General features: G+C 38.5%; 1 protein-coding gene and 1 pseudogene across 2 annotated transcripts; one reads left to right on the forward strand and one right to left on the reverse strand.

Moving 5' to 3' along the window:
* Positions 1-164,551: 164,551 nt before the first annotated feature.
* On the reverse strand, positions 164,552-471,076 carry GUCY1A2 (guanylate cyclase 1 soluble subunit alpha 2; the record flags this gene model as incomplete). The annotated part of the gene is made up of 8 exons (XM_080643198.1): positions 164,552-165,821; positions 184,673-184,827; positions 236,471-236,614; positions 259,662-260,147; positions 383,521-384,233; positions 430,189-430,310; positions 440,657-440,718; positions 470,777-471,076. 8 exons carry the CDS (start codon positions 471,074-471,076, stop codon positions 165,614-165,616), a joined length of 2,190 nt encoding a protein of 729 aa, XP_080499324.1. The 3' UTR covers positions 164,552-165,613.
* Positions 320,067-320,921, forward strand: LOC308257738 (heterogeneous nuclear ribonucleoprotein A1-like; annotated as a pseudogene). Its single transcript has one exon. The product of its transcript is annotated as a heterogeneous nuclear ribonucleoprotein A1-like (transcript).
* Positions 471,077-569,733: the final 98,657 nt, after the last annotated feature.

Here is a 569,733-nt window from a genome sequence, read left to right on the forward strand (position 1 = left end):
CGGTCGCTGAGGGAGGGATCCCAGCAGCAGTGGAATCTGCCTGGTCAGGGGAACCCTGTCCGGCAATCCCCCACAGTCCCCTGAAGTATAGCTGTCCCTCAACTCACAAGCAAACACTCCCCATCTGACCACACACTCTCCCTTCATTCTCTCACTCACGCACTATCTTGCAGTCTGCCTTCCTGTTGGCAGCCATCTTCCTTCCTCTCTTTTCCTTATGATTTTCTCAGTACCATTTTCTCTAGCTTATTTCATTGTAAGAATGCAGTATATAATACATATACAAAATGTGTGTCCATTGACTGCATGTTAATAGTAACAGTAGGTTTTTAGTACAGTTGGCCCTCTGCATCTACTGTTTTCGATCTGCAGGTGCAAACCTCAGAGATACAAAGGGCCCATGTTAGTTAAGTTGTGGGGAAGTAAAAAAAGTTATACTTGGACTTTTCAACTGTGCATTGTGCCAATGACCCTAACTTCTATGTTGTTCCAGGGTCAACTGTATATTATGTTTTTTGAGAGGTAAGGGTTAACTTGAGTGATTGCTTTCATCCTGGATTCAAAAAAGGAGTTGGCTTCTCACAGACCTCCATGGAAACCCATTATGGCCTAGTGCTTAAAGCAATTAACCCTAGTCAAGAACAAGGCTTGGATCCAGCCCTGATCACCCTAGGAAAGTGGCTGGTGGGTTCTAATCATCGCCACTTGTAAAAACATCACTAGCTGCTAAATTGACATATTATCTGACTTCAACAAAAAGGCATAGACCCTCCCATTCTGTGGTCACACCAGAGGAGAGGCCAATGCTTATCCCAATATGGATATTGAGCTGGCAGGATAAAAAATTACAGTCAAGGACTCTAGTCCCTTCCTTCCAGTTTGTCTGTTGAGTTTACTCTGTATTTCTGCACTGACCTAGAAGGTTATAGGCAACAGGGAACTGACTCAGTGGTTGCTGCTTCTGTGCCCAAGAGCTTCCCCAGTGAAACCTGTTACATGAAGCTTGATTAATTCTTATCTACGAATTTGCCCTTGCTTTTTACAACTATCTTTATAATACATCCCCATCAATTTGTTTAAGATACCCTATGGTTTCTATTATTATCTGCCAAAAATTTAAAGAGAACAGAACATAAATAATAGTGTCCATCCTTACATTCCATATTTAGTAAAGGTAACTCCTGTGGATGGCTCTGGCTGTAACCTAAGCCAAGTGAAAAACCTGTTAATTCTTGATTGTCATGAAAGCAGATACAACAGGTGCCCTAACTGTGTTCTCTATAGTACTTTCTTGCATCGCTCTTTGACGGATAACCTGAAACCAGGATTCAGTAGATGTGAAGTTGTCTGAAGGGATTTGCACTTCCACCAAAACTATGTAAAGTATCAGGATAGGGTTATTGCTATAGTGTTAAAAGTCCTAGTTGACTTTTTAATGGGCTCTGATCCAGGGATTACTCAGTACCCCCCAGGATCCTGTGAACATTTTACTTCACCAATTATTAATCCTTACTCTGTAACATCCCAGAATATAAAAAATCCCAGGGCATTTTCTTACATATTTACTCCAAGTGTCTCAAGGGTATTCTCAATCCAAGTATTTTTACCTTTTACTGTAGAGCTACCTCTATCCTTTGATATTAGAATAACTTCTCTGGAGTCTTAGCGATCTTATTATTTTCATGTCAACTATCTTTAAATTTATCCACATGACAAATTTGATTTTATCCCCTAAATGGCTCCAGTGGTTCTGAATCAACACATCTCAGAGAACAAATAGAATATCCAAGGTGTTGGGTCTGTGGCATGAGACTGAAAATTAACAGTGATAAACTCTCAAGTTTTATAAAGGAATTTTTACTATTTTCCTTATTATAAAACAGTATATCTTCAGAATAAAAATTGTAAGATATATAGAATAAAAATTTAAAAAATACTTTATATCTCACTTTAAAGAGATAAATTAATGACATTTTAAGAGAAAACTATATGTCCTTAAAGTATCTTATTAATTGTTCTTGAAATCCACTTTTCTTTGAGTTCACTTTTTCTTAATGAAGCACTTTCTTGAGGAGTTCTTGTGATGGTTGGTCAACCATAAAAGCTTTCATTTTTATTTACTTGGAAAACATCTTTGTTGTCCTCTTTACATCCACTTATCAATAATTTAGTTGGGTATAGAATTACAATTTTGTGGACATTTTGAAAATATTACTATATCATTTTCTGCATCTTATTATTTTGCATGAGAAATATGCCATATTTCTTACAGTCATTCCCTTGTCTTTTTTACTCTGGCATTTTAAAAAAGATTTTTTGGGGGTTTTGGTTTGTTTATTTGTTTTGTTCTGCTCTTTTTAGTTAGGGAATTATTGCATATGACTTTGCGTTCATTTCTTTTTTCGCTTACATCTTCTTCCAATGATTCAATCTTTCTTTAAATTTGTCCATGGTTAATCTTTTGAATATTGACTTTTCTTCTGAAACATTACTAGGCATAGCTTGGCTATTCTCATTCTATTCTCCATACCTCATAATGACTCTTTCATATTTTCAACAAAACAATACAAAAAAATCTCTCTATGCTGCTTTCTGGGGACGTACTCAGATCTATTGTATTTTTCAATCAATAGTTCTCTCTTCAGTTGTATTCATGTTACATTTTGCATTTCTAGTCTTCCATTTCGTTGTGCTTCAAATCTGCCATTTTTGCTTCATTCATTCTATTATTGTCTTATCTTTTTGAACAGTCTGAAATACTTAGCTCAAAGTCTCTTTTGAATGGCTCTATTATCATGTAGTTCCATGGGTTTTGTGTTAATTTCTTTGCTTTAGGTTTCAGCATTTCTCACATTTTAACGAAGATGTTTGGTTCCAAAATTGTGTTCTGAGTAAACTGCCCTTTCTGTTGCCACCAGAGCCAAAGTCAAGCCGCTCAGCTTTCTGCCATGTCCTCGGACTGGAGAGCTGAGGTTTCCAAGTCTTTATTCGTGGATGGGACAACTATTCCCACACTTCTGTACTGGTATTTCCAGACCATATTTTGGTCATAAGCCCTTGAAATTTATCCACATGACAATTTTTCCCTGTGGTCATCAGAACTACTAATTCAAAGTCTATCTGGTTTGGTTAATCTTTTCACTCTTAAGAGTGACTTCTTAAATTCTTGCACTTAGTTTTAATTATGCTTATGTATTTTATAAAATAAAATTTATTTTTGTACCATTTTATATATATGAAGAGGACAAGGGGCATTTACTCTTTAACCCAGTTCATAGTGATAAAAGTCTCCATAATAGGCTCTGTAAATTTCCTTTCCACAGACATCTCTAATTCCCTAGAGAAAGGTACAAATTAACCAAACTATTGCTTAACTTTTATTGAATAAAGCCAACATTGCTCAGTGCTACTAGTCAATTGTGTTACTAGTCATTGCCAGTCATTATGAGCTGAGATAAATAACAGAGGACTACATTTATGGAATATTTGGTGTTTCTTGCTAAGGCAATCTGTTTAGACAGGAGGACATAACTTTGACTATCATCAGATATATACAAATTTATACAGACTAGAGGCCCGGTGCATGAAATTTGTGCACTGGGGGGTGAGAGGAGTCCCCTCAGCCCAGCCTGTGCCTTCTTGCAGTCTGGGACCCCCTGGGAGATGTTCACCTTACAGCTTAAGCCCGCTCCCAGATCGGGCCTCAGCCGGCAGTCAGACATCCCTCTCTCAGGCCAGGACCCCTCACTCCTTACCAGCCGCCTGCTTGCTGCTCCTTACCACTCGGCTAACCTCTCCTTAGCACTGTCATGGAGGGGAGGCTCCTGCCACCACCGCTGCGCTCACTAGTGCTTCTGGCTGAGTGGCACTCCCACTGTGAGAGCACACTGACCACCAGGGGGCAGCTCCTGCATTGAGTGTCTGCCCCCTGGTGGTCAATGCACATCATAGCTACCGGTTGTTCTGCCATAATGGTTGCTATTTTTTTTTTTTTTATTGATTTTTTACAGAGAGGAAGGGAGAGGGATAGAGAGTTAGAAACATCGATGAGAGAGAAACATCGATCAGCTGCCTCCTGCACACTCCCCACTGGGGATGTGCCCACAACCAAGGTACATGCCCCTGACCAGAATCGAACCCGGGACCCTTCAGTCCGCAGGCCGACGCTCTATCCACTGAGCCAAACCGGTTTCGGCCATAATGGTTGCTATTATCAGTTATACCAGTTGATTGCTGACAACAAGTTGATTTCACAATGGTCAAATTAATCCATTAATATTAGCAACTAAATGCATAAGACTGTTGCATTTGTTAAAATAGTTTAACTGGTATTTTAATGGTATCTTTTTTACCTCATGCTCAATATTAATTAGAGGTGAACAATCATCTGAATAGATGCTAGGTAAAAAAAAAACCTGGTGACATGAAACAAACATGATTTATGAATAATAGGTTAAAAATAATGATGATAATCATTAAGGTGAGAATATTTGTTTCTAATATTTTCAGTGGGCTTTCTATGTATTTTAACAAGTTCAGTATATTGGTTGATCCATTTTTATGGAAATAATTTTTGTAGCATAACAAAATAGTTGCCATTAAATATCTTATAGATCTCACAAATACTAAATATGTACATTCACAGTGCTTTACTGACAATGTTGCCTAAGTACTTTACAATCAAATACACTATTAGCCTTGTTTTTGCATGGGAGCAGTTAAGGTTTAAGATACTAAATATAATATTAAAGTTTACATAGTAAATCGGTAGCCAAGGGGGAAAATGAGCCCTCTTGGGCCTCATCTTGTGCTCCAGCCTGAACACAGCATATCATCAGCATAAATCTACTCAGAACATTCAGGGCATTCATTAAGTAGGTCATGTGGATGTGCTTGGAATGTACAGTGATGCTACTGAGCCCTGTGGACTCACAAACAGCAACACTGAATTAAATAGACCATGAAATTTCAGATCTCCAAACTGATAAATATATTTGCAAAGGGGAAAGGAGATAAAGTGGAGAATGGCATTTTCTCATTCTACTAAATCCTAAAGTTTATAAATTCCTTACTTTGATTATTTTAATATCAGTTTGATCAGAATTGAAGGGAGCAAAAATATTGAAGTAATGATATAGAATAAAGATATCAATAAGCAGATATTTTTATTATGTTGAAACAATGGGGAAAGGTTCTGATAATGAGGTGCCTTTGTTTGCAAATAGACTTGATCATTTTGATCCCAGGTTATTATTGATTGTTCTCTTATTAAGCTACCAAATAACCTGGAAGAGCATGAAGTTGGTATTTGAGTTCTTATGCTTGATTCTTGCCTCTGCTTCTCACCAGCTATATGTATTTTCTGAGCGAGCCATTGAACTGGCAATATTATATATTTTCATTTGGTCAGGTATATGCATTTGTGCACATATCTGTATATATGGTGTATGTTTGTACGTGTGTGTGTGTATAAAATATTGACAAAAATTACCTTGGTTTATTTTTTAAAATATATTTTTCTAAATTCTGAGTTCATCATTCTTTTTTTTTTAGTATATTTTAAAAATTAACTTTATTGATGTATATATTACATACCACATAATCACATCCTTTAAATGATTTTTGATAACTGCATATAATCACGTATAACCATCTTCTTAATCTACATAATTATGGACTATTTACATCTCCTCAGAAAGTTCCATTATTCTCTTGTGATGACACGCTGCCCCATCTCTGCTATAACTGATCTAATTTATACTATAACGAATTAGACATGTATACCTCAAACGTCAAAAAATGACTTCTTTCTCTCATTATAATGTCTGAGATTTATTTATATTGTATATAGCAGTTTTGCTCATTTTCATTGCCATATAGTAGTTTTAATATAAATATACATTTGAATATGTACAATATATTATATGAATATATTATTGGAACTTTTCCCCCAGCTTGAGGCTATTATTATTAAAACTGCTCTGAATGGTCATGTATCAGTATTTTTATGGATGAATGTTTTCATTTCTCTTGTATAAATTTCAAGAAGTAGATTGCTGGGCTGCATACTAAGTGTAATTTTTATTTTTGTAAAGAACTGCTAAACAATTTTCCCAAGTTGCCGTACCATTTACACTCTCTCCAGCAACGTATGAGAATTCCTGTGGTTCTAAATCCCTGCCAACTTCTGGAATTGTCAGTCTTTCATTTTAATCATTTCTGTGCGTTAAAAAGGTACCTCAATGCAATGCTGATGTTCACTTCCATGTTGAGCATTTCTTTTCTTTTTTTGATATTAATTTTTTTAATTGTTTGAAGTATTACAAATAGTAGTACATATGTCTCCTTTTTTTTCCCCATTGACCTTCCCCCGGCCTCCCCTTCCCCCAGTACATGCCTTTACATGCTCCCCTCCCCCAGTGTTTTTTATCCATTGGTTATGCTTATATGCATGCGTACAAGTCCTTCGGTTGATCTCTTACAGCCCCCCCTCCATAACCTCCTCTGCCTTCCCACTATAGTTTGACAGTCTGTTCAATGCTTCTTTGCCTCTGTATCTATTTTTTTCCCCATTTCATTCCTTTAAAAAATCTTGCCTCTGCAGACTAGAAGTAAACATATAATAACAAAAAATGTTTGAGTCCCAATTTCAATGTCCAACAGTTCTGAGTCCCCGTTTCAATGTCAAACAGTTCCTTAAGTGTACATGTCAGCAATGATATCTGGATGGTGGGCACATGGTGGCAATGCAGGTCCGACCCTCTCTGGTTTGGTCCTAGGCAACCTGCTGCGTCGCACAGCTGCTGACTGCTAGCGTGGCAAGGCGTCGTCAGCGTCTTCCATCTCTGGACTGTTTCTCCTCTTGTCTTCGTGGTTGGAGCAGACCTGTCAATTCCTCTGAGTTGTTTTCTGAAATTATACAAACATATTCTCAACCAAAAGTTAATAAAGGAATCTTTTCTATATAATTGATTTGGGATCCTTTTTATTTTTGCCCAAACGATTTTCCTTTGTCTTATTTAGACACCATGTGTGTTTTTCATGGGTGTCTTGCTGTTAGCCTTACAAATGAAAACTAATTTTGTAAAGTAAAAGTTTTCTAGATGTAATTTACTTATAGGATATTTTTCCTTACATGATATTACCCTACTATCTCCCCTTTTTTGATTAATGGAGGCTTTTGTAAATTTTATGATGCAGTCTTGATGACTTTAAATTTTAATTTTTTGACAAAAATATGACTGCTTTAGTTTCATTGCATGTTCAGGAATTTTACCATGAGATGAACTACCAATAAAAATTTTAGTTACCACATTAGGAACAGCTTTCTTTTGTGTGTGCTTATTGACCATTTGTATAATTTTACTCTTGAAATGTCTGCCCAAATCTTGCATCCTTTATATTGGATTGTTAGTATTTTAACTGACTTGTGAGAACTCTCTCTATATTCTAGGTAAATCTTCTATGTCAGATACATGGGTTTCTACTATTTTATTGATAATTAGTATTATTTATTTCTTAAATATCTGCTAGAATTGACCAGGGAAGCCATCTCAACCCAAAGTTTTCTCTGTGGGAAGGTTTTACCTACAATTTCAATTTCTTTAATAGATACAGAATCATTCAGGTTATTTCTTCTTTATTTTGAAAATATATTTTTATTGATTTCAGAGAGGAAAGGAGAGAGAGAGAGAGAGAAAGAAAGAGAGAGAAAGAGAGAGAGAGATCAATGAAGGGAGAGAATCATTGATCAGCTGCCTCCTGCACACCCTATACTGGAGATTGAGCCAGCAACCTGGGCATATGCCCTGACTGGGAATGGAATCGTGACCTCCTGGTTCATAGGTTGATTCTCAACTACTGAGCCATGCTGGCTGGGCAAGGTTATTTCTTTTTGAAAGATCTCTGGTAGTTTGTTTTTTTGCAGGAATTTATCCATTTCACTTAAATTTGTTGAAATTATTGACATGAAGTTATTCACAATATTCTTTATATCCCTTCTACATTTGTAATGTCACATTCTCTTCCTGATATTGTTAACATATCCTTTCTCCTTTTTCCTCATCTGTATAGCCAGTTTATCAACTTTATTAATATTCTCAAGAAACAGTTTTTGTTTTCCTTGATTTTTCTCCTTTGTTTTTCTGTTTCATTGATCTCTACTTTGATCTTTATTGTTTTCTTTCTCTTACTTTAAGTTTCATTTGACTTTTCTTTTCTGGTTTCTTGAGGAGGAAAATTGAGGTTATTGATTTAGACTAAGCATGTCAAACTCACAGCTCATGGGCAGCATGTGGCCCACAACAAATATTTTTGTGGCCCAGCCAATATAACGGTATGTAAGAAATGTTTTAATAAAAATTTCGTAACTTAATTTTTATAATATCCTGTTATACATAATTATTAATAACAAAATACAATGTTCGCTAATGACTGATTACTATAATCGTGTTACATTCATTTCCCTTACGTGCCTTATGTGCAGGTGCACCATTTCTCTCCACTAATACTGGCAGCGAATATTTTAGCAGCCGATTGCCATGTCATTAGTCTTGGACTGACTTGTTTGGTGTGCGCAACAGGAAATATTTTGCTTTCAGAGAAGAAAAAAATAGGTTTATTTGCATTAGGTTTATTAATTAATTAGTAAATTTTATTAATTAATAAAATTAGGTTTATTAATTTGTGCAGTTACTCAGTGTCTGGTTAAGTTAATGTTCAAGAAAAAAATATTAATATTTATTAAAATGTTCTATTAATTTATGTTAACAATTACTCATTTATTTCAGCTCTTCGTATTCAGCATGTCTCTACTGAAATAAACCTACTTTTCTATGAAAATTGAAGCTTTTGTTTTTTTGCGGCCCACATAAACCTTGTTTACTTGGCCCATGTTAACCTTTGAGTTTGACATGCTTAATTTAGACCTTTCTTCTTTCCTAATATGTATAGGTATTTCCATCTTCATTCAATTCAAACTACTTATTATTTTGCCTGCCTGTGGATTCTTATGTTTGGTTTAGGGTTTTTTGTGTTTTATTTTTTAGGGGGCAAGGGAGATTCTATTACTTACTTTCTAATTATCTTAAAATTTTCCGAAGATCTTTCATCTTTTTGTTATACATATTCTTACTGAATTCTATTGTAGTCAGAGAACATACTTTCTTTTATTCTAATCCTTTTTTAAAAATATATATATTTTGTATTGATTTCAGAGAGGAAGGGAGAGGGAGAGAGAGATAGAAACACCAATGATGACAGAGGATCATTGATAGGCTGCCTACTGCACGCCCCCCACCAGGCAAGTGCCCTGACCAGGAACCAAACCATGACCTCCTGGTTCATTGGTCAAAGCTCAACCACCGAGCCACACCAACTGGGCATCTTCTAATTCATTTTAAACCCAGAATATGACTTACCTTGGTGGATGTTCTGAGTTTGTTGAATGAAGTGCCCTATAAATGTCATTTAAGTCAACACGGGGATTGTGTTTTTCAAGTCCCTGTATGCTTATATTCTCTTTCTCTGTGAAGTTTTGAGAGAAGAATATTGAAATTCTTGACTCTTATTGTTGATTTACCTGTTTTTTCTATCAGTTTTTTTCATGTCTTTTGGAGTTGTGTTATTAGGTACATGAATGTATAAGATTGTTATGTCCTCCTGATGAATCGACCCCTTTATTTTTATGAAATATACTCTTTTAGCTCTAATCATATTCTTTGCTCTAAAATCTACTTTGGCTTATAATATGTAACCACACCAACTTTTTCTTGATTTGTACAAATGTAACAATTTAGTTTGCTAGGGATTCTGTAACAAATTACCACAAACTGCATGCCCTAAAACAATAGAAATTTACTCGTTAAGGGTTCTGGGCTCATAAATCCAAAATCAAGTTGTCAGCAGAATTGGTTCTGTCTCTAGTCTCTGAGGGAGAATCCATTCCATGTCTCTCTACTAGCTAATGGTGGCTGCTGACAATTTTTAGTATTTCTTGACTTGTGAGCTCATAACTCCAATCTCTAACTCCATTTTCACATGACTTTTCTTTCTGTGTGTCTCTGTGTCCTCTTCTCCTCTCTTATAATGACATATTGGATTTAGGTATCACTCTAACCTTGGATGATCTTATCTCAATATCTTTAATTATATCCGCAAAGACCTTTATTCCAAATAAGGTCACATTTTAAAGTAACAGATGGGCATATCTTTTTGGGTGCCACAATTCAACCTCCTACATTTGATATATCTTTTCCTTTCCTTTTACTTGTAACCTATTTGTGTCTTTATATTTTCAGGTCTTTTGTAAGCATGAGTTGAGCCTTTAGAAAATATGTTAGACAATATCTGTTTTTTATTGGGGGTTTTAGATCATTTGTATTTTATGTGATTATTAATATTGTTAGGTTTAAATCTATCTTCTTGATATTTGTTTTCTATTTTCCAATCTGTTCTTTCTTCCTTTTTTTCATTTTCTTTCTTCTTTTGGATTAGTTATAATAATTATTTTCTGGTTTTGTTTTGCAATTTTATTCTTGCTTTTTTCTGTGAGGATTCTAAATGAATTGATTTTAAGTTTTTATTGTTATATTTAAAAAACAAACAAACACACACACACTAAATAACACACCAGAGTGGATCTCCTCAAAAATCAAATAACAATACACTAACATTTATATAGCACCTACTATGAGCAAGGCACTATTTTAAGTATTTTACTCGTGCAAACTCATTTAATGTTCATAGCAACTCTATTGAGAAGATACTATTTTATATCTATTTTACAGATTAGAAAACTAAGGTACAAGAAGGCTAACTAATTTTCTTAAGTTTACACATGAATAGCATATCTAGGGTTCAAAGCTAATTGTTCTGTACCAAGATTATGTTCATAGTCAGAAGTCTAGTAAAACTTTCAATTGTTGACTATTGTTGATTTTCTTTGTGGGCCTTGAGTGAAAGATATTGGTGTTTTGGGTTTTGGGGTTTTGTTTTTGTGTTAGCAAAGTTGGTGGAGATTCAGAGATGGCACCTACCTGTGCCTGCATACAGTCACTCTGCCAAACTGGGAAGTGTAGCAGTCTACCTAATGCTGAGTGGTGGGAGGGCTCCACAAAGGAACAATGGCTTCTGCCAGCACTTCTGTCTGGGAGAAAGTGGCTCAGATAGCTTTTGCCCTGAAGCCCAGACAATTCATTTTCTCCTGGTATATCCCTGGTGCTTTTCAAGGTGCTGCCCCAGCATGGGAGCGCAGAGTGAGTGAGTAGGTTTGTGTGTGGGTCCTTTACAAGGAACATCCGGGACTCCAGAAGACCTCTCTCTCACTCAGCCACAATCCCTGCTGGGTTCCATAGACAGAAGTTATGGGGACTTCTCTTCCCTGCACTGGAACCCTGGGCTGGGGGGCATGTTGTAGGCTGGGACTCTCTCGCCCCTCAGCCAAGATATCTCTCCCAATTGTTTTGTTTGTTTGTTTGTTTGTTTTTTAGTTAATCTTCATCTGAGGATATTTTTTCCATTGATTTTTCAGAGAGTAGAAGGGAGGGGGAGAGACAGAGAGAGAGAAACATCAATGTGAGAGAGACACATTGAGCAGTTGCCTCCCTCACCAGCCCTGCTGGGACCTGGGATTGAGCCTGCAACTGAGGTGCATGCCCTTGACTGGAATCGAACCCAGGACTTTTCAGTCTACAGGCCGATGCTCTATCCACTGAGGCAAAGAGTTATTTTTAAGCACAGGGTGTGGAACCAGCCTGTTTCTCCATGTGGCTTCTTCTGTATATCCTTAATTATAAAAATTTTATTCAGCTCGACTTCAGGTGGTTCTCAATGATGGTTGTTTCACAGATTAGTTGTAATTTTGATGTGATTGTGAGATGAGGTGAGCACAACATTTACCTACTCTGCCATCCTATTAGTGCCATTCCTTAATTATTGTCATGGCTTAACTGTTTTGTCTTCTAATTTATCTTCCATTGTACTGCCAAGGTAAACTTTTAAAAATGGAAATCTGATCAGATTTCAGTCCTTCTGGAAAACATTTAATGGTTCTCATTTTCTTTGGTATAAAATTTAAACCTTGTAATGTAGAGTTCAAGGCACTACATTGATTGGTTGGTCCCTGCCAAACTCTTTAATGTCATCTCTTGCCTCTGTCACTGAACTTGACACTTTGACAGTTGAAGTTCCCAGATTTTTTCATATCCTTAGAGAGGCACAGAGCACAGCTTTTCCTTGTCACTGTGCACAATTTTATTTTAAAGTAAAGGGCCTGGTTTACTTTTGTGTATATGTTTTTTTCTGTAATTCAAAGTATCTTCCAAAATGTAATTTATATCAATTCTCAGAAATTCTCTGTTTCTCAATAGTTCTGGAAAGATAGTATTATAAAACAATACTACATTATTCTAATATTGGACAATATCAACAGGCACTTAATACTAGTAGATAGTATACTACTTCACATATAATTTGAGATCCTTAAAGCAACAGTTTTTCAATATCCTCTCTTAGATTTTGTAGTGTTGTCATACTTCTTCATAATTATACTTCTATATAATTATAAACATCTAATATTCTATTACTGTTATTACTTTATTTTAAAAATTGATTTTCTTTTAAAAATTTAAATAATTAAAAATAGACTATGTATTTACCCAGAAATTATCATTACTAATGGTCTATGTTTCTTTGTATAAAACTGATTTCTTTCTAGTATTATTTCTTTTCTTGGAAGACTTTCTTTAACATTCCTTGAAATTCAGATTTGCTGGTGATGAATTCTTTTAACTACTTGATGTCTGAAAAGGTTTTATTTCACCTTCATTTTTAATTTTCAGTTGATAGTTTTTGCGTGTTTTTTTTTTTTTTAATTTCAGAACTTTAATGGCATTGCCCCACTCGCTATTAGGGTGCATTCTTTCTCACCAGAAATCTGTTATCCTCATCTTGGTTTCTCTAAGTATAAAATCTTCTTTTTATCTGACTACTTTTAAGATTCTTTATCACTGATTTTCATTAGTTTTTATTTTGTCTGTCATTGGGTTTTGTTGAGCTTCTTAGATCTGTACATTTATTGTTTTAAACAAATTTAGAATATTTTCAGACATTCTTTTTTCAAAGTATTTTTTTCTGACACTCCCTCCTTAAATATTGTGTGTTTCCATCTGAAAAATTTCTATTGCTACATATTCTTCTGCAATGCCTAATGTGATATTAATATCATTCAATGTATTTTTCATCTATTTCTAATTTCCATGCCAATACTATCATGTTAAATCATTCCTCTAGCTTCTTGAACATTGAAATATAATCATAAAAACTTTTAATGTTCTTTCATACTATCAACTGAGTCATTTCTGAGTAGATTTTAATTGATTATTTTTTTTCTCATATAGGCTGCATTTTCCTGCTTCTTTGCACGCCTGTTATTTTTTTATCCAATGTCAAACATTGTGAATTTGACCTTTGTTCAGTGCTAGATATTTTTTTTATATTTCTATAAATATTCTTGAGCTTTAATCTGAGACATGGTCAAATAAATTGGAAACCATTTGATCCTCTTAAGCCTTGCTTTTGTCCTTTGTTAGATGGGACCAGACCTGTGCTTACAGAAGATTAATTTTTCCTCAATATTAGTACAATCTTTCTTTGTCTTTTAATTCACGCACTTTGAATTATGAAGTATTCTAATCTGGTTTTTCAGAACATGCACTATTTCCGGCCTTGTGCACTTGTGCAGGCATCAAGGAACTATTCCTTAGCATTCTTTCTAGTGGTTCCTTCCTTGCATTGAGTGATTTTCTCATATGTATGCAATGAATGGCACTCAACTGAATACTCAAAGGGAACTATCTCCAGACCTCCAGGATTATTTTATTATTTTTCTCTGTAGCACTCTCCTCTTTGGGATGTTGCACCATGAATTCTAGCAGTCTTAGCTCTCCTGGACACTCAGAACTTCAATTCATGGAAAGTGGCTTCTGCCTTTGCTTCCCTCTCTGCTCTGTGGCCTGGAAATTTTCACCAAGAAGTAAGCCCAGGCAATTGTAGGGCTCACTGCTTTTGTTCTCATGTCACAGGTTTCATAATCCTCTGCTACCTGAAGTCCAGTGTCTTGAGTGCCATTATTTTATATATCTTGCCCAGTTTTTAAGTAGCTTTATGCTGAAAGGTAAGTCTGTTCCTTTTCACTCCATCTTGATGAGAACCAGAGCCCTCTGCTATTTTAATCAAATGAGCTTCATGGTGACATAGAGGGCTGTTATCACCTGTGTAGGTGGTGAACTCTAAAAGTTAACTAATGGGAGAGTCAGTATCAAAACTTTCAGATGAACCAAAATGAGTAAAAAAAAGTGCAATAAAAATGTAAGGCTTCTATATATATAAAAAACCAGTGTCTGTGATGACCAGGATGACCAAATGACTGGTCACCATGAGGTGCATTGAGCACCTCTCGGTCCCTTCCCCCCCCCCCCCACCCCCCTGGCCTGCAGTCTCCGATCACAGCATAGCTAATGGGGAACCATAGCAAATGGAGCAGCAGGACAGGACTGGCAAGTGGGCAGAACAGCGACCTTTTGGTCCTTCCCCCTGGCCGCAGGTCCAGGAAACTGGAGCTATGCTGCAATCAGGGAACCACGGTAAACTGAGGTGAGTGGCAGAGGGGTAGGACTGGTGAGCCAGGCAGAACAGTTGACCTCTTGGTCCCTCCCCTGGACCTCAGGCTCTGATCGCAGCTTGGCAAACGGGGAACCATGGCAAAGTGAGGTGAGTGGCAGCGGGGCAGGGAGATAGAGGAACGGCGACCTCTTGGTCCCTCCCCCAGCCCACAGGCTCCAGGGAACTGGAACCATGCTGTGATCGGCTCCAGGGGGTAGCAGTGGGGAATAGTGAGTGGGAAGAAGATGGCCTAGGAACCCTAACCACATATGATTTCGTGTGCATTGGGCCTCTAGTATGCATATAAATTCCTTGGTTAATCTCTTCTCACCCTCTCCCCCGCTTCCCTCTGAGATTCATCAGTCTGTTCCATGTATTCCTAAAGGAGTAATCCAACCCTGAACACAATTTATAGAGAAACAGCACTCACAAGGAAAGTAATGTCCTAATGTCCTAGTGTATTTTACCCTGGTCAGATCATATCTGAGCTTCATGTCTATTCTAGGAAGTCTAGTTCCAAAAATATCATAGACAGCAGAAACAATTCTGGGGAAGAATTGCTACGATGGAGAATTGTTTATAAAAGTAAACATCTTTTTGGAATGACTGAAACAACTAGTGACATTTGCTTTTTATAAAGGATTACTTAAGAAAAGCATATTATCAAGAAGACCTGTGAAAAAAAATAGACTTAGTGTGTGACATAAGATAGAGCTAGCAGCTTCTGTTCAGTATAAGCAAATATAGACCAGCAGATTTGGACACAAATGTAAAGAGTTAGGTGGAAACTGTTATGGAAATATTTGAACAGACATTTAGTTGACCACATATCAAGGAAGTTATAGAGAGTATTGTAAATCTGTGAAGAAGCTGCCCGGAATGCCCTATGGATTCCTTTCTATCTTACTTTCTGAGGTCGAGAATTTTGTAAGTTGTGCTCTTTGACAGCTAGGATCTCTGCTGAGTTCTCTCAGAGACCATGGCATTGGCTAGAGGACTCTCAAGAGGATTCTTCCACTTTCATCTCCCACATCCGCTTCATTCAGGGGAGCACATCTTTTCATGGCTTTATATATTGACTTTCTCAGGAACTGAAGAAAGCATTTGAAGAAAGAGTTGCATGGATAACAAGACATAGAAACCCAGAGATGAAGTTACCTTTAGATTCTTCAGTTATAAATAATTCTGAGAACTTGTATATTAATGATAAAATGCTGCAAAGTCAAAAAGCTCATTTATTTTGTGGCCACTTCTGGATTGGCGTGAAATAAAATGTCACATCATTTAAAAGCTTAAAAGGTACAATTCATATAGTACAATGCACTCAATTCTATATTGGCATTTCTGAGAATAATTCTTTGTCCTCATTTCAGACTAGGAAGTGACAGATACTTTTTTAATTTCACATCCATTTCAAAATTTGTTTTCTAAAACCACAAACACAAAAAATGATGTCTATGATAAAAAGAAATATGATTATGCAGGAGAATTCAGAACTTATGTATGGAAGATCTGAAAGGAAGTAGTGAAGTTTAAAACCAATGTTCTCTTCCTAAAGACTAGTAAGCAAGCAGCCAGTTCCCATCAGATATTCTGCTTTTCTGCAAGTTATTTGTGCTGCGAGGAAAGATAGCTTTAGCACAAAAGCTTTTCTCTAGTTAGTGAGGTGTTCTTTCTTTTTACATAATTTTCATCACAGTCCAAGATTCTTTGAAACTACAGAGGCAAAAATACAGCAAATTAACATAAGGTTCAACCTGTGGGTGACATAGTCCTTGTCTCAACATTGCTGAATCAGAATTGGTCATGTACTGATTCAGCATGTACAGTTCAACACACTACTGGCAACTTTTTTCTTGGCTTCAGATTCTCACTTTTGTGTGTCCTGTTCTTTTCTACAGAGGTTTTATAACATTCATCAAGAGATGATTAATTCATTTATCTTGCCTGGCTGGTGTGGCTCAGTGGTTGAGCATCAGCCCATGAACCAGGAGGTCATAGTTCAATTCCCAGTCAGGGCACATTCTCTGGTTGCAGGCTTGATCTCCAGTAGGGGGCGTGCAGGAGGCAGCTGATTGATGTTTCTCTCTCATTGATGTTTCTATCTCTCTCTCTCCCTTCCTTTTTCTAAAATCAATAAAAATACATTTAAAAAGAAAAATAGTAATTAATTTATTTCCTAAGTGGTGCATTGGCTGGTCAGGGAAATCATAGATTTGCCACTGTTAGCTATTTGGATCTTTGGAATATAGTTTTGCTCATCTGAAGTTCAGTTTCCTAATCTAGAAATGTTCTGAGACTGAAATTTATGTAAATACTTAGGATATAAGTGCTCCATAATTTCCATTATTTAATAATAAATTTAAATTATTTTATTATTCTAATTTGCCTAAAGTTTAAGAAATTATTTTTTAAAAGCATCTTAATCTGTGCAGACTATGCTTACTTCTTTGACCTATTGAATGTACTTTGTATTTATTTTTGGCTGTCAATAACCAATGAGGATGCTCTTGAATATAAACATGCTGTTAAGTTCAAAATTACTTTATTATAAATAAAATGTGTGCTTCTACTTCATTTTCAGATGGTTCCCTTCTCCATTTCAGGACGTTCCCTCATGACTCCAAACACATTCAAACAAGGCTTGTCCACAGGCATGACATAATTTTCCAAATACTTCATTTCATCTCCTTTTTAAAAAATTGGATGCTGCTTCTGCTGCTGAAGAATACATTTTGTAATTTTATATAAATGAAGTATGACAATGTTGTTACTGTTACATATACTAGGTGTGCCGGTTAATAATGCGGATTTTTTTTCAATAGATGGAGTTACACATATGTTGATATATATGCAATTTGATATGTATGCTATTTTGTTGTATTGACAACAAGCTTCAAAACTTCATGGCAAATTTTCTGAAGGTGTTAACATCTTAGATATTTTTACGCTTAAAAATGTCGAATTTTGCGCCAAAAAAAGAGCATTTGTGGGAAGTTTTAATTCATTACTTTATTTTGAAGAAAAAGTTATCGTATATTTTGGGAAGCTTATGGTGAACATGCTCCATCTCACAATACTTGTGAATGCTGGTTTAAACACTTTAAAAGTGATGATTTCGATGTGAAAGACAAAGAACGTCCAGGTCAACTGAAAAAGTTTGAAGACCAACGATTACAAACATTATTGGATGAAGATGCATGTCAAACTCAAAAACAACTTGCAGAAAGATTAAAAGTTGCTCAGCAAACAATTTCCGATCTTTTACTAGTAAGCTAAGCTAAAGATATGTACTTTAATCTTAAAACAACCACTATAATTACACACAGTGAATCAGATACAGTAACAAAGGACATAAAAGGAAATTATCATAATTGGTCAATCAAAAGAATGTAGAAAAAAGAAAAAATGAATAAATACAAATAGAAAACATATAGCAGTGTATTAGTCAGGGTATGTGGTGTGTGTGTGTGTGTGTGTGTGTGTGTGTGTGTGTGTGTGTGTGAGATTGGCTCATGTAATTATGGAAGCTGGGAAATCCAGACCCAGGAGAACAGGTGGTATAGTCCCAGTCCGAGCCCAAAGGTCTGGGAACCAGGAGAGCCATTGGTGTAAGTTCCAATCCAAGTTGTATCCGCAAAATTCAAGGTTCGTTTAACATTTGCAAACCAATTTAATTCACTGCAATAACAGAATAAAAAAGAAAAATTATGCTCATCACAATAGATTCAGAGAAAGTATTTGACAACATTTGATATTTGCCATCTATTTATGAAGACAAAATATTTATGATAAAATATGTTAGTGTGAAAGGAACAAAAGAGAATATTTATTTATTTATTAAAATGTGTTTGTTTGTTTTTAAATTTAAGAGAGAGAGAAAAACACCCATGTAAGAGAGAAACATCAATCTGCTGCCTCCCAACAGGGGATCAAGCATGTGCCATCACCTGGAATCCAACCTCAGTTCACAGGGTGATGCTCAACCAACTGGGACCCACCAGCCAGGAAAAGATAATTTTTATGACAAACCTAAGTTAACATAATATTTAATCTTGTAGGACTAACTTTCCCTTCAACCTAAAATCAGGAATGAATACCTTGTCTCATGAATGCATTTCAATATTTGTTCTGGAAGCTCTAACAAATGCAGTAAGGTAAGAAAAAATAATATAATGCATCTAGATTTAAAAATAAGATGTAAAATTGTGTGTATTTACCAATGACTTGATTATTTATATAGAAAATTCCATGGAATCTACAGCAAAAGCTTTTGGAACTAATAAGTGAGTTTACCAACAAAGTCAATCTAAAAAGTCAGTTGTATATCTATGAACTAACAACTTAACAATCTCACATCAAGATAAAAAATTCTTTCACCTATATCTGACAAAAGATGCACAAGACCTGAAAACTGTAAAATATTGCTGATAGAAATTAAGGAAAATGGTGGTCATGGATTGGAAAAATGTAATCTTAAATGTCAATTCTACCAAATTTATCTATAGATCTAATGCAATTCTAATAAAAACTACAGCAGAACTGTTAGGGGAAGAAATATAATATTGGAAACTGTAATTATAAGAAAATATTAATCATGCTCTGTTAACCGTGATGGTTCTGTTCTGATAGAGAAAGCATATTCTCACCTGGCTGAGAGTTGTATGCCCTGCCCTGGGACATGGGAGCTAATGTCGGAATGCAGTCCATCCTTCTTTCCCGAGAACTCCCTATCATTATGGAAAGATTTACACAACCTCATGGCTGAAACAATCTAGTCCTGAAGGCACCCACTCTTTACAATCCCCAGCCCCTATTGCCTGTAATCGGGTCCCAGGGTTCTCAGAGGCACCACACTCTGTGATGCGCCCCCACCCTCACCCCCCAGCCAGCATGAGTTGTAACCTGTAATGATTATCCTGTGCCTACTTTCCCATGCCTGTAATTCCACCTTCCCATGTAATCTTTGTCCTTCTACCCAATACAAGTGTTAGGGTTGCCAAAGGAAGAACGCACGAGGCCAAAAGGCGTAAAGAATTATGAATTTATTAGGTCATCTGGAAAACCAGATGAGCTGATCCCCAAAATGGCGCCAGCCCCCAAAGATGGGGAGTCAGAGGTTTTCAAAGGACTCTAGGTGGGCTTTCTCTGGGTGGATAATTCTCTGTGCAGGTCCGGATTCTGGGAAAGTTTGGAGGGGAGAGATAATGGTCTTAGCAAGTGGAATGTGGTCTAAGAAGTGGAATGTCCCTTGTGAAGTGGCCTAAAGGTCAGTTCCCAGAGGAGGAGGTATTGATTCAATTATTTGATCAGAACTAACAATAATCAGCTGGCTTATGGGGAGAGGGAGAGCAGATTTTTGTGGATGACCTGTTGTTCTCCCATACTGCCAGCATTATTGGAATAAATGCTCATATATGATTCAACCCTGTCTCTGCTTAATTGGCTCAAGTAGTGACAGGCAGCCAGACCTCTTGCTTTTCTGGTTACAGAATTTTTGTAGAAACTTAGAAACTGATTCATAACAAAATGCAAACAATTTTGGAAAAAAGAGAACAAAGTTGGAAAACTTACACTAACCAGGTTGAAACCTTAGTATAAAGCTACTATAATCAAGACAGTGTTGACATCAAATTAGAAAGTAGATCAATAAAATAGAATAGAAAGGCAGGAAATATGTATTAAAACATATATTATGGACTGAATGTAACACTCCCCCCCCCCCAATTTATATATTGAAGCCTTAACCCTTATATGTCTGGAGGATAGGGCCTATATAAAGGTAATTAAGGTTAAATTAGGTCATAAGGATATAAGAGGCATCAGAGAGCTCAAAGGCAGCTGCCTGCAAGCCAGGAGGGGAGCTCTCACCAGAAACGGACCAGCTGGAAACTTGATCTTGGTCTTCTAGCTTCCAGAACTGTGAGAAAAACAATTTCTGTTATTTAAGTCACCAGTTTAAGATATTTTGTAGGGCAGACTATATAACATATATGATGAACTAATTAATCTCAATCTATACCTTATATTATATCTAAAAATTAACTCAGTGGATTATAGACTTAAATGTGAAATCTGAAATTATAAAACTTCTAGAAGAAAACTTGAGAGAAAATACTATAACTGAGTTAGGAAAAGATTCTTTAGATACAACACAAAAGGACAATCAATGTAGAAAAGAATTGATAAATTGAACTTCATCAAGATAAAGAACTCCTGCTCTTACAAAAGAACAGTCAAGAGCCCTAACTGGTTTGGCTCAGTGGATAGAGCACCAGCCTGCAGACTGAAGGGTCCCAGGTTCGGTTCCAGTCAAGGGCATGTACCTTGGTTGCGGGCACATCCCCAGTAGGGGGTGTGCAGGAGGCAGCTGATCAATATTTCTCTCTCATCTATGTTTCTAACTCTTTATTCCTCTCTCTTCCTCTCTGTAAAAAAATCAATAAAATACATTTAAAAAAAAAAAAGAACAGTCAAGAGAATGAAATACAAGCCACAGATTGAGAGAAAATACTTGCAAATTATACATCTGATAAAGGATTTGTATTCTGGTTTGTGATAGGCTTTTTATTACCATAATAAAAGTTGGGGGGATAATTTAAATGAATTACATTTAAATAAATTCATCTTTGATCCTATTATTTTAGGTAATTACTTTTAAAACTGCATATGCATTGATCAACATCAAATTCATTGGCGAAAAATAATCAATTCCAGTCTCTGACTCCTATGTCCCCTTTGGTGATAGTTCAAAAATTACTGAAAGGGTTCTGCAATCACAATTACCAAAGCATTTAAGTGCCCTGGTGAAGAGTGACATAAGGAAATGAGAACTCAGAGGGCAGGCTCAGCAAGTTTCATCATCACCCACAACATTGGTCTTTTAATTTATAAGATTTTGAAACAGATAATCTCTAGATGCCTTGCTAATTTCAGATACTATATTTTTGGAATATAAAAAAGAGTGCTCATCTATTGTGGTTACATTTAATTATCTTTGCTTCTAGACACTGTTAGATCCATGTTTAACTCCCCTGAAGAGAAGAAGGCCATGTGGGCATAGTGGGTAAAATCAGCCAAAGGGATGTATAACTAACCACTTTTGCTGGGGTCTCTTCATTGACCCCATGATCTCATTTATGGCAACTGTTGACTGGCTGCAATTTTCAATCCGTGTTCCATCCCCTCTTCCTTATTCCTTAAATCTTACTCTTCTGATCTTTGCTTTGATAAGCAACATCTCACTTCATCTGCACTGCTAGTACCAAAGTTATTCTTTTCAGTACATCCATCCTTATGCATGTACATGAAGTCTGACAGTATTTATTTGCATGCAGAACTCATGGTCAGATGCATATGTATGAGCCTATTTGTTATAACTGTCCCAGTTTGATCATCCTGTGTATAAAACCCAGCCTCCTCTGTCCTTTATCACAAGCCCCTTACGGAGTGAGCAAACTGGAAATTCAGTTTTCCTTAACAGACCACCTTGAACACAATGTTCACTCAAAGAGCATTTGCTGTTCCTTAGCTGATAATGAAAATAGAAACTAGGCTCAACCCACACCTTAGCCATTGCTTTCAATTTGCCAACACATGCAGGCTCTGCAAGAGCAGTTAACAAGTGACAGGATTGAATTAGGTGTCCTCTCCTTGATAGAAATTTTAATGAAGTGGGTAATGAACCAAAGGTAGAGAGAATCAGGCAGAAAAAGAACTAGATGCATGAATAGTTTGGAAAACATATATCCCATCAGAACAATAACGCATTGACTAAATCAGTGAATGTTTGATATATTTCTAAGCAATGATTACTTTTAATGGGGTCATTGCTGCTCTCTTAAAAAAGAACAAAGCCAGAGAAATAGGCCCTCACGATTTTAGAAAACTGGTAATTATTTAGGTCCACTTCCCTGTGAATAACTAATTTCCTGGAATGTTAGAATTTGGTATTTTCTAAATGCTAGAACCTCAGAGCCTACTAGAGAAAGCGGGACCTTGAAAATTTCAAGGATACCTTTTTTAGCTACATTTAGGTCCACCCGCCATTCATCTGGACTGTTAACACAAATAGCGAGGTATCAAATTGGCTGATATACTCGTGTGTCTGTGTAGTAATAGTTAAACTGTGGGTGACTAAAATGCAGAGGAAATATATAGAGAATCCACTTATTTTTAGAAGTTTGTTTTATTAATAGCCTTTATTTGCATGCTGCTTTTTTCAAAGTCTGCTTCTATTTAGCTAGAAGATTCTAATGAATCACAGAAGTTTTACAGTATGTATATACATAATAAAATTCCCATAATTTATACACATAAATATACATATATATATAAACTTTGATGTACATTTAAAATAAAACAATTCATCTTGGAAGCAAAAGAGGGAATTAAAATATAATTTTATTTAACTTGTTTTAGCTTATAGGCAATGTGGCATGGTGGGAAGATCATGGTCTTTTGGAATAACAAAGGCCTCAATTTAAACCAGTTTTGCTACTTATAAATTGTACAACACTGAACAAGTAACAATCTCTGAGAGACTCAGTGTCCTCATGTACAAATTGGAGTTAATTCCCTTTTACATCATTATATACAGTGCCTCCCCCCCCAAAAATGTATGGACACTTTGAGATTATAGTCAGTGTTTATTAACATACAGTTCATTTTCAAATTTTAAAAGAATCTACATAAATGAATGTGTATACATTTTGGGGGGATCGCCTATATTTTTTAAAGATTAAATTAGTTAATACTGTTGATGAGGAAAATAAGACATTTGGGGGGCGGGGTGCTAGCAGCCTGACTCTGTATCCCTAATGCACATTCCTGTTAGCCTATGGCCTAGTCACTGCCCCTTCCTTAATTATTTGGTCTTTTAAGACCTGTTTACCTAAATACTCCCATTTTACAGAGGCCATAAACCATGAACAATACACAACCCCTGGAGGGGGTTATCAGTGCTGGCACCAGGCCAGGCCTTTGGGTGTGGTCTCACGGCCCCCATCCCAACACACAGGGCTTTTTGCAAAGCCAGTGAAAGGTCCGGAAGTCTGATCCTTATTTGGGGAAAAAGAAATGAAAGGGTATAAAGAGAAAGCTTCCTCCATATTGGTTTGCTCGGGATTTGGAGAGAAACAGTCTCCCCTGAGTCACTGTACTAGTACATGCGAAACATCTGAAAATAAATGGTTTTTCCTGTATCTCCAAGTACTGTGTATTTTTCAGTGCCTGGTAAATTCTGTAACACTGTAAAAGACCTGGGATTTTTTTTTTTAAACCCATAAACCAGAGAGTAGAAACAGTAGAAATAAAAGGATCCAGAAAGCACTCTGGCCTGTATTTTTCAGTGGGCATTTTCCATGCACCAAAGGGTCTCAGGTTTGATTCCCATCAAGGGTACCTACCAGGCTTGCAGGTTCGATCTCACTTGAGGGAGGCAATGAATCAATGTGAGTACATCAATGTCTCTCTCTGTCTCGCTTTCTCCTCGCTCCCTCCCTTCCCCTCTCTCCTAAAAATCAATATCCTCAGGGGAGCATTAACGAAACAAACAAAACAAAACAAAACAAAACAAAACAAAACAAAACAAAACAAAAAGAGATCCAGAAAGGTTGTTCCATTGCCTGATTGGAGAGACAATAAGAGTAATGCTTTTCTAAAAGCATCTCAAAGAAGCTGGATAGAACAATGGTGAAAGCATTACTCATCAATATGTATTTACTAGAAATACTATTCTGTTGAGAGTAGAGTCTATTTTTTGTTGTTGTTGGCCTTGATTTATTGATAAGTTCCGTTTCCTGAGGTTTGTGGGATAAATACAGAAACATGCTGTTCTAGTCTCCTCTTGGATAAGCAAAGAACCAGTTAGTAATATATAAAGGCAATGGGGAGGGGGGCCATGTCATTCTTTAATTTTAATAGTCAAGAAAAAGAAAACTGAGGCAGACTGTTAAAATACTTGTTGCACAAGAATCTTTCCAGGAAACATTTTCTTTACTTAAATATAATATTATTTCATTAATTTGAGAGAGAAACATCCATCAGAGAGAAACAGCAATGGGCTGCCTCCTGCATGCCCCCTACTGGGGATCAAGTCAGCAACCCTAGCAAGTGCCCTGACTGGGAATCAACTGATGACCTTTCAGAGCACAGGACATGGCCAATCAACTGAGCCACACAGGCCAGGGCAGGAGACATTCTCAAAACAGATCTTTCATCCCATTCCCAGAATGCCAAAGCAGATGGCTGGCCCAAGTGTCTAAACTTGAACACTCTTCCGGGTTAATCTTGTGTTAGGATTTCAAATATATATCCAAAACAACAGGAACAAATTTTAGAAGGTTCATAGAAGAGCACAAACCTATAAAGGGAAGATAGATCCAGACAGTGATTTTTAACCTTTTTCATCTCATGGCACACATAAACCAATTACTAAAATTCTAATGCACACCAAAATATATATTTTTTGCTTATCTGACCAAAACTAAGTATAATTTTGATTCACTCACACCAGATGGCTATTGTGTCGGCTGTTGTCTTATTTATTTATTTATTTAGAGTATGTGGCAAAAGAGGTTAGGTATTGCATGTTTTAAAAATTTTTGCCACACTCCAGTTGAAAATCACTGATCTAGAGGAATCGGAGATTTTCAAACTATATTCGGATGAGGAAGAAAAGTGGGAGGTCTAGAAAGAGACTAAGCCTCTCTGAAATGGATGGGAACGCCCATCAGTTATTTTTAAGCCTCTCTGAGATAAAATTAAAGTTTCTCTTCAGGCACTCCAAGAGCTCCCAGCCCAGGGCAGGAACCTGGAAAGCAAGAGCACCACTCATTGAATATATAGACTAGTGACATTGATTTTTTTTTTATTTTTTTAAAATATATTTCTTTATTGATTTCAGAGAGGAAGGAAAAGAGAGAGAGAGTAGAAACATCAATGATGAGAGAGAATCATTGATTGGCTGCCTCCTGCACGCCCCCTACTGGGAATCGAGCCCACAACCCAGGCATGTGCCCTTGGCCAGAATTGAACCTGGGACCCTTCAGTCCGCAGGTCGATGCTCTATCCACTGGGCCAAACTGGCTAGGGCATGACATTGATTTTTAAATGAAAGTCATATAAACATTTTTAAATATTTTATCAGATTTTGTTTTATTATGAAACAGGAATGTTAGGGGTAAAATAGGACAGGTTTAGGAAATTTTAGAAATTTTGGAAATTAAGGGGACCATGGAGGAAGCACAGGGCTGCAGAGCAGCAAAAGGCATATTTCCATAGAACAGGGAGCTGAAAAGCTGCAACAGGTACATTTCCATAGACTCAGGGAGCTGGGAACAGCAAAAAGTCTATATTTACAAAATAAAGGGAAGGAAGCCCTTCATCCAGAAGAAGAAGAAGAAAGCCCAAAGGGAATAGAAAAACAGTAAGGAAGGAGGGGGTAGAACCTCATATGTCCCATGTGAGGTTCAACCTTTGATCCCAGGAGTTACTATCGTAACCAGTCCAAGGGAATAGTGACCAATCAGAGGGGATATCAAGGCACCAGGATCAGCCTTTAAAAGCCATAGGGAAAAGGAACTAAGTGGGACCCTTTCCCCCACCCTACTTGGGAGTCCATTCTGTGAGACTCTTTCTCCCTCCCCAGGTGGGAGTCTGTACTTGTTCTTTAATAAATCTCCACCTTTGCTATACCATCTTCTGTCCGTGGATTCATTCTTCTACTCCAGTGGACAAAGAATCCGATTCCATTCCAAAAATTCCGTATCAACTATTTTCCATGAAAAATAGAAATTCATAAAGACACAGTAAATGTGCACTTAATAAGGTAAAGATTTCTGAGTGAGCCCTAATGAGGGGTTCTATGGTACAATGGAGAGGAGATGTTGGATTAAAATAGGAAGATGTGATGAATGGTTTTGTACTTTCAGTCCCACCCCTGGCCTCCAGGGAAGGGAGAGTGGCCTGAGGTTGAATCATTCCCCAATGGCCAGTGAGTTAATCAGTCATAACTACCTAATGAAGCCTCCATAAGAACCCTAAAGGGCAGGTTTCAGAGAGCTTCGGGTTGGTGAGCACGTGGAGACTTAGGGAGAGTGGTGTGCTCAGAGAGGACATGTAAACTCCCCCGCTTCCGCATGCCTTGCCTGGATCTGTTCCATCTGGCTGTTCCTGAGTTACAGCCTATCTAATAAAAGAGTAATATGCAAATTAACCATCACTCTGCTACACCCACAAGCCACGCCCACCAGCCAATCAGGAGTGAATATGCAAATAAACCCAACCAAGATGGCTACGGCCACAGAGAGCAGGAGGGAGGCTTGGGTTTCCCTGGCAATGGAGGAAGCCAAGCTTTCCGACTGCCCTTGCGGGCCTAGGCCTCCACTCAAGGCTACAAAGTTTCAATGATAGAAGATACATAAACCCAAACAGAAATGGTGGCAGCCATGGAGCTGGAAAGAGCAGGAGGCTAGGGTTGCCCCCAGCAATGGATGAAGCCAAGCTTTCTGCACACCCTGGCCAGCCTAGGCCTCCACTTAAGGCTACAAAGTTTCAATTATAGAAGATACATAAATCCCAAAAGAAAAGGCTGCCGCCAGGGAGCAAGCAGAAGGCTTGGCTCCACTCCAGGCTACAAAGTTTCAATGATAGAAGATAAATAAACCCCAGATACCAGGGCCTCTGCTTGGGTCACCAGGGGGCGTGGCCAGCCTGCAAATCACCACAGGCCCCTGGCCCAGGCCACCCCACGCCCTTAGCCCAGGCCACCCCATGCCCCAAGGGAACCCCCACCCTGATCCGGGACACCCTTCAGGGCAAACCAGCTGGCCCCCACCTGTGCACCAGGCCTCTATCCTATCTAATAAAAGAGTAATAGGCAGATTGACCATCACTCCAACACACAAGATGGTTGCCCCCATGTGGTCAAAGATGGCCACCACAAGATGGCCAGCAAGGGAGGGCAGTTGGGAGGGACCAGGTCTGCAAGGGAGGGCAGTTGGGGGCTATCAAGCCTGCAGGGGAGGGCAGTTAGGGGTGACCAAGCCGGCAGAGGAGGGAAGTTGGGGGCAACCGGGCCTGCAGGGAAAGGCAGGTAGGGGTGACCAGGCCTGCAGGGGAGGGCAGTTGGGGGTGACCAGGCCTGCAGGGGAGGGCAGTTGGGGGGGGGACCCAGGCCTGCAGGGGAGGGCAGTTGGGGGGGGACCCAGGCCTGCAGGGAAGGGCAGTTGGGGGGGGACCCAGGCCTGCAGGGAAGGGCAGTTGGGGGGGACCAGGCCTGCAGGGGAGGGCAGTTAGGGGTGACCAGGCCTGCAGGGGAGGGCAGTTAGGGGCAAACAGGCTGGCAGGGGAGCAGTTAGGCATCAATCAGGCTGGCATGGGAGTGTTTAGGGGGTGATCAGGCTGGCAGGCAGAAGCGGTTAGGGGCAATCAGGAAGGCAGGCAGGTGAGCAGTTGGGAGCCTGCAGTCCTGGATTGTGAGAGGGATGTCCGACTGCCCGTTTAAGGGCAATCGGACATCCCTCAAGGGGTTCCAGATTGGAGAGGGTGCAGGCTGGGCTGAGAGACACCTCCCCCCCATGCACGAATTTCGTGCACTGGGCCTCTAGTTCTTTTAAAAATAAATTATAGACATTCAAAATCAGAATCTGCCCCTCACTAGGTGTGATGACTTTGAAAAAGTGTTTTAATTCCTCCCTTCTTCTGTTTGCACATTAGTACAATTTGGATAATAGTATCTATTCTTTCTACCTCAAATAAGTGTTACCTACTAAATCCATGGAAACTGTAAAGTGCTTTAAAATTGAGACACCATTAAAAAGTGATTGAAAAGTATCAAAAACACAAAATAATAGTTGAACTTGCTGGCATAAACTTAACCTAGAACTTTTTCTGTAACTCAGTGTTACTTCCCCAAGCTCCAAAGTTAGAACTGTTTCAAAGGACTTTTAAACTGCTATGACTCTCCTTCTCTAAATAATTACAAAAAGAAAAAAACGGTATTTTCTATAGACCACTAGAGCTTGAATTTGTTGGCATTCTGCAGAAGGCTGATTGAATATCGAACACTGACATATGCTCCTGTGTAAGCATCCCATATGGAGAAAAACAGCTAACCGCACTGCTCTTTTTTATCATCTCTCACTCTGGTGAAACTAGACTTTTTCCACTCCTTTGAAAGCTGACTGAAGTTTCTTAAAAAAAGGGTCCATTAATACTTATGGATGAGTTTTAATTGGGAATTAGCATTTCATTCAGGGCAAGAGCTCACCTTCTTGGACTTCCGTGTGCTGCTGGCAAAAACCTCTGAAATTAGAGAAACAAGCATGCCCCAAGATCTTTCCCACTTTTCTCTGGTACCATTGTGGGCGGCTCAGTTCCATGAGCATGTTTTTATTTTTATTCGCTGCTTAGTTTTTCATCTTTCTGGTCCAAAGTGACGTCCACATAAAGCACCACTCCCTAGATCTTATCTTTGGCATGGCATCCCCAAACAATATAACAGCTCTAAACTCCTGACTTCTCTGAACACTAGTCTCTGAAGGACTACCAGTCCTTCCAGCATTTATTCACTCTCTGGAGACTTTTTCCTTTTTTTACTTGTTTTTTTAAATGAACTTTTAAATTTTAGAATAGTTTAGGTTTATAGAAAAATGGTAAAGAGAGTACAGAGAGTTCTCAAATACCTCACATCTACTCTCCCCTATTGTTCATATGGTATATTTTTTCAATTAATGAGCTAATACTTATACATTATACATGTAGTACTTTGGGCTCCATTCTCTCACCTTATCCTACTTCCTCACCCCAGTCTGCACCTCATCCCCAAACACTTAGTTTTTACTTTGTTTGCCAAAATGAGTTACTATTCATAAATATGCTTTCCATACTCCAAAGCTTTTTATCTGTTATTTTCTCCTTGGTCTGTAGACTTTGTAATTTTTATATTAGTTTACTACCATTATAATGAGATTTGGGGGAAAAGGACAAAATAAACAAGCATGCTCAATCTGCCATGCTTTATCAAAAATGTCAGTGAGATTTAGAAAATCCTGCCTTCTCAGATCAATCCTTTTATTTAATCACCTATTTCTTTCCAAACTTCCAAAGTCCACCATCATTGCTAGAGTGAAGGACCAACATCTAGAGTGAAAAGAACTTTTATCTTTGGAGCCAAAAAGATCTCAATTTGAATCTTAGTCCTTCTGTCTACAGTTATATAATATCAAAATTGGAAATTTAAGCTTAAAACAATATAAATTATTTCACTTATAGTTCTGTAGGTAAGAAATCCAATATAAACATTGTGGTAGGGTCACACTCCCTCAGAAACTCCAAGGGGGATTCCATTCTTGATCTCCTTTAGCTTCTCCATTCCTTGTCTTATGGCTGCATCATTCCAAATTTTGTCTTCATCTTCACATCGCCATCTCCCCTGTGTGTAACTTTTTCTGCCTCTCTATTATAAAGATACTTGTGAACTCTCATCTCAAGATGCCTAACTTATCTGCAAAGACCCCCTCCCCCCTTCTTTTTGCCAATCTACTGCAGTAGGTGTGTTTTTTTGGCTTACAAATAAAAAAAAACAAAAAAAATAAAAAAAAAACAAGAATTGATGCCAGTTGTCTTAGAAGAGCAGGATCTATTGCAGGGTGACACTGAAAGTTCATATTATTGGAGACCAGAAAGTTAGTTTTGAAAATGGTGAACAAAAGGGTGGGTGCCCAGAAGCCAAGCAGTAGGGACATTCTGCTCCAGGACAATGTCCCTGTGAATAAATTGTAATGAAATCTTTGCCTTTGAGTTCTTTGACCAAGATACAGAGTCATTTTCAAGGACAATTGTTGGTTAGCTAAGCCCAGGTCACTATCAAGTCTCCGTTCTCAAAGGCAGGGAGATTGAGGCACTTCCTAGGGTTAGACGTTCGTATACATAAGTAAAAAAACAAAGAAACAAATAAATGGAAATGTCCACTATAAAAAATAACTGTATTCCTCAATTTTAAAAAATGAAGAAATGGGTAATAAATTAGTAAGCATAGGAAATAGTATCAAATCACAGGGCTTTGACTTCATACCTCATATTCTTTTAACTTACCTATACCAAAAATCCTGATATTTATAGGAGAATTTTACATTAATAATTAATTATATATATATATATATATATATATGTATATCCTAATTCACAGGAGAAATAAATGTCAAAAACTTAAGGAACTGGTTTGAATGAGATATATGTAATATAAAAACATTCAAACTTAATCCTACCAGTAAATATTAAAAAGTACCCTTTCAAATCTCATTCTGAAAATTCTATTTTTAAAAATAATGTTGTCATTTCTCATATCACCACCAGAGTCCCCATAGTGCAAGTTTGTGTCTTAAGGCCAATCATGCATGCTTAAATTAGATTATCATGTGTAGTGAAATATTTATTTTAAATGACATTCTGAGAAAAATAATAATGCTTTCAAGAAACATTTTTTAGCATTAATTTTAATCTGAAAGCAACTGGTCAAAAAATACTGGTTGCTACAGAAACCACTAAACCCAGATTTCTAGTTCTATAAAAAGGTAAAAGAAGGGGGAGGCACCAACCTTTATGAAGATATTTATGACTTGCCAGCTCCATAGTGAAACAGAATTTTTGGACTGGAACCCTGATTCTTTGTTCACTGGAGTCGAAGAATGAATCCACAGACAGAAAGTGGTATAGCAAAGGTGGGGATTTATTGAAGAACAAGTACAGACTCCCACGTGGGGAGAGGGAAACAGTCCCACAGAATGGATTCCCATGGGGGGAGGGGGAAAGGGTCCCACTGAGTTCCTTTTCCCTGTGGCTTATAAAGGCTGCAGATCCTGGTGCCTTGATATCCCCTCTGGTCAATATGCCCCTCGACTGGTTACTATAGTAACTCCTGGGCTCAAAGGTCAAACCTCACATGGGACATGTGCGGTTCCCGCCCCCCTCCTCCCCCCACCCCCACACCTCATTGTTTCCCTATTTTCTTTGGGCTTTCTTCTTTTCCTTCTGGATGAAGGGCTTCCTTCTCTTTATTTTATAAATATGACCTTTCTTGGCTACTTCCAGTTCCCTTGTCTTATGGAAATGTAACTGCACCTGGCTTCCTTGTCTTATGGAAATGTACCTTCTCCCAGTCTGCAGCCCCATGCTTTTCCCATGGACCCCAATTCTAAAAAATCACTAAGCCTACCTATGTTCCCCCAAAATTCCTGCTTCACTGCTGCCTAAATGTTTAGCCCCCTTTTATCTGGTGGCTTCTACTTATCCTTTGCAGCCAGCTCTATGAAGCCTTCCTCACCTTTCCTAAGCAGAACACTACCATGATACTTTACAATATTGATGCTATGTGAATTATGCTGTAATTTAAAATATATATATATATTTATTCTAGTTTACATTCAGTATTATATTAGTTTCATGTGTACAGCATAGTGGTCAAACATTTATATGACTTAGGAAGCCTAGTACCCACCTGGCACTGTTACAGAGAACCGGAATAAATCAAGCAATGCTCTGAGAGTTTGGAGTCACACTTTATTCACTGGTGGGCTTAGAGAAAATGAATTCAAATTCTAAGCAAGGCTACAAACAGAACTTCCCTTTTTATTAAAGAGCCAGCCCTATTGCGCTTAGTGGTTATCTTGCTGCTGGCCTTGAAAACAACACAGTTCTATCCAATTAAAAAATGCACCTGGCATGGCATTGAGAGTATGGGCATATCTAGTCTCTGGCCTACAAGGTCAGACAGCTAAGTTTATCCTCCTCATTATTCAAGCAGGCTAAAGCAGGCTAGAAAGCAAAGTTATTTTTTTATATAAGAGGCCATCTAAAAAAACAGCAGAAAATTCCAAACAGTAGTTTTACAAAATAGGGGTTAGCCTTCTCAGCACCACACTTAGTTATTATAATATCATTGACTATATTTTCTTACTATACTTACATCCTGGTGACTGTTTTGTCACTGCCAATTTGTACTTCTTAATCCCTGCACCTTTTTTATCTAGCCCTCCTACCCTTTTCCCACCTGGCAACAATCAGTTTGTTCTCTATATCTATGAGTCTGTTTCTGTTTGTTTGTTTGTCTATTTTGTTCTTTAGATTCCACATGTAAGTGTAATTATATTATATTTGTTTTTATCTGCCTGAGTTATTTCACTTAACATAATACACTTAGGTCCATCAATATGTTTGCAAATGACCAAGTGATATTCCATTTATCTACTTAACACATCTTTCTTATCCAATCATCTATTGATGGCCACTCAGGTTGCTTTTATATCTTGGCTATTGTAATAATGTTGCCCTGAACATAGGAATACATATATTTTTTAATTGGTGTTTTTTATTTCTTTGGATAAATACCCAAAAGTGGAAATGCTTGGCCATAAGGCAGTTCTATTTTTAATCTTTTACCACTTTTATTCAATATAGTATTGGAAGTCTTAGCCATAGCAATCATATAAGAAGAAGAAATAAAAGGCATACAAATTGAAAAGAAAGAAGTAAAACTGTCATTATTTGCTGATGACATGATACATTTTATAGAGAACACCAAAGATTCCCCCCAAAAGCTATTAGAACTAATAAATGAATTCAGTAAAGGAGCAGGATACAAAATTAATATTCAGATATTGGTTGCATTTTTATACACCAATAACAATCTATCAGAAAGAGAAATTAAGAAAACAATCCCATTCAAAATTATATCAAAGAAAATACCTAGCAATAAAGTTAACCAGGCACCTAAAATACTGTACTCAAAAATTTAAAAAACATTAAAGAAAGATATTAAGAAGATAGAAATAAATGGAAGCATATAATGTGCTCATTGATAGAAAGAATTAATAGTTAAAATGTCCATACTATACAAAGCAATCTATAGATTCAATGCAATCTCAATCAAAATACCAATGGTATTTTTCACAGAACCAGAACAAATAATCTTAAATTTTATATGAAACCACAAAAGACCCTGAATAGCCACAACAATCTTAAAAAGGAAGAACCAAGTTGGGGTAGTACACTACCTGATAGCAAACTACACTACAAGGCTATAGTACTCAAAACATCATGGTACAGGCATAAAAACAGACACATAGGTAAATAGAACATAATAGAGAGCCCAGAAATAAATCCACACCTATATGGTCAATTAATATTTGACAAAGAAGACAAGATCATACAATGGGGTAAAATAGTCTATTCAATAAATAGTCTTGGGAAAATTGGACAGATACATGAAATAAAAATGAAACTAGACCATCTGTTTATACAAAATACAAAAATATACAGAAAATGGATTAAAGATTTAAATGTAAGCCCTGAAATCATAAAACTCCTAAAACTGTTTTACATTGCTCTTAGGAATATTTTTGAATATATCTCCTCAGGCAAGGGAAACAAAGAAAAAATAAGCAAATGGGACCACATCAAACAAAAGTTTTTGCACAGCAAAGAAAATTATCAACAAAATTAAAAGACAACCCATCGATAAGGGGGTTAATATCCAAAATATATAAAGAACTCATAAAATTTAACACTAAAACAAGGCAATCTAATTTAAAAATGGGCAGAGGACCTGAATGGACACTTCTCCGAAGAGGACATATAGATGGCCAATAGACATATGAAAAGATGTTCAATGTCATTAATCATCAGAGGAGTTCAAATTAAAACCACAGAGAGTTATCACCTCATCCCTGTCAGAATGGCTATCATCAATAAATAAACAAACAAGTGTAGAAGGGTGCAAGAAGAGGGAATCCTTGTGCATTGTTGGTGAGATTGTAAATTGATGCAGCCACTATGGAAAGCAATATGGAGGTTCCTTAAAAATTAAAAATAGAACTACATTATGCTGTACTTATTTATAAGCCTGTTCCACACATATCTATGAGTACTTCAAGGTTTTCTATTCTGAATGACAATTATACCACCTGGTGCAAGTTACTAAAGTTATAAATATTTTTAATTGGATATAGGATATCTGAGTGAGTGGGTGATTGAGAGAAAAAACTTGAATGAATGGTATTTTCTCTGAGTTGGGATGGACAGCTGAATATACTGAGTCATGAAATCAATCATGTTTTTTTATTATAAACTCTAGTTTTTATTTTTTAATGACTTGAATTAGTTATTTTGTTCATGATGCTGAGAAGATGGTAAGAAGAACAACAAAGAATGAGTATAAAACAATTTGGACCTTTAGACTGTTAATAATCTCTGCCAGTGATTCAAATCCTCCTATGCCAGTTCCTAGAGCCATCTAAATATCTGTTAGTGAACACGTCATGCCTGACCTGAGGAATCCAGGATTCATAATCTGACATCCAAGTGCCAAACAGAGAGTATGTTTTAACTCTGAACAAGCTGACCCCATTCCTTATTACTGAAGAGATTTTTCCCACCATAATACAAAGGCCTTAGAATCTGTAAAACTGTAGATAATTAGTACTGAAGCTTTACAAGAGAAAGAACTATTTCCTTGTTTTTCTAAATGTTAAAAAGCAATAATTTTTGAAATTTTTTATCTGAGGTTTTGGACTCACTCTCAAACAGAAAACTGTGGTGGGTAAAGTTCTTGTCATTGTAATGTTTTTGAGATCATCAAAGTCAGTTGTGTGTTTTTCCAAGTAAACTAAGACCTCTGGCATCAATATGAACTGGTAGCTTCTTTGTAAATATTTGTAAACATTACAAAATTCACAAGGAAGGGAAATGACTATACACATTTTCTCATCTCATCAAAGCAAAGACTTAATCCCCTATTAAGTTATTCAGCCAGGGAAACATCAAAACCATATTTTAGGGGAAAGTTATTATTAAGTCAATTAGAGAATCAAAACATTGGTGCATGCTATTTGTATCCAATTGAATTAAGCAGAAATTTTCTAAGCTAGCAATGCTGGAGAGCTTTGGGCTATTTTCTGTTAATATTTTGGGAAAATTAGGGGAGAAGTTGCCTGAAGCTCTCTTCTAAATTACCACTTAATCACTGTTCCTATGAAATACTTGATTTCAGATCTACCAGAAAAAATATAGCAGATAATCCTGGAACACTGTGCACCAGAAAATAAGAAACCCATGAAAGGGAAATGGGGTACTGTCAAAATGAAACATGAGCCTACTTGAATGAACTTTCACTGTCCAAAGATGGACAATTTGAACATCAAAAAGAATAATAACTGTGATTGATTAAAACACATTTAATATAAAAAAACACACCCACGCATTCATAATGATATTTTAAAGAGAGAAACAAACCAAAACTCATTGGACACTGGACTTCTATTAGGGATTACTTGGGCACCAATTCAATATTCTGTAAATTGAAAGCTGAAGGGAAAAAATTAAGCATTTACCTTGTCATTCTGAAGTAAATTGTATTTCAGGGTATCCTATAGGTTCTATGGGTGTGGGAAAGAGTTTAATATAGAAGTATTCCAGTTAATAAATGCAGGAAAAGTGATTAAGTTAGAAAATCATTATGCCACCCTAATGAAATAAGTGTCTTAGTAATTGTCATCGATAGTTGATAAAATTATTAAGTGTGAGATTCATGGGTAATGCATTGTCTAAACAGAGATACTTTGTGAGGGAAAGTTACACTGTTAATCAGATGCCAGGAGAACAGGCATAAGCTGGTGCAATTCCAGGCAAGGGTATGTCAGATCACTGTCTGTGGGGGAAACTGACAAGGAAGAGAACAGGCTGTGACTGACTTCACTGATCAATCTTAGCAAACCAATAGTTAGGATCAACATGATGTGCCTCATGACGGGAGGGAGTATGGAGAATTCAGCACTGTTGGTGATGTATTTTTTTCTATATATACATACTCTAAACTTTAAATCTTATCTCCATCACACAGACAATATAAAGTGTGGAAAACAAGTCCAATGATACCATGGGAAGTACTGATCCAAATCCAGAACAGGAGACTGGCTGCAGGTCCTTTAACAACATATTAGTGTTGAGGTTAATGGAGGGGAAGAGGGGACATAGTAATAGTTTCAACAATAAAGATTTTAAATAAAATAAAATAAATGACTAAAATAGTTTTAAAAGAGATTTGAGAGAGACTTTAAAAAGTGTAATTCAAATAAATTACCTGAAAAAGGCATTTGGGGGAATAGTTGGGTAAAAAGTAATATAAATTGAGCGTTAGATGATATTAAAGGATTGTTGATAAGTGGAGAGGTGAGACAATGATGTGGGATAATAGAAGAAATCCCTCCTACCCTATTTTGGAAATGTGCTGAGGTATTTAGGAGTGAAAAGGGAATGTCTGAAAATTGTTTTACATGACTCCAGCCAAACCAGAGGGATGTAGATGGGACAACTTCGGCAAAACATTGATGATTGTTGAAACCAGGCATGCGAGCAAGGGTTCAGTGTACTCTTGACTATGTTTCTTCATGTTTCCCAATCCTGTGCACTATGCCAGGGCCACCCCTGTCCCTTTGCTGCGGGCTGTGGACCAGCGGTTAATATAAGCAATCCCAGAATCTTCTTTCAACTCACCCATCACTTTTCCAACCTACTACCACCCAAAATAAGTTACATCAAACTTATTGAACAGGTGAAGGGAGGAGAAACTAAAGGATATGACAGGAAAGAATGCAATGACTCACTAACTTTCACTCTAACATCTATTTTGTAAAATTCCACCAATCTTTCAGGAAGTTGATGGTAAAGTACACCGGTATAGCAGTACATTTCTCCAAGTGTGAAGAAAATTGTTGGATCTCACACAAATGGCTAATGTACACAACATACACACCACTTCCCAAGGATGATCATGAAGATTCCACCATTTCATAACTTACAGAGGAAAGGAAACATGTCTCTGTTTCATAACCACAACTCAGCTTCCACACTTTGTAAATTGTTCCTTTATATTATTATGCAAAGTGGTGGTAGTTCCTTTTCTTCAGTAGCATCTTGGTCCAAAATATGAATTGTTAGACATACTAGAAACAATAAAAAAGCTTACCCATGAGCCACATGCCCTTTAAAGATATAGCCCTTAGGTATAAATAGTTCTTGTCATGGGTTTAGCATTGCCATTTGTAAAAACCAAATTATGTCCCCAGACCAGGTACTGTCCTTTTCCCCAGTCTGATGTGGGAGATGGATTCCAGTCATATCAATTTTAATCAAATTGAGTTGAACTAAACTGAAATCTGTAAGTCACCCTTCAGGCAAAGTTTGAGATTATTCCAGGGAAAGTAACACCAAAATTATCAAAACTAGGACAAGTATGACTCCAGTTACCTGAGGGAAGGAGGCAGACATTCTAGAGAGTGCTACTTCCATTTCAACAGAAGCATCGGAAGCCACGGAAACAAATTCAAGCCTTTTGCTAAGGACTGCCTACAAGCAAAATGACAGCTGCCACTGAACCAAGTCCCACAGGACCACAGATTTAGGCACATTTTCTGTAACCTAAGAACTTTAAGAAATATATTTTTATTGATTTCAGCGAGGAAGAGAGAGAGATAGAAACATCAAGGATGAGAGAGAATCATTGATCGACTGCCTCCTGCACACTCCACACTGGGTATTGAGCCTGCAACCCAGGCATGTGCCCTGACCAGGAATCAAACCATAACCTCCTGGATTATAGGTCGACGCTCAACCACTGAGCCACACCAGCCAGGCCCTGAGACTTTTTTTAGTGGGCTGGAAAACACGTGAAAAAAAGGATGGAAAGCAGTAGCTTCTGAATCAACTCTAGTAACCTGATAATAGGCATTGGGCTAGGTCCTTTGTTTAAGACATAATGGCATGAAGGAAGTTTAACATATGTTATATAGGTTTAACAAGCTTGGCTTTATGAAAAAAATCAAAAATGAAAAGTCAATGCACCAGCTACTTGTAAAACCAATAAAATAAACAATGCTTTGAATATTAATGCAAATTTTAAGACATAGGTAGGAACAGTAAGTGGAAAACTCTATTTAATCCCAATGGACCAGAAAGGCATTATAAAAGAGATGGGCATTGAGCTTGGCTTTGAGTGGGGGGAAACAAAACAAAACAAAAAAGGTCCAATATAATAGAAAGAGAAAGGAGAGAGAATTCCAGTTAGTGAGAAGGAGATGTGAAAAGGACTAAGCAGCCTATGACATTTGACAGTTCACAAGCAAGCTCCCTGGAGTAGACAATGAATGGGAAATGAGAATGGAAAGATAGGTTGGTAATAACTTCTCAGGTTCCCTTGAATAGTGCCTCCCAAGTGTTCAGATCTCGTTCTTCCTTGGTACATATTAAACCACATAACTCAGTAGCTTACCACAAAATGGTGACTCAACCCTGTTGCTGGACACTTATAGGACCTGGTTCTCAGGGATTTTTGTTCTGCCCTCATTGTCCAGTAATATTTTAGCTAGACCTTGCCCAACTGTTTGTCTCTTGGTGTTTCAGAAACAGACAAATCATTCATGAAATATCCAAAACAAGTTCATTCTGACAGTCATGGTTATAGTTACAAGTCTATAACTATCATATAAAGTATTCAAGACTATAGTTGAGTTCACTTTTTATTTATTTATTTATTTTATTGTCTAAAGTTTTACATATGTCTCCTTTTCCCCCAATTGACCCCTTCCCCCCTCCCTTCCCAGCCTGGGCAAACCCCCACCACCCCAATGTCTGTGTCAATTGGTTATGCTAATATGCATGCATATAAGTCCTTTGGTTGCTCTCTAACTCCCCCTCCCCTACCATTTGTCTCTAGATCAATCTATTCTTGTTCATCAAATTATGTTGATCATTATATCCCATATATGAGTGAGATCATGTGATATTTATCTTTCTCCGACTGGCTTATTTCACTTAGCATAATGGTCTCCAGTACCATCCATGCTGTTGCAAATGGTAAAAGTTCCTTCCTTTTAATAGCAGCATAGTATTCCATTGTGTAGATGTACCACAGTTTTTAATCCACTCATCTGCTGAGGGGCACTTAGCTATTGTAAATTGTGCTGCTATGAACATTGGGGTGCATATTCACCTTTTTATTTACACAAACCCAGAATTCAGATTTCTAATTTTAGTGTGACTTCTTCATTCCCAAAATAAAATACTGATTAATCTTATTTATTGACTGCTCATTTTCTATCCATGTATAGTGTTCCTCACTGTTAATTTTTTTTTGTTTTGTTTTGTTAGCTTACTCTGTCTAGTGATATCAAGTTTTCTTGGTTCAGGGGTTTACTTCATTGACATTTTCCCTGAGATCAGCTGATTTAAGAATATGGGCTCCGAGAGAGAGAAACCAAGATGGCGGCATAGGTAAGCACCTAAACTGCTGCCACGCACAACAATTTCAAAACTACAACTAAAAGACAGAATGGACACCATCCAGAACCACAGGAAAGCTGGCTGAGTGGAAATTCTACAACTAGAAGGAAAGAGAAAAGCTCACAGAGAATTGGAGGTACGGCAAAGGGTCTTTGTGCGCACAGAGAGGAAGGGTGGCTGAGAGCCTGGCTGACTTTCTCTGGCGGAAGGGGGAAGGAAACCCCTGACAGCACTGAACCCCAGTTCTGACTGCACTGAACCCTAGTCCCGGGCGAAACCCCGTGGACCCAGGCTCATACAGGGGGAGTCTGGAATGTCAGATAGAGAGAAAGGCACCCGGAGACTCGGAGACCCGGGGGAGACCGGGGGAGCCCCGGCAGGCAGGGTTCCAGAGGCGCACCGCCAGTGTGCATAAAGGCTGCGGAGGTTGCCACAGGCTTTCCCTAGCAGAAGGGAGTCCGAAGCTCCTGACTGCACTGAACCCCAATTCTGACTGCACTGAACCCCAGTTCCAGGCGAGCCCCTGGGGACCCGCGCTCTTACGGGGGGGAATCTGGACTCTCGGGCGGAGACTCGGGAGTCGGGGAAGGCAGAGGTCTGCAGGCGCGCATGAGCGCAAGGGCAAAGCTGACTGGAAGCCAAGACTGTCTGCTCCGCCCTGAGACTCCACTCCATCCAAGCTGAGCACAGAGGCTATTGCAATTTGGCAAGTCTAATCCTATAAGGCTGTCTCCAGCACTGAACTTCTCCCAGCATAGACACAGCTGATCCTCACAGCCAACTGGCCTGGAGGTCAATTCCTCCCAGTGATACCAACAACAATCAAGACTTAACTACAACAAGGCTGTACACACAGTCCACAAAGGGGTGCACCAAGAGTGTCCACCTCAGGTTAACTGGGGAGGCTGACCCACTGGGCCATATAGGAAACCTAGCACACAAATCTACCCTACCAACTCAGGGAATCAGTGAAAATGCGGCGTCAAAGAAACAGATCACAAACGAAAGAAATGGAGGAAAACAAACGACTGGATATAGAATTCAAAACCATGGTTATAAGGCTTTTCAAGAATATCCTAGAAAAGGCCTATAAATATAACGAGACCCTCAAAGATATAAAAAAGGACCAACTAGAAATTAAACATACACTGACTGAAATAAAAAATATTATACAGAGACCCAACAACAGACTAGAGGAACACAAAAATCAAGTCAAAGATTTGAAATTCAAAGAAGCAAAAAACACTCAACCGAAAAAGCAAAAAGAAAAAAAAAATCCAAAAAGTTGAAGATAGTGTAAGAAGACTCTGGGACAACTTCAAGCGTACCAACATCAGAATTATGGGGGTGCCATAAGAAGAGAGAGAGCAAGATACTGAAAACCTATTTGAAGAAATAATGACCGAAAACTTCCCCCACCTGGTGAAAGAAATAGACTTACAAGTCCAGGAAGTGCAGAGAACCCCAAACAAAAGGAATCCAAAGAGGACCACACCAAGACACATCATAATTAAAATGCCCACAGCAAAAGACAAAGAGAGAATATTAAAAGCAGCAAGAGAAAAACAGTTAATTACCTACAAGGGAGCACCCATACGATTGTCAGCTGATTTCTCAACAGAAACTATGCAGGCCAGACGGGAGTGGCAAGAAATATTCAAAGTGATGAATAGCAAGAACCTACAACCAAGATTACTCTACCCAGCAAAGTTATCATTCAGAATTGAAGGGCAGATAAAGAGCTTCACAGATAAGAAAAAGCTAAAGGAGTTCATCACCACCAAACCAGTATTATATGAAATGCTGAAAGGTATTCTTAAAGAAGAGGAAGAAGAAAAAAGTAAAGATAAAAATTATGAACAACAAATACATATCTATCAACAAGTGAACCTAAAAATCAAGTGAATTAAAAACCTGAGGAACAGAATAATTTGGTGAATATAATAGAATCAGGGGCATAGAAAGGGAGTGGACTGATAATTCTCAGGGGGAAAGGGGTATGGGTGGTTCAGGAAGAGACTGGACAAAAATCATACACCCATGGATGAGGACAGTGTGGGGGAGGTAAGGGCAGAAGGTGGGGTGGGAACCGGGTGGAGGGGAGCTATGGGGGGAAAAAAGAGAAACAATTGTAATAATCTGAATAAAGATTTATTTAAAAAAAAAAAAGAATATGGGCTCCATTTTAGCTAATTGCTTTTAACAGTTTATTGTGATGCAAAATTTTAACTTTTCCATTGAATGCACCCTTAACTCCAAACAAGCAAAACATTCATCATCCCTGACCACTGTAATTGCCCATTGCATGAATATAAGCAAAGAAATGTAGGGAACATTAAAACCTAATAATAGCCCTGGCCAGGTAGCTCGGTTGGAGCTCCATCCCAATACACCAAGGTTGCAAGTTCAATATCTGGTCAGAGCAGATACAGGAAGGATGCAAAAATAAGTGATAAGTAGAACAACAAACCTCTCTCTCTCTCTCTCTCTCTCTCTCTCTCTCTCTCTCTCTCTCTCTCAACAAAACAAACAAAAACCAGCCACACACACACACACATACACACCTACCTAATAACAAGATCTTTGGGTGCTTAAATTTTTTGACTGGCTACTTAGTTTCTCTCAGTTATCACAGGGCATCCTCTTCTAGCATCCTGCTCTCCTCTGTGAACATGCTCTAGGCACCTCATTATATCAATCAGGGACTTTTACACTTCCAAAAATTCTGATTATTCTAAACTTCAACTTTGCCTTGCCATGACCATTCCAGCCTCGACTCCTCCTCATGTGACCCCTCTATGCAGATTTTGCCTTCTCTTTCGGATAGACTCAATCCAAGAATTCTTAGAAAGGAAACATTGCCTCAGAATATCTTTTCACACCAGGCTATGCAGTTAAAATTATAGACCATACAGTAATTTATCAGTTTTTCACTTGACTGGTTATACTAGTTTTCAACCTTTATCTGACTAAGGGGCTGGGTATCTTGGCACACAATTTGGTCAGTGTCCCTCAGCAGTGCCCTAGGTGGAGCTACTTCTCTTTGAAGAGGAAGTAGACATGAAAAACCACAAAACTTTTCCAGTAGAGATGTACCACAGTTCCTGAAAAACGGACCGCTGAGAAGAGAGTGAGGGGACTGGACTTTGTATGTGTCTTGAGAAGACATGCTTACATCAGAGTCAACCTTAGGAAAGATGGAAACAGTCATTGTGTTGTATGAATTTAGGGGCACTGGTGAGGCTCTGGATCTCGGTCAGAGTTTATTCATTCAGATCCTGAATGATGCCTGAGGACACTGAAAAAATTTCCTTCTGAATAACTACTCTCCAGCATTCCTGACAAATGGTCATCTTGTTTCAACTTGGAGACCACCAGTGAGAGGGAGCTTATTTTAAAGAGGCTAGTAGCCTTCTAAGGAGCTATCAGCCCTGAAAGGAATAGCATTGGCACTTGTATTCAATATTTAGGTTTTATTAGAACCACATTTCATTACTGCTCTCGATTGCCTACACACTAGCTATGATGCAAATGGCAAAGACAGACTCTGAGAGCTAGAGCACAAAGTGAAATGTATTTACTGAGTATTTCTTTATGGATAAGCTTGAGGAAATCCAGAACAAGCTTGGGGAAAACAGATATTACAGCATCTCTGAGAATATAATGAGTGGTAAATTGTAGATCTTTCCTCTAAATACTGCAAGTAACTTTATTCAGTTACCAATAATTCCTACCCCTGTGTTTATGAATTTAAAATTCTCAACTCCTAAGATGGACTCAAGCTGCTACAATGTACTGAAAATGGGTCAGCTGTCCACCCTCCAAGAGTCAGCTATGGCTACAGGGTCCATTGGCAGAATCATGGCTTCTTAGAGTCTTCTCCTGAAATGAGGGGGGAAGTTTTGAGATAAAGGCTGCACTACACACAGTAAGGGATCACCACCGGCAATAATTAAGGTCTAAATTCTTCCATATAGTATTTACTAGTAAATGTCTCAGTAATCTGGTCTCCACATCTATTTTCAGCCTCATGTTTTACTACTTTAATTTTTTAAAAAATATATTTTATTAATTTTTTACAGAGAGGAAGAGAGAGGAGAGGGATAGAGAGCTAGAAACATCAATCAGCTGCCTCCTGCACAACCCCTACTGGGGATGTGCCCGCAACAAGGTACATGGCCCTGACTGGAATCGAACCTGGGACCCTTCAGTCCGCAGCCCGACGCTCTATCCACTGAGCCAAACCGGTTTCAGCATGTTTTACTACTTATTTTCCCTCTCTAGTCCTTTATTTAGGTCACACTGTGTGACATGATAGTGACTAATGATACCATTTACCATCATATTTTTTTTTTTGTCTGGGCTCATACTGTCCCCTCTGCAGGGAAGCTGCATTCCATTATGGAACCATCTCATCAACACCTCATTTTAAAATTATAATTTCTCTCAGTTAATTTAAAACACAAACTATCCCTTACTTCTCCTCAATTTCATTTATGCTTCCCAGAGGCAACAATTTTCAACTCTTTTGGTTGCTTTCTAATATATACATCCACATTGCCAAATAAAACATTTATGCTTCCATTTTGCTCTTTATAGTCTTCAGTTTCACACATTCTTATTGAACTCCCACTATGGGAGCTTCTTTTTAGCACATACACTTTCCCTCTTTCCCCCATGCTTCCAACATAGTCTATAAATTTGGGTTTGATATCACCTCAGTATGCACATGATTATAAAAGTGTAAATATTAGTTACAATTAAACCACATAATGTGCATTTACTTGCTTGTCTAATCTTTAATTTTCCCTGTAGTTAATAATTGATTAGTTCTTGCTTGCCATGTTTTCCATGTATGTATTACTGACTTCCCCATGATTTCTCTACCATAAGCATAAATCTCCCTGATGTGCTTAAAATATTGACTAGAATATCCATTTCATCTTTTTCTTTAGAGTAGTCTTCCTGGAGTCTTCCTTTCTCCTGGTACAATCTGGAGAGGCTGTTTCCTAGAACTCTGGCAATCCTGTTACCCTGGAACATCTTTCATCATTTTCTTGGAGATTTTCTTTCACTCTCTCAAGTATTAAATCCATTATCTTCCTCTCTTCATTTATTTCAGTAGCTACTGAAGAAAACATGGATGCTAAAATGTAAGGAGTTTTAATGGTAGAAAATATCTTTAGCCAACACTCGCCTTTTATTATTTGGGGTATATATAGAATCTGTATTGAAAATAACATTCTTCGGAAATTTTAAAGCATTGCACCATATTATTTTAGCTTCCACTTCCACTATTATAAATTTGATGATGTTCTAATTCGAGATATTTTGAACATTCTTCTCTTCTCTTGTTCCTTTTTTCACTCTTGTATTTGTAGTTGTCCAGATGACTTCATTTGTCCATTGCCTTCTAGTTTGAATTATTTCTTATAAGAAATCTGCTAACATCTTTATACTATATTTTTCCCTCTCTTCTTTTCTTGGGTACCGTGTTTCCCCGAAAATAAAACATCCTCCGAAAATAAGACCTACATACAGGTTTCCTTCTGAGTGAAATATAAGGCATCCTCCGAAAATAAGGCCCAGGCTCTGTCTCAGAATGAAAATTAATTTACCGTAAACTGGTCGCTAGGGCCGCCCCGACTGGCGTCTAGCAACCAGTGACGTTACGCGGAGTCCTGATGTCACTGCTGTGTGGAGGCAGAGCGGAGGTCGGAGTGAGCGGTGAGCGCCGGGCAGCAGAGAGGAGGAGACTTTCGCAGATGCATGTAGAATAACAGGAGGATTAGAGCAGACGGGACGCGGCAAAGGTGGTGAGTGCTGGTCTGTCTCTGGTGACACTACCTGATGCTCACGGCCACCTTCATGATGACTGAAGGTTCTCAGTCAGTGGCAGACCCTGCTCCAGCCCAGATCCAGGCCCCAGCAAGCCAAGTGACAGTCCCCAGGCAGGCCCCAGGGGGTAAATGTCTGATAAAGGGGTAGGTGGGATGTCTGGTGAAGGTGTTCAGTGGCACAGGGGTGGGAGGAGGGAGATCACTTAAAATGACACAGGAGGATCAGAGGGGGCAATCAAAATGACACAGGAGGATCAGAGGGGACAATCAAAATGACACAGGAGGATCAGAGGGGACAATCAAAATGACACAGGAAGATCAAAAGGGGTTACTAAAATGGTAATCCCCCCTCTGATTCTCCTGTGCCATTTTGATTTCCCCCTCTGATCCCCCCTGTGTCATTTTGAGTGATCCCCCTCCCCCCACCTTGATACCCCAATTCCTTTTTTTTTTTACCCCTAGAAATGAGCGCAAAAAGAAAAAGCTACTCCGTGGAGTACAAGAAAGACTCTTGGGGCCAAAATCTTACTGCTTTCTTCAAAGAGAAGATGTTGAGTATCCGATTGGTCCAGAAATGGCGAGCAGAGTATGGTAACCTCATTGAACAAGTGGACAAGGGAAATGCTAAAAAGCACAAGTGTGGATCAGGTCGGCAACCATTATTTTCCTAGCTGGAAGACCTGATTTGTGAATGGGTTGTTGACAGGAGAGCAAAGGCTTTGGTTGTGAATAGGGCTCAGATTCAAGAATTTGCCCTTGCAATGACACCACAGTTTGACATAGCCCCCGAAGACTTCAAAGCATCACAACACTGGCTGGATAATTTCCTTCAGCGAAGTGAACAGTCTTTAAGAAGATCTACAACATTGTTTAGGTTGGAAGATACTCAAGTTATTAAGCGAGCACTTGCATTCAAGTCCTTTATTGATGATGCTGACTTCTCTAAATACAATCTTTCCAACATGATTGCTATGGATGAAACTGCAGTGTTCATGGGCCAATCATCTCAAACAACAATTGAACAGCGGGGTGCCTCCTTGGCGTACATTCCCTCCACTGCTTACGAAAGTGCACGTGTTTCCTGTATTTTGGCAATTCGTCTGGATGGCACTAAAATCCCACCTTTAATCATTTCTAAGGGCAAGAAGGAAAAGATTGAACGTGTTTTGGGCGTTTTTATTCTTGAAACTGAAAAAGCCTGGGCCACACAAGCAGTTATAAGGAAGTGGGTCGATTTAATGCTGCCGCTTGTTATGCGAGGGAGCCAAAGAGGTCTGCTAGTCTGGGATGCAGCCAGCACTCACCGCGCTAAAGACATGAAGACATTTCTTTACGAAAGAAAAATAGATCAGATAATGATTCCTGCAGGAATGACGCCCTATCTCCAGACTCTTGATATTGCAATAAACAAGCCATTCAAAGACAATTTGCGCATGGAAATTAATGACTACATTGAAAATAGAATGGAGAGAAATCAGCGTGGAAACTTTGTGAAACCTAAACTGCAAGAAGTTGTGACTTGGGTGAAGAATTCATGGGAGAAAATCACTGACAGTTGCATTGCAAATGCACTGCGAGCAGGCTACCTTGACAAGAAGTACTCATTTAAAGACAGTGCTATTGCTAAACATGAGAGATTTGGTCCACTGATTCTGAAAGAAATGGAGTCACAAGAAATTCACCAGGAAATTCAGGAATTGGATTGTTATGATGATGTTCCAGAAGATGATGACATGATTGTCATTGAATAAATGAGTAAATTCTTGATACTGTAGGATTCACAGTTTGTCTGGTTTGTGTTGACAACTACCGTACTACCATACCGTATACAGGTAATAAATTTCCTTTATTTTCATTTAACAATAAATGTGTACTGTATTCTTCTTCATGGAAAAATAAGACATCCCCTGAAAATAAGACCTAGCGTGTCTTTGGGGGCAAAAATTAATATAAGACACTGTCTTATTTTCGGGGAAACACAGTAGCATTTAAGATTTCCTCTTTCTGCCTAGTGTTAAGCAATTTGATTTTGAAATGTCTTGATGTGCTTTTCTTTATATTTCTTGAGCTTGGGGCATGTGCTTCATGGAGGATCTATGGGTTTCAAATTTTCTTCAAATTCGGAAAAACTTCAGCCTTATTTAAATACTTAGAAATTTTACATTTCTACATTCACCGTTTGAGAATTCCAATTACATATGTAGTAGGCTTCTTGAACTTGCCCTATACTCACTAATTCATTTTCATTTATCTTCAGTCTTTATTCTCTGTGTGTTTCCTTTTGGATATATTCTATTGCTCTTTGTTCAAGTCCACTGCTTAGCTCTCCTACAAAATCCAACCAATTAATATCCTCCATTATATTTTAATTTTTCTTAATCCTCACAAGAGGATATTTTTCCATTAATTTTTAGAGAGAGTGGAAGGAAAAGAGGGAGGGAGCAGAGAAAGAGAAATCAGTGTCAGAGAGACACATCGATTGGTTGCCTCCCGCACATACTTGACAAGGGCCAGGGATTGAAACTGCAACCCAGGAATATGCCCTTGACTAGGAATGGAACCCGTGACCCTTTGGTACATGGACCAACACTCTAACCACTGAGAAACACTGACCAGGGCTCCAGTGTGTTTTTATCTTTGACATTATAGTTTTTATCTCTAAAAGTTTGATTTGCATCCTTTTACAATATAGTATATTTCCCTATACAGCATAGTCAACCTTTCCTCTAGCTTCTTGAACATATAGAACACTTAAATATCCTTTTCTATTAATTTCACCACATAGTTCTTTCCCTGGCCTTATAGTTTCCTCACACGGTTGTACTTACATGTTCTCAACTGAGCTCATTAGGAGGAACCTGTGTGTATCTCTGGAGTGATCTTTCTGCATAGCTTCATCATGCCCCGCAGTCTGCCCTGTGCACCAGCTCTGTTCTGACTCTGGCATTCTGCCCCAAATACCTTGGTCCTCCTTCCAGCACTCCCTGCATTCAGGCATAAAATGCTTTCAAAACATTAAGCTGAGGCAATTGTGGGATTCATCTCATTTGTTTCTCCTCTCTAGAGGATAATTGCCTTTGTTGCCTGATGTTCAATGTGTTGAAAGCCATTATTTCACATAGCTTGTTTAGTTCATTTACTCATTTCAGATGGAAAGGTAAATCAGTCCTAGTTACTCTATCTTGGTCAGAAGCAAAGTCATTGCTTTTGAAATTTGACTAGCACATCCCCTTAGATTTAGTTCTATTTTAGGTCAGCTAGCTGAGTAGTTTAGTTTGTCTCCTCTGCCATCTCTTTAAGTAACAGTCTTTTACAGAGCAATGTTTGATGATCCCTACCCAAAGATAGGGCCCCCATTTTCTATATATCAGAGATTTAGAAGATGTGATTATATTTCTTATATTTTGTAATGGAATCACACATTCAGTGTATTGCAAAATATTACATTCTGTGTTTTAAGTTCTATGATCCTAGTAATTATATATAGAGAGAGAGAAAAAAAGGAATTCATTAAAGAAGGTTCCCATGTGCAAGGAACTTACATATTAATATGGAAAATACAAAGTCACATATAAATGCCCATAAATATGACAGGATGCATCATCTAAAGTTATAGAACTCTTGTTTTTAAAGATAAGACAAGTTATATGTTTTTGGAGGGAAATCAAGAACACAATTAAGAAAACTTCTATAAATTCCTCTCATTACATCTACTAACCTATTTCTATCTAAACTCTCCTGTTTGTGCAATAGATCATATCTTTTCTATTTATGAATATTGCCCCAGATATTTTCCTTTTAACTTCCTGCATCAATAATTTTTCATTCCTATTTTACCAGATTACAAACCTGCTTTTAATATTCCTATAAAAAACTGATAACTCCTTTTCTTCTACAACTTCATTTCTCTCCTTCTTCACATATTCAGACTTCTTACTTTTCCCAATATCTCTCTTTGATAAACTCTTGAGTTCTACTCTATTTTGGCTTTTAACCTTTACAGCTTTTTCAAAATCAAAATCACAAAAATGTCATTTTGCTAAATCTAAGTTCTCAGCTCTCATCTTCCATGTACTAACAACAATATTTCCACACAGTTAATAACTAATCTCATCAATAAAAAGCAAATAAAAAAGCATTTATTGAAAGTGAAAACACTAATTCAAAGAGATATATGCAGCCCTATGTTCATTGCAGCATTATTTACAATAGCCAAGATATGGAAGCAACTTAGGTGCCCATCAATAGATGAATTAATAAGAAATGTAATATTATACAGAAATTGAAAAGAATAAAATCTTGTAATTTGTGACAACATGGATGAATCTAGAAGATATTATGCTGGATGAAATAAGTCAGACAGAGAAAGACAAATATATGGTTTCACTTATATGTAGAATACAAAAACAAAACAAACAAAACAAAAACAGACTCATAGAAACAGAGACCAAAGGGATAGTCACCAGAAGAGAAGGAGTGATGAAATGGGTGAAAAAGGGAAAGGGAATATAGGCAATAATATAGTCATAAGTTTACACAATGACAGATCATTACTAGAACTAGTGGGGTGATCATATTGTAAGGAATAGAAATGTCAAATCACTATTCCTGAAACTAATATAACCAATATAAGATTATATACCAACTATACTTAAATATAAATTTAACTAACAGCCTTCTTTGGCTGCCAAAACACAACTCTACAGGCCTCTTCTTATCATTCTGGTTTATCTTCTCCAATTACATTACCAGTTTCTACTCAGTCCCCAACTTTTTAGGCTCAATTCTAAGGGTCAGAAGGCTTAGTCTCTAAATCACTATTCTTTCTACACTACTCATTTTCTTCTTCTCCTTCTCCTTCTCCTTCTCCTTCTTCTCCTTCTCCTTCTCCTTCTCCTTCTTCTTATTTTTATTATTTTCTGACCTCTTCTACTATCTATCTTCTGATAGCTAGAGTATATTTTATAATATGAAGCATAAGAAGATATATTTAAAGCATTACAATATCACATTTTTAGTTTTTTTATATTAGTTAAAGAGGATTATAAGTATACATTTTATATATTTATGTATATAAAGAGAGTCTACTGCTGAATTGGTAATTCTTCCCATTAGTTGTTTGTGCCCAGCTATCATTTATTTTCTATTCCTATTAAATAATTAAGGCAATGATTAATGGCCTTAATGATATTGTCTCTACAGTTTCAAGGCCATATTGTCTCTATAGTTTTTAAAAATCTACAACTGGTTTTATTTTTACAAGGCTTACATAAAGCATATCTCCCCTCTTTTTTGTTTATTTCTATTACTTTGCTTTATTTAAAACTTCAGTTGAATAATATCTTTTGTAATTAGTGTACATTTCCAAACTTCTCTTTCTTTATGATTTCTTCCTGCATTTAACTTTTCTATACTTGTAGGAAAATGGCAGCATAAATCGCTTATGAAAGAATCCTCCTGCAAATGATGACATGCAGAATGGTATTTTAGGTAGAATTGGTAACTAATCATTGACAAGAGCAGTGGTGCTTTTTTAAAATTATTATTATTTTTTCCAGCAATCCTAGGTTTCTCTTTTGAGCCACTTTTTATTACTGATGAAAATATTAAACCTAAATAAAATGTGCATTAAAGATATGTATTAGCCCTAACCAGTTTGGGTCAGTGGATAGAGCATTGGCCCAAGGACTGAAGGGTCCCGGGTTCAATTCTGGTCAAGGACATGTACCTTGGTTATGGGCTCAATCCCCAATAGGGGGCGTACAGGAGGCAGCTGATCAGTGTTTCTCTCTCATTGATGTTTCTCTCTATTCATCTCCCGTCCTCTCTGTAAAAATCAATAAAACACATTTTTTAAAAAGACATGTATTCTTCATTTAGAGTTCTAGAAGGGAAAACAAGTAATTAAATTAGTCAAATGAATTTATAGAATGTTACATTATGATAAGTGATAATGAAAAATTAAATCAGGAACAAAAACAAGGATTGTTTTTAGGTGGGGATAATTTGAGTTAGTGTGGTCAGAGATAGTCTTGGGTGATTTTAACAGCTAAAAGAAGATGAGGGAATTCAGTCGCATAGCTTTCTGGGGAAATGATGAACCTTCAGAGGGAACAGTAAGTTCATAGTTGCTTGCTTAGCATGTTTGAAAGACAGCAGGGCACCTGTGTAGTTGGAGATGGGTACCTTAGAGAATAGTAGGGGATGAGAATAAAGAAGTAAGTGAGTTAAGGGAGGAAGCAGATTGTATAAGACTTTCAGGCCATAGCAAAAATTTAGGCTTTTGCTTATAGTCAGTTTGAAATCTGTTGCAGGGAGGGGAAGTTCAGCAGAGAAGTGACATGATCTGATGTAGATTTTGCTATGGACTGAATGTTTGTGTTCCCCCCAAATTCATACGTTGAAACTTTCATCCCCATTGAGTTGGTATTTGGAGATGGGGCCTTTGGGAGATAATCAGGCCATGAGGGTAGAGCCCTCATGATGGGATTATTGCCCTTATAAGAACAGACATGAGGGCATTTTTTTCTTTCTTTCTACTCTTAGCCATGAGAAGACACAACTAGGAGGCAGCCATCTATAAACCAGGAAGTGATTTCTCACCCAATACCAGATCTTCGATTTCTTCAGAACTGTGAGAAATAATTGTTGTTGTTTAGGCCACCCAGTCTGTGGAAATTTTATTATAGTAGCCTGAACTGACCAAGATTGGTTTGAACAGGATCACTGGATGTTATATTGAGAATAAACTACAGGGATTTGATAATAAAATAAATGAGACCAAGTCAGAGATTATAATGGTCTGTATTAAAATGTTAGTGGTGGTGATGGTGAGAAATTGGTAGGATTCTGGATATGCTGATGATAGACATGAAAGAAAGGGAGGATTAAAGGATGACTCCTGCATGATTGGAAAAATAAAGTTGTCATTTGCTGAGATAAAAAAACAAATCAATAAATCAATTTTGATCATGTTTGATTTGAGACATCAGTGGTTGATGTTGAGTAGACAGATGGGTACATGAGTCTAGAGTTGAGGGGAGTAATACAGACTATAGATGTAAATTTGAAGATCATCAGCATATAGGTTGTATTTCAGGTAACGATTCTGAGTGAGGTCACCAAGGAAATGGGTACACATAGAAAAGAGGGAAAGTCCAAATATTAAGCCCTTGCACATGCTGACATTAACAAGTTGATGAATTAGAAAGAACCAGTAAAAGAGACTAATAAGAAGGAATAGCTTAAAAGGTAGAAAGAAAACCAGCAGAGGGTTCTGGCAGACCATTGAAACAAGTGTTTTAGAAATAGAAAATAATTAACCATGTCAAATGCTACAGTCAAGCCAAGTACAATGAGCAATGAGAATACACTCAGGTTTATCACTTTAGAGGTCTTAGTTACTTTCTTAAGAAAAGAAAGTTTTAGTGGTGTGTTATAAGAGAAAACCAGATTAGAATGAATTTAACATAAAATGAGAATAGAAAAATTAGAAACAGCAAGTGTAGAAAAAGTTTTCCAAGGATTTTTGCTATAGCGAGACTGTAAGAACTGGAGTAACTGAATGGAGAACTGAAGTAAAAAAGGAGTTTGTTTTTTAAGATACGAGTGGTTAGAGCATGTCTGACTGCTAAGAAATATCCACTAGAGATGAGAAAAAAAATAATGATACATAAAAGAATTGCTGTAGCATATCCTTGAGTGGAGAAAAGTGGTTGAGATCTAGAGTTTAACTGTAGGGTGTGGTGTTTATTAGGGTCACTGAAATTATTTTCATACAGAGAAAAGAGGAAACAGATACAAGCAGGGGAGGATGGATGGTGAGAATGTGTGGAGATTTCTCCTGATTATTTCTACTATTTTCACAGTGAAATTGAAAGGAAGCCCATCAGCTGAGCCTGACAATGGGGAAGAGACATTGAAATTTGAGAGACAAGAATATGAAATAGTCATCTAAAAAAGTGGGAGGATAAATGGATAAGAGAAATATAGTATACAGCAATCAAATAAGTTATTATTTGAATTCAACTTCTGTTTTTGTTTACAAAAGTGGATGCAACAAAATGAAAAAAAGGGCAAAGAAATAGAGGCTATAACAAAGAGTGATTATATTGACCAACAATGGCATTTTAGCAAAATAGGGGGAAGAGGTGGGCTTGATGGTGTAAGAAACAATGCAAAGTGATAGGACAAGTGGATTTTAGCTTCTTTGTTGTGTTGAAGAATTGTTTGAATTTGGAAAATTGGAGAGTGTAAGCTACAAAGGAAGGGGTGGTTAAAGAGTCTGGTGCTTGAAATTGAGCCTATAGAAAGGTTTCAAATTCTGGTAATGACATAGCAAGAGGATTGCCCATGGAAGGAAGTACCTGAGGTGTGTGGAGAGCAATGTTATTGGTCAAGGGAATGAAATTAATGTGGATGACATCCCAAAACTACCTCTTCCCTAGCCCCATGCTTCTTTTATCAGTTATAGTTAAAAGAGATCCCCAGAACTTAGTGTGCTTCTGGCCAGACCCTTATATCTACTTGCCTTGTGACCATCAGGACTTACCATATCTTTTGTTCCCATTTACATATATGGTCACAAGAAGGCCAAGATTTCCCAATCAGCCACCATTCTCCAGACTTAATTCCCATATGGCTCTGAACATTCTTTTGTGACACCATCTTCCACATTTATTGATCCTCTGAATGCCTTTCACTGTACTCCCTGGATCTCAGAATAAGTCATCAGAAAAATTTCTCATGTTCTCCACACCTTCTTCATTATCATTCTATAACTGAAACCTGCCTCTTCTCTGAGGACAGATATTTTCTCTCCTATACCCCTCTTACCTCCAGACCTGGAAGTGGGAGCTCCTTACTGCCTCATCCACATCATTATTCTGCCCTTTTTCTTACAACATTCAAGCTTTAAAGCTCATGTCATGAAACACTTCCATCCATAAACCTTACTTGCTTTAGTGATCTACTGGCCCTGTGTAACTTCCTCTTATTCCTTTTAAGTTTTAACTACATGCTCCCTCCCCATCACATTCTCACATATTACTTCTATCAAAATCCTTAATGACTTAAATATCTTGCCAGTATTATATTAAATTACTATTGATCTGAATAGGTGGAGGTACAATCTCCCTGGGAAATGATGAATAACTAGAGGCCATCTCAAGACTTTTTTGGTACACAAAAAGCTATGACTTGGCAGACTGAGAAAAAGATTAAGTGTTCTAAATAATTGTCTGTCAAATGTTTAATGCAGTGACTGGCTTTTAACTGAAGGAATTTTGCCTTCCAGAAGACACTTGGCAATGTCTGGAGGTATTTTTGGCTGTAACAACTCATGGCAGGGAATGCTACTACTGAATAGGGCATTTAGTGAGTAGAGGGCATGGATGCTACTAAATATCCCACAATAATTATCAAAATGCCGATAGTTCTAGTTGAGAAACCCTGGTGTAGGGTAATGAGTGTTCTTCACTTTAAGATATCCAGCCATGAAAATTCATTGATTTATTTCACTTTAGCCTGAAGTAGGACACTAGCAGATTTAAATAGAATAGAAATATAACAAATACCAAAAAGATCCCACTAAAACCTCTAGAGGATTAAAAGATTTTTAAGATATAAAAAATTTGTTCATACTTTTAAAGCCTCTAGGTTTTAAAAATTTCCTTCCTCATGAATGTAGAAAGTCTAACTATGTGTTTTATCTAAAGTTGAAATGGGGCTTAGTTCATGACTCCGAATTTCCATTTTATTCTCCATGGCCTAAGGAGTTTTCTTCCAGTCTGTTCTCCTGGGTTTTCATTTGGGAAAAAAAATATTTTAAAAAGAAAGAGGTGCCATTGGTACACAGAAACTGTTCTGTAGTGAAGCAGGCTAGGACTCTGGCCTGCTCCTCCAAGTGGCTCTATTTAAGAGAGGGTTGAAGAGAATTGTTAACTTCATTTGTGACCATTGGCATTACTTTACAGAGTGACTGGCTCCCTCCTACCATCACTCATTTATTCCTTCATTTTCATCCATTCATCCATTTATTTCTTTAAAATGTATTGAATTTCTGCTATATGCTAAGCAATGTGATAGCAGTGCAAATACAAGAATAAGTAGGAAAAGTTCTCTGACCACAAGTGGCTTTCACTATGGGTGGGGAGAAATTATAATGATTTAATGAATTTATATTTAATAAATTAATTCAATGCATTAAGATAAATAATAAAAAGTGTTATAATAGCACAACAAATGGAGCAACTTACAATTCTATATGGTATTGGGAAAGAGTCCCAGCAGATTTATAAAAGGAAATGACATTTATGTGGAAATTTATAAAAACAAGGAAAGAGGTATTTAATATTTAGGGGTGTCCAGCATGAACCAGTCCCTATGCAAGGCGCTTATGATCTTTATGTTATTCAGTCCTCACAATAACCCTGCATGGTACATTATCCACATTTTATATATGAGGAAGCAGAAGCTCAGATAAATTCGTCAAAGTTACCATGGAAATAAGTAGCAGAACTGACATCTGAATCTAAATCAGATTCCTTCCAATAATCCAGAAAAGAGGAGACAGGTTTGAGCACGGAGGATGCAGTGTATCACATTTTGCCAAGTATGCCAGACTTTTCTTTTACATTTAACCTGCCCTGCTATAGCTCCTGCAACATCTGATTCCCTCTCTCATGCCAGCTATAGCTGACTTGATCCATAGTGAACCTGTCAACAGACAGAACTGAATCAGTGAGGTAACAGACTATACTCATGAGGGTGTACATGTGTGATGTGAACAAAAAGACTATACTCATGATGGGTTCATGTGTGATTTCTGCTGCTCTGATAGGCCACTTTATGCTGAGATTAAAGTATACTAGAGAGAAGAAAGTGAGCCAATGTCATATGTGAGCCAACATGCTATATACAGGGTCTGAAACCACAAGCAGCAGAGGAAACTGTCAGAAGAAGAGAAGAAAACAGAAAAAAAGCTTGTGGAGAAAAAAAAAGACACTGAGACAGTAGCAGCTATAGTTCTTGAGATCCTTCCCACCCCCTATGTCTCAGGGGTGTATTAATTCACCTTAATTCACAATAAAATCTTACCATCACATTTAAACTTCTCCATGCATGAGCAGTTAGAATTCTTTCCTCACCTGAAGGCCTGGGGGAGGGGGGAGTGAAAGGGGGGAAAGGAGGGACATCTATAAAACTTTCAACAATAAAGATAAATTTAAAAAAAAAGAAAGAAAGCTTTTTGTTTCCTGTTAAGCTTAGCTGTACTTCTTAACATCTTACACTATTACATTTCTCCCCACCACCTTTAATTAAAGCTTTAACTGAAGCTAAATTTTACAAACCTTTAACTGAAGTTAAATTTTATTAGATTTCTCTTAATAAAAATATATTTGAACTAGACCTGCACCAGTTAAAAATACAGGGCTGTAGACCAAATATTATGGTCTCATAAGCGAAGGGTAGTTTAGCATCACTGGGGCAGAGTGTGCACCTGGTCTACATAATGAGCTTAAACAGGAAGGAGGCCAGGCTGAGACTATGAAGTACTTTTTGTTTGGGCCAAGGATTTGGACCTTATTCTAAAGACTTTGGGAGCCTTTGAATGCTATAGAGCAGCTCCTTGAACTTGGTTTATTTATTCCTGTATCAACAGCACCTGGCTGAGACACTTGTGCATTTTATGTTTAATAAATATTTGTTGTCATCAATGAAAATCAATAAATGAGAAAAATAAAAATAACCAGAATAATTTTGGTTCTAAGTAGTAGCAATTACAATAAGGAAATATATTAGGTCATAGAATGGTATCTGAAAATAAGAAATTTATAACAGATTAGATATTGCAAAAGAAAAGATCTGTGAACTTTAACATATACCAGTAACTACCAAAATAAACCACAAAAAGGAGAGGAAAATTTTGAACAAAAATTAACAGATCAGCATTGATTTTTGCCATCTTTATATGAGTATTTTGTGTCTTTGAAAGGTGAAAGAACAGAAAAAATTGCAAAATAAACAACTTCTTCTTCTAAATTCAATGAAAACTATAAATCCAAGAACTTCAGAAAATCTCTAGCATCATATTGAAACCACACCAAGGAGCATCATAATTAAATTGCTGAAAACCAGTGGTAAAGAGAAAAGTATAAAGGAGCTTAGAAAAAAAGAGGCAGAATACACATAAAAGAACAAAGTTAAAAAAAACTGTAGACTTGATGTGAGAACCCAGGCAAACCAGAAGTTTTACAAGGCAAAAATACCTTTTATAAACAAATGGGAAAGACTTTTTAAAACAAACAAGCCCTGAGAAGAGTCATCGCTAGTAGACTGTAACTACAAGAAAGATTAAAGGGAGTTATTCAGGCTGAAGAAAAATTCTGCCAGATAGAAATTTTTATCTACACGAATGAAGATATAGTAAATATGTTGATAAAAAAAATCATATATCTCCCAAATTTCAATTATTTATCCATCTCACATTCCCTTCATTGTTATCACTCCGCTAGCCTCCTACATCAACCCAACATCATCTATCAATCTTTTATCTGGATTTCTGCACTAGCCTCCTAATTGGTCTCCCTGGTTCTGCCCTTATTCCAATCCAGTCTATTCCCAGCACAGCATCCAGACTTTTAAATATATCTTGCAGATTATATCACTTCTTTGCTTAGAATCATCCAATAGTTTCTCAGCTCATTTACAGAAAAAGCCAGTCTTCACTATACTCTCAAGGCCTATAACATTGCCTCTCCACTACCCTTCTTCTTAGCTCTGAAATCTTATTTTAGAAAATTTTCTCCTTCAGTTATGCTATTCAGCAACACTGACCTGTTTGCTAATTCTGTAGGACACCAGACATGGCCCTGTCTCGGAGCTTTTACCCTCATGATCCTCACTACCAGAGCACGCTTCTGTAACATGTCGTCTAAGTTCATTTCCTCGCCTCCTTTGCTTTTTGCACAGTGATACCTCAGGAAAGCCTTCGTTTTTCATATTTAAAATCACACATCCAGCCTTAACATTCCATCTCCCCCTCCCATGTTTTTTATTTTTTAACTTTATTTTTTGGAGCAATTTTTTATTTATTGCAAAGCTAAGAGATTTTCTGTACACCCCCAATCTCCACACATGCATAGCCTCCCCCATTATCAATATCCCCCACAAGAGTGGTACATTTGGTACAATTCTTCCATACTTTTTAAATATAGCTTTTATTACCATTTGACCCACTCTCTATAATTTTCTTATTTTTTTTTATTATCTATCTCTTCTACTAAAATGTAAGCTCCAAGATGACTCAAATGAATTTTCTATTAAATTTTCTTTGACTCTTCCCAGGACAATTACACTTTCCTCAGCTTCCTATTCAGACCACACTGTCTGAGACTTCCCTCTGATTGCATCCTCACTAACATTTGGTATTGTCAGTTTTTTTCTCTTTGGCCATTCTGGTGGGTGGGAAGGATTGGCTCCCTAAAAAATGGGAAGTATTGTTTCTGGAAGAAGAAATGTGTGCTATGGGACAAAGGCACCAAATGCACACACAAACACAGGGAAAACATTACCATATGCTATATATATACTGAACTCATGAAAAATTTTTTTAAATGTAGTATGAGCTCAATCCAATTCAGTCATCTCTAGGTTAAGACTTTAACTGAATGACAAAGGAATACAAAGCTGGAAAATTTTAATGAATTGATGACATATGCCAAATTATTTCTTTTGTGTTTCTGGGTAGAAAATCCTTGTCAGCCTTTGGAGTGTGTTGTTAATTTCATCTTTTGAAAAGTTTGAGAGATTTTAGTTTAATTTTTAAAATTGTCATTTAATTGACTACAGCAAATTTTAACCAGAAAACTATGTGGAGAACTCCTCATCTGTTTTTTTAAAAATATCATTGAAGTAAAATTCAAATATAAGAAATGTCACATATTATAAATGTACAGCTCAATTGTCACAAATGGAATACACTGATATAAACATTGTCCAGACCCAAAAGCAAAACATTTCAAGCATTAAGGAGTCTCTTTGTGTTCTCTTCCACTCTATCCGTTGTCTAGAATAACTATTCAAACTTCCTCCTGATTACTTTTGCCTATTTTTTTTTTTTACTTCATATAATGGAATCAAATCATATTCACTAGTTCAGTGTCAGACATTTCTTATTTAACATTATATTTATGAGATGCTTCCATGTTGTTGATGGTAGCTATAGACTGTATATTCTCATTGCTATACAGTACTTAACAATTCATTTATCCATTCTATTATTAGTGGGCAATTGTGTATTTCCAGTTTGGGGCTATTGTACTGATTTGACATTCTAGTCCATGTTTTTTGGTGAACATGCACACACACACAATTCTATTGTATATATGCCAAAGTGGAATTGCTATCTTATGGGCTACATGTGTTTAACTTTTAAAGATGCTACCAATGTTCCCATTTTACTTCTTATAATAAATAGTGTTTTTAGAAAACAAATTATAAAAAACAAATTATTTTACTATCTAACTGTTGCAAGAATGTAAGTAAGCAGCTTGATATGTGCATAATTTATTTTGGAACTATACAACATAACAAATTCTCTTATTAGTTTCATTTCTCTCAAGGATCAAAATCCTGCACTGCCTGGTGCCCAATATTTGTTTTATATATTGTTTTTCAATTTTTCTTTTCCTCCAACTTTATTAAGGAATAATTGACAGATATAATTTTATATATTTAAATTATACAATATAATAATTTTATACCTATAATATATATGTAACTATATATATAGTAAAATTTATACATATTTATCCTAATATATAAAAACCCTGGGTCATAACGACCAAGGCTCGACCAACCGGAAGTCAGTCCTGCAGTCAGCGCTGGGTTGACGGGCAACCCAGCACTGACAGTGCCCCAGCACTAACTGCTGAGGGGGCTGCGAATCAGGGCCAGAGAGAGGCCTGAAGAGAGAAACAGGGACTGATCTGTTGCCTCTGTGGCAGCTTTTGATCAGCACTTGCTCCTCTCTTTCTCTCCCAGTCTGGCCAGCAACCAGGCCTCCATTTCTCTCCAGGCCTACACCAGGCCTTCTGATAAGCCCTGCCTTTCTTATCAGGCCCCATTGATAAGCCCAGAGACGCTGACTGTCATAGAAACCAACAAATCAGAACCAAATCTGGGTGAAGTGTGAGGAACCAATGGTTGCCTAGGAGGCAGAGCTTTTGACACTGACTGGCATAGAAACTGACCAGTCAGAACCAAATCTGGGTCAACTGTGAGGAGCCAATGGCTTCCTAGGAGGTGGAGCTTTTGATGCTGACTGACATAGAAACTGACAAATCAGAACCAAATTGGCCAGCAGAGGAGGGCAGTTGGGGGCGAGATCAGGCAGGCAGAGACAGTTGGGGGTGAGATCAGACCAGCAGGGGAGAGCAGTTAGGGGCGATCAGGTAGGCAGGTAGAGGCAGTTAGGGGCGATCAGGCAGGCAGGCAGGTGAGCGGTTAGGAGCCAGCAGTCCTAGATTGCAAGAGGGATGTCCAACTGCCGGTTTAGGCCCGATCCCACAGGGATCGGGCCTAAACCGGCAGTCGGATATCCCCCAAGGGGTCCCCGATTGGAGAAGGTGCAGGCTGGGCTGAGGGAACCCCCCCTCCATGCACAAATTTCGTGCACTGGGCCACTAGTACATAAATAAATGATTTCCAAAACCAAGATTATGAACATCAATAACCTCACATAGTTAACTACTTTTTTGTGAGTGTGGTGAGAATATTTATGACAAACTCTCAGAACTTTCAAATATACAAAACTGGATTATTAGCTACAGTCTTCATGCTGTGTGTGAGATCTTCAGAACTTATTCTTTTTATAACTGAATTTCATACCCTTGACCTACATCTTCTAATTTCTCCCCCTGCCAGACTCACCCCATGATAGTCACCATTCTATTCTATTTCTATAAAATAATTTTTTTATTCCACATATATTCTTTCAACTTTTCTAGCTCTTTTCAGTAGGAGAGAAAATCAGTTAATCTACACAGCTGGGAAGGTAGTTTCTTTTGTCCTTATTTTCTCTCACCCTCTTTTGAAGGTTCCTATGTAGAGATCTTGCATGGAATTTATTTATTCTTAGACTAGAGGCCCAGTGCACCAAATCATGTGCAAGTAGGGTCCCTAGTCCTAGCCTGGCCTCCGGCGCATGGCCTCTGCCACATGGCCTCTGCCGCCCTGTGACACTACATGAAGCTCCCCACCCTGGGACGCTCCGTGATGCTCGTGGCCGCTGTCCCCCAACTGCTCTGCGAGGCTCCTCTGGCCCTTGACTGCTCCGTGAGGCTCCCCCCACCCCGTGACTGCTCCGCAAAACTTCTCCTGTCCCACAACTGCTCTGTGAGGCTCCCCCCACCCTTGGACTGCTCCGCAAAACTCTCCCTGCCCCATGACTGCTCCACGAAACTCCCCCTGGCCACCGCCGATCAACAGTCCCCAGCCCCGCCCTGCCAACACTCCCTTCCTCATGGCGAGCAGCTCGGGGGCCCTGGGGGAGGGACCGAGAGGTGCTCCATGCACCTCTTGGTGACTGGTTGTTTGGCTGTTATGGCATTATGACCACTGGGTTTTTATTATATAGATATTTGATATTATAAATGGCATCTTTTAACATTTTCCATTCTATTTATTTTTGCTAGTATTTCTTTTAATTGGTTTTAAAAACATTAACCTGATATCCAGTAACCTTGCTAAAATGAACAGTTAATTCTAATAATAAATCTGTATATTATTTTTATTGTCTTACTAGACAGTTAGTCCAGCTCTGACTATAAATCAAAGAGTAGATTAGAGAAAGGCTTTGCATTTAAGCTTGAGTGGGGAGCAGGAGTGCACCAGTTAGAAATAAGGGAAAAGATATTTAGGGAGAGGGAACAGAGAATTTACTAGAATGATGAATCCTGAGACTGTTAAAAGACACCCAGAGAGGAAACTGATGGTAGGAAACTGAAACTAGAGGAGTGAGAACCAAATGGTAAAAGTCCCTCTATGTCAAATCAAGGAGTTTGAAGGTTTTCCCACTCAGACTTGAAAGTCATTAACATATCTTTAAGCACAAGAGTAAAGTACTGAGTTTGAAACTTCACTTCTGTGGTGGGTGCTGCCGTGCTGATATACTTGAACATATCCAGGATACGCTATTTACCTCTCCTGACAGGATGTGAGCCATCTGTTTCTACAGTGTATCTACACTGTGTAAGCTACCCACCATTTAGTCACTTAGTAGCTGTCTTGGTTACCAGATCAACTGTCATGGTATCACAGTGCTTGTGCTCAAGTCACCCTTATGTTACTTAATAATAACCTCAAAGTACAAAAGTAGTGATACTGCATTGGCCAGTGTGATCCATGCACCAAAAAGTTGCAGGTTCGATTCCAGTCAGGGCACATGCCCAGGATGAGGGCTTGATCACTGGTGGGGTATGTGCAAGAAGCAGCTGATCCATGTTTCACTCTCACATCAATGTTTTTCTATCTCTAAAAATCAATAAAAAAACCTTTTTTTAAAAAAAGAGTAGAACAGTGATACTGCCTATTCAGATATGCCACAGAGAAGTTATAAGGTGTTTTATTTTATTTTTTAAATATATATATATATATATATATATATATATATATATATATATATATATATTTGTATTGATTTCAGAGAGAGGAAGGGATAGGGAGAGATAGAAACATCAATGATGAGACAGAATCATTAATCAGCTGCCTCCTGCACACACCCCTCCAGGGATCAAGCCCACTACCTTGGCATGTGCCCTGCCTGGGAATTGAACCTGGTACCTCTTGGTTCCTGGGTCAATGCTCAACCACTAAGCCACACCCAGTCAGGCTAAAGGGCTTTTTTATAGATGAAAAGGTGAGTACAATAAGATATTTTGAGAAAGAGAGACTACATTCACATAAAATTTATTACATTTTTCTATTTTATTATTTACTAGAGGCCCAGTGCACAAATTTGTGTAAGGGTGGGGTCCCTCGGCCTGGCTGGCAATTGGGGCCAATCGGGCCAATGGGGGGCCAGCCAGCCGGGAGGGACCATGAGAGTTTGGCTGGCCGGAGGGCTCCAGGTCATGTCTGGCCCTCTCACCCAGTCCCAACAGCAAGCTAACCTACCGGTCAGAGCATCGTCCCCCTGGTGGTCGGTGTGCATCATAGAGACTGGTCCAGTGGTCGACCGAACAGTTGACTAATCGGTCGGACACTTAGCATATTTTGCTTTTATTATATAGGATTGTTAATTTCTTACTGTGCTATTTATAAATTAAACTTTATCACAGACATAGAATGTATAGGAAAAAACATAGAATATAGAGGGTTCAGTACTATGCAAGGTTTCAGGAATCCACAGGGGGTCTTGGAACATATCTCCCACAGATTACTTCCAGTAATCACATTTAATTATGCCTCCAATTGAGACAATTAGTAAATAATAACAAATTTCTTTTCTCATAATATTTTGGTGCTATTTAAATTCTGAGATGCTGTGTTAATTTTGGCAGCTTATAATAATTTCTCTCTTTTCCTCCCTTAAAAAAAGTTTTAGTGTTCTCAAAAGCTTGCTTACTAGTCATTGCATATTAATGAATTGCATGCAATAAGCCAGACTAATTTTGTAAAAGAAAAACTAAATTACCTCACTGAAACCACTGAGACCATAGGGTTAGCTCTGAACAAAGAAAGGACCTTGAAACATTTCATAAATATTTATTTACTTTAATAATTATTGAATACATTAGTTTGACATAGTTATGTTTAACTATCTACTCATACATCTTTTGGTATATTTCTTGAAGAAAAAAAATTTACAAGAAAAAAACGAAAAATACTTATTTGCTGAAATGTTTTGCCTTCAGTTACTGCTACATGTTCTTGGAGTCCTAGGTACTCTTATATGTAAATTTTAAATAGCAGTTCATTCTGTAGTAACAATAGTCAAAGTCACTTCCCACCAAATCAAACCAATAAAATGATGCATATTTAATTTAGACTCTTGCTCTCAAAGTGTGAAACAGTAGCTTTATCACCCAGAAGCTTTTTAGATATTTAGAATCTTGGGTCTATCACAGAACGCCTAAATCAGAATTAAGATCCTTGGGTAAGGCAAATGCAGGTAAAGTCTGTGAAGCTCTGCTCATGCTCAAATATGTACATCTCAACTACTTGGAAAAAATGCATGTGTCAAGCTCCCAGGCCAGATTGCTGAAAGCAACTCTCTCAAAGTAAGATCCAAGAACTGCTAAAAAGTGTAACTGGTGATTTTGATTAAATGTTAGGACTGGGAGTTAGTGATCTATGGGGCTCTTTAATGACACATGATTGACCTCTGACCCTAATTTGTTAAACCACTTATCTCACTTTACATAAGCAAACTTAAAAAAAGATATTAGATTCTATGTGCAAAGATTCAAATATGGAAAGTATCTCAGTAGATGAACATTGTCTAAAAACAATATTTGTATAAACAGCTTCATATTGATAATCTTTTTGAAAAGAAGAAATAAATGAAAGAATTCTTGCTTGTTGAGTAGTAAGCAGCTAATGTGCTCAAATTTTAACAGACCATCTGCAGAAGATTGGGTTAGAGTTGGCTAAGTGCAGTGAAGTGACACAAACTTGTAAGAACATAATAGGAGTACTAACACCTGAAATCCATCCATTTATTTATTCTTTTTTTTCTCATTCTGACAAATATTTTATTTTATCGAATGCCTCCTAAGTGTGGACCTCTGCACCAGACACTGAAATAAGCTGACATGTAAAAATGTGAATGCAAGATTCACACTCATTGTCACAGCTCCATTCAGATCAATGAAACATGAATACAGGGTAGAGCCATTGCTTGAAAAAAGCTAAAATTTTAACAAATGACAGAGTAAGCAGAGTGGTATAACCTTTGTTTTACTTCTCTTTTCTCTGCCATTAAAAGCAACATACTAACAGGAAAAGGTAGATCAAACATTGTATAAGAGAAATTAAAACCCAAAAAGGAAATAGCTATTAAGAGAACACATAGCCCAGCTGGTGTGGCTCAACGGTTGAGCATCGACCTATGAACCAGGAGGTCATGGTTGGATTCCTGGTCAGGGCACATGCCTGGGTTGCTGGAGAATCCCCAGTGGGGGGCGTGCAGGAGTCAGTCAATCACTGATTCTCTGTTATCATTAATGTTTCTATCTCTCTCTCGCTCTCCCTTCCTCTCTGAAATCAATAATGACTAAAAGAGAGAGAGAAAGAATGAGAGAGAGAGAGAAGAGAACACATAATTATTGTAAATTGTCACGCTGGCAAAATTACCTGCCAAGGCATGGCAAAATCTTTCAGGTGTGTCCCCAGAAATACTGCAAGCACAGTGAATGTTACCATCACAGGTGACACTTGCCTTAGGGTTTTAACTCCAAGTACTTGCCTTTTTCACTGCCCCATGCAATCACTATATACTCTCAATATTCTTTAACTGAATTTCATCAATAAACCCTCTTGTTATGAACAGCATAAAAAGATATTTAACCTAGTTGCGCTGAAATCACTGTTAATCCAAATTTAAGGGATAACACTTGTGAGTTTTTCAATCTGGGATCAAACCAGCAACCTCTCAGTGCCCAGAGACTACACTCAACCAACTGAGCCACTCTGGCCAGGCAAGGTCTTTTTTTTTTGAAAGAGCTGTTTATCATCGAATATTTGAACAATTGTTGATGAATTAAGAACTGCAGAGAAAAAATTAAAGCAAACCTAAAAATTGTTTACTTTTCATGAAGGTTTTGCCTGTCTTAAGTACTAGCCCTCTTTCTTTTGCAGTTGCTCTCACTCTAAAAAGAGACCATTATAGTTTTTCTGGCTAAGATACTGCAATAGCATCCTTAATTATTGTCTCCATAGATTACTTACTTCTTGCAACTTCATGTATTAATATGGGATAAAATGTTTCTGAATATTTTATAAATGGATTAATTCACTATACAGTATATTCTTTTATGTCTGGTATCTTTTGTTCAATATTATGATATGAAGAACTATCCACATTGTTGTGTTAAACTAGAGTTTATTCATTATCACTGTTGTATAATATACCCTATAATAGACCACAATTTCATTTTTCATGTACTGTTCATAGACTTTTGAATTTATCTTGTTCAGGGCCATTACAAGTGCATATCCTATCTAATAAAGAGAGAATATGCTAATTGACCCTCAGGCCGTTGCAAAGATGGTGGTGTCCACAGCCAATAAGGAGGGAATATGCTAATTGACTGCCACTCCCTCAAAGATGGCAGTGCCCACGGCTACAAGATGGTGGCGCCCAGTCCCCTCAGCTCTGCCGGGCGGCAGGCACACAGCAAGCCTCGGATGGTGGCTGCCCAGCCACCGAGGGCCACCCGAGGCTCAGGTAACCAAGGCCGGCTGAGGCTTGCGCTGCCAGCAGTGGCAGCAGCAGAGATGTGATGGGGTGTCGCATTCCCCTGATTGCCAGGTCGCCTCCTGCCCCTGAGGGCTCCCAGACTATGAGAGGGAACAGGCTGGGCTGAGGAACCCCAGTGCATGAATTTTTATGCACCGGGCCTCTAGTTTATAATATGCATTTTCATTGGATATGTTTAGGACTGAAATATTTGTGTCAAAGAACAGGTGTATATCAACTTTAGCAAACACAGCTAAAGAATTTTTCAAAATGCTGTAGCAATTTAATTCTTATCAGCAATGCATAAGAATTGATTTACTCCACATTCTCATAAACATTTGACATTGCCAATCTTTTTTATTTTCACCATTCTGGTGAATGGATTCTCATTATGGTTCTAATTTCTCTCTCTGATGAACAAGGAGATTAAGCATCTTTTCAAAGCCTGTTGGTTATTGGAATGTTATCCTTTTTGAAGCTCCTCATCAAGAATTTGTTATTGTTGTTGGTTTAAGTTTTTGCCAATCTTTCTACTGATTTGACTGTGCTTTTCTATTGACTTATACACGTTCTTTATGAATTTTGGAAATGAGCCTGAGTCAGATGTAAGTATTGAGAGTGTGTTCTAATTAGTGAATTTTCCTTTTCATTCTCTTAATGGAATCTTTTTATTAATGGTAATATTTCCTCTTTGACACAGTGAAATTAATGCTTTTTTGTGTCAAGCTTAAAAATAAGAAATATAAAGTTATATTTTCTTTTTTACTATCCAATTTTTCTATCCATGTTTAGATCTAACTTCATCTGGAATATATGAGCTAGAAGTCAGGTTTCCACACATACCCACATCATAGATAACTAATTATTCCAGTACTATTTTATTAAACAATCTTCTCCTATAACCTTAAAGTATTTAAAGTATTTACTTTTTCATAATTCAAATATCCATATATGTATGGTCCTGTTTCTAAACTCTCTATTCTAAGTCATTAGTCTATCTGTGTATCCTTAAAAAATGGCATATGGCAATGTAGTTCATAATGTCTTTATAATATAACATAGTGTGTCTTATGTTTGTGTTCATTTTCATTTCAAAATTGTCTTAGTTGTTATTGAAATTTTAGTTTACATATAGGTACATTTTATAAATAGCTTGCAAATTCATACACACACACACATACATGCCTGCTATTTTGAAAGAGATCATATTGACTCTATTATATTATTCATTTTTGTAATGTATTCATTAGGTTTTGATAGCAAGATTACAAGAATCTTATAAAATGTCTTGGTAAGTATTCCATTCCTATTATTCTCTAGGAAAAAAGTTTTGTAAGATTGTTGTCATCGTTTATTTTACTTTTTGTTAGAGATCTTAAACATTCAGCAGAAAACACCTGGGCATGTGTTCTTTTGTGGGAAATTTTAAATACTGAATATAATTTATTTCATAGATAAAGACTAGTTTGAATCTGATTGTCTTTTTCTTTTGAGGACAGATTTGGTTTCATTTTTGTAGGATTTATGTCCTTTAATTCAAGTATAGTCATAACATTTTCCACTTTATCTTTATAATATTATTTTTAATTCCTACATTATATTCTGTATTATTTTTCTCCAATTTTCTTTGAGTTAACTTTAAGTTCCTGTCCTAACTTCTTGATATGTATGCTTAGATAATTGATTGTAATTTATAATATACATATTTAAGTCTATAAATTTCTCTCTAGCCATGTATTTGGCTATATAAGATGCATTTTCAGACATGTAATTTTCATTATAACTTAGCTCCAAATATTTTTTTAATCTTCATTGTGATTTCCTCATTGAACTATGTGTTATTTAAAGGTACATTTGTTAATTTTCAGTCAAACCCTCCCTGTGACATGCCAATAGGAATCAAGGCTCAACTACAACAGGAGGGCGCACACAAACCACACAGGGAGTGCATCTAAAGCTGGGGTGACCAGAGACTGTGCCACTAGGCCAGCCTTGGACAAACTATGGCCCGCGGGCCGGATCTGGCTGTTCTATCCGGTTCTCTTGCTCTCCCCTCCGCTCCTTTACTTTGAATTTATATTAGTTCACACAAACACTCCATCCATGCTTTTGTTCCGGCCCTCCGGTCCAGTTTAAGAACCCATTGTGGCCCTCGAGTCAAAAAGTTTGCCCACCCCTGCACTAGGCCCTACATGACTCTTACTACCAGGACCAGGAAATATAGCAGCTCTACATAATACATAGAAACAAACACAGGGAATCAACCAAAATGAGGAAACTAATAGGTCCCAAATGAAAGAAGGATAAAAGTCCAGAAAAAGAACTAAATGAAATGGAAGCAAACAAACTACCAGGTACAGAGTTAAAACAATGATTACAAGGATGTTCAAGGAACTTAGTGAGACCTTCAACAACATAAAAAAGGACATGGGAACCATAAAAAAGAACCAGTCAGAAATGGAGGATATAATAACTGAAATAAAGAATGAATTACAGGAAATCAATAGTAGAGTAAATGAAGCAAATAATCAAATCAGCAATTTGGAAGACAAGAAAGCAGAAAACACCCAATCAGAAGAGCAGACAGAAAAAAAAAATTTAAATGAGGATAGTGTAAGGAGCCTCTGGAACAACTTCAAGCAAACCAACATTTACATCATGGGGAGAAGAGAGAGAGAAAGAAATTAAAAACCTATTTGAAAAAATAATGATGGAAAACTTGCCTATCCTGGTGAAGGAAATTGACATACAAGTCCAAGAAGTGCAGAGTCCCAAACAAGATAATCCAAATCAGCCCACACCATCATAATTAAAATGGCAAAGTTTACAGACAAAGAGGAATCCTTTTTAAATCCTCACTTGCAGGTATGTTTATTGATTTTAGAGAGAGGAAGAGAGAGAGAGAGAGAAAGAGAGAAAGAGTGATGCAAGAGAAACATCTATTGGTTGCCTCCCATATGTGCCTCAGCCAGGAATTGAACCTGCAATCTAGGTATGTGCCCTAACCGGGAATGGAACCCACAACCTTTTGGTGTATGGGATGATGCTCCAAACAACTGAGCCACGTGCCCAGGATCTAAGAGAGAATCTTAAAAGCAGCAAGAGAAAAGCAGTTAGTTATATACAAGGAAGCTCTTATAAGACTGTCAGCTGATTTCTCAACAGAAACTCCGCAGGCCAGAAGGGATTGGCATAAAATATTCAAAGTGATGAAAAGCAATAACCTACAACCATATTTACTCTATCTAGCAAAGCTATCCTTTATAATCAAAGGACAGATAAAGAGCTTCCCAGACAAGAAAAAACTAAAGGAGGTCAACACCACCAATTCAATATTACAAGAAATGTTGAAAGGTCTTCTTTAAGAAGAAAAAGAAATAAAGAATGTGGATAAGAAAATGGCAATAAATACATACCTATCAATAATTACTAGTACTTTAAATGTAAATGGATGAAAGGCTCCAATCAAAAGATGTGAGGTGACTGATTGGATCACAAAACAAGACCATTACATATGCTGCCTAATATAGACTCACTTCAGATTGTATATTAAAGGGATGGAAAGAGATATTTCATGAGAATGGAGACAAAACAAAGCAAAAGCTGGGGTAGCAATATGTATACCAAACAAAATAGATTTTAAAACAAAGACTATAACAGGAGACAAAGAAGGACCCAGCAACTTCACCTCTGGGTATGTCTTCAAAGAAACCCAAAACATTAAATTGAAATAGCATATACATCCATATGTTTATTGCAGCATTATTTACAGTAGTCAAGCTTATATGTGGAATCAAAAAAAAAAAAAAAAAGCAGAACTGAAACATACTTACAGATACAGAGAACATTTTGAAGGCTATCAGATGCAAGAGGGGTTGGGGGGATGTGTGAAAAAGGTGAAGGTATTCAGAAGTACAAATGTAGTTACAGAATAGTCATGGGGATGTAAAGTACAGCATTGGGACTATAATCAGTAATATTGTAATAACTATATACACTGTCAGATGGGTACTAGATTCATCAGGGTGATCACTGTGTAAGTCAAAATGTCTAATTATAGGGCTATACACCTGAAACTAATATAATATTGCACATCACTTATAATTTAAAAATAAAAAGTGAAAATTAAATTAAAATAAGGCACGTTGTTAGGTTCATATTATCTCAACAAACTGAGTGATAGAGATCTCAGTGGCATAGTTCCTTCAGAAAGGCATGAAATCTCAGGAAGTCTGCTTTCACTCAGACAATGCCTTAAGATCACATAGGGGTCCAAAAGAATAATCCATGTCTAGCCCCAATATTTATTGCAAATTATTATTTTCATACATACATTTCTCATTCATTTAACTCAACCAGAATATCTTTCTTCAATCCCTGGATCCATAGGGTGATTGAGTCTTAGACTACTGATTTCATAAAATGGAAACAATTATTTTATGGGGTTGTAGTGAAGTTTTAAGAAGAAAAATGGATGCTAAGTAGTGCATAGTAGATACTCTGAAATGGGAGTATTATTTTTATACTGTAATTCTTGAGCCTTAAAGTAATCTCTTCTCCCTCTGATCTGCCATAATATTTGTATTATTGCTTCTTTTTCTTTTTTTAGTATATTTTTATTGATTTCAGAGAGGAAGTGAGAGAAAGATAGAAACATCAATGATGAGGAGAATCATTGATCTGCTGCCTCCTGCACGCTCCATGTGTAGGGATCAAGCCCCCAACTCGGGCATGTGCCCTTGACTGGAATCGAATCTGGGACCCTTCAGTCCCTAAGCCGACGCTCTATCCACTGAGCCAAACTGGCTAGAGCATTGCCTCTCTTTCTGACCTTCTTTCTTGAGTATTATCAAAATAATTTCAAAAAGAAGCAGTCTATTTGTACAGTGAGGCCCTAGAGTTTGAGGAGAGTAAATATTCTCAATGCTCCTCTGTATTCTTTGGAACTTCTGGGGAGACAAGTGAAGAAATCATTTACAGCTTTGAAGGCATAGACTAAGTCATTTTTAATTTATACACCAATTACTGAAAGAGAACTTTTCTCAGCTTTTAAACAGTTGGGGCTTTATCAAACAATGCAGCATCCCTAATGCACACAAGGGAATTTTTTTGTATCCTATCAGAGTCTAGAGGTATAAAGACCCAATATGGAGGCTGGCATACTGACATCGTAAATTTGGTAATATCTCTCAGCAGCAATGATGGCCTGGAGATAATAGCCTTGGCAGGTAAGTAAACCAGGTTGCCAAAATACTTTCATGGACCAGGACAGATAGCAGTTGTCCTACCTTTCCAAGTGGCTTCTTATAATTGTTTACTTCTGTTTTTAAGTCACTAGAAGAAGCAATTTAAGGGGTAGGAATTGCCATGTGCTTTCCTCAAAAATCACTTTTCAGGGAAACACCAACTGCTTCCTGTGGTTTATAGTTGTCTCATCTGTGTTTGGAAGCTGGCCACTGCTACAGCTAGAAGAACTGCTTCTGAGTGAGCTGTATCCCAGCCAACATATGGTCTTGAATCTGGGCACTGAATGCTCACAGCTTTGGACAAAAGTCTAAGTCCCACCAAACTGAGATGTGAGATCTGGCTTACTTATATTAAGGCAACGACTACACGGAAAGACTTGCTGGGTTGAAGCTGACTGATTAATATTCATGTCCCTCTTGCCTCACTGAATTATTGAACCAATAAAAACCAGTAGTGCTCTGGGACTTCACTATTCTCAAGATTTTCTGGGGTGAATCATCAACCTTGCCTTCTGTCACACAAATCCATTGCATTAACAAGTCCTGTCAAATTACCTTCCAAATGCATATTGAATGCACCTATTTCTCTCTCTCCACTGTATCTTTCCCAACTACCATCTTTTCCCTTTTGGTATACTTTCATGTCACTTAACTGACCACCTACTGTCCACTCCTAACTCCTTAAAGTCATTTCCCACACATAATAGCAAGAGTAATCTGTTAATGTATAAATAGTATATCATGGTTGAGCCTAACATCTTTTAATGATGTATTTTATTTAACTGCAAACTTATTATCATGTTCCACTTCTCCTTTATTGGAATGTAATTTCCATGAGGGCAGAAACTGTTTCTATCTTGCTCACCACTGAATTATAGAATCTGTAATTAAAGGGATCAACCTAACTGCAATCCAGCCTTTTTTATAGCATACTGACCAGAATATCAGGAAACTTTTTCAGGTAAGACCTTAAGGCTTGGGGTCTGGAAGCCTAAGTGCCAAACTATGGTGGCATTGTCCCTGCCCCATTTTTGCAGCATGGCAAGCAATGGGGGAATTACTGAAAGCAGTTTCCAGAGGAAGTTCCTCCAGGCCGGGCACAAACTGGAAATGAATCAGCAAAACAAACAGAGATAGACAAGAATAGAAAGGTAAAGAGGCAATTAAAATAAATAACAAAGAAAAGATTAAGAAATGACTTTTTGAATCAGGTGTTAGAAACAGGAAGTTGAGAATTCCCAATCCTAAGGGTAGGTAAAGAGTCATAGACCTTAATATTCATGGCATGACCCTGTTGGGAGTGGGTGATGTTGGGAGCAGAATGCACACAAGTTTCTAACCTCACCATCATGTAAAATCCACACAATTCATTTCAGAATGAACTTATTGTTCATTAATTTACTCTCCCATATACTCATTCATTCATCCATTCATCCATTCATTTATAGTGCAGTATTTATTGAGAATCTGTAAATATCTTTAGAAACATTAAAGTACCCTGAAATGCAGTTTCTTTCAATATTCCATTTGTAACAAGCAGACTGATTTTCCCATTTCTAATAATCTTCCTTCTTCTTTCATTCATCATTCAAGCAAGATTTGTCCAAAGTTCTTCTGTCATGTAGGGTTTTCTAAAGTTCCATCTTGTTTTCTCTTATTTAAGTTCCTTTTGCATGTGTAATAGCATCAAAATCTTTTAAACTTTGAAGGAGTGGCACATTTTATTATATCTGTTTTGTTTTTCCTATTGAACTTAGCTCAGATATGGGCACTTAGTAATTAAGTGGATGGTAAATATTTCAAATGTATTGACTGGTTAGTAGGTCCCAGAGCTCTACTGGTTTGTATTGGTTCAATAATTCAGTGAGGCAAGAGGGACATGAATATTAATATTATAATCAGTCCGCATTAACCCAGCAAGCTTTTTGGTGTAGACATTGCCCTAATATAAGTAAGCCAGATCAGATCTCTAATTGAGTTATTCTCATATTTGGATATATGAGAAAACCTTTCTCAATAGTTTTAGACTTTCTGCATCTGTCAACCAGAACCCATTCTCCTGACTCCCAACTGGATCCTATAGTATCCTTTTGGGATCACTGAGCCACCGTGTGTTTCTATTTATACCATTTGGTTACTGGCTGCCTTGGATCCTTTTATGTAACCAATCTAGGAATTTGCAAACTTCAAAGGCAAATACATTTTAAGTACACACACATTCATTTAGAGACATTGATAAAATGGTATTTTTCAAGTTTATTTGGCTTTTCTTTTTAATTTTAAAAGTAACAAAAGGACATTAGAAATTTTTCACAGAGAAGAAAATCCTTATAATCCCAGCTTTGCAATAAACTGCATTTCACAGAAGTTTGCATTTTTATACGTCTCTATCTACTTTCTCATCTATTCATTTTGGAGCCTGCCTTTATATTTTCCACTTTACATTGAAATCTATTATGACAAACTTCCAGTTGCCTCATATTCTTTGGTATCGTCTTTGTTTCAAATCTGTCAACTTCCTTTGAGAAAATTAAATAAAATAAAAGGGAATGGCAATGTACTGAATATTATATCATAAACATTTTCTGTGTTGTTGTACATTATTCCAACAATTATTTTTAATATCTCTTTGGTATTCTATGAACCACATGCATACTTTAACTGTTAATAATATTATAAGCAGTAATTCATGTGCAGAAGCAGCAATGCAAACAACTCATCTTATTTTGGCATGGTGACTGGCCTCCTGCCCCCAGATGTCTTGTCATCAGGTCACTCAGGCCCACAAACATCTGCAGGATGTGGCTCTGTGGGGGGTGGTCAGAGAGGGCATATCAATCTTGGAGGGAAAAGGAGGGAGGACAGACAAGGGGGGATGAAAGGAACCCTCAAGCGGAGTCCTCTTCGGATTCAATTGCTTTTGCAGCTTTTCTCTCGCTCTTTGTACAGAGTTGGAAGTGTGACATTTTAAAGTTAGTTTTTATAGAAACAAATGTCAGGAGAGAGGTGAGTCATCCCAATATCTCTAAAAATAAACCCAGGCTGTCAAAGAAATCAAAACTTTGCCCTCAAGCTTAGCCGGCGAGAGAGCAAGTCTTCCTACCCGTGAGCTGTGCAGCTGCTTGAGGTAGTCCCGGGATCTGAGGGCAGTGTGGGGCTGGCGAGGCTGAAAATAAAAAGCAAGAGAATTTGGGATTTGGGCTTTATTTAACTGGAAAGTGGCCCTCAGGAAATACACTATTTTGAGGAGAGAAATGATTGACTATTTCAAGTGGGGGCCAAAATAGGCCTCCTAAGGGAATACCCTCCCTGTTCAGATTTGAAATGTAGCTTCATCACCAACCTAGACAGTTAGCATGTGATAGATAATGAGTATCCATGGTGATCTGAGCTAAGAGGGAGAGCTCAGATCCCTCAGTAGGATATTCAGGATCCCAGGCTGTGCCCAATAGGTGCCCTAATGTAGACACATCAATGTCAAAAGGAAATAAAAACTGAGTTCCAGCTTTAGAAACAGGAAAGCCACCTGTTTCCTGTCTCCCCTCACATTCCTCCTCCCTAGCTCTCTGTCCTGTTTCAGCACTCATCCATATGGCCAGACCCTAGAGCGCCCCTGCCCAGCCTGGCCACTGGGAACTGAATTCTCCCCTCTGCCTGCTCTCTGCAGACTCTCTTGAGTGGCCAGGTTTTTGTGGTTTTGTTTGTTTGCTTGTTTGTTTTAATTGAGAACCCCCCTGCCCTGTGCTAGGGATCGATGACAAAGTGGTGAGCAAGACAAAGTCCCTGCTATCATGAAGCTTACATTTTATTGTGAAAACTGGACAAATAAATATACAGCATAATTTCATGTATTATAAAAGTAAAGTAGGGTAAACTAATAGTGATTTATTTATTTGTGTTTTTATTTTTATTTTGTTAATCCTGACCTGACGATATTTTTTCCATTTATTTTTAAGGAGAGAGGCAGGAAAGGAGGGAGAGGGAGGGAGGGAGGAAGAGAGAAAAAAAGAGAAAGAGAGAGAAACATGGATGTGAGAGAATCACATCGATTGATTGCCTCCCCGACTTGCCTGGGCATTGAACCTGCAACCTAGGTACATGCTCTTGATCAGGAATCAAACCCATGGAACTCAGGATGGTTTAATTTAACAACTGAGATTGAGAATCACTCTCTCAGTGCTAATGTCCATGTCATACCTCATTCAAATTAGATTAGACTACCTGGAGGAAGGGAGCTAGGCATTGGTGGGTTTGTTTGTTTGTATAAAGTTCCAGAATAATTCCACTGTGCAGTGAAGTTTAGGAACTACAGCTCTTGAGTTTATATCAGAAGAGCAGAGGATTAGTCAGAACAGAAATTTCTGGGCCCCACCCTCAGTTTCTGACTCAGCTGGTCTACAAAGGGGCCTGAGAATTTGTATATCTAACAAGTTCCTAGGTGGTGCTTATAATACAAGTGTGGGGAAGTACTGGATGGAATCACTTTGGAAAACTGTTTAGTATTAACTGCTAAAGGTAAAGTTATGTATACACTATCTAACTATTTCCTCAGTATGGTTTTTACCAAAATTTCGTAGTTTTATGTATTAGGATATATGTATAAGAATGTCTCTTGGCTATATTATTTTTAATGACCAAAATCTAAACACAACCCAATATCTATCAACAATAGAATGGAAAATCAATTTGTGGCATGTTCAGACAATGATATAACACACTACAATAACAATGAACAAGTACAGCTACACACAACAATATGGATAATTCTTTAAAATGTAATATGGAACAGAAGAAACCAGATTAATATAAACAAAAACACATGGAATATGACTTCATTTATATAAGTTTCAAATAATATTGACAAGACTAAAATACTATGGTTTAGGAATTCATAGTTCAGGATTCAAACTTTAAAAAAATTGAATAAGTGGTTTTCTTACTGATTTGCTTTGGGGGTGACAAAGCATTTTTATTGGGAAATGCTTGTGGGGGTTTTAGGATAATGACAGTGATTCATGTCTTTACCAGGAAGATTGTTATATCTGTTTTTTCTTCATAATAATTTCAATAAATGTTTCTTTTATGTACATTTCTATTTTCTATCATATCTTACGATAAAAAATAATTAAATACCACAATAATAAGGAAGGCTGGGTAACTTGTAGAAAAAATGAAACAATCAAAACTAATTTCAAAGATGGAAAACGTTGACTTTCAATTTATTTATATGAAGGGATATTTTATTAAACTCAGTTGTGTGAATTAAAATAGAGAATATTTCTATTATTTTGTTTAGGAAACTATTTTCAAAGTTTTGAACTTTTAGGAGAAAATGGTGCCATCTGGGACCTCATTTGTGACACTTACTGGTTGAGACCTGTTGGCCCAGTGTAATTTTAAATAGTACCCTTTCATTTCCAGAGTGTCCTAATTTGGACAATAAATTATGAGTATGTCTATTTTTAGCATTCTTTCTAATGTTAAACACCTGAACCATTAGAAAAAAATATGTCTTTCCAATGATGAACTTTAGTCTCTGCAAAAAGAATTTCCAAATGAGTAAATGAAGAATGGCCTATTGATATGTATATGGTTTGTAAAAACATTATGCATTTCCTAAGTCATAGCATTTGCTTTTTGCTTTTTTCCACAACTAAAAGGTTTTGCCTAATTTAATGGTTCTACTGAAATTAATCACTTTGAGTGCCTACACCCACCCTGCCAAAAACATGCTGAATTCTTAAGAGAAACAATGAAAAAAGTCCAAATACAGCAAGACCCCCAGACTTAATGATTCAATATTTAACATCTGCAATGCCATCTGCTCTTAAATCAAAATGTCATTTTCAGAAGTTTTTCTGATAATCAGTGAAAACTGAAATCATTCAGGAGAAGTGCAAGAATTCTAGAAAGGGCTTAGAAAGAGAGATGAGAGTCAGAGCATACAGAGGAATAAAAACCTATGTTAAGTTTCTTCTAACTTGAACTTCCTAAATAAAATTTCCAAGTAAAACACTGGGAACATCAAAGTGTTCTCACATAGTCACATCCTCCTCTTTTCCAGCCCACACTGGAGAAGGAAAAAGCTAAAGTTTCCAGATCACATTGAAATAACTCAGCAACATTTATTAATACTCACCTAATTCTTAGGCCCTCAGGATAAGCTCCCATTGACGTCAGCAGGAGATTTTTTGTGCAGACTGTTGTGAATTCATCTCAATGTGTTTTAACTGTGTTATTTAGAGCATTTTAGGATGGAGCTTCAAAGGCCCTACCTACACAGCTAAAAAATTGGCATTCAGAACCCGAAGGTCCCAGATACAATGACTCCCTCCTGGCTGTTTCTGGAGGATGCTGCTAGAACTTTGTATCTGCAATGGAGAAACAGGACAAGAGTATGCTTAACCCTGGAAACTTCTATTTGATGGTCATTGTCAATTTAAAAGTGTAAGGACTGGCTAGTAGAAGGGTTTCTCCTGACTAAGGAGCCAAGAGTCCATTTATATATTTTCAAGTTGTGTGTGTACATACAGACAGACTTGAGGAGGGGAAAGGTAGTTAACTTCAGCCATAGAACATTTTATAAAATAACTAGAGGTCTGGTGCATGAAATTTGTGCACTGGTGGGGAGGGGAGAGCGTCCCTCAGCCCAGATTACAAAAGGATGCAGGCCAGACTGAGGGACCCCACTGGTGCACGATCTGGGCCAGGGAGGGACACAGGAGGTTGGCCAGCTAGAGAGGGACCACAGGATGGCTCCAGCGCGTGTCTGGCCCATCTCGCTCAATCCCAATGGGCCAGACCCCAGCAGCAAGCTAACATACCGGTCAGAGCATCTGCCCCCTGGTGGTCAATGCACATCATAGTGACCGATCGATAGGTCAACTATCTTCCCCCTGGTGGTCAGTTCAAGTCATAGCAAGCAGTTGAGAGGCCTTAGCATATTATTAGCATACTAGAGGCCCGGTGCATGAAATTCGTGTACGGGGGTGTGTGTCCCTCAGCCCAGCCTGCACCCTCTCTAATCTGGGACCCTTCAAGGGATGTCCGACTGCCCGTTTAGGCCCGATCCTGGTAGGATTGGGCCTAAACGGGCAGTCAGACATTCCTCTCACAATCCAGGACTGCTGGCTCCCAACTGCTCTCATGCCTGCCTTCCTGCCTTCCTGATTGCCCCTAACTGCTTCTGCCTGTCAGCCTGATCATCCCCTAACCACTCCCCTGCCAGCCTGATTGATGCCTAACTGCTCCCCTGCCAGCCTGTTTGCCCCTAACTGCCCTCCCCTGCCGGCCTGGTCACCCCTAACTGCCTTTCCCTGCAGGTCCGGTTGCCCCCAACTTCCCTCCTCTGCTGGCCTGGTCACCCCTAACTGCCCTCCCCTGCTGGCCTGATCGCCCACAACTGCCCTCCCTTGCAGGCCTGGTCCCTCCCAACTGCCCTTCCCTGCTGGCCATCTTGTGGTGGCCATTTTGTGTCCACATGGGGGCAGCCATCTTTGACCACATGGGGGCAGCCATCTTGTGTGTTGGAGTGATGGTCAATTTGCATATTACTCTTTTATTAGATAGGATTATACTTTGATTGGTTGAATGGCCGACTGGATGACTGGACACTTAGCATATTAGGCTTTTATTATATAGGATATATTGGCCTAGGAACTGGTTATGAGGAACAAAAGCCCATTTATACCCACTTGAGTTAAGGGGAAGTTAGTTTTAAGCTAAGGTAGGCAACCTCATAGACATTTAAGGATTAGAAATGAGAGTCAAGCCACAATGGGACAGACAATAGAGCAAAAAAGTCTGTTGTGCCCTGGCCAGTTTTCTCAGTGGTTAGAGCTACAGCCTGTGGATCAAAGGGTCACAGGTTCCATTCCCAGTCAAGAGCATGTACCTCTGTTGCAGTATTCCCAACCCCAGTGGGGCGGCGGGGAGGCATGTGGAAGTCAACCAATTTATGTGTCTCTCTCATGTATATGTTTCTCTCTGTCTCACTCTTCCTCCACCCTCTCTTCTCTCTCTAGAAATCAATGGAAAAATTATCCTCTGGTGAGGATTAAAAAAAAAAAGTCTGCTGTTACACAAACATGCTCTGTGTTTCTAAAGCAGATTTTTCCTCATCTCTGCTTCTTACTTGTTTTCTCTTATTTAGCTTCACATTTGTCTACTTACGCTGATATTTCAATTCAGTTGTCCACTGTTATCTAAACAATAACTCCAGTGTCTCTAAGTGCAACTTCTCTTGAGAGAAAGCTATTAGGTCAACCCAGTCTATGTACTGGTTCTTGTGTTTGCATTCAACCCTAGCCAAGACAGCTAGTGGTGAGGATCACTTCCTACAATAGGGGCTATGATTGGGGTACATTCTAGAAAAAGCAGTGACCTGAGTGGGTGCTTCTAAAATAAAGAGTATATGCAAATTAATTAAAATTATTACATCTGATGGATGGGTGTACTAAATGCCCAAAGTGCTAGCTCTTCTCCCCTTACCTCCCAGGTCAATAGGAAATAAACAATCGATATATATAGAAGGCTAAGTGTCCGTCTGTCCATCAGACCAGTAGCTATGATGTGCACTGACCACCAAGGGGCAGACGCTCAACGCAGGAGTTGCCATGATGCTTACTGGCCATTTAAAAATAAATGGTATCACGGACCTGGCACCGACAGACCAACACTTGGTTTCCCCCAAGTGGGACACAGGCTCTGCCACCACTCCAGGGTGACACCCCACCAAATCACAGACAACACCGCCAAGACCCCATGACACAAAATGCAGCCCACAGCCCAGCCCAGCCCAGCCCAGAAACAGTCACTGTGGGTGCTGGGCGATGACATCATATAGCAACACCCAGCTTCCTCTCCCTAGTGACTAGCCTCCTTGGAGTTTCTCCAGCCCAGGAACCTGACTTGCTTTATAGCCAGGTGCAAACATTTTACAGTTTAACCAAATGTTTGTTAAGCGTTTTCACATGCCTCATCTCATTTGATGCTCACAGAAGTCCTGGAGTAGGTAGATAGGAGACTCGGTAGAATCATATTTTCTTTTCATTAGCCAGAAAATGGAGATTTAGAAAGTTTAGAAACTTGACCTGACTAAAAAGAAGTAAGAAATGGTGGACCTTGAAAATGACTTCAGGTTTTCTCACTGCGCAGAATATAGTCAAACACTGCTATAGTTATTATCTACAATAATAATCTGCTTTGTGTTGATATTTACTGCTGTGTTGCTGACAATTACCTGAAAGAGAAGTTGGGGTGCTTTACTGAGCTGAAAAAAGTTTAGCTAAGTCAGAAAGCAGTTCTAATTAAGCAAGTTTATTCTATATATACTAGAGAACCGGTGCACAAATTTGTGCATGGGTGGGGTCCCTCGCCTGGCCAGCAATCAGGGCTGATCAGGGCTGTTTCAGCCAGTCCCAATTGGGGCCAACTGGGGCCGGCCGGGCTGAGGAGGGAATGAGGGAGGGTGGTCAGCCACAGGAGATTGGCTGTAGGAGTGCATTGACCATCAGGGGGCAGCTTCTGCATTGAGTGTCTGCCCTCTGGTGGTTAGTGAACATCATAGCAACTGGTGAACCAGTCATTCGGTTGACTGGTCATAACGGTAGCCTAGGCTTTTATAGCCTATCTAATAAAAGAGAAACATGCAAATTGACCTTACCTCCGCTACGCCCACAAGCCACGCCCACCAGCCAATCGGGAGCGATTATGCAAATTAACCCAACAAAGATGGCAGCAGCCACAGAGCTGGAGCAAGCAGGAGGCTTGGGTCACCCCTGGCGATGGAGGAAGCCAAGCTTCCTGCCCGCCCTGGCTGGCCCTGGCCTTCGCTCAAGGCTACAAAGTTTTAATTATAGAAGATAAATAAATCCCAACAAAAATGGGGGCAGCCATGGAGCTGGAGAGAGCAGTAGGCTTGGGTTGCCCCTGGCAGTGGAGGAAGCCAAGCTTCCTGCCCGCAATGGCCTTTCCTGGACTCTGCTCAAGGCTACAAAGTTTCCATTATAGAAGATAAATAAATCCCAGATACTAGGGTCTCTGCTTGGGTCGCTGGGGGACATGTCTGGCCTGCAAACCACCACATGCCCCTTGCGCAGGTCGCCTCATGCCCCAAGGGAACCCCCACCCTGATCCAGGACACCCTTCAGGGCAAACCAGCCGGCCCCCACCCATGCACCAGGCCTCTATCCTATCTAATAAAAGAGTAATATGCAAATTGACCATCACTCCAACACACAAGATGGCTGCCCCCATGTAGCCAAAGATGGCTGCCCCCATGTGGACACAAGATGGCCACCACAAGATGGCCAGCAGGGGAGGGCAATTGGGAGGGACCAGGCCTGCAAGGGAAGGCAGTTGTGCTTGATCAGGCCAGCAGGGGAGGGCAGTTGGGGGCAATCAAGCCTGCAGGGGAGGTCAGTTAGGGGTACCAGGCCGGCAGAGGAAGGAAGTTGGGGGTGACCGGGCCTGCAGGGAAGGCAGTTGGGGGGGACCCAGGCCTAGAGAGGAGAGCAGTTGGGAGCCAACAGTCCTGGATTGTGAGAGGAATGTTGGGCAGTCGGACATCCCTCAAGGGGTCCCAGATTGGAGAGGGTGCACGCTGGGCTGAGGGACACATCCCCGCCCCCCAGTGCACAATTTTTGTGCATCGGGCCTCTAGTATATAGATAAAAGGCTAAGTTGACTCATGAATGCACAATACATACAAAGCTCTCACTGGCGCCAACTGCACACATATTTCTATCTGTCACTGTCGATCGTGAATTTGGTTGATACTTCTATTATAGAGAAAGGGCGAATAGTGATTAATTTCTTCTAGTTAATTTCCTTTCAAAGTGTAGGAATCTGTGCACCAGGACAGTTTAGGTGTTTACCTATGCCGCCATCTTGGTTTCTCCCCAGGACACTAGTTTTTAAATAGCAATATTGCAGCCACAGTAGGAGTTTTCAGTCACCTGCAATGGAAATGTATTTTTAAAAACTGGATGATGTATCTTTACTCAAAAAGACTGTGAGGTTGAATTATTTTCATTTCCATCATAAAGTTGTATGCTTTTAATATGTCTCTGTTTGACACTCTTCCCCCCAAGTCTAAAATGGAGTTGCTTACATATTGCATTAATAACAACAAGAATGCATTTGGATTTTGCCAGAAAATTCCAAGATTTCCAAAGTATGATACCTTTAGGTCCTATTAAACTTCTCAGAATATATTTTAAGAGTCAATGAAGTAATGGAAATCTAAATCAATGTTTGGGTGTCCTGTTTTTTGATACTATTGATATCTTTCAGTTTGTGTGTTTTTTAAATCAAACTTAAAATATTGGGTTAATTTTCTCTTATTGAAATAAGAAAATGTTTTTTTTATCACTTTAAAGTTAGTTTTTGCAAACATTATATTTTCTGACCTGTTGCTTGCAACTAGAGATTTACAAAAGGCATATTTGATCAACTTCCAGGAAGTCAAGCCACTTTTCCTAATGAATTCAAGGGAGAGGAAGTCAATCAACAATGTAATTAAAAAATTAGATTAGCCCTAACTGGTTTGGCTCAGTGGATAGAGCGTTGGCCTGTGGACTCAAGGGTCCCAGGTTTGATTCTGGTCAAGGGCATGTACCTTGGTTACGGGTACATACCCAGTAGGGAGTGTGCAGGAGGCAGCTGACTGATGTTTCTCTCTCATTGATGTTTCTAACTCTCTATCCCTCTCCCTTCCTTTCTGTAAAAACATCAATAAAATATATTTTAAAAATTAGATTAACCTTTTCTTATATGACATATTTTCTTGGCTTTAATATGCAGAAGCTGAAAGTTTGAGGTGCATAATAACCTAGGCTCAAACTCCAAGTTAACAATTTGGAGCTTGATTCTAACTAAGTACAATGGAAAACAATTCATGTATTCTGAGCCAGGAATAAAGACCTCATTTATGTTAAAAATAATGATGGAATGGACTAAGTAAGATCAAGAGTGAAAGTGCAGTAAAGTGGTTTAAATAGCAGTGAAGGCAATGGAAATAAGGGAAGTGGATTGATTCAGTGCATCTCAAGAAAATGTATACAATCTTTCATCAAGCTCTATTGTTTATGAGTCTAACAGGAGAAACACCAGAACTTGGGTTTAAGCAGTTGGGTGCATTGTAATGTCATTTGTTGAGAGGGGAAAGATTGAAGGGATAGGGTGCTATGAGCTAAACTGTGTTTCCCAAATTCATATGTTGAAGCCCTAAACCTCAATGACTGTATTTGGAGATAAGGCCTTGTGAGGATGTGATAAAAGTTAAATGAGGCTATAAGGGAGGACTCTAATATGACAGGACTAGATCCCTTATAAGAAGAGGAAGAGAGACCAAAATTCTCTTTCTCTTTGCTATGTGAGGACACAATAAGTAGGTGGCATCTGCAACCCAGGAAGAGACTTCATTAGAAATCAAATTGTCTGAACCTTAATCTTAGACTTCTAGCCTCCCAAAGTCTGAGAAATAAATTTCTGTGTATTTTGTTATAGCAGCCCAAGCTAAGACAAAAGGGCTTTGAAGGATGTCTGTAGATTGAGATGCATGTGAGCTAATTGGTATAATGGGTCTAGAGGTCTAAGCCACAGGACAAAATATAGACATCATTAGCATTTAATTTTTTAAAATATATTTTTATTGATTTCAGAGAGGAAGAGAGAGGGAAAGAAAGAGAGAAACATCAATGATGAGAATCATTGATCCGTTGCTTCCTGCATACCCCTTACTGGAGAACAAGCCTAAAACGTGGGCATGTGTCCTGACCAGAAATCAAACCGTGACCTTCTGATTCATAGGTCGACAATCAACAATTGAGCCACACTAGCCAGACATCATTACCATTTAAAAGTTATTTGAAGTCAAAGGTATAAATAAGATAATCTAAAACAAATGTACAGCTAAATAAAAGGGCAAAAATCAAATAGTGATTTTGGTGCAGGAGGAGTAGCTAGCCAAATAAATTACAAAGAGTGGCCAGAAAACTAACAGATTTGTTATCAGAATTTTGTGGTGTCAGGGAAGCAAAGAGAAGAAAGTATTAAAGAAAAAGAGTACTAGGTAATTATGTTGACTATTGTTACAAGGTTAAATAAGAGGAAGATAATGAAGAAGCCTCCATTATATTTGTCAATAGGAAAGTCATTGGCAACTATTGGGAGAACAGTTTTGGTATAATGATATGTTAACAATCATATTGAGTGAATCAAAGGTAAAGAAGTAGAGGTATCTTTTATAGACTCAGTGTGTGTGTGTGTGTGTGTGTGTGTGTGTGTGTGTGTGTGTTTGTGTGTGTGTGTGTGCGCGCGCGCGTGCTGATTTAACTGTGACAGGACGCAAACTATAGGAAGGTAATTGAATCTAATGTGTGCTAATGACTCCCTGGGTTGGATCAGGACTAGAATGAGTCACATTAGTTGCTCCTTTAGCAATAAACATGCATAGTACCCTAGAAATTATATCACAAAGTCTTTCACTATCATCTCTTATGGCAAAATTGTTTTTGACATTTATTTTGGGGTTAGGTTTTCAAAAACGCACCTCATTGTTTTGGAAGGGTTGTCTACTGAAAATGGAGTTCTTTTATATCCTCTTGACAGTCCTTCCAGGATGTAGCTTTTGTGTCCCTGAATCCTGAATGCTTTGGTTGGGTCTTTGTTACTTACTTCCAGACCCCTGAAGTAGGCTACCTGACTCTCTAGTGCTCTGCTTACCTCTTGCTTCCAGAGTTTTTTTTTTTTAAATCCTCACCTGAGTATATGTTTCTGTAGATTCCAGAGAGAGAAAAAGGGGGAGAGAGAGAAACCTCAATTGGAAGCTTCCTGTATGTGCCCTCACTGGGATGGAGCCTGCAGCCTAGGTATGTGCCCTGACCCAGAATCGAACCCACAATCTTTTGGCGCATGGGGACGACACTCCAACCTACTGAGCCACCCAGCCAGGGCCCATCTGATCTTGGCCCATTTACAGTGAGTTCTTTTGAATTCTCCCTGCATACTTGACCTCCAAGATGACAATTTGATTTCCTGGATCATATTCCATTACCGGGTATTTGGAGCTCGTTTGGCCACCTGTTTTTCCTTTATGGCATTTAGGACACCTATGGCCTACACCAGGGGTGGGCAAACTTTTTGACTCGAGGGCCACAATGGGTTCTTAAACTGGACCGGAGGGCCGGAACAAAAGCATGGATGGAGTGTTTGTGTGAACTAATATAAATTCAAAGTAAACATCATTACATAAAAGGGTATGGTCTTTTTTTTTTATTTCAATAGTTTTATTCATTTCAAACATTTTAACAAGAAGAATGTAAACACTAATTATTATAATTTGAAACTTCAAAAAATGGAGGAATCATAGCACAATAACATACCTTATATTGAAGATGGCAAAAGCAAAATAAAATTGCCTAACAAAGGAAAGGTACAAAAGCCTTTCAAATTAAACTTAAATAGAATAAAATAATTTAAAACTAAAGCAAATGAAAAGAACAAAATGTGTAAACAGTAAATTAAACATTTTCTTTAGTGCAACTTCCAAATTATGCCCGGGACGTAGATGTAGATGGCAATGTAGACTGGGTTGAAAGGTTTTTGGTCTTTAAAACATCAACTTCAGTGGGAACAGTGTTGTTGGTCTCCTTTTTTAGCTAATGCATCAAAGTCTGGAGTTAGTTTTGTTGTGGCTATTCTCAGGATAGATCTGAGGTGTTCGTCAGTTAAGCTGGATCTGTGAGGGGCTTTGTTGATGTTCATGACGCTAAATGTCTGCTCACAAACATAGGTTGACCCAAATAGCACCAGTATCTTCTGTGCCATCCTCCGGATGTTTGGAAAAGTGGCTTCATTAAGTGAAGCATAAAAGTCTCTTAGTTCAAGAGAGCTGAATTTCTCCTTTAGGACAAAGTCAGACTGAAGATCGATGAGTTCCAGTTGCACCTCTTCTGGTGCTGTTTCAGTGTTTTGTGACAAAAGGACAGGCCACCAGTTGAAGTGACTGGTCAATTTTTTCAACATCAGAAAACCGACGACAGAATTCTGCATGCAGGTCATCCAGTGATTTGCTGTATTTCTTCACGTTTTGGATGGTCTCCTTCTGTGTGGCTAGTGTGGCAAAATGAGTGAAGACTTTGTTGGAAATTTGTCTGGAAAAGAAAATCAGCTTCGATTTAAAGGCTTTCACATTAGTGTACATGTCATGTACATACTGATCTTTTCCCTGCAGCTTCACATTTAGCTCATTCAAATGTGAAAATATATCTATAGCAAATGCAAAGTCACACAGCCAATTCTTGTCACTCAGCTCAGTAAATTCGTCAGACTTCCCCTTTAATTTCAAAAATGCACCAATCTTTTCTTTGAGCTCCCACACTCGTTGGAAAACTTTGCCCAAACTCAACCAGCAGACATAAGAGTGGTAAAGTAAGTCGTGGTGATCTGCATCAGTTTCCTCCAGAAACTTAATAAACTGACGGTGCTGAAGTCCCTTTGCTCGAATGAAATTAACAAGCTTTACGACTGGATTAACAACATGATTAAGTTGTAATATAGACTTGCACAATGATTCCTGGTGAATAATACAGTGAAGAAAAATAACATCTTGGTTAGGGTTCTCTTCTTTCACTTTATCCTGAATTCTTTTTAGCAGTTCAACATTTTTTCCAGTTAAATTTGGAGATCCATCTGTCGTGACATTAGCAAGTTTACTCCATGGTAGCTTCATTTTCTCGATGACAGTAGACACCCGGTCGCACAAGTCCTCTCCCCGTGTTTTTCCTTTCAGTGGCTCCATGGCTAAAAACTCCTCCATAATTTCAAAATTGTCACTAATCCCTCGGATAAAAAATAAGAGCTGAGCAGTGTCCTTTACGTCATTACTTTTATCCAATGCTAGTGAATAAAACTTAAAGAACTTTGCCTTACTATTTAACTTGCTGGCCAAGTCTTCATCAATCAGTTCCACTTGATGAGTCACTGTCCTGCACGATAAGCTGAGTTTTTCAAACTTGCCTTTGCTCTCTGGACACAAGAGACCTGCTGTCTCTATCATACATTCTTTTAAAAACTCACTTTCAGAGAGAGGTTTGCTAGCTTTTGCTAATTTGAATGATAGCATAAAACTTGCTTTGGTAGTTGTCTCTTGAATTGCAGTTTGTCTGTGAAAGACATTTTGCTGAGCCTGTAATTTAGCCATCAACCTCTGTGCAGTAGCCTCCCGTTCTTGAGGTGACTGCTTGCTAGCATAGTTGCCATGCTTTGTGGCAAAGTGACGGCTGAGATTGTACTCTTTGAAGACTGCAAGTGTTTCCTGGCATATCAGACATACCGGCATTGATCGGACTTCGGTGAAAAAATATTTTGTTGTCCACTCCCTCTTAAACACTCGGCATTCACTGTCCACTTTCCTTTTCTTTGGTCCACTCATGTTTAATATTGGGCTAAAACCAACAGTACCGTTCTCTTATTAAATTCTTTACTAAAATAAGACAATAAAGTATAAAAACAAGTGATTAAATTTGCTCTACTATAACATTTTTGGTCTTCTAAAAAATATATATATATAACAAAATCATCTGAAAAAGTTCAGACATGGGACAGAGGCACACCCTGACCATAGAGAACAACCCCTTTCCTCCATAGCAAACCTGTGTATCTTTCACACAGGCCCTTTGTTTATGGTAACACACATAGCTGCACATTGCTGTGTCTTCCAGACACACTTGTATGGGAGGTGCTAGGGCAGTGCAAAACATGGGTAACCAGTAGTTACCACTAGCACTTCCGTTACTGGCAAAAAAACAGCCGCAGTGCACATAGTGTGAAAGAGCCCATTATCAATGTCAGATTGCATCCACTGGACTCTATAAAAACAACCAAGTGCCACTTTTAAATGCCCATTGCAACAGTTTTTCTTATTGAAAGCTGGAAATGGCAGGATATTTATATATATACCCCTACTGTGACAGCCTGGCAGAGCATTACAAAGGAGAAAACCCAGCATCTGGTGATGTCCATAAGTACAAGACTTCAGGCTGTCATTACCAGGAAAGGGTTTCATCCAAGTATTAGATATGAACATTTGATTTTCAGTTTTTCATTTGTCCAATTACTTCTGAAACCCTGAAATTAAGCGATTTTGTAATAAAATCTTTAGTTCATCACATTTCTATACAATCTTTTTGTTCAACCTACTGAATTAGGGTTCGTTCACAGTAGCCGTGCTGCCGTTGCAGTGTGGTGCAGTACTGCAATGCAGCGCAGCTAGGGTTAATGCAGGGTACACAGGTTTTCATCATGTTTGCATTGATGCTAATGTGCAGTGGTGCATGTTAACACAAATGCCCTGTAGCACGCATTTTTACAGGCGCAAGGGGGAGAAGCAAACGCAGCGCAAAATGCATTTGTTTTGCCGCTAACACATGCGGTTAGTGGCCACAGTAGCGTTACTGATACCGCATCCGTATCAGCAAAAAAATGCAGCCGCAGCATGGCTAGTGTGACATGTCCTCTGTGTGTCTTTTTCTCTGCTGCGCGCGTCTGCAGTGGGAAAAAAAACTGCAGTGGATACAAGCCCTAAAAGCTGAAAGTCTTTGTTGTTTTATTAACAAGCCATTGTGATGTACAGAATGTGGGAACAGGAAAAAATTGTGTTTGAGTAGAGCTCTTAATCTTACCTCAGAAAGGCTCTGATACTGTGCTCTCCAGGGCCGTGTCTCCCTACATCACCACGATAACATGTCTACGCATTCGCAGGGTGATGTCAGGAGATGCGTCCGCGGGCATTACAAGGAGCCTCTGGAAGATTGAGAGGTTGTTCCTTCTACTGAATGGGCGGATATAAATCCGCCCACTCAGAAGAAGGAGCTGCGGCTGTGTTTCCCGACGTTGCCATGTTAACACTGCTGCTGGTGAAGGAGCGGAGGGGAGAGCAAGAGAACCCTTCGCTCTTTCGGCTCTGTGGGCTGGATAGAACAGCCGAACGGGCCGGATTCGGCCCGCGGGCCGTAGTTTGCCCACGGCTGGCCTACACCCATAATGAATTAAGAGCTCAAGTCCTGTGCAATGAGAGATTTGTTTTTAATGACCTATTTCACTACCTAAGAGCTATGAATCCTTGAGCGTATTTAGTTCTCTAAGCCTAGCATCTTTCCCTGTAAGGTTACTGTGCGTACTAAATTATATAGTGTGAAACATCTAGGATAGAGAAAATTCAGAATTAATGGAGGCTACAATTATTATATCCAACAGTGACTTAAAGAAATTATTTAGCTGGCTTCATTTTCCTTCTCAATTTTGTGATATAATTTGGGTTATTAACTCTGCTGAAGTCTAAATTATTAAAAATATGATTTTTAAAACTGTATCACCTCATTTTAGAAATTAATAATTTTAAGGATTCTGAAACACTATTAATAATGTTAGTCTGCCCAAAGTTGTATTTAACTGAAAATATTATGATTATTTTGTGATTTAACTCTTATTTGCAAATAAGAGAAAAAAGTCTTTATAGCTGGTGTATTAGCCATTCAATTGCTTATTCCATGTGGCATTTCTGGGCTCTAGCAGAATCACATTCTCTAAAGTATGGGGGAGAGCACTGACGAAAGAAGAGTAAGTGACGTGATCAAGGCCTCCCTGACAGTCAGAAACAAATGTCAGGTTGTACCACTGCATTCTTCTCTCAGAGGCTCCTTCACTCTAGCACCAAGTGAATGTTAGGCAACAGAAAAATAATGCAACCATATATGTACTTTTTTATTTTTTACTTTTGTAGTGCTAAATTTTCTACTAGCCACCCAGTAGACATAATTCATTTTTAGTCACTATTTTATTAATCAGTTTTTATCAGCTTTATTGATATCTAATTGACATATTATACAATTCACCAATTTAAAGTGTACAATTCAATGATTTTTGGTATATTTACAGAGTTGTGCAATGATCACTACAATCAATTATAAAACATTTTCATTATCCCCAAAAAGAAACCTTATATGAGTTAGCAATCACTTTCCAATTCCCCCAGTTTCTCATCCCAGCCCCAGGCAACCAGGAATCTACTGGCATAGCTGTGGGCGTTCTGAACAGTCTCTTCTGCTGTCAGTCACAGTATATAGCCTTTTGAGGATGGCTACTTTCATTGAGCGCCCTGCATCTGAGATTCATGAATGTTGTAATGAGTTTCAGTGGTTCATTCCTTTTTATTCCATTGTATGAATACATCACAGTTAGTTATTCACCTGCGGATGGGCCTTTGGATTATTTCCACTTGGGTGGTTATGAATACAGTTGCTATAGTCATTCTCATACTGTTTTTGATGTGCGCATAAGGTTTCAGTTTTCTTAAGTAAGTACCAAGAGGCAGGACTGGCGGACAATAAGGAAAGTGTCATATTTAACGTCATAAGAAATTGTCCAACTTTTCCTAAAATGGCTGCACCTGTTACATTCCCACCAGCAGTGCAATGGAAGTTGCAGTTGTTTTGCTTTGTTTGAGGACTTGGTGTGGTCAAGTTTTCTTCCTTTGCTTGCCAGTCTAAAAGGTGTGTGGCAGTGTAGCCACATTTAAAGGTGAAACTTTAATAATATTTTACTTAATCCAATGTATCAAAAATAACACTTCAACATGTAATAGATATAAAATTATTAATATAGTTACATTATTAATAATACTTTTAGCCCAAATTTGGGAATCTGGTGTGTATTTTACACTTACAGCACATTTCTACATTTTAAGTAGAGTTCTGCAAAAATCAGATTGAGTTTCATTGAAAATATTTTATACTGCTTCAGTTTTAAATTTAAGTTGAAGTACATTAAAATTAAATAAAATAAAAATTCAGTCCCTCAGGTGCAGTAACTACATTTCAAGTGCCCAACAGTGATGAGGCAGGCCAGTAAGCCAGGACAAGTGGAATAGGGAAACAGACAGAGAGCTGAGCAAACTGGCAAAGCAATTGACAGCAGATACAGAAAGTCATCTCCCTAGCGATAACATTAGGCCTCAGTTGTATTTCAGCCTCAGGTCCAGAAAAGCAGGAAACCAGGTGGGCAACACCAGGACCAGCTGCAGTGACTAAGGATTCCCTGCCTTGGCACTGACCAATCAGTGGAGACCATGACCCTGAAGGAGCACCCCTAGAAAACTGATGAATGTTCTGCTAAAACCATCCCCTGAGATCTCCCCTAAGATTTCTGCCTGCAAGAAAGAGGTAAAAGCCTCAAGATAAATGATACATCACCTGCTATCCCTCTGGGGAGCACCCCTCCTCCCTCACCATTCCCTTTCCCCACTTTTTCCCCCATAGGCAGCATCTCCTAAACCCTAAAGGCCCTAAGAGACTTGCAGCTAGGGGAGCAATGGGCAGCAGCAGCTCCTCCCAGGCTAACCCCTGAAACTGTTACCAAGAACCCCTTATCTCTGACTTCGCAGAGAGCTAAGGCAGCTGAACCTAGGCTCTCCTGTTGCTTCTTCTATGCTAAGCCCTTTCTTGTTTTACTGTTTCCAGCTTTAAAACACACTCCTTCATAGTCACCTGGATTCATGTTGTGAAATTTTTTCTGCACCAAGAACCCACACACTACAAGTAGGCAGGCCCTAAGCAGAGCCACCAAGGACCAGGTCCCTATTCTAGTAACAGTTACATGTGACTGATGGTTACTGTATTTGACAGCAGAGACAGAGCTATTCCCCACTTACCCCCACTCTCACTACATGATTGTCTTCCAGTCTCTGAACCATAGGAATATAGACTTGCTCAAGACTAAACCATTATGGTACCCTCATTTTGGCAAAGAAACATGGAGTCAGTCAAGGAGAGTGAAAAATTAAAACCATTATTAAAGAATAATTAAATAAATGCTTTATTTATTTGTTTGTTTGTTTATTTATTTATTTATTTACTTAATCCTCACCTGAGGATATTTTTTCCATTGCTTTTTAGAGAGAGTGGGAGGGAGGGAGGGAGACAGAGAGAAACATTGATGTGTAGAGAGACACATTAATTGGTTGCCTCCCACACATGCCCTGACAAAAGAACCAGGGATCTAACCTGCAACCATGCCCCTGACAGGAAATAGAACTTGAGACTCTTCGGTACTGGGGCCGACACTCTAACCACGGAAAACATCTGCCAGAGCTAAATAAATACTTTAAAACATATAAACACCAAGTACTATGGAATCACCAAAAAGGGGCACTTAACCCAACACAGAGACATTAAATATGGTTTAAGCATTGTTTCTCAACCTTTCCAATGCTGCGACCCTTTAATACAGTTTCTCATGTTGTGGTGACCCCCAACCATAAAATTATTTTTGTTGCTACTTCATAACTGTGATTTTGCTACTGTTATGAATCCTAATGTAAATATCTGTGTTTTCCAATGGTCTTAGGCTCTACAGCAGCGGTTCTCAACCTGTGGGTCGCGACCCACGGGTTGAGAACCGCTAACAGGGTCGCCTAAGACCGGGGGAAAACACAAATATTTACATTACGATTCATTAACAGCAGCAAAATTACAGTTATGAAGTAGCAACGAAAATAATTTTATGGTTGGGTGTCACCACAACATGAGGAACTATATTAAAGGGTCGCGGCACTAGAAAGGTTGAGAACCACTGGTTTAATGTTTCTCTCCCTAACTGTGAGAAAATACATTTCTATTGTTTAAGCCACCTAGTCTGTGGTATTCTGTTATGATAACAATGAGCTAAGACAACCACTAATCAAATCTTCCTTTCCTTGACTAGAGCCACAAATTGATAGAACAAATGTGGATCAGACCAATGTTGCTGGCTGCTGCCTGACACATCCTAATTGCAGAGGTACAGCACTGAAGTGGTCCTAGGATTGGAACCAAGACATCTTGAAGATCAATTTCTGAATTACGCATTCTGTTTTTGTCCAGATGGTGCTCTTCTTAAAGAAAAAAGAGAGAGAGAGAGAGAGAGAGAGAGAGAGAGAGAGAGAGAGAGAGAGAGGCTTAATCAGATGAAGTCATAGTTATTCAGTCCAAAACTATTCCAGAACCGTGGTTGGCAAACTGCGGCTCGCGAGCCACATGCGGCTCTTTGTCCCCTTGAGTGTGGCTCTTCCAGAAAATACCACGGCCTGGGCGAGTCTATTTTGAAGAAGTGGCGTTAGAAGAAGTTTAAGTTTAAAAAATTTGGCTCTCAAAAGAAATTTCAATCGTTGTACTGTTGATATTTGGCTCTGTTGACTAATGAATTTGCCGACCACTGTTCCAGAAAAAGGTAGGAGTTGGAAGATAGAGTGTGAAAGAACCAGTGGCAAATTGCTATGACTTAGTTTAAGCTAAAGCCCACCTCTTTTGGAAGTGGAAAAGCCATGTGTTTCTTTTGTTATGTGTGCTTTGTATACCAAGCACCATACTAAGTAGAAAGTACACAAAATAAATAAGATATATTCCCTCTGTTTAAATGATTTCAGGTTTATGCACATAATAGAATATCATAGAGTTATTTAAAACAATCTATTGATATGGGATAATGTTCCATGATGCTGTTAAGTATATTAAAAAGTAAGTTTCTGGCCAATTTGTATACTACTTCAAATAGAACTTGCATGCATATATGTATAGCCCATGGACACAGACAATAAGGTGGTGAAGGTCTGAGGTGGAGGGTCGGGTGCGGGGGAGGCTAGAAGGGGTCACTGGGGGAAATAGGAAGACGTATGTAATACTTTCAACAATCAAGATTAAAAAAATAGGAACCTAAATATTATGAATATAAATGCATATACATAGAAAATTGCTGGTAGCACACACATTAGTCTATTATTGATTACATCAGAGAGTAGAACTGGGGCTGGGGGTAGGGCAGAGAGAGAGATTTAATTTTACTAAGTACAGTTTATAGTTGGTCCATGAGAAGTTAACGAATTCATAGCCTAGTTAAGGAAGAGGTGAGTAAAAATAAGAGCAATAAAGCACTCTAAGTGCCAAAACTAAAATATGCATATGGTTAAGCAAGGATATAAAGCGGGGGGTGTCTAATTTTATATGGAATGGTCAGAAATGACTTAAGGGGGCATTATGCAGGAATTAAGTTTTTAAAGCTGTGAGATAAAAAACAATAGAGCTAGGTAGCCAAATACCAAGGATAGAGAAATAGAGCTATGAAATATGGAATGTTTGAGAATCTGCAAGTGGTCCTCTATACCCATTCCAGTTAGCTGAATACATGAAAGACAATGCAGGAGTCATGGCCATGGATGAAATTGACAAAGGAGGTAATAATAAGCATATCTAAAATGTAATAAACCATGTTGAATGCTACATAGTGGGCTAAGAGCTTTATCATTACAGAGGACGGTGAAGAAATAGAGACTAACTTTCAGGGAAGGTTGAGTGGACAACATTATCAAATAGTACATGAAGGATCAGCCATACAGGACTGGAAAGAGTTCTTACTTTTAATATTATGAGGTGACTGGTTACTCTGTCCCGGTGTGTGGTGAGTTGAAGGACAGGCATTTTGGCCAGTGGTAGTAAATGACAGGACTGAAAGGTGGTTGATGGCCTGGAGAGCGCAGGTGTCAAGTAGCATGAGCTACAAGGTGAGATGATTAGATTGCCTTTGTCCCACATGTGGGCTGGAAGTTGCTTAGTCATCTTCAGCCAGTGAGGAGAACACTCCACAGGGAGTCAGAGGCGGGAGACTGACCTGCAGTCAGAACCTCTGCAGCCCGTGCAGGCTGGGCCTTTCACAGCTTCACTCTGTTTAAATAATTTCAGGAGCATCTGGGGAAAGGACCCTGGAGCATCTGGGGAAAGGACCCAGATGGTGGGGAGGCCAGAGCAGCTCAGGTAAAATAGCGCTTCACTAAGACAGTTCTCTTTTGAAAGTTTATAGATCGTTTATAACTTCTCCCCCTGAGGATGTTTTTGGAATGGACATCTGAACATATTCGTGTCTGGTTCTATCCAGGGCTATTTTTCCACATAAATGGCTTCTTGCGCCTTAATGCAAAAGTCTCAGTAAATTCACTCTTGATTTAAAGGTTAAGAAGTAGGTTTTGTTCAGTACCCTGACTTAACAACCTATGAAACATTCCCTAGCTAAACTTGTTAAAGGGACATTGTGATGAATATTAAAATACCTTAGCAGAACAAAAGTTGTCTGGAAATACCAAAAAAAAAAAAAAAAAAAAAAAAAGGTATCAGGCTCATTTGGACTCAGATCTTAGCTTTGCCACTTAGCTAGGTTCCTGGGCTTTTTCAAGTCTCCTCTGCTCTCCCACAAATTGGGGAAGTGCATGAACTACCTCCTGAGTTTTGTTTGGAGGTCCAGTTGTGATACTTAGCATAATGTCATGCAAAAAGTATGAACCTTAAAAACAGCTATATTCCATTATTACTGTTTTAATAATTTATCACTTCATAATTTTATCTGACAAGTTTTGCTCTCAAATGAACTCAATATAACTTTTTTCAGGTGCCTAGCTAAAGGCGATCCCAGGTTTTATTAAACATTACAAATGATAGGCTATCTGTGATACTTTTGTCTATAGGACATGTTTTTAAAAAATCTAATAACAAAATACTAACTGTATATATAAAATCTACTTTCTGTGACTCTAGACTCAAAACATGATGAATTTATGGATTACTTACTGCACACTTTGAATGTATTTGAAATATCCCTCTGTGGTGATTTGAGAATAGCATACTATAGTAGAAAATGTGACTTTTATTTTGAAGTTGTATAGGTCCAGATCTGATTCCTGGAATTTCTATTTACCACTTCTATACAAGCTAAGACACAATGAGCACTTACTATATGCCAGTGCATTTCTAATTACATTTTTATAATACATTCCAGAAATAAGTACTAGTTATTCCATTTTATGCATGAGAAAAGCAAGGGAGGCATTTCACAGGTAGGGAGAGAGCTAGGATATGAATCCAGTTCTGTGACACTACAAACCCCACACTCTTTACCCCAAACTATATATTGTCAGTAAAATGAGGCTAAAGAAACTTTCTTTGCAGAGTTATTATGAAAGTGGGTGATAATGTATGTAATTTCACATGATAAACTCTGTAAATGTTAGTGAATTTTAAATGATTATTTCTGTGAACCATAGTGATTTAAAGTGAAAAATAACCTGATATTTTGGAAATTATAATATACTTATAGATATCTAAAGATACCTGACAATATAATGCATTGTGTGGACAGAATTAGTACTCAAAGTGTCATATATACTGAAGCATTTTAAATAAGGACAAGAGATGGGAGCATCCATTTAGGTATTGACAAATAGTGGGCAGGTCTAATGTTTAAATTACTATCTGATGGCCCATCTTACCTGATGTTCACATTGTGTGAAAGAGGAAAGACCTAACAGTTCCACTAGAAATTTTAATCAGCTTAATAAGTCATTTCTGTGTATTCTTTTTTTTAAATGTATTTTATTGATTTTTTTACAGAGAGGAAGGGAGAGGGATAGAGTTAGAAACATCGATGAGAGAGAAACATCCATCAGCTGCCTCCTGCACACTCCCCACCGGGGATGTGCCTGCAACCAAGATACATGCCCTTGACCAGAATTGAACCTGGGACCCTTCAGTCCTCAGGCTGACGCTCTATCCTCTGAGCCAAACCAGTTAGGGCTCTGTGTATTCTTTTAAAAATGCATTTTTTATTCAAGAAAATAAAAATGTGTTCACAATATTTTGTTAAACTACTCAATACTCCTTACATGACCTCTTTTTTATTCTTCATGTTTTCCCTTATCTTTACCAATTCTATTTTGGGTGAACTCAGTGAGCACTTTATATGAAAGCAAAAATGGATAACATTTTCAAATACATCAAATCACACCAAATGAGATGCAATTTGCCACACATTTAAAATAACAAGTGACTATTAGCCTTGCAGTGTTTGTTTGACTCCAGAAATAGATAAGAAATAACTAAATTAATGTATTTTACTTCATACCAAAAGAGTTCAAAGAACAGTGATGATGAATAAACTATCCCCAAATCCTCCAAAGTCCTTCTGTTCAATTAATGCTAAATTATCAAGACTAACAGAGGGGAGCAGAGGTGCAGGATGCTGATGGGGCCGGCCTACCTCTTCTATCTCATTGATGGGTCCAGTCCCTGGAGAGCTGGTCTCTCATCCAATAACAAACCCTTTCATTTAGAACCAAATCCCTTTAATCCTAGCACTACTGCTCTGCGCTTCCCACAGGTTCCCCACAAGCCAAATAAAGAAAAACACACACCTTATGTGTTCATGTCTTACTCAAGGAGCAAAAATAAGCCCAGCTTCAACTGCTGTATCACTTTGGGTTTAATGTACTCTATCAATCAAAGATGTGAGTCCACTTACCCTACTCAAAGTATTGGAATAGAAAGTTAGAACATCCAATTAAAAGTCATGCCAGCCCTGGCTAGTGTGGCTCAGTAGGTTGGACCACTGTCCCATGCCCTGGAAGGTCGTAGGCTCCATTCCAGGTCAGGGCACAGGTGTCAGGTTCAATTCCCAGTCAGGGTGTGAGTAGAAGGTAACCGATGGATGTATCTCTCTCCTGTCAATGTCTCTCTTTCTTTCCCTTCCTTCCTCTATAAAATCAATAAAAAACAAAATGAAAGTTAGGACAAAGGACTCTTTTATACTGAGTTTATTGGGAAATCTATTGGGATGACATTGGTTCACAAAACTGAACCAGTTTTCAAATGTACAACTCAACAAAATGTCTGTGCATTTTGTCGGGCACCCATTGCCCAGATCAGTCTCTTTCCATCCCCAGTTGTCGCCCTTTGCCCGCCCTTTACACTACCTTTAGTGTATAGATGTGGTGGTTTTTTGTTTTGTTTTTACTTAATCCCTTCACCTTCTTTTATCCAGCTCCTCAACCCCCCTCCCTAAGGCAGCTGTGAATCTGTTCCATGTACCCATGCCTCTGGTTCTATTTTGATAATCAGTTTGGGGATTATAAGGCTAAGTGAAATACACCAGTTAGACAAAGACAAATACCATATGATCTCACTTATATGTGTTTCCTTTTCCTAGTGTGCTTTATTTTATAGTCCCCTATCATCTCTGCCAGAAATCAGCACTGCAAACCTACTTCTCATCTATAATGAATTGAAATAGCCAAAGTCAGCTCTTTTTAATGGAAATTTTGCTTCTTTTATTAGATATAACTATGTATTTTAGAAAATCAGCCAAAATATTAAATATTTTTACAACACATTATAAATCTTTTTTTCTCTCCTTTCGCCCTTCCCCTCCCTTTCTTCCTAACTTTTCCTCCCACCCCACCTTTTCTTTCTTCTTTATTTCTCCTCTCTCTTTGCTTCTGTTTCTTCCTTTTTATCCTTTCTGCCCTCCTGTGTTCCTATCAACATTTTATGTATGTTAAGCCAGGTGCTATGTAGAGACATATAAATGATTAGGCAAGACTTCACCATGAAGGTACTCTTAATCCAACAGACCAGCTGATCATTCAGCTCACTCAGTGAAAGCTAACCAAGAAAATTTTAAAATAATATTTTTAAAGTACTGGATAAATCTTTGATTTATTGCTTTCAGACAATGAAGAATATAAAGACTATTTCAAGGCTTTTCTAAATTCTAAAGTGGATTTGTGCCCATATTTCAGGATGCAGCATGTCTTTAAAGTCACAGTTTTGTTCAATCTTAGGGTTTTGTTAAATAAACAAAGTAGAGAAAGTGATCTGCCTCACAAAGCTTTTGTTAGACAGTGAATTACCCGAATCGGGGAGAGACTGTTATTTCTCTATTATTTTCATAGGGAAGATGCTAACATTGAAATGCTGTATTTTTCTCCATTCAAACAATACTTCAAGGAGTGTTCACCTACTTCTTTCTGCATCCCTAGTACTGCAGGTTGTGATTTCATCAGGACAACATTGCAGAGTGCTCTCTTCAGTGAAATTCAGGGGAAATGAGCTAAACATGAGATGCTGCTGGTTTGCCAGGGCCAATTTTCCACTCGCAAAATCTAAGTGCTACTTGTCTTTGTAATTGCAAATGTAGGGATGCATCTTTTTAAACCTAGAAGTACTCATATAATATTAGATCTTTACTGAGCAGGTTTTCCATGTTCACTGTGTAGTTTGCTGTATAACAACTTGGGGGGGGTGTCAAATAGGAAATAAATCTTGGGTTTCTCTTGACTCAGATAATGGGCATAAGAGTGGGTTCAATGTTACTGTTCTTTTTTCAAGAAACAGTAAATTATTTGGTATAATTTTTAAAATGTACATTTCACTTAAGTATGAATAAGTTGTTAAATTTTGACCATTAATTTGGTTTTTATTTTTATTTTTTCCTAATGCTAAGCAGTTTTCACAGGTCATCTTATATATAAAAGCCTAAGCATTACGACCAGACAACCGGCTGGTAGCTATGATGTGCACTGACCACCAGGGGACAGACGCTCAATGCAGGAGGTCCCCCTGATGGTCAGTGCACTCCCACAGCCATCCTCCCTCGGTCCCTCTCCCCTGCTGGCCAGCTCCGATGGGGACTGGGGAGATGGCCCCGATCAGGTTGTTTTAATTAAATTTTAATTGCATAATACTTGGCAACACTCATGAATACCATTTGTAAGACTCAGTTTCTTAAAATTTCTAAGACATCAATTGCTAGACCCACTACTATTTTATGAGCCACTAAGAAAGACAAAAACTCTGCAAAATTAAATATGGCACAATGCACTAAAGAAAATTTTGTATGATGCATGAATTGTTCACACAAGCCTCTTATTGCTTGGAAATTGCTTTCCTCTATTCCGTGGATCTTGGTAAATTCTCCTGCCTTAGTGTTGCCTAGCATATGTCAGGCAATTCTTCTGCACGTTTCTCACAAACAGAATGCAACAGTTTCATATACTCACAAATATCCTCTTTTCTTTGATCCTATAAAACACTTGGTTGTTTTGCAAGAAAATATGAGGTTGTGGTCATTCTCCCAACAATGAGTATTTGCTTCATCCTCTTCTTTTCCTGTCTTGTTTTGAATAAAGAGAAGCTTTCTTTTTAATACTGAAACATCCTGCCATAGTTTAATACATTTTAAATATCAATGAAACTCAACAAGGGAGTACTGACTTATGTTTGTATGCATAGCTATGGCCCCGTTCATGCTTGTGGGAAATGAGAAGGATGCATGACCACTGCCACATCAAAACCACTGTAGGCTGTAGGCACCCAAGAGTTTCAAATGCATCCTTATTTTAGAGATTTAAAAAATGTACTCCAAGAAAAAGTGTCTTAGAATAACCAAAAACTACTTATTTACTTTCTAAGAGTAAATATTTCCATAAGAAAAATACATACATGCCATAAGCATATTAATAAGCATGCGGGCAGCTTTGATGTACACAGAGAAGATAGAGAAGATCTTCATAACAAAGCCACTAGGGAGTTGAGTGCTGAAAAGCCAAGTGCCCAGGGGAAGTGAACACATTCTAAAACACTCCTGTAAACAGAAATCCATACAGATACGCCAATAGAAAAGATCAACAACATCTAGAAAAGAGTTTCAATACTTTGTTAAAAATATTGGAGTGAAAAAGTTAGGATGGAGAGAAAGCAACTGAGGGAGGTAGTGTGGGAAAGTAGTGATTACTTATTAATTAGTAAGGGAATACGCGATAGGAGCACGTCCAATCATCACAGGTGCCTGAAAAGCAGTCCAGGTCAGGGGTCAGCAAACGTTTTCTCTAAAAGGCCAGGTGGTAAATATGTTAGGCTTTGTTGGCTACACACATTCTCTGTCACATATTCTCCTTTGTTTTATTTTTGACCACTTATTAAAAGCACAAAAAACATTCTTAGCTCAGGGCCCTATCAGCAGAGATCGTGGGCGAGATTTGGCTCTCTGGCCTCAGATTGCAGACCTTAGTTTAGATCAGTGGTTGTCAAATCTCAGCATGCATCAGAATTATCTGGGGGTTTCTAAAGCAGATAGCCACCCCCAGAGTTTCTGACTCAGAAGGTCTGAGGTAGAACGGAATCATTTGAATTTCTAACAGGTTCCTAGTTGATGCTGATGCTGCAGACCCAGGAACCACAGGTGGAAAACCACTAGCAATAATAGACTTGGATTAAAATCCTCACCCTTCCACTCACCAGCTATGAGAACAGATGGCTTACTGAACTCCATTAAAATCTTAGCTTCCTGAGCTACAGAGTAGACAGAGAGAGAACCTTCTTTTCTGAGCTCCTAACAAGTTTAAATAAGATAATATTTGTAGAGCACTTAGCACAGTGCTTCCAGCATGATTGCTAGCTACATAAATGTCAAGCGTTGCTTGTCAAACCAGGTGGAAAAACTTTTTGAGGAACCCAAAATGGAATAAAAAACATGATACTCCTTCACCACACATCAGTTATTTGAGGCAAGGAAAAACATCAGTGAGAAAGTTAAAAAGGAGGATAAAAAGAAAGTAGCAGTGTGGGCAGCACTGAAAGGGATATCAGATTCCTTCACATGTGAACAGCCGGCATTTTCTGAGGAAAAATTCATGGAATAAATGGCTAGATTTGTTGCAGTCCATGAGCAAAACTTGGATAAGGTGCATGCGTAGCAGACCGTTCGGGAGGTGAAACATCTGGGAGGTTCTTCTGCAGTAGAAACGTGGGACTCATTTCTCTGACAGCACACACAGTTAAGCAGCTGCTGCTGTTTCTTTGCCCTAATGTTCCAGCCACTCAGAGCGTGCTCCAGCAATGTCTCTGCTACCTGCTGCAGCTGTCAGGTAGTTGGAACGCACCCTGGGGTTCTGTCTGAGGTTCACTCCTGCTGTGCGGTAATGCCAGTAGAGAAGTAAACAGCTTGGCTATCAAAGGCCCCCTTGGAAGATGATCCATCTCTACCAAGACACAGATCAAAAGAGTGAGCTTCCCACATTAAGGAGCTGACCTCTTCTCTAGTGTGTCTGGTACATAAGATGTTCTTACCACAATCAGAGAATGAACACAATTATCCCAGCATCCAATGAATAGTGCCCACTTGGCAGACCAATTTTAAAAGCATGGCAAAGCCAGTGAATCCATCCTCTTTGCCTTAGGCTGCTTCTATCACAGGAGCACATAGTCAAAGGCAAGCTTTCTCTCAGCTAGACAATGACCTGGGGGTAAAGGACTACACACTGGGTCAAATAGGCCTGGACATGTTTTATGAATCTACAGAAGATCTTGGCAAATTATAGAACGTCTGTCAACACCAGTTTCCTATGCGATTTCTCATGTTTTAATCAATCTGGTGTCATGCTTTAATCTTACCCTAGTAAAAGCCATCACCCAGAGTACATTTTTTTGTGTGAAAGTAAATCATATCACTTCATTGCCCACTTAAAACCCTTCTGTGGCTTCAATGACACTTGTAATTTTATATTATTTCCTTATCAAGTCCTGCAACATCCAATCACCCGGGAGTATAATCACAGGCCCTAGTACAGACCTGAAGCAATTAACTGGTTTTTTTTTTTAACAAGATCCCCAGGTAATTCATATGTACTTTACAGTTTGAGAAGCACTGGTCTATAAGGCCCTCCTGATATTCTCATGAGTCTCTGAATTTAACAACTCCTTCCATATACTCCGAATACTTTTTCAGTCCTAGAATGCAAGAAGCTTGAGTTCTTTGCCCTCTACCTAGAATATCCAGACCCCAGATTAGCTCATGACAGGGTCCTCCATGAACACGAGCTTAAAATTGGCTTTCTGAAAAAACACTATCTTGGTATGTGTTTTTCTTATCATATGCTCCCACCCACTAGAATATAAGAGCTGGATCTATCTTGTTTATTGCTCTATCCCTATATACATAAATCAGTGCCTGATATATAATATGTGGTCAATAAATATTTTTCAATAAATTGGGAAATTATATTTGCCTCTTAAGATTGTATTGGGCATTAAATAATGATGTATCTAAGAAACATTAGTACCTGGTGGTTATTCACCCGATGTTAGTTTCCACCCCTTTCCTTTTCCTCCTCCTTTTGCATATCTCATGCTGATATTCAATAATGTCTAAATTATACAGGTAACCCAAAACACTTTATGCAAGATCTTGAGAGGGCCAAACAATGTTGTCACCTATTGACTTCTATGAGGATCAGTTTCTTCTGAAATCACTCCCTAACAATTTTCTCCAGTAGATGGTTCAGAAGAACATTTAGGGAGAAATTGTAAAAAGGGAATAGAGGCACTTAGTTTGCTAGATAGGGACATAGTTGCACCCTTTACTTGTATCACAATGGTCCTAGTTTTTAGGTAAGGAAAATCCTAACAGGAATATACTGCGTAAGTGATCATTTAAATATAGGAACATTAGAGTGTTGAGAGTTGGAACCTATTTAATGTATTTTTTTCTGAAGTTTTGGTTGTTAGAATATGGAACACAATGTGTGGTAAATATAGCCAATGATCTAGTCAAGATATTTAAAATACTTCACACACACACACACACACACACACACACACACCCCTCTCTCCTTCTCTCTGACTTCTGGATTGAGCCCCAAAACTGAGCATGTGCCCAGACCAGGAATCAAACAGTGACTTCCTGGTTCATAGGTTGACGCTCAACCACTGAGCCACTTTGGCCAGGAGAAAAACTTCACTTTTTATTTGGTAGAAAATATGAGGACAGTGCTGGGGGTTTAGACTGAGGCAGTGAGTAAAGCTAGAGTATCTATGAAACTTCAGGAAATGAATGAAGTGATGTGAAGATGAGAAACAGGAGGTAGCCTTGTATTGGCAAGACTATAGACTTTGGAGTCAGATGAATAAGGTTGGAATTGTTTAGTAATTAGGTAACTGGAATATTACTTCATCCCTCTGGCTTTTAGTATTCTAATCTTTAAGAGGGATAAAATATTACTATCCAGCTCACAGAGTGGTAAGATGAGATTTGTATGTGAGCTTCATGGTACACAGGGAAGGCACAGCATCTGACACACAGCAACTAATACACATTAGCAATTGTTATGATTATGGGGGAATCAGGAAGCAGACTAACAGAGCAACATTTATTCTGCCTCCCAATAACAAATATATGTAATTATCTTTTAAATGCCCCCTATCTTTCTTTTCCTATGTCCTCACAACCTCCTCTTCCTTCTACACTTACCTTCTTCCTTTGGACAAACCTCTCCAGTGACTTGATGGATGGGTCAGAAACACAATTAGAAATGGACATAATGAAGGAGATAAGGGACCAAGCTGACAGGTCCTTTTTGTGCCTTGTCCAGATGATAAAACCTAAGAATTCATCCCGGTCACAATCAAATCGGCTGCCCCTGAACGTGGAAACCAATTGAAACAACTGGAGAACACCTATGAAAGTAATGAAGGAGGAGCATGAGATTAAATAGAGTAATAGTTTTATCTGCACTGGAATTAGGTATCTGTGCTTGCTATATTAATTGCAAGAACAATCCCTCATTTTTCTGGCAAACTAAAATAAGATTAATATTAAACTCCCCGGGGGTCAAACAAAGGGAAGATAGACGCATGCCCAGTAAAGTTGGAGTGACTAGTAAAGGCACTAACCAGTCAGTCACACCTGGGAACAGGTCATTGGCCAGAATTGGTGTGGCCACTGCAAGGGCACAAAATTTGGGATACTTAATTCCCTAAACAAAGGAGTTCCCTCTCTTGTACTCTTGATTGCTCTTGGCTCTTTTGGGACTCTTGTGGCAGGGGGCACACTCTTGGTTCCCCTGCATTCACCCACATGGCCCACAACCATATGCACCCCCCCACACAATGGACTAATGGACTGCAACTAGCCTGTTGCTGAACTGGACATGCCTGCAATATGGAAGGAAAACTCTGGACATTGGCTTTACTTCTAGCTCTGCTGACTCTCCAGCTCCACTTCTTTGATGACTGGGCTAGGGGAAATGGGACTTTGGAAACGGAAGGATGTAATTCCATGCAAATAAAAATCACTCATCCTCCCAAGTAAGTCTCAGAAAATTTCTATTCTTAAGATATGGTAAGGACCCCACCTCCAGCACTCAATGGGGAAAGGGATACCTTAATTTCCTAAACAAAGTGAGAATGGGTGATTTATAGGTAGCTAAGGAAGAGCAGAACATACTAATACATGGCAGGAAAATTCTTGGTAGGCAACTCAGAAACAATGGAACATGGGGAGTATCTAGCTAACAGGTCCCTGTCTGCAGCCCTCTTATTTACCATTTTTAATTCAAATTAGGTTGAGTGAACATCCTAACCCTTCCTGAAGGTTTTTCTGTCTGAATATCCTGGACAGGAAAAGCGGAAGGCCGAATGAGTCTTATTTCCTAATAGACATTTTAAAATCAATATCCCCAAAAGGCAGCTTCAGGGTGGCAAAATTGTTGTGTCCTTCACCTGGCATGTGTACAGGACAGGAAGAAAATATTTTTAAATAGTCTTGCCCTTGACTAACACATACCAGTGTAGACAATGTGTCTTGAGTCAGTCTGTGCTCCTGTTACAGAATACTAGAGACTGGGTGCCTTGAACAACAAATTTATTTCTAGAAGATCTAGAGGCTAGGAAGTCCAAGATCAAGGCACCAAAAGATTCAATAGCTGGTGAGGGTTCACTTTCTGGTTCATTGATGCCACCTTCTCACTGTGACCTCACCTGGTAAAAGGAGCCAGATAGCTCTCTGTGGTCTCTTTTAAAAGGGCACTAATCCCATTCAGGATGGCTTCACCCTATTGACCTAAGCACCTCTCAAAGGCCCTACCTCTTACAACCATCACAATGAGCATTAAGTTTCATAGTGTAAACTTTGGAGAGACAAAAATTTAGACCATGGCAGGAAGATAACAGAATGGAAACAAATTTCTGAGAGAATGTGATCACATTTTGATGATTGGACTGACGAAGTTAGAACAGTTGAGTATGATTTTTAGATTGTTAGCTTATAGGACTGGGTGGACTTAGTTATGACTATAAGAAATAAAGTATAGTTATAACTATGTAGTTATAACTATAACTATAAGAAAGGAAATATAAAAGAGTTTGATTTGGAAATTGTTATATTTTGAGATCAATTTGGACATGAAAGTGTAGATGTCTAGTGGAGAGTTGGACCTAAAGCTCTAGAACTCCTGATAGGTGAGCTATCCCACACCTCATTTGATAGACTAGGATACTAATGTCCTAGAAAGGAAGAGTAATGTGATCAAAATCCTAATGGCAGATCTCAGGTGTAGGGCTCTTCCTTCTTTAGCTTCTATTTTCCCTACAACTCAGGGCACTCAGAGATGTCATTCCCACAACTGAAGTCCCAATTTTAGTGCAGAAATAAAACTCTATTTGGCAAACATTTAAATCTTTTCTCCAAACAGCAGCACACCACAGGAAACTACCAGATGCATTCTACAGATCATTAACTACTTTAAGGCCAGCTGCTGAGTTTGCTCACCTGTGGTGATTAGAGGTTCAGGTTGCTTCAAGTGATGCCAGGTGTAGTTCAAAGTTATTTGCCTCTTTAATATTTTGCTCTTTAAAGCACAGAGAGTAAGATTTAGATGCCAATATGGTGTAGCTTAATTAACTACCTGATATCAAACAAACTTGCCAAAAATGGATGGTTGCTAAAGCAGATGCAAAGGTGAGATGAACAGAATAATGGCTGTGATCCTTTGTGGAAGCATGTTGGCTCTCTACATAGAGGCAGAGACATGGGAAGTGCCATTCCATCTTAATTCTGATTCAAATGCTGACAATTTCTCACCTACTATTCTTAGGAAAGTCTTGAATTCCACTCAAATTCTCATGTAGAAACAAATGATTTGACTTTTGACATAATAATAATAATACACTTAAGAAATTATTTTCCTCATCACCTTATATCACCAATTGTCTGAATTCCACTATTATAATCAGGTCCAAAAATTTATTTAACAAATATTTATGAATCAACTATGGACCATAAACTATCTGAAGTGCTAGGAATATAGCAATAAACAGAAATAAAAGAAAATCTCTGATATCATGGGGTTTACCTTCTAGTAAATAATAAGTAATATTTATATGGCACGATGTGGTGCTAGTCATGTCCTGTTTACATATGCTGCATTAACTCATTTAGTTTTTCCCATATCTTAGTGCTTCATTATACAGATAAAGAAACTTAAGCACAGAGAGGTTAAGTAACACAAATGTCTGAGCCAGAGTCCAAAGTCAGACCCTTGGTTTCCTTTCTACTATATCTAGACTCATTCCCATAGGGAGTTCATCTAGCCTCATGCCTTCAAGTAATATTTATATGGTGATAAGCCCCCAGATTTCTATCTCACAAATTTTTCTCCTGAATATATCCCATTGCCTATCCAGTATCTCCCCTATGATTTCTAACAAATCTTAGTTTAAAAAGTACCAAATTGATGATTCCCATGGACCCCAAAACTTCTCTAATTGCAGTCTTTCCAACTCAATCAATGACATCTGGATTTTATCAGTCACTCAGCCTATAAACCTCTCTTTCTATCACATACCACATACATCTTGGCTCTACATTCAACAATTTCTGACAACTTCCACCAGCCCCACTGCTACCACACTCCTGCGAGGCACCTCACCTCCTGTGTTACTGCACTGGCCTCCTTGTTTCCACTCTTGCCTCCATACCACAGCCAGGTAACACTTCTAAAGTTTTAAAATTTTACCCCATATTTCTTCAGTCTTCTTTTCAACTCCTTCTGACCGCTCCTTACTCCCCAGTAACTCTAAAGTCACCCCAGGTCACTCTGCCTTAGCAACACTGGCCTTTGCCTCCATTGAACAGCAGGCTTCCATCTTTGTCCTGTCTCTAACCTCTACGTGATATTTCCCAGGTATCTTGCACTTCCTTTAAGCCTTTGTTCAAATGTTACTTTCTCAAAGAGGCTTACCATGAACTTGCTACTCAAAATTACAACATTCCCTTTGGCCAGTTTTTCTATTCCTACTCTAATTTTTTTTCATATAGCACTATTATTTCCCATAGAATTTTTCATTTTCTAAGAAATGACATAATTTCTTTATATCTTATCTATTTATTTATTTATTTTGTTTATCTTCTAGAATTTAAGCCACAGGATACAGTGATTTTTCTCTGTTTTGTTCATTAATGTATCATGATAATATACAACAGTGTCTGATACATAATAGCTGTTCAATAAATTATTCTTGCATGAATTTAAAAAGTGACAATTTATAAAAAGTGAGGAGGAACATCATTTCAGAGTTAGAGAGCAATAAAAGTGAAGAACGTAGGTATTAGCTTGGCATCCTCATGAAATTGAAAGGTCAGCATAGTTCAGCCCAGTGACAGGGGAAAGTGACATGAAGTTGTGTTGCAGAGGTCAGGAAGAATAAGATCCTGGGGGCTTTATAAACAAGGGTAGGAAGCATGGACTTTATTCTAAGTGTTGTGTGAATCATTTGATTGTCTTAAGCAGAATAGAAACATAATTAAGCTTTCATTTAAAAGTATAAACTTGCTGCTATGTACAGGGTAATTTGTACGGAGGCAACATTTCAAGCAGACTAGTGAAATTTTTAAAAAGTAATACTATTTTGGGAAACTGCTTGGCATTATCGACTAATGTTAAGCGTGAGTATATCCTGGACTCTGTACGCCCATGCTTAGTTATATATAGAAAATAAATGTGCTAACACATGCTCTAAAAAGACAGGCACAAGGAGATTTATGGCATTGTTATGTATAACAAACACTAGAATCAACCCAAATAATTGCAACAGTAAATCATGGCATATTCACACATGGGATATCATGGAGACCCTGAACTCCAACCACATGAAACCAAATGAATGACTCTTATAAATATACTCTTAAATAAATAGCCTGGATACAGAAGAAGAATACTTATAGTAGCCATTCTCCAAAAATGCCCCAATAACCAGGCCTCTAGGAATTCACACATTTATATGGTTGCCAACAGCAGTGAATATGAGTTCTCTTATGACTAACTTTAACCATAAATGTGGTGAAGGTGACATTTGTTGTCTAAGCCTAAGCTTTAAGAAGGCTCAGCAGTTTCTACTTTTGTGTATTTGGGAACTCTGAGCCACATGTAATGCAGAATCAGCTGCCCTGCAGGAGAAACTGCTGGAAGAGGCCACATGGAGAAGAGGGGCCCTGAGGCAGCTTAGAGAGGGAGATGCCGGGTATCCCAGCTGTGCCGGCTGCCATTGGACTGTAAGCACCTGAGGGAGCCAGAGCAAGAGCCACCCACTGTGTCTAGTCAACACGCAGAACCATGAGAGACAATACTAGTACATTGTGTTTTATTTTATTTTTTTTTATTTTATTTTTCCCATCACCATTTATCGGCTCTATGCCCTCTTCCACCTCTACCCTTCCCCCTGCAATAAACACACTGTTGTCTATTTCTATGAGTTCTCTCTCTTTCTTTCTTTTTTGCTCAATCCCTCCATCCCCCACAAACATCCCCTCCCCTACCAGAGCTGTCTGCCTGTTCTCTATGAGTCTGTCTCTATTTTGCTTGCTAGTTAGTTTGTTCATTAGATTCCATATATGAGTAAAATCATATGGTACTTGTCTTTCTCTGACTGTCTTATTTCACTTAGCATAATGTTCTCTAGGTCCATCCAGCTGTCGAAAAGGGTACCATTTTCTTCCTTTTTACAGCAGAGTAGTATCCTATTATAAACCACTAAGTTTTTGGATGGTTTGTTGGACAACAATACATAATCAAAACACAAACTCAAAGTGGGGTGCTGCTGTAAAAACCCAAACATGTGTCATTCACTTTGGAAAAGGGCAGCATAACTGAGGCCAAAGGCCTCAAGGTTACGGTCAAAGGAGGCTCTAAGGACAGGGAAGAAATTTTCAATGGAGGCTGCAGTAACTGTGACCCATATAATGTGAGGACAAATAGTTTGTCAACACTGTCATCTGTAGTAACGTGGAAAATAGAATATACACCTAATAAACTGTAGATTTGACTAAGGAAATTTTCAGCATAATGTTAGAAGCACAAATGTTTTCCTTTAGCTGCACTTACTAAGATAGGAATATATATATATTTAAGAAAAGATAAACTAAAATAGGGACTGTTCTGTGTTTTCTAGCAGATAAAGGAAACATTTCCAAGTCAGGACCTTCTGGGTCCCTGGCAAAAGATTCTCAAAGTAAGAAATGGCTTTAGAAGAAATATCAGATTCAGAGTCTCTCAGGTAAAATGTGCTTTTAGGGTCAAGATCTCAAGATTCTTTGTTAAGTTCTTAAAGAACTAAGCTAGTCCCTTATAGACACTTTCAGCTAGAAGTAAGGGCTTTAAATTGCAAGGTATAACACCTGACTCTTGACCCAATGGGGATAGGGACCTTTTTGAGGAGATAGATGGGTCTGGCTTTTGTCTAATAGAACAAATTATATTTGGAATCACAAGAAAGCTGACAATGTTTTTAAAGAAATTATACCATTTTGGACTGAAAAGGTGAGAGGACATTCAAAATGATAAAAAGGCTTGTGGGCCCCTAAATCACAAGAAGCAGACTGAGAAAGCTATGAAATAGGTTACTCCTTACGAAAATGAAGACTGACTCAGAGGCTGGAGCCAAAAGCTTTGACAGGGAGCCAAAAGGCATGGGTAATGACTTCCGGGGAACAGGGATGTTCTTTGTCAGAACAGGCAACATGCTCCTGGCTGCAGCTCTGATTTGTTAGGACACAGTGACTGCTATTTGTCTCCTGTTTCTCTTCCTCCTTTGAACCTAAGTGTCGATTGTGGTTCTCTTGTCCCTCTCTCACTGCTGCCTGTTGGGTGGTGGTTGGGAAAGGGGACATTTAACACCCTTTGTTCACATGTCTTCACATTGAAAGGACTCAGACCCAAAGAGCTTTAGCTACACTGGGACCTACTTTAAAAGACAAGATCCTAGAATCCAAGCTTTAGTACAAACTCCAAAGATGGCTTCCTGGTGAAGTCTTCCCGACATTCACACTCTTGTTCAGTAATTTTCAGGACCTCTTTCTCTGATTACTCCTTTAGCTACCATCTTATAATTGAGTTATAGATGCAATATCTTCTTTAGTCTGTTTAAAGGTAGTTATTTGAGTCACTGTTATTTACAGGGATGCTCCACTCTATTACCTTGAATTAAGTCTTGTTTTACTCATGGTCACTGTTTCTCTCTCTCTCTCTCTCTCACTCATTCTCACTTTCTCTCTCTCTCTCCCCCCCCCCATTAATTTTCTTTCATGTTGTAATCTTTCCTCAAATAACAGGTGATGTTAGATTGTCCATTTGTATTTAAGGATTATACAGTAACAAGCTGACTAAAAACATGGATGGAGCTTGTCAAACAGCAAAGCTTCATTTTAAGATCACAGTTGTTCCCAGCTCAAGACATTTGGACTTGTTGCTCCTTCTACCTGGGAACTCTTTTGGAGGGTATTTTCCTGCCCCATTTCATCTGGTCATCCAAGTGTCCCTCCAATACCCCATATCCCATAAGCCCTTCCCTGAGAAAGCGTTTAATGTTTCCTGCCACTATTACCTCACACATATAACCTCTGTCTCTCTACATTATATTCTTATTAGGATTGATTACCACTTTATATGATCTTGTTGGCTTGTAAATTTTGTTTATTTGCTTGGCTGTCTCTTGCACTGACATATAAATCTGTGCGAACAGTGATCTCATTTGCTTTCTTCACCACAGTGCCCTCAATACTCAGAACAAGGTAATGTATGCTGCATGTTCTTTTCTAAAGATTTTTTATTGACTTTTAGAGAGAAAGGAAAGGAGAGGGAGAGAGAGAAACATCGATGTCAAAGTGAAACATCCATGGGCTGCCTCCTGCATGCTCACCACTGGGGATTGAGCCCACAAGCTGTGCATGTGCCCTGTCTGGGAATTGAACTAGCAACCTTTTGGTGCACAGGATGATGCCCAATGAACTGCACCACACCAATCAGGGAGCGTGTTCTTAATAAATATTTGTTGAGAGAATTAATGATTAAAAACCAAGTCTGACATCTTGACTGGGACATCTCACATACCTTTTTTAACCTCTACCCTACAATAATCCCTCTCAATACCATAATGCAACTTTAAGGACATGAATATAAAATGTCATTAATAGATACTGTTGACATCTGCTATAAAATTCTATCCTTATGGCACCACTACTGGATCAAAGAAATACAGACCAAGGAGACTGTTTTCAGCAGATTTTGTAAAAGAAAGATTATTTCATGCTACATAATGAAATCTCTAAGATAGAGTAGAATGAGATATTGAAGAGAAGAGCATGAGAATTCTGATTGTGAATCAGAATTTTGTCACTTATTAGTGGTATGACCTTATTCCAGTAGCCTAAATTCTTTGAACCAGTATCTTTACATGTAATTTGAGATTAATAATGCACACACAAACTTCACATAGTGCAGGTCATGAAGTAGAGACTTAGTGAATAATCTCTTTCTTCCTATACAATAAAAGAGTAATATGCAAATTAACCATCACTCTGCTACATCCACAAGCCATGCCCACAAGCCATGCCCACCAGCCAATCAGGAGCAAATATGCAAATAAACCCAACCAAGATGGCTATGGCCACAGAGAACAGGAGGGAGGCTTGGGTTTCCCCGGCAATGGAGGAAGCCAAGCTTTCTGCCTGCCCTTGCCAGCCTAGGCCTCCACTCAAGGCTACAAAGTTTCAATGATAGAACATACATAAATCCAAACAGAAATGGCGGCAGCCACGGAGCTGGAAAGAGCAGGAGGCTAGGGTTGCCCCTGGTGATGGAGGAAGCCAAGCTTTCTGCACACTCTGGCTGGCCCAGGCCTTGCTTAAGGCTACAAAGTTTCAATTATAGGAGATACATAAATCCCAATAGAAATGGATGCCGCCACGGAGCAAGCAGAAGGCTTGGCTCCGCTCCAGGCTACAAAGTTTCAATTGTAGAAGATAAATAAACCCCAGATACCAGGGCCTCTGCTTGGGTCGCCAGAGGGCGTGGCCAGCCTGCAAACCACGACAGGCCCCTCACCCAGGCCACCCCACGCCCCAAGGGAACCCCCACCCTGATCCTGGACACCCGTCAGTCAGGGCAAACCAGCTGGCCCCCACCCACCCATGCACCAGGCCTCTATCCTATCTAATAAAAGAGTAATATGCAAACTGACCATCACTCCAACACACAAGGTGGCTGCCCCAATGTGGTCAAAGATCCTGCCCCCATGTGGACATAAGATGGCCACCACAAGATGGCCAGCAGGGGAGGGCAGTTGGGAGGGACCAGGCGTGCAAGGGAGGGCAGTTGGGGGTGATCAAGCCTGCAGGGGAGGGCAGTTAGGGGTGACCCGGCCGGCAGATGAGGTAATTTGGGGGTGACTGGGTCTGCAGGGAAGGGCTGTTGGGGGGGACTCAGGCCTGCAGGGGAGAGCCGTTGGGGGGTACCAGGCCTGCAGGGGAGGGCAGTTAGGGGTGACCAGGCCTGCAGGGGAAGGCAGTTAGGGGCAAACAGGCTGGCAGGGGAGCAGTTAGGCATCAATCAGGCTGGCAGGGGAGTGGTTAGGGCAGGGGTCGACAAACTTTTTTACTCGAGGGCCACAGTGGGTTCTTAAATTGGACCAAAGGGCCGGAACAAAAGCATGGATGGAGTGTTTGTGTGAAATAATATAAATTCAAAGTAAAGGAGTGGAGGGGAGAGCAAGAGAACCCTCCGCTCTTTCGGCTCTGCGGGCCGGATAGAACAGCCGAACGGGCCAGATCTGGCTGTAGTTTGCCCACGGCTGGGTTAGGGGGTGATCAGGCTGGCAGGCAGAAGCAGTTAGGGGCAATCAGGAAGGTAAGAAGGCGAGCAGTTGGGCGCCAGCAGTCCTGGAATGTGAGAGGGATATCCGACTGCCCGTTTAAGGGATCGGGCTTAAACGGGCAGTTGGACATCCCTAGAGGGGTCCCAGATTGGAGAGGGTGCAGGCTTGGCTGAGGGACACACACTCCCGTGCACGAATTTTGTGCACCGGGCCTCTAGTCCTATAAATAAAAGGCTAATATGCAAAGCAACCGAACAGCAGAATGACTGGTTGCTATGATATGCACTGACCACCAGGGGGCAGACACTCAGCACATGGGGCTGCTCCCTCATGGTCAGTGTGCTCCCATAGGGGGAGCACTGCTCAGCCAGTAGCTTGGCTCATGGCTGGGGAGCGCAGCGGTGGTGGCAGGAGCCTCTCCCACCTCCACAGCTGTGCTAAGGATGTCCGACAGCTGGCTTAGGCCCGCTCCCTGGGTCAGTCAGACATCCCCTGAGGGCTCCTGGACTGTGAGAGGGCTCAGGCGCCAGGCTGAGGGACCCCCAAGTGCACAAATTTCATGCACCAGCCCTCTAGTATTTTATAATTAGAGAGCAATTCTTTTGTGTTTAATGTTAATCCCTTCTGCTCTTTGTTCTCTATTGTGAATGTGGTAACAATAGCTGCCTGTCAAAAATAATGCTTCAGAGTTTTATACATACAAAATTTAGGATTATTTGTTCCATTTCTATGACAAATATCATTGGAATTTTGATAGGGATTGCATTGACTCTGGAGATTGTTTTGGGTAGTATGAATATTTTAATAATATTCTTCCAATCCATGACCACAGAATATCTTTTTATTTGTTATTGTCTTCTTCATTTTTAAATCAAGGTCTTATAGTTTTCTGTATAATTTTATTTTATTTTATTTTAATTTTTTATTGATTTTTTTACAGAGAGGAAGGGAGAGGGATAGAGAGTTAGAAACATCAATGAGAGAGAAACATTGATCAGCTTCCTCCTGCACACCCCCAACTGGGGATGTGCCCGCAACCAAGGTACATGGCCTTAACCGGAATCGAACCTGGGACCCTTCAGTCCGCAGGCCAATGCTCTATCCACTGAGCCAAACTGGTTAGGGCTGATTTTTTTTGAAATCTTCTCAAGTTCCCTCACCAACTTGAGACAGAAATTGGGTGAAGAGATTAAGAAGTATAAATTGGTAGTTACAAAATAGTCCCAGGAAGGTAAAGTACAGCATGAGGAATATAGTCAATAACATTGTAATAGCTATGTAGGTGCTAGGTAGGTACTAGACTTCTTAGGAAGATCATTTCATGTAAGTCATATACTAGTAAATGTCTAACCACTATGCTTACATCTGAAACTTATACAATGTTGAATACCAACTGTCACTGATAAAAGATAGAAATTGAGAAGTCATTCTTGACTTGTTCCTCTTTACTGCCATTATTTTCTTGTTGTAGCAAGTAACTTCATAAATCTTGAGTCTGTCCAATTTCCTTCATCTCTATCACACCACCCTAGTTCAGGTTACCATCTCTTCTAGCCCAAACTTCTGCTGTTGCCCCCCTTTTTTTTATTGTTTGAAGTATTACAAATAGCAGTACATACGTCTCCTTTTTTTTTTCCCCATTGACCTCCCCCTGGCCTCCCCTAACCCCCAGTACATGCCTTTACCTGCCCGCCCCCCGCCCAGTGTCTTGTATCCATTGGTTATGCTTATATGCATGCATACAAGTCCTTCGGTTGATCTCTTACAGCGCCCCCCCCCCCCCCCGCCCCTGCCTGCAAACTCCCCTGCCTTCCCGCTGTAGTTTGACAGTCTGTTCAATGCTTCTTTGCCTCTGTATCTATTTTTCCCCATTTCTTTCCTTTAAAAAATCTTGCCTCTGCAGACTAGAAATAAACATATAATAACAAAAAATGTTTGAGTCCCAATTTCAATGTCCAACAGTTCTGAGTCCCCGTTTCAATGTCAAACAGTTCCTTATGTGTACATGTCAGCAATGATATCTGGATGGTGGCACATGGTGGCAATGCAGGTCCGACCCTCTCTGGTTTGGTCCTAGGCAACCTGCTGCGACGCACAGCTGCTGACTGCTAGCGTGGCAAGGCGTCGTCAGCATCTTCCATCTCTGGACTGTTTCTCCTCTTGTCTTCATGGTTTGAGCACACCTGTCAATTCCTCTGAGTTGTTTTCTGAAAATATACAAACATATTCTTGACCAAAAGTTAATAAAGGAATCTTTTCTATATAATTGATTTGGGATCCTTTTTATTTTTGCCCAAATGATTTTCCTTTGTCTAATTTAGACACCATGTGTGTTTTTCATGGGTGTCTTGCTGTTAGCATTACAAATGAAAATTAATTTTGTAAAGTAAAAATTTTCTAGATGTAATTTACTTATAGGATATTTTTCCTTACATGATATTACCCTACTATTCCCCCTTTTTTTGATTAATGGAGGTTTTTGTAAATTTTTATAATGCAGTTTTGATAACTTTAAATTTTAATTTTTTGCACAAAAATATGACTGCTTTAGGTTCATTGCATGTTCAGTAATTTTACCATGAGATGAACTACCAATAGAAATTTTAGTTACCACTTTAGGAACAGCTTTTTGTTCAGTATAATTAAATTTTCTTGAATATTCACTTATTTCAATTAGCCTATTTAAATTTGAAAACTTGATTATTATTTTACTGTCAAATTTAATACTCTACCAACAATCTTAGTTTACCCTGTAAATATTAGTGGAAAGGATTATTTGCATTCTTGAGTAGGCCCTGAGCATTCCTGGTGCTAGGCTGGATTTAGATATAGGGCAGCTGCTGTCGTCCAAGTCTCTGTCTGTTACCTGGGTCCCATTCTGAGCTGAGCCAAGTCTCTGTCTGTCACCTGTGTCCCGATTTGCTATTGCCTCTTAATAAACATTCATACTTCTGCTGTTTGCTCTCTTTAATCTGCATCTTGTACAGTGTCAGAGTGCTCTTTTACAAAAGTAAATGTGACGATGTAACTTCTAAGTTTAAAATCACTTGACACTCAAATCATATAATAAATTCAAATCCTTATCTTAGCCCAGGAGGCTCTGCATGGTCTGGCTCTAATGGAGTACATTTTAGACATATGCACCTTTTTCTAGTTTTCCAACAAATTGAGGCCAAGTTCCTTCTCCTCATTGAACCATTTTCAAGGTGTTCCCCTCTTCCTAGAGCATTCGTCCCCCACACCTTCAGATGCCTTCATTTTTTTTAATTTAATAAATTTTTATTGTTCAGATTATTACAATTGCTCCACTTTTTTCCCCATAGCTCCCCTCCAACCGGTTCCCACCCCACCCTCTGCCCTTACCTCCCCCACACTGTCCTCATCCATAGGTGTACGACCTTTGTCCAGTCTCTTCCCGCACCCCCCACACCTCTTTCCCCTGAGAATTATCAGTCCACTCCCTTTCTATGCCCCTGATTCTATTATATTCACCAGTTTATTCTGTTCATAAGATTTTTTATTCACTTGATTTTTAGATTCACTTGTTGATATGTATTTGTTGTTCATAATTTTTATCTTTACCTTTTTCTTCTTCTTCCTCTTCTTAAAGAATACCCTTCAGCATTTCATATAATACTGGTTTGGTGGTGATGAACTCCTTTAGCTTTTTCTTATCTGTGAAGCTCTTTATCTGCCCTTCAATTCTGAATGATAGCTTTGCTGGGTAGAGTAATCTTGGGTGTAGGTTCTTGCTATTCATCACTTTGAATATTTCTTGCCACTCCCATCTGGCCTGCATAGTTTCTGTTGAGAAATCAGCTGACAGTCGTATGGGTGCTCCCTTGTAGGTAACTAACTGTTTTTCTCTTGCTGCTTTTAAGATTCTCTCTTTGTCTTTTGCTCTGGGCATTTTAATTATGATGTGTCTTGGTGTGGTCCTCTTTGGATTCCTTTTGTTTGGGGTTCTGTGCGCTTCCTGGACTTGTAAGTCTTTTCTGTCATTATGTCTTCAAATAGGTTTTCAGTATCTTGCTCTCTCTCTTCTTCTGGCACACCCATAATTCTAATGTTGGTATGCTTGAGGTTGTCCCAAAGGCTCCTTACACTATCTTCAAATTTTTGGATTCTTTTTTCTTTTTGCTTTTCCGGTTGAGTGTTTTTGCTTCTTTGTATTTCAAATCTTTGACTTGATTCTTGCAATCCTCTAGTCTGCTATTAGATCTCTGTATAATATTTTTTATTTCAGTCAGTGTATGCTTAATTTCTAGTTGGTCCTTTTTCATATCCTCAAGGGTTTCGCTAAATTTACCAGCCTTTTCTAGAAAATTCTTGAAAAACTTTATAACCGTGGTTTTGAACTCTAAATCCAGTCGTTTGCTTTCCTCCATTTCTTTCATTTGTGATCTGTTTCTTTGTCTCCACATTTTTGCTGCTTCCTTGAGTTGGTAAAGTAGCTTTGTGTGCTATGTGTCCTATAGGGCCCAGTGGCTCAGCCTCCCCAGTTACCTGAGGTGGACACTCTTGGTGCACCCTTTTGTGGACTGTGTGTACAGCCTTGTTTTAGTTAAGTCTTGATTGTTGTTGGTATCGCTGGGAGGAATTAACCTCCAGGCCAATTGGCTGTGAGGATCAGCTGTGTCTACGCCAGGAGAACTTCTGTGCTGGACACAGCCTTATGAGATAAGACTTGCAAAATTGCAAATGCCTCTGTGCTCAGCTTGGATGGGGTGGAGTCTCAGGGCTGAGCAGACAGCCTTGGCGTCCTGTCCGCCCTGCCCTATGAGGCCCCTGTGTCTCAGTGTCCCTCGGTAATCGCTGCAAGCACCTCTGAGAAAAAGCTGCCCTCGAGTTTCGCCTGCTGCCAGACAGTCCAGTTTCTCCCCCAATGAATCTGGATTCCCAGATTCTCACCCGGAACTGGAGTTCAGCGCAGTCGGGAGCCTCCATCTCCCTCCCGCTAGAGAAGCCAGCGGCACACTCAGCAGTCAGTCCTCTCTGCTTGCACTTGCGCACGTGCCTCCAGACCTCTGCCTTTCGCGGCTCCCCTGAGTTTCTGTGCACTCCTCTCTTTTCCCTACAGTCCAGACTCCCCCCGTATGAGTCTGGGACCCCAGGATCTCACCTGGAACTGGGGTTCAGTGCAGTCGGAACTGGGGTTCAGTACAGTTGGGAGCTTCCATCTCTCTCCCTCTAGAGAAAGCTAGCCAGGCATTCAGCCACCCGTCCTCTCCACGCACGTCTCCGTACCTCTGCCTTTTGCAGCTCCTCTGAGTCTTTGTGTGCCCCTCTCTTTCCTTCTAGTTGTAGAATTTCCACTCAGCCAGCTTTCCTGTGGTTCTGGATGATGTCCGTTCTGTCTCTTAGCTGTAGTTTTGAAATTGTTGTGCGAGGCAGCAGTTTAGGTGTTCACCTATGCTGCCATCTTGGTTTCTCCCCCTCTGTATAATTTCAAATGAAATGTTTTCTTAATTTATCTTCCTGATATTTCATTATTAGTATATACAAATGCAGCAGATTTTTGTATACTGAATTTTTATCTTGAAACTTTATGGAATTCATTTATTGTTCTAATAGTTTTTTTGGTGGTATTTGGGGTTTTCTATGTATAATATGTCCATCTGCAAATAGTGACAGTTTCACTTCTTCCTTTTCAGTTTGGATGTCTTTTATTTTTATAGTCACATTTGCAATAACATAGACAGACACTGAGGGCATTATGCTAAGCAAAATAAATCAGACAGAGAAAGACAAATACTGAGATATCTCACTTTTATGTGAAATATAAAATTAAAAAAACAAACAACTTTCTCAAAAAAACAAGTTCATGGATACAGAGATACAAATAACAGACTGGTAGTTGCCAAAAGCAGTGGGTGGGGTAAAATAGATAAAGTGACTCAAAAGGTACAAAGTTTTGATTATAAAATAAATGTCATGAATGTAATGTACAGTATGGTGAAGATAGCTAATAATATTATATTGAAAGTTGCTAAGAGAGTAAATCTTAAAAATACACATCACTAGAAACTAATCTTGTAACTAGTATGCTGACAAATGTGTTATTATGGTGAACATTTCAATATATATATATATACAAACAAATGTCAAATTATATAATGTTTTATGTCAATTATACCACAATAAAATTTTTACATTAATAAACCAAATCTTATTGGAATATAGCCATGCCCATTCTTTTCCATATTATCTATGATATGGCTGCATTTATGCTGTAACAACAGAGTTGAGTAGTTGTAAAAAAGACTACACAAAAGCTTAAAATATTTAGTTCCAGCTCTGTAGAAATAAATTGTTGACCCTTGTTCTAATTCATTGTCAAGCTAACTTTTAAGAAAATATAAATTATAAAACAGAATTTTTCTTTTTTAAATGTAACTTTCTCTAAAAAAAGAAAAGGCAAAAGTGTATGTCGTATGTCATTGACATACAAAAAAATTCTAATTTAAAAGCCAATTTGGAAAAATCTTTAATTTTTCTTATCCATAAACATGGTGCATACTGCCACTTATTTGTATCTTCTTCAATTTCTTTCTTCAGTATCTTATAATTTTCTGAATACAGGTCTTTCACATGGTTGGTTAAATTTATTCCTAGGTTTTTTATTCTTTATGAAGCAATTGTGAATGGGATTGTTTTCTTACTTTCCCTTTCTGATCATTTATTGGTAAATAAAAATGCAACTGATTTCTGGATATTTATTTTGTATTTTGCTACTTTACTGAATTAATTTACCAATTCTAGTAGTTTTTTGGTGGAATCTTTAGGGTTCTCTATATACAGTATCATGTCATCTGCAAGTAATGACAGTTTTACTTCTTCCCTTTCACTTTGGATGCCTTTCATTGCTTCTTCTTTGATAGGTGTGGTAGGACCTCCAGTACTATGTTAAATAAGAGTAGATGAGTGGATAAAAAAGCTGTGATATATTTACAAAATGGAATATTGCTCGGGCATAAAAAAGAACGAAATCTTACTTTGGGGGACAGAATGAATAGACCCGGAGAGCATTATGCTAAGTGAAATGAGCCAGTCAAAGAAGACATGTACCATAAGTGGAATCTAACTAACAAAATGAACTAAACAAAATAGAGACAGACTCATAAATGGAGAGCAGGCTGATAGCTGTCAGGGGTTAGAGGGATTGAGCAAAAAAGAGAAAAAACTCATGGACAGGGACAACAGTGTGGTGATTAAGGGGGGAGGTGGGTATAAGGGGGGTAAATGGTGATGGATAGAGACTTGGGGTGGTGACTACACAATACAGTGCACAGATGATGTGCTATGGAATTGTGCATCTGAAACCTATATAATTTTATTAGCAGTGTCACCCCAACAAATTTAATAAAAAGGGGAGAAAAATATTTACTATTACAGCTATTCAAGGGAAGAAATCTTTTCTATATAGAACAGCGGTTCACAACTGGGAGCAATCTCCCCTGCCCCCCGCCCGTGGATGTTTGGCAATGCCTGTAGGTAATTTTGCTGTTTTGTTATAGCTGGGCATCAGAGTGCTATTGGCATCTAATGGATAGATGCCAAGGATGCTACTAAACACTATATAATGCACAGAATAGCCCCAACAACCAGAACTATTTGGCACTGTTAATGGGGCCCAGGCTGAGCTTGAGAATCCTTGCTCTAAAATGAGCTATTTACATGATGAATAGCTCCTTTGGAATCTGTCCTTATTTCTATACTAGAGGCCCGATGCACAAAATTCATGCAAGGGGCTCAGCCCCTTCTGCCTCTGCCCTCTGCCCACCGAGTTGTGCTTCAGTACCAACTTGATTTATTCTTAAACATACTATCCCATGATCGTGATATAAAATGGTATCATTACTCTGAGTCTGTCATCTTCTTTAATGTCATAGATACTAATCAAATAGAATGTTTAATAGCCCAAAGTTATTTAAGTTCCTGTTAACTCTACACCCCCTTCCCATATTTAATCACACACACAAACAGCAAGTGCAGCCAAGCCCTTGTGGGTTATATAGAGTTGGGGCTAGTCTACAGTATTAGTCAGGGTTCTCCAGAGAAGCAGAGCAGATAGGAGATAGACTATCCATCTATCGTATATTTATCTCTCTATGTAGCTTTCAATCAATCAAGAAAGAAAGAAAGATTTTTTTTATAAGGAATTGACTCATGTGATTATGGAGGCTGAGAAGTCCCAAGATCTACAGTACAAAGGCCCCCAAACCAGGAGAGCTGACAGTGTAAGTTCCAGTCTTGGCCCAAAGGCTGGAGGGAGCCTATGTCCTAGCTCAAGACTATTAGGCAGAGAGCACACATTCTTTCTTGCTCAGCCTTTTGTTCTATTTAGGCCTTCAAGAAAGTGGATAAAGTCTGTACATGTTGGTGTGGGCAATCTGTGTATCCAGTCTATTGATTCAAATGTTAATCTCACCCCAAAACGTTCTCACATACACACTAAGAGTAATGTTTAATCCAACATCTGGGCACCCTGTAACCCAGGCAAGTTTATACAAAAAATCAGCCATCACATCTGTATTCACAATCAACCCCTCAGGGCTAAAATTAATGCTACTAATAAACTATGGAATAGGTTCAATAAAGTATAAATACAAATATGTGAGATCAAAATTTAAACTGATTCTCATGTCAATAGCAAGCTAGGTAGGACAATACTCCCCTTATAACAAACACTTGAGAAAATATTTTTAAATCTGCTAAAATAGAGGTGAAGATTCTTGAAAATAGCTTATTTTCACTAATTGATATTTTAGTTTTTCATGTCTAGGACTGGTTTAATCTAAAGAAATGGATCATCAGTATTAGAATTTTGGATTATAGAGCCATTGAGGTGAGGTTTGCTGTTGGCCATCTGCCCTGGTCAGCATTAAGCTTTGGCTTCCTTCCCTGCTTCTGTAACTCACATGTCTTCTTAATGATGGGCAGAATAGGTAGGAATGAGATTAGTTTGATAGATTATAGCTCTGCAGTGCCACTTTCCATTAATTACTCAAGACCCTGCTCCCAATCCAAGTCTGGGATTTTATAGTCATTTCTGAAAACAAAATGGAGAGAATATCAAGTTATCCAATAACTTGCTTGTGAGCAGAGCTACAGAAATTCAAGTTCATTTTTATTACACAGAAATAGGGGGCAAAATGCATTGCCATACTGAAGTCTAGAAAGCCTTCCTTTGCCAAGAATATAAGAAAACAGCTTGGAGAATAGTTCTGCAAAGATTACAAAACATGCCCTTTAACACCCACATAAGCTTCTCTGTGTCAGATGACAAACCACTTAACACCACTGTGCCAGATGACAAGGACTCAGGTAACAGATGCGTTTAGTGGCTGGTTTGAATGGAAAGAACAGCTCACTTGCAATTCCTTTTGCTATAGAAATATCCTATTAAATCCAATATAATTAAAAGTTATTTCAGAAAAAATTTAAATGCAGCTAATTGCAGCCAGCCACCAACATCCATTATTTCCTCTTTAAAAATAATATTTATATAAATATCCCAAATTATGATAAAGAAGGGTCTAGATTCTGAAATAGATACATCGCTATTTCTCTCTCCCTCTCCCTTCCTCTCTCTTTAAAAAATCAATAAAAAGTCTTAAAAATAAAGATTTATCTCTAGATCTGGTTGTTATTTCTTTATATTTTAATAATTTCAGGGACAGCAAATATTAAAGCTATAAGAATTTCTTTAAAATATGAGCTAGGTTTATTAAAATAAGTAAGAATTATTAATGTGAGATATTGCCCTCAAAACACAGCAGTAATATTCCTAATGAAGAGATATAAAAGAGAAAAGAAAAAAATAGACAAATCTAAAATAGGTCACTTTAACATACTTTCCTCAATCTTAGAAAGTTCAAATATATAGCAAAATAGTACTTGTATAAAAAAAATTTTTAAAAACTCCTAAGGTGGCTCTTCTAGTGGAATATAAAACCTGAAATACCTATAATGGAGAGTATACTTTTCTTTTGAGTATACATGGAACTTACGTTTGGACACAGGAATATTCAGGAATAGACACATCAAGAAAATGAGTAAGCCATCCATTGATTGGGAGAAAAAATGAGTATGTATATTTGACAATGAACTTATATCCACAATATATAAAGAACTGATAACTCAATTATTATTTTTAAAATTTATTTATTCTATTCTATTTTATTTTATTTTTTATATCACCATTTATCCCTTCTTTGCTTTCTTCCACCTTCCTCCCCGCCACAGCACATTGTTGTCCATGGCCATGAATTCTCCTGTTTATTTTTTCTTCTTTACTCAATCTCTCCAACCCGCTCCCCCCCTCCCAATAGTACTTCCTAAAGGAAAGGCCAATAAGCACATGAAATAGTTTCTAACAAAATTAGTTATCAGGAAAATGCATACTAAAACCACAGTGAGACATCACTGCACACCCACTCAAATAGCTACTATTAATAAAATTGACAACATTAAGTGTTGATGAGGGTGCAAGGAAATCAGGACACCCATACATTGTTAGCAGGATGTAATAATCTAAAACCAACTTGGAAAACTATTTTTACATTTAAACATACATCTATCCTTTTTTAAAAAGGTTTTTGGCTATTATGAATAAAATGGTTGTAAACATTCTGGGCAAGTCTTTCTGTGGACATGTATTTTCTGTTCTCTGGAGTAAATGTCTAGAACTGAATTACCTGGGCTTATGTACTCATCAAATCTCTTGGAATTGCACAATTTAAGATCTACATATTTCACTGTATATAAATTATATGTAAAAAATCAAAATTATAGATGAAGCTAGTCTGGCAAAACTTGTTGAATCTGGCTGATTGTTAAATGGGTTGTCATTATACTATGTTTTGTGAGTTTTTGTTTTTTGTTTGTTTGTTTGTTTGTTTTTGTATATCTGAAATATCCTATATAATAAAAGCCCAGTGACCAAATGGTGGAACAACCAGGGCCCGTTGCCCCAGCTGGCCCTGCCCCCGAACAGCCACCAACACTTCTAAATCATTGCCTGGCTCCCTGATGCATATACATTTAGTGAAAGCACAAGAAAATAATTATCAGTCCCTTCTGTCCCCAACCAGAGTCTCCAGAGGTCTCTGCTAATACTGCAGCCAAGGTGTGGAATTCTCCCTCCATGGCCCGCAGCCCCAGGAGACCTTCCAAGTTAGCCAAAAAGGCAACCTAAGCATTAACAGGATGGCAGCCCTTTGCTGAGGAATGTAGAGAGGCTGGGTGGGGATTTTGTGAAATTCCAACGCCTTGCAGATTGGGTGAGCTTTCAGTCTCTCTTTAAAAGGGGCAGTGAAGAGGACCCACAGGTTGCCAGGAGCAACAGTGAAGGGTAGGCACATTCAAAAACGGAAAAACTTTTAAACAAACAGACATGAAGATCATATTGGGATACTGAGGGCAGAGCCCTGGGAAGAATGCAAAAATCATTAAAGGGCCATCATCCATCTTGATATGTTTGTAAACAACACATAAACAACTTCATCTCATGGTATGTGAAATGCAGAACAGTTCTGTTGTGGTTTTTCTTTTGGTCATCCTTAATGTATAATTAGATCCAGCTGGGGGAAAGGTATAGCTTCCAGCATTAGACCCAACAGTTGGCCCTGCCCTATGGACCCCCATCTGGGCGAGCCCACTGGACCCCACCCATGCATGAATTCATGCACTGGGCCTCTAGTTTAAAATAAATATTAAAAAGATTCAATCTCATTGCTACCTCTTATTACTTGACATGCATAAAACACTAATGAAGTGAAATTTCAAAATGAAATGCCATGCTATTCTTCATCTCTATTGAAAGAAGCTGAGAATCCTGTATCCAAATTACTGGAGAATTGAACTTCCCTTAACCTGTCCCCTGAGAATGTTAATACACTCTGAGAAATGAATTTTACTTTTTGGATCCTCTGGTCATGGCAATGTGAGTAGTGGTTTGTACTTCCCTTAATCTCCATTGATACCACAATTCCCTCAAATGGTTATATTGATAGTGATGGTGAACATAATAATAGTGTTAAAAGAAGATGTAGATCTCTATCTACAATAAAAGCAATGCATAAACAGTGTACTTGTATACAAATATTGTTTCAAAACAAATCTGTTAGTCTCTCCTCCCTAGATATTGCTAACACGAACCTCTCTTTCCAGGGCTTCCATGGAAAAGAAAATATTCCATTTTCTCTTTAGCCCTTTCCATCATGCAAATGTTTCTATTTCTTCTGAAAAAAAAAAAAAATCCAGTGCTGGATAAGGGAAGTGATGAAGGGAAACCATCCTTTTATCCAACTCCAGATACTCAATATTTCCTTTTGATATCAGCACTTTGGAACTCAGTAAAGCCTAAAAAAAATTGTGTTTAAATGGTGCTTACAAACTGTACCCAAGCTCCTCAAAATGTATTTCTCCTTGCACACACTGTCCTGGTGGGTGGGTGTCGAGATTTGGACTCATAGGGAGTCCTTTACCTGAATACAGAACATTTGCTTTGAACAAAAAAGTCTTAGAGATCCCTTTATCACAGGGTATTTTCAAAAATTTCCTTGAGCAATCTTCTTCCTTTATACATTTTTGACATTTCCAGCCTCTTCCTTGAACATCTCTCTGGAAAGCTCTTGTTCCTTTTGGTTCCCTTTGAAGATCTACAATTTATCTGAGTTATGGAATGTCAGATTCTGTCTTAAACTAGCTCTTCAGGAAAGCATTGTTTTTCTGAATTTTAGGAGGAAAGTCATACTTCCAGTTTCTCAACTTTCTGTCATTTAGTTAGAGAAAGCTAGCCCCTTGCCTTTCCTTCATGTATCAATATATATACTTACCAAGAAGTTGTGAAAATTTAAATTAAAAAACTTATGAGTTCATATATGACATAGACAATAGTGCAGTCAAGGTCTGGGGAGGGGGCGGGAGTTCAAGGGAGGGGGTCAATGGGGGGGAAAAGGGAGTTCTGAAATGCTTTCAACAATAAAGATAAAAAGCAAACAAAAAAAACCTTATGAGTTCAGGCAAAACTAATACATTAAATCTTACTGGGTTTTTTTGTTTGTTTCTACTTCCATTTGTTACACATCTATAATAATAAAAGCATAATATGCTAATTAGACCAGACAGCCGAACGACCTTCCAGATGTCATTCTGGATGTCCTTCCAGACCAAGCCGCCGCAGCAGGGGCCGAGGCAGAGGTGGTTAGGGGCGATCAGGCAGGCAAGTAGTTAGGGGAGATCAGGCAGGCAGGCAGTGTGGATAGGGGTGATCAGGCAGGCAGTCAAGTGGTTAGGGGAGATCAGGCAAGCAGGCAGGCGAGCAGTTAGGAGCCAGTGGTTGTGGATTGCGAGAGGGATGTCCAACTGACGGTTTAGGCCCTATAAACCAGCAGTCGGATGTCCCCCGAGGGGTCCCGGATTGCGAGAGGCTGCAGGCCAGGCTGAGGGACCCCCTCCCGTGCACGAGTTTCGTGTACCAGGCCTCTAATACATTATATAGTTATCTGAACTTCATTAAATAGCCACTTCAAGAAATGAAAAAAAAATATTAGTATCACCAAAAAGCTTAAAAAGGAAAATCTGAAATAATTTAGATAAAGTTTTAGGAGTGAATATGTTTAATTTGACCAATCTGTAACCTGGCCATTTTTAAGTGGAGTATGTAAGAATTTGCTGTTAGGTAAGTGCTTGATTGAATCACACTATGTCAAAGCAGGAGTGATACTCAAAATATTTAACAGTTGGTGCCGCACAGGCACAACTCAATCACAACAGACATCAGTTATAAGCAACTAAGTTGACACATACCATTGACTTTCTATTTTACCTCTTCTTGGGACTTTTGATATCAAACATTTTTTTGCTTTTATTAATAGTGGGCTGTCTCCCTCACCCTGTGCTACTTATATTAGGTTCTATATACAGGGTGGGACAAAAGTAAATTTACAATTGTGAGTACATGAAACACAGAGTTTATCCTTACATTATTATTTATTAATTACTCTATTATTTTCCATATTAACAACTGTAAACCTACTTTTGCCCCACCCTGTATACTATTTACTGGCACTATGTTGAAACATTTCAATAAAAACACTTCGAATAGTTCAAGACGTTTTAGATTATAGAATTTATTTTGTTCTGAATAGAGTTATACCATCCAATCAATAAAATGTATGTATGTTTTATTAAATGACCTCTAAGTTTTCAGCTACCTTAATTTCCTGGGGTATAAGTAGACAATAAACATGCTATCTTGATTGAAAAAAATGGAACCCAGAGAGATTAATTAGCTTGACTAAAATACTTGAAAATGGACCTGGGATTTTAAGGTGAACTGAGGTCCTAAAATTATATTATTTCTTCATTATGCTATGATGGAATCATCAACAATTGTTAATTGACTATATGCTCTGTGCTAAACAGTGGGTGTTAGATTGTAGAAAAATAAAAATGAGGGCACAGCCTCTGCTGGAAACTACTGTGCATTTTTTAATGCATTCATTGTTTGATTCTTTTTTTTAATTCTTTATTGTTGAAAGTGTTACATATATCTCCTTTTTCCCCCATTGACCTCTCCCCACCCACTCCCACCCCCAGCATAGGCCCTCAACACCCACCCACCCCCATTGTCTGTGTCCATTGGTTATGCCTATATGCATGCATACAAATCAGTTGGTTGAGCTCTTACCCATTCTGGCTCCCACCCTCCCCTGCCTTCCCTTTAAGGTTTGATGGTCTGTTCCATGTCTCTGGATCTACTTTTGTTCATCAGTTTATGTTGTTCATTATATTCCACAAATGAGTGAGATCAATGTGATGTTTATCTTTCTCCAACTGGCTTATTTCACTTAACATAATGCTCTCCAGGTCCATCCATGATGTTGCAAATGGTAAGGGTTCCTTTTTTTTTTTTTTACAGCAGCATAGTATTCCATTGTGTAGATGTACCACAGTTTTATAATCCACTCATCTGCTGATGGGCACATAGGCTGTTTCCAAATCTTAGCTATGGTGAATTGTGCTACTGTGAACTGTGCATTTTGCAAACAGGTTATACAATCATAGTGCAGTGTGATAAATGCTATGTAGGTATAGCTACAGTTTGTATTTCTTTACATGGGCCTGGGAGATAAGTCACAGAGGAGGTACCTCAGGTGAATTTTAAGAATGAGTTATATTTCACAAACCAGAGCAGTAAGACCAGGATACCAAAATAGTATATGCTGCTTTCTATACCTAGAAATGGCATTCTACTCTTTCTATTCTTATTTTTACTCTTAATACATTATTATTAACATATATTTCAAGCATATAAAACTATATAGAGGATAATATAATGGACAGCATGTGTCATTCCACCACTTAGCTCTACAAAATCCTATCATTTTTGTCATATTTGCTTCAGATCACACCCTTTTCAGAAATAAAATATTAAACCTTACAAATAGAGTGATACCTCTGGGCACATTCCTGGCTATTTCTCTCACCAGAGGTGGCCCCTATTCTGAATTTGAGGGTTAACCATGTTGATACATGTAATTCTAGCTCCAACTAACTAGTATTATATCACACTTGATTTTTGTGCATGTCTTCTTGTGCCCATATCCATGAATTCCTCCTGCATATAAATCTAGGTTAGGAACTGCTGGATTTAGAGGACGTAGGTATCTAAACATTTACCTTGGCCTTCTAGCCTTGTCAATTCTTGGTTTGGAGACACTTTAATTTTTTTGCCAACATCTGGATTAGAAATGGGATATCATTGTTGTCTTAATTTGCATTTCCATGGTGAACTTAGTGCCCTTCATATGTTTCTTAGCCAGTTGTATTTCCTCTTTTGAGTTAATTATTCCCATAATTTTCTTTGTCATTTTAGTGCCTAACTACTTATTTGTCTATCCCTAAATAATACATTTTTAGATTTATCTTCTTTGGAACTTTTTGTAATTAAATGAAATATTATATGAAGTTTTTGGAACTTCTTTCTTTTGGTCAATTTGTTTTAGAGATTTATCATCATTGCATTTTATTTTATTTAATTAATTTTATATACTTTGTTGTAGTTTATTTTAAGAATATACCATAACTGACTTAATCTTTCTATGGTTGATGAACATTTGGATATTTGTTTTATTACAATGCTTATTATTACTATTATTATTATTTTACTTTATAATAAGACTTCTGTAAATATTATTGAACCTGACTTCTGCTGTAAATGGGAAAAATTCTCTCAGGTATACACACAATTGTGAAATTAATAGGTCACAAGTTACAGGTACATTGTATATATTCAGTTTTACTAAGTGATGCCAAACTGGTTTCCAAAATAGCTTTACTGTTTTATATCTAATCAGAAGTGGATGAACATTTCCATTCCTCCACACACTCTGGTCATCACTAGATATTGTTTGACTTTGACTTTTACCCATATGAGGGGTGGAAATGGTATCATGGTTGTTTTGATTTGCATATTTCTAATTGTTTATGAGATTTAACATTCTTCCTGTGTTTGAGTCCATTGTACTCTCTTTTGTGAAATTTATTTTCCTTTTGCTCATTGACCCATTAAGTACTTTACTGTTTCCTCACTTATTTGTAGGAGCTCTTTGATATATTCTGGATATAAATGATGTTTTGATTACATGTAGTGAGAATATGTTCTTACAGTTTGAGCTTGCTTTTCCACTCTCTCTGTGGTTCTCTTTTTTTCCTTTTTATTCTGCAAAAGCATGATTGTTTCCATTTAGTTTAAGGCATAGGAGAGGGCTCCAGGGTGATTGAAAGGATGCCTAGAGGTTTCAGGAGAGGTTCAGACAGAAGCCAGACTCAAGGTAGATTCAGAGGGGTCCCTCAAAGGCCTCTGGGCTTCAAACACTGCTGCCCATGCTTGAGTCTTTCAAAAAGATAAGTTGCCCAGCCCAGCCTGGGGGCCGACCGGCCTGTGGAGGTGAGTCAGGTCGCTGGTCATCCATCTTCTTGATGAGGTTCACCTACTCATCCAGGAAGTGGTTCTCCAAGAAGTCACAGAGATGAAGTCCTGTGTGGGTAGAACCTGGCATCCTGAGTTTTAGCCCACTCATCTTTGGAAGGCTTCAGCACATCCTAGAAATGAATGCGGCCACCACACTGGTTTTGCATCTTCAAAAGAGGTTCGGTTCCCTCACACTTCTTGGCCAACTCTCAGAAGCAGGCCCATGCCCTCCAAAGCCATGCCATTGGTGGAAATAGAAGCCCAGAAAAAGGTTGGTGTAGGAAGCCTGCAGATGCAAGTTGACCAGGTGGTTGACAGAGGCTTCCACCTCGGTGGAATAATTTTGATGAATTTGGGAGATCATGCTTGCTCAGCAATAAGAAGTTAAGCTTAAAAAAAGGGTGTTGGTTGGTCTTGGAGGCTGAGGATAGCTGAAATGGTTCTGAAGGTGGCGAAAAGAGGTAGGATGGTGGACAGAGGCTGGAAAAAGGGACATCCCTGTGTCTGTTCTGTCCAAAAACTATTGAAGCAAGAGATAGATCCAGGGGACCATCGAGAGCACTGCTCTCTGGTCCTTAAAATGAACAGAATTTCACGTAAATAAATGTACCAGCATTTTTCTTTAAGTGGTATACTTTTTGTGTCTTATTAAGAAAGCTTTCCCTGACCTATGACCACAAATATTTTCTTCTCTGCTTTTTTTCTAAAAGTTTTATACTTTTGCCTTATGTATTTAAATTTTTACACCATCTGGGATGTATGTTGGTTATGATATGAGCTAGAGATTTTATTTAATTTTTCTACATGAATGTTGCAAGAATCACTGAAAAAGCTTTACAATTAAAAATGATGAAATTTAATGATTTATGGGTCAAAGGACAAAACATAAGGGCAATTAATTAATATTTTAAACTGAAAGATGGTAATCCTTTGAAATTTCTTGAGACATGTATTATGGTCTAAGGTATTTCAATATCAACCCTATTTTGTGCACTTGAAAAGTATTTTGCAGCAATTAGGTAAAGTTTTACACATGTTAAATGTATTGTGCAGATATTCCACATTCTTATGGATCTTTTATCTGCTTGATCCATCAGTTATTGAGTAAAGTGTCTAAAATATATTTTACTATGATTGTTGATTTTTCTACTTTACCTTTTAGTTCTGGAAATTTCATTGGCATATATATGATATTACTTCTTATATATATTTAATTATATAATTATACTAGAGGCCCGGTGCACGAAATTTGTGCATGGGTGTGTGTGTGTCCCTCAGCCCAGCCTGCACCCTCTCCAATCTGGGACCCCTCGAGGAATGTCCGACTGCCCATTTAGGCCCGATCCCACTGGGTCTCACAATCCAGGACTGCTGGCGCCCAACTGCTCACCTACATGCCTTCCTGATTGCTCCTAACCGCTTCTGCCTGCCAGCCTGATCACCCCCTAACCACTTCCCTGCCAGCCTGATTGATGCCTAACTGCTCCCCTACCAGCCTGGTCACCCCTAACTGCCCTCCCCTGCCAGCCTGGTCACCCCTAACTGCCCTCCCCTGCAGGCCTGGGTCCCTCCTAACTGCCTTTTCTTGCTGGCCATCTTGTGGTGGCCATCTTGTGTCCACATGGGGGCAGGATCTCTGACCACATGGGGGCAGCCATCTTGTGGTTTGGAGTGATAGTCAATCTGCATATTACTCTTTTATTAGCTAGGATAGAGGCCTGGTGCATGGGTGGGGGCCAGCTGGTTTGCCCTGAAGGGTGTCCCGGATCAGGGTGGGGGTTCCCTTGGGGCGTGAGGCGGCCTGGGTGAGGGGCCTGTGGTGGTTTGCAGGCCGGCCACACCCCCTGGTGACCCAAGCTGAGGCCCTGGTATCTGGGGTATATTTATCTTCTACAATTGAAACTGTGTAGCCTGGAGCAGAGGCAGCCTTTTTTGGGGGGATTTATGTATCTTCTATAATTGAAACTTTGTAGCCTTAAGCGGAGGCCTGGGCCAGCCAGGGTGTGCAGAAAGCTTGGCTTCCTCCATCACCAGGGGCAACCCTAGACTCCTGCTCTTTCCAGCTCTGTGGCTGCCACCATTTCTGTTTGGGTTTATGTATCTTCTATCATTGAAACTTTGCAGCCTTGAGTGGAGGCCTAGGCCGGCAAGGGCAGGCGGAAAGCTTGGCTTCCTCCATTGCCGGGGAAACCCAAGCCTCCCTCCTGCTCTCTGTGGCCATAGCCATCTTGGTTGGGTTTATTTGCATATTCTCTCTGATTGGCTGGTGGGCGTGGCTGGTGGGTGTAGCGGAGTGAGGGTTAATTTGCATATTACTCTTTTATTAGATAGGATATTTTTAACATACAGATATAACCTTTTTAATAAGTACAAGTTTACAATTTTACTATCTTAATATGAACTGAACATTTTATAATTATGAAAATGACTGTCTCAATATCTAATAAAGCTTTTTGCCTAAATATCTATTTTCCATAATATGAACATAGCTACATTTTTGGAGTAAGATTTATTCAATATATGTTTTTTTTTCTAGCATTTTCCTTCTACCTTTCCATATATTTATATTATAAACATGTTTTATATAAATAACATACAGATAAAACTTTCCCCACAGCCTGATAAGCTCTTCTTTAAACTTGACCTTTAAATTAATTTCCCTTTATTATAATAACAGATATAATTGGATTTATTTCTAGCAATATTTTGTGTTTTCTTTTGCCCAGCATTTTCTGTTTTTTTTTTTTTTATTCTTTTGCCTTGTTTTGAATTAAGTAACTATTTTATTTTTTATTATATTTGTGCTCTACTACTTTGGTTATTTTACAATCCATTTCTATTATTGTAATGTTACCCAATAAATTTATTATTTTGATATTTCATTTTATATTTAAAAGTTGACATTCAATATTATTTTCAACTGTGTACATAATAGAGGTTAGATATTTATATAGGGTGGAAAAAAAGTAGGTTTCCAGTTGTAAGTACATGAAAACAATTTATTCTTGTTTGATTATTCTTTAATTATTGTATTATTTTCCATATGAACCCATAAGTCAAGAACCCATCTGATATCATATATAGTTTTAGGATATTATTGACTATACTAGAGGCTCGGTGCACAAAATTCGTGCACTGCAGGGGATCCCTCAGCCCGGCCTGCACCCTCTGGCAGTCCGGGACCCCTTGCTCCTTACCGCTCGGCTTGCTGCTCCTTAGCGCTGCACGGAGGCAGGAGAGGCTCCCACCACCGCTGTTGCACTTGCCAGCCATAAACCCAGTTTCTGGCTGAGTGGTGCTCCCCTGTGGGTGTGCACTGACCACTAGGGGGCAGCTCCTGCATTGAGAATCTTCCCCCTGGTGATCAGTTTGCCTCATAGTGACTGGTTGTTCCATCGTTCGGTCCATTTGCATATTAGCTTTCTATTATATAGGATTCCCTATGCTGTACTTTACATTCCTGAGTCTATTTTTAACTGCCAATTTGTACTTCATAATCCCTTCACCTTTTTTACCCAGCCCCCCAAGCACAGTGCCATCTGGCACTCATTGATTTGTTATCTGTATCTACAAGTCTGTTTCTGTTTTGTTTGTTCATTTATTTTGTCCTTTAGATTTCACATAATAAGTGAAGAATAGTATTTTTCTTTTTTTGTCTGATTTGTTTCAATAGGCATAATACCCTCTAGATTCATCCATGTTGTTGCAAATGGTTAAGATTTCATTCTTTTTATGGCTGAGTAATATTTCATTGGATATGCATACTACATCTTCTTTATATAATCATATATTGATGGACATATGGTCGCTTCCATATCTTGCCTATTGTAAATAATGCTGCAATGAACATAGGGATACATACATTTTTTAAATTAGCATTTTGGACTTTTAAAAATAAATGCTCAGAAGTGAAATTGCTAGGTCAAAAGGTAGTTCTATTTATAATTTTTTTAGGAAACTCCATACTGTTTTCTATAGTGCTTGTACCAATTTGTATTCCCACCAACAATTCACAAAGGATTCCTTTTCTCCAAAAAACTAGTTGTTTGTTGATTTATTGATGATAACCATTCTAACAGATCTGAGATGAGATTTAGTTATGGTTTTAACTTGCATTTCTCTGATGATTAGTGACATTGAGCATCTTTGCACTTGTCTATTGGCCATCTGTATGTCCTCTTTGAATAAATGTCTATGCAGGAAGCTATCCATTGTCAAACACTATCATGAAAGTGCAACAAGGAACTCAGAAGGCTGATGAACCTTGAGCTTTAGCAAGGGCTAAAACTATGCATCGATTGTTGTGTTGAGATAGTGGTGGCTTGAAGCAATAGTCTCAAAGTAAACCTTTACTAATATTTACTGCCCCTTGAGATAGTCTGTCTGCTACTGGATTGCTGTGCCTAACTGAGGGCAAAGATGTGTATTCTAAAATTGAAAAAAAAGCTAATAGGTCCAGGGCTTCAGGGAGCTTCTTCACTAGAAGGAAGTTTCCACCTGGCTCTCCCACGCCTTATAATTCATATTTCTTGTCTAGTGTATTCATTAGTGTATGGCTCCTTCTTCAGATCCTGAACCCTAGCTGCAAATGGATGCAGCATTCACATGTCTATTCAGGTCCTCTGACATTTTTTATTTTTTTATTTTATTTTATTTTTTTTTTAGGTTCTCAAATTCTTTATTTATTTTTATTTTTTTTAATTTAATAAATCTTTATAGTTCAGATTATTATAATTGTTCCTCTTTTTTCCCCCCATAGCTCCCCTCCACCCAGTTCCCACCCCACCCTCTGCCCTTATCCTCCCCCCCAACTGTCCACATCCATAGGTGTACGATTTTTGTCCAGTTTCTTCCTGCACCACCCATATCCCTTTCCCCCTGAGAATTGTCAGTCCACTCCCTTTCTATGCCCCTGATTCCATTTTTTTAATTTTTTTAACAATAACCAACATGTATTTCTTTTTTAAAAAAATAAATCTTTATTCAGATTATGACAATTGTTTCTCCTTTTTCCCCCCATAGCTCCCCCCACCCGGTTCCCACCCCACCTTTTGTCCTTACCTCCCCCGCACTGTCCTCATCCATAGGTGTATGATTTTTGTCCAGTCTCTTCCTGAACCCCCCATACCCATTTCCCCCTGAGAATTATCAGTCCACTCCCTTTCTAAGCCCCTGATTCTATTATATTCACCAGTTTATTCTGTACATAAGATTTTTTTATTCACTTGGTTTTTAGGTTCACTTGTTGATAGATATGTATTTGTTGTTCATAATTTTTATCCTTACTTTTTTCATCTTCCTCTTATTTAAGAATACCTTTTAGCATTTCATATAATACTGGTTTGGTGGTGATGAACTCCTTTAGCTTTTTCTTATCTGTGAAGCTCTTTATCTGCCCTTCAATTCTGAATGATAGCTTTGCTGAGTAGAGTAATCTTGGTTGTAGGTTCTTGCTATTCATCACTTTGAATATTTCTTGCCACTGCCATCTGGCCTGCATAGTTTCTGTTGAGAAATCAGCTGACAGTTGTATGGGTGCTCCCTTGTAGGTAACTAACTGTTTTTCTCTTGCTGCTTTTAAGATTCTCTCTTTGTTTTTTGCTCTTGGCATTTCAATTATGATGTGTCTTGGTGTGGTCCTCTTTGGATTCCTTTTGTTTGGGGTTCTCTGAGCTTCCTGGACTTGTAAGTCTATTTCTTTCACCAGGTGGGGGAAGTTTTCAGTCATTATTTCTTCAAATAGGTTTTGAGTATCTTGCTTTCTCTCTTCTTCTGGCACACCCATAATTCTAATGTTGGTACGCCTGAAGTTGTCCCAGAGGCTTCTTACACTATCTTCAACTTTTTGGATTTTTTTTTTTCTTTTTGCTTTTTCGGTTGAGTGTTTTTTGCTTCTTTGTATTTCAATTCTTTGACTTGATTCTTGTGTTCCTCTAGTCTGTTGTTGGGTCTCTGTATAATATTTTTTATTTCAGTCAGTGTATGTTTAATTTCTAGTTGGTCCTTTTTCATATCTTCGAGGGTCTCGTTATATTTATCGGCCTTTTCTAGGATATTCTTGAAAAGCCTTATAACCATGGTTTTGAATTCTATATCCAGTCGTTTGTTTTCCTCCATTTCTTTCGTTTGTGATCTGTTTCTTTGACGCCGCATTTTCACTGCTTCCCTGAGTTGGTAGGGTAGATTTGTGTGCTATGTTTCCTATATGGCCCAGTGGGTCTGCTTCCCCAGTTAAGCTGAGGTGGATACTCTTGGTGCACCCCTTTGTGGACTGTGTGTACATCCTTATTGTACTTAAGTCTTGATTGTTGGTATCACTGGGAGGAATTGACCTCCTGGCCAGTTGGCTGTAAGGATCAGCTGTGTCTACACTGGGAGAAGTTCAGTGCTGGAGACAGCCTTATAGGATTAGACTTGCCAAATTGCAAAAGCCTCTGTGCTCAGCTTGGATGGGGTGGAGTCTCAGGGTGGAGCAGACAGTCTTGGCTTCCAGTCAGCCTTGCCCTTGCGCATGCGCGCCTCTGGACCTCTGCCTTCCCTGGCTCCCGAGTCTCTGCCCAAGAGTCTAGATTCCCCCCACAGGAGCGGGGGTCCCCAGGGTCTCGCCTGGAACTGGGGTTCAGTGCAGTCAGAACTGGGGCTCAGTGCAATCAGGAGCTTCCGACTCCCTTCCGCTAGGGAAAACCTGTGGCAACCTCCACAGCCTTTGTGCGCACTGGCACACGCACACTTCCAGACCTCTGCCTTCCCCGGCTCCCGAGTCTCCGCCCGAGAGACCAGATTCCCCCCCATAAAAGCATGGGTCCCCAGGGGCTTACCTGGAACTGCGGTTCAGTGCAGTCAGGAGCTTCCAAATCCCTTCTGCTAGGGAAAGCCTGTGGCAACCTCCGCAGCCTTTGTGCACAATGGTGCACACGCCCCCAGGCCCATGCCCTCCGGGGCTCCCCCGAGTCTCCGAGTCTCCAGGTGCCTTTCTCTCTACCTGACAGTCCAGACTCCCCTGTATGAGCCCAAGGGGTTTCGCCCGGAACTGGGGTTCAGTGCAGTCAGAACTGGGGTTCAGTGCGTTTGGGGGCTTCCTTCCCCCTCCTGCCAGAGAAAGTCAGCCAGGCTCTCAGCCGCCCTTCCTCTCTGCGCTCACAAAAACCCTTTGCCGTACCTCCAATTCTCTGTGAGCTTTTCTCTTTCCTTCTAGTTGTAGAATTTCCACTAAGCCAACTTTCCTGTGGTTCTGGATGGTGTCCATTCTGTCTTTTAGTTGTAGTTTTGAAATTGTTGTGCGAGGCAGCAGTTTAGGTGCTTACCTATGCCGCCATCTTGGTTTCTCCCTCCATGATTCTATTATATTCACCAGATTATTCTGTACATAAGATTTTTTTATTCACTTGATTTTTAGATTCACTTGTTGATAGATATGTATTTGTTGTTCATAATTTTTATCTTTACCTTTTTCTTCTTCCTCTTCTTAAAGAATACCTTTCAGCATTTCATATAATACTGGTTTGGTAGTGATGAACTCCTTTAGCTTTTCCTTATCTGTGAAGCTCTTTATCTGCCCTTCAATTCTGAATGATAGCTTTGCTGGGTAGAGTAATCTTGGTTGTAGGTACTTGCTATTCATCACTTTGAATATTTCTTGCCACTCCCATCTGGCCTGCATAATTTCTGTTGAGAAATCAGCTGACAATCGTATGGGTGCTCCCTTGTAGGTAACTAACTGTTTTTCTCTTGTGCTTTTAAGATTCTCTCTTTGTCTTTTGCTCTGGGCATTTTAATTATGATGTGTCTTGGTGTGGTCCTCTTTGGATTCCTTTTGTTTAGGGTTCTCTGAGCTTCCTGGACTTGTATGTCTATTTCTTTCACCAGGTGGGGGAAGTTTTCAGTCATTATTTCTTCAAATAGGTTTTCAGTATCTTGCTCTCTCTCTTCTTCTGGCACCCCCATAATTCAGATGTTGGTACGCTTGAAGTTGTCCCAGAGTCTTCTTACACCATCTTCAACTTTTTCGATTTTTTTTTTTGCTTTTTGCTTTTTCAGTTGAGTGTTTTTTGCTTCTTTGTATTTCAATTCTTTGACTTGATTCTTGTGTTCCTCTAGTCTGTTGTTGGGTCTCTGTATAATATTTTTTATTTCAGTCAGTGTATGCTTAATTTCTAGTTGGTCCTTTTTCATATCCTTGAGGGTCTCACTAAATTTATCTGCCTTTTCTAGGAAATTCTTGAAAAACCTTATAACCGTAGTTTTGAACTCTATATCCAGTTGTTTGCTTTCCTCCATTTCTTTCATTTGTGATCTGTTTCTTTGTCTCCGCATTTTCGCTGCTTCTCTGAGTTGATAGAGTGACTTTGTGTGCTAGGTGTCCTATATGGCCCAGTGGCTCAGCATCCCCAGTTACCTGAGGTGGACACTCTTGGTACACCCCTTTGTGGGCTGTGTGCACAGTCTTGTTGTAGTTAAGCCTTGATTGTTGTTGGTATCACTGGGAGGAATTGACCTCCAGGACAATTTACTGTGAGGATCAGCTGTGTCTATGCTGGGAGAACTTCTGTGCTGGAGACACCCTTATGAGACAAGACCTGCAAAAGCCTCTGTGCTCACCTTGGATGGGGCGGAGTCTCAGGGCGGAGCAGACAGCATTGGTTTCCTGTCAGCCCTGCCCTAATAGGCCCCTGTGTCTCAGTGTCCCATGGTAATCACTGCAAGCACCTCTGAGAGAAAGCCGCCCTCGAGTTTCGCCCGTTGCCAGACAGTCCAGTTTCTTCCCAAATGAGCCCAGGCCCCCAGTCTCACCCAGAACTGGAGTTCAGTGCAGTTGGGAGCCTCCGTCTCCCTCCCGCTTGAGAAAGCCAGCTGCGCACCCAGCTGCCCGCCCTCTCTGCATGCGCGTGCGTGTGTGTCTCAGCACCTCTGCCTCCCACAGCTCCTCTGAACCGCAGTGCACTTCTCTCTTTCCTTCTATTTGTAGAATTTCCACTCAGCCAGCCTTCCTGTGGTTCTGGATGGTGTCCGTTTTGTCTTTTAGTTGTAGTTTTGAAATTGATATGCGAGGCAGCAGTTTAGGTGTTTACCTATGCCGCCATCTTGGTTTCTCCTAAATAATCCTCTGACATTTTTTAATTTGATTGTGTTTGGTGTTTGTTGTTTGGTGTTGAGTTGTATGAGTTCTTTATAAAATTTGGATCTTAACCCCTTATCATTTGTGTCATTGGCAAATATCTTCTCCCATTTGATAGGTTGTCTTTTTGTTTTGCTGCTAGTTTCCTTTGCTGTGCAAAAACTTTTTAGTTTGATGTAGTCCTATTTGTTTATACTTTTTAAAAATAAGTATATTTTTATTGATTTCAGAGAGGAAGGGAGAAGAAGAGAGGTATAGAAACATTAATGATGAGAGAGAATCATTGATCAACTGCCTCCTGCACACCCCCTCACTGGGGATGGAGCCAGCAACCGGGGCATGTGCCCTTGACCTGGGACCAGAATGGAACATGGGACCCTTTAGTCCACAGGCCGACGCTGTATTCACCGAGCCAAACTGGCTAGGGCTGTTTATATTTTTAAAAAATTCCCTTATGGCCCTAGCCAGTTTGGCTCAGTGGATAGAGCGTTGGCCTGCGGACTGAAGGTTTCCAGATTTAATTCTGGTCAAGGGCACATGCCCGGGTTGCAGGCTCAATACCCAGTGTGGAGTGTGCAGGAGGCAGCCGATCAATGATTCTCTGTCATCATTGATGTTTCTATCTCTCTCTCCCTCTTCCTTTCTCTCTGAAATAAATAAAAATACATTTTTTAAAAAAAGTATTTTTAAAAATTCCTTTATGGGGGAGATATATTAAAAAAACATTAAACTTTCTACATCAGTTTTTGTTACTGGAGGAAATAGGCTCTTCTGTGGTGTCCTGGGAAAAGAATTTCAGGAACACTCAGAGAGCAGAAGTTTTAAGAGATAGTGGCAATATTTATAGAGTGACTACACTCTCAGAGATGCAGAGTGGGCAGACTGCCCTGAGTGAGGTCTTTGTTCAATTTTCCTGCGTTTGGGAAAGAGCAGGCTTTCTTTCAAACTTTGCAGTCTCTTTCCTGGATTTTCCCCTCTTGTGCCCCCTCCCCCCACTTGTATCGTCACCATTTTGGCTCCTCCTGTGAGTGCCTCATAGTTCTGCCTCCTCCTTTGGATGGACTTAGGAAAAGACACTCCCTCACTGTTTTCTTCCCTCCAATCTCCATAAATCCCACTTGAGACTCCCAGGGTGACCAAAAGCCATCCTTCCTGCCCAATGGGATGTTTTGCTCTGTTTGGCAGAACAATGTTCGTTACTCCCTGGGGTCCTTGTAAAGATGTTTTTTTCCTACTTAATCAGATAACCGGTTCCACTCACTCTCTCCTCTATTGTTAATATCTAACTAACTGCCTACTCGAACATTATGACTGTTAAAATTTAAGAGTAAGCTCAACAGAAACAGAAATAAGTTGTAAAATTGCCAAGCATGGAAAGAGAGAAAAAGAGGGGAGGGGACTAAAACAACTTCAGTCAATACAAAGAAACAGGAAGAGCATGAAACTACTAGTATGTGACAGGGACAAGGTGAGTGTGCCGCACGCTTCAAAAGAAAGGCCAGTATTCAGTGCACCAGAGCGTGGAGCCAGGCTTTTTGTTTACTTGTGTTTGTTTTGTTGCTAGCCCACCATTTTAGGACTGTGAGATCCCATGTGAATCCTGGCTTTGTCCTGAAGGATCCAGGTCCCAGGGTCTGTCCTCCCATGCAGGTGGGTGTGTTAAAGTACCCTGTTTAATGAAACCCTCCTGACTTAACCACCTCTCCCCACATAACACAGGGCTTCTGCAGTCAGTGCCCATTCACATGTTCCCTTTACTTTTGCCTCCAGTTCATGCTACTTGCTTCATTAAGATGTCTACTGGATCCTTAATTTCTAGCTCTTTTTTAGAAGGTTTATTTTTCCAGTTTTCTCTCTATCACAGTGCTGAAGATAGAGGCCTTCCCCTAATATTTTTTTGTAGAATTCTACTCACCCTTCAGCTCTCAGCTCTGAATTACATTATTGTGCAATTCTGATTAATCTTGCCCCCGCCCCCCCCGACACACACAATTTATTCAGCTCCATTACTAAATGAAACATGTATATTTTGCTTTTTCATGATGGTTATACGAACCAGCACAGTTCCAGGCCAAAGCTTATAGTCAGTAAATATTTGATGACTGAATGAATATGAAAAGCCTGGAGAAGAACAATAAAAAATTAACAGTTATCATTCAAATGTTGTACTGTAGGCTCTGTAATATAAAATGAAGAAAATTGGAACTGATTTTAAGAAGAAAAGTGCCAAAAGGAAAGACAAGGTCCCCCTTTAAGCATTGGAGAAATACTGAGAACACTAAATTTGATGGTTAGCTCTAAAGTTTACCAGGTTATTTTAGAAGTGTTGCTCATCTGCTGTTTGTTTTTATTTTAATGACAGATAACAATGCTTACCTGGTAAGGTTGCGTTGAGGACCAAGCTAAATAAAGACTACAAAATGGCACCTAGAACATATTCTGGATTTACTAATAACCATAGCCCTTCTACATCTGTGAAACTTTAAAAAAGAATTTACTTTGATGAAAAAAAATTAGGCTTGTCCCAAGAAATCCTTCCTAAGTATAAAAATGTACAAGAATGGGCCAGTGAGTTTGGGATAATTTGTTGCTTCCGCTGGATACCTGCTTGTGGGGCCACTGGGATTATGTGCAGTGGGTTTGAGTCATGTGGTCTTGAGGTGTGTGGGGTTGTGGCTTCGGTGTCCATTTAACTCTCTCCTACCTCTGTGTGTTGATTAATTGCACATAGCCAGGGAGAACAGCACAGTTTCTTGGGAGATTTCCTTCCCCCTGAACTGACTGAAAGGCTTGTTCTACATTTACAAGTGTTAGTCAATAGCCGGTATTTAAATCACTTGTCACTCTCACATTAGCACTAATATGCTGTTACAGTATCTTAATTAGGCATCTTGATAATGAAGTGCTTCACCTGTGATCTGAAGAAAACTCAGCCTTCTAGCCATATGGGAACAGCTTAGTTCCCACAAGCTCAGTATTCCCATTGAACATGAACTTCCATCCAGAGAGAGCACGCAGGACTCTTTCCAGGTGAAAGATGAGGAGCAAAGGGGAGGAAGAGAGAGAACCTTAAAAAAAAACCCTGTTTAAATTAAGATTTTAATATCTCTTCACCTGGTAGGTTCTATCCCAAAGTCCCTGACCTCCATGCAGTTAATGATGTCAGAGAGGTATGATTTTGCAGTGGCATTAAATCTCACCTTACATTTCATCTGCTGAGAGAGCTGACTTTATGCATGCACAGAACAGAAGGCTACCTGCATGGTGTGATTTAAAAGACATCAGAAATGATCCTTCATCCTGAAATGTCAGCCTCAATGCCACATTTCACCCTGCAGTTTATTCCTACTTTGAAAATGAAATGCAAATATCTTTAATACAGATGCCCCTGGACTCACAAGGGGTTATGACCCAATGAACCCATTGTAAATTGAAAATATCACATGTCAAAAATGCATTTAATACACCTAACCTACCAAACACCATAGCTTAGTGTAGCCTACTTTAAACCTGCTCAGAACACTTACATTAGTCTGCAGTTGGGTAAAATCATCGCCCTGCCGCTGCCCAGCATCACAAGAGACTATCTTACCACATACTGCTAGCCTGGGAAAAGATCAAAATTCAAAATATTCAAAGTTCAATTTCCACTGAATGCATCACTTTCACATCATTGTAAGCTCCAAAAATCATTAAGTAGAACCACTGTAAGCGAGGGACCATATGTACATTGAATTGGCTGCACTGGGACACCAAGCGTGTAAAATAGGTTGCATATTGTAGATGGCCCACAAGGAGATTAAATAACCCTGAAATATTTTGCATCATTATGGAGACCTCCTTGAATCCACTCCAGCCCTTTCCCATTGGATAATAGTCGTTAAAAGCAACATAGATGTTCCTTATTGCCATAGGGTAACAGTATAATTTGCTCCCTCTTTAAACCAGGTGTGTTTAAAGCACAGTGCTACTCAGGTCCAAGTCATTACTTTAGATTTGTTTCAGGCTTTGCATCCACACAGAAGGATGCAAAGGAAAAGAGAAGGGCTTCTCTTCTTTAACGACTAAACAAAAGTACTGCCAAAGCCATTTCGTGTCCACCAGGGAGGCCAGTGTGGAACCAAGCCAACACACACTGGAGGGAGGAATCACAGGTAAATAGTTTGTGTTTACCACACCTGAAGCCAAAATTCTTAGTTTCACAAGTCAACATGACCTCCTTACCTAAAACAAAACAAAACAAAACAAAACAAAACAAAACATTGGGTCGAGCATACTCGCTAGTATACCCATCCAAAAAGACAGAACTTGCTTTTTAATTGTCGGTTATTAATGAACAATGCTTGTGTTCTCTTATAGTTTCCCAAGGCTGCCATAACCGTACTCCAATGTACCCCACAGGGCAGTGCAGGGTCCCGGGGAGCAGGGAGGGGGAACTGCATAAAGGAATAGATAAGAGTAGTCATTCTGAGGAATGAATAAACATTCTATGGGTAAGTTAGAGCAAGGGGCAGGTATTCTTGAAAAGTACAATGTATAAAAAGAAAAAAAAATCTACTGTCAACAATACCCTTCAATACAGCTACATTAGGTTTTCTGTTAATCTCCAAATTAAAAACAGTTTTTCAAATTGAATGGATTTGGCTTCATGACAAATTTTCTTTCTTTTATGAACAAAGAAAAGTTATTATACAAAGTGCTCTGCTGGGATCGGTGCTCCTTAAGGTTTGTCTAAAGAGGAGATAATTGCAAGTGCAGTATCCATAAGGGCAAGAGCTAAGATGCCTTTGGTGACGGTGAAGTTCCTAAAGCAGACACTTCAGGATTTGGTGATAGCAAACACATGCTATCTGTTCCATTGATGCCACAGATTTATCTGATGTGACCTCAACTCGACAAACTCAGTGACATTTTAAATTCCAATCCTTTCTCTAAAGTTTATAGGCGAAATGTCAGATTTATCATCTAGGCTGTGAAGCAGCACTCCATGTGGTCCAGGTCTCACATGGGTCTGAGCAGGGCAGCTCCTTTAGCGTTGGCTTTTACATTTCTTTCTATAAGATCTCACACTTACTTTCTAGGGCCAGGCTGGGGAACAGATACCATATTGTTTTCTCATTTTCCAATCTTCATTAGTCTGTGCCCTTGAGTCCACCTACATCTCTTCCTTCTCTTTAGCATATGAATACATTTCTTATGTAAACCATCTTGATACTGTTGTAATTGACTAGTTATGAATAATTGGAAAGGAGCAAAGGGAAGGCCAGATAGTATAGGCATGCCATTTGTGCCAGGGAGCTGCAGTTTAACACTCTCCAGGTCTGTTCCCCGAAGATCCTGGGAGGGGCTGGGCAAAGCAAAGGAAGAATAGACACATGCCCAGTAAAGCCTGGATGGCATGTCTGTCATTCACACCTAGGTACAGGTCATTGGCCAGAGTAGGTGTGGCCACTGCAAGCATGGGAAGATTGAGATACTTAAACTCCTAAACAAAGAAGTTCCCCCTCTTGTGTGTTGGGCTCCTGGCTCTCTTGTTGCAGGGGGCACGCTCCCTTGCATTCGTCCACATAGCCCACAGCCATGTGGACCCCACACAATGGACTGATGGACTGCAGGTAGGCTAACGTGGTACCAGGATCAACTCCACCATGGAACAGAAGCTCTGGACACTGCCTTTGCTTCTAGCTTTGCTGAATCCCCAGCTGCACCTCTTCCAGGACTACCTTAAGGGAAATGAGACTTTGCAAACCGAGGCATATAATTCCATGCAAATGAAAATCACTCATCTTCCTGTGTGAGTCTTGGAAAATTCTTTTTCTCAAGATATTGTAAGGACCTGAACCCCAGCACTTAGTGGGGGGAGAGATTCCCCCACTTCCACCAGTGGACACCTCACTTCCACCAATAAAAACTTCATGCAAATGGCCCTGACCAGTTTGGCTTAGTGGATAGAACATCGGCCTGTGGACTGAAGGGTCCCAGGTTCAATTCCAGTCAAGGGCATGTACCTTGGTTGCAGGCACATCCCTGGTGGGGGGTGTGCAGGAGGCAGCTGATCGATGTTTCTCTCCCATTGATGTTTCTAGCTCTCTATCCCTCTCCCTTCCTCTCTGTAAAAAAATCAATAAAATATATATTTTTAAAAATTTTCATGCAAATGAAAGCTAAGCTCATTCATCCAGTTTCTTCTTAAGCTTAGCTAGGACACCCTATAACATATCTATAATAATAAAAGCATAATATGCTAATTAGACCAGACAGCTGAACAACCTTCTGGATGTCATTATGGATGAAGCCGCAATAGCGGGGGCTGAGGCAGAGGTGGTTAGGGGCGATCAGGCAGGCAGGCAAGCAGTTAGGGGCATCAGGCAGGCAGGTATAGTGATTGGGGGCAATCAAGCAGGCAGGCAGAGGTGGTTAGGGGTGATCAGGCAGGCAGGCAGAGTGGTTAGGGGTGATTAGGCAGGCAGGCGAGTGGTAAGGAATGATCAGGAAGGCAGACAGAGTGGTTAGGGGTGATCAGGCAGGCAGGCAGGCCAGCAGTTAGGAGCCAGAGGTCCCAGATTGTGAGAGGGATGTCTGACTGCTGGTTTAGAGGGGTCCTGGATTGCGAGAGGCCGGGCTGAGGGGACCCCCCCCCCACCGCCCATGTACAAATTTCATGCACCAGGCCTCTAGTTTAGTATAAATGAGGAAGTAGACATTTCACCTTCATCCAGCAGAAATGCATTAATATATTAGAGTCAAGAACATGGTGATATGGTGTGTAGAATAATACAATATGCTTAAATTTTGATCAAGATCCAAATACCCATATGGGAGAGTGGATAGGGGCACGAGCTTTAGCTGTATTCTGACCTATGTAGTCCCAGTTACTTCCTACTAACCAACACTCATTAGCTGCAGAAAAGGCACCACATAAATAAGTCTTGAAGACTGTAAGTTAAAGACAGCCAACAATGTAAACTTAGCTTTTGGAAGGAGATGTAATTGATATAGTCTTGCATAATCATTTGTTTGTTACAACAACAAACTTCATGAGAAATCCTGAGACTGAGGCCCCCTGAAGCACTAATGGTGTTGAAGAGGTTTTCTCAGAATTCACTTAAATTTAGCAGATTCCTTGCCATTCATTTGTAATTTGGCAACAGATCATGTGACCTTTAAGTTGGCACTTCAAGCATTCTGCATTGAGAAACAAAGGCTGATTAGTCACAGATCCATTATCAAATAACATTTGAAAATGTAAAGCCATCACCTTCTTTGAAGTGAGAGCAACAGATAAGTTACATGCTAAAATAAGAAAATTGATAAATTCTAAAAGAGCCTCATCTTGTTTTAAAAAGACACTTAGGCCTGTCTCCCATGTTGGGTTTTAGCAAAAGAGATGAGTTTTCCTCCAGTGGAAATCTAGCCTGAGCAAAGCACAGCTATCAAATGGAGTAGGTGTATTTCCTGATAGCTTCCTAGCTAATAAATCATATAATGGGATGAGTCTCAGATTGGCATAATTTCCAATGTCACACACTTAAACTATCACAACTTCTGCTTACTTCGTTGCACATATGGTTCTGTAATCATAACATTCAACTAAAAGGTGTAAATTCAGATAAAAATTTGGTGACGTGCTTCTATAAAACTTTGAATGTTGAAATCTTATGTACATTGCCTCTTCACAATGGAAAATGTCTTAGGCTTGAAGTCCCAAACTGAAAATCCAAAACTGCATAATCTGTTCAGTACTGGGATGATTAAGGGTTTCTTGCTTCTCTTGTTCTGACCACTGCAATTCTATTTAAATTAATGTAGGAACCCCTATTTTGGCACTTCATATATGCCAGCTTTTCTAATCAACAAGATGGATAGCCCCTTCTCACATGTGTGGCACATACATGGGATGGGCTTCATCTCCTGAGGAGTTTCTGTCACCTTCAATTCTCTTATTGAATCACTAGAGGCCCGATGCATGAAGATTTGTGCAAGAATGGGCCTTCCTTCCCCTGGCTGCCGGCACCACCTTCGCTCCGGCCAGAGTCGCCTTTTCGCTCTGGCCCAGAGCCGCCTTTCCGCCTTCCCATGCTCCCCAGAGGCCCGGAGCGGCTGGGGCGGTACGGAATGCCTGCATCATTGTCATGGTGACAACGCAAGAGTCCTGCCCCGCCCCCAGCCACTAGGCACCTGCATATGCAAATTAACCTTCCACCTTGGTTGGGTTAATTTGCATACTCATTCCTGATTGGCTGGTGGGCATCATGAAGGTACAGTCAATTTGCATCTTACTCTTTTATTAGTGTAGATGGTAGTGATGACACTTTAAATGGAGTTCCCTCCTGATTGGTAGAGCCCTCTCAGCAGGAATCTGGGAACTTTGTAGAGATATTTTATTTGGGGGATTTGTTTTCAGATACTAATCATTAATTTCTTTAGAATGTCTCTGTCCATGAGAATTAGAGAAGCAAGACAACCTCATAGCTAATATCATGAGCATAGTTTCTAAGAGATCCCAGGTCTGTTTTCTATAGGGAGACACATGCTTAAGCCTGGGCTAGTTTAGAATATTTAGTTTAGGCATTTAGAATAAGATAATAAAAAATCTCAAAGTAAAATATAATTATGGCAGAAGTTGTTAACTCTTCATCAGATCCTTACATTTTCCTGGGATACACAATCGGAGAGCATTTCCCATCTTCCCTGGCAGTTAGGTGTAGCTATGTGACTGAGTCTAGAGGTGGGAATGTGAATGAAAGGAATATACTGTTCCTATGCCTGGCCTGTAAAATCCTATTAGGCATAGCCACCATCAGACTGGGTTCTTAGTAATAACATGAAGTAGATTTACACCAACTCGGAACATTTCTGTCCTGATATGTAATGAGAAATATACATAGATGGCATGAGATCTTGGATTTTTTTTTAACTGAAGCCTATTCTGTCCTTACCAATGTGCAGAATATAAAACCTTACAGGCAAGATGGGGGTCTGTGATGTTGAAAAGAGGAGGGCATATACTAGGTGAGGGAAAAATGGTAAAACTGTTGACCTTGGATAAGTTGGAAGGCAGAGCACCTGTCCTCAGAGCCTGCACCTCTAGAACAAGAAGTTGTGAGAGCCAGAACACTAGTGCCTGTTGGCTTCCTCTTGCCTTATTGGCAAGGTGTGTTAAGAGAAAGAACTGAGTTTAAGACAAACCTGGGTGGTTTGCTCACAAAATTTTGGAGAATGCTAATAATGACTTTTGTACTTCACACAAAGGAGACAAGCTTGAAAAAGTAAAAGAATTCTGAAGTGAGCAACTGAGACCCATGAAGATTTCTCAGTGTAACAGAGACTTGGTCCTATGGCATAGATCAGATTAAGAGTGGTGCCTTCCCTCCCACAGCTGCCAATAAATCAAGAGACAATCATGAAGAAAAAGCAATAAGGCAAGAATAAGAACCTTACCTAGGAGAGAAACTTGTATGGTTGAGACCAAGTGGTTTTGGGGGAGGGCCGAGAAAATAAAGATGGCTTGATTTTGTAAATACTGTATACACTGCTGAAATATAGGGACGTTAGATTAAACTGGTCTTCACATAGGTATGTGCTGCATCCAAACTAACTGTTGGGTAGGGGCACTTACAAGCACTCAGTGGGCATTCAACTGACATTTAATAGTGACAGTAAAATGCCCGAGCTGGTTTTGCTCAGTGGATAGAGCATCAGCCTGGGCATTGATGGGTCCCAGGTTTGAATCCAGTCAAGGGCACATGCCCAGGTTGCAGGCTTGATCCCCAGTAGGCAGCATGCAGGAGGCAGCCAATCAATGATTCTCTCTCATCATTGATGTTTCTCTCTCTCTCTTCTTTCTTCTTTGAAATCAATAAAAATATATTTTAAAAAATAATGACAGTAAAATGATCCCTTTTTTTTCTATCCTTTCCTGAAAGCAACTGTCTGGCCATAGACAGGCGACTCATGCCTTTTCTGTGTGATATATATTCAGAGTGAATAAAACTACAAAAGGATGACCTGTACAGTTGGATTTTGTAAGATAATTAAGGAGATACTTTATATTAGAAAAATAATTAAACATTGGCCTTGCCTAATATTTTGTCAAAAGTATCATCATCGACCATAATAATACATTGAGAATACTCCACTCATTCATTTATTTGTTTCCTATTTTTTCACTTACCATTCAGTCATGCTCTTAGTCATTGTCATTCATGGTGTAAAAAAAAATGTACTAAAAAGAATCTATAGACTCGTTCTTTTTGGAATCATTTATTGATTTAAATATTTTACGTGACAGTTTGGATTTATACAGTAAATAAATGCATGACTTAAACAGATAGCTTCATAATGAATTATGTAAATATAACACACAACTGTTATTTCTACTTTGTTTTACAAGAAACCCAGGTTTTTACCACTCATTTTCATATATAAATTTACCTTGTTCTGCAGTGTGTAAATACAAAGACATTTTGCATAATGAAACATGCTATTTACATTGTGCATGAATTAGCATAATTATAAATAAACATAATCAAATAAGTAAAAAGTGATTAACATGAAAAACAAAGAAGTTACAGTAGATGTTTATAATCCTATAAGTGTCGTAAAATTCTAGTGAAATGAGACACATTTTATCATTTCTCTAAACCTGTACTACTGAATAAAGAAAACTACTTTAAAATATAATATGAAACACTAAATGAAACTTTTAAAAAATTAATGGTACAGGCTTAAGAGATGCATTCATTCTTTTAAAATGAAAAATAGCTTGACATTTCAAAATATGTTTCATTTAACCATGCCCTACAGATATATTAGTATATTTACCTAGTGTTATTTTGATGACATTGTAATTTAAGTTTGTGATAACTAGATTTTTAAAAGAAATGATTTACAAAGTATAATCTGATAGCAAAATAGCAGATATACAATATTATTTACATCGCAAACCAAACCAAAAATTTAGACCTGTGAAATTACAGCAAATGACTTGGACAAAATACTAAAATAATTCATGTATCTGGTTAAGTAAAACCTACCCCATGCAGAGGAAGTGAAAGACGGCCCAGCACATTATAACTATGTATTTTTAATAAGTGCGTTGGGAATCCTATTTATTATTATATGGTGCTGGAATGTTGGACGGAAATGCATTGGCTGTTCGTCTTATGCATTGAAATGAGCAGGCAAGGTTTATTGTTTTGTTTTTTAATCTAAAATACTGTTTGGGATATTAGACCCTTTGGTTTTGTAAAATGGCTACTCACAGTCGAAGAGTCAGAATTCAGGTAGGTTGACTTTGAAATGAAGAACGATATGTATTATTTCTGGAATGCACTTAATCGGTACATTTTAAAAGCCTAATGAGACAGTTTTGTCACTTGATTACCAATGTTATAATGTAGTTACAGGCAGCTGTTATAAAACTTTAGAGCTTTTCCAAGGCAAAACTCTCAGAAAGATTTTTTAAAATAATGGTATAATCTGTCTAGTCAACTCTTAAAAAAATCATAAGTCTTTCTCTCCATGAACCACTTTTTTTCTATTTGAACCTAACCTGACTTCCCTAGTAGGCATAACCCACCATGGTGATATGATTCAATTTCCACACAGAGTAATTTCTGCTTATCTCCAGATTCTTAAAGGAGACAATAATTAGTAGCTTGTGAATTTTGCCAGTCTGGGCCTTACATATCAATTCAGCAGACGGCAGCAAAATGGAGGGGGGAAAATGGGACTTTGGATCAGAGCTATTCAAATTCGTCTTAAATTCTTCTGCTTTTCTCAGCCACATTTCTTCTATTTTTACATTCATTATTAAAATGTTTCCCTCAAGAAATAAAAATGGTAACTTCATTGAATGTCATATTTCATAATTTGAATAAATATATAGATTGTCTATCATTTCAAGACAAAAGCTTTCTTAATGAAAATCACAGGAGGAAAGCAATTGGCATTTTCATAACAGTCAATTTATATGGTAGCTGCCTGTTTTTGTTTTTTTCACAATTTAAAATAATCAGTGTTAAATACATAAAAATCGATTAACACAGAAACCCTTCCCTTTTGAAGTTTTAAAATTTTCTGAAGTTTTCATATCCCTATCTTTGTCTGACTACCTGACGTGTTAGAGCAGAGGAACCCTGAGGTGTGTAACAAAGAAGTCCAAAGGATAATAAGAGCCAAATTCTAAGGGATTGGACTTAGTGAAGCATGTCCTAGAGAGAAAAAGGCTGTATTATTTCTATATGCTTTTCTGTTACTGAACACAAACTTATGTCATGGAGACACGTTAAGTAGTTTGAATGTAATGTTAGTACACTAACGTAAAAGCGTGAATATGATCAAGTTTTTAGTTTTGGAGATTAAAGATTCTTTAAATCTTGTTTAAGACTTGCTCAAATTATTGTAGTGTTTTTAGAGGGTACTTAAAAATGGAAGGACATACTCTTCTGTCTTCCTCATTTTTATTATTTTAAATAAAATATTTTATTTCTTTTTTCCTCATGAATTGAACTCTGCTAGAAATGATTGAATTTTCTTTTTGAATTGAGATTTATAAATGATTGACCCCGGGATGCATCATAAAATGATCTAACTCATGTCTTTTTGTATTTAAGAACTTGAGAATTTGTTAATTCTGGCAAGTAAGCCAAAATTATGGTTATAAGTAGCTATATGTTAAAACCTCAAAGGCATGGGATTAGATGAGGGGGTAAGGGAAGAAAAAACACAAAATAAAAAAAGAGAGAGAGAGGCTGAGGATACTGATTAACTTTGAGGACCTAATTGGTTTGCTGCACATAGTATCTATCTATACATACTGCTCACTCATTTCACATTCAGCAGTTGTCTTATTCAGAAATAATACTCAATTCTGTTAATATTCAAGTTATGGCCACACTTGATATTTGGATTCTTGCATGGGTTCTCTAATGTCTAATTAGATCATATAGCCAATATGGATTGAAGACAAATTTTCCCAACAGAAAATAAATTCTATACTTGTGGGCATATGTAAAGTAAGAAATTATTTTTGTCTCTTAATACTTTCATTTTGATTAGCATATTTCTTGTTTCTTATCTGTTTCAAATTCAACAGTTTGACATGCTGAATTTTACGATGTTCTGTTAACTATGAATACTGTGTTTAAATATCTATAGAGCTGACCCTTGTGCAATGTGGGAGGTTAGGGCTACTGGACTGCCATGCAGCTGAACATTCACATTTAACTTTGATTCCCCAAAACTCAGTGGTCCCTGGGCATTTGAGAAGGACTGGTTCTAGGACCCCCGCAGATACCAAAATCCATGTATTCTCAAGTCCCTTATATAAAACTAGAGGCCCGGTGCACGACATTTGTGCCCTGGGAGGTGTCCCTCAGCCCAGCCTGCGCCCTCTCACAGTCCAGGACCCCTCGGCGGACATCCCCCGAGGGGACCTTAGTGTTGCCACGGAGGCAGGAGAGGCTCCTGCCACTGCCGCTGTGCTCGCCAGCTATGAGCCTGGCTCTGGCTGAGTGGTGCTCCCCCTGTGGGAGTGCACTGACTACCAGGGGGCAGCTCCTGCATTGAGTGTCTCCCCCCTGGTGGTCAGTGCGCATCATAGCGACCGGTTGTTCCACTGTTCGGTCTATTTGCATATTAGTCTTTTATTATAGAGGATGGCATAGAACATTGCATACAACTGGCTTTCCGATCCTCAGATTCCCAACTGCAGACTGAAAATACTGTTTTCGATCTGCAGTTGGTTGAACCCACAAATGCACAATCTGGAGATTAAATGACTGACTATATATTTATTGAAGAAAATCCATGTATAATTAGATCTGCACAGATCAAACTTGTATTGTTCAAGGGTCAACTATAATCAGTTAACCTTGCCATCTATTTTCAGCTTTGTTCTAGGTCAGCAGTTTTGGCTATAGGCATAGTTTGATCTTTCTGTCTCTTTTTCATCTTCCCTATTGGTGACTCTTTGTTGCAGTCCAGTTGAACTCAGCTACAGTACTTCACATATGCTCACAAAATGGAATACCTCCTACAGTAAGGTGCTCATTTGCATTTTAGCAGGAGAATTCTTTTAGACAGGAAAAATGAAGTGTTTTTAAGGATCAAAAGAAAAAGCAATGGGTAACTATTATTCCAGGTCATTGAGTTACATAATAAATGAAAAGAACCGATTTTACAAGTGCCTGGTGACACACTTGAAACAAATGTAAAAGATAGGAATAATAATTTTAGCTGCCATCCACTAATAATTATCTTTGCACAACAAAAGCAAAAATTAAAGAATTTTTTAAAAAACTACCTGAATTACTGTAGATAATTATAGTCATCTAGTTTACCTTGACCTTCTTGGTTAAAATGAGATCTACATAAGAATTAATTTTTTCTTCTTGATAATAAATTATAGTCAAATAATACAAAAGCAATTTATTTGAGACTCCAAGCCAAGGTTAGGTTTTGATTTCAACAAGGTAATTTATAGGGTCCGGGGTTCACGTTATTAAAAAACTATCTGCTCGCTCCAATATTTTGCTTCTATGATGCTTTGAACTGAAAAAAAAAAAAGCTATAAAAAAGAGGGAAGCCTTTTAAGTGACTATACACAAACATATCGGTACAGATCACCCCAGTCTCAAAAGAACGCTATACTCTCTTGCTAGCCTTGAAAGTTAGTGATATTGATCACAAAGGCATGCTTTTGGGGAAGCAATAATGGAATTGAGGTTTCATTGCGTAGGGAATGCATAGTTTCTTGTTAGAGGTGATGTAAAAATACATACATGTGTTGTTCAAATGACTTGAACTTAAAAGAGTTTTGAATTAGATTTTATTTTGAGAAGTTTGAGATGCTTTGCTCTACATCCTAATGTGAACAAGTCTAAATATAGTATTTAATGGCTATCCTTAACCCTTATATTATAAAAAACAGTTTGTACCCAGCCAGTGTTGCTCAGTGGTTGAACATCGACCTATGAACCAGGAGGTCACGGTTCGATTCCCAGTCAGGGCACATGCCCAGGCTGCAGGCTCGATCCCCAATGTGGGGCATGCTGGAGGCAGCCGATCAATAGTTCTCTCTCATCACTGTTGTTTCAATCTCTCTCTCTATTTCCCCCTCCTCCTCTCTCTGAAATCAATAAAAAATAAAAATAAAATAAAAGTTTATTATTTTAGGTAAAAGAATGTTAACAAATTTGCAAACCATGGCTCAATGCCACAATTTTTTTTTAAATATATTTTATTGAATTTTTACAGAGAGAAAGGAAGAGTGATAGATAGTCAGAAACATCGATGAGAGAGAAACATCGATCAGCTGCCTCTTGCACACCTCCTACTGGGGATGTGCCCGCAACCAAGTTACATGCCCTTGACCGGAATCGAACCTGGGACCTTTCAGTCCGCAGGCCAACGCTCTATCCACTGAGCCAAACCGGTTTTGGCAATGCCACAATTTTTAAGTTTATCTTATTTATAACATCATCTACATCTTTATTTTTTTTCCACAAGCAAAGAACATGGAGGAAAAATAATTTAAATGTAATTTATAATTATATGTTATCTTCAGGGAATAAAACCTTAAGGGATACATCAACAAAATTATTTTCCTTTCTCAGTGTTGAACTATTTGATATAGTTAGAAAACTTTCAAGTCTCTAGCATTCTAACTTTTGGATATAAGTAAGTCTACTCTTCTAAAACAGCAAATCTTTATCCTACATTATTTTTCTAACTGGTAATTGTTCATGTTTATTTCATCCTTTTAACATTTATGTTCTAATCAAACTCTGCTTGAATTAACCAATTACTTGTACATGAAACATCTTTGAATGACAATAAGAGATTACCTAAGCACTTTAGTATTGGAAGACAGAGTCACCTTCATCTCACCCACAGCACGCCATCAAATGCTACAGGCGCCTCTCTCCCTGCCTCCGACCCTCTGGAGCACCCTGAATGCGATGGATAGGCTGTTGGGTCATAAAGGCTCCCACCTACTCTGAAGTTGAGCACTTGTTTTGCTAGCAGCTAAAACCTCATTTGAGAACATTGTGAAGAATGACATGGAATATAGTCTGGCCCAAGGAAGGATTTTATAGATTTTAGGACACAGAACAAATATTTCTCATTCTTTCTGATTACATTTTTCAAAATAAGGAAAGCTATTTTTTATAATTTCAGAATTTTAAAAAGGATGTATAAAAACAAATTGTATTTTCCTCGCTGAATGTTAGCTCAGCCAGGCATGCTATAGAGTGTGTGGGAGGAAGGGGAGTTTTGTTTTCCTATCAGTTGCACACCTATAGTCTGTTCCTTTGTGCTAATTTTAACAGCTTTCCCATGACATAAGGCAGAGCTGGTATCTGGCTTTCTCTGTTCCTTCAGCCCAGATGCTCTGACACTTTCATTTACCTTCATCAGGGCAACGTGGTAGTGCTATCTGCCACCTTCAGAGAGTTTCTATTCATAGCTCTTCGAGTCCAGAGTCCCAGTTCCACTGACACGTGCAGCTGCTGAGAGGCTGACACTACCCTAAGGACACCGAGAACGGCCTGTGAAGTTTTCTCTTTGCTTTTTAAAACGAGAATGACCACCAGTCCAATAAAACATCTGGCTCTCATTAAGCCACACGTGTCTATTATGGAAACTGCCTCTCCTTTGATATTATCTACACCTTCATGCAATTAAATCTCTTTGCTCAATCTCATCTAGAGCCCCTCCCCATCCCAGCCCTTCCATCTATGTATAACTAACAGCCAGACAACATAAAAGGAGAAATTCTCTTTAAAAAGTAAGGTGGTGTGAGAAGCCATTTTGTACACTTCTGATTTTTACCCCAATTAATACATTATTGCCCAACTTATATTTAATTACATGTAGTAGACTGCAGCAAAAATATATTTAGTAGAATCCCTTCTTTATCTCCAAATAGTGAAAAGGCCACAGAAGACTGAATAGAACCTGATTACTTTTAAAAAAATGTATCTAAGAATCAGAAATAAGTTATTACTTAGGCTTGCCATTTCCTTTTTTTCCTTGAGTCTTCTGTTTTCAGATAATAAGCAACAGCACTTAAGTCTAATACTAAGAATGATCTTAGTTACTGGATGAATTAACTGAGAGGAAAAATTCAATGTAACTTAATAGTTTCAAATGAACAATTTGTCATTATTTATAATAATCAAAAGCATGCTTATTAAGGGTTAAGCATTGAATGATATACAAAAATACAACTGTCAAAACTGTCTCAGTGAATCAACAACCCTGATTGATTTTATGGAGTAATTTTCTAAATTGTAGACAAAAGGATGCTAACTTAAGTTTTTGTATGGGTATTAGGAATTTAAAATACTAGCAAACCCACCCACCATTCCAATTGTGCTCAGATTCATGATTAGAAGAGAGTTTACTCAGCGAGGCAATAATAGGAGCTCTAGTCATAGAGGCTTAAGAATGGATTTAAACTTATATGATTTGCTAAATAATAATCCATTGCTTAGAATATCCCTGGTGTAACAAGTTTACCAGTGGCTTTTAGCTATAATCCCCATACATTATTCTAAATAAAGGAAAGGTAATTTAACTATAAAAGGACTGAAAGCTTTCGTACTATCATTAAAATAGCTGAGAGGAGCAGGTTATTTTCAATATAACTACATAATCACCTTAAGATGTTTAGTAATTATACTACAAATGACTTTCAACCATATTCTGAAGCCAAAATAACTGTTATACTTACTGAACACTTGCCATCGTAGGAAACAGTGGTAATAACCTCTTTTTATCTTTCATCTTTCATCTTCTAAGACCCTATCAAACTTACAGTTGGATTAATTCACTTGTCCCAAGACCCATCTATATTTTTGCAAAGCCTACATTCTCAATCAACTCAACCAACTTCTGTTCTACTTTTACTCATGTATCCTTACTCATCAGTTCTTAACTGCTCCTTATCATTATGTACTACAAAGACTGAAAACCTGGGCAACATTACATATGTACACATCTCTTGAGAGAAATATTATAGGTATTTAAAAATTATACAACAGAAATAATCTGATAGGAGTCTATTACTTTATGGCCTGTGTACAACTGAATGTCTTCTAAGATAGACTGAGCATGGCATTTCTCAGATACCTTTTACCTGGGTCATCACCTGTTGCCCATCTTGCTGTAGTAGAATATGGTGAATATCTTTTAAAGTTCACACCAGCTATGTTATTGCTTATATAAAACATGTCTCTTATTTCCCTAAAAGTTCTATGAAGTGCACAGAATTGCATGTTTCATATGGCATCAACACCATGGCTTAAGTTATTGCTGGAAAGGTTGTTACAAGGTATTGCTAGGGAATATTTTTTAGATAAATGTACAGTTCAATGTGAAAAGTACAGAGTGAGACTAAGTATTATGTTGACTTTTCTTAACATAAACATGAAAGCATTCAGAAACAAGGCTGTCTCTTCAACATTTGTTTCTCTGTCCAAAAGTTCATGCTATATATACACATATATTGGTGGTGAGGATCAGCAAATATTGTGATATACTGCACAGTTCAGGCAGTAATTAAGAAAATGGTGCCATATCTAGTATGCCTAATAGCCCTATAGTGAGCAATATTCATCCCTCATGCTTATCAGTGTTGATTTCTGTCTGTAATAAGTTCGAAGACTCGTACTTAAGAAGCAGAGAATAAATTTGAAACCACAGCTAAAATTAACACTTGTGAAACAAACAATGCTATGAAGCTCAGAGTATATAGCTTTCAAAATAATATATTGCTGTGTCAGTCAATCTGTAGTTATTCCTAGTGATTGGGATTATTTGAGTATTCTTCAATGATCTCCAAATCTGGCTACATATTAGCATTCCCTAGAGTGGTTTTCTATCTACAGATTCCTAAAACCTACTGAATCCAAATCTCTGAAGGCAAAGCCCAGTACTTTGTATTCCTAAACACTTCCTAGGTAATTCTTTTGAAGACAGCCAGATACTGCCAAGTTTATGAGTTGAGCCATTAAACAGCATGTTTTTAATAAGGAAGGGGTGGCAACAAGACACCTGAATGAAACTGTGTGTTCTGGCCACAACGTATTAGGAATAAACACACAAATCTTACTTCTCTACCTCCAAAATCCTCCAAAAATGTTACTCCTTTTAATCTTGAAATAGCTACTCAACACACACACACACACACACACACACACACACACACACACGGTGGGGCAAAAGTAGGTTTACAGTGTTGGGTACACAAAACACAGAATTTATTTTTGCATTATTATTTATTATTTATTAATCATTGTATTATTTCCCATATGAACAACAGTAACCTACTTTTGCCCCACCCTGTATACAAATGACTTCTTTTTAATGAAAGGAAGAAGGAAGGAGAGACTAGATGAAGGAAACAGAAAAGTGGTAGCACAATAATCCTTAGGTTTCAATTGTTTGGATCAAGTGTGAGGAAGGAATTTTGCACACTATCTCAACATGTTCTGACAAAATTTATGATAATTTGTGTATAATATCAGTGTCTGTTCTTCAGCCACCACCATGAGGATCCTGAAATTGAGTCCGCAGCTGGGGTTCATTTACACTTTTAATAATAAAATTCATTCAATCATTTCAACACAATGTATCTGTATGCTAAATCAGCTGTCTGTGGATTGGGTATATTCGTGTCAGAGCTACCCATAAAGAATCATCATTCAGAATGGAATATGTTACACTTTAACAATTCAGTCTCTCATGCATCATGTTTTTCAGGCTGTGTCTAATAAGATATATTTATAAAAGGCTCTGAAATGATTATTTTTGTATTGAAGATCTGCACTGTCATAACAGAAATGCCCAGTTTAATATGGGACTTTGTTGTTGGTGTTGAGCATCAGGTATTGCTGGCTGAGAGGCACCTGGTGCCACCCAAAGCTGTGCATGTATCATTCATTCCGAATGGACATTCAGTGGTTGCAGCGAGTGCTCAGCAGGTTGTATTTAGAAGAAAAAGCAGGGGGAGAAGCTCAGATGTCAGCAGTGACCCGGACTCCTAGGGGTGGTTAGTTCCCTTCAGAAGTGCATTGTTGCCTGGGCCTGACATTGTGTGAATATTCCTCTCGGCCTGAAACAGGCCTCAGAAACTCTTTTTGTGGCTGTGTTAGGCTCAGAGGTATAGAGAAGTGTTTGATGGGGCCAGGCGTGAGGGGTTGGGATGGTTTTCAGTGCTGCGTGGAGTAAAAGAGGGTCTGGGCATGGACTATGCGTGGGAAGATAGAAACCTACATGTCGGAGTTTTACTCTCTGCCCAGCACCCTCAGCGCATCAGGAACCCAAGGAGCCTTCATGAAATATATTTAATGATGGTAATAATCTTGTGCCCTCTCTTGATACCTCGCAACCTCAAATATCCTATATCAATTGGTAGCAATATGATTCTGTACAAAACGCAGAGCCTGGTGGTTTTCCAGATTCTCTGTGGCTTTGCTTTTTGTATGGATCAGATTAATTTTGCTGTATTGCCGGAACTCTTGGGAGGAATTTGCAAAATGGAACGCCTTCTGCACTTGTACATGAGTGCTACTGTTTAGGCGGTTGTTCTGTTTTGCTCTGTTTTTCATGGAGAGGCACACACTTTTGCATTTTCATAATAAAACACTATGTTCTTGACACCATTGTCACAGGAACAAGTGTGAGACCACGAGAGTCACATTTGAAGTCCGACTCCATGAACCTGCTCTCCAGTCTCAGCCATGGGCAGGTCACATCTCACGGGACAGCATATAGTCAGGTGCTAAAAGGAAACCTCATATAATTTAACATATAAGAGAATTGATGAATATCAAGGCAGATTTTAACAGTTGGGTCCTTCTTCACACCACACTACACTGCACTTCTCCAGGCACTGAGTATTATTCTTTAATTATGGCTGATATTACCTATTGAGGGTCACAAAGCACATACTGCAGTGTGTTTGGGGTACCTATGGAGGTTTCCACTTTGTTAGATAACAGATTTATTTGCAAACAATGACATCCTCTCCATCAAAGTGATACTCTTGCTGATGAAAGCTTTGGCACTGATGGCTAGTCATAAAGTGACTTCTTCCAATTTATTGCTTGAAAGAACACTAAAACAGGTGCCACATTATATTTAAAGTATCCCTTTTAAAGTGGGTTAAAGCCATTTACCCAACTTAATACCACTTGATTTCTGTGAGACATCCATGCAAATTACTTTTAGTCTGCCTCACTAAAATGCATGATGTGTGTGGTAACTTGTAAGTGAGAAGACTGTATGGATATGAGGCAGATGAAATACCAACTACCACCCATTGTTACAGCCACAATTCCTAACAGAATGCAAGTGGAGTGTATTATGTAGAACAAAGTATGATGCTTTTTCACAGCTTCTAAATTCTATGACTACAGCTAGAATGAACAGCCATTTTAAACTGCCCTTGCCAAACACGTAGCAACAGTGTACAGTAACTATAATGATCAATTGTTCTAAATTGCAAAATGGTAACAGATTAGACCATTGCTTGGGACTATAGCTTCAAAGATATATCTATAGATTATATTGTATGAAAACTGTAGCTTACATTGTGTCTGTGATATTTTATAGATTTTTGGCATATTCTTCATTGTGACATTTGTGACAATGTAAACAGCAACTTCTCTAAGTAAAATCATACAAACTAAGACAGAGTTTGTTATTCTTCTGACAAACTGAATGCATCTACAATTTTGGTTTGGGGCCCTAGTTCCATTACCAGATAACAGAGCGGATTTCCAGCGATGCTTTAAAATATGCTTCCCAGAGTGGTCATAGTTTAGAGAGAATAGCCATATGGTTAGAAGAGTTGCTTAGACAAAGCTTTCCAAGAAGCAGGGAAATAGCCTGGATTCTTCATGGAAGTCCCTTTCAGGCTAATGGTTACAGAATGCGTTGTTTACTGCCAAAACATGCATTGATTTACCATATCATGATAAGCTCTAAGTTACCGTGCAGAATAAGCATACATGAGTCAGTGAGCTGGGTTCCCTCCACATGCCCCTGCGCTGTGAGCAGCCCACCAACATACGGTAGATAGCTAAGGGGTCCTATTCTCGGCACAAAGACCAAGGTGCTCCTATTCCTCAGCAAGGACTGAGGTGCCCCTGCCTGTTCTGTGCACTGACTGGACAGCTGGCCCCGTCCTCTGAGAAGGAAGTGCGTTCATCTCCCAGTGCCCTGAAGAATTCTTTTGTGAGTGATTACTCCCAGGAGAGCACCCTGTCCTCAGCCTACACAGCTTCCCATAAACACCTGGGCCTTCTCGCCCCATGTGGTTGAGAACAAAGGCCTAGACTCAGGGAAGAGAAGGCCAGGCCAGGATTCAGAGAGTGCTGGTCCAGGTCCCGTCCCACAGGAAGAGTGATACACGCGTCCTCATAAGCCCCAGGGCAAGGACAGAGCTCAACAAGTATGCAAGTGATCACCTTATAACAAATACTTTGCATACTTATAAATGCTTTCTAGTGACCCACTTAGAGAGCTTAAAAACACTAAAACAGCCTCATAGACTACATTGGGCACTAGTTAATATGCTCCTTTGCTGAGTTATGCCGTGAGCAAATCATAATGCAGCCCAAATCATTGACCAGAAGAAGAAACATATTGTATTCAGTAGACACAAGCTACTAATGAGTATATGTACTGTAGTAAGAAAATGGACACCTTAAGGTTTTAAAGGAAAAAATACTTACAGCTCATTAGCCTCAATAGAAATTTAGGTTTTATATCTGATCCAAAATAGAAAATCTCTGAACACACCGTGCTCCCAATTTCAGGTGAGTCTGTAATAATATTTTCATGCAGTGCTAATTATTGGGAACTGGTCTTCATTTTAGCAGGTCATGTGATGGAAGCCTATTGGTAACTATGGTGATTACTAAGTGAAGGTTAGATCTGCTTCACTGTTTTGAAGGTGATTCACTGAATTTAGAAGCCAACTCAATCCAACTGAAGATGAAATATTTTTTAATCTTAAAGCCATTGAATACAGGTATTTTTCCTTGATTTTATTATACATGAAGAAACGAAGTTGTTGGCAGAAGTGTTCTCACTAATGGCAGTATTTAGGAATTCACTCCTGAGAGTGGCTTTAGGAATCATCATCATGAAGAGGATGGGGGAGTATGAGCATGTCACTTAGTAGGCTGCTGTTTTTAGAGCGCAGCTCAGTACCTTACCATAACTACCTGTACCTGTGAATGCTAAGTTGAAAAGCGTTCAATGAAGGGAGCATTTTATTTGGACTGATACTTGTTCGAAGATGGCAAAGAGGATCTTTCTTTAATCTTAGCTACTATTAGGAAATTCCATTTGCTCTGGGTTCCATGTTACATTAATTAAATCTACAGGATATATTTACCAAGCAGACGTACAATTCTTTCTCACCATCTGAAATCCTTGGTTATATGTGTTCTCAGTCTAAGCACTAATGACTCTAAGTAAGTAAAACTATACTCAATGAATAGGTTAGCGTTACATTATATACCAACTATACAGTAACAGATTCAGAACATCTAATAATGTTGTGTGAAAGGTAATTATCTAGAAGAGATATGTATAAAAATAGGTAATATCCCTAAAATATTTTGCTGAGTTACAGTTCTTCCTGTTGGGAAGCTTACCACGCTGCCATGATATATGTATGAAATGTCTATTCAGAAAAACAAAATTAGAAAATATCCTTCACATACCACCTCACTAAATGTAGGAATATATACTAAAACTGGCTGTCAAAAGTGATACAAATATATAGGGAAAGATATCTGTATGTGTGACAAACAGGCAAACATGAACTCTATTTATCGGTTAGTTTGGAAAGGGGGCCCATACTTGTAATTAAAATATATGTGTGACCAAAAACACTCCTATGGATGGACACGCCTTGTTTCCCCCCACCCTCCAGTTTTTTAAATGGACAGTCATCACCTGCCTTTTTCTGGGATTATTGCCTGACATTACAGAAATTCCGCTGTGTGCTCCCAACGAAGCAGTGAAAGAGAACCCCTCTCCACCCGCCCGTCGTGCCCGCGTCCAGGCTTGTGCTTTTGGAGGAGTCTTTGATCTGTCGCACATCTCAGAGGCTTGTCTCCCGGAGGAACATGGTGCCAATGTTGTAGGAAACCTTTTTGATTCTCGATGAGGAGAGAGAAGGCTTTGGCTGCTTGGGACCAGTCCTTACCTCCAGGAAATAGCAGATCCCAGGAATTTCCTTTGGAAAGTTGTCGGGAAGATCTTCACGGGACCGAGGAATGAATGTGAAACTTTCTTCCCGTTTTAATAATCTAAGGGGAAAATATAGATAATGTGAATCCGATAAGCAGGGGAAATGTACATGCATGGGCAGACATGTGAAAGACTTAGGAACCCAATCAATAACTGTGCTCCTGCTAATGCCCCGATTCTTTGTATGGATGTGGCCTTCACGGGATTCCTAACACTAGGAAATGTTATGTCTCAGGAAAGATCCCTTCAAGTTATCCTAATAATAATAAACACAAAGCTGGTCCTGGTACTACTGGAAAATATCTGTTCAAATTTGATTTCCCCCCGCTAAACAAACTGAGGAAACTGCATAATACATGTTTTTATTCAAACACAAAGGATTTACACTCTGTTTTTAAAATCTGCCCAGATTCTACAGCACTCCTTTTACGTTTTATAGACACTTGCTAAGCTTTAAATGTGTGTCCTGTGTCCTGACATGTAAACTAAACATTTAACTTTGTAGAACAATATTCATGATTCCAAGTATCTCTGATACATGCTGATTCCTGGCAATACACATTTCTAACCTCACTAGCATATTTGTCCAACAGCTGACTTCTTCCCTTCCAGTCACACTTAGACTCTTTGCTAGTACACTGACACTGGTTTTACTCTTTCCAGTTCCGTGAAAGGTTCAGTTTGATACTCATGCCTAAAGATGTGGCCCGGCAATTCAATTTAATTCACCTTAATACTCTTATGGGCTGCTTCTTATTGCCCAAGAAAAATCTTCTAGACACTTCAGAATATAATGATAAGTAGAACACAGCCAAAGAAGCACAAAGCTTTATCAACAAAGATAGAAACAGGGAATAAAAGAAACAGAAAATAATTACTGAATAAACACACAAAACCACACTAATATAAAAGTCATATAAAAGAGAATGGGCTAGATACCCTAAGAAAAGTAGATATTAAAGGTACTGAAGTCTAGAAGAGAAAAAACATTTGTAGCAGAAGCCCACAAAGTCTTCCTAGGAGAGACAGCACGTAAAGATGCAAAGACTTCCAACAAGTGAATGCGGAGTACAATAGATCAAAGGTTTAGAAACAATAACATTATGATCAGGATCAACACATTTCCAACCATTTGATACCATCACAGAATAAGGTCAGAATGAGAGCTAAAGCCAAAGCAGTAGGTTAAGACAAAGCTTTGAAATCCTAAAATAAAAGTTTAGACTTTATTTGGAAGGCATAGTGGAGCCAAGCCCATTACCTTTTTCCTAAAAACAATGCATCCTCCTAGACAGGTTAATGTTAACAAGTTAAACAATGGAAGAGGTGGGTTGAGGGAAGGAACCACTGTGATAGGGAGAAGGCAAAGTCCAAAGAGGCAATAAGAGGAAGGGGAACAAAGGATGTGTGAAAATGTAAGATCATTGCACAAGCAATGATAATCATTTATTCACTAAAAAAAGAACAAATAATAATTCCTTCTCAAACTTTCTTAATGGACAAACATATTCTCTGAAAATAACAGTTGGTGGTACTGAGAATTCTTATAATACGAACAATCTATATTTACTTTTATGAACCACAGTTATAGTATTTTGCTTTGTAAATAATTTTAAAAAACAGTTCTCTTTCACCATTTCTTTAAAAATAGGATATGATGATAATATTAACTTGGGATATAGGAAAATGAAGCTTATTCTAACATTTCAAAATTCTTTCAAATGCCTTATCTCATCAAATCCACATAATATAGCTCTATGCCAAAGCCAGACATGCTCTCCTCTGATAAATATATGGAGGGTGAAGGTGAGTCCAGAATAAATTACAGTGATTTGCTCATGGAAGTAACAAGACAGTGGTGACACTGGAGCTGGAACCCAGATCTGTTAATCCCTAGTCAAGCTTAGTCCTACAGAAAATAGTAAGACTACACTAAGATAGCTTTCCACCACAAACTAACCTGACATAGCCGGGGCCCAATGGCAGTAAGTACGGAAGTCTTCGGTACTAGGTGCTTTGTTTTTGTTTTAACAGATGTTGATTTTCTTTACATATTCTGTATCATCAACCACTTCAGAGATATGTTCAGATTCCCTCAACAATAGTTTAATTTATCAATGAATTCCATAATAATTTTGATTCGCTCAAATAGAACATCTATCAATGTGCAACATGTGGGTGTCAATCAGTGATATCCATCAGTCAACAGATACTTGTTGAGTGCCTGTTGCATGCTAAAATTGTACTCTGAAAGGAGAAGAGTAAGTGGGGATGCCCAGAATTAGTTAATATAAAATTTAAAAGCCAAGAAATACTGATAGAAACAAATTAGCAATACAAAACAGCATATGGTACCCCACATGATACAATTCAAAGGAGGAAATTCCATAGGAAAAAAAGGAAGAATGATAGCTGTGGATCTTAGTACAAAAGACAAGAAACAGAGTAACAAAGTTCACTTCCACCGAGTATAAAATAGACCATAAGCTCAATCTTTCCAACAAGTTTCCTTAAGGACCCATCATCAACAAATAGGAGAGAGCTACAGCCCTCTCTCCCAATATATATTTTTAATCTATCTTTATTGTTGAAAGTACTACAGATGTCCCCTTTGTTTGTATGTTTTATCCCTTTGACCCACTTCACCTCGTACCCCACTCCCAGGCCCTCATCACTCTATTGCCTGTGTCCATGAGTTATGCATATCTATAATAATAAAAGCATAATATGCTCATTAGACCGGACATCCTTCTGGATGATCTCCCAGACGAAGCCAGGGCTGCGAGGGAAGCCCAGGTCCCAGGTGCCAGAGGGAAGCTGGTGCCAGCAGCCGGGGAAAGGAAGGCCTCCTCTTGCATGAATTTCATGCTTCAGGCCTCTAGTATACATATAAGTTCCCAGATAATCATTCCCCTCCCAACCCCCACACCCGCCTCATATTTTAAGCCCCCTAGTTTCTCTCTTCCATGGTTGGTTTGTTTCACCAAAGTCTTGATATTTTGCTACAATTGGAATATTCTGACACTGAAAAATAAATTGGGTTACAGCTATGAAAATATTTGTAAATGACTAAAAGAAGGGTGCAGGCACTGCTTTGGATGCCAGGAGTTGTAAATAATTCACTGCATGTTGGATGGGAGGAAACTCTTCATAATGAATCAATCTTCTCACAATTTAAATACATCTCACATATACTATACCCCAAATCCCAGAGACAACAAGCTTTCACCAGGTTTTATTCTTTTCCAAGTAAACATTTTGATATCAATAAATTAAATACAATGTTACCTTTCAATAATAAAAAGGATAGCACGCAAGGATGAATTGGTCCAAGCTCCTGTGATATCCAAGGTTTAGTGGCCTTTATAGCTATGAACACTGAAAGGCGATATCCAGATTATTTCCAATAGGACGGTCTGAATGAGTTACCGGTGGGCTGTGCAGGAGGTCAGGGGAGGCATTTCACATAGCTTGCCTGGTGATGATATGAGTCACAGTGCTGAATAAATGATCAAATGTGTATACGGGGATCAGGGATTTAGACCCGGGTCACCAGATAGCTTGTGATCCCCTCTGAAATGTTAGAGTAAGTCCAAGTCCCTGGGCTGGTTTTCAAGCTCGGCCTAACAATCCATTTCTTCAGCAACTCAGGACTGATATGGAAGCTTACATTCTTCATAAATCTAAATGAATCCCCAGCCGTAATCCCCAGCTGGGTGACAGACAACCGGGGAGTTTCAGCCACATGTTTAGTATTTGGAAGCCACACAAATCCTAGTTTACCTGCCTGTCACCCTTCCTCCTCACAACAGAGTTTTTCTACAAATTGATTTTTAAGATGAAAATTCACTGCTGCTTTGGATCAATGAATGTCTCCCCAAGCGTGGGAGGGGACCGGGGTACCGTGGAGGCTGGTGGGTCTGCTCCCTCACCACTGCAGAAAGGAAGCTGCTCTGACTCACTGGGCTCTTGAGTGCCCATTTTCCCTTTTTCTCCAACAACCAATTTTGTTGTTGACTTTTGGTGGGATGGGGTGTTGTCTGCTTGTTTATTTTGATCTTCCTCTTTCATGTTAAAGGCACTCAACAACTGACTAATATACCTGAAAGTCTCTATTTAAGTGCGAGGCATTAAAATTTATTTGGAAGTTTTATGTGTGGCAAGATTTTGTGGCATTGTGGGTTTCCCCTGACCATTGTAAGTACATGCTGGAGGAGGGCTACATTTCTTTTCTATCTTCACTATCAGTTCACTATTGTTTCAGAAGAGATTAATGAAAAATTCAGGTAGTCAATCTGCTGTGGTAAATTAGAAGTCTTTGTTGCTAATTATTCATCTGAATGCATTTTTTGCCAAGGAATGCATTTGGACTCTATAATGGCATTAGATGCTAAGTCTTTGAGTGTTAGAGGATGATGACAGCTCTGAAAAAATTTAAAAGATGAAGATTCCCTGTGTTTTCTAAGTGTTCTGTAATCCCTCATTTTTTTCTATGCACCTTCTTCTTCCTACCTGAGTGGAGAGAAGAACTAATCTGCTCTATTTCTGCCCTGTGTGCTTCACTGCTCCAACACCTGATGTGGTTGGAAGATAAGCCCCATGAAATGATAGTTATGAGTCAGGGAGGCAGTATAAAATCTCATGAAATTCAGTGACTCATTCCCTGGAAATAAAACTCCCATCCAAATAAGAAAAGGAAGAATCGAGCTCACTATGAAGTAAAAGAGAAGAAGGACTTCACCAAATGTTTATGCATTTTAAGGTTACAAAACTTATGCAAATTTTAAGTTGCAGATTTGGTGGCAATTTTATAAGATTGTCACTTGGTCGGTAAGTTTGAAAATTCAAGTTAACACATAAGTTTTCAAAAAGAGATACTTTCCCTATATGCATCCTGAAAAGTTTAAGGCAAAATGCCTCCGAGGCACTAAGGTGACACCCTGGCTCATTTCTTTCTGCAACCGCCCTGAGTTAATATTAATGACAAAGCATGCTTATTACAGAGTCCATAGTCTGAACGCCTGGGGGCTTGCTGGAGTGCACATTCTGGCATGCGTTTCCCATTGCAGTGTCAAAACTAATGCCTCTTAAATTCTTGAATTTTGGAATGCTGAATAGCTAAAAATGATTTCACGCCATTGGTTTCTGTGGCTACTATCAATTTTGACCTTTAACAGCCTCAAAACTCCACTGAACAAACAGACTACATACCAAACAGATTTGAAATTTAAAACACTCACTCAAAATTTTTACATGTCAACAGCCAGAACTTAAAAAAGAGATGACAAATGAGAGATTACAAAAGATACCTATAATCAGTTCTTGTAAATTAAATAATGCCTCACGTATTTTCACTACTTGAACCAAAATTCTTTCTTAAAAACAAGTTCATTATCGTGCTGGTCTTTGTGAATAAAAGACAAAGGGCAGAGTAAAAAAGATGGAAAGAAGCCCATTTATTTTGGGAAATGGCCGATCCTTCACTGATTTCAATATAAATAAATAAAATTAGGACCAGAGTCAATTTTAGGAAATCCTGTGTTCTATATTTTAGGTATTCCTGAACCAAGAGCAGAAGAATTAGCTGAGAACACAGGGAGTTGTAATGACTCCAGTGCAAAGAAGGCAAATCAGCCTGAGAAAATATTTAGGGGCTAGAAAACGAAAGGCAAACTCCTTTCCCTTAAAAAAATAACTTTTTACCTTTTCTTGAACAATGTTTACAGCACACACTCCTTATAGATTCCTTGATGGGATGTTTCTCAGCAATACTAATTTTTGTGGAGAACAACTATGGTAAGTTAGTAAATTGGGATGGGACAGGTGAAGAGGTTAGATAGAGGGTAAACTCTGTAAATTTGGTCTCTTACATTTTGGGGTCACCCTTCCAGCCTATACTGGTGGCATAATAGCAAATCAGCTAATGGCACTGATAAAGTCACCTAACATTTTGATCTAATTTATTATAAAGATTATTTACAGCTCTAAAATTTATTGGGGTTTAGAATTTATTTTAGTTTTAGACTTGCAAATCTGAAAACATCTCAAGTAAGATCTCCAGAGAAAACACTGCTCTGTTGGCGAATATCATAAAAGCTGGTTATAGAGCAATTTTGATTCAGTAGTGGGTGACGAATGCATGAGAATCTTTAATCAGAGATGAAAATGATTCTAAAGCGTAGCATTTAGAGCAGAAATTTCTCCAAGTGCACAAAGCATTGCACACAAAAGAAAAATGAGAGGAAATGACTGATAAAATATTCAGTCTCTATCAAGGGTATCAATTAGTAAGTCATATAAATTTCTAACCACTGTGCTTTACACCTGAAACCAAGACTGAATGTCAACTGTAATCTACTTTTTTTAAAATTAAAATTATATTAAGTTCCAATTGAGACCACTTTCAATGCTCTAGTTGGAAAATGACTTCTCCAAAATTACTCTATTTTATTAGATAGTGAAATGTACTCTGTCCTGGCTGGGTGGCTCAGTTAGTTGGATCATCATCCTGCACACCACAAGGTTGCAGGTTCAATTCCTGGTCAGGGCACATGCCTAGGTTGGGGTTTCGATCCCTGGTAGAGGTGCATAATGGAGGCAACCAATCGATGTTTCTCTCACTTCAATGTTTCTCTCTCTCTCTCCCTTTCTCTCTCCCTAAAATAAATAAAAACATATCCTTGGGAGAGGATTAAAAAAAAAGCATTCTCATAATGTAATTCATGACCTTTTTTTCTGGATGGTACATTACTTTAAGGGAAATTTACTTAATGTAACAATACAATAACAAATCCAATATAATATATGATATGTTGTCATTATATACGATTATACAAATGATGTAATTTATATCAATTATAATGATATAAACTTTTTTCTAATTCCTTTAAAAAACAATACACATAAATGAGAAAAAGGGAGAAATAGAAATTGGCTTAGAAGTCTGATTACATGTTAACCCCAAAGCAAGAATTTTGAAAAATAAAGTTCATAAGCAATTATTTTTTTAAAAAATGAGTAACAATAGAAAAATGGCTTTCCAGTTTCAAGGCTCAGCACTGACCACAATAAGTAGAATGTATACATGTTTTTGTCCAGTCAGCCCTGTAATTATTTCCTTTTTGAAAATATATTTTATTGATTTCAGAAAGGAAGGAAAAGGGAGAGAGAGATAGAAACATCAATGATGAGAGAGAATCATTGATTGACCAGCTGCCTCCTGCACGTTCCACAGTGGGGATGGAGCCCACAACCAGCCCTATCCGGGAATCGAACTGTGACCTCCTGGTCGATGCTCAACCACTGAGCCCGCTGGCTGGGCTGTAATTATTTCTTTAAAGATGTTCATACTTTATTGGTTTTCCTTCTATTTCCACTGCCACAGTTCTAGTTCATGACCATACCTCAGGCCGGGAATAACACTGTCTCTTCCTAACAGTCCTATTTCCTCTAATTTTCCTTATCTGCTCCCTGTGGAACATCACCTCCGATTATGTTTTCCTTTCATCATGTTTCCAGACTCAAAAACATTCAATAGGTCTCCAATAGCATGTAAGGCCCACTGTTGTCTAAGCTGAAAATAAATTCTCAATCTCACTCCATGTTAGAACTGCAATAACCTTTTTGTGTTGTTAATCCTCACCCAAGGATATTTTTTCCATTGATTTTTAGAGGGAGTGGAAGGGAAGGGAAGAGAAGAGATGGAGAGAGAGAAACATCAATGTGAGAAAGACACATCGATTGGTTGCTTTCCGCACATACCCTGACCAGTACCAGGGATTGAGCCTGCAACCTAGGTAAGTGCCCTTCACTGGAATAGAACCCAGGAACCTTCGGTCAGCAGGTTGATACTCTATGCACTGAGCCAAACTGGCTAGAGCTGTAATAATCTTTTAAATAAACTTTTTATTTTGAAATAATTTCATATTTACAGAAGCATTGCAAGGATACTATATACTGCTGAGTTCCCCTAAATTTTTAACTTGGTTTTCCCTCATATAAACCTTCTACATAACCTGGTATACTTGTCAAAATTAAATAAATTAATAAAATTATATTATTATTATGTAAATTACAGATTCTACTCAGATTTCATTGCTTTTCCATTGATGTCCTTTTTTCTACTCCAGGATTTAGGGTAAACTTTTTATAAGTAATCTAGACCCAATTGTTTTCTAACTCCTGGGAAACAGAGGATCAGATTACTCATGTGACTTATTTAGGGTCATAAACTAATTAGTGGCAGAGCAGTAGTGTGAGTCTCTTGATGTCTTTTATTGGTCATTCATTTATTTAATTAGCCAGTAGCAATTTGTAATGTTTTCTGAATTATGGGTCACTTTGGAAATCTACTGAAAGCATCAGAGGAAACGTCTTTCCATAGAGTTCATATGTGAGTAAGCACACAGCATGTGTCAGGAAACTAATGAACATGCTAACCCTAAGACTTCCTTAAATGCTACACAATACCCCAACACTTCAACAACACTAGTTTATCTTCTACCCTGGATTTGTAAATCAAATTTTACTTTTTACATAGCCAACAAATATCTTAAAGTTACTTTTCTACTTGGCCTTTTTAGCTAAAATTTGAACATCTAAAAAATTCAGAAAGTGTATTTTATCATTTGTTAGTTGCAAAATAAACACTGACCTCCAGGTCACCTGAAATGGTGCCATTTTTAAAGGAGAAAGAGAAAGGAAAATGTGGGTTGGTTTTCCCTCTTGCTTTAGATTACCCTCAATGATCTTAGTAAATTTTCACTTTACAGGAATTTAGATAATGTGGGGAATTTAGTTGAACTTGGCATTATTTACAAACATATTTATGGCCAAGAAAAGAGCTATTTATAAAAATAAAAATTCATTTTTTTGTGTGTGCAATTAATAGATGTTTCCCATGTAAGATCTATTGATATGAATCAGATCAGTGCCTTTAAATTATGAAAACTAAATTAGGTAATTAACTTTCTAGCATTACTGTCATGGGAAAAAAGAAACAGCCTTCATACATAGTACGGAATGTGCCCTAATACAGAACCAGAAATACTCTACATTTAACCTCTGGCCTAATCATGTGGACCAAACCTATGCCAAATAATCAACCAAAGTCCAGTGGTCGGCAAACTGCGGCTCGCAAGTCGCGGTTTGCTGCTCTGTTGACTAATGAGTTTGCCGACCACTGACCTAGACTCTCGATTCCAATAATTACAGGCTGTTGTTGTTCCTTGTGATTAAGGCCCTACCATGAAGAAGAAAAAGTCACCATTGTCAGACACTCTGTTTCATTTCCAATCTCTGAAATAATAAAATGCTATTAAATAAGTGCCAGTATTTCTTTATTTATTTTTGCATTGATTCTGACAACTACTTTAAATCCTATAGAACTGAGCAAATGGGTACGTATGTACAATTTTTACTATAAAAATAACCACAACATTGTATTCTGATCCTCAAATACTTCACCATTATGACTTAAAAGGTGCTAGTAAATACATGAAATAACTGAGGGGGGTTATTCTAAAGATCAAAAAACTAGGCCAGATTTATGTTTTCAAATTAGGAAGGCTTATGATTTCCAATATTTAAAATTATATTTTTCTAGGGGAAAATGATATTTGATACAGCAGGGAGACAAAGAAAGAAAGGACAAAATAAAAATGTCTAAATGAGTTAAATATCTCATTCAATTTTGCTGGATGGGACTTTTATTGGCACAGTTAGAAGGATAATATTAATGTTGCCATCTGTAATTGGAAAAATGAAAATATAACTTGAAGCACAGCTCAAGTTTTCCTTTTCAGAAAATTATTAAGTCATTTGTCTTTACTGATTATTTTTCTTTTGTAAAATATCGTGTTTACTGTTTTGGTGCTTCTACAAACCATAAGAAGATCAATAAAGTCACATAAAAGACCAACAGGACCACCTTTTAATCAGCCCAAATACTTTTTTTTTTTTTTAAATACCAAGTCACTAGTGCAGATGAGCATTTTCATTTTTTTAAAAGACTGAAAGCTAGAGGTGAACTACCAGACAGAAATTTCCTAAAGTTTGTTGGATGTCTTTTCCCACATTAAGTATTTATAGGAAGAGGAGTATTTACGATATAGTATCTCAGTCTTCTACACTAATAAAAGAGAAAGATGCAAACTGACTGTACCTCCACAACGCCCACCAGCCAATCAGGAGTGAGTATGCAAATTAACCCAACAAAGATGATGGGTTAATTTGCATACTCAGGCATGGAGCAAAGACTGAAGGCTCTGCCCAAGAGAAGACTGAAGACTGAAGACTGAAGGCTCCGCTGCGGCCCGGGTCCTGGGTGCTGGCAGCCAGGGGAACGAAGGCCTATTGCACGAATCTTCATGCAACGGGCCTCTAGTCTATATATATAAAAGCCTAATATGCTAAATGTCCGACCCATTGGTCGACCATTCGGTCAATTGCTCGACCAGTCACTATGATGTGCACTGACCACCAGGGGGCAGATGTTCCAACCAGTAGGTTAGCTTGCTACAGGGGTCTGGCCTATTGGGACTGGGTGAGATGGGTCGGACATGCCCTGGAGCCCTCCCGTGGTCCCTCCCCAGATGGCAGGCCCCCATTGGCCCGGATTGGGACTGGGCAAGATGGCCCTGATAGGCCCAGATCACCAGCCAGGCCGAGGAACCCCACCAGTGCACGAATTCGTGCACCGGGCCTCTAGTGTATAATAATTATATTGACAAAGGGACAGAAGCAGATTTTCCAGCTATTGCTTTTAACTAGTATTAATAACTAACTTTTACGTGCAAAGAATATACCCATGTTACTTCACCTTTCTTCAATTATTCCATGCATATCTCAATATACTAGAAAGATGCATTCCTCCATATTGCCTATACAATAAAATCCTGAATAGCAAGACAGTTTTCTGTTTAACTTGGAAGCCTCTGTTTTTTGAAGCTTTGTCATAGATAAGCACATTTGGATTCAGAGTTACAGATACTGATGTGGTTAGAAATATGAAGACACCAGGCAAATATTTTAGGAAGAATATACCTCCTCTTTATTACCCTGAGTATGAAAAGTAAAACCTGGCATTTTTATATATTCAGAGTTGGGAAAGAAAATTAGTGGAAATTTGGTCCTGTCAAAACTCCCAGGCTTAGAAAACGTCCCTGGGTTCAAATAGCCCATAACCTCTATTGATACTTTTCTTTTACAGGATTAATACACTAAAAATATGATCATGTTTTATTAGTCCAATAATTGTGTCATGGCTGGTTTGCCAATGATAACCTTTCTGGCAATTATACATGGAGTAGGTAGATGACGTGGTTGGACCAAATGTCTCCATGGAGGTTTTGAAAGGATCGAATGTCCTGCAAGCAGATGAACAGAATCTCCCTTGCTCCCGCTTGCTCCTTACTACTCTCTCTTTAAAAAAAATAAAAAAATAAATAAAAATAAATATATATATATATTTTAATTGGTTTTAGAGAGGAAGGGAGAGGAAGAGAGAGATAGAAACATCAATGATGTGAGAGAATCATTGATTGTCTGCCTCCTGCAGGTCCCCCACTGGGGATTGAGCTCACAACCTGGGTATGTGCCCTTGACTGGAATTGAACCTGGGACCCTTCAGTTCGCAGGTTGATGCTCTATTCCACTGAGCCAAACCAGCTAGGGCCTTACTGCTCTCTTCACTGTTCTCTCACAGAGGAAACCCTCACAACCTGGCAAGTTATATTCAGAATTATTGTTCCTTTCCATTATTTATGGACTCCAAAGTCAATTGGGCAATGAATAAGAACTCAGTCTCAAGTAGAGTAAGGCAGCTATGAATTTAAATTCTGACTAACACCCTTATTTAACTGTGTGTTATTGGTGACTTATTTAACACTCTTAAGTCTCAGTTTCTTCTCTGAAAAATAAAGATAACAACAATCTTTAACATGCAGATTGGCTGTGAAGATTACTGTATTTTTCCATGTATAAGATGCCCCCCACTTTTCCAACCCAAAATTAAGAAATCAATATATTAAACATTTTGCTGGTTTTCTTCTTAAGGCCTTCTTTTTTTGGCATCTTAAGGAGTTTTTCTTCTGTTTTCTCCACTTTCTGATCATACACTTAGTGGGAGGAGGTCCAAATTGTCTCTCTGCAGCTCTATTTCCATGCTCTTTTGCATAGGTGATTGATTACATTCAGTTTGAATTTTGCAGAGTAAGACAACCACTTACTGGTACTTATCTTTTTGTTTTTTGACATCTTTATGGGCTCAGAACACTCTGGTCCTTGTTGCATCTACACACTCCCACCTCCACCTCCAATTACTACATCAGCTGACGTCAGTAAAAATAAAGCTTGTGATTGAAGGAAGCCTGTTGGACAAGGTATGGGCAGCTATGCACCTGTGCAGCTGACTCCTGTGTATAAGATGCCCCTCGATTTTCAGTAAGGATTTTATAGAAAAAAATAGCATCTTATACACGGAAAAAATATGGTAAATGTGATGAGGAGAAATTGCTTAGAGAAAATAAGTAATTCACTAAACGTTTGCTATTGCTATTATGACATTTTAGAGGTAAAAGATATGTTAGAGATTATCTTGGTCTTCCTCATTGTAGATATGAGGAGACCAAGCTCAGAAACATTAACTAGTTTGCCAAAAATTTCACAGCAAGTTAATATCTGAATCAAGATGAGATTCAGTTCTCCTGATTCCTAGGCTAGGAATTTATATACCAAACTCAAGCACAAACAATGTTGTTTTGGAATTTTAAGCTTGGTTCTTGTTGTCTAAAGATAGCTGTAAGCTAACTATTACAACTTCTTGTATACCCACCTTTCTTAGAGATTATGTGGGGGTAGCTACATCTGGGGGCAGATTGCAAAGTGAGGAGACTGCAGTCAGTTTTGTAAAAATTCCATGTTTTTCAGGACTGCTCCTAAATCTCTTCCTCAAGCCAAGGACTTCACAGCTTTAAATATATATATATATATATATATATTTATATATGTATATTCATATATATATATATATTCTTTTTATTGATTTCAGAGAGAAGGGAGAGGGAGAGATAGAAACATCAATGATGAGAGAGAATCATAGATTGGCTGCCTTCTGCATGCCCCACACTGGGGATCAAGCCCACAACCCGGGCATGTGCCTTGAACAGGAATCTGTGACCCCCTGGTTCACAGGTCGACGCTCAACCACTGAGCTACACTGGCAGGCCCTACTACTTCTTAAATATAGAAATGTAATTTAGTCATTGTTATGGACTTAATGTTTGTATCCTCTCAAAACTCATCCATTGGAAAACCCTACCCCTCAATGTGATGGTATTAGAAGGTGGGGCCTTTGGGTGCAAGTTACAATTAGAGGAAGCCATGAGGGTGGGGCACTCATGAATAGAATTAGTGCTCTTTTATAAGAGTCATTATTGAGCTTGCTTCTTCTCCCTCTCTCCTCTGAGTGAGGATACAAAGAGAAGTCAACCCTCTGCAAGCCATAGAGGGCTCCCCGCAGGACCTGACCCTGCTGGCACCATGACCTCCAATTTCCAGCCTCCACAACTGTAAGAAAAGATTTCTGTGGTCCATAAGCACCCAGTCTACAGTACTTAGTCATAGCAGCATGAAATGACCAGGACAGTCCTGAAGCAGGTATCCCTTTTCAGGAATCTATACCTTTAGTTCCCAAAAAAATCCTCTAGAAGCCAAAGCATTCATCTTACAAAAGTTCTTTTGTTTCTCAGATTTTTTTCTTTTTACATAATTGATACATTAAAAAGTACGTTAAACTCACAAGCTTGCTTTGCTTTTCTCATTTTATAGTTGCTCTATTTCTGGACTCTTCAGAATGCCTATTTTTCATTCACTATGGAAAACCCATCTTCTGTTGAAACCAAGTTGCCTCTGACCACTGCAATATAAACAGCTCGCCCTGTCAGAGGACATACAGTGGAGCAGGATAGGGGAGTGGCTAAGTGCAAAGTGTAAGTAGGGTTGTACCACAGCTCCAGGCAGATCTTACCCCTCAGATTTCCCCTTGTTGTAAGCAGAATAGAATCCCTGGAACCTGTCAGCAAAGATGAATTAGGTTGCTAAGCAGCTGACTTTAAAAGAGGGAAATTATCCTGGATTATCCAATGGACCCAATATAATCACAGGGAATTTAAAAGCAGATAAGGGAAAAGAGTCAGAAAAAGAGATGTGAGCAGTGTCAGAGAAATGCTTTACTATTGGCTTTGTTATTTTTCTTTATTTTTAAATTTAATTTATTGGGGTGACATTGGTTAGTAAAATTATGTAGGTTTCAGGTGCACAGAAAGGAAACTGTGAAAAAGGAATGCAGGTGGCCTCTAAAAGCTGGAAGAGGCAAGGAAACAGGTTAAAGAATGCAGTCCTGCTGGGCACAGGGGCACCTGTACCAGACTGCTACCCGAAAAAACTGTAAGATAATAAATTTGTGTCATTTAAGTCACAATGTTTATGTTAACCTAATTAACATATATGCAATAATGTACTGCTACTTAAATTTGAGTATTTGCCAAGAAAACAGTTAGTTTTTATCACATAATTATGACTTAGTCATCAGTAAGATGCCTTAGCTAATAAAAACTTGTAGGAATAAGGTGATTACTAGCTGGGTACTGAGTCATAGCTCAAAATGCCTTTGCCCAAATTACCAAACCCACATCTTTGGGATTGCCAGATGAAGTCTGTAATGCACTATTACACATAATTCAACGTGGCTCAGCTCATTAAATATGAGACTCAAGTGCAAGAATAAGATAGTCTATTCCTTCATAGAAAAGAACAGGATGATGCAATAAATGGATGTCTACTGTGTTCCAAATACTAGGAGATTTATAAACATCATATTTACTACTAAATTAAGTTGTTAAATTTCACAGGCACTAAGTTTTAAAGCCTGGATTCCAATCGAGGCACTCTGCTTCTGGAGCTTGTGTACTTATCCACTACCTCATCCTTCTCCATTGTACATCCTCTGATGTGGTGAGCTGTTTATATTGCAGTGGTCAGAAGGTAACTTGGTTTTAACAGAAGGGGCCTTCCACAGTGAATGAAAAATGGGCATTCTGAAGAGTCCAGAAATAGATCAACTATAAAACGAGAGAAACAAAAATCTTTAAGTGTAAGGAAAATTTCATATCATAGTAATTAAAGAGTCTTTCTACATTTTTAGCTTGTAATAACAAGGAAATGCAAGTAATGATTTGCTCAGGAAAATCATTCGATTATTCATGCCATTTCCAAATTTGCTGAAACTGTCCTTAACATAAGCAATTATTTCAGTTTCACAGATCAGTAGCTTGATGCTAAAAGACAATTGTTTGTAATGTGTGTATTATTTTTAAATTTGGATGAGTGGAAACATCACATTTATTGAACAGAAATGAAAACATCAAACATGGAAAATTCAAAAGTTATTAAATATTTCTTTTTGTCCAGCAATAAAGTGCTCTAGGTGAAGAGGAAATGGTCCTTGTTCATTACTGGAAAAATGAAGGCCATTCATATAAAAGTTATTGCCCTGATTTTAAAATCTTCATTCCTTATATCCAAATTAATTTTGAAATAAACAACAGCTCAATCATTTCAATTCTAATGACCTATAGGAAACTCAATTATTGATATCATCTGAAAGTAAAGTAGCAAACTTATATAATAACAGGTAAGTAATGTTCATGGGAACATACTTTTTAATAATTAAAAAAATTAAAAACCTTGTGCTCATTAATAGAAGAATAGATGAGTAAAATTAAAATATGGTGTAGTCTTACTCTGGAATAGTATAGTAATTAAAATGTTGAGCTACAGATACATGTCTCCATATGGATAAATCTTAAAATATGAAATGTAAAAAAGTTAGAGAAAGGTTTATACAGTGACATATCACTTACACAAATTAAAATAGGTAAAATAAAATTCTATTGTCTACGTATATATATATGAGAAAGGTCATGTATAAAACACCAGACTTTGAAACACACCAAATTTACTAGTGTATTTGTCACAATGAAAGGGAGGAAAATCCAAAGGAAATGTTTTATTTATTTTTATTAAATAATAACTAGAGCAAATATAATAAAGTATAAAACCAACTACTTAAATATTTTGGGCAAAATATATTTGAAATAAATTGTTCAGAAAATTATTTCAATTTATCATAATAACCAAATAATTCACTCTCTCAAAATTTATGATAATCATATAGTCTTACTAAAAATGTATTCAGTATAAACCCCTCTGAAGATTTCAAGATGACAAGACTATATTGGATATTCTACAAATTTAATTCAGGAAATAAAACTAAGTTTTAAGCTCATGAGAGCTTGAAATTTCCAGTTTTATTTCACAAATTCTTATCTGCACTAAGAAAGTGCAATTTTGTCTCCTGATAGAGACTGTCCCTCAGGAGTCAATCGTAGCACTTTACTGTGAGCATCCTGGTGTAGGTTCATAAATCACCTGTGCCATGTGGAATCTAACAATTTTACAGCTGAACTGTATAGACTTGGGTAGATGGAAGAAACAGAAAATACTTAAACACAAAAAGATCCAGAATTTAAAACCCAATTACTAAAATCACATACTGGGAGCCATATTTAATTTGCTAGAAACTTAACCAGGAGCCAGCGTGTTTTTAATGGCATCCCAGACAAAAGTGGATGTTCAAAGTCATTGAATCCAACCACTCTTCTGAAACACAGCAAGACAAATTGAAAGCAAATGTTGGGACTCTAAGATCTCAGTAATCAAGGAAATGGGGATATGGTTATTCCTCTCAATCACTAGATTACTACTCCTCCCCACCTCCTAATCTGTTCTTCTTTCTGTAAGTTTAGTGATCGTTTTAAAGTACAAATCTGGTCAAGTCACTCCTTTGCTTAAAACTCTTCATTATGCTAAGTGAAATAAGCCAGCCAGAGAAAGACAAGTACCATATGATTTCACTCATATGTGGAATCTAATGAACAAATTAACTACCAAGAAAAATAGAGACAGACTCATAGATAGAGAGCAGGCAGACAGCTCTGGTGTGTCTGTGGGGAGAAGAAGGGGAGTGGAAGGGGAAGGGTATTGGGAGGGTGTGGAGGGATTGAGCGAAAAAGAAAAAAAGATAAGTCATGGACCTGGTCAATATTGTGGTGAATGCAGGGTAGAAGTGGAGGCGGGCATAGTGCGGATAAATAGTGATGGAAAAAATAAAATAAATAAGTAAATAAAAAGTCACTTTGGAGCAAAAAACTCAAAAAAACACAAAAACTCTCCAATGTCCGCTGCTGCTCTTAGGGTTAGGTTGAAACCCCTTAAGTTGACTTACCAGCTTTATCTCTTCCTCCTCATTTTAGTCCACCCCTTCTCGTACTTTAATATTCTAATCAGGGTTTCTTGACTTCCACCCCATTCTATTTAATTAATTGTTTACTTGGGCACATCCAACATTTAGTCCATGGTCTCCTTCTCAAGGAATCAAACTTATGAGGTTCATTATTATAACATTAGTGCCTATCATAGTGCTTGGAATATAGTATTTGTTGAAAAAAGAAAAGGAGGGAGAAACAGGGAAGAGCAAGGAAAAGGGTTGAGGACAGACTAAATGTAAAAATTGGTTTATAAAGCATTAGAAAGAATTACATGATTTGGTGCCAGTCAGAGAAACTATCCCTACATGGCATCTCAGTATTCTATCTTTGTTTCCATTGTTGTTGTTTTTAAATTATAATCAAATTTTGTTACCTATATATTCAGATTTTCTGCTTGAGGGTTTTTTTGTTTTGTTTCATTTTGGGTTTTTTTGTAGCCATGTTAATAACAAGTATCAATGATGACCCTGGCCTGTGTGGTTCAGTTGGTTGGGCTTTGTCCCAAAGTTGTAGGTTTGATTCCCAGTCAGGGCACATGCCTGGGTTGTGGGCTTGATCCCAGTAGGTGGGGTGGGGAGTGGAGGTGCAGGAGGCAACTAATCCATGTTTCTCTCTCTCCCTCACCCTTCCTCTCTCTCAAAAAAATCAATACAAATATCTTTTTTTTAAAAGGCAATGATCACTATTTCTACTTTACAGTTTTACAATAATTTCTAAGTTACCCAAATCATGGCACTATTTAAACAGTTTGCACACAATGCCTAGCAGAAAGTGAAAGTCTAACAGGGATGAGATAGTCATACTGCTTTGTTATTCTAGAGAATTCCATCTTATTTATGTATTCATTCATTAGTTCAATAAATATTTATAGAGTGCTTCTGATGTGCTAAACATTGGTAAATTCTGGGTGTATAATGATGAGCCAAATAGACGTGGCCACTGTCCATATGGAACTTACTATCTAGTGGCTGAGATGACATCTACCAGGCACAAAATAAGGATGAATTCAGCTGTCAAAAAGTGTGGAATTGTGAAATAAGACCTTTATGAGAAATGAAGTATGAAGTTTTACTCTGTACCCAGTATATATTGCACTGGAGAGAGTCCTTGCTTATATTCATATTCAAAAGAAAAACAGACAAGTCACCTTCTCTATCATATTCCTTTAGTTTTCATAAACATTGAGCAACATTTTGAAAATATTAGAATTTCTAGTGTAACCTGAGCCTTTAACCTTAAACCTTAACCTTTGCTTTCATATCTTTTAAGCAGGTATACCTCAGAAGAACAGAGATGGTGGGAAATGACAAATGTATTTACCTCTCACTCAAGTGAGGTTTCCCATGAACTCTCTCAGGGTGTGAAGAAAAGTTGTGTCACAATTGCTATCTTTCAGACTGGGCAGATATACTGATATTATCTTGGATGATGACAGAACCAAGAAAAAGAACAGGGTCTTACAGGTGATAGGATGTTAGCCCAAGGCAGTGTCAAAGACCAGGGGAGGAAACCAGAACACTTACTGGTAAGTGGTGGGGCTGACATTGATGCGCCGAGGGTGACTTCCGGATTCGAATTTGCTTGCCAGAGTGACATTATTTCCAAACAGGCAATATCGTGGCATTCTTACCCCAACAACTCCAGCCAGCACAGAGCCTGAATGAATGCCTATCCTCATCTAAAAAAAAGAAAAAGGATATATTATGTTTTCATTTGGTATGCAATTATTTTAATGAGAAGTACTGCTAATTGTGCACACAGTTAAAAAATGAACTCCTCAAAGGCCTTGGTTGTTATTGTGAGACCAATATCTGGATAAACATGGATGCTGTGAAATAAATGAATAAGTGGACTTATTAAAACTTATTTAATTTGCTACATAAATCTAGTTATGTTACAAGTTAAATCAGGTTTCATTTGTACATTAAATGCTCTATACATGAAAAATGTATTATTCTCCTTCCAGTTATTTATTCTCACATAAAACCCTATTTCCCCTCCATAGCCTTAAAAACAATTATAAATTAAATATTTATATTTCTGTTTATTCTATTTCAATGTTGGATTTTTCCCGTGAGAAAAGAATCCATATGTATTTCCTATTGCTGAATATTCAACACTTAGTTCTGTACCAAGAGCAAAGTAGACACTCAATAGTAATGGTAAAAGTTGAATAAATTGCCTAAATTCCCCAACATGGTATTAAAATGGAGTTATAGAGCATTCAACCCTGGTGTCTGTCAATAAGAGTCGACTGAAACCCTGAAGAGTAAAATAAGTGTTGTATATTTTATTCTCTGAGAATCTGATAAATATTAGTCTGGTCCACCCCTTGAAGGAGCCCTCAATATACACTTAAATAAGGTTTCAGTAATGAAGTTGTATTCCCACGATCTACCCCAAATAACCAAAGCTAATGACGACCAAGTAGGGGAGTGTGAGTAACTCTGGGAATGAGGAGGAGATCTGGTCCCTAGATGTCCACTAGGTAGGCAGTGTCAGCTTTTCCATACCGTGTGTGCTATTGCTGCTATAGTTGTGAGGATAAAATGCTACTCATGGACTAACCCTGCTCATCAGACTGGAGACTTCTGCATGTATCAACCCATAATAAGACAGGTTAAAGCCAATGTGATCTAGCTGAGGTCCTAACAACCTCGTCATCTACTCTTTAAAAAATGATTCTAAAATTTATTTAGAAATTCAATATATTAGGAGGAACCAAGATATACTTAAGAAGAAAAAGTTAAAATATTTGCCCTATGAGATATCAAGAATTTGTATAAACATCTAATTAGTACACAGATATTTATAATATTGGTGCATAGAGACATAGACTAATAAACAAATAGCTCCCCCCAAAAAACTTCAATGCATATATAGGTGATTGATACATGACACAGTTGGCATTTCAAATTAGTGAGAAAAATATGGCATTTCCATTAGGATATTCTTTATCAACTGTGTCTTCATGTGGAAAAAATAACCTGAGTACAATAAAGATCTTAATGTAAAAGGTACAATATAACAGCTTTAAAAACAACTATTTCAATTATAAATTTATTCTCTGAGAATCTGATAAATATTAGTCTGGTCCATGCCCTGAAGGAGCCCTCAAGGTGGAGTTAATATACACTTAAATAAGGTTTTAGTAATGAAGTTGCATGCCCTTGATCTATACCAAAATAACCAAATCTGCAGTATCAGTTAAAACCTAAAATATAGACACCTAAAACTATAGACTTTTATTAGTCGCTTATCATTACTGAAAACTTATTTAAGGTGAGTGGTCCAGATTGCCAAGCAGCTAGTTCTGTTCCCCTTGGTCAGTCAGGTAGCAAGTTCTTATCAGTGTGTTCCTCTTCATATCTTGTCATATATAGGGCGTCCTCTCAAAATGTATACACAATTTAATATCTGATAACTCACTTAATTTTCACTGCTTTTCAGGTTTAAGTGATTTGAAATAATGGGTGAAGCCAGACTAAAATTTATCCTAAAGTACCACTAGATTTTGTTTTTATGGGGACACATAAAAGATAAAGTTTATGGTACAAAACTGGCAATAGTTGACGAATTAGGGGCACAATAATACCAAAGGAAATGATTCTTGATGTTTGTGATTCTATAGCTTTGTATTATCAGAGGTACCTGACCAGGATGGTCCTCAGTTTAAAACAGGCATTGATAAAAATAATTATTCATTTTTGTAGATTCTTTCAAATTTTGAAAATGAACAATGTTAATAAACACTGACTTTATAATCAATCATGTGTATACATTTTGGGGGGACACCCCTGTTTATATTTTTTAGAAAACTTGAAGCTGGGTCAGGAGCATCCTCATGTTCTAACTCATGACGTGGTAAGATAGATAACAGAAGTCCAGGGTGTGAGTATTGAAGTTACCCTTTAAGGTAATCTTCATTCTTTTGCTTAGATCCATATTTATATCTAGTATAATTTTCCTTCTGCCTAAAAGACTTCATCAAACTTTTTTTTAGCTGTAAGTCTACTGGCAATGGATTCTTTCAGTTTTTATATGTTTGAAAAAAATTTTATTTTGCTTGCATATCTGAAAGGTATTTTTACTGGGTATAGAATTCTAGGTTAATATTTTTTCTGGTACTTTAGTGATAGTGCTCTACTGTCTCCTTCTTTGCATTGTTTCTTATGAAAAATCTTCTGGCATGCTTATCTTAATTCCTCCATATGTAATATACATATGATTCCCAACTTATGATGGCTCAACTTAAAATTTTTGGACTTTAAGATGGTGCAAAAGTAATTCACATCCAGTAGAACTGTACTTCAAATTTTGAATTTTTATCTTTTCCTAGGCCAATAATATGTGGTATGATATTCTTTCATGATGCTGGGCAGTGGCAGCAAGCTGCAGCTCCTAGTCAGGCACATGGTCACATGGTAACAACTGATACTCTACAGTATACTTGCCAGCATCTTTTGTATATTGTGGTCTAGGCATGTTTTAATAGGCTAGGCTAAGGATGATGTTTGGTAGGTTAGGTGTATGAAATGGATTTTCAACTTATAATATTTTAACTTATGAAGTACTTACTGGTATGTAATTCCACCATGAGTCAAGGAGCATTTTTATCTCTTTTTCTCCTGGCTGCTTTAAATTTTTGTTTTTTTCTAGTTTTGAAAAACTTTAGTTATAATTTCTTTGATGCTATTTTCTTAATGTTTCTTGTGTTTGGGATTTATTCAGTCTTTTGGATCTGAATGTTTTATATTTTTCACCAAATTTGAAAAAAAAATTCCACAATTATTTCTTCAATAATATTATCTATCCACTCTGCCTTCTCAGAGAAACTAATTACATATTTATTAGGATGCCTGAAATATTTCCACAATTTACTGATAATCTGTTCATTTAAATTATTTTCCCCTCTCTCTGTTTATTTTGGATAATTTCTGCTGCAATGTCTTCAAATTTACTGATATTTTCTTTTGTAATCTGTAATCTTTGTTAATCACATCCAGTATCTTTTTCATCTCAATCATTGTGATTTTCTTCTCTAGTTCAATTGGGATTTCTTTTTATCTTTAAGATGTCAAATGAACGTTTCAACATATGGAATACAGTTTAAATATTTTTTTAAAATTTTCTAATTTGCTAATTCTAATATCTTTTTTTAATTTATTTACCAGTTTTGATTGATTGATTTTTCTGACCATTATGGAACATATTTTTCCAGCTTTTTTCCATGTCTTGTAATTTTTGGTTGGGTGTTAGATATCATTATTTTGACTTTGCTGGGTGTCAAATATTTTTATAGTCTTATAAATATTCTTGAGCTTTGTCCTAAGATATAGTCAAGTTACTTGGAAACAGTTTGTTCCTTTCAAGTCTTGCTTTTTAAGAATTGTTATATCAGTCTTGAGCAGTATTCCATGTACAGCTAGTTATTCCCCACTACTGACACAAGAACTGTCTATTCCATGCCCATGATATATGTGGGTTCCAGATGGGAACAGGCATTTTTTTCTAAGTTCTGTGTGAGTGCCATAAGCTTTTCCTTCAGTCCTTTTAGGCTTTTCCTCCACTAGGCTCAGTGATTTTCCCACATACAAACAGTAATCAGTACTATGCCTCTGAGAAGATATCTGGTAACCTTTGTGCAACAAATTCCTCACTAGTAACTGTGTGTGACCTCTAGCCTCCTTGGTCTTACCACACTCTTTGCTCCATTTTTTCAACTCAGGGAGATTGTTGGGTACTTTTGGATTTGCTCCACCCTGTTCCACAGCATAGATATCTCCCCAGGCAATACACCAGGGAAATCACATCTCATCATATTTGTTTCCTATCGCTGTCTTCCATTGCCTAGTGTTCAGTATCATGAAACTGTTGTTTCTTTGTATATTTTGCTCAGATTTTTAATTGTTTAAGTTGGAAGTGTAAATCCAGTCCTTATTACTCTATATTGACTGGAAGCAGAAATGAGACAGACATTTCTTTTTTTAAAGCAAGTAAGCTATCTGAAAAATTCAGGCCTATTTCTGATGAGAGATTGTCATTTTGGATTTAAAGGTAAACACAATGCTGAGGGGTATTATTAATTTTAAACAAGATATGTGTAAAGCACTTTTTTTCTAAAATTAGCAAAGCATTTTGCAATATTATTAGATTTCTTTGCATTTCTGTTTGCTTTCAGAAGGCCCAATTATATTAAACTAGAGGCCCGATGCACGAAATTCGTGCATGGATAGGGTGTGTAGGCCTGGTTGGCGATCAGGACCGATCTGTGGGGTGACTGGCAGGGCAATCAAGGGGGCACTGCTGGCACCGACCCTGGCTGGTCTGGGGCCTGCATTGAGCATCTGCCCCCTGGTGGTCAGTGTGCATCATAGCGACGGGTCGACTGGTCATTCTGGTTGTTTGGTCGTAACTGTCGCTTAGGCTTTTATATATATATATTACCTTGTGCAATAGTGGCTTTCCTAAAAAGCTCCCGGACCTTGTGTACTAAGATTGTCAGTCTGAGCCTCCGATCACTGTAGTGATTTTTAAAGCGGGGGGGGGGGGGGGGGGGGTGTAGCAGCAGGAAATGTCACATTATATATTTTATAGCTTCTTTATTCTGTGCCTTTTGTTTGGCACTGTGGATGGTACAAAGGAGTTAAAGACTTTATTCTCTTCTTTCAAGGAACTTGAAATCTTACCAACTAAGGCAGAAATCTTATTTCGTAAGAAAAGAATATACATATGGTCAACAAATACCACCTTCAAAATTTTAGATATTGAAATCATTATTTTGCAATTTTACAAAAACTAAAAATACAACTTATAAATGTATGATTTTTCACTTAGAGACTACTTAATAAAAACAAAAATTCCTCTATGAGAAAATGGTATATGTTATAATGATGTGCATGCTTAATGTTGATAACTGAATTTCTTCAGGAAAAATTTAGTTCATTTAATGTCTTAAAAATTCTATCTCTGACTGAAATCAATGTATTTGATAAGTGTTTAAACTAAAAAATAAATTAAAAATGAGTTTAATTATTAAACATTGATCATTATTATCCTTTTTGATAAGCCATAACTGTTTTATCTATTATAAAAATAGTTTACCTTTAGACAAGTTACCTTTGAGAGTAAAAGTAACAACAACAACAACATTATACTCCTGAGTTACAATGTAAAACTCTCGGCTATCCATGAGAATCAACTTAGGGAATTTTAAAATTGTTGTCTTGGACCTCACTTCCAGAGATTTTGATTTAATGCATATGGAATGAGGCTTGGAGACATTTCTATTACTAATAAAAGCAGTAATTTATTTTTAAATCAATAGATTTATAAGGCTTATGGCATATTAGCTGAAATCTCAAAATATATTTTCATATATTTCTCACAGATTTCCAAGCTGGGCTCCAATCTTTTAAAAACTGGCTACTTTTTTGCTTCCCGAAGACTTTTAAAAGCAACAGAAATACATGTTTCACTGAAATATTAACAAATGGGGTAGAACTGTGAATACACCTCAGACGATGCATTTCAGTTGGCAGGAAACAGAGGTTTCCTTCGGACTTCAAGCACATCTGTTTTGGGTGGGTAGCAACCCAGGCTCATATAGCATTTTATATTGTCCCAAGTTTTTCATCTTGGAGTGTGGTCATGAGAGGAGCCCTAGCAACAACATGGCAGTTTCCGGATGCTGAAAGGAATGTTGTCTATTTGGAAGTTGCCATAGGCTTTAGAATCTGACCCATCACTTAATTGCTATGTGATCCCAGGGAAATTACTTCCCTAAAACTCATCATCTATAATCTGGAGATAATAATGTGTACCAGCTTAGAATAGTATATAATAAGCATTCATTCATATCCTACATGAAACACTATGATTGTTAACTTCTACTAGGAAAACGGTGATCATTTTTATTTATCTTCTCATAGTGTAAGGTCTGGGAAAGTTTCTGGTTCCCACACTTCATTCCACAGATGTGGAAACTGATACATAAAGGGTAAAGGCCTGGTTAAGTGCCAACCAGTGAGGACTAGAGCCCAAAAGGAAATGTAATTCTTATGGCTTCTACTGAATTAGTCTATCATTCGTCTTAGATGTTCTCTTTCTTAATCCTTCCTTTTTTCATTTATATAGATGAAAAATGCATAATGATAATCCATGAAAAGCCTAAGCGACTGAACGACTGAAAGACTGGTCATCCAGTCACTATGTCATGCACTACCAGGGGGCAGACGCTCAATGCATGAGCTGCCCCCTGGTGGTCAGTGAGCTCCCACAGCAGGAGCGCTGCTCAGCTGACCGATGGGCACCAGATCTGCGGGGCTCACGGCTGGCAAGCACAGCTGTGGCAGCGCGAGCCTCTCCCACCTCCGCAGCAGTGCTACCGGGTGGCAGGTGCAGTGGGGCTAGAATGAGCGAGAGTGGCACAGTGCCCAGCCCAGGCTTGGGCTCCTCCCTGCTTAGCGCACTACTACATCCCTTGGGGGATGCCGGACTGCCGGTTTCGCCCCCGCAGGCCTGCGAGAGGGCACAGGCCAGGCTGAGGGACTCCACCAGTGCACGAATCCATGCACTGGGCCTCTAGTTTGTTTATAAAAATCCACTTAAAAGTGTTTTCTGATAAAAAATTTTAAATTATTTTGAAAAGTAACAAAGCTAAAAGAAACTTCAAATATACACCAAATCAAATGTATATCAAACTGTCATAACCAAGCATAAGGAGACAATTACTAAAGGTAATGTGGATTCCTAGATGGAATCTTGGAACCTAAAAAGGAAACATTAGGAAAAAATTTGAGAACACCTGAAGAAAATATAAACTTTAATTCATAATAATATATCCATAATGGTTCATAAATTATAAAAATAGTACCACTTTTTAGGGAAAACTGGATGTGGAGTATTTGGGGACACTTTGTACTATTTTCACAATTATTCTGAAAATACAAAACTGTTATAAAATATAAAAATTATTTTAAAATGTAAATCACATGCTCCTCCATCAACAAAAAGAAAAATTTACAAATGTTTTTTATCTCTAAAAATGTTTCTTAGTTGTAATTTGAGATAGTAAAAACTAAATCAAGGGGTTGTTATATGGAATAAAAGAACTGAATGTGATAATGTAAAAGTAATAATTCATGAATATTGCAAAGAAATGAACCAATCAACCAACCAAATGGGCAATAATCCTAAATCCTTTGGTACATACCTTAAATCCTATTGTATATTACTGTTGTTACCAACATTTATTCCATTTGGACATTAGATGGTGCTCATGCTCATTTTACTGAGCAGGTTGGCTCACTAACATCAGCAATATATTTCTCAGCTCAAGATGTGTATGGAAGATCTAGCCCAATATTAATTTGGAAGAGGATACATTGTGTAAACAAAGTTAACCCTCATAATAAGGTTTAAATAAACATTGAGTTTGGTGGCAATTTTAAAAAAATGAGTAAAACTGGATATTAAGAAATCATTAAACAGGATTCACAAATGGTAGACCTCAAAGCATTCACTGATCCCCTGGACTTGTTGTGTGTATGTTGTATCCACAGTCTTTATCAGCTTTGCAAATGAGCCAATGGATTACCCAATATTTTAGAACCATTACTTTAATATCCCTTTCAGTTTCTGTATCTTCAACATCTACCACTGAATTTTGCATTTAGTGCACATTCTTAAAAATTTATTAAATATATGAATATGTGACTTGATCAGAAGAATGAAAGGAAATTCTATGATGAGCAAAAATGTCAACCTTTCTTTCCTCTAAATACTTGCAGCACTATATTTTTACCGTTCAGGTCGTTGGCTACTCATTCATGTTTGTGTCCCTCCTCAAAACTTAAAATTGCTTTTTCTGCTTCAGTCCAGCCATGACATTTTTATTTTGATGGTGTCCTATATTACAAAATAAAAGAATACTAGGTTCTCACAAATCAATGAATCCATGGACTAGAATAAGTCATCTGATTTAACTAAGGCACTGTTTTAACCACACTTTGAGAAGAACTTGAAGTTTGAAATTGAAGGTTTTGTAGTATTTATTTGTAATTATCATGCCATTGATCCCATCCAAGCAAACAAAAGATAAAAAAGTAGGTAAATTTCTTCTTCAAAAAGAGAACTTGATAAATAAGAATCTACACAAGTAATCATCAAATACCAATTCTCTGTGTGTGTTCCACACAATGTCAATTTTAAGGAATCTCTTAGCACGTAGAACTCCTACAACCATGTTTACTGATTTATTGTGTTTTGACCTCATTCCCCTGACACATGAATTTCAGAATAAGAAATGTGAAGTTTTAACCAAATCAATCTCTTTATTTAAAATAAATTTCTGAAAAAAATAAAAATAAATTTCTGATTATTACTTTGTCTATTAATGTATGACTTTATAAAACTATTAAAATATATACCATTATTTTGATATACTTTATTATGTTACCAAGTCACCTGCAGATCTCTAAACACACCAATCTACTTTATTCCCCAGGGCTCTTTGTTGCTGTGTACCTGCCTGCTTAGACTGCCTCTACCATTTCTCTGAGGTAATCGCCATCATTTTCATAGACCCACCATCTCTGCTCCATGCCTGTGCATAAGTTGTTCCCCCTGCTTTCCTCAATTCTTGATCTGTCTTGATGGCTTCTCACCTTTTAGACTACAATTCAGAAGTCCCTTTCTCCAGGAAGTCTTTCATCAGGAAGTTAGTGTCCCTGGTGTGAATTGTATTCATTGTAATTCCTTTCTCCTAACTGTTACTACACTTTAATTATTTTTTTCATTATCTGCCTCCTCTGCTTGGTGCTCAACTCTGGAAGAACATGAATAGCATCTATGCTACTATTATAGCCCCGGCACCTACCAGAACTTTCCTGAACACAGTAGTGAGCCAATAAATACTGAAGTGAAATATGAATGTGAACCACCTCTTTAAAAAATCTCAGAATATAAACTACTATGCCTTCTGAATTAGATTTTTAAATATATTTTTTCTTCAACTGTTCTTCAAAAAAAATAATATTCTAAAAAAATAATTTTAATTAAAGAATAATTTACCAGAAACTTTCCTAAGTTATGACTCCATTGCCTTTCACTCTAGCAAGTTAAAAATAAACATATGAGCCTTGGCCAATTTTTCAGTGGTTAGAGCATCGGCCCTCAGACAGAAGGGTCATGGGTTCAATTCCTGGTCAAGGGAATATGCCTCAGTTGCTGTTTCGATCCCTGGACCCATTTGGGGCCCATAGGGGAGGCAACCAATCATGTGTCTCTCTCACATCGATGTTTCTCTCTCACTTTCTCCCCTTCCTCCCTCCCTTCTACTCTCTCTAAATATATCAATGGAAAAAAATATCCTCAGATAAGGATTAAAAACACACACACATGAACAAAACAAACAAGCTGGGTCAGGTTAAGGGAGTGTATCCAAGCAATAACACCTGCCCAGGGAACTACCTATGAGCGGCCAGTGAGAGCTGTACACCAGGAGCCAGGGACACAGCAGAGTGTGGCCAATATCAACCTGTGTGTCTAACTATGATATCAATTTGAGTGGTGTATGTAGGAGGACATATATATCCTACAATTACCAAAATTATACCAAATACTTCCAACTTAAAAATATATTTTTTAGATATTTCAAGTAGCTAAGGGTATTATCAAAACAAAAATCCAATCATGGTAGAATATTATTTTTTAGTATAAAGTAACATTTCAATTTGTAACTACTTTCTGTCACGATATTAATAAAGAGTATGTTCTCAATGAAAGGAGTCAGAAGTGTTCCTGAGCACTTTGATTAAATACTGGAAATGGTAAGATGTCAATTTATTTTAGGAACTTAAAAGGTAGTTGGTGACAGACATCTCCACCTTTAAATCAGTGCCTGACTCTCCCATGACTATCACAATGGCAGACTGGGCCCTTAAGCTTCTTACACCAGATCATTTCTGTCTGCCTTTTATATAGCCACACATGCACTGTGGAGTCCTTTCAGGGGCAAAAGCCAAAGGAAAATAAAGCTCACCCAGTATAATTCCCAATCTTTTTCAGTAGTTTGACAAGAGCCAACCAGGGATTTCCATTATATGGGCTTTAGATGTGATTTTGAAAGCCATTAAGAGTTTGAGACTCGGTCATGTCTACCTTATTTATTGTGATAATCCTGTGTCTTTTCACATGCACATAGGTGACTGGTAAGTATACTCTATGTATTAGGTAAACAAGTTAAACTTAAATATACCATATGTACTAGATAAACAAGCTAAACAATTATAATTGGCAAATTATATTTCTGATTCAGAATATTAGTACATGGAGAATGATTTTAGATTTATGGCTAAGCAAGAAACATGATAAGCTAAAAAAAAATTTCTTAGTGAAATTTGAGTGGCACTGCTGATGGAAAGGAGAAGGCTTATTAGAGAGATATGTAGGTGGTAATTTGACAGGACTTGGTGACTTCCCGGATGTCAAGGATAAAAGAAAGGAGTTATAAAGAGGATTCCCAAAGCTCTGCATTAGTGTGATGCGTGTCATGGATTGAAATAAGGGCAAAAGAAGAAAAAATAAGTTCCTTTCAGGTGGGATGAAGATGTAGGAGACTGTGAGTTAATTTGGAGTGGGAAATTTAAATGTAAGTTAAATTTGAATTGGGAGCTATCAGCTTCTAAGTGGTTCTAAAAGCCATGGCTGTGGCATAGGGGGCATAAAAAGAGTTGAGTAATTTTGGAAATATAAAGGATTGATAATCATTCTAACAGGTATGAATTGGTGTCTCATTGTAGTTTTTATTTGCATTTCTCTAATAGTTAGTGAAACTGAGCATCTTTTCATATAACTGTTGGCCATTTGTATGTCTTCTTGGGAGAAGTGTCTGTTGAGATCCTATGCCCATTTTTTAAAAAATCTTGATTGTTTGGTGTTGAGATGTATGAATTCTTTATATATTTTGGATATTGACCCTTTGTCAGAGCTGTTGTTTGCAAGTATCATCTCCCATTTTGTTGGTTGCCTTTTTGTTTTGTTGTCATTTTCTTTTGCTGTGCAGAAGCTTTTTAGCTTGCTATAGTCCCATTCATTTATTTTTGCCTTTACTTCCTTTGCCTTTAGGGTCCAACAAGATGATTAACAACATGTATTGGACAGCTTGTGGAGAAAAAGGAACCCTCATTCATTGCTGGTTGGAATGTAAACTGGTACAGCCACTACGGAAAACAGTATAGAAGCTCTTCAGAAAATTAAGAATAGAGTTACCATATGACCCAACAATCCCTCTTCTGGGTATCTACTGAAAAACTTGAAAACATTTATTCACAAAGATATATGCACCCCTATGTTCATTGGAATTATTCACAGTGACCAAAACATGGAGACAACCAAAGTATCCTTTGATAGAGGATTTAATAAAGATCTGGTACATATACACAATGCAATACTACTCAGCCATAGGGAAAGATGAAATACTGCCATTTGAGACAACATGGATGGACCTTAAGAATATTATGCTAAGCAAAATAAGTCAGTCAGAAAAATCTATGAACCATATGATTTCACTCATGTGGGATATAAAACTGAAACTTAGAGACACAGACAACAATATGGTGGTTATCAGGGAGAAAGGGTTAGGGGTAGTAAAAGGAAAAGGGGGCCAAATATATGGTGACAGAAGATGATTTGACTTTTGGTTGTGGGAGCGCAATGCAGTGTACATATCCTGTACACTTGAAGCCTATATGATCTTGTTGACTAATTTCAGCCCAATAAATTTGATAAAAAAGAAAGTAAATAAAAGATTGACAATCAAAGTAAAACCAAGGATCTGAAGCCAGGTCAAGGGTCTGAAATGTGAGAGCAGACAGGTAAAGGTTGAAGAGCAGATCAAAATGGAGGGACAAAACCAAAAAGTAGGAGCTACCTGAGAAGTCAAGTGATTAAGTTTAAAGCAATGAAAATAAGGAGACCTTAACAACGAAGCAAACCTTTTTAGGACAAAAGTGAGTCCCCTAACAGAGCCTGCAAAATATCTGGAGGAAGAAAACAGTGGGCAAGAAGGACATGCATGTTATGGTGAGCAAAGTGTCAGAGGCCCATCCTGAAATGGGAAACTAAATTCAAGAGATGTCCTGAAAGATGCAGCCCATCCTGCGAATTTCCCTTCTCAGAGTCCCCTGAACCAGACTCGTTGAGTCTAGCAAACAGAATCCAGCTGCTGGCATTTTTCCACATCTGCAAGATGAGAACATTGATTGGATGACATGAGTGTCTCAGTTAGATGACTTAGTCTCTTGATCTTGGAAGGAAACCACAGACATTCTTAATTTCTTAGGCCTCTGAATCATTTTCAATCTATTAAAACACAGCACAAAGGTCACATTTTTGAGTTGTTCCTTTGCCCTAGTCATTTAAGAAGAATTCAACAACAAGAAGAAAACCATAAAACACTTATGGAAAAATATCTCAGATTTATTAAAAAGAAAAACAACTTGTGTTCAGAAACTAGATTTTGAACACTGAAATCCCTGAGGAAGTGTCCTGTTTATTCTGTCTCCTAAGTCTCTTTTTAAATGGCTCTTCTCCATTCTTACTGCCTGTACTTCAGCATGGGCTCTCAATCTCTCACCTGGACTATCACACTAATCTAACTTGTCTACCTGCCTCTAGTTCCTCCTTGATCTTCCAGTACATAGCTGCCAGATGATACTCTCCCCAATTAGAATCTCTCAATGGCTCCTAACTTCCTATTGAACATCCAGACTCCTTTGCAAGGAATTCATAATTCTTAATGGCCTGGATCTTTGCCAATGTCCCCTCCTCTAACACTCCTCCTTCCTATGAATTTCTGCTCTTAAAACACCACATGCCTTGTTGTTTTCTAAATTCACTGGACATTTTCACACTTCTGGGATTTTGTACATGCTATTTCTTCTATGTGTACTGTCCTACTTGCCATAATCTTCTGACAAATTCCTACTCAGTCTATTAACCCTCAATACATACTTCATATTTCCCCTTAATATAGTCTTCTCTCCTCTGACCCTTCACCTGCCACACTTCATCATCCCATCATCTCTGCTACATCGGTTTCTTGCACATTCCTCTATTTTAGTATGTGCAAATAATAGTAGACTCTTGAAATTCTACTGAAGAGATGAAGAGGACCCCTCTTTGTAAATAAAAAACCCCTTTAGAACTTTAAATTCACAATTCCACAACAAGTAATTTCTCCTAAAAAGTGTTTATCTAAGAATGAGCCATAACACAAGCCATGTGGATGTTCAAATAGTGAAGAGCCATATAAACTCACTGACTAGTCTCTGTCCAAGCCTCATGGCATGAGTGACTTAAATGCATGTCAAAAGGCAAAAATATTATTTATTATATTCTTATAACTGAGTTCACTTGTGAATAGTTGAAAGTGAGATTGTAAATTTTATAAATACCAAGGATCAATATTATGGCACTTACTTGTTTATACATTTACTACCACATCTAAATCTACATTCCATGAGAGGAGGCTCTGTGTCTATTTATCTTTGTGTGAGAACTTGTAGATGTTCAATAAATGTTTAATGAATGAACAAACCAGATATCTGAAATTCAATTGCAATGTTAAAACAATCACAAATGTTATTCTCTTTCCCACTGCTCTTGAGAATGAGATGTGACAACATCTCCCTATTTATAAAAAAATATAATTGCTAGAGGAAAAGACTTACTTCATTCAATATTAATCTATTTCACTTAATTATTTACACAACAAATACCTGTTGAGTTCTTAATATATGCTACACACTTTTCTATGTGTTGAGAATACAGGAATAAATACAATATATGAAGTCTCTGCTTTTCTGGTGTTTACATTCTAATGGAGACACATAATAAGAAAATAAACAATAATCAAATACCACCACAAATTTATACTTTGAAAAATGCCTCTGTTCTTTTTAAAACCGGATAAGTTAGATGTGGTACCTGAAGTGAGGAAGATGAAGCAATGGTGGGGTCAGCTCTGCACTGCTGCCACCACACACTACTGACCTGAGCTTTGCAATTTCAGATTTGGGCTACATTTCAAACCCTGTATTGTTCCTGACTGGTTTGTATAAAAAGCATTACCAACTGAATAATTTTTCATTTACGTGGGCTAAGTGTGTGACTTTGCAAATGAGAAATTCTGCCAACAAACTGAGAGGTATATTTTAGAAAGGTCTTACTTTTGTCACAGGGACCAGGTCTTAGCTGAGAAAACAAAAGGGAAAAATTTACAGCCATTTAGTGGAACCTGCTCTTTAGAAGTTCAGTAAAATTTAATTAAGGACAATTTTCTGCAATGACACAAGCCCACATATTATTGTAAAATCATCAGGGGAAATGACAAAATATCTCTTTTTGTAAATTTAAAAGGTGTCATACCCTGCCGAGGTCACCACAATTAATTGTGACAGGCCAGGAAGACTGAAAATATTGTGGGATTTTCTCACAACTATTCTTCTTTGAAAAAATGTCACCTGTGCATGTCCTTCAAGATCCATGTGCTCTTTTTTTGAACCCTTCTCTCAAGCCATTTAGTTTTTTTCTTCCTCAGCTATCACTGTAATCCACATATACTTCAACCAGTTCATTGATCACACTGTACTTTATTTTTAATAAACCTGCTTTCCATTCTAGATTATAACCTTCTGGTGTCCATGTATACCTTTAATTTCCAGAAGTTATCTTTTTTTATTGGATGGAATGAATGAAGAATTATATTCTTTTTTTCTACATTGGCATAACCAAGCATACTATTCTAAACTGATAAGAAAAAGGACTCCTTAAGTGGCTAAACAACTTTCTTTAATTAAGATGGTATATTTTTACATTCACATTCGTCAATTTTATGTAGATAATGTTAGTTTTGAAACACATCATCCACTTTATTGAACTTGTTCACTATGACAAAATAGAATATTTAATGAATATTTATAAGATATTTAAATATCAATATTATAGTTGCCTTTTATACTGCCAATAATATATTTATGTGATGAAGAAGAAGGAAAAGAAAGAGGGGGGAAAGGAGGAAGACAGGAGAGAAAGAGAAGGAGGAGAAGCAGCAGCATTATTATTTCCTTGAAGGAAAATAAAAAAATGTTATTCCTAACAATGAAATGTTTAATGAGCTTAGACTTAGTGAAAAAAATATTGGGAGCAGGACATTCTTCAAGCTCTGTCTTTAGGATGGACAATTTGTCTCACTCCAGAAAGTAAGAAATGGGAAGCAACTGACTCATTTGTGAACAATGCAAAGAATACAGAAATCATTTCTTAATCAAATGATAAAGAAGCCCAAGACAGGACAAAAGACAGTAGAAAAGAGACTGGAAGAAAATATAGTCTAGATTTTATAAAAACAAAGTCATTACTATCCTTTCTCATTTATCTGCTATAAAAGCATGTGTAGAAATTTAGTCCCTTGGAAGAAAATAACATATGAATGTAAAATCAGATTTGGAATAATCACAGACAATTACAGTCTAAGATTATCCGTTAAACTTTCTTTTAATGTTTTCTGACTTATTTCCCAGAAAATTAACTTAAAGGCTACCAAACATATTTCTGATCAAGTTTTCGAAAAGTACTTGTTTTCTAAATCAGTGTTTTTAAACTCCTGGTTGCAATCTTTCAGTGATTTGTTAGGTTAAGTGTTTTAATCTTTTGTTTTAATTAGCTGTACCTTATACACACATATAAACTTTTATGTGTGCTCTGGGTCAAGGCATAAATGTATTTTATATGAGTTGTGCTAAAAAAAATGAAAGCCATCATTTTAAGAAACATGAATAAGTTAACTATATTTAACAGAAATGTTTCAAGATCTTTAAGCAAGATTAATTCAAGGTATAAGTAAACTAATTGAATGTGTATGATATGTCGACAGAGGGCTCTAAGTAATTGATCCTCATCAAGTTAACTCCCCAATCACTGGCCAAGGCACCATTCTCTTTCTACTGTACCTTAAGTCTCACCATTTCTATGTTTCACTGAGTTTTATTGAGATATAATTGACACATAACATTGTATAAATTTAAGACGTACAATCATTGCAAAATGATTGTCACCATAGTATGCTCCCATCTCCATCTCATCACCTAGTTACCGATTCTTTTTTTGTCATGAGACCATTTAAGATCTAATCTCTTAGCAACTTTCAAGTATATGACAGAGTATCATTAGCTATAATCACGATGCCATACATTAGATCCCCAAACTAGTTCATCTTAGAACTGAAAGTTTTATCCTTTGAGCAATATTTCCCCATTCCCAGTAGTACTTCTTTAAGACTAAAAATGTGAGATGAGTTTTGAAGTCTAGTTTATGATATTAGCTACTTAGTAGACTGAAGCTACTGAAGTACTGGCTCTGCGGGGACAGGAGATACAGAACATTCATAATGAGGGAGGCAATGGAGTAGGGGGAGGGGACCAGCAGGGGAACTGGTGGGGCAGAAGGAGTAGCTTGGACAGGGAGCTGGTCCTCTACAGCCAGAAGACAGAGTGAGGATGCTGGGTCAGGGGAAGAAGGACACTTGGCAATGGGATGCCCATACTTGATTACCGGGGGGAATGGGGTATATATCTTAGAAATATTATCAGTCTTCTCCTGAGAATGCCTTCACCAACTCCTCCTGGAGGAGTATTCCTCTAACTCTTGGTGAATGAAATATTTGGCCATATGTAGACTGTAGACTATAACTGTCAGTCATAGCATATGACTGTGGGTTCACCTTATTTCCTCTAGACAAATAAACCCGAGTTCTTTTTAATCAGTAGAACAAAAAAAAAAAAGGCACATTTAAGATTGCATATAACTTTTCAAATTTGCTTTTTAACTAACCACCTTCTGAAGAACATAAAGTAGGTATTTATTATGCCACGAGAGGTGACAGGACCCACACCATTTCACAAACCAGCAATTATTGGAGCAAGAACTAAAACCTGAATCTTTGCATTCCAAATCTTTTGCCCTTTTATTACACTGACCTGCTTTTCCATCTAAGAGAGGACAAAAGAATCCAAAATTAAAGATACACTTCAATTACCTCATGGCTTTGCCCTTGGCCTGCCGTGGCCTTAGGACATACTAAGAATATCCTGTAAAACTGAGGACATTGTTCTGGAGTTTTTTCGTTTATTTATTCTCTTCCTCAATAAGTGAAAAAAATACTGTATTTCATAGAGAGAGCCTAAGAGTCTATAAATTACAAGATGCATGAAAGGAAATGAAAGGAAAAAAATAAGCAATTAAACCATAACATAATCTTTCAAATCTCTTAGAATTTCCTTTAATTAATATTTAATTACTAAAGTATTTCTTTATACTTATTTAGATATAGATTTTGTATCATATTCACTTTGTCTATCCAGAAAAAGAAAAATATGAGCTTGTCACTATTTTGCTTCCTAGTTCATTTTGATCACTAGGTAGAGAATAGGCTGACAGCTCTCAGGGGTTGGAAGAGGGAAGCTATAAGGGGTAGTAAAAGGATTAAGAAAAAAGAGAAAAAATTAATGGACATACAAAAAAAGTCTGCATTTTTCTCTTAAAAGAAAGAAAAAAATATGAGCAAAATAATTAAGTGAAGTTATTCCTAAAAGTTCCTCATTTTCAGACTCTTCTAAATCATTTTTGAAATTAGAGTTATTGTTTTTCCATCTATGCCATAGTCTGTGACATCTTAAATATTTCACTCTTCAAGTTTTGATGCTGAAACTTCTGCATTTTAACAGAAGACATGCAAAATAATGTTTGCAAACAATCACTAGGACTCGTGGTCTTTAAATAATCCTTAACCAGTTTTTATTTTTATTTTTATTTTTTTAAATATACTTTATTGGTATTTTACAGAGAGAAAGGGAAAGGGATAGAGAGCTAGAAACGTTGATGAGAGAGAAACATCAATCAGCTGCCTCCTGCACACCTCCCACTGGGGATGTGCCTGCAACCAAGGTACATGCCCTTGACCGGAATCGAACCCGGGACCCTTCAGTCCGCAGGCTGATGCTCTATCCACTGAGCCAAACTGGCTTCGGCCCTTAACCAGTTTTTAGAATGAAATACCTAGAGTTGCATCTGTGTACTCATGCCATCAAAAATAATAACAACTTCACATGTGCACAGGCAAAGGAGCTACCTCAGCCTGGCTAATTGTTTTGTATGACACCATCAATTATAAGACATATCCTAGGTTCACTGATACTAAATAGGAGAAGAAAAAAGTATATTTTGTAATTGATTAGATAAAATATTCTCTTTGCATTGTCTTTTTACTTTCCCTTTAAAAATGATTAGTGAGAGATATGGATTAAGATACTAAACCACTCCAGTTCCTTCTAGGAAATCAACCAAAAGAAGATAAATATTCAAAATTAGTTAACCAAGAGTGGTCAAACATAATAGCTAACATTTAATGAACAATGCAGGGTGCTAGACATGATCATTTATATCATTTCTAATTTTCACAACTCTGCATGGAAAGCTTTGTTATATATTTTTGATATATATATTTATTCGGCGGGAAACTTAGGGAGGTTGAGCAACTTGCCCACAATCAAAAAGCCACATATACCAGAGCCTTATTTCAAATGCTCCCAAGACACTTCACTGCCTCATCTACAATTCTCATCTCTTACTTTCCTATGTGATTACCTCTATCTAAAATTTCTTCTTTGGAAACTGACTCATCCCCCTCCTCCACTTCCTTCATTCTCTTCTCCCCTTTTTTTGTCCACTTTTTCTTACTCCTCAGACACTTTAGAATGAACAAGATATACTAATTCTCAGAAGACATGCTATTAGAATTCTACTCTTCTCTTTCTGTTGGAGTTACCCCTGGTGTCATCTTACCTTTTCTTTAGGAGCCACACCCATAGGCTAGTCCTATAAGTTCCCTTGTAGCATCTCTAGTCTGTCATTAAGTAGCAATCCTCTCCATCCTTCCTCATTGAGAGGGGGCTTCCTTGCTGGAAGTAGGCATGGGTGCTAGGAGGGGTTTGCAATATTTTCCTGAGAGATTTTTAGTTTCTATGGTTTGGCCATAGGGCAGTGATGTTATGAAACAGTATTTGAGGAGACTATTTCAGCAGCCTTTCTTGTCATCGGGCCTTTACTTACGTTGCTTTCTGTACTTGAAATATTAATACTCCTGTCATCATCCTCCAATGATGGTCCGATATATTTTCTTCCATGAATCCTCCCTAGGATGCTCTGTCAGATATGATTACTCACTCTTCTCTTTACACCCCTCTGTGGATCTTATCACATTATATTATAGTTACCTTCATGTCGAGCTGCATGACCTCAGAGCAGAAAGTATGCCGTAACTCTAGTAGTCTTTATGGTAGTTCTGTCCAATAGAAATACAATGCAGGCCACAAAAATGTGAGCCACATTGAAACTTAAAATTTTCCAGTAACCATATTAAAATAAGAAACAGGTGATATTAATTTAGTAACACTTTATTCAACCTACTATATCCAAAATATTACCATTTCAAACTGTAATCAACTTGAAAATTATTGAGACTTTTCTATGCCTTGTTTTTTGTAGAAAGTGTTGGAAATCTGATGTGTAAGTACATTTACAGCATATCTCAGTTTGGACTGGCCCTATGTAGTGTTCACTAGCCACGGTGGCCCAGGGCTACCTCAGTGGACAGTGCAGCTTGGGAACTTCAACTGGAGCTTGAACATGAGGAGGGAGGTCTCACATTTTTTACTGAGTGAAAAGTCAGTTCAATGAAAAGATCAGCAAGGTGTGATGCTATTGTACATCACGGGAGAAGGAAGGAGAAATAGGAAATACTCATAGGAACTGAGCTTCGAATACTCAAATATCGTCCACGAGTAGACTAATTGGAAATAGGAGGTTTCAAAAGACCAAAGTAAAGGGCGATACGTTTTGTAGCATTGTCAAATTACTCTGACATTTGTAGCATTGTCAAATTTCTGAAGGAAAGAAATGTAATGCCTTTGCTGAAAGTGTGGTACTTCTAGCACCACCCACATATAGGCATTTAGAAAAAAATGTATGATAGTGATAACGATGAGACAACAAATACATATAACCTCTCCATTTTGCAGACACCAGCAATTACCCTTACTATGATAGATTTTACCGTTAAATAAAATGTTACAATCAAGGGCACTGTTTTCTTTTACTAGTAATTCTTAATCTAGATAATTACTTCATGAATTTGATCAATATTCATTTCCACACAGTGCATATAGTTGAAGAGACAAGGCTGAATAAAGTTATGGCATTTGAATATGTAACAAGGCTGCTCATTTTCTTCTCTCAGAGTAATTTATCCTTTGATAAAATGAAATGACCCAACTACAGCTTAGCATTTCTTACTTAGCAATTACTGTCTTTCAACTGAGTGCCATTTGAGTTATTTTATCACAATTCATGATGTTATCAAAATAAATTTAACAAAACCAAATAAGTAGGAAAAAAACAGGCACATGAAATTTCAAAATGGACTTCTCAGTAGGTAAAGAAATATTTGAGATGTTCTGGACTTCAGAAATGCCCGTTTTATGAAGATCTAATTGTGGTTTTGTTTGGTATTTATTAGTCTGAGAGTTTTCTTTAGATTTTGATAAGGAAAAGTAAATAAAAGTATAAATACATTCTTTGATATTTGGTAGGTCCCTGTTTTTTTTTAACATATATTTTTATTGATTACAGAGAGGAAGGGAGAGGGAGAGAGAGATAGAAACATTAATGATGAGAGAGAATCATTGATTAGTTGCCTCCTGTATGCCCCCTACTAGGGATTGAACCCACAACCCAGGCATGTGCCCTTGACCGGAATCTAACTCGGGACCCTTTAGTCTGCAGGCCAATGCTCTATCTACTGGGCCAAACCAGAGTAGAGCAATAATTTCACAGTATCACACTGCTAAATAGCTACCACCCACACTAAGATCCTGGGAGCAGTCTTATGTTCCTTCATGTACCTCATCTAATCAATAATAACTTCTGTTAATTTAGGTTCATATGTATTTTTGAACCCCTCTCCATATCCTGTAATACTGATGCCGTAGTTCAGGCTTGCTTCATCTCTTACAGGATTCCTACAACAATCTCCTAATTGACCTTTCTGCTTCCAAGCTTGTTATTTCAAATTCATAAGCCACAAATCAACCAGATTTGTCCTTTTCCTGCTGGAAAGAAGTCATGCTCTTAACCTGATTCCAGAGCCTTCCATAAATGTGGTTTCTGCCCCACACGCCTCACCTCATGCCCTTGACTGCCCTCCATTTACTTGTATCAAGACTGCACTGGTGCTCTTATTGACAGCAGGTTGGGACTGGGTACTCCTTGATCTTCCATGTGTTATCCACGTACTAAGTTTTCACTCACATATAATTATGTGTTTATATGTCTGTCTTTCCCACTAATTTTTGAGCTCACTGAGATCAGTGAAAGTAATTTGTTTTTTAAACCTTTAGTTCTTCACATAATATGGTATATGCCATAATCTTGAATAAAGAACCTAATTCCTAGTGTTTCAAACCTTAGATGCACTCAGTAAATGTTAATCCAGGTGAATTAAATCTATGCACATGCCCTGAGTCGGATAAAAAATTCCAGAATTTAATATAATATTCTGAAAACGAAAAGGTTTCCTGTTTTGTAAGTCCTTGGTTTAAGAATCCATCCCAATCTTAGATGAATCATGTTCTAAATTAGAAATTAGGTCAGAAATGAACTGCCAAGAAAACCATAGGTGTACCATAGACATCATTATTAAGTGATGAGTATACCTACTTGCCATCCATTACTGCATTAAGTGAAGAAAATACAGCTTGCTATCACTCAGAATTGAAAGGGCATTGAAGACAAAGAAGTTGAGGAGTGTGTGAGAACCTTTGGAAACTTCCATTTAGCAGAGACTTCCTGTGTGCTTAAAATGAATGTTTTTTTCAGTTATCAGAGCTTTTGCTTTCTTGAAGAATGTAACTTTCTTCTTGAAGGAATTTAAATCCCTGAACCTAAATTCTTTTCTTGAAGAATTGGTCTTGTACACACTTTCCTCACCCTTACATTTTCAAAAGACAAGTTTATGAAAGGTAATGAGCATGAAGGTTTCCTTGTCATGTCATATAATGAGCTTGTTTTAGGAGATGCTTGAAGAGCAATTGCGAGCCTGCATCACTGCATGAAAACAGAGCCTTCTAGGGTATCCCTAACATTTAAACATGGTAATCTGCCATCCAGGAATGGTCAGGTGGAGGGTAGGGGCAGAACTCATTCTATGGTACATGGAAAGCAGCAAATTATATATTCATCAAAACCCATATTTCAGTGGGTACTTACATTGTCCTTAAACTGCTGTGTTTTAAATTATGCTTCCTCTTTGACATTTCCAAAAAGGTTGTCTAATCAAATACTTTGTTGTTGCTTTTAAGCTCCTGAGTACAAACTGTTTTGTATAAATTACTTAAAATGCTAAAACACTGTTAATCATAAAGGAAAATAATAAATTGTATTAGATTTAGGAGTGAGAAAAACAAGTTAAATTCACCATGTGTTAACAGAGTACATAAGAAAGGCAAGAAAATGTTGACTATTTGGGAAAGATTTACCCCTTCTAAATAGACCACAATAAGTGTGACTAACAGTTACTAGAATACAGTATTCAGATTGAAAATTAGTTACTCTTGTATTTTTATTTAATGGCATCTGCACTTATAAGAGTATTACTAAACCCCTTAACTATACACACAAATATACACGCAAAATAATTGAGAAATGTTTTGTTTAATAGATTCTTGCCTTCTTCAAATAATAAGATATTGATTAGCCATTTTATCTTATCATTATGTATTACACCTCCCATTAAATTTCACCCCATTTTAAACAATGAAATCCTATCAAATCTTTATTGTAATTAACATTTGTTGAACATATCAATATTCCAGTGGTTTGATATTTTAATATTCAAATGTTTTTATGACATGGTATAAACATTAAGCATGTTTATTCCATAGCAATAAGCACTAATGAATACTTCCTCTTTAACTACTTACCCATCTGTACACAATAGATATCCAATAAAGAATGACTAACCATAAGTAATGACTGCCCTAATATGCAACACAGCTACTCTTAGAATAAACTATATTTGCAATGTTAGCCCCTACAATCACTGTGATGTCTTGCCACTGAAATCTGGGAGCACATCAGTGCCTGGCACCTAAGAGATTATTAATATTGGGGAGCAGTAGGTTAGGGGAGAAGCTTTGTACTAACCCTGAAACAAACATGAAATGCAAAAGGATCCTGAGATTATAGTAGCCAGCGCTAACTGCAGCAACAAGCCACTGGATGTGGATACATGCATGTACCTATGCAGAATGTACACACTAAGTCTCTGCATGTATGTACATGGAATGAGACAACAGGAGAAAAAGCAGTTTGATTTCTGGCTCTGCCATACATTATCATGTGACTGGGGCAACTCACTTCATTCATCTGAGACTATTTTATTTGTAAAATGAGGAAAGCACGGCATACTTTATAGGGTTGCTGTGAAGACTTAATTAACATTACATAATCTCTAACATAATGCTTGTCCTGAAGTAGACACTCAATAAACTACTAGTATTTCTATTACTAAAATAATGATGATGTTTGAATGAATGAATGCACGTTATAATCAGGGAAGTAAGGCAATAACCAAAAGGCTTATCTATATTTACCTAAATTCTCTGTTTGCCTTCTCCCTAGAAGTGAAGCACCTCTCCCTTTCAGTACGCAACTCCATTCAGCTTTAACACTGATCCAAAAACTGCTGAATGGGGGTGGGAAAGGAGAGAAGGAGTTCACCCCTCTGGAGCCCCAAACCTCACATTAAAATGCAAGGGAGTCAAAGGACAAGGATTATGAATCAATATTGTGAGATTTTTAATTTGCATATACAAATAGCCATGATTGTGTGGTTTCTAGCTAATATCACTGAAGCTGACGACGGTGATACAATAAAGAAATTATCCAGCAGAGGAAGGTTTGTTGTTTGAAAGGATCAGAAAGTTTTCCAAGGGAATGTAGAAAGATGAAAAAGCATCATTGGAAAAGAAACGCGGAGGGCACCAGAAGAAACGAACGACACTGGTTAGAACCCATTTTCCATACTAACAGGTATGAATAACCACTGGCTTTCAAGACATCAAAAATGTTTTATGAAATAATATATTTGAGAAGTATCTTATATAATAAAAGCCTAATATGCAAATTGTCCCCTCCACCGGGAGTTTGGCCAGGGGGCAGGGCCGGCCAGCCAAAGGCAGGAAGGAAGGCCCTGGCTGGTGGTGGTGGTGGCAGGCAGCCGGGGGAAGGGAGGTCCCAGCTGGCAGCCACTAGGGACCCTACCCATGCACAAACTTCGTGAACTGGGCCTCTAGTTGGTTTAATAAAAGTTAAGCAAATGTCTTAACTTTGAGGCTTTTCAGAATCTCTAAAATTTTAATGTGCTTTGTGAATCCTCATCTTGAAGGCAGCATTTCCCAGTTACTTCATCACGATCCTTTCATTTAATATGACACCCATGAACATCACCTGAGACAGATTTACAGGTGTGTGGGGTGGGGTGAGGGCTCCCACGAGGGGCTGCATACACCAGCCAAGGTGCTGTTCCTGTGTGTGAAGGACTTTATGGGAAGGTTATAGCTGCTGTGAGGGTTCTCATCACCTCACCTGTAGTTTTAACAATGCCCTTCCGTTAGACTGTGTCCTAGCAGCACTGCCTGTGGGTCCGTCCCTGTTCAGTGATATCCTTGAACCTCACAGCTGACAGGAAGAAGCAGCCAAAGCTCAGAGATGGTTGGTGGGATTTCCTAAATTCTTATGCTCTCATTTCCTCCAAAGAAAATGAAGAAGTAAAAAAGAACAAAGTATTCCTTAAAAACACACACATTTGATTTTGAGGGCAAGGTGGGTGGTTTAATTATTATGATACACCTTCAGAGCATAAAAAGTACAGGTAATTTTCTCTTTTCTAAAAGGTGATTATGATAATAGAGCCCTGCTCTTGGGAGACTAAAAGCTTTTTCTCTGTGAAAGGAGAAAAGAAGCTTAAAAATGACAACTGTCAAAACAATAAACCTGAAACAAACATGAAATGCAAAAGGATCCTGAGATTATACTAGCCAGCGCTAACTGCAGCAATATGCCACCAGCTGTGGATACATGCATGTACCTATGCAGAATGTACACACTAAGTCTCTGCATGTATGTACATGGAATGAGACAACAGGAGACAAAGCAGTGGAGGGGAAAATAGGACCCAGCACCTCCTGATCCAGCCCTTCTGTGTCCCACCATGTTTGTACTCCTGGGGATCTCCATGCTTTTACCCATTTATAGACTCTCAAATACTGACAGATGAAATTCAGAACCATGGAACATGGTTTCTTAAGAATTTAGTCAACTCTTTTTAACTGACCTTGAGAGTATGCAATTATATAATACTAGAGGCCCGATGCACAAAATTCGTGCAAGGGCCTTGCAGGTGCCTCCCTCCCCTCCCCCGCTCCGGCCCCTGCGGTGGCTGCCTCTGCCTCTGCCCCAGCTTTGTCGGGTCTAATTAGCATATTATGCTTTTATTATTATAGATGCTATCTTTCAACCTCTTGGTTCCTTAGTTTAATTACCTTTTCAGCCAGTGATTTTCCACACTCCAGGGTTTTGAAAATAATTTAGGAAATTATGAATAGCATTTTTTTAAAATTAAGAAGAACAGAACAGAATAACAGAACACAGTATAGAATAGAAAATATCAGGTTGCTTTGTACGTATTAAGGGTAAATATTAGTTCATTAATTTTTGCCTCTGTATTCCCAGTAGAATCATGATATAATTTTTTCTTACTTTTGTTCATAAGAAAAATTGAAATTCATTCTTTTAGGTAATATTTGGGTGTCAGGTTCTCATTTGTGCTGTGGGATAAATCACATTACCTGCACCATGCTTATCATTATCCCCTGGTGTCCCACTCTGCAGCTTCTGGGCCCACCTCTGAGTTCAGCCACAGCTGTTTTGGATAGTTCTAGAAGGCCTTAGACTCACTCTGTATTGATAATCTCTTGCCTCAAGCACATCAGAGGTTTCTCTAATGCTGCAGAGTCCTCTAGGATTAATGCAGCCTGGAAGGGAGAGAGTTAATGTCCTTGGACGTTAACCTTAAACCCATATAAGCTAGAGTGTCTGGAAGGAATATGTACTGCATGCATCAAATATTTATTCATGGCTTAATTTTATGGTAATACTCTAGGAAACTCTACCTATAGTTGTCATGGATAAGTAGAAATAAGAAATATAAATAGTAAAGCTTGGGACAATGGAATTACATAACCAATTGCCTTTATATATAGGGCAGGTGGGGAAAGTCCAATTTCAAGGTAATGAAATGTACTCCTTGTTTCACCTATAACTCTTAATAGAATCATCAAAGTATTAATTTTAAATTATGTAAAATATGCTTTTCTTCAAAATTTTTATACTTGGTGACAGACGGAGATAAGGTGGTAAGCTCACAATAGATTATATTATGAAGTTGTACACCTGAAATTTATATGTTATTAATGTTACCCCAATAAATTTAATAATATTTTTAATTAAATCATTTTACACTAACATTATATTATGTAAGGATTCAAAAATACTCACCAAATAAGAGAAATGTATATGACATAAACGTAAAACTCCTCAAAATCCATATGCAAAAATACCATGCAAGCTATAATGAATTTTTAAAAATATGGACAATAATAACTACTGTTGATAAGGATGTATAACTATTGCAACCCTCAAACATTGCCGGTCAGAATATAAATTGTGCAGCTGCTTTGGGAAACAATTTGGCAGTTCCTCAAAAAGTTAAACAGACTTACCATTTGAGCTAGCAATTGTATTCCTAGGTACATACCCAAGAGAATTGAAAATAAGTGTTCACTTAAAAGCTTGTACATGGATTTTCATAGCAGCAGTATTTATCATAGCAAACACACACACACACACACACACACACACACACACAAAAAAAAAGGTCAATCGATTAGTGAATGGGAAAACAAAATGTGGTCTATCCATGTACAATGGAACATTATCCAGCCATAAAAATGAATGGAATGCTGATACATGCTACAACATGGATGAACCTTGAAAAATTATGCTAAGTGAAAAAAAAAGTCACAAAAGGCCACATAGTGTGTGATGAAATGTCCAGAATAGGTAAATCCATAGAGACAGAAAGATTAGCAGTTGTCAGAAGCTAGGGGTAGGGGAGGGAAATGGGAAGTGACTGCTAATGAGTACAGTGTTTCTTTCTGAGGTAATGAAAATGTGTTCTGGAATTAGATAATAGTGATGGTTGAACAAATTTAATGTGATAATTAAATATACTGAAAACCACTTAACTGTACACTTTATAAAAGTGAATTTTATAATATGTTAATTAAATATCACTTTAAAAAATATGGTATTGAAGTCCCCCTCTGTCTTACACAATAACAGAAGGACATGAGAGTAAAATGCCACCTAGAACACAGACCCCAAAGCTGCAGTTCTTTGGAAACGCATATCAGCCGTGAAAGTGGGTGATGAAACCTCATCTATTCACGTGACTTAGAATAGATGATATCCAGCATAGCACAGCCACATGTAAACATCCAGCACTAAATGTATCAGTAATAACAACATAATATAATATTAAATATTTCAATAAGCTATCATAAAACCAAAATTCTAAATCCTTATACAGGAAGGACTAGCCCTTGCTGCAATTAGAAAATATAGTACCAATTCAAATTGCATAAAAATACAGTAAGACCCTACCAGGATAAAATGAATTAAGCAGCATTATAAATAGTTGCCAAATAAGAATGAAATATTTTACTTACACCAATCACTTCAAAACCCTTCACAACAAGGCATTTTTTAATGTAGTAGTTTTAGCATCATAGTGGAAGTAGAAAAATTTCTATATTTTATCTTAAATATGTTCTCAACCAGAAAGGCAATTTCCTTTTTTTATTTTTTCTCCATGTATTTCTTTCTTTTCCTTTGGGAAATATTTTTCAAGGTGTCCCTGGATTATAAGAATAGAAACATACCTGATAGGTCCTACTTGTCAATCAAGTTGACAATTATAAAATAAAGTTAGCTATTCTGCTAAAGTTTAACTTTTAAGTATGAATTTTTAGCTCTGGAATTTAATCATGCGAGTTCCTCTGAAATGAAAAGATGCCTAGTTAATTATCTCTATGTGCCACAGCATATTAATTTACATGTCTCCTCTTTAAGGATGCTACCCTAATAGGAAAGTGCTGCTATGTAAAATATTTGAATAGCCCAATCATTAGTGCATTTTGTACTTTTCACGGCAAAGGCTTGATAATGACAATTCTAATAATAGTTAATGAGAGGAAGGGCTCATTATTCAATCTTTGGTAACCTCAGTAAATTTTGGAAGTTGTCTCTAGAATCACTACATTAAAATGTACATGTCAAAGGAATGAATATGTTCAATTTCTGAAGTCTCATTAGCGTAGGCAGTAAAGGATGTACAGTAGAATTGGGTATGATCAGTTTAATTAAGCCCAGTTTGTGAAGACTCTCTTCTGAAGTTTTATTCTTCTTTGGTCAGTGTCACTCATCTAGTCATTAGATACATCACTTCTCTATTCCCTTAGAGATTCCCTTCCTGGGAATGGACATGAGTGGTTTCCAATATGTCTGACTACTGACAAGAATCATACTATTTTACAAGCCAGGTTCCTGAGCTATTGTTATTAACAGACCATATGCAACACCCACAAGAATTTTCTGATTCATTTTAAAGAGTAAACTTCTATCTTTTGAATTTAAAATATAAAGATAATATTATGTTCCCTAAATATTATCATAATGGGCTTACTTATAGAATAAAATTATATACTAAATTTCAGTTTTATACACCTATTGAGTCCCTGGTATCAAGCACACATTAGTTCCTTGATAAATATTTTAGATATAAAAGCAATGTGTGGTAAACTAAATAAAGAATAAATAAATATATATTAGGATATCACTTTCCTTACTTGTCAGAATGAATACTCTGCATTAAGGCATCCATTTTAACTTAATTGAACAAGTATTAATTAATTGCTTGCACTATAATATATAAAGATCAACAAGACATAGTCCTGGAGATGAAAGTTCTAATACACAAGATATACATAAACAATTTATTTGCAACAGCCGAGTGTGACAAAAGTTATAAATTTCCTAAAGAAAAACCAAATAATTATCATTAAAAAGAATGTGAGTATTGGGGATAATGTAACAGGAATTTAGCTAGCCAAGGAAGGATGAATAAAATAGGAGGATGAACAAACAAAAACACAAGACAAATAAAACAATAATAATATGGCTAAGGTAAAGAGATAGCATTATACAGAATGGCAATTAGTCTGGTATGTTTAATGTCATAATATTATGGTGGGATGTTATTTGTTTAATTGGATGTCAGCTTGAAAAGGTAGGTTGGGAACAGATTAAAGGTACTGTTCAGCTCTTATTTTACAGGCAATAGAGAGCCAACAGAGTGGTTGTTGGGTCATAAACAGAGAAAAAGAATTTAGCATAGGAAGAAAGGGAAACTTTAAAAGATGACAATTTTTTGTTAATAGTAGAGGAAATTTTGTTGACACATGGGAGCCAGTTGAGAGGAGAGATGAAAGAGGCAAAGAAAAAAAACAAAAAGTAAAGAACACTTGCCCTAGCTGGTTTGGCTCAGTAAATAGAGCGTTGGACTGTGGACTGTGGACTGAAGGGTCCCAGGTTCGATTCCGGTCAAGGGCACATGCCCAGGTTGCAGGATCGATCCCCAGTTGGGGGTGTGCAGGAGGCAGCCAATCAATGATTCTCTCTCATCATTGATGTTTCTGTCTCTTCTATCTCTTTCTCCCTCTCCCTTCCTCTCTGAAATCAATATAAATATTTAAAAAAAAAAAAACACTTGAGAAAAGGACTATGTTAAGGCCTGTATACCTATCGATTAATATTGAGCTCAGAATCTATTTTGTTTGATTGCCTTTACCTGTCTGCTAATGATACTGATACTAGTCATCACGATAATTATACCTGTCTTTTGGGATTTTCTGTATAGTCCAACTATTTATGATTAGTGAACATGAATAAGGAACTGTTAATACTCTCTTAGTGGCTTATGTATGCTATACACAATGTCAAGTACAGAAAAATGAGCCTGATGGCAAAACTCGGATCATGACAGGTCAAAGGAAAAAAGGAAAAGAAAAAAGAGCAATGTTGGACAGGGGTGTGGAAGAAAAGTTGGAATTGTTCACACTGATGTTTTCTATCATTTCATTTAATTAGGAAAGAAAGGGTCTATTGAGATTAAAGTAGTAAGGTTAAGAGACAATTTAAGGCCAGTAAAAATTATTTGCAATTGACACAGCTAGAGCAGCTAGGTTATAGTAAAATGACATCCCTGAAAATTTAGGGAGTAGCTGAGTTAAAAAGTTATGCAGTTATAATGATTATTTAATTACCATGATTATGTCATTTTCTCCATTAATGTTCATTAATTCCATACCAAGAATTTTCTATTTAAGTAGTCTGGTATGATGAAATATAAGGATAAGTAAAACTAGAGGGCTGTTAGGAGCAATGTTGAGTGAGATAAGTCAATGGAATCCTGGCTAGATAAGGTATTATATGCATTGGATGGAGTCCTCCCTCAGCCCAAATTCATATGCTCAAATCCTAACTCCAGGACCTCAGAATGTAATCCTGTTTGGATATAGTTTTTTTGCAGATGAATTTGGTTAAGATGAGGACGTGCTGCAGTAGGGTGAACCCCTAATTCAATATGACTGCTATCCATATAAAAAGGAGAAATTCGGACTCAGAGACAGACTTGCGTGCAGGGAGAATTCCATCTGAAGACTGCTAAGTAATTGCCAGAAGCTAGGAGAGCGATCCTTCCCTCGTGCCTTCAGAGGACTTTGGGGCCCTGCCAACGCCTTGATCTTAGGCTTCTAGCTCAGAACTGTGAGACAATCAATCTCTATTGGCATAAGTCACCTAGTTTGCAATACTTTGTTAGGGTGGCCATAGCAAATGGATACAGAAGACAAACAGCCAAAAGATAAATAATAGACTGAAAACCTACGTATGGATAAGGCCTGGAGGTCAGTGATTGTGAAAAAGGTGGAAAAGGAAATGGCAGAATAGAGGATGTGATTAGGGAAGGATATTAAGAGTTGCGATTCTAGGGTTGAGACAGTTCTAAGCTGTTAAGTTCTGGGGCATGGCTGTGCGTGAATTTCTGAATTGGGATGTAACAACAATGTTAATATAGAACTATCATTTATAAAAATTTATGAACATATATTTTTATAATATTCATATTATTCCTTAGAATAGCTTCTTAATAAGTCAATAGTATCTATAACTTCAAATTTGGGCAAAATGTAAAAATAATTGCTCTAATTTCTTTGACATGTTTGAAGATGGCAACAATAAGAAATAATAAAATATGTTCATTCCTGAAAACATATCAATACACTCTACTATTTTTAAAAAGAAATACTTTGTTAGAGATGAGATGCAAAAGGCTTGGGGATTCAAAAGGGTACTCATTTATATATTGATGTTTCCTCTTCTCAAGCTAACAACTGACCCAGTTTCACAGTGGGAAATGCTGAAGGTCAGAAGAAGAAATTTACTTGTGAACTTTGACAGAATTCTAGTGAATAGTTGTCTCAAAATCATGGAGGGGTTCTAGCAGAAGGATGATTCAGGAAAAGGGAAAATGCAATTAATAGTCTTTGAAATACTTCAAAGGAAACAGTAAAAACAGTAATACTCTGTTAATAGAGAAGTGACACGCAAGAGGTCAAAATAATTAGACTTCTGCCACAGATTTGTGCAGTGTTTCCTACTTCTTTCATGTAATTACCTCAGAAACACCCTTCCCAAATGATATTTCTTCTAGCACAAAGAACAGTTGCTGGAAAAAAACAGAAATGATTTCAAAATTATTTCTCCTTCTTCTGGTTGGCCTTATCTTCTTCACTAGCTTCCTTGGTAAGTTTCAAATGTTGATATTTCATTGCTAAATAGTTACATATATTTTTTATACTTGTATGTGGAATGAGAGAATTGTCCTCCAAATTTTTTTAATATTAAAATTACCAATTTTTAGTTACTCATAACTGCATTTCCTAAGGTCCTATATAATTACCCTTCTGTAATTTATCTCTGGTTAGTGGTGGATAAATTAGAATATAAGAAAAAAAGGAAGGGCATTTTAGCTCCAGTTCAGTAAAGCTGAAAGCTTAATTTAAAATCATAATTGCGTTACCAGACAGCACAGCAAATCATAAGACATCAGAGTCTTCAGACAAATACATTTGGCTCTAGAATCTGGCATTAACTGGCCATAACAATGCCATAAAGCTGGAAAGAAACATGTCTTCCTGAGACATTTTTTTGAATTAAAATACTAATCTACTTGAACACACTAATAACTTTTCCTTCTTGAATAAGGATTAATCATTTTAGAGCAAATGTTTGAAGGCATAAGCAGTCCTTAAAACACCAAACATAAAAGGTAATCTATGCCGTAATATTTATGGCTGATATATTTTGCTGAGACTTCTGAAAAAGTCTATATTTTTAAAATATGGTATGACTTTTGCTTTCCTGGGCATGCCTTTTTAAATCATAAGATGAGAATTTTCACAAATTAGAATTAAAAAATAAGAGAAAAGAAAAATTATAGATAATAATGTTTGTATATAGTTTGCAATAATAACATAGCTAGATAGTGAAAACTGGTTTCAATATAGCATAGGATACTCCATTGCATGGAGTAAGACATCACACTATATCATAGCCTCATTATACATACTCACAATACCAGCACAATGAAGCTGTTCCACTTTATTTCATTATACTTTTGGTAGCAAATTACTAATTTCTATTTTGACTAGTAAAGGTAAAATATGAGCATGAGATACATTTAGTATGTTTCAAAAAAGAAGATTCTGAATATGAAAATTTACAGAAAGGCGAACATGAGAAAATAAGATTAAAAGAATGGAGACTACTATAAATTTATACAAACACCAAAAGTCACTGTACCAGGTAAATTACATGGCAAAAACTTTGCAGATATAAAAGGACTTTGACCTTCTCAGCTAAGGATCAGAGAGGAAAAGCAATATAATGCAAAGATATAATAACTATCAATGCCATAAGAACTAAATAAAATTCTCTATCAATGCTGAGGAATTATCATAAAGAAATTACTTTCTGGACTAAAGGTCATTAAGTAAATTCAATTCCTTGATCTATTTTCTATATAATGCCGTTAAACTAATTCTGATATTTTGTATCCAGTTGTTCCTCTGAACGTGTTTTAATTGGCATTGGTTCCTTCCCATTTAAAATTTACTGTGATGACTTGTGACTCATTAATCAGAAATTTGCTCAGATTAATATCTGCCAGTACAGTTTTCTTTAGTGACCATTATTTTTAACCGCCCTAATATTCCTGGCCAAATGCTTGTCAGCACAATTGTGTCCAAAAAAGTTGATGCTCCCACCAATTTTTAGCTGAGAATTTTTTTTCCTTGTTCAGTTTTAGTCACTGCCTGCTGATCATGCCTCATAAATAGAATACATAGGAGAGAGCTTGTGCTTACTTTATTTTTAAACTATATTTATGAGTTTTTAAAGGACAGATACAGATAAAGAAGGAAAAAAATAGTCCTCCATGATGGCGCTGTCTGTATAACACCTGCACATTGTAAAAATGCATACAGTAATTTGTGCACATATGGAAAATTTAAACAAATCTAAAACTTCCGGGTTAAAAGTAAAAATAAAAGCCCTTTTCCTAAATTAACTAGTGCATTACTCATGATATTTTTGGAGTAATTAATTCTTAGGTAGCCCATAGAAAAATGGCAAGCACTTTTCTGAAACTGAGAGAAAGGGAACCTGAGGGTGGAAGGTAAACAGAGGAGGCAGAGAACAACGCTCAGGTCTGTGGCTGAAGCCTGGTGAGAAATGTGCCCTGTGTTTTCTCTCTTCCACGTCTGTGCCTTTTCTTGGGTAAGCTGCCAAGCACGCTGAAATAATCGAACATAGGCTATTGACTACTTGACAAAGCTTTCAGATAAACTAATAATCAAGACAAACAGGTTGAATGGAATCCTGGAGTCTGAAAATCTGGGCGGCTGATTGAATTTCTAACTGAATGGATTTAAGTGACCAGATGTGTTGGGATTGTGTAGAGAGAATTTTGACTTAATGAGAACCAAGAAAAAAGCAGATTAGTATTTGGCACTACTGCAGTTAGTCTGCAACTCAATTATGTAGTTTTGCACAGAGAGAAATTCAGTAAATGTTTGCTGGCTGAGTGATCAAACCATTTTACTATATTTTTCACTTCCAATCAGTGCTTTGGTTATTACAAATATAAAAGTGATCTTGGATAGCCTAATATGCAAAAGGATCAACTGATACCATCTGGAAAATAATATGTCCTAAAGAGCAGTGTTTCTTTTAAATTCTCAATGATGGTTTTAAATCTCTGTTTTCCTGGAAAAGACAGAGATTCCTACTTTTATAAGAAGCTGATATTATAGAAAGTTATATTTTAATAGTATTCCCAACTAAATTTTTTTCTTCATAGATTTTGAAATTTTATAAAATTACCAATTTGGGGCTTCTAATCTTGAATGCAGACAAAATTATCCTCATTATTTCATCTTCTCCATGTGATACCATTATAATAACCTGGTTCTTATTTAACAGGAAAGGCGCAAAGGGGAGACTAGGTAATATAGGCATGACATTTATACAGCTTTGCAAGAAAGCATCAGATAACATTCTCCAAGTCTACTCCCCACAAATCAACGGGGGAAGGGACTAGACAACAGACACATGCCTAGTAAAGTCTGGGTGACATGGAAAGATACTGTCAGTCACACCTGGGAGCGAGTCAGTGGCCAGAATAGGCATTAAACCTAAAATACGTAACTCCTAAACAAAGGAAGTTCTCTCTTTCTTACTGCTGGTGCCTGACTCCTGGCTTGTGAGCTCCCATGCTCTGCACCCATCCACATGGCCCACAGCCACGTGGACCCCACACAACAGACTAATGGGCTTTAACAAGCATAATGCCACATAGGACCCAGCTCCACCATGGAACAGAAGCTCTGGACACTGGCCCTACTTTTAGCTCTACTGAGCCCCCAGCTGCACATTTTCCAGGACTGGTTAAGAGGTCAATGGGAGAAAGTATGTAATACATTTAACAATAAAGAATTATTTTTAAAGAATACTTTTTCCAACAGAAACATAAAAAAAAACCCACATTCTTTTGAACATTTTAAATACTATAAAATTTTGTTTGTCAATTATATCTCAATAAAGCCAGGAGAGAGAAAAATAAAGGCAACGAGACTTTGAAAACCAAGGGCTGTCACTCTACACAAATAAAACCCACTCATTCTCCCGTGCAAGTCTCAGAAAATGCCTTTCTAAAACTATCTTGAGAATATCACTCCCACTAGAGATGGAGGAATTCCACCCACCCAATCCTCCAGCAACCATGTACAGTAGAGTCAGTAGAGTTTACCTCAAGTTAGGATGCCTTTCAATCATTGCACTGCTATTCCATCTAAGCACCCCTTCCATTTCTTTTTCTGATGGAATTTGGTTATTTATTTATTTGTTAAATGAACACCCCTTTCTTAAAAAAAGAGAGAAGGGCAGGATTTTTTTCAAGTAAGATTGAAGTTATTACCTTAGTCATAAGATTAGGAATCATATGTTGTAATTATATTGTGAGAGATAGTATAAAGTAATGGTTAAGAGCATGGACTTTGATTTCAATTCTAATTCTGAATCTACTCTTAGTCTTATTTACCTATTTACCTTTATTTGACAATAAGTCTTTTAACCTTCTGAGTCTTGGTTTTATCATTTGTAAATAAGGATAACAACTGATTCATGATCCATGTTATTTTAAGACATATAATAACATGCAATGCATACATTAGTCCTCACCCCATCTATGGTTTCACTTTCCCAGGTTTCAGTTATCTGCAGTCCACTGAAAACATTAAATTTAAAATTCCAAAAATAAACAGTTCATAAGTTTTAAATTGCAAGCTGTTCTGACCAGCATAATGAAGTCTTATGTTGTCACACTCCATCCCACCTAGGATGTGAGTCATCTCTTTGTCCAGCATATCCACACTGTATATACTACCCACCCACAAGTCACTCAGTAGTCATTTATGTTACCAAATCAACTCAATGCTTGTGTTCAAGTCACCCTTATTTTACTTAATAATGACCCCAGAGCATTTCAGATATGCCAAGGAGAAGTTGTAAAGTGCTTTCTTTAGGTGAAAAGGTCAAAGTTTTTTATTTAATAAGGAAAGAAAAAATCATATGCTGAGATTGCTAAGATCTACAGTAAGAACAAATTTTCTATCCATGAAATTGTCTAATTTATAGATTAAACTTTATCATAGGTGTATATGTACAGAGAAACATAATAAATATTGGGTATATATATATCTCAAGTATTAAAATATGCTTAGCAGAGACACATAATACTGTAAGTAAATTAACCACGTGTGTGTGTGTGTATGTGTGTGTGTATGTGTGTGTGTTTGTGGAGAAAAAGAGAATGGAGAGAGAACAAGTGAGAGAAAGAGAGTGTGCACACATTCTAGCTTAGCACAATACCTGGAACACAGTAGACATATATGAGAAGCAACTGTTATTAAATATTCAGGTAACAATTCTATTCTGGGTATGCTGGTGAGCTACTGACCAGTATGGTGTAATGAAAGTTCAAAGTTTTTTGCAAGCAGATACATGCATGTTCAAATTTAGTTCTGCAATTGACTAGCTGCATAATCTTGGTCAAATTATGTAAGCTTCTGAATCCCAAATTCTTCAAATGTAAAATAAGATGAATAAAACTTACTTTGCACGGTTTGGGGGGTGCAGGAATAAAAGAGAAAAAGTTTATAAAACACCTAGCACAAATCTGACATATAGATGATGTAGGATTTATAATATTTTACCCTGATCTTAACATATATTCTTTAACCCCTTGAGGTCTTATTTCTTGAACTTTAAAATATGTAAGAACTGCATATGTGACCATTATAGGGTTACTGTGTAGATTAAATGAGATGACATAAAAACTATCAAACCAACAACTAGCGCGGTTGTTGGTTTTCAATGTCTTTCAACTCCACTTCCCTAGATATATACCAAGTCTACGAAATCACCAAAATACTGTAGGTCTGAATGTACAACATCTTAAATATTCTCTCTAAGAATAATTTAAGTCTCATCCAAGTGTTTCCAAAAACCTAAAAAAAATCTGTCACTATTAGAACAGAAACATTACTGAGAGAAATCCAAGTGTCTATTTCCACTTGCTAACCATGTCAGTGATTGATAGGTGTTGATTCCATAAAATGTAATTTCTGGGAGGGTCAGGGCCATATTACATTTGCTTACCTTATATCCCCAGGGCCTAACCCATTGTCTAGAAAACAGTAAGTATCCCCAAATCATCTGTTGAACAAAGGAGTGAAAGTCACTCCTAGCAAGTTTCCAGCCAGGATCACGCAAAAGCAGGCTTCCTCTCAGTTGGAACAACAAACTGCCTTCAAAGTAAAAGCCTTTCATCCTTTGAAACATTCTGTGCATAGTCTGAGCCTATGTTCCTATCAACCTGCTGATCGTATGATCATTTGACCATCAAAATAACTCTCTTTCTTTAACTTCAACATGTCTCCCACTGGGAACTATATGCATGTATTTTGGACATCACTGTCAAAATTATATTTCCTCAAAGAGTGAGGCATGAATTAATGAGGTTTTATTAATTTATATTTTTATGGTTGGTTTAACCTTTTAACCAACACAGAAAGGGCAAGTTATAAAGCAGAATAATTTTTTACAATTGAATCTATATGTAAATTTGATCTTGTAACATTGGCACATAAGGTGACAATTTCTGATGTAGTAGGAAGCATTACAAATGTGCAGAAATCAATTCAGCCATTAGGAAAAAGCATGAGTTGCTAGGAAACCACACTCCAAATAAGGAATATTATAGTAGTGACCCAGACAATTACCATATGGCTGACATGACATCAACACAATGCTTAACAGATTTTTAAAATCACTTGTGACATTGAATTGTTCATACCATATATGCAACTCAGCTGATTAAAGAGTTGCCTTTCAATGACTCAAAAATTTAATTGTAGGAACAAAAAATACAAAATCAAATTGAATTAATAACAATGAAAAATGCTTCCTAGGGATTGCTAAGTCTCACCTATTTATTTAGGACACATGTATATAATTGGTACTTGGTATCTCCTAACTTTGCTTCATTGAATGAAGTCCATTTAATTATTTTAAAAAATCTACTTTTGCATTACCATGTGTTTGTATATTCATAGAAAAAAAGAACTTTAAGAATATACAACAGCCCAGCCAGTATGACTCAATGGTTGAGCTTCAACCTATGAACTAGGAGGTCACAGTTCAATTCCTGGTCAGGGCACATGTCCAGGTTGTGGGCTCCATCCCCAGTAGGGGGTATACAGGAGGCAGCTGATCAATGATTCTCTCTCATCATTAATGTTTCTATCCCTCTCTCCCTCTCCCTACTTCTCTGGAATCAATAAAAAAATATTTTAAAAAATACACAACAGCCCTGGCCAGTGTTGCTTAGTGTATAGAGCATTGGCCTAAGCACTGAAGGGTCATGGGTTCAATTCCAGGTCAAGGTTATGTATATACCTGGGTTGCAGGTTTGACCCCCGCCCCACTTGGGGCACATGGGGGGAAACAATCATCAATGTGTCTCTCACTTTAGTTCCCCCCACCACCTCTCTCTCTTCTTCCCTTCCTCCCTTCCAATATGTAGAAAAAAAGAATACAAAACAAAATATACGCTGTGGTTATGGTTGGTTGATTATCCTTTGTATGCTAATTTTCAGGGGTCAATTTACTTTGTGTAATTTCAGAAAACTAATGAAGTTACTCTGAAGTAATTTTTAAATTTTCATTTGGAGTTAGATATGAGATTTTGAGACAGAATAACCAAAGACATAAAACCTAACAGTGTGGTTAGTGTGCAGACAGCACATTACTGTTTTATGAATTAATCTCTTGCTAATTTTGCATCATTTTTGGTATTGTCAGATTCATGCTGCTAATGTTGACATATGTGCATATGACAATTAGCCATAAAAGAGATTAAGTCAAACTGGCAGTAAAAGATAAGAGCTCTCTTCTTCAATAATGCAGAAAAAGGGACCTTACTCCAAAAGATAATGGGCTGACCTATCCCCAAAATGGGTTTGGGAAATCATGTCTTAAAGTCTCTTTATGAGTGAGAAATGGCAAGGCAGAGATTCTGATTCTTTACTAAAACTCAGGTAAATAAAAACATGAGCTACCTAACTACTTGGAGGCCTCACACTTCTAAAGCACACCACACAGAATCAAATGAAAATGAATGCCTTTACTAATATAATGTTTAGCCCTTTGTTAGGACATTGTAAAATACTCTGGCGGGGGGGCACTCTCTGGAGATAGGCTAAATATATGAAATAGATTATAATCTCTTTAAGGGTATTTACCTCCTAGTGATATTACTGAACAGAGAAACTTCATAAAATGTTTAAACCATGTCTCCACTAAAAACGCATTTCTCTTCTGAAATGGGGAAGTGTGAAGATGGCTGCGCAAAATCAAACTGAGCAGTTTTGTATTTTATACACACAACTTCATGCAATTCAATTTAGCTTTTCCTCATTGCTTGGTTTTATGTTTCTTTTCACTGAAGTATTATTACTATTTTTTTCATGTAGCAAAATTATGCCAATACATTCATGAGGAACTGCTTGGAAAATCTGTGTGACAAATATAACAAAACTTTTCAGCAAAGCCAGCACTTTTTGAAATGTGTGCCTGATAAATGATTTTTTGATAGACTGGATATACAATTAAAAGTCTGTGACTATATTAGGATTAATCATGATAAAAGATAAAAGCAAAAAATAACTTAGCAATGGAATTCTATCTCATTGATATACACATTGCTGTATAGTATTGCATATTAAATCATTGGGCTGACATCTTACAGAAGGACTGTAATATAAGGCATTAAGGATGCTCTGTCTAGTAAAGCTTGGCCTATAGCACCAAGCCAGGACAGCAATTTTATCGTTAAAACAAATATTTCACTCAATACATAAAAGCACTTACCTAGAATTTAAGACACAATCTTTAAAAATCAAAGAATGCCCTATGGAAAAAAGTAACGTCATTTAAAAATATGTAGCTTCTGCCTTACAATCTACAATAAAACTGAAAAAAGGGAAAATAAACAGGAAAAAAGCAATGGAATATGATGGCTAACAGATGCCTGCAACTCTACCTGGTGATCTTAATTGTCAAAATAGTAATGGGATAAAACTCACTACCCTCCCACATACATAACTGAACCTATCTCTCTTAATTTCTAATTTTAAAAATTAATCATTTGGGGTGGAATATCTCTAAAATAGATTGCTTATTTCCATTCTCTTAAATAGAACATCTAATATAAATTTAAATATTCTTGAAGACTAAAGCTATGAAGTCTAACTTATTAGGCAATTAATTACTAAAAGCACTAGAGAAACTTCAACATTATAAAATTTATTTAGCATGCTTTTACTTAATGTCTGGCAATTAGGAGCTCTGGCTATTTGCTTTTACTTCATTCACTTATAAAGTAGAACTAATGGCAATACTTCTCTCCTGGAATCATTGCGAGACTTGAACGAGTGATGACATGGAAAGAACTGGGAATCGTGACTGCCTGGTACATCTTTAAGTGCTTCCACCGAAGTTAAGTATTGTTCTGCAGTAGCTAGTTTAAACACAGTTAAATGTTTCTGTCTTCTCCATTTAAAGATAATTTCATCTGTGACTTGGGTTGAAAATAGGCATAAATGTAGATTAGTAAGAGTGACTCATTGTTAGTAAGAAAAAACACATATAAAAAATATAGATCACTTTAAACTGCCATTTCTAGTCAGAGCAGATATAATTTGAACAAGTTTCTGCAAGCGGGCTCCCAATGAAAATGTATTGCAGCAAGACCTGGGCAAAGATGAACCCGAGGACAGGTGGGCACTAGTTTGAGCATGCTTTTCCACTATGGGCATCTTCTGACTTCAGAAGTGACTGAGAGGGTGAAAAAATGAGCTGTACTTTTTTAAAAAAAATATTCATTGTTGACAGTATTACATATGTCCCCCTGTTCCCCCATTAACCCCTTCTCGCCCTTCCAGGCCTTCACTACATGGTTGTCTGTGTCCATGGGTTATGTATATATGCATACAAGGTCTTTGGTTGATCTCTTCCCACCTGCCTTCCCTCTGAGATTCCACAGTCTGGATCCATGCTTCTATGACTCTGGATTTATTTTGTTCATTAGATTCTACATATAAGTGAAATTATGTGATAGTGTCTTTTTCTGACTGGCTCATTTCACTTAGCATAATACTCTCCAGGTCCCTCCATGTTGTCTCTAAGGGAGAGAGCTCCTTCTTTTTTTATAGCTGTGCTAGAGGCCCAGTGCACTGGGTGGCCCTCAACCCGGCTGTGCCCTCTCACAGTCCAGGACCCCTCAGGGGATGTCCACCTGACAGCTTAGGCCTGATCCCCTCAGTCAAACATCCCTCTCGCAGTCTGGGACCCCTCACTCCTTACCGCCCGCCTGCAGTGGAGGTGGGAGAGGCTCCCGCCACTGCCGCTGCGCTTGCCAGCCGTGAGCCCAGCTTCTGGCTGAAGGCGCTCCCCCTGTAGGAGCGCACTGACCACCAGGGGAAAGCTCCTGTGTTGAGCGTCTGCCTCCTAGTGGTCAGTGCACATCATAGTGACTGGTCTTTCCATCGTTTGGTCAATTTGCATATTAGGGTTTTATTATATAGGACTAGAGGACCAGTGTACGAAATACGTGCAGCGGGCGGGGCGGGGGGGAAGTCCCTCAGCCTGGCCTGCCTGCACCCTCTCACAATCCGGGACCCCTTGGGGGATGTCTGACGGCCAGTTTAGGCCCGATCCCACAATCTGGACTGCTGGCTCCTAACCACTTGCCTGCCTGCCTGCCTGCCTGCCTGATCACCCCTAACCACTCACCTGCCTGCCTGATCGCCCCTAACCACTCGCCTGCCTACCTGATTGCTCATAACTACCCTCCTGCTTGCCTGTTCGCCCCTAACTACTCTGTGTGCCTGCCTGGTGCCCCTAACTGCTTGCCTGCCTGCCTGATCACCCCTAACCACCTTTGCCTCGGCCCCCACTGCCACAGCTTCATCCAGAAGGACGTCTGGAATGACGTTCAGAAGGTCATTCGGCTGTCCAGTCTAATTAGCATATTATGCTCTTATTATTATAAATAGTATTCCATGGTATAAATGTACCACAGCTTTTTTTAATCCACTCATCTACTGATGGGCACTTGGGCTGTTTCCAGATCTTCACTACTGTAAATTGCATTGCTATGAGTATACGGGTATACATATTCTTTCTGATTGGTGTTTCAGGTTTCTTGGGATATACTCCTGGAAGATGGATTACTGGGTCAAATGGAAGTACCATATTTAATTTTATACTTTTTACAACATCACAGGACTACAGGGACAAACATTATCAGTCTTAGCTAACCCTACATACTTTGAGAGGAGACCCTGAAAGGCTACACCACAGGTATAAGGGCAATACCATCAATGTAAGGTGAATCAGAACTAAATTTCCCCTCACAGACCTAAACCTAGTGTTCATTGCTGAACTCTTGGCAATTCCCAAACAGAAGCACTAGTAACAGTTCCTACAGGAGAGTAACATCATTCTGGGTCACAAATTATTTCTATAATTTTTGATACCTAATCTCTAGCATTCAAAACATAAAATAATTAGGCACACATGAGTCAAACATGACTAAAAATTAAGTGAATAAACAAACTATGTAATAGACCATATGGGATCTAGAGATTGGATTTATCAAGCTAAGAGTTTAAATTAACTATGGCTGATATATTTAAGGAAATAAAAACAATATAAAATTTGTCAGATAAATGAAAACTTAAAAAACTATAAACTGTTATAAGCAACATTAAGTATTAAATATATGGGTTTAATGATTTTCATAACTGATTGAGGAGAGTATTAGTGAGTTAGAAGGTAGAGCTGAAGAGAATATGTAAACTTAAGCTCTGATAATTAAACACAAGCAAAATACAAAAGAGAATCTGTTGTAACCTTATCTACTGGTAAACTGTCAGTGAAACATACTTTAAACATATTTTTTAAAAACATAAATCTATTTCTAGGACCAAATAGATTCATTACTAGAATAGATCTACTAGTAAATAGATTTAGGCATAAATTTTAGCAGTAATATTATGTAATACTTTTTGACTAGAGGCCCAGTGCATGAAATTCGGGATCAGGCATAAATGGGCAGTCGGACATCCCTCTCACAATCCAGGACTGCTGGCTCCCAACTGCTCGCCTGCCTGCCTTCCTGATTGCCCCTAACTGCTTCTGCCTGCCAGTCTGATCACCCCCTAACCACTCCCCTGCCAGACTGATTGATGCCTAACTGCTCTCCTGCCAGCCTGTTTGCCCGTAACTTCCCTCCCCTGCAGGCCCGGTCACCCCTAACTGCCCTCTCCTGCAGGCCAGGTCACCCCCAACTGCTCTCCCCTGCAGGCCTGGGTCCCCCCCACCTGCCCTCCTCTGCCAGCCTGGTCACCCCTAACTGCCCTCCCCTGCAGACTTGATCGCCCCCAACTGCCCTCCCCTGCAGGCCTAGTCCCCCTTAACTGCTCTCCCCTGCAGGCCTGGTCACCCCCAACTTCCCTCCTCTGCCGGCCTGGTCACCCCTAACTGCCATCCCCCACAGGCTTGATCGCCCCCAACTGCCCTCCCTTGCAGGCCTGGTCCCTCCCAACTGCCCTCCCCTGCTGGCCATCTTGTGGCGGCCATCTTATGTCCACATGGGGGCAGCCATCTTTGACCACATAGGGGCAGCCATCTTGTGTGTTGGAGTGACAGTCAATTTGCATATTGCTCTTTTATTAGATAGGATATTATTGCTACATTAAAACAATGATTTACTAAAATGCCAGTGTGTGCATTATCTAAGAGATTAAAAGTAAATTAAAATGGACCCTGGCTGGGTACTCAGTTGGATAGAGCATTGTCCCAATGTGCCAAGGTTGCAGGTTCGATCCCTGGTCAGGGTACATACAAGAAGCAACCAATGGATGCATAGATAAGTGGAACAATTATTTCTCTCCCTTCCTCTCTCTCTCAAATATATAAATAAAATTCTTTTAAAAAGTAAATTAAAATGTGTTTATTGGATAAACAGGAGAAGCAAGGATAAGTGGTCTCAGTATCTTGATAGTGAGTTCATATAATGCCTATGCAGTTCTTTCTACTTAGGTTTATCATCTTAGACATAGATTCTACAGGTAGAACCTTTCAAATAAGTATACACACTTCAAGATGAATTTTATAAATAAAAAATTATCAAGAATAACAGGGAATTAATACAAGTTATCAAATAGTTTTTCTTTTTTCCAAATACAGTCTTTGGCTCTACTCTCAAGATATTAACTAAATATTACTATATTTGCAAAGAGTAAATCTCTTCAAATATTAAAATAATAGCAGTAGGTTTACTTTATAAATAACAACTACTTTTAAATTAACTGGAAAGCATTTATTTCATAATCTCAAAAAATCCTTTAAGCTTATTAGAAGACTTAATTGAAGCATTAAGAAGCTAGAATTTAATGTGTATTGTACATTAATAGTCCTGCCTTTGAACTAAGCAGTTAAAAGAAATTCATAGCATTTCCCTGATTGGCAATTGAGATTGCTAAACACATTAGTATTACAACATGACTATACAATGTTATTTTAAACTCCATTTCACAATCTCTATAATTGCCTCATTATATAAAATGTACTGTTCTCTGAACTAATGAAGAAAATTTGCATTTGTATACTTATGTGATGAAATTCAATAAAAACATTTTTTATAACTGAAATCTAAACATAAAACTTAGATTCCTGGATACTAACAGTTTTCAAAAGCTTTAAATCATGAAAATGCTACTTGTCTTTCCACTATATGTTTAATCACATACTCTAGTCAGCCCTCAACCCAGCTTCCCTTTCCTTACTACTTTTTTTTAATACAAAAAAAAAGCACAGTGATTAATGTTTTGTCACTTTAATCAAAGAGAGGTTAAATTATTAGTAAAAGTTAGTCTTTGCGCACTAAAAACTCTATTCAAAATACTTTGATAAGATTAGGTTCACAAGTTAATGAACAGCATGAAATCAGATAATTTTCTAGTGAAATCACCATAGAGCTAGTTCAAACAAAAGGGAGGGAACGTGAAGCTGATTTTACTTCTCTTCAGTTGTGTATATTTTAAGATATAAGAAGACCAGATTTCTTCTAGAGAGGGAAAAATGGAATAGGTAGATTGCAGCATTAGAATAAACATCATATTGAGAAAGTAGAAAAAATATTATTAGTCACTATTTTTAAAAGCAATTTTAATTAAAGTCACTTTAGGCTGAATTTTTAGAACTTATTATATAAACAGACCATATTTGTGTATTATGCTTTATAGATTCAGTCTAGAATATCCTGAGTTTCATTAGAGTTCTTATAGAAAGATAATTAGCTTGAAGTGAAGAAATGAAATGCTATATTCTGTGTGTGTGTGTGTGTGTGTGTGTGTCTTTAGTTAAAAAAAATTAACCCAGTAAATTTACAGTTAGTGATTCAAGGATATTATCAATCATTTGCAATCAATTATAATAGATAATTCAGTTTCCTATTTCCCATCATGACAGGTGCCTCTCAAAAATTTATAAGGCATATAAAAATTATCAATCTATTTTTCAAAATTCACGAGGTTTGGGGAGTTTTCTTTTGAGCAAGTATTATAACTCCAATGGCTTAAATATTAAATAGCCTAAAAACTTGGACATTTTGAAGTAAACAATCAACTGATCACATATCAATTCTAATGTAACACCCAAATATTTTTAATGAATGATTATTTCAATAAGTTTAGAAATGTTCCCATGCACCAAGTTAGAAGCCAATTCAAAATCAAATTAATGTACCAAAAGAAAACAATCCCAAACCATGAAATAATATAAAATAACTAGAGGCCCGGGGCACAAAATTCATGCACGGGGAGGGGGGGTGTCCCTCAGGCCAGCCTGCACCCTCTCCAATCTGGGACCCCTCGAGGGATGTCTGACTGCCCGTTTAAGTCTGGTCGCCACCAACTGCCCTCCCTTGCAGGCCTGGTCCCTCCCAACTGCCCTCCTCTGCTGGCCATCTTGTGGTGGCCATCTTGTGTCCATATTGGGGCAGCCATCTTTGACCACATGGGGGCAGCCATCTTGTGTGTTGGGAGTGACGGTCAATTTGCACATTACTCTTTTATTAGATAAGATATAGGCCTGGTGCAAGGGTGGGGGCTGGCTGGTTTCTTCTGAAGGGTGTCCCAGATCAGGGTAGGGATTCCCTTGGGGCATGGGTGGCCTGGGCGAGGGGCCTGTGGTGGTTTGTAGGCCAGCGATGCAGCCCGGCGACCCAAGCGGAGGCCCTGGTATCTGGGATTTATTTATCTTCTATAATTGAAACTTTGTAGCCTTGAGCAGGGCCAAGCCTCCTGCTCGCTCCATGGCCACAGCCATTTTTGTTGGGATTTAATTATCTTCTATAATTGAAACTTTGTGTCCTTGAGTGGAGGCCAAGGCAGGCCAGGGCTGCGGGAGCTTGGCTTCCTCCATTGCTGGGGGCAACTCAAGCCTCCTGCTCTCTCCAGCTCCGTGGCTGCCGCAATTTTTGTTGGGATTTATTTATCTTCTATAATTGAAACTTTGTAGCCTTGCATGGAGACCTGGGCTGGCCAGGGTGTGCGGAAAGCTTGGCTTCCCATTACCAGGGAAACCTAAGCCTCCTGCTCGCTCTGTGGCCGCAGCCATCTTGGTTGGGTAAATTTGCATACTCGCTCCTGATTGGCTGGTGGGCATGGCTTGTGGGTGTAGCAGAGTGATGGTTAATTTGCATATTACTCTATTATTAGATTGGATAATAAAGCTAAAATTATTAAGGTGGTTTTAATAGTTTGAATTCCTTTTTAGCATTTTTATTAAATCTTTATGGACATTTCCTCTCCTGGATTTAATAAGACTGTCTGATTCATGAGACAATGAGACAGAGCTAACAGTGTCTCCCACAAGTAACAATATAGATGTGCACACTGTAAAACACAACTCTGTGGTTTTGTTCTCTAGTCACTTAAATTTGCTTTGACAAGGATGAGTCAATACAAACATATCTCCTGCAAAAGAAAATCCAACGTAGAAAAACCATCCCAAATGATAACACTGCCCGGCTGGTAGTCTTGAAAATTGAAGAGCTGGTACAAATGCAATGCGGAATGTGTCTATTTGCAGTTTGTACCAGCTGTACCTGATCTGAGACAGCTTCCTTGCATTTGCCTGTTTCTCCTGACAGTTGATAGAAGTGCCATCTTATATTTGATTAAGTAGATAATTATGTCCTGACTTGAACTAGTTGTTGTTGTTTTTTTTTAATGCTCCATCATTTTCTGTTTTCACCACTGGTAGGAGTTTTCTCTTTACACTTTTTAAAATGATCAAGTTTAAACATGTATGTGCACACTAAAGAGTAGTAGTAAAAGAAATAATTTCACACCATAACCCTTATGTCCACTTTTCCTATTGCCTTTTCCCTCTTGTCATCACTTCCTTTCCCTTTGAATTAAGCACCATCATGAATTTTGTATCTATCATTCCCTTTCCTTCCTTTACACTTTTTCCATCAATGCAGGTATTTCTAAACAGGATATGTTTTCAAATTTTCCCAGTTTTCAAATTTAATTAATTGTAATAAAACTACAGCATTCCTCTATGACTTGCTTCTTTTGATCAATATTATGCTTTTGACATTCATCCATGTTGAAGTAATTCATTTCCCCAACTGTATAGTATCCCAAGGCATAAGTATATCCATCGATTAGGTGGATATTTCAGTTATTTCCAGTTTGAAATTATTATGAAAAGTATTGCTGTAAATAATCTTGTGTGTAACTTCTGCTACACGTGCACAAATACTTCCTTGGGGCAAATGTCTAGGAGAGTGATTGCTGGGTTGTAGAAAAGGCACAAAATAAACCTTACTGGTTAATTCCAAGGACATTATACCATTTATACTCCCACCAGCTGTGTGTGAGGTTTGCTTCAGCTCCATAGCTTCACCAACAGTGGCACTGTCAGACTTTCAAAGTTGTTCCACACTAGTAGCAAAAAAAATTTACTAATTGCAAAAAAAATTTGCTCTTAAAGTCAAAAAAATCTAAATTATAAATTTAATAGTGGCCAGGTGCACAAAATTCATGCACAGGGACGGGGAGGGTGTCCCTCAGCCCGGCCTGCACCCTCTACAATCTGGGACCCCTCGAAGGATGTCCTACTGCTGGTTTACAGGGATCGGGCCTAAACCGGCAGTCGGACATCCCTCTCACAACCTGGGACTGCTGGCTCCTAACCGCTCACCTGCCTGCCTGCCTGATTGCCCCTAACCACTCTGCCTGCCAGCCTGCTCACCCCCAAACGCCCCCCCTGCCAGCATGCTCGCCCCTAACTGCCCCCCATACCAGCGTGCTCACCCCCAACAGCCGCCCCCCGCTGGCCTGCTCACCCCCAACTGCTCCCTCTGCTGGCCTGCTCAACCCCAACTGCCCCCACCCGCTGTCCTGATCACACCCAACTGACCCCCACTGATGGCCTGCTCACCCCCAACTGACCCCCCCTGATGGCCTGCTTACCCCCAACTGGCCCCCCTGCTGGTCTGCTCACCCCCAACTGCCCCCACTCACCGGCCTGATCACCTGCAATGGCCCCCCCGCAAATGGCCTGATCACCCACAACTGCCCTCCCCTCTTGGTCTCTAACTGCCTCTACCTCAGCCCTACCACCATGGCTTTGTCCAGAAGAATGTCCAGAAGGTCTCCTGGAAGGTCTCCCAGTCTAATTAGCATATTACCCTTTTATTGGTATAGTTTTACCAGAGGCCCGATGCACAAAATTCGTGCAAGGGCCTTGGCCCTTGCAGCCCTGGCTTCATCCAGAAGGTCATTCAGCTGTCTGGCCTAATGAGCATATTATGCTTTTATTATTATAGATAGTGTTATTTTTGACATTTAACCCATCCAGAATTGCTTTATATGCAGACTCATGAACTAGGTATTCAATTTTAATATTTTTTTTTTACATGGATAACCAATTATCCCAAACCATTCATTGAATAGCCCATCCTTTGATAAATGTCACCATTGTCATTTATCAAATCCTCTTTTTCTCTGATGTACTGAAGTCTCATTAAGAGATGCTTAGTTTTGGGGTTCCTGATGTATCTTTTGTAGAATTCTTTAGAATTACTGTGTCTGAGAATTGATTAATGTCTTTTAATAGTTCCAAAAATTTTACCTTTTTGCCTTGCCTCTATTAAGTCCATTTGGAACCGCAATTGAACATATATTACATCTTCTCACTGTCTCCTCCACGACTCCTTCATATTTTACATTTTATATTCTCTGATTCATATTTTACCATTTTTTAAGTCTCAGAACTTAATATGGAAAATTTCTTCAGTTCTAACTTTAAGTGTACTAATTTTTGCTTCAGCTATGTCTAATCTGCTTTTAAATTCATCCACTGAGCTTTTAAAAAAAACATTATGTTGACTCCATACAAGTTCTCTGGTTCTTTTTCAAATCCACTGTTTCCACTTCACATTTTAAAACTTCACTTTTATTTCTTTTATTATATTAAATATTGTAATTTTTATCCTGCATGAAAATTATGATATCTGACAATATTCCAGTTCTGTTTTTCTCATCTTATCTATAGTTGCTTTGTTTTCCAGAGTGAATATGTGTGTTTTTGCTTGTTTGTTTTATTTTGTTTTGTTTTGAATATCAGTCACTGATTTTCCAGAGCATGTTACTGGGGAAATTCTTTGAAGATGAGATTGAAGTTGTCTTCCTCCAGGGAGGAAATAGTGATTCCTACTATCACTACTAATGACAGAGCACTTCATTTAAGTTCACCACCTAAATTTTGTTCAATCTGTAACCACGTGTGATTGGCACATTTCTCACTTTTCTATAACTTCAGTGTTGTGGTTAGTAATCTTTAAACAACATTTAAAAAAACTGTTAACCCTGCATTTTAATAATTCAATCAGAAGGGACACTTGGATTAATTTGCCATAATGCCAGAACTGAAAATGTACTCATATTTTAAGACTTTATTTTCTCTAATTTTTTTTTAACTCATAGTTAGTGAGCTGTTATAAAGGGGCTGCCTTAAATTCAAGGTTACTTCTCCAAATGCAAGATTTCTGGCTTATAAGGGTTCAGAACAACGACACATCTGGGATCCATCGAATTCTGGCAAAACTATAGCTATGTGACCTAATCCATTCTCACAGGTAGTTACCAGACTGCAGGGAGCCATCGGTACCAAAAGGAGCACAACTCACCAAAGGTTACATTTTCCATTTCTAAAGTTTCCTCAGTTCCTGGGCTCCAACCTTCAAGCTCTGTCACATAAAAATTGCAGAAGGAACCCTGAGGCCCGAGGCTGACTGAGGGATACCTGTACACTACTCACAGGAAGTTGTCCAGGTCCATTTCTTACTTTTTTTGTTTCTCTTTTTTTTTTCATTATTTCTCTGACTCTGATTCTGACCATCATTTGTGCTTGGATTTGGTAACCTGGTCACTGAAAACAAGTTCTTACCCTTGGTCTAATCCTTTAGCTCCTTTATTTCCTCCATGGTAATCTGCCTTCCACACACCTTTTCCTGTTTTAGACCGCATTCCATTTGTTCTGGTCCTGGCTCTATGAGTCAACTCTAGCTATTCCTCATCTTCCTTGAGCACGTGACTTACCTAGATCTATATTACAGAATATAGGATGCAGAAGGGAATGTCTTGCACCCTTCAGTTAAGCAGGCACTACTACTCAAAGCATCCTGTTGAGAGAGCTACCTGAATGGGCCTCCCGTCAGGTGTCAGCACCTCTTCCGAAAGCTCCATCATCTTCAGGGCCATGAGTGCAATGGGCTTTGCGTGGCAGAGGCTTTTTCTGTGCAGTCCTGCAGCGACACAGTATGCGTCACCTATTGTTTCCACCTGCAGCAATCAGACAAATCAAATGCAAACATGTGATAAACGGCCGGAATAGAAATGATCGGTTATCTGCAATCACAAATGTTGCTGAAAAACATGTCAGCAAAACACCGACAAATTAAGCAATTAGACCACTGAGAATAATCTGAGCAGAGTTTGCAAACAGTCTCAGTCAAATGCTGGCATCTCACGCCAGGGCATCGCATCGCCATTATCACCATGGATGATCCCTGAAATGGAGAACAACTGGGACATAAAACAATATTCTCTGTGAAAAAAGAATCGTCGGTATTTTACCCAGACCAGTGGTCGGCAAACTCATTAGTCAACAGAACCAAATATCAACAGTACAACGATTGAAATTTCTTTTGAGAGACAAATTTTTTAAACTTAAACTTCTTCTAACGCCACTTCTTCAAAATAGACTCGCCCAGGCCGTGGTATTTTGTGGAAGAACCACACTCAAGGGGCCAAAGAGCCGCATGACCCAGACAGTTTACAAATAATGACCTTTCCCAAAGCCGCCCTCTCATCTTCCTCAAACCTTCAATAGTGGCTATATTTGAGATGAGTAATTACTGTGCACAATGCCATGCATAGTCCCATCATTAAAGAGTTAATAGGCACTGTGAGAGTCTTTCTGACCCAGTTCTAATTCTGAATTGCCATTGCTTTTGTTCAATATTTTAAGTATTGACCCCAGGTTAAAATCCCCAAATTTCCAAAGCATAGAAGAGGCATAAAAATTAGGCACAGCTTATTTTCAGAGGAAAGTTCACTAGTTATCCAAAGTAAATATGATGGTAAAATCCTCAAGTGTTCTAATATTTTAATTAGAGAAAAGAGATGAAATATTGTATAAAATGCTCAATTCCAATATCATATTTTCTCCAAAGCCCTCCATGGCCCTCTATTAGTTCCTAGTAGAACAAATCCTTTCTTCTGTTCTGTTTCAGCATTTTCCACACCACTTTGCTATAGTTTTAATCATAGGCTATAATCAATATCTATCTATGTATAAGCAATATATACTCCTGGTTATGATGTGAGCTCTTTAAAAATGGGACATCTGTTTTTTTATCTCTGTATTCACAGGGCTTATTATGGTGTTAAAATGTAGATATTTAACAAATATCCACCAAGTGAATAAATTAATCTACCATGTTTAACATGATTATAACAACAGACATTCTAATTGTTTTCTCATTTCACTTTTTTTTCATGAGCATCATATAGATCAGTGTAGGAAAAAATGCCTTTAAATGACCAGACATGCTTTTATCCTAAATATACCAAGAATTGTAAGATATTCTATTAGTTAAGATTTAATAGCCATAATTAAATTTCACATGAATGTATGCCAATACTATAAATGTATTAAGAGATGTACTGTACTGCATTAAATTCTGTGACCATTAATTTAGACAATATGATGAGAAAACTTAAGAAGCCTAAGAAGCCAAAATTATCACTCGCTTATCAGAATCTTATCAGGAAATACACATAAAAAATGATTCTAATACCCTCAGACCTATCATGAAGTTCAAAATTTTCACTTCAAGATCTGTTTTCTGATGCCAGAAAAAATGGAAATGAAATCATATAAGAACAGAAAGACAATGCAATGTGAGTTGGCAAAGGTTTTATTCCAAAGACTAGGATACTAGTATCCTTCCCCCAAAGAATTTCCACTGAGAAAGACACCCAGCAAATAATAAACGTTAATATGTGGCCATTTATTATTTCTTCCTTAGAAACACAAAATCCTTTGCTAATTCCCACATTTATCTCATCCTTTTGTATTTCTACACAATTTTAAAATCTAGAACACTGTTAACCATGTACTTTGAGACTAACTTCTGATTTGTGGATATTAGAGCACGTAGTCAATTTGTTTGTATAAACTGAATTGTGTCAGAGTCACTCTGAGCATGTGTGTTCCTGGAACATGATCTCTTCTTGAAATCCCTTCTGTCATCATTTTCCTCAGTAGCATCATCTCCATTGTCATTTCAGCAAAAGTTTATTGAGTACCATTAAATGTGCATTTCCAGAAATTATACCAAAAGAATAAAGATTAGTTATATGTTGCACTTTCTCCACAGGAGTACGTAACATAATAGTGCAGATAAGTTGAACCAATATGTTATTAATTTATACAAAACATAAATCTAATCAAGTAGAAGATAAATATGTGCACAACATAAATGTAACAAATTCACATTGAAACTCATACATATCGTGTAAGATTTTATAGCATTTAGTTTCCAAATATTTGAAGTCAGAATAGCGATCAGAAATAACAGGATCAAGAGAGTCAATAAATAGACACAAAAAAGTATGGCCCTTAGTAAAATGTAACATTCTCACAATTATTCATAAACACCCAAAATAAAATTTAAAAAATCTAAAAGATGTTTCCACCACGCTAGGCTAGACTGTGCTGCATTAACAAAACAACCTCCAAACCTGAATGCCCTAAAATAACAAGGGTTTGTTTCTGACTCGTGCTACATATTCATGTGGGTTAAAAGCCTGGGGGCAGAGGAGAGAAACACCTTGCCATGACTCTTCAATCGGGGTACAAGGCTAACAGAACCTCCTCACCTGGAGCTAGTTGTCATGACAGAGAAAAGCAAGCTCTGACAAATTATACACTAGCTTTTAAAGCTGTGCCCAGATGTGACATATATAGCTTCTTCTCAAGATTTATTCACCAAACCAAGTCACATGGCTATATGCTTGACATAAAGAGGATGGGAAAATGCTACCAATCTTGTGCCCATGGAAGAGCCAGTAACATTTGGCAAATAGCACTAGCGAATAATGAGTGAATAGGGAATAGTTTAAAAGTTTTCATATACCCAGGTGTCTCTAAAGTACAGGCAGTATATCTTGTGTGATGTTTTTCTTTCCTTGCAGATACATTCAGCATCTTAACCTGAAAATCTTGCCTGAAATACTACCACCTTAGTAATGCAGCTTTCCATTAAAGGTCCATTCTTTTCTCTTCTCTAAAAAAGCATCACTGTCGGGTCTATACATGTTCAACAGAATTAAGTATATGTGAAAATTCTAGTGGCTTCTATTCGAAATCATTAGTTGATTTTGCTTCATGAGGAGCTGCAGAAATGAAAGCATTATGTATCGATTACAATTGATCTTCAGGATGTTTCCTTGAGTTAAACAAAAGTAAAACAAATGGACATTGTGAACATACTACAAAAAGCTGCCATAAAGTTGACTATGTTTTGAATTCCTTTATAATTGCTTGTGTTTTTTAAATAAAAATTTAAATATAACGGATCACCTAAAATAGCGCATTTCCTTTATTTTCAGCATCTCCAACCTGCTCTTAAATAAGAATGAAAATAAGGATGGTTAAACTACGCATGGAGATGGAAAAGACAGTGCTATGCAAATGTCTGCAAACTTTATATTCTTTCCTGAACACAGAAGAGGAGGTTTAAATACTAAAAATATTATGGACAAATGTTGTCCCACAATTATTTTTATAGCTGCCTTTATCAAACTTTAAAAAAGTGGCCTATCTCGATATATCTTCTTCACAATCCCTTATTGTCAAAATTCTCTCATTTCAGAAATAAACTTTTTATTTATTATTTTTAAATATATTTTATTGATTTTCTTTATAGAGAGGAAGTGATGAGAGAGAAACATCGATCAGCTGCCTCCTGCACACCTCCTACTGGGGATGTGCCTGCAACCAAAGTACATGCCCTTGACCAGAATCGAACCTGGGACCTTTCAGTCCACTGGCCGATGCTCTATCCACTGAGCCAAACCAGTTAGGGCAGAAATAAACTTCTTATGCATTCACTCTGTTTATTTACTTTAGTTTTATTTATTTATTTATTTATTTATTTATTTATTTATTTATTTATTTATTGTTGAAAGTATTACGTAAGTCCCCTTCTCCCCCCATTGACCTCACAACTCCACCCCACTCCAGGCCTTCACCACTCTATTGTCTGTGTCCATGGGTCATGCCGTATAAGCATATGAGTTCATTGGCTGTCTCTTCCCTCCTCCCTTCCCACCTTCTCCTGCCTTCCCTCTGAGCTTTGACTGTCTGTTCGATATTTCTATGCCTTCCCTCTGAGGTTTGACTGTCTGTTCAATGTTTCTATTTCTCTGGGTCTCTTTATGTTCATCAGTTTATGTTGTTCATTAGATTCCATATATGAGTGACATCATGTGACACTTACCCATCTCTGAGTGGCTTATTTCACTTAGCATAATGCTCTCTGGTCCATCCATGTTTTGCAAATGGTAAGAGTTCTTTCTTTTTTACAGCTGCATAGTATTCCATTGTACAGATGTACCACAGATTTTTAATCTACTCATCTGCTGATGAGCACTTAGGCTGTTTCCAAATCTTAGCTATTGTAAATTTCCCTATTAAAATACCAATGGCATATATCACAGACCTAGAACAAATACTCCAAAAATTTATATGGAATCAAAAAAGACCTTGAATAGCCACAGCAATCTTGAGAAAGAAGAACAAAGTTGGAAGGATCACAATACCAAATATCAAGTTATACTACAAAGCTATTGTACTCAGAACAGCCTGGTACTGCCACAAGAACAGGCATATAGACCAATGGAACAGAACAGAGACTCCAGAAAACGACCCAACCATTTATGTTCAATTAATATTTGACAAAGAAGGCAAGAGCATACAATGGAGTCAAGACAGTCCCTTCAATAAATGGTGTTGGGAAAATTGGACAGATACATGAAAAAAAAAAAAGAAAAAGAAACTAGAGCACCAACTTACACCATATACAAAAATAAACTCAAAATGGATAAAAAACTTAAATGTAAGGTGTGAAACCATGAAAATCCTAGAAGAAACCATTAGCAGGAAAATCTCAGATATCTCTTATAACAATATGTTTACCGATACATCTCCTAGGACAGTGGTCAGCAAACTCATTAGTCAACAGAGCCAACTATCAACAGTACAATGATTGAAATTTCTTTTGAGAGCCAAATTTTTTAAACTTAAACTTCTTCTAACGCCCAGGCCGTGGTATTTTGTGGAAGAGCCACACTCAAGGGGCCAAAGAGCCGCATGTGGCTCGCGAGCCGCAGTTTGCCAACCACGGTCCTAGGACAATGGAAACTCAGGAGAAAACAAACAAATGGGACTACATCAAAATAAAAAGCTTCTGCACAGCAGAAGAAACCATCAACAAAATAACAAGAGAGCCCACAGCATGAGATAACATATTTGCCAATGATATATCTGATAAGGGGTTAACCTCCAAAATTTATAGGGAACTCATACAACTTAACAAAAAGAAGATAAACAATCCAATTAAATAGTGGGCAAAGAATCCAAATAAACAGTTCTCCAGGGTGGACATACAGAAGGTCAGAATGCTCATTATCAACAAATCAACAATGATAAGTGCTGGCGAGGATGTGGATAAAAGGGAACCCTGGTACACTGCTGGTGGGAATGCAGACTGGTGCAGCCTCTGTGGAGAACAGTTTGGAGTTTCCTCAAAAAATTAAAAATGGAACTAGCATTTGACCTAGTGATCCCACTTGTAGGAATATATCCTGAGAAATTAGGAACACTCATTAGAAAGAATATATGCACCCCCATGTTCATATTGACTTTAGTTTTAGATTGATCATGTAAAATAATTTATTTTAGCACTAAAAGAATATCATTCCTGTAACATTCTTCATCCTTCCTTCCAGGCTAATGTTTAAGAAATATCTAAGAGGTTTCTTGGAAATTTGGGCACAGTGGGGAGAGAAGAGTGTGTTTGTTGTAGGGAGACTGTGGTATTGGAACAAGGATTGGATCAGCCTAAAAGAACACTGCATGCAATAAGGCAATTAATCACCCCTGTGCCTTGGGACTCATGATACCTCAGTCCTTCAGTACTGCAACCCTTAGTCTGTCTTCCTTTGAACTTCCTATAATTTGTGAAAGAGAGCTTAGGTAGAGGTAGTAAGAGCAGAGAGTCAGCAAACTTTGTTAGTCTACCTTGTACTTGTAGCCTGTCCTGAGATATCTGAACTCTTTCACTCCTAGTTGATATGAACCTCAGGAAATCTGCATGGTAGCCAATAAGCATGGTTGTTGGAGGGTTTATTCCAAAAGGTGGAGTCCCAGAATGTGGGTACAGTTTAATTGATGAATCTTGTACCTTCACTCAAGTGCCACTGCATTCACCCGAACATGGGTTTCAGCTGGAGGAGGGCCGTGCCAGCCTGAGCATTCACTGTCACCAAATCCAGACTGAAGAAAGTCCTTGAGGACACCATATTCAGTGGCCACAGCCTTACCACCTCCTTTACCTCTAACACTTTGTTTTCTTTCACAACTTCTATTCCTCTCCCCATGGACATCACTCCATCATCTTCTCTTGTTCCTCCCCCTCCTCCACCTTTTCTTTTTCCAGGACCCCTGTCTCTCCTCCTGCTTTTCACCCACAACTTCCATTACTCTCCTAATCTCTTTAGCTGCCAGTGAGAAGATGGCACATTTGTCAGTCACTATCTTTTTAGGCAAACCCCCACACCAGCTAATGCCTGAGACTTCTATTCCACTGTGAACCAGATCTCTGTAGGGCATTCCACCCAACATTAATAGGACGTGGTGGGGGGCCTCCCTCCTGAATGTGGATCACTCACCAGTACCAGAGATTCCAGAAAAATTGAGGCATCACAGGTGATGACTGGCAGGATGGGGTAACCTGAATATTGCCACAACCCTGTGACCCAACTCTAAAGAAGGGGTCACAGGGTCAGAATACCAAGTAAGAGTTTTATCAACTGTTTCAAATTATATCAAATTTCTACATTTTTGGGAAACTATGAAATTATTTCCCAGGAATTGTCCTATCAGAAAGCTTTTCAAATGCAACACTCAGGACCACCTGCCTAAGAATCACCCAAAAATACTTGGTAAAAATTAGATCCCCATGCCCCACCTAAATCAAACTCCCAGCCATATGCATTTTCCCATGTATTTTATGGTGTATATTATGATTCTCAAAATGTGAAGATTCGTGGTATATGATGTGAGTTAAAAATATTACAACATTCATCTAGATAGTCACTTCTTTTAAGAGCCAATGAGCTTTCAGAAAAGAGAAAAGCACTTCTATCCTTATCTCCAGCCATTCCCATATACTCCTCTCTCTTTCACTCTACCAATAGGGATAATAAACTTTTCCAGATACTTCCTTATTTGTCAGAATCTTAGATTTCAACTTCTAGCCCCCACACATACACCCCAAATGCTGAGAATCACCTAGCACAGTAGATATTCAATGATCCAAAGAAAGTTTGTTGAGTTTAACTAAATACATCCAAGTGAATTGTGCATACTGGTTTAGCAATTCAAATGGAAACTTAAAAATTTACTAACAAAGCTTAAAAAAACCTTCATTCTTTAAAAATAAAATCTATCTAATTACACTCACTTTAGTTGATGTTTCTGACCCAAATACTACTTCTTTTAAGGAAGTCTCTGTAGTGCTCAGCTGATACAGCATCTAAAAGGAGGTCATGGATATAAATAGAACAGTGATTTGGCCTGGGAACTATTCCCAAATGAGGGAAAATAGAATCCAAATGACGGCCTATCAAAGAAAGCTCTTTTCCTGATAAAACTCTCAGTATATCTATCAAAGTACATTTCAGTTCTGCCCAGGAATCTCAGTCATGAAGAAAATACTGTTGCCAAGCTCCAGGTTGTTTATCATGAAGATTATTGAATACTGAGGCATATTAGCAAAGAAAAATATATTAAAATAGCCAGTCAAAATTTCTTTCTAAATTCTCAAGTTAGATGTGGGAGACTGAACAGTTCTTTCTACTGTACAGTAAACTGTCTTCTAAGATCTTCACTAATATGACTCCAATGCCCACTTTTATTCACCACTATCACTTTAATTTAGTCCATGCCCCAATCACAATGAATAACTCAATGTTCTTTACAAACTTTCTATACTTCCCACCCCCGCATTTATAGTCAAAGTTACTACTCAAAATCCATCCATTCACTCTTTATAAAAATAAGTATTGAGTCTATTATTTTCAAGAACAAAATTTCTGGGGATTCCTGATTTACCAGAATTTTAAACATTTTCCCAGAATATGGTGAATTTCTGCTATAATTTTTAGTAAACATATAATGAATTCTAAACAATATTAGTTGCCAAAACAGTGAAGTTTCAAGACTTATTATATAACTATAGTAATCAAGACAGTGTGGTATTGGTGGAAGAATAAGCAAATTCATTAGAGGAACAGAATAGAGATCCCAAAAATAGACCCCCATAATAGAGTCAACTGATCTTTGAAAAAGGTGGAAAAGCAACATATGGAGCAAAGATAGTCTCTACAACAAATGATGCTGGAACAACTGGATATCCACATGCAAAAAAAGAGGATCTAGACACAGACCCTCCACCCTTCACAAAAATGAACTCAACATGATCACAGACCTAAATATAAAATGGAAAACTATATAACTCCTAGAAGATAACATAAAAGAAAGCCTTGATCACCTTGGGTATTATGATGCCTTTTTAGATACAATAACAAAGACACACTCTATAAAAGAAAAATCTAGTAAGCTAAACTTTATTAAAATTAAAAACTTCTATACTATGAAAGACAATATCAAGAGAAGGAGAAGACAAGCCACAGATTGGGAAAACATATTTGGAAAAGATACATCTGACAAAGGACTATTATACAAAATATTTAAAGAACTCTTAAAATTCAACAATTAAAAAAAATCTGATTTTTTAAAATGATACAAAAACCTTAACAGACACGACACCAAAGAAGGTATAGAGATGGAAAAAATTAATATGAAAAGATCTTCACATCATATGTCATCAGGGAAACACATATTAACACAACACTGAGATACACCACTATGCACCTATTAAAATGGCCAAAATCCAGAACACTGACAACACTGAATGCTGATAAAGATGTGAAGCAACAGGAACTCTCATTCATTGCTGCTGGAAATGCAAAAAGGTACAGCTATTTGGAAGACATTTTGGTGGTTTCTTATACAACTAAACATATCCTTACCATATGATCCAACTAAACATATCCTTACCATATGATCCAGTTCTGGAATATGTCAGAACATATTCCAACTATGCTCCTTGGTGTTTACCTAAAGGTGTTGAAAACTTATGTACACACAAAAACCTACTCACAGATGTTTATAGCAGCTATGTATAAAATTGCCAAAACTTGGAAGCAATCAAGATGACTTTTCAGTACATGAATGGATAAATAAATTGTGGTACATCCAGGCACAAAATATTATTTGACACTAAAGAGAAATGAACTATCAAGCCATAGAGACATATCAAGACATAGAGACTTAAATGCATATTACTAAGTGAAAGAAGCAAATCTGGAAAGGCTACATGCTGTGTGATTCCAGCTATATAAAATCCTGGGAAAAGTAACACTGTGAGGACAGTAAGTAGACCAGTGGTTGCCTGTGATTGAAGGGATGGGATGAACAGGTGGAGCAGAGATAACTTTTAGGGCAGTGAAAATACTCTGTATGATATTACAATGATGGATATATGTCATTATACATTTGTCTTAACACACAGACTGTGAAATATGAGAGTGAGCCCCAAGATAAACTATGAATTTCTAGTGTTGTGTCAAAGTAGCTTCATCTTTGGTAAAAATGTACCATTCTGGTGAGTGATACTGATAATTCAGAAGACTATGGTGGCAGAATGCATATGGGAAATCTCTGTACCTTTCTCTCAATTTTATTGTAAACATAAAACTGTATTAGGAAAAATAAAGTCTTTTTTCTTAAAAGTAGACAGTACAGCCCAGTTAATAAATCAAGTAGAAATATTAAAATTCACTTTTTAAATGAACATAATCTAACATCCATAAATCCTAATAGTCTCAGGTATTTATGGAATTACTTTCTTTTATCCAGATTAATTACAGTTTAGAAAACAAGCCTTCCCCCAACCCCTGTTCTATGAGCCAAATTTGTCACGTTTCCACACCCATCTTTCAAGTCATTTCTTTTCTGAAAGTATCCCCAATCTTTCAGTAAGATATCATCTTTGCTTCTTTTGGAACCTCAATAAAACTTGGCTTCTACACCTCTTATACTGCAGTCATTGTGTTTATACTTTTTTTTTTTATTATCATCCTGTCTAGGTGGCTAAGTCATTTAACTTTAAAGGCAAGGACAATATGTTGGTTATCTTTTTTAAGTCCCACAGGGACTAGCATAGTGCTAGTATAGTAGACACTTCAAAAATTATGACTGAGTCAAATTGTATTATAAACATCTCTATCAAGAGCTAGGTCAATAGAGATAATGTATAAATTACCTTTACAAATCAGTCATTGTTAAATGACTCCAAAATATGTCTATTCTATCAACTCAGGTTAAATCTACATAATGCCAAAATAAGAACATATTCCAGTTATTGGGTAATTTATATAAACAATGGCATGGAAGTATTTCACTAAGTAGACAAAATTGACCAGTTCACTGAGGGTTCCAATATTGACTCAAGCCTCTTGTACCTTGCTAGCCCAGATAAGGTATGTATTTAAATTATGGCAAAACTATCTTGATGTTCTACTTTTGTCTAATAACTATCCAAACCTATACCCCACCCCATTTTAAAGTGATTTTTATAAAGCAAATCTACTTGGGTCACACTGCCCTTCAAAATTCTTTAATGACTTCACAATTGCTGGATCACTCCTATGATTAACACCAAAACCCTTGAAATGGCTAAAATGTGTAGATTTTAGCTCCTAATTACTTCTGTAACATTTATCTTGTGCTAATCTTAATGTCTTCATTTCTTTAGTTGTGAGACTTCCCAGAGAAGCCTTATGGAATAGAAAAGGGCTGAGCAATGCTAACTCCACTACCTATCAGTGTTGTGAGCTCAAACAAGCTGTTTAACCTTTTAAAATCTCATTTTATTCTTCTGTGAATGGGAGATAATATCTATTTTGTAAAGTTGCTGCAAAGATTAAAGAAGATAATTTTATAACCCTCTAGTAATAATTATAATTTTAATTAACCATTAACTATGTATTATTTAATTATTTAATGGCTATCACCAATGCTCAGTTACAAGCAACTAACAATATGAAACATGACTGTCTTATCTACCATTTTGCCCCTATGCCTAATTTAGTACTTAGAACACAGACAATAATAAATAATTATTTGTTAAATATAAAATAAATCAATAAACATATAAAGAATTTAGCATGGTCTCTGGCACATATTAGGCACTCAACAAATATTAGCCCTACTATAGACTGATTGTGTCCCCCCAAAATTCATATGTTGAAATCTAATCCCCAAGGTGATATTTGGTTGTAGGACTTTGGGGAAGCGATTAGGGACCTTTGTAAGGGCTCCACCCTCATGAATGAGATTAGTCCTTCTAAAAGAGACCCCAGAGAGCTCCTTGTCCCTTCTGCCACATGAGGACACTGCAAGAAGACAGCCATCAATAAAGCAGGAAGTCGGCCCTCACTAGACACCTAATCTGCCAACACCTTGATTTTGGGCTTCCCAGCCTCCAGAACTGTGATAAATAAGTTTCTGTTGTTTATAAGCCACCTACTCTATGGTCTTTTTGTTTTAGAAGCCTGAATGGACTAAGACAATCTCCTTCCCTTCCTTCACAGCAAATTCCTCAAGACACTCTCTCTAGCCTTAGCCTTCTCTCATATAAATGACTCCAGATGTGTCACCCGCAACAAAAATGTGAGACCAATACCACTGTTTCCAGTTTATAGAAGTAGAAGCTGGGCACAGATGGGTCTTGTGACTTAAGTAAAAAGGACAGAATAAAATTAGCACTTCAGGCTTAATATCTAATACCCTTCCCCCTATATTTCACTGTCGTTGATTGGACTGTCATAAGCAACTTCAACAGTCCTTGTCTGGCTTCTTCTTAAGGGTCAAAGGACCTTCTTTCATCAGAGGTCTGAAACAGGCCCTACAGTTTATAAGGCAGTGACACTAGTAATAAGTGGAAAAGGGAGAGGCATACAGTTTTATTTTTATGACAACAGGAAAAAAATCTGTACAATATCAAACTTTGAAAATCACAGGAATACATTTTAGAATATTCCTTTACATTATTTTAAAGACAGCATTATTTTAATAGTTAGCTTTCACAGATTTCAATACATAGGCACATACACACTCACCTCCACACACACACCTGGATCAAAAGTCTAAGAATTTTGCTTCAGTGATTTCTTAGTTTTCCAACTTATTCAAAGCCATGTTAACAGTTCAAAGCTTGAAAAATGCATCAAAATGTATAAACATTCACCACCAAATACTCAAATTTAAGATAAAGTTACATATCATTTCTTCCACTTTAAAAATGTTTATAAAATAAATATATACCCAAATCATTTCAAATTTACCAAACACACATAACCTATTAATAGGGAGTCAGCAGGACTCATCTGCAGTTTGGGGACATTTTCCTAGCCAACTGAATACAGCTCCAACACTGAGTATCTAGAATCTAGAAACTCATAAAATGAAATGACCTTCTGAGAACTTCTCCTGTCAGTCCCATCAAAAGGTTGTAGCTTGTTTTTTAATCACTCCAATGACCAGATCATGCAGCTGCAGCCAATATATTTCATTGTTTGGACACTGACATTCATAGGGATCTTCCACTGGGCTGAAATTTCTAACTTCTGCATAAATATCCTCTTTATTCTCCTGGAGCCAGAGAGAACAAATCTTTATGAAGGCCACACATACTAATAAGTAGTGCAGATTTGTTGACTATCTTTTAAAAGGAGACTAGTTATATTCTTAACTCTAGGCTAATACTCAAATTGCAATTTAAAAATTCAAACTCACCCTCCAACTATTATGTCAAGGGCCTCTTGCTCATAGTAAAAAGGTCTTTTGTTATTAGCTTTCTTCACCCTGTGAACAATCCTGTGACATACTGTTGTTCTCATTTTAAAGGTATAAAATTTGCCTGGTGATTGTCAAAGTTACAGGATACAGGATACCAATTTATGAAGTATACATACATAAATGCTAGAACAATCTTTGGTCCTAGTTCTGCCTCTAACTAATTAGGAACACTAGCTATCTGATTCATAAATGATTTCTACCATTGTTTTCTAAAATACAAGCTTTTAGTTGAATCAGAACTAAATTCCAGTAATATATCTGCCACTTACTACACCGATGTTCAAAAAGGATTTAACAGCACCCATCCCTCAGAGCTCTCCTGGAAAATAAATATCACAATTAAGGCATCTTAAACTGTGTCTGGAATACAGTTTGTATTGAGTAAATGTGAATTCCATTCCTTTAGTTCCATTTTGCATTAAGGGATCTGTACCCTTTCAATCACTATTGTTAATTGGTAAATGGAGGATTGTGTACAATGTTTCTCCTATAGCACTGCATTCATTAAAGGTTTAGTGAAAAAAGGAATAGAAACTATCAAAATAATACAATTTGCTGATGGCATTGATGCTATCCTATCTATACAAATCAGGGAAGTGTAAGAAGTCTCTCCTCTAGATCAATTTCTATTTTCGTAAACTCAAACAATAGTCAGGCATGATAAACCCTGATGGAAACATAACTGACAAATTCCCATTCTGAGGCATGCCAGAAATCCTCTGCTAAATGACCTCAGGGTAAAATAAATTGTTACTTAATGACAATAATTCTTTATGAATAAAAGTTGGTATTTTAAGTGGATTTTTAAAATAAACATATTGAAATAATTAACTATGTGGTAAAACTTGCAAAATGAACACAAATAAAAGCTAGTTTGTCACACTATTCTGGAAAAGGTGTTACTGACAAACAGCTTAGCTCAGAACTTCTTTACAGTTTATGGACCCACAAAAGTTAGACATTCTGTAATGACATAAACTACATAAGGCATCACGGTGTAAAATTCACCCTCATAGACATCGGAAATTCGAGCAGCATGGACCTAATATACTAAGAAAACTTGCTAGAGACGTGCATCATAAATTTCCAGACTGTTTTCAGAACTAATACACATTTCCCTGGTGTCTGATTGCACACAGGCTGATATAACAAAATACCATAGACCAGTGGCTTAAAAACAGAAATTTCTTTCTGACAATTTTGGAAGCTTGGAAATCCTAGATCAAGGTACAAGCCAGCTTGGCTCCATTCACTGGTGAGGGCCCCTTCCTGGCTTGCAGGTGGCACCTGTGTCCTCACATGGCAGAGAGAATTTTGATCTCTCACTTTTCTTCTAAGGATACGGATGCCATCATGATGCCTCCTTCCTTATAATCTCACCGGAACCTATTTACCCTCCAAGGGCTTCACCTCCAAACACCATCACACTGGGAGATAAGCTTCAATAATTAAAATTTTTGAGGACACACACATTCAGTCCATAACACTTGGTATTATACAAATCAAAAACATCAATATCTTAGCAACCGCCAACTCTTTAGAAAATTAAAAATCAACAGGGATATAAACAACAACCCCAAAACACTTTGATAAATCCAGCAAGACACTTTTTATCAATTTTGATTTCTGCTTGGCAATCCAAATTATTTTAGCCTTTTAACTGTTTCAGAATTTGCAACAAGAGTAAAAGGAAATGTTCTCTGAATATGAAAAAAAAAATCCTGGATGTCATATTAGAATATAAAAAGATAAACATTTTAGGTTCAGTTTCATAGTGTTGGTCAAGACATGGCACAAGTCGATGTGACTTAAAGCAACACTTTTGTCTTCATGAACTTCATATTGTAGCTCAGGTTATTTAGGTAAAACTAAGCCACGCAGATGAACTGTGGACCCATCTTCAAGAAATAAGGTCCATGAGGACCCAGTAAAGATCATACAAATACTGTATTTCAGGGATCTATGTCTCTCCCCCTACTCTTACCTCTCTCCCTACCCTTCCTTAAGTCTTCCTCTGGCATACGATGTAGTTCTAATAACCTGAAAGGATTAACTCAAGCAAATAGGGATTTTATCTTTATGTAAAAAGCATGAGCTACACAATCTTTATGTACACACAAACACATGCACACACAAGCATATGCATACGAAACACAAACACCACACATACCCAGAAACATCTATTTGAAGAATAATAGCTAACATTTACATTTACTGCCATGGATATAATATCGTAATAAGCATTTTACATAAGTTTCATTTAAAAGCTCAAAAACTATAACTATGCGGTAGATAAAAATTAGTCTATTTACAGATGGCAAAACTGAAGCAGAGAGGTTAAATGCTTAAAGGTGGAAAGATGAAAACTCCAGGTAGTGTACTGAAGCCAGCGCTGGGATTCAGCAGCTCTAGCTGAACGGATTGAGAGCAACAGGATAAGGGATTCATCCAGCCTTCCCCTTGTTTGCCCCTTATCTCCAGCCTAAGTGCTTGCCAAAGGCAAACATATAAATGAAGCAAAACCTTTGTCAGGTAATTTTTAGGGCATTCTAAAATTTGACAATATAATCCCACTAGTAGAAAAGATATCAGAACAGAATGCTTATCTGTGACTTTCACCCTACCTTCTAAAGCATATAAATTAGTTCTTTTCTGCTCATTAAAAGTGTGCTAAAAATACATACTAATTTCCATAGCATTGTATAGGCTTCTATGGGACTCATGCCCTGTTATTAAGTGAGTGACTCAAAAATGTTTACTGATTGAGTGAATAGAATGGTGTGTTGTTTTTTTTTACTTCAGACATTCCTCTTTTCTAGACTTACTAGGAAGATACTGTTACTTCATTTCCAATAAAAGAACAGCAAAAGTAAATGGCATTGATGTTGATGGAATCCACTAAAAAGAACTAATATAAATCTTTAGTAGCTTTTCATTTCAAAAGCAGAAAATACGTAAATCTTGGGGAGGGGGGGAGCAGAGAATGAAACATTCATTCTTTACTAAATGGACCTGGCATTTAGTGCTGGGAAATGGAGTAACATGTTATATATATATATTTATAAAATGCCAAGAATAACCTAAGTACTTAAAAGGCTTTTTACCATAAAACAAAATAAGGGGAAAAGAACGCACTTCACCCCTCCCCCTACCCCCCGGCAAAATCCAGGTCACACTGGAGCGATATCCCTGAGATTCTGCTTCATTTTCTGAAGCCTGGCTGAAGGTGCAGGGAGCAGCCGCTGCAGGAGCTCCAGACTGTCAAATGGGAAGACACATCAAAATTCCTGAGGCAGAGTTCCACAGCCTTGTAACTTGATGTGAGCAACGTCTGCTTTCAGCCCTTACCAAGGAGGTTTAAGATGGGGATTCAAACCTGACATAGCTCCTTCTCCAATTTACAAACTGCTAGCGCATCGGTGCAAAGCCTTGGGGATCGGCACCAAGACATATAAATCCCAAGGGCTCGCCTGGCTGTCCGCTGCCCTGGAATATGAACATGCCCACTGAAAAGTGAATACTGATCACCTTCTACATAAACCTTTCTATCATGGATATCTATCCTGTTTACTTCTGCAGTCTGTGTTTATTTTTAGAATGCACAGACTTTTTCCCCCAACAAAGTAGCCAAAGAGTTACAGTTAATAGGAATCTATAGTTAATAGACTAAAGAGAGACTAAAGCAGAACAACCTACACATATCAATTAAATGAAACATACATGATCTTAATGTCTTTACGAGCCCTTTTTATTGCTATTGTATCTATGGAGGTTTGGCGCTTATAAAGTCAACAGAGGATTTCCATTGGTCTTTGAAGATTATCAGAGCTCAAGGTATCTAGCAATTTCCAAATTGTATTAATGCCACGAGTGTCCCCAATATATTTTATCCATTTTCAAGAATGGATAGAAATAACCTGCTAACTCTAGCATCTCTGTGGGTGTAGTTCCTGATTGGGCATTTAAGGTCTCAAAGGACATTTCTGTCTTTCAATGAAGTTGCCGAAGTTGGTTCCCCTTTGGCTCTAGAGAGGGGGTCCTCTCTGACTCTTCGTCTGCTCCTGGCCAGGGAAAAGCCTCTGGTTTTGTGTCACCACGTGTCCTGATGCCATCTTCTTACTCTCCCAGGACACACTGCCTGGTTTCCATTGCCAGGCCCCTTGTGCCCAGCCCCAAGGTCTTGTGTCTCCTAACTAACTGAGCCTGGATTTCCGCCCCTTCCTACTCTGCTGGACTTAGCTTTCCTGCCTGGACTTAGAATACTTGCATTCCCTTGCCAGTATGAACTTTATGTTGTTGCTTTTTAGATCTTTTACATCAGATTCCTTGATCTAACTGAATTCTGCTGCTGGCATTTCCTGGTTGTTCCATCTTGTTTTACTCCTTCTCCCCAACCCAAGCCTGAAAACGATACTCGATGTTTAACTCCACCAACATATCCAAACCCAGTTTGGGTTTTGATGAGGGGATGCCCCCCTACCCCAACAGAAGAAAGTATTTTATTACTGCCATTTTTCAGAGTCGCCTGGGAAAGATGATTTTTAAAAAAAGATTCATTATTTTAAACTTATATCCCTATTGCCTGCACTCCAGATCGTTGATCCCTCTGTCCCCTTCTTGATATGCTATTTCTCCGTGAGGGAGAAGATGCTGGCTGGTTTCTGACACACAGGGAGGATGGCAGATGGGAGAATGCCCAACTTTTAAGATGCAGCTTCTCGAAACTCTGAACTACTTGCTACTGGAAAGGAAGGGAGTGGCTTTGGGTAAGGTGGTCTTAGAGCTTTTCTTATCACTCGACAATATAACTGTAGTTATTGATCATGTAACCTAGTCCTGAAACAGGTTCTATTTTTTGCTTTTAGTATTTCATCTTTGTCTAGACCACAGCCTAGACTTGTGGAAATACTGTAGGCTCTAGAATCAGACAAGCTTCAGTTCAAATTCTGATCAAAAACATATATATACATATATATGTTCATCCTCACCAAGTATATTTTTCCCATTTATTTTATTCATTTTCTTTTTTAGAGAGAGAGTGGAAGAGAGGGAGAGGGAGAGAGAGAAAGAAAAAAACAACATCAAAGTGAGAAAGACACGCTTATTGGTTATCTCCTGCATACACCCTGACCGGGGCCAGAATCAAACCCTCAATCCTTCGATGCATAGGCCGACACTCTAACCACTGAATAATACTGGCTAGTGCTTATCAGCTCTATGAATTAGATTATTTAACCTTTCTAGAACTTAGTTTCTCTATCTGAAAATGAAGGTAATGTAACAACTCCACATATTAGTCGTGGGACATTAAATGAGAGCACACTTTATTCTTTCTAATAAGCACTAGGGAGCCTATAGTTATGTACATACAAAAAGACAAAATGATCACATAATACATATTCTAGTTTGTCCAGATATAACTCCCTGAGAAACAATGATGGCAGCTAAGATGGACATTTACTACTAAATATAGGTGCTGATTTGGAATTGGGGCTTCATAGGTAATAGAACTAGAGAAAAGTAAAAACAGTGGGTAAAGGTGAAAAGATGAGAACTCTAAGGAGTGTATTTAAGGTAGCTCTGGGATACCATGGCCTTGGCTGAATGGAAAGAGAGGAGAATGAAAAATCACTGATCCTTCTCCTTTCCTCTCCCTTATTTCTAACTAAAGGGCTCTCCAGAGGCAAACATGTACATCCAGGCAAAACCCACATTAAGTTGCTTCAATAGCCAATACAATTATCATAATACCAGAGGCTCGGTGCACAGATTCGTGCACCAGTGGGGTCCCTCAGCCTGGCCTGTGGGGATCAGACCAAAACCAGCTCTCCGACATCCCCCAAGGGGTCCTGGATTATGAGAGGGCAGTTCTTGGGTGACACACGCCAGAATCGGGCTCTCTCCTTTCTGGGTCTAGGGTGCGGGGAAGCAGATTTAGGGCCAACAGTGCCCCAGCAGCAACTTAACCCACAGCCAATTCCACTAGGAATTGGGCTCCCTCCTCTACTGGTCAAAGTGTCTGCCCCCTGGTGGTCATTGTGGGTCATAGCTATCAGGATAATGGTAGAATGGTTGGACGGTCGCTTAGGCTTTTATATATATTGATATTAAAAGTTAGAGTTACTAGTTCTTTATCTTGTTTATTCTCCATACCCTATAAAACCTGAGAAGCAAAATATTACATATTGTACTATTTATGTTGACTTTTTACTAAATATTTTTCTAGTTATAAGAGGATCAAAATTATAATCCATGCTTCCTTCAGGTTATCTAGCTTTTATTTACTATTCATACACCTGTAACAGCTTAGTAGCCAAGCATTGTAAAGACTTTAATTTTCTCAACACTGGAAATATATACAGTAAAGTCTATAGCTTCTTCCTAAATCTCCTGCTTTATAGAAGGTTTTGATTATTTTAGCAGAAATTTTTTATTATAGCTTAATTTAGCCGAATTCTACTAGAATTATAATTCATCAGTGCATCATCTCCCTAGTGATAGGAAACATGGAAAATAAGATGATCAAGAAAGGCATAACCACAAATTCTGAAATTGGGGTCACTGTGCACAGCAGACTCTGAATGCCCCTGCGGGGCACTGTCTCTGGCTCTTTTTTCTTGGCATTCAGATTTTTAACTTTTTAACTTTTCTAACATAAAACAAAACTGGGCTATATTGTCCTTTTTCTCTGTGATATGATTATTTTACAAAAATTCTACAAAACTCTATTTCATTTTATAAAATCAGCATATTTATGGTCCTTAAAATATTCTATTGCCTTTGAGAGTTTTTTCCAATAATAATTAAAACTTTAGCAGATAGTTCATGGAAGTAGCACTGTTTAAGTTTCCTAGAAAATTACTTCAAATGATTATGATGATTAGAAATTTAAAATTAGGCAAGTCAGATGCACGATTTCTAATTTACATTTCTCCTCATATGGTTCTCATAATATGTTTTGTTTTATCCTATACCAAAATAATTTCCTCTCTCTCTCTCTTTTCTTGTTTTGTCTTTCTCTCTCTGACCATACCATCATTGCTCTGGCTTTGGCACATAATCTAGTGTTTCCTTGTCTGGGTCCCTAAACTCAATCCCCATAACCCTGAGCAAACATCAAAGCTGCCCTATACATCTTGTCCAAGATACATGTACATACTAGCTTCAAAAATATATTAAACACACCTGACTGTAGAATCGTATTTATGATTTATTGCTAAAATTTCATAAGCAAGTTCTGTTTAAGAGAATTTGTTAAACAGAATTATTTAGTTTCTTTTTCAATATATACATATATGACAGATAGAAAGCACAATCTTGAGTATCAGAGAACAGCAGATCCATTATGTAAGTTAACACTTGCTGATAATTATTTATCACTATATGGAACTGCCCATGATTTAATCTACACTAATAAAAGAGTAAGATGCAAATTAACCATACCTTCGTGACGCCCACCAGCCAATCAGGAGTGTGTATGCAAATTAACCCAAATAAGATGGCAGGTTAATTTGCATACACAGGCACCGAGCGCCCAGGGCGGGATGCTTGCGCAGGCGTTCCGCACCGCCCCAGCTGCTCCAGGCCTCTGGGCAGTGTGGGAAGGTGGAAAGGCGGCTCCAGGCTGGAGCGAAAAGGTGGTTCCGGCCGGAGTGAAGGCAGTGCTGGCGGAAGCGAAGGCGGTGTGGGCAGCCAGGGGAAGGAAGGCCCATTCTTGCACAAATCTTCATGCATCGGGCCTCTAGTAACATATGGGAAAATTTGAGGCTCATACAGGATGTTCCCATAAATTTCCTTTTTCTAGAAGGTATTCTAGCTTATCTCCAAAGAAGAGATATTTGATGTCTAAAAAAATCTAATTAAAAATATTCTTAGCTCTAGCTGGTTTGGCTCAGTGGATAGAGCATCTGCCTGCAGACTGAAGGGTCCCAGATTCATTTTCGGTCAAGGGCACATGCCTGGGTTATGGGCTCGATCCCCAGGAGGGGGCATGTGGGAGGCAGCCAATCAATGGTTCTCTCTCATCATTGATGTTTCTATCTCTCACTCTCCCTTACTGTCTGAAAATCAATAAAAATATATTTAAAATATATATATTCTTAAAACTTGAAAATTGTTACCCTCAGAAGACATCCCATGTCAAGATCAAAACCTAACTGATACTTATATTTAGATCAGGGATTCCCATGTTTTTCCAAAGGAGAATCTATTTACCTGTTTTATCACTCTCATTTAGTTGTATGAAATTGGGACCAAAATAACATATGATGACTTCAGCTGGAGGAAGCTAACACAGCAAGTCAGTGGTGCAGAGGGAGGAGACTGGTGGCTACAGAGATTAGTGCACTAGTGCCTGAGGCTGGAGGAAGAAAAGTGCTGGCAGAATCAGGCTGACCTGCTCATCTTCTACACATGGCTGGGAATGACATGACACACTCATCGCAGAGTCTCTGGTGTCAAATCAGACATTTGGCTACCACTACCATAAACTCTATACCAATAAATTATAAGAAAGTTAAAAATAACTTGTAAGTACTCTTATTCTGTATAACAAAACAAATCCCTCATATACACTTCACATGAATATTTACCCCTCAAAAGAGACTCACTAAAAGAGTTAGCATTGGCTATATATTATACACTAGAGGCCTGGTGCACAAATTCATGCATGGATGGGGTCCGGCCAGCTTGACCTGTTCGGGGCCGATGGGGCCAGGCTTGCCGGGGGGAGGATCCCGGGGTGGTTGGTGGGCTGCCCCCACCCCCTGGTTGAACTCTGGTTGAACTCCCGGTTGAGGGGAACAATTTGCATATTACCCTTTTATTATATAGGATAATGGCTAGAGAACATCTTTCTCTGAAGGAGATATGCTTTAATGAAAGCAATGCAAACAGATAGGTTTTTTTCCAAATATGCTTATTTGCAGAACTTACTATAAAAAGAAATAGCTATCTAGATGGATTAGTAAAGAGGAAAATAAAAACCTACAGTTTACTGCTCTTTGTATATACTAAACGTACTTTCTATCTCACATAATAAAGCCATGTTTTGCTTTATCCTATACCAAGATAGTATTAGGTAGATCAGGGGCTGAATCTCACAAAATATTGCTATGATTGTAATAATAATAAAGAAGTTCATCAAAGCAGATGCCCCAATGGTGATTAGTACTCATTTTCAAAGCTCTTCCACTATTTTTCTTCTCTTCCACTAAAAGCCATTGGTCATTCGGGCAATAACTAAAATATTTACGTGTGTTTTTCAGAATTAGAGGGATCTCAATTGACAATGCAATGCAAAATATTGATTAACCATGGTTTAACTGATAATGCAATGTATATTTTAGCATAGCTTATTGCTTCTTTTTAACTGTCAACATAAAGTTCTTACTTTACATTGGATTCCCATTCTCCAAGAAAGACATTGTGTAGGTAAACGCTGTCTAGTATTCAGCAAGTTTAATTTTTTTAAATAGTGAATGTAAAGGATTAGCTCTACAGAATTTTTCCTTACTGAGCAATACCATGATTCACAGTTATCTATAGTATACTGCAAATTGACTCATAATAGAAGTTTACTAATAGAGCAGAAATACCTGTATCCTATACACAGATGTTTAAATCAGAGATACCAATCATTTATTATCAAGTTTAAGTACAAAAAGAAAAGTACACTAAGTGGCCAGGTTATTATGATCTCTGAACACATAATAATCTGGCCACTCAGTATGTGTGTATATATATATATACACACACACACACATATATATTAGAGGCCCGGTGCATGAATTCATGCATGGGTGGGGCCCAGCTAGCCTGGCCAGGGGGAGGGGACATGGGCGATTGGCCAGCCTGCCTGCTGTTCGAACTCCTGATCGAAGGGACAATTTGCATATTAGCCTTTTATTATATAAGATATACACTGAGTGGCCAGATTATTATGCATTCAGAGATCATAATAATCTGGCCACTCAGTGTATATCCTTACAATTGAATTAAGATCATAATTTCTTATTAAAAAGTATTTTTATATAAATAATCAAACCCCTTTACCTTATAAATATCCAAAAATCCACACTGGTGATCGAATCTGGTGTAGAGTTCATTCAGCATGCTGATCACTTGCATGGGGGTGCACTGAGCGCAGATGGCCGTGAAGCCAACAATGTCCGAAAAGAGCATGGTGACATCATCAAACTTTCTGGCCTGCACTTGCTGCCCTTGCCACAGTTGCTGGGCTACATCACCAGGAAAAATAGAGTATAGAAGATCCACTGTTTTCTTTTTCTCTTCTTCCAGGGCCTGGTGAGTTCTTTCTAAAGTTGCCTTTAATTTATCCATCCTCTTCTTCAAGCCATCTTGGGCCTTAGCCTGCTCACCAACCAAAATGACATCTCGGGTGGCATCATGGATGGGGATGTCTGAGAGATGCAGTCCCCGGCCCATGAGTTCATCCAACTTGTCCACACATGGAGAGCCCAAAAATAAAATGGAATTTGATTCTGGGACATGTATCATTTGTCCTTTGACTTCCATCACCTGCAAAATTAACATGGAATTTTAATAAGTGTTTTTCACATAGCAGATTCACAAAAATGCAATTATTATGTGAAGAGCAAAAGCAAGAAATGCTTTATTAGCCATACTGACTTTCTGCATTCATTCAAGCAAATTTATATAATATTTACAGCCTGTGTAAAATTTATGGTTCTGAATCAAAACATTTGTTATTGTCTTGTACTTGGCCACGTTTTAAAGACAATGATAAAATAAAATCTGAGGTCAAGGAGAAATGAAATAAGAAAACATTGTCATTCAAAATGAAATTAAACCCAATGAAACTGGTTCAGGAGCCAGTTCAAAACCTTTCAATCTTCTTAATAATAAAGAATAACTACATTTAATTGTTATTAAAATAACACTCAGAGAATAATTACAGGAGATTAAAATAAATCAAAATAATTCTTTGGCCTTATGTAAGTCATGTTTCCACCAGCTATAGTCCTTTGAATATATAGTAGTCTTTGCATTAACTATATTAATGGACAATTCATTTAGTCTTTTTTTTAATATTTTATTGATTTCTTACAGAGAGGAAAGGGAGAGAATAGATAGTTAGAAACATCGATGAGAGAGAAACATCGATCAGCTGCCTCCTGCACACCTCCCACTGGGGATGTGCCTGCAATCCAGGTACATGCCCTTAACCGGAATCGAACCCGGGACCCTTCAGTCCGCAGGCCGACGCTCTATCCACTGAGCCAAACCGGTCAGGGCTCATTTAGTCTTAAAAACAAAAATTTAAACTAGATATAACTAAGCTAACATTATTAGAAAGTAACTGCAGATATTAATTCAACCAGCATGTTCAATATAAGCTAAAAATAAACCTCCTAAATCAAGACAGAACTAAAGAAATTCATTTAATATAACGTATCTGAAGATCTAGTAATTTAAATCTACCCCTTCTTCCTGTGCTTTTTGATGAATTTGGGGAGTTGATGCTTAATGGAAAACTTAGTGAACACAGGCTTATGCCATCTTAGCTTGGTGCCCACTTAGAGGGAATAAGCACCATAGGAAAGGAATATGGACTTACAATCTGGCTATCTACATATAGCTGCTTGGGCTAAAATAAGGTATCTCAGAACACCTGGACAGGAAGGTGGTTGCAGTTACCTGGGAAGAACAGCCTGAGTTGACCAACCAAGAGTGTTTATCAGTTATACCCACGTCATTTTCCACTACCATGAATATACTCAATAAAAATTTTTTTTCATAGCATAAAGTATTTAGGCTAGTTCAGTGGTCGGCAAACTCATTAGTCAACAGAGCCAAATATCAACAGTACAACGATTGAAATTTCTTTTGAGAGCCAAGTTTTTTTAACTTAAACTTCTTCTAACACCACTTCTTCAAAATAGACTCGCCCAGGCCGTGGTATTTTGTGGAAGAGCCACACTCAAGGGGCCAAAGAGCCACATGTGGCTCGCGAGCCGCAGTTTGCCGACCACTGGGCTAGTTGATGAAACAAGAGGCAAAGAAGACATATGGGGTAAAACTATAGAGATCTAGATTTCAAAGTCTGCAACTATGATTTACTTTGTTCCCCCTGTACCAATCACCAAGACCTAATCTATATAAGGAAATAAAATGGAATTCTTGCTTGATGTTATAATTTCTATGGGATAAAATGTTCACTTTGTCTTACGCAGTTTCTTCTAGTGTTTGGTGTTTCATTGTTTTATACATAGTACTCCCCTTTATTCATTGAAGTATTTATTGTTCTCTGTTTACTAGTACAGCTCTGGATGATAACCATAAAAAGATTAAATTAAGTTCTGTTTTCAAAGATAGCAGAATATGGGGGTGGGAAGGAGCCAAATCTATACAGCACAGAGAATAGTATAAACAGGACACTTTCAATTCAAGGCGAATTTTCAAAAGACTGCACACTATGGTTTGAATACAAAGAAAATAATTGTTCTGAAAAGTATTTCCAGATTGTTTTATATATGCCTGATTTGCTTTTGGAGGGAGGAGGTGCTATTAATTACATATAATTTCCCAATGTTGGGATATTAAAGACATAATAAGAAAGATATACATAATATACAACTTTATAGTAAAATATCTGTATATTAATATTTTATTAAGAATTAAGGTAAAAGCAAACCTCTGATGTTCAAAGATTTAGACTTCTATTAGGCTCCGTTGCCCCTTCCTTCCTCATATTTTCTTCTAATCACTTTTTTCTCCATCTTGCTTTCTCCTTCCTTCTCCCCTTTGTTCTTTGGACTTACACTTTTTTTCAGCATTCTCACTTCATTAAGTCTCTCTCATCACTGGTTTTCCCCTTTAGTTCTTCCTTTTTCTTTCCCTTCACTTTTCTTCCTATGTATCAACCTCCACATTTCCCATCACAAATGGTCCTTTCTGCTTTTTTGTTAGTTAGTATGGAATTAGTATATGAGTATATGCATAAATAATTTTAGATGGCATTTGCTATATGTAATAAATAAGTGTTATCTCAAGGAGCTTGATCTGCTCCCTGAAGCAGCATTAACAAGGAGCCCCAGAACATGAAATAAACCAAGATGAAAATAGCACCATATACGCTCTGAAAATTACACTGTCATTGCAACTACAGCCTACAAAAGTAGGACAGGACCTGTGTGCCAAACCTAAACAGTGTGGTTGTCTGTTAAAATAAAAAATTTAAATAGGATCTAGTGTCATTTAACATAATAGCCAAAATATCCAGGATATAATAGAAAAACAAACACCATAAAAAAGACTCAGGAAAATTATATCTTCAATAAGAGAAGGCAATCAATTGATGCCAATACTGAAATGAATCTAATATTGAAATTATGTGTCAAGAATTTTAAAGAAGCTATCATAAAATGTTTTGACAAGCAATTACAAATTCTTTTGAAAATAATGAAAAATGAGAAAATCAGAAAGTAAGAAGATATTAAAGTAACCAAATTGAACTTGTAAAACTGAAAAATACAACTACAAAAGAAAACCTACTGGGTAGTCTCAAAAATAGAGATGACACAGTGAATTTGAGGATAGTTCAATACAATTTACTCAATCTAAATGGACAGACAATAAACTGCAGGACAGTAACAAAAAGAACTACCATTTATAGCATAGGAGTCTCAGAAGGAGAGAAGAAAGAGTAGGGTTGAAAAAGCATTTGAAGAAATAATGGCTGCAAATAGCTCACATTTGATGAAAGATATAAACACATAGATTCAATAAGCTATATGAACCTCAAATAGGGTAAACTCAAAGAAATTCACTTCAAGTCACAAAATAATTAAACTTCCAAAATTTAAATTCAAAGAAAATATTTTCAAGGCAGCCAGAGAGAAATGGCATATTACTTACTAGAGGCCTGGTGCATGACATTTGTGCACTGGGGTGGGAGGGTCCCTCAGCCCGGCCTGCACCCTCGCACAATCTGGGACCCCTTGGGGGATGTCTGTCTGCTGGCTTAGACGAGAGCGGGCCTAAGCTGACAGGCAGACATCCCCCGAGAGGTCCTCAGCACTGCTGCGGAGGTGAGAGAGGCTCCCGCCACTGCTGCTGCACTCACCAGCTGTGAGCCCAGCTTCTGGTTGAGTGGCGCTTCTCCTGTGGGAGCACACTGACCACCAGGGGGCAGCTCTTGCATTGAGCATCTGCCTCCTGATGGTCAGTGAGCATCATAGTGACCAGTAGTTCCACCATTTGGTCGATTTGCATATTAGCCTTTTATTATATAGGATAGGGAGCACTAATCTGAGTGATAGTAGATTTCTCATCTAAAACTATGGAGAACAGAAGAATGCTGAAGAAAGATTTTTAAACAGAAAGAAAATAAGGAAAAGAAACTTAGAACATCAGGAAAGAAAAAAGAACAGAAATACTAGAAATACAGGTAGACATAATAGATTGTCCTCCTCATGAGGTGTCTAAATCATATGTGGTGATTGAAACAAAAATTATAACACCATCTGATCCTCTCCATAAATATACTTATAAAAAAGAAGCAGAGAGAAATCACACACACACACACACACACACACACACACACACACACGAGTAGAGGATGTGAAGACAGAGACATTGATTGGTTGGATTGATGTAACAATGGCATGCCAATAGTCACCAGAAGCTAGAAAGTCAAGGAACAGATTCTTCTCCAAATTCTCCAGAGAGACCAGGGCTCTATCCACACTTTGATTTCAGATTCTAACCTACAGAACTGTGAAATAATGCATTCCTTCTTATTTTACACTACAAACTTTGTGTTAATTTTTAACAGCAGGCACAGGAAACTAATACAGATTGAAACAATAAAATAAACAAATAGGATCTAATTGACATATATAAGATGATCCACCCCAAAGTAGCAGAATATAACATGTTTTTCAAGAGACTATGAAAAATATTGGCTCTTTTATCTTAGTATACCATATCCTGGGCCACATTAAAAAACAAGCATCACAACAAATTTAAAAAAACTATACAGAATATGTTCTCTGACTACATGGAATAAAACTAGAAATCGATAACCATAGGACATATTCATAACAGTAAAAATTAGAAACAATCAAGATGTGGTTTAAAGGGTGAATGGTTATGCCAAATGTAGAGAACTAGTTAGCAATAGCAAGAAATATTCTATTGACATAGGCACAATTTTACCTGTACTTGTAGGGAATTATGCTGAGTGAAAAATTGCTTTAGAAGGGTTTCTTTTCCTTGCTTGCTTATTTATTTTTATCATCCAATTGTTTGTTTTGATGCTTAGAATTATCCAAAAAAATAAGGTATTTTAAAACAAAATCAATATTCTCCAAAAGGGCTATTAGTATTTTAACATTTCAACCTAATATCTACATTTATAATAGCCACAGGTTTTTTAATCTGCAAAAATATTTTTACTCTAGCAAAAATCTTTCATTAGATACTCTTATTTAAAGAGCAATGCAAAAATGCTTCACTCAAGTACACTAAATATAATTTAAAAGAAAATTAAAGCATTCACTCATTTATTCATCTGTTTTATAAACATTTGCTTAATATATACAACCTGCCAGTACTATGCTAAGCACTGTAAATGTACAGGAACTTAAACAGATCTGCTGCTTTTTTACTGAATTGAAAAGTAAATTCAATAGTCAAGTGCATATGTAGCTGGAGGGATATTAACATCTGAGGCTAATTGTATTGCCTTTTATTCTATAGATTGCAACATTGCCTTTGTCGAGATAAGATACATTAAAATTCACATGTTATTGCTAACATCAGCAAAAAACTCAAAAACATAACACTTCAGAGTTTTATCTTTCCGTCCTGCTTTATTTGCCCCTGTGTTTGTACTTAGTTTTGTTACAGGTGGAAGTGGAGTTCTTGGGGTGTCGCAAGGAAATGAATTTCTTGAGGCCTCCATGGGAAGATGGGATTTCATGGAAAGTTTTATTGATGGTGTAAAGTTAAGGGGGTTTCTCTACAGGGTCCCATTTCTGTCCATCCCACCTTGAAAGACATCCAATCTTGTCTTCAGCAAGACCAGAATTAAGGCCCCTGCCCGTAGCTTCTGCTTCACATTAAAGTCCAGTCCAGCCCAACATCCTGCCATGGGCCATGCTGTTAGGGCCATGTGGCTATGGAGAGAGACTGCAGGACACAAGGGCAAGTGCGGGTTACTAGGCAAAAGAGAGCAACAGACAAGAGAGAGGAACTCTTTCTGGGGATTTTAACCAGGAGCTTCTTCAAACTAACCAATTAACTTTTCAAGATTTTGCATGCTTCTGATGGGGTCCACCCCGAGCCAATCCATTGTTTCCCAGGCTAGACTGACAGGAAGCACACTCCCCTGCACCGCATTGACTTCTACTGTGCATGTGCCTCCCTCCCCCTTCACCCCAACAACCCAGTACTGGATGGGGAAGGGGAGGGGGGTTAATCCCCTTGGGGGAGGAATGCCTTGTGAAGCTGTAGCTTTCTGGTGAAGTTTCCCAGGTGACCATGCTTACAGTGTCCAACTTCCCTTTGCTTTCTTTCCTTTACAATATTAATAACTAGCTAGTTACAATAAGAACAGATTCCTTGCTATTCTTTAAATCAGAAATTAATCCTGAAATACATTTGAATTCTGTTTCGACAAATAAGCCAGTAAACTACATAACCAAGTCAATTTTATGTTGCATGATTAGATAGATGCCACTTTTCTTTCTACATCACAGCAGGATTCAGGTAATATTTTAAAGGAAATAGATTTATGCTTTAGAGCTGAAAGAAGTGTATCAGCAAATGTTTTGGCATTCTAATGTACAAAGGGGGAAACCAAATGAAATGCTTATGTTTCGCTTTTAGATTCCTTATTCATTTTTTTAACAAGCATTAAATTTCACACTACACAAGAAATATTAAATTGATATGCAATTTTTAATACTTTGCATACACAAACTGCCTTTTCCCAAAGGGTGAACATGACTTTATTGTTCATCACATTCACACAATCAATACGTCACACACATTCAAGAATAGCACTGAAAGTTATCCTTCTTTAACACATCAGTTAGCCTTTGTCACCACACTGTTGCTCACATATCCCACGGGAAAGTGTGGTTATATTCCTATATATCCAGTTTATAAAACTTCACTTCCAAAGGTATAATAAATTTCTGGAAATACCACTAAAATATTCTGCAAAAACAGAACACTGTACCTTCTCTTCAAGGGAATATTACAAAAATAATTCTAAACAAAGCACTAACACATTGTTATATCAGGCTGAATGAAGCCACTCATAGTAACAGAGAGTTACTAGTATTTGGATGAGTGAAAAGCATTGGGCACTCTGAACCAGCCAATTGAACACGATAATGTTCTGATACTGCCTTAGAGACAAAAATCACCTTCAATTATCTAATGATGTACTATTTATACATGTGTGTGCTGTGTGTATGTGCATTTATGTTTAAATATTTGTTCTCCCATACCTCATTTTATTCTTGTGAATCAGGGATAGGGCAGAAGATTGGGAGTGGCTATTTAATATATTGCTTAATAATAAAACTAGTGGTGGTTTTTTTTTTCATTTTGACTGAATTGCATTAAATATTTAAAAGAAATGACTAGAGTTTGTGCTTAAACCCCAGTTGGCAAAGCCTGTTGCTATAGAGAGGGGATGCAGGCTGTTGGATAAATAGAGTTAAGGATATTGGGGTGCAGAAGAAATGAAAATTTTCTAATGAAATAATAAAGTAGTTGCTTAGTCCAGGGCACATACCACGACTAAAGAAATTCAGAGAGCTACAAAACCTAGTTTTTAGGTAGAGGATTAAATTCTCATACACAGGATTGTCATTCAATAAACTTTTTTTCTGTGGTGATGAAGATATCATTAGTGTGACTGAAGGACTAAATTTTATTTTATTTTCATTAATTTAAATGAAAATGAATATAGCCAAATATAGCTTCTGGCTAATGTATTGGACAGCATAGCTCTCTAAGTAAAATTTTGGCTCCAATATACAATCCATCATTTAGTCTAGGTATTCTTTTTCATTTGATTATGGGTAAGAAATGGAAGAATATTTGAGTCACACAGATACGTTTTTGTTTTTAACAATGTCACATAGAAAGTTTGAGAAAATATTATGTGTAGGAACTTTACTCAGTACAAAAGATAGAGCTGAGTTTAGGACAGTCATGGTCTCTGCCCTCATGAATATTACATTCTAACAGATTATATTCTAATATATATACACACTATATTTTTAAATGGATAGGTTATGAAGAGCTGATGGACCCTGCTGCTGCATAACAAATAGATTCTGATTTTTTAAAAAAAATTTTTTGAGGCACTGGTTATCCCTTAAAGGGGTAGGAAATGTTTCCGAGGATACCTCCACATGCACACCCCAGAAAAAGGAATGACCAAATCAAAGCAAACAAATACACCAAAAGTCACCCTTAGTCTGGAGCCCTGGCAGGGCAGAGAGAAGTCAGGCTGCCTTGAGAGCCATGTGGAGAGAACACTGCTATCGGGATTCTGAGACACGGGACATGTGTAAGAGTAAGGAGTCTCATCAGAGAGTCTTGAGCTGACACTCCCCACTCAAATAAGGCTGGAGTGGGCCTTGGCCACTGGCATCTAAAACTTTCCCAACTTCAGCCCGGCCAGCATGGCTCAGTTGTTGAATGTCAACCTATGAACCAGGAGGTCATGGTTCAATTCCTAGCAGGGCACATGGCTCGATCCCCAGTGTGGGGTGTGCAGGACGCAGCTGATTGATGATATTCTCTCTCATTATTGATGTTTCTATCTCTCATTTCCTCTCCCTTCCTCTCTGGAATCAACAACAACAAAAAATATTTTAAAGAATAAACAAAATAAAACTTTTCCATCTTCAGTTCTCAAGACTCTCAATATGATTAAGATCAAGCAATGGATACAAACAAAGAAACAATAAACACAAGATTTAGATTTCCAAAAACTGTAGACATTGGGATTATCAGGTTTAGAATCTAGAGCAGCTACATACTGGGCAATGGTAGGTTTAGACTTGTGAGCACACAAAACAGCGTTTATTCTTGTACTATTATTTATTAATCATTGGATTATTTTTCATATGAACAACTGTAAACATACTTTTCCCCACCCCTGTACTTATCAGTCATAAAGACAAACAAGCAACAAGAGACTATAAGGAGTGAGCAGGTGTTAAAAACTTGGAATATATTGTAATGGAAATGGTAATAGTATTCACCTCAAACAGTTGTAATGATTTAAATATAAACAGGCCTGTATACCATGTTGAGCACACTAGCTGGCAAAAATTAGCTTTCAGTAACTGTTAGATAACCTCACTGTGGATTCTGAACCTACCTCAAATCTCTGGAATCAGAACCTCCTGTTCCTGAGCTCATAAACGGATTTTTTCCTAAGACCTACATGTAATTCAGAGAATTGGCTGGACTTGGGAACTACTGACTCCAACATCATTTTGTCCAATCCACCCATCTCATAAATGTAAATGAAGAAAATGAGGCATTGGGAAAACAACTTGTCATAAGGCAAAGTGGTAAAAGGGCAAGGACCTGAGCCAGATCTCTCGACATACACAGCCCTACTGTAGATGGTTCATTATCAGAAAACGAGGTTTGAATAAAATAAAGAGTAGAATGTGAAGTTCAGTGATGGCTCAGAGCTAGGACATGAACAAGTCGATCAATCTATACACATATTAATTAAAGGTGAACCATTGGCACAGGACTGCATTTTATTGAGAGGAATTATGTTTACTTTGTTATCCAATTCAGAGCTTTGAGTTTCTGTGAGTAGCCTTAATGTTTGCCAAAGGTCTGTTTGACAAATAAAACCTACGTGAGATCCAATATCTTTTAATTACCCCTTGGATTTGCTCAGCACGTAGAATTTTCAGGGCATTGCCAGTGTTGCATTGTTGCATTTTGTCTTCCTGATGTCATAAGGAGCATATAATCAAGGTCACTGTAATTGGGGAAGCTAAGACCAGTTACCAGACATCACACAGTTCAGAGGCCTGATCCAGTGTTCTCTCCACACTTGGTGTGGGGCGTTAAATTAGTGAGAGCTTAGGAACTACAAATGATCTCAGTTTAAAGTCTAGTTCTACCCCTTGGCTAGCAGAGTAACCAGAGGCAGATCACATGGCCTCTCAGGGCCTTAGCAGCCTCAACTGTAAGGATGGGACACTGATAGTCCTAATGGAATAGCACTAGGATAATGTTTAAATGAGATAAGACATACAAAAAGCCTAGGCTAGTATCCACATATGAATACTCTCAATAATCAATTATTGCTATTATTAAACACTAGTGGCCTGGTGCATGAATTCATGCACATTGAAAGGAAATCAATTAGAAGAAATATTTTAATATTGCTATTCACCCTTTCTCTATAATAGTGTCAACCAAAATCACAATCAACAATGACAGATCGAAACACATGCATGCGATTGGCGCCAGAGAGAGCTTTATATGTATTGCACATGTGCGAGTCAACTTAGCCTTTTATATATATAGAATAAACTTGCTTAATTAGACCTGCTTTCTGATTTAGCTAAACTTTTTCCAGCCCAGTGAAGCACCCTAACTTCTCTTTCAGGTAATTGTCAGCAACACAGCAGTAAGTATCAACACAAAGCAGATTATTATTGTAGATCATGCAGGGAGAACAAAGGGTAAAATATTTAACTGCAGCAGTGTTTGACTATATTCTGCACAGTGAGAAAACCTGAATAATTTTCAAGGTCCACTGTTTCTTACTTTCAGTTGGGTCAAGTTACTAAGCTTTCTAAATCTCAATTTTCTGGCTAATGAAAAGAAAACAGGATTCCACTGAGTCTCCTTTCTACCTACTCCAGGACTTCTGTGAGGATCATATGAGATGAGGCATGGGAAAACACTCCACAGACATTTGGTTAAAGTGTAAATGTTTGCACCTGGCTATAAAGCAAGTTGTGTTCCTGGGCTGAAGAAACTCCAAGGAGGCTAGTCACAAGGGAGAAGAAGTCGGGTGTTGCTACGTAACGTCATTACCTGAGACCATTTCCGGGCTGGGCTGGGTGTGGGCCACATTTTGCACCATGGGGTCTTGGCAGCATTGGCTGCAATTAGGTGGGCTATTACTCCAGGGAGGTGGCAGGGCCTGTGTCCCACTTGGGGGAAGCTGAGTGTTGCTTTGTGGGCGCCAGGTCCATGGTGCTGTTTCTCTGTAAATAGCTGGTGTGCATCATGGCAGCTCCTGCATTGAGCGTCTGCCCCCTGGTGGTCAGTGCACATCATAGCGACCGGTCAGATGGGCGGAGGGACACTTAGCATATTAGCCTTTTATATGTATATAGATTATGACAATGAAAACAATGATTTAGCTGGTGCTAGAGAGATACTACAAATAGGAAGTGATAATAATGTAATTATGTTGAAGAAATTATGATTATGATACATTTCATGAAACTATATTGAATAGGCATGAAATATAGGTTAAAATACATTCTTAATTCACTGTAGCATTTTCAGAAACAGTGAAAAACTGGAAAGAACTTATAAATAAACTTTTACTTAAATGAGTTATGCTCCATCCATTTTTTAAGTTTCATAAATCATACAAAATGCTATAATAATTAAAATATCACGACAAAACTTGATTTTGCTTTGGCACACACCATCAAAATTTGTCTTTGTAAACATTCCCATCAACATGAGCAATGTGTGAGAATTCGTTGCTGAGGTAAAGGTAATAACATTCAACTGAAAGAGCATGCCTTGGAGGCTGTCCAGGAGAGTGAAAAGAACCGGAGTTATTGGATATGGCAAGGGAAGTGTTCCAAGATGAGTGAAGGAAAACTCAAAGGCCCAGAGAGAAAAGAGAGCATAGCACATTTAGGGCACTGAAGGAGGTCCAGTCTGATTACTGCAGAGAGCAAAAGGGGATTAACCAGGGTCAAGTCAGGTCAAGGACAGGTGACTGAGTTCTGACCATTGAAATGTGAGCTTAGGCCATGTAATTCTCCAGTACTTTCACTCTCTGCTCTGCAACCATGGAGGTTACATGTCAAATATGGGGACATCAGAAATAATCTACTGTCTGAAGTCTCTTTTTCATGAGGACTACTCAGAAAAGACATCTAACCTCCCTCAAACCTGTGATGTGAGCAAGGAACAAATCTTTACTGTTAAGGAACTGAGATTTAAAGATTGTTTGTTACAGCAACTAGCGTTACTTACCTTCACTAAACACACCAGGTCTTGGTAAAAGATCATTATCCGTCTCCATCACACCCTTGAGAAATGGTCAACACCTCCTCCATGCTAGGACCCCATTGAAAAGAATTCATCACAATTCTTTCCCATCCAATCTGATGCATTCACTGTCATTCTAATTATTATCATTCCCATTTTAAAATTCTATGTCATTGGTGAATGAAAGGAAGAGACCTGAGATTGATACATAGTTCAATCGATAAGTCTGAATCCAAAGTTTCCCTTGATTTACTGATACATGGTTAGTTTTTGCTTATCCAACATAAATCATCATGAATTATAACTTAATATCAATTTTTTTACCTCCTTGAAACTAGATTACATGTGTATTTTTCATTCCAGTAAGATGGTGCCAAAGCCTTTCAAGTATAATGCAAATCATTTAAATGCCTTTTTAAACCTAAATGTTCACAAACTGTGTATAAATTCATACATTATTTGGGGCATATTGAAGAAATATTCCCTCTAAAAATGAAAATCCTCAGGGCAAACTATGGATTAAAAACTTTACTCCTTTTTATGTTTATGTTTATATCTATTCTCTGATTTAATTTTACAATAACTCAGTTAGTATGAGCAAGTGTAAGAATGGAGACTGAAAACGGTTAATTGAGGTGGCTAAGGTGTATGGCTGAGGAAACATGGAGGTGGGACTGAACACGGGCATGTTCTTTTTTCACTATCACCAACAAAGGGACTTTTAAAAATTATGTATGTACACACACGTTATGGGAAATCTCCTATATGAAACCCAAGAATCTCAGCACTGTCATTTAATGTCTGTTTGACTGTTTTCCTTCTCTTGGGAAGGCAAGACCAAACATGGACTCCACATTTTTAAATGAGATAACAAATGAACCTACATAGTAGGATTGCTATCTAGATACATATTTGTTAATATTTACAATGTACTTAGAATACTTACTGGTATACAGTAAGATATATTTATTAACTAAAAACTGCCTGGCTTACGGGGGGTTATAAGCAGTTTTATAATCCTTTAGCTCCTCATCTACTATTGTTCTAAATATTTTTAAGATTTAATTACAATAAATTATGGCTGCATTAGGTTGCTAGGGCTACCATAACAAAGTACCACAAACTGAGTGACTTGAACAACAGAAATTTATTGCGTCATAGTTCTGGAAGCCAGAAGTCCAAGATAAAAGTGTTGGTGCGACCATGCTCCCTCCCAATCCTCTGCAAGCTTCTGGTTGCTCCTCAGTTTCTGCAGCACAAGCCAGTCCTCATACGGGGTTCTCCCTGAGTGCAAGTCTGTTTCTGTGTCAAAATTTTCCTTTTTTTTAAAATAAGGACGCCAGTGATGTTGGATTAAGGACCCTAATGGCCTCATTTTAACTTAATTACTTCTGTAAAGACACTATTTCCAAATAAGGTCACATTCTAAAATACTGGGACTCCAACAATACCACCTTTTTGGATGACACAATTCAACCCATAATAAGAACTTTCCTAAACAGTATGTTCCCCTGATTATGGCAGTGTGTTACCTGTGACATGTCAACTCTGATTCCAAGGTTCATTAATAAAGTACTCAGAAGCAGTAAATCTATCTACCCATCTAATATTGTACCCCCATCATACTTTATTCCTTTTCTAAAGTTTATTTTTGTCCCTAGCACTACCATACAATTTTACTACTTTTCCTTGTTTATGTCTATCTTGATATTAGGACATAAGATCCGTAAGTGTAGAGATTTCTATTTGTTCCTTGCTGTGTTTTCTACCATGTGAAATAGTACATTCCATATAGCAGACATTCTATAAATATTAATTGGATGATTAAGTAAATCTATATGAAGGTATTCATGCATAAGTATATAAATATTATTAACTAAAGAAAGAATTGACAAATGACATCTTTTATCTTTAGTTATTTAATTTCTTAATGAACCAACTATCCCTTTTCCTTTGAACATACTAAAATATCCTATATAATAAAGAGGTAATATGCAAATTGACCCTCACGCCCTCACAAGATGGCTTCCTACAACCAGGTTAGTGAGGGATGACCAAACGACTGGAAAGCAGGCTGTGTGGGGTGATCAGGCTGGCAGGGGGGTTAGTGAGGGACAACAAAATGATTGAAAAGCAGGCTGTGTGGGGCAACCAGGCTGGCAGGGGGGTTAGTGAGGGATGACCAAATGACTGAATAGCAGGCTGCGGGTGGGCGGCGGGGGGGAAGGCAGTTGGGAGGCGACCAGGCCAGCAGGTGTGGGCAGTTAGGGGCGACCAGGCAGGCAGGCAGGTAAGCAATTAGGAGCCAGCCGTCCAGGATTGTGAGAGGGATGTCCCACTGCCAGTTTAGGCCCAATCCCCAGTGCAGGCTGGGCTGAGGGGACCACCCCCCCCCCCGGCCATGCATGAGTTTCGTGCACCAGGCCTCTAGTATTAGAATAAGAAAATAGAAATTTTAAGAAAAGCTAGAAGATAGTAATCATCTAGTGGCCCAGTTACTTCTTTAGTAAAACAGGAATACTTTTTAAACTTTATTAATACAATAGTTTAGGTTGTAACCAAACAGCACAAAGTAGATCACTGATGTTTCTGTCTCTTACTCACTTTCCTTTCCTCTCTTAAATCAGTAAGAATATATTAAATAAATAAAAAGTTAAAAGCTGGTAAAAAAAAAAAAAAGCACGAAGTAGCAAGTTATCAGTACAGATAACTAATATGGACAAATCAAATACCAATTCATTTTTGTTGTCCTAAAATATTCTGATTTGTCTTATCTATAGTGACCTATACTGATGAAATCATTTTGATAATTCCCAGATTGCTATTGTGCTATAAACAATGATCTACATTCAGCTTCTAATAGTAGGCCAATTTAGAGACTCTGAAAGAACCTCTTCAAAAGAAAATAAAAATGTATATCCTACATAAAACATAATTTTATAGCATTGCTGGGTTGGAAATAGGTGAGAAAAATAATCAAGGGGTCCAAGCAAAAATAAAAGCAAATATATTGAGCTAAAATGTTTGATGTGAGCTATATGTGCAAACTTAAGATGGTGTCACTTGAGGGAAAATGCCAATATCAGCACTGAGGACTGGAGACTTAACCTTACATTAGCAGTAAAGAGAGGGAGCTGAACCTGGGGTGCTTGCATTATACCTGAGAATCTGGAAAGGGTAAAGTGGTCCCAGGTCTGCAATACTGCCAGGATCCCCATGGAAACACATGATCATTCTCTCCTATGAATACATATTTAATTTAGGCTCCTAGATTTCCTCAAAATAAATTAATGTTGAATATAAGATAACAATCACAAAATTTACAGGAAAACTAGCCACCAGGAATGAGAATCAGAAGAAATAAAAAAAAATAGATTTAGACCACCAAGGATATCAGATATTGGAGTTTCAGATTTGATATACAAAATACGGATGGGATGTTTACAGAAATAAATGGTGGCACCACAACCATGTATACAATAAGATACAATCAAAACTGACTCAGGAGGTTTAAAAAAGAGGAAAAATAGAAGTTTTTTAAATTAAAAATGTAATCGTTAAAATTTAAACAAAATGAAAGAGGAGATGGGTTGAACAGAGTATTAGATGTCACCAAAGAAAAATGGTAAACTAGAACTAGAAACAGACCTAAAAACATTGTAAAATGTCACACAGAGAGATAAAGAAGTGAAAAATATGTCAGAGAGGTCAAGTAATACAGAAGAAAGAATGTGAAAATCTAACATAAGTCTAAACAGAGGATCTGAAGGAAAGAATATAAAAAATGGAGGAAAAGTAATATCTATTGGGGTGGTGAACACATAATACAGTGTACAGATGAGGTATTGTATGAGTGGACACCTGAAACACCTGTATACTTTTGTTAACCAGTGTCACTCAAATTAACTCAATAAAGATGAAAAATAAGTAATATTTCAAGCACTAATGATTATGAATCTTCTTGAAATAACAGAAAATATGAATCCCCACTATCAAGCACAATTTTCACCAAGAAATAAAAGGAAATCCAGACCTAGATATTTGTAGTGAATCTGCAAAATACCCAGCTTTGACAAAGATTGTAAGAGTAGACAGAGAGAAAGATCACGTACAAAGATACATTGACAGCAGACAGCCATAATAGAAGCCAGAGACAATAAAATGGTGTTTTTCCATGGGCTGAGAGGTAATAACTGCCATTCTAGAATGGTGCTCTCAGAAAAGCTATATTTTGAAAAAATTATGACATAAACACAAATCAAGAGAGTTTCCTACACAAACTAACACAACAACTTTAAAAATGTATTATTGAATGGACATATTCCTAGAGAAATACAACCTTCCAAAACTCAATCAGAAAGATTCTAAAAATATCAATAGCCTGATAACTATGGATGAAATTGAAGCAGTCATCAAAAAGCTCCCAGCAAACAAAAGCCCGGGGCCAGATGGCTTCACAAGGGAGTTATACCAAACATTCAAGGAAGAACTAAAACCTATCCTCCTCAGACTATTCCAAAAAATTCAAGAGGAAGGGACACTTCCAAGCTCATTCTATGAAGCCAGCATCACTCTAATACCAAAACCAGATAAAGACAACAAAAGGAAAGAGAATTACAGGCCAATATCCCTCATGAACATAGATGCCAAAATCCTCAACAATATTCTAACAAATCGGATCTAGTAATACATCAGAAAGATCATACACCATGACCAAGTAGGATTTATCCCAGGGTTGCAAGGATGGTACAATATCCTCAAATCAATAAACGTGATACATCACATAAACAAATTGAGAGAAAAAAATCACATAATCATTTCAATTGACGCAGAAAAAGCATTTGACAAAATCCAACACCCCTTCTTGATAAAAACTCTCAGCAAGGTGGGAATAGAAGGATCATACCTCAACACAATAAAAGCCATATATGAAAAACACACAGCCAACATTATACTCAATGGACAAAACTAAAACCATTTCCCCTAAGAACAGGAACAAGACAGGGATGCCCACTCTCACCACTCCTGTTCAACATAGTACTGGAAGTACTAGCCATTGCAATCAGACAAGAAGAAGTAAAACTGTCCTTATTCGCAGATGACATGATAGTGTACATAGAAAACCCTAAAGACTCCATCCAAAAATTATTAGACTTAATAAATAAATTTGGCAATGTAGCAGGATACAAAATTAATGCCAAGAAATCTATGGCATTTTTTTACACCAATAGTGAACTTATAGAAAGAGAGACAAAAAAAGCAATCCCATTTACTATCACACCAAAAAAATTAAGATACCTAGGAATAAACTTAACTAAGGAGGTAAAAGACCTATATGTGAAAAACTACAGGATATTGAAAAAAGAGATAGAGGAAGACATAAACAGATGGACGAACATACCATGTTCATGGATTGGTAGAATCAACATCATCAAAATGTCCATACTACCCAAAGCAATCTACAGATTCAATACAATCCCCATTAAAATACCAACGGCATATTTCACAGACCTACAACGAACTTTCCAAAAATTCATCTGGAATAAAAAAGACCCCCGAATAGCTGGAGCAATCCTGAGAAAGAAGAACAAAGTAGGTGGGATCTCAATACCATATATCAAGCTGTATTACAAAGCCACTGTTCTTAAAACAGCCTGGTACTGGCACAAGAACAGACATATAGATCAATGGAATAGAATAGAGAACCCAGAAATCCACCCAAACCATTATGCCCAATTAATATTTGACAAAGGAGGAATGAACATACAATGGAGTCAAGACAGTCTCTTCAACATATGGTGTTGGGAAAATTGGACAGATACACTCAAAAAATTAAACTAGACCACCAACTTACACCATACACAAAAATAAACTCAAAATGGATAAAGGACTTAAACATAAGACGGGAAACCATAAAAATACTAGAGGAATCCACAGGCAGCAAAATCTCAGACATATGCCAAAGGAACTTCTTCACCAATACTGCTCCTAGGGCAATGGAAACTAAAGAGAAAATAAACAAATGGGACTACATCAAAATAAAAAGCTTCTGCACAGCAAAAGAAACCATCAACAAAACAACAAGAAAGCCCACTGCATGGGAGAACATATTTGCCAATGTCATCACCGATAAGGGTTTAATCTCCAACATTTACAGGGAACGCATACAACTTAATAAAAGGAAGATAAACAACCCAATAAAAAAATGGGCAAAGGACCTAAATAGACACTTTTCAAGGGAGGACAGAAGGAAGGCCAAGAGACATATGAAAACATGCTCAAAGTCACTAATTATCCGAGAGATGCAAATCAAAACAACAATGCGGTATCATCTCACACCTGTCAGAATGGCTATCATCAACAAATCAACGAACGACAACTGTTGGTAAGGATGTGGAGAAAAAGGAACTCTTTTGCACTGCTGGTGGGAATGCAGACTGGTGCAGCCACTGTGGAGAACAGTATGGAGTTTCCTTAAAAAACTAAAAATGGAACTCTCATTTGACCCAGTGACCCCACTTCTAGGAATATATCCCAAGAAACTAGAAACACCAATGAGAAAGGATATATGCACCCCTATGTTCATAACAGCACAATTCACCATAGCTAAGATTTGGAAACAGCCTAAGTGCCCATCAGCAGATGACTGGATTAGAAAACCTTGGTACATCTACACAATGGAATATTACGCTGCAGAAGAAGGAGTTCTTACCATTTGCAACAGCATGGATGGAACTGGAGAGCATTATGCTAAGTGAAATAAGCCAGTCAGAGAAAGATAAATAACACATGATCTCACTCATTTGTGGAATATAATGAACAACATAAACTGATGAACAGGGACCGATCCAGAGACAGAGAAGCCTCGATCAGACTGCCAGAACTCAGAGGGAAGGTAGGGGAGGGTGGGGGAAAGGAGGAGAGATCAACCAAAGGACTTGTATGCATGAATATAAGCCTAACCAATGGACATGAATACCAGGGGGGTGAGGGCATGAGTGGGGGGGGGGTTAAAGGAGGGATGAGGACACATATGTAATGCCTTAATCAATAAAGAAATTTTAAAAAATGTATTATTGATAAAAGAAGGAAAATGAACCCAAAAGGATAGTCTAGAATGAAAAAAAAATGATGACCAGAGAAAAATACAGATAAATATGAACAAATATTATCTATTTAATATTACATGAAAGAGTAATAACTATTGTAATATGCTACTTTTTGATAAGCATTCCAGATGATTTTTTAACTGAATGAGATTAAGAAATAATGCTGTTATTAAAAAAGGCTTATAAACCTTATAGAGATTAAAAAAATGGTAAATTATTATGAATGAAAATAGTATAGGGAAAAGTTAGGACATGTAAATTTCCAGTCACTGCTAGATTGCAATTCTTCACTTATTATAAAATAAATAGTAAATAAAGCAATAACCCCCAGAGCATCATTGGTTTCTTCCTGAGAAAAGTGTTGTGATTATTTCTGGTGAATAACAGTTTCAGTCATTTTCTTTTGGTAGAACATGCAGTCAATTCTCCATTCCAAGCCTCCTCAAGATCCAGTCTTATTCCACACCTTTATGTCCCTGCCAAAACCGCACCACTCTACTCTGAGCACATATTCTATGCTAACACAAACAAACAAGCAGAACAGAAACAGATTCATAGATGCAGAGAACATTTTTACAGTCGCCAGAGGGGTGGGAACTCGGGTATGAGTGAAAAGGGTGAACAGATTAAGAAGTACAAATTGGTAGTTACAGGATAGTCATGGTGATGTAAACTGGGACTATAGGGACTATAGTCAGTAATATTGTAATAATTACGTATGGTGTCAGATGGGTACTAGATTTATCAGGGTGATCACTTTGAAAGTTATAAAAATGTCTAATCACTGTATTGTACACCTGAAACTAATATAATGTACATCAACTGTAAGTGAAAATTTTTAAAAATACTATTTTAACTAAAAGAGAAAAACAGACCCTTAGCATAGGACCTTACATACAGTAGGATCTCAGTAAATATTTGTCGAATTAATAAATGCATGAATGAACAGATGAAATGGAAAACAACTCTGAAACAATAAAATTTCAGGAACAATTTGAGAGGCATCAATCACTTGCAATCTATATAAATTATGTATATACATTCATAATTATAAGATTCCATCTTTTTAAGCAACTAGAGACTATTTAGGATCTAATCTATTAAAGACTGTGCATCAGGGAAATTCCACATCTGGTAAGATCAAGGCCTATCATATACAAACTAGAGGCCCGATGCACGAAGATTCGTGCAAGAATGGACCTTCCTTCCCCTGGCTGCTGACAGCCCCTTCGCTCTGGCCGGAGCTGCCTTTCCGCTCTGGCCCGGAGCCACCTTTCTGCCTTCCCACACTGCCCAGAGGCCCGGACGGCTGGGGTGGTACAAATGCCTGCATCGTCACCATGGTGACAACACAAGAGTCCCGCAACGCCCCCGGCCGCTCGGTGCCTGCATATGCAAATTAACCTTCCATATTTGTTGGGTTAATTTGCATACTCACTCCTGATTGGTTGGTGGGCATCGCGAAGGTATGGTCAATTAGCATGTTACTCTTTTATTAGGTAGATTTTCCTGTCCTTTTCATGATTTGAAGAACATTTGCTTTAAAATCATTTAAAATGAGCCACAATATCTATACTGCCTGAAAACAGAACTTTGTAAGATGGTTAGGAAATCATTCCTTCAATCGTGTTCATCCATGTATAGACTCACATTTCTGAGAAATAATGTATAACCTCTCATCTACACCAATAATATCAATACTGGTACTGGAAGAAATAAAGTGTTATTGATGGTAATATTCATTTTTCTGTGTCAGTATCTTTCAGGACTATTGTAGTGGTAAAAGAATACACTTGGACAAATAGTGCTGTAGAGAAACATGATTGGCAGGCTCCCAAACACTTCTGACAGTGTTCTTACGATGGATTTCTACAATAACTAGATCTTATGAAATAATAGTGTCTTCATGGATGGTTCTAGCTCAAGAGAGACTCTGTATGTCCTTTTCACTTGGCTAGCGTTCAGAGAAATACATATTGTTCATGAGTTACCTGCTCTAGTAGGCAACATGACTGCATTGTTATAGAGGTATAAATAGGCTGAGATCGTACATGCAGGAACCTGAAGGTAAATGCTATTACTCATAAAGAGATTGAAGAATTTTCAGCCATAAACACACACACACGCACAGGTAGGTATAAAATTTACTTCCTAGCTGTTAACATTATTCTGACACATTTTTCATCCTACCTTTGGCAACTATCAATTAAACATGGTTTATCTTTATAATATTACTAATAACGATATGGACTTTCTTTAAAAAGATGTCATTATTTTAATGTATAGCAAAACATGACAGAAAATTCAGATCAATTGAGCTCTTTTCTTATATTAGAGGAAAAACTTAAAACTGGGAAAAGTCTGATAAAAATGCTTTCTGTGATTATTTCTCAGAAAAACTTCAGAAGTAGACATACATTAAAGCTTTAAAGTGATAATAATAGGAAGTCCAATATTTTATACTCATAATTTTCCACTTAATCAAGTCATTCATTATTTTTAAAATATATTTTATTATTCACCCTCCCTCCATTACCTGGTCCACTTCCCATTTATATTTCAGAACTCAAATGTCTCGAGGAGGCTTTCTTTGATTCTGAAATCCAACTAAGCTAAGGAATAGATTTGATTCCCAAATCTATTATAAATTCCCAAATAACCTATATTTTTTTCACTAGCCTTGAACTGTCACTAAAACCTATCTTCCCAATGAAATGATAAATTCTATCTTGACAGGAACCATATCATTTTGACTCATTACTTTTATGAATTTTAGTCTCAAAGTTTTTTTTTATATTTACTTATATACAGCAGGTACTCAATATTTGTCAAATGAATGCACCTGAATACATCATTTCATTCCATATGTATAGTTTAGATGTGTTTTATATTTTCACTTTTAATCTATTACCATAGCTCCCTGAAGATGAGGAGCATGCTGTATACCTGAGTGTTCTTAATAGTGCCTACCAAATAGTATGTATATTAAATAAAGGCAAATTACCATCATTCTCTTGTGTAAAACTTTTCACAGCAGAAGAAAGTATAAAAATATCTCTCCAAAGCACCCATTCTACTACATCTCACTGTTTCTTAGAAAATTCTTATTGATAGTTAACATACATACATATATATATATGTGATATATAAACATATATGCAAGCAAACCTTTCCATTAAAATTTTACTTTATTACCTATTATCCTATTTGCAAACCCAACTATTTTATTTACTGAGAGATAGTCTAATTTGCTCCCCAGAGTCACTTTCTAAGCCTCTGTACCATGCTCTGTGCCTCAGGAGGATGTATGAGCTACATTAACTGGCTCCCTTGCACTCTGGTTTCCAGTTGGGTTTGGCCACTGGCAGGTGATCAAAGTTGTAAAGAAGAGAAAGTGTGGCTTATTTATTCTTCTGGTTTGCATTGTACTGATCTGTAGTTTGCTGTGGTTGTGTCCTTCCAACCAAGGCCAGAGCTCCCGAAGTGGGCCCTCACAGTTAAACTCTCCCAAGCTACCAGTCCTTCGCTAGCTCCATAAAGTTTAGGAGTGTTTATGTTCTCCACCATTGCTGGTTCCCCAGGGCTTCACCATCCCTTGTTGTTTCTCTTACATTTGCCCAGAACTCTGTAAATACCCCTTATATCAAAAAGTATCTTCGATTAGTTCTATTGAGTATGCTGTCAAGTTCCTGCCACGCCCTTGACTGATACACTAACGTACATAAAGATCATCATGTAGTCCCCTCTTGGAGTAATGTGGAAGACAGAGCTCTGCACTGTCTGAAATAAAATAAAATAAATAAAACCTTGCATTCTTAAATATATGTGCCCTGACCAGGAATTCAACTGTGACCTCCTGGTTCATAGGTTGATGCTCAACCACTGAGCCATGCCGGCTGGGCAACCCTTGTGTTGATTCCAAGACTCTAAAAAATGGAATTGCTGTCACAACCTCTTGTTCTTCAGCTTAGAATTGGTCATTGGGATGTGTCCAGAAGTGAGTTTTCAAGTGGAGTTTCATGAATCTCTAGAGCAAGGCTTCTCAAACTTTTCTGGGAAACACATCAGTGGGGGATTTACAAGAATGCAGATTCTGACTCAGTAGGCCCCGCTGAGGCTTGTAATTCTCCATTTCTAACTAGCTTCTGAGATTCTGCATCTCTAACCAGCTGATGCTTCTGGTACTAAACCACACTTTAATATTAAATCCCTGGGGTCACAACGGCAATGCCTCCAAGTTGGTCTCAGAAGTATGGGGAAGGCTGAAAGGACTTCTCCCCTGAATCATTATATTAATGTTTGACATATTGTGGTTCCAAGTAAGATTTAATTCCCAGGGGAGGGGGTTAGTTTTATTTCTTTAAACATTTATAAACTACTAAAATACTAGCCTAATGCTTACTTCTCAGGTGAGTCAGTAGATAAGATGATTTATCCAAAGTCATAGTTGACAGAGACACAACTGAACTCTGGTCTCCTGACATCACTGCCGGTTTTCTTATATCTTTATTGCCTCTGATTTTTTTTTCCTTCTCTTCTTCCTAGCTCCATTTTTAAACATTACTTTGAAATTTATGAAAAAAATCTATTTAATATATATATTTTTATTGATTTCAGAGAAGAAGGGAGAGGGAGACAGAGAGAAACATCATTGATGAGAGAGAATCATTGATTGGATGTCTCTTGCATGCCCCACACTGGGGATCGATCCCACAACCTGGGCATATGCTCTGACCGGGAGTAAAGCCGTAACCTCCTGGTTCATAGGTTGACACTCAACCACTGAGCACACTGGCCGGGCTATTTATTTTTATATAGGTTCTTGAAATCCAGCACTTTAGGACCCAGATCTTAGGATATCTAGAACTTTTCCAGGGCATGGAGTGTAACATGGTGTCACCTTCTATAATCTTGTTGGAGGGCACTCTTAAAGTAACCATCATCTTATAAAGACAGATGATGTCTAGGTAATGTTTTCAAATGCAAAGGAAAAAATAGTATTATTTTTAAAATTTGACTGACAACTTTTTCTCTGTATTCTGGAATCTGTGGCCATAAGTATTTTAGCCTCAGGACTCCATTTTGTCTGTCATTCTGCTTATCTGATTCTCTAAAACTTACGCTTTTCTGAAAATGTAATACAGGAACAGAAAACATGTCCAAAGGGTTTCTTCCCATCTTTTCACATAGTGTATGTATTTTTACATTAGGAGAATGTACAAAACCCAAGAAACATTTATTACCAGACAAAATAATAGTTTGGATTGTCAGTATTTACTCATATTCATCTTCAGTTTAGTTATGCTCAGTGGATATCAAAATTGAAACCTTGTTCTGATCCAAAGCCCTGACGCAGTTGGTTTTATGCTTTTCATCTGGTAACTATCTGTGAGTCACAGCTCTTAATTGCTATTCCTTCAAAATATTTACATTATGTTTCTTGTATCTCATAAGCAGTGTTTATAAATTTGAGATTCACTTTTTAACCTGTGGTTAAAACAGAACATGAAAACAAGTTTGGATGTTTTTGCTCTTTTCCAATATCATTGTTATATCAGAACATATTTTCAATAAATGATGTTTTGTTTAATATCTTGCCACCCAGCAAAAGGTGTAATTTCCTTATACAAATGGGCCTAACAGGACTGGAGTGAAAGGGCTTTTTGTGCTGCACATGATAAGCTGTAGAGCATTATCAAGTATAGCATTTTAGCCCTGGCTGTTTTTGTATTTTTATTTTATTTTATTTTTTTTCGTTTTTCTCAGTTGTTAGACTCTAACCATTAGAGCGTCGGCCCGAGGACTGAAGAATCTTCGGTTCGTTCCCCCGTCAAGGGCATATACCTCAGTTGCAGGTTCCATCCCCCACTCCTGGTAGTGGAAGGCAACCAAGCAATGTGTCTCTCTCACAGTGATGTTTCTCTCTGTGTGTCTCTTCCACTCCCTTCCACTCTCTCTAAAAATCAATGGGAAAATATCCCCAGGTGAGTATATATATGAAACTTCCTGTGAAATAAGGAGAGAATTCAATCTTCAGATAGAAATGGCACACAATATATCAAGGGAAACGGTTAATAAACTTCAAGATTAAATGAAAAAATTCATCAGGTACTCAAGAAGTAATAAAGTAATGAAGTAAGTCTCTTCAAGGGATCAAAACTAGGCTAGTTTCAAACATCCCTATAAGAGCATTAGATGCCGGGGGGGGGGGGGGGAGTTCTTAGGGGAAAAAATATGATCCAAGGTTATTTTGCCCAGAGTAATTTACTTGACTTTTCATTATGGTATAAATAATTTTTAAAAACAATATATATATATATATATATATATATATATATATATATAATCTTCAGATTAGATAAAATGAAGATGATCATAGCACCCTGACCATAACTTAATTGTAAGAAATAAATAAGACCTTATATAAAGTGCCTAGCCCAAAGAAAATGCTTAATCAACAGTAGTCAGTGTGTGTTTTTATTATTTAGGACAACTAAGACCTGAACACACATAACTACAATACAAGGCAAAATAAACAAAGCTAAGAGAGCTCTGAGGACCCAAAGGAAAGAGAGCTTATTGTAGATGAGCCCCATTAGTGGAGGCTTTATGAAGAGGTGCTGTTTCATTCCAGGTGCCCTTAGTAAATTTCAGTGGTACAAAGAAAGATGATTTCCTGTTAATTAAAACTTATAATGGATGAGCCCTAAAATTTTTTGAAAATCCACTGTATTTTTTTTTTCTATTTCAAGCAAATGTTTCTATTTTTCATGAAATAAGAGGCTAAAGGAAGAATGGAGTAAACAATAAATAACAAGTTTTGAAAAACACTATAAGAAATAAACATTTTTTGAAAATGAGACATCCCACAGATTTATTAAATGGGGTAAGCAAGAATATGATAAGTGACTCGACAAAGTTACAGACTTTCAGCAGTATCTTTAACTCAGCTTGTATGAAGGTCGGCTCTAATCTAATTGCCAGAACAACAGCCACTGCCAATAGAGAACAGGAAACTGTGGCAAAATCTGTAGGTCCAATGATGTTTATTATGTAGACATTTAGAAATGGGCTGACGACATTACAGAGCTGTACAAGTCATAACAGGGAAGGCTGGTGAGGAATCTGGAACAAGTTTTCTTTTAGTTATTGATTGGATTTTATTTTCATGATTACGCAGAAGTATGTAAATGGATAAAATGTATGCCAATATAAGTAGGTCAAAGGCCATTTCATAAGCAGAAAAAATGAGTTTAAACAGCAAGTAGAGAATCAGTATATTTATATGAATGTGAAATAATTGATTTTTGAGAAACATACAGATATTGTTAAATGAGTATTGTTCTCTTCAAAATAGTACAAAGCACACAAACATGATACCCTTTCATTCATTCACTCACTCATTCAAGCAACATTTAATTGAATGCTCACCATGTCCCTGGCAGTGAACCAAGATACACATTTGTTATATTGCAAAGCTTAAAACCCATTTTTAAAAATTGTTAATGGTAGCATGGCTTCCTTTTGGGAGAGTGGATATAATTTTGGAAGCAACATAGTGATGCTGAGCTAAGCCTAGAATAACATGGTTGACTAACTTGAGTAATATAATTTTGGTTACAAACCAGATATGATTAAAAGCTACTAAAGTTGTTTACTCATGTCATTTGTACACTGGTTTTGACAGAAATTCCAAAAAAATCTTCAAAAATGCTTTTATAATATTACCATTAGTGAAAAAAATTACCTGTCAAGCGTCTACTATGAAAGATGCTTATTTAAATGTTTATTGAAAACACCATCTTATTGCTATATTATACCATGAATATATGGTTTACTTGTCTAATATGAAGTATTCTGTGCATTTGTTTCTGACTTTTAAAAATTTATAGGAGAAAAAGTTATATTTTGAACTTTATTTAGAATTCCAGGAAGTCAAAGTCTTCTAGGCCAAATGTATTTTACGAAGAGCTACCATTTTCTGGACAAATGCTAGCTACTAAATGATGAGCCTTGTAGAGAGTACAGAGCATTCTTAGTTTAACCCATTCTATAATTTTCTGAGTTAAAGACCACTCACAGGGATTAATACTTGACTCATCTCCCTGATGTGGAGACTGGCATATAAACTATCCAACAGAAACCTTCATAGAACTGTTTGAGGTCATTTACAAACTTTTAAAAGTCTTCTAGAGACTTATAATTTACAAATTTAGTTGAATACACAGGACACATATAATACATATATAAAAGAAGTAAATATACATATGTATATTTAAGTCTATACAAGCGCACATATGCTAATTGACAAATTCTAGAAAAAGAAGCATTACAGAAGTTCAAAGGTGGTAGCAATTAGTGGTTTATGGTTTTAGCTGTTATATTTGCAAGTTGGTAAAGAGCTATTATGGTAAATTTATTTGATTGAGTGCATTCTGAGGAATAAAGTAGAAAAACATGGGCCACAAAATGTAAATCATCTTTCCCCCAGCTCCAAAACTGCATTTTAAAACTTTGGCCAAATATCTGCAGCTATGTTTCAAATAATAAGGAAAAGGTGGCCCCTATTTAAGCCTTTCTTTTAAGAAGTAATTGATGTAAGCCAAAATCTTTCAAATAATTTCAATAAAAACAGAACTAGTAATCAATCTCCACTAGGTATATAACATTGGAGAAAATTTAGGGGGAAAAAGTCATAGTCAGGAAGACATGATATAGTAGTATAGGTGAGGAGACACCACTGTCTTTGTTTTTAACAGATTTATTAAAAATATTCACATATCATAAAATTTACCTCCTAAAAGTGTACAACTCAACAAACAAGTGTTGGTGAGGATGTGGAGAAAAGGGAACCCTAGTACACTGCTGATGGGAATGTAGACTGCTGCAGCCATTCCAAAAAACAGTATGAGTTTCCTCAAAAATTTAAAAATGGAATTGCCATTTTACCCAGTAATCCCACTCCTAGGAATATATCCCAAGAAATCAGAAACACCAATCAGAAAAGACATATGCACCCCTATGTTCATAGCAGCACAATTTACCATAGCTAAGATTTGGAAACAGTCTAAGTGCCCATCAGCAGATGAGTGGATTAAAAAACAGTGGTAAACTACACAATGGAATACTACTCTGCTGTAAAAAGGGGGAAATTACCCTTTGTGATAGCATGGATGGACCTGGAGAACATTCTGCTAAGTGAAATAAGCCAGTCAGAGAAAGATAAGCACCATATGTTTCACAAATATGTGGAATTTAATGAACAAACTGAACTACCAAGCAAATTAGAGGTAGACTCATAGAGAGCAGACAGTTCTGGTGGTGTGGGAGGTATTGGTGGGCTGGAGGGATTGACCAAAAGACAAAAAAAGAGAGAGAGAAGTCACAGACAACAGTGTGGTGATTTTGGTGGAGGGAGGGGGGTTAAGGAAGGTGGCAGAAGGCATAGAAGGGATAAATGGTGATGGAAAGTGTTTCCAAAATGTATGTAAGTTCTATGAAATGTTAATAATCAGTTTGGGAGACACTCGGTTGAAAAAGGAAACAGGATTCCTCAGAGCCTTTAACATTCTAATAAATATATATCATGAATCTCTAAGAGGAGAATAAATTACATAGTACATTCTAGCTTATTTAATTACAAAAGACTCTTCTTTGGCATGCCTCTTGGAGCGGAAAAGATATTAAAAAAGGGAGAAGAAAATAAAGAAAAAGATTGAGTGACTATTTTTCTTCCCTAATTTATCTTATCTTGCTTAGCAACATCCCTGAACCAGGATCCTCCACGCTCCACCAGAGCCCTTCCTGTTTGGTGGGGTAGCCTGTTTGATGACTTCGGTCTCCCAGGGCATTATGTTCTGAGTCATGGGCAGGAAAGACAAGGTTCATGGAAATACTTTCCACGTGGAGGACTGCTACAATTCACGGGTGTTGACATCTCATTAATTGAACATGCTCCTTCTTGGTGTGCCTTTACTCATGTAGTTTTCCCACCTGGAAGGCCAAACCTTTCCACTTTGTTTTCCAAAGGCTTAAAAAATATATTTAATAGTAAAATAGAAATGTCTAAAAGTTATGAAATGTTCATTATATATTTAGAACTGTGCAACATACTTTAAGGCTGTATGTTATATTGAATTAATTTCTAAAAGTTTATTAACATTTTGAGATCTTTAAAAAAAATAACACAACCACTAGTGTATACATTACCCAGAATTTACAGATGTTTAAGATAGCAGGTTTTTTTCACTTGCAAATAAAAAATAAAATATTATAGTAAAAAATAAATAGTGTACAATTTAATGGATTTTACAGTGATTTCAGAGTTGTGCAATCATCATCCTATATAATAAAAGGCTAATATGAAAATTGTCCCTTCGACCAGGGAATTTGACCAGGGGGTGGGGACGGCCAGCCAACCGCCCAAGGCCCCTCCCCCCGGCCACCCGGCCCAATCGACCTGATTGGGTGGGCCGGCCAGACCCCACCTGTGCACGAATTCATGCACCAGGCCTCTAGTCACAAAATAATTTTAGAATTTTCACCTCCTCCCCAAAAAAAATCCCTCATACTTATTAGCACGCAAACCCTATCCCTCTCTCCCTCCTCCTCAGCCCTAGGCAACTCTAATCTACTTCTTGTCTCCATAAATTTGTCTCTTCAAGGCATTTCATATAAATGGAGTGATATATCATGTTTTCTTCAAGAGCTGTTTCTAAAAAAGTTATCTTTATTATTGAAAGTATTTACAGATGTCCCTTTTTTGTTATTGTTTTTTTTCCCAATAAACCCCTTTCACCCCACACCCACTCCTTCCAACCCTTCAACACACTATTGTCTGTGTCCATGGGCTATGCATATATGCATATAAGTTCCCTAGTTAATCTTTCACCTATACCACCCCCACTCCCACATTCCATCTGAAATTCATTAGTTGGTTCCATGGTTCTATGTCTCTAGCTCTATTTTGTTCATCAGTTTATTTTAATCATTAGATTTCACATCTGAGTGAAATCATGTGATACTTATCTTTCTCTGTTTGGTTCATTTTGTTTAGCATAAGACTCCCATGCTGTTGCAAATGGTAAGAGTTCCTTCTTTTTTACTGCTACATAATATTCCATTATTTGAATGGTCCACAGCTTTTTTTATCCACTCATCTACTGATGGGCACTAGGGCTGTTTCCAAAACTTATCTATTATAAATTTTGCTGCTATGAAAATAGGGGTGCTTGTATTCTTTCTGATTGGTATTTCCAGTTAATTAGGATATATTCCTAGAAGTGGAATCACTGGGTCAAATGGGAGTTTCATTTTTAATTTTTTGAGCAAACTCCACACTGTTTTCCAGAGTGGCTGCACCAGTCTGCATTCCCACCAGCAGTGTATCATGGTTCTCTTTTCTCTACATCCTCACCAACACTTGTCATTGGTTGATTTGTTGATGGTAGCCATTCTGACCAGTGTGAGGTGATATCTCATTGTCTTTTTAATTTTAAGCTCTCTAATGATTGGTGACTTTTAGCATCTTTTCATGTGTCTCTTGGATTTCTGTATGTCCAGTTTGGAGAAGTGTCTATTAAGGTCCTTTGCCCATTTTTCAATTGATTGTTTACCTTCCTATTGTTAAGTTGTATGAGTTCCCTATAAATTTTTGAAATTTACCCTTTATTGAATGTATCATTTGCAAATATGCTCTCCCATGCAGTGGGCTCTCTTTTCACTTTTTTGATGGTTTCTTTTGCTGTGCAGAAGCTTTTTATTTTGATGTCGTCCCATTTGTTTATTTTCTCCTTTATTTCCTTTTCCCTAGGAGATGTATCGGTAAATATATTGCTATAAGAGATGTCTGAGACTTTGCTGCCTATGGTTTCTCCTAAGATTTTTATTGTTTTGTGATGTACATATAGATCATTTACCCATTTTGAGTTTATTCTTATGTATGGTGTAAGTTGGTGGTCTAGTTTCACTTTTTTGCATGTATCTGTCCAATTTTCCCAACACCATTTATTGAAGAGACTGTCTTGATTCAATTGTATTCTCCTGCCTTCTTTGTCCAATATTAATTGACTATAAAGGAATGGGTTTATTTCTGGGGTCTCAGTTCTGTTCCATTGATTTATATGCTTGTTCTTATGCCAGTACCAGGCTGTTTTGAGTACAGTGGTTTTGTAGTAAAAGGATATTTGGTATTGTGATTCCTCCAACTGTGTTCTTCTTTCTCAAGATTGCTGCAGCTATTCGGGGTCTTTTGGGTTCCATATAAGTATTTAAAGTGTTTGTTCTAGGGCTATGAAATATGTCATTAGCATTTTAATAGAGATTTCATTTAATCTATTGATTGCCTTGGGTAGTATGAAAATTTTAATGATGTTGATTATACAATCCATGAACACAGTATATTCTTCCACTTGTTTATATCTTCCTCTGTCTCTTATTTAAAGGACCTGTAGTTTTCTGAGTATAAGTCTTTTACCTCCTTGGTTAAGTATATTCCTAAGTATCTTAATTTTTTCTAATAACATGTTATTAGCAAATAATGACAGTTTCACTTCCTTCTTTCCAATTTGGATTTTTTTTATTTCTTGTTTGATTGCTATATCTAGGTCTTCCAGTACTATCTATCTATCTATATAAAAGTCTAAGCGACGAGACTACCAAACGGCCAAACGACTGAACAATCTATTGACTGGTAGCTATGATGCGCACTGACCATCAGGGGGCAGATGCTCAATGCAAGAGCTGCCCCCTGATGATCAGTGCGCTCCCACAGCAGAAACGCTGCTCAGCTGACTGATCCATCCTGGCGGCCCACCAGCCAGGGTGGCAGCCACTCACTCCCTCAGTAGTCCTGCAGGTCCAATCTCTAGAGAATGGGCCAGGCACCAACTGACCTGCGTGGCCGGCACAATCCTGACAGCACCGCCAGCCTCCTAGAAGTTGGCCTAGGACACTGCGGCCGCTTCCCCTTCCTAGATGCTCTGCAAGGAAGAAACAATATAAAAGTGGTCGCCAGGTGACTCCCAAGAACTGGCACGAACATCAGCAGGACAGATCCAGATCCCAGTCCAGCAAGGGTGTTCCACCACCCGCCAGAGGGCCGATTGTGTCCCAGTCCCCCCCCCAACCCCACTCAGGACGGGCGCCAGATGCAGGGCAAACAGCTGATGCGCCGCTGTGGTGGCACGAGCTTCTTCCAATCGCGATTGCCTAGGCACAAGCCTGCGGTAAGCACAGTGGGGCAGGGATGAGTGGGAGCGGCAGTCAGGAGCAGCAGTTGGTGTTGGACTGTGGGTTTCTGCTCGATCCCTGCAGGCTACCCCAAGGCAGTGGTCGGCAAACTCATTAGTCAACAGAGCCAAATATCAACAGTACAACGATTGAAATTTCTTTTGAGAGCCAAATTTTTTAAACTTAAACTTCTTCTAATGCCACTTCTTCAAAATAGACTCGCCCAGGCTGTGGTATTTTGTGGAAGAGCCACAATCAAGGGGCCAAAGAGCTGCATGTGGCTCGCGAGCCGCGGTTTGCCGACCATTGCCCCAAGGGAACCTACCTGTGCACGAATTCATGCTCCGGGCCTCTAGTGTTAAATAAGAGTGGTGAAAGCAGACATCCCTGTCTTATTCCTGTTCTTAGGCGAAATGGTTTTAGTTTTTGCACACTATGTATGATGTTGACTGCAGTTTTGTCATACATGGCTTTTATTAGGTTGAGGTATGATCTCTCTATTCCCACTTTGCTAACAGTTTTTATCAAAAAAGTGTGTTGGATTTTGTTGAATGCTTTTTCTGCATCAATTGATATGATCATGTGATTTTTGTCTTCCAATTTGTTTATGTGATGTAACACAGTTATTGATTTGGGAATATTGTACCAGCCTTGCATCACCAGAAAAAATCCCATTTGGTTGTGATGTTTTTAATGTATTGCTGGATTCGATTTGCTAATATTCTGTAGAGGATTTTAGCATCTATGATCATCAGGGATATTAGCCTATAATTCTCTTCCTTTGTAGCCTCTTTATCTGGTTTTGGAATTAGAATAATCCTCTTAGACTTTTTGCAATAGTTTGAGGAGCACAGGTGTTAGTTCTTCTTTGAATGTTTGGTATAACTCCCCGGTGAAGCCATCCAGACCATGGCTTTTGTTTGCTGGGAGTTTTTTTTTTATTATTACTGCTTCAATTTCATCAGTTGTTATTGGCCTATTCAGGTTTTCTAATTCTTCCTGATGGAGTTTTGGAAGCTTGTATTTTTCTAGGAATATGTCCATTTTGTCCAGGTTGTCCACCTTGTTAGCTTATAGTTGTTCATACAATTTTTTTTAATTTCTTTATTGATTAAGATGTTACATATGTGTCCTTATTCTCCCATTGTCCCCCCTAATCCCACACTCATGCCCTCACCCCCCCTGTTGTCTGTGTCCATTGGTTAGGCTTATATGCATGCATACAAGTCCCTTGGTTGATCTCTCCCTCTTACCCCCACCCTTCCCTACCATCCCTCTGAGGTTTGATGGTCTGATCAATGTTTCTCTGTCTCTGGATCTGTTTTTGTTCATCAATTTATGTTGTTCATTATATTCCATAAATGAATGAGATCATGTGATATTTATTTTTCTCTGACTGGCTTATTTCACTTAACATAATGCTCTCCAGTTCCATCCATGCTATTGCAAATGGTAAGAACTCCTTTTTTTTTTTTTTTTTTTTTTTTTTACCACAGCATAGTATTCCATTATGTAGAAGTACCACAGTTTTTTAATCCACTCATCTGCTGATGGGCACTTGGGCTGTTTCCAAATCTTAGCTATGGTGAATTGTGCTGCTATGAACATCGGGGTGAATATATCCTTTCTGATTGGTGTTTCTAGTTTCTTGGGATATATTCCTAGAAGTGGGATCACTGGGTCAAATGGGAGTCATGTTTCCTTATCCATTCAGCTAATTTATGTATTTTGATTGAAGCATTTAAGCCCTTAACACTTAAGGTTATTACTAATAGGTATTTATTTGTTGTCATTCTTACTCTTTATGCCTCTGTTCTTCTCTTCTCTCTATTTCTTCTTCTTTCTCCATTCCCTTTAGCATTTCTTGAATGCTGGTTTAGTGGTAATAAACTCTTTTCACATTTTTTTTTGTCTGCATAGCTCTTTATTTCACCTTCAATTTTGAATGACAGCCTTGCTGGATAAAGTAGTCTTGGGTTCAGTCCCTTGGTTTTCATTACTTTGTGTACTTCATGCCACTCCCTTCTGTCCTGAAGTGTTTCTATTGAGAAATCATATGACAGTCTAATGGGAGCTCACTTGTAGGTAATTTTCTGTCTCTCTCTTGTAGCCTTTAAGATTCTTTCTTCGTCTTTAATGTTTTCCTTTTTAATTATTATGTGCCTAAGTGTGGGTCCTTTAGGGTTCATCTTGGCTGGCACTCTCTGTGTTCCCTGAACTTGAATGATTTTTTCCCTTCAACTGATTAGGGAAATTTTCTGCCTTTATTTCTTCAAACAGGTTCTCTATTCCTTACTAGGAATCTTCTCCTTCTGGTACCCCTCTGATGTGATTGTAGTTTCCTTTCATATTATCCCAAATCTCCCTTAAACTCACTTCCTGCTTTTTAATTTTTTTTTTGCCTTTTTTTTTTTTTTTTTTGCTCTGAATGGGTGTTTTTTCCTACCTTATCTTCTAACCCACTGATTCGTTCCTCAGCTTCTTCTTGTCCACTGTAGAATCCTTCCAGGGTGTTTTTTATATCAGCTATGCCATTCCCCATTTAATCACTTATAATTCTCATTAAGTTCCTTATAATTCTCAGTAAGTTGCTTGTAGTTTTCATTAAGTTGCTTGTAGTTCTCACTGAATTGTTTGAGCATCCTTATTACCATTACTCTGAATTCTTTATCTGACAAATTGCTTGCCTCCATTTCATTTAGTTCCTTTTCTGGCAGTTCCTTCTTTTCTTTCATTTGGGGGTTCTTTGTCTCCCCATTTTCACTGTCCCTTTTTATTTGCTTCTATGTATTAGATCAAACTGCTATGACTCCCAGGCTTTGTGGGATGGTCTTACATAGTAAGTGTTTTGTGGGACCGAATGGTGCAGTCTCTTAGATGTCCTAAGCTGGGTGCTCTAGAAAAGTCTCCTGCTTGAGTTATTTGGGTTCTCCTGTTGTATTTGGGTCTTGAATGTTGTCTTGTTTGTGGACTGAATCTCCTCTCAGGCTGGCTATGTGGCTTACCCCGACCACATCATGCAAGCCAAGCTGTTGTGGAGGTGTGGTCTCCAGGTGTTTTCTGGCCATCCTTGATATGTCTTCTCCTTAGCTGGACCTCAGTTGGTAATTCCAGGTGAGTGTTCTCCAATTTAGTTGTATTTCCAATCTGGTCCTGGGAGGAATTGAATTACCTCAGGACCTTTTTCAAAAACAATTGACCATAAATGTAAGGGTTATTTCTGGACTCTCAATTTTATTCCATTGGTCTATATACCTATCCTTACACCAAAACAATACTGTCTTGATTATTGGAACACTGCAAATGTTTTGAAATCAGGAGGTCTGAGTCCTTCACATTTTAAGAGTGTTTTGGGTCTTGGAGTCCCTTGCATTCCCATGTCTTTAGGATAAACTTGCTAATTTCTTTAAAATAAAATAACACTGAAATTTTTATAGGGCTTACATTGAATTTGAATATCACTTTGGGTAGTATTACCATTTTAACAATACTGAGTTTTGCAATTTATGAATGTCTTTTTGTTATTTAGATCTTTAATTTCTTTCAAAATATTTCATAGTTTCTGTGTGCCAATCTTGCATTTCTTTAGTTATATTTCTTTCCTAAAAATTTTACTTATTTTGATGCTGTTATAAGTGGAATTATTTTCTTAATTTCATTTTTGGATTGTTCATTGATAATGTAGAGAAATGCAATTGATTTTTGCATAGTGATCTTATATCTTACAACTTTTATAACATTCATTAGTTGTAATACTTTTTGTGTAATTTTTAGTGTTTTTCTATGGAGAACATCATATTATTTGAGAATACAGATAGTTATACTTTTTCTTTTCCAGTTTGAATGCCTTTTTTATCTTTTTCTTAGATTATTTCCTTGATTAGTACCTCCAGTATAATGTTGAAAAAGTGACAGTAAACATGTGTATTGTTCCTGAAATTAAGAGGGAAGCATGCATTCGTTTACCATTAGTTTTGATGTTAACTGGGGTTTATGCAAGATTGCTTTTAGTGTGTTAAGGAAGTTTGCTTCTCTAGCTTACTGTTTTTATCGTGAAAGGATGTTGGTCTGTCAAATGATTTTTCTGCATTTATAAAGATTTTTGTCTTTTATTCCTTTAATAAGGTACACTACACTTTGTTTCAGATATTAAACAAACCTTGCATTCCTGATATAAATTTTACTTGGTCATGTTGTATAAATATTTGTATATGTTGCTGCACTCAGTTTACTAGTATTTTGTTAAGGATTTGATATTATACTCATAAGGAACACTGGTCTGTGGCTTTATTTTCTTATGATGTTTTTGTCTGGTTTTGGTACCAAGGTACAGGCCTCATAGGATATTTCAGAAGTTTTCCTTCCTCTTCTATTTTTCTGAAGAGCTTATGAGGGCTGGTATGAATTCTTTTTTAAATGGTTGGTAGAATTCACCAGTGAAGTCTGGAAATTGCTTTGTTTTACCATTTTTTTATAAAAGTAATATGATAAACAGAAACACAGAAAATAGAGAAAACCTATGTGTTTTTCTCCTGGTTTTACTATTAAGAAGGTATGTAACTTTTGATAATCTCATTTTTATGCCTGTAATTTAGAGGTAAAACCATCCATTCTGTCTATTTTCAAGGATTACTTTTTAAGAATAAGTGAAATAATGAGTGTAAAAGCTTTTTATAACCAGAAAATGCCATTCTAGTCTACCCTATTATGTTTAGTATTTCTTGGCCCCACTATGTAAAATTGTGTCTGCAGCTAGTCCAAATTTCCATTAAGTATCTGAGAAGCATGCCTGGCACCTTCAGCCATGTCTCTGGGGCAAGTATCCTGGCAACTGCAGTGCTGTTCACACTGTACTAAAATGAGTACCTGCGGCAATGTGTTATCCAGCTCCTTTTTCTTCCATTACTCTTTCTTCTAAACCCTCCACTGCCAAAAGTAGAAGTCAGAGCTCTGCCAATTTCCCTACTTGACAATTAAATTCTTTATGAGAAAATCAGTCATCATCTGGACATTCTATTCACTTAAACTAAACAGTGAAGACTAATCCCCACAGTGCTTTCCACCAGCAAAGAAAACAAGCCCATCTCCAAATAATGGGTGTGCTTTTCCTAAAATTGACTACTTACTACCTATAAAATTCATTAAAGGAACTGCTACACATCTTCCTAAATGTCCAAACCTAGTGTTCAGTGAATTAATGTACTTATTTCTCCAACCTTGAGAATTACATAAGATTAGCCACCATGGATTCTCATACCTTACTCTCTTTTGGAAGGACACAAAAAACAGATTAAGATCATTTTGTGTGAGAAGCAATTTGTGCAGTTGAAACAATTTGGCAGAATTCTATAGTAAAGGACTCAGGGCACTATAATGGTGACAATTATCACATACATAGTATATTCTAAGCACAACTCCTGTGAGTTATTCCAGTTAATCCTGTAGACAACCCTATAAAATAAGTACCATTATAATCATCTTTGTGATATAAATTAGAAAACTGAAAGTAGGAGAAACCAAGATGGCGGCATAGGTAAACACCTAAACTGCTGCCTGACACAACAATTTCAAAACTACAACAAAAAGACAAAACGGACATCATCCAGAACCACAGGAAGGCTGGCTGAGTGGAATTTCTCCAACTAGAAGGAAAGAGAAAAGCACACTGAGACTCAGAGGAGCTGAAGGAGGCAGAGTTACTGAGACGCATGCGCGAAGAGGACTGGCAACTGAGTGCGCGGATGGCTTTCTCAAGCGGGAGGGAGACAAAAGCTCCCGACTGCACTGAACTCCAGTTTCAGGTGAGACTCTGGGGACCCAGACACATACTGGGTGAACGTGGACTGTCAGGAAAGAGAAAAGCACACTGAGAGTCAGAAAGTGCGAAAGGCAGAGGTACCAAGGCGCGCGCGGAGAGGGCAGGCAACTGAGTACACAGCTGGCTTTCTAAAGGAGGAGGGAGACAAAAGCTCCCAACTGCACTGAACTCCAGATCCAGGAGAGACTATGGGGACCAAGACTCATTTGGGGAGAAAATGGACTGTCTGGCAGTTGCAGAACTCAAGGGTGGCTTTCTCTCAGAGGCGCTTGCAGCGATTACCACGGGACATTGAGACACAGGGGCCTATTAGGGCAGGGCTGACGGGAACCAATGCTGTCTGCTCTGCCATGAGACTCCACCCCATCCAAACTGAGCACAGAGGCTTTTGCAAGTCCTGTCTCATAAGGTTGTCTCCAGCACAGAAGTTCTCCCAGTATAGACACAGCTGATCCTCACAGCCAATTGGCCTGAAGGTTAATTCTTCCCAGTGATACCAAAAACTATCAAGGCTTAACTATAAGAAGACTGTGCACCCAGCCCACAAAGGGGTGCAACAAGAGTATCTACCTCAGGTAACTGGGGAGGCTGAGCCACTGGGCCCAATATGACAACCAGCACACAAAGCCACTCTATCAACACAGGGAAGCAGCCAAAATGCAGAGATAAAGAAACAGATCACAAATGAAAGAAATGGAGGAAAGCAAACGACTGGATATAGAGTTCAAAACCATGGTTATAAGATTTATCAAGAATTTTCTAGAAAAGGCCGATAAATTTAGCAAGACACTCGAGGATATGAAAGATATGAAAAAGGACCAACTAGAAATTAAGCATACACTGACTGAAATAAAAAATATTGTACAGAGATCTAACAGCAGACTAGAGGATCACAAGAATCAAGTCAAAGATTTGAAATACAAAGAAGCAAAAAACACTCAACCGGAAAAGCAAAAAGGAAAAAAAAAAATCCAAAAATATGAAGATAGTGTAAGGAGCCTCTGGGACAACTTCAAGCGTACCAACATCTGAATTATGGGGGTACCAGAAGAAGAGAGAGAGCAAGATACTGAAAACCTATTTGAAGAAATAATGACCAAAAACTTCCCCCACCTGGTGAAAGAAATAGACTTACAAGTCCAGGAAGCGCAGAGAACCCCAAACAAAAGGAATCCAAAGAGGACCACACCAAGACACATCATAATTAAAGTGCCAAGAGCAAAAGAGAAAGAGAGAATATTAAAAGCAGAAAGAGAAAAACAGTTAGTTACCTACAAGGGAGCACCCATAGGACTGTCAGCTGATTTCTCAACAGAAACTATGCAGGCCAGATGGGAGTGGCAAGGAATATTCAAAGTGATGAATAGCAAGAACCTACAACCTTTCTACCCAGCAAAGCTATCATTCAGAATTGAAGGGCAGATAAAGAGCTTCACAGATAAGAAAAAGCTAAAGGAGTTCATCACCACCAAACCAGTATTATATGAAATGCTAAAAGGTATTCTTAAAGAAGAGGAAGAAGAGCCCTAACCGGTTTGGCTCAGTGGATAGAGCGTCAGCCTGTGGACTCAAGGGTCCCAGGTTCAATTCCGGTCAAGGGCATGTACCTTGGTTGTGGGCACATCCCCAGTGGGGAGTGTGCAGGAGGCAGCTGATCGATGTTTCTCTCTCGTCCATGTTTCTAACTCTCTATCTCTCTCCCTTCCTCTCTGTAAAAAAATCAATAAAATATATTAAAAAAATAAAATATAAAGAAATAAAAGTGAAACAATTCTTTTTAAAAAAAGAAGAGGAAGAAGAAGAAAAAGGTAAAGATAAAAATTATGAATAACAAATACATGTCTATCAACAAGTGAATCTAAAAATCAAGTGAATAAAAAATCTGATGAACAGAATAAACTGGTGAATATAATAGAATCAGGGGCATAGAAAGGGAGTGGACTGACAATTCTCAGGGGGAAAGTGGTGTGGGGAGTGCTGAAAGAGACTGGACAAAAATCGTACACCTATGGATGAGGACAGTGGGGGGGAGTAAGGGCAGAGGATGGGGTGGGAACCGGGTGGAGGGGAGCTATGGGGGAAAAAAGAGGAACAACTGTAATAATCTGAACAATGAAGATTTATTAAATTAAAAAAAACTGAAAGTAAAGGAGATTAAGGAACATATCTAATAGTAAGGACACATGTTCAAGAAGTAGAGCCAGAATTTTAACCTAAATCTGTCTGAAATTAGAATGAGTTCTAAGTGTCTATTATGACTGGTCCCCTAAAGACTGAAGACCAGAAGCACTAGAATTTATAAGACAAAGATGAAATGCAGGTTGATGGGACCATTACTCAGTTAATGATCATTGTTGTCCAATGTTATTCTAGTCCTAGATCTAGGACATAGCTAGCAAAATCATTGTGCAAAGTCCATACACACACTTCTTGAGGTCAAAATTTAAATCTAGACATCCCAGGCCCTTTTACTTACAGAATAGTCTTTTGTAAAGAAACCTGTCATCTGCATAGATAATTGCCATGTACATTGCAAATAGCTCATTTAAAAATGATCTATTGAGGAGGGAATAATGGCGGCGGAATAGACAGACGTGTTCCGAGCCTTGTCCCGGAGCAGAAAGAAAGAACAGCTGAGGGTCGCACAAGGAGTGTTTGTTGGCTGGTGGGAGACAGCTGAATTCCAGAAGGAGGTGGGGGACTGCTAAATGGGGTTCCCCTGACCTGGCAGCACCAACTGCGGCTGGGTCCCCTCCCGGAGCTGCGGGCTTGGACGCGGAGTCTGCGCCATCTTGATCCGGAAAGTGGAGCTTATCGGAAGCCTGAGAATCCACAACTTCGGCACCCAATGAACAACTGCGAGCCCCAGAACAACGCTCCCCAATTGGCGCAAACACACGGGTTCAGAGGAGCTCTACACTCCACCACGGAAAGGTCAGATTTCGCCTGGGATAAGGTGAGGTCTCTGGTCCCGGCGGGAGAGAGGAACGCGCGTTTTACGGGAGCTGGAGGACCAGGGAAGTCTGAGCCTAGAAAAATCCGTGGCTGTAGGGGCTGGCGTGATCTTTGATTGTGGAAAGGGGTCCTCAGAGCTGCTAAGAGAAGGGCACTCTAAAAAGCAACCCATTTTGATCTGAAGTGCAGGGACACCCTAAGAATTTCAGGCAGTCCAGACTTACGCCCAGCCCTGCGCTCCCTGGGTGCCTGGGCTTACGCGCAGTCCAGGAGTTCGCACAACTGGGCTTTTTCCTCTTGAAATCCTTGCTTCTGATTGCTAAGCCCAATACATAGGATCACCCAGTTGGGGACACCCTGGGAGACTGCAGGGGAAAGTTGTTTTTCTGGAACCTGGGGATCGGAGCAGGGAGTGACCATCAGAGAGTCAGCTCTGAGGCAGCCCACTCCCACAAACCGGTAGTGAGTGCCACAGGGAAAGAAGGCTCTGACACTGCCCAGAGAGGCCATAGATAGACCCGGAAGTCAATCCAGAAACACTGCCACCCAGGGGCTGAATCACAAATTGACTCTTGTGTAATCAAAAATAAAGGAATACGAGAAATTAAGACACACCGCCTGCTTAAAATCAGTACTGGCTTACAACACTGAAGAGCAGTGGATCGCAGGGAACTGCAATACTGTCTGGACTGAGAAACAGGCGTGCCAAACAGAAAAACAGAGGAAGTGAATGACCTTCACCACTTCACATTTTATTTTTACCTTTTATTTTTTTATTTATTTTTATTTTTTTTATTTTCATTTTTTGCATCTTTCAATCAAGAAACTTTTTTTTTCTTTTTTCATCACTTGATTTTACCTTTATAATTATTACATTTTTATTTTCAATCCGTATTATTACTACTGCTATTTTATCTTTTTTTTTTTTTTAAGTGTCATTTTATTTTCTCTTCATTTTATTTTGGGATTAGGGTTCTACATTCTATTTTTATCTTTCCTTTGGCATCGTTTTACTCTATCTCAACTCTACCTTTAGGCCATCACTCTCTTCCTAACCTCCCCCTTTTCAGTGTCCTGTTTATCTTACCCTTTTACTGCTTTAGATTTTCCCTATTCTTTCTGTTTACCCCTTGTTAAAATTTCACCCTACTTACATATCTAATCTCCAATCCCCTGCTCCAAGTCCACATAAACCTCTCCCTTCACTGTCTGAGCTATCCATAAACTTGTCCTTCTCTCTGTCCTTTTGTTGTTGTTTGCTTGAATGTAGATTATATCTAATTTTTATGCTTTTTTGTGAGATTGTTTTGCTTATTCTTCTTTTGTTTATTTTTTTGTTTGTTTTGTGCTTCAGCTTTCCCTTGCCTCACTCCATATTAGTTGGTGTTGTAGTTTGTACTAATCCCCAGGCACTTGTTGCTGGCATTTGCTGGGATTAGTGATTGTTCTATTGGAGTTTTATCCCCAATATATACAGTCTGTTCCCCTTTCTCTCTTAGTCACTTTCTTGTCTCTCTTACTTTTTTTTTCTTTACTTTCCCTTTTCCCAATTTCATTTTCACACTCCTTTTTTTCTTTTTTTCTTTCTTTCTTTCTTTTTTCCTCTTCTTCTTTCTCTCCTATCACCTAATTTGCCTTTCTCTGGTGGTCACCTTTATTGGAGGTTATTAATATCATGAATACATTCCTGTTCAGTGCCTTGTGAGTTGTACCTGGTAGTGCTGTAGTTTGTGCCTTTAAATCAACCCAGGAGAGAGAGAACTACATAACCAGACACCCAGAGAAGAGAGACCATGGGGAGACAAAGAAGCAGCCCGCATATGAAAGAAAAGCAGGCATCACCAGAAAAGGAAGTAAACGAAATGGAGGCAAGCAACCTTCCAGAAAAAGAATTCAGAGAAATGGTCATAAGGTGGCTGAAAAGAATGGAAGACAAATTCGACAATATGAGCAAGAACCAAGAGGAAATGAAGAAGAACCAAGAAGAAATGAAAAATGACATCGCTGCTGTAAAGAACTCAATAGAAAGCATCAAGAGTAGACTAGAAGAAGCAGAGGACCGCATCAGTGAGCTAGAAGACAAGATGGAAAAAAATACCCAAGTAGAGCAACTTCTAGAAAAAAAAATTAAAAGGCAGGAGGAGAGTCTAAGGGAACTTTGGGACAACACGAAACAAAACAACATCCGCATAATAGGGGTTCCAGAAGGAAAGGAAGCTGAGCAAGGAATAGAAAACCTCTTTGAAGAAATAATGACAGAAAATTTCCCTGATATAGGGAAGAAAAAACCCACACAAATCCAAGAAGCTCACAGAGTCCCAAGCAAAATGAACCCCAAAAGACCGACGCCAAGGCACATTATAATTAAATTGGCAAACACCAACGACAAAGTAAGAATCTTAAAATCAGCAAGAGAGAGACAGAAAGTTACATACAAAAGAACCCCCATCAGACTAGCAACTGATTTCTCAACAGAAACTCATCAGGCCAGAAGGGAATGGAATGAAATATACAAAGTCATGCAAAGGAAGGGTCTGAATCCAAGAATACTGTACCCAGCAAGGCTGTCAATCAAAATTGAAGGTGAAATCAGGAGCTTCACAGACAAAAAAGGACTAAGGGAGTTTATTACCACCAAAACAGCAATGCAAGAAATGCTAAAGGGTCTGCTGTAAAAAAAAAAAAAAGAAAGAAAGAAAGAAAGAAACAGGAAGCGAAGAAGTAACACAGGGGTAAAGAATAGGAATGGCGACAAATAAGTACCTATCAATAATAACTTTAAATGTAAATGGATTAAATGCCCCAATCAAAAGACATAGAGTAACGGATTGGATAAGAAAACACGACCCATATATCTGCTGTCTACAAGAAACCCACCTCAGAAAAAAAGACGCACACAGACTGAGGGTAAAGGGATGGAAAAAGGTTTTCCAGGCAAATGGAACTGAAAAAAAGCTGGGGTAGCAATACTTATTTCTGACAAATTAGACCTCAAACTGAAGGACATAACAAGAGATAAGGAAGGCCATTTCATAATACTAAAGGGAGCAATCCAACAAGAAGAAATAACTCTGGTAAACATATATGCACCCAATACAGGAGCACCCAAATACATAAAAAAACTCCTGGAGGATATCAAGGGAGAGATTGACAGCAATACAATCATAGTAGGAGACTTTAATACCCCACTATCACCATTGGACAAATCCTCTAAACAAAACATCAGCAAAGAAACATCAATCCTAAATGACTCACTAGACCAGATGGAATTAATTGACATCTTCAGAACATTTCACACCAAAGCCACAGAATATACATTCTTCTCAAGTGCACATGGGTCATTTTCAAAGATAGACCATATGTTGGGACATAGGCAAAGTCTCTTCAAATTCAAGAAGATAGAAATCATATCAAGCATCTTCTCAGACCACAGTGGCATAAAACTGGAAATCAACTACAATAAAAACAACCCAAAGAAATCAAACACATGGAGACTAAACAGCATGCTATTATACCATGACTGGGTTACCAGAGAGATCAAAGAAGAAATAAAAAACATCATGACAACAAATGACAATGAAAACACTACAATCCAAAATCTATGGGACACAGCAAAAGCAGTCTTGAGAGGGAAGTTCATAGCTCTACAAGCCTACTGCAAAAAACAAGAAACAGGGGTAATAAATTACCTAACCCAACAACTCAAAGAGTTAGAAAAAGAGCAACAAGAAAAGCCCAGTGTAAGCAGAAGGAAGGAAATAATAAAGATCAGAGCACAGATAAACAACATAGAGACCAAAGAAACAATACAAAAGATCAACAAAACCAAGAGCTGGTTCTTTGAAAGGATAAACAAGATTGATGAACCTCTAGCCAGGCTCACCAAGAAGCAAAGAGAGAGGACCCAAATAAACAAGATCAGAAATGAAAGAGGTGAAATAACAACAGATCCCGCCGAAATACAAAGGATTGTTAAAAAATACTACGAACAACTCTATTCCAACAAACTGGACAACCTGGAGGAAATGGACATATTCATAGAAAAATATAACCTTCCAAAACTCAATCAGGAAGAATCTAAACAGCTCAACATGCCAGTAACTATGGAAGAAATTGAAGCAGTCATCAAAGAGCTTCCGGCAAACAAAAGCCCGGGGCCAGACGGCTTCACAGGAGAGTTCTACCAAACATTCAAGGAAGAACTAAAACCTATCCTCCTCAGACTATTCCAAAAAATTCAAGAGGAAGGAACACTTCCAAGCTCCTTCTATGAAGCCAGCATCACCCTAATACCAAAACCAGATAAAGACAACACAATGAAGGAGAATTACAGGCCTATATCCCTCATGAATGTAGATGCCAAAATCCTCAATAAAATTCTAGCAAATAGGATCCAGCAGTACATCAGAAAGATCATACACCATGACCAAGTAGGGTTTATCCCAGGAATGCAAGGATGGTTCAATATCCGCAAATCAATAAATGTGATACATCACATAAACAAATTGAGAGATAAAAATCACATAGTCATATCAATTGATGCAGAAAAAGCATTTGACAAAATCCAACACCCTTTCTTGATAAAAACTCTCAACAAGGTGGTAATAGAAGGATCATACCTCAACATAATAAAAGCTATATATGATAAACCCACAGCTAACATCATACTCAATGGGCAAAAACTAAAACCATTTCCCCTAAGAACAGGAACAAGACAGAGATGCCCACTCTCACCACTCCTGTTTGACATAGTACTGGAAGTATTAGCCACTGCAATTAGACAAGAAGAAGAAATAAAAGGCATCCAAATTGGAAAAGAAGAAGTAAAGCTGTCCTTATTTGCAGATGACATGATATTGTACATAAAAAACCCGAAAGACTCCATCAAAAAACTAACAGACTTAATAAATGAATTTGGCAATGTAGCAGGATACAAAATTAACACCAAGAAATCTATGGCATTTCTATACACCAACAGTGAACTTACAGAAAGAGAGACTAAAAAAGCAATCCCATTTTCCATCGCACCAAAAAAATTAAGATACTTAGGAATAAACCTAACCAAGGACGTAAAAGACCTATATGCGGAAAACTACAGGACACTGAAAAAAGAGATAGAGGAAGATGTAAACAGATGGAAGAACATACCATGTTCATGGATTGGTAGAATCAACATCATCAAAATGTCCATACTACCCAAAGCAATCTATAGATTCAATGCACTCCCCATTAAAATACCAACGGCGTATTTCACAGACCTAAAAAGAACTCTCCAAAAATTCATCTGGAATAAAAAAAGACCCCGAATAGCCACAGCAATCCTGAGAAAGAAGAATAAAGTAGGAGGGATCTCAATACCAGATTTCAAGCTGTATTACAAAGCCACTGTCCTCAAAACAGCCTGGTACTGGCACAAGAACAGACATATAGATCAATGGAACAGAATAGAGAATCCAGATATCGACCCAAACCAATATGCGCACTTAATATTTGACAAAGGAGGCATGAGCATACAATGGAGTCAAGACAGTCTCTTTAATAAATGGTATTGGGAAAATTGGACAGATACATGCAAAAAAATGAAAGTAGATCACCAACTTACACCATACACAAAAATAAACTCAAAATGGATACAGGACTTAAATATAAGACGGGAAACCATAAAAATACTAGAGGAATCCACAGGCAGCAAAATCTCAGACATATGCCCAAAGAACTTTTTCACTGATACTGCCCCTAGGGCAATGGAAGCCAAAGAGAAAATAAGCAAATGGGACTACATCAAAATAAAAAGCTTTTTCACAGCAAAAGAAACCATCAACAAAACAACAAGAAACCCCACTGTATGGGAGAACATATTTGCAAATGTTATCACTGATAAAGGTTTAATCTCCAACATCTACAGGCAGCTTATACAACTTAATAAAAGGAAGATAAATGATCCAATAAAAAAATGGGCAACAGACCTAAATAGAATCTTTTTGAAAGAAGACAGAAGGAAGGCCAAGAGACACATGAACACATGCTCAAAGTCACTAATCATCAGAGAGATGCAAATCAAAACGACAATGCGATACTATCTCACACCTGTCAGAATGGCTATCATCAACAAATCAACAAACGACAAGTGTTGGTGAGGATGCGGAGAAAAAGGAACCCTCGTGCACTGCTGGTGGGAATGCAGACTGGTGCAGCCACTGTGGAGAACAGTATGGAGTTTCCTCAAAACACTGAAAATGGAACTCCCATTTGACCCAGTAATCCCACTCCTGGGAATATATCCTAAGAAACTAGAAACACCAATCAGAAAGGATATATGCACCCCTATGTTCATAGCAGCACAATTTACCATAGCTAAGATTTGGAAACAGCCTAAGTGCCCGTCAGCAGATGACTGGATCAGAAAACTATGGTACATCTACACAATGGAATACTATGCTGCCAAAAAAAGAAGGAATTACTACCATTTGTAGGCACCTGGATGGAATTAGAGAACATTATGCTAAGTGAAATAAGCCAGTCAATGAAAGAAAAATACCACATGATCTCACTCATTTGGGGATAATGAAAAACATTTATAAACTGATGAACAAAAAGATAGATACAGAGGCAGTAAAGCATCAAACAGACTGTCAAATTACAGCAGTAAGGTTAGGGAGAGGTGGGGGAAATAAGAGATCAACTGAAAGACTTATATGCATGTATATAAGAGTAACCAACGGATGCAAAACATTGGGGGGTGAGGCATGTATGGGAGTGGGGTGGGGGTGGGGCAATGGTAAGATATGTACACATATAATACCTTAATAAAAAAAATAATAAAAAAATAAAAATATAAAAATAAATAAAAATGATCTATTGAAACCACAGCCACTCAGTGGAGGACTTTTTGACCACATATAAGCATAAGTAATTTAGGAAATCTGAAAAGTCTATATTACAATTAGTGCTGGCCTCTTTCTGTCATAATTTTTCAGGACTGTACTTCATTGTCATAATACTTTACTACTGACATTATGTAAAATTATTTAACTAATTCAAATTATAATGAAAGGTAAGATTGCAGTAACTGTAAATGTGTTTACATTGAAAATTAAATTATCAGACACCTAATTGTGAACCACGGTTGTTCTAAATTGGTAGCTTTAAATCCAAATTAAGAACAATGTAGGGGCCATGTGGGTACTGTAAATACATGGGGGAACACTTTGTAGAGTATATGATGTCTCATGATTATGCTGTACACCTGAAACTAATCTATAATAATAAAAGCATAATATGCTAATTAGACCAGACAGCCAAATGACCTTCCGGACATCCTTCCGGATGACCTTCTGGATGAAGCCAGGGCTGCGAGGGCCGAGGCAAGCCGCCATGGCTGTGAGAGCTGAGCCCCTTGCACAAATTTTGTGCATCAGGCTTCTAGTACAAAATAATACTGAATGCAGTACAATAGTCAATGCAAAACTGTAATTGAAAAATAAAACTCAAAAAGAAACAAACAAAAAAACACCAAAGTGAGTCAGTCACTATTGGTCTACAGGGAAAAATACGTAAATAAATCTAAATTAAGTCTTGTTTTAAAGCTTTTTAAAAATAGGAATATTTAAACTTCCCTAAAGAATAGCAATTTATCACCAATAGATAATAGACACTGTCCCATATTTAACTTGAGCTAGCGATGCATGCTTACTTAATTCATATAACTGTTGTACCTGAAGCTCATACATATCTATCCCTCCCCCATTAAAAATTAATTACAAGATAAAACATAATTCCAATAAAATTTAATTAATTGAATTAATTATTAAATACATAAAGTGTACAAAGCATCTATTATGAAAAAGGCAGGGTCAAAAAATTTGGACCTGCATTTTAAAAATGAAATAAGATTAACTGAAAAATAACAATATTAAAATAAAACTAGGTAGAGAGTAATATAATTTAGATCAGATGGGAAAAGTTTTATCTGATTCAGGATACATAAGCTATACAAATAATGTGCTAATGCAGCGATTTTCAACCTTTTTCCTCTCATAGGACACATACGCTAATTACTAAAATTCTGCAGCACACCAAAAATATACTATATCTTTTGCTTATCTGACAAAAAATAGGTATAATTTTTATCCACTCACTACCAGATGGCTATTGTTGTGTTGGTTGTTGTCATTTTTTTTATGTGACAATCTAAGGGAAAAGAGGTCAGTGCCCTGACTATCACGTATTGCATGTTGTGAAAATTCTTGCAGCACACTGATTGAAAATAGCTGTGCTAATGCATGTAAAGTGCTCAAAAAAGCTTTTAATGAAAGTAGCTATTATTACTATCCAACATGTCTAGATTTTGTGAATTACTTAAGTTCATGTCTTTAAATACCAAAATATGCTTCATTTTTAACATTGTGGGTTAAAATGAGCTTATCATATGCACATACACTGCTCTGTTATTTTATGCAGATCACCCTGATCCTAAAAGTTTCTCAAAACTTAATGTAATATTATCAACACTGACTTTTGTACTGCAATGTAATACAATAATGCTTTTAGAGAAAAATAGAAGACAGCTAACTCAGCACTTTATATATCTCTATAAAGTACATATTTTGATGTTCATACTTCTTAGAGTTCCTACCTTCTAAATTATAGGTTGTTTCCTGTATAGCTCCATAGACATCAGGCTTGTTACACTTTCTGTTATTAGAAACAACTCTCCCCATTTTGCACATTTTCCCACATTGTATCTAATCTGCCATGGATGGAGAAAGTATGCATGAAGAGACTGTATAGAATTCGTGGGAGACATGGATTCTGTGACTTCTATTTGGGCATCTCAGAGGTTATTGCCCTTTTTCATACTTGGCTGAGTCAAGAAAGTATTGTCTATACTTTCACCGACTGTTATAATGGTTGAATTTACCCACAAAAATTAAAATCTTGTGTTGCTGTCACTGGATGTATAATGCCATCATGAATAGCTTCAAAATATCTATGCCGTCCCTCATTTCAGCTTGACCCCAGTCCAAGGGATAGATCACAGATCAGAAAAGGAAAGCGCCACCTTTCCTACTATAAAGACAGATTTAAGGAGAAGAAAGAGAAGAGAAGTAGGAGGGGAAGAAAGGAGAGAGGGAAGAGGAAGAGGAGGGAGAGGAGAGGGTGATGAAGAAGAATTTGCTTTGCTTGTAAAGGGAAAGGAAGCAGCTGCCTTCTCTTTCCCTCTTGAAAGGGTCTCTTTGCAGGGAAAAACCTGGACTTGAGTCCTTTCTCTACCTAGAATGAAAATGGACCTCTGCAAGGAGGAGCTAAGCCCAGTCTCGTCTTACGTGAAAAGATTTCTCCAGGTGTGTGGACCTCATCACCCCTTGAAACATAAACATATGCCTCTAGAGTTAACCTAGGAACCTATTTTGAGAAGTACCAAAGGAAATAGGACTTTTATTGTATTTTCCTCTACTTAGCTGTATAACTTGTGAGAGATGTCATTCTGACTTCCTGGTTTTGAGGGCTACCTACACGCATGTACTCTTCTGTAGTGTTCACTCAGTAATTAAGCAGTGTTCTTTTTTCCCTATAGTGATGTGAATGGGTGTCTCTTTGTTGGTAGCTTTTGCTTCCCCATACACTTGCCATTTGTCAGCAATAAGCCCATAAATTCTCAATTCTAGAACAATTCCCTCCCCAAAGCACCAAACTTCAGATATAAGTTTGGGCTAAGTCATCCAGAGTGGTCATAGCTATTGTTAGCAAGATCGGGCATGCTTTTACATCCCTGACTCTGATGGCAGAGAAGTGTGTGGAAGGACAGGATTTAAAATTGGAGTTTCCTTTTATATGTTGCATAGTCAAGATTAAAATTTGGTAATTGCATTTTTCTTAAACAAACAAGCTATTAAAAATGAAATGCTCAAAATCGAATATGAGAAAATCACTGCAGTTAAAAAAAAAACACGTTTTCTTTGCTCTATCTCATTTTCCTGTTTTAGTCTCTTAACAACGCTTATCATCATCTAAAATTAGCTTTTATCCTACTTTTTAAAATTGAAGTCTAATTTGCATATAGTCAAAATCAGCATTTGTAGTGTACAGGGAAGATTTTTTTTATTCCAAATTTTCTGTAAAATAAAACTGACTAACAATGAAAAGAAGAAAATTTATAAAAGCAAGTGTTAAGTATGTTCTTTGGGTTTCCTCCTCATTAAGCACTGGAGACAAATTTGTGCTTAAAGACAGAATAAACTAAAATTGAGGAATTACGCACTTGGCCTTTTCTTCCTCCTGAAAGGAAGCAAGCTGTTGTGATAGTGTGCACAGATGTCCTTAAGTGAACTGAGAAGGCAAGACAGAGCGAGCATCGGTCACCCCACACAACCCATCCCTTTTTCAAAAGAGGTATTGTTAATAGTGGAAAGTATGTATGGTGTGGCTTGAGGTCAGAGATGTGTGTTGGAATCACACATCTGCTACTTACTGACCTCAGACAAATTACTTAGCATCTCATTTGTAAAATGAAAATAATACTATTACACTTCGATGTAATTGTTATAAGCATTAAATAAAGTATAGAGAATAAAGGTAGTACATTAGTTTCTGCTACAAGCAAGGAGATTAAGTGGTAGTTGATATTGTTATTGTTGTAATCATTATCATAGTTATTGTTTAGCCACGTCTCAAATAGATTCATCTCCCTTCCCTCGGAACAGCTCTTGAATTTCATGTAAATCTTGGTGAAGAAATAGCCTTTTCTACTGTGAAAACTGGAGGAAGCAGTACCTCACTGAAGGCATGAAGAAAATAGCTAAGACTTTTGTTTGTGTCATTGGAAATACACAGAAAAAAGTAATGATTGCTTTCTCCCTTAGGAAGTTAATGTCTACAGTTTTATAGTCTACAGTTTTTCTAGAGTGACTGGAAATTCTGTTCCAATTCTTTCCTTGACCAAAAATTTGGATAAGGAAAGGAACAGAGGTAGAAATTCTCTGGGTAACTTCCTGAGGGTTTGACGTGAGAGAATGCAGGCATGGAAGGGGCTTTGTAAACTGCTCTGATCAAACAGATCTCTGACTGCACTTTCAGAAACATTATACTGATTAAAGAAACTTGATCAGTATAAACTGTTCTTTGTTTCTATGCTTCTCTCTCTTTCTTTCTTAGATTTCTAGAGAATTTTTTTGAAAATACTATATTCTGTAAACTAAGGGGCTAGGGTTTCCCCAACATTGGGGCATTTGTGAATTATGTGTGACCAGGGACTGAGGTGGATGTGGCTGACCCTGACTATGTCGGCCCACAGTCCCTGCCTGGGCCTCAAAGACAAATTTATAGTTAAAGAGCTATGTAACAAGAAGAAAAGAGAGGGATGTAAAATATAACCCTAAACTTGATTCTTTTTACCTACGATTAAAAAAACACACAACTCTTAAGGTGATTATCACACAAATATTACTTATTTCCCTTGGTAGAAAGCAAACTACATGAAGCAATAACCTTTGTCTCATTCATGTTGGTTTCCTCCACCACACTGATTATAGCACCTTATATACAGCAAATGCTCAGCATCTATGGCTCAAGGCTTACAGCATTTGTTTGTACTCTTATTAGCACTTATAAGGAGGTAGTATGCGTGGTGCCCAAAAGCCTGGATCAGGAAAATCTAGGCTGTAGTTCTGCCTCTGGCACTGTTGACCCTATCTGGGCCTCCAACTAAAAAGCTGAACTGGATTATCTCTAATTCAACTTTGAGCTCTAAAATGAAAGGAAAGAAGGGAGAGAGAGGGAGAGGGAGAGGGAGGAGAGAGAGAGAGAGAGAGAGAGAAGAGAAAGAAAGGATGAAAGGGTATTTCTCCTATCAGAAAAAAAATAAATCAAAGAAAATTCCCTAAGGAATCATACTTGTCGTTTAATGATTTTAATATAGGGCTTCAGAGAATGTGGAAATCGCTGTTACTATTTAACTAAAGACAAATTTTGATGAGTTGACAAGAATTTGGAGAAAAAATGAAATTTTCCATGCCCAGCTATATACAGAAAGAGAATGTGGATGAGTGACTGAAAATTACCAGTTTCCAATGTCATTCTGCAGTTGGTCCTGCTAGGTTGTGTTAGCACAGGTGTACCTTTTCTTTTACTTGGCCTGGGGTAATAATGACATTTTTCTCTTTATTTGCAGAATCGGGAGCATCCATGGGGCTCCAAGTCTTTATGATTACTAAGAGCCAAATCACTCAATTAAAATGCATAGTATCAGTGGTGTGCACTTCAGTGGTTTAGAATTGCTATCTATTTCTCTATGGAAGAACACAGGGGACAGTCTTTTCTGAAATGCAGATAATAAGAATCTTATCTTTCAGTAACAACCTCCAGCAATCAATTAAGTTGCTACTACCTGATAGGAGTAAAACCTTTTTCAATACATGAAATTCATTTTCAAAGATAGCACAGATCATATCTATCCTCTAAATTTCCATAAGCCATAAATACTGCCTTCCCTTGAGTTTAATTGTTAGCAAAGCTTTCTTTAAACTACTCCCCATGCACCTCAACATATAACTAATACTGAGTTCACCCAAATAAATAACTTAGTTAATTTTCAAAAGGGGCTACTGCTACTGGGCTACTCCTTTAGAAAGCTAAAATGTCTGCCAATTCTCAGAAATAGGCAATTACATCTATGTTTATGTTAGTTGCTTTTCGATAATAATGTGTGATTTATTTCTGAAACATCATCCAAAGGATACTATGTGGTAAACACTATATAGGCAAATTAATGAAGCATACACATATGAATTAGCCTGCTGTCACAACCTCAATCTTATTTTCTACCTTTCTACACTGTGGTGTGAAGACAGCATGTCTTGTTTTAAAACACTCTAATGCACTATTTTTTCCAAATGAAGTCCATCCACAAATATATTGTGTTATAGGATACATGGTGAAGGTTTTACAGTAGTTCAAACAGAAAAAAACGGCACCAGAATTGGCATCAGATACATGGTAGTAAAACCTATAGTATAGCTAATAAAGTTAATCTATTAGTTTGGCCACCGTTTTAAATAATTTAATTGGAAAAAAACAACTATGACTTTGGCTAAATTGTTAGATTTTTCTAAATCCTCTTGTTAAATAGACAAGCTTTGCATGACACTTTTTAGTCCTTCTTATCTGATTACAAATAGTTAAATGCCAAAGAAGTATATTTCAGATTTTCATGAAATTTTATTAAATCATTAAATAAGCTAATGGTTTCTGGTAGATTGGAAAATCTCAAAGAAGTTGCTTATTTTTATCCAAGGGTTCAATGGGCATGTTATTTTTATCAGTGGTGCATGGACAAGGTAAGAGATATTACTAAGAAGAAATAAAGCACTAACTTAAAAATTAAAAAAATAAACTTATAGTATAACAGGTGCTATTTAGCTTCAGAAAAACATTATTTTCACATTTTAAAATTGAACTTGATCAGTTTTATGGAATTTTGCCATTTAATTTTTTATATATTTTATTACATCATTTATGCATGATAATTCTAGACATTATTATGTTTGTACATAACTAAGGTTAAAATAAAATAATTTAAGTCAACACTTGGATCAACAACTTGTTTTGGTTTTGTTGTTGCTATTGTTTTTTTTCCTTTGAGTTTGTTTTACTACTCAAGTTTGAAGGGGTTGACAGTCATTTTAACGGGTGCCCATAAATTTCAGGAAAAGATTCTAGATCTATCATGAACTAGCTCTGGCCAGCACCCCCAGCTCTCTCTCTCTTTCCTGACATTGACTCTGCATTCTTAACACATCTACTATCTAAATTCCCAGAAAGCTTCTTGTTCTCTCACAGCTCCATGTCATTTGATGCTCCCTCATTCTTCCGGCTTGTTTTTAATTAATAAATTAATTTTTGGTTTTGGCTTAGGATACTGCTACACATCCAATTGTATCCAGACTTAAATTTGGTGCTATGATAAGCATTTCCAGGTAGGCCCATTCTTCTTCCTTTCTCCTAGGACTAAAGGTATCCTTTTTTCAATGTTCTGTATTGTATTGATATTTTACCTGGCTTATCACTCTCATTTATCCATAAACTCTTTTATTTTCCTTATTATAGTTACATCCTTCTTATTAATTATTAGTCATATCATTACATTACTATAAAGCTACAGCAGCTATCTTTTATGATGTAAAAAGAGCTATGCTAAATGTTTTACATACTGTATCACTGAATTCTCACACCACCACCATTATCCCCACTTACTAATGAAGAAATTGAGGTATCCGTAAGCTCTTTGCAACCAAAGATTATGTCTATATTTCCACTAGCTTAGTCCGTGATACATAGTGAGCAATCAATAAACATATTTAAATGAGTGAATAGTGAGATAAAGAATATCTAAGGACATAAAGTCATGTAAACCCAGAGAAATTGTATCCTACAGCATTGAAATATCTTGAAAATGTCATTATTAATCCACCCTCAATAATCTTTATAGACCCTGAGAAGCTGAAGCAATCCTGAGAAAGAAGAACAAAGTAGGAGGGATCTCAATACCAGATTTCAAGCTGTATTACAAAGCCACTGTTCTCAAAATAGCCTGGTACTGGCACAAGAACAGACATATAAACCAATGGAATAGAATAGAGAACCCAGAAATAGACACAAACCACTATGCCCAATTAATATTCGACAAAGGAGACATGAACATACAATGGAGTCAAGATAGTCTCTTCAATAAATGGTGTTGGGAAAATTGGACAGATACATGCAAAAAAATGAAACTAGATCACCAACTTACACCATACACAAAAATAAACTCAAAATGGATAAAGGACTTAAACATAAGACGGGAAACCATAAAAATATTAGAGGAATCCACAAGCAGCAAAATCTCAGACATATGCCAAAACAATATATTCACCAATACAGCTCCTAGGGCAATGGAAACTAAAGAGAAAATAAACAAATGGGACTACATCAAAATAAAAAGCTTCTGCACAGCAAAAGAAACCATCAACAAAACAACAAGAAACCCCACTGTATGGGAGAACATATTTGCCAATGTTATCACCGATAAGGTTTAATCTCTAACATTTACAGGAAACGCATACAACTTAATAAAAGGAAGATAAACAACCAATAAAAAAATGGGCAATGGATCTAAATAGACACTTTTTGAAAGAGATCATAAGGAAGGCCAAGAGACATATGAAAACATGCTCAAAGTCACTAATCATCAGAGAGATGCAAATCAAAACAACAATGCGGTATCATCTCACACCTGTCAGAATGGCTATCATCAACAAATCAACAAACCACAGTGCTAGAGAAGATGCAGAGAAAAAGAAACCCTCGTGCACTGCTAGTAGGAATGCAGACTGGTGCAGCCACTGTGGAGAACAGTATGGCATTTCCTCAAAAAACTAAAAATGGAATTCCCATTTGATCCAGTAATCCCACTTCTAGGAATATATCCCAAGAAACTAGAAACACCAATCAGAAAGGATATATTCACCCCTATGTTCATAGCAGCACAATTCACCATAGCTAAGATTTGGAAACAGCCCAAGTGCCCATCAGCAGATGAGTGGATTATAAAACTGTGGTACATCAACACAATGGAATACTACGCTGCTATAAAAAAGAAGGAATTCTTACCATTTGCAACAGCATGGATGGAACTGGAGAGCATTATGCTAAGCAAAATAAGCTAGTCAGAGAAAGATAAGTAACACATGATCTCACTCATTTGTGGAATATAATGAACAACATAAACTGATGAACAAAAACAGATCCAGAGACAGAGAACCATCGATCAGATCATCAAACCTCAGAGGGAAGGTAGGGGATGGTGGGGGTAAGAGGGAGAGATCAACCAAGGGACTTGTATGCATGCATATAAGCCTAACCAATGGACACAGACAACAAGGGGGTGAGGGCATGAGTGGGTGGGTAGCAATAGGGGTATAAGGACACATATGTAATCACATATGTAATACCTTAATCAATAAAGAAAAAAAAATAATCTTTGTAGAATCATAAAGAACCAAAACATTGTTAGAAGGATTAAGGTGAGTACATGCTAGTCTACTTTCAAAAAAGGGTCCAAGTGAATTCTGGATATTAACACATCTAGATGTATTAATTTCTAGAGCTGCTGCAACAAAGTATCACGAACTGGTGGTTTAAAACAATAGAAATGTATTCTCTTACAGTTTTGGAGGCTTGAAGCCCTAAATCAAGGTGCTAACAGGGCCATGCTCTCTCCAAAGGCTCAGGGGAAAAGCTGTCCCATGCCTGTCTTTTATCTTCTGTTGTTGCTGGCATCCCTATGCTTGTAGACACATCACTAAGTCTCTGCCTCCATCGTCATATGTCATTCTTCCTGTGCGACTGTACCTGTTCTTTTCCTCTTAAAAGGACACCAGTCAATTGAATTAGGGCTCACCTTAACCACCTCATCTTAACTTGACTGCATCTCTAAAGATGCTATTTCCAAATAAGGTCACATTCACAAAGAAAACGAAATGGAGACTTCTGGGACAAAGATTCACTAAGAAAAGATGCCAAATAAATACCATTTCCATTTACATTAAGGTTGTTACACTGTTTGATCTGGATAACGTCAAAGACATAGTGAACTTGATTTAGAAATGCATTTAACACAGTCATTATGAATTGGGAGTATCGGAAAATATTTGCTGGTTTAGGTAAATTCAGGAATGATTAGCCAAATCCCAAAGAATAGCAATTGAATATTTGGATATTATCAACTTCGATGGGTGGTCTATGGTGCTATGCTGTAGGATGCTATAAACATACTATGAAATTCTATATTTCAGCACAAGTTTATATTAAAGTATGGTTATCTAACTTGCACATGATTGAAAAACATAATGGGTTAGTTGGGGGCTGGGTGAGAAGGGTGAAGGCATTAAGAAAAAAAAGAAAGAGAAAGGGAGAGAGGAAGGGAGGGAGGAAGGAAGACTCATGGACACAGATAACAGTAGAGGGATTGCCAGAGGGAAGAGGGGTAGAGGGAGGTAGAAAAGCCTATAGGGGGAATAAATGGTGATGGAAGGAGACCTGACTTAGAGTGGTAAACACCCAATACAATATACAGATTATGTATTTTAGAATTGTACACCTGAAACCTATATTTTATTAACCAATGTCATCCCAATAAAAATAATTAATCACATAAAAATATAAGGGGTTGACATTGTAGAAAAGCAGTATGGATATTTAAGCATCTCTACAGATAATGATGCTAGACCTATATTAAATTTAAATTAATTAAATTGAACAAAGAAGTATGTAAAATCTTGTTCCTAGGTTTAAAAAGTCATGGGCACAATAACAAGAATGGGCAGGATCATCCAGTAATGGATCATATAAAAGCAACTTATGGGGTTTAAAGTCAATGTATGCCAATAATACAAGGTAATTAACAGTGAGAAAAATAAAAAATGTCAATACAATCATAAGTGGCACCTAGACCTCTCATAGAATCAAGAAGGTCAGAACATTGCTCCACACAGGATAGGCTACTTATTCACAGAACTAGCCCAATTCTGAGGCTGGAGTGTTGCCAGAAGAGCAGGATGAATCGGTTAAATGACTGGAACTTTTAAGTTTGGAGATGAGAAGGTAAAAAAGAAATACCTTTAAATATCTGAAACATGGTCATGTGAAAGAACAATTAGACTAATTTTAAGTAATGTAGTTTAAAAATTTGGAGGCAAATCTCAGCAAAATATATAGGCAACAATATTTGGCAATAAGCACTCTTCACAATTTTAATTGCTGCTTTGTGAACTCTGGAGGTGATCATGCTGTCCAGAAGACCAATTTAAGTCTCAGGTCCTCAGATTGACACATATACACATAGCCTGTATTAGTAGTCTTTACCAATAGTGCAGTTTCATCTGGCATGTTCTTTATTGTCTAAGCTTCATGTTCAAAGCTTGGCTCAAATACTACTCCTCAAAATGACCTTTCCAGCTGCTGCCACCTGTGTTAGCTCTCCTACTCCAGTGCTCCTTTACCTCAAACATAAACATTTTATCCTCTACTACAAGGTACTGCAGTGGACTGTTCACTACCTTCCTCCCACATTTGAGTGTGAGCTTCCAGGGAGGTAGAAGGGGTATCTTGATTTTAACCTTCCCTGATACATGGCAAGATGTCTGCTAATTAACAGGTCTTCGAAAATATTTGCTGAAAAAATTTTGTAGAGTACATTCCTCTACTAAGTAGGATATTGTATTGGCTAACCATTAATAGCTCTTTGAAATCTAATAGACTGTAGCCTTTGTGCATACAGTAAAATTAAATATAAAACCAATTAATACAGAAATAGCAGGTATAAGTGTTGAGGAATAAAATCATCAAACATACGAGGCCTGATGTTAATTAAAAGGTATTCTAATTATCGAACCAAAAAGAAAAATTTGCCCGGATGTGGTGGCTCAGTGGATTGAGCGTCATCCCAGGGACCAAAGGTCCTGGGTTTGATTCCCAGTCAGGGCACATACCTGGGTTGCGGGCTCAATCAGGAGGCAACCAATCAATGAGTCTCTCTCATCATTGACATTTCTTTCTCTCTCCCCCTCTCCCTTCCTTTCTGAAATCAATAAAACTATTTTTAAAAGATTTAATCTTCCCTCCCTCTGTCTATTGTGTTGTTAAAGATCTTCAAAGGAGGTAGTGTTAGTTCTTAAATATTTCTTCAGTGTCATCTGTGTTAAAAATTTAAGGATTGAAGCTATTATTGGCATAAAATTTTCAGCAAACCAAAAGAAACTTGGCTCTTATTAAGAGTTAATAACAGGATTACTCCCTCTGCCTCTTTGTTGTATGGGATGATGAGAATGGAAAACTATTAAAAGAAAGAAAACTTGAAATCAGACCTTTCTGCTGATGGAGGCCATGGAGTAAGCATCATTGGAGTCTCTCCTCCCACAGTCATCATCTCTATGAGTTCCCAAGAGCCCAAACAGCTGTGGAAGCTCTTTATGGGAAGTTTGAGCTTTAAAATGAGCGAGGAGAGTCTGAGGAGCCATGTTGATCAATGGGTTCTCTCAGGCTCTCCTGATGAGAAATCCAAACACCAAGCACTCCAGAGGCTTTGGGTTTGTCCCGATGCCACTGAGGAGGGCATTTATTTTATCCTCATGGATGCAGCCATGAATGCAGGGCTGCACAAGGTGGGTAGAACCAGAAAAGGCTGTCTTAAAAGAAGATTCTCAAAGACCTGGTGGCCATTTAACTGTGAAAAGGATACTTGTCAGTGGTATTAAAGAAAACACTGAAGAACGTCACCTAAGAGATTATTTGGAACAGTATGGGAAAGTGGAAGTGATTGAAAGCATGGCCGATGGAGGTAGTAGTAAACCAGAGGCTTTGCTTTTATAACTTCTGATGACCATGACTCTGTAGACAAGACTGTTATTCAGAAACACCATACTGTGAATGGCCACAACTGTGAAGTGAGGAGAGGCCTATCTAAGCAAGAGATGGCTAGTACTTCATCTAGCCAAAGAGGTCAAAGTGATTCCGGAAACGAGGTGATCATGGAGGTGGTTTTTGTAGGAATGACAACTTTGATCACGGAGGAAACTTCAGTGGTTGAGATGGCTTTGATGGCAGCTGTGGTGGCGGTGGATATGTTGGCGATTGGATGGCTGTAATGGATTTGGTAATGATAAAAACAATGTTCAAGGTGGTAGAACCTCCAATTATTTTGGCAATTACAATTATTAATCTTCAAATTTTGGGCCCATGAAAGGAGGAAACTTTGGAGGCAGAAGCTCTGGCCTCTATGGTGATGGAAGCCAATACTTTGCCAAACCACAAAACCAAGGTGGCTGTGGCGGTTCCAGCAGCAGTAGCTATGGCAGTGGCAGAAGGTTTTAATTACTGCCCAGAAACAAAGCCTAGCAGGAGAGGAGAGCCAGAGAAGTGACAGGGAAGCTACAGATTGCAATAGATTTGTGAACTCAGCCAAGCACAGTGGCGGCAGGGCCTTGCTGCTACAAAGAAGACATGTGTTAGACAAGACTCGTGAATGGGTGAAATCCTCCAGGACTGTATTTGGGACCAATTATATCACAGGTTATTTCCGTTTCTCTTCTCTGGAAAGTGCAAAGCATTCCAACAAACGGTTTCAATGTAGATTTTTTTTTTTTTTGCATGGATGGTCTTGATTGCTAGATGTAATAGTGTGATCATGGTGCTGAATAAGTGTGCTTTTTAAAACATATTTTTATGGATTTCAGAGAGGAAGGGAGAGATGGAAACATCAATGATGAGAGTGAATCATTAATTGGCTGCCTCCTGCACTCCCCCTACTGGGGATCAAGCCTGCAACCCTGGCCTGTGCCCTTGACCAGGATCCAACCAGGGACCCTTCAGTCCACAAGCTGACACTCTATCCATCTTTTACAAATTAAAAATATAAAAGAAATAAAACTTGGCAGAATATTGTAATATTTGATCTTAAAAAATTTTTAAATATATTTTATTGATTTTTTACAAAGAGGAAGGGAGAGGGATAGAGAGTTAGAAACATCAATGAGAGAGAAACATTGATCAGCTGCCTCTTGCACATCCCCTACTGGGGATGTGCCCGCAACCAAGGTACATGCCTTTGACCGGAATTGAACCTGGGACCCTTGAGTCTGCAAGCGGACGCTCTATCCACTGAGCCAAACCGGTTAGGACTTAAAAATTTTGTTAAAGTTTCTAAGCAGAGACTGGATAAGAATTGGGTCTGATACCTATAATTTACTGGATATCATGTGTCAAAAAAATCTTTTAAGTGCCTTATAGCAAAACTGTCTCAATATTCTTTATAACTACCCCAGGATTTACATTGCTACTGAAATATGGGTGTGATCCATAATGGCAATAGATAAATTGGAGTCAACCACGTGTCCATTCCTCTAATTATGTAAACAGGAAAAATATGAGAAAGGATTCAGCAACCAGGTTTCAACCTTCATTAAGATGATGAAATTCTCTTTTCCAAAATACATTTATTGGTTCTAATACTAATAATATCACATTTTCAGGGAGTTTTATGCCCCTGCAAATTATCGGGAAGTCCAAAGTCCAGCTTACACCTGTTGAGAGTACAAGGTGAAGAAACTGAGGGAGAAGGTCAACATTTCAGAGAAGGACTTTGAAGAGACCATGGAGCCCAAGCAAGATTCTGGGTGTTATATGTGTATTATATTAGAGTGGACTCTTGATTGAAATTGATAGATGCACAACTAAAATCAGCATAAATAATGAAGAAAATATACTGCCTTATAAACCAAAATGCTAGGAAACTTTTCAGCTTCAGCCGTAGTTGGATTTAAGGTTCAAATAACTTAACCAGGATTAAGACACTCTTAGTTTTAATAGCTTTGCTTTCCTCTGCATTGGCTTCATTACAACAGAAATTTTCTCTAATGCCAACTTTCAAGCGCCTCAGACTTAGATCCTACCAGTTTCACCAGCCTGGTAGTCGGCACCTCATGCCAGTAGTTTTAGCAAAAGTCACAGGCCTAACCTGCATTAACTCAAGCAAGGTGAAAAGCCAACTATATAACTCATTACTCTGACACTAATTGGCCATCAAGAGTGGGGTTAGAGGAAGGACAAAACTCATGGATTGTAATAGGGAAAGGATGTAAGGGGCTATTACCAGCAGAAACAAAGGATAGATGCTAGATAAGCAAAGACAATAAATATCTATTATACACGCAGCCCTTTCCCTTATGATGCCAGGGCACATATTGCATCTCACACTGACTTTATATCTAATTAAGACTCCATAGCCTAGAAACAATCCAAAACCACCACCAAAGACATTCTATTGCAATTAGAAAAGGTAACTCCTTCTAACCCAATTAACTGTTGACCCTTTCCAGGTAAAAGCAAGAAAAGCTACAGTTAAGATGTATTAAAAGTAAATATTCAATCTGATATGAGTGCCTTCCACCTAGGAAGAAGGCATCAATATCACAAAGATAAGAATTAATGAAGAAAGTTTAAAACAGTTTTTAAAAAGTCATTTATCATTCAAAGGAGATTTCTCTAGAGAAAAAGAAGAGCCTCTTCAGGATAGCCACGAAATACAGTTCTTAAGGAAGAATGAGAGATGATGACAAAGCAAGGAAGAAACACTGATTGACAGCCAGGTCAGAGCCCTGCTTTGCAGATTACCATGGTCATGAAAGACAATCAAGACTTGGATCCAAATAGAGATATCAAGTTACTGCTTTGTGAGATATTAATAATTGTCACTCTAAATAAATTATTTAATCAAAAAATCTATAGAAGAATATTACGTATCTATATATCTAAAAAAAAAACTATGCAAGATATACCCAATTATGCATTTAAACTTTACTCAAACTTTGCCTTCAAAATTTCTACCAAGCTCTCCTACAAATCCTGCACGACTAATCTCTTATAAATACCATTTCACAACACTAGCCACTTCTTAAAAACTTGGAATGGTTCTCTGGTATTAACTGCATTAAATCTAAATCTCCTATCCTAAACTGTAAAGCCCTCGGTAACTCATACCTGCCTTCTAGCAATTCCATTTGCTGCACTCCGTAACATGCACTCTACATTTTCTTTTGATCTTTTTATTGTTAAGTTTATACCCTGCATGCTTTTTTTCTATCTCCAAAACTTAGCTCATGCTGATTCCCCACTGTGGTAGAAAGAATAATGACCCTAACAAAGGTTTCCATGTCCTAATCTCCAGAAACTGTAAACATATTACCTTTCATGGCAAGAAGGACTTTGCAGATAGAGTTAAGGATTTTAAGATGGGGATATTATTCTGGATTATCCAGTTGGGCCCAATATAATCACAGGGTCCTTATAAAAGGAAGTCAGGAGGATCTCAAGATGGAAGCTAATGCCGGACATTGGGGCGTCATTTAACGCCGGTGAGTCTTGATCCGGCATCTAGAAGGGTTCAGCAATCTGGAGAAAGGCTGTGCGTAGATTAAGTAAGAGTCCAAAGACGAAAGATCATTTTGAAAGACATTGGGGGTCAGAGGAGCTTTAGCTAAAGGAGCTAAATTCTCCTTGTCTCAGGATCCTTGCTTTTTGTTAACACAATTTGTCCTAAGGCAAGGTGGAGATAATACACTTCAAAGGGTAGGGTTTCATACAGAAGCATTGTCAGATTGGAGAATAGCCTATGGCTGTTCAGGTGTTTGGCCAACAGGAAGCAATAACATGTAGATTAAGATGCCCTGAGCTGTCTGGCAGCAAACAATCATCCTATTCAGGTTTGGGGGAAATGTCTTTAGCCACTCCAACAGGTGATAACATATGTGACTCAGCCCTTGTTGAGTCCCCAAGTTCCATCAACCTTTTGATGAAACTCTTGCAATTATGACATGCTGGAACTGGCTTCCCGTTGTAGTGTGCACACAGAAGAGTCACCAAAAGGCCACAAGCCAAGGAATACAAGGAGTCTCTAGGAGTTAGAAAAGGCAAGGAAACGGAATCACTCCTGGAACTTCCTGGAGGAATGCAGCTCTACCAATACTTTCATTTTAAGCTCCATAACACTCATTTCAGACTTCTGATCTCCAGAACTGTAAGGTGATAACTTTGTATTCTTTTAAGACTAAACTTATGATAATTTGTTAAAATGTCAGTCAGAAAGTAATGCACCCAACCAACACCACCTTCAATAAATAATCATTTTCAACACTATATTCTCTTTGAAGCTTTCTCTGACGTGTCCCTTTAATGGAAATGTCCAATATCAAGGTTTTAATACAGAATGGTCTTTCCTTTTTAGTGTGTTGCCTTGAGTAAACTCTAACCTTCTTGAGAGAAGGGATCATTAGGGCTAGTGCTTCACGTTCTCAACTGTAGTTATGCACTAGGTATACAATGCATGCTTGTTGATTTTGTCATATTTGTAATCATCAAGCAAACATTCATTGAGGAATGATTCATACAAAGTAATCTGCCAGCACCATGGAACTCAGCAAAGGGAACAACTACAGTCCTTGTCCTCTAGAACAACATCTTGGGAGTGATAAAACATATACTCAACTAAGTGAAAGAAATTCAAAAGCAGGCTATGTAAAACTACAGAGTAAAAGAAGAAGAGGTTTAAGGAGTTAGATATGGAAGAGTTTATTTTGTGGGGAGATTCAAAAATATCTCATGGTGGAAGTGGCATGTTGCCTGGCTTATCTTTAGCATGTCTATGTTTGATGTCATTCCTTCTTTCTCCTTCCCTCACATTGATCATCTTTCTCAGGAAACTATCTCATGTTTTCACTTGGCTGGAGGATTGCCTCAGTGAGACAAGGATAGGTCTAAAACAACCTGTCATTCTGAAATGGCTCTGATCCTTCTTCTCTCCCTCTTCTCTCAATTCTGTTTCCTCTGCCATAGCCTAACACCTATATTTACATTAGAATTACTAACTACCATTTTCTTTTTTTTTCTTTTAATATATTTTATTGATTTTTTACAGAGAGGAAGGGAGAGGGATAGAGAGTTAGAAACATCGATGAGAGAGAAACATCGATCAGCTGCCTCCTGCACACCCCCTACTGGGGACGTGCCCGCAACCAAGGTACATGCCCTTGACTGGAATTGAACCTGAGACCTTTCAGTCTGCAGGCTGACGCTCTATCCATTGAGCCAAACCAGTTTCGGCACTATCATTTTCATTAGCATATTCCACTTTTCACTAGAGAGGATCCTATTCTCTCTCCTTAGTCCCTCCCTTGAGCGATGAATGAAAGTTTTAAAAGCACTTATGGAACACTGACCCCTTTATTGAGAAACTGTCTTTATGTTAAGGTGGATCTCAATGCTGCCATATCAATTAACCAAATTTTAAAAATTCATCTATTATTAAACTAGATTGCATGAAAATAAAAAGTGATATGATGTTTCATAGTATTATTCAAACTTTCTTCTTCAAAATGTACTATCCTATATAATAAAAGCCTAATATGCAAATTTCCTCTCTGGCGGTTGTTCAACCGGGAGTTCGACCACTCGCTATGATGTGTGCTGACCACCAGGGGGCGGCACAGAACATGGCAGGCATTGGCGACGTGGCGTTGGCAGAGGTTGGCAGTGGAGGTGCTGCTGGCCCTGATGGGCCCTGGCCAGAGCGGGACTGTGGTCGGATGGTGGAGCAGGTGAGCAGGCAGCGCCAGGCCAAGGCGGGTGCAAGCAGGGGCCTGATTGCCTCACAGACAGCGACCAGCAGCAGCATCGGGGGGGTGGGGCTGCCACCTGGCTCTCAGGCACTGAGGGAGCAGGGCGGGGGGCCTGGCCCTGATCAATGGCCCTGCAGGTGGGATGGTGGTGCAGGTGAGGGGGTGGTGCCAGGCCACAGTAGGGTGTCAGGTGGGGTTGCGGAGCTGCGAGGCTGGGGGCGTGAGCTGGAGCCCGATCCCCGCAGGCCACCCTGAGGGACCCCACACATGCACAAATTCATGCATCGGGCCTCTAGTTTCATATAATAGGGACTCAGTTGCCAAACATTTTTGGAAAGAGTGGATTAAACAGTTTTAGATTACTTCACTACAGACCTTCTCAGAGCCTATACTACACTAGAGTGTGTTGTGAATCCACAAGGCAGATTTAGAATGCAAAATTTCAAAAAGTTACTTTACCACAAAATCCTACTTTTGTTGTTATTGTTTGTTAGTCGTTTGTTTCCTTACACTCATCGAAAGAATTTTAGAAGAACTTTGGGAAATGCCAATACAGAGGAGAGAAAAGGGTGAAAAAGGCTCTGAAATCTTAGCTTTAGTACCAGCTCTTCCATTAACTAGTTGTGTAAGGCCTCTGTAGACTGTGATCATTTCCCCATTTATAACTGAAGACGCAAATTAGATCATCTCTGAGGTTCCTTCCAGCTCTATCATTCTATGAGTCTATTTTCCATGAATTAATCTAATTGTCCACTGTTTCAGATTGTGTTCAGGCAATAAACAACTAATACTTTCACTTCCTATTACTCTTGATTCTAGAAAAGGCACCTCCCTTTTAAATTTCAGAAATCTTACTATAAATTTAACTTTATATATATTTAAAGCAGTGACATGTGTATGTAAACATTAGCTACTTCATAAAGGTTAAAAGGATGAATGAATTATAAGTGATCTAATTAATGGTCATAAAATTGAAGTAGTCCTCAAAAGCAGGCCATACATCAATCTATTGCTGACTTCATGAATTATCATGTTAATTTTTTTACATAAAGTACACTAAGATCCAGAACAATTATACAACTTACTTGCTCAGGTTCACAAAGCGCAGGATTATTAAGTTTGCTTTATAATGTTGTATTCTTATTAAAAATTTATTACACCAAAAGGAATAAGTATTTCCTTTTCCTATTCTGGTGTGGCTCAGTGGTTGAGCATTGACCTGTGAACCTTCTGGTCATGATTCCATTCCCGGTCAGGCACATGCCTGGGTTGCGGGCTCCATCCCCAGTAGGGAGCGTGCAGGAGGTCACCAATCAATGATTCTCTCTCATCATTGATGTTTCTATCTCTCTCTTCCTCTCCATTCCTCTCTGAAATCAATAAAAAATATACTTATTTTAAAAAAGGAATAAGACTATAAATACCCATTTACCCATCATCCATCTAAAGAAGTAAAATATTGCCAATATGGTTGCAGCCACATAGGTCCTCTCCCAGACTACATTCTTCCTCTCTCCTCAGAGATAATCTACACTACTTTCAGAAATAGGAAAAAAAAAAACACAAAGAAATAAACAAGAAAAGCTCTAAAGCACATAAAATGGCAATCAATTTTACAGAATTGTTCAGAATAATTTCTGAAATATCAAGTTATTGATTTAAATATTCTTTGCATGAACACATATTTTGTTTTATAGGATTTTTGGAATATTAATCACTTATGGGGTTATGTTATTTATTGTTATACTTGTGTCCCGGTGCATGGATTCATGCATATTGAAAGGAAATTAAGTAGAAGAAATATTTTAATATCGCTATTCGCCCTTTCTCTATAATAGAAGTGTCAACAAAATTCACGATTGACAATGACAGATCGAAACACATATGTGCGATTGGCTCCAGCTTTATGTGTATTGCACAAGTGTGAGTCAACTTAGCCTTTTATATATATAGATAACTTATGTGAAAATGAATAGGAATTATCCAAACATTATGACAATGTATGAGAAGAGCAGCCATCAGGAGCTCCTTGATAACATCCCAGACTTGGCCTGCTCTGTCTGTGGGAAGGGTCTAGCATGACTGCTCACTCTCCCCACTGGAAGCTTTTGCTAAGCACCTTTATCTCCCTCCCTCCCTGCCTTCCAGCCTTCCTGCCTCCCTCCCACCCTCCCTCTCTGCCTCCTTCCCTTCTTTCCTTCCTTCCTTATTTCTTCTTTTCTCATACATGTAATAGCTGATGTTGTGCCAAAAGGAAATAAAAAAGGACTCAGCTATCTACACTCAATTTCAGTATATATCTGGAGGTGGGAGGTTAATAATTGCATCAGTGTCCTCCAAGTGGCCAAAGTATTTACTCAAGGTTATTACATAATTCCTGGAGATGTAGTGAGTGGAAAAGGATTTGCATTGTTCAAAATGGAATTTTGCATGAATCAAATTATTCAGATGATTGCTAACTGTGTACTTTTCCCCAATAATTCTAGTTTCCAAAGTGTTCTTGTAGGAATGAATAGTCATTTTATAACAAATGGATTAAAATGAGGTGGGGTTGGGGAGGAAGAGAAATAACTGTTAGAATAATCACTAAATCAGTGTTTCCCAATGAGTAGGTTAAGATAAAATGTGTTATAAGATTTAAAATATCTAGTGAAAACGGATACAAAGTATTTCTATAGGACTTTATAAATCTAATCCACAAAAGAAACTATCTGGACCTAGGGCTGAGCGTGAATGTTCATTCTCATTTCATGATATCTACAATATCCCACTGTCATTTCACAGAAAATTACACATCAAACATATCCATTTTTGCCATTGAAATTTACCCCAAAAAATAAAATTTGTTGCTAGAGGAAAAAAAAATATATGCTTACTAAAAAATATATAAGAATGTAATTAACTTACATGTTATGTGATGTTAATATTTTATTCATTCTGACCCGCAAACTATAAAACCGATCCATGCCAAAAGTGTCACAATTCTACATTCAATTGTTCAAATTCTCAGCAGAGAAAGGCATAAAAACTCAATAGCTGAGGGTCATCATTTAGTTAACTGACAGACTTTTCAATATTTTTGTCATCTTCTCTGTATTTGGATAAAGAAAAAATGATGTTTGTCTTTCATATTATACATATTAAAGGTACCCAGAGAAAGTGAATGATTGAAGGGGATTAAAGTGACACTACCTAACAATTTAAATTCATTCTGATCTGTGCCTGCATTACCATTCAGTGGCTGGGTGGGTAAAGGTGAGCCTGCAAAGTAAACCAAGAAGGAGCAGACAAGTCTTTGGGAAAAAAAAAAAGAAAGTAAAGTTACAGAAACCAAGGAGAGAATGTGCTTCAAGACGTAGAGAGGATTTAATAATAGTTAATGTTACTGAACAGAGAAGTGGAGATTATTAATATTAATGAAAAGCTATATTACTAGTTCCTACAACACATAACTTTATTAAAATCAAATAAACTTCATGCCAGATGATCTTGTTTTAGTCCTTGATTAGTAATCAGTTTAGTTCTTACCAGATAAGAGTTTAAAATTTAAACAATGTCATTTGAGTTTTTAACTAAGAATTCCAAAAGAGGAGGTTCAACTCCTGGCCCACTCAGTGACTCAACAGCTTTCTTCTCCTTTGCTATTTTTAAATTTTAAATTTATTTTTTACTGTTGACAGTATTATAGATGTCCCTCATACCCACTTTTCACCCCGTCTTCCCAGTCCCCACCCTAGCACGGCCTTCACTACATTATTGGTATCTTCAGAAAGTTTGCTTCCACAGATAATAGGCTAAATCATACTTTGTGTTCTTCGGAAGGACCACAGGTGAAGACATTATAGACACTGTCCTCCAGAGCAATATATGACATTAGCTCAAAACACCACGATATGAGTCAGTTGTTGAAAGCATTTGCTTCATTTTGTGTTTATGGTAATATTTATGAGGGTAATGTTTTTACAAAGTAATATTACAGTAAAACAAAGATAGTTGAATTCTCTTATTATTTTATACAGGGAATATGTCAAAAAGCAACTAATATGTAGATTACTTCTGTGCGTTGCAGTTGGAAGGAGTGATGGGTAAGTTTATCTATAGTACTTATGTTACTGAGCAACACCAAACAATCGATGTGTCTGTTGGAAGGAAACAGTCACAGCAATGGGAAAATGGGAGGCTCTGACCATGGCCAAGATATCACTGCTCAGGTGAGTGAGAGGAAAAAATGGATTCTTGAATGCCACATTTTCAAATGAAAAGAATGTCATACCCACTAGGATACATTCATTCAAACTAAAATATAAATTATTTCTACTTATCCTCTATTCTCAAAAATCCATGCCATTATTCCCTTCTATTAATAGCCTAATAGTATGGGTCAATAAATACTAATCCCAACATCAAACTATATAATTCCATTTTTCCAGTAATGAAATGGGGATAGTACCTTTATCCTATATACCTTATAAATGCTATGTAGATTATACAAGATTGACGTAGGTGGTGTGAATGTACTTTGTAAAAAATTTAAACCTCTATATATTTGCAATTCATTATAATCCTCACATGTATTATACACTAAGCCAACTACCTAAACATAATCATTTTGAAACATGCTCATACTTATAAAATGTTATTGTTGCCCACAAATGTGTGCTGATTGTGTGTTTCAAATGCAAGAATTTCTAAGAGCATGCCAACTTCACACACAGACATACCACATATTCTCTAGATAGAAGGGGCTAACTACAGGCATGGCAAGCACTGTTAGTTCTCAAGCTGACTCCCTTCCTCCTGATAAGAGTCGTCATGGTTAACTGGGCATATTTCTGTCTAGAACAGATAATATTTTATAGCCTCTCTTGCAGCCAACTGAGGATCTTAGGCTAAATTCTGGTCAATAGGATATAACTTGAAATATCATGTTAAATGTGTCCCTAGAGAAAAGTGTTCTTAAGTAACAAGTATCTGATTTTTCCATCCCTTTCTCCTCCCTGAGAGCTGGAATGTGTATATGCAGCTGGGATGTAAGCAGACATCCTGGACCATGAAGGAGCACCTAGATGATGGGAAAGTTGGAGCAAAAAGATAAGAGGTATTTGGTTCCTGACACACAAATATCAACTCTAGGTGGCCTACACAATTTTCTCACATGAAAGGTGAATAATAAAAATAAATAAATAAATTTAAAAACCTGTCACTTGGGGTCTTTAGTTATTCACAACCTCATCCTATCTATATACTATAGACTATATACTATGTACCTTGTGGGCTTATGTTATCTATATTTATATGTACAATTATTTATAAATACAAGCATAAATATATACAAATATTTGTACGTAATGTACACATATATTTGTACACACTTAATCTGATATAAAACAAAAACAGGACGAGGGCCATTCAATTGCCCAGTAGAACAGACACTTCAAATGTGAAATGCCCCTAAAGGTCTATAGTATTATCCTCTTCATTATAATCTCCATCATGCCAATAAAATAGGCATTAGAAATTCTAACTCTAAATCTGATCCATCACATCCTTCCTAAGGGAGCTCCTTTAGTTCTCTTATGCATGCATCCTGTCCTCCAGATTCACTTCGGCTCTCAGCCTTGCACAGACAGGCATCTTTCTCTTCATCTTTCTTTAGAGCCTCACTCAAGGCCCTAAAACCTACCTTGCTGATGGCTAACTATCCTTCAAAATTTAGTTCAAATCTTACTTCCATGACACGCCTCCATAGTCATTCCCCTGTTGCCTTTGTTTGGTTAGCTCCTTCAAGCTCCCTTAGGATTTTGTACATGTATTTATTCTTTCAACAAAAATGTAAGTATCTACTGAGTGGCAGGCACTACTGATCTCTATAATAACCATCAAGTATGTATAATTGATCTTTAGTCTTACCCACAGTCCTAGAGAACAAGCATAAATAAGACGTTTTTCAATTTCTTTCACCCTCCATACCATGTACGAATGTTCAGTAATTGGTTAATTATTGGGAGTCTGCTCTACTCACTGTTCAACTTGAAGACGCATTCAGCACTCTGTTGTCATGGTTCCTAGACTTCATTTATTTTATTGACCTTCCTCTCTCCATTTACACAGCCTCAGTTTAAACAGTGTCATCCAGAGACAAAGATACCTTAAATCTCAAAAATCTGAAACTTATTCATAAAACTTTTCCCAGGCCTCTCAGCTACTAAACCTACACTTAAGTGTCAAGTCCCTTGACTTCATACTTCACTTCTTTTCATACCCAACTTGTACCCCATGTTAAACATTTCAATGAGTCTCACTTGCACCATTAATTCCCTCATTCCCCTCATTTTTATGGTTATGTCACACATACCCAAGCATTCCTCCTAGTTCGAATTAATTATTTGCTTGTAATGCTGGGTGCTACTTTGAGATTAAAAAAAGGTGCCTTTAACAGCAATGAGGACATTTTGGTTAAGTGGCAGATGTCAAAAATTAAGTAGGCCATTTCCTCTCTAAGATATTCTAAGATATTAACATTCGGTAAAAGCCATAGAATTAGGTTTCTCAAACTAAAAGTAATTCCAGCTTTATATTCCCTTACTAGAGCCCCGATGCACGAAATTCATGCAAGAGCCTTGGCCCTGGCCCCGGCTCCCGCCTGCCGCCGCCATGGCCATGGGGGTGAGGGGATGGGGGTGGGGTCTGCCACCTCTGCTGTGGCCCCTGACTGCCATGGCTTTGTCTGGAAGGAAGGACGTCCATCCAGTCTAATTAGCATATTATTATTTTATTATTATAGATTCCACTGGAGATTATCAACCACTGCAATGTATAATGTTATCTTCTTTGGCCAGTAGAGCTGGAGTCCTAACTGGCTTTATCAGCTTCTGAGGGTTATTACCACAATGATTCTGGATAAACTGCTTTAAAAAGTTGCCTGAGAAGGTCTCTCTTTGAAGAAAAAAGTAATGAATGCTCTTAGGGTAAGTTGTCTGAAAAAGCATTTTAAAGATGCTGAAAACTAAAACTGGTTCTGAGTGCTACCATTGTGGTTCTGTGTTTGAGTGTCAACCTATGAATCAGGAGGGCATGGTTTGATTCCTGATCAGAGCACATGCTGGGGTTGCAGGCTGGATCCCCAGTGTGGGGCATGCAGGAGGCAGCCAATCAATGATTCTCTCATTATTGATGTTTCTCTCTCTCTCTCTCTCTTCTTCCTTCCTCTCCAAAATCAATAAAACTATATATTTTTAAAAACTGATTCTGAGTGAGTAAACTATTTTTATTTCACAGGCTTTGAAAGAGAAATTCATCACATGTTAACTGCAGAAAGTTGGAAAAGAACAATTGTTTTAATTTCCATTACCTTTTGCTTTCCTTTAAGGGCTGTACTTTTATAGCCAAAAAGTGTTTGTATCACAATAAGTATAATGATTTAGTAAATATCTCATTTATTTCTGGTTGCTGGGTAGCATAGTTACAGCAATTGTTTGCTTGTCCCATAAGGATAGTTAGAAAAGGTCATTAGTTATATTCTCTTTGATCATTGGAAAAGCTATTGATTTCCTTTCCAATTAGGCATCTCAATATATCCTCCCACTTTGGTCCATTCCCTACATTAGAACAACCAATTCTTTTAAGATTTATTAAAAACAAGATGATCAGGGTGAAGGAAAAAAAACCAAAATAGATCAACAACACTGTAAGAATGCCTTTGGTGGGCTTATTAATAGAATAGACAAAACTGAGGAAAGAATATCTATTCTTGAGGATAGCTCAAAAGAAGTTTCCAATAATAAAAAAGCAAAGAGGGGAAAAAGCACCAAGAAACAAAAACCCAGATTATCCAAGAACTGAGAGACAGTTACAAAACCATAACATACATGAAACAGGAATGTCAGAAGAAGAGAAAAAGGAACAGAAATAAAGATTTGAAATAATAATGGCTGAAAATGTACACCAAACCACAAATCCAGGAAGCTCAGAGAACACAAAGCAGAATTAATTTTAAAAAATAAAATAAAACTACTCCTAATTGTATAATATTCAAACTGTAGAAAAACAAAGATAAAGAAAAAAATCCTGAAATAAGTCAGAGGGAGCAAAGATAAGAACTAGATTCCTCTCTATATAATTGCAATAAAATAGTTGTATCCATTTCCTTAAATACAGAATAACTGTGAATGAATATTTCTAGGAAAACCTTTTGATAATCTGATGGATCTTAAAAAGTAATAAAGAGTAATCACATACCATATTTTGCATATTAGTAATTCAGGGGTTTGATGTCCTACGTTAAGAACCTATGATATATGTAGTCAATGTATGACATCTTGTAACTACTATAGTTTTTTAAATAAAAATAATTTTTCATCTATTAGCCATAATTTCATGGCTCATTTCAGCAAAAAACCTAAGAAGAAAATATTTATATTGCAATGAACACATAATCTCTATAGTAAATCAGAAGACCTTTGGTAATCCTAGAATATGCTTTTTTTTAAATTTTGAAAATATCTATATCTCCAGTTTTTCTGCATTGTCTCTCACAGATATCTATATAAATGCTAGTACATTTTAAGAAAATGTACAAAACTTTTCATCGGTTAAAAAAAATCATTGTATTCTTACCTTTAATCAAAACACTGTGCAAGGCCTGACTGGCGTGGCTCCGTGGTTGAGTGTGAACCTGTGAAACGGGGGGTCATGGTTCGATTCCCAGTCAGAGCACATGCCTGGGTTGCAGGCTTGATCCCTAGTAGGGGGCATGCAGAGGCAGCCAATCAATGATTCTCCCTCATAATTGACTTTCCTCTCTCTCTCTCTCCCTCTCTCTTTGTCTCTCTCTCTCTCTCCCTTTCTGAAATCAATTAAAAATTTTTTAAAAAACAAAGACACTGTGCAAGTAATATCCTCCCAAAAGTTACTGTAATTCTTCTAAAGGAGAAAACTGGAAATTTTAATTAAAGACTATAAGTATTCCCAGTGCTGCGGGATTTAGAAACGTTTCAAAGAAAAGAGTTGCACTTTCAAGATCAAACAGAAGGGAGAGCTAAGAAGAAAGAGCATGGCCTCTCTTCTCCTTGGAAATCTTAGACTAGAACTTTTGTACTTTTAAATGTGGTCCTCAGATCTCCAGGAGTTTTACAAATCATATCAGGGGATCCATAAGTAAAAACTGCTTTCAAAATAATCCAAGATATTATTTGCTTTTTCGCTGTGTTGACATTTTCACAGATACTACAAAATCAATGGTGGATAAAACTGCTGGTGCCTAAACATGGAGTTACAGTAGTGGCCCCAAACTGTACCAGGTGGCCAGCAGCACCAGTTTTCCATTATAATCGTGAAAGCATTTACATGTATCTTGAATATGAAGCTATGTCCTGCACGGGTAGTTCAGATATAAAAAATCTAACCCAACTTCAAGCATGTGTCCAATAACTTACTCTGTCCACAAATTCTAATTTTTTTAAGTATAGATTCCAGAGGATAAAAAATAAATTTGTATAATATTAAATAGATGCAACCAAGGACCCAAACACAGGAGAGCGCTGAATAAATATTATTTAACACTTATTATAGCCACTGAATTATAAAAAAGTTTTCATTACCAATTTCCAAGTCTTTCCACAACCAGCCAACTTCATTTTATTAGTTCTTTAATGCTGTCTGGCCATATCAAATTTTCTCAGTTCAATGGCATTGCCTCCCTAGCTTGACTCAATCTAATTTTGACTGTATCTGAATTCTCTAGGGAAAAAATGATATGAAATTCCTTTGTATTACATTTCAACTTTACATTACCTATTATGGCATTATATTGCATCAAAACATAAGAGCAAGGCAACCAGTAACTTACAGAATTTTCCTTGAAGGCCAGTAAATTTCAGTTTACCACACCAAAGAAAGATTTCCTTCTATAACTTTCCCACAGTCAATTTGGACTAAATCAGAACCAAACTTCTCTTTCAGACAAAGCCTTGAATCTTTGGTCAGGGTTCATTTAAAGCCATCGTGATTCTCAGGCCCTGGAGGACTCTGCATCGAACCCCAGAAAGGCAAGCCAGGTTTTCATGACTTACCTATCTGGTTTAAAATTGCTAATTTTCAGTCAAATGGAGAGTCATGATTTTTTATTATGATTTATATTTTGAGCAGTTGTAGGTTCACAGAAAAATCTAGTGGAAGGTACAGATATTTCCCATATACCCCATACTCCCACATATACATAGCTTCCCTCATTCTTAACATCCCCATCAAGATGGTACATTTGTTAAAATGGATGAACTTACATTGGCATATCATAATTACCTAAAATCCATATTTACATTACTGTTAACCTATGACGTTGTACATTCCATAAGTATTGACAAATGCCTAATGACATGTAGCCACCTTTATAGTATCATACAGAGTAGTTTCACTGCCTTAAAAATCCTCTGTGTTCCACCTACTCATCCCGCCCACCCTCCTCCCTAACCCCTGTCAAACACTGATCTTTGTACTATCTCTTTAGTTTGGCCTTTTCCAGTATATATATATATTTGGAATGACACAGTATGCAGTCATTTCACTTTGGATTCTTTCATTTAATAATATACTGTTAAGGTTCCTCCATGTCATGTCATGGATTGATAACTCATTTCTCTTTACCACTGAATAGTATTCCACTATCTGAATGTACCAGTTTATTTATTTATCCATTCATCTACAGGAGAACATCTCGTTTGTTTCCAAAATTTGGCATTTATAAATAAAGCTGCTTTTGTGTGGACATAAGTTTTTAAATCCTTTGGGTAAATAAATATCAAGGAACCTGACTGCTGTATCAGCCATATATAGTAATGTTACGTTTAATTTTGTAAGCAACAACCCGGCTGTCTTCCAAAGAGGTGGTACCATTTTGTATTCCTACCAACAATAAATGGGAATAAGATTTTTTAAAATAAAAATCCTGAGTGCCTATTGTTATGTAAATAGCAAAGGAGACAAAGGAATTGCCAAGGAGAAGAAGGTACTAGAAAATGACCAAGGGCTTTCTGTGAAATATATTACATGTCTTCTGATTTACCATCAAACTGCAGCATGGTTACAACTGTGTAAAAATGTCTACAATTGTTTACAAGCCTTCTTGTAAGAATACTCACAACATAATAGCCCATAAGTCCCAGAAAATAACATAAAGATGACATAGCTAATGTAGAACATTTTGCTTTAGGTTAAGAAACATTTTCTAATCCAGCCTCTAAGCCCTTTTTTATATCACAAACTATGGCTGACTAAAGGAAATAGAAGTAACCAGGATTATTCTTTTTCACACAAAAAGAAAACTATTAACTCTCTGATAGCTATCATAACTTAACCTCAGATTATTTCTAAGCAACCAAACTTATTTGATAGCAGACACAAGCCTGAGCTACTGAAGTTAAAAGACTTGTGAAAAAATAAAAAGCTAACTAAACTATTCTGCAAGTGACCTACACATCCTCAGAACAAAGCAGTGGCCAATTTTCTGCAATGCATTTGAGCTCAGCAGGACTTTACCTGTATCTTGTCCAGTATAAATAATATCCTGAAAGTGTTTATCACATTAAGTTTTCATTGCTTTCCTTTCTCCAATGACAATGGCAGTGTTTGTGTTCCTACAATGTTGTCTCAATATTCCATTATGTTGACTCCGTATTTACAATGTGTAATCATTGATAATAAGTTTGTAAAAATAGATCTGAGAAAACAATGAATTGCTATGACATATCTCCCTGAGGGGGAAAAAAAATGCATGCTATAAGAAATAATATAAATGATTAACCAAAGAGCTTAAATGCATATATGCATTGCCCATGGACTCAGACAAAAGGGTGTGGTGAAGGCCTAGGTGTGGGTGAGGCAGGAATCAGGTGGAGAAGGGCAATGAGGAGAAAAGTGAGGGACATCTGTAATACTCTCAACAATAAAAGTTGTTTTTTTTTAAGAAAAAGAAAATAATATAAGTGAAATTTTACAATTCCCTAGGTGGCTTTGATTCTTGAACTGGCCCTACTCAGAAAAAAATAAACATATTAAGATGTACAGGCAATACTGAGAGGACTTAGAAATAAGGGAGGCAGTTAGGGTAGGGTCCATTGCAAAGGAATGCCTACGTGACGGGCGGAGCCAGCTACAAACCACCAGAACGTTTATCTTACAAGAGCAGCAGAATGTTACAAGAGAAGGGGGAGAACATAGGAGGGCACAGGGGTGAGCTTTGAAACTTTGAAACTGATACCTGGCAGGGAAAGGGGAAATCGGCCAATTAGGAAAAAACATGAGGGGACATAAAATGAGGAAGAGTCCAATTAGAAAGTAGCATGTACAGACAACGAAGCTGCTAGCATTTATACACCCTTAGAAAAAGAGACTCACTGGTTACCCATTTGGGTACCCCTCCCTAGGCGAGAGTTTGTATATCCTATCTAATAAAAGAGTAATATGCAAATTAACAGTCACCCCGCTACACCCACAAGCCACGCCCACAAGCCACACCCACCAGCCAATCAGGAGCGAATATGCAAATAAACCCAATCAAGATGGCTACGGCCACAGAGAGCAGGAGGGAGGCTTGGGTTTCCCTGGCAATGGAGGAAGCCAAGCTTTCCTCCTGTCCTTGCCAGCCTAGGCCTCCACTCAAGGCTACAAAGTTTCAATGATAGAAGATACATAAACCCAAACAGAAATGGCAGCAGCCACGGAGCCGGAAAGAGGCAGGAGGCTAGGGTTGCCCCCAGCGATGGAGGAAGCCAAGCTTTCTGCACACCCTGGCTGGCCCAGGCCTCGCTTAAGGCTACAAAGTTTCAATTACAGAAGATACATAAATCCCAATAGAAATGGCTGCCACCACAGAGCAAGCAGAAGGCTTGGCTCCGCTCCAGGCTACAAAGTTTCAATTGTAGAAGATAAATAAACCCCAGATACCAGGGCCTCTGCTTGGGTTGCCAGGGGGCATGGCCAGCCTGCAAACCACCACAGGCCCCTCGCCCAGACCGCCCCACGCCCCAAGGGAACCCCCACCCTGATCCGGGACACCCTTTAGGGCAAACCAGCTGACCCCCACCCGTGCACCAGGCCTCTATCCTATCTAATAAAAGAGTAATATGCAGATTGACCATCACTCCAACACACAAGATAGCTGCCCCCATGTGGTCAAAGATCCTGCCCCCATGTGGACACAAGATGGCCAGCACAAGATGGCCACCACAAGATGGCCAGCAGGGGAGGGCAGTTGGGAGGGACCAGGCCTGCAGGGGAGGGCAGTTAGGGGTGACCAGGCCTACAGGGGAGGGCAGTTGGGGGGGACCCAGGCCTGCAGGGGAGAGCAGTTGGGGGAGACAAGGCCTGCAGGGGAGGGCAGTTAGGGGTGACCAGGCCTTCAGGGGAGGGCAGTTAGGAGTGACCAGGTCGGCAGGGGAGGGCAGTTAGGGGCAAACAGGCTGGCAGTGGAGCAGTTAGGCATCAATCAGGCTGGCAGGGGAGTGGTTAGGGAGTGATCAGGCTGGCAGGCAGAAGTGGTTAGGAGCAATCAGGAAGGCAGGCAGGTGAGCAGTTGGGAGCCGGCAGTCCTGGATTGTAAGAGGGATGTCCCAGATTGGAGAGGGTGCAGGCTGGGCTGAGGGACACACACCCCCGTGCACAAATTTCTTGCACCGGGCCTCTAGTGCTTGTAATAAATTTCCATGCTTTTGCTTAAAATATTCTAGTCCAGCCAAAACCGGTTTGGCTCAGTGGATAGAGCGTCGGCCTGCGGACTGAAGGGTCCCGGGTTCGATTCCGGTCAAGGGCATGTACCTTGGTTGCGGGCACATCCCCAGTGGGAGGTGTGCAGGAGGCAGCTGATCGATGTTTCTCTCTCATCGATGTTTCTGGCTCTCTATCCCTCTCCCTTCCTCTCTGTAAAATATCAATAAAATATATTTAAAAAAAAAATATTCTAGTCCACAAATTTTATTCTTCAAACTTCATAGGACAAGAACCCAGAATAAGAACTCCAATTTGCCGTTTGGATGACAATATTATTTTACATTTCAGAAGTCCAGCTTCCTAAGTGTCAAGGTGACCTAACTGAATTAGACAGCAAAATAATTTCATATCCTGAGTGTCAAAAAAGACAGGAAATGGTGCACAAAACGCAACCATGATGTCAGGCACTGAGATGGCTAGAAACAGCAGTTGCCATTTCATATAGCTCAGGAGACAGCAAACTTGGAAAGATACAGCCCAAGGCTCATTACGTGATTAATGCCTAAACACCTAAAACAAAACTGTTATAAAATGACTTCTAATAGAAAGCTGACTCATAATTCTCTGATACACATTAATGAACTTGGCAATCACTCTGATGTCAGACTTAGTGTCTTAGCTCAAGCTGCACTAACAAAATACCACAGACAGACATTCTCATAGCTATGGAGACTAGAAGTCCAGGATCAGGGAGCTGGCAGGGCCAGGCTCTGGATACACCCACTGTGTGGCTTGCAGAGGGCCCCTCCTCTCTGTGCTCACCCACAGAGACAAAGCTACAGAAAACTGAAGTCTAGCATACATCACTGGCAGAAAAGAAGTCCAAATAAGCCAAGCCCATCTGCCTGCGACTATTTTAGCTATAGCTAAGATACAGATACGGTGATCTTTATGCAAATAAGTTTATCCACACGATTTCAAAAAGACATATATAGGGTTTCAAATCCTTCTGACACAATGCTATAACTGAAAATTATACAATACAATAAGGGAACATTTACAAGCATTATAACAGTAACCTTAGTGTTAATATAATAACAACCATCTAAGTGTTAGGTCATATGCAACAATTTGTCCTGAAAATGCGGTGAAAATTATTCAAGCTTTGACACTAAGAGCATCATCAAAGAGACATTAGGCAAATGATACTAGGGCTTCCTTGTTAAAATCTCAGGAGGAAACACAGACACTACCAGGTGTAATCTCCATCACTTAAGGCCTTTCCGAGGCATGCACTAAGCACTGAAGAGGCTCAATTGTTCTCAAATTAAGCTAAAAATTCAGTGGAATCCTAACCAAAATTCTAGCTGAATATTTTAAAGAATTCAACAAACTAATACTCACATTTATCCACAAATAACTATATTTAAACGGATATAAAATACAGAGCACAATAATATTTATGTAAATGGGAAACACAGAAAAAAGCCCTCCAGGATTTTACAAGGACACACGCATATATAAAACAGAACACTGACCATGGAATGTGGAGTACGGGAGTGGGCAACAGGGAAAAAGGATAAACGTTAAATAACCAAATGAAGAAAGAAAAGAAGGGCTTGGCCCAGAATGAGGACAGTAAAGTGATATAAAGTAAGGATGCAAAAATTTCATTAACTTAATATCTTATTTAGAGAACATTTTAAAAATAAAAAAGTGAATAAAATAATATTCTTTTTGATAAAAGGGTATTCCTACCAGCATTACTTATTGACCGTGAGCATATAAACAGGTGCGCCCAGTTCATTATGCACAGAGACAACCAGTGCTGACCCATAAGACTAATTTGGCATCTATTTTGTATCTAAAAATATTTAAATTAAGATTAGGTGAGAGCCACCTTAAGACACGCCAGTGAATGATTCATAATCATATTTTCAAACAAAAGTGCAAGAGGATGAAGAAATTATTTTAGGAATTGCGACTGTACTGTAAAATTACTAAAAAATAAAAGAAGAAAATTAGGACAAAGAAACAGAGAAAGGTCTCAGCTATATTTTAAATGTGTAGAATAGTAAAGAGTTAAGAAAGGGACAATTTCCTAATGACAATTACAGAAAAGCCATCAAATAACAGAATTTTTATTATGTGGAAAGTACTAACTAATGTTACATGATAAATTCCATGCATTATTGTTTTTTAATAAAACGTTCTCTTTTGAGATGATTGCAGAATAACATGCAGTTGTAAGAAATAGAAATCTCATTATGCCTTTTCCCCAGTTTCCCTATGATAACATCTTGACAAAACATAGTACAATTACATAAACTAAATACTGATGTTAATATAATCCACCACCACTCTTGTTCTGAATTTCCCACTTATACTAAATTGTGTGTGTGTTCTAAGCAGTTTTATCACACGTGCAGTTGTGTGTATCCACCACACAAGGTGCAGGGTGGCTCCATCCCCACAAGGATTCCTGTGTTGACCCTTTATGTCCACACTCAGGTCCCTGCCTGCCCCGCCCCCATCCTTAACTCAGGGCAACTACTAACCCGTTGATTTTGCTCTCATTTCAAAAGTATATATAAATGGAATCATATAGCATTTTGTAATTTTTTATTGTCTTTTTCACTCAGCATAATTCTCCGGAGAGTCATTCAAGTTCGACATGTATCAACAGCTCTGTCCTTTTTATTGCTGAGTAGTGCTCTGTGATAAGGATATACTACAGGTTGTTTCACTTTCCACCCATTAAAACACATCTAGATTGTTTCCAGTTTTTAGCTATTATAAATAAAGCTTCCATGAAAATCCCTGTATAAGTTTTTTTAAGAACAGGAGTTCTCATTTCCCTGGGTCATCTGGTAATGCATGCATCATAAGGGCACTGTTATTCCTGCTATTGGGAAAGTAAACTGGTAAAAATTCTTTGAAAATACAATCCATATGTATGAAGAACCTAAAATATACTCATACCTTTTGAGTCATCAAGTCTACCCAGGTAATAATTAGAAATGCAGGCATGAATTTAAGTTTAAAAGTTATTCACCAAAATCATATTTATAATAAAAAAAATGGAAATAGCCCCAATTCCATCAATATAAGAATGATTACATAATTATGATACATTATTATTATAAAAATCTACAAAGACATACTTGATGTTTTGAAATAGTTTTAGTGGCATGAGAAAAAATTCAAATATTAATTTTAAATTTAAAGTATAATTTGAAACTACATGTAGAATAACCCCAATTATATTTTTAAATACATATAAAAGGCTAGAAAGAAATACAACATCATTATGATAACTTTCTCTGGGCTATGTGATTCAAAATAGTTCTTGTATATACTATTTTATTAAATATTATATATAATTATATCCTATCTAATAAAAGAGTAATATGCAAATTGACCGTCATGCTAACACACAAGATGGCTGCCCACATGTGGTCAAAGATGGCCGCCCCCATGTGGACACAAAATGGCCACCACAAGATGGCCAGCAGGGGAGGGCAGTTGGGAGGGACCAGGCCTGCAAGGGAGGGCAGTTGTGGGTGATCAGGCCAGCAGGGGAGGGCAGTTGGGAGGGACCAGGCCAGCAGGGGAGGGCAGTTAGGGGTGACCAGGCCAGCAGGGGAGGGCAGTTGGGAGGGACCAGGCCTACAAGGGAAGGCAGTTGGGGGCGATCAAGCCTGCGGGGGATGGCAGTTAGGGGTGACCAGGCCGGCAGAGGAGGGAAGTTGGGGGCGACCGGGCCTGCAGAAAAGGGCAGTTGGGGGGGGATAAGGCCTGCAGGAGAGGGCAGTTAGGGGTGACCAGGCCTGCAGGGGAGGGCAGTTTGGGGGAAACCAGGCCTACAGGGGAGGGCAGTTGGGGGGGGTGGGAATCAGACCAGCAGGGGAGAGCAGTTAGGAGCAATGAGGCTGGCAGGGGAGAGCAGTTAGGGGTGACCAGGTCAGCAGGGGAGGGCAGTTGGGGGTGACCAGGCCAGCAGGGAAGGGCAGTTAGGGGTGACCAGGCCAGCAGGGGAGGGCAGTTAGGGGCAATCGGGCTGGCAGGGGAGTGGTTAGGGGGTGATCATGCTGGAAGGCAGAAGCAGTTAGGGGCAATCAGGAAGGCAGGCAGGTGAGCAGGCGAGCAGTTGGGAGCCAGCAGTCCTGGATTGTGAGAGGGATGTCCAACTGCCTGCCTTCCTGATTCCCAGTAGGATCAGGCCTAAATGGGCAGTCGGACATCTCTCGATGGGTCCCAGATTGGAGAGGGTGCTGGCTGGGCTGAGGGACACACAACCCTGTGCACGAATTTCGTGCACCAGGCCTCTAGTTTATATATATTAAGTCTCCTACAAAGAGCAAGAAGAACTTTTTGTAAACAGAAACAAAAAGGGTCATAAATTATTTTAAGGTTTTTAAATTGAAAACTAGTTATAACAGGGTACATCTTTGGGAAAGCTACTGGTTAGTTCTGGCTGAAGATGGCCATCCATGACTGAATTCATGACCATTAATTGTAGATAATAATCATTTGCGACAACATGGATAGGCCTTGAGAACATTATGCTAAATGAAATAAACCAGACAGAAAAAGCTAAGAACCATATTATTTCACTCATATGTGGTATATAAAACTGAACCTTATGAACACAAACACCAGAGTAGTGGTTGCTAAAGGGAAAGGGATGTAAGAAGGAGGTCCTAATATGAGGTGACAGGAGAGTATCTGACTTTGGGTGGTGGGCACACGGGTGCAATATAGAGATCTTATAACATAGGAACCCACACATGAAACCTATATGTTCATGTTGACTAATGTCACCCCAATTTAATAAATAATTTTAAAAAAACCAATTCCCACTTCTTTCCTGTCACAGGACTAGATTCCATTTCTTAGTTTCCCTTGCAGTTAGTGTGACCACAAAATGTGAATGGAAATTAGGTATACTGCTCCTAGCTCCTCACAACAGCCCATGCCTTTATCCCCTTACTAGAGGCCCAGTGCACGAATTCGTGCACCAGTGGGGTCCCTTGGCCTGGCCTGCGGGGTCAGGGGGTCCCGGATTGCGAGAGGGTGCAGGCCAGGCTGAGGGACCCCACTGGTGCATGATCAGGGCCAGGGAGGGATGTAAGAGGTTGGCCAGCCGAGGAGGGACCATGGGAGGGCTCCAGGGCATGTATGGCCCATCTCGCTCAGTCCCCATCAGCCAACAGCAAGCTAACCTACTGGTCAGGGCATATGCTCCCTGGTGGTCAGTGCACATCATAGTGAGCGGTTGAGTGGCCTTAGGATATCATTAGCATATTACACTTTGATTGGTTGAACAGCCAACTGGTCGACTGGACACTTAGCATATTGGGCTTTTATTATATAGGATATAGGCTGAAATGGAAGGCCAGATAAGCCGGGTATCAGCCAGGACTCTCAATGACTAGGTAAAGCAGAGCTCCCTCCTCCTGATGTGGAACATTTGACAGTAACTGCTAGCTGAGGAAGACTTTAACTTTCCTTGAGCTATTACATATTGGTGATATTTTATGGCAGAATTTCCTTAAGTAATGTAATGACTCCAAGGGAAGAGGACTTGCACCAAAGCCAGTCAGCTGGATATCTGATGAGTACAGAGAAAGTCATCTAATTGTGTCCTTGGTCGGCTATGAACACAGATTTCCTCCATGACATCTACTATTAAGACATATGCAGACACAGATGCCTGGCACATAGGTCAAGCTCAATAAGTATTTGTTAAAGGAAAGAAGAAAGGGAGGGAGGGAAGGAGGAATGGAGGTAGGAGGGAAGGAATAAAGGAAGAAAAAGGCACTTTAAGAGGAAAAACAAACACTCAAGAAAAATGGATAACATACTGAATACAAACTGCACAATTTTAAAAATGTTTACCCAGGGCTATCCTCAATATATGTACTAAAGATAAAATACATTAAAAATGTTTTAAGTTCTCACAATGGCCACTTCTACTGACCTCAAGACAACCAAGCCCAAAGTAAAAGTAAATATTTTACTTTCCAGGAAAATGGGAAACAAGCTTTCTGAAAGCCACTGATCATATTAAACCCTGTTTTAACCACTTTGTTTAAACTCCTCCAAACACTAACCATCAGTCATATCATTGTACTGAAGGTCCTTCTTCTTCCTCTTCCTTCTCTGAGAAGACAGCAATTATAAAGAAATATACAATAAACAGAAGCAGCACAGGATTTAAACAATCCTCAGATTTGATAGCCATCCCTTCAATGTCCACATATTGGTTTTGCATGTAAATTAAAATTTGCAAGTCCCAAGGGACATAGGCCTAAGCATTTCACAAATGATACCAAGTTGTGTGGACAGCATCTAATATTTTTGTTCATCATCTAGAAGAAAAGACCTTATTTTTTTTGTGAAAACTTGACCTATGCTTTGAAAATATTTTTAAGTGTTCATTTTAAAGCAAGCTATTGAAAGCTATGCACAATGAAATACATAAAATTAGCTTGAGAATTTAGAGGTTTGTAAAATAAAATTTTAAGTCACACAGTCATTTCCATTGTTTTGGATGGCAAAATAACCAAATATTTTACTATTTCTAGTACTTTAATTAATCACTTGCATTAGACTGGTTGCTCTCATTATTGAATCTAGATAAATTATTTAAAAGAACTGATATGTTGGAGAGAAACCAAGATGGCGGCACAGGTAAACAGCTGAACTGCTGCCTTGCACAACAATTTCAAAACTACAACTAAAGACAAAACGGTCATCATCTAGAACCAAAGGAAGGCTGGCTGAGTAAAAATTTTACAACTAGAAGGAAAGAGAAAAGCACACTGAGACTTGGCGGAGAGGACTGGCAACTGAGTACGCGGCTGGCTTTCTCAATCGGGAGGGAAACAAAAGGTCCCAACTGCTCTGAACTCCAGTTCCGGGTGAGACTCTGGGGACCCAGACTCATACAGGGAGAAACTGGACTGTCTGGCAGAAGGCGAAACTCAAGAGTGCCTTTCTCTCAGAGGTGCTTGCAGCGATTACCACGGGACACTGAAAACCAGCAGCTTCTTAGGGAAGGGCTGACGGGAAGGCATTGCTGTTTGCTCCACCCTGAGATCCACCCCCATGAAGCCATTGCTGATTGCTCTGCCCTGAGACTCAGCCCCATCCAAGCTGAGGGCAGAGGCTTTTGCATATGAAAGGCCTGGTCCTTTGAATTTTAAACTTACCTAACAAACTGCAGCTGAGTCAGTGAGACACAGAACATCCAAAAGAAGGCCCAAGGCTCTGCCCAGCACAATAGTTCTCCCATAGTAGACACAGCTGATCCTCACAACCAATTGGCCTGGAGGTCAATTCCCCCCATTGATACCAACAACAATCAAGGCTTAACTACAACAAGACTGTGCACACAGCACACAAAGTGGTGAACCAAGAGTGTCCACCTCAGGTAACTGGGGAGGCTGAGCTGCTGGGCCCTATAGAACACCTACCACACAAAGCCACTCTATCAACTCAGGGAAGCAACCAAAATGCAGAGACAAAGAAACAGGTCACAAATGAAAGAAATGGAGGAAAGCAAACAACTGGAGATAGAGTTCAAAACCACAGTTATAATGTTTTTCAAGAATTTTCTAGAAAAGGCCAATAAATTTAGCGAGACTCTCGAGGATATGAAAAAGGACCAACTAGCAATTAAGCATACACTGACTGAAAGAAAAAATAATATACAGAGATCCAACAGCAGACAAGAGAATCGCAAGAATCAATTCAAAGATTTGAAATACAAAGAAGCAAAAACACCCAACCGGAAAAGAAAAAAGAATCCAAAAATATGAAGATAGTGTAAGGAGCCTCTGGGACAACTTCAAGTGTACCAACATCTGAATTATGGGGGTGCCAGAAGAAGAGAGAGTGCAGATACTAAAAACCTATTTGAAGAAATCATGACCAAAAACTTCCCCCACCTGGTGAAAGAAATAGACTTACAAGACCAGGAAGCGCAGAGAACCCCAAACAAAAGGAATCCAAAGAGGACCACACCAAGACACATCATAATTAAAATGCCAAGAGCAAAAGACAAAGAGAGAATATTAAAAGCAGAAAGAGAAAAACAGTTAGTTACCTACAAGGGAGCACCCATACGACTGTCAGCTGATTTCTCAACAGAAACTATGCAGGCCAGACAGGAGTGGCAAGAAATATTCAAAGTGATGAATAGCAAGAACCTACAACCAAGATTACTCTACCCAGCAAAGCTATCATTCAGAGTTGAAGGGCAGATAAAGAGCTTCACAGATAAGAAAAAGCTAAAGGAGTTCATCACCACCAAACCAGTATTATATAAAATGCTGAAGGGGAAGAAGAAGAAGAAGAAGAAGAAGAAGGAGGAGGAGGAGGAGGAGGAGGAGGAGGAGGAGGAGGAGGAGGAGGAGGAGGAGGAGGAGGAGGGGGAGAAGGTAAAGATAAAAATTATGAACAACAAATACATATCTATCAACAAGTGAATCTAAAAATCAAGTGAATAAAAAAATCTTGACAAACAGAATAAACTGGTGAATATAATAGAATCAGGGGCATAGAAAGGGAGTGGACTGACAATTCTCGGGGGAAAGGGGTGTGGGGTGCGGGAAGAGACTGGACAAAAATTGTACACCTATGGATGAGAACAGTGTGGGGGATTAAAGGCAGAGGGTGGGGTGGGAACCAGGTGGAGGGGAGCTATGGGGGAAAAAAGAGGAACAATTGTAATAATCTGAACAATAAAGATTTTTTTTTAAAAAAAGCAAAATAATAAAATAAAAGAACTGATATGTTAATTGTTAAGAATTAATCTGAGTAGAAATCCAAAACTGTAGGAAATTTGTATTTCACAGTCACTTGCCTATCTTGTTTAGTTACTCCCCCAGCAACTAGCTGATGGAAAAAATAATAGTGAATACTACTCTGTTTACATATGGAAAACACTTATTGGAGGGATTTGCCTAATCTTGGAAACCATGTTAGCACCTGAAAGTCACCTGACAGTTTTATTTACACCCTATAGCTCAAATTAACTCACAGGTTCTTATAAATTCATATCTAAATTCCACATCAATTCCCACCTTTTTTAAAAATAAGCTCTCACTGCAAATCCATCCTCAAAAACAGTTGAAATGTTCTCAAAACAATTCCCACACAACTTAGAATCCTTAAAAAAAATACTTTAAAATATTTGTTAATGGTTCATGACTCTTCCCAGCTTTTTGAAACATATCTGTGGAGAAAAGGCCAAAATCCCATTTAAACCCAAGTTTTTCTCTCTGACTCAGATATTCTCTGTGTTTAAAAAAATATTCTCTCCCAAACCACATAAATAAGAGAACAGTGTAAATTTCTAATCTAGAGTATTTTCCACTCACAAACTAAATTTTCCTCTTCAACTGCAGTGGGGTCAACTTTGAATCTGTGATTCTCTGTATTTAATCATAATGAAGGCTTGGGAAGTAACTCAGCACAGTCCAGCCAGTGGATAGACTAAGTGATTTCTCTAGGATACTAAAACAATGTAGATAAATATCAACCCAAAAAAGAAAAAGCACAATATAAAAAAGAAAACTGTTGACTATACCTTTAATAATACCTGTTTTTTCTCTGTTTGACTAATGTTATGTCTACATAGCATTAGAACAACCAGCTGAGCAGTTGTTCAAACCAACTAGGAGTGTGATCTGCCTGCCTCCAACCTACACTGATTTCTACCACGAATTTCTCATAACAACCACATATTTTCGCATCATGTAGACACAGTCTATTTGCATTTGGCAAACACTTTCTGGAGAGATTTGCCAAACCTAGAAAATCATGTTAGCATTCTATACACAGTTACAAATGCAAATTGATGTTTTGCTTATGTAATGAGATAGTTTTTTAATAAAAACATACCTAAAAGTAACGAAATGTTTCAATATGATTTGTCTAACCCACAAAACACACACACACACACACACACCACAAAGTAAAACTGTTTAAAATATAAATACAACAGACAGGTGTAAACTTAATGTGCTATGTAAATTTATGGGCATGATTTGCTTCATCTCAAAATTATTTAAATTAAAATATTAAAGCTTATTCTAAAACTAGGGGCCCGGTGCACGAAATTATGAAATTCATGCACGGGAGTATTTGTCCCTCAGCCCAACCTGCACCCTCTCCAATCTGGGACCCCTCGAGGGATGTCCAACTGCCCACTTAGGCCTGATCCCGGTAGGATCGGGCCTAAACAGGCAGTTGGACATCCCTCTCACAATCCAGGACTGCTGGCTCCCAACTGCTCGCCTGCCTGCCTTCCTGATTGCCTCTAACCGCTTCTGCCTGCCAGCCTGATCACGCCCTAACAACTCCCCTGCCAGCCTGATTGATGCCTAACTGCTCCCCTGCCAGCCTGATTGCCCCTAACTGCCAACCCCTGTAGGCCTGGTCACCCCTAACTGCCCTCCCCTGCAGGCATTGTTACCTCTAACTGCCCTCCCCCGCAGGCTTGATTGCCCCCAACTGCCCTCCCTTGCAGGCCTGGTCCCTCCTAACTGCCCTCCCCTGCTGGCTATCTTGTGGTGGCCATCTTGTGTCCACATGGAGGCAGTCATTTTTGACCACATAGGGGCAGCCATCTTGTGTGTTGGAGTGACGGTCAATTTTCATATTATTCTTTTATTAGATAGGATTAGGTAGGATAGAGGCCTGGTGCACAGGTGGGGGCCAGCTGGTTTGCCCTGAAGGGTGTCCCGGATCAGGGTGGGGGTTCCCTTGGGGCATAGGGCGGCCTGGGCAAGGGGCCTGTAGTGGTTTGCAGGCTGGCCACGCCTCACAGCGACCCAAGTGGAGGCCCTGGTATCTGGGGTTTACTTATCTTCTATAATTGAAACTTTGTAGCCTTGAGCGGAGCCAAGCCTCCTGCTCGCTCTGTGACTGCAGCCATTTTTGTTGGGAATTATTTATCTTCTATAATTGAAACTTTGTAGCCTTAAGCGGAGGCCACGGCAGGCCACGGCAGGTGGAAAGCTTGGCTTCCTCCATTGCCAGGGAAACCCAAGCCTCCTGCTGGCTCCGTGGCTGCAGCCATCTTGGTTGGGTTTATTTGCATACTCGCTCCTGATTGGCTGGTGGGCGTGGCTTGTGGGTATAGCGGAGGTATGGTCAATTTGCGTATTACTCTTTTATTAGATAGGATTCCAAACAGACTTCCTATAGAGGAAAATACACTATCCTTGAGGACCAAAATATCCTGAGCCACAATGTGGAAAGAGTACTAAGCCTGATTCAGTACATCGTGTATCACTTGGGCAAAGACTAGGACTTGAGGAGTGCTAATGTTTGTCAAATTGTGGAATGGTATCAGATAAAGGTAAAAGACAAAAAGCTATTAGCAGGGGAAACAGGCAATCACAGTACAGCAAATATTACACATTGTGATAATGTGATGACAGCCAAGTTGTCTTTTCATATAGGAAAGTCATTTCTCTGTTTGATTTTTGAGATATTTTAAGAATATTATTCATCATACCATGTCCAGTAAGTGCAAATGCAATGACAATATTAAAAATGCTAATCAGACAAGAAATAATTACAAGGAAAACTAAATAAAGATAACATTTTAAAAACTTAAACTCTAAGAAAATTAAGAATATTGCATGGATGTTCAGAATTTTCCAATAGTAAAAAGTATTTCGAAAGATAAAGTCACAAGGCAACATTCAGGTTTAGTACTGGGTGCAAAGAGCTTGCAAGTTGTCCTTCTCTCTTCTAACAAGAAAAATGCTGAACAAACTAAAAATCAACAACCTCTCTGGAATCAAAGAAGAAGAAAGTATAGTAAAATATTTGGTGTTGAAAGTAAAAAAACAACAACACATCAACTTAGAATTCCATATCCAGTGAGACTTTAAACATAAAGGAGAAATAAACTCTCAGACAAACAAAAACTGAAGAAATTCATTGCCTGCAGGAAAATGTTAAAAAGTTCTCCAGGAAAAAGAAAAATTATATAGATCAGAAACTTGGATCTATATAAAGAGCATCAGAGAAAGACCAAGGTAAAATAAAATCTTTTATTTTTCTTATTCTTAATTGACCTAATAAGTAACTTTGTTCAAAATAATGATGTGTGTTGTGTGATTATAGCAAGTGGAAAGTTAAATGCGTGAGAATGATATTATGGGAACAGGGACGAAGGAATTGGATTTACGCGGCTATAAATTACCTGCACTACCCACAAAGCAGTGTAACTATAAGTGAACCTGGATTAGATATAAAGCTATATTGAAAATCTAAGGCAACCACTAATATTAAGTCATAACAGAATGAAAAGTACCATGTTTACATAATCGATAATTTATCAGTGAGAAACAAATAACTTTTGAGAACGTGGCCAGAACTTTGCATATTTGCTGGCTTAATGTTAATCCTGGGTAAAGCAAAAGCTTATGCAAGAACAAAAAGGAAACATTGTGATGTCTTTGCAAATTATAAATGACAACAGCTGTTACATCAATCCTGTTTATTATCCATTTAGTTATACAGGAAGAAATACTTGTCTAGCAAAAAACAAACATTAAAAGTTTCTTTGTTGAGAATTTACCAGTCTACATATGTAAATAATTGATATAATTTACTTTCTCTAATCCTCATCGTTAACATGGAGATGACTACACCTGTCTTATTCGGCTGTTGTGTTCAATGTGTGTAAATCAAAGCTGTCAGTCCTGCACCTGAATCATAGCGCAGGCTTTCAGTTATTCACCGTTGTTTTCACGGAAGTGATTTTGAAATGTCATTCATGCTCCTGCTTATATAATACTAGATAAATTAGTTCATTCCTAAACTCAGAAACAAGTAAAAGTAAATAATATACATTTACAGCTATGTATATTATATCAGTAAAAACAAACAACAACAAAAAACCCTGAGTGGTAACACCTAACCCAGAATGATCATTTCTTAGCGGGGGGAGTAGTACAGAATCAGAAGGAGAGGCAAGACAGTAGAGTAGATTCTGGGAGCTGCCCAGGAGAAAACAGAAAATGTTTAGATTGTTGCATTACAGAGTAGATTCAAAGGTTATTATTTTAACCTAATGCTTCATGGCTTGTATTTATATACTAGTGGCCCGGTGCATGAAATTCATGCACGAGGGGTGTGTGTGTGTGGGGGGGGTTCCCTCAGCCTAGCCTGCACCCTCTTCAATTGGACATCCCTCTCAATCTGGGACCGCTGGCTCCTAACTGCTCACCTGCCTACCTGCCTGATTGCCCTTAACTGCCTCTGCCTGCCTGCCTGATTGCCCCAAACCCCTCTGCCTGCCTGCCTGCCTGATCGCCCCTGACTGCCTCTGTCTGCCTGCCTGATCACCCCTAACTACCCTCTCCTGCCGGCCTGATCTCACCCCTAACTGCCCTTTCCTGCCAGCCTGGTTGCCCCCAACTACCCTCCCCTGCTGGCCTGATCTTGCCCCCAACTGCCCTCCTCTGCAGGACTGGTTGCTCCCAATTGCCCTCACCTGCTGGCCTGATCTTGCCCCCAATGGCCCTCCCCTGCCAGTCTGATCTCGCCCCCAACGATCCTCCCCTGTCAGCCTGATCTCACCCCCAAATGCCTCTGCCTGCCTGATCATCCCTAACTGCCTTCCCCTGCCGGCCTGATCTTGCCCCCAACAGTCCTCCCCTGCTGGCCTGATCTCACCCCCAGCTGCCTTCCCCTGCAGGCCCAGTTGACCCAACTGCCCTCCCCTGCAGGCCTGATCTCGCCCCCAACTGCCCGCCTCTGCTGGCCAATTTGGTTCTGATTGGTCAGTTTCTATTCCAATCAGTGACAAAAGCTCTGCCTCCTACACAGCCATTGGTTCTTCACAGCACCCATATTTGGTTCTGACTGGTTGGTTCCTATGCCAATCAGCATCAAAAGCTCCTCCTTGTAGACAGCCATTGTTTCTTCACAGCACCCGCATTTGGTTCTGATTTCTTCGGTTCCTATGCCAGTCAGCATCAAAAGCTCTGCCTCCTAGTCAGCCATTGGTTCTTCATAGCACCCACATTTGGTTCTGATTGGTCAGTTCCGATGTCAACCAACATCAAAAGCTCTGCCTCCTAGGCAGCCATTTGCTCCTCATAGCACCCAGATTCTGTTCTGATTGGTCGATTCCTATGCCAGTCAGTGTCTCTGGGCCTATCAACAGGGCCTGATTAGAAAGGTGGGCTGATCAGCAGCCCCAGTGGAGGCCTGGAGAGAAATGGAGGCACGACTGCTGGACAGCCTGGGAGAGAAAGAGAGAGGCAAGTGCTGAAGAAAAGCTGGCACAGAGGCAACAGATCAGTCCCTGCTTCTCTCTTCAGGCCTCTCTCTGGCCCTGATTTGCAGCCCCCTCAGCAGTCAGAGCTGGGGCACCTCGCCTGCAGCAGAAACCCAGCGCTGACTGCAGGACTGACTTTCAGTTGATCAAACCTTGGTTGTGACCAGTCGTTACGACCCAGGGTTTTTATATATTAGGATAGATTGTTATTTGTTTGTATAAAATAACCCTTTATAAAAGATTATTTAATAAAAAGATCAAAATCAAACTTGAAATGGTGTTTGTGTTTAGGGAAAATCTGTTCCTCAGATCAGACATATGTCATACCAATATCTTTACAGATTCAGCTCCTACGACAATGGAAACTAAGGAGAAAATAAACAAATGGGACTACATCAAAATAAAAAGCTTCTGCACAGCAAAAGAAACCATCAACAAAACAACAAGAGAGCCCACTGCATGGGAGAACATATTTGCCAATGCTATATCTGATAAGGGCCTAATCTTCAAAATTTATAGGGAACTTCTGCAACTTAACAAAAGGAAGATAAACAATCCAATCAAAAAATGGGCAAAAGACCTAAATAGACAGTTTTCAAAAGAGGACATACAGAAGGCCAAGAGACATATGAAAACACACTCAAAGTCACTAATCATCCGAGAGATGCAAATCAAAACAACAATGAGGTACCACCTCACACCTGTCAGAATGGCTATCATCAACAAATCAACAAACCACAAATGCTGGCAAGGATGCAGAGAAAAAGGAACCCTCGTGCACTGCTGGTGGGAATGCAGACTGGTGCAGCCACTGTGGAAAACAGTATGGAGTTTCCTCAAAAAGTTAAAAATGGAATTTCCATTTGACCCAGTAATCCCACTTCTAGGAATATATCCCAAGAAATCAGAAACACCAATCAGAAAGGATATATGCACCCCTATGTTCATAGCAGCAGAATTTACAATAGCTAAGACTTGGAAATAGCCTAATTGTCCATCAGCAGATGAGTGGATTAGAAAACTGTGCTACATCTACACAATGGAATACTACACTGCTGTAAAAAAGGAATTCTTACCATTTGCAACAGCATGGATGGAACTGGACAGCATTATGCTAAGCAAAATATGCCAGTTGGAGAAAGATAAATATCACATGATCTCACTCATTTGTGGAATATAATGAACAACATAAACTGATGAACAAAAATAGAATCAGAGACAAAGAAGTACTGAACAGACTGTCCAACCTATGAGGGAAGGCGGGAGTGAGGGGATAAGAGATCAACCAAAGGAGCATATGAGCATAATCAATGGACACAGACAGTAGGGTGGTAAGGGCATGTGCTGGGGGTGGGAGTGGCCAGGGAGAGGTCAATAGAGGAAAAAGGAGACTCGTGTAATACTTTAAACAATAAAGAATTTAAACTTTAAAAAGAGAGAGAGAGAAAAGAAGATTTTGGCCATTCTGGCCTAAAATTCATACTAAAACCATACAATGTGTTTTCAAGCTGGGGCAAATGTTACAAATTTAATCCAGTTAATTCCCACTTGTAGGCAAAGGGCAAATCTCACACAAGTAAAAGAAATGAAAATGATAAGGACACATATGTAATACCTTAATCAATAAAGAAAAAAAAATAAAATAATTAAGAATAAATAAAAAATATGCAACTGCCCCCCCCAAAAAAGAAATGAAAATGAAAATTCTAAAACAATTCTTCAGTTTAAAGACAATGTATGAATAATTGTTAAGATTTATTAAATTTTTAGACTGACTCTTTGAATTCCAAATTAACAACCATTTGGAGAAGCTAGAAGGAACAGATTATAAGCAATTCACAATCTATTATTTTACAAATACTTTTAAGATACAAACATCTAAATTGTTATATGCCTGGAATATATTAGTGATCTATAATTTATGAATGAATAAATACAGGAAAAATGAATGAATGAAAAATGAATTGCTATAAAATAATAGATATGGACTTTTCAAATGACTTTTGATTACTGTTTCTTTTTTATTTACTACTTAGTGTTTCCTTTAAGTGAAGTCTTCCTTAAATAATAGAGTGTGTGGGTGAGAGAGAGAGAGAGAAAATCCATTTCATCATATTTTACTAGTAGAATCTTATTCTATGAAATTATACTTTCATCTTTTCTAGAACTTCTGGTTTCTACTTTTCTAAATTCAGGGTAATTATCTAACTCTACCCAGTGTTCCCTTTCTTGGCTATTATGAATTCTAGGATTTGATCATGTTCTCTCAAGATTCCTATCACTTTTATTTCCACCACCAACCATCCTTGCTAGAAAGAACTATGTCCAGAGAAGTCATTTATCATTTTTCATAATTTTACATATGTTCTATAAAGATTAAATTTTCATCAAAGCAAGTAAAATATGCCTGTCACGTGTTCTGCTTTCAGTAAACTGCCAACAGACCGTCCACTGACATCTGTAAAAGTGAGGTCACTACATACAGGGTGGGCAAAAGTAGATTTACAGTTGTGAGCATGCAAAAGTTTATTCTTGTATTATTATTTCTTAATTATCATATTATTTTCCATGCAAGTGACTGTAAACTCACTTTTGCCCACCCTGGTATATCTTAGCTTTGTGTTGAACAATTTCTGTTTGGAAAGCATCTGTCACATCTCTGGACATCTTCTGTTTAGGGTATTATACTCCCATTAAACCATCACCTTAATTTATCTCTCTTTTAAACTGTACTTGTAATGCCTTCATGTTTCGATTGATTGGTTTACACAGGGATTTACTTCTTTGTTAATCTTTGGTTTCTCTCAGATCTGTTGTCTAAAACAAAGTATACTTTTCCACTAAGTCACAATGCTGCAAAGTATTAGTGATGCTACCCATGGGACTAAAATATACTAAATTTTCTATTTCAATTTATTACCCATAAATGTGTATCAGTATATATTGATCAGAGGCTATAACATTTGTTTTTAACTCTTCTGAGCTGCTTTTTTTCTGTTAGTTACTATACAAAGGCTTTTCTTTTTATGCCTTCTGACATCTTGTTTTCCAAACTTGTCTAAGCTGCATTTTAATTGCCACCTTAATTTTGGTTAGCCTGGCCAGCATAGCTCAGTGGTTGAGTGTCAATCTATGAGCCAGGAGTTCACGGTTCGATTCCCAGTCAGGGCACATGCATGGTTTCAGGCTCGAATCCGAGTGTGGGGCATGCAGAAGGCAGCCAATCTGTCAATATTTCTCTCTCATCATTGATGTTTCTGTCTCTCCCTCTCCCTTCCTCTCTGAAATCAATAAAAATATATTTTTTAAAAAGACTTTTTGGTTAGGTAACTGAGTAGGCTACTAAATAGGTTCTTTGGCATCTTTGTGAGCTGTACTCTGTTCCTTCCTAGAATAGCATCCCCTGACACCTACATTGCCTAGAACACAATCCTGGTATTCATCACCATGGATTATACCTGACTCTTCTCACATTTCTTCCTTTTTCTTAGGGATTGACCTTCGGTTGGCACAAGCAGTTTTCAATGTATTTGGGATCCTATTCTCTATAATCATTATTTGGTTCCCTTGAATTATTAGAAATAATCAGCAATCAAGGTGTTGATGGATCTCACTAGGAACATGCACTTCTTAATCTTCCAAGCCAGGGCTGTACTTGGCTACTTCCATGTACAAAAAGAAATCAAATGCCTTTGTTAGTACCTCTTCCTTTGAGAATTTGGAAAAGAATCCCTTACAAATGTTAATGCTTGTTAATCCTTCCATGATTCTTTGAGTGAGGACTCCAGTACTAAGGTCATAAGAACTGTCTCTATAGTTTACTGTCTTAGAAAAATTACTTTAGTCAGTTGAGCTCCAATTTCCTTATTTGTCAAGAAAAAAATTCAAAACCTCATAGCATTGTTGTAAAAATTAAATGAGTCACAATTTGTATAGCTACCATCTCTTGACCCATAGGACACACTTAGTACATGTTGAGTGAATTAAGACTCGGTGGGGGTGGGGAAATCCTTTAATAAGATTTCATTCCCTCCATTCCTTTCCTTTTAATTTAGGCCACACCCTTCCACTTACCTGCCTCTTGTTACAATGTTTATTCAATCACAGGTATGGCGATTATCTTGGGCAAGAAGTAATGGCACACACTTTGGCTGATCATTCATAAACCTTCCTTAGTGAGCACTCCCACAGTGCCTCAGGCTAAACTCAGTCTTTGTGGGTCCCTGAAAGTTGCTTGTTTGTTGCACTTGTTCACCACAGGACAGCTGAACTTGTGTGGATACCAGCTTTCTGTCAGGCTTGCTGCTCCTACATGCACATGTTAGTGATCATTTTCACAGCCAAGTGCCGGTGGGGACTACTAGGCAAATGTGAACCTCAGAAAGCTGGCCCGTGCTTCCTCATCACTTCTGTCCTGCCAGCTGGCCGGGCTCCTATTCTGTTGACTTCTAACTGACAAGTCTCTATTTTCTCCTGAACATCTTTCTTAGAACAACAAACGTGCAGCACACTTATTTTTTAAAGTTTAAGAATCTTAGTTATTCTAAAGGTCAAAAACCATCATGTAAAAAAAAAACACAAACAATTTAATAAAGGTGAGACAAAAAGTAGAACTACCATTTCTAGTTAGCTATGCACTTATTTATTTAGGGCAATGGCTTGTAAGAATAATTTAATGCTTGTAAACACTAGTCCTCAAACACCTTTTAGCCTGCTTTTCTTGACCAAGTAATAGTTTAAAACAAAAGTAAACCATTCAAAATAAATCTTTTTTTTCTTGACCAAAACAGTTTTATTAGCCCAAGAATTATTTTAGCCATCTATTCATTTTCATTCACAAGTAAAGGTTGGGATTATATTTTACTTCTATTGGAAAACTAGGTACACTGAATTAAAGGGGGTGAAAAGTGGGGAAATTGTAGATCAGGAGCAAGTCAATGTCAGCAGGGCTCTGAGCTGCAACCAATGAGCTGAAAAAGGATTAGGGGCAGATTTCATTCACTCATTCATTTTCATTTGATAAAATTTATTGGGTATTTATTCCACACCTGATATTTGCCTTTGTACAGGCATTAAAAAGAGAACTATGATGTGGCTCATCACTCAGTGAAATGACACTGGACAAATTATACAAAAATAGATGCAATGATGTTTATACTCTGTTGTGTAAAAAAAAATTTAAGGAGTATAATCAAGTATGACAGGGACTCTGTTAGAACACTGAGGGGATTTAAAGATGGGCAGTTGTTTGGTGGTTTTGCTTGAGAAAGTCAAGAGAAACTTCATAGGCAGTGGGTACTACTGAATATTGGAAAATAGCTAGCAATTCATCATTATATAGGTGAGTGAGGTACAGCATAATCCAATGTAGTTTCCTTGTTTATATCTTTTCTTGAAATGTCATAGACAATAGAAACAAACATCAAAAGCTCAGACACTAACTTCTAGATTTAAAAATAATAAAAATCACCCTGGTCAGTTGGTTGGGCATCATCCCATGCCCCAAAAGGTCATCAGTTTGATTTGTGGTCAGGGCACAAACCCAGGTTGCAGGTTCTATCCCTGGTTGGGGTGCTATCAGGAGGCAGCAGATCCATGTTTCTCTCTCAGACCTCTCTCTCTCTCTCTCTCTCTCTCTCTCTCTCTCTCTCTCTCTCTCTCTCTCTCTGTCTCTATCTCTATTTCTATCTCTGTCTCTCTCCCTCCCCTTCCTCTCTCTATAAAATCAATAAAAACTTACTTAAATAATAATCAAAGAGTATGTAACCAGAGAATATAAAGAAAGGGGCTCATTTATTGTTTAGTAGTGATAATTTTATGGGCCTTTTCTGAAGAGAACTAAAAACACTTGTGAAGCTGATCACTAATATAATTATAAAAAAAGAGCTTTAACCTGTCAATCATGATAACAATCACATAAATGCATTTACTGAATTCACTTTAAAATACTTATAAATACTTAAAATAGAGAAAATAGGTTATCCCAGTAGAAAAATAAAAAATATTTAGTAATGCTGTTTTATGTGCTTTAGCAGAAGTATTGCAATTATGATGCATTATTGTTAATAATTACCTCTGAAAGCATATGTAAATATAAGTGAAGATTCTTATCACAGTGAAAATGGAAAGTACTATAAAAATACCAACCATCATTGTTAAAATATTCACATTAGCATCATATCATGTGTTTTTTGTCAAGATTTCCCTACTGCCGAAACCGGTTTGGCTCAGTGGATAGAGCGTCGGCCTGTGGACTGAAAGGTCCCGGGTTCGATTCCGGTCAAGGGCATGTACCTTGGTTGCAGGCACATCCCCAGTGGGAGGTGTGCAGGAGGCAGCTGATCGATGTTTCTCTCTCATCGATGTTTCTAGCTCTCTATCCCTCTCCCTTCCTCTCTGTGAAATATCAATAAAATATATTTTTTTAAAAAAAAAAAAAAAAAAAAAAAGATTTCCCTACTGTATTTTCCTCCATATCCCTTCCATTTTTTAAGACATTCTAAATCATTCTTACAGAATAGCTAATACACTAAAGAATCAGACTTCAAAAATATTTGAATAATTGGAGCAATAAGCTAAAACTCAATTGATGAGATTTAACAGTGATAAATAATTTACACAAAGACAAAATTCAAAGGCAAATGGAAGAAATGATTTAAAACAGTTTACTTCAAAGTGATCTGGGCCTGGTAACTGACTCCAAATGCAACATGAACCCAATGCACAATGTTTCAAAAAAACACACCTTGCATCAAGCACTCCCAATCCTTCCTGGCCAGACCACATCCAGATTATGGCATTCACTTCAGGACCTAGTGACAAGTGAGAGCCTGTCCACTGGAGGGCAAACTGCATGGTGCAGTCTCTGAAAACCACGTCACATGAGCAATTGAGACACTAGCAATTCCTTGTCTCCAAAAGCAAATTTAGATTTACAAACAGCTGCCTTCATGCTCTTCCAACAGATAATTTGAGAATAGGTCAGATTGTCCACAGTTACCCAGGACTAGAGGAGACACACAGGACAGATCAACCCAGAATTAGGCTAGAGCAAAATTAATTAGCATGCAGAAAGGCAGACTAATAGTTATATTTTTTTCACTGGAAATAAGTGAAAAAGTCATTAAATCACATTCCACCAAACAAAATTTATAATGTATCAGTGTGGGTGAAGTATAAATTTATTAGCCCCCATTAGAAGTGTAAATAAGATTGCTCTTTCAGGGCAATTTTAATTTATTAAAAGACACTGAACCATGTTTAGTGGTTTAAATATCGCCAGTTGTTTGGCTCTTGTATAGTCATTAAAGCAAGTCCTGTAAGCTGTTTCTGGTTAACACTTTGTTAACAATTCAAGTGAGTAGAAGTTATTGGTTTTTTTCACAATACTGAATAAAGTTGACTGTAAAAAAATTATATTTATTTTTAAAAATCTGTTTCATGAGTTTCCCTCATTCCGATTGTCCTTGTTGCAATTACTCTCAAATGATGGTACTTCAGTGCTTCACTAACTCCTGAAAGCAATGAAATTCTAGTAACAAAAAGCAATGGAACCAAAGAACTTATACGCATATATGCATAATCCATGGACACAGACAATAGGGTGGTGAAGGCCTAGGGTGGGGGGCAGAAGTGGGTTAGCAGGGGTCAATGGGGAAAAAAGGAGGACATATTGAATACTTACAACAATAAAGATTTTTTTTTTAAAGCAATGGAACCTCTGCTTTCTCTGAAACGTTTATCCTATTTAAAATCCTAGGATGAGCCTAGTTCAGATTTTTCTTTTCATATTTTATAATCCATGCATATATGCAATATGTTGTAAAACCAATGAAAGGTATAAGCCTTTAAGGTTATGCACTCTGCCTTAGTCTACGTGCCATGCAATGCAATTATGTGACACCATGGGAAAGGCAAGAAGCAGGGCATGAAAGTCACCTATTTTTACATCTTGTTTCTGGATTTCTCATCATTATTTTCATGTTTACAGGACTCAATTTCCCATATCCAGAAATGTTCCAAGACCAGAACATGAAGCATGATTTCTGTTCCTACTGGACGTGACCAGAAAAATCTATCAGCTGTTTCCACACTTCCAGCCAACTGGAACATTCTAAGATGTCCTGTCCTCATATTCCCAGGGATCCATGCCAGAAATGTGATCAAGACAAAATGTGACCCAAAAAGGGCTTCAGAGATGACTAAAAGACTAAAACAATTCTGGTGGAAAACTGCCCCCTTTTTATTAAGACTATGCTTTAAATAAATCTTTTAGGCCTCTTCCTTGACCAATATGATCATATAATTCTCCTATTTCCAATTTCCTTCTCCAATTCCCTCTACAAAGAACCAATGATTCACTCTTTGATGGTCCCACAAAACAATACTCATATTTCAATCTTCTTATCTGTAAAATGGGACTAGTCATTTGACCACACAAGGCTGTTGGAATAAGTAAATGAGACTGTATAAAGAATTTAGTCCAAGGCCTTGCTCATACTAAGCACTTGATAAACAGTAGCTAAGCAAACAAGTAAAGAAACATACACAATATAGTGAGTGATAAGAGATTCCTTGAAGGTTGAAAGTGTCTTATATTCATATGTATACTTTCAATATGCTTGTAATGAAACATGGTCAATACATGGTCTTGAACTGAACCATGACTGAATAGATGTAGGTAATGACAAAGGAAGAAGGGAAACAAAGGTTTGGAAGTCAAAATGCGAAATGCCCATTGTAGAAACATGCTAGAAAATGAAGGGGAATTATAATACGAATGAATTACTTATGTAATGGGCAATGATTGTAATTGAACTAATAATCATAAATGAGGACCCATTATGAGAAAATTACTTCATTAGGATTTTATTTGTAATCCTTTTTATTTATGTCAGGCAAATTGTAATGACAGAGAAGTGCTGTCTAAGCAACGAAATTATTTTATATTAACAGAGAAAGTTTAAATATAACCCTGGATTAATGAAAATTAATTTTATATATCTAGTAATACATCATAATTAAACAATACTTTACGAAGTGCTGTCACATGTACCTCAGACCTTAACAACAAAATAGAATGAATTACAGAATCACTCAGTGATTTCCTTAGCAAACATTTCCTGAGTGCAACGGTAAAATGCTGAGGGTAGAGTAATAAAGAAAATTTGCCATATCTGACTGAAAAATTAAGGATAAAACAAGACACAGAGGCTGGGTCATGCATGTGAGGAGACCAGGTGAACTCCCAGAACTTCTTCTGAAGGCCCAGAAAGTTATGCAGAGTCACATCCCCGTAAACATGCCATAGTCATTCAGAGAGTACAAAGAGGTACTATTCATGACATATTGTGGGGACTTTTTTTTTTTAGTATATGGAATATTGGCAATGCTTAGAAAGTCACACTATAGAACAGTGGTTCTCTTTTTAAAAATGTCTGACTAAAGCTAAGGAGACCATGTAAGAAAATCAAACACATTTTTAGAGTGTCCAATGATCCCTTATCAGGGATAGAAAATTGGAGTCCTTTTTCTCATATAAAGACCAAATTATTCATTCTCTTCTGTGATTTAGTAGTGTGGATTCAAGTCGATATGTTCTATCTATAGGAATAAAGCTTCAGTAGTGAAGTTCTAGAAATCCATGTACTACATTGTGTCTACAGTTAAAGATATTGCATTGTATGCCTAAAAATCTGTTAGAAGGTAGATCTTAGGTTGTTATTGCCACAATAAAATAAAAGTTTAAAAAAAGTGTCTACTTACAAATAGAAAAACTGGCAAACTGACATGTCAAATCTATGAAATACATAGTCCCATCAAATCCAAAGGATTAGAGAGAAACTGAAAACAGAACCTGTAAATAATTTATTATACATTATTTCTTTCTGTAAATTATTGGAGAATAAGGACTATAACTTCACAAAAATTTAGATCCTTTTGAGTTATATAGAATGTAATCATGATGTAAAATAATACATATATTATTTAACAGAATAAACAACTTGTAATATGGAAAAAGTCCCTAAAGCCACAGAACAGAGTAGAATGGTAATTAAATCACTGAAAATAAGTTGTTATAATTAGTCTCATAAAGATATTAAGATTAGAAGAATTTATAACCTACCAAGGAAATGCATCAAAGTACCACAGAATCCTTTCAATTTTTAGAAGAACGTCTTTTCAACTCTTATTAATTAAAATTCTAGTATTAAAGCTATTCTTTTTATTGCATTCATAGGAACATCCAAGTTAGAAATTGCATCCAAATTAGAAAATATGGAAATGCAAGGAACTGTAAATCATAGTATAGGTCTTTCATATATGTCGATGGAGACAGATTTCCCTCATACCTTTCCTAAAGTGGAAGGAAGGATTCTGAAGGAAGGATTTTGAATGGTCAACAGTCATTCACTCATAATTTTAAGATGTGTGAATTTCAAGTCTCAATCCTTTTAAGGAGTCATACATGTTACCTAATCATTCTCAATAGTAACCATCAACAGCACCACAGATAAGTCTGCCCTGATAGTAATACAGTTCTTGACCTCTCCTTCAAAGAGAAAGCGTTGGGGATCAACTTTTTTCCTCTACTATCTCCTGCAATAAGATAGATTCTTGACTCCTCTGAATCTTCACGAAAAACACACACTGGCTCTAGTTAAATGAAAAGTGAAAATAAACCAAAACTACTAAGTGATTCAAACATAAATAATTTTATTCTTTTCAGAAAAATAAAATGTGGCAAACTCTACTCATTCCGTCACAAAATAAGAAAATACTATTAAACATGATCAAGGGTTCTCATTATATTTCTCAACTATGGTAAAAAATAGATCTATCTACTAAGAGATCAGAGTTTTAATCACCTATATACTAGAAATGTGAACATTGGCTTTATATTTTCAATTACTAATGTAAGCCAGAATAAAACTCATCAAAAACTCATATAGTAATGACTTGTTTGCAATTTCAGGATTTCCTAAAGGTCCAATTTCATAAATGCTGAAAAGGATAAATAATAACTTTCTTATAAAATACCCCTATAAATTGCAGATATTTTAAAGGAAGATTTTACTATGTTTATTCACAAAAGATCACAGAAATCAAGTTTTCATTGTATTATGGGGAATGAAAATTGGCTGCTACACTTGGAAAATCCAAAAATATGGGTAACATCTCAAAGATACTTTATTGAGTTGAATTTTGATGAGGATTTTGGCATCTATGCTCATCAAAGATATTGGCCTGTAATTCTCTTTCTTTGTAATGTCTTTATCTGGTTTTGGGATTAGGGTAATGCTGGCTTCATAGAAAGAGCTTGGAAGTGCTCCTTCCTCTTGAATTTTTTTGAATAGTTTGAGGAGGATAGGTTTTAGTTCTTGGAATATTTGGTAAAACTCCACTGTGAAGCTGTCCGGACCAGGGTTTTTATTTGCTGGAAGTTTTTTTTATCACTGCTCCAATTTCATTGGTAGTTATCAGCCTATTCAGGTATTTTATTCTTCCTGATTGAGTTTTGGAAGATTGTATTTTTCTAAGAAAATGTCCATTTTGTCTAGGTTGTCCAGTTTTTTAGAGTAGAGTTATTTGTAGTATTTCTTTTACAATCCTTTATATGTCTGTGGGGTTGGTTGTTACTTCACCTCTTTCATTTCTGATTTTGTTTATTTGAGTCCTCTCTCTTTGTTTCTTGGTGAGCCTAGCTAGAGGTTCATCAATCTTGTTTTTCCTTTCAAAGAACCAGCTCTTGGTTTTGTTGATCTTTTGTACTGTTTTTATGGTCTCCATGTCATTTATTTCCACTCTAATCTTTATTATTTCCTTCCTTCTGCTTAGGCTCTTCTTGTTGCTCTCTTTCTAATTCTTTAAGTTTCAGGGTTGGATCCAGCATTATATTAGAAAGATCATACACCATGACCAAGTGGGATTTATTCTGGTGACCCAAGGCTGCTACAATATCCTCAAATCAATAAATGTGATACATCACATAAACAAATTGAGAGAGAAAAATCACATCATATCAATTAATGCAGAAAAAACACTTGACAAAATCCAACACCCTTTCTTGATAAAAACTCTCAGCAAAGTGGAAGTAGAAGGATCATACCTCAACATAATAAAACTCTTATATAACAAATTACAGACAACATCACACTCATTGGGCAAAAACTAAAACCATTTCCCCTAAGAACAGAAATAAAACAGGGATGCCCACTCTCACCACTCCTGTTCGATATAGTACTGAAAGTGACAGCCATAGAGATCAGACAAAAAGAAGAAATAAAAGGCATCCACATTGTTAAAGAAAAAGTAAAACTGTCATTATTCGCAGATGACGTGATATTGTACATAGAAAACCCTAAACACTCCATCAAAAAACTATTAGACTTAATAAATGAATTTGGCAATGTAGCAGGATATAAAATTAACACCCAGAAATCTATGGCTTTTTTTATATACCCACAATGAATGCACAGGAAGAGAAACTTAAAAAAAAAAACACAAAAATCCCATTTACCACTGCAACAAAAAAAATTAAGATACCCAGGAATAAACTTAAGTAAGGAGTTAAGTAAAAGTAAAAGACCTGTACTTGGAAAGCTACAGGATGTTGAAAAAAGAAATAGAGGAAGACATAAACAAATGGAAGAATATACCATGCTCATGGATTGGTAGAATCAACATCATTAAAATGTCCATACTACCTAAAGCAATCTATAAATTTAAATCAATCCTCATTAAAATACCAATGGCATATTTCACAGACCTAGAAAAAACTCTCCAAAAATAAATATGAAATAAGAAAAGACCCCAAATAGCCACAGACATATGTCGTAGCAATATCTTTACAGATTCAGCTCCTAGGACAATAGAAACTAAGGAGAAAATAAACAAATAGAACTACATCAAAATAAAAAGCTTCTGCACAGCAAAAGAAAGAATGAACAAAACAACAAGAGAGCCCACTGCAAGGAAGAACATATTTGCCAATGTTATATCCGATGAGGGCCTCATTTCCAAAATTTATAGGGAATTCATACAACTTAACAAAAGGAAGATAAACAATCCAATCAAAAAATGGGCAAAGGAACCAAATGGACCCCTTTCAAAAGAGGACATAGAGAAGGCCAAGAGACATATGAAAACATGCTCGAAGTCATTAATCATCCGAGAGATGCAAATCAAAATGACAATGAGGTACCATCTCACACCTGTCAGAACGGCTATCATCAACAAATGAACAAACCACAAGTGCTGGTGAGGATGTGGAGAAAGAGGAACCCTTGTGCACTGCTGGTGGGAATGCAGACTGGTGCAGCCACTGTGAAGAACAGTATGGAGTTTCCTCTAAAGATTAAAAATGGAACTCCCATTTGACCCAGTAATCCCACTTCTAGGAATATATCCCAAGAAACAAAAAACACCAATCAGAAAGGATATATGCACTCTTATGTTCATAGCAGCACAATTTACAATAGCTAAGATTTGGAAACAGCCTAAGTGCCCATCAGCAGATAAGTGGATTAAAAAACAGTGGTACATCTACTCAATGGAATACTATGCTGTGGTAAAAAAGAAGGAACTCTTACTATTTGCAACAGCATGGATGGAGCTGAAGAGCATTATGCTAAGCAAAATAAGCCTGTTGGAGAACAATAAATATCACATGATCTCACTCATTTGTGGAATATAATGATCATAAACTGGTGAACTAAAGTGGATCCAGAGACATATAAGCATCTAACAGACCTTCTAACCTCAAAGGGAAGCCAGGGGTGGAGGGAGGAGTAGGAGGGGAAGAGATCAACCAAAGAATTTGTATGCTTGCATATAAGCATTACCCATGGACATAGACAGTACAGGGGTGAAGGTATGTGTGTTGGGGGGAGGGGGTGGGTAAGAACAACAGGGGAGAGGTCAATGGGGGAAAAAGAAGACATATGTAATACTTTAAACAATAAAGAATCCTATATAATAAAAGCCTAATATGCTAAGTGTCCAACCATTCATTCAACCATTCAATCAGTTGTAATGACACGCACTGATCACCAGGGGGCAGACGCTCTGACTGATAGGTTAGCTTGCTGCTGGGGGTCCAGCTGATCGGGACTAAGTGAGACATGCCCTGGGGCTATCCTGCAGTCCTTCCCCGGCCAGCCAACCTCCCACAGTCCCTCCTGAACTGGTGGGCCAGCCTCAATCGGCCCCAATCGGAACTGGGCGAGAAGGCTCAATCAGCCCAATCAGGACTGGGCAAGACAGGCCGGACACACCCTGGAGCCCTCCCACGGTCCCTCTACAGGCCCAATAGTGCACCGGTGCGGTACCTCGGCCTGGCCTGTGCCCTCTTGCAATCCGGGACCCCTCAGGGGATGTCGGAGAGCCAGTTTGGCCCACTTACCGCAGGCCAAGCCAAGGGACCCCACCAGTGCACGAATCCATGCACCAGGCTTCTAGTTAAGTAATAAGAAAAGATACTTTATTGAGTTGAATTTTGAAAGGTAGCATGCACTAAGTTGTAGAAGAATTCCTAAACAGAATTATAACTTTTATAAATCTCTATTCCACAAATTCATTAGTATTTTAAATTATATCCCTTGTGAAAATAAAGTGGTATAGACATTTTTCCTCATAATAGCATAAAAAGTTTATGAATACTACTTACTCCCTAAAAATAGTATTATAAAAATAATATGATCACATTATTTACTTTTGAAGATATTTGGATTCCCTCTATGAATCTTCAATAAAATATTTCTAAGAGGCTTTCATTCAATATTTTTTGAACCCCAAGTATTGTATAGCTCACTAACTCAAAAGGCAACTCTTAATTTTCCATATATCTAATAGTTGGAAAGTTGCTCTTAATTCTAAACCAAATCTACTTCCTTATAAATCTAGTCTTTGATCCGATTTTTGCCTTCTGAAACAAACTAAATAATATCCCTCTTCTATTTTATTAGTATTCAAATAATTGATGGCAGTTTCCATTCTTATAAATATTTTCATGCAAGGTACTTAAAACAGTACCTGGAATATTGAAAGATCTGTGTGTGTATATATTAATACATACACATATATACAGAATAGGCAAAAATAAGTTTACAATTGTGAGTACATGAAACATAAGAGTTTATTCTTGTATCATTTATTATTATATTATTTTCCATATGAACAATTTATAAACCTACTTTTGCAAGCCCTATGTGTTTGTGTGTGTGCGTGCACATGTACATAGAAATGCTTTTTAAATATTAAACCACATTAAGAATAAATGATATTAAAATATAACAAATGGATTAGGACTTAATCAAAACTAAAGATTAGAGATAAAGAAAACAACCCACAGAATGTTAGATAAGTTTGGTGGTAAAGCTGAAAGAAGTAGTAAACATCTGTGGAAGTCAGGAAAATGTGATAGTTATTTGTGCCAAGAAAATGAGAGAGGACAGGACAAGCCCACTGGCCATGAGGTTGGCAAGAAAAACAACTTTTTTTAAATTGCTCCAAGTCACTCAGCTAGCAAAAAACAGAGACTTTGAACTTGGGGAGTTCTGCTCCAGAGATATATTCTGAATCACACACAACACTGCCTGTCAACACTGCTGTGCTTGTTCGGAAGAGATGCCAAACCAAGACACATGTGAAGCTAATTGTTTCAATCAGAATCATAACAGACACCATCACAAAACCCACTTTAAAAAGGAAAGCTTAATTTATGATTTTAAAATTGCTATTGCAAGCAAGAATTGTGACCTCAATTCTGGTACCCACATACCAAATCTAAGAATCTGAAGAGTAAACACATAATTTGATAAAAGGAGAAAAAGGAATCTATTGTATTATGTTGCCATGCCTCTGATACCTTTTTCTGTCCTGAATATACTTCAGGAAGTCACAGGCCGTTACTATGACCACCTAAGCCATCTTCCCAACACACTGAAAACAGAGTAGCAGTAATATCTGCAGACCTGATGAATATAGGGTTACGGTTGCTAAGATAACTGCTGCATGTACTCTTAGGTGATGCATCTTGCAGTGTTGTCATAACAACACTGACATGTCAATGTTTTTCTAATGTTCTTGGAGGGCTCAATTGGCCCATATAGTATTATTGTTGCTCAGAGAAAAAAAAAAAAAAAAAAAGGAAGTCTAAAGGTACATATGGGCCTTGTGGTTCAGCTGCAATTGCGGGGTTACTGTATGACCACATAGAAAAATATATACCCAGAAATACACCTGTAATTTCAATCTAAGCTACCAATACAAAACATAAAGTTCAGCATTAAGAGGAGATATGAAACATGTAAACAGTATTGACTGATAAAGTCTAAATTTACATCAGAAGTTTCTGAACAGAAATTTCTTCATAAATATTTTTACAGGAGAGTAAATTGAAGAGAATAAAAAACTACTGCATAGGAAGTAACGAAGGTGGGGGTACTAGCTGTGCTAAAATACGGTGGACTGCTAATGAGTAATCAGAGAAAATACACCAAAAATAGCTAAATGCACTACTAAAATAAATCTAAAAAAATGTTAAACACTAAATTGGCACATATTACTTTATTAGAAAAACAAAGTTTTAAAAATTTAATTTTTTACAATTATATGACTAATGAGATTTGGGGGGAAAAGTAAAAATAGGTACACCAAAATGTCATTAGACATTTCAGGGTTATTAATAATAAACATAGACGTTTTTCTTATTTTCTGCACTTTACAAAAAATAAAAATTATTTTATGATAAAAAAAATCAAAAGGAATAACAGATTGAAAAAATATAAAATATGTTAATAAAATTTGCAGTGGCTACAAAAAGATATAGTTTCATTTAAAAAAAGGAAGAGGGTAGGGGAGGCAGAAGCTGAGTGGAGGGGGAAATGGGGAGGTGGAGACATCTGTAACAGTGTCAACACTAAGTATATTGAAAAAAAGGAAGAAAAAAAGAAGAAATTAAACTAGTGTGCAAAGACACAAAATGTGTCACATGGCATCATGGAGCAACCACTTTAGGAATCCTTTCAGCATTAGGATATGAGAGAAATATATGAGCCTTATATATGTTTTAAAAAGATCACATGCCATTTTTTTCATTGAGGTATTCTCTGCCCAATCAATCTCTTCAACCCCTGAGACCAATCACTCTCTATTATAACAACACTAGTGGCCCGGTGCACAAAATTCGTGCAAGGGAGGTGGGGGTGTCTCTCAGCCTGGCCTGCATCCTCTCCAATCTGAGACCCCTGTGGGATCGGGCCTAAACTGGCAGTCGGACAACCCCCTCACAATCCGAGACTGCTGGCTCCTAACCGCTCACCTGCCTGCCTGCCTGCTTAATCACCCCTAACCACTCTGCCTGCAGGCCTGATTGCCCCCAACTGCACCCCCCTGCTGGCCTGCTCGCCCCCAACTGCCCCCCGCACCAGCCTGATCATCCCCAACTGCCCTCCCCTCCTGGCCTGATCACCCCTAACCACCTCTGCCTCGGCCCCGCCACCATGGCTTTGTCCAGAAGGACTTCTGGAAGGTCTCATGGTCTAATTAGCATATTACCCTTTTATTAATATAGATAGGATATGACATACTGCCATAACTATAACATATGTACCAGTATTACTCTATGAGAATACATACTTCATGCGATAGGAAGGCATCTAATACATTACATTGTATATGTTGTAAGTAGTAGGAAATACTGTATTCATAGCAATAATATACACCCTGTGACTTCCCTTCCTGATTTGGGAATGTTTCCCCAGTTCTTTGAACGTTTCCTGGCCCCTAATGTATTTTTTTTTTTTTTTTTGTCATTCAGTGTAACTTTATTTACTGTTTATTGCACATGATTTGAGGTCTTTAATTTCTAACCACCAAAAATTCAAAGGACTATTTTTTCCATGAAGTTTAACATTAACATCAGTGAATTCATGTATTCATGTGTTTTTATTGTAAACATCTGAATTATTCACATTGTCATAGATCCTGAACTCATAAGCATGGACCATGCACAGGCTGGCAGCAAGCCAGGAAGCCACTCTGCAAGCAAACAAATACTCTGCATAAGGAGAAAAGTCATAGCACAACATTTAATGTCCAACTTGAGTCACCTCAGAATGTTATATATATTGACTTCTTAATTCATATAGTATCGGGAACTCAAATGCTTGGCTGGTGACGGGGTTGACCTGGTTTCAGGAGGATTATTCCTGAAATAATTAAGGAAAGGGGGGCTCAATCTTTTCTTGGTTGCTTGCTCCTCCCCAGCACCTTCATCTTTCTTCTCATCCACAGCTTCTTGGGCATCTTCTCCTTCACCCTCACCTTCACCTCCTCCTCTTCCTCCTTTGCATCCTCAAATTCTTCCTTAGCACCTTCTTCTTCTTCCTCTCCTTCTTCTTCCTCAGCCACTTCCTTCTCCTTCTCCTCCTCTTCAGCTTCTCCTTCAGAGGGGGGTTCATCCTTAGCTTTCTCGGCTTTTACAGCCTCAATGGTCTCCTTCACCTCTATCTGCTCCTCCTGGACGTGGCTGGTGTATTAAGAAGGGAAGGAGTGAGCAGACATCAAGTAGGAGCTGTAAACCACCGTAGGCAGATCAACCAAAGATCTGGGAACTCTGGGAGTAGCCGCTGGCTATGCTTCCCACGCTGGAGAAACTGAGCTGGGTCTCCTCACCTCCCAAGAGTTTCCTGTAAGCTGCAATGTCAATGTCCAAAGCCACATTGAGGAGGTCCTGGTATTCTTTTAAATATCATGCCATTTCACTCTTTGTAGTTCTCAACTCATTTTCTAATTTGTTGATTGTGTCCTGCATAGCACTAACATCGGAGTTCTGCTTATCCTCCAGCTCTCACAGCAGCTTTCTCAGAGCTTAGTTCATGCCCTGGCATGCTTTGATCTCCAAGCTCTTGGCCTTGAGCAGGCGGTGGCTTTCAGACACCTCCTCCTTGGCGGCACGCACCCTGTAGGTGTTCTTGGCAGTGCTCTCGGTCAGCATGGTGAAGCAGCTCTTGTACCATTCTTCTGCATTCTGCATGTTCTTGGCAGCCAGCTTCTCGTACTGGGCGCGGATGTCCTTGAGCACAGCAGAGAGGTCGGACTTGGAGAACATGTCCATCTCCACGGAGATCTAAGCGTACTGGATCTGTGCCTGCATCGGTGATCTCCTCTTCATGCATCTTCTTCAGAAAGGTGATTTAGTCCATCAGGCTGTCGATGCGCTTTTCAAGCTCAGTGCCAGCAAGAGCCGCCTCATTTGCACCTTTGTGCGCCTCCATCAGCCAGCCCTCTGCGTCATCATGGTTCAGCACCTCTTCCTGGTAGCAAGCCTGCAGGTTGCTCCCAGTCCCTTTCAGGCCCTGGTGCCTGCTAACTGCCCACTGCTCTCTCCTTGCCAGGGATGGGGCGTGGTGGGGCGGGGCACAGGCATCCCATTTTCATTAAAATGTTCAATCCGGGCCTGCTCCACCAGTGTCCGCAGGCGGCCCGGGGGCAGACAGTGATCCCGGAGACCCTGGCCACCCCCACCTATCCAAGTCCCCGATGGCGGCCTGGACCCCACGGGTGGTGTCCGGTGCTGCCCACCAGGCCTGCCCGGATACCGATGGCTGCCTGGACCCCGCGGGTGGTGTCAGGCACGGCCTGCCCAGACCCCGATGGCAGCCTGGACCTTGCAGGTGGTGTCAGGCGATGCCCGCCTGGCCTGCCCGGTCCCCCATAGTGGACTGGACCTCACGGGCGACGTCAGTCACAGTCCGCCTGGCCTGCCGGTCCGGATGGCAGCCTGGACCCTGCGGGTGGCGTCAGGCACTGCCCGCCCAGCCTGCCCAGATACTGATCGCGGCCTTGACCCAGCGGGCGGTGTCAGGCGCAGCCCAGCCAGCCTGGACCCTATGTGTGGCCTCAGGCGTAGCCCGACCCTCTTGCATATGCAAATTTACCCTCCATCTTTGTTGGCTTAATTTGCATATCACTCCTGATTGGCTGTGGGCATAGCAGAGGTACAGTCAATTAACATTTTTCTCTTTTATTAGTGTGGATGTTCTATGTCCTTCATAGAAATAGAGAGAAATAACAATACAATTAACAACTAACTTCTCATTATAAATATTAGAGGCCAAAAAAAGCAAATTATATATTTAAATTGCTGGGGGGGGGGGAGAATACTGTCAACAATAATTCTATATCTAGAAAAACTATAGAAAATTAAGGTGAAATAAAAACATTCCCAGATGAACAGAGTAATGGAACTTTTGGCTAGTAAATGAACTGTACAAAGCATACTACAGGAACTCCCTCAGATTGAAAGAAATACATGAATACATGTGAAGAAATAAAAATACTGGTAATAGCTAATATGTGGATAAATATACAAGAATGTATGCATATACTTTAATATATTGTTCTTTCTTTTCCTAATTCTTTTTTAAAAACCCATATATCATATAATTGAAATTATATATTTTATATATATAATTATTACAACAATTATTATATATAATTGGGGGGAAATGTCCTTATGTAAGGATTAACAAACAAAACCAAAAATAGATTTAACAAAAAATGCAAGGCCTCTAACACTGAAAACTGTAAAACATTTTTGACAAAAGTTAAAGAAGATCTAAATGAATTGAGAGAAGTATCTTCATGGAATGAAAGACTCATTATTGTTAAAATGCCTATTCTTTCTAAATTGATCTATAGATTTAGCACAATCCTTATCAAAATTCTGGAAGCTTTTTCAGAAATTGGCAAATTGATTAAAATATTTATGTGGAAATGTACAGGGGGGTGAAGGCATGAATGGAGGGGATGGGAGGGTAATGGGGGAATAAGGACACATATGTAACACCTTAATCAATAAAAAAAATATAAAAAATAATAATATTTATGTGGAAATGTAAAGAACCTAGAATAGTTAAAACAAATTTTGAAAAAGATCAAACTTGAAGCACTTAACACATCCAATTGCAAAGCTTAACTTTGATACAGTAACCAAAAAACTGAATTATCAGCATAAAGTTAGATATTTTTAAAAATAGAAAAGAATAGAAAGGCTAGAGGAAATTTTGTGGTTATTAATTTTTGACAAAGTTGCAAAGGCAATACAATAGTAAAATGGTAGTTTTTCTCAATAAAATGTACTGAGACAGTTGGATGTCTGTATGCAAACAAACAGTGAAAACTTAGCTCCTCATGGCATACACAAAATATGTCTCAAAATGGATCACAGACTTAAATTTAAGAGCTAAAATTATAAAATTTCTAGAAAAAAAATAAAGGAGAAAATGTCCATAGTCTTGAGTTACAAACATTTATTAGATATCATACCAAAAGTATGATCCATAAAAGAAAATATTGGTACCATTAAAATTATCCTTCAAAATACAGTACCTTTTTAATTCAATGTAATCCATAATGTATATATTTTTATTTATTTTTTAAATGTTTTCCAAAGTTTTGAACTACTCTTAGTTTAAATAAATTTCTTTATTTATTTCAGAGAGGTAAGGAGAGGGAGAGAGATAGAAACATCAATGATGAGAGAGAATCATTGATCAGCTGCCTCCTGCACGCACCCTACTGGGGACTGAGCCTGCAACCCGGGCATGTGCCCTTGGCTGAAATCGAACCCGGGACCCTTCAGTCCGCAGGACAATGCTCTATCCACTGATCCAAACTGGCTAGGGCTGTATATATTTTTACAGTACAATTCAGTTCTGGCCAGGTGGCTCAGTTGATAGGAGCATCATCCCATACACCACAAAGTTGCCCATCTGATTCCTGGTTAGGGCACATACCTAGGTTGTGGTTTTGATCCCCAGTGGGGATGTGTATGGGAGGCAACTGATCAATGTTTCATACAGTTATGTTCTCTCTCCCCCGCCCCTCTTTAAAACCAGTAAACATATCCTTGGGTGAGGATTTTTTTAAAAAGCTATAATTCAAAAGTAAAAAGACAAACAACACAATTAAATATGAGTAAAACATTTGGCTAGAACATTTAATCAGAGAAATTATACCAATGGCTACTAAGCACAAGAAAAGATGCTTAAATCATTAGACATTGAGGAAATGTAAATTAAAACTCAAGATTCCACTTTGTACCCACTAGGATGGGTATGACCAAAAAAGGTGACAATATCCAGTGTTAGTGAGGATGTGAAGAAACTTGAACCCTCATATGTTGCTGGTCAAATGTGAAATGGCATAGCCTCCTTCTTAAACAGTGTGGCAATTTCTCATAAAAGTTAAACATACACTTACCGTATAACACAGAAATCCCTGTCATAATAATCTACCCAAGAGGAATGGAAATGTATTCAACACAAACTCCTGTATGCAAATGTTCATTGGAACATTACTGGTAATAGCCAAAATATGAAAAGAATTCAGTGTCCATCATCTGATGAATGGGTAAAAAATATAATGGTATATCTATGCAATGGAATACTGTTCAGTACTAAAAATGATCAAATTGCTCCTAAGTGCAATCACATGAATAAACCTCAAAAACATTATTTTTTAAAAAGACTACATATTATATGATTGCATTTATAGGAAACGTCTAGAAAAGGCAAATCTATAAAATGACAGTAGGACAGTGGTTGTCTGGGGTTGCGAGTAGAAGCAGGGATTAACTGCAAATAGGTACAGAAGCCTTTGGGTGGTAATAAGGTGTTCTAAAATTGCATTGTTGTGATAGTTGCCCAGTTATATACATTTATTAAAAATTATTTCACTTAATACTTACAAAAATGTTAATGTGGATGAAGAGAACACCATTAACAGGTCTTTGGTTTTTAATTTATTGATACTTAAGTTACCACCTAAATGATTCTAAGTTGAAAGGGAAGAATTAAGGAAGATTGTAAACAATTTTTAACTAAGGGGCTAATTTCCACCCACATCAGAACATACAACACGATCCTATATAATAAAAGGCTAATATGCAAATCGACCAAACAGCAGAACGACCGGTCACTATGATGTGCACTGACCACCAGGGGGCATATGTCAATGCAGGAGCTGCCCCCTGGTGGTCAGTGCGCTCCCACAGGGGGAGCGCCGCTCAACCAGAAGCCGGGCTCATGGCTGGTGAGCACAGCGGTGGTGGCGGGAGCCTCTCCTGCCTCCACAGCAGCACTAAGGATGTCCAACTGATGGCTTAGGTGGGAGTGGGCCTAAGCCATCAGTTGGACATTCCCCGAGGGCTCCCGGACTGCAAGAGGGAGCAGGCTGGGCTGAAGGACCCCCCCGACTGCACAAATTTCGTGCACCAAGCCTCTAGTAACTAAATGATACCTAGTCTTCTCCCTTTTAAATTCAGGGCTGCAATATTTCCTGCTAACAAAAATAAAAACATGGCAAAATGTGCACTTTAAGCATAAGGATCATTCTAAGAAATTTATAATTCCCTATATAATTATCTACCTATCCTCTGACATAGAGAATACAATAACTGTACAGTAACATAGCACTACACAGTAATGCTAACATTATAGGCATAAAAAAATCGAGAGAGAGCCAGGATGAACCGCAGGAATAAATACATCAGAACCTCAATTTGTCTAGCCTACTTTAAAAGGTAGTTTATGGTCAGGGAGCAGTTCTAAGGGAAAATGAACAACACAAAAATTAATAGATCCCATTTATAATTGCAAGAGCTAAAAAATTCCAGATAATTTTAATGATGTTATGTCTATGTTCTATAATGCTAATTTTAAAGAGAGTTCTGTCACGTTGTCCATCACTAAAAATATTGTTCAATATTTAAAATTTTCTAAAGAAAATTATGATCCAAACAGAGAAGAAAAGCTCACATTTCCCCAAGTTAAATTAAAGTTGAAGTCAAAGAATCTATTCTTGACAGCCCGATGAAATTTGTCTTTCAACAGTGTCATTATGGCATGGTAAGATGAATAAATATATTTTAAACTTTTCAATCATCATGTCAGAAAGCATGGGGCATGCGTCTGGAAAAGATTAAAAAGCATTTTGAAAATTGATTTGACCACAGATATCAGAGGTTAATTCTTCCCTTATTCTTTGAAAATTATTTCCCAGCATTTGTTTCACAGCTTCTAATTAATAAAACAAATATGAGGATATTTCTGGGGATAGAAAAAGAAATGTGTTGTGATGCTCTTCTTCAGTTCCAAACCTGAGAACTACAGGAAGATGGGTAACGATGCCATTGCTCTGTCCTAGAGATGATGTACTTCAAGTGCTGGACTCCTTCCACAGTGTTATTAAAGTTCTTTGAAGCGTTGCTACTAAGAAAAAAACGTCAAAAGAGCTCACATTCTTATTGTTTCTCAAAATCCATCGCTGTTTCAGATTGTGCCTAAGATAACAAGTCCATTTTATTTTAAAAGCCACTGGCAAGGCCAAGTGCTGTAACAAAGGAGCATGAAAGAGGTTAGTAGACACAGGTAATAGAAACTTGGTTCCACACTGAAAAGGAGACTAGGAATTTTAAAGCAATGATAGTCTACACAGAAAGCAGATCCAGAGTTCCTACAGCATAAGTGACAAGGGGGTCTTCCAGTCTAATAAGAAGACAAGCCCTGGCCTGTTGCTCATTTGATTAGAGCATCCTCCCCAGATGCCAAGGTTGCAGGTGTGATTCCCCAGTCAGAGCACATATAAGAAGCAACTAATGAATGCATATGTAAGTGGAACAACAACTAATGGATATCTCTCTCCCTCTCTCTCTCTCTCTCTCTCAAATCAATTTTTAAAAAAGACAAGAAGCAGGGCCCAAGTCATATATTGTGAAGATGTTAGGTATGCTTGCTATTTCTCTAAAATTATTAAACATGCTGACCACCTCCAGTGGCAAGAAATGAAGCAAAACTGGATAGGAAGAATGTACAAGTAAAACAATAATACTAATCATGGTAGAAGTGAAAATAATGAACATTTATTTAACAATTAACCTAGAGCCGAAGATTTAATAAGAACTTTACATGGAGTGTGTCATTTAATCCTCAAAAATAACTTTCTGAGTTATTTGACAGCGTAAGCTGCCAGAGAATTATTTTAACTTAGCCTTGATAACAGAATGGTTGAAAAGTCAGATTCCCCTCTGCCTCTCTAAAAATGCATCTGAATTCATTGAATTACAGGAATGATAGAAAGCTTCATGATCAATTGAATTCATATAAATTTATATATTGCTAAGAATGACTTCTAACAAGTAAAAATATTAATGATTAGTCTAGGTTCCTTAATTTCCAAATGAATCAATTTGAGGCTCAGAGATTATGAGACTTACTAAAAATCATGATTGTCAGAGATACCTCTCTCTCAGTCTGTGGCCACTTGCCCCACACATCATGACTCCACAATGCAGAGAAGGAGACTATGTGCCATTCCTCTAACTCATAACAGTCCTACTACAAACTCAGTCTCTTACATACAAAAAAAAACAAACCTGCTTTGGAGTCAATGAGTTAGGTTTATGTGACCAAATGTTAATACCTAAACTGCATTTTGGACTGCAAAGAATTTCTTCTTAAACTACCACAATGCCTCAAAAGATCTATGTGATAAACTTCCAAATTCTAAGAACAATAATAGATTAGAATGACCTGAAAGATAGACAGCACAATAACATGGATTCCCAATTCAGTCTTAATTCCCAATGCTGAATCTGTATTTTAAAATAATGAACTTCCCTGGCTGGTTTCTCTCAGTGGTCAGAGTGTGGGCCTACACACTGAAGGATCAGTGGTTCAATTCCTGGTCAAAGGCACATACCTGGCTTGCAGGTTGGACCCAGGCCCTGGTCAGGCAGGTTCAGGAGGCAACCAATTGATATGTCTATCTCACATTAATGTTTCTTTTCTTTCTCTTCCTCTCTCCCTTCTTCTCTCTCTAAAAATCAATGGAAAAAATATCCTTGGGTAAAACTTAACAACAAATTTTTTTTTAAATAATAAAACAATTAACCAACTGATTCATATTTAATGCCTGATGTCTGAAAAGAGAAGATGATAAAAAAAGGAAGTTGAGCTTAAAGAAAAGCAAAAACATAGGAATGCCATATGGAAAACAATAAAATTGAGAAAGAAGAATATGTGAGGCATGAATGATCACTTAGAGAAGATGTAGAGGGAACCAAAATAAAATGGAAATCAAAGCTTGTACAAGCCATCTGGAAGAGTTCATTTTACCTCAAAATTCTATTTAATTAAAACCTGGCCACAATTACTGCCATCAGTTGCCTGTCGGTGACATTCTTGGTAACCAACCCTTATCCCATCTAATAAAATAGTAATATGCAAATTGACCATCACTCTAATACACAACATGGCTGCCCCCATGTGGTCAAAGATGGCTGCCCCCATGTGGACACAAGATGGCCGCCACAAGATGGCCAGCAGGGGAGGGCAGTTGGGAGGGACCAGGCCTGCAAGGGAGGGCAGTTAGAGGCAAACAGGCTGGCAGGGGAGCAGTTAGGCATCAATCAGTCTGGCAGAGGAGTGGTTAGGGGGTGATCAGGCTGGCAGGCAGAAGCGGTTAGGGGCAATGAGGAAGGCAGGCAGGCGAGCAGTTGGGAACCAGCAGTCCTGGATTGTGAGAGGGATGTCCCAGGTTGGAGAGGGTGCAGGCTGGGCTGAGGGACACATACCCCCGTGCACGAATTTCATGCACCAGGACTCTAGTGTCTTTATAACTCTTTAAAACTACAATGGTGATTTTCTGTTTCATCAGTATCTCATCAAATTGCTCACAAGCATGCTCCACCCCTCACCATGCAATTAACCACTGACTAACAATAAAAAATGACAAAGATCATGGTTTAGCTAAAGCATTTATAGTTCAATTTGCAAATAATTTACTGTCATTTGGCTTCATGTTTTTGTTGGTTTGTTTTGTTGTTTTTTGACAACAGGGTTGGTGGTTCATAGGTATTAAAATGAATAGTCAAAATATTCAAATTACTATGAAAGCCTTCACTGTTAGAGAAAGAAATAAATTCTAAATTATTTTTTAAAAGCACTTTCTTATCAAAGCCCACTAAAGAATTAGAAACATGAAACAATATGAAGCTATTATGGGGAAAATAATGTATATCAAGGTCAAATTTATCAACAGAATCATAATTTTTAACCCTGGTTTTTCTCTTCTTTCCATGTTTTAAGTAACTACAAATTTGGAATTTGGCAACATAATAATTTAAAAATGTTATCTATCTAGTTAAGACTCCATGTCACAACTTTATCAACTATGGTTTCCGTTTGGGCCAACTATAGCCTCACAAATAATCCATCCTAGTAAACTTAGGTAAAAAGCAGAAATGCAAATGTAGGATAGCCAGACTGTTATTCTTATTCTAACTGAAAATCCTGCCTATTGCTTTATTTTTAAACCGCCACTAACATGTTTAAATTATAATTGCATCTTCTCAATAAGCACAGTCCCTTATTATTGGAACTGGCAGGGGGCCTTGACATTTGAGTCATCATTTCATTATGTCTATTTCTTACCCTGGTATACAAATTAAATAGAAATACCAGCCAGATGAATTATGAATGTGGGGGGGAATCTGAAGCAGTAACTTTAAATTGAGTTAATTTTTCTCAAGTCTACCAAAAAATATAAAGCAATTAACATTGCTAATAATACATTCTACTGTGGGCACATTTCAAAAATATTAACTTCCATTCTAAAAGCCAAATATGCTACAAATCCTCCTAGCCAAATATTGTACTTCTTTAAGACAGAACCAACAGCTTTAATATTCCCTATGGTACAAAGCAACAATTCCAGTTTTAACACAACTACAAATAGGGACAAAAATACAAATTTAACTGTCTTCCAATCTAAAGATTCAAAATGGATAGCAATTATTGAATATATATATTGCACATGTGAAAAATATTATTTAAAACATCATGTGTAATCAAATATGAATAATATAGTTCATTCAGACTAAAATATCCAAAAGTGTACTAAAATGGAATCTTCAGGCTTTCCTTAGATGTTTTCTAGTCTCTGAACTTATATGATGAAAATACGACTGGATGATTTTTCCTACATCACCTGATTCAGTTATACTAAATGGATGTGCATCCTTCCATCTTTCTCTAATATTTTGTTTAAAAATTTTCCATTGATTTTCAAAATTATAAAAATGAATCAATTATAAAACTAATGTTGATTAAAATCCTCAAAAATATCTGACTCTGCCTTCAGAAAGCCATTTCCTTTTTTTTATTGCAGGCACTCTAGAATATGAGTAGATTATTCATTCACTGAGTTTTTAATTGTTTCTGCAACTCTGCTTTCGGCCCGGAGCAACCAATTCATTTCTGAAAGCCAACAGCTTTCCCAAAATGCTTGGGAACAAGCCTAACACATCTTTACTTATCTTGATACAAAATATTGAAAAGAATCTCTATTGAAAACTAAATGTACATTCGAATGTCTACTCTGATGATTAGCATTAGTTTTCCTTTTAATTACTGAAAGGAAAATTTAAAGTAGTCATAGCTGATTTTTCTTTATATCTTATTATTTATTTTAATGTTGACTTTTTCTAAAAAAATATTTACCTGAGGAAATATATTTGTCTAAACTCAACTACTTGAGATGGACTTCTGTTGTCTTTTCATATTTATTTATAATTTATAATCCAGATGTTCCAAAAAGGGCTTCAAAAAAATTCACAATAAACATTCCTAGGTCTACTGTTCCAAGGAAATGAGTCTTTATTTCAATATTAAAATTTAATTGAAACTCTGAGATAGTTGCTTCATTTCCAACTTTTAGAAAATACATTATTCTGCATGTTAGGACAAAACTAAAATGTAAAACAGATGTATCTAGATTATGAAATTTAGAACAGAACATATTCAAAGTGTAGCTAATTCCTGACCTATATTTATTTAAGGATAAGGCAAGCAAGTCCCACAATGCTGAAACCAGGGTTACCTTTTCTTTCATAATTTGTCTTCAATCAGTGGAAATATTCATGGGTTTACAATACCAGATTTTTAATGAACCCTATCATTTTTATAATTACTATGGCTCATATTAATAAATGTCTTATTTTTATATGTTGAAATAAATTAATGGAAGAGGCAAACACTATGCAAAATGGCTGGGAATAGGGCCAAATCTTATTACATACATCCAGGGACCAGTAATTTTCTAAATGGCACTTTAAGCTCTCTTGCCTAAATAATTACAAGTACAGCCAGCATGTAATTTACTGAAATAATTATGCACTCTTCTAGTTCCCATCACCCATCTCAAGTTCATGGCCACTTACCTTGTCTTCATTTTCCGTGCCAGAAGCGTCAGGCTTGGTCCTAATCACAAATGGGGTGGACAGTCGCAGCAGGACCCTTTCAAAGGTGGCAGTAACCTTTGGAGAAACGATCTCGAAGCAGTCCTCAAACTTGAGCACTTTGTGAGTGTCGCATCGAAGCTGCTTCCTCAGGCCTTCCCCCAGCTGAAGGACTGACATGTGGGGGTCAAACATCAAGTGGAAAGGAAAGGCTCTGCAGAAGGTGTTGATGCTAATTCTGAGGTCCTCGGGAACTTGGGAGGTTCCCTGTGGAAGGTTCGAGATATTAGTACTTTCACATTCTTTGATAAGAAAAGTGAGACAGCTACAGTTGCCTGGGTTTGAGCCATCAGAGCATAACTCATTTGCAACCTGTTCCACTTCCACATCCAGCCGATAGATCTTCTTTCCTGCGGCCTTAATCATCCCCAGCATCGCAAAGCCCACAATCTGGTGAGGGTGGAAGTAGTGGAGCATGAGAGTACCTTCAGGGAGCTCTTTGCATAGGAATGATGGTGACTCTAGTGTGGCCTGTTTTCCAAAAGAAGTTCTAATGTGTTCCAACAAAGCATCGAAGCCATTAAAAAAGTCCTGCAACGTGCCACCTACAGCTCGAAGGACTCTCTCGTTCTCATCAAAGCATATATTAAAGAACTCCTCACCAAATCTTTCTTGAATTTCCTCAAACTTCAATCCTAGAGGTAAATGGGAAATAAATGTTAGTGAAGAATAATATAAACAACTAAATTTAAAGCTTTTAAATACTTATCAAATGACATAGCTAGAGAGTGAAACATGAGAGGTACACAAATCTCCCAAATAGGTTAACTCATTCATCTTAAGTCAGAGAAAGTACATTTCATCTTCTGGATGGTTCTAAAATGTTAATGAGCATAAACTATTTCATTTGTTTTTAAACAGATTTTATTTTTAGAGTAGATTTAAATTCAAAGCAAAATTGAGCAGAATGTAAAGATATTTTCTATTCACCCCTCACCCCCTCTACACACAAGCCCCCCTGCCACTATCAACATGGTGCACTGCAGCAGCACATTCATTACAATCAATGAACGTACATTGACACAACATTATCACCCAAAGTCCAGAGTTTACATTAGGGTTCACTCTTGGTATTGTATTCCTTGGGTTATGACAAATGTGTAATGACATGTGTCCACCATTAAAGTCTCATCCAGAGTAGTTGATGAGACTTTAAATTCTCTGTTTCACCTATCCATTTCTCTCTCCCCCAACACATGGAGCAATAACTTTTTAATTCTGCTGCCTAAAAATTCTGTTTCACCTATCCATTTCTCCCTCCCCCAACACATGGAGCAATAACTTTTTAATTCTGCTGCTAATCTAACTTTTCTTTTCAACACCCTACTCCATTTGCTGTAATTAGCACAAATAATGCCTTTTCCTTAATGATTTCCCTCATTGTTAAAGGATCTTTATGGAGATAACTATAAGATTGTCTCTATATTATGTCCATCCAATATGCCATCTTACATATCAAAATTCATTTGTTAAGTGGTAAATATCAACCAGAAAGGGCACCTGTGTATGAGGAAATGTGTCAGGTTATCTAGGGAAAACAGAGGACTTAAGTTAGCAATCTCAGGGGAAGTCCTATAGGTCCCCAGGGAGAGACAAAAACAAGAAATTTAAAATGGCAGCACTGTGGAATGGTTTGCATTCTTTCACCTGTAACAAAGGTAAGAACAGCAAAGAGTGGAGTAGGAATCTGAGCAGATAGAGTTAAAGGTCTTTGTTAAGTTTTCTAAGTTCATATTTATTCCTAGATGCTATGGCAAAAAGAACTCTACCTTAGAGTAACGCAATTATAATGAAAAATTCATACACACACACACAAAATGTATTATGTAGTAATTAGAAACAGAGGCACATGTGATCAAGTAGATTCATCCTTCAGGATGATCTGAGGAAAAATAAGGAGGGAATTTATGGTCCAAAGAGGAGTACATATAAAAGAGTTGAATCTGTATGCTAAAGAAAGCTTTGCCCTGGTCAGTGTGGCTTAGTTGGTTGGGTCTTGTGCATCAAAAGGTTGCTGGTTCAATTCCTAGTCAGTACACATGCCCCCGTGGTGGGCTTGATCCCCAGTAGGGGGCGTACAGAAGGTAGCCAATTGATGTTGCACTCTCACAACGATGTTTCTCTTTCTCTCTCCCTCTCCCTTCCTCTGTCTCTAAAAATCAATAAAAATAGTTTTTTTTACAAGAAGAAAGCTTCTATTATACTCACTTTATGCCTTCTCTTTTAACTTTGGCTGCGTGGGGAAACAGGAATTTAGCACCCCAAAATATGTTTGTCATGAGTTTATTTTGGGCTGATTCTTTTTAAGAAACAAAGGACTCAGGAAGGGCTTTTTACCTCCCCCTTAACTGCCTAAGAGAATTTAGATAAACAGCCTAGTCTAGAAAGAGCTTTCACCAGAGAATTTACAAAGAATATAAGTTAGGTGTGATAGGGATTAGAGACCAAAGTCCCCTCTGTATCCCAATGTCTACTCATGGCCCAGTAAACAGATGTTTATCCATCTCCATGTGAACTGCCTTCCTCCCCTCTGAAGTAGCAGACTCCTACACCTCTTCTTAGTTCATAATGGCTTATATGCCCCAATTGCTGACCATCTGTGGGCCCCATGTTCCTATGGAGCCCCAGTACATACATAATTAAATTTGTTCTTCTTCTGTAAATCTGTCTCATGTCAATTTAATTCTTAGACCAGCCAGAAGAACCTAGAAGCATAGAGGATTTTTCCCCTTCCCAACAGCTAAAATCAATACATGTAGTTTATCTATATCTATATAAATAATAGAGAAATATGTTAATTAACTGGGACGCTGTAATGGGTTGACCGGACAGGAAGAGGTTGTGTGCGCAGCATCAGGGGTGGGGCGGCAGGGGCCTCTGCGTGCCTGTGCTGGGGGAGGGCCTGATCAGCAGTGGCCGTGGCTGCTTCAAGGGCTTAAGAGGGAGGCAGGGCCAGACCGGCAGTGGCCACAGCTGTTGCGTGGCCCGGAGAGCAAGGCAGGGCCCAACCAGCAGCGGCTGCGGCTGCTGCGGGGCCTGGGGAGGAAGGCAGGGCTGGACTGGCGACTCGAGGGTAGGTGGTGCCAAGCGATTTTGAATCTCACACTGGGCTCCTAGTACTATATAAAAGCCTACGTGACCGGAACACCAGAACAACCAGAACGACCGATTGCTATGATGCGCACTGACCACCAGGGGGCAGATGCTCAATTCAAGAGCTGTCCCCTGGTGGTCAATGCACTCCCACAGCCAACCTCCTGCAGCCAGCCAACCTCTCACAGCCAGCCAACCTCCCACGATCCCTCTCCCCATCAAGCAGACCCCAGCCAGCAGCTGGCAGGAAGGCCCTGGCTGGCAACTGGAAGCCAGCAGGAAGGCCCAGACTGGCAGCTTGAGGCTGGAAGGAAGGCCCGGCCAGCAGCCGGTTGCTGGCAGGAAGGCGGGGCTGGTCCGGGGAAGGGGCTGCGGGAGGGAAAGCCCCAACCGGCAACCAGAAGGAAAGCCCCAGCCAACAGCCAGAAGGCCCCAATCGGCCCTGATCACCACCAGGCCTAGGGACCCCACCTGTGCACGAAGTTCATGCACGGGGCCTCTAGTGTATTAATATCCCCTTGCCTAGCCTACTCCATTGTATAAAAAGGTCCTGGAAATTAGGCAGGACTTTAGTAGTGCCCTGCTGGAGTGCAGAGCAGAATAGGTTGTCTATGGCTTGGTTTTTCTGTCCCACCTACCATGTTTTAAGGAGTGAGGGAATAACACAGTTAACAAATAGAGTAAAAAACCATCAAATATTTTTTTGAGAGCTTTCTATAGAGTCTAAAACTTTGGTAGCCAAGCTAAGTGGCCAGTTTGACAAAGAAGTTCTTACAATAAATGTGAAATTAAAAGAAGTAAAAAATCTAAGTGAAAAAGTTTCTTTATTAGGAAGCATTTCACATTAATTTTAGTTTCATAAAATTGATATTCAAAGCTAGCTGAGAAAGTCATCTATTAAAATAAAAACATCAGTCACCACTCATGTAATATTGTCACTTTACAAGATTGCCCTTCAACATATGTTACATTCACTAACAATAATACCAGCCAAAATTGATAAGAATAATATTTATCTGTCCAGTTTGCCAGTGTGGGAGAAAACAAGATAGATGACATGCACTGCAGTTTGGCTCCTGATCCAACTGCTCCATTGAAACTGCCTTTATAATTACTTAAACTAGTACATACTGTTTTGTCCTTTCTTATTTAACCTTGTTGTTTTTCCTTTAATTTGATTTTACTGATCATCTCTTCCTCATAAATCTCCCTTCTCTCTTGGCTTATAAAACCACACTATCCTGATTTGATTACTATCTGCCTGAAAATTCCTTCACTAAAACTTCTTCCTATGCCAAATCTTTTACATCACCATCACTAAAAATTCTAATACCAATTAAATTAATGTCCTTCAACAATAATGTTCTTTGTCACTATTAAAAAGTTTAATTATGGCCCAGCCAGTCTGGTTCAGTGGTTGAATATCGCCATTCTATTCCAGGTCAGGGCACATACCCAGGTTGCAGGTTCAGTTCCTGGTTGGGGTGCATGCAGGAGGTAGCAAACCTATGTTTGTTTCCCTCTCACATATCTCTCTCTCTCAAATCAATTTTTAAAAATTAAAAAGAAAAATAAACTCACAAGTTCTGGTCAAGATTGGCAGTGTAGGTAAACATGGTAATCACCACTTCCCACAACCACATCAAAATTACAACTAAAATATACAGAACAACTATCATTCAGAACCACCTGAAATTTAGCTGAATGCAAGTCCTACAACTAGGGAATTAAAAAAGAAGCACATTAAGACTGGTAGAAGGGGCAGAGACCCAGGGGAGAATCTCGAACCAGTTAGTCCCACACCCACATGTAGTAGTTTAAAATTGAGAGGGATATCATGGCTGTGGGGTTTCCCTAACGAGTGAGGGGTCACAGCCCCACACCAAGCCACCCAGCCAAGGGGTCCAGTATAGGGAAGAGACGTCCCCACAACTTCTGGCTGTAAAAACCAGCAGGGATTGTGGTTGAGTGACACAAAGGCTGCAGGCCTCAGGCAGCTCCCTCTTAAAAGGCCTTACTCAGACATACTCCCTCTGATCCCCAGTGCTGGGGCAGCAGCTTGAAAGGAACCTGGTATATTTGGGGAGGAACTAACTTACTTGAAATCAGGATGAGAATGGAGAGGAAGCTTTCTCCCAGAGAGAAGTGCTGGCAGAGGTCATTGTTTCTTTGCAGAGCCATCCCTACCACAGAGCTGGCATGTGGGGCACTATATCTGAATATTAATCAATCTGACTGACACTTTTGCCCCACCTTGGTGATTTCCTGAGACCCCACTCCTCCCTACTTGCAGGCTCATCCAAGCCATTTCCAGAAGCTCTTCTATACAACTGGCCTCTCTTGTCTCACGCTTTGTACTTTACTAAAATCTCTCAAACAAGCAGCATCTGGCCTTAGCATGCCCAAGGCCCAGCACTAGTGGCAGCACACCTTGGTTCATAGCTTGGCCTCTCCTGGGAACCTCCAAGCCCAATATAAGTAGCAGCCATCTGCAGATTGCTTTGTACCTTATGCTGGTGGCCCTGGGCAGGGAAAAGGAAGGCTCCAGAACCAAGGCACCTGGTGGACACAACCCTACCACCTCCACGAGTGACACACTCAAGGGGCAAACTCAGTGAACAACAAAACCCCACTGAAGCAAGTCCTGCTCCATAAGATCAGCTCCTGCACAGCAGCTCTTCTGCTGTAGTCTCAGCCAATCCCCACAATCATCCCTCCCACTGATGCCAATATCAAACAAGTGTCAACTACAATAGGACAGTGCACACAGCTCACAAAGAAGCATACCTGGAGTGCCCAACTAGGTGACTGAGAAGATTGAGCCACTGGGCCCTACAAGACACCAACTACACAAGGCCACTCTACCAAGTCCAGGAGACATAGAAGAGCTACCTAATACATAGAAGTAAACACAGGGAAACAACCAAATGCAGAGACAAAGAAACATGTCACAAATAAGAGAATATAAGAAATCTCTAATAAAAGAAATACATGAAATAGAAGCAAGAAAACTACCAGATACAGAGTTTAAAACAATGATTATACGGATGCTCAAGGAACTTACTGAGAACTTCAAGGAACTTAAAATACCAACAACATAAAAAGGACCAGTCAGAAATGAAGAATACACTAACTGAAATAAAGAATAATTTACAGGGCCCTAACCGGTTTGGCTCAGTGGATAGAGCGTTAGCCTGCAGACTGAAAGGTCCCAGGTTCGATTCCGGTCAAGGGCATGTACCTTGGTTGCGGGCACATACCCAGTAGGGAGTGTGCAGGAGGCAGCTAATCGATGTTTCTCTCTCATCGATGTTTCTAACTCTCTATCCCTCTCCCTTCTTCTCTGTAAAAAATCAATAAAATATATTTAAAAAAAAAAGAATAATTTACAGGGATCTAATAGTACAGAACACTGAGAATCAAATAAAGACTTTGAAATATAAGGAGGCAGGAAACACCCAATCAGAATAGCAAAAAGAACCCAAAAATATAAAGATAGTGTAAGGAGCCTCTGGGTCAACTTCAAGTGAACCAAAATTCGCATCATGGGAATGTCAGAAGGAGAAGAAAGAGAGCAAGAAACGGAACACCCATTTGAAAAACCAATGACAGAAAACTTCCATTACCTGCTGAAAGAAACAGACATTCAAGTCCAGAAATCACAGAGAATCCCAAACAAGACAAACCCAAAGAGTCCTACACCAAAACACATCATAATTAAAATGCCAAAGGTTAAAGACAAAGAGAGAATCTTAAAAGTGGTAAGAATAAAGCAACTAGTTACCTACAAAGGAGCACCATATGACTGTCAGTTGATTTCTCAACAGAAATTTTGCAGGCCAGAAGAGAGTGGCAAGAAATATTCAAAGTGATGAAAAGCACAGGCCTACAACCAAGATTATTCTACTCAGCAAAGCTATCATTTAGAACTGAAGGTCAGATATAGAACGTCCAAGACAAGAAAAAGTTAAATGAGTTCATCGCCACCAAACCAGTATTACATGAAATATTAAATAGTCTTCTTTAAGAAGGAGAAGAAAAAAATAAGATAAAGAATATGAAGAATAGCCCAGCTGGCATGGCTCAGTGGATGAGCATTCACCTATGAACCAGAAGGTCATGGTTCAATTCCTGGTCAGACACATGTGTGGGTTGTGGGCTTGATCCCCAATAGGGGGCATGCAGGAGGCAGCCAATCAATGATGCTTTCTCATCACTGATGTTTCTATCTCTCTCTCCCTCTCCCTTCCTCTCAGAAATCAATAAAAATATACTTTAAAAGTAATTTTTTAAAAAAGAATAAGAGGAGAAACCAAGATGGCGGCATAGGTAAACACCTAAACTGCTGCCTCACATAACAATATCAAAACTACAACTAAAAGACAAAACGGACACCATCCAGAACCACAGGAAAGCTGGCTCAGTGGAAATTCTACAACTAGAAGAAAAGAGAAAAGCACATTGAGACTCAGAGGAGCTATAAAAGGCTGAGGTACGGAGACTTGCATGCGGAGAGGATGGGCAGCTGTGTGCATGGGCGGCTGAGTGCGCAGCTGGCTTTCTAAAGCGGGAGGGAGAAGGAAGCTCCCGACTGCACTGAACTCCAGTCTCAGGCGAGACACTGGGAAACCAGACTCATTCTGGGGGAATCTGGACTGTCAGGAAAAGAGAAAGCACACTGAGACTCGGGAGCTGTGGAAGGCAGAGGTCAGGAGGCACGTGCGCGCAGAGAGGACTGACTGCTGAATGCATGGGCAGCTGAGTGTGCGGCTGGCTTTCTAAAGCGGGAGGGAGAAGGAAACTCCTGACTGCACTGAACTCCAGTCTCGGGCGAGACGCTGGGAAACCAGACTCATTTGGGGGGAATCTGGACTGTCAGGAAAAGAGAAAGCACACTGAGACTCGGGAGCTGCGGAAGGCAGAGGTCTAGAGGCGCGCGTGTGCAGAGAGGACTGACTGCTGAATGCATGGGAGGCTGAGTGCGCAGCTGGCTTTCTAAAGCGGGAGGGAGACAGAAGCTCCCAACTGTGCTGAACTCCAGTTCCGGGCAACTTTCTGGGAACCCCAACTCATTCAGGGAGAAACTGGACTGTCTGGCAGCGGGCAAAACTCGAGGGCAGCTTTCTCTCAGAGGTGCTTGCAACAATTACCGAGGGACACTAAGACCCAGGGGCTTCATAGGGTAGGGCTGACAGGAAACCAAGGCTGCCTGCTCTGCCCTGAAACTCCGCCCCATCCAAGCTGAGCCCAGAGGCTTTTGCAATTTTGCAAGTCTTGTCTCATAAGAGTGTCTCCAGCACAGAAGTTCTCCCAGCGTAGACACAGCTGATCCTCACAGCCAATTGGCCTGGAGGTCAATTCCTCCCAGTGATACCAACAACAATGAAGACTTAACTACAACAGGCTGAGCACACAGTCCACAAAGGGGTGCACCAAGAGTGTCCACCTCAGGTAACTGGGGAGGCTGAGCCACTGGGCCCTATAGGACATCTACCACACAAAGCTATTCTATCAACTCGGGGAAGCAACGAAAATGCAAAGACAAAGAAACAGGTCACAAATGAAAGAAACGGAGAAAAGCAAACAACTGGATATAGAGTTCAAAACCACGGTTATGAGGTTTTTCAAGAATTTCCTAGAAAAGGCCAATAAATTTAGCGAGACCCTCGAGGATATGAAAAAGGACCAACTAGAAATTAAGCATACACTGACTGAAATAAAAAATATTATACAGAGACCTAACAGCAGACTAGAGGACCGCAAGAATCAAGTCAAAGAGTTGAAATACAAAGAAGCAAAAAACAGCCAGAAAAGCAAAAAGAAAAAAGAATCCAAAAATTTGAAGATAGAGTAAGGAGCCTCTGGGACAACCTCAAGCGTACCAACATCAGAATTATGGGGGTGCCAGAAGAAGAGCGAGAGCAAGATACTGAAAACCTATTTGAAGAAATAATGACAGAAAACTCCCCCTACCTGGTGAAAGAAATAGATTTACAAGTCCAGGAAGCACAGAGAACCCCAAACAAAAGGAATCCAAAGAGGACCACACCAAGACATATCATAATTAAAATGCCAAGAGCAAAAGACAAAGAGAGAATATTAAAAGCAGCAAGAGAAAAACAGTTAGTTAGCTACAAGGGAGCACCCATACGATTGTCAGCTGATTTCTCAACAGAAACTATGCAGGCTAGACGGGAGTGGCAAGAAATATTCAAAGTGATGAATAGCAAGAACCTATACCCAAGATTACTCTACCCAGCAAAGCTATCATTCAGAATTGAAGGTCAGATAAAGAGCTTCACAGATAAGAAAAAGCTACAGGAGTTCATCACCGCCAAACCAGTATTATATGAAATGCTGAAAGGTATTCTTTAAGAAGAGGAAGAAGAAGAAAAAGGTAAAGATAAAAATTATGAACAATAAATACATGTCTATCAACAAGTGAATCTAAAAATCAAGTGAATAAAAAATCTGATGAAGAGAATAAACTGGTGAATATAATAGAATCAGAGGCATAGAAAGGGAGTGGACTGACAATTCTCAGGGGGAAAGGGGTGTGGGAGGTGCGGGAAGAGACAAAAAGCGTACACCTATGGATGAGGATAGTGTGGGGGAGGTAAGTGCAGAGGGTGGAGTGGGAACCAGGTGGAGGGGAGCTATGGGGGAAAAAAAGAGGAACAACTGTAATAATCTGAACAATAAAGATTTATTAAATTAAAAAATATATATATAACAAAGGTAACAAGAGACAAAGATAGACATGTCATAATGATAAAGGGGGCACTACACCAGGAAGACATAACACTTCTTAATCTATATGCACCCATTAGGAAGCACCGAAATATACAAAGCAACCACTAACAGAACTAAAGGGAGAAACAGACAACAATACAGTCATAGTTGGGGACCTTAATACTCCAGTGACAATGCTAGATAGATCATCCAAACAGAAAATTAGCAAAGAAATATTAGCTTTAAATAACAATCAGACCAAATGCACATAATTGACATTTGCAGAGCCTGTCATCGTAGAACATCAGTGCACATTCTCAAAAATAGAACATTTGTTGGGTCACAAAATATTCTCAACAAATTTAAGATGAGTGGCATAGATCAACCAACGGACTTATATGCATGCATATAAGCCTAATCAATGGACACAGACAACAGGAGGGTAAGGGCATGAATGGGGGGGCTGGGGGGTAATGGGGAAAAAGGAAAAAGAAAGAGAAAGAAAGAAGAAAGAAAGAAAGAAAGAAAGAAAGAAAGAAAGAAAGAAAGAAGGAAGGAAGGAAGGAAGGAAGGAAGGAAGGAAGGAAGGAAGGAAGGAAGGAAGGAAGGAAGGAAGGAAGGAAGGAAGGAAAGATAAAAAATAAAAACGTGCCAACTCCTTTCTAAAAAAAAAAAAATGATTGGCATTAAATCAAGCACATTCTCTGACCACAATGCTTTGAAATTATAAATCAACTGCAAAAAAAAAAGTAAAACACACACACACACACACACACAAATATGTGGAGATTAAACAACAGACTACTGAAAAATAACTGGGTCAAAAAAGAAAAAGAAAAGAATAAGCATAAAAAGGCAGTAAATACATATGAATCTAAAAATCAAATAATAATCAATAAGCAAACAAGCAGAACAGAATCAGGCTCATAGATATAGAGAACATTTTGATGGCTGACATATAGGAGAGGTGTTGGGGTGGATGGTTGAAAAAGGAGAAGAGATTTAGAAGTATAAATTAGTCATAGCCCATAGTCACAGACACTAGACAAGTGAAGGCCTGGAATGGAGTGGGGGATGGGTAGTGGGGGACAAAAGAGAGAGAAATGGGGGAAATCTTCAATAAAATAACAATAAATTTTTAAAAAACTAAACTCAGAATAAATAAAATTTCTTACAACCTGACTATATTTGCTGAACTACAAAATTCCATGTGCCACAGGAAATAGTCCATGGATTGCTTCTACATTTTGAAGAGTTGTATCTTAAGGGCTTAGGGTCTGTATACACAGAAAAAAATATAATTTCTTCTAACTTGCATTTTTCATAACATTAAAAATGCCCTCACAGTTATTAAGTAAAGAACATAGGTATAAATATAATACAATAAGTTTATGTGCTTATGTTCTACTTCCAATAACAAAATCGCAAAAAATCTTCCAAAAAAATGACAAATCAATTCACCTGAGGCAACAAAAATTACGCTGTGAGTCCAGCACTCTCAATTAAAAATCCTGCTGCCTTAAAAAGCATTTCTAGACTTTAAGGCACGAGAATTGCTAGTTCTCAAATAACACCAAGGCCTACTAGAATGTAAAAATGACTTGTATCAATAAAGAAAAACTGAATTATTTTTAATACTACATTCAAATGCTATACATGGTAATTCTATATAAACCACAATATTCAGTTAACTATTAATTTTTTGGTTCTTACAATTATTAAACTGTACAAGATCAGAAAAGGAAAAATTCTTAGAATTTGAAAAATTAAAACTAGGGAAAGATCCTTCAACTTTTGCCTATATGTTATGAATCGGTAGCCAAGACTTCCATTTTATCTCAAACTGTAGAAAGTACAGAGAAAGTAGTTCAGCTCAGACAACTAGTGCAGTTCTCACTCCCAAGGTTCCACCTACGACTGATGTAAACCCCCTACTTATAGTAAGTCACTTGAAACATATAGACAGTGCTTACCTCCTATTTCACAAGACACTATGACAGCCTGACATTTAGGTCTATAAGAAAACACTTCTTCAAGAGGAAAGCTTATAACAAAACTACTTTTATTAACAGGTTAGAAGTCAGAATTTTAAGTTATCGTTAATCTACCTCCTTAAAAAAAAAATGAATAGCCTAACTTCTGATATCCGTCAACTGTAAATGAAACAGTCTGTTCATTCATGACATGAAACTTTTGTCCCTCATCTGCTATCCATCTGACTTCCCACTGCGCACTTTTTGAGGTCAAGGACCTTATCCCATTGATGTCTGCATACCTGTCACCAGCATAATGCCTGGCAGATAGAGACTAAGACTTCATTCAGAGAAACTAAACATTCATCCAAGTATTTTTGAATAACTAAAATCAAGTCTTTAAAGCTACAGTTGTGCCACATCTAAGGATACCAAGATACTATATGCATTCTTTTCTCACATGGGCCCCTACAGATAATTAAATTACAGTGTGAATGGGCTATAACGGTGTCATATTGAGTACCTATGGAGTGATATCAAAAAGAATGCCTGGCCCTGGCCAGTGTTGTTCAGTTGTTTGGAGCATCGTCCCATACACAGAAAGATGGCAGGTTCAATCCATCAAGGCACATACCCAGGTTGCGGGTTCAATCCCTAGTCAGGGCATTTATGGGTGGCAACTGATAGATGTTTCTCTCTCACATCAATGCCTCTCTCTCTTATCAATAAAAAACATGTCTTCCAGTAAGGAGTTTAAATAAAAAGAATATCTGACTCTTTCCTCAGGGAGATAATGTTTGAGGGGAAACTTGAAGAAAAAGTGGTTGTTCAAAGGCCATCAAGAAAGGAACATGCAGATCTATATATATAAAAGCCTAAGAGACGGTTACAACCAAACGACCAGAATGACCCCTCACAATGATGCACACTGACCACCAGGGGGCAGACACTCAATGCAGGACCTGCCCCCTGGTGGTTAGTGCGCTCCCACAGCCAACCTGCCACAGCATGCAGCCAGTCAACCTCCTGCGGTCCCTCCCCGCAGCAGGCAGGCCCTGGTCACCCGATCAGGGCCTGCTGCCAACCTCCCTCAGTCCCTCCTCTTCCCTCCCCTCGCCCCCCCCCCCCTTGCCGCCAGCCAACCTCCCATGGTCCCTCCCCCCCCAGCCAACCTCCCATGGTCCCTCCCCATGGCTGGCCCCGCCAGGCTAGCCAGGCTGAGGGACCCCACCCATGCACGAAGTCATGCACTGAGCCTTTAGTAGACAATAATGAAATTTGGATTAACCAGAAAGGTGGAAGAGCCTGCCATGGTCAGGTAAGGGCATGTGGTAGGTGGATAATGGCTGGGGAGCAGGGATGGGGGTGGGGTGGGGGGTGGGGTATTGGGGTGAGAATGAGTTGTTAATTAATCAGCAATGGAAAAGATGGACTCAGCTGCCAAGACCAGAGTCAAAGACAGCAGCCAAAGGAATGTTACAATGTCTTAAAAGAAGATTATACAGACTGAACTAGGCTGTCCCAATAAAAATGGAAAAACAAGTACCCAAGCAATGTGCCAAATTTTCCACAGATCACTTTATTTAATAATTTGAAATTCCTATCAAGTAGATATTTTTAATTGTCCTCATTTTACGGTGAGAAATGTTAAGAAATTTGACCAAGTTTGCACAAACATAGGTAGCATAATACTGTCTCAAAGTGAAGTCTGGCTAATATGAAATCTTGTGTGATAAGCACAGTATCAAAAGAGTAAAACATCTGCATGGGATGAAAAATGCATGTCTTGCTTATTGTAATATCATCAATGCCTGGCTTTCTGTGTGACAGTTAATAGGTGGCCAATAAGTATTGTCTGGATATTAAGTTAAAGTACTACTGAAGTCAACAGAGAGAATTTATGAGAAGCAGGGGACAGTTATCAAATGCCACAGCAAGATCAAGTAAGATAAGAACAAAAAAACTGTAAATCGGATTTGTCAGAACTTTGGGGATCTTTGACAGAGCAATTTTAATGGAGGGGTGAGGGTAGTATAATGATTTGAGGAGTGAGATGGCAAAGTAAAGAAACTGAAATACTAATTTTTTAGCTGAATCCATAGCATTATGGGAAGGCTAAAATTACTTGTAACAAATCCGACCTGTGTTTGGAAATGGAAATACTGACTTCATTGAGAACTAAGTCAATATAGAGAGATATGGCACCAAAGATATAGTGCTAACTGGGGAGATCTATTAATAAAAGAGGCAAATTAGTGTCTTTTTTTGGTCCAGAGATAATACTTATCATCCAACAAGGGCATCAGTCTCCACTAACATGGGAAAATAGCAAAGAAAGAGCTGTACCTTCAAGTTGCTTAAACTTCAATCAAGGAGCTGAATACCTACCAACTACTCACTTCTGTGAGCTGTAGACACTTCATAATTATTTCTTATTAATTACTTAAGCATCATCAATCTAATATCTAAGTAATGTAACTATATCTCAAGTTCAAACTGTGAAGAGATTTCAATATTTTAAGGAGATGGTTATGTTGTTAGAGAAACAATTATTTTTTCCACCTTTATGGGGATATGATTGACATATAACACTGTGTGACTTTAAGGTGTACAATGTGTTAATGTGATATTCATATATTGCAAAATTATATCACCACTTGTGTTAGCAAACACCTTCATCGCATCACATAATTACCATCTCGTTTTTGTGGTGAGAACTTTTAAGATATACTCTCTTAACTTGCAAGTGTATGATACATTATTGTTAACTATAATCACAGTGCCCTGCCTTAGATCCCCAGAACTTATTCATCTTCTGCCTAGAAGTTTGTACCCTTTGACCAACATCTCCCAATATGCCCCCAGCTACCCAGCCCCTGATAACCACTACTCGACTCTCTGTTTCTATGAGTTTGTTTTTTTCAGATTCCACATATAAGTGACAGCATACAGGATTTGTCAAGAAACATTTTAGGCATTTGCCAACTACCTTTGATATATTATTCTAGCGTCATGCCAGTCTACAAAGAAATGTATAAAGTTGATCTCTGCCTCCCAGAGGAGATTTAAGAATAAATAAATATTATATATTATATAATTATATATTTATATAAAATACAAAGGGAACAGGTTAAAAAGAAATTCCACTAACAAATTGTAATTTTAAAGGAAGCTGTTCTGAATCTGATGTGTTAATACAGTCTCATTTGAATCTTGGAGAGGTAAGGTAAAACCTTGAAGTTTCAGAGTAGTTTATAGTTCAATAAGTAGTAGTTTCAGGATAATAATGAAAATAAAAATCCTCATCAATTTTGCTCTTAATCTATAAAGGGTTGAACAGGGATTTTCTACTATATTAGAGCATATAATTCCCCTCCTATGGCTGGCTGCATTTGTGGCATTTCTGTCCCGCTCCAAAAAAGAAGACAGCATATGTCATATACCTATTTCTAAATGTAGGTGAACTAAAATTGATTGTCCTTCATAGTTTTTAAAATTTGATTGGATGCTTAAGATAATGATACATATTCAGATATAAAAAAAGATAGGATTTTAATAGTTTTGATCTAACAGAGAATTTGCTAAGCATAGTAATAGGGAAGACCCTCTAATATATTTAAGATTAATCTTTGAATACCCAAAGGAATAGGTATTATTAAAAGCATAGTTAAGTGCTTCAGGCACAAAAATATTTGTAATGCTTAAGTTTATAATCTGTATATTTTGAAGATATACTAAGGTATGCTTTAAAATATACGTAGGATATAAATTTCAATAGTGAGAAACATGGCATAATGGAGATGAAGCCAAGCCCTGAGTACTGTGGGATACCTTTTTTCACCCAAGAATTACTAGGTGTACCAGTTAATAATGCGGATTTTGTAATCAAAGAAAACATGGTAATTTCAAGAGAAACATCAAAAGTGCTATATTCAAAGTAATGTCCGTCGCTAGCTACACATTTTCCCCATCTTTCAGTAATTTGTGCACACCGTCTCAATAGAATTTTTCTTGTTTTGAGGCAAACCATTCAGAAACCCAATTTTCCACTTCTTCGTATGTTTTGAAGTGCTGCTCAGAAAGTGCGTGTGCAGAACAAGTGGTAGTCTGAAGGAGCAAGGTCTGGTGAATACAGCGGATGGGTTAATACTTCCCAGGCAAGATCTTTTAACGTGTCTTTAACCGGTTTTGAAGTGTGTTATGAAGCGTTATTATGAAGCAAAATTACTTTGCCGTGTTTTCTGGCCCATTCTGGTCATTTTATGATCAAAGCGTGGTTCAAATTGATTATTGGTTGTCCGTAGCGATCAGCATTAACCGTTTCACCTGGTTTTAGAAGCTCATAATACACCACACCTTCCTGATCCCACCAAACGCAGAGCATTGTCTTCTTTCCAAAGCAATTTGGCCTTGCAGTCGATGTTGATGGTTGACCTGGATCAATCCATGATTTTGTGCGTGTGGGATTCTCAAAATAAATCCACATTTCATTGCCAGTCACAATTCCATGCAAAAAAAGACTTCCTTTCGTGCCGTTGAAGCAACATTTTACTGATGACTTTTTGGTTTTCCATTTGTCTTTCGCTCAAGTTGATGTGGCACCCATTTTCCTTCCTTTAAAATCTTCCCCATTGCTTGTAAGTGATCGGAAATTGTTTGCTGAGCAACGTTTAATCTTACTGCAAGTTGTTTTTGAGTTTGACACGCATCTTCATCCAATAATGCTTGTAATTATTGGTCTTCAAACTTTTTCAGTTGACCTGGACATTCTTTGATTTTCACATCGAAATCATCACTTTTAAACCAGCATTCACAAATATCTTGAGATGGAACATGCTCACCATAAGCTTCCTGAAGTATACAATAACTTTCAGCAGCGCTTTTCTTCAAAATAAAGTAATGCATTAAAACTTCCTGCAGATGCTCTTTTTTTGGCACGAAATTCAACACTTTTAAGCATAAAAATATCTATGATGTTAACAACCGCAAATTTGACATATTAAGTTTTGAAGCTTGCTGTCAATACAACAAAATAACATACATATCAAATCACATATATATCAACATATGTGTAACTCCAATTATTGAAAAAAAAACGCATTATTAACTGGTACATATAAGTAGATTCAATAGCTTTTCTGTATATTAGCAGTAAAGATCGAGAGATAGAAATGGGGAAATATTCAACATAGCAACAAAAGCTTTAAAGTCATAGCGAAACATTTAATAAGTAAGGCATAATAAATTAAGAAAACTATTAAATCTTAACACAGAAAACAGAGTGAACACATTTCCATATTTTGTTGCATCTTAAAATATTCCATATACAGAATTCCATATTTTAAGATGCAAAGACCTTATGTCATCCTATATAATAAAGAGATAATATGGTAAATAGAATGGATGGCGAAATGACCTTAGGAACAACCAGTGAGCAGAGGGCAGGACCAGTGAGCCTGCACTGCAAGGCCAGCCAAGGCGGTCAAAGCGCCCCCCAATCCACAGAGGCCGCAGAAGAGGCGGTGGCGCAGGTCTGGTCCCAGTCCCAGCGCTGCCCCTTCCTCAGAATTGGAGGGAAAGGCGGCAGCACAGGCATGGTTTCAGCACTGCCCCTTCCACAGAGGCAGCAGGAGAGGGGGCTGGGTGGTCCCAGCGCCTCCACAGAGGCTGGACGGGGCGCAACTACAGTGCCACAACCTCCCATAGCCCCTCCCCCAGCTGGCCTGGCCCCCCAATCAGCGCCCCCCACCAGTGGGCAGGGGGGCGGGGCCAGGGCTAAGGAGCAGTGAGCCCAGCTTCTGGTTGAGCAGCACTCCTCTCCCCCACTCTCTTTGCCAGAAGCCGGGCTCATGGCTGGCGAGCGCAGTGGCAGTGGCAGGAGCCTCTCCTGCCTCTGCTGCAGGCAGGCGGTAAGGAGCAAGGGACCCCAGACTACCAGAGCCCTGGACTGCAAGAGGGATGTCTGAGTGCCAGCTTAGGCCCGATCCCCCAGGGAGTGGGCCTAAGCTGGCAGATGGACATCCCCTGAGGGCTCCCGGGCTGCCAGAGGGTGCAGGCCAGGCTGAGGGACCCCCCACCCCAGTGCAGGAATTTTGTGCACTGGGCCTCTAGTAAAAATATCAATTCTACCAAAATTAATAGTCTCAGTAAGTCTTATCCATACAGTAATTTTTAATTTGCATGGAAGAATAATAACCCCAACTGTTTGATTAGGAAGACTACTAGGGAGGAACCAAATATTACAATAAATGTAACACAATATAGTTAAAATTTTTATTTCCATATGAACAAAGATTATTGAGTCATAGTCATCATAGAGAACAAGTAAATTTGTGCATTTAAGTTTTAATATATCACAAAATTGTATTTTAATTCAATGGAGGAAGAATGGTTTATTTAATAACTGGCACTAACTAACCATCTGGAAAACAATAAAATTAAATCCCATCTCACAACAACAACAAAATTCTAGATCAATTAAAAGCTTAAAATGCAAAAAAAAAAAAAAAAAAAAAAAAAAAAAAAAAAAACTGAACAATAAATAGTTTAGAAAAATCTAGGAGTATATGTATGCCTGAACCAAAACTGGCAAATAAAAGACATAAAGATATATTTGCTTTTTTATGATATACTAGAGGCTCGGTGCATGAAATTCATGCACGGGGGCGAGGGAGTGTCCCTCAGCCCAGACTGCACCCTCTCCAATATGGGACCCCTCGAGGGATGTCCGACTGCCCATTTAGGCCTGGTTGCCCCCAACTTCCCTCCTCTGCTGGCCTGGTCACCCCTAACTGCCCTCCCCTGCAGGATTGATTGCCCACAACTGCCCTCCCTTGCAGGCCTAGTCCCTCCCAACTGCCCTCCCCTGCCGGCCATCTTGTGGTGGCCATCTTATGTCTACATGGGGGCAGGATCTTTGACCACATAGGGGCAGCCATCTTGTGTGTTGGAGTGATGGTCAGTTTGCATATTACTCTTTTATTAGATAGGATAACTAAGTTAAAACTGTCAGAACAATATACAGAATATAATTTTATTTTAGTAAAAGTGTGTGTGTGTGTGTGATGCACTCCAGTGACATTGTGCTATTCTTTCTATCCCAAATACCACTTTGTTGTTTTAGGCCATTATGATCAATAGTCTAGAATTATTTCAAAAGCCTCCTAACTAATTAATCTTCTTTCCAATCTCTCTGCAATACATTCTCTACAAACCCATTCAAAATCATAAATCCTATCGTATAAATTCCTCTACTTAATGCCCTCTAATGAGTATCCATTGCCCTAAGAAAAGAGCCCAAACTCAGCAGAGCTTGATACACCATTTGCTTGTGGGCCCATCTTATCTCTCCCAGTTGCCCCACTTCACATCTCTGCACAAGCCATGATGAACCACTTGGAGTTTTCTGAACATGCTCAACTACCTCTTTCACTTACAGGCTTCTGTACATACTAGTTTTGTGTTGGTTTGGTTTTTGTTTTTTTTTTTTAATGGAATTCTGTTCTCCCACCTACCCTACTTAGCTAGTTACCTGCTTAGACTCATGCAGATCATTCCTTGACACTCCAAGACTGAGACAGATGCCTCTGCTCTTTTGGCTTTCAAAGCATTTTGTGATTACTTCCACCTTAGCATTTATCAGACAATAGCCGCTGGCTTCTTCACCCACTCAAACAGACACAGCCTCTTTGAAGACAGAAGTTCACCACTTAAGTCATTTCTTTATTTTTAAAAATATGAGAACACTTGCTCTGCATCAGTCTCAGTGCTGAGATAGGTGAAAGATAGAAAATACAGTAAATGTGCACATAATCCCACAACTGGTCCAGAAAACACATGATGGCAAGTGTGATGATACAGTGGAGAATGCTATGAGAGCATGTAATAGGGTCTAATGTAATCTATATCAAAGGGTTTCCTTTTAAAAAGTGACATATCTGAAATATAAGTAAAAGCCAACTAGGCAGTAAGGAGACAGGAGAGGAAAGAAAACCATTCCAGACCAAAGGAACATTATGCAAAGGTCTTGAAAGAGAAACTAACATGGTACACTTGAGAAGCTAAATGAAGACAACTGTCACCCTAATACCTGGCACAGTGAAGTTTTTGAATGAATAGATAAAATAATAAATCAATTAATGAATGAACAAATAAATACAGCTGTGTGTCTAACATATGTCCATGTATTATACATAAAAATATATATATAATATATATGTCATATGATATATATTATATAATATGTAGATATATATACTCACATAGTATGTATATGTGTAGGTTTGCCATTGCTGCTTTTTGTACACTTCAGTACTTGCCAGTAGGCCTTTTTATATATGCAGAGAAAATTGTGCTAAATAACATTTAGTAGGTGTGAATGCTAAGTATTTGATGAATTCTTGTTTCTTTGCCAACAAATATCCAGATGTGAGAACTAACAAATCAAGAGACTTGAGAACCCTAAAGATTCCATCAAAAAACTACTAAAACTGATAAATGAATTCAATAAAGTAGCAGGATACAAAATAAATATCCAGAAATCAGTTGCATTTTTATACACCAATAATGAACTATCAGAAAGAGAAACTAAGAAAATAATCTCATTTACGATTACATCAAAAAATAAGACTCCTAGGAATAAATTTAACCAAAGATGTAAAAGACCTATACTTGAAAAATTATAAGACGCTGAAGAAAGAAACTGGAGAAAATACAAATAAGTGGAAGCCTATACCATGTTCATGGATAGGAAGAATTAACACATTACAGGCGGGTCACGAGCATTCTCATGTTTTCATATTACACAGTGTTTTACATAAATGTTAAAGGCACGCCTTAAAATTAAATATCCATTGCATTATGAAGTTATTTATTACATGTTCTTACAAGCTAATATCTTTTTAACGTATATTTTGTAAAATGTTTTTTGTACTCTTTCAATAGAAACTTATCTGGCCACTGGGTAAAGCTAGCAATAAAACTACTGGTGCGCAATGTGTTAACATATTTCAAATGTCCATACTACTCAAAGCAATCTATAGATTCAATACAATTCCTATCAAGATAGCAATGTCCTATTTCACAGAAATAGAACAAATATTCCAACAATTTATATTGAACCACAAAAGACTCCAAATAGCCACAGCAATCTTAAGAAATCACATTACCTGATATCAAACTGTACCACAGGCCACAGTCATCATGATAGTGGCATAAAAACAGACATAGATCATGGAACAGAATAGAGAGCCCAGAAATAAGCCACATCTTTATGGTCAATTAATATCTAACAAAGGAGGCAAGAGCATACAATGGAGTCAAGATAAGTCTCTTCAATAAACCGTGTTGGAAAAATTGAACAGATTCATGCAAAAAAAAAAAAAAAAAGTGAATGTAGGCCACCTGCTTATACCATACATAAAAATAAACTCAAAATGGATTAGAGACTTAAATGTTAGACTCAAAACCATAACAATACTATAAGAAAACATAAGCAGTAAAATCTCAGACATAGATTTTAGCAATATTATTTCTGACATATCTCCTCAGACAAGGGAAACAAAAGAAAAAATAAACAAATGGGACTATATCGCCCAGTGGTCGGCAAACTCATTAGTCAACAGAACCAAATATCAACAGTACAACGATTGAAATTTCTTTTGAGAGCCAAATTTTTTAAACTTAAACTTCTTCTAACGCCACTTCTTCAAAATAGACTCACCCAGGCCGTGGTATTTTGTGGAAAAGCCACACTCAAGGGGCCAAAGAGCCGCTTGTGGCTCGCGAGCCGCAGTTTGCCGACCATGGCCCTAACCGGTTTGGCTCAGTGGATAGAGCGTCGGCCTGCAGACTGAAAGGTCCCAGGTTCGATTCCGGTCAAGGGCATGTACCTTGGTTGCGGGCACATCCCCAGTGGGAGGTGTGCAGGAGGCAGCTGATTGGTGTTTCTCTCTCATCAATGTTTCTAACTCTCTATCCTTCTTCCTTCCTCTCTGTAAAAAATCAATAAAATATATTTAAAAATAAATAAATAAAAATAAATAAAATGGGACTACATCAAACTAAAAAGTTTTTGCACAGCGAAGGAAACCATCAACAAAATGAAAAGTCAACCCACTGAATGGGAGAACATATTCACTGACACATCTAATAAGGGGTTAATATTCAAAATTTGTTTAAAAACAACTTGTACAATTCAATACCAAAACACAAACAATCCAATTTAAAAAATGGGCAAAGAACCTGAACAGACACTTCTCCAAACAGGACATTCAGTGGCCAATAGTATACATATTAAAAGATGCTCAATGTCCACTAATCATCAGAGAAATGCAAAATGAAACCACAATTAGGTATCATCTCACACCCTCAGAATGGCTATCAACAATAAATCAACGAAGTGTTGGTGAGGATGTGGAGAAAAGGGAACCCTAGTGCACCGTTGGTGGGAATACAGACTGGTGCAGACACTATTAAACGTAGTATGGAGTTGCCTCAACAAATTAAAAATTTAACTGTCTTGTGACCCAGTGATTCCATGTCAGGGGATATCCAAAGAAACCTGAAACACTAATTCAAAAGAATATGTGTACCCCTATGTTCATAGCAGAGTTATTTACAATAGCCAAGATTGGGAAACAACCCAAGTGCCATCAGTAGATGAGTGGATAAAAAAGCTGTGGTAGCTGGTGTGGCTCAGTGGATAGAGTGTCGGCCTGTGGACTGAAGGGTCCCAGGTTTGATTCTGGTCAAGGGCACATGCCGGTTTACAGGTTCAACCCCCAGTAGGGGCATGCAGGAGGCAGCCAATGAATGATTCTCTCTCATCATTGATGCTTCTATCTCTCCCTCTCCCTTCCTCTCTGAAATCAATAAAAATACATATATTTTTTTAAAAGCTGTGGTACATTTACACAATGGGATATTACTCAGCTGTAATCTCACCCTTTGTAACAGCTGGATGGACCTAGAGAGCATTATGCTAGTGAAATAAGCCAGTCAGAGAAAGACAAGTAACATATGATTTTATTCATATGTGAAATCTAATGAACAAAATAAACCAACAAACAAAATAGAAACAGACTCAGAGGTAGAGGACAGACTGACAGCTGTAAGAGGGGAGTGCGGTATGGGCTGGGTTAAAAAGGTAAAGGGATTGCCAGGCCAGCATGGCTCAGGGGTTGAGCATCAACCTATGAACCAGGAGGTCACAGTTCAGTTTGATTTCCTGTCAGGGCACATGCACGAGTTGCAGGCTCCATCCCCAGTGTGGGACACACAGGAGGCAGCTGATCCATGATTCTCTCTCATCATTGATGTTTTTTTCTCTCTCTCTTCCTCTCCCCTCCTCTCTGAAATCAATAAAAATATATATTTTTTAAAAGGTAAACTGATTAAGCAAAAAAGAAAAAACCTCAGGCAATGTGATAACCAGAGGGGAAGGGGGGTGGGGTGGTAGAAAAGGGAACAGGGGGTAAATGGTGATGGAAGGGGAGTTGACTTAGGGTGGTGAACACACAATACAATATACAGACAGTGTATTATAGAATTGTACATCTGAAACCTATATAATTTTATTAACCAATGTCACTCCAATAAATTCTATTTTAAAAAGGGACTAACAAGAAAAAAATGGACAGACTCAAGTAGCACACATATAATCAGGCAGCTTGATCAGGGCTCTGTGCTGTGCTTGCTGTCAGAAGCTGGCCACACGTCAGGTGACTAAGAGCTGATCACAGTGCCCAGCCAGCCTTCCTTCCCCAGCACCCTGGCAAGTTGCTATGGAAGACACTAAGCCAACAGCCCAACAGCAGTGTGGTGCAGATTCAAAGAACGCACAGATATGAGCTAATTACAAAGAGGAGCTGCAGGTGCACCAGCCTCAGCCGTGCCCACACCTGGCCCCTGCTTCTGAAATGCAATCTGCCATAGTATGAAAATATGGCAGTGGCTCACGGGCTTTCAGTCTCCCTACAGAGATGTAGGCTCAGCATTTCTCTTACATGCACCTTTTGTCAGTCTTTTACCTGATAGATAAGAGGGGAGGGAAGGGAATTACTACACAAATAAACAAATGAATTCTGGCTTCTGCTGTTGATGACCAGTCCTATTCAAATTGGAGGCCACAAAAATGGCTACAGGAGAGCATAATTTCCACAAGGATGAATCCTCAGGGTTTACTCAGAGCTGTTAATCACTGATAATGACTCTTTAATCATTGCGCTTTTTATAGTGGCTAAATTGTGATTCCCACTCCTCAACTGCTCCAACCCAGTCTTGGGAGCTATGCCTCTAATCCAATTTGTTCAGAGGATTAAATTTTGGAATAAAAATTGTGTTGTGGCAAAGAAATTAAAACGATGAAATCTGAAATTTTATAAAACTTTCCTATTGCATTAGGTGATAAATAATTGGCCAAAGACCTAAAATACAGGTGTAGGTAAAAGTAGGTTTACAGTTGTGAGTACCACTGTGCCATTGTGACACTCTTTTGAGTTAATAAAGCTATTGTAATAATCATGCCTTTTTTCATACAAACAACTGTAAACCTACTTTTGCCCATCCCTGTATGTGGTTCATTAGTCAAATAGCGTCAGACTTCATGTGTGACAGAAATTAGTGCAGCATCATGCATCTATGATGTATTTCAGTAGCATCTGATGGCATTTACAACATTCACAAGCATCCGTCTGAATACTTTTATACTTCTGGAGGATGACAGCACGTGACTGCATGTTTATTTAAGAGAGAAATGCATTTCACATGTCAAGACTTGAAGTCCACTGGAACTTCACTGGTAACTCAGCTCCACTTCCCTGAAACCAGAGTGGCCTCATCGGCAGTTATCCACACTCTGCTTTCACACCACCTGAGATGAGGAACTGAAGCTTGCTCTTCCAATACTGACACCTCTAGTGATCACATGGTTCCTCCCTCCTTCCATCAGGGCAAGCCCTAGTCCTACAACTTTAGTCAGTTCATTCTATTATATGCTCCATGATGATTTGAACAAATCTACCTGCTCTCCTCACAGGACATTCTTTAAAGTTCCTGGAAAAAAGCTCCATGTTCTCCTTTGTCTTCTCATCTTATGTTTTCAAAGAACTAATTCAAAATGCATTAAAGGGAGCTCTAAAGAACAATTTTATAGAGATATAAAAAAACATGGGTACATTAGAAAGTAGATAGACAGTGTGTGTGATTTAGGACAAATTGTGATTTGGAAGGAAACAAGAAAGCAGTAGAGCTATAGGAGATCTGTTTCAGCTAAGAGGAGATCATGTGAGATGTGGTTATGCCCGGGTTTCAGTCTCTTGTGTGTATGTGTTCTAACTTGGGAAAATAGATGTCGGTATTTATTCCCATCACTAGAGAGTACATTTGAAGCTCCTATTTTCTAGTCTCCTATTTGATTTATTTATCATGCTCATTCACATTTTTCACACCAAGCTCCTTTGATCATAGATATCTACATTAGATAGATGATAGATAGATAGATAGATAGATAGATAGATAGATAGATAGATGATAGATAGATGATAGATAGATAGATAATTATGTTGAGCTGGGTAGGGAAGCAATTTAATACTGTGAAAAAAAGTACCAATGGCACATGTAGGAATTGAACGCATAACCACCTGCCTCTTGCTTCATGGTAAGGCCACTCTAGGAATTGCTGAAGCTAGCATCTCAGGTACAGCCACTATTTGCATGTGTTAATGTCTCACAGGCTGTGTCTGTCATACCACACCCTGACATATTCTGCATATAGGACACAAGAGAAAGCCTGAGACATGCAAGAATTAATAAAATAGTAATATTTTAAAATTGGGAGAGAAGGAGACACTATACACCTGAGTTCTCCCATTATTGCAAGGGACACTGGCTTCCTGGTTTATTTGGTGAAAGGGTTATGTTCTTATGAATTCTTTCACTTTTGTAACACATCTGTGTTCATTTTTTTGTTGTTAATTTTCTGTTGTTGTTGTTGTTGTTGTCATTGTTAATCCTCACCTGAGGATATTTTTTCCATTGCTTTTCAGAGAGAGGGGGGAGAGAGGGAGAGAGAAAGAGAGAAACATCCATGTGAGACAGACACACTGACTGGTTGCCTCCCTAACACATCCCAAACAGGGATGGGAAGCAAATCTGCAATCAAGGTATATGGCCTTGACCAGAAATTGAATCCAAGACCCTCAGTGTGTGGACCGATACTCTAACCATTAAGCACACAGACCGGGGCTGTATTGTCATTATTTTTGTGTCTCCTAGCTTTTGTAAATCTCACACGTTTCAGAGTTGGTTCATAATGCATTCATATACACAGAAACACTTTGTGTTGGCTTTTTTGCTTTTGTGTAGTATTTCATCTCTAGTGTATGCTGGGAGTGTATGAAACTGTCAGCTCTAGGCTGCGTCTTGCTCTGGAAATTGCCTTCAGCTGAAGAGAGTTGCCTGGCCCAATGTCCTGTCCCCTCCCCCAGGCAGCCTCCATCCAAAGATGGTGATATTGGGAGGTGGTGAGGCTTCCTTGCCTTGGTGGGGGCGATTCTGAAGATCAGCTGAGACCGTTGTGACTGCATCGCACAGCAGTTCAACTTCTCCCTCTCCCGTTCTACTTTCTTCACATCCTCAAGGGGAAACAGTCATGTAAAACGATTAAACTGCAAACACATGCTACCTTTTGTGGAAAAGGATGACTCAAGAGGTGGAGCTACAAACCACAAAGGATCTGTCTCAAGCCTTCAAAGTTAACTGGTTCTCCTGGTTGGGTCATTGGTCCTGAGGACACTGTCCAATAGCATTCCTGAGCACAGATCTCAATCTCAGAGTGTTTCCTGGGGAACCAGAGCTATGACAACATCATAAATATTTCCTCGTTGAAACAGCTGCTTAATGTTCTTGTAAGCAGATTTATCACGTTTTAATTGACCATTTCCTTATAGTTGGACTGTTGGTTGTTGCCAATGTTTTGTCAGTATAAAGAGCACTCAGTAAACACCAAGCCATTATTTGATGTTTCTTCTTCCTGTTTTGAATTATTCCTTTTTAAAAAAATCTGAAGTATGGGCCATTACTAAGATAAAGCTATGAAGGTCCTCAGTCTATTAAGGCTTTATAGATTATTGTAAACATAGGTCCAATAGTAAGATACACTATCAGGATACTAAGGAATTGGGACAGATTATTTTATGTATTATGGTATCTTTGACTCAAGACTCAGATTAGGATGTTTGAGAGGCCTGGAGAGAACAGAATAGTCTATAATTAACTTTGTAAATAATTCTACAGTATGTGGCTGAAAAACTCAGAACCTACATAATGTCAGCACCCTTTATAAAAGAAATATTTGTTGAGTATATGTATGAATGAATAAATGAATATTAACGTTGCTTTAAATTCTAACTTAAACTCAAGGGTGTTCGTTAATGTAGAAAGTTAGATAATGCAGAAAATATGGACTGGATAGTGAGAAGCCCTTGGCATTAAATTCTTAAATTGTTCCCACTCCAAAGCAAAGTGACGGCGACAGTGATAGCACATGTGAGCATATGTCAGGTCCTCTTGTATGTAGAAGTCAGAAGAGGGATTGACGAGGAAGAGTTACATTTGAATAAAATTAAATTATAGCTAATAAAAGTACTCAGAATCAACTAGAGCACAATAAATAAAGTTTGTTATTATCATACCAAAACACACACCACAAATTTATGGAGAGGGTGCCAGGACTAAAAGGTATTAGTGAAAATCCACATCTTTACATTTGGGGCAGAAGAGGAAGGAGGACGTTAAGTTGGATATGGTACATCTAGTGAAAAGCACTGGAAGATCCAGGAATAAGATTATTTTCCTGTTCTCCTCTCTTAAAATGACACAGCAAGAATCATTTCTCAAGGCCCTGGCCAGTGTGGTTCAGTGGGTTGGAGTATTGTCCCGTGCACCAAAAGGTCACCAGTTCCATTCCCAGTCAGGGCACAAATGCAGGTTGTAGGTTCAATCCCTGGTCGGGGTGCGTACAGGAGGCAACCAATCGATATTTCTCACATCGATGTTTCTCTTCTCTCTCTCCCTTCATCTCTCTCTAAAATCAATAAAAAATTATTTTTTTAAAAGAATCATTTCTCAAATCAGGCTGGTCTCAATCATGCCTTGTGAGCAAACCTTGCTCATTCCAACTTGTGTCCTGTCGCTCATATTCCCTCCCCTGGAATCCCCAAAAGAGAGCAGCCCCCACTGGGCAGGCATAAGCAAAGGGAACAAAGAGGAGGACATGCCTCTTAGAGAGGAGAGGAAGGAAAGAATGCAGATGCGGGAGAAAAAAAACCGCACCAAATACTTTATTCTTGTACATATCTTAATATGTAAGCTTAGGGCTACCTGACCCAGAAGAGATTTAAAACATAACTGTCTGAATTTGGAGCTCTTCCTTTTCCCATAAACTTTTATCACTTTCCCGCCACTCTTTGACTCCTAAAGAAAACAAAAGGTTATATGGTAGATCTTCCTTAATATTTGAAAGCAAACAGAAGTGCATTACCCAAAAGGTCAACCAATTCCAGTCCTTGACAGGAAAAGATGTTACAAAGCTGTAAGATCTTAAACTCACACTATATGAAAGATGCCACATTCTTTTTAAAGTACTTCTTTAGTGTGGACCAGAAAAGAGTCCTAATTACATTTTTTTTAAATGCTGGCTTTTCTCAGCCCATTCCCAAGCCTTGCCAAAACATTGCAGCTATTTCCTTTCTAGCTTCCAGAAGGATGTCAAAGGTCAACATAGTTTGTTTTTTCTATCCCACTAACAGTGATATGGCTGGCCTGGTGCCCTAGAAGGCAAATAGACATTTGAGATTATTTTTTTAGCCTGTGACTATGGTAAGTAATTTTGTTCTAAGTGCAAATCTCACAGTGTGGGCAATCTTCTTTATAAACAACTAGAGGCTCAGTGCACAAAATTCATATATGAGTAGGGTCCCTAGGACTGGCCAGCAATCAGGGCCAATCTGTGGGGTGACCAGAAGGCTGATCAGGGCCCCCAGTGGCACCAGCCTTGGCTGGCCTGGGGCCTGTGAGCTAGGGGCAGCTCCTGTGTTGAGCATCTGCCCCCTGGTCAGTGCACATCATAGCAACCGGTTGTTCTGCCATTCAGTCTATTTGCATATTAGGCTTTTATTATATAGGATGAGTCAATAAACTTGAATTCTGCTGTCTTCAGATCCTGCACTCCAGTAAAACTTACTACTAACATCCCTGTTTCACTAATCAGATCTAGCCAGACTTCACATAAATACGATAAGAATGAGCCAATACAGTCAAGCTCCTAAGTGGTAATGCCAAGATTTATCACATCCCATAAGTATATCATATCTGTCTAACATTTAAACATTGCAAAAGCAGAGACCTTGGTTTGTGAATATCATCATTACTCGGATTTTTGCCTCCCGTTAGCAACTAGATTCATCCCATCCTTTAATTAAAGATTTTTTCCCCAAATGATCAGGATTGTGAGGCCCATGACAGCATGAAAGTGTGTATGTGAGAGTTTGCAGGGGTTGAGGGGGTGGGACAGCGAAGTTAACAAGACCTGAGAGAGCGAACCTGAGATGACATTTATCTGCCTCTTATGTTTGCTTATGATCCTAAACTGAAGTTTGAAATTTGAGGATAACTCACTTAAAACCCATTATTTCTATACAACAATTAAGGTTTTAAGAATGTGATAATGTGTGTCTAAAATGAAAATCATTTCTTAAATGATACTTTGTCTATTCCAACAAGAGGGGACATGAATTATCTAGCATGTGCTTGATGCTCTGACCTATTATTAATTATAAGTCTGGGCAATAGTAATAATCTTAAGAAATATAGTTACTGTCACATGGTTTTCCATCATCTTCTGAACAGTTCACTTTAAACTCCTATTAGCTCAATTTACAAATTAAACAGCTACTTGGTGTAGTGCCCTGCTTCAGGTGAAGAGTCTATGTAACTACCTGCTATACAGAGATGCAGAAAGCACTGCTACTAAATATAGAAACACTCTTACAGCACGCTGCAATATCACCTAATGACTGATGACAGACTGTGAAAAATAATTTACCCTGGGTATTTAAAATGTCAGGGAAGCAATAAAAAAATCAGAGCGGGCAGAAGAGATGATGTCAATGATTGATGAGGCTTTTGATTTCAGGAAGAGTATTTGGGAAATACAGAAATATCATAACATAAAAGGATTACAAGAAGAAAGGAAGATGTTGTAGTGTGGATGTCACTCACTATAGGATTAAGAAAATAGGTAACTTAAGCAGTAAGAGCAGGAAGCTGTTTTACTTTTTTATTGTCTTAAAATGTGTGCTCTCATTCTTGAACAACATTTTTTTATGTGCAAAAGAGTAATGTGATCTGGAACATAGGGGAACTAGTCATCTATTCTGATATCAATGCCCTGTGATATTAGAAAAGCACAGTGGGACTATGTTCACAGACACTATTCTAATTTCATCTTCAAGGCACATATCCCTAAATCAGATTAGAAGACCACAAAACTTGAGGAAAATAAACGCCATAGATGGACTCCAATCAACACTGATTATATAGAATTTGGTGCCCTCATGGACAATATTAGAAAAGCAAAAGACATACAAGTATAAAAATAGACTACAAGCTCTTAAACTCATTTATGTTTGTTAGTTTAGTTTTGATTTTTTTTTATTGTGGCTAAAACCAAGTAGAAATAGAAATTCACTTTGGATTTATGATCTTTTTAAGTATAATTTTATTCAGCAATTTTTAGAAATGTTTTACTTTGAAATAACTTCACACTTAGAAGAAAGTTGCAGTAATAGTACTTAAAAACACTCTCTCTCTCTCTCTCTCTCTCTAGCCCTGGCCAGTGTGCCTCAGTTGGTTGGGAGTCTTCCTGGGCACTGAACGATTGCCAGTTCAATTCCTGGTCAGGGCAAACGCTCAGGTTGAAAGCTCAGTGCCTGGTAGGGGGCATGCAGGAGGCAGTGGATCAATGTTTTGCTCTCACAATGATGTTTCTCTCTCTCCATCTCCCTTCTTCTCTCTCTAAAAATTAATAAAAATATTTATTAAATAAAAATCAAATAATCTTTCTCTCTCTCCCACACAAACATACAAGCACACACACACAGAATTTGAGAGGGCGTAGTAGAAATCACGCCCCTTTACTCCTAAATACTTCAGTGTATTCCTGCAGAGAATAAGAATGCTCCCTGACATTCCCACAGTACAGTTATAAAGATGAGGAAATTTAACATTATTACAATGCTGTTATCTAACCCACAGTTTACATTCAAATTTTGCTGATTGTCCCAAAAGCCCAGGATCCAATAAGGGTCATCCGCTTTATTTGTTTGTCTTATGTCTTTTGTTTTCCTTCCTCTAGAATAGTTCTCAGTTTCTTGTATTTCAAACAATATTTCTTGGGTACTCCGCCTTGTGGCTGTGTTTACAAAGGCTTCAACATGGCCCCTAACCAGCAGGTACCACACACACATACACACACACACACACACACTTTTTTTAAGAAACAGGGATGCGCCAAAACCTGTTTGGCTCAGTGCATAGAGCGTCGGCCTGCGGACTGAAGGGTCCCGGGTTCGATTCCGGTCAAGGGCATGTACCTTGGTTGCGGGCACATCCCCAGTGGGAGGTGTGCAGGAGGCAGCTGATCGATGTTTCTCTCTCATCGATGTTTCTAGCTCTCTATCCCTCTCCCTTCCTCTCTATAAAAAGTAAATAAAATATATTTGAAAAAAAAAAAGAAAGAAACAGGATGGAAGATGTGTTACAATTACCATTTACTTTCAGAAACAGAAAAATACAACATGGTAAAAAGAACTATCCTCCTTTTCTATAGTTGGAAAAGCTAAAATCAAATCCAACCTCAATCATTTATTAGCTAAAGTGATCTTGAGTAACTCACACTTTGGGCCTCAATTATTTCATCTGTACAGTGAGATAATAACAGTTAACTACAGAGTTTAAAAAGGTACAAAATAATATATGTGAAAGTTTTCTTTTTATAAATAGTAAAGCACTGTATTCATTATATATCTAGATGAATATGTGTACAGGGGTGAGCAAAAGTAGGTTTACAGTTGTTCGCATGGAAAAAGGCATGCAGGTTATGATCATAAAATACAAGAATAAGCTCTGTTTCATGTACTCACTACTGTAAACCTACTTTTGCCCACCCTGTATATGTATGTATGTGTCTACTGATGTACTTATGTATATAGATGTATATGTAGTATGTGTATATGGAGACAGGAGAATGAGAATGAGACTGAGAGAAAGCTTAAGTATGCATCTGATTTGCAGATATTTCTTATGATAGGCTCTTTTCCCTCTCACTGCATAAAAGAGTTCTGAATCCCCAACTTCTCGGTTTATGAGGGGTGGTGCCCACTCCTCTTAGGATGGCTGTCTTCAGTGGCCATACACAAGCACCCTTCCATTCTGTCCGCTAGGTAGAGAAGTTCTCTTCTTCATGCCCTGTGACCTTCGCATGAGCTTCAAGGCTGACAGTGACAGAAGAGCAGAGTTCACATCTGCCATACTCACTGTCAAATCTCTGGTGCCAGCACAGGCCTGGTACCCAGAGGGTACTCCACAAACATTTGTGAAATGGACTAACACAATAGGACTTTGTCCAACCCCAGCATCACTGCCTCCTTCTTGAGGCAACTGCTACTCAGACATCCGTGGGAAAACCAGAACTCTCATCAACCTCCTCCATATTGGGTGAACGCCATGTAAAAAAGAGTTCATCCCTAAAGTTTTGAATCCAGAAATACCATTGAAACAATGTAAGCACTATAGTCATGCAGAAATCCTATTAGAATTGCTTAAATGAATTAAAAATGAGTATCATTAACATAATTATTTAAGCCCTTCCCACTCTCTTTTGTATTCCATTCCATTCCATTTCTTCATAGTACATATCACTCTGACGCTATCCTTTTTGTTATCTCTGTGGATTTTTTGTTGTCTGCCTTCCCACTTTCTGTCTGCTTTTCTCTCTGCTAACCCCTAGAACAGTACCTAAAAAAGTAGATACTTAAAAAAATATTTGTATTTATGGAATAAAATACTTAAAAGTGTTTCTTTGATAAGGCAAACATTCTCTACACACATCTCTGTACTAATAAACCTTTCCCTATAGTAATTCAACAATAAAATTTAGCCCAGTTAAAGCCCCAATAATCATTTAGAACTTTAAGGAAGTTTTCAAGATTTGCAACGTGTTAGAATCTCTTGATTACTGAACCTGCCACCTAAAAAATTCAGCTCAAATATGGCCTGAAAGCAAAGAATAATGACAAATTAAGAGAAGTGAACCTCTAAATGCTTGGCAGATCTGCATTGTTCCTTTTTATTCATATGCAGGATTGAGAATCAAAATAATGAAAAATAAAAGGTACGAAAACAAACCAAAAAAAAAGGAAAAAATAAAGAGGTAAATAAAAAACAGTCCGAAGTACTAGAAGTGAATGAAGAGGTGAAAGAAGTATCAGAATATTGTAGGAAATACATGAAATCTGGAGAAACAGAATGGAAAACGGAAAAATGATGGTGATCTGGGGTGCTTTCAGTCAAAATGTTCCTGGGCACTAACCACTCAGTGGAGTAACTCATGAGAATGCGGATCATTTACCACTGCTCTGCCTGTTGTCGGCTGAAATCCCTCTTGACTTCCTCTGTAAAGACCCTATGACAACTCCGCTTTATGAAAGCTCACAGGCAAGTATAAACTTCCCTTCTCCACAGCAGCTGCAAACTCACTCTATTTCTCACTTTATCCTCCCCACCCCCAGGCTAAATTTGTCCTCTGGTGATTAATAGGATTTCTGGGCCTAACAGTGGAGAGAAAAAAAAGCCTGCATTGGACCAAAACTACATGTGACTCACTATTTCTAACATTCGTTGAACAATCTACCACAAATCAGTGAAAGTTAATGACATAGGATGGAAAAAGGGAGGGATCATCCCAGAACTAAATATGCCCACTTATGCAGAGACAGGAGAAAAATCAGGGGGGAAAAAAGATACCATAAATGTATGGTTTAGAAGGTGGCAGTCTAAATCATGAGTCCTCAGCATCAAGATTTAGCAAAGATATAAAGAAAGGCCAAAAAGGAAAAAAAGTATGACTAGAGCACAGGGTATCTAGCAGGAGGTGTTAGTCTGAGTCAGGAAGATAAAGGACTTTGAATGGAAGCAGGGCCCCACTTCCTGTTTAGAATTCAGATGCAGAACTAAAAGTCCTGAACAGAAGTGGAATAAGTAAAAAAGAACTGAGTAATGTACAGGCAGCAACCCTCCTCAGAAATAAGACAAATAATTCAGGCTCTAGAACCTCAAGTTCCAATAAATGTAACTTGGTACCGAATTCCCTAGGAATTAAACTAGAACTTCTTTAGCAGGAGTTTAGGTGGCAGGTCATGGCTGTACAAGTCATATCACAATTACCTGGAAAGCTTATTCTTAAAAACAAAAATTCCTGCTACTCAACCTAAACATATATCTGGATATAGTGTCTACAGGCCTCGGTTTTTTGGTTTTTGGTGTTTTGGTTTTTTTTTAATGTCTCTAAACAATCCTACTTTACAATCACTAGTAGAATCCACTGTTCTATGGTCTGGAGTAGAGATCATTTCTTCTGGGATTAAGATTCAAATCAATAATGCAAAACAAATCTCTCTAGAAGAGCAAAAGCATAAATTCATCCATGTTAAAATAAAAATTGATGTTTTTCAGAGTTGGCTTTTCCTCTCCTTTTCTTTGTCTAGCTCTAGACAAGATTCAATCCTGGCCAGTATGTATGAGTCAGAAATTACTTCAGCATCCTTGCTTATGAAATTCACATCTTGTTTTTTCCTCAAATGACTACTACATATGTCCCACTGGTTTGTTACCAACACTCCCCTAACTTCAAATGAAATTGTCCCTCATACCATGCATGATTTACCTCTTCTGTGGGGACTCACAGCTGGGTCTTCTGACTCCCTTCTCTATGGAAGGGAAGCCTGATCCTTCTAGGCTCAACTATTCTCTCCCATCCACCTGCACCATAACAGTGGTGGATAGCAATGTGCAAGCTGCCCACACAGATACAATAAAAATCACAGATATCACAGGGAAAAATTCTAATGAGTATTTTGAAATCTACATCATCTTTCTTCACACAAGAAAATTACTATCTCTCATCTTAAAGTTAAGACTAGACTTTGTAGAAATACAGGGGAAAAAAAAGTGGGCATTATCTGTTATTAGGCCAGAAATTGGAAATTTGGCCTCAATCATACAACATCTGAACACCTAACTACATACTATTATTGGTAATAAAAATAGGAAAGGAGAATTCTGAAACACCTAGAAAAATCATACACAATACATAACCGTCCATAGCTCTCTGCATAGAAAAGAAAACATATGGGAATATTTCATATGGGGTTCATGAAAAACAAATCAAGAGAGATCAGTATATTTACTTTTGAAAAATAGACTGCCAATGAGATAATAAAGGGAATGTACCATATATAAAAGCCTTAATTTGAAAAGCATCTTTATTGGAAAACATAAATTTCTACTCACCAAATTAATTAAATAGACTGTGATAGAAATGCTGTCAAAAACACTTTAAATTGACTGGAGATCTGAACCCAAGGCTAATAAGAAAGACAACACATCTAGCATAAAACCTAGGATGTTTGAACTTAACTGTAACCTTACTTAAAATTTTCATTATTGTGCAGGACATATAAATAGCACATTATTAAAATTATAGTTGAGTCAAAATTAGATTTATGCATAAAAAAAATTAAATCCACAGGCAAGAAATGATTAATTTAATGAATAACAGTCATCAAATATAAAGGAAAAAGTGAGGGGAGAAGGAAGGTGGTGTGATCACTTGAGCTAAAAGATTCAAAAACTAAAAAAAGTATTTAAGTTAAAAAGCAAATGTGCCAAATCACTATGAATTTATTCTATGAGATGGCAACAGAAATGAGCTATGAGTTTGACATATGAAATTACATGGACCCACTATCATTTCACATAGTAAGAATAAGCTTCTTTTTAACTCAGAGAAAAAAAACAAGATAATAACTGTTCTTTGGTAATAGATTTGGTCGAGGGTTCAATGAGTCATGCAGCAGACCCTTCCATCAGATTCAGTCTGTCTGCCTTCCCCACCAGCTAATTGTGTGACTCGACACAAGCAGCTTGACCTATCTGTGCTTCCATTTCTTCTCTTCTAAGTCAGACATAATTTTCCCCAGAATTCTGCTGATACTAAAAAGAAGTGATATGATCTCCTGATAAAAGAGCAATAATAGATTTTTAAGAGCCTTGAGAAACCTGTTATGAGAGTTTTAGTTAAGTGAGTTGGCTCACTGGCCACCAATAGTGTTGAAAGGAATTAAACCATGGCAAGCTGAGGGCTAGGAAAGAATAATGATATTAGCAAAGACTGCTCATGGTGTCTTATACTTTAAACATCTTCAACAAATAGGATTACAAGTCATATCACTTTGAAGTGATACCCAAATTCCTAAGAGATTTTATTTCCCACTGTATAAAGCTGACTAACTCCAATCTGAGAACTTATTATTTTACCAAATCAAAGAGAAATATTCTACTTATCAGTACCATGAATTATTTATGCTAAAAATCTCACTATGAATTTTTAAGCAGTGTATAAATTCAGTCATAAAATCTTGAAAAATCACCCAGAATGGAAAACAGAAAAACAATATTCTTATAGTTTGCATATATTGAAATTTTAAGGTGGTAGCAAGTGCTATTTTTGTTTATTAAAAGGGAAAACACACATCTATTAGAATGACTAAAATCCAAAATCTGATGGCACCAATTTCTGGAGAGGAAGAAGAGAATGGTATAGCCATTTTGGAATACACTTCTATCATTTCTTTTCTTTTTCTTTCTTTTTTTGTTTTTTGTTTGTTTATTGGTTTTTTAAAGAAAGGAAGAGGAAGAGAGAGAGGGAGAGAAACATTGATGTATGAGTGCAACATCCACTGGGTGCCTCCTACAAGCCCCCTGTCTCTAAACTGAAAATGATCCAAATTACAATGAAATTGTACTCTCAATACCAATGAGATACAGTCGTAAACATTTTTGTGACTACTGGTCACATACAAAAAGTTTCCCAGGTATATTTGAAATAGTAATGAGCTAAGTAAAATGCAATATCATGACAATTATCATAATTGAGAGAAATAGAGAGACTTGTATAATTAGCTTTAGAGTGGTCATGTAAAGTCAATCACATTCCAACAACTCTGGAAGGTATCATGAAGTAGTGAAAATAATGTGGGGTTTACCTTGGCCAGGTAGTTCAGTTGTTTAAAGCGTCATCCCTACATGCCAAGGTTGGGGTTTGATCCCCAGTCAGGGCACATATAAGAATCAATTAATACATAAGTGGAACAATCTTCTCTCTAAAATCAATCAATTAAAAAATTTTACATTTTTTAATTTTTTCTTTTTTTAAATCCTCACTTGAGGATATTTTTCCATAGATTTTTTAGAGGGGATGAAGAGAGGGGGAGAAACAGAGAGAGAGAAACATCAATGTGAGAGAGACACATCAATTGGCTGCCTCCTCCTGCATGCACCTTGATCCAGCAACAATCTAGCCTCCAAAACAGCATGCTATTAAACCATGACTGGGTTACCAGAGAGATCAAGGAAGAAATAAAAAACATCATGGCAACAAATGAGAATGAAAACACTACAATCCAACATCTATGGGACACAGCGAAAGCAGTCTTGAGAGGGAAGTTCATAGTTCCACAAGCCTACTGCAAAAAACAAGAAACAGGGGTAATAAATTACCTAACCCAACAACTCAAAGAGTTAGAAAAAGAGCAACAAGAAAAGCCCAGTGTAAGCAGAAGGAAGGAAATAATAAAGATCAGAGCAGAGATAAACGACATAGAGACCAAAGAAACAATACAAAAGATCAACAAAACCAAGAGCTGGTTCTTTAAAAGGATAAACAAGATTGATGAACCTCTAGCCAGGCTCACCAAGAAGCAAAGAGAGAGGACCCAAATAAATAAAATCAGAAATGAAAGAGGTGAAATAACAACAGATCCCGCCAAAATACAAAGGATTGTTAAAAAATACTACGAACAACTCTATTCCAACAAACTGGACAACCTTGAGGAAATGGACATATTCCTAGAAAAATATAACCTTCCAAAACTCAATCAGGAAGAATCTAAACAGCTCAACATGCCAGTAACTATGGAAGAAAATGAAGCAGTCATCAAAGAGCTTCCGGCAAACAAAAGCCCGGGGCCAGACGGCTTCACAGGGGAATTTTACCAAACATTCAAGGAAGAACTAAAACCTATCCTCCTCAGACTATTCCAAAAAATTCAAGAGGAAGGAACACTTCCAAGCTCCTTCTATGAAGCCAGCATCACCCTAATACCAAAACCAGATAAAGACAACACAATGAAGGAGAATTACAGGCCAATATCCCTCATGAATGTAGATGCCAAAATCCTCAACAAAATTCTAGCAAATCGGATCCAGCAGTACATCAGAAAGATCATACACCATGACCAAGTAGGGTTTATCCCAGGAATGCAAGGATGGTACAATATCCGAAAATCAATAAATGTGATACATCACATAAACAAATTGAGAGATAAAAATCACATAGTCATATCAATTGATGCAGAAAAAGCATTTGACAAAATCCAACACCCTTTCTTGATAAAAACTCTCAACAAGGTGGGAATAGAAGGATCATACCTCAACATAATAAAAGCTATATATGATAAACCCACAGCTAACATCATACTCAATGGGCAAAAACTAAAACCATTTCCCCTAAGAACAGGAACAAGACAAGGATGCCCACTCTCACCACTCCTGTTTGACATAGTACTGGAAGTATTAGCCATTGCAATTAGACAAGAAGAAGAAATAAAAGGCATCCAAATTGGAAAAGAAGTAAAAGCTGTCCTTATTTGCAGATGACATGATATTGTACATAAAAAACCCGAAAGACTCCATCAAAAAACTAACAGACTTAATAAATGAATTCGGCAATGTAGCAGGATACAAAATTAACGCCAAGAAATCTATGGCATTTCTATACACCAACAGTGAACTTACAGAAAGAGAGACTAAAAAAGCAATCCCATTTTCCATCACACCAAAAAAATTAAGATACTTAGGAATAAACCTAACCAAGGACGTAAAAGACCTATATGCGGAAAACTACAGGACACTGAAAAAAGAGATAGAGGAAGATGTAAACAGATGGAAGAACATACCATGTTCATGGATTGGTAGAATCAACATCATCAAAATGTCCATACTACCCAAAGCAATCTATAGATTCAATGCACTCCCCATTAAAATACCAACAGCATATTTCACAGACCTAGAAAGAACTCTCCAAAAATTCATCTGGAATAAAAAAAGACCCCAAATAGCCACAGCAATCCTGAGAAAGAAGAATAAAGTAGGAGGGATCTCAATACCAGATTTCAAGCTGTATTACAAAGCCACTGTCCTCAAAACAGCCTGGTACTGGCACAAGAACAGACATATAGATCAATGGAATAGAATAGAGAATCCAGATATCGACCCAAACCAATATGCGCAATTAATATTTGACAAAGGAGGCATGAGCATACAATGGAGTCAAGACAGTCTCTTCAATAAATGGTGTTGGGAAAATTGGACAGATACATGCAAAAAAATGAAACTAGATCACCAACTTACACCATACACAAAAATAAACTCAAAATGGATACAGGACTTAAATATAAGACGGGAAACCATAAAAATACTAGAGGAATCCACAGGCAGCAAAATCTCAGACATATGCCAAAAGAACTTTTTCAGTGATACTGCCCCTAGGGCAATGGAAGCCAAAGAGAAAATAAACAAATGGGACTACATCAAAATAAGAAGCTTTTGCACAGCAAAAGAAACCATCAACAAAACAACAAGAAACCCCACTGTATGGGAGAACATATTTGCAAATGTTATCACTGATAAAGGTTTAATTTCCAACATCTACAGGCAGCTTATACAACTTAATAAAAGGAAAATAAATGATCCAATAAAAAAATGGGCAACGGACCTAAATAGAATCTTTTCGAAAGAAGACAGAAGGAAGGCCAAGAGACACATGAAAACATGCTCTAAGTCACTAATCATCAGAGAGATGCAAATCAAAACGACAATGCGATACCATCTCACACCTGTCAGAATGGCTATCATCAACAAATCAACAAACGACAAGTGTTGGCGAGGATGCAGAGAAAAAGGAACCCTCGTGCACTGCTGGTGGGAATGCAGACTGGTGCAGCCACTGTGGAGAACAGTATGGAGTTTCCTCAAAAAACTGAAAATGGAACTCCCATTTGACCCAGTAATCCCACTCCTAGGAATATATCCTAAGAAACCAGAAACACCAATCAGAAAGGATATATGCACCCCTATGTTCATAGCAGCACAATTTACAATAGCTAAGATTTGGAAACAGCCTAGGTGCCCGTCAGCAGATGACTGGATCAGAAAACTATGGTACATCTACACAATGGAATACTATGCTGCCATAAAAAAGAAGGAATTACTATCATTTGTAGACACCTGGATGGAATTAGAGAACATTATGCTAAGTGAAATAAGCCAGTCAATGAAAGAAAAATACCACATGATCTCACTCATTTAGGGATAATGAAAAACATTATAAACTGATGAACAAAAAGATAGTTACAGAGGCAGTAAAGCATCAAACAGACTGTCTAATTACAGCGGTAAGGTTAGGGAGAGGTGGGGGAAATAAGAGATCAACTGAAGGACTTGTATGCATGCATATAAGAGTAACCAACGGATGCAAAACATTGGGGGGTGAGGGCATGTATGGGAGTGGGGTGAGGGGGGGGAGGGCAATGGTAAGATATGTACACATATAATACCTTAATAAAAATTTGAAAAAAAAAAAAAGAATCTAGCCTCCAACTGAGGTACATGCCCTTGACTGGACTCTAACCCTTCAGTCCCAAGGCCAACGCTCTATCCACTGAGCCAAATCGGGTAGTGCTCAATAAAAAAAATTTTTAAGGAAGGCGGGGTTTGGTATCAGACTGATGTGGATTTAATTCCTGCTTTTTGTGGCTTGTCATCACTGACAATGGAACTTAACAAGTTCATGGCTCTCAGCATCAGTTTCCTCATCTAAAAAACTGAGCAACATTGACCTCCCAGGTATAGTGTAAACATTCTTCTGTGAATATTCAATAGTAAGAGCAAACACTTATGAAATATTGTTATGTATCAGGCTTCATTATATATAAATACTTTATATAAATTATTTAATTTTCCAAACAACTTTAGGAGGTATGGAATTATATTATCCCCATTTTACAGATTAGGAATATGAAGTGTGAAAGATTACATAACTCATTCCAGTTCACACAATTAATAAGCGGTGGAGCTTTGCTTTCAGCACAAGTAGTCTGCTCCAAACCACTATATTGTAATACCATTATTAAATCAGTTAATAAATCAGGGGCCTTCCAACCACCTTAACTCCAATTCATCTCATTAAACTATGGACCCTATCTACTTTTAATGAAAGAGAAAAAATGATCACTTACCAACTTACAGTAACAAAAACTATACTGGCAGAATTTATTTATTGCTATCGATCTTAATTCAACAATAAAGCCAGGGAATGGTTATTACACCAACTAGTCCTTCAAGATGTTAAATATGTTAAACATATTCCAGCTCACTAAAAGACTATATGATTAAGAGTCATTCTAAGAAAACCCCAAGGTAATCTTAACCCTAAGTAAGGCTGGCTAATTCTTCAGTTTTATGGCCAATTAAAAGGCTATAGATGCACATTCAAAATCACAATAAAACCAAAAAGTACATACAAGTTAACATGTAAGCAACAAACTATTGCTTATAAAAACAAATAATGTAAAGCTTCATATCAGCTCATGGTTCTAGAATCTGTGGAACTTTGTGGAGAGCTCTGATTTCATAGTATTTCAGAGTTCTTGGGGCCAGGAAAATACTATGAGGTAGAAGCCCCGATGGTCATCTCCTCCCTTCTCCTCACCTTCCCAACAAATAATCCCATGACAACATTACTTGGATTCTGACTTTACACATGATAAGTCTTTGGAGACAACAAAGCCCCACTCTAACAGAAGACCTGTGAAACAGACAACTTGAATGAATACTCCCTCACAATCCATGTCCTTCCTGATTATTTTGAGAAAACACACTTAACAAGGGCAGTATAAGGCTATGCTTTGTTAATCCTTAGTAAATAACTGATACCTATTAAAATATCAAACCTTAGTTTGCTACATTTCATCAGCAAATAAATTACCTAGAGCTCTCATTTCTATCCTAGTGTGGAATGCTTTTAACTACACCATCTCCTCCAACTCATAGCTCTTGATGCTATATACCAAAACACCCACCACCCCTTTAATGGCATTACAACGGAAATAGTCATCACCCTTGATCATTTTAAATTGCATTATGGCAAAGGGAGCTATGCATTTTATCATCCTTCTCCCTTAGCTCTGTCCCCACAATATTACCTAAGTCCACACCACAGGACCAGGTGGCATCACGTGGTATAGACACTTTCATGCTTTATCATAGAGGCTTCATTGTACCACTCAACCATTACATTTCCCAAGAAAATGCTCAATGCTGCGACTCACAGGCACGAACATACATTTTTACCACTTAACTGGAGCTAAAAATGGACTTTGTAGATTATGGCTAGGAAAGGTTTACATTTTTCAGACAAACCAAAATTAGAGGATCATTTTGGTATGCAAGAGACATATACCAAATAAAGCAATCAATTTAACACTAAAGCCTTTATCAGGGAGGGCATAGTTCACAACCATCTTTCCTTGTACAGCCTTTTCCCAGAGTTTAAAGCTTCGTTAGACTGCTACACTGCATTATCCCAGCAACTGCCAGAGCACCAAAATGAGGCGAATAGATGACAGGGAGCAGTCTGTACTTAATATCCCTAATTTGTAAATGATGAGACAGAAATAGCAATAACTGGTTTCTAAGCCAACAAAAGAGAAATAAATGGTGAAAATCTTGCTGATTGGAAAAAGTCCTTTCCCATTAGCAGCAGGCATGAACTGCTCTGTAATGTGCATGCGCTTTTTCGGGGAGCCCTGGGGAAGCCGTGACTGAGCAAACACAGGACAGAGGCATCACTGGCCTTCTGTAGCAAGCTCACTCCCTCTCTTCAGGAGCCTCTTTCTTATTCCATGCCAACCACTAGATTCAAAGTCCAACCTGAAGAGCCAATTAATAATCAAACTATCTACAGAAGTATAGTAAATCGATAGATATGGTCCCTCTGAAAAGAGTAAAATTTGCTACTCTGATCATATTTTCTGACATATGACTTTAAAGCTTTTTCCTTAATAGGTAAAATATAAATAACATAGAAATGAGTGAGCAAACACATTTCTAGTCTCTAACATTTCTAGGTTAAGAAGGTGAGAAAAGTATGTATTTCCCAATCCCACCAATGTTCTAGCCACTTTCCCCAAAGGTAATGAATATAAATCATAGGGTTGGAAAACTGCCTGCTGGCATCCACAAAAAAGGTTTCCAAGCATCAAAATTTCTCCTAAACTGGTTGAAACTATTTCTCCATACCAAACTCCCACCCTCAAAAAAAAAAAAAAAAAAACAACTTCCTTTCTTGTGTAGTGGTTTTCTGTCCAGTGAGTTAATCAACTCTTGTATCCTCATAAATGATTATACAAGAGAATTTAAATGTAATTTTTTTAAAAGATAAAATCTAAGCAAACCAAAATAAATCATAGTTCAATGACTTGTTAAAAACAAAAGTCTCATTGAGCCCTGGCTGGGTGGCTCAGCTGGTTAGAGCATTGTCCCAATATGCTAAATTATGGGTTCAAACCCCAGACACATATAAGAAGCAACCAATGATTGCATAAACAAAGTGGAACAACAAAATGATCTATATGTATAAAAGCCTAAGTGACCACTCAACCAGTAGACTGGTTGCTATGACACACACTGACCACCAGGGGCAGACGCACAATGTAGGATCAGCCCCTGGTGGTCAGTGCACTCCCACGGCCAACCTCCTGCGGTCCCTCCCTCCCTACTGGCCAACCTCCACAGCCCCTCCCCCTGGCCGGCTGGCCAACTTCCCATGGCCATCCCCCGCCCCCTGCTGGCCAGCCCCGATCAGGACTGGGCAAGATGCTCTGATGGGCCCCAACTGCCGGCCAGGCCAAGGGACCCCTCCCGTGCACGATTTCATGCACCAGGCCTCTAGTATATTTATATTTTGTTTCTCTCTCTCAAATCAATTTTTTTAAAATGGGGAGGAAAGCACAAAGCTTTCATTGAATATGACCAGTAAAGCTGTTATCTTTGTCCTCAGAGAGTCAATATTTCAAGAGTTATGAAAGGACATTATTCAAAAGAGAACAGCTACCTCATAGGTCCATAAATACCTGTTAGATCCAGGCCAGCATCTGGTCAACAAGTGGCAGGCATTTAGTTTTACTCTTCAGAAATTTAAATTTTACAAGATCAGATCTTTCACATTTTAGGAACAACCCATGATTAGATGGGGAAAGTGGGGGGAAAGTGGAGGGGGAAAGTGTTTCTTTTCTAGAACAAATGTAGTATTTACGGAAATCCAAAACCTGATATACAGTCATCTTCTAAATTATAAGTACCTACCTTAAATCTACTCATTCCCTAATATCATCAGGTAGCACACTACCTGTTGCTCTTTCACTACTTACCCTGTATCTCATGGCTACTGTTGAAGGGCAACTAAGCTGCTCTGGGCCACAGGGTCACCAAATTGTCTGACCTAGAGTTTCTTTGTGGACTTGAGCACACTTGCTTGCAAGTCATGGTTCAGATGCCATTAGTACTCCTTATATGTTTATTATCTTGAACACCTCATACTCTCTCTAAACCACTGATTCTCAAGGTAGGGAGCAAAGGGGAAGGAGATGTGAAGTTCAAGGAAATGTTTATAAATGGATAAGAGCAACTTTCCAAAATACTATGCCCTGGCTGGTTTAGCTCAGTGGATAGAGCATTTGCCTGCAGACAGAAGGGTCCCAGGTTTGATTCCGGTCAAGGGCACATGCCTGGGTTGTGGGCTCAATCCCCTGTGGGGGGAGTGCAGGAGGCAGCCGATCCATGATTCTCTCATCATTGATGTTTCTATATCTCTCTCCATCTCCTTTCCTCTCTGAAATAAACAAAAATATATTTAAAAAAAAATACTAAACATCCCTCAGCCAAGAATCTGATAAATCCTTCTTAGTGGGGCATCATCTCAACCACCCCTTGAAAATCACAATGTGTCCAGAGAAAAAGATGGTAATGATGGGAGAGTCCTTGAAAATACAAAATCAGAAAACTGTGAATAGCTCCTGGGTAATTTCCATCTCCCTCCTCCTTTATTCTCATCCTTCATCTGCTCCGACAATAGGATTTACTTGGGGTACAACACTCCCACAGTTGTGCTAAGATTGAGGTAAGTATATATTTGGCCTTCATTTTCACTGTCTTGCAGCTATTATAGACAAACCACATACACATCTATGTGCCTCCCCTCACAAAATCTCCATGTTCTTAGTGTAATATTTTGTGTTTACAAAGTTACTTAGGATGAAAACGTAGTCATAGATTCTGGAGTCCCAGCTTGAGTGTAAAAGCCATTATCTATCTCTAGGAGTCAGATATATTTAGAAAAATCTGGGTTGAAGTCACCTGGGATCTGTTTGTGAAAGGGACTCAGAAGTCTCCAGAGAAAGCACTTACTCTAAAGGGAGAGAAAATCGGGCAAACAACTTTGCCCCAGTCTCCATCGCCTGACTCTGAGGGAAATGTGATTCTGAGCTCCCCCTGGAGTCAGTCACTAAGATTTCTTGTCCCTGCCACCACTGCATGGATTCCTCTCAGTCATAAGGAAAAAGGAGAATTCAAAAAAATTTGAAAGAGGTTATTTTTCACTAAAAACCTCTGTAAGACATTAGGGCAAGATGGTATCTACTTTGCATATCATACAACATAGTTCTCACACACCAGGAATATCACATATTATAGTGTGATAGTATGGTTCGTTATGGTACCTTGATGCTGAGTGCATGATTAAGTGCAGTTTACAGCAGCACCCCTTAGTCATTTGGGGAGCACCCCAAAATAGCACCTCGGTCATAAATACTAGTATCTTTAAGATGGACACACACACGGCCACACAGGGCACACAGACCTCAGGAGATGACCTGCCTCACTGCCTCTGAGTCCACTGTGAGTACCTATGACCTATCCTCCAGCCACAACCAGAGCCTCCCAGAAACAGTGGAGTAATCATAACAGAAATAATAGCATATGGGTTTGAGAGGACAGAAAGATCCTCAATTTTAGTTGAGGGTAAACATACTTAGAAAAGTTTCCCTGGAATGTATTTTTATTATAATGTTTTTCAATCTCCAGGCAAATGCCACATATAATTTCCACTTAAACATCTTCAGGAGTATTGAAATTAAATCACTTGATGGCAAGGTCTCAATCTGCCATAACCTCAATCTACCGAACTTTTCATTAGTAGAAAATAAAACATTTACACCTTTATTTTTCCTGTTCTCCTCATTCATTCTCTCTTAACCATATAAACATATAGTTAATATACCGAGTATATTAGCAGTGCACTGAAGAATTCCCGAGATGTCCTCGATTTCCTCTTTGCTGGAATGGTCCGCATAGGAGCATCTGTTAGAGATATTGTGGAAATTCTTTTCTGCATCCCTATAACTAAGAAGAAAACAAAATCAGCATATGGAGAAAAATGTCAAAGCATCTGTGAATGCACTCATATACATACACACCAATGCACGTGGTCTATGCTCTCAGCATAATCACATTTTAAAATAACTGAACCTTTAAGACATAATTTATGACATTACCCACCATTAACATCAGCATTAGTAGAGTGGACCTAGAACTGAAGACAATCATTAATAAGGAAGCTATGTTTGGAAAAAAATAATAAATGAGGAAAACCAGAAGGTAGATTAGCTTTATGTAACTAATGTTTCCTTATGTGAGTGTTTCATAGCTGCTGGTAATCGTTTCTATACAGAACTTGCCTAGAAAAAGAATTAACACCACTAATTTGGTGCATTGGCACCAACTGTGTTGAAAGCAAATACGTCTTAACCTCTATCACAGACAGTCAGGAAGACAGCGTGGTGCTTGGATAATAAGCAAACAAATTGGAGGCTGACAGAATTTCACTCATGGTCTCACCATTTTCTTTTTGGATTAACAAAATCAATATGTAATATTATATTAGTTTCAGGTATACAACAGGGTTATGCAACATTAATATACATAACAAAGTGGTCATCAGGCTACGTCCAGCAACCATCTGTCATCATCCAAGGTTGTTTCGATATTATTGACTAGATTCCCTATGCTGCACATTGCAGCCCTGTGACTTATTTTATAACTGAAACTGTGTATGTCTTGTGCCCCTTCACAGTTTTTTACCATTTTCTATCTGTGAGATTGGGGGCGAGTAACCTCATCTCTGTTAGTCTAACTTTCCTCCCTCATAAAATGGAGATGCTTCCTAAGGTTCTTGTGTGGACAGAATGACACAATGCTGTAACCAGATGTTGACTGGAACTTCTCCAACTGCTCTGACTTAGAGCTTAAGGCACCAAAGCTCCCACATTCCAAAAGAAAAGCCAAAAAGACCAGACATCTCCAGAACCTCCGAAATGACTAGAAAGCCACTGCCACTGTCACCCACCACCATCTGACAGAAGCGAAGAGATATGCAAAAATGGAAAGGAAATCCGCAGAAGAGCCATTGGCTTAGGAAGAGAGCTTTGTTATCGTTTTCCCCTCCCCACATGAGGAAAGGAGAGCAGGGGTGGGGTGCTCCCTGTGGAAGCCCAGCTGCTGAGAGAGTTTGGGGCTTGGATGTCTCACTCCTCAATGGACATCTGCTGAGGAATTCTGGACCATCCCTTTGTGCCACACTGAGTAGAGAAAGAAGTTTCTGGAGAGAGTTACAACAGGGAAAAGAAAGAGAGCCAAACTGGGAACAGCCTGTAGTCATGCCTGATGTTCCATCCACTGTTTTCCAGGCCGGGGCAAGAATCCCACTATCAAGACTGAGTGAGGCGTGCAGGCCTCAGGTCCAGGACAGGGGCCTCTGAAGCAAAGCGGGGCCCATCCATGCACCTCACTAGGACATCACAACCAAGAAGGGACTATTGCAACAACCAGTGAGGTTTTCCTGTCCATTCTCACCTGACACCACCCATCGGAAGAGAACGGGACCTAGAAAGGAGTGGCCTGGAGTGTCGGAGTGAATAGCCACATCATATCCCCTCTACACTGCTTTGGGAGTTCCTCAGGCCAAGCCTGGCCCAGGCACAGAGGGATGTAAGAGTGAGATGGGACATGAGATTAAAGATTTCAATTGGTCTGAAGTGGACTTGATACTCCCTGAATGTACTTGGAAAGCAGTGATGTGCCCAAGCGTAATACTGAAGGGGACTCATACTAACATGTTCGACGTGATTGAAGAGAAAAAGTAAAATGCTTTAATGGTTGTATACCTTACTGAGATCTGACTCCAAACAGTTAGGCAAAATGCTTTCTGTAGTTTCTAGAAGGCAGTACTCAGTCAATAAAAGGTGGAAAGGGGAAGATGGGTGTTAAACAGAGACAAAGAAAGTATTATTTTTAAATCAAGTGCCACCATTTTCAAATATTTTTGTCACAGCCCCGATTTATTCATCTGTACAATGATTCTATGAAATAGGTAGTTAGGACTAAATAAAATAACAGATGTAAAGTGCCCCATGTATTGCCTCACACGCAGGGAGCAATCAATAGATATTAGCTTTCATCTAACTTCTTGTTTTTATTCCATAAGATAGTTATTTTTTGTAAATACATAAAAACACTAGATCATGTTTTAGATTAAAAAAATCTACAACCACAAAATCTGACCATGAAAAGATAAGTAATACCATTGAAGTTTGTTTCCAGAATAATCAGAGTTCACCCACTCCTAATTTTACTTCTAATGTTCTATTGAAATTATTCTAGCTTAATCCCCATCCAATTGTCAAAAGAAAAAGAGAACAGAAGGTTGGCTGTATAAAACAAACACAGGGCCCACAGTGATGATTGGAGTAATAGAATTTAATTTTAGATGACTATAGGAAATGGCATTCCAAGCCAATATGAGGTTGGCAGCCGTCCTACCCAGGGTATTAGCACAACGATGCTAATTCTGGCAAAAAAAAAAAAAAAAAAAAGAGAAAGTTAATGGCATCATTCTAAATATATATTTCTTTATACTTTCATGTTAAAATATATAATAAATGAACATAAAAACTCAAAAAGATTATCATGTTTTTCAATCATAGTGTTAAAGAAATCTCTGCTTTGTCTACACTGTCATAGTAACCCACTTTTGTGAGCTACAGACCAGTAGGAATAATGCAGTATAAACATGAGTGACAGTAGTTGGGTTAGGCACTCCAGAGGCAGAAATTTAGGTTAAAAAAAAAAATCCAAACTCTGAAAGAAGAAAGTGGTAACTAGAACATGAGGGGGCCATGCTTATGTTTAGCTCCTGATTTCAAACTTTAAAGGCTCCAGGAGGACAGGGAAAGGAGGTAGCAGGAGGGCCAGGGAAAGACAATCAATGAAAATTGAGGTGCATAGGAGTCAGGTACTAATGGCGGTAATAATTCAACAAATGTATTGATTATCTTTGTGTACCAGGCACTGTACTACTTTATATGATTATATGACTTAATACATTATTATCATTAATATTTTATTCAAACTTTACCCCTACCCTGTAATTATTACCCTTTTAAAAATAAGAAAAGCGAGGCTCAGAGTGGTTAAGTCCAGGATCAAAGGTAGAATCTGACTTTTAAGTCTAATGTATCTGGTATGTCTGCTTCCAAAGCACATTTTCTCAGTGCCTGCTCTATACTACACAACAAGGATGCACAGAGAGAAGGAAGGGCAGAAGACAGCATCAAGAATGACATCAGACACAAATGTCATCGTAAAGCAGATTTTCCTCCATCCTGACTTCCTTTTTGTTCCCAGGGGAACCTGGTATCTCCTACTTACCCCTTTTTTTTCTCAGTATTCTTTCCACCCAACACTGCCCCAAAACCTAGTCCATTCCCTAGAGCAGCCATGGGCAAACTATGGCCCGTGGGCCGGATCTGGCTGTTCTATCCGGTTCTCTTGCTCTCCCCTCCGCTCCTTTACTTTGAATTTGTATTAGTTCACACAAACACTCCATCCATGCTTTTGTTCCGGCCCTCCGGTCCAGTTTAAGAACCCATTGTGGCCCTCGAGTCAAAAAGTTTGCCCACCCCTGCTAGAGGCTTGAGTTAAAGCAGCACAAGCATGTACACTCAGTGCTCCCTTTTCTCAATCCAGGTTGAGGGAGGAGAAGACAACTATGCTACACAAGCAAGAAGCTATCCAAGTGAGCATGCTTGTGTAGAATTCATACAGTAATCAAAAGGTACCATAAAATCAATCTGACACACAGTGGCAGAACATTAAGCGTTAATGGAAAACTATGCAAGTAAATCAATGTAATCTATAGTAATAAAAGTGAAATATGTTTATTAGACCAGCCAGCCAAATGACCTTCCAGATGTCATTCTGGATGTCCTTCCAGACGAAGCTGTGGCAGCGGGGGATCAAGGCAGAGGTGGTTAGGGGCAATCAGGCAGGCAGGCGAGTGGTTAGGGGTGATCAGGAAGGCAGGCAGAGTGGTTAGAGGCAATCAGGCAGGCAGGCAGAGTGGTTAGGGGCAATCAGGCAGGCAGGCAGAGGTAGTAGGGGTGATCAGGCAGGCAGGCAAGCAGTTAGGGGCGATCAGGCAGGCAGGCAGAGTGGTTAGGGGCAATCAGGCAGGCAGGCAGGCGAGCAGTTAGGATCCAGCAGTCCTGGATTGCAAGAGGGTGCAGGCCAGGCTGAGGGACTCTCTTCCTGACCCCCTGTGCACGAATTTTGTGCACTGGACCTCTAGTTTAAATATAAAGAAAAGGGTCCTGAGTACTAGCACTATAATGAATTAGAATTCTATTGGGCCCCGGAGATTATTCCCACCCCTCATTTTACACCCCCTTCCCAAGCATAATTCACTCTTTTATCCATTATATACAAATCTGTGTATATATCCCTAGGGTGCAACTTATTCATTTATTCACACTTCCTCACTGTCCCCCCCCCCAAAAAAAATTGTTAGTCCCTGCTATGTACCAAGCATTTAAAAAGGTACAGAAAAATAAAAATAAGATAAATAACCAAATAATAAAATAAGTGAGATCATATAAGCTAATGATAAGCACTATGAAAAGGAATAATGAAGAGTAAAACAATAAAGAATGATCAGAGTTGGAGGCTGAGGTAGGGGATGGAGGGCCACTTTAGATTGGGTGGTCAGGGAAGGTCCTTCGGAAGATATTATATTTAAACAGACACCTAAATGTATAAAAAGAATAATCTACAAACATCTGGGAACAAAGCATTACAGGAAAATGAAACAATGCATGCAAAGGCCTGGAGGTTGAGCAAGCTTGGTATAGTTGAGATAACAACAGGTGGCTGGAATGCTGGAGTGGAGTGAAATAGGGGGAGTGGAAGGGGATGAAATCAGAGAGGTACACAGAGGACAGGTCACAGGAAGAATTCAGATTTTATCCAATCACAGTCAGTCTTGATATGGTTCAAAGCCGGGATTTCAAAGTGTGATCCCTGGACCTGCAGCATCAGCATAATCTGGGAACTTAGACATGCCAACTCCTTTGGTTGAGTTATAATAAATAAGACCTCCATATTAGTATCTCACCTAAAAAATATATGAATTGATGCTGTGAATACAATAAAAACAAGGCAATGTGACAAAAACAAAGTAGGGTGTTTGTATGTGTTTATGTTTTATTCAGACACAAGTGATTAATAAATCTGAATTGTATTTCAAAAAAAAAACTTTAAGAATGCCAATTATTGAGCCTCTCCGAGACAACCTGATCAGGAACTGTGGAGGCGGGGCCCAGCAATCTGAGTTTCAGCAAGTCTGACAGGTGATTCTGATACCCGTTAACACTTGAGAACCACTGGGCTAAAGTTAATGGAATGACCTAATTTTTTAATTATTTGGCTGTGGTGAGAATACAGTGTTAAGGGACAGGAGTAGATACCAAAAAACTAGGTGGGAACCTCTAAGTGAGAGAGGATGGTGACAATGGAGAGGAAGAGATTTATCACATCGCATGAATAAATTATTTTAGTGCTCATTTTCCAACTTGAATGATGTCTATGAATAAATAAATGAACAAGTGAATGGGTAAGTTAAGGAGCAGAACAAACGTTTAAAGATAAAGTTGCTGAGCGGCAGAGAGGCTATCTTACTGCCTAATGAGAAGCTCCATCCTCTACTCCCTCCCAACCCTCCATCTGTGTGATCCTTTGAACAGCTGCTCCCTGCATTCAAGTCTAGGTCTTGGAGACTAAAAATGCCTCTGAGGATGTCTATGGGCTACTGGCATATGAATTCATCAAGAGGCAGAATCATGCAATCCTGGAGCTCTAATAAATAAAGCAGATCCAAGGGCAGAGCTTTAAAGGAGAGGAAAGGGAGGGTGGGAAGGTCAGTGGTTAGAGGCTGGATTAAGAAACTAAGAAGGATTAAGAAACAAGCCTTAGGCAAAGCCCCCTTTCAGGGATTAGGAAAAGCATCTATTCCCCACCCTAACCTCCCTAGGAATATGTAAAATAATACTTGCCAGCACTTGCTACCTGAAATCCCTTTCACTAAAAAGAGAAAAGAAAAATAAAAAACATTCCTTTTCACAGTTAGAGATAAAAAGCCTTCATTTGTATTTTCTTAAAGGGAACACCTTGGTGTGAATACATGTAAATCCAAATGTTAGTGGTAATAGATGCCCTCCTTTCTCAGTACTGAAAAGAGAAAGGAAGCGGAAAGAAGAAGTCTAAAAGGCAAAGGAGGGCTTTGGACATGGAAGCCACGACTGAAGGAGAAAGTCAAGAAAAGCAAATATAACACTATTCTGCCAACTCGTCCTTTTTGTCTTCATCGGCATGAGTACAAATACAGGCAGTGAGCAAAGGTACTTCAAGTCCTCAGAAGGCAGCCAACACCCAATAAGAAGTATGCTAACAGGTCTATTTGGAACCAGTCAGACTTCAGGACACCTTTTTATATTGGAGTCACATTCCCTGTCTGTTTTCATTATACTGTGTCTGCATTAAACAGAACTAGAAAGGACCATTTAGGCAACGAACAAAGAACCACCACAGGCTATTTCTACACAGATGGAGAGAAAGGAGAGTTGAGGCAGTAACTTACATAAAAGACAACTCCATCTTAAAAACAAAATATAAATTTTTGGCTGATTATGGTAAGATAGTCTAGTTATCTATTTGATCAAATTTACAAGATTCCCATTCCAATTTGCCTAGAAGACATAATTTAGTTCATAAATGGGACTATTTCATCAGTTATTATTGGATTTCACATTAGAAAGGGTATCATAAAATATTAATAATGATGATGATAATAAACCTAAGAGCAAATATGTAGTACTTACCATATACCAGGAACTGATCTAAGAATATTGGCAAATTTAATCCAACACCATACTTAGAAAGCAGCATATCCAATGAGAGTAATTAAGTTTTATTTAGAATGTGTGGAGAGAGATTAATTTGACATTCTTACATTCTTTATCTCCATTAGGTTAAACCATTTAAAATCCCTAATGGCCTCAAACTAAAAGCCATCATGTGAGTTTAAATAATGTGTTTTTCCTAGCGAGGCACTCTTGAGGATTGATATGACAAAGTTTCAAAGCAATTCCCTTTGAAATGACAACATAATCATCACGCACTTCAAGTACATGGCATCGTAATAGGTACTGTTATATTTCTACTAAGTTTTCTTCCCTTTTGTTTTATAAAAAAAAATTTATATAACACCTTAATAGAAAAAAATATATATCCTTGAGACCCATGGCAATGACTAGTAACCATAAATGTTCAATGATTCCAAAAGCATGTCAAGAGGTATCAGGATTTGAATCTAAATTCCTCAAAAGTTCTTAAAAACTTACAAAGAAAAATCATGGTAGCACATAAAGAATATTAACAAGCCCTAACTGGTTTGGCTCAGTGGATAGAGCGTCGGCCTGCGGACTAAAGGGTCCCAGGTTCGATTCCGGTCAAGGGCATGTACCTGGGTTGCGGGCACATCCCCAGTAGGGGGCGTGCAGGAGGCAGCTGATCGATGTCTCTCTCATCGATGTTTCTAACTTTCTATCCCTCTCTCTTCCTCTCTGTAAAAAATCAATAAAATATATTTTTTTAAAAAAAGAATATTAACAAGGTGAATTAAAAATATGCCTTCCTCAACGGCATATTTCACAGACCTAGAATGAACTCTCCAAAAATGCATCTGGAATTAAAAAAGACCCCGAATAGCTGCAGCAATCCTGAGAAAGAAGAACAAAGTAGGTGGGATCTCAATACCATATATCAAGCTATATTACAAAGCCACTGTTTTCAAAACAGCCTGGTACTGGCACAAGAAGAGACATATAGATCAATGGAATAGAATAGAGAACCCAGAAATCGACCCAAACCACTATGCTCAATTAATATTTGACAAAGGAGGCATGAACATAAAATGGAGTTAAGACAGTCTCTTCAATAAATGGTGTTGGGAAAATTGGACAGATACATACAAAAAAATGAAACTAGACCACCAACTTACACCATACATAAAAATAAACTCAAAATGGATAAAGGACTTAAACATAAGACGGGAAACCATAAAAATATTAGAGGAATCCACAAGCAGCAAAATCTCAGACATATGCCAAAGGAACTTCTTCACTGATACTGCTCCTAGGGCAATGGAAAATAAAGAGAAAATAAACAAATGGAACTACATCAAAATAAAAAGCTTTTGCACAGCAAAAGAAGCCATAAACAAAACAACAAGAAAGCCCACTGCATGAGAGAACATATTTGCCAATGTTATCACTGATAAGGGTTTAATCTCCAACATTTACAGGGAACTCATACAACTCAACGAAAGGAAGATAAACAATCCAATCAAGAAATGGGCAACGGACCTAAATAGAAACTTTTCGAAAGAAGACAGAAGGAAGGCTAAGAGACAAATGAAAACATGCTCAAAGTCACTAATTATCCGAGAGATGCAAATCAAAACGACAATGCCCTACCATCTTACACCTGTCAGAATGGCTATCATCAACAAATCAATAAATGACAAATGTTGGCGAGGATGCAGAGAAAAAGGAACACTAGTGCACTGCTGGTGGGAATGCAGACTGGTGCAGCCACTGTGGAGAACAGTATGGAGTTTCCTCAAAAAACTGAAAATGGAACTCCCATTTGACCCAGTAATCCCACTTATAGGAATATATCCCAAGAAGCTAGAAACATCAATCAGAAAGGATATATGCACCCCTATGTTCATAGCAGCACAATTAACCATAGCTAAGATTTGGAAACAGCATAAGTGCCCATCAGCAGATGAGTGGATTAAAAAACTGTGGTACATCTACACAATGGAATACTATGCTGCGCTAAAAAAGAAGGAATTCTTACCATTTGCAACAACATGGATGGAACTGGAGAGCATTATGCTAAGCGAAATAAGCCAGTCAGAGAAAGATAAGTATCACATGATCTCACTCATTTGTGGAATATAATGAACAACATAAACTGATGAACAAAAACAGTTCCAGAGACAGAGAAACATCGATCAGACCATCAAACCTCGGAGGGAAGGTAGAGGAGGGTGGGGATAAGGGGGAGAGATCAACCAAATGACTTGTATGCATGCATATGGGCCTAACCAATGGACACAGACAACAGGGGGGTGAGGGTATGAGTGGAGGGGATGCGGGGGTAATGGGGGAAGAAGGACACATATGTAACACCTTAATCAATAAAGAAATTTTAAAAAAAAAGAATGAGTGACAGAGAGAGGTAAAAAATATATATATGCCTTCCTAATGCCAATGAATTTAATTTAAATAGCTAGATTGCATCGGAAAGTAAATCTAGGATTTTGTATTTGCCAATTGCTTTCTGCAACAGCCAATCAAAGGTCATACGAGGAGTCTAAACAAAATAAATTGATGAACAAAATGGATCCAGAGACATAGAAGCATGGAATAGATTGAGGAGGGGCGGTGATTAACCAAAGAACTTATATGCATATATGTATAACCCATGGACACAAACAAGAGTGTGGTGAAGGCCTGGGAGTGGAGGGCAGGGTGAAGGAAGTTAATGGGGGGGAAAGGGGGACATTTGTAATATGTTCAACAATAAAGATAAAATTTTTTCAAAGAGGGGGGAAAAGAGGAAGGGGAAAAGGTATACCTTTCATTCATTTGGAGCTTTCTATTTACAAAATACTTTCATTGAAATTATCTCATATAATAATGACATCTAATCCTTGCTTTAGTTATTATTATCATAGCCCTCTACAAAAGAGATAGTTACTTAAAAGTTCTATGCATCCCTGAAATGTTTTTTGACCTCAAGTCTTACTTTACACCATATCACAATGATGTCAACAAATGGGGCATAAAAAAGAAAAATGTGGCATGTGACTCTAGCTAAAATAAAACCTCTCACTGAACTGTATTAAACTTGTAATGATTTTGAGTAAACTTTACTGAAGGATTAAAGAATCTCAATTGGTACCATTAAATCTTAGCACATTACTAAGGCAAAATTATGAGATGAAATGAAATGGATGAAAATGAGATAAAAACAAAAAAAAAAGAAGAAAAAAGCACAAGAAGAAAAAATAAAAAGTAATACCAAAGGGAATTTTACTTAAAAGGATTAAACACAAATAAGCCTAAGGCAGTCATTCCAGGGTCCCCGCATGAACCACCCTCCACGCTGAGAGCACACCCCTATGAAATAAGGCTGACCTGATGGCAGAAAAGTACATGCTCAATGGCTATGTTTGAGTAATTATCTTTAATTTGCCCCAGTAATGACCAACATCCATTTTTACTTACCCAATAACTTGGTGCTCATAATACTGCAATGTCCTCTTGAGAGTTTGCTGAATCGTCTGAGGCTACAGAATAATAATAATAATAATAATAAATTATCAGCAAATCAGTGCCATTCCCATTCTGAGCATCATAGGCAAATATGTAGCTTCTGATTTATCTCATAAGAGGTTTTTCTTTATAATATTAACTCATGATGCCTTTTGCCATGTATTTTCCCCATAGGAACTAATATGAGGCACTCAGTAATTACCCAGAATTTCCCAATTTCAAATACAATAGCATTTCCTGGCCATATTTTTCCCAATTATTTTGTACCAGCTATTAAGATCAATAAAACACTCATTGGCTGCCTATAATAAACCTAGCCCCAGGGGCAGTGGGAGGGGATGTACTGAAGATTCATGGGTCATGCACAGGGCAAGCCTGACTTCCTTACCATCCAAGAGATTCCAAGCAAGGGTTTTGGAGCCTCCTAGAGGGACCACAAGTGCTCAGGGTAAGAAATGGGGTCTGAAGCAAATACCTAAACAGCTCATGACCAAATTTTATAACCCTCTCATCTCCATGCCAGCTGAAAATAGAGTTTCTTAAGCCCAGATCAAAAAATGATTCTTAGACTTATTTAGGCAACAGAGCCTAACTTGGAATTTCAGACCCATGGAGCCATAAAAGTGACACTAAGATCCTAGAACATAGATTTTATTAACAAATTAAGATAAAAACCAAATTTTCAGTGTCGAGAGTGTAAATTTTAAAATAATAAAATGTTGTAGTCAATCAAGCAGAAACAAGCTATCAAATGTTTATCAAAATATTGATCCATTATAGCGATGGATGAATTTTAGGGGAATATCATGACTCTGACACAGACTTTTCAAGATGTGAGACAGCAAGGTAGTTAGATGACCTCGTGGACTCCCACTAACTAAACTACAAGAGCCTAAACAAGTCTAAAAGCATAACCTCAGAGAGGACCTAGCACTGTGCTGGTACCTAAGAAGCAGTTCAGAAATATCAACTTATTCCCCATCCCTAATCTTTCAAAGTGGCCATCTCAATAATCCTTAATTCAGAGGAGACTACGAAGGTTGTTGTCAAGGTTCACTTGAACCCCTTCCATGGTCACCTTGTTATGAAAACATCCAGGATAGATATAAATATCTCCCTAACACGCTTCAAAGCATCAACATCCTCCTTCATAGGGAATGGCTGTGTGAAAGCTAGAAAAAAAAAGTGAACTTCAATTAAATCAAGAGCATCCACTGAGATGTTCTACGCTGTCACTTAGGAGAACCCTTACCCTGAGCAAATCAAAGGCCTCACACACGATCTTCACCCCTGCCAAGCCAATTCAGAAATTAATTTTAGGAGGAATCAGACTCTGAGTGTTCAGAGAAAGAGATACAGAGCAACTTCTTTCAACGGCTGTTTTTCATTTACAGTAGGTTAAAAAAGATGAACATGAGGCTTCAGACTGGCACAGATGTTTCTACTCATCGGGACAAAATCAAAGGAGAGTAAATAAAATGTATCTAGGAAAGAAAAATCATTCCTAAACCAAGTAGCAATGGAGTTGCTGAGAAATCTAAGGAGGATGAAGCAGACACAGCAATCCTGGAGCACAGGAAAAGTGTGCTTTAAAAATCCACCCCACAGCCAACCTTCACCAAGTCATTATCAGTCACCGGCTCAGTACCCCTGGGAGCTGGGCCTCTTGCGCTGGTTTGGCAGTTTCTGAGCTAAGATAACTTTTTCTTGGCAACATGCCCTAAATCTGTTAATATCCACAGGGGGATTTATCCTCCCAATAACCTCTGGTCCCAAAACATGGAACAGAAAGCAGGAACGAGAGAGTGCACAGGGCCAGTTAAGACCAGAATGACCTCATTTTTACTAAAGGACATTTTTTTGTCCCAGTACCAGGAATTTCCCAGGTTTTAAAAAGCGCATGTTTGTGAAAGGAGTTAAGCCTTTTAAAGAGCTGACTTTTTTTCTTATGTGAAGCAATTACTTTTTACTCCCCAGCAGGAGTTAAACTTATAGTTCCCAAATATATTAAAAGGAAAATGTTCTCTGAGCACACTGAACGAAGCTTCAACTTGCTAGAGCATTTATGTACTTCCTGTTGCTTGCCAGGCCAGTGGACACATTCTGATGGTCTAAGCTGCAAGCATGGAGGCCGACTGAAGAGTAGCCCCTGATCTTCAGCAAGCCAAGGATGACTTCAACACAAACCTGATTCCTCCCAGTGTCTAATCTCGGAGGATTCACTGGAATCTTCTCCAGAATTTGCCTGATTGCTCAACCCATGGCTTTATCAGTGAGAGACAGACATCCTCACATAATCTCAGGGTCTCTCTGATCTAAATAAAAAAGCATGAAGTGAAGACCCACATGTGGGCCTTCCATAGGCTGACTTCTGCCTTGACAGTCATAGGGTCCATTTATTAAGAGTCTATGTATGTTTGGCTCAGTGGATAGAGTGTCAGCCTGTGGACCGAAGGGTCCAAGGTTCGATTCCAGTCAAAGGCACATGGCCAGGTTGCGGGCTCAATCCCCAGTAGGGGGCATGCACGAGGCAGCCGATCAATGATTCTCTCTTATCATTGATGTTTCTATCTTTCTCTCACCCTTCCTTCCTCTCTGAAATAAATAAATATGTATTTTTTTAAAAGAGTTTATGTATGCCAGTGATGCAAATCAGTGTAGCTTAATGGGAAAAGCAAGGGCTATGAAAATCTACAGACCTTCTATTCTTTTCCTTAAGAATGCAACTCCACACCTGTCCTCTATTCCACAGTTCCATCCAACTTTCTAAAGGGTGAGATTCTGTTTTTCTCATCTGTACCTTTCCTTTTCTTCAAAGGGGAGTTTAGAAAGATGATTTTGAAAAGAGAATTTAGGGTCAAATTGAGTTCAAAATCCAGCTCTGTGACTCAATAGCTAGGGCAATTTATTTAAGCTCTCTGAAATATGATTTTTTTATGTATACATTATTTGTATGGGAATTAATTGAAATACTTAAAGCAAAGTCTCTGGTGCACAGTAGGTACATAATCAATACTGGTTGTCACCATAATCGGCTAGGAAACATGGCTCCTGCTCTGAAAGTCTCATAATCCAATGGAAGGCATGCTCCCCACAGGTGTAATGTTTCAAGATACTCATCACCTAAAAAAACCAACAGACCCACCATTCCTGCAAACAATGAGAAAATGGTGCCAATTCCAATAGACAATGGGAAAAAATAGAAAAGTGGCAGCCAAATTTAAAATATTTTCAGTGAAACTTTTAGATCAGGCTAGAGAGAGGGTGACAAAAGCAGAATTCTCAAAATTAAGATTGAGGATAGACATAAACCCAAGCCTATAAATGGGAAGAACACTGAAGCACCACAGCTAAGATCAGGACCCCAGGCCTTATGCTTTACAACTAATAAGAAACAACTCATGAACCTCCTTCCTGGAACACAAAGAATGTGCAACCAGAGAGCAATGTGACCTCATAATTTAAGGCCATGTGCTAGAAGAGCAGAGAAACAAGAGTGGGAGACAAAAGCCATTGTTCTTATAAAAAAGAAAAACCCAGCAGACCTGTGACTTTTCTCTGCTTCCCCCAAACTAGGATTTAGATAGTGGCCTCTCACTCAACACAAAACAGCAATGGATAGGAAGACAGTTGGAAAGAGAATGTAGCCATCTGCGTCCTGCACACGTATTGTCTGGGGCTCAAAAAGAAGGAACCCAAAAGCTTCCATCCTGTGGCAACAAGAAGCCATCTCCATTTCCGGTCTCATTAACAGCTTCACACTAGTTGGCCAGCAGTAACTGACCCCCACAGACTAAACGTTATGCTCATGAAAGGTCATGGGATCCAAACAGCCAGCCATGAACAGTCCCAACAGAGCCAGAGAAGTGATCCCTGAGGAGTGGGAGGAAGCAGTTCCCAGCAGCTGGCCCTGCAGCTCAGAGAGCCCTCAGAGGCTCCCACACTGTCAGGCCCTGCTCTGGATATCTGCACCAGATGGTGTGGGGACCCATCGGGCAGGAGGCAGGGAGACAAGATGTGAGCGTGAGTGTGAGTGTGTGTGAGTGTGTGTGTGTGTGTGTGTGTTGTATGCACACAGCATGAAACACAGTTGTCATTGTACTAAGTACACGTTCATCAAAATTTTACAGACATGAAGAAGGTGAGGCTCCTACTGGTTAAGTAAATACCCCAAGATCACACAACTAGTAAGTGAATAAGTAACTGCAAATCTGAACCGGCTTTAAGTGTGTCTTCTTCCCACTAGATGCATTGAGGGTCCCTGTCACCTTTAATATTCTGTGTCTCCATATTCATTTTTATAAACACAACACTTCATCTTGCCAAAAATAAGCAAACAAAAATCCCACAGGTAATTTAAAAACAAATTGCCCGGCTGTGGTGGCTCAGTGGATTGGGCGTCCTCCCATGAACTAAGAGATCACAGTTCGATTCCCAGTAGGGGAACATGCCCAGGTTATGGGCTCGATCCCCAGTGGGGAGCATGCAGGAGACAGCCAATCAATGATTCTCATCATTGATGTTTCTATCTCTCTCTCCCTCTCCCTTTATCTCTGAAATCAATAAAAATGTATTTTAAAAAATAAGAACAAATTCATTTCTGCTTTATAACATATATTTATAAGCTACAGAATTAATGGAAACAATAGGTGTACCTTTAAAGAAATAGCTATAAATATCCATGTTATTATATTTACTTAAATATGAGAAAATTATATTTCAGTGTCAGAAACTAAGTGGATATATATTTAATTACTAATGCTCTGAGCCAATGGTATTCAATTTCTCTGCACATTAAAGTCACCAGAGGAGCTTATGAAACATACCAATACCTGAGCACCACTCCCAAGTTTTCCAATTCAACTAGTCTGGGGGTCTGGATTGCTTCTCATGTATATCAGTGTTTAGGTACTTTAAACATGATGATCAAGAGCAATACTCCATAAACCATCCCTGAATAAGTCACCCTTAATGAGAGCAGTTTATCCAAACATCAAGAGAAGTAAGCTTCTGCCATGGCAGGGGTATATAATCCTGTACACCAAAAGGTGGCAGTTTCGCTTCCCAATCAGAGCACATACCCAGGTTTCAGGTTTGATCCTGAGTTTGGGGCACATTTGATGTCTCTCTCTCTCTTTCTCTCTCTCCCTCCCTCTCTCTTTCCTCTCTCTAAAATAAAAAAAAAGGAAAGAGAAGTAAGCTTCTGAGAGATGTACACACTTAACTGCTAAATTCAACACAGTTCCATTTATTAACTGTCACTAATGGCTTATAATCAATATGAATTTGTTGATAAACAAATAATTATATTGCTTGTGGTATGTATATAGGATTTTTTAAATGTCCAATTACTTCACTCTGGTGCACTGACGTCAGCATTCCATTTTGTGCTGACGTGTATATAACAGTAGAGTAGCCAGTGTGATTGTTGTACTTAACTTGACAGGGGGTGGTGCTTTATGCCCATCCTATCTAATAAAAGGGTAATATGCAAATTGACCATCATTCCAACACACAATATGGCCACCCCATGTGGTCAAAGATGGCCGCCCCCATGTGGACACAAGATGGCTGCACAAGATGGCCGGCAGGGGAGGGCAGTTGTGGGCAATCAGGCCAGCAGGGGAGAGCAGTTGGGAGGGAGCAGGCCTGAAAGGGAGGGCAGTTGGGAGGGACCAGGCCTGCATGGGAGGGCAGTTGGGGGCAACCAGGCTAGCAGGGGAGAGCAGTTAGGGGTGACTGGGCTAGCAGGGGAGGGCAGTTAGGGGCAACCAGGCCTGCAGGGGAAGGCAGTTGTGGGGGGAACAGGCCTGCAGGGGAGAGCAGTTGGGGGTGACCGGGCTGACAGGGGAGGGCAGTTAGGGGCAACCAGGCCTGCAGGGGAGGGCAGTTGGGGGTGACCAGGCTAGCAGGGGAGGGCAATTAGGGGCAATCGGGCTGGCAGGGGAGCAGTTAGGCATTGATCAGGCTGGCAGAGGAGTGGTTACGGGGTGATCAGGCTGGCAGGCAGGCGAGCGGTTTGGAGCCAGCAGTCCTCGATTGTGAGAGGGATGTCCGATCGGGCCTAAACGGGCAGTTGGACATTCCACAAGGGGTCCCAGATTGAAGAGGGTGCAGGCTGGGCTGAGGGACACATACATGCCCCCCTTCCCCATGCACGAATTTCGTTACATATATTAACTCTTTTGATATTCACATAAACATTATGTGTCTTCCATAAGAAAGCATTTTTTAATATCAGCATAAAAGTACGGAATCACATGGATTCAAATTGGGGTTTTTTTTAGAACACACTTAACGTTCTTTAAACCAAACCTGTAAAACAAAGAGCACATAGGCAAATCATATGACCTTAAGAAAACCGTAGGGTAAATCTTATCTTGTATGTGTATCCACCTTCCCTTTCGCAGCTTCCTCTCTTCCTGTGGCTCACCTCTCTCCCAACCTCTAAGCGGCAAGTGTATTTAAGGTGCATTCTGATAGGTTGAATCCCCGCTGCCACATCTGAACTCCCAAATCATTACTGTATATTCTCTTTCCTCCCCTCAACAAAATTTCAAATCCCCTTAGTACATTGAACTCAGATGACACTCAAGAGCAATCATGCCTCCATTTTCTCAAGCCCTCGATCCTCACTCCTTAGGGTAGATGATGGTGTGAATGAGCTTCTCTACATTATGTAAGATGGTCTGAACCACTGATGGTGGAATTTAGGTAAATAGGCTTTTCTGTGAGAGATAAATTGGAGGGCAAGGAACCCTTCTCATCATCCAAGCCTCAAGATGAAGATCTCCACATTCTCCACCACATAAAAGCATTTTTTATGAGAACATGATATGCCAAATTCCATCATTTAAAGTGATCAAAATTATAATGGTAGACACCCTGTCTTTTCGGCTAGCTCTTAGACACCAATGGATCAAATTACATGATTGGTATTATTAATAAAACTAGTAAAAATGATAAGTCACTTCAAACAACCAGATTAATTGCTTCTGAAAGAGATGTAATTATAATAATCATTAATCTTGCTAAATATCCAGATATAATGTTCATTCATTTCCCAGCCTCTGGACAAAATTACTACATATAAACCAAAAGAAGAAGAAAAAAACAGACTGCAAATTAAATATAGAACTTTGAGTCAGGACCTCTGTATTCCAAACCCAGCTGTGCTATTGACCTTTTTATAAAATTAGCCCAAATCTCTTCACCTGGGAGTAAGGAACATTTTGGGGGGAGGAGGAGGGGGATGCCTCCATTTTCCCATCTGAAAAACACTCATAAGAAGTTTGTATTCTCAGGGTTGTTTTGAAGTAAAGCATTGCAAAGTTCAGCACTGGTACACAGAGGGTCAGAACAGACTGGTAATTAAACCACCTTTCAGGAAACTTGGAAGGCCATTTCAAGGAATGGACACTAGTACTCTGCCAAACAAAACTGGTAGTGTAGTAGGCAGTTAGATGGGCCTGAGACTAGGGAGGATGGGCCAGGTGTGGAGGGTTACCAGGGTGGAGAGCCCCAGGTGCCTAGCAACAGGCAAACTGAAAGCCTTGGCGATGACATCTAGGCCTCAGCTGTGTTTCAGCTCCAGGACCAGAAAAGCAGCAAAACAGGACAGAGGGATGCCATGGCTGATGTCAGAACCAGCTGCACTGACTGATGACCCCCTACCCTGATGCCAACCAATCAATGGAGACCATTACCCTGAGGAGACACACCTGGAAAGCTGATGAATACTCTATTGAGATCCCCTCCCTGAGACCTCAAATAAAAGCCCTCAGGACGGAGGACCCAGCTAGGGCATGCTCTTTCTCTTTCTTTTTCCAGAGCCTTTCCTCCATCTTTCCTCTCTCAAGGCACATATCTCTCACTCTCTCTCCTAAGCTCTAAGCCTTTTTTTTTTTTTTTTTTTTTTTTTTTGCCTCTGTAACTTGTTTCCTAAGCCCATTTCTTCTATGGCTCACTTCTTCTACCTCTGGGACTTTCTAGATAAACCTTCTCTTATAGTTTGAGTCTTGGCTCTGAATTCTTTCTTAGCCAGAACTCAAGTACCAAGATTGCTGAACTGAAGTTAACATCTGGTGCCGTTTTTCTGCCACTATCAATAGTCCAGATAATGAATTATGAAAGGCAAAAATAGTAACTGTGTTACAAGGAAAAAAACAAAAGCTAGAGATGCATTACAATATAGAATTATTCTACCATACTGGTTGAACATCTGCATGATTTCAATCTAATCTCCTCTTTGTGAACATGGGTATACATCTAAGTGACCTCATGAGAGCTTAGGGTGAAGGCTGACATCATGCTAATTGACCCATAAAGGAATTCAAACTGATAACCTTGGTCTTATTAGAAGTATGTTCTATTTAGCAAAGCACAATGGTTATTATTGTAATTATTTATTGTAACTGAATGTACTTAATGTATAATCACTATGGTAACTAAGTATTTCTATACAAAGTATGTGTTTTCTTTCCAAGTATTTTCTTCTTTCTAATTTTATTTTAATGTCTTTCTAAAAACAGCCATTGAATTTGATTTGATATACGATTTAATACCATCAATACTAATTTAAACTGAAAACATGCATTCCTTCAACTGAAATAGATCCAAAGAGTTAATTATTTATTAATCCTTTACCTACCTTCAGGCAAGAGCACACATAAGTCATCCAAGAATACTTGATGTTTTCAGTGAACTCCAGAAAACAATAACACCACTTTCGGTTTGTAAAACATCCAGAGTTTACAAATCACTCTCTTTTCCTTTACTTATTAGATATTCATGAATATTATGAGTCTCAAGTATCACTACCCACAAATCCACATTTTACAGAGGAAAGAGCCAAGATTCAGCAAGGTTAAAGTGGTCTGCCTCAGCTGGAAGAACCGCCAACAACACTTAGATCTCCTGCTGCCCACGTTGGTAACACTGCACTTTGGTGACTATTAGGAAATTCTTCCATGTATCTACCTGAAATCTCTTATTTCCTTTTGTGTTGTTTTTTTTTTTTTAACAAATATGAAAATGATGTTGTAAAATTGTTTTCCCCAATTTATCAATGTTGTCATTGTTATTTAAATAGCTCTAGTATGATCATTAACTTCTTAATAGGAGAACTTCAGGAGAAACAAGCTTCACTGGTCATCTTGGCCACAGGTTGTCTGACTACAAATACTGCCTATGAGACAAGGTGGTATCACTTCTAGACACCGTGTCAGGAAAATGAGTCATGCTGTACGTCAAACATTTGAAGGGACATGGCTCCAGTCCTGAACCCTTAAACCACACAGAATCTCACAGGTGGCGTGGGGCTGACTCCGTATGCAGGGTGAAATAAAGTAAGCTTCCTGGACTAAACACTGTAGCAGTAGTCAACAATATTAAGTTGTGCCTAACATGTTACATGCAGCAACTCACTTAATCTTCATAAACATCCCATGAGAGAGGAAGGAGTTACCCAAATTTTATAAATGTGAAAACGAAACCCGGGGAAGTTAAAAAACTTGCCCCAAGTCACTTCAGTGGTAAGCGTCTGAGTCTCTGGGTGTATTTTATCTAAGTCTGAGGGCCTCCCGGGACCAAGCTTTCAATCTGCTCCTCTGAACAGAAATGCACTGTTCTCTCTTCACAGGCAGAAAGGTTACAGTTGAAAAGAAGCCATCTTGGCTAGATTGTGTGATTTTGGATGCAGCCACTAATTTTTCTGAACCTCAATTTCTTTTCTGATAAAATCGATAAATTACTAGCATACTATTTATCAGGGTTGTTATAAGGTCAAAATGAAATAAAACTATAACATATTATACAAATATGTGTCATGTGATAATTCTATGGGGGGCGGGTGGAATCTCTTGATGAGGAAGTAGTCAAAAAATTGTTGAATTGAACTAAACTGACCATGTCTAATGTTTAGGACTGTTGCCAGGCTTGCCTCACAGCCCAAAGATGCCAATGAGATGCTGCAAAGCTAATTAGTGTCTTTTCAACTCTGGAATATCACACAGGATAGCAACAGCCTTCATGTCAGAAATAATTTCTAGCCTTTTAAAACACCTTTGCAGCCTCCACTCCAGCATTTCCAAAGAATTCCCTGTTGTTTCTAGTAATTGGGAGCAACAGTGAAGTGTTTCCTAACCAGAGCCCAGAAATAAAGGAAGTAATATTTCTGCCTGACAGTTAAAATATACAATTAACACATAAAACAGGGAAATGTTTTGTCAACCCTAAACACGCTGCTTAAACAATAATTTGTAACTGGGTGATAGAGAATGACCTCCAGTCACCAGCTGGGGTATATAGCTCTGAGCAAAGTGGCCACTGGGCAATAGAAGGAACAAGCATAAAAGAGATAAAAGGTGGGGCGGTGGGAGATGCAGTTAGAGAGAGCACCCATAAGAAAGAGAAGGAAGGGGAATCGTTTAGGAAACATCACATCTGATACTGTTCAGGGGTATACTGGCCCTCTGTCACATTGAGAAAGATTATTCCTAAAGTAAGGAAAATTCTCCAACCATCTTTACTAGTAAAGGGAGCCTTATAAACAGACGTGGAGTGCCAACTCTCATGTGCCAGGCCTCCCCTGCCATCAGACAGCTCTTTACACTGCATTGAAGAATTTGGGATGAAAGTCATTTTGCTTTGACTCTAACTGGATTAAAGCAAACTTTTGATTATGACTTGGTTCCTCATGCAGGCAGAACAGGTAAGAAAGTGCTGACCGTGCAGACTTTGAGTAATAAGCCTCATTTCACAGTTATTGCTCAATGTAAATAAGTCAGTTGTCATCAGATGCCAACCAAAGAACCATGGGCACCTTGGTCAGTCGCTGAGAGTCGGATTACCTCAGGACCTTGACCAGCACAAATACTCAGAGTTTAAGGGTCTCAGATACTGCCCAGCTCTGTTTCAACCTCTCATAGAAGATAAAACTCAACGAGGGTCTAAATATAATCAGATCAAGGATCTAAATATAATCAGATCGAGTGTTGACTATAATCGGATGATCCAAAGGAAGATGAAACATGCTTACCAGGCAGATGTTCGGCAGATAACAACTGCCACGTCATCAGTGTTTATGCTGCACGCCTTTCCTAAGCTGAGGTACCGATAATCACACTTCTTTCAGGAAAAAAAAATATAGTTGGTGAAAACCCCTTGTTTTTCAAAATACTCTTCAAATCTGCCTACACTAAAAACTACTAGTACTACATGACATGGAAAGTCATACCTTTTTTGTCACTTAACTCTGAGCACATCTCTTAATCTAGGTATTAATCCATTAAACAATAACTTTTATATTACGTCCTCATTTCTTCTAATAATAAATAATTTATGTTAGATGTGTGTATGAATGGGTGTGCACAATTATATACTAGTACAATCTATGAAGAGAAATTTACACCCTTATGATAATCATGACTTCTTTCATATTCGGAAAGCAAACTATGTACAAGTAATATCATTGCTCTTCCCAGACTCTGCAGCATAAGCTCAGATGTTGGCAGTGATGATGGCTTTTGTCAATCTGGTCATAGCTACCTCCATCATGGGAGCCTGGAGCATATAAACATGAGAGTGGAAAGGCAAACTAGATCAGAGTCTGATGGAGAAAGAGACCTTTGTCATTTCTAACACAGGTCTGTGTTGTGTGGGCTTATAGCACAGTCAGGAACTAAACAATTGGTGAGAGGAGGTAAAATTCAAGAAAACCAACAGGAGGGATGGAGGGGGTTTATGGGGGAGGAGGGGGTAACATCTGTTTCAACAATAAAGATAAAAATTTTAAAACAAGAAAAAAAAACAACAACAGGATATTGCTACCACCCCTTAGCAAGTCACAAAGTAGGAAACATATGGGAAGCGTAATAGGGACTCTACCCTGAACAATGTTGTATATTGGGATGCAACAATTCATGGACATGTCGAGAGATACGTCAGAGTAGAAAGAACTTAGGACCTGAAACAGGAGAATGAGGCTCCATGATGGCTACTAACTAGCTTCTTGACTTTGGGCAAGTTACCATTCCTCGCTGAGCTTTTGTTTCCTTATCTTTAAGTTGAGTTTATAATTAATCCTTTTCCTGCCCACAGCATGCATTTCCTGGGTGAATCCGGGAGGGATAATGTGTATTTAAAACATGCTTGGTAAACTCCAAGCAGGTACCATTCAATGCCTGTGGCTTTTCTGCATGGAAAGTATAGTCAGCACATCCTTTTTTCACAGCCCTGAAGTGAGAAAAGTTAAGAAGAAAAATGCCTTATGTTGTCAAGTGTTAAAAACAATATAGTTGATGAAAGACCCTTGTTTTTCAAAATACTCTTCAAATCTGCTTGCACTAAAAACTACTCAAAATAAGCCACCCATCATTTAAAAAATGGTCATTACAATGTGAATTGTTGTGTTCATATTAGAACTCTGACAAAAGACATCAAAACTTGCTCACGTCAGAACCAAATGTTTACCTATGTAGTATTTCTTGGCCATTTGTTTGTCTCATTTCCTAATGGAAAGTTAGTAGCTGGGAAAAGTGGACGTGAAAGGACATGAGTAAGAAGTGATATTGGGAACAGCTGCCTACAGAGGAGGGGACATTTCTGGCACAGTATATATTTTTCTCAAATTCTACCTAGAATACTACACAGTGTAAAGTTTCTTGCTCTGCAATTCAGTTTTATAACTATCAGTTAACTGTTGACCCTCAGAAATCAGATACACCTATTAACACCAAACAACAGGGAATTTTAATGACATGAGACTTAGGAAAAAGTATCTTTTTTCTATTTTTAAAAGGCATTTTCATTTTCTTGCATATATAAGGGCACTTAACTGGAATTTCCCAGGCAAACCTACTACAGGGGCATCCGAAAGTGTCACAACGCATATTAATTCCTGAATTATGCATATAAGTAGCAAAATCTCTGGAATCTGCAAGCATTATAAAACATAAGGACATCAATCTCATTTAGTCCTATGAGCCTTATTTAAAACTAGAGGCCCGATGCACGAAATTCATGCACTGGATTTGGGGGGGTGGGCAGCCCGGCCTGCACCCTCTCGCAGTTCTGGACCTCTCGCTCCTTACCGCCTGCCTACTTGCTGCTCCTTAGCACTGCCGTGGAGGTGGGAAAGGCTCCCACCACTGCCACTGTGCTCACCAGCTGTAAGCCAGCTTCTGGCTGAGTGGCACTCCCCCTGTAGGAGTGCACTGACCACCAGGGGGCAGCTCCTGCATTAAGGTCTGCCCCCTGGTGGTCAGTGCGTATCCTAGCAACTGGTCATTCCACTGTTCGGTCGATTTGCATGTTAGGGTATTATTATATAGGATGAACCCTAAGGAAGTAGTAACAGTTCTGTAGAACAACAGAAAATAGTTTATGATAAAAAATTAATAATAAATATAATGCCACATTGTCAAAGGTGCTGTATATTATTTTGTTTATATCTCCCAATACATCTACGTTATTCCTACAGACCAAGAACATTAGCTAATTTATTATAGCTGCAGAGAGCTCCAGATGGCTGCCTGAGAAGCACCCAGACATAACCACTTCCATAAACTATCCATGTATGTCAGAGCCTTGTGGGGCCAGATACCAGGTTTGATTTTAGGAGCACCAAGAGAGCTATCTCCACCCCATCCATCCCCCAATCTTCTCCAAAAAACTTATTTTCAACTCCTGCAAAGTTACTTAACATCAAGGGAGGTACTTTTCAATGAATAATTTAACAGGATAAGGTATTTAAAATGTACACAGTCCAAATTTGTCTGATGAGAGAGACTCAGCAGATTTTTATGGCATGAGGCTTTGATATAGGAATTAAGAGAGAGAGAGGGAGAGACTGAAAATAGGTACTACCAAAAGTAAATGCCCCACTTTACAATGTTTTCTCAACCTTAACCCATAACATATCGAAGTTTAAACTAGTATAAAATGTTTTATATGCCTTTGCTTTTGCTTCTATTAGTTACTCTGGAAAGAGTAAAATAAACTTTGTTATTTTACGTTTTTTAAATGTTTCCAGGCAGTTATATCTTGATTTGATTTATAAATCATATAAAATAGCTAAATCCCTTATCTAATGGCCAAAGTTATTGGTCTGATATTATTTTTAAATTTATATTTGAAGACTCATTTTATAGCTTAACTATGGTAACTTTTTTGTAGGCCCATATTTGAAAGTGACTTGCTCATATGTATTCTTTGAAAAATGTTACATCTCTTGGGGGTAACCTGTAGTAAAACATTGGCCATGTTTTTTCCAATTACATGTTCAATGGAATTGTTGATTTCTACAATTATCGTCATCATGATCATATATCCCATTGCTATAATCAAAATAATTTAATGTCTATGTTAACTATATTAATAGTTGAGTCCTAGACTGTTTCCAATAGTCAAGAATGCTAGGCCAATAGTGAAAAATTACACTTACAATTTAATTTAGTCTTTTATTTCCTACATCTTTCCCAACTCCCATTCCAAGCATGCAGCTGAATCAGGAGAACTACCCAAATGCTTAAAGAGCCAGGGAGCAGCCTCCCATTCCAGAGTTCACTAGGTAGCCTCTTGCAAGCTAGGGACAAATCCGATCCATTGCCCTTCCCCAGGAAAGTTAGGGCAGTACTTTACAAGCACACTTTTGGAAAAAGAATTTAATTCGGAACAAAACGAAAGACTGATTTTCTTTTAAACGGATTTATAATGACATTAAATTAACAACACACACACACACACAAAGAGAATCTTTATAGTTTACAAACACTGTCAGGTCAACAAAGCTTTATTGATCTTTTATCAGAAGGAAACAATAAATTTCTCTTTAGGCTCTGTGCTAGAAATTCCCTCACATCTGTCTGAAGCTTCAAATGGAATTACAATAGTCTGTAGCTAAAATTCACTCTTCCCCTCAATCTTTGTTCCCTTACAATACAATCATCTTATTATAACTCCTTACAACAAATGCCTTTGGAGGCAGATTTCTTTATAAAGCGGTAAAACACATTTTCATTACTTGTGGCAAATTTCAAAAAGAGAAACAATGAGAGTAATTATGCCTACTCCAGATTTCTATTAGATGGCATTTTAGGATTGAGAATCCAATTGCAGAATCATTTATCTTCTGCCCTATATAATCAATAATAGAAAGATTTCAAAATGCTATTAAGATAAAGTCAGGTTTATGTCTATAAGTACTATAAAAACACAATTTGTAAGCACCCCTGCATCCTTTCATTACTGAAAAAAAATCACATAAATACCTTCAGCTGAAAATTAAGTATTTAGTAAAACAACATTAAAAAATCAAGATATCTCTCATACACAAATTAAACCAATCGCACAAGGAAAAATGAATTTGGAAGATAGACTCAAGAATTTGAACAACAGCGTTTCTACAGATATGTTTTTCGTTTGTCAAGGTCTACAGAAACACTGAGTTATTACAGGCTTCTCACTAATTTGCTATTGGGGAAATGTGAATTTTTCTTCCAAAAGTTCTTTCTTTCTCTTGGGAAGATTTTAACAAGAAAGAGGTTAGAAGCAAGATAAAATCTTTCTGAAATATCATTCCCAAAATGTTTGCAACAGAAATCATAAGAAAAAAATGGGGGAGGGGAGGAACTATACATATGTTCCCCATATAACTGGGACATCTCAAATTCCTGGCACAGAAAAGGCCAGCAACAAATATCTACTTCATGAACTAATGTTGAATTTTTTAAAAATATTGTTAGATCATGTAGGAAAAACTTATTTCCTCCTAGTATGTAATGTAAATTGACTGGTGCAGCTGCTTACAAGAGTACGTAAGGAAAATCCAGCACTTGGTTTTTAAATTCTGCCGATGACAACAGCCGTTTTCTGCTCCATAGACCTTGCATTATGGCTCAGTACACAGTAAAGTCAAGTGTGCACAGTGGGCGGATAGTATGTATATGACGAAGGAATAAAAATGATAGGACATAATGGGTTGTTTAAATCTGTAGATTCTGTTTTGTCTATTTTGTTTTCGTTACTATTGTTGCTTTTATTTTTCTGAAATGCATTTGTATGTATCACCTTATCGTTTCTTACACTATTTGTATAGTATAGTTAGAATAAATATCTTTATATTCACTCTAAATTTATTCATTTAATAATTATTGATCAACTATTATGTGCCAGGCACTAGTAGACTTGCCAGTGGCAGGAAATAAAATAGACATAAATCCTTGCTTAATGAAATTAAGTAAAATTTACCTAGAAAAGGAAAGGGAGGGGGCCAAGAAGCTGCATTTGATTGCGTAAATCCTGCTTCGCCTCCTTTTACCTTCCACACCACCTTTCAACTGTGTAAAATATGTTCCACAGAACCACAAAGTACAGTCCTCGCCACTTGACCCCCTGGGAGCTCCTTCCATTAGTGACCTGACCATCGGTGCAAAAGGGCTCTAACACTAAACAAAGTCATAGGGACACAGGGAGCGTAAGGACAGAAGTCATGGCTTTAAAGTAGATATCTCAAATTACCTGGCAAGCTGAAAGAGAGTAAGCTAATACAAAGCACAAATCAAAAACAGTTCCCTCCACATGGTGTTCAATTTATAAAGTCCTGTCTGCAGACGGGTAAGAGAAAATCTGAAGTTTTCAGACTGATGAGACAATCTAACAGCTATCTGCAGTGGAATATACAAATGAAAAATGTGCATTTTATAATGGGAATATAAAATGTTTGCAGGTTAAATGAATGACATCTCTGGCCTTATTTGTCCTCCCACCGTCAATGCAGCTGTCGTAGAGAAAAACCAAGAGAACGGTGAATAACATGGCAATTTAAATTTCACAACCATTAAATATCAAAATTACTGACCAATCACTGAGTTACACTAATAAAATCGAGACAAGACTATAATCAATTTGGTGTAAATAAAAACCTAATTCTGGCAATTGCCTTTGCCCTATACTCCTATTATGCCATAGGGCATTCCCCCAGGTACAGAGAAAGCGATGAAAGAATGCCTCTGTATGCCCTCAGCCTTTCCCGGCACCTATTTCATCTATCTCCAACTCTTTTCATTACTCTGTCACCTTCAAACAATTTTGGATGTGGCCTCAGAAGCCCTGCCAAATATCTCTCTTTACTTTTATTGCCAAACATCATGGATGAGAAATGTATGCCCAATCATATCCTTTGTTTACTCATCATATATATTCTCTTTGAACCTTGTTAAATAGTTTTCTATCTCAGATGCAGAATTGGCATTGCTTTTCTGAGGCCACCAGCAACCTCATTCATGCTGGGCTGGAGAGTGCCATCTAAATTGTCATCATTATTTCCCAAATATCAACCACTGCAGGCCTTGCTCCCAGCTGCTCTCCAGCCACCTCCCACCCTCACAAACAAACCAAAAAGCATCCTGGTACCTGCATTCTTCTGGGTCTCTATGTGTACTGCTTCTCAATTCTCTGTTGTTCTTAGTTTTCTCTCTTTCACTCCAAGAGCTTGTCATTTTCAAGCTATTAACTATTACTTCCGCAAGCTCTTACCCGATCTCCAATCCCAAATTTTCAACTATCTATTTAATGAGTGTCTGCCTACCATGTGACAGGCACTGAGCTGAGGCTAGTGATCCAGTAATACTAAGCCCTCAGAGAGCTCAAAGTCCAGAGCTGACCATTTGCACCTAAATCCAAAAACTCCAAATTCAAGGTTATCATTATATTTCTTTCAAATGCCACCTTCTGGGTATGCCTTCTGCACTTTTCTTAATGTCATGATGGTTCTCAAAATCACTCCAGCAAGTTGGTTTCCCTGGGAAGCAGACTGAAAAGAAAGCTTATTAGGAGGTGCTTTTGGGATCCATGCCCGTGAGAGAGTACAGAAGCAGAACTAGAAAGAGGGAGAAGTTGCCTGAGATGCAGCCTCAGTGAGGGCCTCAGTTGACCCTCTATGGAGTTCTACTTCAGAGCTGGCTGAACTATTGCTTGCGGACAAGCCTTCAGATCCCCATGTTGATCAGTCACTGGAATGGGGCACGACCTTGGGCAAGGCAGCTCCCTTCAGCCAGGCAACACATGTAAGAGACTGACAGCTGAGGGTGACAGCCAGTAGTACTCCCAGCATCTAGGTGAGTAAGTCATTCATTCCCAAAGGGGCATGTAGGCACTGCAATGTGGACCACACTCACAGGGGTTTGAAACATGTAATTCCACTAGAAGGAATACAGAGATTGGAGCTACACACTCCAAGATGCTAATCTCATCTCTATCACCCTTTAGCTGTCATCACAGGCAAGTTACTCAACTTCTCTGACTCTCTCATAAAGTTATTCTGGAAGTCCAGTGACACATATTATAAAAACACTTAAATGCTGGGTCCACAGTACTTGCCTAACATGTTATTTTTTTCCTTCTCCCGCCCTATGTGTGTGTGTTTTTTAAATTATGCTCTTTCCAAGTGCTAAGACTTCTCTCAAAATGACTCTAATTCATTCAGTCAGTAAAGATGTATTAAGAACCTACCTCGAGCCAGGACTATCTAGGCACTGCAAAGACCACTGTGAGCAACCGAGACAAGGTCCTGCTCGTGCAGAGCTTAAATTACAGTGAGGGAAGACAGGTAATACATAAGCACGTAAATAGATAACTTCTGATGGTGAGTGCTATGATGGAAATTAACAGTGATGTGAGAGAGAAGGATTGGTGGGGAGGGCTAGTGTGTGAGGCAGTGACACTGAGCAGAAATCCGAATGCCACGAAAGGGCCAATCATAGGGAAAACTGGAACAAGGGAGCATTTCTGACACGGGGAACAGGACAAAAGTCCTGAGGCAAGATAACACTTGCCTGGAGTGAGCAAGAAGTAAGTGTACTGGAGAACTGTGAGCGGCGGTTAGAGCGTCAGGAGGTGAGTTCAGAAAGGTAGGCTTTTGACACCATAGACCATGGTAAGGCATCACTCCTGCATTACTGTTGTGGGTATTCAATGGAATACCGTGTCTAGAGCACTTGGTACCCTGCCTGGTACATGGTAAGGCTTGATAAATCAACACTCTTATCCTCCTCCTCCTTTCTCCTCCTCCTCCTTGTCATCATCATCATTACAGTTTCAACTGGTCTTTTTCTATACAGGCTCTTCCTTTGTCCACATGTCCTCCACATCAAGCCAAATAAGGAAAGGTCAAGATAGGACGAGGGGGAGAGACAGAGGGAGGGTTGAAATAGCCATTCGACACATTATTTGGTAATTTTTAAAATGTGATTTTACGTCTCTTAAAACCAAAAGGACCATATCAAATTTTTGTTTGAATGTCCACTTTATGTGTGTGTTTAATGCATATGGGGTATATACTGAATGGATTAGTAAATCCTCATTTGCTAAATAAATGTTGTCCAAATGAATGCACGTGAGGAGTGACTGAGTGGATAAATAAGTAACCAGTGAGATCACATCTGTTTTTAAGATTTCTGGGAAGAAATTTCTGGGAGATTTTATAATCCTAAAATGTTGTACACCCAAAAATGTTGAAAATATTTTCCATGAAAAGCACAAGAATGCTAAATAAGAACTATAAAGAAAGGAAATATTTGGAAGTGTCCCTAAAGACTGTGGCTGGAGATAACAAGGTATCAGGAGATGTGATAACCAATATACAGCTCTGTAGGATAACTGATAAGGGGTCAAAAAAAGGCACCAAAATTAATTGTTTACTGTATTCCAAATACTGTGCTATGCAGTATACTTTTAATCTTCATGATTCTATAAATTATTACCTTCATTTTATAGATAAGAAACAGCCTCAGAGAGGCTTATCCAAGAATGCGCAAGATAACACAGGAGTTAGTGTCTGACTCCAAAACCTGTTATTCTCCCAGAATGTAAAAAGGAAAGGAATCTTAACCAAGACCTTACTCCTCAAGGAATCAGCATAGCAGCACAAAGAAGAAATTAATAACAGTAAACACAATGTCTCTGATTCACTGTTCACATTTTATTACATATTTACCCAGGAGTGAGAGATTAGTATGATTATATATGATTTCAGAGACGGGGAAACAAAGACTGGAAAGTTATTTCCCCAAAGTCAAATTAAAACAAAAATCAGAATGCAACACTTATTGAACTGCAGCATCCGCCCCCGTCCTGCGCATGCACACACATATTCTAACAGGTGTTTTTCAAGAAAACAAGGCAATCACATTAACCAAATAATGCACAGATCTTTAAAAGTTTTTTTAAAGCTTTTTGTTAAAATCCATTCCTAATTTGCCTCCCTCTGCCTAAGAGACTCCCTGGTAGACTACTTGGTACAAATTGGTAATCAAGTGAGCACATTAACTCTTTCAGACCACAAGAACCATGTAGTTCCTCAGTGTTTCTATGTAGAAAAAAAAATGCCCGTTATCTAGCATTCGATTATCTAAGACACTCCACTTACCAGGATGTCCGCACACCTATAGCCCAGTGATAGCTAAGACTAATAATAAGGACACTGCATCACTCACACACACAGCAGAGACTTTGGGATGATCAAAGACTGATTCACAAAATGAAAAGTGCTTAACTCTTAAGTGTATTTTATTGGATTTCATCTGCTCACAAACTGATACTGCACATGTGAGATAGTATACTTTGCCAGAATGTCTGATGAACCAGAACGACTTTTTACCTTTTTGGATAAGAAAATATCAGCTGTGCCTCCAATACAATAGGAAATTTTTTGGTAGCCACCTATTATCGAATCCCATAGGCTCCTTAATGTTCAAGAAGCAATGTACTATCAAATCTGAGCCAAGGAAACTCATTGTGTAATAACTAAGGCCCATAAATAATGCATTGAATGATATAACTGAGTAGCCTTAATTTTTCAAGGCTTAGTTCTAACTTTGAAAACATAACGTAAATACTAATCAAGAAATTAGCATTGAGTTCCTCAAAAACTAACTAGTTACCAGTTATCGATTCTGGTTTGGCAGAAGGGGGTGGCCTGGGGGATCAATTAGCTATTCTAGAGCATTAACTGAATAGTGAAAGAATAAGACCCAGATATACATTAAATAATCTTAAAATCAGATCTGTGTGCAATACAAGGAAGGCTAGCAATGCCTTTGAATATTACAGTCTGCTTCATTTGACATTCACTCTCATTATTTCCCAAGACAGCATCCACTGCTCCAACTGATTTCCCCCCAAACACCCGAAGTTCAAGTTGACAGACAGGCCTTTTAATACACAATGAATACCTTCATCACTTTATACCTCTCCAAGTCATACTCATCCTCTCAGATTAGGCCAGATTAGGCCACAAATTCATTATCTCCAACCTCAGTTGGGCCCTCAAAAAAATACCCAATAATACTTCTACCTGTTCCTGGTCACTATTCCTCGCCATTTCTTAAAGCAACAATTTCTAATTTTATCACTGTTCCCAAGGACTCCATCCCTCCAACACCATTATTATGTCTATAATGATTGCTATAGGATAAATATGTGGATGCACTGGCTTGTTGAGATTCTTATTTAATATGATGTTTGATAACAAAGATTTCTTATACATTGAAATAATAATGAATAAAACAGCACGGTACAGATACCATCTCTATATCTTCCAGAGATACACATCTGATCTTTAAGAGCTAGAATGCACTGTGTCATCACATATGCTTCCCCAAATAGTTACTATGACTGCAAGCATTTTAAGATAATCATCGTTACCAAAGTTAGAGATAACTGGCATAAAATCTAGAGATTATTGTGAAGCTCCAATAAAATACCCAACATGAGCCCTAGCCAGTTTGGCTCAGTGGATAGAGCATCCGCCTGCGGACTGAGGGGTCTTAGGTTCGATTCTGGTCAAGGGCACATGCCTGGGTTGTGGGCTTGATCCCCAGTGGGGGGCATGCAGGAGGCAGCCAATCAATGATTCTCTGTCATCATTGATGTTTCTATCTCTCTCTCTCCCTTTCCTTCCTCTCTGAAATCAATAAAAATATATTTTTTAAAAAAATACCTAACATGCGAGGATTTTCAAAATCTAAAGCATTCTAAAAAATAATTTTACAACTATATTTACTCTTATTTGTGTCTAAGAAAAAGCTACAAATAGAACAGTTAAAATAATCAACTAAATATGTCAGCACAAAATCATCATAGCCTACAAAGCATTACTAATACATCACAAGCTACACAAGGATTTTTTCACTCATGTATTCATTCTCATATATATTGAATGCCTTTATAAATCAGACTTTCTACTACATATAGACATGCATAAATCTGGCTTAAGGAGGCAGAATAAACCAAAATCATAGTACAACACAAGTCCTAATACAGACATGTGAGCAATAACAGTACTCTATAGGAGAAACTGCAGGGAGAGAAAACAGAATGTGTGTGTGTGTGTGTGTGTGTGTGTGTGTGTGTGTGTGTGTGTGTGTGTGTGTGTTGTGCACAAAACTAATCAGAAAAACCATTCTTCCCCAATATTAAATTAGAGAGTTCATGCATGAAGAAGCAAAGGCATAAAGCAACAAGGAATGTAAGCATGTTTTTGACATTTTTAATTACTCTATTGGGCACAGCAGAGTCACACATAGAAAATATAGAGTGAATAGAAAAGGAGTCAAGCGGACTTCAAGGACTTGCAACTAAGATACCACCAGGACTTCCACACAGACGGCCTTCTCTCATGATAGACAGGTTCCAAATGCAAACTCTTCAAATGTTAGCTCACCATTTATTTGGAGAGTTCAACTTATCCACTGAATGAGAGAAAGACTAACTGGCTAAGGATGTAGAGATGAGCAGCTGGTATTATATTTTAGTAAGGTTTGATAGATAGTTCTATTCACCTAATATCCAAACCCCCTAGTGCTTCCTTTCTAAGAAAAAAAAAATATTTTCCTGGCATCCAGATCTGTTTCTTTCTCCCTTCACCTTTTAAAGACATTTTTATAGGCATGTGAACAAGTCATTGCTTCAAAATGAACCAGTAGATGGAGCATTTGAGAAATGTTGTATGGATAACACTGAAAAACACAAAGGCTGGTGGTACTGTCACAGGATCCTCAAGATAACCCTTCTCCCTCCTCCTCTGCCCTCCTCCACATTTTTGAATAGTTTATTTGAAGAAAGGGGCCTTAGCACACTAAGCAATGGCATGCGACCTTAAATGTAAGCTTAGGAGAGCTAACAAAGCATCTCTTCAGGAAAAACAGCCACAGAGTCCACAAATAATTAAAACCACAAACCATGACACCCCAAACACCTCTGCCACACAACCAACACGATTATTTTGAACACAAAGGACACAACCATAGGATGTAGTTCCAAGTCACCACTTTTATTCTGTCCCTATTAATACAAAAATTCACCTGGATATAGTCACCTCAAAGGAGTGGCGTCCGGGATCATCCTTTCCAAAAAAAAAAAAAAATCAGTCTGCAGAGCTCACTGCAGACTGGAGTCCAGATCAGTGATCCTGAAGGTATGGAATCCAGTCCTTGAGGCACAGCTGTGGGGTCCTAGCTATCAGGTGGGGTTTTGTTTAAAATATAAAGTCCAAGTCCCTCCCTTTCCCCCTCCCCAGAGCTATCAAACCAGACCTCCTGAGGGGCCCAGGAATCTGATTATAACCATTTTCTTCAGGTGTTTTTATGTTCCCTGAAGTTTGATAACCACTATTTAAATGAAGAACTGTTTAATAAGTCTCAAATCCAGCCTGTATTAGGAAGTGATTTTCTCACTGTTGTTTTCATAAGAATGTTCACTCTTTCTCAACTCCTCACCACAGCCCCACAAATCTCCAGCCTTCTGAGATATTTGCAGTTCCTCTACTTCCTAAATCACTCTAAGCTGGACTTTGCAATGTTATAAGGTGCTCTGAGCTTACAGCACATAATTCTAGATCTTCAGATTCTGTCCTGAAGTGAGTTTTGAGGAGCAAGACTGTCATTCCATCTCCTAGCAATGCATTTTTGGCAACAGTAGCCCACTTGCTGACAAATATTTCCCTCTCACTTGAGAGAGAATTGTGCAGACACTATAAGCAGACTGGAGACTGGAGGAGATTGAAGGAATCATTTCATGTACCTAACTTCTTAAAATATACATGGGCCACCTAACGAAAACCAGGAGGAAGATACTACCCCATCTGCTTGTTAGCACAGCTGCATTCTGAAAGTTTGCTTTAAATGGCAGGTGTAAGAAAATTCAAACAGGTTGGCATACTTGAATGTATCTCTCATAGAGGGATATTAAATCTAAATATATTGCCTGATAGAACCAAATAGAGCACAAAAAATATCATTCATAAAAGAAAAAATGTAATTAAGACGAGTAAACAAAAACATCCATTCATCTATTCTAAGCATTTTATTGACTATCCATTAGGTACTATTCTAAATTATCTATATATATATAAAAAAGCCTAATATGCAAATTGTCCCCTTGGGAGTTCAATGGCTCACTATGACAGGCGCTGACCACCAGGGGGCAGCACGGAACAAAGGAAGGCCCTGGCCGGCAGCTGAGGAAGGGAGGACCCGGCCACCAGCTGGAAGGCCCCAATGGGCCCTGATCGCCAGCCAGGCCTAGGGACCCTACCCAGGCATGAATTTCGTGCACCGGGCCTCTAGTATGACATAACCGTAAACAGTGTTGAGGTTAGAGTCAGGATTTAAAAATAGGAACTTTAAAGTTTGAGCTACATCACTGGCTCATGTAATAAGCAAGGCCTACAAAGAAAACCTAGTCACCAGAAAGGCCTTGCAAATATTTTCCCTGCCTATGCACTTCATTTTTTTTTTCTTTCTAGAGGTATGTGAAGTTCCAAAAGGCATCATTCTACCTTCTCCCTAGCTCATGGGTGAAGAATGCATACATATGAAAATAATGCATTTATTTTACTATCATATTCAATAAAATATGTATTTTTTAAATTTTACCTTAAGTTCCATATGACAGAAACAACAGGACAGAGCAAAGGTGAATGAAAAGAGCAATGATGATACTGAGGGGAAAAGACATAATAGCACTCGAACACACTTCCCACACAGCTCAGAGTCCTTCAAGGTAGATCAATTATGAACTAACTAATAATCGTGGATGTAATTTTTCCATTGTCAAAATTTAGCTTTAAAACGAAGACCTAACAATTGAGCTGGTAGCCAAACAAGACTAGATCGCTGTACACAAAACATAAATGCCATTAGCTGGGTAATTGCTGCATCTCATCGCCTAAACCTTTGAACACGTGCACAAATTAGTTTGAATGCAATGGATGGAGAACATTTGACATTCTCAGACAAATGAAATAATCAACTTCTCTTTCACCCATTTTTTTTTCTAATTTAAAAATAATTTGTTGTGAAATAACCTACATTCTACTAAATATGTATGCCTTTGTACATATTCTTAAAAACTTGTAAAAGTGATTTTCATATTGTCACAAAGCACTCTGCAGTTTGACAGAAATGTTCAAATCTGCAATGATTACATACACACACAAGTCATAGCCAGGGAGCCAAATGGGACTCCAGTTCTAATTTTGTAATGGATTGACTGGACAATGCCAGCAAAATAAACTCCTTGTTATTACGTTTTGTTCTTTCTTAGGTACATGACATCAGTTAACCTATGAACTCTTTCAAAGATTACTAGCAAGTAAATTATTGAGAGAGAAGACATTTTTAGATCATTTGGAGGCATTCAAATTTGGTTGAAAGTAATGGATCTCAGCCCAAAACTATGACGTATTGAGTTCAAGGAGTTTTAAAAAAGGTTGCTCCTCGTTCACAACCAATCTACAAGATTGTTATTCCTATTTCACAATATAGGAAACCAAGGCTCAAGAATATAAGAGTTGGTTTTCGCAGGGGCTCACATTTAGAAGGGGGCTCGGCAGGGCGTTATTCAAACCCCTGACAAACTCTGAGCCTTGTTCTTTCACCTCTGCCACTTTCATGCTCCAGAGATGCAGTAGGGAAAGCAACAAATGGTCATTAAATTCTGATTTCAGATTACAGTGTCCATTTTTTACAAATGTGAAAACACTAAACTACTGGAATACATTTTCTCTAACTTTCCAATTGTAACGAATCTGTTACTAAAACTTTGTTAGCTAAATTGAGCACAGATTTTAAAAACTTCAATTAAGATAAAAGTTATTAAATATCCCACCTCACAAATATATTTCATATATTTTTCATTATTTACATGCTAGTTACACCCACACTCTCAAGGCTTTTTTAATAGTTTACACATGTCAGAAAGCTAATAGTATTCAATATCAGAGGAGGCTAAATATGTATTTTATGTCCTTTCACTTTTTCATAGGCTTGTATCAATATAATATTTTTCCAAAAATAGTGAAACCATTTTTCCTGTTTTGCTACTTGAATCGACTTCCCTTCAGTTTTCTCTTTGCTCACTGTTCTCTCACTTCCTTGGACTATTCTCTATGTCAGTAGCTTTCCTCCCCTTAGTTGTCATCCTTCCAGTCCTATAACTTTTCTTCCTGCCATTCTGCTCTGTAGCTTCTGAAGTCTTCAAAGCCACCTGCAATGTTGTAACAGCCAGTCGTCCTCTGACAAGAAAACAAGGGAAGCCTAGCCCTCCAGTTGGTCTCAATATCTTCACTGACAGGCTGACACTAGCAACCCCCAAACCGATGTCAGAGTGAAAGGGTTCTCCGCAACTCTCGTTTATAAGAATAAAATCGAAATAAATGGGTTACTAAATCCACCCATGACGTATACTCCCCAGCTGTTTCTCCACATGTGTTCCCAAGTAAATCACTTCAAGATAAATAACAGAATAAGTGATTTATGCACTTGCAGTCAGGACTTCAGGGTTGTTTTTATGGTTATGGCTGCACTCCACAGATTCACAGTAAACAAAACTACCCAAAGTGGATGATAAATACACCTTACCCTAGACATCCCCAGGACAACTGGAGTTCTTGTGATTTCCCTCAATACAGTTTCATTAAAATAAAGGCTATAATTAAAGAAGTCGCATGAGGTCAAAGACTGGGAATTTTTTTTTTCTTCTGGCTATTGTATTGCCCGTGCTTTGCACAATACTTGCCACATAGTAGGTCCTCCAATATCGTTTAATAATTGGGTGGAATAAATATGGCTCTGATGCTCCTACTTAAGAAAGTAATCTACTTCCCTCAAAAATTTAAAACTCATAATATGTGCTTATTTTTCTTTTATATGTCATTATGGCAGTTTATCAAAAGCTTGATAATATATTATATGTCTCTGTATAATCACAGAATAAGGGGGGACCCTAAGTATAATACCTTACAAGTGAGAAGGATCCTGGAGTTAAAATGATATGGACGGCGCTATAAAAATGTTTGGTTGTCCAAGGCACAAGGAATGAAAATCAGGTCTCCCAAATTCAGAAATTTTTATAAATTTCATCAATTCAATTTACTTTTATTATTAAACTGGTATAATGTGTTATAATCTTTAAATCCAACATCTATGTATATAAAAATGACTTTTAAAATATCAAAAACCAGACTTTGAATATCCCATTGATCAAACAACTAGTTTCATTACTTGACAATATGCTAGTATTTATTAAAATCACTCCATTTTCCTACTTGCAAATTATTATGAATGAGTAATAAATCTCCAGTGGACAGCATTCCATGATGAAGCCACTAAGGAGAAGAGAGCTTCCATAGAAAATACAGTTTTTCCTGAAGTATATTGTGACAAATACAAGACAGCTCATAACAATCAAAACAACCAGAAATAAAAGACAGGACATAAACTGTCTCCTCAAGTATTTTCAGAGAAGTTTAGAATCCTGACAATGCAGGAGAATGAATCTACTAGAACTTTTTGAAGCAGTGTTCTAGCTCACCAAATAACAGAAAACAGGGTCAGGGGTTGGCAACCACAGAAACAAGTTACTGCTTTAAAATATAACCTCTGTTTTATTCGTGTTACTAAGTCTATTGGCAACATGGTCAGCCAATGAGATTTATTTATACAGAAACTATGATGTTGAAAATGTTTACGCTATGTTCACCAGTATGGTCTCAGCTTTCAAAATGGAGAAGATTTACAGCATTGCAAGTACATATAGCTGTTGCATTTATTAGATCACCACAATAATGTTCAAATTTCTTATCCTAAAAACCATTACCTGGGTGCATTCCTTTTATCCAGCAAAAAGCCAGTGTCGTTCAAATTTTACTTATAAAGGTAAAAATTAGAGAGTATTTCCTCCCCCTTGTTCCAGTAGTAACCACCTGGGTTCTGTTTCTTTTATCTACTCCTCATGCAGGTTAAATTAGCATTACCAGGGGCACCGCCATTGCTTTTTTACATATTTGTAAATTTTGGTTCTTACGTAAAAAGAAAACTCCAAGACTATTTTTTTAAAAATTCCCCCCAAATTAATCATTGTCTTTAGTAAAATAATTGTATTCAGATATGGATCTGTTGTACTAAAGATTTAGTATATTGCATAAATGTTGCTTTAGATATTTACACAAAGCTACAGATGCACAAGATTAATGGGCTCCTTTAATAAAGACTTAGGTTCAACAACATCAAATAGTTCCTAAAAATCACACTTTCTGGGAGATTTATTTACAGTAAAGAGCAGCAAGCAGCAGCCAACCCATTTTGAGTTTTGTTTCCTATGTTATCAATTATGAATGAGTAACATGGGAGAGATGACAGGAGGTAAACTGAAGGCAAAACATACAAGAAGAGGAAGATAACCGAAGAGTAGTGTCACGATTCAAAGACAAGATCGTGCCCCATTAACGCCAGGGCCACCGGGATATTTGCAGGACTATCATCAGCTGCAAGAGGACTTTCACAAGGAGACTCAAAAGTAGCCGAACAAGATCAAAGTTCAGTTTCATTTTGGAGAGTCCAGAGAAGTAGAAGTCTCAAGGAAGAGTAGGTAAAAGTGCTGTCGGGAGTTGAAGTCCTTGTATCCAAGGTCAGGGTGGGAATGAAAGGTGGACGGGGCTTTGACACTGCATCTTTTCCTGATTCTGTCTGCAATAGTGTGGATTCCTTCGAAGCAGAGGTCGCACAGACAGAAAGACTAAAACACAGGTCTGGCATTCCTGCAAATGCACCAAGTCAAGGGTGGCTGAAATGGCTGAGCAGGAATGAGCAGAAGTGCTCTGGAAGGATGCCTGGAACCAGGGGAGTCTGGCACACCTGGAACTGCTGATACAGTCATCCCGGAATGAGCACTAGTTTCGAGGGCTAGGAAGGCATTTGCTCACTCAACAGATCTTTATGAAGGTCTTAATATAAGGAAGGTATGAAAAAATGAGTGAAAAAGCACTGGAGAAGTCAGGGGAAACAGAGTGAAGGTTTGATGTACAGGTGCAAGAAATACCAGGGAGGTTTAGAAAACCAGACACCAGAGTTGCCCAGAGAAGAAGGTTAAGCTAATCATGCTCAGTGAATAAGTAAAAAAGAGTATGGGGTGGGAGAAAAGAAATTAGAGGGGTTTTTTGGTGTGCGTGTTTTTTTCTTTTTTTCATCAGAAGGCAACTCAACAAGTATCTGACAGCCAGTGCCTGAAGACTGGAGAAAGGGATGCGTCCCAGAATGCAGATAGCCTGTGGAATTCAGAGATGTCAGAGGAGGTCACGCTAAGAACAAGAGTGTGGGAAAAAGGAGAGGAAGAGTTTCCTGGAAGGGGCAGGCGCCCCTTTGGGACTACAGAGATGAAGGGCATGGGAATGGGATCTGCGGACACAGTGCCTGGGAAAGTTTGGGAGGAAGAAAACAGGTGGGTGCGAAGGAACCCTGGGCCGTCAGGATGAACGAGGATGAGAGGCTGGGGTGGGCGGGCAGGCCCCGAGTCCGGAGACCCCGAGAGCGAGGTCTTACTCCTTTGGCGTGCTCTAACGCCCCTTGCCCCAGGGCCCAGAGGTCGGGGTCTCGCCCGGGGCCACAGGAACCCCAGGCCAGCGGGGTGAGTCCGGGCCGCCCCCCAGCGGTCGGGCTCAGTGCACGCCCGACTCGCCCGGCGCCAACTTTCCCGATCCCCGTCCCCTCCCGACGCCCGGCCCTCCGCCCGGCTCACCGAGGGCGCCGTCAGGCGGCTGATGCTCTCGCCCAGCGAGTCCAGGTTGACCCGCCTCCGGCGCTGCGCCCTCCTGGCCCCGGCGGCGGCGGCGGCGGCAGCGGCGGCGGCGGTGGAGGCAGCCGTGGCGGCGGCGGCAGCGGCGGCGGCCGCGCTGGCCTCGGGCTGCCCGGGCGGACTCCGGCTGCCGTTCCAGCAGAGCCTGGACAGGGGGCACTCCCCCTCCTCCTCGGGGCTCGTCTCCAGGTAGTCGGAGCCCAGGGAGCTGAAGGACTCGGACGAAATCTTCCTTCGAGACATGCTGCTAGCGGCGCTGCGGGGCCGAGGTGGCGGCCGGGACGCGGGCGGCGGCGGGAGCGGGACCGGCGAGCGGCGGCGTTAGGCGCGTCGGGGCCGCGGGGTGCCGCGATCGCGCTCAGCCGGGAGGGAGTCTCCGGAGCCGCGGAGCCCGAAGAGCCCGCAGCTCATGGCGGGAACTTGGGCGCCGCCGCTCGCTGGGGCCCGGGCTCAGCGGCGGCGCCGGCAGGGCTGGGGGCCGCCGCTGCCTCTGCTGCAGCTCGCGCGGCGCCGCCTCAGCGCCCGCCTCGGCGCATCGCCGTGCGCCGCGCTCCGGCTCGCGGGGAGCCCCGAGTGTGTGACCGCGCGGCGCGGCTCGCGGGGAGGGCTGCGGCCCGTGCGTCCTGGAGGCAGAGGCTGCCACCGCCCGCGCGCCCGGCTCGCCCCCCTTCCCCTCTCCTCCCGCCTCTCTCCTTGCAGCCCGCCCCCCTCCGTCTCTCTTTATCCACCACCCCCCAAGCCTCCCTCCGCCTGTATCACGTGTCGCCATCATACTCATTGGGAGTCTCTGCCTTGCCTGTCGCCACGTTTCAGGAGCAACAAGGACACTTGGTTGCCGTCCTCCGTGCGCCCTCCCCGCTCTCACCGTCTCCTCCTCCGAGGAGTGCACCATAGTTCAGATCAGACCAAGGCCCTCACCCCAAACGCCTACCCCTCGCCCGCGGAGGGGGCGGCTGGGGCGCAGACGGGTCCGGCAGGCGCTGAGAGAAGGGGATCCTCCTAGGGAAAGCCTGAGCGCGCGAAGTGGGGGTTAAGGTCCATATTTGTCCTTTCCCGCCTTCCTTGGACTTTATTTAGGAAGTTCTGAGCTGGGGGAAAGGCCGAGCGAGCCAGCCCACCCATTCCAGAGGAGACGCTTACAAGGAGAAGGGAAGGGACCACATGTTGGCACCTATTCTGCCGAAGCAGCTCGTGGGGACAGTGCTCGCCGCCCCGGAGGCCGCGTGGCTCGGAGCGAACCCAGAGCGGGCGGCGCTGAATGAGGACGGCGTCCGCTCGGCGGAGAGCGCGGCTGCGGAGCGTCGGCCCCGCTGGGCGCGCGGGGCTCCTGGCTCCCGGCTCCCCGCTGGTGCTGGACAGCTCCGCGGGCCACCTGCGGCCGCGTTAGATGCGTCTCGGGCTGGGGGACAGTTCTGCAGACTCTACCACCTAGGACTGGGGGGAACCCGGCGACTGACCCCATGCCCCTCCTTCTCCAGGCTCTTTGTGCCAAATACACGATCTGTTTGCACTTGGCTGCAATCGCTGCCCGGAAAGCTAAGGGGAGTGGGAGAAAGGCTTTCCAAGCCCATAGAGAGAAGCGTCACAGCGCGAGCACAGCTCTTGCTGAGAGTTTGTGGTGGAGCTGCTTCATTGCAAACCAGCAGCCGCCCCAAAGCACCCGACCCCACTGCGCTGGCTTTGGCTCCAGAAAAGCCTCAGACTTGTTCTGACATTGGGGGGTGGGGGACGGGAGGGAGCAGATAAGATTGTCCTGGAAGAGGGGACCTAGGCTGTGCTTCCCTCCGCAACAAATCAGGTGAGCACCCTCCCCACCTTTCCCTTCCCAGGAAAGAAAAGTTCAGGGCTCAGGCTTTAGCTCCCTAATGACACCAAGGCCAAAGCGTCTTTATTTTCTTTTGTTTCCACTGGAAATCAGACACAATTATACTTTTTATCATAAAGAACAGTCATCAATTCTTGTTTCACTGACCTTTTTTCTGAAATACAAAGGATGGTTCTTTTGAAAATTACACAATTCCAACTTTGGGAAAACTGTCTCAAATTCTTGCTGTGCAGTATTGACCATGGCAAAAGTTGGAGTGCTTAGTTCTTGTCTTAGTAATGATGATGTAATTGTCAAGTGCTTTATAGTCATACAACTTTATAGCTTCTATTAAGGGTACTAACTAGCATTAGGCCCTTCACATTCTTTTAATAAAACTACTAATACAGCCCTAGCTGTATTAGTAGAGTGTTGGCCTGTGGACTGAAGGGTCCCAGGTTCAATTTCAGTCAAGGGCACATGCCCAGGTTGTGGACTCGATCCCCAATAGGGGGTGTGCAGAAGGCAGATGATCAATGATTCTCTCTCATCTTTGATGTTTCTATCTCTCCCTCTCCCTTCCTCTCTGAAATCAATAAAATATATATTTTTTAAAACTGCTAATACACACACACACACACACACACACACACTGTTCTGTGTGGTTATGGTAAATAACCTTTACATTGAACTTAAAACCCCAACTTTTTCTAATCATTCTGACTCTTGTCTCGAAGTCAAAATGACTGAGTGCTGAGTAATGAGTACAATTTGTTCCTAAAATTTACAAGAGGCCCCCAGTCTTCCTGTTTACACTGGAGGTTTATTGCCAGAAAGAACTCTGAACCTACCGGACGTTTTTGCTCGTGTGAACCATTTGAATCAAAGACTCTTTATAGAATCTAGCCAAGTGAAGTGGTCCTAGAGTTTTCTGTATGAATTAGCCTGCCTTTGATCACGATTTTCCCACTGATTTTTAAACTATAAATAAATGGAGGCCTAGCAAGAGACAGTCTATCATCTGCATTAAGGGTTGCAAGGGCCTCCTTTGTGTTTTTGTTCAGGAGCTGGGGTCAAAGGCTCTTGATAGGAAGAGCGCTGTGTTCTATATTTGAATTTAACATTTTAAAAGGGAGACCATAGGAATAACCTATTCTCCATTTTTTTTTAAAATGTGCAAGCCTTAGAACTAGTAAAAGGAATCCAAACACTTTAGGAAAATGAAGTTTCTGCTGGGATGTAAGAAAAAGAAACTTGCCTATACATGCCCACAAGTCCATTTCTGCTGTATGTATTGTGCTTCAATAAATTCCTTAAAGCCCACTCCCCTGTTGGGAAGGGAAGTGCAGGAGTGTACTTGGTTTGCTTGTGAAGTTGGCGAGGGCACCTGAGAACTCACGTCAGATTGATCAAGCATTGGGGAGGACTCCTTAAGAGAGTAGTTTCTCCACCTTAATAAAGATGGTGACTGTTTCCCCTTTAAACATAAAACATCGGTGGTTGTGTGTGCCTTACCTTCGCATACAGCATTGCTATTTATGAACTCCTGCCACTTACTTTGCCTTGTTTAATTTGATTTTCATTCTTGCCAGAGAAGTAGTTAAGGAAAATTCACCTTTGTCAAATTCAAGTGAAAACTACAAGCAGTCCTCATTCCCCACATTCTTTACAACTTAGAGCTCCACACTCCTTCCTAATTTGTTTCCATCCACCTAAGTCTCCAGCAGGAAAACCTGCAACATCTGATAAGCGTACCCTAGAGTGGAGTTCTTGCCTGATGTCATGAGACTGAGGAACTCTCCTCCTAGTCAATCTTTGCATAAACCTGGAGACTCACAGGAGCTGTACGTGTGACATTAAAGGAAGTTCCTCTAAAGAAATATAATAGCTGGTGATCTCTTAACTAGGGCAAGTTTTTCTGGATCCCTAACCTAGAAATTAACACACATAACACCTACTCCTCCCCTGCAGGTTAATCCTATGTCCATGTTTCTTGGAAATCTTTCTATGCCTCCCACTTCCTCACATTCTCTATTTAAAAGAGGGCAAACATACTTTCTCAGTGAGAGATTGTGAACAAATAAGGGTGGATATACTGTGCTTTATATTCTTGCATAATTTTGTAAGGAAAACTTAATATTAAGGAAAATATCAAAATGAGAAGAATCAACTACTTTGTTCGTATATAAAGGGGCATATCATGGAAGATAATGCAACTCATCATTCGATGGTTATATTTCATCACAAAACCATCCTGAAGGGATCGGGGACTTGTTAATCAAAGCAAGAGTTGGGAGGGGCAAGGAGGAAATAGAGAAAAACAATAAAGTCAATGCAACACTTGGTAGACTTTGTAGGAGAAAGATACTTGTGAATTAGTGGAGGACTGCCTTGTTTGGAGGCCACCATATCCAAGAAAGCAAGAAAGAGTGAGAGTAGTGAGCATCTTTTGGTTCCTTTGGCAGACAGTACTCTCTTCCTTGCCTGATTTTAAGTGGCCATAAGTGGCTTTGCACTGCAGAAATCCATCCTCCTCTGAGGAGAGACCCTGTAAGTCAATGCCACCTACTGTTCCCAACCTTTGTGTCTTTAGCATAATTAGCTCTCTACACACTTTTTTGACTTTAGGATTCTTTCTCAGGTATTAGGTGCAGATTAAATGGGAAGATTACTGTGCCTTTTTCTGTGTACAGTATTGTCTTTATATGTCTAATAACAGCAAATGTTCTGTCATGTGGTCCACTGTAGCCTTTAATAATTTTCCTAAATACTTCATTCCACACAAACCCTTTGCTTTCCAATTTATTTCCAAACCTTTGCCTTCCAAATCTATTTAAGTAAAAGTAACATTTGTTGAGGAATCTAGTATGGACGAGGGCCTGTTTACTTGTTGCTTCATTTAATATTTACATTGCCACAATAGGTCGTATTTTTCCAATTTTGCAAATATGAAAAGTCTTGCACAAAGTTTTAAAATGTCTTCCCCAAGGTCATGAAGCTGATAAATATTAGTCAGAATTCCAGGCCTGACTCCTTAGTCCATGTTATTTCCTTTGAAACATGCTTCCTGCCTGCCTCTTGTAATTGTCCTCAAATGTCCTAAAAACACAGAGAAAAAAACAGCTGATTAATGAATGTCAGCTGTTTATTGCATTGCCAATAAATATTACACACACAGTTAACATATTGGAATTATTCCCTGGAGCACAATGGCGTTGGAAGAGGCCTGGTCTGTGCAGACGCTCTACTTTGTAGTAGATGCTTTGCTAATAACTGGCCACGAGATCAAAAGCAAGTTATCTAACCTCTTTGGGGCACAGGCCCCCCATCTCTCATTTAAAAGAGTTGGGTAAAATCTCTAGGATATCACCAATCCCAATATGTTATAAGTTTTCTATTTGGGGAGTTATCCATTTTCTTTCAGACATAGCTTGTGTCTAGAAAAATTTCCCCTTCCACATTGCAAGGTCAGCTTCTCTTTTTTCTCCCTGTCCTTTCTGAGAATGCAATTCCCCTGCAAATCCCTTCCATAGCTGCCTAAAGTCTTTTGCTTAGATGAAGCTACCATGTACATGGCCCACAGAATTAAATGGATAAAAAAGAAAGATTTCAACTCAATTGTATTTGGTTAGATGTTCAGCCTCTCCCTGTCTTTTCATAACCTAATTCTTCTGTCTGCTTTATTATATTATAGAAAAGAATTATATCCTCCTGTCTGCAACTTACTAAGCTTGACAGTGAACAGTAATAAGCATGAATTATCAATAAGTGTCTTGATGTAACCTTGTTAATGTTAATAGACATTTACTTAAATATTTTCAATTTGTCACCAATATGCAATCTATTATTTAATCATTATTTTAAAATAAAGAATCTATTTTTAAAATTCAATTTTAACATAAATATTAGAATTCTTAAGAGTATTAACATTAAGAATAAAATGTTGTACCCTTGTCACTAGATATAAAATAAACATTAACCAAATGTTCCTAATAATGATTAAGTGGCAATGTACTCACAACCCTTAAAATAATTAATAGGAAAAATTTTCTCTGGAAGAAATTTAAAAAACAAATTATAATTTATACTCATGCTGTAATCACTTCTGGAAAAACTTTCAATGTGGATATTGAAATGAGTGACTTCAGCAATAAATAGATTAGTTCAAGCTTAAAAACACCAGTGTGTGCTAAAATAAATCTGAAACATTTCTCCACAAAAAGATGTGAAACCTTCAAGATAAAATATGTTTACCCATTTCTCTCAGTTCTCCTTACAGTGAGCAAAATGATCATGAACTCCTCTTTTGGTATACAAAAATGGACAGGCATCTGTACCACCACAGCGAACTAAGAGGAAAAAGCTCCATGTCTATAATTTGCACGGGATCTTAGTGGGGCCACATACTAGTAAGCAGAGGAATCCTTGTTTCATAATGAGCAGCATGTACCTGTGTAGACAGCCCTCCCAAAGCCCAGGTCCTCTGCACCCGGACCCCAACAGGGACTCTGTGTCTCCCTGCAGGTTGTGCAGACTGCACGTGTGTCTGCTCCATCCGATAAGGTCTTTGCACTTTTATCTCAGAGAAGAAAACTCACAAACTTCCTTGGTTTTCAGGTTTTCTAACTAATTTTTAATAGCACCCTTAGCCAAAAGAAATACCTAACAATTCCATGTATATGGTAGTTGCGCCCACATATTTAATATGCATTTATTTATATCCTAACAACTTAGTTGCATTTGAAAATACATGTAAAGTGGAAAATAATATTTTATTTAATTCTTAAATAATTGAAATTGTTTAATTAGTTATTTTAACTAAATAAGTTGGGTACTGCACGGCTTCACAAACCTTGGGATGAAATTAGACATTGCCACCTTCATTTTCTGTTCCATGTTGATTTTTCTGTAGCTCTTGCTTTTTATTGTAATAACTTCCCAATACCTACCTTCACAAATGTATGAAGTAATTGAAAACATAACACAATCGAATGTTAAAGCCATGCTAAGAATTTGCTCAGTTTTCCACAGATGCTCAGTAATGCTGCATTTCCCTCCAATTTCTAAACTATCCCTCCTATGCAGCCACTCCAGCACCAGGGCTGGCTGGCACATTATTTGGGGAATTGTGACTCTGGTTGCTCAGCCCGCCCCAGGTTCTCAGAAATGCTTGTCTTTTATCTTTATTACGGACTCTAAATGAGCAAATAGACAATAAGAGCTTACAAATGTAAAATGAAAATTATGCATCTTACTGTCATTTTCTCTTATAATAAATTTGTGTACAGAATATTACCTTAAGTGTGATTTATGTTTAGTACATTGTTCTGTAGTTTACAAATGTATAAAGTTTTAATTCATTAACTATCTACCAACTAAGCTTTGAATATATAATAAGAAACAAAATAATTTAGAAAGACACAAAATATTTGCTCTTGACCTTTCTTATACATATAATCTTTTTACCAAAGGTTGTATATGCTGATAGTCTAGCAGATCAATAGTACCTCATGAAATATTTTTAAAAAATTTTTATATGTGTTTTTTTAAACTGACCCTGAAACCTTGATAACTATTCTTTGTTTGAAAATAACAAGAAAGGCAAGGGTAAGACTCATTATTACCTAAGATTTCTACTTTCAAGCAGGGAAATGAAGGTACTTTATTGCATTTTGTTGATAGAGAAGCAAAGGCATCCAAAGATTGAGGAACCTGTCCATGGTCCATTGGCACATAGTTAATCACAGGTAGGGCTCCTAGCACTGCAAAATCTCCTTCATAGTTCTGTTTTAGAAGGCTGTCTCTACGAAAGACTATCCCTTGGGGAGGGAAGAAAAGTCTAGCTCATTATTTGTAGAAAATATCATGTGAGTTCTTTTCTTAGGTAGTAAAAATAGATTTTTATTGATCCAGTTACACATACTCATTGTGGCTAATTTAATTCATCCACATCCATTCATCTCAACACATATGTATGTGACTGAAAGGTTGGTGTTAAAACAAGCACAAGTGGATATTATAAAGATAAGATATGGTCCTGGCTTTGAAAAAGTTACACTCTAATAACCATAAGAGAAATTAAATAATATCAGAAATTAAATAGCATCACAAAATAGTACCAGTTCAGATGTCATATGGAAAATAAGTATTATAATATTTTAAGAAAAAAATAGATGAACTTCAGATATCTCCTTATTAGGAAAATGGGACTGGAATTGGTCTTTGAAGAATGAGTAAAATTTGAATGAATGGAAAGGAATGAATTGGGCATGGAGAAGGAAGAGAGTATGCTGTTTGGATATACTGGGAATGCCATCCAATCTGAATCAGAGAATGTGCATTGAGGAATAATGAGAAATTAGAATAAGAAAATAAAGACAAGATTGTAAAAGGCCTTACTATGGACTTTCTCTGGCAGTCATTGGGAAAAAAATCATTTTAACTTTTGACCTGAGAAGTGACATGAATAGAGTGTTGTACAGATCAAAAAAAGCTACCCATCCAATAACAGTCCATTAGACCCAGGAACATAAACTAGCAGGTCCAACTGCCTCAGTTGTTTAGGAAATCAGTTGCATACCATGAAAATTTAGGTATGTAACATTTCATGATCTCCCCCACTGCACATGAGAACGCGCGCGTGTGCAGACACACACACACACACACACACACACACACACACACCATTTTTATATCACTCAAATTTGGAACATACCTGCTATATAATATCTACCTATGATTTTATCCAAGAATATAATCCAAGTCAATAAAGTACATCAGCTTCTTTATTTCACCTTTTTATGGTCTAACATGGCCAATTTTCAAAGCACATCAGTCATTAATAAATAAATACAAAGAAAAACTACCCTCTACAGAAACCATTTTTTAATGGGACCAAAAAAAAAAGATCTAGTAAGTGCCACTTCAATGTTAGGGCCAGTTGTGTTCTTTTACTTGATAAAGAGGCCCCAAAATCCTTCCTTTGGTGTCCAGAACTGTGACTTGATTGACTCAGTGAAGAGGATTTTAATGAAGGTTGGTCAAAAAAAATCATCCCACCTTGACTCATACCAAATATGTTATGCTCTGACATTAAATTCAATACACTGCCCCTTTCTACCAGAGAAAATGTTTGAGCTTGCTACCTTTTGTTTTCAATAATCAAAAGAGAATGTTCATTCACACAAACTAGAATGATTGGCTCTCAGGAATTTCTCATCAGTTAGGGAGCCAGAATAATTATATACTTTGAAAGCACTGTCAGCCAGGTCCAGGAGGTCCAGGAGGCAAGGAGAATAGAGAAATAGAGACATGGCTGTGTGGATACTAAGATTTGAAAAGATGACTGAAATGGTCAGCAATAAATACTATCCTACAACTAAGACCAGCCAACAGGAATGGACAGGTAGTATTTGAAATGACCAGATGGGAATGATATTGAAGCAATGGCTAGATGAGGTCACCAACTCTGCACAATATGAAGAAGAGAATCTTAGGGAAAGCACAGATGAATAGATTACTGAGCATTTTAACAAATGACATTTTTGTTCAGAGACACCACAACTGAGAGTGCTCACTACTTTTGTAGGAGAAAACAAATAAAAGAGGTTTTGAAATCAAGAGTCATGTCCCAAATTTCCCATAGTCACTGTCCATTTTTATAAAGCAGTAGCCACCACTTGCAACTTTAAATTCCTCAAAGTGTAGTTTAAATAATTTGGTTAGAGTATAAATGCAAATGCCCCATTCAAATATCATAATTGATTACTTCCAAAAATGTTTAACAAGATAACTACAGTATTTTTAAAACTCAAATAGCATTAGAGCCACCAAGGGGAAAGGCGCAACTTGTTCTCTACCCATAGTTCTTGTCACTTCTTCATTTTTTGTGGTTTACATTATGCTTGTATTTTCAGATTATGTAATGAACCATAATAAAGTTAATTGTCGCCAGGCTGATGAGGTCATAGATTCTCAATGTCCTTGATTTCCGATTATTGTAGCAGCATTTCTTCCTCAGTTGTTCCCTGCTCTACATGGTGTCCTATTTCAAAAATGAACACCTTTGCTTTTTACTGTTTGCTTTTTGTTGGTAGTTTTCCGTTAGCAAAAAATAATACCTTAGTCTTTTTTTATATTTGTAAAGCTTTATTATTGCAGTTTATTTACTTATTTTTTAATGAAAAAATTTTAATGTTGACACAATTGCAAGTGTCCTCCCTCTTCCCCCCCCACCCCCCCCCCCCTTGCCCACCTCCACTCACCTCCACCTCCCCCTCCCTTGGCCTTTACCAAACTATTGTCCATGACAATACCTTATTCTCATTATACAAATGGCATAACCTAATTGCTATAAAATTTGGCCAGATTTAAAGGAAGTCGGTATTAATCACCAAAAACTAATGTGAGTGTATAAAATAGATTGTGATATCCTCTATACATTTGAGAATTAAGTACACATGAGCAAATGTTTGGCAAATATTGGCAAAGCTATATTGTCACTAAAATTCACTGGAATACAGCAATCAATAACAAGTTGATATTAGAGTGTGGCAAGATCCACTGTTCCAAACAAAGCTGCTTGTTCTTTTCACAAAGAAAACCAGTCCTTTTTATTCAAAGTTATTAGTACCCAGTTTGTGAGATACAAAATAGACAATAGCTGTTGAGTAAATTGACAAGTTGGAACAAGTTATTGGTACTTTCAAGCCTGATTTGATACATATACAAACAAGAAGGAATTTTACTTCTATCACTAATTAGTTATGAGGAATTTATGTATTAATAAAGGTCCTTTACATGTTTTCTTCATTATGCCTTTAACTTACTTATTTTGAACAAGGAAAAGTAGAAAATACTTTCTTAGGGGTAATGGAATCATTCTTTTTTGTATTAAACATTAATTTCATGATTTATTTTATTTTTTATTTTGTATAAAGCAATTTTTATTAAAACAGAAATTCACATAAAAAATAGAATTAGACCCTGGACAATGTTCCTAAATGGTTAGAGCACTGGCTCATGCTCCAAAGGAGCTCAGGTTCAATTCCTGGTCAAGAGTATGTACCTGGGTTGCAGGTTCGATCCCCAGCTTCAGTTGATAGGAAGGTGCATGTGGGAGGCAACTAATCAATGTGTCTTTCTCACATCTCTCTCTCTCTCCCTCCCCCACCCCTCCCATTCTCCCTCCCTCCCTTCCACTTTCTCTAGGAAAAATAATCAATGGAAAAATATCCTCAGGTGAGGATTAACAAAAAAAATGACTTCGTTTGCTTTTCTTCAGCATGGTAATTGCCTCTACTATAATTATTGTCTAAAGATCCATGAAGAAGACACAAAGAATATTTCTGATTTTATTGAAAATATAATAAAACCAACATATACATTAATGTATTCTTTCATTCAACAAGCATTTATTGAGTAATACTTTGTGTTTGGCATTGTACTATGTATTGTGAAGAGACAGGAGGATAAAACAGTCTTTATTTTCCAGGATTCAGCAATAGAGTTTTAAAAAATGAAGTGTACATACCTTGTTGAAAGTGAAGATGTCTAAGCTGAGTTTTAAAGAATAAATAGTTCTTTGAAGACAGGGGAGTTAAAGGCAGAGTATTCTAGGTAGTGGGTCAGGCGGAATAAAGGCACAAAATTGAAAAACAACATAAGTACACCAAGAAATATGAGTTCAAAATTGCTGGAGTGTGAAGTTAAAGCAGGGCTCAGCAGAATATGGCAATAAGAGGTAGACCGGTCTCAGATCACAGAGAGCTGTGTATATCAGAAGGATCATGTGACTACAACATGAAGAATTGTCTTGAAGAGCCAAAACTGTTCTCAAGGAAAATGGTTAGGAGGCTGTTTGAGGAACCCAGAAAAGGTATAAGGACATTAACTAGGGCAGTAGAAGAAGCTAGATCCAATGTTTGAATCCCAACTCGCTCTACGTTGCACATGCTCCTCAGCTCCCTATGATTTGATTCCATCTGTGAAGTTGATGTAATAGGTTCGCAAGAATTAAATACTATCATCCCATTTGGCAAAAGAAATAAAGATGCATTAGAGGGCACATATTAAATAAATATATGGAAGTTAATTAATAGAACATGATGACTGATTTAGTATAGGAACTGAGAGAGGGGTGAGGTTTTTCAAAATGACCCCCATGTTTCAATTATGGAGACTATTAATTGATATAGAGAGCACAGGAAGAGAAAATGGTACAGTGAAGACAATAAGGTCTATGTCTTATAATGGAATTTGAAATAGATCCAGATGAAAATGTCTAGCAAGCATTAGACATGTGGATATTGAATGCAGGAGAGAAAGCTGGGTAGGAGATGCAGATACAGAAATCATGAGCATTTAGGTTTTCATCAAAACTTAAGAATGAAGGAGTGTCACAGGAGTGTGACAGGCTGAATAATGATCTCCAGATCCTAATGCCTGGAATTTATGAATGTTACTTTATGTGGCAAAAAGGTATTTATATATGTGGTTAAATTAAAAGAATTGAGATACAGAGATTATGCTGGATTATTGAGGAAAATCAATATTGTAACCACAGGGTCCTTATAAGGAGAATGCAGGAGGAATCAGAGTTGAAGGAGAAGGTTATGACAGAATCAGAGATATGAGTGATGTGTTTGAAGATGGAGAAGGAGACCAAGCGCATGAGAACAAGTAGTTACTAAAAGCTGGAAGACACCAGAAACATATCCTCTCCCCATCACCTCCAGCCCTTGCAACACCTTGACTTTAGTCCAGTGAAACTGATCTTGCAACATCTGACCTCCAAAACTCTAAAAGGATGAATTTGTGTTGTTTTAAGCCACTAAGTTTGTAGTCATTTATTACATCAGCAACAGGAAACATACATAGAAAGGATATAGTGAAAATAAAAACAAACAAAAATACTTGAGCAACACCAACATCTAAGAAGGACAGCTTTCAGATGGGAGAGAGAATGGTGTGACAAGGACTAGGGAGAATTAAAAGAATGTCATGCCAAAGAATTTTCAGAATGTAGGGCTCAATATTTAAACATGGCAAAGTAGTTCAATAATACCATTTTTAATGGAAAATATTCTTAGGGTTTTGCAATTAGAAAACTTTGGGAAACTTAGAGTAGTTTTAGTGATGACTAGAAGTCAGTTTGCAATGAGTTGGAGATATCAGGTATAGACTGTTTTATTCTCTACCCTTATTTCCACTGGAGATAATATAAAATAAATGCATATCCCCCAACTACTCCAACAAGTGATAATCAACAAATAAAGGCCCAATTATCCAGTCAAATACTGTAAGAGAGTAGAGGAATTTGAACATGTGCACAATAAGAATCTGTAGAAGAGGGAAAAAGAAGAAGAAGAGGACAAAGATGAAGATCAAGATGAAGACAAAGAAGGAGGAGGAGGAGGAGGAGGAGGAGGAGGAGGAGGAGGAGGAGGAGGAGGAGGAGGAAGAGGAGGAGGAAGAGGAGGAGAAGAAAGTCGTACAATATAGAGAGATGTATAGAAAAGACATTAAGTTCATAGCAGTAAAAATTTAAAAAAACAATTGGTAAGGAGTACAACCCTGAGATACCCAAAATTAACTATGAAAGAAGAAAAAAAGAAGTGGATGTCTTGAAGACCTTAATACTAGGAGTAAAGCAGGCAGTATTGAATAAGAATTAAGTGACTGTATCTGGTTTAACCAGCTAGGATGATGGTTAAAGAAAAGTGGAAAAATAGCTATGGGTGGTGATATTTAAGTGTTGAAAATATCGGTACTAATTAGGTAAAGAAAAATACAGTCACGTTCCACATAATATTTTCGTCAACAACAGACTGCATATATGACGATGGTTCCATAAGATTATAACGAAGCTGAATTTCCACTAAGAAATGTAAGGATATGTGGTTCAGGCGGGTTTTTTTTTTTTTTTCTCTCTCTCTAACAGCAGCAATATCTTTGGGGCTTGGCAATAGAGTCCCTTAATTTTGACAGATCACCTCCTAATCAGTCAGCCAGTGGTCTGTTTAAGCACAGAGTAGGTATCTCAGCATTTCATACTTAGAAGGCACTAGAACCCTCCCAGATCTAGCTGATGGTCTTCAGCTTTGTTGAGGACTTAAGATCCTGTACAAAGACACAGGTCCACAAGAGCTACCTTAACGGGTATTAAGTGCCACTGCCACTTTAATAAAAGTTTTCTGTGATAGTGTGGAGCCAGCCTGACCCTGTACTTTGGAAATATTTTCAAGTTATAGTGCTGTAAAGCATAGATAAGTTTTATTTCTTCCACCAATTCAATGCCAGAGAGAGCCCTTTGTGCCAGATAGAGTCAATAAAACCAAAAACAAACTTCCAAAGTAAAAAAATTGAATCTTGCCCTAGCCAGTTTATCTCAGTGGTTAGAGCATAGGCCTGTGAATCAAAGGGTCATGGGTTCTATTCCGGTCAAGGGCACCTACCTCGGTTGCAGGCTCAATCCCTGGTCCCAATTGGGGCACCTGTGGGAAGCAACCAGTCGATGTGTCTCTCACATCAATGTTTCTCTCTCTCTGTCTCTCCCCATCCCTTCCATTCTCTAAAAAGTCAATGGAAAAAATATCCTCTGGTGAGGATTAACAATACACAGTATATTCCTGAGTACTACACCACCTCCATGTTATACACCCTCTTTTTTTATGATTACCACCAAGTTCCGTAATCTGACCACTGCACCAACAAGCAACAGCCAAAATCACATTGCCATGACAACCCCCTATGTTCCTTTATCTCTGCATTTTGGTTTCTTATTTCTACTGATCCTCAGGCCACCTTTCACTCCCTCTTGACAGTCACTATTGTGGTGATCTGTGCCTTAATCAGCCAGTTGCTCCTTGATTATTTCCAATCAATCCAGCCCACATTCCCGTTTGTAGAGCAGCATTGACAGTTCAATGTTCTACTTCTGACACTGTCAGAAAGAAACAGGGGGAGGCCTTGTGTGACCCGTTTATGTAGGGTACAGCAATGTCCTAGGCCTCACATTCACTCACCACTCACTCACTGACTCACCCAAAGCAACTTCCAGTCCTTAAGTGCCCCATGGTAAGTGTCCTATAGCAGGTATACCAGTTTTTATCTTTTAAACTGTATATTTACTCTGTTTGTTCTACATTTAGATATGTTTAGATACACAAATACTTACATAATTACTTACAGTATTCAGTATAGTAATATACTCACAGGTTTGTAGCCTAGAGCAATAGGCTGTACCATGTAACCTAGGTGTGTAAGCTACATTTGTGTACTTGCAGTCGATGATGGTCACTTAATGACCATCACCTAACAATATATTTCTCAGGATATATCCCATCATTAAGAAACCCATGACTGTAGTTAAATATGGAAGTGTAAAAATGATAAAATGTGGCAAACAATTACAGGAGTAGCCTGAATAATTAGTGAAAATAGTACTTGTGATAGAAGTACTTATGGCAGTACTTTTTCAGATTAAAATCTTGAAGGAAGGAGAGATAAAGAATAATAAATTCTGTCCCAAGAAATAAATATCAAAACATAATTCAGCCATTTGAAAAATTAGCATGATGGTCTATCAATGATTTGTCAAGTCTCTAGCACCTGTGTCTACCAAAAGAAGCATTATAGGAGAAATATCTGGCTTGGAGTAGATATTTTCCATCTTATCTTTTGACTTTCATAATATTGGTATGCCCTATATTTCATGCCAATTTATTTCCTAAGCCACTGTAAAAATTCTGTTCTGTTTAAAAAACACTCCAAAATATGACTTAGATTTCATAGAGAATTTTAAATACTGTATGAGTCAGTCCTCAAATTCATACCCAGCTAGTCTACCCCTGAAAACTGTGCTTTGACTATTAAAATGTCTTCGAAATTTAAAGGGTATCCATAGACCATCACAACTTACAGTGCTAAACAAAGGAATAGCAACAGAGAGAAAAATATACCTTTTTATACAAAGTTGATTGGCATATGAATTCATTTGTATCATTTGTATGACATGACATAACCTCATTAAAGATGGGAAGGGAAAGAGGAATTTACCTAATTAACTTAGGAAGATGGTGTTTTGACGAAACCTGTAAGACTAAAAACCAAAAAATGTACATGAACACAGTGTGCTAGTTAGCAAATCAGTTTCTCATAGGAGTATCCATTAAAAATTCTGGAAGTACTTTATATACTTACTAGGATTGAAAAAGTAAGTGAATAAATGCTAGATAAATAGGATTTAGGTTTCTTACTATCAGAACAAGAAATTACAAATAAGTAAGAGGAAAGTGTAGGCTAATCCCTGTGGTATGTTTAACAGAGACAAATGATAGATGATAGATGATAGATAGATAGATAGATAGATAGATAGAGTATAGAACCTATATATCTTTGGTATGCATACACATATTTCACAGCTCTGCCTTCAGAGAGAGCCTAGAGGCAATGATACCCCAACAATAAGCACACTCAGTACTCAGATCTTGGTTTCAAAACACAATTTTCCAATAAAAGGAACTAGGAATCCTTGGAGAAATGGCTGACTCTAGGACTGGTACAGGGAAAATATGAGTCTTCTAGAGCATCTTCTAGATGTGCTAGAAAGTAAAGGAGCATAAAATTGAAAATAAATAAATAGGGGGTATGTATGTCAAAAGGACACTGGAAGTTTTTTGAGAGCTCCCAAAGACCAAAATTGGAAGGATTTGAAGAAAAATAATGTATTATTAGACTATAACCCAAAGTATAAGATAAATATCCATAAGCCCATACCTGATACAAATAAATTAGCAAATAAATAAATACATGAAAATAAGATGCAAGTTATTCTTACAGAAAAATTCCAAAAATATATGTAGTTACTCCTCCCTCCAAGAGATGGAGCTTAATCTCAGTCTCCCCTTTCCCATACCAAGGCACACACATGCCTAGTGTGGACGAACCTTAACTCCCACTTCCAAAGAATAAAGTATGAACATGAAAAATAGTAACCTCATAATGGAGAAATTTGGTAACATCGCCAATGATAAGTCATGTTGATATTATGTCGCCCTAATATGATAAAATGAGAAGGGCTCTCTACCTCTGTGGTGTTTGTCCCCCAAAATCATAACCCCAATCTAATCATGTGAAAAGCATTAGGCAATACCAATTGAGGAACTTTCTAAAAAATATTTGACCAGGACTCTTCAAAACTATCAAGATAATGAAAAACAGGAAAAGACTTAAGAAATTCTTACAGATCTCAGGAGTTAGTAGTAATTTATCAATGTTAATTTTTCAGTTTTAACAAATGCACCATGTTTACATAAGTTGATTAACATTAGGGAAATCTGGGTGAGCAGTATATAGGATATCTTTATTATCTTCATGAGTTTTCTATAAACCTAAATTTATTATTTTCAAATAAATTTTTTATATTTTATTAAGTTGGTTGCCAAGTTTTAAAATGCCGAATTTAAAATGTAACCACAGTGATGCAAGATTTTTTTAATGCCAAGATCTAAATAGACTAACTCCATCATATCTATGACCAATAAAAGTTTGCCAAACTGTTTTGGTTACCTATAGTAGCAATAAATTCTACATTCCCCTTTTAGTAGGCATTGTGTTCATATTACTATCAGAAGATCTAAATAAAACCCCCTTTCCAGCTATGATTAAAAGGTCTCGCACCAGAATATCCCATCCAGAAATTTAATATGAGAGTACTCTTGAGGATGGACTGTCTTCGATAACTATGTTTAAGTACTCTAATAGAGCATGACCTGCATTTTAAGATCCCATAAGACTGAGGTCAAGAAGAGGTTCTGGACTATCATAATTTAAACATTCTACCATCATGTAGATTCCTTATAAAGTCTAAGCTATCATTTGGGCTACACACAGCAAAATGTATCACATTCCTGAGGTCTCTCCCCGCTCCCACCTACACTTTCAGTGACCTTACCACTCTTTCCTAGACAGCCGCTCAACATGGAAGACTGATCTCCTCACACAGTGTCATCCTAGTGCTCCTTTGTTTTCTTCTTCAAGAGTCCTCTTTTCACTGTTGATCTCCTGAGTTTTTCCCACCATGCCCTCCAGAGATCTACCTTATTGCTCATAATTAAGATAAATATCCTCACAATGAAATACTACAGTATTTTATACCCACTAGCATGGCTAAAATTAAGACAGGTTGTACCAAATGTTGAGTATGTGGAGCAACTAGAAACTTATTACACTGTTCTCTCTTTTTTTTTTAATTTCTTTATTGATTAAGGTATGACATATTTCCCCCCATTCCCATCCCAAACCCCTCCCCACTCATGCCCCCACCCCCCTGTTGTCCGTGACCACTGGTTAGGCTTATATGCATGCATACAAGTCCTTTGGTTGCTCTCTTCCCCCTTACTCCCACCCTCCCCTACCTTCCCTCTGAGGTTTGTCAGTCTGATGGATGCTTCCCTGTCTCCGGGTCTGTTTTTGTTCATCAGCTTATGTTGCTCATCATTTCCCCTAGATGAGCGAGATCATGTGATACTAGAAATACACTTATAAGAACCGAAAATGAGACAAGCAATAATGGTTATGCTGAGAGGCAAATGAATCAGTCTGTAGTGAGTTTCTTTCTGGGCCAACAGTTCTTTGAGTCCTAATTTCAATGTCAAACAGTTCCTTATGTGTACATGTCAGCAATGATATTTCAGTTCTGGATGGTGGACAAATGGTGGTAATGCAGGTCCGACCCTCTCTGGTTTGGTCCTGGGCAACCTGCAGCGACGCACAGCTGCTGACAGCTACTATGGCAAGGCGTCGTCGGCGTCTTCCATCTCTGGACTGTTTCTCTTCTGTCTTCATGGCTGGAGCAGTCCTGTCAATTCCTCTCTGTTGCAGGAATCCACATGGTCTTGGAGTTGTTTTTTGAAAATATACAAACATATTCTCGACCAAAAGTTAATAAAGGAATCTTTTCTATAAATTTGACTTGGGATCCTTTTTCATTTTTTGCCCAAATGATTTTCCTTTGGCTTGTTTTGACACCATGTGTGTTTTTCATGGGTGCCTTGCTGTTAGCATTACAAATGAAAGTTAATTTTCTAAAGTAAAAATTTTCTAGATGTAATTTACTTACAGGATATTTTTCCTTACATGATATTCTTCTACTATCCCCCCTTTTTTATTTAAATATTAGGAGGCTTTTGGAAATTTTATAATGTAGTCTTGCGAGCTTTTAAATTTTGACTTTTGCATTAAAATATGACTGCTTTAGGTTCATTACATGCTACACAATTTTACCATGAGATGAACTACCAATAAAAATTTTAGTTAATACTTTAGGAACAGCTTTTTGTCCAGTACCATTAATTTTTCTAGAATATTCGCTCATTTCAATTAGCCAATTTAAATTAGTCTGAAAACTTGACTATTTTACTATCAAATTTAATACTCTAACAACAATCTTATTTTACCCTGTAAATATTAGTGGAAAGGATTATTTGCCTTCTTGAGTAGGCCCTGAGCATTCCTGGTGCTAGACTGGATTTAGATATAAAAAACCCACTTCCCCACACCATGGGTACAAGACAACTCAAACAAGTCTTGCTGCAGTGAGAGGGCACTGCTGTTGGCCAAGTCTCTGTCTGTTACCTGGGTCTTGGTTTGAGTTGGGCATGGAAGCAAAGCAGCCATGGAGGCAGGAGACCTCCCTCAGAAGGGGTGAGGGTTCAGGCCCCTGCAAAGTTGTGGGGGGGGTGAGGGTCTGTGCCCCACCTCTGTTAACCCCAAGTTCTCTTCTGATGGCCCCTCTGTGACTGTGACACTGTTCTTGAGAGGATAACATGGTATAACTACCTTGGAAAACTTTTTGGCAATTTTTTTTGTAATGTTAAAAATACATCTACACTAGGACCCAGCAGTCCCATTTTTAGATATGCAACCAAAAGAAATTAAAGCACATGTCTGTGAAAGAGACATACAAGAAAGGTCATAGCATCTTTATTCATGATAGTCAAACATTGTAAGCAACACAAGTGTCACCAAGCATAGAATGGACAAGCAATTTGTAGTGTGCTTATACAATAGAAGATTACTCACAATAAAAAGAATCACTTTATTGATACAACTAACAACATGAATAAACTTCAAAAATGCTATGCTGAGCGGAAAAAAAAGTCATACATAAAAAAGGGGGAGGATGAAGGGGGTGAAGAGATCAACCAATGAACTCATATGGGTATATACATAACCCATAGACAAAGACAATAGGGTGGTGAAGGCTTGGGGTGGGGAGGGGAGTGAGAGAGAGCAATAGGGTGGGAGGGAGGGACATATGTAATACATTCAACAAAAAGGATTTATTTTAAAAAAAGGAAAAGTACATTCCATTTATAAAAAGTTTAAGAAGTGGCCAAACTAATCTATAGAGATATAAATCGGAGCGGTTGCTGGGGACAGGGGCTGGTCAGGGAAAATAGACTCAAAATGAGCTAAAGGGGCATGAGGGGACTTTCAACTGAAAACTTACTATCTGCATTTATAAAAACTTGATTAGGAAAGAATTCATGTATGTCTTTTTAACTAATATATACTTAACACCTAGCCCAGAGCCATTTCTCTATGAATAGTTGATTGACAAATAATTATCAATATAATTGTATTTGTATCAATATTTGGCACATAATACCGTGTTTCCCTGAAAATAAGACATCCTCCGAAAATAAGACCTACTTACAGGTTTCCTTCTGAGTGAAATATAAGGCATCCCCCGAAAATAAGGCCCCCAGGCTCTGTCTCAGAATGAAAATTAATTTACCATAAACTGGTCGCTAGGGCCGCCCCGACTGGCATCTAGCAACCAGTGACGTTACGCGGAGTCCTGACATCACTGCTGTGTGGAGGCAGAGCGGAGGTTGGAGTGAGCGGTGAGCGCAGGGCGGGAGAGAGGAGGAGACTTTAGTAGATGCGTGTAGAAGAACAGGAGGATTAGAGCGGATGGGACGCGGCGAAGGTGGTGAGTGCTGGTCTGTCTCTGGTGACACTACCTGATGCTCGCGGCCGCCTTCATGATGACTGAAGGTTCTCAGTAAGTGGCAGACCCTGCTCCAGCCCAGATCCAGGCCCCAGCAAGCCCAGTGACAGTCCCCAGGCAGGCCCCAGGGGGTAAATGTCTGATAAAGGGGTAGGGGGGATGTCTGGTGAAGGTGTTCAGTGGCACAGGGGTGGGGGTAGGGGATCACTTAAAATGACACAGGAGGATCAGAGGGGGCAATCAAAATGACACAGGAGGATCAAAAGGGGTTACTAAAATGGTAATCCCCCCTCTGATTCTCCTGTGCCATTTTGATTCCCCCCTCTGATCCCCCCTGTGTCATTTTGAGTGATCCCCCTCCCCCCACCTTGATACCCCAATTCCTTTTTTTTACCCCTATGGTAGAAATGAGCGCAAAAAGAAAAAGCTACTCCGTGGAGTACAAGAAAGGAATCGTGGAAGACTCTTGGGGCCAAAATCTTACTGCTTTCTGCAAAGAGAAGATGTTGAGTATCCGATTGGTCCAAAAATGGCGAGCTGAGTATGGTAACCTCATTGAACAAGTGGACAAGGGAAATGCTAAAAAGCGCAAGTGTGGATCAGGTCGGCAACCATTATTTTCCGAGCTGGAAGACCTGATCTGAAAAAAGGCTTTGGTTGTGAATAGGGCTCAGATTCAAGAATTTGCCCTTGCAATGGCACCACAGTTTGACATAGCCCCCGAAGACTTCAAAGCATCACAACACTGGCTGGATAATTTCCTTTAGCGAAGTGAACTGTCTTTAAGAAGATCTACAACATTGTTTAGGTTGGAAGATACTCAAGTTATTAAGCGAGCACTTGCATTCAAGTCCTTTATTGATGATGCTGACTTCTCTAAATACAATCTTTCCAACATGATTGCTATGGATGAAACTGCAGTGTTTATGGGCCAATCATCTCAAACAACAATTGAACAGCGGGGTGCCTCCTTGGCGTACATTCCCTCCACTGCTTGCGAAAGTGCACGTGTTTCCTGTATTTTGGCAATTCGTCTGGATGGCACTAAAATCCCACCTTTAATCATTTCTAAGGGCAAGAAGGAAAAGATTGAACGTGTTTTGGGCGTTTTCATTCTTGGAACTGAAAAAGCCTGGGCCACACAAGCAGTTATAAGGAAGTGGGTCGATTTAATGCTGCCGCTTGTTATGCGAGGGAGCCAAAGAGGTCTGCTAGTCTGGGATGCAGCCAGCACTCACCACGCTAAAGACATGAAGACATTTCTTCATGAAAGAAAAATAGATCAGATAATGATTCCCGCAGGAATGACGGCCTATCTCCAGACTCTTGATATTGCAATAACAAGCCATTCAAAGACAATTTGCGCATGGAAATTAATGACTACATTGAAAATAGAATGGAGAGAAATCAGCGTGGAAACTTTGTGAAACCTAAACTGCAAGAAGTTGTGACTTGGGTGAAGAATTCATGGGAGAAAATCACTGACAGTTGCATTGCAAATGCACTGCAAGCAGGCTACCTTGACAAGAAGTACTCATTTAAAGACAGTGCTATTGCTAAACATGAGAGATTTGGTCCACTGATTCTGAAAGAAATGGAGTCACAAGAAATTCACCAGGAAATTCAGGAATTGGATTGTTATGATGATGTTCCAGAAGATGATGACATGATTGTCATTGAATAAATGAGTAAATTCTTGATACTGTAGGATTCACAGTTTGTCTGGTTTGTGTTGACAACTACCGTACTACCATACCGTATACAGGTAATAAATTTCCTTTATTTTCATTTAACAATAAATGTGTACCGTATTCTTCTTCATGGAAAAATAAGACATCCCCTGAAAATAAGACCTAGCGTGTCTTTGGGGGCAAAAAATTAATATAAGACACTGTCTTATTTTTGGGGAAACACGGTATCAGATCATCCGATCCCAAATTCTTTGCGTACACACCTTTTCCAACTCAGAAAATTCCTTCAGTTTATCTTAGCAGGGTAGCCCATCCTTCCCCTGTCACAGTGGTGGGAGGAAGAATAGGAAATGGAAAAATACCCTAGCATATTAGTCATCTGGTAAAAGTTGGAGAACAGTGCAAAGGTAGAAGGAAGAAGAAATAAAAGTAGGAGTAGGAAGGCAAGGGAGAAAGAAACAAAGGTTAGGAAGAGTTATTTTATCTTATGGAATGCTATAAAATTCTCTTTTAAAGTTTCATTTTATGTAATATATGCAGATCATAATCAGTACAATAATTTGGGGTACCTATATTGTAAATACTCGAACTCACTACTTGGTAAAAAAAAAAAAAAAAAAAAAAAAAGTATATACATCCTCTGAAAAGAAGAAATACTTCTTCCAGAGTTGTTGTAAAACATTTCGATTACTGATTAAGTTGTGTAAGCCTTACATTGTTAGGAAATCACCAACCCACCTCGCCCCTCAACAGCAGCAGCAATAGCAAAATAAAATTAGGGATGGCTTGCTCAGTTAGAACACAAAAATAGCTTTCTACTTAAAATTTAGCCCCACCTTGTGGTAGTCCAGGAAAGTGTAACTGAAGGCTGTCACTGTCCTATTGTGTTTTTGAAACCATAGGCAAAAATGAGACTGTTCATATTTATGTTTAGGCCAAAAGAAAGTGGGCTAAGGGAAAGACATGGCCACTGAGTGAACGGTGTCCTATTCTTTGACTACATAATAAAGACATTCAAGGGGTTGTGAACTACTTTGAATTCCCTGAATAAACCACTTCTCTCAGTATAATTTTCACAGAAGACCAGTGCTATTAACGTAAGTCCTCATGTAATTTTCCTCTTCCTCAGCAAACCAGAAGTAAGAAAGCTCAAAGGAATTTTGGGGAAGTGGATAGAGAAAGTTAGATCATTCAAGAAGAACAGAATGATGTTGTTCTATGATCTCTACTACCATTATAAGTTTTGAGCAAATGACAGTTTACAAAGCTATTACGGGAGATATTTTGGCAAAAAAATAAAAATAAAAAATAAAAAATTCATGCTGATCAGTGACATTCAGATAAAAAGTAAATTTTTAATTTATTTCTTTGATTTCCTTTTTTTTACATTCAAAATTATGTGAAGAAATGCATTTTTTACTGTCTTTGGGCAGTAAAGTACAGCAGTTTCTGGAAATGCATTTAAAAATGTCTTTAGCCTTCCAATACTAAATAAACTTGTTTTATGCAATTCAGACTAGATATGTTTTTCTAGTTTAAATAGTTAACCATAGCATGATTCTGAATATCATGATTACCCATACATATAATTATCAAAATGAACTTGATTAAATTAGGTACTTCAGCAAGTTATAAAAAATACCTGTATTTGGATATGTGTCAAAGTGGCCTGCAAATTTAAGCATGAAGATAGTATGAATTATGAACATTCTTCAAGTGATATCACCCAGTACTCAATTTATTGCATCATTGATATGACATTAAACCACATGGTCCAAGAATCCCTTTCATGTAGCTAATGTAAATGGCAAGACTTGGGGAAAGACAGGTGCTCTTACTTAATGCAATAAAATAGGTTCCTAAAATATACCCAATTTCTTTGTAGGTTGGGTAATATTTTCATATTTAAATGGTATATTTACTCATTTATTTTCACAGATGCTATATTTTTATTTCTAATTAATCATAAATTGACATGTAAGTGTATTAAAATATCCATATCTTAAGAGGTAGCCATCTAATGAGTCTTTATTGAAAAAAGTAATAATTTTGGAATTAAAAAAAGTATTCTTACTTTACCAGCTTAATGCATTTAATTATCTTTTGTAAGATTTCTTAAAGCAAGACAAATCTATACTGCTTTAATTTCTATAAACTTCTCATCACTAATTTTTTTATCCTCACCCAAGAATATATTTATTGATTTTAGAGAGGAAGGAAGGGGGAGAGAGAGAGCAAGAGAGAGAGAAAAATATTGACTGGTCACCTCTCAAGCACACCAGACCAGGGATCAAACCCACAACCCAGGTATATTCCCTGACCGGAAATTGAGCCCACAACATTTTTGGTGTATGGGATGATGCTCCAACCAACTGAGCCACCCGACTAGGGCTCTCATCACTAAATTTTATCCCTAATAATACTGTTGAACAATCACTCTCATAGATAAATGAATCAATTAACTAAGGATTATTCTGGAGATCTAATGAACAGTATGATAACTACAGTTAATAATAAAAACTGTGTTGTATACTTGAAATTTGCTAAAAGAGTTGATCTTAAGTGTTTCCAACATACAAAAAAATCTTAACTGTGTGAAATGATGGTTATGGTAATCATCTTGATTGTGGCAATCATTTCACAGTGTATACATATATCAAAAGATCACAGTATACCTTAATTATATACTTTTATTTGTCAATTATAATCTCAATAAAGGGGGATGGGAAGAAGTCAGTTACAAAAGACCACATATATATTTATATGAAATGTTCAGAATAGGCAAATTTATAAAGATAAAAGGTAGATTAGTACATGAAAGTTGCTCAACACAGTAATCATCAGGGAAATGCAAAGCAAAACCACAGTGAGATATCACCTTACACCTGTTAGAATGGCTGTCATCAAAAAGATAACACGTGTTGGCAAGGTTGTGGAGAAAAGGGAATCCTTGTGAACTGTGGGTAGGAATGTACAGCCACTATAGAAAAAAAGTTTGGAGGTTCCTCAAAACGTTAAAAATAAAACTACCATATAATCCAGCAATTCCAACTATATATCTTTACTCAGACATTAAAAAGAGAAAAATCCTGCCATTTGTGCCAATATGGGTGGATTTTGAGGGCATTATGCTAAGTGAAATAAGTCAAAAAGAGAGAGACAAATACTGTATGATCTCACTTATATGTGGAATCTTTAAAAAAAAAAAAGAACAAACTCATAGACACAGAGAACAGATTGGTAGTTGTAAAGGAGTGGAAGGAGAGGAAGGGAGTCAAAAGATACAAACATCTAGTTTAAAATAAGTAAGTTCTAGGGATGTGATGTACAACATGGTGACTATAGTTAACAATATCATCCTATAAAATAAAAGCCTAATATGTTAAGTGTCTGGTCATCCTGTGACCAGTCGACTGTTCAACCAATCAAAGCATAATATGCTAATGATATGCTAAGGCCGCTCAACCACTCACAATGACATGCATTGACCACCAGGGGGCAGATGTGCTGACCAGTAGGTTAGCTTGCTGCTGGGGTCCAGCCAATCAGGACTGAGAGAGAGGGACCGGACACACCCTGGAGCCCTTCTGTGGTCTCTCCCCAGCTGGCCAACCTCCCGTTTCCCTCCCTGGCCAACCAGCCCTGATCGGGACTGGGCAAGATCCCTGAACATGCCCTGGAGCCCTCCCGTGGTCCCACCCCAGCCCCGATTGTGCACCAGTAGGGTCCCTAGGCCTGACCTGCACCCTCCCGCAATCTGGGACCCCTTGGGGGATGTCGGAGGGCTGGTCCGCAGGCCACTCCCCTTGGGAGGACGCCAGAGACAGGACACATGGCTGGCAGGCACTGCTGTGGTGGTGTGAGCCTCTCCTTATCAGGACTGATTGGGCGCCAGCCCGCTGCAGGTGCAGTGGGACCGGAATGAGCGGGAGTGGCAGGTAGAAGCTGCAGGTGGCATTGGACTGAGGGTTTTGCCCGATCCCTGCAGGCCAACCCATGGGACCCCACCTGTGCATGAATCCGTGCACTGGGCCTCTAGTATTGTATAATTGAAAGTTGATAAGAGAGTAGATCTTAAAAGTTATCATCACAAGAAAAAAAATGTATCACTGTGGATGGCGATGGATATTAACAAAATTTATTGTGGTAACCATCATAATATATACACATTTCAAATCATTACGTAGTAAACCTTAAATTAATACAATATTATAAACTAATTATATCCCAATAAAACTGGGGAGGAAAGTGTATTTGTAATCAGCTTAGGGCTGGAGGAGCAGTGATTGAAATTGATTGCTTATGAGTATGAGGTCTCTTTTAGGGTTGAATTAGATACTTTAAATGACTTTTTTGGTATGTGACATATTTAAATACAGCTATAAAATTAACTAGGGGTATGCAAAAAACTATAGGACACTGAAAAAAGAGATAGAGGAAGACATAAACAGATGGAAGAACATACCGTGTTCACGGATGGGTAGAATCAACATCATCAAAATGTCCATACTACTCAAAGCAATCTATAGGTTCAATGCAATCCCCATTAAAATAGCAATGGCATATTTCACAGACCTAGAACGAACTCTCCAAAATTTCATCTGAAATTAAAAAAGACCCCGAATAGCTGCAGCAATCCTGAGAAAGAAGAACAAAGTAGGTGGGATCTCAATACCAGATTTCAAGCTATATTACAAAGTCACTGTTCTCAAAACAGCCTGGTACTGGCACAAGAACAGACATATAGACCAATGGAATAGAATAGAGAACTCAGATATCAACCCAAACCACTATGCCCAATTAATATTCGACAAAGGAGGCATGAACATTCAATGGAGTCAAGATAGTCTCTTCAATAAATGATGTTGGGAAAATTGGACAGATACATGCAAAAAAATGAAACTAGACCACCAACTTACACCATACACAAAAATAAACTCAAAATGGATAAAGGACTTAAACATAAGACGGGAAACCATAAAAATATTAGAGGAATCCACAGGCAGCAAAATCTCAGACATATGCCAAAGGAACTTCTTCACTGATACTGCTCCTAAGGCAATGGAAAATAAAGAGAAAATAAACAAATGGGACTACATCAAAATAAAAAGCTTTTGCACAGCAGAAGAAACCATCAACAAAACAACAAGAAATTCCACTACATGGGAGAATATATTTGCCAATGTTATTACCAATAAGGGTTTAATCTCCAACATTTACAGGGAACTCATACAGCTTAACAAAAGGAAGATAAACAACCCAATCAAAAAGTGGGCTACGTACCTAAATAGAAACTTTTCGAAAGAAGACAGAAGGAAGGCCAAGAGACATATGAAAACATGCTCAAAGTCACTAATTATCTGAGAGATGCAAATCAAAACGACAATGCTTTACCATCTTACACCTGTCAGAATCGCTATCATCAACAAATCAACAAATGACAAGTGCTGGTGAGGATGCGGAGAAAAAGGAATCCTTGTGCACTGCTGGTGGGAATGCAAACTGGTGCAGCCACTGTGGAGAACAGTATGGAGTTTCCTCAAAAAAACTAAAAATGGAACTCCCATTTGACCCAGTAATCCCACTTATAGGAATATATCCCAAGAAGCTAGAAACATCAATCAGAAAGGATATATGCACCCCTATGTTCATAGCAGCACAATTTACATAGCTAAGATCTGGAAACAGCCTAAATGCCCATCAGCAGATGAGTGGATTAGAAAACTGTGCTACACCTACACAATGCAATCCTATGCTGCGCTAAAAAAGAAGGAACTCTTACCATTTGCAACAACATAGATGGAACTGGAGAGCATTATGCTAAGTGAAATAAGTCAGTCAGAGAAAGATAAATATCACATGATCTCACTCATCTATGGGAAATAATGAACAACATAAACTGATGAACAAAAACAGATCCAGAGACAGGGAAGCATCGACCAGGCTGTCAAACCTCAGAGGGAAGGTAGGGGAGGGTGGGGGTAAGGGGGAGAGATCAACCAAAGGACTTGTATGCATGCATATAAGCCTAACCAGTGGTCACAGACAACAGGGGGGTGGGGGCATGAGTGGGGGGGCATTGGGAAGGTAATGGGGAGATGAGGACAAATATGTAATGCCTTAATCAATAAAAAAAAATTTAAAAATTAACTAGGGGTTTCTTTTTTAAAAAAATGAATGAGCCCCAGATGGTTTAGCTCAGTGGATAGAATGTCGGCCTGTGGATTGAAAGGTTCTGGGTTCGATTCTGGTCAAGGGCACATGCCCAGGTTGCAAGCTCGATCCCCAATAGGGGTTTGCAGGAGGCAGCCAATCAATGATTCTCATCATTGATGTTTCTATCTCTCTTTCCCTCTCCCTTCCTCTCTGAAATCAATAATATATATATATTTTTAAATGAATGATATTTTTATTTACATATTTTACACATTCTAAGTGTGTGTGTGTGTGTGTGACTTCTGTTTTACAGGTGGGTGTAATTCTTACACATTCAAAAGACTGGTGGAACAGTTTTCTAGTTAAAATGAAAACGTTTACAATATGCTGGAAACTTTTCATTTGAAATTATTTAAACGTGTAATGAAAAAGTTTACATATCCACTTAGAGTAAAAGTGCATAAAGGAGTGCAGAGTTGTTCAAACCTTGCAGAATGAGTGTGCATGACCAAAATGTTTGAAAAGGGAGCTTTGAGCCTGATTTTGAAGCTGACATCGCAGAACAGCTATGTGATATTGGACAAGTCATTTGTATTCTTTTACTCAAGTTTCTTCATATTATAGGAACAACATATTTATCTGAAGAAATTATTCTGATGACTTACATAAGATAATACAAAAATATCTGCATAACAAGTTATTTATTATCATTGTAATTATAATTAATAATAAAAATATAGCAGCTATATGATGTTAGGACATTGGTAATTCAAAGTTGTCTATTATAAGGTACCTGAATTGCTAGTGGACTGTGAAGGAATTAATAAAGTTGTAGCCCTGGCTGTGTGGCTCAGTTGGTTGGAGTGTCCTCCTGTATACCAAAGTTCGATTCCTGGTCAGGGCATGTAAGGGAGGCAACGGATCTCTTTCTCTCTCTCTTTCTACTCTCTCTCTCTCTCTCTCTCCCATTCCTCTCTCTCTAAAATTAATAAACAGTTCCTCAGGTGAGAATAAAAAAAAACGCTGTAGATCTGTTTCTCATTATTTTTCAATAATAACTAATAGAAATAACACTATGTCTCTAAAAAAAATCAACAAAAACCTGACTACATCATTTTTTCTTTCTTAGCTATAATTGTATTAATTGATCAGAACTATTGAATTATAGGTGTTGTAATTAATTAAAATGGGAAGAAATTTTACTTAGTAGATGCAGTCTGATAAACAATTTTCAAAATATGGTATGCTTGGCAGAGTTAAAGAATAAAAGAGGTTCTAATGATTAAAAAGAGGAAATTTGTAACTAGGAGTCACTGTTTAAAAACACCAGCATCCTGCTCTAACCGGTTTGGTTCAGTGGATAGAGCGTCAGCCTGCAGACTGAAAGGCCCCAGGTTCGATTAGAGTCAAGGGCATGTACCTTGGTTGCGGTCACATCCCCAGTAGGAGGTGTGCGGGAGGCAGCTGATCGATGTTTCTAACTCTCTGTCCCTCTCCCTTCCTCTCTGTAAAAAATCAATAAAATATATTTTAAAATAAATAAATAAATAAATAAATAAATACACCAGCATCCTGCCAGGATTGTGCCACATCTCCCTTGGAGAGACAGTATCTGCATTCCTAACACATCCCTGTTGGGGAGGGGGGAGGTGGTGGGGAGATGATCCTTTGTTAGGCAAAGAGTAAGCCTTTTAAAATCTAACTGAAGACAAATCCGTGGCTATTTACAGCAAACAATAAGCTGTGTAATTAATTGTACACGGTAATGAGGAGATGCTTTTGTAGCTCAAGAACATTCTAAGCCAGGCTCTTCCGCAGTCAGGAGAGACCACAGCACACACTCCCATCTGGCACAGATAAGCTCCTTGACAACATTTTGCAACCTTCCACTCTTGCAAATGTGACAGATCAACAATGGAACAAACGCTGAAAGCAGATTAATCTAGCTACTTGCCTGTGGCAATGAAACTAGCTTGGCCCAAATCACAGGAGCAGTGCCAGTGGGGCTGTTACAATGAAGCTTCCCCAGTCCCAAGCCTTAGGTTGTTAATGTTTCTCATTTGCCTTTTGTTCTGCAAGCTCCTTACACCAGCACCTGTTCCCATCACAGGAATGCAACACCTACAGAGCAACTTACTAGTTAAACATAATCATTAATATGACAGAGGGAGATATACAACTATGAATAAACTAAGTATTCTATCAGTTCACACAGCACTGTACTAATGCTACATTTGGGTCAGGTCTATTAAAGAGACAGATGAGATAACAGCTCTGCTACAGAGCATCTGCAGGCTCTGCCAGGCCTATGTTTTGCATTTGAAGAATATGGTTCAGTGTTCATAGTCAATCACAAGTGACACTGCTATTTTGAAGGCCGTATTGAATACACTGGTAATCTTGACATCATGATACTCATACTATGAACTCGAAGCCTTGTTCTTTCATTGCCATTCATTTGAGCACATTGTCAAACTGATAAGACCTAGATGAAAATAACTCTTTTATATGAGGCTCCAGTACTGTATTCATTAATTTCTTTCTATAGATAAGGAGCTTGTAGCATGAGCGATTAGAAGGAATTTTCTAACATTCTACTGATGGTGATTAATAGCACAAAAACTAAGCCTGCCTCAGCCATTATTCAATTTCTTCTTCCCCCGAGATGCTCAGTTTCTTCCCATCACTATATGGAAGGCCCCAAATAAAGGCTTTTTAAAGGCCACCAACACAACCAAGGAGCCAAATCATACTAACCTTATGTCATAGTAACCTACTAGTTTCAACTTTCTACGGCACTGAACTCAGCAAGTCTTACTGTCACTCCCTCCATTGAAATCAAAGCTGAAAATGAGCAACAGCAATGGGAGGCAGTATGTGGTCAGAAAAAGCAATGGTGAGCAGTTCTGAGTCAACAGAGCTTGGTCTGAGTAAGAATGTATAAAGGTTTGTTCATTTTTAAATTTCTAGTCAATAATGCATGATGATGATTACCTTCTAAAAATCTAAGTTTTCACATAACAAATTATATACACACTTTCCATACATGACTGTACTTCTACTTTTCAGCTAATAATTATGCTATTTTTCTTTATCAATTCACTTCTGCCTTTTTCACAGTGAATTATTTTCACTTTTTCAGTATTTATATGATTTGTTGAATAGATCCTTCTCCAGCCTGGATATCCTTCTCCAAATGTTAATGTTCCTTTTAAGTTGTGATTTGGTAATCAATAAAACTTTACTTTTCTACTGCACAAAAATAAAAGAATCCTATATAATCCTATCTAATAAAAGGCTAATATGCAAATCCACCGAATAGTAGAATGACTGGTTGCTATGACGTGCACTGACCACCAGGAGGCAGACGCTCAACACAGGAGCTTCCTCCTGGTTGTCAATGTGCTCCCACAAGGTGTGTGTGTGTGTGGGGGGGGCGGTTTGGGGAGGGGTGCCGCTCAGCCAGAAGTCCTGAGCCAGGCTTATGGCTGGTGAGCACAGACGCGGTGGCGGGAGCCTCTTCCATCTCTGCGGTGCTCAGGATGTCCGACTGCTTAGCCATCAGTCAGACATCCCCTGAGGGCTCCCAGACTGCAAGAGGGCACAGGTCAGGCTGAAGGACACCTTCCCCAAGTGCATGAATTTCATGCACCAGGCCTCTAGTAATAATAATAATTCCTACCATTTCTGAGCCTCTTTTTGGTTCCTGGGCCCAATTCCAACATGGAAGGAGGGGGCAGGAGGGAGTGAGAGTTCCCACTGTGAACAAGTTAATTTTAGACTATAATAAAGAACAAAAAGCCTTTATTTGAGCAAAAGGAACTTCAGCCCAGGAGACACAAATTAATGTAGCAACCTAAACTATGTTCTACCAAGAGAGCAGGGAGGCCACCTTTTACAGTTCCTGCCCAGGTTCTTCAATGAGGTCTATTTTATGTAAATTATGCAGTTCTGATTGGATGGGGCAGGTCTCAGTCCATTGGTAGAAAGACAAATCCAGGGCTTCCCTGCAGTGGTTGACTCAGACACCATAAACAGTAGGAGTTCAGTCTGAGGTTCTCCTTGGTACACAGAGTATGTCAGGAGCTCCTGTCAGCAAATAGCCGCTAGCCTCTTATCTATATACTAGAGGACCGATGCACAAAGATTCGTACAAGAATGGGCCTTCCTTCCCCTGGCTGCCAGCACCACCTTCCCTCTGGCCCAGAGCCACCTTTCTGCCTTTGCTCTGGCCAGAGCCGCCTTTCCACCTTCCCACGCTGCCCAGAGGCCCAGAGCTGCTGGGACGGTGCGGAACACCTGTGTCATCGCCATGGCAACAATGCAAGCGTCCCACCCCGCCCCGCCCCGGGCCACTCGGTGCCTGTATATGCAAATTAACCTGCCATCTTTGTTGGGTTAATTTGCATACTTACTCCTGATTGGCTGGTGGGCATCACTAAGGTACGGTCAATTTGCATCTTTCTCTTTTATTAGTGTAGATTAGTGTAGATATAAAAAGCCAGTGACCAGAACCCTGGAACAACTGGAACGACCAGTTGCTATGATGCCCACTGAGGCCAACTAACCGGCCGAATCAGGGGTGGGGTCGGCCAACCCCCCCATGGCCCTTCCCCTCTGGTCCTGCCCCCAATCAGCCCACTCCACACCAATCGGCCCATAGCCCCTTCCCCCAGCCAGCCCTGCCCCTGATCACCCCCCCTGATCACCTCCAATAAGGGGTGTGGCTGGCCGGCCAATCTCTGGCAGCCCCTCCCCCTGGCCGGCCCCACCCCCAATGGGCTCCCACCACCTGATCAGGGGCAGGGCCAGCCAGCCAACCACCCCTGGCCCCTCCCCCCAGCCAGCCCAGCCCTGATTGGTCCCTGATTAGGATGGGCCCACTGGCCAACCTCCTGCTGTCTCCTCCTCCTGACAGGTCTGACCCCAATCCACCAAATTCGTGCACTGGGCCTCTAGTTATTTATAAAATTTGAGGTTTCAGTAGACCTTGGGGAATCCATCTCAGCACATAAATTCTTTCTAGGAGTTCTCAGTGAATTATCTTTTCAGGGTCCACACCACCACCCACACCAACAAACAATCCTGAGACACCAGCAGGGGGTCAAGGAGAATTCAAGTTAATTTTGACACTATCTACCTGGAGATAGCATCAGGTTTCACAGGTTAAGGGTTGAGTCCTACAGGACAGGCCCTCACCACTTTAGGCACCAGTCACAACCTGCTATATATTAGGCAGTTCCAAAGACCTTTGCCTTGGCCTTCAAATACCGGTGGTATGTCCTAGTTGTTACCTATATTTAAGACCAATTGGTTACAAATCAGAGGTTCCCACAACACTCCTTGGGTTCAGTTAATTGCTAGAAAGGCTCACAGAAATCAGAGAAACATTTTCCTTACTAGTATTAGATCACTGGTTTATATAGCAGCCAGATAGAAGATATGCATAGAGCAAGGCATGGGGAAAGGACTTGATACTTCCATGATCTCTTCAGGACACTATTCTCCTCCAAATCTCCTTGTGTAGATTAGCCCAGAAGCTCTCCAAATCCAGTCCTTTGGGGTTTTATGGAGGATTCATTACATAGTCATTATTGATTAAATTAGTCCTTTCTGGAGGTGGGGTGGGGGCAATACTTAAAGCTACAAACCCTCCAATCACATGGTTGTTTCTCCGGTCATCCAGTACCCATCCTTAGGTGTAGTCCAGAAGTCACCTCATTAATGAACAAAGACACCTTTATAGCTCACATCTCTTAGGAAATTCCAAGGATTTTAGAAGCTCTGTGTCAGAAATGAAAGGAAAACCAAATATATACTTCTTATTATAAATCGCAATATCATATGCTAAATGCTTTACAAGAATTATTTCGTATGATGCTTATTTAATTACTAGTGTCCCAGTGCACGGATTCATGCACATTGAAAGGAAATTAATTAGAAGATATATTTTAATATTGCTATTCGTGTTTTGCTAATGAAAAGAAAATAGGATTCTACTGAGTTTCCTATCTACCTACTCCAGGACTTCTGTGAGGATCAAATGAGATGAGGCATGGGAAAATGCATCACAAACATTTGGTAAAGCTGTAAGATGTTTGCACCTGGCTCTGAAGCAAGTTGGGTTCCTGGGCTGAAGAAACTCCAAGAAGGCTAGTTCCTAGGGAGAGGAAGCCAGGAGTTGCTATGTGACGTCATTACCCAGCGCCCACAGCCACCATTTCTGGGCGGGGCTGGGCTGTGGGCCACATTTTGCGCCATGGGGTCTTGGCAGTGTTGGCTGCAATTTGGTGGGGTGTCGCTCTGGGGTGGTGGCGGGGCCTGTGGCCCACTTTGGGGAAGCCGAGTGTTGGTTTGTCAGTGCCAGGTCCATGGTGCCATTTGGCCAGTGCGTGTCATGGCAGCTCCTGTGTTGAGCATCTGCCTCCTGGTGGTCAGTGTGCGTCATAGCTACTGGTCAGAGGACACTTAGCCTTATATATAGAGAGATTATTATCTCAGTTTACTGAAGAGAAAAGTGAGATATAGGAAGCCTAAGTAAATCTTTAAGTAACTTAGAGCAGCTCAAGAGCCAAGATACAAGCCAAGGTAGGTCTTTGAGTCCAAAGCTTTTGCTGGAAAGTGATACAATTGAGTTGATGCCAGTGAAATATGCCATTATATTTGGAATGTCATATTATATACCTTATCCTCTTGTTCCTAAAGAAACATTTTCTCTTCCAAGTTTTAAAGTTTCTGGAATCAGGATGCATCTTAAAATTTACCTGTTACCTTGATTCTAATCCCTGCAAAGAAAAAAGAAAGATTTTTTATTAAATGGAATAGCTTACAGCTACAGCAAAGAATAATCTAGGAAACATTTGACTTACTATTATGCTTAATTATTTCCAGGTCGCATCCACCTGTCTGCCTGTAGATGAAATAATATCAATATTAGTAATGCAAATTTTCAGCAGCTGTTGCCCCCTCTGGAAGTCCCCTCTGTGTGTTCACACTCTGTTCAGCAAGTCCTCGGGAGCTAGGCACCCCTACTGCCCATCCAGCTGAAGCACAGCTTCTTTCCCTGATTTCACAGATACCGTGGCTGAAAGAGCGCCTGTAGCATCTGCCTGCAGCTTTCTCTCCATAGAGTCTGACCATAAGGCCAACCACATTCCATTCTGGCCTCCCTACCAGGCCTATCCCTAGATGCTCCTATAGAAACTGCCTCCCACTCTTATTAGGAAATAAAAACTAATGTCTTTGCAGCATTATTCATGAACATGTATGGAAATACCTAAGTGTCTGTCAATGGATAATGTATAAAGAAAATGCTCCCTTCTCCAAGCTGCCTTGTCTGGCATGCCCACCACCATATCTCAGCTCCAGAACTGTGCCTGGAACATAACAGAAGTTTATTAAATATCGGCTGAATTGATGCTTGAACTCATTGATATTTGTTAATCAGCTTAACAATAACCCACAACCGTCGGACCAACTTCATTGATATTTGTTTAATGATCAATTGAATGCATGTGCCAAAGGCCTGGCATGGTGCCTGAGCTGTCCAGGAGGTACAACATCAGGAAGTTCCCTTCCCCAGCCCCTTAATGTCAGACAGAAAAATGTCAGAATATCTGAAAGAAAATGTTCCTGAGGACGAAATTTTGCCAAGGAAATAATTAGGCTATAAATCTATGAAAATGACAAATTGGTTCTATGGATACAAGAGTCTCAGAAGAAAGGCTAAAATTTATCATCCTTTATCTTCAGTGTCTTTCTAGCTTTCTTTTCGGGCAGACAGAATATTTTTGTTACATAAACAGATATTAAAGACTATAAAGTTGGTGTGTACTTGGCACACTTGCTGTCTGGACTTGTGTTACCTGTCTAGTAATGTTCTCCATAAACCTCTAACTCAGTCTCCTTGTCCAGCCCCTAAGCCTCAGCTGAAAGATCCCTGTGGCAGCGACAGCCTGAAGCCAATGCCAGGCACCAAGTGACCTCTCTGTTGGGACAATCTCAGCAGCATGCAAGAAGGTGCTGGAATGGCCATTAAAGACATCTATTGCCCTTTTAAATGTAATAGTCAATAAACTCCAAGGACATACTGAGTCATTTAGAAGTACTTAAAGCAGTCTGTGCACAAGTGTGAAAGGATGGTAGAGTGAGGAAATTATGTCGCTAAGAAGTAATAATCTAATGCTCAAGTTGACTATTGTCCCTTTAACAATAAGGTTTATGATTCCAAACATAGTTTCAGTTTTTCAAAGTTTTCTTCCATCTGACACCTTTAAATCATTTTAATTCTCATTTCCTTCCCTTCAGTATCACTTATGCTTCTGCAGAGGTAAAAAGGAAAACTGTACTCTTAATATGAATGATTCAAACAGAGTAGAAAAATATTTAACCAAACATTTAGTGCAACTCAAATGGATGTCAAGCTCAGACCTCTCTGATGTATGCGTGCCATCTGGCTCATCAGAGCAAAGGGATCTATTACTCATGTGAAGAGGATGAAGGACAGGCTGCAGAGCATACATACTGGCAGCTTTGAGGCCCTTATGTCATTAAGTAAACATTATTCTAAACATTATTTTAAAAGCACTATTAGTATAAAATTACCGGAAAACAAATGGAGAGGTCTTGTTGATATGCATGAACACTCTTACATAAGTATAATCACAGCAGAATAGATTGTATATTTTTCATATAACATAAATAATAAACATTTTTCCAGGTGGCATTCATAGCTCTCATGTTGGATTATCACATTAGATTCCACTGAGGAGGTCAACCATAAATTATGTAATTCCCCTCTTCTGGTAGATAATTAAAGTTGTTTCTGTTGTACCTTTATTTTGTGTCATTTGCAAAATATACAGGGGTGGGCAGAAGTAGATTCACAGTTGTGACTATGGAAAATACAGAATTTATTCTTTTATTATTATTTATTAATTATTGTATCATTTACTTGTGTCACAACTGTAAACCTACTTTTGCCTACCCCTGCACATGTGAATACAATGTAAATATAACTTTAAATTTTTTCTATGAACTATTTTCTTTATAAATGCTCACTATTCATTTTAAATGATTCACTCATTTATTCACTTTCTGTTTTGTTCAATGTACAGATAGAAACACTTGCTCAAAAAGATTTCTCCATTTCTCATTGCTGTTCTTTAATAACTAATATCATTTAACAATGTGTCATGAAATCTGCAATGAATGTGCTGCTAAAAAAAGAATCCTTAATATCAAGAAGCTTGACAATTTGATTTACTCTTTGTCTATAGATTTCCTCTGTCCTCGTCTGCTTGGGCCGCCATAACAAAATACCATAATCTGGTGACTTAACAGAAATTTATTATCTCACAGTTTTAGAGGGTGGGAGTCCAATATCAAGGTTCTGACCTCTCTGGTGTCTGGTGAGGGCCACCTCCTGACTTGCTTATGGCCACCTTCTCATCAGCTGCTCATAGGGCCTTCCCTTGGTGGGTTCACATAGAGAAAAAGTGCAAAAAAATGCTCTAGTCTAGTGTCTCCTTGTACAAGGGAACTAATCCTGCCAGATCAGGGCCCCACCCTTACAACTCATTTAACCTTGATTACTTCCTTAGAAGCCCTGTCTCCAAATATAGCCACACTGGGGATCAGGGCTTCAGCAGATGAATTGGGGAGAAAGAGACCAATTTCAGTCCATAACATTGTACCCATACGTAGGATTGTTGCTTTATGATAGGCAGAACTATGACCTTCTTATCATCTTCATTTGGAGATTAAGCATGGTTTAAGAAGATGCATATGGGTGCCAAGTTGGCATGGATTTGTGTTAGTTAATTTATGTGTCCACTTGACTTAGGACACGGGTGCTCAGACATTTGGTGCAGCGTTATCAGGAGTGTCTTTTTCAGGGTGTTTAGGGATGAGTTTAACACATATTGCCCTCCCTACTGTGGGCGGGCCTCAACTGATCAGCCTGATTAGAACAAAAGGCTGACCCCTTCCAACCTGAAATAATAGGGAATTCCTCCTGCTTGACTGCTTTGAGCTGGAATATTGTTGTTGTTGTTTTTCTGCCTTCAGTCTCAAACAGAAATGTCAGCTCTTCCATAGTCTCAATCTTGCCCATTTTCAGACTGAAACTACACCATCAGCGCTTCTGAGTCCACAGCTTGCCAACTGCAGATCTTGGGACTTAGCCTCCACAATCGCATGAGCTGATTCTTTATAAATAAATCTCTTTATATTTGCAAATATACACGCATCCTCTTGGTTCTGTTTCTCTGGTGAACTCTGACTAATATATCCTTTGTTCAAGATGCTTTGTAAAACAGATTTAAGCATTCTTAAATTTAAACTGAAACCTGCCTTACCTAAGAAGCAGCTGTGTTAGTAACTAAGACTGAAATAAAATGTAGTTCTGTGATCAGTAAAATTCTGGATGCATAAATATTCAACTCTGAACTAAAATTTTGCTAAGTTTTTCAGAATTTGGAAGAGCTCTATTCAAGTTCAAGTCTGAATCTTATACCCATATCGGATGTTTAAATTACTTCAAATGAAGTGTCACAACCAGGCGCAACTTCATCAATATTCTAAGATAAATTTCAGCTTTGGGAATGTGCAAAGCAACAAGTTGACTGAGCCCTGGTCTTTGCTTACTTCAAACCCTACCAATTTATCCCTGCTTGCTATCCCAATTTAAGACCAAAGGTTTAAAAAAAAAATTCATTTATACATGGTGAGAGAGAAAGTGAACAAGACAACAATAACATAAACATTAATTCAAAGCCTCTTTTTTTTTCATTCCCACATCAAGAAAAGGAAAACATTAAATTAATCTACATTTTAGCCTCAAAGCACCAAATCACCTTTGGTAAAAGCAAGAAACAACTGTTTAAACCAAGAGAGTAAAGAGTTTTAATGTAATCTTCCTTTCTAACTTAAGGAAGGTCAACTTAAAGTTATTATGTCTAGGTCACCTGACTTCTTTATTCACATGTCTGGAAGAAAAGGAAAGTTTTTAAATGTTAACAAAGAGAATTCTTTTAAGGTAAAAGTCACTAGTAAGATAGTTTCTGTAGATTAAAGGGTAAAGAAAATACAGGCAGAATATCTTTTGAAAGTACACTGCTCATTGCTCAAAAGACCCACTTTGATCACCAGTGGTCTCTAAAATATGCACCCACAGGCATCTTGAAGAATGTGTTAGATAATTTTTAGTTTCAACCTCAGGACTCAACCTCTGGATTCTTTTTTTTTCTATTCCAAGTTTTGTATGTTTTGTTTTTCTTTTGTTTTTTTCACAGAATTCCAGTGGGTTGTTGTTTTTTGTATTATCTTTTTAAAACAGACTCTGACTTATAGTGAAAAAAGAGATAGAGGAAGACATAAACAAATGGAGGAATATACCATGTTCATGGATTGGTAGAATCAACATCATTAAAATGTCCATACTACCCAAAGCAATCTATAGATTCCATGAAATCTCCATTAAAATACCAACAGCATATTTCACAGACGTAGGATAAACTCTCCAAAATTTCATCTGGAATTTAAAAAGACCCCGAATAGCCACAGCAATCCTGAGAAAGAAGAACAAAGTTGGAGGGATCACAATATCAAGCTATATTACAAAGTCACTGTTCTCAAAACTGCCTGGTACTGGCATAAAAACAAACATATAGACAAATGGAACAGAACAGAGAACCCAAAAATCGACCCAAGCCATTATGCTCAATTAATATTTGACAAAGAAGGTAAGAGCATACAATGGAATCAAGACAATCTCTTCAATAAATGGTGTTGGGAAAATTGGATGGATACATGTAAAAAAATGAAACTAGACCACCAACTTACACCATATACAAAAATAAACTCAACATGGATAAAAGGCTTAAATGTAAGATGGGAAACTATAAAAATCTTAGAAGACTCCATAGGCAGCAAAATATCAGACACATGTCATAGCAATATCTTTACCAATACAGCTCCTAGGGCAATGGAAACTAAGGAGAAAATAAACAAATGGGACTACATCAAAATAAAAAGCTCCTGCACAGCAAAAGAAACCATCAACAAAACAACAAGAGAGCCCACTGCATGGGAGAACATATTTGCCAATGTTATATCTGACAAGGGTTTAATTTCCAAAATTTATAGGGAACTCATACAACTTAACAAAAGAAAGATAAACAATCCAACCAAAAAATGGGCAAAGGACCTAAATAGACACTTTTCGAAAGTGGGCACACAGGCCAAGACACATATGAAACATGCTCAAAGTCACTAATCATCCAAGAGATGCAAATTAAGACAACAATGAGGTATCATCAACAAATCAATAAACGACAAGTGCTGTCAAGGATGTGGAGAAAAAGGCACTCTCATGCACTGCTGGTGGGAATGCAGACTGGTGCAGCCACTGTGGAAAATAGTATGGAGTTTCCTCAAAAAGTTAAAAATGGAATTCCCATTTGACCCAGTCATCCCACTTATAGGAATATATCCCAAGAAATCAGAAGCACCAATCAGAAAGGATATATGCACCATTATGTTCATAGCAGCACAATTTACCATAGCTAAGATTTGGAAACAGCCTAAGTGCCCATCAGCAGATAAGTTGATTAAAGAACAGTGGTACATCTACACAATAGAATACTATGCTGCTGTAAAAAAAGAAGGAACTCTTACAATTTGCAACAGCATGGATGGACCTGGAGAGCACTATGCTAAGTGAAATAAGCCAGTCAGATGGAGAAAGATAAATATCAAATGATCTCACTCGTTTGTGGAACATAATGAACAACATAAACTTATGAACAAAAATAGATTCAGAGACACAGAAGCATCGAACAGATGGTCAAATCTCAGAGGGAAGGCAGGGAAGGGTGGGGAGAGGGGTAAAAGATCAATCAAAGGACTTGTATGCATGCATATAAACATAACCAATGGACACAGACGGTAGGGGGGTGAGGGCATGTGCTGGGGGGGTGGGAGTGGCCAGGGAGAGGTTAATGAGGGGGAAAGGAGACATATGCAATACTTTAAACAATAAAGATTTAAATTTAAAAAAAGATACACTATTTAAAAAAGTAAAAACAAAAAACTAGGGTAGGAGTGAACCTGGAATTATTCATTTTCAAATTTAAGTGGTTTTGAGTATTTAAAATTCACCCTTATTTATTTATGAATTTAGTCATTCTTTTATTGACACAAAAACTATCTATTTATTCAACAAATATTTATGAAAGATTTGCTTTTCTTTCTCTCCCACATCCAAAATTCTAGAACCTTCCATAACTAAGACCTCCTGACACCACCAGCTAATCTCATAATGATTTTTTTATTTTTTTTATTTTAAAATAATTTTTAAATTTTTTAATTATACATGGCATACAATATTATTATAGTTTCATGTATACAGCATAGTAATTAAACATTTATATCATTAACAAAATGATCACCTTGGTAAGTCTAGTACACACCTGATATCACAGTGATTTTCAAAGACCTCTTTTATTGGTGTTCATCCAGATTTGCTTTCACTGATGTGTTGTAGGTTCCAAACATGCGCTCTGACATCTCTTCCCCAACACACATACACACACACACACACACACACACACACACACACACACACACACACACCTTCCAGCTCTTCAACTAGGCAAAAATCACATTGCAGGCAAGTATTCCATGAGTAACTACAAAAATCTTTACTCACAAGAAGCATATGAATTCTTAAATATTAGTTAATAGATTGTGATGTATTATGGAAAAGGAATGGTAACAAATACAGGGGAGGGTGAGTCAGTTTACATGAAATACAGAGTTAATTCTTACATTATTATTTATAAATTATTGTATTGTTTTCCATACAAACAACTGTAAATCAACTTTTGCCCCACCGTGTATATTCTGTTCTCAACAAATACCACCCACCCATATACCATATCCTCCGTCACACACATATATACAACCAAGTTATTAAAAGAATTGAATTTAAAACCTTAGGAATTGACTAAAAGATTAAAAGGAATTATTTCCAACACTTCTAAAATGTTGCCAAACTTGTTTAAAAAATAATAAATCAGTGTCTAATATGCAAAGACAGTGTGAAAGAAAACACAGCCTCTCTTGACCATATGAGAAATAATTAAATATATCATTGTATCTAGCTATCTAACCAAAAGGCAGAACTGCATTATTTCTCATCACTTTTAATATAGCTATTATTGTCATGGTCACCATCATCATCATCGTCACCTCTTTAAAGGGAGAATAATGTAGAATTGACGACTCTATACAACCTTCCAGAACCATTTGGGTTAGTTTAATCACAGACTCACAGTGTTGAATACTATTCATTTTTCTCCCTTTCCAGTTAACAAAATAACTTGGGTAGAACTCAATTCATTGATCATATTTAATCAATCAGAAAGATTAAAAGGGACAGTGAGTGTTCTTTTGGCTTCACTTGCCTACATCTTTGGCTGTATATCAAAGCACTCCAGCTCTCATTGTTGCCTTCATAATTCTTTGATATTATGGCTTGTAGTATTGATCTTGGTAAACAGACCCTAGAGAGACGAATAGATTTTTGACACAGCAATCAAAGTAACCCTTATGAATGATAACTAGGCTCATTTGATCATGTCTTACAGAGTAATAAATGTCTGGGCCAATTTCCTTTGCCTTTGTACATGCAGCATCTACTCTTTGTCTAATACAGGGTTTGAAAGGAATTAGAATTGATTAAGAAAGAGCTCAAGCTATGGCATCTGGCCACAAGAATGAGACTCTTACTCTACCAATGACTGGTAACTTTGGAACTAGATATTTAAACAAGTTTGGAAACATTTTAGAAGTGGAAAAGTTTCCACATCAATTCTTAAGGTTTTAATCTCTATTATTTTAACAACTTGGGTGTATATATGTGTGTGATGGAGGATGTGGTATATGGGTAGGTGGTATTTGTTGAGAACATAATATTCAAAAATATTATGCAATCATTCAAAAATATTTTATTGAGTATTGACAATGTGCTAGGCACTATTTTAAGTGCTTGTGATACAACAAAGAACAAGACTAAGCTCCCTGCCCTTTTGGAAGTTTTATTATAACAGGAAGAAAGAGTAAATAAACAATCTATATATATAAAAGCCTAAGCGACCATCCGATCATTCAACCGTCCAACTGGTAGCTATGATGCACACTGGGGGCAGATGCTCAACACAGGAGATGCTGAGCTGTGGTGACTTGGCAGCTGCAATTCTCAGGCAATGAACCCAGAACCAGAGAGGAGGGAGCCTGATTCCAGGGTGCATCACCCGAGAACCACCCTCTTGCAATCCGGGACTCCTTGGGGGATGTTGGAGAGCTGGTTTTGGCCTGATCCCCGCAGGCCAGGACAAGGGATTCCACCGGTGCATGAATCCGCGCACCAGGACTCTAATAGTTATAATGAAGAGATAAATAACTATGCATGACATGTTAGAATATGTTAAGTATAATGTGGGGGGAAATATAGAGTAGGATGAGAAGGATAGTAAGGGGAAAGGGTTGTCATTTTATAGGTTATCTAGGTAGGCCTTATTGACATTCAAAGAAACATGTGAAGAAGGTAAGGAACTTAGACATGTCTGAAGCATTTGAGGAACCTATGGAAGCTATTTGGCTAGAACAAAGTGAACTAATGTCCAACTAGTAAGAAAAGAGGTCAAAAAGGAAAAGGTAATTGTTGAGTGTGCAGGTCATGCAGGGTCTTGGAGGACATTGTAAGAATGGGGGTCACTGCTGTTCTAAGTGTTACTTTGATTGCTGTGTTAAAAAAGAACTGGAGCAGGGGATTGGTAAAGAATGGAAACAGGGAAATCTATTAGGAGGCTGTTTCAAAATCTGGAAAACACAATGGTAACAGCATTAGGGATAGTGGGACAGGGTTTGATCCTGAACATATTTAGAAGGTAGAATCAAAAATATATCCTGAGAGGTTGGACATGGGGATTGAGAGGAAGAAAAGAATAATGTCATCTGGGGTGAGAATCTACATGAAAGAATAGTGTTGCCCCTGATTGCAATAAGGAAAGTTGTAGGTGGAGCAGGTTTGTGAGGACAAGGAGTTCAGTTTTGGACAATTGAATTGGAAGTCTCTAAGTGAACATGACAAGTAGGTAGCTGGATACATCTCTAGAGTTTGGGAGAGAGGTCTAGATCAGAGGGATACAAGGGGAATCATAGTTATCCAGAGATCACCAAAGGAGTAAGTACATATAACAAAATAAGAAGGACAGAGAACTGCCAAGAAATACTCCAAAATTAAGAGGTCAAAGAGTAAAGAGGATTCAGCCAAAAGAGACTATAAAGGAATGATTTGTAATTAGAAAATATGGATAGTGTGGTGTGCTGGAGGCCAAATGAAGAAAGTATAAGAAGCAGAAGAGGGTGAGAGATTTCAAAAGAACTTTAGATGAAAGTTCAACTAAAATGAGGAGTAAGAATTGACTACTGAGTTCAGCAATATGAAGGTTATTGATGACCATGAGAAGAGTAATTTAGGTAAAGTAGTAGGGGTGAATTGGAATTGGTTTAAGGGAGAAGGAGAGAATAATTGGGAACCTTGAAAATGGCAAGTGTAAACAGTAATTGTAAGAAGTTCCTTAAAAAAAGGATGCTGGCCCTGGCCAGGTAGCTCAGTTGGTTAGAGTGTTGTCCTGATACACCAAGGTTGCAGGTTCAATCCCTGGTCAGGGAACATATAAAAGTCAATCAATGAATGCATAAATAAGTGGAATAACAAATCAATGCTTCTGTCTCTACCTCTCCCCTCCAAAATCAATCAATAAATAAAATTTTCTAAAAGGGGATGCAAATAAATAGGTCTGTAGGGGGAGTTTTTGTTTGTTTGTTTGTTTGTTTCTGTTTCTGTATTTGTATTTTTTTAAATATATTTTATTGATTTTTTACAGAGAAGAAGGGAGAGGGATAGAGAGTTAGAAACATCGATGAGAGAGAAACATCGATCAGCTGCCTCCTGCACACCCTCTACTGGGGATGTGCCCACAACCAAGGAGCATGCCCTTGACCGGAATCGAACCTGGGACCCTTCACTCCACAGGCCGACGCTCTATCCACTGAGCCAAGCAGGTTAGGGCTGTATTTGCATATTTTTTTAAAAAAGGATAAATAGCTATGTTTATATGCTGATGAGTAAAGAGTGAAATTTTATAATGTAAGAGAAGGAAAGATGCTGGAGCAATATTGTTAAGAAGGTGAGAGGGGTGAAAGAGGCACATAGTAAGCAACTGGCAAGATTGGTTTCAAATAAGACTATCAATATGTTATTTATGGTAACAAGGGAGAAAGCAGGAAATGTTGATGAAAGTTTTGGTAGGTGGGTAAATCTGTGAACGGTAGTGTAAGATCTTGTCTGGGTGCTTCAAATTTTTAGTGAAGTAAGAAAATTCATAGGCTGAGTGTAATTTTGGGAAGGCAATGTTAGATGTTTGAGGAGAAAAAAGGTCTGAAGTAATTGTCTAGAGAGTGTGAGAATGAACACACTGGAAAAATACAGCAAGAGAGCTCAGCAACATTAAGGGAATTCTTGTGGTTCATGTACACAAATTTAACAAGACAGTTAAGAGAGTCAAAGGGAGTGATTATAATAATTGGTCATAAAATATAAGCTGAGTAAGAGGGGAAGAGAAGACATCAAGGGGGTGAAGATCAATGAAAAAGAGATAAAACCAATCAATGGATCAGCAATTCTAGTGGGACTAATGAATTGTTAGAATTGGAGTGCTAACAGCAGTGAGAAGGAGAAGAGGATGCCATTGACAAGATGGAAAAGTTGCAGGTATTTATGTAACAAGCTCTAGGGTACGCCTGTGGGAATAAGTTTCTCAGATAGAGTGGAGGACACTGGAAGAGATAACTTCAAGGAATGACAGTGCAGGCATTAAAAGGATCAATTTTATTTTAAAAAATAAACTAAGAATAATGAGTCATATTAAAGAATCCCAATTAGGCAGGAGCTCAAATAATGGAGAAATAAGGGGAAATGCTTCAGGAGAGTGAAGATGAAAGGAACAATGCGTGGTAGTAAGTAATATAATCTAATGACATGAGAATTAAAGCTGGAAATTTTAGAAGAGTGAGCATGGTCTGAAAACACCGATGAAGAGGAAATAGGGCAACCATCCCATCTCTAGGCTTGCTAGGGTTATGGGAGTAAAAACACCCATCATTATCCTAAGAAACCAGAAACACCAATCAGAAAAAAATATATGCACCCCTATGTTCATAGCAGCACAATTTACAATAGAAAATATTTAGAAACAGCTCAAGTGCCCATCAGCAGATGAGGGGATACAAAAAGCTGTGGTACATTTATACAATGGAATACTATGCAGCTGTAAAAAAGAAAGAACTCTGACTATTTGCAACAGCATGAATGGGCCTGGAGAGCAATTTGCTAAGGGAAATAAGCCAGGCAGAGAAAGATAAGTATCACATGATCTCACTCATATAAGGAATCTAATGAACAAAAAGCTGATTAACAAAATAGACCCAGAGACATAGAAGCAAGACTGACGAATTTCAGCAGGAAGGTGGGGGGGAGGGAGTGATTAACCAGAGAACTTATATACATATATGCATAGCTCATAGACAATATGGGAAAAAACAACAAACAAACAAAGGGGACATCTGTAATACTTTCAACAATAAAGATAATTTTTTTAAAGAAATTAAAAACAAAACAAAACACCAGCCATCATTTAGGATGACTGCAGGAAAAATAAGGTCCTCAAGGGAGGACCAGGTTTCTGTTGTAGCGAGAAGGGATGAGAGGTGTTCAGAGAAATGGTTAAGATACAGAAATGCTTGCCAGTAATGGACTGTAATTTTCAGAGGGCACTGTGAAAGTATTTCAGAAGTTGAGGAGAAAGGAGAAGTTAACATAATAAGAAGTGCACAGGTGCTTATGATAATTAGAGTATGGGACATGAGAGTGCGCCAAGAGAACCAGGATTCTAATGAAGACACAACATATGTAATGGCCATAATGAGACTATTCCTGTAAATTCAAAGCAGATAGTGTTGTGATGGTGTTGTGAGTGTTGGAGAACGGGAGCTATAATACATGAATATGTGCTCACCATCCAAATTTAATCCATGAAATCTGGCTTCCACACCACGGCCCTAATGAGATTTTCCTATGAAGATCATCAATGATCGCCATAACCAAATCCAACTCTCATATCACTTGCCTTCTCACCATCCTTTCATAGAGTTGACTGCTCCCTCCATCACAGAATCCATAGACTCCCCTCTCTTGGCTTCAGCAATACCGCTCTCTCCAGGTTTTCTCTATTTTTGCCTAGTCGTTGTTTCTCATCCTATTTTGTTGGCTTTTTCTCCTTCTTTTATCTTGACTGAAGTGTCAGAGTTTCTTAGATTCTTCTGTGGTTGATCTCAGTACTGAAATGCCATCCAAGTCAGAACTTACATCTCAGCTCCAGTCACCAACCTAACAGTGAGCAGCTACAACTGGATGTCTCTCAAACATGCCAAACTTTACATGTCTGAACTAGAACTTGAGGTTTTTCTCTTACAAAACACCCCTGCTGCCAACTCCAACCTCCTTAATTTCAGTGAGTAACATGACATCCAACCTATAACAGAAACTAAAAACCCATGGGTTGGATTTGATTCCACCCACATCTGGTACATAATTAAGTCCTGTTGGCACAAACTCCAAAATATCTTGCAACTGCCCACTTTCCTGGAGCTCTGGCTACCATACTAAGCCAGCTCCCGTTCTCTTTCTACCTGACTGCCACTTAACTAGTCTCCCCAGAGCCATTTTTTCCCCTCAATTCCATACCTCTGCCTTAAATAATTCAAAATAGTAGATTCAGATGAATATATAGTTGAATGTGTTTATAACTTATTTATAGAAAAGGTCTTTTAATCCTGACATAAAATCTAGGTGCCATAAAGAACAACTTGATAATCAAAGAACTTACATGCCCATATGTTTAACCCATGGACACAGACAAGAGTGTGGTGATGGCCTGGGGAAGGGGTCAATGGGAGAAAAAAGGGAACATCTGTAATACTTTCAACAATAAAGATAATTTTTTTTTAAAAAAAGAACTTGATAAATTTGATTAGCTGAAAATCAAAACTGTGGATAGCAAAATATCAAGCTGGGAAAACATATTTGTTGCAACTTTGCCAGGCATAGTTTCCTTAATTACAAATTAGTCATTCCACAAGGAGCTTGTGTAAATTAATAATGAAAAGAATTACGCAGTAGAAAATGATTAAAATGTACCAACAAGAGAGTCACAAAGATATGAATATAAAAACTTTTCAACATAAGTAAAAACTTAATCCCATCACAATTCAAAGATATTCATTTCAAAAGGCATTGAGATACCATTTTCCACTTACCAAATAAGAAAAAATTGAAATATTTAATGATATCCACTATTCAGGAGAGTGCAGGAAAACAGGCACTCTCATATGCTTGGCATGTGAAGTTGGTGAAATCATTCTGCAAGAACAATTCAGCAATCTTAATTTTTAAAAACACACAATAATGTTACTCATTAATGACATTTGTAAATATGTCCCAAGATTTATTATCAAGGATATTATGGGGAGTATTGCTTTTATGACAAAACAACAACAAAAAAGAAAAGCTATAAAAATATCAATCAATAGGTGATGATTAAAAAAGGAAAGATTGTACACCAATAAAATAGAATATTATGCAGTTTTTTTTTTATAAGAATAAGATATTCACCTGAATGACATGGTTCAGTGGTTGAGCGTTGACCTATGAACCAGGAGGTCACAGTTCAATTTCCCAGTCAGGGCACAGGCCAAGGTTGCAGGCTCAATCCCCAGTGTGGGGTGTGCAGGCGGCAGCCAATCAATGATTCTCTCCCATCATTGATGTTTCTATCTCTCCCTCTCCCTTCCTCTCTGAAATCAATAAAAATATATATTTCTAGAAAGAATGAGATATTCTTTGAGTGTTACTATTAAATGAAAATATAAAGTACATAACATAAATAAATGTGATCCTATTTTTATATATGCAAATATTTTAGTATTTGCATAAAATTTTGAAAGAAACACAAGAAAAAATGTAATAGTGGAAAAAAGGCAAGAGCATCAGAGTAAGAAAGTAAAGTGTGTGTGTGTGTGTGTGTGTATGTGTGTGTGTGTTTAAATATGTAAACACAAACTTTCTTTTTAATAAAAATATTATTAGGCTATCTGGGCAGGAAGATTACAAATCATTTAATTTTTGCATTTTATGTATTAAAATATAAATGACAAATGCTATACAGTTTTTAAAAAGAAAATTTTGCTTAGAAATGATAACAAAAATTATTTTAAAATATCATCAGTGGCTCCCTAGTATGTCTATATGATCCCAGGTTCTTACTGTCATGTGAATCCTAGACTCTGCATTATCTGCCTTGTCTCTCACCTTATATCAATCTTCTTTGCTGTTAAACATCCTCACTGTATGCTTTCAAATTCTCAAGTGTGTCATAGTACTAGGACCTCAGGACCTTTGCATCTGCCACTCCCCTGCCAGAGATACTCTCTGAAAAGCTTAAATACACTGAGTGGCCAGATTATTATGATCTCTGAATGCATAATAATCTGGCCACTTAGTGTATATCCTATATAATAAAAGGCTAATATGCAAATTGTCCCCTCGACCAGGAGTTCGACCAGCAGGCAGGCTGGTCAACCGCCCATGTCCCCTCCCCCTGGCCAGGCTGGCCGGACCCCACCCATGCACGAATTCATGCACCGGGCCTCTAACACACACACACACACACACACACACACACACATATATATATATATATACATATGCACTGAGTGGCCAGATTATTATGGGTTCAGAGATAATAATCTGGCCACTCAGTGTATTTCATTAGGAAAAAAAAAGAACTTACTTAAAATCAATAAATATTAAGAATTTGCTCAGTGGATAGAGTGTTGGCCTGCGGACTCAAGGATACCAGGTTCGATTCCACTCAAGGGCATGTACCTTGGTTGTGGGCACATTCCCAGTGGGGGGTATGTAGGAGGCAGCTGATCAATGTTTCTCTCTCATCGATGTTTCTAACTCTCTATCCTTCTCCATTCCTCTCTGTAAAAAAATCAATAAAATATATTTTAAAGAAAGAATTTGTCATTAAAAGTTCTTTCCTGATATTTGCCTCCCCTCCCTTTATGCTGTTTCTTGTTCCTGCTATGCATAAACAAGTGGCAATGTTTCCAATTTTCCTTTCAAGTTGACCTTCAAATGTAATTCAGCCAGCTAATCCATAGGATCTGCCTCGAACTATAACTCTTCTTAATTCAAATGGCTACCCCTGAACTGCACTTGACTGAAAAATAATACCATGCAAACAGTCCTCAAGAAAACATTCCTAACTTAGAGTGGGGCTTTCTCAGGGTAAAATTTAGAACCACAGTTAAATATGCTGTCAATTTCCCTCTAAACTGTGGTAACTAAATTAATGAGAATCAATTTTGTTTCCCACTGGTTGGCCAAAGTAGATTACAAGTCAGTAAAGATTTAGTCACATATCTGCCATGATCACTCTTATAACTCAGCCTTCCACACAATACCCTGGAGCTCCACCCATTTATCAAAGTTATTACACACACATGTGCATGCAAACATACACAGAGAATAAGGGTAGCCTTCTACAAGACTGTAATTCCTGAAATTCCAGGATGTCTGCATATCTCAGGAGTATAGCTATGTTTCTTCACAAATTTTTGAAATAATAGCATGAGTTGGATGAACCTAAATTCAAACCAGGCTCAAACAGTAACTAGAGAATTATTTAGCCTTTTCCATTCAGTTTCTAAATCTTCCAAATGAAGCCAGTGTTCTCTAACTTGTGGGATTTTTGTGGAGATTATGTGGAAATGAGAGTGTAAGTGTCTGTTGATGCTGCTTGATGATATCACGAGCTAGAACCTGAAGGTTGTTGTTAAGGTCATGAGATCTTCATGGTAAAAAATCAGACATAGCCAAGATCCTGTTTCAGCAACTCTCATAGAGACTACAGATGCTGATCTTGCAGCCCTAAGCTCTCCATCATCTCTGCTACTGACCCTCCACCACACTACCACAGATTCAGACAGATGAGGAATATTGTCCCTTTTATAAGGCTTTGGAAACAGTAGCCTGGCCCTTAAATTTTAGGCTGTTAAAGGACACAACACCACATCTTGTTCAAGTCCATGATTCCAAGAGGAAACTTAGGAACTATAACTCTCAAGTTCACCAGTTGGTAGGGAGCATTGGCTCTCCCTCTCCCCACACTACTTCTTTTAAAAACCTCAGCTCCACATATACATCAATGGAGCGGAACAGAGAACCCAGAAATTGACCCAAGCCACTATGCTCAATTAATATTTGACAAAGGAGGCAAGAGCATACATTGGGACAGAGACAGTCTCTTCAATAAATGGTATTGGGAAAATTGGACAGATACATGCAAAAAAATGAAACTAGATCACCAACTTACACCATACATAAGAATAAACATAAATGGATAAGACTTAAATGTAAAATGTGAAACCATAAAAGTCCTAGAAGAAACCATAGGCACCAAAATCTCAGACATCTCTTGTAACAATATGTTTACCAATACATCTCCTAGGACAATGGAAACTAAGGAGAAAATAAACAAATTGGGACTGCATCAAAATAAAAAGCTTCTGCACAGCAAAAGAAGCCATCATCAAAATAACAAGAGAGCCCACTATATGGGAGAATATATTTGCCGATGACACATCTGATAAGGGGTTAATCTCCAAAATATATAGGGAACTCATACAACTTAACAAAAGGAAGACAAACAATCCAATTAAAAAATGGGCAAAGGACCTAAATAGACACTTTTTGAAAGTGGACATACAAAAAGCCAAGAGAAATATGAAAAAACTAGAGGCCCGGCACACAAAATTTTTTGCGCAGGTACAGTCCCTAGGCCTGGCCTGCGATCAGGGCCATATTCCCCAGCTGCCCATAGCCATCCCCGCCCCCCACCACTACCCACCCCCGGTTCCCCATTCACCATCGGGTTATCGGTGCCTGACGGCCAGGAGAAGGGACCGAGAGGTCAGCTGTTCCCGCCTGCTTACTGGTCCCATCCCCAATGGCTGCAGGTGGCCATCAGGTGATCAGAGCCTGCTGGCCAGGGAAAGAGACCAAGAGGTGGTCAGGGCACCTCATAGTGACTGGTCCAGCAGTTGTTCTGGTTGTTCTGCCGTTAGGGTCAATTTGCATATTACCCTTTTATAATATAGGATAGAGGCCTGATGCACGGGTGGGGGCCAGTTGGCCTGCCCTGAAGGAGGCCCAGGATCAAGGTGGGGGTCCCCGCTGGGACGGGGCCAGCCTGAGCGAGGGGCTGGGGGTGCTTTGCAGTCTGGCCATGCCCCCATTAGGGTGGGGGTCCCCGCTGGGGGGCGGGGCTGGCCTGGACAAGGGCCGCAGACAATTTGTAGGCCAACCATGCCCCTGGCTTTGTCAGGGATGAAGTCCCGAAGATGTGCAATCTAATTAGCATATTACCCTTTTATTAGTATAGATGCTCAAAGTCACTAATCATCTGAGAGATGCAAATAAAAATGACAATGAGATATCATGTCACACCTGTCAGAATGGTTATCATCAACAAATCAATAAATGACAAGTGTTGTGGAGAAAAGGGAACCCTGGTGCACTGCTGGTGGGAATGCAGACTGGTGCAGCTACTGTGGAAAACATTATGGAGTTTCTTCAAAAAATTAAAAATGGAACTCCCATTTGACCCAGTAATCCCACTTCTAGGAATATATCCCAAGAAACTAGAAACACCAATCAGAAAGGATATATGCACCCCTATGTTCATAGCAGCACAATTTACAATAGCTAAGATTCGGAAACAGCCTAACTGCCCATCTGCAGATGAGTGGATTTAAAAAACTGTGGTACATCTACACAATGGAATACTACGTGGCAATAAAAAAGAAAGAACTCTTACCATTTGCAACAGCATGGATGGAGAGTATTATGCTGAGCAAAATAAGCTCATCAGAGAAACATAAGTATCACATGATCTCACTCATATGTGGAATCTAATTAACCAAATAAACTGATGATCAAAATAGATCCAGAGACATAGAAGCAAGGAACAGATTGTTGAAACTTAGAGGGAAGGCAGGGGAAGGTGGGGGTGGAAGAGATCAACCAATGAACTTGTATGCATATATGCATAACTCCTGGACACAGACAATGGGGTGGTGAGGGCCTGTCGGGGAAGACGAGAGCGGGCTGGAAGAGGTTAATGGGGGAAAAGGAGGACCTGTGTAATACTTTCAACAATAATTATATTATTGTTAAAAAAAAAAAAAAAAAACCTCAGCCCCAGTGTTTTAGAATTCCTTCATCAGCCATGTTTGTATATCCTTATGCAAATAGGACTCTCCATGGATCCCCTATCTTCCCAGAACTCCTGAGGCAGTCACCCCAATGGGGAATCACCTGCTGATGCTCTTACTACCCATAATGGTCAGCTTCAAACTTGTATTTGCAACTCCTCCTATTTTTGGGGTGCAAAATATGAATGGAATTAGTAATCAGTATTTGAAGTTTCTCTTTGTCTATGTAAAGCTCCAGCGCAAAGTATTTTAATATGTGTTCTTTTCTTCAGCAATGTTAAATGAAACATCGCCAATTTAGCCTAACATGCAATGTTTTTTAAAAAAAAAAAATAAATCCCAGAAGGATATAATTATTTAAATTCAATGTTATAAAGTTGTAACCACTTGGGAAAAAAGGAAAATAGTTACAAACTGTTGCTGGTATTTTGGGCTAACAAAATAGAATACACTAAAGCCTATATGTAAGTAAAGTAGAAAAATATGTAAAGATTATGCATATTTAGATTTGAAGCAACTTCCTGCTCCAAGATCTCTCCTAAGGACAATAAATTAGGAATAGAAAGAGGTCAAATGAGTGTAAGTGGCAGTTTATTTTATCTTAGAATTGGCAGAGTTGTGTCAGATCCCATCAGCAAATGGTATTAAGTTGATTTCTTTTCATTCCTGGCTGCATTGATGCATTTCTTGGTGCTTCATTGCGTCTCACCCTTCCCTGCTCACAGCCTCTTGGGTTCCCTGTAAAACATGTAAGCTCAAATTTGCACCCCTCTGTGAAGTCCTCTACATCCAGAATGATCATCTCTGTGTAACACCGGGGTTCTTGATCCAGTATCTAGAAGGGTACAGGAATCTGGAGAAGGGCTGTGCATAAATTAATCAAGAGTCCAGAGACAAAACATAATTTTGAAAGGCATTATAGGGTGTCAGAGAAGACTTGGCTAAAGGAACTAAGTTCTCCTCATCTCAGGGCCCCTTGATTTTTTTAACACAATTTGTCCTAAGGCAAGGTAGATATACACTTCAAAGGGTAGGGCTACTATCAGAGTCCATTGTCAGAATGGGGAATTGCCTACAGCTATTCAGGTGTTTGGCCAACAGGAGGCAATAACATGTAGATTAAGATGCCCTGAGCTGTCTGGCAGCAAGCAATCATCCTTTTCAGGTTTGGGGAAATGCTTTTAGCCATTCCCAACAGGCGATAGCATATATGACTCAGCCCTTGTTGAGTCCCCAAATTCCATCAACCTTTTGATGAAATTCTTGCAATTATGACATGCTGGAATTGGCTTCTGGCACCTGTGTGCCTCCTGCTCACCTGGAGTTTCAGCCCAACACCTGAAGGAGGAATAATAAAGAGGAAAGGGTCCTGGCTTTGGAGCCAGGCAGACCTGACTTTTAATTTTATCTTCAGTTTTTCTACCTATGATTCCTGTACTAGTGTATTAACATCTGCTTGTTTCCACATCTTTAAAATAATGATAAGCTCTAGCTAGTCTGGCTCAGTGGATAGATCATTGGCCTGCAGACTGAAGGCTCCCAGGTTCGATTCCGGTCAAGGGCATGTACCTTGATTGCAGGCACATCCCCAGTAGGGGGTGTGCAGGAGGCAGCTGATCGATGTTTCTCTCTCATCGATGTTTCTAACTTTCTATCCCTCTCCCTTCCTGTCTGTAAAAATCAATAAAATATATTTTTTAAATTAATAAAATAATAAAATAATGATGATAATAGTTATGGCACAGTGCTTCTATGAAGATTAGTATATAGGCTAGTACAATGGTCAGCAAACTCATTAGTCAACAGAGCCAAATATCAACAGTACAACGACTGAAATTTCTTTTGAGAGCCAAAATTTTTAAACTTAAACTTCTTCTAACGCCACTTCTTCAAAATAGACTCGCTCAGGCCGTGGTATTTTGTGGAAGAGCCACACTCAAGGGGCCAAAGAGCCACATGTGGCTCACGAGCCACAGTTTGCCAACCACGGGGTTAGTACATAAAGCATGTCTAGTATGGTACTACCAACCTCTAAACTCTGTAGAGTTTCAGTCCCTAGACTGCCTCATGGAACCTGGGTATTAAGTAAGACTTAGGGTAGTGTCAGTTAAACACTCTTTACTTGGGTATAGCCCAAGATGCTGTAAAATCAGTGGTGATGATGGCTATACTGAAATGTGGGGTGACAATTACATTGGCCAAGCGAGTTGCCTCTCTGTTGGATGACTTATCATCAAAGCTCCAGGTTCCTGGAGTTTTACTAACAGTGGACCATTTAGCACAGAACATTCTTCCCCTTTGTTTACATGTTGTAGAAAGGACCTGTATTTTTAAAACAGTTTATATCGTTTCTCTATTGTATAGAAAATTAACCCCAAAATTTAGCAGCTTAAAATAACAAAATAACTCCCCAGAAAGCAGTTTCTTTGAGTCAGGAATCCAGGAATAGCTTAGTTGGGGACCTCTGTCCCAAAGGCTCTCATGAGGTTGAGGTTGCATTCAAGCCATAAAGTAGAGCCATGTCTCATTTAAAGAGCGAGAGTACCCATGATAGAAGTGCAGTGTTTTTATAATCAAATCTCAGAGACATCCCATTACTTCTTCTATATTCTGTCCATTAGAAGCAAGTTATCCAGCCCAACCCACACTCATTGGGAGGGATTGACACAAGGGTATAAATACCATGAGAGGATTCATTAGGAGCTCCCTGCCCCATGGTTCATTGACACAATCATTTAGTCTGAAAGCAAGGCTCTTGACTGCTCTGCGATAGTGGCCACTCTGTTGACTTCCTGGACTGGCAGGGCACTACTGCTCTCTCTTCCACTTTTTTCCCAAATTGAGAGGCCCTGGAAGCCCATCACCTTTTAAAGAGTTCATGTCTAGTAAGCTCATCACAGTGCTTCAGACCATGTTGATAAACCGATGCATACTTAGTGCAATTTCGGGATGTGCCTTTATGGAACAAGTAGGTGGAGAGCATGATCCAAAAGATCCATTGTCACTGGAACATCTGTCCAAATTCTACCCTTGCCTGAGCTAATGCGGTGTATTTTGAGCCCTGTACATTCCCTAGATTGTCCTGGTATTTACAAGTCTTTCAACCTACGCATGCATATTTCCATAAACATTAGCTCAGTCCTTTGGAAAGCCTTTCACGCCATAATGAAATACATTGATGTATTAAGTTTAGAGATGTTCCCCTTGGAGTATGCTAGCTGTTTCTCTTGTGACCTGAAGGAGTCAATATGACATACATGGCTGAATTTGTAATGAGGGTAGCATGTGAGCACTGAAGATAACAAAGCTCTCTATTGGCATCTTACTGCAATCTTAGGAAGTTTTTAAAACAATGCATAAGCATATAATGACTTTTTATTTTGTGCCTGGAGAACTAGAAATAATATTTAAATACCACTAAAACTCAAACATTACTAACAAAAGAAACACACTGTTAATTTCAAAACCATGTATTTTTGTTTCAAGTACCATAAAAGATATGTCATTATACTCATGAGAAACCAACCAGTTGTAGCCACAAAAGACAAACTAGAAAACCACAATTTTCAAGCTATGATTAATGCAGTTCTGGGATCCCTCAGAGATGCCAGGAAACACCCAGAGGGAAGGAAAATAGAAAACCAACAGGACCGGGTGCTGAGCCCTCCCCAGCTGGGTGCCACTGCTGTCAAGGCGGCCAGGCCCAGATCTGTTTTGCACATTGGGCTTACCTTCAAATGTCATCTAAAATTGATAATATCCAGGATTGGCAAGTTTATGAGAAATGTAATTTTGAACACTGTAGGTAAGAATGTAAATTATTTGACATAATATAACCAAATTTAACTCAGAATACTTTTTGTCCCCAGATTCTACATCTGAAGTACAACCATGGGCTCCTAGCTGAAGTGTGGGCAGCATCAGCTCACAGAGTGATATGTTTACTAGGAGAGTGAACATCTTTGACTTTGAGATGATAAAGCCCCTGATTGATATTGTCAATTAAACTATTATTTTTGTGTTTTGAAACAATATAACACGCAGGAATTTACAAAGCTTGAGGGAATGACCACATGCAAGACACTGCTTATCATTCACTGGACAGTAATTTTTTTAAGGACTCCAGTTTGCATTTGTATATCCAGTAGCAAGACCACAACCTGACACATGGTATCAAAAATGTTTGCTGAATAAATTAATAGATGTTGAGTGATAGGTGAATATGGTAAAACATCAACTATGTACACCTCCATAAATAAAAGTGAGAATGACTGCCTGCTCGATAGTGTAGCTGGAAATGCTCTTTCAGGAAAACCAAACAGCCAGAAACCTCTTATATACTCTCACCCATTTTCGACTCAGATCCACAAACCAAACAAAAAGAAAAAGATACAGGAAAGAAGTGGGTTATGAGGACAGTAAATTAAACAGATTGTTCCAAGGCCATGAAAAGAATCATGAGATATATGCCTATGACAGTTACAAGTTCAAAAGTATTTTTTATTGTCATGAGGCCAAGAACTATTTCTGTGACATCTCCAGGAAATGAAAAAATATGTATAGTTAGTTTTATATTGTCAGTGGGATATCAAGTCACCAGAATTGTAATTCTACTCAATATTGGAAGTGATAGCCTAGAGGGAAGGCTTGCCTGATCTGAAACATAATTTTCCTTGACACACACTGTGTCACTCCATAAATATTTTATACTTGGTAGACAGGATACAGAAATACGGCTTTTTATCACATGCCCAGAAAAACAAAATCTATTCTACAGTACAATACTATCTACATTGCACCTCTACCAAGAAGTTAAAAATGGGATTACTACCCCAGGTATTATCTCAAGAAGGTCATGGAATATATCTTCTTATATCTTATTTTCAATAGCTAGGATGGTATTTGACACATAGATGTCAACAAATATTTGTTTTTGAATGATTCCCCAATGGTCATTACACACACTCTACTCCATTTCATTTGACTTTTCTGTTCCACGCCTACAAAACAGCTTTAATCAGGTGTACTTTACATGCCAGAAAATTCACTCAGGTGGTAGAATTTATATCCCTTACTGGCCAATTTCTCAAATAACTATTATTTGTAAAGTTCCTTCTAAGGGGCTCCTGCCTAGAGTTTCCTTCTTAACTACTTTCACATAAGTCATGGGGCTTCTGCCACACCAGCACTCAATAAGGAGTGCCCTCCAGACCCAAAGACAGCCAGTCCACAGGTATCCCTTAGCCCAGGAGGTGAGAGAATAGGAAAGTTCTGCCAAGTAGGGAAGATGGTGACCACCTGGACATATCCTTCTCTGGGACAGAGAATTGAAGACCTAGAAGCTAACCTTTAACACCCACAATCTAGCAGAGACCAAATGTGAAGCTGTTATCACATAAAGGAGAGACAGTAGAATCACTGCTGTGAGGGGTGAATGGGAGTGTCGGCTCCCTAGAGCTGAAAGAGAATTCTGAACCAACTCCATGGAGGAGTGAACGAACCCTAACTAGTAACTGAGGCACAAGGTTTACCAGGGCTCCCTGTTTAGCTGGTGCTGCAACCAGTCTCCAAGGCACCCTCCCAAGAGTTGATCTTGACCCTGGTTGGACCCATTTCAGCAACGTTGTACAGTCCTTGTCCACAGAACTCCTTTGATGGCGTCATGTAGCACCGGAGGCTCATCTTATTGCTGTGGCAGCTAGCCAGACTGGGGGTTCAGTGATTTCTTTTTCCCCAAGTCATTGTCAAAACAATTTTGTTTCTAATGAAAATGATAGGAGCAGTGCCTTACATATGCTGAAGCATTTGTTCTTTACCCAGCCCATCTTTTCAGATAGAATTTTTTCCAAGAATCTAATGAAATAAGACTCATCATTATTCCCATTTTACAAGTGGACTAACTTAGAAATATTAAATAACTTTCCCAAAAACACACAGATAGTAAGTAAAGTCAAAATTCAAGCCAGGGCTGCCAGATGCTAGATTCATGGGACTTAGCCACTAATCATATGCTCTTGGATATATTCAAAGGGTATGCGTATGGCCCTAAATTTCCCAAGGAGACGTAAGGTCAAGAGAGAACCTAGAAAAATGTGTATAGGAGCCTTGGTGCTCACAGGAGTGTGAAAAGGGCTTGTGACTGAATAGAAACTGAACTGCTTTATAGTTCCCTTGAGAGCTAACTTCATGCAGTCTCAGCTCTTCTGTAAAGGCTAATTTTGTGATAGAAATTAATGTCTTCTTGATTTCTGTTTATGACCTCCCAATAAACTCCCAGTTACTTAAGGTAGCATGAGTATGTCTCAGCTCCTTGAAACCTAAAAACAAAAGAAATAAACAAAAAAACACACTAATTAAAACATATGCTGTTACAAGAGGAAGGCATTCATCCTTTGTTTTCTTCAAATAAAGAATGGATAATAGAGCGAGGAAGACAGCAAGATGGTGAGCACAGTGACTATATCAGTGGGAGTCCCAGCAGGAAACAGCTGGCACTCTCAAATTGAAGAATTTGAGGAGAGTTTAATAAAGGGTCTATTTACAAAGGTTTAAGCAGGCATCAGGGAAATCACATGGAATAATAATTCCATTCACCCATAGGGCCCTGAAATGTTGAGGGAATGGAGAGTTAACTAGAACCTAGAGACAAAAAAAAAAAATTATGTGGAGAAAGCCACATGGGAGTCACTGTGGCCTTTCATAATTTGAAGAGGAACCAACACCTCCACTCCTGAAAAGTGGGAACCAGTCTTCCTGTTAGCCAAATTCAACTTGAAGTCGAAGAAACGGAGCTATTGCTGTGGATGAGCATTCTGGGGCAAAGACAGGGTAGAAAGTGAATATGGGAGGGAAAATGGGAAGATACCCACGTAAAAAGAAAAGGTTGGTAGGGATAAGATTTAAGAAAAAGAAGAGAAATTGTAACAAATGGAATATGCAAGTACACAACTCTGTCAGGTTAGTGAGCAGAGACCCACAAAACCCCTTTGCTTCCCTCTCCCTTTCACCTGGGACCAATATACTCACAGTCTCTATGAGGTTGAAAATTGAGAGAACAATTTCAAACTCATTTAATTAGGCCAGTATTATCCTGATTCCAAAGCCAGAAAAGGACACTACAGGAGAAGAAAACTATAAGCCAAAATCTCTGATCAATACAGATGCCAAAATTTTCACCAAATATCAGCAAACCAAATTCAACAGCACATCCAAAGGATCACACACCATGATCAAGCAGGATTTATCCCTGGGAGGCAAGGATAGTTTAATATACACAAATCAATGTATCACATTAATAAAATGAAAGACAAAAATCAGATGATCATCTCAACAGATGCAGAAAAAAGCATTTGACAAACCACAACCTTTTATGATTAAAAAAACAACAACACTCAACAAATTGGGTACAGAAGAAACATACCAGAACATTTTTTTATGTTTGACAAACTCACAAGTAACATTATACTTGATGAAATGTTGGAAGCTTCTTCTCTAAGATAAGGAAAAAGGCCTATATTTAAATTGCACAATATGTTAAGTGTGACCACGAGCACACAGTTTGCATTTTCAGGAATGTTATATAATGCAATGTTTGTTTTTGGTCTGCCTTCTTTTGCTCAGCATAATTATTCATTCTGAGATTCATCTAGGTTATTGCATGCATGAATAGTTTATCCTTTTTATTGCTGAGTAATATTCTATTTTATGTATATATCCCAATGTATTTATTCATTCCACTGCTACTGGAAATTTGGGTTATTTTCAGTTTTAAGCTATTACAAATAATCATGAATGGATAAGTGTTTGTAGGAGCACATGTTTTCATTTCATCTGGGTAAATAACTCAGTATGAATGTCTAGATAATAATAGTGTATATTTAACTTTTTAAGAAATTACCAAAGTATTTTCCAAAGTGGCTGTGTTATTTTATTTTCATATAAGCAGTATATGATATTTTCAGCTGTTCTAAATTCTCACCAGCACTTGGTGTTGTCAGTTTTTTATACATTCAAATAGGTGTACAGTAGTATGCCATTGTGTTTTTAATTTGCTTTACCTAATAAATAATAATGTTGAGCACTTTTAAACGGGTTTATTTGCCATCCATATGTCTTCTTTGGTGAAATGTTTGCTCAAACAGCTTGTGCATTTGGGGGATTGTTTATTTCCTTTTTGTTGAGTTTTGGTAGATTTTTATATATCCTCAGTAAAACCCAGCTGAGGCCAGATTAGAACTGTTTTTGAGTAAAGAAGAATTATTAGGAATCTGTTAGATGTGCAACTTGCAGAGCTCACTAAGGGCTGGAAATTGTTCAATTTTCTTCAAGTCAGAGAACAGAACATTTTTAATATAATTGACAGTTTCATGAGATCTTAGAAAAACCGTGGCTTATGTAGGGGCTAAATTAGCCCAGAAATAAAGACCCCTCTAGATCTGTCCTAAAGAGCTTAAAAACAAACTTCAAAGAGATCAAACTTGCAAAGTAATGTAACTGTACATCCTAAAATTCTAATTTCTTTAAAGGAACATAATAAAGCACTCAACAATGTATGATTTGCAGTGACCACAATCTAATAAAAATTACTGGGACATATGAAGAAGCTAGAAAATATTACCCGCAACCAGAAAAAAATATAACTTAGTATAAGCAGATGTAGAATTTGCAAATATGATAGAAATTAAAGACAGGAGACATTAAACAGCTATTTTAAATGTGCTCCATATACATAGGATGCAAAAATATCATAAATGAGAAAAATGGGAGAAAATAAAAAGACTCAAAGAAACTTCTAGGTATGAAAATGATAATATCTGGAATAAATTATTCTCTAAGTAGGCTTATTAAACAGTATAGAATAAAATATGGTTTGCCTTAAAGACAGAGCAATAATCATTATCCCAATTGAAACCGAGAGAGGAAAAAAACTGAAAAATAAAAGAACACAGAATCAATGACCTGTGGAAATTATTAACGGACCAACTAAATTTTATTTCATTGGGGTCCAAGGATGAAAGAAGAGTGAGGACAAAAATAAATAAATATTCACCAGAAATTTTCCAAATTTGATAAAAACTATAAACTTGTGGATTCAAGGTCAAAGCCAAAGAACTCTGACCCGCATAAACAAGGAAACATACACACACTCACACACACCCCCCAGAGCAAATAATAGTAAAATGACTAAAATCAATGAAAAAGAAAAAAATCTTAAAAGCAGAGCAATTAATACACATTATGCACAAATGAGTAAATATCAGAATTAAGACAGTTGTCTCATCTGAAACTATACAAATCAGAAGACAATGGACTAAGCTCTTGAAATTCTATATTCAGCCAAAACATATTTCAAAAAGAAAGACAGGTGGATTGACTTCTAGAATAATGGATTGAAAACATTGCTGATCTAGTTTTCCCATGAGAGCAATGAAAATAATGGCAGAACAACTTCAATCATTTCAGAATTCTAAAAATATATCAATGCTATAGATAAACTGGCGAAAAAAATGTCTATCCAAGAGAGACTACTGAACCTTGATAAAATAGTGAGGTATGTGATATTTAATTTGGGGTTATTACCTTCTTTGATCCCTGTTTTCTCACCCTCCAGTCTTGCAGCCAATGGAGAGGCTATTAAAAGCACTATCCTCAGAAAACAGTCAATGTTTTTTACAAACTTGCAGTTCCCTGGAAAATCTCTATTCCCAGGATATTGTGATTATTTGACTTGACTAAGAGGTCATCTCAAGAAAAAAATTAAATGCCCAGGCCCCAAAGCCTACCAGAAACATAGCAAAGTGCTGACAATATTACCTAAGACTGTGATTTCAGGAGAGGCAAACAAGAATCTGATTGTGAATTTAAAAGGAAATCCTGGGAAAATAAATGGTCAGAGGAAATTTTGAAAATCTATGAGATTTCTTGTGCATATGTACTGTGAATAAGTACTGTGTATATGTACAAGGCTATGTGCATGACCAGAAAATGGGGGAGGTGGGGGAGGGGACAGAGAAAGAAATAGGTCCCAGTCACCTTCAGGCCCTGCAAAAGTAGGAAATGAAAGCTAAGACTGTTTTTATGCTTCTGGAAGTTTGAAGGTGTGCTTTCTCAGATAATTACCCTTTACTAGTGGCCAGGTGCACAAAATTTGTACACGGAGTGGGGGGTTCCCTCAGCCCAGCCTGCACCCTCTCCAATCAGGGACTCCTTGGGGGATGTCCAACTCCCCACAGGGATTGGGCCTAAACCAGCAGTCGGATATCCCTCTTGCAATCTGGGACTGCTGGCTCCTAACCACTCACCTGCCTGCCTGCCTGATAGCCCCTAACCTCTCTGCCTGCCTGCCTGATCACCCCTATCTGCCTCCACCTGCCTGCCTGATAGCCCCTAACTGCCCTCTCCTGCCGCCTGATCTTGCCCCTAACTGCCCTCCCCTGCCAGCTTGGTTGCCCCCAACTGCCCTCCCCTGCTGGCCTGATCTTGCCCCCTACTGCTCTCCCCTGCCGGCCTGATCACCCCTAACTGCCTCTGCCTGCCTAATCACCCCTAACTGTCCTCCCCTGCGGGCCTGATCTCACCCCCAACTGCCCTCCCCTGAAGGCCAATTTGGTTCTGATTGCTTGGTTTCTATGCCAGTCAGTGTCTCCGGGCCTATCTCTGAGCCTATCTCCAGGCCTGATCAGAGAGGTGAGGCTGATCAGCAGCCCCCAAGGTGGCCCAGAGAGAAATAGAGGCGCAGCTGCTGGTGAAGCTTAGAGAGAAAGGAAGAGGCAACTGCTGATCAACAGTTGCCACAGAGGCTGCGGATCAGACCCTGCCTCTCTCTCCGGGGCTCTCTCAGGGCCTGATCCGCAGCCCCCTCAGCAGTCAGTGTTGGGTCACTGCACCCGCACTGGCAGCAGTCAATGCTGGGTCACCACGGCAACCCAGCACTGACTGCAGGACTGACTTCCGGTGTTCAGTCAAGCCTTCAGTCGGTCATTACAATCCCTGGGTTTTTATATATTAGGATAAGGGAAGGGAGACATATAGCCAAGGCATTTAAAGTAATCTTCTGATTGATCATTGACTTATCACTGAATTATGCTGTCCCAAGGATAACCCTAGAAAGCCATGTTTGAAATTTTAAAATGATTACTTATAATTTTAAAAATCTAGCAAGGAATTTAATAATTGCACCTTACAGAGACTATAGAATCTATAGAATTAGTCCAGGAAAGTTACTAAAAAAATAAGCAGCAACAAGGGAAACAACAAAAGCCCAGAAATAACAACCAACTCAAGAGAAAAACAGGTGTCTGATGCCAGTATGTTTATAATGTATGATTTAAAATGTCCAGTTATCAACAAAAACTATCATATATGAAAAGAATAAGAATGTTTACTACACTCCCAGGCCAGGAGGCTGAGGGGAGAGGATAAGCAAAAAATAAAATAAAAACAGAAAATGTCCTTAAAGGGGCCCACATTTTAGAATTAGTTGACACACACTTTAAATAGGCCATCCTATCTAATAAAAGAGTAATATGCAAATTAACCATCACCCCACTACACCCGCAAGCCACGCCCACCAGCCAATCAGGAGCGAGTATGCAAATTACCCAAACCAAGATGGCTGCGGCCACGGAGCGAGCAGGAGGCATGGGTTTCCCCGGTAATGGAGGAAGTCAAGCTTTCCTCACCCCCTGGCTGGCCCAGGCCTCCATTAAAGGCTACGAGGTTTCAATTATAGAAGATAAATAAATCCCAACAAAAATGGTGGCAGCCACGGAGCTGGAAAGAGCAGGAGGCTTGAGTTGCCCCCGGCAATGGAGGAAGCCAAGCTTTCTGCACACCCTGGCTGGCCTAGGCCTCCACTCAAGGCTACAAAGTTTCAATTATAAAAGATAAATAAATCCCAACAAAAATGGCTGTGGCCACAGAGCAAGCAGGAGGCTTGGCTCCGCTCAAGGCTACAAAGTTTCAATTATAGATGATAAATAAATCCCAGATACCAGGGCCTCCCTCCACTTGGGTCGCAGGGGGACATGGCCGGCCTGCACACCACCAAAGGCCCCTCGCCCAGGCCACCCCTCACCCAAGGGAACCCCCACTCTGATCTGGGACACCCTTCAGGGCAAACCAGCTGGCCCCCACCCGTGCACCAGGCCTCTATCCTATCTAATAAAAGAGTAATATGCAAATTGACCATCACTCCAACACACAAGATGGCTGCCCCCAGGTGGTCAAAGATGGCTGCCCCCATGTGGACACAAGATGGCCACCACAAGATGGCCAGCAGGGGAGGGCAGTTGGGAGGGACCAGGCCTACAGGGGAGGGCAGTTGGGGGCGATCAGGCCAGCAGGGGAGCAGTTAGGTATCAATCAGGCTGGCAGGGGAGTGGTTAGGGGGTGATCAGACTGGCAGGCAGAAGTGGTTAGGGGCAATCAGGAAGGCAGGTTAGTGAGCAGTTGGGAGCCAGCAGTCCTGGATTGTGAGAGGGATGTCCGACTGCCTGTTTAGGCCCAACCCCGTTAGGATTGGGCCTAAACGGGCAGTCGGACATCCCTCGAGGGGTCCCAGATTGGAGAGGGTGCAGGCTGGGCTGAGGGATACCCCCCCATGCACGAATTTCGTGCACTGGGCCTCTAGTATCAAATATGATCAAAGAACTCAAGAAAGCCATGCCTAAAGAATTAAAGAAAAGTATAACAGTGGTTTCTTGTCAAATGGAAAAAAAGAAATTATACACAAAAGTGATAAGAGTCATCTATCTTATAAAAACAGAAATTCTAGAGTTGAAACTACAATAACTGAAATGAAAAATCCACTACAGGGGATAAACAACAGATCTAAGCTGGTTTAAAAAATGATAATCTGCAAACTTGAAAATAGGTCAGTAGAGACTATTCAGTCTGAAGAACAGAAAAACAAAATAATGAAGAAAAATGAACAGTGCCTCAAAGACCTATGAAACAGAGCAATAAAGAAAAAATGAGATAGAATTCACACATTGCTAATATCAGGAATGAGAGCGGTACATCACTATAGATCTTCCATCTATTCAAAGAACAAGAAGATATGAAATGGACAAATTCCTTGAAATATACAAACTACCAAAGTTCACTCAAGAAGACATAGATAAAGATTTTGTTTATGGATTATGATGAGCATATGTTATGGAAGTTGGATGATGGGTACATGAAGGTTCATTATGTCATTCCCTCTACTTTTATGTATGTTTTAAAATATCATTAATTAGTGTATTTTAAATAAATAAGTAGCTACAGCACAAAGCAAAATGAATATTTAGCAAACATTTAGATTGCTTTGACTGATGAGATTCTATATAGTCTCTAATCTCCTGCCAGCAAATTGTATGGCCTTAGACAAGCTACCTAACCTCTTTAAATTTGAATTTCTGTATTTTCCAAAGAAATTGGCCTAACTCATAAATTCCTTCTAGCTCTTCCATTCTATGATTTTGGACTAATAAATTCTAGATTTCCTATACATTTTTCTTCACAGAACTCACTAGGTTACAGTATGACTATACTTCTATGTATCAGCATTATTTGGTGGGTAAGAGTAAGAATCCATGAGTTACTAATGGCTTCTTGAAAATATACAAACAGAACATCCTATCTAATAAAGAGGGAATATGCTAATTGACCCTCATGCCATCACAAAGAGGGTGGTGCCCACAGCCAATAAGGAAGGAATATGCTAATTGACTGCCCCGCCCTCAAAGATGGTGGCTCCCACAGCCAATAAGGAGGGAATATGCTAATTGACTGCCACACCCTCAAAGATGGTGGTGCCCACAGACACAAGATGGCGGTGCCCAGTCCCCTCAGCCCCGCAGGGGCACCTGCCTCTGGAGTCCCCCAGTCCCCTCAGCTACCCAGCTGCCCAGGGCTGGCCCAAGGTGCAGGCAAGCCTTGGATGGCAGCTGCCCAGCCGCTGAGGGCTGCCTGAGGCTCAGGTAACCAGAACTGGCCAAGGCTTGCACTGTCGGCAGTGGCAGCAGCAGAGGTGTGATGGGGGCGTCACCTTCCCCTGATCACCGGGTCACCTCCTGCCCCTCAGGGCTCCTGGACTGTGAGAGGGGGCAGGCTGGGCAGAGGGACCCCTCCCTACAGTGCATGGATTTTCATGCACTGGGCCTCTAGTAAAAGTATAAAAACCACCCTGGCCATAGTCAGAGTGGCTCAGTTGGTTCAGTGTTCTCCTGTCACTAAAAAGTTGCTAAAGTTTCTGTTTCTCTCCCTTCCCCTCTCTAAGCATGTCCTCAGTGAGAATATACACTTATTCTCACAACCCACAGGTTGAGAACCACTAGCAGGGTCGCCTAAGACCATCGGAAAACACAGATATTTACATTACGATTCGTAACAGTAACAAAATTACAGTTATGAAGTAGCAACAAAAATAATTTTATGGTTGGGGGTCACCACAACATGAGGAACTGTGTTAAAGGGTCGTGGCATTAGAAAGGTTGAGAACCACTGCCTTAGGGGATGTCCAACTGCTGGTTTAGGACCAATCCCTGGGATCGGGCCTAAACCAGCAGTCAGACACCCCTCTCACAATCCTGGACTGCTGGCTCCTAATCACTCACCTGCCTGCCTGCCTGGTCACCCCTAACTGCCCCCCCTCCTGGCCTCATCCCCCCTAAGTGCCCCCTGCTGCCAGCAAGGTCGCCCCCAACTGCCCCCTCCCTGCCAGTCTGATTGCTCCTAACTGCCCCCACCTGCCGGCCTGGTCACCCCTAACTGCCCCACCCCCGCCAGCCTAATTGCCCCCAACTGCCCCTGCCCCCGCTGCCAGCCTGGTTGCCCCCAACTGCACCCCCCACCGGCCTGGTCGCCCCTAACTGCCCTCCCCACCAGCCTGGTCACCTCTTACTGCCCCCCCTGCAGGCCTGGCTGCCCCCAACTGCACCCCCCCCCCCCCCCGCTAGCCTGGTCACCCCATGCAGCCTGCTGTTCAGTCATTTGGTTGTCCCTCACTAACCCCCCTGCCGGGCTGGTCGCTCCATGCAGCCTGTTTGTTCAGTCATTTGGTCATCCCTCACTAATCCCCCTGCCAGCCTGGTCATAGGCAGCCATCTTGTGAGGGTGTGATGGTCAATTTGCATATTACCTCTTATTATATAGGATATATATGTTATAGATAGATATAGATATAGATGATATAGATATAGATATAGATGATATAGATATAGATATAGATGATATAGATATAGATATAGATATAGATATAGATATAGATAGAGATAGAGATAGAGATAGAGATAGAGATAGAGATAGAGATAGATAGAGATAGTATGGATAGAGATAGCATAGATATAGATAGTATATATAGATATAGGTATAGATATAGATATAGATATAGATATAGATATAGATATATAGATGTAAATGAATTAAGAGTAAGAGTAATATATATATATATATATATATATATATATATATATATACCAAATTACTCAACTAATTTATTTTTCATATTTTTATTTTCTCTCCCACTCCTTTCCTTTCTCCTTCCCTCCCAGAACAATGTTTTAAATGCTGAGATTCTGGCAAAATTGAAATATTCTTATTTATCAAATCATCCATAGAATGGCAAGTTTAATTAAGTTCTTACAATTTTTAAAAAAATAGAATGTGGTATAATAGAATCAACACTAATTCTGCATGAAATACTGTATTCTTCCTTTCATGATTCAAAAGGATTCAGTGCTTTAGGATTGTTTAATTACCCAAAGTCATAATTACATAGCAGATGCCCTTTTTATAATTCCTCTTTCTCTGGGGCCAGCTCCCAATGAAACATGTTTTAACTACTTGGCCTTTTCCCATCTACTAAAGCTAGACCGAAAATAAACCCCTGATATATACCAGTCAATTTGTCCTGAACATTTGAAAAAATAAAACAGGGCCAGAGCAAAATTGTCATTGCTCTGAGTAATTGTGATGGCTCTGCTCTAGATTAAAAAGAGAAAAATTTATAGTCTCTTGCTTCTGAGTCCTTAATCAATCAGTATTGTCATGAGAAAAAATCCACACGAATAATTTCAACAGAGAGAATTTCAGATGCAGAATTATAAAGCAGGCACTGAAGAACTGGAAAAGTGAAAGGAGAACACCATGACATCATGGAGGCAACAAACGTAGGAAGTAGCTCCTGTAAGAAGAGGCTGGAATTGTTAGAACTTAGAAAGGAATTCTTCATGTTCCTTACATTCCCGCGATGGCAATGGTGCACAGGAGACTGCTTGAGGAATGCTGGTGCTGGAAGTCAGCTGTGGGTAAGCAGGGTTCAATTTGGAAATGCCTAACTCAGACCGGAGGTAGGGAAGAGCCAGTGATATTTGGGGAGTCAGGAATGTAGGGAAATGGCAATAGCGATGCAACTTGAAAAACAAATTCTGAATCCAAAAATGTAATTTCTGAAGTAACCTCTGTTGATAAAGGAAAACTCTAGGAAATGCCAGAGCTTGTATCAAGATCAAAGGCTGATGTTAACTAAGTAGCTGAGAGAGGAGTTGTATTTCCTGAGGGCAGTAAAGTCCCCAAAGCCCTTGATGGAGTTGATCCCTGACAGAACAGAAACAACAGCACCTGCTCCCCCACCCCACCTCCAGTTTGGAAAACAGTGCCTTGAGAAGCTCTGAGAGCTGAAATCTCAAGGAGCCAGAGAATAAAATGGAAGGCTCCTGGGAATTTAGTGTAGAAGAGGAGTATGAGAAGACTTCAACCTCAGACTGACCCAGGTATTGAATCTCAACTCAATCACTAGTAATTGATTAAGACACCCTTGGAAAATTCCTTGACCTTTCTGTGCTTCCGTTTCATTTTACAATAACCATCTCATAGGTTGTGTGGTGATGGAGTCTATTTAGTAGAGTATCTGACTCTCCCTAACGGTAGACCCAAGTACACCCGTAGAGGAGGAATCACTGTGTGGATAATTGCATAGGTCGATAATATACCCTAACTACCTAGAGCAGCCCAGTCCGGAAGCAGTCTGACTGCTTTCCCGTTTGCTCAGTCATTCTGTTATTGGAGAATTCCGTGGGCTGCCCTTCTCCGTTGCTAGTGGGAGTGGGGAGAGGGGTGTCCCTGGCTTGTTCTGATGAGAAGGCCAGGAGGTGACTATGCGGCTATGTGTAAGAAGTGTTGACTTCTGGCTTCCGTGAGAAGACAGCATTTGAGTCCTTTCCCAAACAGCCCAATCTGTGGAGAGCATCAAAGGTTAGTGGGTCGCTTTGTTGTGCTTAAAGTATTTCTGGCAGTCTTTTTGGGAAAAAGAAAACATTTCTCCTCTGAAATTCAAATTGCTCTGGGACGGAAGCTTTCATATATTGTTTATATGGTGTCTGTAGGTTGTCTCCAACCTGAGCTCACAAAGGCAAAGGATGAAATGCGTAGTTTTTAATCATTGTTTTTAGTTTTCATGTCCTGATCAAAGACCAGTTTTAATAATTGCATGTTGCTCTCTCAAATCCCTTCCATATCAAACTGAATATATTGCTTTACTAGAGGCCCGGTGCATGAAATTCGTGCATGGGGGAGGGGGAGTGTCCCTCAGCCCAGCCTGCACACTCTCCAATCTGGGACCCCTCGAGGGATGTCCAACTGCCTGTTTAGGCCCAATCCTACCTAAATGGGCACTCGGACATCCCTCTCACAATCCAGGACTGCTGGCTCCCAACTGCTCACCTGCCTGCCTTCCTGATTGCCCCTAACCACTTCTGCCTGCCAGCCTGATCACTCCCTTACCACTCCCTGCCAGCCTGATTGATGCCTAACTGCTCCCCTGCCAGCCTGTTTGCCCCTAACTGCCCTCCCCTGCAGGCCTGATCGCCCACAACTGCCCTCCCTTGCCGGCCATCTTGTGGTAGCCATCTTGTGTCCACATGAAGGCAGGATCTTTGACCACATGGGGGCAGCCATCTTGTGTGTTGGAGTGATGGTCAATCTGCATATTACTCTTTTATTAGATAGGATAGAGGCCTGGTGCACGGGTGGGGGCCAGCTGGTTTGCCCTGAAGGGTGTCCCGGATCAGGGTGGGGATTCCCTTGGAGCGTGGGGTGGCCTGGGCGAGGGGCTTGTGGTGGTTTGCAGGCCGGCCACGCCCCCTGGTGACCCAAGCAGAGGCCCTGGTATCTGGGGTTTATTTATCTTCTACAATTGAAACTTTGTAGCCTGGATTGGAGCCAAGCCTTCTGCTTGCTCCCAGGCGGCAGCCATTTTTTTGGATTTATGTATATTCTATAATTGAAACTTTGTAGCCTTAAGCGGAGGCCGGGGTGGCCAGGGTGTGCGGAAAGCTTGGCTTCCTCCATTGCCGGGGAAACCCAAGCCTCCCTCCTGCTCTCTGTGGCCGTAGCCATCTTGGTTGGGTTTATTTGCATGTTAGCTCCTGATTGGCTGGTGGGCGTGGCTTGGGGATGTAGTGGAGTGATGGTTAATTTGCATGTTACTCTTTTATTATATAGGATTCTTTGTTTTTTTAAACATATTTTTATTGATTTTAGAGGGGAAAGGAGAGGGAGAGAGAGATAGAAACATCAATGATGAGAATCATTGATTGGCTGCCTTCTGCACACCTCACACTGGGGATGGAGCCCAGGCATGTGCCCTGACTGGGAATCGAACCGTGACCTTCTGATTCATAGGTCGACATCCAACCACTGAGCCGTGTCAGCTGGGCTGATTTATTCTTATAATTGGCAATGTTTTATTATCTCATGATGTTTTAAGGTTGTCCTTCTGCTTTTGGCAGTTTTACATGTGAATGCAGTTAATTTAACATCCGCTAATTCACAGCACTGTTATATCCAAAAGCTCTTTTAACATGTATTCAGACTAGCCTTTTGGTTGGGACTTCCATCTTCCAGTAATTCACCAAAATGACCAACAGAGCGGGAAAGAGGCGAGGCACCTACTGTATGTTCTCTAGGCGTTTCAGTAAAAATGGAGTTGTTCCTTTGGCTACATACATGCAAATCTACAAGAAAGGTGATATTGGAGACATCGAGGGAATGGGCACTGCTCAGAAAGAACGCCCCGCAAATGTTCCTGTGGCCAAACTGGGAGAGTCTACAATGTCACCCAGCATGCGGTGGGCATTGTTGTAAACCAACAAGTTAAGGGCAAGATTGTTGCCCTGACTATTGGATATTAAAGAAGACTGATGAATGCAGTCCTAAACATTCAGAATCCTTAAGAACAAGTGATTTTACATGTTGAAAGGTTCAGAGGGGGCCGGGCACCTATGACATGAGGCTATAATATATCAAAAAGCTTTTATTGTAGTCATCTGGGTTGCAGAAAGGCTGAATCAACAAAGGGGAGTCAGCAGAAAGTGTAGGAGGGGGGAAGACTTTTACCAGCTATTGCTGGCTGAAGCAGTTCAGCTGGCTGACATGAGGGCTCTGATCCTTTGTTCCTCCCACCGCGGTGTCTTCTGGTTATCTGAGCTATGCAGTGTTCAAGGCTGCAAGCTTTCTGCAAGATATTTGCTAAGCACAGTAAGTTTTTCTCTGCCCCGTTTTATTCTCTTTAACCCTTTCACATGTTACAGGTTTAAACTCACTAGGTACTATCCACATTCACTCCTTTTTAAAAGCCAAAAGATCATATTCTTTTCAAATAACATTGCAATCTCATAAACCACGTTCTGTAAGGTTGAAATTCACTTGACTGTAATTAACAAAGGTGTTTTGAATAGAAGGTTTATTTGACTAAATATGTTAGAATTTGGTTTAAGATGTTTGCCTGAGCCCCACATTCGCCAGTAACCCTGCAGTTTGAGGCTTGCCCATGTTCTGACCTGAAATCAGCTGATGTTCATGAAATGTTAAGATCCCTTATTAATATCTCCAAATACAGGTGGACATCTTTCAAAGACACCTTTGAAAGAGCTCAAGAAAATTATTTTCCTTCCTACCAGATAGAAGGTAAGACTTCTGATAACTCATGAAAATTCTGCCATTCCAGGCAATAAGCAGCCCAGTCTTCTTCAAGGCAGGGTGAACATTAAAAGAAGGTCAGAAAATTAAACTGCAATATTTACAACAGAAGGCCATTAACTCCCAGAGCCTCTAGCTCAGTGTCTCTCAGTTGGATAATTAGTACTGGTTATGGTGGGAACTTTCCAAATCTCTGTTACTTGATGACTGTTTAGAACAGTGTCAATAAAGGGTTTATAAGTAAGCACAGGTTTTTCCCCATGGGCTTCATTCAAAGTCCGAAACTGCCTTGGTGGGAGTAAAAGGACTGAGAAGTTTTAAATATTCACAAGCAGCCGGCACAATGTTCCAGAGCCTGGAGACATAACAGGGAAAAACTGAACTATACTGTTTTGACTAATTCACGAAATTATCTAAGAAATGCATATAGTACATACAAGGCTTAAAAATAGAAATATAGCCAAGGAAATGTGGTCGGAGATGCTGGATTGAGAGAGGAAGAAAGCACTAGTTAAGCAATTTAGGTTGTAGCTTCTTGCACCAACACCCTGGATTTAGGTCAGATCTAGTCCTAGCTCAGCTCTACAATTTTCATTTGTATGACCTGAAGTAAGTGACTGTATTCTCTGATTTAGTCAGTTTCTGAAGAAATAATATAGTCTTCCTAGGACAATTATTGGAGACTATATATAATCCTCACCCAAGGATATATTTATTGATTTTAGAAAGAGAGAGAGAGAGAGAGAGAGAGAGAGAGAGAGAGAGAGAGGTGAGACAGAAACATTCATCAGTTGCCTCTTGTACGCACCCCAACTGGGGATCAAACCCACAACCTAGGTATATGCTTTGACTGATAATTGAACCTGCAACCTTTTGGTGTACAAGACAATGCTCCAACCAACTGTGCCACCCAGACAGGACTGGATATGATATTTTTAAAAAATAAAATAAACACACCTATGGCTAAGAAGATAGAATTAAGTCTCAGCTTTGCCTTGTCTGAATTAATATCTTTGAATATGTCACTGAAACCTCCGAACTTCAGTTTCTTCACACTGTATGCAAATATTGCAGGCTACTGGGGGGCAAAGATGCACCAGATCCATACAAAGGGATCCAGCCTGAAGAACTAGAGCCAGCAATGGTCTGAGCTAAATGGACAGGGAACACTGGTATTTATCTGCTACAAGGAAAGTTCCTGAACACTGGTAAGTCAACTGTAACTTTGTGAATTCTAGGAATTTGTCATCCTTTTTATCTCGGCTGCCTTACAGACAAGATGTTTGGTAAATCCGTTGGATAAGGCAGGTATTGATCTTTGCAGGGCATGAATGGAATCATGTTGAGAAAGTCCTGCCAGGAAGATTAAAACAGAGATTCCTGTAGCAAAGTTCCTTCCCCATCCCTGCTCCCCTGTCTCTCCTCAGCCAAACATTGACCTAGTGTGAAGAAAGATGGTTTTAACATCTTAAAGTTAACCAAGGTGAAATAACTAAGGTTTTGTTTAATTGTGTGTGTTTTTTCCCCTTTACAATGTCCTTTCTAAAACAAACACTAATAAAAAAAAAGGATGAGCAACGAAAGAAAGAAAGAAAGAAAGAAAGAAAGAAAGAAAGAAAGAAAGAAAGAAAGAAGGAAAGAAAGAAAGAAAGAACCTACCCCATCTCTGATGAAACTAGGACAGCTGCAACTCTGAGTCACAATGTGCGAAGGACAGTATTCAAATACAGTACAATTTGTACCAAGTGCGGGAAAGATGTTGAGAACAGACATGTCTCTGTAGAATTCTGATAGTGCCCCAAATCCACCTAAATTGGGTGGCCAAATTGCAACAAACCAATGATCCACTGCCTGAAACCGCAGAATCTAGGAGCCTGGGCAAAAGGACTGTGACTGAGCCACAGGGAAGAAGAAACAAGGCATAAAGAGGGTCTATTCAGACATGTCATCTTTCAAAGAAGTGGGCTGTTAGTGAGGAAGGGTAGAAGAGGAGTGAGTGGCAATCATTTTTGCAATGTGTAGAGAAGTCAATACTAGGTAGTCATGCTAAGGGCCAGTGAGATGTATGGTTTATCTATCAGCCAAGTAAACTCCAGCTCACCCAGGGCAGAGCTGTAACTGAGAGACCCCATGACCTCTATTATTGTTAGTAATTAAAGTTAATTACTGCTCTAGTGTATTCCCTTTCTCTTTCCCTTGCATTGTTTTCCCTAAATACCAGGCATCAAAATTTAGCCCCTGTTTAAAGACCATTGATGTCTGAAACTTGATCATAAATCAGAAGACCTGATATTGCTATGAAACTGACCTGTAAATTCAATCCAGTATTGAATGATGACCCCAGCAGGCATTTGTGTAAAAATGGAAAGCTAATTCTATAACTTATATAAAAATGCAAAGGAACTATAATAGCCAAAACAACTTTGAAAAAGAGGAACAAATTTGAAGAGTTTACACAGCTTGATTACAAGATTATCATGAAGCTACACTAATCACACTAATCAAAAAGTATAGGATTAATGTACTAGTAAAGATGAACAAATAGATCAATGGAGCAGATTTAAAGGTCCAAAAGTGGGTCCACCCATATATTGTCAATTGATTTTTAACAAAATTGGGTAAGTATTTCAGTGGCAAAATAAGTAAATAAAGAAATTATTTGTGCAAGAACTATAATCAGTATGGATTCTTCTCTCATACCCTCACACAAAATTTAAATCAAAATGTATCATAGATATAAATATAAGAGCTGACATTATAAAACTTCTAGAAGAAAACCTGGGAGAAAATCTTAGTTACCTTCACTTTCATAATGATTTCTTAAATATACAAAACCACAAACCATAAAAGAAAAAAATCAATAAATTGGATTTTAATAAAATTAAAAATTTTATATTTCAAAAGACATATCAAGAAAATAAAAAGAAAAGCTACAGACTGGGAGAAAAATAATTGTACAATATTTATCAGACAAAAGACCTGTATCTAGAATATATGGATAAATTTTGCAGCTCAATGAGAAGACGAAGGACCTAATAATAAATATGGGCAAAAGATTTAAACAGATGCTTCACCAAAGACAATATATGCACAGAGCATCTATAATAATAAAAGGGTAATATGCTAATTAGACCAGATGTCTTCCAGATGTCCTTCCTGACTAATTCGGGGCCGGGGGAAGCCAGCCCGGCCCCGGGTGCCTGCTGGTGGCCGGAGGAGGGAAGCCCAGGTCCCGGGTACCGGAGGAAAGCCGGTGCCTGAAGCTGGGGGAAGGAAGGCCTACTCTTGCATGAATTTTCATGCATTGGGCCTCTAGTAAGCACATAAAAAAAAGGCTCAACCTCATTATTCATTAGGGAAATGAAAATTAAAACCACAAGATTCCACCCATTAGAATGGCTAAAATTTAAAAACCTGATCAAACTAAATGTCAGCAATACACTTGTTGGAATGTAAAATAGTACCAACTCTTTGGAAAACAGTTGGGCAGTTTCTTAAAGAAAACATATAGCACCTAACTTGTGACCCAGCTATTAGACTCTTAGGTGTGTAGCTAAATATAAGCAAATGTCCACACAAAGACTTGTACACAAATGTTCTTAGCAGTTCTCTTTGTGATAGCTAAAGACCAGAAACAGCCCATCAACAGGTGAATGGATAAACAAATCGTGGTACAGTAGTCCCCTCCAATCTGCAGGAATACATTCCATGACCCCCAGTGGATGCCTGAAGCTCAGGATAGTATCCAACCCTGTATATACTATGTTTTTTCCTACTCATACATACATATCTATGATAAAGTGTAATTTATAAATTAGTCACAGTAAAAGGTAAACAACAATACTAATAATAACATAGAACAATTTTAACAATACATTGTAATAAAAGTTATGTGAATGGCTTTCGGGACATTATTAAATAAAGTAAGAGGTACTTGTACACAGCACTGTGCTGCCACAGCAGTCCATCTGGTAGCCTAGAAGGCTACTGGGTGGCCACCTGGCAGTAGCATACACAGTGCTGATTTGCTGGAGAAAGGAATGATTCACATCCCAGGCAGGACAGAGCTGGACTCTACAAGATCTCATCACACTCCTCAGAATGATGTGCAACTTAAAACTTATGACTTCTTTACTTCTGTGTTTTTTCATTTAATATTTTTAAACCCTGGAAAGCGAAACCACAATAAGGGGGGACTGCTGTATATCCATAAAAAGGAATACTGATGAGCAAGAAAAATGAAATATCGACACATACAATACCATAAACAAATCTCAAAATAATTATGCATTAAGTGACAGAAAAGAGACATAAGAGTGTCTAATGCATGATTTTGCCTACTTAAAATTCTAGACAATGTGAAGAAATGTATAGTGCCAGGAGGCAAGTAGTGGTTGACTATAGATGCTGGGAGTGCGGAGATGAGGGAGGCAGGCATAAAGGAAGAGTGAAAAGGGACTTAAAGAAATTTGTAAGGGTGATAACTATATTCATTAATTATTCGTGGTTATAGTTTCAGACATATTTCTTTTCTGTTTTTTATTTTTAATGTTGACATTATTGAAGGTGTCCGCATTTCCCCACCCCCTTTGCCCACCTCCACCCACCCCTGCTTCCACCTCCCTTGGACTTCACCAAACTATTGTGGCAAATGTCCATAGAGTATTCATATATGTTCTTTAGCTAATCCCTTCACCATCCTTATCTAGTCATCCCTCCCCCTCTCCCCTTGGACATCAGCCAGTCTGTTCCATGTATCAATGCTTCCAGTTCCATTTTTTTTCATCAGTTTATTTTGTTCATTACATTCCACATATTAGCGAGATCATATGATATTTGTCTTTTTCTGACTGGCTTCTTTCACTTGGCATAATACTCTCCAGGTCTATCCATGCTATCACAAAGGATAAGCGCTCCTTTATTTTTGGAGCCACATAGTGTTCCACTGTGTAGATGTACCACAACTTTTGTATCCACTCATCTGCTGATGAGCAGTTGGGCTGCTTCCATAACTTGGCTATCCTATATAATAACAGGGTAATACGCAAATCCACTGAACAGCAAAATGACCAGTTGCTATGATGCATACTGACCACCTGGGGGCAGATGATTAATGTAGGAGCTGCCCCATGGTGTTCAGTGGGCTTCCACAGGGGGGGTGCCACTCAGCCAAAAGCTGGGCTCAGGGTTGGTGAGCGCAGCGGTGGTGGCAGGAGTCTCTCTCACCTCCGCGGCAGTGCTAAGGATGTCCGACTGCTGGCTTAGACCTAAGCTGTCAGTCAGACATCCCCTGAGGACTCCCAGGCTGTGAGAGGGTGCAGGCCGGGCTAAGGGACCCGCCCCCCAAGTGAATGAATGTCATGCACCAGGCCTCTAGTTGTAAGTAATCCCATCTAATAAAAGAGTAATATGCAAATTAACCATCACTCCACTACACCCACCAGTCACGCCCACCAGCCACGCCCACCAGCCAATCAGGAGCGAATATGCAAATAAACCCAACCAAGATGGCTATGGCCACAGAGAGTAGGAGGGAGGCTTGGGTTTCCCTGGCGATGGAGGAAGCCAAGCTTTCCGCCTGCCCTTGCTGGCCTAGGTCTCCACTCAAGGCTACAAAGTTTCAATGATAGAAGATACATAAACCCAAACAGAAGTGGCAGCAGCCACAGAGCTGGAAAGAGCAGGAGGCTAGGGTTGCCCCCGGTGATGGAGGAAGCCAAGCTTCTGCAGCCCTGGCCGGCCCAGGCCTCCGCTTAAGGCTACAAAGTTTCAATTATAGAAGATACATAAGTCCCCCCAAAAAATGGCTGCTGCCACAGAGCAAGCAGAAGGCTTGGCTCCACTCCAGGCTACAAAGTTTCAGTTGTAGAAGATAAATAAACCCCAGATACCAGGGCCTCTGCTTGGGTTGCCAGGGGGCCTGGCCAGCCTGCAAACCACCACAGGCCCCTCGCCCAGGCCGCCCCACGCTCCAAGGGAATCCCCACCCTGATCCGGGACACCCTTCAGGGCAAACCAGCTGGCCCCCACCCGTGCACCAGGCCTCTATCCTATCTAATAAAACAGTAATATGCAGATTGACCATCACTCCAACACACAAGATGGCTGCCCCCATGTGGTCAAAGATCCTGCCCCCATCTGGACACAAGATGGCCACCACAAGATGGCCAGCAGGGGAGGGCAGTTGGGAGGGACCAGGTCTCCAAGGGAGGGCAGTTGTGGGTGATCAGGCCAGCAGGGGAGGGCAGTTAGGGGTGACCAAGCCAGCAGAGGAGGGAAGTTGGGGTGACCAGGCCTGCAGGGAAGGGCAGTTAGGGGTGACCCAGCTGGCAGAGGAGGGAAGTTGGGGGCGACCAGGCCTGCAGGGAAAGGCAGTTGGGAGGGACCCAGGCCTGCAGGGGAGAGCAGTTGGGGGGGACCAGGCCTGCAGGGGAGGGCAGTTAGGGATGACCAGGCCTGCAGGGGAGGGCAGTTAGGGGCAAACAGGCTGGCAGAGGAGCAGTTAGGCATCAATCAGGCTGGCAGGGGAGTGGTTAGGGGGTGATCAGGCTGGCAGGCAGAAGTGGTTAGGGGCAATCAGGAAGGCAGGCAGGCGAGCAGTTGGGAGCCAGCAGTCCTGGATTGTGAGAGGGATGTCCAACTGCCCGGTGGGTTTGGGCTTAAACGGGCAGTCGGACATCCCTCGAGGGGTCCCAGATTGGAGAGGGTGCAGGCTGGGCTGAGGGACACCACCACCGCCCCCCCTGTGCACAAATTTCGTGCACCGGGCCTCTAGTGCTGCTATAACAATGCATATATTCTTTGTGATTGGTATTTTAGGATTATTAGGATATATTCCCAGAAGTAGGATCACTGGGTCAAAAGGCAGTTCTGTTTTTAATTTTTTGAGGAAACTTCATACTGTTTTCCACAGTGTTGGTACTAGTCTGCATTCCCACCAGCAGTGCACAAAGGTTCCGTTTGCTCCACATCTTCACCAGCACTTGTTCGTTGATTTATTGATGTTAGCCATTCTGACGAGTGTGAGATGATACCTCGTTGTAGCTTTAATTTGTATCTCTCTGATGATTAGTGATATTGAGCATTTTTTTCATGTCTGTTGGCCATCTGTATGTCCTATTTGGAGAAGTATTCAGGTCCTCTGTCCATTTCTTAATTAGATTGTTTGTCTTCCTACTGTTGAGTTGTATGAGTTTATATGTTTTGGAAATTAACCCCTAAAAGAATGTATCATTGGCAAATATGTTCTCCCATACAGTAGGTTCTCCTGTCATTTTATTGATGGTGGGTCTTTTTTTTTTTTTTTTCTGTGCAGAAATGTTTTTGATTGATATAGTTTTTAAGGATGATAGCTATATTTGTTAGCTTGGTTGTGATTATGGTTTTAGGCATATTCCAGAATTATCAAATTGTACAGTTTAAATAGATATAGTTTATTATATATCACATACTTCTATAAAGCTGAGAAAGTGGTATTCTGAGTATATGGCTCTCAAGTTTTGTGAAACATGTTTCAGATAATTTTATAAACTTAGTATATAAAAATTTGATAACTCATAATTATGTCCATTGTTGATAATTTTAAACATAAGAGAATTTATTGCAAATTTTCTTTCCTTTCCTCTCTCCTTTTTCACCTTGGATTAAGCCCTGCTTGACACACACCATAAAACTTCAGAGTAACTTCTGGTGGTTGAGATAGGTCATATTATTAGTGATTCCTGCTGTTGCTGTTTATGACAAGCTTGAGTTAAATAGAAGTGCTTCTGACAATTTCCAAATCGAAAACCAACATGAATTCTCATTTTGCCAAATACAGTGACAGCCCAGTTCACACATGTGTCATAATGAAAATGAGAAAAGCTGAACTATTAAAAGGAAAACACTATCAGACTGGGGGATTGGGGGGAGAAACATAATATTTTCTGTCCATAAGAAATGCATTTTCAGCCCGCAGAAAGATTGACAATTTTTTTAAAGATGGGCAAAATCACCCTAGGAAAATACACTACACACAGAAGTACACAAGGAAACTAGACATTAGATACTAATAGGATTTAAAAAAAGAAAAAAAAAGGGGAAACAAAGGATAATTGATAGTAATAAAGTATAAATTTTTATAAATTTTGTTGCATCATACAGTTATCCTTCAGATGACAGCATCCTCGACCAACATCTGGACTACAGCCTCCTGGGAGACCCTGAGCCAGAACCAAGCTAGAATCCTAACCGACAGACACTTTGAGATATAAATGTTGGGCTAAGCCACTAAGTTTTGGGGTCATTTGTCATACAATAATACGTAACTAATACAGAACCTCCTAATCTGCTTTCCATACCTTTATCCATTCTTTTTAAATCTTGCTTCTTTGTATCTGGAAACTATATTCTTACCAAATTCACCCTATGTCCTGGTTGGAATTTATACCATTGATTGCATTTTTTAAATTTAAATAATATATTTTTCATATGCATTGTTCTTACTTCTCTTGTATGTTGTTTGTTTCAAACTTTCTGGTGCTTTTTAAATAAAAGACTTTATTTTGGCCTTTGAACATCTTAAAAATACTTGTTCTGAATTTTTTGTCAGGCTGTATTATATTAATTTTATCTGTGTTAATTTCAACTTCTGATTGTTGATTGTCTTTTGAATTTGGAGATATTCATTTTCAACCTTATTTTGGAAAGTGATGTTTGTTTGTTTAACACATGTTGTCTTCCCTCCTCCTCTTTCTCTCTCTCATCCACTAAGCTATTCTACGGTTATCTCTACCCGCCTTCTGAGTCACTGATCCAGAACCAGGGCTTACAGTGGGTTTTTCAAGTCACTATCCCATGGTAATATTGAGAATATTGTAGACCAAGACATAGAGCCAGCAAATGCCTTTTCTCAGATTCTTAGGAAAACTGTGTCCATACCCTCCTGCCTCCTTAAGCCTTCAGTTCACAGCAGTGATAACCCGGGGCATCAGTTCAGAGCAGTCTCTTGCAGCCTCGTATGTGTTCATGGTTGCAGAGTCCCACTCCACTGCCTGGTTTTAAGCGGTGGCAGGTGCCCTCCATCTCAGGCAGAGTCCTTTTGGTTCCTCTTATCCCGGGATCTCAAGTCTTTTTTTCTTTTTCTTTTTTTAACTTATTTTTTTTAAATATATATAATATTGATTTTTTACAGAGAGTAAGGGTGAGGGATAGAGAGTTAGAAACATCAATGAGAAAGAAACATCGATCAGCTGTCTCCTGCACACTCCCTACTGGGTATGTGCCCGCAACCAAGATATATGCCCTTGACCAGAATTGAACCTGGGACCCTTCAGTCTGCAGACCAATGTTCTATCCACTGAGCCAAACTGGTTAGGGCTCAAGTCTTTTTTTCTTAAACTTTCTTTTTATTGTTGACACTAAACCATACTTATAGACCTTCCTGAAGAGAAAGTGTTTTAAAAATATGTCTGTGCTCATTGAACACACAAGTTTGTGCCTTCCAAGTAGTCCTCCCAAGTTATGCAAGGAAGGGCCCTTTGTATAACATGCTGCTGTGGGGGGCTCTTTAAAACTTGAAATCACACATTGTTCTTATTCTGTGAACAATGCAATGTCACATGCAGTGCCATTCATTTATATGAGCATATAGTCTTTGGAGGGGATTCCTTCAAGAATAAGAAAGAGGAAGTACATTTTTCCTTCCTTGGGTTTGTCAAATCTTACTTATGTTCCTGTATTAAAATGTGTTTACAAGATCCATCACAGTGCACCGTAGTTATCACGCTTTAATGCATGAATGCATAGATGTCTGCATTCCATCACTTGCTTGTGTTCATTCATGTGTTCACCCATTTTAATCTTTGAATTAATCTTTCTGTAAAGGATGAATAATAAGATTTTAGATGGCATTGCAAAAGTGTTGTGTCTGATGAATATTAGAAGAATTTCTTACATGTGAAGAAATTGTGTGTGTGTTTGGTTTTCATTTAAATCGTGTCATTCTCAATAATAGTTTCATTAAATACTTGAAATCTTGAAAGGTGAGCCTAAGAAAATTCCCCAGAATGCCATGATGCCAAAGGTTAATCTAAATACCCAGCCATGGGGAGGAGTAATGATTTATGATTGCTCAGGATGATGGACTGGAAAATCAGCCCCTAGATGAGGCTAAGTCGTGACCTCATGCTGACCTCTATTCCACAAATAATGGCCACTCTACCATATTCTGTGCTTTCACTTCTCATCCTTCTAAACCAGTGGTTCTCAACCTTCCTAATGCCGCGACCCTTTAATACAGTTCCTCATGTTGTGGTGACCCCCCCCAACCATAAAATTATTTTCGTTGCTACTTCATAACTGTAATTTTGCTACCGTTATGAATCATAATGTAAATATCTGTATTTTCCGATGGTCTTAGGCGACCCTGCTAACGGTTCTCAACCTGTGGGTCGCGACCCACAGGTTGAGAGCCGCCGCTGTAGAGCCTAAGACTATTGGAAAATACAGATACTTACATTACGATTCATTAACAGTAGCAAAATTACAGTTATGAAGTAGCAACGAAAATAATTTTATGGTTGGGGGGGTCACCACAACATGAGGAACTGTATTAAAAGGTCACGGCATTAGGAAGGTTGAGAACCACTGTATTATAGAGAAAGGGTGAATAGCAATATTAAAATATTTCTTTTAATTAATTTCCTCTCAATGTGCATGAATCTGTGCACTGGGCCACTAGTATTATAATAATTGACTTGCATATCTCTCTCCCCACTAACTCATTTCTTCTTTAGGGAGGAGAATATGATTTATTTTCAATCAATGACACCTAATCTATGGTCAGTCATATACTAAATTCAAAAAATTATTTTATGTAAAAATTAAATACACACATACATATACATCCATACATATCACAAACATAAGGAAGTGTTTTTATTTCAATTTTTGTAAGTCTTGTGTTTTTTATAATGCTTGATATCAAAAGGTGCTCAATAGAAGTGAGCAGGATTGAAGTAAAGATAATTCACTCTTCCATCCATGAGGTTTTTATTGGTGGAGAAGACTGTCTAAAAGGCATATTATATGGGTCCCAAGTAGTGCCCAGACGCAATGCTAACCTTGTACATTGAGACTATATGCCCTTATTTAATATTGAAAAGTGATTTAAACCATGACTTTCTTTTTTTCTTTTCAATTTATATAGTAGACAAAATTTTCCTGACTCTGGTAGTGAAAACATGAAACAGTTTCTCAGCCATGACAATGCAGGGACCCAATGGATTTGATTACTAGCTCTAGTCTTATATAATAATACCCTAATATGCAAATAGACCAAATGGTGGAACGACCGGTCACTATGATGTGCACTGACCACCAGAGGGCAGATGCTCAACGCAGGAGCTGCCCCTGGTGGTCAGGGCACTCCCACAGGGGGAGCACCGCTCAGCCAGAAGCTGGGCTCATGGCTGGCAAGTGCAGCGGCAGTGGCAGAAGCCTCTCCTGCTTCTGCAGCAGCACTAAGGACCCCTCAGGGGATGTCTGACTGCTGGCTTAAAAGTTGAACATCCCCTGAGGAGTCCCGGACTATGAGACGACGCAGGCCTCCCTCCCCAGTGCATGAATGTTGTGCACCGGGCCTCTAGTATTATATAATTAAAATTTGCTAAAAGAATAGAACATGCATGTTTAAACACACACACACAGGTAGATATGTGAATTAATGGATGTGTCTTAGACTATGTTTTTCTACTTTGCATAGCTCAAAGTACACAGAATTGGAGAGGAATTAACTGACACTATTGGAATCGACATTTGTTTCTAAATGTAGAACCAAGTTCAGTTCTACAGAATCCTGCATCTGGAAGGTTACTATGACCAAAGGTTTACTATATTGGTGTATAGCTCTGATGCATTGCACCTAATAATATAGTTGAAGAGTCAACGCAGAAATAAATATAAGGAGAACTTGCTTTTTATTTCTGTTTCAGATTTGCTATACATGAATATACATGGTCATTAAGAGTTCACTGCTTATACAATTTTCCTCAGCTACCCAGTTTCATAATTTGACCCATAATCTCCCTGATAACTGCATCAGGTCTGAAATCTAGATTCACACTCTCTGGTCATTACCTACTTATTCTCATCATAACAGCTCATACGTTGGCCCCAATTTCTTTTTCATTATCTGTCACTTCTTTCTTTCTCACTTCCACCTGATACAATCATCTGGGTAACCCACTCTCATTTCTCTTCCTATATTATCCTAACTTGAAAAAAACTCAGTGCTGCTTAATCTCAAATGTTACCTTCTTTGAGCCATTGTTTGAGTAGCCGAAAATGGGTGGAGGATAAGAAAACACTGTTCTGACTGGTCGTCATTTGAATTCATGACAATAAATTTAAATAGGCACATGCCATTGCCTGGCACTCCTATTATTTGTCTCTAACATATGGACTCTCCCACTCTACAACATAACCTTTTCACAATTTACCTTCAGGTACCCACTCAAACTTCATTGAAAAAATAGATTTAAAAATATAAGAATGACCTCCTTGTCTCACCTTTGAGCACCTATACTCACATTCTCTTTCCCTCCCCCCCCCCCGCCCCTTTCATTGTGTGTGAGGGGTCTGGGCTCCTATTAAAGCCACTCTTCCACCTATGCTAGGAGACCAACCTCCTCTTGCCTTCAATTTCCCCTCCCTTTTTCACATTAATAATGTTCCCAGAGAAATAGGCCATTACCCACTATTGTGCACTTTGGCTGATGTGTTGCTCCATCTGAAATTCTATTCTGGTGAAAGAAAAATGAATACTTGAAGAGATTTTTCCTAGTTATTTTCTCAATATAATTATTATTTTCTCACTATTATTTTGCTGTTATTTTCTCAATATGTTCTCCTATCCAAATAAGTGTGATATTATCTTTTCTTCAGCCATGCCTTGTAGTAACAGCCATGTCATATACTGAGAATGGATTTGTAAGAGGATGAAAAGAAATGACATTGTGTAGGATACCTTAGAAGCTGCTGGCAATAAAAAGTTCAAGGGTAATTTAATGAAAGTTTGAACTTGATCTTCCATTTTTCATAATGCAGCATATCTACAGGTCTCTATAAAACAAGGTTGGCTCACTCAGAGGCCTAACTCAGGCACATCCAGGAGGGAATGGTTTTTATATCCAGAGACAGAGAGGTAAGAATTGAGAATCTTTTTATAATGTTTGTAACTGCAGACCAACATGTAGATATAAACAGGTAGAAAAGGCTTGTTGTCAAATATTATTGGGTTTTTAGTCATCCACATACTATGCTGAACTATTTTTAAAGTCATACTAGTTAGTTTTCCAGGGGCAATGGAACATACCATGCTTCCAACACCGTCATTATTGTTATTGTTAATTAGAGTTTTGCAAGTGGAATAAGAAATGGTAACTGACATGATCATATCCATATCAATACATGCAGAAACCACAATCAACAAAATCCAACAACCATTCATGATCAAAATTCTCTCAGTATGCTAGGAATAGAGAGGGACTTCTTCAACTTGATAAAGAATATCTGCAAAAAAATTATAGATACCATCATACCACATGGTAAGAAACTTGGAGATTTTCCTTTAAGATGAGGTACAAGGCCAGGATGTTCCCTCTCACCATTCCTTTCAAAGTTCTAGCTAATTTAATAAGACAAGAAAATAGAATAAAAGGTATACATATTGGGAAGGAAAAAATAAAACTGTCTTTGTTTCCAGATGAGATGATAGTCTATGTAGAAAATCTGAAAGAATTGACCAAAAAAATCTCCTGAAACTAATAAGTAGTTAAAGCAAGATTGCACAATAGGTTAATACACACAAGTCAATTGATTTCTTATACACTAGCAACAAACAAGTGGAATTTGGAATGAAAAACAATGTCATTTACTTTAGCACCCAAAAATATGAACAAGTTTGGCTCATATTAAAATAAATTTAATAAAATATATAAAAGATCTATACAAGGAGAACTATAAACTCTGATAAACTAAATCAAAGAAGACCTTAATAAATGGATAAATATTCCATGTTCATGGATAGGAAGATAATATTGTTAAGATATTAGTTCTTTCCAGGTTTATCTATAGAATCAATGCAATCTCAATAAAAATCCCCACAAGTTATTTTGTAGACACTAACAAACTGATTCTAAAGTTTATATGGAGATACAGAAGACCCAGAATAGCCAACACAGTTTGGAACCCAACTTTAACACTTATTACAAAGCTATGGTAATTAAGACAGTATGGTACTGGTGAAATAATAGACAAATAAATCGATGGAACAGAATAGAGAGTCAGAAGTAGACCCACATAAATATATTCAACCAATCTTTGACAAAGGAGCACAGGCAATACAATGGAGAAAAGAAAGTTTTTTTAACAAATGGTGTTGGAACACCTGGACATTCATCTGTAAAATAAATAAATAAATAAATAAACAAACAAATAAACAAATAAATAAATAAATACATAGCCTTTATATCCTTCACAAAAAAATAACTCAGAATAATCACAGACGTAACTGGAAAATGGAAAACTATGAAACTCCTAGAAGATAACTTAGAAGATAACCTTGGATGTGGTGATGACCTTTTAGATAAAACACCAAAGGTACAATTCATGAAAGAAATAATTGATAGGCAAGACATCATTAAAATTAAAAACTTCTGCTCTCCAAAATCCAGTTCAAGAGAATGAGAAGAGAAGCCACAAATCGGGAGAAAATATTTGCAAAAGATATATATGATAAAAGATTGTTATCTAAAATATATAAAGAACTCTTAAAACTCAAAAAAAAACACACCCTTATTTAAAAAAAAAACTGGTTAAAAAATGGACCAAATACCTCACCAAAGAAGATAAACCAATGGCAAATAGCATATGAGAATATGTTCCAAGGGTATAAAACTGAAACTTGTGAACAACAGCAGTATGGTGGTTGCCAGAGGGAAGGGGGTTTGGGGCAAAGGGGTTCCTAATATATGATGGCAGAAGAAGATTTGATTTTGGTTAGTGGGCACGTGGTGCACCCACACCTAAAACCTATATGTTCATGTTGACCCATGTCACCCCAATAAATTTAATTTTAGAAAAAGAGAGGAGAATAATGGCGGCGGAATAGACAGACGTGTTCCGAGCCTTGTCCCGGAGCAGAAAGAAAGAACAGCTGAGGGTCGCGCAAGGAGTGTTTGTTGGCTGGTTGGGAGACAGCTGAATTCCAGAAGGAGGTGGGGGACTGCTGAACGGGGTTCCCCTGACCTGGCAGCAAGAACTGCGGCTGGGTCCCCTCCCGGAGCTGCGGGCTTGGACGCGGAGTCTGCGCCATCTTGATCCGGAAAGTGGAGCTTATCGGAAGCCTGAGAATCCACAACTGCGGCACCCCAGGAACAGCTGCGAGCCCCAGAACAACGCTCCCCAACTGGCGCAAGCACACGGGTTCAGAGAAGCTCTACACTCCACCACGGAAAGGTCAGATTTCGCCTGGGATAAGGTGAGGTCTCTGGTCCCGGCGGGAGAGAGGAACGCGCGTTTTGCGGGAGCTGGAGGACCAGGGAAGTCTGTGCCTAGAAAAATCCGTGGCTGTAGGGGCTGGCGTGATCTGTGACTGTGGAAAGGGGTCCTCAGAGCTGCTAAGAGAAGGGCACTCTAAAAAGCAACCCATTTTGATCTGAAGTGCAGGGACACCCTAAGAATTTCAGGCAGTCCAGACTTACGCGCAGCCCGTGCGCTCCCTGGGTGCCTGGGCTCACTCGCAGTCCCGGAGTTCGCACACTTGGGCTTTTTCCTCTTCAAATCCTTGCTTCTGATTACTAAGCCCAATACATAGGATCACCCAGTTGGGGACACCCTGGGAGACTGCAGGGGAAGGTTGTTTTTCTGGAACCTGGGGATCGGAGCGGGGAGTGACCATCAGAGAGCCAGCTCTGAGGCAGACCACTCCCACAGGCCCGAGTGCCACAGGGAAAGAAGGCTCTAACACTCCCTAGAGAGGCCATAGATAGACCCGGAAGTCAATCCAGAAACACTGCCACCCAGGGGCTGAATCACAAATTGACTCTTGTGTAATCAAAAATAAAGGAATACGAGAAATTAAGACACACCGCCTGCTTAAAATCAGGACTGGCTTACAACACCGAAGAGCAGTGGATCGCAGAGAACTGCAATACTGTCTGGACTGAGAAACAGGCGTGCCAAACAGAAAAACAGAGGAAGTGAATGACCTTCACTACTTCACATCTTATTTTTACCTTTTATTTTTTTTATTTTTTTATTTTTTTTTAATTTTCATTTTTTGCATCTTTTAATCAAGAAACTTTTTTTTCTTTTTTCATCACTTGATTTTGCCTTTTTAATGATTACATTTTTATTTTCAATCCGTATTATTACTACTGCTATTTTATCTTTTTTTTTTTTTTTTAAAGTGTCATTTTATTTTCTCTTCATTTTATTTTGGGATTAGGGTTCTACATTCTATTTTTTATCTTTCCTTTAGCATCGTTTTACTCTATCTCAACTCTACCTTTAGGCCATCACTCTCTTCCTAACCTCCCCCTTTTCAGTGTCCTGTTTGTCTTACCCTTTTACTGCTTTAGATTTTCCCTATTCTTTCTGTTTACCCCTTGTTAAAATTTCACCCTACTTACATATCTAATCTCCAATCCCCTGCTCCAAGTCCACATACACCTCTCCCTTCGCTGTCTGAGTTATCCATAAACTTGTCCTTATCTCTGTCCTTTTGTTGTTGTTTGCTTGAATGTAGATTATATCCAATTTTTATGCTTTTTTGTGAGATTGTTTTGCTTATTCTTCTTTTGTTTATTCTTTTGTTTGTTTTGTGCTTCAGCTTAACCTTGCCTCACTCCATATTAGTTGGTGTTGTAGTTTGTACTAATCCCCAGGCACTTGTTGCTGGCATTTGCTGGGATTAGTGATTGTTCTATTGGAGTTTTATCCCCAATATATATATAGTCTGTTCCCCTTTCTCTCTTAGTCAATTTCTTGTCTCTTACTTTTTTTTTTCTCTTTACTTTCCCTTTTCCCAATTTCATTTTCACACTCCTTTTTTCTTTTTTTCTTTCTTTCTTTCTTTTTTCCTCTTCTTCTTTCTCTCCTATCACCTAATTTGCCTTTCTCTGGTGGTCACCTTTATTGGAGGTTATTAATATCGTGAATACATTCCTGTTCAGTGCCTTGTGAGTTGTACCTGGTAGTGCTGTATTTTGTGCCTTTAAATCAACCCAGGAAAGAGAGAACTACATAACCAGACACCCAGAGAAGAGAGACCATGGGGAGACAAAGAAGCAGCCCGCATATGAAAGAAAAGCAGGCATCACCAGAAAAGGAAGTAAACGAAATGGAGGCAAGCAACCTTCCAGAAAAAGAATTCAGAGAAATGGTCATAAGGTGGCTGAAAAGGATGGAAGACAAATTCGACAATATGAGCAAGAACCAAGAGGAAATGAAGAAGAACCAAGAAGAAATGAAAAATGACATCGCTGCTGTAAAGAACTCAATAGAAAGCATCAAGAGTAGACTAGAAGAAGCAGAGGACCGCATCAGTGAGCTAGAAGACAAGATGGAAAAAAATACCCAAGAAAAGCAACTTCTAGAAAAAAAAATTAAAAGGCAGGAGGAGAGTCTAAGGGAACTTTGGGACAACACGAAACAAAACAACATCCGCATAATAGGGGTTCCAGAAGGAAAGGAAGCTGAGCAAGGAATAGAAAACCTCTTTGAAGAAATAATGACAGAAAATTTCCCAGATATAGGGAAGAAAAAACCCACACAAATCCAAGAAGCTCACAGAGTCCCAAGCAAAATGAACCCCAAAAGACCGACGCCAAGGCACATTATAATTAAATTGGCAAACACCAACGACAAAGTAAGAATCTTAAAAGCAGCAAGAGAGAGACAGAAAGTTACATACAAAGGAACCCCCATCAGACTAGCAACTGATTTCTCAACAGAAACTCATCAGGCCAGAAGGGAATGGAATGAAATATACAAAGTCATGCAAAGGAAGGGGCTGAATCCAAGAATACTGTACCCAGCAAGGCTGTCAATCAAAATTGAAGGTGAAATCAGGAGCTTCACAGACAAAAAAGGACTAAGGGAATTTATTACCACCAAACCAGCAATGCAAGAAATGCTAAAGGGTCTACTGTAAAAACAAAAAAAAAAGAAAGAAAGAAAGAAAGAAAGAAAGAAAGAAACAGGAAGCGAAGAAGTAACACAGGGGTAAAGAATAGGAATGGCGACAAATAAGTACCTATCAATAATAACTTTAAATGTAAATGGATTAAATGCCCCAATCAAAAGACATAGGGTAACAGATTGGATAAGAAAACACGACCCATATATCTGCTGTCTACAAGAAACCCACCTCAGAAAAAAAGACGCACACAGACTGAGGGTGAAGGGATGGAAAAAGGTTTTCCAGGCAAATGGAACTGAAAAAAAAGCTGGGGTAGCAATACTTATTTCTGACAAATTAGATCTCAAACTGAAGGACATAACAAGAGATAAAGAAGGCCATTTCATAATACTAAAGGGAGCAATCCAACAAGAAGAAATAACTCTGGTAAACATATATGCACCCAATACAGGAGCACCCAAATACATAAAAAAACTCCTGGAGGATATCAAGGGAGACATTGACAGCAATACAATCATAGTAGGAGACTTTAATACCCCACTATCACCATTGGACAAATCCTCTAAACAAAACATCAGCAAAGAAACATCAATCCTAAATGACTCACTAGACCAGATGGAATTAATTGACATCTTCAGAACATTTCACCCCAAAGCCACAGAATATACATTCTTCTCAAGCGCACATGGGTCATTTTCAAAGATAGACCATATGTTGGGACATAGGCAAAGTCTCCTCAAATTCAAGAAGATAGAAATCATATCAAGCATCTTCTCAGACCACAGTGGCATAAAACTGGAAATCAACTACAATAAAAACAACCCAAAGAAATCAAACACATGGAGACTAAACAGCATGCTATTAAACCATGACTGGGTTACCAGAGAGATCAAAGAAGAAATAAAAAACATCATGACAACAAATGACAATGAAAACACTACAATCCAAAATCTATGGGACACAGCGAAAGCAGTCTTGAGAGGGAAGTTCATAGCTCTACAAGCCTACTGCAAAAAACAAGAAACAGGGGTAATAAATTACCTAACCCAACAACTCAAAGAGTTAGAAAAAGAGCAACAAGAAAAGCCCAGTGTAAGCAGAAGGAAGGAAATAATAAAGATCAGAGCACAGATAAACGACATAGAGACCAAAGAAACAATACAAAAGATCAACAAAACCAAGAGCTGGTTCTTTGAAAGGATAAACAAGATTGATGAACCTCTAGCCAGGCTCACCAAGAAGCAAAGGGAGAGGACCCAAATAAACAAGATCAGAAATGAAAGAGGTGAAATAACAACAGATCCCGCCGAAATACAAAGGATTGTTAAAAAATACTACGAACAACTCTATTCCAACAAACTGGACAACCTGGAGGAAATGGACATATTCCTAGAAAAATATAACCTTCCAAAACTCAATCAGGAAGAATCTAAACAGCTCAACATGCCAGTAACTATGGAAGAAATTGAAGCAGTCATCAAAGAGCTTCCGGCAAACAAAAGCCCGGGGCCAGATGGCTTCACAGGAGAGTTCTACCAAACATTCAAGGAAGAACTAAAACCTATCCTCCTCAGACTATTCCAAAAAATTCAAGAGGAAGGAACACTTCCAAGCTCCTTCTATGAAGCCAGCATCACCCTAATACCAAAACCAGATAAAGACAACACAATGAAAGAGAATTACAGGCCAATATCCCTCATGAATGTAGATGCCAAAATCCTCAACAAAATTCTAGCAAATAGGATCCAGCAGTACATCAGAAAGATCATACACCATGACCAAGTAGGGTTTATCCCAGGAATGCAAGGATGGTTCAATATCCGCAAATCAATAAATGTGATACATCACATAAACAAATTGAGAGATAAAAATCACATAGTCATATCAATTGATGCAGAAAAAGCATTTGACAAAATCCAACACCCTTTCTTGATAAAAACTCTCAACAAGGTGGGAATAGAAGGATCATACCTCAACATCATAAAAGCTATATATGATAAACCCACAGCTAACATCATACTCAATGGGCAAAAACTAAAACCATTTCCCCTAAGAACAGGAACAAGACAGGGATGCCCACCCTCACCACTCCTGTTTGACATAGTACTGGAAGTATTAGCCACTGCAATTAGACAAGAAGAAGAAATAAAAGGCATCCAAATTGGAAAAGAAGAAGTAAAGCTGTCCTTATTTGCAGATGACATGATATTGTACATAAAAAACCCAAAAGACTCCATAAAAAAACTAACAGACTTAATAAATGAATTCGGCAATGTAGCAGGATACAAAATTAACACCAAGAAATCTATGGCATTTCTATACACCAACAATGAACTTACAGAAAGAGAGACTAAAAAAGCAATCCCATTTTCCATCGCACCAAAAAAATTAAGATACTTAGGAATAAACCTAACCAAGGAGGTAAAAGACCTATATGCGGAAAACTACAGGACACTGAAAAAAGAGATAGAGGAAGATGTAAACAGATGGAAGAACATACCATGTTCATGGATTGGTAGAATCAACATCATTAAAATGTCCATACTACCCAAAGCAATCTATAGATTCAATGCACTCCCCATTAAAATACCAACGGCGTATTTCACAGACCTAGAAAGAACTCTCCAAAAATTCATCTGGAATAAAAAAAGACCCCGAATAGCCACAGCAATCCTGAGAAAGAAGAATAAAGTAGGAGGGATCTCAATACCAGATTTCAAGCTGTATTACAAAGCCACTGTCCTCAAAACAGCCTGGTACTGGCACAAGAACAGACATATAGATCAATGGAACAGAATAGAGAATCCAGATATCGACCCAAACCAATATGCGCACTTAATATTTGACAAAGGAGGCATGAGCATACAATGGAGTCAAGACAGTCTCTTTAATAAATGGTGTTGGGAAAATTGGACAGATACATGCAAAAAAATGAAACTAGATCACCAACTTACACCATACACAAAAATAAACTCAAAATGGGTACAGGACTTAAATATAAGACGGGAAACCATAAAAATACTAGAGGAATCCACAGGCAGCAAAATCTCAGACATTTGCCAAAAGAACTTTTTCAGTGATACTGCCCCTAGGGCAATGGAAGCCAAACAGAAAATAAACAAATGGGACTACATCAAAATAAAAAGCTTTTGCACAGCAAAAGAAACCATCAACAAAACAACAAGAAACCCCACTGTATGGGAGAACATATTTGCAAATGGTATCACTGATAAAGGTTTAATTTCCAACATCTACAGGCAGCTTATACAACTTAATAAAAGGAAGATAAATGATCCAATAAAAAAATGGGCAACGGACCTAAATAAAAGCTTTTCGAAAGAAGACAGAAGGAAGGCCAAGAGACACATGAAAACATGCTCAAAGTCACTAATTATCCGAGAGATGCAAATCAAAACAACAATGCGATACCATCTCACACCTGTCAGAATGGCTATCATCAACAAATCAACAAACGACAAGTGTTGGCGAGGATGCGGAGAAAAAGGAACCCTCGTGCACTGCTGGTGGGAATGCAGACTGGTGCAGCCACTGTGGAGAACAGTATGGAGTTTCCTCAAAAAACTGAAAATGGAACTCCCATTTGACCCAGTAATCCCACTCCTAGGAATATATCCTAAGAAACCAGAAACACCAATCAGAAAGGATATATGCACCCCTATGTTCATAGCAGCACAATTTACAATAGCTAAGATTTGGAAACAGCCTAGGTGCCCATCAGCAGATGACTGGATCAGAAAACTATGGTACATCTACACAATGGAATACTATGCTGCCGTAAAAAAGAAGGAATTACTACCATTTGTAGGCACTTGGATGGAATTAGAGAACATTATGCTAAGTGAAATAAGCCAGTCAATGAAAGAAAAATACCACATGATCCCACTCATTTGGGGATAATGAAAAACATTATAAACTGATGAACAAAAAGATAGTTACAGAGGCAGTAAAGCATCAAACAAACTGTCAAATTACAGTGGTAAGGTTAGGGAGAGGTGGGGGAAATAAGAGATCAACTGAAGGACTTATATGCATGTATATAAGAGTAACCAACGGATGCAAAACATTGGGGGGTGAGGGCATGTATGGGAGTGGGGTGGGGGTGGGGGGCAATGGTAAGATATGTACACATATAATACCTTAATAAAAATTTGAAAAAAAAAAAAAAGAAAAAGAAAACATGCTCCACATCATATGCCATCAGGAAAATGAAGGTTAAACTACCAATGAGATACCACATGCCTATTACAATGGCCTAAATCCAGAATACTGACAATACCAAATTCTGGCAAGAATGTGGTACAACAGGGAGTCTCATTCATTGCTGTTGGTAATTAAAAATGGTGCAGCCACTTTGGAAGAGTCTGATGGTTTCTTACAAGACTACACAAACTCATAACATAATCACACCCCTTGGTATGTGCTTATTGGAATTGAAAATATGTCTACCACAACCTGCACATGAATGCTCACATCAGCTTTATTCATAATTGCCAAAACATGAAAGTAACTAAGATGTCCTTCAGTAGGTGAATAGATGAATAAACTGGTACATTCAGACAGTAGACTACTATTCAGCACTAAAAAGAAATGAGCTATCAAACCATGAGAAAACGTGAAGGAATCAGAAATGCATATCTCTAAGTGAAAGCAGGCAATCTGAAAAAGCTATATACTGTATGATTCCAACTATATGACATTCTGGAAAAGGCAAAACTATAGAGATCAAAGGTGCCAGGGGTTGGAGTGGGGCAGGGATGAACAGATGGAGCACAGAGGCCTTTTTAGGGCAATGAAAATACTCTGTATAATACCATAATGATGAACCCACAGAGTGCACAACACCAAGAGTGAACTGAAATGTAAGCTATGGACATGGGGTGATTATGATATGTCAGTATTGATTCATTGATTGTAACAAATGTTCCTCTGATGGGGGCTGTTGATAATGGGGGAGGCAATGCATGTGTGAGGGCTGGGGGACATGGGAATTCTCTACACCTTCTCCTCAATGTTGCTATAAACCTAAAACTGCTCTAAAATAATAAAGTTCTAATTTAAATAAAGAAAAGAGGAAGCATCCAATTATCTAACGTGTGTCAAATGCCTGGCCTTTGGCTAGGAAGTTCAATGCACATTTCAACCAAATTATACCCAGTGAGGATGAAAGTAAATTAAGATGCTTTTAGGTAAGAGAAATGGATATTAACCAAACAAAAAAGATCAAAATAAGAACATATTGAGAACATAATAATGAAGAGAACATAATAATAAAATGTCAGTTCCTATGTATTTTGCACTGATAGTTCCATTGCTGAATCAAATGGGGGCATGAAAGTTTATTTAACATTCTTTTAACAGACTTAGGACATTTTGAGTTTTTCCTAGTCATGCATCTAGTCTCTAATTAATGGCTAGAAACAATTAATTATGTTGACATTTACAGCCCACATTTGTGTCGCCAGTTCCTCCATCATACTAATTGGCATTTAGAGCCACAGGAAACATGTTTGTGCACTGAACACTGACACCAGCATGCTGTTGCGGTGTTTGTAGCACAAAGACCTACTGTCCTGCTGGCATATTAGTAGCATTTCCTAATTATATTTGCTTAGAGAGATTACTCCAAAAGCATGAGAACCTTGAACAGGTAAATGTTATGTCTACTTTTACAGTTAGAAGTTATAAATGTGAGTTCACGCCCTCGTGTACTTTTCAACATATTTGTAAAGCTAATACAGAACAAGCATTCCCATACAGACATTTGACTTTAGTACCTAAAGAGTACTGTCATTATTCCCTGCGCGTAAGAGAAACGATCCCCATAGCTAAGAACACTCGGCTCTTGAGCCCAAACTTGCAGACTGTGCCCCTTCACTTCGCATAGTTATCAAATAAATTAATTTTTGGACTGCTTTATATGTTGAGCTTATTAAGCAGTATTTGGGTTTATGACAAGAAAAGGGAAAGAGGTTTGAGGAAAGAAGAGAGAGGAAAGAGAGAGAAGAGAAAGGAAAAGGGAGAAAGATGAATAGATTTTAGGAACATGATTATATTATGATGCAAAGCACAAAGAAAAGGGGTGTCCCCCTCCAAAGTGGATCCTTAAAACAAGTACAGCTTCTTCAATATGTTCTCATTTATCCATGATCTCCCCCCAACACCCCTCCTCCCCCAATGGAAAGAACATGTGGAGGGAAAGGTGAGCCCTGGGCGTAGCAGTGTCCACCCGGGAACCGTCAGGGAAACATCATTCACACAAAGACAGCATTTTGTTTTACAGCTCAGATGCCAAAACGTCCTTAACAGCCACTGGATGAATCATTGGGCGTCTTTCACCTTTCCCTGGATGCAAAATTAATTTTTCTACATCCTTAATCATCTCTCCCGGCAATGCGCCAGAGGAGAGCCTTCCCCAGCAGCACTTAGTCTAATTAACTACCTTGGGTTTTGTCTATTTAGGCATTCAAGGTCCAGCAGTCCTGCTTACCCAGGGCTTTGCTTTCCATGCTTTCAGTTACCAGCATCCAACCATGGTCCATAATATTAAATGGAAAATTCCAGAAATAAACAATTCATAAATTTAAAATTGTGTAC

The sequence above is a fragment of the Plecotus auritus genome, assembly GCF_963455305.1.
Source record: "Plecotus auritus genome assembly, chromosome: 9".
In the NCBI taxonomy this organism is placed as follows: domain Eukaryota; kingdom Metazoa; phylum Chordata; class Mammalia; order Chiroptera; family Vespertilionidae; genus Plecotus; species Plecotus auritus.